The sequence below is a fragment of the Microcaecilia unicolor genome, chromosome 5, assembly GCF_901765095.1.
Source record: "Microcaecilia unicolor chromosome 5, aMicUni1.1, whole genome shotgun sequence".
Lineage (NCBI taxonomy): Eukaryota > Metazoa > Chordata > Amphibia > Gymnophiona > Siphonopidae > Microcaecilia > Microcaecilia unicolor.
The window spans coordinates 154,663,509-155,240,224 of NC_044035.1; the positions used below are offsets into that span (position 1 = coordinate 154,663,509).

Sequence of the window (576,716 nt, forward strand, 5' to 3'; positions counted from 1 at the left end):
ACAATCTCGCTCACTGATAGGCACGTCTCGTGTCTTCAGTTTTTGGGGGCGGGTCATCGTCCCAACGCCTGCACGCTGTGTCTTCAGCTGAAAAAGAGGACCCAGGCGGCGAGATCGGCTCAGTGGAACTTGTTGTTCGGAGCCCAGTCCGGTCCTTCAACGTCAATGGAGCCAGTGGTACCAAGGTCATCACCGGTATCGATGTCGGCATCGGAGGGTGCATCGACGTCCGGAGCCCAGGTGATGGCTGTCCAGAGATCCCACGCTGGTAGCAGTGAGCCATCGAGTGGGTCTCCACGTGCCTCGAGGGCTCCTGCGGTACAGACCCCCCGCCCCCCCGGGACCGCCCTTCTTTGGACCTGGCCCCGAGACGTGTGGATTCCATGTCCTCGTCTGTACCGGGAGGTACCGCTGACGTGCTTCAAGTGAAGGCGAAGAAGCACCGTCATCGGTCACCTTCCTGTAACGGTACCGAGAGCTCTGGGGCGCCGAGGGAATCGGCACCCGGAAAGCGTCGACATCGGGAGGACCACTTACCCTCCATTCAGGAGGTGTCGATGCGCTCTTCTCCGGACAGCTCGGTACCGCCTCCGCGCACCAGACAGATTCTGTCCTCGTCGCCGGTTCCGACCCCACAGCCTTGCTCGATGGGCAATCTAGACGAGCGCCTCCGAGCCATACTTCCGGGGATTCTGGAAGGACTGCTGCGACCTGCTCCGGTACCGCCGGTGCTTGCGCCGTCGGTACCGTCGAGAGATGCAGCGGTTGGCTCCCCGCCTGTGGTGAGGACTGCGACGCCGGTACCGCTTGCGGCATCGGCGTCCGCTGCCATCCAAGTTGACTCCCCGTCAACGTTGCTGGAGGGAGCTTCGTTGCCGGCGGCGAGGGAGTCTTCTTCTCGACATCGCCATAGAGGACTTAGTTCCTCGGCGTCCAGACGGGCTCGGCTTCGGACCGAAGTTCGTGAACTGGTGTCCGATACCGAAGGTGAGGCCTCGTGGGAGGCAGAGGAAGACCCCAGATATTTCTCTGATGAGGAGTCTTGTGGTCTTCCCTCTGATCCCACTCCTTCGCCAGAGAGAAAGCTTTCTCCCCCTGAGAGTCTGTCTCTCTCGTCATTTGTCCGGAAAATGTCTACGGCCATTCCCTTCCCAGTGGTTACTGAGGATGAGCCCAGGGCTGAGATGTTCGAGGTCCTGGACTATCCTTTGCCACCTAAGGAGTTGTCCACTGTTCCCCTTCATAATGTCCTGAAGCAGACATTGTTGGTGAACTGGACGAAACCCTTAAGTAATCCCACTATCCCCAAAAAGATTGAGTCCCAGTATCAGATCCACGGGGACCCAGAGTTAAATAAGACCCAGTTGCCTCATGACTCTGGAGTTGTGGATCTGGCTCTCAAGAATGTCTAGAGTACTAGGGATTACGCCTCGGTGCCCCCAGGGCGGGAGTCTAGGACTGGACTCTTTTGGGAGGAAGGCCTACCATTCTGCTTTGCTCGTGTCCAAGATCCAGTCATACCAGCTCTACACGAGCATCCACTTGCAGAACAATGTGAGGCAGCTGACGGACTTGGTCTATAAGCTCCCGTCGGAGCAGGCCAAGCCTTTTCAGAAGGTGGTCAGGCAGCTGAAGGCGTGTCAAATTCCTGTCCAAGGGTGTTTACGACACTTTTGATGTTGTGTCCAGGGCTGCTGCTCAAGGTATAGTGATGCGCAGACTCTCATGGCTGCGTGCCTCTCACCTGGAGAATAGAGTCCAGCAGCGGATTGCGGATGCTTCTTGCTGGGGGGATAACATTTTTGGTGAGCGGGTTGGACAGGTGATAGAACAGCTCCACCAGTGGGACACCGCATTCGACAAGCTCTCCCACCGGACGCCTTCAGTATCTACCTCTTCAGGTAGACGTTTTTATGGGGGGGGGGGGGGAGGAATGCTCCCTACGCTTATAATAAGCGTAGGTACAATCCACCTGCCCGCCAGTCTGCTCAGGCTAAGCCCCAGCACGCTTGTTCACGTCAACAGCATGTGCCTCAACAGGCCCCTGCAACTCCCCAGCAAAAGCAAGGGACGGGCTTTTGACTGGCTCCAGGCGAGCATAGCCGATATAAAGGTGTCCATGCCAGACGATCTGCCGGTAGGAGGGAGGTTAAAGTTTTTTCACCAAAGGTGACCTCTTGTAACCTCCGACCGGTGGGTTCTCCAAATAGTCCGGCTAGGATACTCCCTCAATTTGATCCCCAAGCCTCCAAATTGCCCACCGGGAGCTCAATCCTTCAGCTTCCAGCACAAGCAGGGTACTTGCAGAGGAACTCTCCACCCTTCTCAGCACCAATGCAGTTGAGCCCGTGCCACCGGGGCAGGAAGGGCTGGGATTCTATTCCAGGTACTTCCTTATGGAAAAGAAAGCAGGGGTGATGCGTCCCATCCTAGACCTAAGGGCCCTGAACAAATATCTGGTAAGAGAAAAGTTGAGGATGCTTTCCCTGGGCACCCTTCTTCCCATGATTCAGAAAAACGATTGGCTATGCTCTCTGGACTTAAAGGATGCTTATACTCACATTCCAATACTGCCAGCTCACAGACAGTATCTTCGATTCCATCTGGGAACACAGCATTTTCAGTATGTGTGCTACCATTTGGTCTCGCCACTGCGCCCAGGGTGTTCATGAAATGCCTGGCAGTCATGGTGGAGTCTCTATGCAGGCTGAGATTGCATTTGTTTCCTTATCTAGACGAATGGCTGGTAAAGAACACCTCGGAGGCAGGAGCTCTACAGTCCGTGCAGATGACTATTCAACTCCTGCAGCTACTAGGGTTTGTGATAAATTATCCAAAGTCCCATCTTCTTCCAGTACAAAGACTCGAATTTATAGGAGCTCTGCTAGACTCCAAGACTGCTCGTGCCTACCTTCCCGAGACGAGGACAGACAATCTTCTGTCCCTTGTTTCCTGGGTACGAGCATCTCACCAGATCACAGCTCGGCAGATGTTGAGATTGCTCGGCCACATGGCCTCCACAGTTCATGTGACTCCCATGGCCCGTCTTCACATGCGATCAGCTCAATGGACCCTAGCTTCCCAGTGGTTTCAAGCTGCGGGAAATCTAGAGGACGTGATCCAATTGTCCACGAGTTTTCTCACCTCCCTGCATTGGTGGACAATTCGCTCCAATTTGACCCTGGGACGTCCCTTTCAAATTCCTCAGCCGCAAAAAGTGCTGACGACGGATGTGTCTCTCCTGGGGTGGGGAGCTCATGTAGATGGGCTTCACACTCAAGGGAGTTGGTCCCTCCAGGAAACAGGTTTTCAGATCAACCTCCTGGAGTTGCGAGCGGTTTGGAACGGGTTAAAGGCTTTCAGAGATCGGCTGTCTCGTCAAATTATTCAAATTCAATTAGGTTGCTATGTACTACATCAACAAGCAGGGGGGCACCGGATCTCGCTCCCTGTGTCAGGAAACCGTCAGGATGTGGCTTTGGGCTTGCCAGCACAACATGTTTCTCCAAGCCACGTATCTGGCAGGCGTAAACAACAGTCTGGCCGACAGGTTGAGCAGGATCAAGCAACCTCCCGAGTGGTCTCTCAACTCGAGATTACGCCTAGGACTCTGGACTCTTTTGGGAGGAAGGCCTACCAAGATCTTTCAAGCGTGGGGCACCCCCTTGGTAGATCTTTTTGCCATTCAGGTCAACCACAAGGTCCCTTAGTTCTGTTCCAGACTTCAGTCCCATGGCACACTAGCGTCGGATGCCTTTCTCCTTCATTGGGGGAAGGGCCTCCTGTACGCACATCCTCCCATACCCTTTGTAGGGAAGACTTTGCTGAAACTCAAGCAGGATCGTGGAACCATGATTCTGATCGCTCCCTTCTGGCCGTGTCAGCTCTGGTTACCTCTTCTTCTGGAGTTGTCTTCTGAAGAACCGTGGAGATTGGAGTGTTTTCCCACCCTCAGAACGAGGGGGCGCTTCTACATCCCAACCTCCAGTCCCTGGCTCTCACAGCCTGGATGTTGAGAGCGTAAACTTTACCTCCTTGGGTCTTTCTGAGGGTGTCTCCCGAGTCTTGCTTGCTTCCAGAAAAGATTCCACGAAGAGGTGTTATTCTTTCAAGTGGAAGAGGTTTGCCATCTGGTGTGACAGCAAGGCCCTAGACCCTCGTTCTAGTCCTACACAGACCCTGCTTGAATACCTTCTGCACTTGTCCGAGTCTGGTCTCAAGCCCAACTCTGTGAGGGTTCACCTTAGTGCAATTAGTTCTTTTCATTATCGTGTAGAGGGTAAGCCTATCTCAGGACAGCCTTTAGTTGTTCGCTTCATGAGAGGTTTGCTTTTGTCAAAGCCCCCTGTCAAACCTCCTACAGTGTCATGGGATCTCAATGTCGTTCTCACCCAGCTGATAAAACCTCCTTTTGAGCCACTGAATTCCTGCCATCTGAAGTACTTGACCTGGAAGGTCATTTTCTTGGTGGCAGTCACTTCAGCTCGTAGAGTCAGTGAGCTTCAAGCCTTGGTAGCTCATGCTCTTTATACTAAACTAGTAAAAAAGGCCCGTTCATTTCTGGAACGAATGAAACGGGCGCTAGCAAGGTTTTCCTGGGAGTGTGTATGTTTGAGAGAGAGAGCCAGAGTGAATGTGCGGGTGTGTGACAGAGTGAGACTGTCTGTGTGACAGTGTGTGTGTGAGAATGAGAGTGTGTGGCAGGGCCCCCTCCCCTGTTCCTAATGCCCCTCAACCTGTTCCCTCCCCTCCTTTTCCTCCTTCCCACAGTTTGGGTTCCTTAAGGCTTTCAAAAGTCTATGTACCCCCGTGGCCCTAACACCCAGTATCCGGATACCCCACCGCGTTCCTCCTCACCCCTCCCCCAAGATGTAATACTTTCACGTCCTTCATTTTTTTTTTAAAGTGTCCTATCTACCCTGTGTACAAATGCCCGGCGTTCAGATTGTGTTCCTCTCGTAAATTTTCATTTATTCAGAACTCCCCCCCCCCCCCCCCCCCGGAACACTTTTGGTTCCTTCAGTCTTTTAAAACTCTCCTATGTACCCTGTGTCCTAATGGCCAGCATTCAGATTGTTTTCCTTTCCCAAATGTTCATGTCTTTCAGTCGTTCAGAACTCCCCCCCCTCCCCCCCATTTAACACTTTCGGTTCCTTCAGTCTTTTAAAACTCTCCTATCAACCCTGTGTCCTAATGGCCAGCACTCAGATTGTTTTGCTTTGCCAAATTGTCTGTCACTGAGGTCAGTGCGTGCCTGCCTAGCAGACCACTTCTGGCAGGCACGGTCCCAGGCACATCCTGTTGGAGGTGAGAATTATTATATAGGATTTCATCATAATAGAGTAGTAGTCCGCACTCACCCTAAGTTCTTGCCAAAGGTGGTGCCGGAGTTCCATCTGAACCAGTCAATTGTCTTGCCAACATTTTTTCCCCGGCCTCATACACGCCCTGATGAACATCAGTTGCGCACATTGGACTGCAAGCGAGCATTGGCCTTCTATCGGGAGCGGACAAACCCATTCAGACAGTTCGCTCAAATGTTTGTTTCTTTTGATCCCAACAGAAGGGGAGTGTCTGTCGGGAAACGCACCATCTCCAATTGGCTAGCAGATTACATTTCTTTCACTTATGCCTGGGCTGGGCTGACCCTAGGGGGGTCATGTCACAGCTCACAATGTCGGAGCCATGGCTGCGTCGGTAGCCCACTTGCGGTCAGCCTTCATTGAAGAAATTTACAAGGCTGCAACATGGTCATCAGTCCACACATTCACATCTCATTATTGCCTTGGGCAGGATACCTGAGGCGATAAGTCTGTTCAGGCAGACTGTTTGGGGTCTATAATCCAACTCACCCTCCCCCCCCAAGGCCTGATTTATTCTTTTCTAGGCTGCACTCTCACTCAGTTTATATATAGTTTCAAGATAATCTGAGTTATGGCCTCTTTGTTGTTTTCTGTGAGCCTGGACGCTAGGGATACCCCACTTGTGAGAATTAATGGCCTGCTTGTCCTCGGAGAAAGTGAAGATACTTACCTGTAGCAAATATTCTCTGAGGACAGCAGGCCTTATATTCTCACAAACCCTCTCCTTGGTGTTGTCTCCTATATTTACTTTTGTTTTTTTATGCTGTAGTATTTAACGGCAGTAACTGAGCTCTCGTGGCGGGCGGGAAGGCACTTGTATATGTGCGGTGGAGCAACTCTCGCATGCCACAAAGCTATGGGGTTTTTTTTGTTTGTTTGTTTGTTCCAAGCTCCAGACTGGGCAATGTGGGATTGCGCTACCCAATTGTGAGAATATAAGGCCTGCTGTCTTCGGAGAATACCTGTATCTTTGCTTTCTGTTCAGGCATAACTTCCTCCATCTCAGTCAATACTTTGAGGTCTAGCTGGAATTGAAATACTCTTTTACCAGAAGCCTAGTGTCAAATCCAGCTTTCATCACATAGGAGGTCTACTCCCAGTGCTACTGGAATGCACATGAAAAATAAAGGACATCACTTGCACGGTCATTTTATTCCTCCTGCTCCTCACTGAAATTAAAATAATAGGAAGCAGCATAAATTCTGATAAGTAAGGCAAAGAGATACTTTGAAAAGAAGATTGCATTGGAGGCAAAAACATATAGTGTGAATTTTTTTAGGTAAATTAATTAATGAATGAATGATTGATTGGGATTTATTAACCACCTTTATGAAGAGATTTACCCAAGGCGGTGTACAGCAGGTACAGTTTAACATAAAACTTACAATTTTCTTAACAGCATAACAAAAGTAAAATGACCAAGAATAAATATAAATACAATAAATTAGGTAAACTTGAAAACAGTAAATTGAAACCTAATAATATAACTACCATAAAGCAGTATCAAAAATATACACAGTTAACAGCACTGGAATTCAAACACCAGAGAGATAATACAATGTTAGCATAATACTAATGATACACCTACTAAGCATGCATTAGAACATTCAACTAACATAGATATGATGCTAAAGATTTTCTACACTACAGCTTACCATATGGCTGAGGGACCAAGAACAGATATATGATGGGAACAAGAACAGTGATACAGAGTCAGTTTGAATAATTTGATGGTTAGTGAAACTCGATGGAAGTTCTTTGTATAGTTAAGCAAGAAATAAGATTGAAAAATGAACTTGCAGAGCTTTTGTTAGTAATATGTAATTTATCTTTAAAATCAAGCATGGAGGGTGGCCAATGTAATGCCAATTTTTAAAAAGGGTTCCAGAGATGATATAGGAAATTATAGACCGGTGATCTTGATGTCAGTGCTGGGCAAGATGGTAGAGTCTATTATAAAGAACAAAATTACAGAGCATTAACGTACACATGGATTAATGAGACAGACAACATGGATTTATTCACAGGAACTCTTGCCTTACCAATCTACTGCATTTCTTTGAAGGAGTGAATAAACATGGATAAAGGTGAGCTGGTCGATATTGTGCATCTGGATTTTCAAGAGGCATTTGACAAAGTACCTTATAAAGACACCTGAGGAAATTAGAAAGTCACGTGATAGGCGGCAGTGTCTGATTGTGAATTAAAACTGGTTCAAAGAGAAGAGAGCGTAAGGTTAAATGGCCAGTATTCTCAATGGAGAAGAGTAGATAGTGGGGTTTCCCAGGGGTCTGTGCTGGTACTGCTTTGCATGCAGTGAAGTATATGCAAGTTCCCTTGACAAAGCGAGGCACCGCGAAACAGGTTCCTGTCGGGAATGGAATGCTGACAAGTGAGATCCAAGTAATGCAGGAAGGCTGAATCCACAGCATGAGCTACAGATAATAAAGCAGCAGGGGGGTTTTCAGCCAGATAAGTCAAAACATTGATCCTGCTTGACAAGTTTAAACATTGTTTCTGCACGAGTTTAAGCTCTGTATATAAGCTACAAATGATAGTGCATAAAAATTTACAACAAATTGATATAAACCAAATAATTATTTGTTATATAAGCACAGTTGAAACATGGATTAATTTATTGCAGCACACTTATTTTGAGGTGGTTGACAGCACTATCGGTGGTTGGGGGTAGTCGATGATTATAACTGAGTCACTAAAGCTGAGGCTTTAAGGAAACACAAAAAAGAAGTGCCTGTGTGACAGTATGAGACGTCCCCTTATTAAAGCATAAATAAGTGTGAGCTGCTCCACTGACAGTTTGTTGTATGGTTCAAATTATAAGTGGTGGAAGGTTGCCATTTTTTGCTATATTTTTTGATTATTCTTATGAAGGTCATTGGTTACACTAGAGTTTAAAGTATTTAGGATTGCTACAAGGGAGTGGTGGGGATAGCACATGTATACATTTTACCAATAATATCAAATATATATAAATCATAAACTTGAAAGATAAAAAAAACATTCATAAAGGATAATAAAAACAGAAGAAAAATAAATCCATATTTAGTCCACAATATTAAGGGATCAAGACAGAAATCCAATGAAGAAATATATATCTATATATATATATATATAGATATACATCCAGTGAAGCAGCATAAACTAAACAATAGCCTGCAGCCAGCTCGATTTACTCTATAGGCAGGCTATCAGAGATTATTATTGCACCACCACCTTCTCTAGCCACAATAAAAACAATCGTTTTGTCTCAAAGAAAATAAAATGTTTTGACTGATATGTAATACAACCTTTAAATAACGAAAAATATATAAATTAGAGCCTAAAAATTGATAATTAAGGTGAGGGAAATAGAATTTCAATACATAAACCCTATCATGTTCCAAAGTGAAAGTCACTAAGAGGGTCATCCTAGTTGTGATAACCACCAAAGAGCTTTCTAGAAAAGCTGTTAAGTTCAAATCATCTGGTCCATCTTCATTTTCTCAAATTGGAGTTGAGCTTCCAGGCTTCAACCCTAAGGTTAAATATAAAGTTCTTACAAGAGGGGGTATGCTCTCAGATGGTATCTGCAGAACCTCTTGGAAGTATTTATGCACCATCTCTATAGGAGAAACAATCAGAGATCTAGGGAAGTTCAAGAACCTCAAGTTGTTCTTTCTCAACTGGTTCTCCATATATTCCAACTTCCGAGCCACCAATGACCTTGCTTTTAAAAAAGAAGTTTCCAACTGTTTCATTTCTGCCAATTGTTCAGCCTGGCTCTCCAATTGCTCTCCCTGTGAGGCTAACAGCTCTCCATGACTCTCCACTTTAGAAGAGATGGCCACAATATCCTTCTTAAAACTCAATCAATGCCAGTTTAAGGTTGGTATCCACATCTTTAACAGCTTGCCACAGATTTTCATAGTGACCACAGCTGATATTACAATCTCTCCCTGCAATGATTCTTTACCTCCAGAAGCTGCCTCCTCAGCTCCCACAGCCAGTGGCACAGATTGCCCCATGGCCAGGCAAGACTCCACAGCCTCCCGCACAGTCACCTCTCCTTTGAAGCAGCATCCACCAACCTCTTGGGGACGGAGAACTGCCTCCAACACCCCTATTGGTAAGCTTTTAGGGCTCAGCCTCTGTTCCAGGCTACGAGACACCCAATCTAAGCTCAGGTCTGCCGGCTCTCTCGGCGTCCCTCCCAAAGCAGGCTTTGTAGTTAAGGGCCACGATACCGCTCCCTCCAATGTTGTTTGCACCAGATGCCTCTGGGCCATCAGAGCCAGAGGGCAGCTCCTCAAGGAACCTTTCTGCTTCCCCATTCTGCCAATACAGCTGGCAGGAGCAGTAGCTACAGGGGCTCGCACAGGTAAGAAGCAGCAGCACAATCACACGTCTGCTCCCAGTGCCACCTTGACCCCACATACCCCAATCAAGTTATTCTAAGGTATTTAACTTTTACATTTAAATTGCTGAGGATTTCTGGTACATATTTTGCACTTGGCTACTGCAGGGACATCCATGTCTGGATGCATGGAACACACACTGTTTTAATGCATTTTACTTCCACTTTGCAAGTCACCAAAGATGAGCATTTTGGTACAGAATATAGATTGTTTTTAACCACTATCTATTCATAGATAACAGGTTAATTTACCCTCAGCTGCTTATCTATTTTACTTAGAATCTGTACTGCATTTTGCAATAGCTAAATAATGTGTTCAAAACCACAGACTGTGCATTTAGGGGTACTTTTACTAAGCCATGGTAAAGTGGCCTGCGGTAGTGCGAGCTGGGCCATTTTTTTTTTTTTTACCATGTCTAGGAAAAAGGACCTTTTCTAATGGGCCGGAAAATTGACGTGCACTAAAATTCAATCCAGCGTGCATCCATTTTCGGCCTGAGGCCTTATCGCCAGCCTTTTGACCTAGCGGTGTCTCACATGCGTATGCCAACTAATGTTTACTGCTGGGTAAGTGCCCCGTGGTAGAAAATTATTTTCTATCATGGGATTCGGCATGCACCAAATTTGGAATTATCACCTGGCTCAAGCACTAGCCGGGCAGTAGTGCTGATTTGGCGTGTGCTGTATATGCATAGGTCCTTACGCAGCTTAGTAAAAGGGCTCCATTGTGTTGATAATGTGCATTGTTAAATTACTGCAAAATTTAGGACTGTTTTGTGTATAATCATTGGGGTTAAAAAAAAAAAAGGCATCATTGGTATCCCCAACATGGTAAGAGCAGGCATTAGTTTTCCCTCATATCTTTGGGAACAGCATTTGCCAGTAACCCCAGCATACTGCACCAAGGACACCAACCTCCCCCTTAGCCAAGCAAGCAGGAGATGGCATGTGTTCACTCCAGATCATGCAGCTGATCCCTCATTGAAGCTCTTACACTTTCTGGCACAAGACACCAACATATCTGGACAATCTGTATGCTGCTCTCTCCTTTTAGAAGTATAAACAGGTCTGATTGTTGTAGAACAGTGTTTCCCAAGTCCAGTCCTGGAGAACCCCTTGCCAGTCAGGTTTTCAGTATATCTGCAATGAATATGCATGAATTTGATTTGCATACATTACCTCTATTACATGCTGATCTCTTTCATGCACATTCATTGTGGATATCCTGAAAACCTGGCTGGCAAGGGGTACTCCAGAACCGGACTTGAGAAACACTGTTGTAGAAAACAAGGGCACACAATCGAAAACAATGCACTCTTTCCAGCATAGCTTTTTGATAATTCATTTTGGAGGCAAATGACATGGGAAACGAAACAAAATGAAAGTGTTTGGGGTTGCACAGCCCTTACAGAAAATAGCTTGAGATATACTATGTGGGTCTGGCACAGACATCTCTGTCCTCCCCTTGGTATTCAATTCTTGATTGGTTTTGAAGGTGAGACAGATTGCGATGAATTTTCTCCATTCTTGCTATATTCAGACATTATATAACAAAGGGTAACTATAATTTCAATATAGCTATTGTCATGCTCATACTATTTCTCAAAAACAGCTATGCTAATAGAAAAGACTTTTTATATCACAACATTTATTATGAAATTAATGCAAAATTGTTTCCCCAACACTTCACTCTATAAAATACCTATACAAATACAATTCTTCAACACACAAAATAAATCTGCATGAGCATTTTGCCTGAAAATAGACCCTCATATACTATTCAGTTCCTAATATATTGTCCTTAAAATTGTCCAAACTTTCAGAAAAGAAATTGCAAGTGATATGAGATTCAAAGTTTATATAGGATGCTATTCATATAGGACACTGTTGTAACAAAACCAATACTTATCTTGTCCAGCAGACAACTTCTGCTGAAAGATAGAACTTTAAATAGAAGTGATAGTGATCAGTGGTGCTGATGTGAAATCTTCACATCAAGAAAAGTGGACAATTCCAAGATAAGTATTGGTTTTGTTACAACAGTGTCCTATATAAACTTTGACGAATCTCATATCACTTGCAATTTTTTTACCAAAAGTTTGGACAATTTTAAGGACAATATGTTTGGAACTGAATAGCATATAGGAGTGAATTTTTTCAGGCAAAATGTTAATGCAAATGTAGAATTGTATTTGCTTGTATAGGTATTTTATGGAGTGACTAGTAAAAGAGGCCCGTTTCAGAGCAAATGAAACGGGCGCTAGCAAGGTTTTCGTCGCCAACCCCCCCCCTCCCTGGCCAACCCCTTCGTTGTTCTGCCATTGCTCCGCCCCAACGTCATGACGTTTGACGCGAGGGCGGGGTCTGGAGCGATTCCCCCCCCCCCCGCCTCCCTCCCTGCCAACCCCTTCGTTGTTCTGCCATTGCTCCGCCCTCGAGGGCGGGGCCTGGAGCGATTTTGGTGGCTTTACCACCACGAACCTTCGAACCTTTTTGAAGGAAGTCAGGGCTTGGCTTCACTGACGTCAGTGTCCTCAGAACGTTGAGGGTGAGTTTTATTATAGTAGAAGTGTTGGGGAAACGTATTAATTTCATCATAAATGTCGTGATATAAAACATCTTTTTAATTATCATAGCTATTTTTGAGAAATGGCATTTTTGCTGTATGGAACAAGGGTATCATGACACATGGGCAGCAGAAGATGATGTTCAGCCCATGAGACTTAACTGTTGGAAGGAAAACGAAGAATACATCAACTAAGAAAAAGAAAGTTCAGCAAATAATCACACAAAGGAGCCAGGAATCATTCAATGCAACGTTTATTTTGAATACTGTTTTATCATAACTCACTGCAAGAAAAAAATCGAGAAGAAAAAGTGTGTAGTGAAGTGGCAGCTAGAAATAATTTCATTGCATGTGTTAGAAATAGTATATGGTTCTCTCTCTCAGGTATATTCTCTGTGAATGTATCCCATTCTATGATTCTAAATATTGCTGCATAAATGAGAAAAGCAATAAAACGTCATCAAAGAGATTCAAAATTACTTAGAGTGGCTAGATGGCACAATGTGTATTTCTGAGCAGTGCTGGGTGAGTATTCTATGCCAGGGCCTTCATGTGAGAGCATATGCAATTCCTTCATTTAAATAGTGTGCAGAATTTTCCAATACTGCTGTATTTTCTCATTCAATCTGTTTAAATTATGTTTTCTACACTAGGAAAGTTCCTGTCCTGTACAAGCTCAAATATACATATATACAGTGATACATCTAAAGTAAAGACGTTCTCTTGCCACGTCTCATGCGGCCAGACGGTAGAAGAGAGTCCTTGTCTTTCTGAAAACGCCTGATAGGAAAACATTGCAAGGCATACTACGAGCCCTAAATTCTCTTAATTATTTTGTATAAAAGCATCAGCATAAAAAATAGCATCTCATATTAATAAATAAGTTCAGTAATGACAAAATAGCAAAGATTTTGCTCTTAGTTTAATATCTGGTGGAAGAATCTGAAAACTTTTGCAATAAAATAAAAATAGAATTCTCTTCAAGAATTCAAAGGACACTGTGCAGTAAGCGTTCTATGATGCAGCTGGGAAAATCCTGTATTATACAGTAGGTATACTGTAGGCAGGTGAGCTCTGTTACACAGCTGGCACTGAAGCAGGATCAGCCCTGCGTTAAACAGCTGGGCCCTCTATGATCCAGCCATGGCTATTATGACTGTGGGCCCCCTGTTATACAAACTTAGGAAGGGACTAAGCCCGTGCTACACATTTGGGAGAGAAGAGCAGTGCGCCTTCTTAAACACTGCTGGGGTAGCAGCTTTACTCTTCCCCTACAGATAGCTCGCAGGTGTGTACTGGCCTCTCTCTCCTTGCAGGTCCACCTCTGAAGAGCTTCAAGCTTTGATCTTCTCTTGCAGTTATGCTTCAGCTCCACTGTCTCTCTGTACATACATCTCAGGTGTTGTTTCAGCCTTATTCTATTCCACCAGGTTTACTTCAGAAAGTGCCTCAGTCTTTCTATTTATGGATACAGCTCAGACAGTATTGCCAGCATATACACCTCAGAAGTTCCTGCCCCCAACTTCCCCAAGTGATATATCTCAATGGTGCTACAGCCTTGTGTATCCATATGGACACACTGCAGATATGCTACATCCTCTCTTTTTCCCTGCAGCTACACAAAGCTATGTGGAACTTGCTCTTTCCCTGTTAATACATCCTACCATGATGATTATTACATACTTTGTTTTTCTTATAATGTTCCTGTCTTTTATTCTCATAAAATACATGGTTCCTAGTTAGTATTAACACTTGAATCATGTTTCAGATCTGTAAACCATATCAAGAGGCATCACAGTACCAGACAGCTATTGTAGTGTATGCTCAACTGGGATTCTAAATTTCACACAAGCAGTATTTGTTTTACAGAGTTTGGCTGCTTCTCCTTATATCGTCCCAGATATGTGTACAGGACTTGTCACTTCTTATTAAAATAATCAGTGTTAGGAAAATGCATATAAGAAGAATAAAAATTAATAATTATGCTTGATTGAAGATAAGGCTGTATGCCCATCCAATACAGTAACACATAACTTCACGCATTTTTTTTTTGTTTTCTATTGCATCTAGAAACCATCTGCATATCACAGCAGTGAGAGCCGTATAGCTGTTTGTACACTCTGATTTGATTCACTTGTCCAAGGCCTTCAGAAATAAAGAGGCTTCACATAATTGCCTGGGAAAGTACCAAAACTTCTCGTTCTTCTGGATGTTCCTGTCAATTAAAAAAGAGCGTGTGTTAAAGGCATTCTGAACATTTCATATAATCAACTAGATTTATCATAAGGTTATGGGAATGCAGTGATCCATAGTAGAGTTGATTAGTACCCATTCCCCCCTTTCTGTCATTTCAGTTTAGAACAGACAGAAAAAGCACTGAGCTAGGTTAGTACCAGGGATGCGATCCCTCATTCCATGTAATTCTGCATCATCCCAGACCATCAACTTGTAGTGCTATAATTTCTGGAAGCAAAGACACCGCAAGGAAATGAATACCAGAGCAAGTATGAGATAACTGATGTTTCCAGTTAAAGGACCTACCTCGGGTCCCAGTGGGGACAGATAATAGTTTAATAATAGAGACCAAACCAAAAAAAAGAGAGATAGTTATCTGAAATCTCTATCAGGGATATGAATTTATTACTGTGCATTTGATTCATCAGTGCATAAGTATATAATTATTGCCATACTGGGACAGACCAAAGGTCCATCAAGCCCAGCATCCTGTTTCCAGTGGCCAATCCAGGTTACAAGTACCTGGCAAGATCCCAAAACAGTACAATACTTTTTATGCTGCTTATCCTAGAAATAAGCAGTGGATTTTTTGCCATCTTAATAATGGCTTATGAATTTTTCTTTTAGGAAGCTAGCCAAACCTTTTTTAAACCCCGCTAAGCTAGCCGCTTGTAACGCATTCTCTGGCAACTAATTCCAGAGTTTAATTACATGTTGAGTGAAGAAATATTTTCTCCAATTTGCTTTAAGTTTACTACTTTGTAGCTTCATTGCATGCCCTCTAGTCCTAGTATTTTTGGAAAGAGTAAACAAGCGATTCACGTAAACCTATCCCACTCCACTCATTATTTTATAGACCTCTATTAGCCTTCAAAACGTACCATAAACAAAATTGATTTAACACATGTAAAGTTGGTTTGCATGCTTTAAATAGTTTTTTTTTTTAATTAACAGGAATATTTGAAATGAACCAAAATAGAAAACTGGACGAAAGGACAAAAATCCAACAACATTTTTCCCTGTGCACATTCCTATTTTTCTAATAACTGGTTATGTATTTCTGCAAGTATAATCAATCCTTAATATGTATTTCTGCAAGTATAATCAATCCTTAATTCAAACTGGTGAGGGTTTCTATGTTACACACTTCTCTCATATTTTAAGATAGGCTGTACAGAGATGAGAGGAAGTTGCTATACAAAGAATAATAGAAATTAATGGCAGCTATTGGTTTGATGGGGGAACTGATAAGGGGTGGGGAGGGGGGTAATTCAATAACTACATACTCTTTAAAGGGGAAAAAAAAAAAACAATTCATGAAGTTTACTGCGAAACAAATTTGGATGTCTTCAGAAAAGAAATGTGCAAGACTCCGGTGCTTTTGTTTGACTTTAAAGTTTTGTATTTGTACACTGTTGACCTGGTTTCAGAGTTCATTGTATTTTATTACTGTTTAATAAAGACTCATATAAATTTAAAAAAAAAAAAGAAATTAATGGCAGCTCACTGGTAGGTCAGTACCAGGCAAAGCACCAGAAAAAGGCAAAGAAAAAACCAAGGTCAATTCCTAAACGCGGCCTGAAGACATGGAAAATAAAGGAAAGTTAAAATTTGGGAAAAAATAGAAATTAAGAATGTACTGGAGGGAAAAAAGGAAACCCAAGCATGGGCACACCAAAAAAACTGAACAAAACAAACTGAAAAGCACCAAAAAAAAGCTCTTTTTCAGACCAGACATGAAGAAACGCCACAAAAGCAGCTTCCCCTCACCACGGTAGAAAAATAGCAGTAACCATGCTCTTGCAACGGGTTGGAAGGCACTCATTCATGTGCAATGGAGCAACTCTCTCGCTCCACACAGCTCTGTATTTTAGCTTGTTACAAGCTCTGGACCGGGCAACACGGGATCTCATTACCCAATTGTGAGAATGAATGGCCTGTTTGTCCTTGGAGAACTCATTCCAGAGCTCAGTGTTCATCTGCAAGCATACAAAGCCATATTAGCTACCCTGACACTTGGCTAACAAACTGAAAATGCTGGACACTTAATTTCTTCACTACTAGTAGCTTCTATAATTTGAAAGATGACACACATGCCATCTGCCTTTCTAACTACTAAGTACAAAGCAGCTCTATCCGAAAATTCACAAACTGAAAAACCCGAACTTCATTACAGGGAGGGATCTGGGCCGATCCGGAGGGAAGGAAAGCTCACACAATCATGCCCTGTCCCCATACGACACATACATAGCGTCCTCGAGGTCCCCAATGTCCATTAAGTAGCTCCAGAGAAAAATGTCTAGCACTGCCTGTGGTGACGGTACAAACTGTACAGTGTGTGCAAAACATTTAGCAATGCCCCAGGGTGCAAAATGTATTTATTTGAATCTTGCCTTTTTTTCAGTAATAGCTCAATGTGAGTTCCAGTCTCACAATCTAATCCTGTAGTTGAGACAATGGGAGGAATTAAGTGAGGTGCCCTAGATCACAAGAAGCAGCAGTGGGATTTGAACTGGGCATCTCTGGATGTCAAAGCCCAGTGCTCTAACCATTAAGCTACTTCTCCACTCCATTCTGCAATTCAAAATGTTTAGCACTGCTCTGGGATGCAAAATGTTTTGCACGCAAGAGCAAAGCTAAACACATTTTGCATGTCAGTGAAGGAGTAGCTTAGAGGTTTGAAAACTGGGCTTGCCTTCCAAGGGTTGCTGATTCAACCCCCCCTCAGAACAGTGCAAAACATTTAGCAGCCAGCTTTTTTTTTTAACCTTTAATTACTTCTCCCTGCACAGAACCGGAACAAGATACATACACCATAAGGAAACATAATATAAAGGGCATCAAATCACAAAAAGCAATTAATTAAAAAAACGCTGACCCACCCAAATCTTCTATAAACAACTCTGGCTCATGTTTCGGCACAGGTGGTCCCTCTTCACAAAAGTGGTGATAGGGAAGAAGCTGGAAACTACAGGCCGGTAAGCCTCACTTCGATTATTGGAAAAGTAATGGAAGCAATGCTGAAGGAAAGGATAGTGAATTTCCTGGAAGAAAATGAGTTGCAAGATCCGAGACAACATGGTTTTACCAAAGGGAAATCGTGCCAAACAAATCTCATTGAATTCTTTGATTGGGTGACCGGAGAATTGAACCGTGGACGTGCTATAGACGTAATCTACTTAGATTTCAGCAAGGCTTTTGACACGGTTCCCCACAGGAGGCTCTTAAATAAACTGGATGGGCTGAAGATAGGACCCAAAGTGGTGAACTGGATTAGGAACTGGTTGACGGACAGGCGCCAGAGGGTGGTGGTGAATGTAGTTCGCTTGGAGGAGGGAAAGGTGAGTAGTGGAGTGCCTCAGGGATCGGTGCTGGGCCGATTCTGTTCAATATATTTGTGAGTGACATTGCCGAAGGGTTAGAAGGTAAAGTTTGCCTATTTGCGGATGAAACTAAGATTTGTAACACAGTGGACACCCCGGAGGGAGTGGAAAACATGAAAAAGGATCTGAAAAAGCTAGAAGAATGGTCTAAGGTTTGGCAATTAAATTTCAATGCGAAGAAATGCAAAGTGATGCACCTAGGGAGTAGAAATCCAAGAGAGGCATATGTGTTAGGCGGTGAGAGTCTGCTAGGTATGGATGGGGAGAGGGATCTTGGGGTGATAGTATCTAAGGATCTAAAGGCGATGAAACAGTGTGACAAGGCGGTGGCCGTAGCTAGGAGGTTACTAGGCTGTATAGAGAGAGGTGTGACCAGCAGAAGAAAAGAGGTGTTGAAGCCCCTGTACAAGTCGTTGGTGAGGCCCCACCCGGAGTATTGTGTTCAGTTTTGGAGGCCATATCTTGCTAAGGATGTAAAAAGAATTGAAGCGGTGCAAAGAAAAGCTACGAGGATGGTATGGGATTTGCGTTACAAGATGTATGAGGAGAGACATGCGGACCTGAACATGTATACCCTGGAGGAAAGGAGGAACAGGGGTGATATGATACAGACGTTCAAATATTTGAAAGGTATTAATCCGCAAACGAACCTTTTCCGGAGATGGGAAGGCGGTAGAACGAGAGGGCATGAAATGAGATTGAAGGGGGGCAGACTCAAGAAGAACGTCAGGAAGTATTTTTTCACGGAGAGGGTGGTGGATGCTTGGAATGCCCTCCCGCGGGAGGTGGTGGAGATGAAAATGGTAACGGAATTCAAACATGCGTGGGATAAACATAAAAGAATCCTGTGCAGAAGGAAGGGATCCTCAAGGAGCTTAGCCTAGAATGGGTGGCAGAGCTGGTGGTTGGGAGGCGGGGCTAGTGCTGGGCAGACATATACGGTCTGTGCTGGGGCTGGTGGTTGGGAGGCGGGACTAGTGCTGGGCAGACTTATACGGTCTGTGCCGGGGCTGGTGGTTGGGCGGCGGGGATAGTGCTGGGCAGACATATACGGTCTGTGCCAGAGCTGGTGGTGGGAGGCGGGGTTGGTGGTTGGGAGGCGGGGATAGGGCTGGCCAGACTTATACGGTCTGTGTCCTGAAGAGGACAGTACAAATAAAAAAGTAGCACATGTGAATTTATCTTCTTGGGCAGACTGGATGGATCGTGCAGGTCTTTTTCTGCCGTCATCTACTATGTATGTTACTATGAACCATAGAAGCGGTCAGCCTTGGTACTCCGACATAATAGCCCCAACAAAATAGCCATTGATAAAAATAAGAAGAATACTAAAAATTCTGTCTCCTTCCTTCTGGGGGGTTCAGGATCTCTTTTCCCTGTTTATTCCCTACACAGTTGTTGCAGCAGCAGCAGGAGAAGAACAGGTAAAACACTCAGGGACAGGCCATTTTGTCTGCTGCTGCATCTGAGGAAAGAGTAATTTAAAACCAGTAGGTGAAGCATTGTGTCAACACCACTGAGTTCAGTTTCAAGCCCATGACGCAGCCCTTTGAGAGGGCGAAAAATGGCTGTGTTGGGCTTTTAATTATTTATGTATTTATTATCTTAGTGGTGAATAAATTGAACATTTTGGAGTTTTTTTTTTTTGGAGATGTACTGCTTCTTTTTTTCTGTGCTGGATCTTGTAGATCGATTGCCTATTTGTTTTCTTGAACCTTCATGCTGATAACCAGACAGGACCACAGAATGGACCCGCTGCACTCCAGAGGAGGAGGCAGAGGGGGGTCATGTTAAGGGGCAAGAGCTATTTGGCATGGTATTGGAAGGTGGGAGGTAGCAGGTGTGGAGATAATGAGGTTTCAGATGACAGACCTGGGCGGACAGAAACAGCAATCAGGCTCACAGACTCTCACTCAGCTCTCTGACAGTCAGCACCAATGCAAAGAGTCATAGGGACATGCTGGAGGTGGTCTTAGGTCACAACATTGGATGTATGTTGGTATACTGTCTGGAATTACTTCCCGTACTGCTTCTGTCAAATCTCTGTCGGCCCTATACGTTTTAGTGGCTTAAATGTTTTGTCCTGCCCATTTGTAATATATTGGCTTATACATTTTGGCTGCTAATACTTATAATGTGCTGGGATTGGGACGTTTAAAGCATGAATAGCGATTGTAAAATGACTGCCATAGTGTATCTTCATTTTCAGAAAGATTTTGACAAAGCCCCTAATGTGCTGGGATTGGGACGTTTAAAGCATGAATAACGATTGTAAAATGACTGCCATAGTGTATCTTCATTTTCAGAAAGATTTTGACAAAGCCCCTCATAAGGAAATTCAAAAGAAATGGGATAAGAGGCAATGTCCTGTTGTGGATTGGGAACAGGGTGAGAGAGAGAAAAAAAAGTGTAGGATTAAATGGCCAATTTTCACAGTGGAGGAAAGTGCACCAAAGGGATCTATACTGGAAACAGTGCTTTTTAACATACTTATAAATAATATGGAGATGGGAACAGTGAAGTGATCAAATCTGCAGATAACAAAAAAAACTGAGTTATTCAAAGTTATTAAATTACCTGTGGATTATGAGAAACTGCAAGAGGACCTTGTGATACAGATAGTCATATGATTAGGAAAGAATAAGCCACATTACAGTTACATGATGCTAGATTACACATGAGGAGTCACCACCCAGGAAAAGGATCGAAGTGTCAGTTATTAAATTACCTGTGGATTATGAGAAACTGCAAGAGGACCTTGTGATACAGATAGTCATATGATTAGGAAAGAATAAGCCACATTACAGTTACATGATGCTAGATTACACATGAGGAGTCACCACCCAGGAAAAGGATCGAAGTGTCGTCATGGACAACACGTTGAAATCTTCTGCTCAGGGTGTGATGGCAGACAAAAAAAGCAAACAAAATGTTAGGAATTATTAGGAAAGGCATAAAGAATTTAAAAAAAATCATAATTCCTCTGTATCACTCCATGGTATGACTGCATCTGGAGTATTGTGTGCACATCTGGTTGCTGCATCTCAAAAGAGATATAGCAGAATTAGAAAAGGTATAAAGAAGGGTAATCAAAATGATTAAGGGGATGGGACGACTCTCATATGCGAAAAGGTTAAAGAGATTACGGTTTGGAGAAGAGACACCTAAGGGGAGATGTGATAAAATCCTGAGTGGAACCATTTGTTTCACCTTTACAACCATTATTTCTTTTCTGTTTTGTATTCAAAAAGTTTTTGAATAAAAAAATAACATTAAAAAAATTCTGAGTGGAATAAGTAAATGCAAATCAATTGTTTATTATTTCAAAACATACAAAGATTAGGGGAAGTTACTAAAGTAATACATTTAAAACAAATAGCTCTGGAACTCATTGGCGGATTTGGTAATATAGCTGAGTTAAAAAAAAAAAGGATTAGACAAAATTCCTGAAATAAAAGTCCATGAACCGTTATTAAGGTGGAGATGGAGAAAATGACTGTTTATCCCTCTCTCTTGGGGCAAGAAGCATGGAACCCTGTTGCTTTATGGGATCCTGCTAGGTACTTGTGACCTGGATTGGTCAATGTTAGAAACAGGATGCTGGGCTTGATGGACATTTGTTCTGATCCACGATGGAAATTCTTATGCGCAATGGGGCAATCAGACAACCAAACTTAAATTAAGCGATCAGAAACAAAATTGTAGGAAGGGTGAAGGGGGCCACAATGGAAGTACAGGTGGAGAGTGGGAGTGGATGGGGGGGGGGGGGGGGGGGGGGGGGAGAACAGTGCAGGAGGATCGAAGCAATGAAAGAAGTGCTCACCGCACCACCTACTTTTGTTTTTTTTTAATTTACCCATAACGACCACTGAAAGAAATAAAAACTAATAGTACAAATCTGCACGCAATTTATTTTTAGAACACATTTTGGCATTGGGTAATGCAATTTTCAGATTTTAAGGCAAAATTATAACCATAAAATATACTTGCCCACAAACCAGCCATCATCGCACTTCTCTATCACATCCACCACGTCCCCTATCCGAAGCTCTAGCTCATCAGCATTCCGGGGAACATAGTTATACAACACTTGAAAACTGGACCTGAGAAAAGCATTTCAAAACTCCGTTTCAGGCACATGCATTTGGGTTTATGACACTTGTACATGTGTAAAAACTGACAATTTTACACATTTAAATGGCTGTTGTAAAGAGCTGCTATTAACATCTGGTGATTCACAACACACATACTTTCCAAGTAGTTATGCGTTTCCAGTTTTCTAGTGGCAATACACCCATACTTTACAAATTCTAGATTGTCTGGTGTAGAGAGCTGCATGGGAACGGGGTTATCCCCTTGTGGTCCATGGAAATCCCTTGGGGATGGACGCAGGTACTGCAGGGTTCCCATGGTAGGGTAGTGCCATGCCAGCCTACCCTCAGCACCGCTTCAAACTCTTCCTCTTTGGCGATCAGGTTCTGCAGAGATTTGAACCACACGGTGCAGAAGTTGGGGCAGTCTCGCGGGACTTCAAACCACGAGACTTCTCCAACTTCCTGCACCGCACGGCTCAAGTATCTGCAGAGCTTAATTGCCAAAGAGGAGGAGTTGGAGGCAGAGCTGAGGGTAGGCTGGCGTGTGAGTACTGGCTGGAGGGGGGCCATGGGAGAGATTTGGGGAAGGATGGAAGGAGACCACAGAGAGACTGGGGGAAGGATGGAAGGAGACCGCAGAGAGACTGGGGGAAGGCTGGGGAGGGGGGCATAAAAGAAACTGGGGAGGAGGCATGACAGAAACTGGGTGAAGGCTGGGAGGGACATAAGAAAGGCTGGGGATGGGAGTATAAGAGAAACAGTGAAGGCTGGGGGGGGGCATGAGAGAAGCTGAGTGAAAGCTGAGGAGGGGGGCATGAGAGGCTGGAGGGAGATGGCTGGGCTGGACCAATAGGAAGTAGACAGGAACAGGGACACAGGAGAGAGGTGATGGATGGGACAGATAGGGACAACACAGATAGCAGAGAAAGAAGAAATGCCAAATAGACAGAAGGCCTTAGAAAGGCAGGGGAAACCCCCCCCCCCAGAGAAAATCAGAAGACATAGACAAAAATCGAATGGAAAAATAAAACACTCACACTACAAAGGTAGAAAAAATATTTTATTTATCAACTGAACAATATCAGGTTTGAGAAATTATTGCTGCCTGCGCTGGGTCCACAGAACGGGTCCTGCCAGACAGGAAATGATGAAAGCACTGGCGGGACCCGGCTGATGGAAGCCTGCAAAGCAGTGGCGTAGCTACGTGGGGCCTGAGGGGGCCGGGGCCCCCGCAGATTCACCCCAGGACCCCCCTCCCGGCGAACCCGCCCCCGCCGCCACCTACCTTTACTTTTGCTGGCGGGGGATCCCACTCCCTGCCAGCCGACGTCTTCTCAGTCCTTCCTGCTCTTCAATTTGTTTGCTGACGTCCTGCACGTAATTGTACGTGCAGGACGTCAGCAAACAAATTGAAGAGCAGGAAGCGACTGAGAAGAAGACGTCGGCTGGCGGGGAGTGGGATCCCCCGCCAGCAAAAGTAAAGGTAGGCTGCAGTGGCGGCGGGTTCGCGGCGGGAGGGGGGTGCGGCAATGTCGGCGGTGGGGGGGGCGGCGCCGGGGGAGGGCTAAAATGTGCCCCCTCCCCCCGGGCTCTGGACCCCTCCCCCACGGAAGGCTGGCTACGCCCCTGCTGCAAAGCTGGCACAGGCAGCAATAATTAAATCACTGCAGGTACCGGGGACACCTGTAAGGTACACCAGGGAGGGATGGGGATCAGCAATGGGCGGGCAAATGCCAGGATGCCGCAGAGAAGGAGAGATGTTGATGTGAAGTACCGCCGTTGGGAGGGCCTGTGCCCACCCGTAGCTATGCCACTGCCCTTTCTGCAGTCCTATCTGCCCAGTTAGCTATGTGGGCACCAGTGCTGAATATGGCCAGTGCCCACATAAGTGCCGGTTCCTTCCTGATTCCATCTACAGACCGCCCTGGCACTAACTGCACAATGCAGTGGTAGTCAGAGAAGACATTCAGCAGCACTGTGCAGTTAAACACTGCTCAGTGGGCCTTCCCTGGACAATCAGTGGCACTTAAGTGGATAGGAGCTTCTCTTGCCCATTTAAATCCCATTGAATATCTTCCCCATGATGCTTATTACTGAGAATGACAAGAGTTCTTGTACTTATTATTGAAGCTGGTGCTTACTGTTTATGGAAATGATAAAGGATTCAAGTGCTTATGACTGTTTATTCTAGTGTTTATTTTCGTTCAGGTGATTGTCACCCTTACCCTTTCCTGGTAGAATTAGGTATAAAGTAGTAACTATGTGGAATAATCCTGGAGAGCTCTATCGGTTGTGAAAGTCACAGAAAATGATGGACTGTGATAAGACTTTTCATGATGACAGGAAATTGAATTTTGGATTAAAATACAATGTGAGCAAGCAAATAACTTACCTATCCGGCGGCGTTTGTCTCCCACTATGACTGGCGACTCCCTGCTGGGCTTGAGGTTGCTGAGAAATGATTAAACATTGTTTATTGTGATAAGATGATCTCTTATGTTGAGGGTCAAAAGGGACAGAGATAGCACTGCAGTAATGAACAGATTTCTCAGCAATGTTAATAATCTCATTACAGACGGTTTCCTGTCATCCAGAGAAACACAACAGGACAGTCAACAAGAACAAGACAAGAGGAGACGGGACATTCCAGAGGCACCATATAAGGTCAGCAAGTACGTGAGGCAGAGATCCAGGTACAGTCCAGGAAGTGAGGTGAAGAAGATTCCAGATGCAAGCATAGAAAAACAGGCAAGATATAAAAAATTATGTATATAGTATCAGGTCATTAAAAAGCAGATGGAAAGGATGCAATTAGTCAACAATTCTGAACACTATCCCCCCCAATATTCAGCGCTATTTAATCAGCCAAGAATAGCTCCTGCCCAGTTAAATAGCGTTTAGCCGGCTAACTGCTAATATTCAGCAGGAAATAGCCAGTTATCTCTGCTGAATATTTGAGGTTAGCACATAGCGGCTATATTGCGCGATATAGCGGCTGTATTGCGTGATATAGCCGGTTAGCGCTGATATTCGGTGCTGGGTTAAGTGGTGAAACAGGATTGCGTAAATAGCAGTTCTATCTTTAACCGCTAGGAACTAAACAGGTTAACGCTGAATATTAGCTTTACTGGTTCCGGTGGCCAAAAATGAAACTGGATATTCAATGCTAGTCGCTGGAAATGGCCCAGCATTGAATATCCAGGGTTAGCATCGATCATGGCACTTATGCGTTCTGCCTCTCACCGACTGAATATCGGCCCCTATAGCTCCAGTAAAGTAACACTTACAGAAACACTCTAGCTATGCACACCTCATTGATAGTAACATTCTGACACTGGGATGCTGGGGTAAGCTTTATAGGTGGGAGTACAGTAACTGCTTCTAGTCCACAAACAGAGGAAACATACACCCCCAGGGGACGCTACAGCATACCCAGAGATGCTAGTTCTACCACTCCTCCCCTGAAATTGATCTCTTCTCTGAAAAGTTCTTTTAAACTAAAATCTGTCTTTTGACATGATTGAATCTCTTGCATAGTGAGCACTGTTTCAAAGAAAACAACGTTATTCCCTGTTGCAAGTGTACTCCAAGGACAGCAGGATGAATATTCTTACTCTTGGGTGACATCATCTGATGAAGATCGCACTGGGATGCTCCCTAGAAACTATTCTAGAAGCTTTTGGAAGTGGATCAATGCACATGAATGTCTTCCTGTCTATCACCGTCAGGACCACATCAGTAGAGTATAGACAACCGATAGAAAACGGCTCCAAGGGGAGGTGGGTGGATGAGCAAGAATATTCATTCTGCTGTCCATGGAGAATACCTGCTACTGATGAGTAACTTTGTTTTCTCCAAGGACAAGCAGGATAGTAATATTCTTACTCTTGGGAATTCCTATAAAAACTATAATGGAAGGGATCTGAAGCAAGAAATGAATGACTCAGAATGGAGACGTGTATGTTTAGAGGTTAAAAAGGCCTCGGTGTGTGGGTTAATTAAAGCAAACGCTTATAAGGTACTGAGCAGATGGTACTATATGCCAGACAGAGTGAAAATTATGTATCTGGGGGCTTCAGATTTATGCTGGAGGTGTGGGACAGGAATGGGTATCTTCTATCATATCTGGTGGGAGTGTATATTGTTGCAAGCTTTTTGGACAGAAGTTACTAGGTTATTGACCAAGGCCTTGGAATCACTGTCCCCATGCGATCCTAAGTGGTGTTTACTGGGCTGGGGAAATCAGAGAGGGCAGAATAGGTCTCGCTGCGGCGAAAACCACTATAGCTTTGTATTGGAAACAGACTGCAGGACCGACTGTACACAATTGGATAGCGAAAATTAGAGTGGTCTCAGCATTGGAAAAACTGACAGACCGATGTAGGGGGATATATAACCCCGAAGCAGAGGAATGGAAGCACGTAGATTGTATTCTGAATAAAGAAACAAACTGAGGGGTCTTTTAGACCAATGGAGTGGGGGAGTGAGGGGAAGGGGAATGAAAGGGAGGGGGGGTTGGGGGGGATGGGAGGAACGGGAGGGGGGATTAATGAGGGTCACGGGGAAAATGTTAGTATGACAATGTTTTGCTTTTATGTACATTATGAGGTGAAAATATTTGGGGAGATTTGAGCTCCATGCTGTTGATGATATGCTATTTTCAATAAAAATTTATAAATTGAAAAAAAAAAACTATAACGGAGCCTGCAATAAGCAATGCCTAAGAACATTATAATCAATAAGGTAGGTAAAATGTATTTGTTGGGTGGGGGAGGGGGGCCTGAAACAGAAAGAAATGGGTCTAGCGGGTGCAGTTGGATTCTAGACCATGAAGAGATTCTGAAAGACTGTCTGATTAAACAGACTATTGCATCAGGAGTCCTACACCAAACAACAGTGAGATGTGAATATGTGGACTGAAGTCTACCTGGCAGATCTGCAAATTTCTTCTATGGAGGCTGATCTCAAATAGGCTACCGATGGTTCTGAAATTATGAGTACAGGAAAGTAGGGGTGGACCGGTCAATCTCATCAGACGAAGATCAATAGAAGCAACTTTATTCAGCACCAGATATGTATATTACACTGGGCCGTGTTCAGGGGTCAAACACTTGCGAACGGAAATCACAAAGTATGGGTGCAGAATGCAGAGTGATATACCTTGTAATGATAAAACCGCTGTGAAGAAGTGAAAAGTCGATGGATGCTACATGGATCTAGCTCTAGAAGAAGAGGGAACCATACCTGTCTCGGCCAATAAGGTGTGATTAGGATCATGGTTCCTCAGTCCTGCTTGAATTTGAGGAAAATTTTCACTATGAGAGGGGTAGGAGCATATCCGTATAGAAGACACTTCCCCCCCCCCCCCCCAATGGAGGAGAAAGGTCATCAAGGTTAGTCTGCAATAAGATCCTAATCTGAAACAGAAATGAGGAACTTTCTTGTTGAGGTGAGTGGCAAAAAGATGTTTTGAGGGAGTGTCCCATTCTGAAAAGATCTTCTGGGCTACACCCATATCTAGAGACCACTTATGAGGTTGCATAACTTGAATCAGAATGTCCAGACAACTGTTTTTTCCTGCCAGATACATGGCTCTGGGCATCATCCCATGTGAGATGGCCCATTTCTACATCCTGACTGCTTTCTGACACAGGAGATACAACCCCATGCTTCCCTGCTTGTTGACATAGCACATCACAACCTGATTGTCTGAATGAAAATAATCTGGTTCTCCAATTGATCTCTGAAAGCCTTTACAGCATTCCAGATCACTCTTAGCTCTAGAAGACAGATTTAATGTAACCTATCCTGAGTACACCACTGACCATGGGTATGGAGCTCATTTACATGAGCTCCCAATCCTAGGCTGGATGCATCCATCATAAGAGTTTTATGAATTTGACGGGATTCGTGAAAGAACTGACATCCTGAAGGTTCTCCCTGGCCTATGATCGTTGGAAGACAGGGCCCATTGAGCTTGCCTCAAATTAAGATGTGCCATGGGAGTTATGTGAACAGTGGAGGCCTCATGGCCTAGCTGATACCCGCTGACACTAGTGCACTTTTGTAACCACTGAAGTCAGGGACTCTACCCACCACTGAGAAAGAAATGTGGAGGCTCCTATGAATGCCAATCATTGGGATGAGTAGAGCTGGGATTTGGGATAATTTTTGATGAATCTTAGTAGCTCCAGCACCCAAATGGTCATGTGCATAGATTTATTTGACCCCTTCCTTTGATGTGCTCTTGACCAGTCAATCATGTAAGACGGGAAACATGTGCACTCGCAGTCTGCATAACAGTGCTACGATGACTGCTAGGCATTTTGTGAAAAACCTGGATGTGGATATGAGGCCATATGGCAATATGCAGTACTGGTAGTAGTGCTTTCCCACTCAAAACTGTAAATAATTTCTATTACTGAGATGTATCTGTATATGGATATAAGCATCCTTTAAGTCCAGTGAGCATAGCCAATTTCCTTTGCGAATCATAGGGACTAGGGTGCCTAGGGAAACCATCCTGAACTTTTGTCTGGCTAGATATTTCTTCAGAGCACTCAGGTCTAGGATCATTTTTGTGATCAGGAAGTACGTGCAGTAAAATTCCTTCCTCCTTTCCCTTGGTGGTATGGGCTTGATCGCATTGGCCTATAAAAGGGAAGAGAGTTCCTCTGTAACCAATCCCTGATGCCGAGAGTTTAACTTTGATCATCTTGGTGGGCAATTTGGAGGAATCCTTTACAATTAAAGATTGTAACCTTTCCAGACTATTTTCAGAGTCTACTGGTCTGAAGTTATAAGGGGCCACCTTGCTTGTAAAAATTTCAGCCTCTCTCCTACTGGAAGGCCATCTAGGATGGTTTCTGAAACAAAGGCTATGCTCTCCTGAAACCAGTCAAAAGCTCAACCCTTGCTTTGACTGGGGAGTTGTCTGAGACCTCTGGGCCCTCTGCTGCCTTGGGTGGGAGCAAGACCCCTTGGATGTCAGAAAAGTGTGGGAAAGTGGAAGGTACCTATGTCTTTGAGAGTATCAGGACCTTTGTTGCCCTCCAACATACCACCTCATAGATGTGGAAGCCAAGCTGGGGAGTTGGCTTAGAGAGTGACTTAATTGTATCTGAATGCTTAGTGGGCTACAGAAAACAAAGAAAACTATAAAATGCCAAAAAGGATGCTAAAGAGTAGATGCCCCAAATGACAGGATTTACACAGTGAAAAAACACAATGGAAGAAACAAAAGCAAATTCAAATACAACACGTAAAGAATTTTCTGACGTGAGCAGTAGAGAACAATGCAAAGATGTCCAGCTTGCTCTGCAGAAAAAAAACAAGACTGATCTGGTCCCACATGACAGCAAGTGTTTGTCGGGGAGTGTTTCTGCACAGACTCTGTTAGATGACATCACACAAGAATAAAAATATTACCCTCCTGCTCATCCTTGGGGAATCTCATTTGCATATTACCAGCCAAGCTTAAATTTAACTTCCAGCCTCAGCAGAGAAGCACTATGATCCTGAAATACTACACGATTCTTTTGCTCCGGGTTGGATATAAGATAACGTAGACTGTAAACTGATATGTTAATAATGCAGTACCATTTACAAACCAATAACCACACTAGGATGCATTAAAAGTTGTATTACATGTAAAACAAAAGTAATTCTTCCTTTCTATTCAACGTTGGTAAGGTCATCATTGGCATATAAAGGAACAAATCAGAGAAAGTAAAAGCTGTAGAATCTGTTACTGGATGACGTAGTCAAAGTGATAAACATTCAATGCAAAACAGAACAAGGGAAAAAAAACTTACACGGAAAAAATGTGATAACACACAAACCCAAAATGTATCCAGTAAATCCGAGACAAGTGATTATTCACATAATTACCAAATGAGGAAAAAAGACCTTCAATACCTGAACACCAATATTATGTAATTTTTCTATATATTTTAAAGCGATTTTGAAAACAGTTCTTGAAAAAACCACAAAGTTCTTGACCAATGACTGAACCTATTACCACAGAAAATGCCATAATATTGGTGTTCAGGTATCTGAGGTCTTATTTCCTCATTTGGTAATTGATTGTGAGTAATCACTTGTCTCAGCTTTACTTGGAGAAAAGACAGCTGAGGGGAGATATGATAGAGGTCTATAAAATAATGAGTGGAGTTGAACGGGTAGATGTGAAGCGTCTGCTCACGCTTTCCAAAAATACTAGGACTAGGGGGCATGCGATGAAGCTACAATGTAGTAAATTTAAAACGAATCGGAGAAAAGTTTTCTTCACTCAACGTGTAATTAAACTCTGGAATTCGTTGCCAGAGAATGTGGTAAAGGCAGTTAGCTTAGCAGAGTTTTAAAAAAGTTTGGACGGCTTCCTAAAGGAAAAGTCCATAGACCGTTATTAAATGACTTGGGGAAAATCCACTATTTTTGGGATAAGCAGTATAAAATGTTTTGTACTTTTTTGGGATCTTGCCAGGTATTTGTGATCTGGATTGGCCACTGTTGGAAACAGGATGCTGGGCTTGATGGAAAAAAATTATTAACCAGATAGTCTTGGGGAAGCTTTCTCTTGTTCCGCAAAATGAGCTATGAGAAATTGGATCTACTTTTTGGGATTTGCCAGGTATTTATGACTTGGACTGGCCACTGAAGGGAAAGGATGCTGGGCTCTATAGACTTTGAACTGACTCAGCATGGCTTCTTATGCTTTTATTAGTAATACGTATCACACTTCAAGAAAGATGTGGAAAAACTGGAGGAAGGCCAAAGAAAAACAGTAAAACTGATAAGAGGTCTAGATAACAACTTATAAGTATAGGCTATAGGAGCTGGCTTTGGTTGGCCTTGGAAAAAGACTGACAGGTGACTTGAAAGCAATATTCAAAAGCACGATGTCTCTGGGTGGTTTATGCAATGAATCAGTCTTTTCATCTGCACTATGGCCAAGATTCCTTTTACAGTAGTACTTCAAGAACATGCATATAGTCATCTCTGGTTTTGATCTGTTGAGCAACCTTGAAAAATGCATTTCCACTCCCCACCATCACCTTTAAAATATTTTTTTTCTTTTTCCTCCTTCATCTCTGAGCCCCTCTTTTTCTGGATGTCACCCCCAGGTATATTACTGCCAACCTGAGGGTTGGAAGAGAATCAGCATCAGTGCTACTTTTTTTAGCCAGCAGCAGCTACAGTCAACTGGCTTCTCTTTCAGGCCTATGCTTACTTCTTCTGTGGCATACCAAAGCCCACCTGGACGCAAAAGATGGGAAATCTAAATCTAGTCCTCGATGCTACAGTGCACAGTACTACAGCCTTTAATCCCTGAGAATCCTTGTCATCATCAGGGATGGAGGAATCTCTCTACCAAGCTGATCCCTTGGCATCTCTCTTTATGACTGGCAAAGGATACCACAGATGTGCCAACTTCCTCCCTCGGATAAACTGCATCTGAAAAACCCCAGCCAGATCCTGTGGCCAGGAGACTTGAACCAGAGGCTCCTACACTGCAAATCTAGAGCTGAATTGTAATGCTAGCCATGGACCAACAGAATTATTACTGACAATAACTCTCTGCGGCAAGACTAACGTGTTGACTGTAGAGATCATGAGTTAAACTCATGACTTACGTATTTGTTTTTCTCTTGGCTCCTAACTTATGGCTGTAACCACCCCCCGTATAATAATGCAGCTAGAAAATTCTGAGTCTAAAACTTTGTAGGATACCTCTTGCTGATACATCTTAGCATCTTATAAATGGCTGGCTTACCACATAGCTCTTTTCAGACTCTGTGAGATCAGGTCCTGCTCTCAGTGAGTGATGAGGCAGCTGTGATCATTAAGCAAATTATAAGAGACATAATAATATTATGAGATCTAGAGGAATAGAAGGCTATCAATGTTTTTTTTTAAATATACCTACTGTGCCTGCATGTAACTCATCTCGAGCCACTAAGAAAAGGTGTTAGACAAATCTAAACATTGTAATAATAATATTGCTAGTACTCTATGGAATAGATTTTTTTAGGATGATACAACCACCAAATTAAGGAGGTAGGCAGCTAGATTCTGCAAGGGGAGGTGGTGGAATATGATGCCTCTCAGTGATTACATTTAGTCACCTGGTGAGCATGCAGCACTACCATATCAGGGTGAAACTGCTGTAAGGCAAGAGCAGCTCTAGAAAATGCCACTGCAGTGGTGGTGTCACTTGAGCTCCAAGTCAGCTTAATCCCAGCTACCACTGCCACTTCTGCAGGTTCCAGGAAGAAGCAGTGGTAGTGATTAAAAAAGAAAAAGGCATGAAGCCTATTAGCCTGCCAGTCCTGCCCCCTTCCTATTTTGGAGGGCAGGCCTGGCAGAACCACTAGTGGTGTGCACATGCTAAAAGCCCCCTTCACTTTTTCTGTTTTATAGTCACTGCTGCTATACATCCTGGGAAGCTGCATCGGTGAAGGCAGTGCCAGCATCTGCGGAAGGGAAGAAGGAAGACGCCAGACAGTAAAAAGGGAGGGAGGATAGGGATACAGGCAAGATGCTGGATAGTGAAGGTGGGAAGAAATAGGAGATAGGGATCGGGGAGGAAGGAAACGGGATGTGCTGGCTTTTTGGAGGAGGAACCTGAACACGGGCAAGTTAAAGTAAGGTTAGAGAGGGTATATGAAGCCTCAGGGGAGAAAACAAAAAAAAAGAACCGGGCCGGGAAGGAACAAAGTGACAAGGAGATAGATACTGGATACATGGTAGAGATGCTGGACATAGAAGAGGGATAGGGACACAGAGTATGCTGGAATTGAAGAGGGGAATAAAGCCATAAAGGGGGAATGCTTGACATCAGGGAGTACATGAGGGATGCTGCTCATGAGGGGAATAGGGAGACAGGGGAGCTGCTGGACATAAGAGGTCATTAAAGACACAAGGGGTTTGCTGGACATGGGGGATAGGGAGAAAAGTGAGATGCTGGACATGGAAGCAAGAAGGATGAAATGCTGGACATAGGGGGAAAGAGACATAAAAGGAGAATCCTGGAATAGAGAGAACAGGGATACAGATAAGATGATGAATGCAGGAAGAGAGAAGATGCTGGACATGATGCTAGAAGGGATATGCTAAAGATAGGGAAGAGTACAGTGATAGAAAGGAGATGCTACACACAGGGTAAGAAGACAGAAGTGGGGATTCTGGACTTGGGAGACAAGAGGAGAGATGACTGATGAAGGCAGAGAGAAGGGAGGGGAAGAGAGGGAAGATGCTGAGTGAAGGGGAAAAGAGGAGATACTAGGAGAAAGAGAAAGGGGAGAGGAGGTGCTACATGGAGGGGGGAATAAGGGAGAGTTAGATTGTGGAATAAACAAATGAAGACTGGGAGGGCTGGGTGAGGGAGCGAGGTAAACAGCTGTATGCAGATGCAGTAAAGAAAGGGAGATAGAAGACTGGATAGTGAGGAGGAGGAGTGAAATCTGAGCAGATAGAGTGAGAGTAAAGAGAAGACAGAGGAAAGCAGAAACCAGAGACTGGGACCAACACAATTATAAACATTAGGTGGCCAGATATCAAAAGGTACAAAAAATAAGTTATTTATAAATTTAGTGTTTGGAATATATCATTTTTTGAAATTCACATTTGCTATCTTTATATTTTGCACAATAGAGGGGAAAATATATTCTATTTCTCTGGTGTTGCACTGCGTGCAGAGTGGAGATTCCTAGGGCTTCAGTTTTTGTCTATACTTTTCTATTTTTAATTTGTAGTAATTTATTCTGTACTAAGTGAAGCTCCATTTTGTTTTAGCCTGTTTGACCAAGGCCAGGTATTTTGTTAGCACCGAGAGGGAAATAAGACAGGTGCTAATATTTATATACAAGTTACAAATGTTAAATGTTCTAAATACTAGAATATACACAAGTATGTGCGCACATACACACCTGTTTGCAAAAGTTTTATCTAAGCACCATTCTGTAAATGCATGCCTACCTTGCATAGCATGTATTTGCAAGGGGGTATACACATGGTATTTTATAAAGGAAAATAGGCACCTAGTTTCTTTTGCAGAACCTGGTCCTCTCCCAGGAGCCCTCTGGGTGCCCAATTATAGGTGCTGTGTTATAGAATTGCCCTTTGAATGTCTGTGTAGGGGGAGTGGAGGAGTGGCCTAATGGTTAGTGTAGAGTAGGTTGCAGACTTGGGGAATTAAGTTTGATTCCCGCTGCTGCCTGATGGTTGGCAATGGGCTTAGATACTGGGGAACCAGGTTTAATTTCCTCTGCAGCTCCGTGTGACCCTGGACAAGTCACTTAACCCTCCACTGCCCCATGTACAACAGTAGTACAATGTACCACCTAGACTGTGAGCCAGATAGGGACAGTCCCAGTAACTGTAAAGTGAAGCTGTAAACCGCTTAGGTCTAAGCGGTATATAAATACTCGAATGAATGAATGGTAGTAATCCAGCATGTTTAGTTTTCTAATAAAGTACACTGATGTTCAAGGGCCCACTGCAATATACTATAACTAACAGATTTGCTCAGTCCTGAGTGACTTTTGTAAGGTTTTTTATTACTTCAGAATATGCCCTGGTACCGGCAGCTTCTAGCTTCTTTCCTCCTCTTGAGAAAAATTCTAGTAATAATGTAAATTAATGGGACACTGAATACACAATAACATTGCATATAAAGGCTTGATAAAGCAGTCAGCAGGGCAGAAAGTTCCATGCAGTTGTTAAAGGAAGTAATGGTACAATCAGAGAAGGAGCCATGCAACATGGACTGAAGTAATTCTCTTAGCTGAGGAAAACATCCTTTCAGGCAGGGAATTCTAATAAGGAAGGGAAAAGGAACTTATTCTGTTGACACCCTATCTACTTACTGACAAGGAAGGAAAGCTACAGATCAGAATCAGGGCTACCAACAAGTACCTCACTCAGAGAAAAAATGCCACTGTGCTTACCAGCAACAAAATACAGTAGTAGACAGAAGCACAATCATTGAAATGCAGAAGAAAAAAAGTTGTGTAATACACAGAGAAACAGAGAAATTAAGGGAACAATGTTCAAATCTGCACATTTTGATGCAAAGTTCACAAGTACTTTCCCTGTGAATCTGGCACCAGTGGTCAAAGGGAAAGTAAGGGTGTGCTCTCTCTTTAACAACTATCCAAGGAAAAAGTACCCAAAAACATTTGTGCCTGTTTTTCTGTGGATACTCTTTCCAGTAAAAACAATGTAAGTAATTTTGAAAATATAACACTGCACTGCTGCTTCCCCAACTTACCCCCACCCTGCTTTCCATGAAAATGTGGGTAAAAGCAAGCATATGGACTTTTACCCACACATAGGATGGGACAATTTCAAATAGTCCTTTACTTGTGAGCATAGGCATTTAAACAGATAACTGGCCTTCACTAAGGCTACATCTCAGGCTTGGAAGGGGAGGGGCTGAGTTTGGGTGGTTGTGTATCTTGCTTTATATAGGACAGTTCTATCCTTAAGAGATGATCTTACACTCTTGTAGTTCAATATTCATACAATTTCACCCCTTCCCTACCCCGCCACCACCTACCCTTTCCCAAAACCAACCATCATTCTAATCTGAAGGGCTTGGACTCTTATAGCTCCACAGTAAACAACTTTCCCAAAAAGCTTTCCACCAAAATCCCTCCCATCCCAGCCCATAATTCCCCCTCCCTTCTCTCCAGATGCATTAATCCCCACTTCCCTAATTCCAAATCCTCCCCCACCTCTAACTCAAGAAACCTTTAAAAGCTATAAGGACATTGATCTCAGAATTAGTTACATATACTGTCTAGGAGTCGGTGAAGAGGATTCTCCCATCTGATTCAAAATAAAACTATGCACTTTTGGATGGCGCATCTGAAGATATTAAAACCATACAGTCAGAAAAAGGGAATGATGCTTAAAGGATAAACCTAACTCTTAGCTCCATCAAGAGGAGTTTGTACAACCTATTTTGCCAATGTCGATAAGATAGCGATTCATCCTGTGTCCAGAATTGCAAAATACACCACTTCCCAAGCATACAAGCCTTAGTTACCTAACAGCTAGATCCTTTACCCTTTACTCTTATCAAGGATACTTGGCCTAGCAAGATGCCGAATGCCTTGAAATTGCACTTTTTGCTTGAGGACCCTTTCCAAAAACCTCACTAACATTGTCCAAAACATTTGGATTAGGTGGCAGCCCCAAAAGGCATGAAAGAATGTATTACCTTCTTTTTTTTTTTTTTTTTTACAGTTTGTACACCGTAGACTATCCACTCCCCTCATATTGTATAATTGTGATTGAGACATGTGGAAGGGCATTTTCGATATGACATCTAAATCCAATTTTGGACGTTTTGCAAAATATGTTCAAAAATCCAATAGCATGCTAATGTGGCCATTTTCTAACCAGAAAAACATCCAACTCTTTCTTTCGAAAATGGCCATTTGCTAGATGTTTTTGTGCTCAGTGTGTTTTATCTTTTAGGACCATTTTTGAAGAAAAAAAAAGTCCAAGAGAAAAAATGCACAAAAACAAGCCACTGGGACGTATGAGTAGACTGGCCACATAGACATCCTAGCAGAGCAGTGTGGCACCCTAGGGGGCACTGCAGTGGATGTCACATAAAATGTCCCAGCTACACATCTCACCGTTACCCTTTTATATTGTATGGTGAGCTCTCCAAAACCCACCAACTGTGTACTCAACTGTAAACACTACAATAGTCCTTATGCCTGCAGGTTTTTTGGTGGGTTTTGAAGGGCTCACACTTTCCACCACAAGTGTACCAGTTAGAGTGGGATATGGGCATGGGTGCCCTTCTCTATAGTCCACTGCACCAACCACTAGGCTATTCCAGGGACCTGCTTGCTGCACTGACTAGTCATAACATCTGAAGCTGTCAGAGAGGCTGGTATGTACTGTTCCTTTCACATCTTTGGGGGATGGGAGGGGGTCAGTGATCACTGGGGGTGTAAGGGGAGGGGTCATGCCTTAATCCCTCCAGTAGTCATCTCATCAGTTAAGAAACATTTTTATGACTTAGGCGTGATTGAAACAGGTCTAAGTAAACCGTCAAATTTTTAGCCCTACACGTTTTTGCTTAGTTCCATTATGGCAGAAAAAGGTCCAAGTTTTGGGAATGCCCAAATCCCGCCCCTGATTCGCCCTCATATGATTTGGACGTACTGCAGAGAAAAATGTCTCAAATCCGAGTTTTGAAAATTGTGATTTGGACGTTTTCCAGAGAAAAAAACTTCCAAATGCTATTTTATACCGTTTGAGACTTTTTTTTTTCATTTGAAAATGAGCCCCATAAATTCTATGTAATACCCTGTGTATTGGCACTCTCTCAAAGATGCACAATTTTTGTGGTATGTCCTTCAGCCAGCGAAATATATTCAGTTGCTCCAAAAGAATTCCCAGATCAATGCTCCTGCGCTGAACAACAAAAGAAAAGTCTTTAGTTGGGGAATCCTCTTCAATCTTTTTATGTAATTTAGAAACTGTCAGAGATTCCTCCTCATCCATAAAGAATAGCTTCCTACATTTGGACCCCACCTTTACTAAGTGCTTGCTGATTTAGTGACTGTGTGTAATACCTCAGCTGACAATATGCAAAATGTTCCACTACTGTCCCTTACTTTGCTAAAGAACAGATCTCACGTGGGCATCAGCATCTAGAATTTTCCAGTTTCTTACTCCCTCTTTCAGTCAATCTAGCATCAGAGTTTCAGAGCCTGGAAGAAAATCCATGTTACCACCAATTGGTAGCAAACCGGTGCAACCATAATCCTAACCCCAAAGTCTAGCTAAATCTTGCCATACAAGTCACATCGAATTGACCAATATGCTATTCAGAAGATATTTTGGCAAAGTAGACTGTTGGGCATGAAGCAAATAATTCAACTGCCATGGATATAGAAAGCTTTCCCCACATCCAGAAGAATGCATACAGTACTATACATCAACCAGTCTCCCAGATGTCTCAGGAGGCAGGCCATATTATATTTTCTAATGTCTGGCATGCCCAAACCAGCTCTTTTCTAATTTTCCAGTAAAAGATGGCATTTCAATTTGGCTTTCCTTCCCCTAACAAAATTTAGACATTAGCCTGTAGAGGCCTTTGTTATCCTTCTGTTTTAAACATAGTGGGAACAGTTGTATATAACCGTTCAGGAAATAGGGTCATATGGAAGAGGTTGATTTTACCCATCAAAGATAAAGACACATTGGACCACCTCTCTAGACAAGGATGAGTATCTGGAAACAATTTATCAACATTAAGCTTATAAAACCATCCAGGTCGGTAGACAATTGGATAACCAGATATTTAAAGGAGCCTTGAGCCCATTTTAAACAGGTGTTCTGACACCAGCTATGGTTTGTCAAAAGTTGGGATTAGAGTACTTCAGATTTAGAGAAATTTAATGTGAAATCTGAAAAATGTTCAAATTGTGCCAGTAGAGAACGCACAGACTTCACAATATGTACCAATAAATGTCTGCAAATGCAGAAATCTTGAAAACCGTAGGTCCAATCTGTACTCTCCTAATAACTGGGATAGTTAGTACGTCCTGAAAGAGCAGATCCAAGGTCAACACAAATAACAAGGGCGACAACAGACAGCCCTGTCTTGTCCCTCTAAATATAGTGAAGGAGTCTGAGGACTGTCAACTAACTCCAACCTCCATGGTTGGTTTATAGTATAAGGCTTGGAACACATCATAAAATGATCCTAAAATACTGTAAGACTGCAGCACTTCAAACATGTAGTTCCATTGAATTTTGAAAGAGCCTTTTCTGTTCACTAGTTTTGATGTAAAGAAGGCTCTTTCATTTTATGGATCTGCTCTAGGGAAGCTATTACATGTCTCAAATTGTTTTCAGGATGGCGAGAGTGCACAAAGCCTACATGAGGAGCTGTCACCAAACTAGGGAGGATCTGTGCCAATTTATTGGCTAGTATTTCTGCAAGTGTTTGCCTCAAACTTTTACAAGAGAAATTGGCCTGTATGACTCTGCTCAGAGGGGGTCTTTCCCTGACTTTAGTAGCACAACAAGAGACTGGGAGACTCAGCGTCCAAATGGTAGATGACATTTAATGTGAGCAAGTGCAAAGTGATGTATTTGGGAAAGAGGAACCCAAACTATAGCTAAGTGATGCAAGGTTCCACTGCTGGTATATACTCTCCTCTATATGAATAAAATCACCCTGCTCATTTTGCAACCGTACTACCCTTCTAGAGTCCTCCCATGTTTTTGCTAATTGAGCCAACATTTTCCTAGCTTTATTGGCATGTTTTTTTATAATTGAAACTTGTAGATCATTTTGCCTTGGCATGGATTAGTTTTTTTAATGCCAACTGTGTCAAGAGTTGGGTTTTATTTGCAATGGTAGGGGATAACCATAAGTCCATCTGTCCTGTCAAACTTTAGCCTCTAACCAGATAATCTCTCTTTCCTGAGTTTTTGCCTTATAAGAGGAGTAAAATATAACCTCACCCCTCAACGTTGCCTTTCCAGCTTCCCAGTAGAGTACCGGTCTATCTTTAAATTTCAAATTATGCTGTTTGTATTCTTTCCACTTCCCAATTAGAACATCATAAAATCTGGTATTGTAGTATAAATCTAAGGGAAATCTCCAATGTGATGGCCCTATTGGACAATCTTGTGGACTAGTCCAAATCATGGCATGATCTGAGACAACTGTTAGTCCTATCTCTGCCTCCTCTAACTTAGAGGAAACTGATTTGGACAATAAAAGATAATTACGTGATTGTGTTGTGTGACCTCTCAAGAGATGCGTGAAGTCTTGTCATTGGGGTGCAAAAATCGCATGTATCCACAAGTTCCAACAGATCATATAACATTGGTATCCCTCTTGAGGTTTCTATAGGGGTGACAGAAGATACATGGGATTTGTCTATCAAGGGATCAAAAGACACTATTAACCTTCCCCCCCCCCCCCCCCAAAAAAAAAAAAATCAGTATGGGGACATTTTGAATTTCTGCAGGTGTGATAATAATGATTTATAAAAAGATATAAAAAGACATCACACTGATCAGGTATATAGATTTGACAAATGGGCAAGGATTGTTGGTTTATAGAAACATATGCTAATATATATCTGCCCTGTACATCAGCAACACTTTTGTGTTTTTCTAATGGCTGAGGGGGGATATGATTGAGGTCTACAAAATCCTGAGTGGTGTAGAACGGGTTAAAGTAAATTGATTTTTCACTCTTTCAAAAAGTACAAAGACCAGCAGACATTCAATGAAATTACATGGAAATACTTTTAAAACAAATAGGAGGAAATATTTTTTTCACTCAAAGAATAGTTAAGCTTTGGAACTCATTGCCGGAGGACGTGGTAACAACAGTTAGCATATCTGAGTTTAAAAAAAAGGTTTGGACATAAAGATCATAAGGAGAAAAAGCCTGTTACTGAGATGGGCATGGGGGAAGCCGCAGCTTGTCCCGGGATTGGTAGCATGGAATATTGCTACCCATTGGGTTTCCGCCAAGTACTTGTGACCTGGATTGGCCACTGTTGAAACCAAGATACTGGGCTACATGGATCATTGATCTGACCCACTATGGCTATTGTTATGTTCTAATAAACCTTTTCAGAACAATATAATCATCCCTGCTTTTTAAAAATTATTATTATTATTATTAATTGTGGGTCCCTGTGCAATTTACAGTGTTCTCCTGAGGTGTGCTTCCTGTAATAATACCACTTGCACATTCTGTCTATTCACTATTCGGAGTATCTTGCTTCTTCTTATGGGGAAGATGTTCCCCCCACTTTCCAAATTATAATTTATAGCCTTCACTCCCCCTACAACAAAGGAGCCGTGAAAAAGGAGAAACCGTGCAATGCTCCCCCTTCCTAATTGCCCGAGATCATTAGTACTTTGATGCTACCCTCATTTTACATAAACCTTCCCCTTCCCCTAATCTCACCTCATTTGTAACTCTCACCCTCTACCCTCACCTTCCCAGACCACCTAAGAACCCAACCTTTTAAACCCTTCAACTTTTTATGGAAACAAACCATTTTTATTTGGGCTAATTTCAACGAATGTGGTAATGCTTGTGATACATGGTAAAGCTTGTGTCCTTTAGTGCCTTCCACTTTACAGTAGCTATTACTAACATTGAGATTTTTCATAAATATGAAAACTGCAAACTGGTTGTAAGAAATGCAGACAATAAAATATATACAGGTATGAGCTTACCGGAATGGGGCTGGAGGCGAGGGCATGTGGTGGGGACTCTGGGAGCAGGGCAGGACTTCTGGAAGTCGGTCCTCTATGTCCATCGGGCTGGAAAGGTAAATGGGGTGAATGGTAAAATAATCAAGCAAATACACAATATCCCAAGAAGATAGAGAGGAAAGAATACAAAACCTTTCAATGAAGGTGTCTATCAGCTCAGAGCTGAAGCAGTTGCGCAGTGGAAATGGCAACATGAATTTGGACTCGGAACCATTTCTTACATGCTGTTTGATAGAATACGTAGCTTACTTAAAAGGTGCACATGTGTATCTTAATATAAATTACTTCAATACATGGAGAGGGCAGCCCAGAAATCTCTTCAAAGTAACAACAACCTGTTTCTGTAGACCTAATTCATAATCAAGGTGATTCGGAAAGTCTGTAGGGAGCTTGTAGTCCTGAGGTATATTGCATCTAAAGGATTGCAAGCTGGGTTTTACATAGGGTTCCACTTCGAAAATTGGTGGGGGGTGGGGTCACTGGCTGTAATGTGGATACGTGAGAAACTGCATCTTCTTCCAGTGGGGACAAAGGCCATGGTTTAAACCATCTGTATGTGTATGGTCAGCCAGCTCTACCCTCTCCATCCTGGGATCTACCCTTAATTTCTTTAATCAGATCATTTAGGGCCATGCATACTAAGCCATGCTGTAGACGCGGTAATGCTAGAAACACCCATATATTCCTATAGGTGTCTCTAGCATTAGCATGTGCTAAAAAGCGCGCCTACAGTGTGGCTTAGGAAACAGGGCCCTTAGACGTAAATTTATCACATTTTTAGGCATACTATCTAATTTTCAGACTGAGGTTCATAGATGGAGAAGGTAATTTTGAAAACATTTTATCTAGGCACCTAAGCAGTTACTCAGGTAACACCAGTGCTTAAACATTATTCACTCTCACACCCATGCTGTTTTTCAGTGCAGGCAATTTTACTTGTACCTAAAATGAGCTTGATAATGGAAGAGCTGGGTGACAAAGCACAGAGTTCATTCTGAAATCCTGAATGCCATTCATGCATGATCTCTGCAGGACTAATGTGCCTGTGGTACTAGGCAGCCCCAAATTTTCTAAAGGAAATTCCATGGGGCGCTTCCCTTTGAAAATATACTTGCAAAGAAGTACCTGCAGGCCTGCAAGCAACCTAAGGGGGTTTAAAAATTGCCCCATAGTTATTTGCATACAGCTGCTCATAAAATGCTTTAAAAATATTACAGATCTCCCCATCAGAATGGACCAAAGTCCCATCACTCCCTTGCATTTTCAAAAATGTTTTAGGGCCCTCCTAGAGCCTAGTCATCTGAGCCAGCATTCCCATTTCTGTTCCCATGCTTGTATAATTGGTAGTTGAAACACTGAGCTGATTTTTTAGCTGTTAGATGATGCTCATTCAAGGCTGTTTGAGTACTTAGAAGATTTCCCTATCACAGGACTTACACTTATTATAATACCTAATAATTTCACCATGGAGAAGCCTTGGCAGCCTCCCAGTACAAAAGCGGCTCCTGTTCATGGAGGTGGTTGCAAGTCCTATAATCCATCCACTTTGTCAAAAGAAATGCACAAAAAGCCTCATCGTGATACAAGTTAATAGGAAAGTTCCACATCCTTCATTGAGAATCACAACTTTCCAGGGACAGCTTCACCCAAATCATAGCGTAATCAGACATCTTGTAAGCTCCTATCACAGCCTGGACAATAACAGATCCCTGGACAATTACAGGTAATCAATCTGAGATTGGAAGGAGTGGGCTCTCGACAGGTGCGTATAGTCCCTATCTGAGGGGTGCAGTATCCTCCACTCATCTAAGAGATAAAGCAGATTATAAAGCAGAGCGATTCCCTGCACTACCTCCCCCGCCTCCACATCTATCCAGAACTGGGTCAGCTACCATGTTAAAGTCACCATCCAGGAGGATGGGCAGGTTATCAAAGCTAGTTAAATGAGATATCAAGAGTCAGACAAAGTGCGTATCGTAGGTGTTAGGAGCATAAACACTACAAAGCATCAGCTGGTGCCTATCCAATATTATCTGAGCTATCAAAAATCTACCCAGACCATCAACCACAAGTTTGTGCAAAGTACAAGAGATACCTTTTCGAATTAAAATAGTCACTCCCACTTTTTTAGCCACTGCAGTGACCCCATAAAGAGTCCCTACCCACCAGTGCTTAAGCTTATCATGTTCTGTTGAAGTTCAATGAATTTCCTGGTAACTAAGTACATCAGCACACTTCCTATTTAAGGCTTGTATAATTTTAATTCTCTTGATTGGAGAGGAAATGCCTCCCACAGCCCAAGAAAAAATATTTACCCTGTCATATGGATACAGGAGCATTGAGACAACCAATGAATAAGACATACCACCTTGGATAAGGAGGGTCATCCCAGCCTGCTACACACACCTCATCCTTAACAATCCCCAGCCACATCTCTCTAAAAAAAAAAAACAAACACCCATTCCCACCCTCCCTCCTCCATCTCCCCACAACAAAATTACAGCCCCATCCCCCTCACACATTCCCCATTTGTCCATGGAGAAACAAAGAAATAAACAACACAAACAAAACCAAATTCCCCCCACCCCACTTCCTTCTATCCCGAACCTCCCCCATGGGGAATGACAACTTAAGAACACCCCCAACCCTCTCCTCCCCCTCCCTCCAAATGCCAGAAAAATCTCACAGTTCTCTTACAGGAACAATCCTCAAATGCTGAAACCAAAAAAGAAAGAAGGAAAAATGAAAGGGGCTCCTCCTGTGGAGACAACCAGGCACTGACATACTGTATCTGAAACAGGACAGAAAGTTCAGTACTGAAAAAGTGCCAGTGTAAAGAAAGCCTAAACAGAAGTGTAACCCAAATACCATCCATGCATATTGTCAACAGCGTCCAGTACATCAAGTAATACGTATTAACAGCATACTCTTATTCCCGCAATGAGCAAAAACAGGGTCTCCAGTGCATGAAGATAACATGAAGCGAAACAGCAAAACATCCCCAAAACATAAGGCCCTTAACAAAAGCACAAAAGCAGATTTATACAGCTAGATTGGTATTCTCTAGTGAACTTGACATACCCTGATACACTCATTAAAAAGCATGACGCACTGGGGGAGATTAAAAAAACAAAACAAAACCCAAAACAAAACCCGTCCCCTGGTAAAAGAGAATGATAGATCCCAGCATAGGAAGCCCAGAAGCGATCATGCTGTATTGTACAGTCATGAACCCGGGCTCCAGCGAAGACATCCAAAAACATGACCAAGGCAGCACCACAAAGATGAAGAAAACAAGCTGCTGCCACCATGAGAAGTATATCCAGGGCATCCACAACACTTGGTCTCAAAGTCCTAAGAAGAAGGCTAGAGTCAACAAAGCAAGCAAAATCAAAAGTCTCTGAAGAACCCCCTAAAGCTCACACTGTGTCCTGGGACACTGCGAGGTGGGCCAGGTGACACACTCCAGAAAATGCGAGGTATCCTCATGCTCAACTCACAGCTTCGCTGGGTACAACAGCAAAAGCGGATCTTTTTCTTGAATAGGATCTTGCATACTGGACTGAAGTCTTTCCTCTGCGCTGCCACCTTAGCGGAATAGTCCTGGAAACAACGTATATGATGTCCATTGTATGTGAGTGATGTACCCAACCTTAGGGTCTGCAAAATTTCCTGCTGTTTGTTATGTCACCTACTACTAGATGTATGTGCCCTAATGCAGGGTTTTCCAAGGTCTGGTCCTGGAGTACCCTTTGCCAGTCAGGTTTTTAGGATATCCACAATGAATATGCTTGAAAGAGATTTGCATATAATGGAGGCAGTGTATGCAAATCAAGTTCATGCATATTCATTGTGGATATCCTGAAACTCTGACTGGCAAGAGGTACTCCAGGACCAGACCTTGGGAAACACTGCCCTAAGGGACCCTAGTAGTATAAAGTAAAGCCCCTGACGCAGCTTCTTAGGAGGTAAAATGTGGCCATGTTTGGTCATTTGTTTTGAATAAAGTTGTGTGTTTACTGAACGTTGATTGCGATCCGTTCTGTTCTTTGACTAAAATAAAACATATACAATGATAAAAGATAACTCCCCTTATAAAGAAAATCTCTACCATAGACTAAGAAAACAAAAAGAAAAGAAAAAATTATACATATAATTAAAAAATAAAATTTAAGGGAAAGCTCTATTAAACCCCAGTCGAGGAGAGAACAAGAAAAAGAAAATTGTAGAAGAAATAAAAAGAACAATTAATCATAAACAAAATGGAGGACAAATTAAATCTTATTACAGTTACTTAAGAACAGTCTAATTGTGTCAGTCAGGCTGAAGGAACATCATCATCTTTTCAGAAAACTACAACTAATGTTGTCGGTGAAACATCAAAATCTAAAGAAGTCTGAAGAGCTCAGGGCTTGCTTTGCTCAGGCAGGTAGGAGTCTTTTAATGGCACTGTATTCTGGATATCAGATGGTGTCTAAGCCTTTTTTTTTTTTTATCAGTTGATCAGCTTTTTTGCTGCATTTCACTGTTCTTGAATAGAGATCTTGTGTTAGTTACAGAATATCCTGACACTGGAGTTAACTGCATTACCAAGTACTGACACTAGGTTTTTCTGGTTAAAGCTTGTTGTATTTCAGTAATTATTCTGAATCTACGACTAATTTTAGGATAGGCAGTGGAAGGGGTGGGTCCCTGGGGCTATGACCTGACTAATTTTTGGCTTCACATAGCTTCAGAAACTAGGCTCTCAGAATGAAGGAAGAGGTTGGTTAGCTTGGCCCCCCCACCACTGTTCCACTGTCCTTGAATTCCCAGGTTATACCTGATCCTCACATACTCTTAGGTCTCCTCTAGTGCTCCCATTAACTGAATTCCTGCACACTCTTTCCTAGCTTGCCTTGATCTTCTCATGGTCTGTCATTAACTGCATCTGATCCTTGTGCACCTTTCCCATACAGGGGACATTTCTACCAGCGCCCCCAAAGGCACGCTGAAAGAACTTATTCTATAACAGCAGCTGGGTGCCCACATTACCATAACTCAGCATCACTAAACCTTATATTCTGGCACCTCAGCTACACTAACTATAGATCTGGAGTAACTGTGGAATCATTATGGATAGAAATTCCATGTGTGAACGGAAGGAATATTCTCGTAGGGCTGTACTACCGTCCGCCAAGACAGAATGAATAGATGAAGAAATGTTTACAGAAATTAGGAAAGCTGGCAAATTGGGCAAAAGTATAATAATGCTCCCTTGCACTAATGTACCATGCCACCTACATGAATAGTGCTAAGTCGATGTGCTGCCAATTACGTGCATAAGTGTACAATTACCTGCAAAAGTGCTGGTATTCTGTACATTTACGCATGGAAGTGGTACGTATTTGGAAGCGCCCAGTTACAGACTTGCCCATACATTGTCTTAATCCGCTCTTGAACCCTACATGCCCTCTTATCATGCATCTGAATTATGCATGATTTTTCTTGGTCTAACTCAGAGCTGTCAATGGGGCTATCCTTTTTAGGAGGGAGATTTTCAATTTATGACATCAAACCCTTCCATCTGACCCCCTGGTACTGGTACTTTATATCCACCCCAGTGATAACATGGCTGAAGGAGAAAGAAAGATAACAGCTACCTCCCCTACCATTCCAGCTAACTTGTGTAGGGGGGCCCTTTGATTGCTTTCTAATCTCTTGGTGCCAATCCAGCCATCTTGTACTTTGAACCATGGAGGACTGACAGATCACATGAGATTACAGGGTCACTGTGTGGCTCAGATCTCAATATGGCTGAAAAAGTGCCTGCAGTCAGACCACACTGAGAGCTCTCACTAACTTGCATGTGTCTTCCATATCCCAAATGCAAGGAGTAGGGCCAGTTTAAGAAGTTCTGGTGCTCTGAGCCAACTTTTGTGTCCCTTTCCCCCATCTTGGGATGGGGTAGATCAGTGACACCAGAGGCAGCATAAAAACAAGGGCAGCAAATCCTCAAATAAACAATTCTTATCCATATGTTCTCAGCCTGTCTCTCATTTCTGCATGCTTTTTTACAGTCTGTACCAGAACTTTGCGTGCTTTCTCGCTGCCTATACAAGACCCCCCCCCCCCCCCCCCACTTGGCTCTTTCCTAGCCTGCATCAAATCACAGTACATATTTTCATACTGTTTCAGCAGTATTCCTATGTATGTCTCCTGTACAAATTATGCTTATTTATGCCATGTAGAAGAGGTAATTGGCCGCTAGAAAAGGACTAAATGTTTTCTCTAGTTACTTCCTGCAAGAGCTTTGTTAAGTAGCACAGCACACACATGCATCAGTACCTTTCTTTCATCTGTTGCAGTATCTTTCCGTTGATTACTGCATTTTCTCTTTTCTATTTTCTCAGTATCCGGTCCCAGAACAATACTAAGCAGGTCCTGACACAAGTCCTGTTCCTTACGGGATGCACATGACAGCATTTGCTTTGGGGTCCAGTCCCTGTTCAGTTGTACAGGCCTTTCAGATCCCTTTCCAGCACTTGCTGGTGTTTCACTAATTCTTTTATTTGAACATTCCCAATCCTTTGTGTCACTATCTCTCTGTTCTTTCTTCCTTTGCAATTGGAATTGGTTATTGATGACATCATTCAACTCTGAGAGAAAACTCTCAGAACTTGCTGCTACTGAGTAGGGAGATCTGTAGGAACTCACATCATGTGAGCCAGGAGATCCAACTTTATCTTCGCTATGTGAGGGGCTAACACTTAAAGTTTGGGCAGAGTAAGGTCTAGAAGAGCAAAGAGTGAGTGGAGAGAGAGAGGGGGTGGGGGTACAGCTGCCAGATAGAAGAGGGGATGGGCTATGCCCAGCAGAGGGTGTGATATTGTCTGTATTATACAGGAAGGCTTCAGGAAGTGGAGGCAAAGGAGGAGTTAAGCCAGGAGTGCTACTACGTGAGCCTCCCATTGTGAGAGCAATCCACTCAGATGTGATAGCCTGCACTTCTGGAGAGAGAGCCCTGCTCAGGACAGGTAGAGGTGGTGGGATTGGTGTATGTTGCCTGTCATAACCAGGAAACTTAAAGAAAAGAAGAAAAAGTGAAAAATTAATCAAGGATAAAAGCAGAAAATAAACAAGAGAAAGATAACAAAGGAAATACACAACTCAACTCTCCTTCACCGCAAGGTGGCATACTCATTTGAGAACTATCGCCCTCCTAACCACATCATTTTCCTCCATACACTTCAGTACATCTCCATCCTAATCACATCATTCAATTTCATAGAGTTCAATCTGCTACCTTTTGTACCATGCCACTCATCCCCCACAGACTTCAATCACCAAACCTCCTTAAGTGAAAAAAAAAAGAGAAAGCATAGAAACAGAGAATATCAGGAGTCATGACAGATATAAACCATAAAGCTCATCTGGTCTACTAACTTCCTCTTCAACACCACTGAGCCAAGGACCCTCTGTGTTTATAACATTCACTCTTGAACTCCAATACTGATTTTTTTGCCTCCACACTCTTTTCTGTATAAAAATATCTTATGCTGCTCCTCAGTTTTCAGCTCTCATTCTAGGATTTGCTTTCCATTGAAAAACAAAAACCCAAACAAACCTGTTTTTGGTAAACTGATTCTATATTTGAGGTGTTTTAATTGGGGCTGTGGAGTCGGTACACCAAAGATCAAAGAAGAGCGACTAAAATGATAAAGGGGATGGAACTCTCACATGAGGAAAGGCTAAAGAGGTTAGGACTCTTCAGCTTGGAAAAGAGACAGCTGAGGGGAGATATGATAGAGGTCTACACAATCCTGAATGGTGTAGAATGGGTAAAAGTGAATCGAGTTTTTACAAAGGCTAGGGGGATACTCAATGAAGTTACATAGAAATACTTTTAAAACTAATAAGAGAAAATATTTTTTCACTTAACGAATAGTTAAGCTCTGGAACTCGCTGTCAGAGGATATGGTAACAGTGGTTAGCGTATCTGGGTTTAAAAAAAAGGTTTGGACAAGTTCCTGGAGGAAAAGTCCATAGTCTGCTATTGAGACAGACATTGGGAAACCACGGGATTGGTAGTATGGAATCTTGCTACTATTTGGTTTTCTGCCAGGTATTCGTGACCTGGACTGGCCACTGTTGGAAACAGGATATTGGGCTAGATGAATCATTGGTCTGACCCAGTATGGCTATTCTTAGGTACAGTAAGCATTTCCATGTCCCCAAAGGTCCTACATTATTTAACACAAGGCTACTCTTCCATTCTTGTGTCTTTAAAAATTTAATTTTGTCCTGAACTTCAAAAACTACCCAAGAGTGTAAGACACATAAAATGAACATGTTTGGACACTTTCAAACACAAAAGTACTTCAGAGAAACGCTTTACCAAACATGGACCTGATTTACTAAGGCTTTTGTTTTCCTATTCTGTGTCTATGGGGGAAAAGCTTAGTAAATCAGGCTAATAGAAACATAGAAACTGATGGCAAATATAGAACATTAGATCTATCAGTCTGTCCATCCAGATTAATTAAGCAGCTCTACAATTCATTCCTCTCTTCTATGCTTGTCCTGTATGCTTGTCCCATATTTTCTGCAATTCAAACTCGTCTCTACCACCTCCATTGGAAGACTGATCTACACACATGCCAACCCTTCCGTAGAGAGACATTTCCTTAAATTATTCCCGAGTCCATTTCCTTTAAACTTTCTTCTTATGATCCCTCATTCCACGGCTTCCTTTCAAATCAAAGGAACTTGCCTTCTGTTCATTTTTACCATGGAGGTATTTAAATGTCCCTATCATATCTCCCTTCTCCGCCGTTCTTCCAAAGAATATGTATTTAGGCCTGTCTGTCCCCCTCTGTTCTGAGGTGGATCTCCAGAACTAGATACAAATACTACAAATGAGGTCTCTCTAGATACTTATATAGAGGCATTATGACCTCTTTTTCTTGCTGGCCATTCCTCTCCTTATGAACACCAACATCTTTCTGGCTTTTGCTTTTTCTACTTCTTCAGCCATCTTAAGATCATTAGATATGATCACCCCCAGATCCTGCTCTTCTTCTGTGCACAGAAGTACTTCACCCCTGATACTGTATTGCTCCCTTGGGTTTTTGCAACACAAATGCATGAGCTTGCATTTTTTAGCATTCAGTCTTACCTGCCATAATCTAGACCAGGGGTGGGCAACCACAGTCCTCGAGGGCCACAACCTAGTTGGGCTTTCAAGATTTCTATAATGAATATGCATGAGATTGCATACAATATAAGCAGTACATGCAAATCAAAGAGATCTCATGCATATTCATTGTGGAAAGCTTGAAAACCTAACTTTCTTTTAAATTCAGCTATGCTAACTGCTTTTACCATATCCTCTGGCAGGTAATAAATTCCAGATCTTAATTATGCATGAAGTGAAAAAAATATATTCTTATTTGTCTTAAATGTACTACTTAGTTACTTCCTGATGTGTCCCCTAGTGCTTGCACTTTTTGAAAGAATAAACTGATTTCCACTTACCCGTTGAACTCTATTCATGATTTTATAGACCCCTCAGCCAACTGTAATCCGAGCTAAGAGCCCTAACCTCTCTTTAAGCCTTTCCTCTTAGGGGAATTACTCCATTTCTTTTATCATTTTGTCCACTCTTCTTTTACTTTTTCTAATTCTGCTATATCGTTTTTGAAATGCAGCAACAATATTCAAGGCGTGGTCACACCATTGAATGGTACAGAGGCATTATTATAATCTGTAATAATTTCTAACATTCTGTTTGCCTTTTTGGCTGTCACTGCTACACAATGCTATGACATTATACAACAGTTTACCAATTTCAAAACAAATACTACACCACCATTGTAGCGCCACTTGTAATTAATTTATATAGTCAGTCGTCATCCATATTTCATTCTGCATTGCTCTGATGAAAGGAACAGAGCTGCTGAAAGCCAGTCACAAGCTTATTTAGCCCAGTAAAAATGTATTAGCTACAGCTTGTTTGTTGACATGGTCTACCGTGTTTCCCCGAAAAAAAGACATCCTCCGAAAATAAGACCTAGTAGCGATTTTGCTACATTTGTAAATATAAGGCCTCTCCCTGAAAATAAGACCTAGCAAACTTTTTTTTTGCAGCAGGGCCGCCGAGAGCCGGACAAGACCGCCCCCAGCCCCCCCCCCAACTGAGGTCGCCGGGCCCCCCCTCCACCCACCCTCCGTCACTCCGGAACTAACCTTAAACTCCTTTCACCTTCGCAACGCAAGTTCCCAGCAGCAAGCAGCAGCAGGGCAGACCTCTCCTTCCTTCCATGCCCCGCCCTCGCCTGACGTTACGGTACATCAGGCGAGGGCGGGGCATGGAAGGAAGGAGAGGTCTGCCCTGCTGCTGCTTGCTGCTGGGAACTTGCGTTGCGAAGGTGAAAGGAGTTTAAGGTTAGTTCCGGAGTGCGGGTGGAGGGGGGGGGCGGCGACTTCGGGTGGGGGGCGACTTCAGGTGGGGGGGGGGCGACCATGATCCCAGAAAAATAAGACATCCCCCCCAAAATAAGACCTAGCGCGTTTTGGGGAGGATAAATTAATATAAGACAGTGTCTTATATTCGGGGAAACACGGTATGTACCAAAAGGTCGACAATCACTGAAGAAAACAAAAATACGCAATGATAAATCCAAGAGAAAGGCACAGCGAAGGTGACAAGGTGGATGATGTCAATAAAACTACTACTGGACTCGAAATAAGTTCACAACAAGAGTTTATTGATAAAGACTGGAATCGACACGAATCGTGTTTCGGCTGCTCTGGCCTGCCTCAGGAGTCCCTGTGTATTGATGTTCAGTTGGTTCCTGAAGAGAGAATCTGAAATATTTAGTAAAGCCGAAGTTCGCTCGGTGCCGCTCGTACTTATGTGCTACAGTGAAGTTACTTCACCAGAGCGAACTTCGGCTTTACTAAATATTTCAGATTCACTCTTCAGGAACCAACTGAACATCAATACACAGGGACTCCTGAGGCAGGCCAGAGCAGCCGAAACACGATTCGTGTCGAGTCCAGTCTTTATCAATAAACTCTTGCTGTGAACTTTTTTCGAATCCAATAGTTTTATTGACATCATCCACCTTGTCACCTTCGCGGTGCCTTTCTCTATGTATCAAAAGAGCATTAGTGTTCATGGCAGCATTAACTATCATCCATGTTCCATATGCTGCAGCTGCATATACATTAGTGCTATCACTGGCTCCCAGATGTTGGTGCATCTCTTGAGACAGGACATACCAAGTAGAGAATTCAGAGAAGTATATCTTATTGCTACCCCGACTCCTTAGGGTCTGCTGTGATGGAATTCTCCTAATTCTATAATAGCAGGAGATCTATATAGAGTAGATGTAGATATCTTGTTTGAATTTGATTGAGATAGGATCTTTTCCCTCTCTCTCCTAATGCATTGTTTTAGTTGAGCTTAGAGGAAGCGAGATATTGTCCTGCTGCCCCTGTAGATTTTTTTAACGTTTTGCTAGCTTTGGAGGAGGTAGGAATGCTAACCCATTTTCCTGTGCATTTTCTTTAAATGTTAAACTTTTGGAACTTTTATAGTTCAGTGGGTGAAAAAAATGGAGTTTAATAGCTCTTTTATTCTTAAACACTAAAGGCATAATTCTAGAGGAGAGAGCCATTACATATGACTGGAAGTGCCTATTTTCCTCTGTGCTATCTTATGTGTTATGGAAAGGAAATTTTCAATCCCAAGGAGGAAGGAGAATGACAAAAATAGCAAGAAGTTTCCCTATCTGAAAAGAACAGTTACACTAGTGTTAAAGAAAGACAGGAGTTTACAGATTGCCAGGGTGGTATCTGACTAGGAGCAGGAGGAAGTTAATGCTGATATATAAGGAGCATGACCTGAGGGGAAGTTTGGAGAAATGCTCATAACATGTCCATGTGTGAAGGAAAAGGATATAAAGTCATAAGGGAGCGTCAAGAGGAGCAAGCCAACAATTCCAGGTGTAAAACAATGGAGTAGAAGATTTTCCCAAAAGAGTTGTAACTTATGACCTTTGGTGACTAAAGGGAAAAGATAAATATAGGGATCACAGAAACAGATTTTTATATAAGCAGATTTTTATATAAGCACTGCCAAGCCAAGTAGTTGTAATCAAGACTTTCACTTATACACAGGTTTGGAACTGCACCTTTCAGTGTCATGCTGGACCACCACTTGGGGACTTTGCTTGATTCTTGCCTCACAGAATCTGCTATTAGGTTAGGGATGTGCATTTGGTTTGTAAAATGTTGTATTTATAAGAAACATATATTATTACATTGACTTTACATGCATAAAACCTCCAAATTAATGCAAAGATAATTTACACATATCATTTTTCTAGGTGTGTTCATCAAATTTCACAATTAATTTCTGAGACATGCTAAAAAAATCAGCCAAATAAATTCAAAAAATTAAATAAAACATGATCCAAAAAGGAACAAAAAAAGATTTGTCCATTAACAGCGTCGGCCATCACATGAGTCCAGGAGACAGGACTTCCCCTCCCCCACCCATGAGAGAAACCTTAGCTGGGTTTTCAGAGGAATATCCATGAGGTAAAATTGCCTCAGTATTTAGTGACCCCTGTCTCACTCTAGACAGTGGAAGAAGACTATCCTGCGGCAGGAGTTACACTAACATCCATCTAAAAGGCCTAATTATAAAATCCAAGCATACAGTGTTAGTACTTGTAATGCTGAACAAAGCCTACTAGAACACTGTAAAGGTGCCTGCATCTTCTGGAATCACAGTTAACTTTCGCAGAGATGGAAATCAATCTATGAAGTTATACAATGCTTACTCAACAAATGAAGAAAAGAATGTTACATGTGTTAAAAACCCATAAAGAATAAAACATTTCAAACACTGATAATCCTTGCTTGGAATTACTAATAACACTGACATTTTCTGCATTCTGAAGCTGAATTAATGATTAATATCCTCAACTTTGTCTGAGTCAAGTAGTAAACTGTTTTATAAACTTTTCTTCTGCAATACTGTTAATAATTTTTTACATCACTGAGGCACAATCTTAAATGCTTTCTCTTTTTTTTTTTTAAAGGAGGGTTTATTCTATAGTTGATAGGTTTCTCATCTAACCACATCATTCACCTCACTGGACTTCAAACCATTCAACCTCCAGAGACACAAATGAATATCCATTGAAACCATGTCATTCCCTTTCATAGATATACAGTAAATGCACTACTCTGAAAAATATCACCCTGGAGAGCTCAGCAGGTTGAGAGGTAGGAGATCACTTTTTTTTCCTAAATAAGTACAGTTGTTATTGACTGTAGAATTCCAATGTCATTTAAAGTAGTACATAGAGGAATTCATATGGAAGGCCCAGATCCTGGTAGTTTTAATATATAGGTCCAAGGTATTTTAATGGTTATTAAACAAGCCATAGTTCACATAGGGGATAGCACACAGGTCAAAGAATGGTTTGGATTCAGACCCTAAGTTGCACAGGGGAAAGGAAGTAAGGACCAGGTCATGGGAGGATTATTACACAGAGGTAGATTTTCAAAGAGAACTAGCAATCTAACTAAAGAGTTAAATGGCCAAATCTCATGGAGGCATAAAACGTCCACCCTATCAGTGGTTAAATTTAGCTGCTATAAAAATGAAGGAACCTCTACACTGGTGCCAAGGATATAGAAGGGCTGGATTAATACAATACAAGAATCAAGGAGAAATGCACAATTTACCTGTGGTGATGTTGTCATACTCCTGCTTGGGGAATGAGAAGCTGAAAAATCAGGAAAATCTGTTGCATTTTTCACTCTTGGTCTTTTCAGGATAGTCACATATGACTGCGGGAAGATACCTTGACGATGAGTGCCAGAGATTTTCCCTTCAAACCAGTTTTCATCAACAGATCGTATTAATGTGATTCTTTCACCCTGGAAGAAAGATGGGATTAAGAAAGTCAGTGAAAATGTGCCTAGGCAGAGGAACAACGAGATCCCATGAAACACAAGAGAAATAGACCTAGCAATCCAGAGATGGATTCATTCTAACAAGCATGAAGTTCACCGAGCGGATCTTTAATTCCAACGGTCTTTTTTTAAGACCGATTTGTATTTTCAATTTTTCATAATGTGTGTCTCGTATTTTTGGAAATTGTCATATGATGGATCATTTACAGAGATTCCTGAGGCAGGCCTGTGGCAGAAACACATTACTCTGTTGAGTCTCCTGTCGATAAACGTTATCTAAATAGCCAAAGTTTCCTCTTCCATCTCTGAATTGCTAGGTCTATTTCCCACTCCTTGTCTGTTCCCAATAAGAAAGTCAGATCAGAAAACCAAAATACTTGAAGATTGGGGGGTGGGGGGTCTCCATCCCAGAGAAACTTGACTTTATACTCTTCAAATGACAGAGCTGTCGAACTCCACCGCCAAGAGATGCAGGATGGCTTCTTGGCTCTTGGGGAACTAGCACTGAGCAGGCAAGCCCTTCTCAAGGGTTCTGCATTGAACACAAAAGTTCCTCAGATCCAAATGATCCTATACTGAGTAAGAACACTCTTTATAACTCAATGGTCCTGCATTACACACAAAAACTTCATCATTCTTGACAAAGCCATGTAAGTTCAAGAGATTAATTATTCTCCATTGTGTGACTCCCGTGTATGGCTATCAGTAAAAAAAAAATGCATGGTAATTAGAACACTCTATGGCCATATGAGAATGTCATAAGACTGAGTTCCCTAGTATAGGGAAATTATATGTTCGCATTTGAGCTCTGTGCTCATTCTGAATTCTGCAATGAGGTGACAAACAGTCTTGAAGTTCTGGCGATTTTACTGGGGAATGATGAAGGTAAGATCTATTAAAGAGACAATATTGACTGGAGTTAGAGGAATGAGATGGAAAAGACCCAGGAAATGTGAGACTTGATTTATTAACCCTTATACCCAGCCTTTAATACAACACACCTTTCATACAACACAAAAGCAGCTCACTTTATAATAAGAGAGGGACTGAAAGAAAAGGTGCAACTTTGATTATAAGCTCTCTTCGGCAGGGAAATAACAACAGTAGTTGAGTGTGAAAATTATCTTAAGCTTGGATTTTGAAAGGAAAGTAATAATGATATTTTCAAAGTTCATAGATTTACAAAGTTACATATAGCTTTGAAAATGAGACTAAATCTAAAAAAAACAATTCAAGAAAGAATGGAGAAAATTGAAAGAGATGAGAGAGAGATCAACAGTGAAAGAATACTTGTAAAATGGATGATAAATAAATAAATAAAGGATGGTCAGAAACAGAGAGGGAAGGCAAGGCATACAGGGAGAAGGGAAAAGTAGATGGAAGAAGAGTCAAGAAACATAAGGAGTTAGAAAACTGAAGAAAACAATAAAAGAGAAAGGGATTGGGGTTGAAAGTCATGAGGAGACTGATGGCAAAGAGCAAGAAAAATGTTACAAGAAAGAAGAAATCCTAGAGAACAACAGCCAGCCACAACAATCCCAGAAAAATAGGTAGTCCCCCCCCCCAAAAAAAAAAAAAAAAACAACAAAAAAAACAGCAGAAAAAGAAAAATGACAACATACAAGACCTAGTGATAGAGCAACTGCAGTCCCAGAGAGGCCATGACAACTGAAAAATTTCTTTAGAATTGCTTATATTGAAATATTTATTTTAGCTTACTTAAAAAAGCAGACTTGCATATTCCCTGACATCAAATAGATACAAAACAGAATTGCTGAAAGAATAAGCAAGGAAGAGTACAAGATGAATGAAAGGAGTAAGCAAGGAAGGCTGCAGAATGACTAAAATTCAGTCAGACTGAAAATTGTGCAAGCAGGAGGAAGACATTTTTAGGTAGAAAGAAAGTTATAAAAATGTGTTGAGAAAGCAGGAACTTGAGGATAGTAATCTGTATTAATGAATACCTAGAGCTAGAATAGTAAGGATGTGCATTTGTTGGAAATTGAACCAAAAACTGCAACCAGACTGTTTCCTTTTGGGTGGTTTACTTTTCAACCCTGAGCCCCTCCCACGAGCCAGTGGAGGATAGAGAAAAGTGCAGGACTAACTACTTGCAAGCAGATTTCCAAGCCTAACACCTTAAAGGGAACTAGAAAAAAAAGCTGCAACAGACATCATTTTGCAGTCATTTGTTTGAAAGATTTCAGACCATGTTGAAGCTATTTCTGAAGTTCCCCGAGTTCAGGAATAGTCAGAAAGGTTTTAAAAAGTATTCAGCGATAGGGTGCCCATCACTGCAGTCTGCTTTGTACTGTTGCTTAGTGTGCATCTGTCACGAAACGCCTAGCCACCTGCCTGGGGTTACCCCATGGCCAATTAGAGGGCCTATCCCCAGCACAGCTCAGGTCTGCCTGCACCTGCCGCTTGTGCTGTACACAAGCACCCTCCTCCTACTGACTGTGTCCTATCACTTCTGGGCGAGTCTCCCGTTCTCAAATTATCCCCAGTGATTCCACAGTTCTTAGAAAGCACCCACAGACTCAACACACAAACCATCAGGATACTTAGTCAGTCCAGACAAGCAGAGGCAATAAACTAAAAATGTGATCAGAAAAGATGCAATCTGCAAACTGTAACAAGTAACTGAATATGGATCAATTATAGAACTAACTAAACATTTGTTTACTATCTAAACAGTACCTGGGGAGATCAGGAACACAGGGCCTCAGCAAAGAGATCATTTTCTCTTTTCTCCCTGGCTAAGACTGGGGCAAAAGCCAGTACATCCTAGATTAATTGAGATCCTGGGCCAATCAGAGCCCAGAACAACAAGTTTTAAAAGTAGCTGGCCACATCACTACAGGTTAACTCTTATCTGTGTGAGAGCTACATTACAAGTTTCTTTTGCATTTCTATATTCCTCCAGGGTGTGCCTACTGGACTCAAATTGCTACTACAGACCTGATGCAACCCTGAGTTATATATTTGGTTTTACCCGGTCGTGCTGGCTTTTTGGAAGTCCTTAATTGCTTTTTAGAATCTCCTTTGGAAACGTCCCGAGTTGTGTCCCAGAGAAAGTTTTTTGAAAATATGACCCGGAGAAGCCTGAACTTGTTGGCTACTCAGGATTCCTAGCCCGTGCAGTGTTGATGGATTGAAGTGTGATGCTTCAACACTGGCTTTCTTCGGAACCTCCCTCCTTGGCTATGTGGCAGCAGCAGATGATTCTTTTGTTACAGATGCAGAGACTTGGTATGCAAGATATTACGTCACCCCCAGGGATGTCAATTTCAGAGAATCTGGGAGCGCTTCTGGCAGACCCTGACTCCCAGGGAGCACAGTAGAGTGCTTAATCTATCTTCCCAAGTTGGTATATATGTTTAGAGCTATGATTCTGGCTGTTCTAGATGGGTGAGGGGATTTTTTATTTTTGGGGGTGGGGGGTGGGATGGTCATGTTTCTTGTATTTTGGAAATATGTGTTTGATCTAATTGATTGTTTGTGATAATGGTCTCAATAAAAATGATTTAAACATAAAGATCATTTATTTTTTAAAAAATCACATTTTCTTGTACCTTTGTGGTCTGACCATTTTGTTTTTCCACTTGGGTTGCCCTGGGCTCTTTTTACTACTTTCTCTGTTTGTTTTCTCCTAAGTCCCTTTTCCAGGATCTAATTTCTATTTTCTGTTTTTCATTGCCCATCTTCTTCCCCCTTTCTGTTATATCGTATTCTGACTCTGATCCTTGTTTCATTTTTTTCTATTTCTCTCATACCCCCTCCCCCCTTTTTTTTTTTAATTTACCTGTAGCTAGATTTTATTTCTCCTTTTTCCCCAGCCACTTTTTTCTAGCCCCTAAATCAGGGCCATTTTCCAAGCCCCCGCACCCATCTCCTGCCCAGCTCCAGCTCAGCCCCCTTCTCCCACCTGGCTCCCCATTTTTTTGTTACATTTGTACCCCACGCTTTCCCACTCATGGCAGGCTCAATGCGGCTTACATATTGTATAAAGGTACTTATTTGTACCTGGGGCAATGGAGGGTTAAGTGACTTGCCCAGAGCCACAAGGAGCTGCCTGTGCCTGAAGTGGGAATCGAACTCAGTTCCTCAGTTCCCCAGGACCAAAGTCCACCACCCTAACCACTGGGCCACTCCTCAAGCCCCCTTCTCTCACCTGGCTCCAAAGTTTGAGCCCACAGCTCCAACCCTAGTATCCTTCTCCTACCTGGCTCCTCATTTTCAGCCCCCTTCAGCCCCCAGCCCCAATACCGTTTTTCCTCTGGCTCCCCCTCTCCATTTCAGTGCTCAGCTTCACCTGTAATGCCCTACTTGCACTTGCCCCAATGCTCTTCTACCTCTTGCCCCCCTTTTTTAGCTCCCAGCTCCAGCTGCGATGCCCTTCTCCATCTTGCTCCCCCCTTTTCAGCTCCCAGCTCCAGCCATGATGCCCTTCTCTCTTACTCCTCCTTGCTTTTCAGAACCAGCTGCCATACCCTTTTCCATCTTGCTCCCCCCCACACTTTCAGCTCCCAGCTCCTGCCACAATGCTCTTTACAGCTTGCTCCCCCTTTTCAGCTCCAGCCACAATGCCTTTCTCCCACTTGCCCCAATGCCCTCCCCTGCCCGGTCTGGCATCAAATCTCACCTTCACTGACCCCCTCCCCCCTGTACCAGCTTAGTATCTCTCTCACTATTCCCTTTTCCTTTTCTGGTAGTTCTCTAAGCTTGCAACACAGGATGCCTTCCCTAGGTTGCATTCTGTCTTTGTGGCAACAGGAAGTTGCATCAGAGGACGTGGTATGCAGATGAGGGAAACGAGTCTGGTTGAATCACTGGGGCTGCTAGTGACACCCAGCAAGCTTAGAGAACCACCGGAAGAGGAAAAGGGAAGGATGAAAAGGACACCAGGCAGGGAGGTGGGGGAAATTCAGAGAGGGTGAGAATCGATGCCGGATCCACAGAAACTGGAGAGATGCTGAACCCAAGGGAGCTGGGGAAGGGGGTGAGAGAGTAGCCCAGCGCAACAAGCAGCATAACCTGCAGCAGATTTTGGCATCTCCCCCGCCTAGCTTACCGGGTTGCACTGACCCCGAGTGTTAATTTCAGGGGAGGCTGGCCTTAGTCTGTGAACCCCACCCTCCACAAAAAGCAAGAGCATCAACAGTACAACATAAGAACATAATAACCATAGTAGGTCAGCAATAAGTAGCGGCTTGCTCCATGTCTATCTTAATAGCAGATTATGGACTTTTCCTCCAGGAACTTGTCCAAACTTTTTTTTTAACTCAGATACGTTAACTGTTGTTACCACATCCTCTGGCAAAAAGTTCCAGAGTTTAACTATTCATTGAGTGAAAAAATATTTTATTCCATTTGTTTTAAAAGTATTACCATGGAACTTCATGGAGTGTCTTCTAGTCTTTGTACTTTTAGAAACAGTAAGCAATCAATTCATGGTTTACTCGTTCTACTCCACTCAGGATTTTATAGACCTCTATCATAACCCCCTTCAGATGTCTCTTTTCCAAGCTGAAGAGCCCTAACCTTTTAGACTTTCCTCATATAACAGAGGTTCCCTTCTCTTAATCATTTTGGTCACCCTTTCTTTGAACCTTTTTAAATTCCAATATATATATATATATATTTTTTTTTTGAGATATGGCAACCAGAACTGCACACAATACTCAAGGTGAGGTCACACTATAGAGAGATAAGAACATAATAGCCATACTGGGTCAGACCAATGATCCATCTTGCCCAGTATCCTGCTTCCAACAATGGCCAATCCAGGTCACAAGTACCCAGCAGAAACCCACATCTACTGGCAATGAGTTCCAGAGCTCAACTATTCTTTGAGTGAAAAAATATTTCCTCCTATTTGTTCTGATACTCAAAAAACTACCTGCTTGTAGACTAATACATTCACATACTCAAGTACAACAAAGTCTGCTCTCAAATTGCACAATTACAAATTATTTGAAGTGGAGGAAAGACTTTAGTAGAGCAGCGTTAATTTTATGGCATAGCTGCTGTATAACACACCATTAGTCAGAAAACTTCCCGCTTCCTATTTTTTATCTAATTTATCCTTTAACTTCTGAGTACATCTCACCTTTGTCGCTGTCGACATGCCTCTCCTACTCTTCTCCGTACTCTCTTGCTCCTTCTCTCCACTGGGGATAGACCCAATCCTGGTCCTCCACATCAGCTCTCATCCTATTTGTGCAGGTCACGCTGTGATGTCTCCAATCTAATTTCTGTTCCTCTCCTCCCCCCTTCCTCCCTGCCTTTCTCAAATTCTCTGTGCAATGCCCACTCTGTCTGCAACAAACATTCCTACATCCATGACCTCTTTATCTCTCGTACTCTCCATCTGCTTGCCCTAACTGAAATTGGCTTTGCCCTGAAGACTCTGCTTCAGCCATGGCTCTGAGTCATGGAGGTTATCTTTTCTCCCATTCTGCTCACCCAGTTGGCCACGGAGGTGGTATCGGGTTACTACTTTCACTCTCCTATAGATTTCAACCTCTTCTTCCACCTCAGTCTCACTGCTTTTCTTCCTTCGAAGTCCACTCCATCCATCTATTCACACCTCTGCCTTTCCGAGTAGCAGTCATTTATCGATAAGTCCCTTGCTTCCTTTCTCACTGACTTTGATGCCTGGGCCTGGCTTTCCTTCTTTCTTGAACTTTCATCTCCTTCCCTATTTTGGGGGATTTTAACATTCACGCTAATGATCCCTCTGACTCTTATGCTTCTCAGTTTCTTGTGGAGGAGTAGCCTAGAGCAGTGGCGTAGCCAGAAAGCAATTTTTGGGTGGGCCAACAGGTTGGATGGGTGGGCACTAGAGTTGCCAACTTTTTTGAAAAAGAAAAAAACAGCAAACCTGATGCACCCATGCTCTGTCCCTACCCCACTCCCCATAACTTCAATGAGGGTTGCAGTGCAGGTTTCAGTGGCTGCAGGCCAATTGAGAGCTAAGGGAAGTACAATAGACTGCACTATTCAGCCCCACTGAGCCATGGTCCTCCAACACTTATATGGTATTGAAGCCAAACACATTCTGCATCCAGAGAACCTCCTGGCTGTCCACCAACAATGGATACAGAGCACAGCAAGGACAATTCTCCATAAAACTCATCATATAAAGAAATTTTGTTTTCTAGTGTAATCTCAATTACAGACATATTATAAATTAACTTTAAAAAAATCTATAAAACAAAAGTCACTCAGAACCTAGAGCAAATCTACCATGCCAACACTAACTTCCAAAAACAAAGATCCTACCTATGAAAAAGAAGTGCCTTAAATATTATAGTAGGGCCCTAAAATACAAATACATTTATCAGGAAAGCTGAACAAGCCAAATTACTACAGAATGGTACATGGAAACTTCATGCTAACAGAATACCTCAGTCACACACACAAGACACAGAATAAGTGACCACAAACTCTAGAAATATAAATTAAATGGAAACCCCAAGAAACTAGACCTTGCATGTAGTACAACACCAGAGAAACAAGAAAGAAAGGCATTTGCTCCTGTGCAAAATATAAAGATGGCACATGCCAGGGATGGTGTTAGAGGATGCAACTAGGGCAATTGTGCTTGGTTCCTTGGCCAGAGAAAGCCTGCATGCTGGAAGCTGAAGGCGCAGCCTGGTAATGGACTTTGGGGTCCTTTCCTAGATTTCTGTCCTGGACCCCAGCCATGTTTACCATCAACTTTGGCAAGATGTACACTCCAAATCCAACATATTATATTCACAACATTGAAAATAAAATATTTTTTATACCTTTTTGTTGTCTGGTCATTTTTTCTCAAATCATATTGGTCCCAGTCTCTGGTTTCTGCTTCCCTCTGTCTTCTCTTAAGTCATTTGCCAGGGTCTCCTATTTGACATTTCTTCTTTCTTCATGTCCATCATCCATCTCCCATCTCTGTTTTCCTATATTTCCTTATTCAGTATCTCCCCTGTGTTCATATCCCCTCATCCATCATCATTCCTCTGTGCACCTATGCACCCCATGCCCAGTATATCCCTTCTGCGTTCCTATTCTCTCCCTTGTCTTGTATCTCTCCCCCCCCCCCCCCGTGTCCATATTCCCCCCTCTCCAGTGTCCAGCATTTTATCTCTATTCCATATCCCCGTTCCCCCCCCCCCCCCCTTGGTCAGGTATTACCCCTCTGTGCCCATGTGCCATCTCCATACAGCATCTCACATTTGTGTCCCTGTCCCCATGCTCCCACCTAATGCCCATCATCTCCCTTCTGTATCTGTATACTTCCCTATGTCCCCTTTCTCCCTCCTCCACACCAATGTGTCCCTCTCCTCTCTGATCCCACCCCCCAACCAGCTTCTCTTCCTCTCTTTCCTTCCCCTTATGCATCTGGCTCTTTCTCCCTGCATCTCTCTCCCTTCCCTCTGCATATCATCATCTGCATATCCAGCACCTCTCCTTCAGCCCCCCCCCCCCCCCCCACACGTCCAGCATCTGTCTTCCTTTCATCCAGCCCCCTTACATGTTCAGCACCTCTTTCCCTTTCATCCAGCCCCCATACATGTCCAGCACCTCTCCCCTTCACTTCAACCCTCTACATATCCAGCACTTCTCCCCTTTCCCTCCACCCCCCCTGCATATCCAGCACCTCTCCCCTTCCTTCCACCCCCCTATATATCCAAAACCTCTCCCCTTCCTTCCAACCTCTCCCCTCTGCAAATCCCAAAACCTCTCTCCTTCCTTCCAACCTCCCCTCTGCAAATCCAAAACCTCTTCCATTCCCTCTGCAAATTCCAAAACCTCTCCCCTTCCTTCCAACCTCCCCTCTGCAAATCCCCAAACCTCTCTCCTTCCTTCCAACCTCCCCTCTGCAAATCCCCAAACCTCTCCCCTTCCTTCCAACCTCTCCTCTGCAAATCCCCAAACCTCTCTCCTTCTTTCCAACCTCCCCTCTGCAAATCCAAAACCTCTCCCCTTCCTTCCAACCTCCCCTCTGCAAATCCCAAAACCTCTCTCCTTCCTTCCAACCTCCCCTCTGCAAATCCAAAACCTCTTCCCTTCTCTCCAACCTCCCCTCTGCAAATTCCAAAACCTCTCCCCTTCTTTCCAATCTCCCCTCTGCAAATCCCAAAACCTCTCTCCCTTCCCTCCAACCCTCTGCCCCTGGCAAGTCCAGCACCCTTCTGTTCCCTCCCCTCCCTGCCTCCCCTTACTTCTAGGCCAGCACGCAGCACCCCACTGACTTCCTCACCCTCTCCCACCCCTGCCGCAGCGCTTCATTTAATGTTGTCGGCGCTGCAGTTACAATTTCCCACCCCCGCGGCGGCGCTTTACACTTTACCGACAGCAGCGCTACAGATGCAGCGCTGACGTCCGACGTCCTGCTCCGGGGCCTTCTGCGTCCCGCCTCCGTAACAGGAAGTTACATCAGTGTGGAAGGCCCCGGAGCAGGACGTCGGACGTCAGCGCTGCATCTGTAGCGCTGCTGTCGGTAAAGTGTAAAGCGCTGCCGCGGGGGTGGGAAATTGTAACTGCAGCGCCGACAACATTAAATGAAGCGCTGCGGCAGGGGTGGGAGACGGTCACGGTAAGCATCTGCTTCTGGGCGGGCGGGCGGGCCTGAGGCTAAACTGGGTGGGCCTGGGCCCATCTAGGCCCACCCGTAGCTACGCCCCTGGCCTAGAGGTTAGTGCAGTGGACTTTGATCCTGGGGAACTGAGTTTGATTCCCACTGCAGCTCCTTGTGACTCTGGGCAAGTCACTTAACCCTCCATTGCCCCTGGTACAAAATAAGTACCTGAATATATGTAAACCACTTTGAATGTAGTTGCAAAAACCTCAGAAAGGTGGTATATCAAGTCCAATTTTCCTTTCCCTGTGCTCAACTACCCCCACTCACCAGAATGGCCACTGTCTTAATCTTATCTTCTTCTCCAACTGTTCACTCTCTAGTTTCTGTGCCTCAGCTCTTCCCCTCTCTGACCATCATCTGATAACTTTCACACAAACACCCTCCCTCCCCCAATCCCATCTAATCTACTCTCAACCAATACATTTAGGAATCTCCAGGCTATTGACCCTTCTACTCTGTCCTCCAGTGTTTCAAATCTCTTCTCAACCACTATGTTATTCAAGTCTGTCAATGAGGCTGTCTCTTCCTATAATACTACTCTCTCCTCTGCTCTGGATACTGTCGCTCCTCCCATTCCCTGTTCTGTAAGGCATACCAAACCCGAACTTTGACTGACCTCTAGAATCTGCTACCTATGTTCCTGTATACACTCTGCCGAACGTCTTTGGCTGAAATCCCAAGTCCATGCTGACTTCATACATTTCAAATTCTTGCTGACCTCCTCCCAGTCTGCTGTTTCACTTGCCAAACAGGATTATTACATCCAGTTGACAAATTCTCTTGGCTCAAACCCTCAACGTCTCTTTGCCACAGTGAACTCTCTCCTCAAAGTGCCTTCACTCCTCCTTCACTTTCTCCCCAGACTCTGGCTGAGTACTTTCACGATAAGGTTCACAAGATTAAACTTGAATTCTCAACGAAGTCACCTCCAGCCCTCCTTCCCTTAGTCCAGGGGTAGGCAACTCCGGTCCTCGAGAGCCGCAGGCAGGTCAGGTTTCCAGGATATCCACAATGAATATGCAGGAGATAGATTTGCAAGCACTGCCTCCATGGTATGAAAATGTATCTCCTGCATATTCATTGGGGATATCCTGAAAACCTGACCTGCCTGCGGCTCTCGAGGACCAGAGTTGCCTACCCCTGCCTTAGTCCATTCTCTCAATCCTCCTTCAACCCTTGACTCATTTTCTTCCTTTTCTGAAATCATTGGACGAAACTGCACATTTTCTTCCTCCTCGAAACTGACTACCTGTTCCTCTGATCCTATTCCTATCCATCTACTCAGCACTATCTCTCCTACTGTCATCCCTTTTATCTGTCATATCCTCAACCTTTCACTTTCCACTGCAACTGTTTCTGATGCCTTCAAACATGCCATAATCACACCACTCCTCAAAAAACCTTCATTAGACCCTACCTGTTCTTCCAACTATCGCCCCATCTCCCTCCTCCCTTTCCTATCCAAGATACTTGAACGTGCTGTTCCACTGCCGTTGTCTTGACTTTCTTTCATCTCAAGCTATTCTTGATCCACTTCAATCTGGCTTTCACCCTCTTCATTCAACTGAAACAGCACTTGTTAAAGTCTCCAATGACCTGTTCCTTGCCAGATCCAAAGGTTCTATCCTCATCCTTCTCGGCCTATCTGCTGCTTTTGACACTGTTGATCACTGCCTACTCCTTGATACGCGTCCTCACTCGGATTTCAGGGCTCTGTTCTTTCCTGGTTTTCTTCTTATCTCTTCTATTGTACATTTAGTGTATACTCTGGTGGATCCTCTTCCACTTCTATCCACTATCAGTTGGTGTACCTCAGTGATCTGTCCTGGGACCGCTTCCTTTCTCCATCTATACTTCTTCCCTTGGTACTCTGATCTCATCCCATGGTTTTCAGTATCACTTTTATGCTGATGACTCCCAGATCTACCTCTCCACACCAGAAATTTCAGCAGGAATCCAGGCCAAAGTAGCAGCCTGCCTGTCTGACATTGCTGCCTGGATATCTCACCACCATCTGAAACTAAACATGACCAAGACTGAGCTTCTTATCTTTCCCCCTAAACCAACCTCTCCTCGTCCCCCATTCTTTGTCTCTGTGGATAACACTCTCATCCTCTCTGTCTTAACAGTTCGTAACCTTGGGGTCATCTTCGACTCCTCTCTCTCCTTTTCTGCACATATTCAACAGACTGCTAAAACCTGTTGTTTCTTTCTCTATAATATCACCAAAATTTGTTCTTTCCTTTCTGAGAACACTACCAGAACCCTTATCCACACTCATTTAGTATGACTAACTGAAGTAAGAGGCTGAAAAAGTACAGTCTCCTGAAGAAATACCAATGAAACATGGCCTGTGTTGAGACCTAACTGTTTGTGTACAGAATATGGTATGAATGAAGATTAATTGTGACAATAGATTGCCTTAAAGCAGTGGGAAGTTCTTTCAAGCTTTACATCAGACTGGAATTTCAAAGCTGGGAATCTCTCTGTTTAATGCATACAGATTGGAGGAGTTTGCAACCTGGAACAACTTTATTCCAATTGTTCATCATGAGAGTGAATATTTTGAAAAAGAACTTCTTTGTCGTATGGACACTCTACATGCACATAACTGTTTTAGGGAGTGGGTGTAGTTTTTATTTGGGATTATAATGTGTAATAAAGTTTATGCTTTTAAGCAAGTGGTATTTAAGATGATTATTGTATTTGAATAGTGAATGCGTGTTTATAAAATCTGAAAGGTAAATGCATTAGTCATGTGAATAGTTATACTAAAATTTTTTCTAATACAAATATTTATAGCCCTGTTTATATATCAATCATACATATTCATTGCAGATATTTTGAAACCCCAACCAATTTGTGGTTCCTAAGGACAGGTTTAGGAACCACCATTCTGCAGCAGCAGATTATGTCTGACAATCCAGTGTTACCTTTCTGAATGACATTTCCATCTGGGTGTCTCCATTGAAGTTGAACTTTGCCATAGCTTCTCCATACTCCAGCACTTGCACTGGGGAGAGTTTCTTAGGCTGCGCTTTCTCTGCAAGCGGAAGGAGCTAAAACAAGGACATTAAACACCAGTTATCTTTCCAAATATTAGATATGAGAATTGTAATAACAGAATATTAATACGAGAATATTGAGCCTTGGTAAAAAGAAAACCAAAAACCTGATAGTACCTCTATGTATGATCTGGGGAAGATTCCTACTCTCCCATGGTGCTCGCCTTCATACCAGTTTTGATCGATCTGCTTATAAATGTATACCACATCTCCCTTCTGTAGTGGAAGCTCTCTGATAACATATAACAACACTAGAATCATTAAGGGAGAAGACTATGTCTCTCCTGTATTCTCTTCATGCCTATGTATAGATGTTGGGGGGGGGGGGGGGTTGCAATAATCACCTCAACATTTTTTTTAAACATTGATAACTAATAAATTGAACATAATAAATAAATAAACAAACATCAATAAATAATTCCCACAGAGGATTCTGTTTTAACTTAGTGTTCCTTCCCTGGAAAAATTATGCATAAAAATGACATCTGCTTTTTCTACGTTTAACATTTCCATCAGATAACATGTGTGTAGCTTTGATCATCCAAAACTATGCACGTAACTCCAAACTCTGCCCTCTCTCCACCCCTGGTACCACACCTCTTTATTCCATGAGTTAAAGCATGCAGGTTATTCAATAATGCACATACTTTTATATGCAACATTTAAAGGCTTAACTTTTGAGGATAAATATTATTTTACTAGTAGAAAAGGCCCGTTTCAGACACAAATGAAACGAGCGCTAGCAAGGTTTTCCTTGGAGTGTGTATGTTTGAGAGAGTGTGTGTGAGAGTGACTGTGTGAGAGAGAGTGAGTGAATTTGCGTGTGACAGAGTGAGACTGTGTGTGAGTGTGTGTCTGTGAGAGAGAGAGTGTGTGTGTGTGCCTGTGGCCCCTCCCTTCTCACCCACCCAGTTCCAGTGTCCCCCCTTCCTCCATATTCCAGGGTCGTCGTCCCCCCTCCCTCTGTGTTCCAGGGTCGTCCCCACCCTCCCTCCGTGTTCCAGGGTCGTCGTCCGCTGGGTCCGCCCCGTTTTGTGCTGATTTGCTGCTCCCTGCATCGCAGCTCCTCCCCTCTCCCTTCTATTGGCCAATCTGATGTCTCTTCTCTTTTTTCTCCTTCCCCTGCTCTTTTCCTATTGGCCACTTGTGATTTCTGTTCCTTCTCAACCCCCCCTCCGAGTTCCAGACTCCTCCCTCCCGTTCACCGAGTTCCAGACCCCACCTCCCTGGTTCCTTCCGATTTGCAGACCCCCTACCTCCAATTTCTAGACCCCCCCCCCCTTGGAGTTCCTGAACCCCCCTGCCGCGACCCTTCCCGCCGCCAACCCTCCCCTGCCTCCGTCGTCAATTCTGGTTGGTTCCGCCCCGTTTTGTGCTGATTCGCTGCTCCCTGCATCGCGGCTCCTCCTCTCTCCCTTCTACTGGCCAATCTGATGTCTCTTCTCTTTTGGCTCCTTCCCCTGCTCCTTTCCTATTGGCTACTGATGATTTATTTATTTTATTTTTTATTTTTGTTACATTTGTACCCCGCGCTTTCCCACTCATGGCAGGCTCAATGCGGCTTACATGGGGCAATGGAGGGTTAAGTGACTTGCCCAGAGTCACAAGGAGCTGCCTGTGCCTGAAGTGGGAATCGAACTCAGTTCCTCAGTTCCCCAGGACCAAAGCACAAAACCCTAACCACTAGGCCACTCCTCCTCCTCCTTCTCTCTCCCGTCGTCGATTCTGGCTGGGTCCGGGCTGTTTTGTGCTGACTCGCTGCTCCCTGCATCGCGGCTCCTCCCCTCTCTCTTCTACTGGCCAATCTGATGTCTCTTTTTGTTTCTCACCCGGGCTCCCGTCATAATGTGTCTGACATCATCTGATCTACACAGCCTAGCAGACCACCTCTCAATGCGCCATGGTCCCAGGAACAGAACGTTGGAGGTGAGAATTATTATATAGGCAGTGACGTTCCTAGGGGGGCGGACACCCAGGGCGGTGCCCCGCCCCCCCGGGTGCAGCACCCCCCCGATGCAGCTTGGACCCCCCCCCCACTGGGTGCATGCCGCTGGGGGGGGGGGGGGGGTGCCGCAGCGCACGCCTGCTCAGAGTTCTGACTTCGCGCGTTCGCTGCAGCTCCCTCTGACCCGGAACAGGAAGTAACCTGTTCCAGGGCAGAGGGAGCTGCAGCGAACTCGCGAAGTCAGGGCACTCTGAGCAGGCGCGCGCCGCAGCACCCCCCAGCGGCGTGCACCCAGGGCGGACCGCCCCCCCCCCCTTGGTAGGCCACTGTATATAGGATGATGAGAAGGCTTTGATAACCGCCCTACATAACAGTATGTAATTTACTTACTGAATTACATTGTATCTAAAATACCCTATAAAAGCTAGGAGTCATTCCATCTATTCCTAGGTAGCATCTTCCAGACCATGACTGACAAATATAGTAAAATTTGGTATAACCATTTAAATTTGTGTAGTGTACTTTGGCAAAAGGACATCACATCATCATATTCTGGACAAATCTCTCTTATCATCCCCCTTCTCCTCCACTGCTAACTCCAGGCTTCGCTCCTTTTCTCTCACGGCACCTTATGCCTGGAACAGACTTTCTGGACCTATACGTCTAGCTCCATCTCTACCTGTTTTCAAATGTATGCTGAAAACCCACATTTTCACTGCTGATTTTTAGCTCCTAGCCACTACTCAATTGCCCTCCCCTTGTCCCTTCCTTCCTTCTCACCCATTACTTCCCTCACCCGTAACTGTCTTGTCTGTCTGTATTATTTAGATTGTAAGCTCTTTTGAGCAAGGACTGTCTCTTTGTATCAGGTGTTCAGCGTTGCGTGCGTCTGGTAGCGCTATACAAATGCTAATAATAATAATAATAATATCCTATGAGAAAAGCACCAAACATCTGGTAGAGACCAAAGCAAAATGTTCACACGTTAGAAATGAAAAGCTAACCGTTGTTAACAGTTGAGAAATAGCCTGCAGGGAAGAGCAAGCAGGCTGAGATGCAGGGAAATCACTTTTCAAATCTGGCTTATGCTCCTCATGACCCTGAACAAGTCACTTCACAACTTCATTATCACAGGAACAAACTGACAGCCTTATTTACTAACATAAACAAGTTAATGCACATTAATTTGAGTTAAATACCCATGGGTCAATATTCAACTGGTGTGGCAAATGTTTAAATTTTTTTTAAATGCTGGTCAAGGTTCTGAATATACACAGAGTCTGCTGACTGCTTCATTTTTGCAGTCTTAAATCAAACTGCAAAGCTATATGGGTAGAGCTGAATATCGCCGACTATCCATAAAGTTAGGTGATATACCCACTCTCTGCCTGGATAGTGCTGGAATGCTTTGCAAGAACCTTCATCAGCGTCATTGGCTTCTGCAAATTCACAGATAGAGCACTTATCTGTACAGAGTGATCAAAATAATGCCAGTTTTTGAAAAGGGTTCCAGAGGTGATCCATGAAACTATAGACCAGTAAGCCAGATGTCTGTGTGAGGCAATACAGAACTATTATAAAGAAAAAAATTACTGAACATATAGACAGACTATAAATTTAGCTAGGAGCAGTCTTGCCTCACCAATCTGTTACATTTGTTTAAGAGATTAATAAACACGGATAAAGGTGAACTGGTTGATAGTGTATTCATAATTTCAGAAGGCATCTAGCAAAGTTCTTCATGAGAGACTCCTGAGCAAATTTTAAAAAGTCATGTGATAGGAATGGGAACTGGTTAAAAGATAGGAAACAGAGTAAGGCTAAATCGTTAGTTTTCTCAATGGAAGAAAACAAAAACCAGTGGATTCTCCAGGAATCTGTACTGAGACCGGTGTTTTTTTTAGCGCATTTATAAATGATCTAGAAGTGGGAATGTGTGAGGTGATAACATTTGCAGATGAGAAAATTATTCAAAATTGTTAAATCAGAAGTGGGTTGTGAGAAATTTTAGGATGACATTGTGAGACTGGGCATCCAAATGGCTGATGAAACTGAATGTGGTCAAGTGTAAAGTAATGCACATAGGGAAAAACATTCCAAAATTTAGCTACCCAACGCTAGGTTCCATATTAGGAATCACCATCCAGGAAAAAGGCCTAGGCACATAACAGACAATACACTGAAATCTTTTGCTGTGTGTGTGGTGGCAGCCAAAACAGCAAACAGGATATTGCGAACTATTAGGAAAGGTACAGAGAATAGAATAGAGAATATCATAATGCTTTTTTATTGCTCTATGGTGCAACTCCACCTTCAGTACTATGTGAAATTCTCACAACTAGAAAAGGTACAGAAAAGGGTAAGCAAATGATAAAAGCAGGGCAGCCCTACCAATTGGCAAACCTAGGCAGTCACCTAGGACACTAAAATATGGGGGAAGGGGATTTGCAAAATGGCCTAGTAGAACAGCATGTGGAAATCCTCATGCCCTGCCAGCTGAAAAGAAAGCAAGTTGGCTGGGCAGGGCAGCAAAAGCCTGTGCTATGGCTCTCCACCACTGTATACAGGGAATGCTTGTTATCATGAGTATGTACATGGTTCAAAAATCACAAATGGGTTCTGGGACTTTTAACTGAGATCTCAGGGGGAGGTTGCTTTATTTCTCCCTTACATTTATTTTCTGTTCAAACAGGAGAAAATGTAGAGTACTGACATGTTTCACAAATCAATATGCAAATTCTAAACTGAATCAGATTTCTTAAAAATGCAGTAGAGGTTATAGCTGCTTTTCTACTTTCCCACTCACTGTGTCTTAGGATAAAGAAAAACTTTCAATTCCTTGATGATATTATTCACAAAAAGCTGAGACGGTGTATCACTGAAATGTATGACTTCTGCAAATCCTTTCATGAATGGTCTTTTGGAAGATTTCTGCTGCAGGAAGGATGCCAAAGTTCAAATGCTTGTAGTATCTTAATACAATATGAGAGCTGAAAGTAGTTCTATAGCCCACAGGTATAACTTCAAGAAAATCTGTGCTCCACTGAAACTCACATTGTCATCATTCTCTGTGGCTGTGTGATATGTCCTGTGAAGCCATCAAATGAGAATGACCTACCAGACACAAAGCTGAGTTTTGCCTGACTGCCCAGGTTTCTGGATGAAAATGCCAGAAATGAAGAAGCCAGAAACAGTGAAGACTATTACCAGATTATCATTTAATGTAAAAATTAGAAAGGTGAATTAGGGACCAACATAGTTTTGTTTAGGTGAACACCTGAATAGGAGCAACTTAGGCACTCTAAAAACAGAACAAATATGTAACAAACATAATTAAAATAAAATAATAATTTAACAAATAGTAAAAAAAAATGTAAAAATGAATAAAAATATTAAATATACATTAGCATACAAAACATATTAAATTATAAAACACACACATTATATCATCAGCAAACAGTGCTGGTTTATGTTCCAGTTCTCCAACATCAATTAACATCAATTAATAAATGGATTTTCTGTGCCAGAGGTTCTATAAACATAGCAAACAACAAAGGGGAAAGCAGGCACCCTGCTTCGTACCCCACTCAATAGGAAAAACGGAAGATTATTCCCCATTAATCTTAAGCCTCGCGACAGGAGCCTCATACAAACACATTAACCATCCCAAAACACCATGACCAAACCCCATATTCTGCAACATGTCTCTGTTTTATTTGTTACTGTGCATGTATGTAGAACTCTAACAATCTCAATCATATAACCAATAGTTTTAGGAGAAGAACGCAGCGGACATTTCCTTGTTTTTATACTTAAGGCTCAGTCTTTCAGGGACTGTGACCATCCACTCCGATGTTTTGGGGGCAATATCCTCCAGACGCTTTGCAGCCTCCGAGGATTGATCACATATCAACACTAACACACACATACCAAATCATTTCAGGTGTTTCTTCAGGTACTCTGTTCTATTCTACTTCATAGATACTTTGGCTTGCATCTCTACACCTGGTAGGGATATCAGCTATGTGTTTGTCATATGGCCAGGGCAATAGCTTCACATGGATGACTTAAATGATATTCAGATTTTGAATGTAGTAGCGCCCAGAGTTAGAAGTCAGGTGTTGAATGAGTTGGAGTGAATGGGGATGATTGTGGAGATAGAGCGAATGGTGAGGTAGGGAGAAGTACTGGTGGGGGGGAAAGGGTGGGGAGGGAGGGAAGAGGATGGGGGATAATTCTGAGACAAATACCGCCGACAACTGATTATATGGGAACTGTTTTAGTCTTTAAGGGTGTTGATGTTGGCAATAAAGCTGTACGACTCATGTAAGAGGCGGAGAAGCTAGATGAAGGGTTATAAGAAACAAGGCCCTGTGCGGCAGGCCGTGCCTTTAATCTACTGTCTCATGATGAAGAGTTTTCTTATTATCAATACCCTGAACAGTATATCCTATGTGTGGTAGCACTGTATGAAGTTGGTGTCGTTTATAACTTGAGGGGGAAGGTGGATGGGGAGAGGGGATGGGAAGGGGGATAAAGCAAAAAACGTTAACAAGCTGACTTGAGTTATCACGTTGATATTTGGATTGATCTTCTTTCAGTGTAAAGAATGTACAAGTTTCGTTGTTCTCAATAAAAAAGATTTAAACATAAATGATATTCAGATTTAGATTACACTCCAACAGTGTTCTGGAAGGGTTCTAAAATATAAACCAACTCAAATGGATCAGTTCTCAAATGTCTTATATTTTGCTCTCTTAAATGCTGCCTTCTCTGTAGGATCCAGTCACTGGCTTCCCTGTCCAAAACTTTTGCTTGTTCTTTGCCTTTTTGCTCAAGTGGGTGCTTACATTTATGTGTGGATTACATGCGTAAATGATTAGAATAATGCCACATATGTGCATACATACCAAAATCCCACCTAAGTGCTACTGTGTAAATACATGCCTATCTTACATAGCACGTAGTTCACAGTTAGGTGTACACATAGATGGAATCTGGGTACAGCATGCGCAAGACTCACACTTACGCGCATAACTTAAAGAATACAATAAGTTACGAATGCATTTCTAGCATCTGCCACAAGCACTTACGGTAAGCCCGTAAAAACGGGCGAGTATTGCAGCCCTCCTCTCTCCCCTGGCCTTACCCCGTCCACCAATCCTCCCCCCCATATCCAGCAACCCTCCTCTTTCCCTTGGCCTCCCCCCTCCCCCCATGTCCAGCAACCCTCCTCTCTGCCCTGCTCTCACCCCATGTCCAGCAACTATGCCCTCTCCCCCCTGCCCTCCCCCCATGTCCAGCTACCCTCCTCGCTGCCGCTCCCTCCCCCCTCCGTGCCGGGCCCCCTGCACTGACCTGACAGCACCTCTCACCTCCGTGCATGGTTCTATTAAAAAAAATACCCAACTTATATCTCCTGTTCCTTTTGAGATGGTATGGTGACATAGATGGCAGAGCTCTTTGATTTTTCTGAGATTCAAAGTTATGGTCTCAGTTCATGTTGATGCACTCAGGTACACTATAATAGGCAATCCATATTTAACCAGCTCTTTAATAGTAATACAGATCATCTGATTTCTGATTAGTATGGTTAAGATGAATCATGAGACCATGTCATGATGCACATGTAGCAGCTTTCAGTACCATGTAATCAAAGGCAATAGTCTTGAGTGACTAAAGCTCGCTCTCTTGGAAACAACTCCTTGGCAATGTTTGCAATGTCTAATCCAGTCTTGAATATCTTTGTCTATGCTCACCTAGCAGAAAGCTTTTCTCAGTTCTTTATAGTAGTCTCAACTCTGAAATGTCTAGCTTTTGAGTCTCAATAGAGAATCCACAAAGCGTGGAGAACTCAAAGAAGACCCACGGATACTTTGTAAAACAAACAGAAAAGTGGGCACAAAACCAGGAGTCTCACCTCAAATACTCATAAGAATGTAAGAATAGCCATACTGGGTCAGACCAAAGGTCCATCAAGCCCAGTATCTAGTTTCCACAGTAGACAATCTTGGTCACTAGTACCTTACAGGATCCTGAAAGTAGACTGATTCCATGCTGCTTACCCCACGTCTATATTAATAACGATTTATAGACATTTTCTCCAAGAACTTGTCTAGTCCTTTTCGAAATCCAGCTACGCTGGTTACATTTTCCACATTCTCCAGCAATGAATTCCAGAACTTACTCACTCTATAAAACATTTGATGTCATCAACCGATTGACTTCTGTACCATCTTGATTTTGGGGTAATTTTATAAAGATTTTGCCACATGCAATGTCTGTTTTATGTGTGGTAAAGGCCTTTTATAAAGTTGTGTGGCATATAAATGCAGGCAGTGGCAAGATGGCTAAAGCAGAGTGCAGACACACAAAACTCAAAGTACTTGATTTCATACATGCTGATTTTAGTAAAACAGAGGAGTACTTGAGGAAAGAGCTGGTGGGATGGGTAGACATAGGAGAAATGGAAGGGCAATGGTCCAAGTTGAAAGGAGCTATTAATATGGCAACATAAGGCCCCCTCCTCAGATCTCCCATGTCTCCTGCCCCCCTCCCCAAGGTCGCCGCTGCTGCCGCCCCTCCCCCCCCCCCCCCCCCGGAGTCTCCATCGCCCCCCTCCACCCGGCTCAGGCCCTCTCATCGCTATTCAACTTACATCGCTGAAACCGCAGCAAGCAGATCAGCTTTAGCTACCATCGGCCTTCCTTCACTGCCTCTGTCCCGCCCACGTGTGGGAGATCTGAGGAGGGGGCCTTGCAGCTGGCTGGGAGGGAGGGACGGAGGGGGGCCTTGCAGCTGCAAGGGGCCTTGGAACTGGGAAGGAGTGCGGGGGGGGGCCTTGCAGCTGGGAGGGACAGAGGGTCTTGCAGCTGGCAGGGAATGAGGGGGGCTTCAAGCTGGGGAGGGGGGCCATGGAGCTGGGGAGGGGGCCTTGGAGCTGGGGGGAGGGAAGGGGGGCCCTTGGAGCTGGGAGTGAAGGGCAGGGGGCCCTTGGAGGGAATGCAGCCTTGGAACTGGGAGGGAGTGCGGGGGGGGGCCTTGCAGCTGGCAGGGAATGAGGGGAGCCTTGGAGCTGGGAGGGGTGGACAGAAGGGGGCCTTTGAGCTGGCTGGGAGGGAGGCACGGGGGGCCCTTGGAGCTGGGGGGGGGGCAGGGGGCCATGAAACTGGTAGTAACAAGAAATTCTTGATAGGATTCACAGTTTGTCTGGTTATGCTGGTTTGTGATGACAACTATTGTATAGTATATAATAAATGTTCATTTTTTTTTGTTCAACAATAAATGTGAATTCTTCTTCATGAAAAAATAAGACATCCCCTGAAAATAAGACCTAGCGCATCTTTGGGAGCAAAAATTAATATAAGACACTGTCTTATTTTCGGGGAAACAGGGTAAAAGCAAAAGGATGCCAACTCTGTGTATATGCACTACACTGTGTTGAAGAAGCAGTTATTTGAGTGTTTCTTTTAACATTAATATTATGCCTTGGGCTTTGCAGCAGAGAATGCTTTGCCCCCCCCCCCCCCCCCATCAGATAATCAACATCCAGATCTTATATGGACCTTCTGACATGAAGATATGGATCCCAGTGAGCTCCCTAGTTACCACATACACCTAGGAGGGGACTACACATGCAATCAGAATGTCTGCTTTCCTACATCATTACCCAACCTGTGTGTGCAACCTGATGAAAAAAAACCCAGTTGACTCCTTGGTGGTGCTACTCCCAAAATCTGATATGAAACATATACAAAAACTGAACTAGAAGGCAACTAGTTCGTGGTTGAAACTAGTGGAAGATGCATCTCATGGCTACTGCAGGAAAACTTAAGACAATTTGCTGAGATGTTAATACACACTCCAGACACTTAACATTTGAAAAACAGAGATACTTACTTTAGCGATTGTGCTTTAAAATCAAACTTGGCTCTGGCAGGTCTCATCTATACAAGGTAAACACACAGAGAAACAAACGTTAAGATGACAGGACATTTCTGGACATTAGAGTTGGAATGTACTGCTGCTACTAGAACAAATGTGCTATGTGAAGCACTCTAGTGAAAGCAAATACATTGAGATCTGAAACCAGGTATTTTAATTTTATCCATTCCTTTAAAGTGTTTTATTTTTTTGCCTTGGTGTTCAGTTATCTAAGGTTCAAATTAAGGGCCTCCAAAGCAGAGGCCCAGGAGAGAAGGATGGGTCCACCTCAGAAGAAATGGGAGAAGCTGCAAGTGGGCCTCTTCTTTTCTTGGAACACATTGCAATGTATGGGCTGCCTGGCAGAACTTACACCACTGCTCACAATCCTAATTTCTAGCTCAGGAGTTCAAAGGAAGATAGACATTGGGGTCTTTCCATTGCAGTGCATAGGTTGAGCTTTCTCATAGGACCCTACTCTGCACTCTATGTACAAAGACAACTAGAATTTCATAGAAGGTACACGCTGTGGGGGTAATTTTCTATATGTAAAAGCTGTTTTTATATACAGAAAAGGGCTTTTATAAAAGTGTACAACTGAATATGCATATAAAAAGTTCATGCACCAAAAGTGTGAGCCTACGCAACGTGATCTGTGCACAGGCATTTCTGGGGGCATAATATGGGCAGGGAAGAGGCAGAGTTGTAATGTATGTGTTTATTCTATAAAATATATGGGTACACACATAGGGCATTATTTATGCCTTTTTCGGACCAGATGTAAATATGTGCACGGGCATACGTGTGCTATTGGTGTGGTTCTGGGAGACTATTTTATAAAGGCACAGAGGGGAATATGGTGCTTTTATAAAATAGATGCCTTTATGGACTTCTCATATAGGCAAGATCAATACAAGTAAGCCACCCCGAAGAGATTCGTAAGGTTAAGTTCATTATAAAGATAAAACACGTTTCACCCTCAGGCTTTGTCGGGGAAATACACTGCTGAGCACAGAAGCTCCAGTGGCATCAGTTACTGTTATTTTGTGAACCCCCATTCAATTGTATACACTGATTGCTATTATTACTGGTATTGCCAGTATAGTTATCACAAATTTTCAAACAGCTTTGAAGACTTTTCAATGTTCTGAGGTGTATTACCACTGACGCAGCCTGAAGGTGGTCACATCGGGTTTTATCTTCACAGTAAACTTGACCTTAAGAATCTCTTCAATGTGGCTTATTTCTTGTATTGGTCCTGTGGACTTTTTGTATTGCCTAGCCTCTGTGTGTGCCTTCTCACATAAGCATCCTGTTATAAAATCACCTCATGTACGGTATTCGTAGGGATGTTTAAACTCTCAGAGAAGTCCTCCACTTGGGGCACTCTACTGTAGCAGATATATAAAGAATCATAGGGATCCCACATTGCAGCATGTTTCTCTTTACGCTTAGGTCATTCTGATATCTAGAAAGTAAATTTTCAGTCCCCTCAGAGCAGTCTGCAGGTGCTCATTTGTCAAAGGAGACTTCCTCATGGAGTTTCCCTTTAAAAGTCCACTGGCATGTTTTATACTTGGCCATGACCTAAAACTGTACTTTAGCCTGTCTTCATACTGCATCTTCATAATACGCTATAAATACCTTATACTATATCTATACCTTACATCATATGTTAATCATTTATTTTACACATTGTACTTCAATATATAAGTCATATACTAGATCCATAACTAAAAGCTATTCTCCAGGAGGCAAGGATGAAAGACCCTTTCCACAGCTTATGTGTTTCAACACTAACAGGCAAGCAAGGCTGTAGATGAAGGCAACAAACACAGACCTCTGAGCCCCAGCTCCTCTTTGTTGCATCATCAACATTAAGCAGGTCTCCGAATCGTTCATTAGTGATAAACTGGTGGTGTGTTGGGATGGCCCCCATGTGCCGTCTAGCTGCAATATCCGCCTCTTCCTGTTCACGTTTAAGTCGTCTCTGATCCTCTAAAAGTTTCTGCCATAAAATTAAGACAAGTCATAAATAAGCTGCAGCAGGGCAGAAGAACTACTACACAACAAAAATGTCAGAAATGGAGATTCTAATCGGGATGAAGTCTCTGACAGGATAAAAATGCTTCACACAGAACAGAAGCAAGATAACCTGGACCGGGCCAATATTCCGCTATGACCCCTGTGGTGAGTCTAAAATGCAGGACAAAACTAAAAGATGATAATATCCGCACAAGCCAAAGATGGAAAGAAAAATCATAATTATTACAAACCCCTCCCATAGTCCAGATATTTAACGTGGAGAGGGATAATCAAATCACAGTAATACATAAAATCATGAAATCAATTTTATTTATTTAGTTGTAGCATTTGTATCCCACATTTTCCCACCAATTTGCAGGCTCAATGTGGCTTACATTTGCCGTAATGGCGGTTGCCATTTCCGGGTAACAGAATTACAAATGGTGTTGCGTTAAGGTGCACACATACATGGTAACATACATGGAACAGATCATGGTAAAGATGAATACATTATGGTATTGCATGAAGGTTCCTGAGTAATAACTGGATTATAACATACATTAGGTCGTCGACTATGGAAAAATTGATTGCATTGGGTCTCATTTATACCCCTATTTTCAAACATAAAAAATGTCATCTTTTTGGTTCCAAAATCGCTTTTTTCTAAATGTTCTCCTTTTGGGACCATTTTGGAAAATAAAACGTCCAAGAGAAAAACGCCCAAATACCAGCCATTGGGATGTCGGGGGGCCATCATTCTTAGTAGACTGGCTACACAGACATCCCAGCAGAGCAGTGGAGCAGCCTAGGGGGCACTGCAGTGGACTTTACATAAGGGGTACACACATCATTATAACCATCTTATGTTGTATAGTGAGCCCTCCAGGAGCAGAAAAATACCTACTATACCTCATTGTACACCGCTACAATGGCTTTCAAGCTTGCAGGTGTCACCTATATGTAGGTATAGAAGATATTTAGTGTTTTCTGGAGGGCTCACACGTTCTACCATAAGTGTACAGTGGAACATGAGCCTGGGCCCCCTTATCTAGTCCACTGCACTCCTGGGCTAGGCTACTCTCGGGATCTGCTTGCTGCTATAACAGGAATGCCCATCATATCTGAACCTGTCATAAAGCCTGGTATGTACTGTTACTGTCACATCTTAGAGGGTGGGGGGGGGGGTCAATGGGGAAGTAAAGGGGGTTATGCCTTAATCCCACCAGTGGTCACTTAGAGCACCTGTTGATCACTTAGGGCCTCTTTTACTAAACCGCTCTAGTGATTCCCGGCGCGGCAAATGCGACGCAGCCCATTCAATTTAGCTGCCTTGCATTTGCCGCGTGGGAATTGCTAGCGTGGTTTAGTATAAAAGGCCCCCTAGTCATGAAAGAAAAAGGGCTAACCAAAAACGTTTTAATTTTGGCCCTAGACATTTCATTTTGTTCTATAATTGCAGAAAAACGTCTATCTTTTGGTGCCAATCATTCCCCCCCCCCCCCCCAAAAAAAAAAAAACACATGCACCTGACGCCCTTTTAAAATTTGTACGAACTATGGAGCAAAACGTCTAAAATCAGGGTGTTGAAAATCGCAACTTCGACGTTTTTGAGAAACATCTTTCTGTCACCTTTTGACTTTTTTTGTACATCTTTTTGTTTTGAAAATGAGCCTCACAGAGGGACATAATCGAACGGCGCCGACCATCTATTTGGCCAGTGCCGTAAAGCGGCACCTTGACTGTATTATTGAAAAAAGATAGCTGGCTATCTTTTGTTTTGATAATACGGTTGGAGCCGGCCAAATCTCAGCATTTGGGCCGGCTTTAGAGATGGCCGGAATTGGTTTCCGGCGATAATGGAAACTAATGCCGGTGATCTCAAACCCGGCCAAATCCAAGATATTTGGTTGTGGGAGGAACCAGCATTTGTAGTGCATTGGTCCCCCTCACATGCCAAGACACCAACCGGGCACCCTAGGGGGCATTGCAGTGGACTTCAAAAATAGCTCCCAGGTACACCACTACCATAGCCTTAAGGGGTGAAGAGGGGCATCTACATGTGGGTACAGTGGGTTTGGGGGGGGGGGGTTGGAGGGCTCCCATTTACCACCACAAGTGTAACAGGTAGGGGGGGATGGGCCTGGGTCCACCTGCCTGAAGTGCACTGCACCCACAAAAATCTGCTCCAGGGACCTGCATACTGATGTCATGGAGCTGGGTGTGACATTTGAGGCTGGCACAGAGGTTGACAAAAAAATATTTTTAAATTTTTTTTATGAGTGGGAGGGGGTTGGTGAGCACTGGGGGAGTAAGGGGAGGTAATCCCCGATTCCCTCCGGTGGTCATCTGGTCAATTGGGGCACTTTTTTTGAGGCTTGGTCCTAAAAATAAATGGACCAAGTGAAGCCGGCCAAATGCTCGTTAGAGCCGGCCATCTTTTTTCCATTATCAGCCGAAGCCGGTCATCTCATAACCACGGCCCTGTCCCGCATTCCAAACCCTTCCGAAACGCCCCCTTTAACTTTGGCCGGCTCTGCAACGGAAAGCAGTTGGAGCCGGACAAAATCGGCTTTCCATTATACCGATTTGGCCGGGTTCGGGAGATGGCCAGCCTTCTCTTTCGAAAATAAACTGGCCAGTGTACCAAATGATAGGCGCCTATCTTTTGGTGCTAAACAGGGATGAAAAGGCACTTAGGCACCCATGTGCACCTAGGCACTATTCCATAACTTGGCTCTTAAATGTTCTAGGGCCTAACTGCAAAGGGAGCATTCACGTGGGAGGGGCAAGGAGGTTTAATGACAGGACGTCCAGCAGCCCACATCTTAATATGTCAAAAACAAACTTATCAGTTGCTGCATCCATATTGTTGTTTTTCATTGTTATTTTATATCAGTTTTACAGTTAGAAACATGGTGGCTTGTGCAGCATATGGATGTACACAGAGGTACTGTCAGTACAGTGAGGCTTGAGCAACCGTGCTGCTGCAGCCCACCGAACCCCACACCAGTGGCAATGCTGCCCCAGCCACTGTATCTCCGCCCTTATCCAGATCAATTACACGCATGGTGTCCTGCCCTGCCTACCCCACATCTCCAGCGGGAGGTGGCAACTCGTCCTTCCCCGGCAACAGAGTGCTGGGCTGCTTGGAGGTGCAGCAGTGCTGCAGCCTTGCCCTGGCACAGAACTTGAGCTGCTGTGGCAAGCAAAAATAAAGGCACAGTTTTTCCACACTTCAAGATTCTTGGCCCGGAGAACCCAGCATTCACCCTGCCTTTCAAAATTGCTAACATGAAAAGAAGTACCACCAATAAAAACTAAAGTAAAAAAAGGCATATAGAACGGACGACGTGGGAGGTGGGGAGAAGTAGAAGCTTCCAGGCATTACACTGGTTCATACAGAAATTACTTCTGACCAGGGGCGTACCTGTAATGGGGCCAACGGGTGCCTGGCCCCCGTACATTTGGCCCTGGCCCCCGCTACCGCCGCCAACCCCCCCCCGTGCCGCCAATGGAAGCCTATGGGGGGGCGAAAAACGGCCCCCCACTTCGGGCTCTGGCCCCCCCTACCAGGGAAAGTCAGATACGCCCCTGCTTCTGACAAGTGTTATCACACCCCAAGTTCAGCAGCAGGCACATGAAATGAGCACTTTTAGATGATTTCTGCAAATGATGTGGTGATCACATTTTAATGGTTCAAGTTATGTTTGTTTACTCATGCTTCACCAAAACCTACAATACAGCATTACAAATAACAAAGCAAGCTATTGAGCAGTGAAAAAAACATTTTGAATATAACTCTCCCCACCTCTACAGACACTTCAAAAACTACTCAACAGATAGAATGCAAGACCAAGGCGGTTTAGTAAAACTTCACAAGTTTGCTATTGTTTTCAATAGCGTTTGCTATTGTTTTGGACATATCAGTATACGTGGAGGGTCATAATCGAAAGGAAACGTCTATCTCCATGGGCGTTTATCTCCAAGAACGGGTCCATGAAGGGGCGGGCCGAACCGTATTTTTGAAAAAATGGACGTTTTTGAGCTGGGCGTTTGTTTTTTTTTAGCGATAATGGAAACTAAAAACGCCCAGCTCAAAAACGTCCTAATCCGAGCCATTTGGTCGTGGGAGGGGCCACGATTCGTAGTACACTCGCCCCCCCCTGATATGCCAGGACAGCAACTGGGCACCCTAGGTCAGTGCGGTGGACTTCAGAAAAAGCTCCCACATGCATAGCTCCCTTACCACGGTTGTTGAGCTCCCAACCTCCCTCCCCCAAAACCCACTACCCACAAATGTACAACACTACCATAGCTCCTAGGGGTGAAAGGGGCACCTACATGTGGGTACAGTGGGTTTTGGGGGCCTCCCATTTACCAGCACAAGTGTTACAGGTGGGGGGGGGATGGGCCTGGGTCCACCTCGCTGAAGTGCACTGCGGTACCCACTAAAAGTGCTCCAGGGACCTGCATACACGTAGGCCTCTAGGACTTGTTACTGCTGTATAACATTGGCACACCAGTTTACACCTGAAGACTAATCTCTCCGAAAACGTCCTTTATTGGAATAAGCATGCTTACTCACAGTTAACTGCAGATCAGAGGTTGTGCCCCACCACTGGCAACGAGTCTCCCTGGTACTGAGATTAGCAGGTCAGAGCTGGCAGAATGCTGTACAATGCCCTCTTTCAGCCACATTCAAGGGAAGAACTAAGTTCTCTAACGTGGCTAACACATGGAAGGGATCTAAAACTGGCTAACAAAAATGGCCACTAACTCATGGACTACCGGAAACACAACAGGGCACACTCTGACCCAGTAGGCAGGGGGGAAAGCACCATGGGAGAAGAGCATACCAACTTCCAACATCGTGAGACTGTAACACAAGCTAATGAAATCACCGAGCCCAATACCCTACACCCACCACAATACAATGCTGATGTGACCCTGTAGTACACCCGAGAGCCACATCTGACCCAGGGAAAGGCTGTGAGAGGATCGAACATATTCTGCTGTCATGGAGGTGGGTACGGCATTTGAGGGTGCCATACAGGCTGGAAAAAAAGTTTGTAAAGTGGGATTTTTTTGGTGGGAGGGGGCTAGAGATCACTGGGGGAGTCCGGGGAGGTCATTCCCGATTCCCTCCAGTGGTCATCTGGGCAGTTGGGGCACTTTTTTGGGACTTGTTCGTGAAAAAAAAAAAGAGTCCAAAAAAAGTGACCCAAAATCGTGGTATAAACGCCTTTTTTTTTCGATCATCAGCTAAAGACGCCCATCTCTCCTCGGCTGATAACCACGCCCCAGTCCCACCTCCACCACGCCTCCAACATGCCCCCCTCAACTTTACCCGTTTCTGCGACAGAGTGCAGTTGGAAACGCCCAAAATCGGCTTTCGATTATACCGATTTGGGCGCCTTTGCGAGAAAACCGCCCATCTCCCGATTTGGGTCGAAATATAGGCGTTTTTCTCTTTCGATTACAAGCTGTATAGTAACATAGTAGATGATGGCAGAGAAAGATCTGTACGGTCCATCCAGTCTGCTCAACAAGATAAACTCATATGTGCTGCTTTATGTGTATACCTGACTTTGATTTGTATCTGCCATTTTCAGGGCACACACCATAGAAGTCTGCCCAGCACTAGCCCCGCCTCCCACCACCACCCCCCCACCCCACCCCCGGCTCCCACCCCGCCACCAGCAAGCTCCACCCACTGGCTTCAACCCAGATAATGGGCCAGATAGGTTCATGCTGTCTCCTGTGATTAAACCTCCTTGGGGAGGGGCATGAGTTTTCCGACTGTTTAAGCACATGCTTTATTGAATACTGTCAGTTAGGCATCTAACTGCTGCATTTAGGCACACCTGTTTACAACAGCTATAGGGCAAGCGTAAGTGGTAGTACCTAAATTTAAGCACCTAATTGCTGTCTTATGCTAGTATTCTGTAATGGATTAAGTGCACAAATTTGCTGTTATAGAATACTAGTTTAGCACCTTTAATTGAATTGCCTCCTATAGGGTAATTTACAATTTCAATTCAATACCTCTACTCACCACAAAAAGCTGCACGTTATGAACAGGCTTTAAGCTGATAAATTATAATTGCTGGAAAAGGGGTAGGTTTTGGGAAGAAGTGCCACCTAATAAACTCCACCCACTCAGAAATCCTAGAGTTATGGGTTTAGTATTTAGATCCAGTAAATCTAACACACATTAGAAGATCCCTGGGTTACAGACAGAGTTTAGGATTCCAATAAAACAAACCACAAATGTGGGACATCTGTCATTTATGGGTGGTATTTAGTTTCAAGTTTACTTGCTATACAACATATCAGTACACCCTCTAATACGGTGATTCCCAAACCTAGTCATGGAGGTACCCCAGCCAGTCAGGTTTGCAGGATATCTACCATGAATATTCATGAGAGAGATTTGCATGCACTACCTCCCTCTTTAAATTCTCTCCACACATTGTGTAACTTTTTCTCACACTTCAGTGACGTCCATAAGCGACACTTTTTAAAAAATACATTAACAGTCTTTATAAAGGTAAGGCATGTTCGTTTTTTTGGGTTAGTTATGAGGAGTGGGTACAGGAGGTGATATTGTTAGGGATGCAAGGATGGGCCAAGGGCACACCTTCAATCTCATATACCCCTTTCAATTAACTTTCAGGCGCCTACCTCCCTCCTCCTGAGATTCTGATAATCAAACTCAATAATCATGATCATCGCAGTACCATCCCTCCCTCAATAATCCTGTCAAAATGCATAACTGGACATTATGGGCCCAATATTCAAAAAACCTGAGCTCTTAAATGTATGCCCCTATGTTAGGCTAAAAATGAGGCACAAATTTAGGAGCCTAAATATTCAGCTGAAAATTCATCTTAATTTAGGAGCTGAAAATTTATGCTTATACATTTAGGCTTGCCAATCTTTTGCTGAGACCTATGAGCCTAATTTATGAGCCTAGTGCTGAAAATCAGTGCAACTTTTTCCCCCACCCTAAATCCACTCTTGTTGCTACCCACTTTTTATGTTTCTAAATTCTAGTGAAATTTTGAGTATAAATTTAGGCATGCATCCCTAGTAAACTTTCAACAAGGACAATTTAGGAGCATAACTCTCAAAGTTAGGAGCACAACACTGCCCCCCCCCCCCCATACTTATTAAACTTTCTGATGAGGCAATTTTCAAAAGTCATTTAACCAAGCAAATAGGCTATTTGAAAACTGCCCATTCTGCCTGCAGGTAATCAAATGTGATGATGGTTCTTTTGGGTTTGTGTGGATTTACAGAATCTATTGTTTTACTCTGATTGTTGCTTTTTACCACACCTCAGAAGCTGCTTCCCTAACAGACTGTCCAGTCTTGCCTAATGGTTAAGCCGGCCCTAGAGGGATGTGAGGAAAGGTGGACAGGAATAGGGTGCGGGAAAAGCAGGACTGGGTATGTGATGTGGGTGGAGATGGTACTGTGAGTTAAGGGAGGTCTGGAGACGAAGGAGAAGATAGCAGAAGGGATATATAAGACCTAAGTGATAAGTGGTCTGCAAAATTGAGTTGAGATAGGCTGCTACTCATGGCAAGAAAGTGTGGCTGGGCCTCATAATGAGATGCCACCAAATGGTGAGAGATCACAACCTATTTGGAGAGCTATCAGAATTTCTAGGTTTTTCACATTAATAGGCCAGAGAATTCAGAGAGACAAGAGAATGGGGAAGGATGCCTGGGTACAGATGCTTTAATTGGTTACTTTCATAAAGAGGGGAAGAGGGAAATGGTGTGGAGTGGAGGAGTGGCCTAGTGGTTAGGGTGGTGGACTTTGGTCCTGGGGAACTGAGGAACTGAGTTCGATTCCCACTTCAGGCACAGGTAGCTCCTTGTGACTCTGGGCAAGTCACTTAACCTTCCATTGCCCATGTAAGCCGCATTGAGCCTGCCATGAGTGGGAAAGCGCAGGGTACAAATGTAACAAAAAAAAATGGCAAGTTGGCCCTGACACTGATTCCAATAGGACATACTCACCTCTTTGTCATTGAGATACCTGCGAAGAAGTTCTTCAGGGGCTTCTGTGAACTCATGGGGTGTGAATCGCCCAAGTGACTCAGAATCTGTCACAAAATAGCACAGTACGTTAGTAAAGAGAAAGCAGCTCTGTGATCGGGAAAATGCTGTGCCACAAAAGAAAACTCATCACTGATAATCTTAGGTGCTTTATTTATGACAGATTCAGATCAATCAATTAACTTCCCTTCAGTCTAGAACTACAATAACAAACATGGAAGCAGAAGTTGTTAAGAGGAAAAGAAACACACAGCAAACTCAATCTTCAAATCCTTACCTGATCATGCCCTTCGCCATTGCCACAGAAAATCTAGAGAGATCCCTGCATATGGTATGAATGCTGAATGCAGGGATTTTTGTAGAATAGAGCTTATCTGCAGACACATAATGTAAGACTAAACATTTTAAATTTCCATCTCTCTTTCTCTTCGATCAGAAGCCCACAGACGTGCTCTGATCAACTACAGGTTAACAGACTTGCCTCCCTAACCACAAGACTACAACCTCGCCTGAACTAGAGACTTTTAACCTCATCTCCCCAACCACAGGACTGGAAGCCTTGCCTCTTCAATCACAAGCACAGGTACAGTTTCATCAGTGGGAAGACAACTTCAATAATGCACAACCACATAGTTTTATCAATGCCAACCTACAGAATTATTGACACACAAACCTACAGCTTTGGGAAACATTGTGTTTTGACAGTCTGTTATAGGTTAGTACTGAGCAACATGCAGGACAATAATAGCACACATTAGAGCCAATGTGCTGAAATGCTGAAAATCTTGCAAAGTTTGTTACACCCACCAAAGCAGCAAATTATTGTTACATGGGATAGTATACACCAATTGCCAATTCAGCATGCAAAGTGGACTTTGCAAAAATTTTCACCTTCACAAATAATAAAATTTCACGTGTAGTTTTACACTAGCAAACTTTTATTCACAATGAATAATGAGAAACTGCAATGAAATGAGCTGCTTTGCATTAGTTAGCTAATAGCATAGCACAGAATAAAACTACATACTAAATTTGCTTTGTAAACTTGCAAAATAAATAAACAAAAACTATATATATATATATATATAAATACACACCTCAGGGCCCTTTACCAAGCTGCAGCAAAAGGGGGCTGGCGCGTGTGTCTCGCCTTCCTACAGGAAATGGCCGTACGTCAAGTAAAGCACTTGCCACGGGGCCATTTTGGGGGGAAGCCTTTACTGCCACCCATTGAGGTGGCGTTAAGGTCTCTCGTGTTAATCCGGCGGTAACTGGGCAGTGTGCTGCACTGTCTGATTACTGCCAAGTACACTCTGGCACTATAAAAATAGCTCCTCCCACCGAAATGGCCACGCAGCAAGTGCTTTACTTTCCACATGGCCATTTCCTGCAGGAAGGCGAGACTTCCCTTTCACCAGCTGCGGTAAAAAGGGGCCTCGGCGCACTTGTAAAACACAACTTGGTAAAAGGGGCCCTAAGGGACCTATTTACTAAATGGCAATAATGCCTTAATTCCTGCTGAACATCTTTAGTGCATATTAATTCAGCGTTAATGTACGCTAAACATTTGAGTATTTTTTCATCAATGTGTTTTTAAATGACAGTTTTTACTTTAAAATTTAAAGAAGCTGGTAGATAGGATAATCAGTTAATTTACATTTTAACATGGCTCACATTAATGAAAGAATTAATATTAATATGGTCATAATAGCACAAATGTAACTGACCTTAAGCGATGCATTTAACCTTTTTTTTTTTTGTTAAAAGTGAGCATTGCAAGGCTAACACTCCAACCAAAGTTTCATCTCAAACTGTCCTTTAAGGGCCAGTACTAGCCCAAAGTAACCCCCTTGCAGAGCCCCCTCCATGAAGCATCAACCCACTTCCCCAATCATATGCCCCAAGCATGCCCCCCAGAGCAGAATAATCCTTTCTTTGCCTGAATCATCATCTTCCCAAGGAAGAACCCTCCCAGAATGTCAACCTATCAGAAATTCTTCTCCCCTACTCCAGAGCAGAACAAACATCTCCACCCATCATAAATCCCCAGTTGAAGTTCCCCATTCCTCCCGGATCCCACTCTGCTAAGTGCTCCTACCCCACAGAAGAGGTCTCTGGATTTCTGCAGTGAAGTGAACCCCGTTCACTCCTGCCCCACCGCTTCCGTGGTGTTAAATGACCTCATATTTTCCTCTGTTCCAGGAGTTGGGTGGGGGCCAATGCCCTAGAGACATTCCACTTATGCGTTACCAGCTATGGTAAAACCAGATGTAGGGTCTTGTTTACTAAGGTGCTCTAGCGTTTTTAGCACATGCTAAAAATTAGCACACATTAATGCTTGAGACATCCATAGGAATAAACAGGTGTCTCTAGCATAAGGGTGTGCTAAAAATGTTAGTGCGCCTACAATGCAGCTTAGTAAACAGGGCCCTAAATGTAATATTTAGTAAAAGCTTAATGCCCTTTGGCAGATAGATTGTTCAATGGCCTGCATTTATTAAGTGGCCTTTTATAGTGATTGAAACCCTGGAAGCTGCTGGCCTCGACATTGAACTGCTTTGTAATGCAGTGTGCAAATTCTTTAAAAGTAACGTATTGCCAGGAACATATACACAATGCCAATATGTAAGAAACTGGTCTGAAGCTTCAAATTATTTAGATTTGATTTGATTTATTGCCTTGGTATACCATCTTGCACAACAGTATTAAACTAGTTGCCATATAGGGTACATAGAGTACTGTATGTAAATTAAGGCAGGAAATAAAATCTCACATTCTGGGTCATATGTTAAGACCTTGAAAATTCCTCAGAGAGAATACTAAGTGATGATTAAGAGAGATGCAAGCAATTATTCAAATTGTTCAGCAGTTGTTAACGAAAGTGAGGTCAGTGCTCAACAGCGGCAGGGGGTTTAGACCCTTGGTCTTCGCTCCCAGCCCTCTGAGCTGCCAATGCGTTTCCACTGCCTCCATTGTGTGCAAATCTGTATCACATATAAATAAATAAATAAATCACATCTATTCATCAGGGATATCCTTCAGTTTGAGACCCCTGATCTATCCTGTCTGACCCTCTCAGTCCTCGAAGGCCATTAATGGGTAGGTTTTCAGGATATCCCTAATGAATATGCATGAGAGAGATTTGAATATGATGGCGTTAGCAGGCAGCAAATATCTCTCATGCATATTCATTATCATTATTACTCAGCAACTACATAATGTACAAAAGCTTTATTCCATTTTACAACCTTAAATTACAAAAACTGCGTCTGTTCACGCTTTCCAAAAATACTAGGACTAGGGGGCATGCGATGAAACTACAGTGTAGTAAATTTAAAACAAATCGGAGAAACGTTTTCTTCACCCAACGCATAATTAAACTCTGGAATTCATTGCTGGAGAACATGGTGAAGGTGCTTAGCTTAGCAGAATTTAAAAAGGGGTTAGACAGTTTCCTAAAGGACAAGTCCATAAACCACTACTAAATGGACTTGGGAAAAATCCACAATTCCAGGAATAACATGTATAGAATATTTGTATGTTTGCGAAGCTCGCCAGGTGCCCTTGGCCTGGATTGGCCACTGTCGTGGACAGGATGCTGGGCTCAATGGACCTTTGGTCTTTTTCCAGTGTGGCATTACTTATGTACTTATGTTCATATCACATACTCTTGCTAACCTCACATTCACACCATAAGATATCCCCATTCAAGCAAATCACTCTTAAAAACCATTGATCCCCTGCATCCAGTCCACCATAATAGCTGAAGACTCAGTACTTATCTTGGTGACAACCACCAACGATCACACAGTCACATGCGTTGGCGTACTGGTTTGGCGCCATAGCATGAGAGCCAGAGGGAGTGCCCTGCCCCCCGTTATGCCAAACATGGACCCCTGAAGATGCTGCTATAGTGAAACACAATTCATGTAGGGTCATGGCAGAATGGGATTACTAGCAGTGGAATTGGAAAACATATTTAAAGGATTATTCCTCTGCACTGGGCTGTCTTAAAAGAGTTTTGATGAATAGTGGAGGACTTACAGTACAGTACTGAAAGAATATATGAAAAAGTTCCGGTGGAGAAATTTGTTAACTGAGGACTTGGAGTGGATTCTATAAAGTGATTTAACTACAGCAACATTCATGATTCAAGGTGTTTCCACAGTGGACTGTGTGATCATTGGCGGTTGTTGCCAAGATAAGTACCGAGTCTTCAACTATTATGGTGGACTGGATACAGGGGATTGATGTTTTTTAAGAGTGATTTGCATAAGTAGGGATATCTTAGGGTGTGAATGTGAGGTTAGCAAGAGTACGTGATATGAACAATATTTTTTAAAAATAGTTTTTGTAATTTAAGGTTGTAAAATAGAATAAAGTTTTTGTACATTATGTAGTTGCTGAGTAATAATGAGTTTATGCAACTAAATTGAAAATGAGAAACCCATATATTAGTGTATAATGCATATTCATTAGGGATATCCTGAAAACCTACCCATTAATGGCCTTCGAGGACTAAGAAGACCTGCAGATCAGACAGGATAGAACAGGGGTCTCAAACTGAAGGATATCCCTGATGAATATATATGATACAGATCTGCACACAACAGAGGCAGTGGAAACGCAAATCTCTTTATACACATAAGGGAAATATTGAAAACCTGACTGGTTTGTGGCTCTTGAGGACTAGAGTTTGAAACCCCTGGAATAGTCCAGAGCCTAGCATCAGAAAGGCACTGGGGAGACAGAGAGGTAGGTGTTGATGCCACATAGATGGAATAATATGGGGAGAAGATCACATTAAAATCCACCTCCAAGGAACACTCCAAACTCATTGTCACAGTGGCTTATTGTGTCAACACTGTGAGATAAAGAATGGAAAGGAACTTGAGCACTTAATCTCCTGGAGGTCCAGGACTGCAAGATGATTCAGATGTATGTTGGGCAAGTGGGGCTTGTCACTGGAACACAACTTGGCCAGAGAGCTCTGGGGGTAACATGTTGCCCTTTGGCTTCAATATGTCTCTCTGGATCTTGGCATCCTGCTCCTGGTTTCCTGCTGGATGTGCCTGGGATTTTTCCCTTGGATGGTGCAAGGAGGATTTCTTTAACTGAAAAGGGATAGGACTCATGAGGTACATATTTCTGAAAAGAGATGTGTTTGCCTGTAAATCCATTTTAGAGTTTCGAACCTTGTTCACTTGCTGGTCTGGCTGGCTGGTGGCCGTTAATGTGGTGTAGGAAGCTTGGCAGGATTTGTTGCAGGTTCTGGGCTTGTAGAAAGGAGCAGAATTGCTGCCGCTGCTGTCATTGGACATGCTAGAAATGCAATCCATCTCATCGGTGCAGGTGGAGGGCAGATCTGTAGGTGTATTATCACTCATCTCCCATGCCACATCCTCTAAGATGCTACTAGTGGGAGAAACAAGGCACAGAGCAGCATCTTGTGTCGTTTTCTCAACAATGTTTGTTTCCATGTCTACTAGAGATTCTATAGAAAAGGCTAAGTCAAGACCTTGCTGTTGCAGTGCATGTCTTGCAGGCTGGCTCGGTTCACTGCAAACATTCAGAGATGGCAGTGATCTGGACCGCTGGATCAAATGCTCGAAGATGTTCACGTTTGATGACACTATGTGCTTTGGGACATCCTTCACAATTTCATGGATGACCTCTTCAGAGTTGTTGGCCCTCTGCTTCTTCTCAAACATGGAAGCAATGTCTCGAACACTACCAGCAGCAGTGGGGCCCTGAATTTCTTGCCAATTAACATCGTGCATGTCCTTATACAGCAGGGCAAACTCAATTCCATTTTTCCTAGGGCTGAAAGTCGCAGCTAATCTAGAGCTCACACCACACTCTTGAAGGCTCATGCTGCTACTAGACTTCAGAGCATATCCTGTCTTAGATTTCATTAACATATTTTCAATCACCACCCCTGTCTCTAGCAAAGAACCATTTCTTCTTCTGCGTAATGCAACACAATTCTGAAGATTTTCACAACTTTGTGCTTTTTGCTGAGATAACACTGTGCCCTTCTTGTCCTGCAGGGAAGAACCTGCTGGAGCTAGGTTGGGCTTGAATTTGGAGGGCAGGACTTCAGGGACACAGGCTTTTGCAACTGACAAAGGCTTCTTATGTTTAGACATGCTACCAAATGTATTACTAACATTAAACACTTTGGTATTAACGGAGGAAGGTAAAATGATGTAAGCATTCCCACCTTTCTGATCCACTGATAAGCATGCAAGACAGAAGAGAAAACAACCTGTTAGCTTTAACTGCAGTCACAGAGCAGAGCAAACATGCATTGCACAGAAATTTAGAGAGAAAAATCAGTACAAGCCCTCTTTCAGAAAAAAAAAGCGCCTTATGATACATAAATATGAATGTAAGGCTGCTGAATTTTCCCATAGGGCTAAAACTGCTCCTATATCTATCTAATCTAGTTCATATTGACTTTTCAGGTTTGTATATTGTACCATATTGACATTGTTTTAATGAGTGCACATGCGCTATTTCCAACTGAATTTCTGTACATAATAATGTTGATTATAATCCATTTTCTCAGTTTCATATGCTGATAGAATGCTCCATGGACTAATGTAATAGTTCTTGCCACCTTTTAGATGGTCATTGTATATTCTCTGTTGTTTGTTCTTCGGTAAAAATTTTAATAAAAATTTGGTGAACTAAAAAAAACATGAAATAAAATTGAACTTTCGACAGTTTGATGGCAATAAGCTTGCTTGATCAATTTTTCTAGCCTGTACTGTATAATTTAGGAGACGTGGAGGGGCATAATCGAAAGGGGCGCCCAAGATTTCCTGAGGACGTCCTCGCAGGACGTCCTGGCGAAGAGGAGAGGAAACCCGTATTATCGAAACAAGATGGGCGTCCATCTTTCGTTTCGATAATACGGTCAGGGACGCCTAAATCGCAAAATTAAGGTCGACCTTAGAGATGGTTGTCCTTAGAGATGGTCATCCCCGATTTTCGGCCATAATGGAAACCGAGGACGCTCATCTCAGAAACGACCAAATCCAAGCCATTTGGTCAAGGGAGGAGCCAACATTCGTAGTGCACTGGTCCCCCTGATATGCCAGAACACCAACTGGGCACCCTAGGGGGCACTGCAGTGGACTTCACAAATTGCTCCCAGGTGCATAGCTCCCTTACCTTGTGTGCTGAGCCCCTCAAAACCCACTACCCACAACTGTACACCACTACCATAGCCCTAAGGGGTGAAGGGGGGCACCTACATGTGGGTATAGTGGGTTTCTGGTGGGTTTTGAAGGGCTCACATTTACCAGCACAAGTGGAGCAGGTAGGGGGGGATGGGCCTGGGTCCGCCTGCCTGAAGTCCACTGCACCCACTAAAACTGCTCCAGGGACCTGCATACTGCTGTCACGGAGCTGGGTATGACATTTCAGGCTGGCATAGAGGCTGGAAAATATATTTTTAAAATTTATTTTGGGGGGGTGGGAGGGGGTTAGTGACCACTGGGGGAGTAAGGGGAGGTCATCCCCGATTCCCTCCAGTGGTCATCTGGTCAGTTCGGGCACCTTTTTGAGGCTTGGTTGCAAGAAAAAATGGATCAAGTAAAGTCATCCAAGTGCTCGTCGGAGACGCCCTTCTTTTTTCCATTATCAGTCGAGGATGCCCATGTGTTAGGCACGCCCCAGTCCCGCCTTCACTATGCTTCCCGTGAACTTTGGTCGTCCCTGCGACGGAAAGCAATTGAGGACGCCCAAAATCGGCTTTCGATTATGCCGATTTGGGCGACCCTGGGAGAAGGACGCCCATCTCCCGATTTGTGTCGAAAATGGGCGCCCTTCTCTTTCGAAAATAAGCCTGATGGTACTCCAGTTTTTTTTGAGGGGCCCTTTTACTAAGCCGCTTAAGCGTCTATGTGCACCCAACGTGCACCAAAATGGAGTTACTGCATGGCTGTTGCGGTAATTTCATTTTTGGCAGGCGTCCGATACATGCGTCCGAAAAATAATCTTTATTTTCTGCCACGTGTATCGGACGTGCGCCAAGTGGCATTTGGCATGCATAGGGCATTACCGCCCGGTTACTACGTGAGACTTTACTGCTAGGTCAATGGCTGGCGGTAAGATCTCAGACCCAAAATGGACACACTGCAATTTTGATTTTGCCGCACGTCCATTTTCGGCAAAAATTTTTAGAAGGCCTTTTTTACAGGTGCGCTGAAAAATTATTCTGCACGAGCTCAAAACCTGCACCTACACTACCGCAGGCCATTTTTCAGCGCGCTTTAGTAGAAGGACCCATAAATGAGCTAACACTTCTACCAACAAAGGACAGCTTTAGAGCAGGTAAGTTTAGTTTTACTTTATCAATACCGATGGGAGACTGTGGATTTATTTTTTTGTTTGTAATATTAGTATTGAGCATTTAGCCATCATTTTGGAGGCGGAATAGAGAGCATTTGTGTGGCTGAGTACAGTTTGAGTAACAACACTATTGTTATTTTTTTACATTCACAGACATGGTCACTTTAATGATGAGCTTGAGAATGTAGTAAGGAGCTTTAAATGATCGCCTGTTCTGGGCTTATTTATAAAATTGCACTGAGGGGTCCTTTTAGAAAAGCATGCTAGCGTTTTTAGCATGTGCTAAATGCTAGGGACGCCTATATATCCCTACGGGTGTCTCTAGCATTTAGTGCGTGCTATTCATTAGTGCACACTAAAAACGCTAGTGCACTTTTGTAAAAGGACCCCTGAGTAAGCAAGCAAGGGCATTCTGCCTTGGTTGGGTAAACTGAGAGCCACCATTACATATTTAATATTTATTTGTACTGTGGTATTTACTCTCTGGCCTCGCACAGTAGTGGGATTTTTTTAAACTTCTTGTATAATCTATTTTCTTTATTTGGACTCACTTTGAGTGAATAAGTGTGTATGTAAATTGTAGTATTTTATAATCTATGTGCATATTTGTATGCTCTCCCCATGTGCTGCTCAAGCTCCAAACCTGTTCATGCCATCATTTCAAAATGTGTACTTTTGCACTAGTCGGTATTTTATAAGAGCTCACTGACATGTGTATGTGGCCACATCTGACCTTAAGTAACTAAAATACTCCAAAGTGGGCATGTACTTTACCTCTTAAAGCAAGCACCAACTTATAAAATTATTCCTCACTTGGCCTAAGAAATTTAAAGAGAAGCACTTAAACCAAGGTCGACTGCATATGTGCTTTTGAAAATCTGACTTTGCATGGGCACAACAGGAGAGAACAGGTACCTCACAGATTGTCAGGACAAACACATACAGTAGGGATGACCAAATTAGTGTGGTGTTTTTTTCATGTGAGCACAGCTTGGCATTTTCGTTAGAGAGACACTGCTTTTTTCCCATCTTAACTGTGGTTTTTACACTAACTGTTCCACACTGCCTACTGTATTATCCCAGAATTATGGACTCCTGATGCAGGCATTATTACTGAAACATGGCCTGCTTGTCCTCGGAGAATGACTTATACAACAGCAAAAATCACTGCTAAAGTCACCTCTCATTTATCCAACCCCCATTAAATATAAAGGAATCGGGTCTATTTTGATTATATCCTTGCTCAGAAAAATCAAGGCTTTTAGGCTTAGCTGTAAAATAATCCTTCTTTTTCATTTTGCTCAACTGTAAAAGAAATGATATTTTGGGAAAACATGACTAAAGTCGCAGATCCAAACTGCTGAGAATGGGCAATTTTCATGTCGTGGGACCATAAGCAGTCAAAAAAAGTTACATTTAAAATTCTGCAACTTTTTTTTCCATACACAAAGGATTGGGGTTGGACTGTTGTATAATTGTTTGCTCTAAGAGAATTCATTAACATAACAATAATATTTATATACTGCTGTAACCAAAAAGTTCTAAGCAGTTCACAGATCAGACGAGAGACCGAGACAAACTCCCAGGAATTATAATACCGGATTCAATTAAAAAATCATAAATCCTTAAATAATTTAACTAATGACAAATTTCTGAAAAAGCCAGGTTTTTAGATTTCTCCTTAAAGGGTAAATATGGAAATGAAAAAAACAAACTGAGATTTCCCGCCAAAATTTAGGAGCGTGATATGTTTTTTTATAACCTTTAACAGAAGGAAAATTAAATGGGAACTATTAATAATTCTCCTATTCCTGGACAAAATAGTAAACTGAAAATTGTCCAGCATATATTCAGGACAAATCCCATCTAGAACTTAGTTTTTGATTCAAGATACCCAGGAATATAAGATTGTAATAGTCCAATTTTGACAATATCAGCAACTGGACCAAAAGTCTGAATTTATCTAATTAAAAAAAATCATCTTACACATCTCAAGATGCTCCTTGAAGCTGTCTCCTATCTAGAAGGTAGTTTAAAATTTTCTAGGTTGAAACTTCTGTACAATGTGCTTCAGTTAATGTTACTTTGGCACAGGGACAGAGGAGGCCTCAGACTATCCTGACCTCCCATTCTCTACCAACTGTTAAGTCGAATTATGGTTGTCATGTTAGTCCACTTGTATATGTTAAAATAAGTATACGTACAAATAATTTATAGGTGATACCTTTTTAGTAAACTAATTTAATATCAGTTACCTAATGAAGACAGAATAGCTCTCAATAGCTAGTCACAGATATATTAAGTTAGACCACTAAAAAGGCATCACCTGTAAATTGCTAAACATTATTTTCACAAACTGTGTACATTCTGCTGGTGGAAAGTTATTCCCTACCACATGCAAAAGCTGCAGCCATGACAACAGATTTAAGAAACACATTCTTTTCCTGACAAAGTGCAAAGGCAATCTGGAAAATGAGTGATTCATGAACTTACCTCTAGTGGAAGAGGAACTGGAGGGTCTCTTGTTTAGGCTGCTCAACCCTTGAAAGGGGATGTCTCCGCCTTCTAGAACATTCTTATAAATCTGTCGTTCATTCTCCAAGTCCATGTGACATGTGGGTGCTGAGTTTGGTTCTTTCTTTGTTCCATTGGAAGCAGGTGAACTGGAGCTGGGAAATATTACCAAACTGTTATTTTCAGTTCACTTTTCAGTGTGAACTGGGAGATTACAGCAGAGAAAAATAACATCAAAACTAATAATTCACCTATTCATAATCTGGAGATATTTTAATTGTATGGCATGTGTAGCAACCTCCAAAAAGTGGTGTTCTCTCTTTGAAAGGTATGGTTAAAAAATGTGAGCACACTAAGCAGTGTTGCATACTGACTGAAAGTTTAATAAAACCCAAATATTGAGACCACTTCAAAATCTGCATTTAGTGGTGATTTTAGACTTAAATGAAATGTAAATGAACATGTCCGAATGAATAGAAACTAACTGGTCAAAATTCAGCTGGCGACAGTCAACGTTTCTTTAAATGCTGACCGCTGCTGACTAATTAAGACCTGGAAACTTAGTGCAGGGCCCTATCTGTGACACCAGCACTGAATATTTGGGTCTTTGGCAGTGCCCAGAAGCTATCCAGATACAGATGATTGAACAGTGGCATTACAAATAGGGCAGTCAGTAATTCATCACCATGCCAACCACATAAAGGTAGTTTTATATGATGCAGTCACATGAGTAAACCAATAATTTACTATATCATCACCCTTATGATGCCCCACTCCCAGACCATTGAAATACACAAAACCCGCACTCACAGTATACGATATAAATTACACATCCTTGATCCTGATTCATCTTTGCCATTTTGGGGGCACAGACTGTAGAAGTCTGCCTAATACTAGTCTTAATTCTCAACTACTAGAGCTGATGTCTAAGCATCACTCCACTCCTGCCCATCATAACACATCAATGGCCTTGAAATAATTTAAGATTTGTTTTGATTCCATTCTCTTTCTATATAGGGATCTTCTGTGTTTATTCCATGCATTTTTGAATTCCATCACTCTTTTTGTCTGCATCACCTCCACCGGGAGAGAATTCCAGGCGAAGTATTTTCTGATGTTACTCCTAAGTCTACCACCCTGCAATCTCAATTCATAGTAGAGGAGTGGCCTAGTGGTTAGAGTACCAGTCTTGCAATCTAGAGGTGGCTGGTTCAAATCCCACTGCTGCTCCTTGTGATCTTGGGCAAGTCACTTAACCCTCCATTGCCTCAGGTACAAACTTAGATTGTGAGCCTTCCTGGGACAGAGAAATATCCAGTGTACTTGAATGTAACTCACCTTGAGCTACTACTGAAAAAGGTGTGAGCAAAATCTAAATAAACAAATATCATCTGGTTCCCCATCTCTGAAAACGATTTCTTTGTATATTAAGACCTTTCATAGCCTTACTCACATAGCTAACTGGACATAATTAGGATCGATTTTAATGCAATCCAACATGCCCATTTAGCTATGTGAGCAACACCATCGAGTATCACCGATGCCAGCATAACTCCCAGCTCCACCTCAATTCCACCCCCAAACTGCCTCAGCACTTACCGGACAATGCCATAGTAGTCAATACAGGTATTCAATGGCACTGTCTGGTTAAGTGCCACTGCATATGAGCTCCTGGGCTGGCCGGCACAATTTAACCAGGCAGGTGCCTCTCCTGCTTAGTTAAATTATTTTTGAATATCGACTCCTGAACCCATTCTGTCCCATCGTTTTCAGCTCTCTCTGGTAGCACCTTAATTCTGATCATGAGAAAGTCAGAAACAAACATCGCTTTTATCTCCAAGTGGAAAAGCTTCCTAAAATGTAATTTTGCATCAGTTCATAAAACTTGAGCTGATCTCTCATACTCACTGATCTTTTCAAGCCACACAAACTATCCAACCTCTTCTGTGATGGAGTTAAGCATGCCTGGGATGGATATAGGTGGCAAAATTAGCCCTTTCCTGTGATTATCTACTGGATTCTTCATATGGGACTAACCTACATTGAATGGCAGTGACAGCACTAAATAGGAATATGATTGCATCGTCAATGAAAAGACATTAAGGAAACCTACATGGCTACTTTGAAAGGATGGGTGAAGGACACGGACAGAGGGTTCTATATGGGAATTTGTGTACGCTGGGCCACACCTATCTGCACTCATTTACCGTGTCACTAAGATACAGCCAGGATAACTTCCTCTGAAAGCATATTTCACAATACTACTAACAATGTAAACCATTTGTGTCTCTGGAGATAAAACCTGCAGTCTGGTTTCAGTGGTACCCCCTTGTGTCTGACTAGGGAAATGACTCGTTTGTTAGGTAGAACAAGCACAATGACTATATTTTTATCCATTTGTCTCTATAATAAATAGAATATGTAACAAGCTCTCTTTAAGTTCATTCAAAAAACATTAGCTCACTTAACATAAATAGTTATTGTTGAAAATATTAGTAACAATTATTATAATTACTGTATGTGAAAAATAATATCAGAACAGCTGAAATGCAGGGAACCTGAGGAAAGGAAGAGGTTATATGGATTCTTCTGGAAAGAGAAGATGAAACCTGTATCAACATGGGTGTTATTTACAGACTTCCGGCACAAATGGAGGATAAGCTGGACAAGGATCTTATCCAAGATATCCATAAGCTTGGAATTAAAGGGGAGGTGCTGTTGCTGGGAGATTTCAACTTGCCTGACGTGGATTGGAATGTCCTGTCGGCAGAATTGAAAGAAGCAGGGAGATCATGGATGCCATGGTGTTCCTTGATCGGCTGGCACCCGGGGTGGATCACCGCTGTGCACCATCCCCCCCCCCAATGCAGCGTCGTCGTTCTGCCGGCGCATCACCTCAAACTCCCCCCGGGTGCATTGCCTCTTACCTCCTGGGGTGCTGGGAGCAGATGCACGGCTGTCAGCTTCACCAATTCCCTGCTCCCTCTGCCCCGGAACAGGAAGTAACATCAGAGGGAGCAGGAAACCAGCAGAGCTGACAGCTGCATGGCTGCTCCATGCACCCCGCCTGCGGCATGCACCCGGGGTGGAACGTCCCCACTTCCCCGCCCTCGGTACGCCACTGCATGGAAGCCTGTCAAAGTGCTTTGAATATAAGAACATAAGAGTAGCCATACTGGGTAAGACCAATGGTCTATCTAGCCCAGTATCCTGTTTATGAAACAGTGGCCAACCCAAGTCACAAGTACCTAGCAGAAACCCAATTAGCAGCAACATTCCACACTACCAATCCCGGGGCAAGCAGTTGTTTCCTCATGTCTGTCTCAATAGCAGACTATGGACTTTTCCTCCAGGAATTTGTCCAAATCTTTTTTAAATACAAATGGTGACCGAAACCCACGAGGGAAAGGTTGACACTGGATCTAGTGCTCACAAACAGAGGAAGTGTTTCAAACATCTGGGTGGGTGCCCACCTAGGCAATAGTGATCATCAAAAGATATGGTTTGATATAAGAGCAAAAGCAGAGTGCAGATGCACAAAACTCAAAGTACTGGATTTCAGACGTGCTGATCTTGATAAAATAGGGGAATACCTGAAGGAGCTGATGGCAAGGGTAAGCATTGGAAAAGTGTAAGCGCAGTGGTCCAAGCTGAAAGCTGCTACAGCAACAGATCTGTATACAAGGAAAGTAAACAAAAACAAGAGAAAGAGGAAGCCTATATGGTTCTCCAAACAACTGGCTGAAAAAATAAGGGCAAAAGAGGTTTCGTTTAAGAAATATAGAAGAATGCAACAAGAGGACCACGAAAAAGATTACTGGAATAAACTCAAAGAAGAGAAGAGAGAAATAAGGCTAGTGAAAGCACAGGCAGAAGAAAAAATGGCTAAAGATGTAAAGAGATGTAACAAAACCTTCTTCAGATATATTGGGAAAAGCAGAAAAGCTGGGAATGGAATTGGTAAACTGAAAGATGCCGAGAATAGCTATGTAAAGAATAATGAGGATAAAACGAACATGCTAAACAAACTTAGATTGTGAACCCTCCAGGGACAGGGAAATACCCAGTGTACCTGAATGTAACTCACCTTGAGCTACTACTGAAAAAGGTGTGAGCAAAATCCAAATAAATAAAAGATAAATACTTTGCTTTAGTGTTCACAGAAGAAAATCCTGGAGAAGGTCGTGGTCAACTGCCGAAGGTTTATCTGGGAATGGAGAGGATATTGGACCATTCACAGAAGAAAGCATTTATAAACAGCTTGAGAACCACAAAATTCTACTGCTTTGCCACCTTTTTATCTACCATCTATCTCTCCCTGTCTCTCATCCACCCAGCCCCCCTCCGTTTCACCTAACCCACCCCACCCTCTTCCTGTGTCATTGGAATGCTTTTGTGTTTCACTTATATATACTGATATTTGTCAACATTTGTTTATTTCTGATCTGAAGAAGGGTTGCTTTCAAAAGCTAATTAAAAAATGTATTAAGTTAGTCCAGCGTTTCCCAAACTGTGCGCCGCGGCGAACTCACAGGGGTACCAGGGGGCAAATGGGAGGTTAACAGGCTCAGTTTTTGCCCCCCTGCACCTCCTTTCCTCTTGTACTGCCAGCTTGGCGCCATTAAGTTTTTTTAAGCAGTGCACGTAAACGTCAGCAGGAATAGGCTGTTTCAGCCAATCCCGGGGCCTTTCTTCAGCCCTCGGGGGCTGGACATGCTGAAGGAAGGCCCCTGGGATTGGCTGAAGCTGCCTGTTTCTGTTGATGTGTATCAGTACTGATTAAAAATAATTAATCACGCCGTGGCCGAGTGTGTGCTTGCTTCACAAAAGCAGGGACAGGGAAGACTATAGGCCGGTAAGCTTCATGTCGGTGGTATGAAAAATAATGGAATCGCTGCTGAAGAAAAAGATAGGTAACTTTCTAGAATCCAGCGGGTTGCTGGATTAGAGGCAACATGGCTTTACCAAAGGAAAATGAGCCTGATCGATTTCTTTAACTGGGTGACCACAGAACTGGATGAAGGATGTGTGCTAGATGTAATATATTTGGATTCCAGCAAAGCCATTGATACGGTTCCTCACAGAAGACTGTTGAATAATCTGAGTGGGCTGAACTTAGGATCCAAAGTGGTGAACTGAATTGGAAACTGTTTGACTCACAGGAAGCAGAGGGTGGTGGTAAATGGAATCCGCTGAGAGGAAAGGAAGGCAAGGAGTGGAGTGCCTCAGGGGTTGGCACTAGGGCTGATTCTGTTTAATATATCTGAGAGAGACATTGCTGAAGGGTTAAAAGGGAAAGTTTGCCTTTTTGTGGATGACATGAAGATAGCCAATAGAGTGGATACCCAGGAGGGAGTAGAAACTATGAGAAGAGATCTTCAAAAATTAGAAGAATGATCAAAGGTCTGGCAGTTAAAATTTTAACGCCAAGAAGTGCAGAGTGATGCACTTTGGATGCAGAAACCCAAAGATGATGTACCAGATAGGAGGAGAGGATCTCAAGGTGACGAAACAATGTGGCAAGGCAGTGGCCATAGTTAGAAGGATGCTAGGTTGAATACAGAGGGGTATAACCAGCAGAAGAAACGAGGTGTTGATGCTCCTGTACAAGTCACTAGTTAGGCCCTACTTGTGAGTATTGTGTTCAGTTTTGCAGGTCAAATCTTGCTGAGGACGTAAAAAGACTTGAAGCGGTTCAGAGAAAAGTGACTAAAATGGTATGGAGTTTGCAATGCAAGACATAGGAGGAGAGACTTGAGGACCTGAACATGTATACCCTGGAGGAAAGGAAAGACAGGGATGATATGATACAGACGTTCCAATTCTTAAAAGGTATTAATATACAAACAAATATTTTCCAGAGATGGGAAAGTTATAGAACTAGACAAAGTGAATTGAGGTGGAAGGGGGGGGAGGGCAGACTCAGGAATAATATCAGGAAGTATTTTTTCATGGAGAGGGTGGTAGATACTTGGAATGCCCTCCCACGGAAGGTGGTGGAAATGAAAACGGTAACGGAATTAAAAAATGCATGGGATAAACACAAACGAATCCTGTTTAGGAGGAATGGATCCACAGAAACGTAGCGGAGATTGGGCGGCAACACCGGTAGTTGGGAAGCAAAGTCAGTGCTAGGCAGACTTCTACGGTCTGTGTCCTGATCATGGCTAGACAGATTCAGCTTCAGTAACTGAAGAACAAAACCAGTGCCGGATAGACTACTATAGTGTGTGCCCTGAAAATGGCAAGAACAAATCAAGATCAAGTATATGTATGTAGTATCACATCATATCTTATACTGAGTTTATCTTCTTGGACAAACTGGATGGACCATACAGGTCTTTATCTGCCGCCGTCTACTATGTTACTATAAATAAGACCTCTCGGTGTGTCACAATATGTCCACAGTAATTAATAGAACATGGCACAGTATATACAACAAAGAACACTGGAGAACGTAAACTTTATTGAAGAGAAGGCTGGAGAAAAACCGCTTGGTAGGAAAACACTCAAGGCCCAGATAGCATTTATTCAGCAGCTGTAAATGGAGTACGCTAAAATCCTTGGAAGACTCTAGTACTGAACTTATCAAGGACTCCTTTGTAGTTTTCAGATGAAATCCTGCCCAGGTCTTTAGTGAGGCTCTTAAAAAAACTGTTGACTTTTTCAAATAAACATTCAATAGTGCTTACAGAAACACAGCAGTCAGGCCTAAATATTAAAAGCAACTAAAATACATAAAATACAGAATTATCTTAAGAAAATAACGCCATAGGAAAGACTGATTCTTAGTCCACCATCAAGGGCAAGGGAGACAAAACTCAGAAAAATACTCCAGGAAAAAAGATTTGCCATCAACAGATGCTACATCTTTGCAAGTCTTTTATAGAGTGTAACAAGGGACTTCTGCTGCAACTGTGATGAAGACATTGGTTCACATATAACGAGAGGATGACGGTGGAGAGTGTGATTCAAGCTGTCTCGGCCCTGCAGTTTGGGGAGAAGAATTTGGTCTCCAAATTGACAGATACTCACCATGGCTCCAGGATGAGTATCTGTCAATTTGGAGACCAGACTAGGAGTTTCACTTGGGAGATAAAGAGAAGGTGGAATCCAGAAAAAGGATTTGGGGAGGAGTGCTTGAGGAGAAAGATGAGATTTGGAGGTGCAGCAGGGGCATGTCTTTTTCTGTCTTTCTTTATGTGGATTTATTTACCATCTTTTTTGAAGAAATTCACCAAGGTGGTGTATAGCAAGTATAAGTTGAACATAGACAATAGATAATTACAGCAGTAAAAGTATTTAAACAGTACATAGTATGACACAGAATGTCACTTACAATGTCAACAAAACAGGAATAAAACATTTTAATAGCATAGGGTTTAAGCAGAGATGGACCATATAGACAGATATGCTAGAGTAACAGAAGTTAGAAAGTAAAGGAACTAATTTTAAAGGAAGTTGTGTTTGACCTGCACGGAAATGGGGTTAGCGGGAGGAGGAGCCTAATGGTTAGTGCAGCAGGCTTTAATCCTGGTGACCTGGGTTCGATTCCCACTGCAGCTCTTTGTGACCTTGGGCAAGTTAGTTAACTCTCCATTGCTGCAGGGACAAAAACTTAGGGTTTTTTTTACTAAAGCTTAGTTTTCCTATGGGCCCTGCTGCAGATAATTCCAGGTAAGCTTTAGTAAAAGATCCCCTTAGACTGTGAGCCCTCTAGGACAGAGAAAGTACCTGCATATAATGTGTACAGTGCTGTGTACATCTAGTAACGCAATAGAAATGATTAGTATTAATAGTAGTAGCAGTACAAGGCTTCCCAAACTGTTTTGAGGATGCACAAACAGTCTGGTTTTTGGAATATCTGATATGAATATGTATGACATATATTTGCAAACACTGAAACCCAGTATATATCCTATATAATAAAAAGCACCTCCAACGTTCTGAAGCTGAGAAAGTGAAGCCTTGAAGCATTCGTGCTCCTGCTGTATCCATCTCCTGAATTGATGTAACGTACTTCCGTGTACGTCACACACAGCACTGACCAACCGCATGCTACCAACACGAGGCCCTGCCCCTGCTGCACTCGCCACCACACAGGCAGCAGCGAAGTAGAAGGTGGTAGGCGGGTTTCAGCGACATCACGGCTTTGTACAGAAGGAATACTGGGAATTGTGGGCTGTGTGTGCGTGGGTCACGGGCGTCCCTGTGCAGCTCTTTATGACCTCACTGGCGCTACCTGCGTGGGAGCGGGATGCTTTTAGTGACCGCAGGTAAGGAATGAAGTCCCGACGGCAGCCTGTCAGTGCTCCGGTCTTTGCAGGGAGTACATTTCAGGGTACCTACCATATGACCCACGCGTGGAAATAGGGCCTTTGCAGTGCAATGCTTGCACACTTTTATGCTGCTAGACTTCTCTTACAGTATAAAAGTCATGGGTGTAGTGGCCAGCCTTTGTAATTGCACGAGTGTTGTGCGTCTCAAAAGCTGTGGGGTGATCCTGTGTGTACGGGGATCTGAGGTTGCTCCAGTCGCACACACTCTCATTCTCACACACACACTCGCACCCAATCTCACTCTCTCTCTGTCACACACGCACATTCACTCTCTCTCTCTCACACAGTCACTCTCACACACACTCTCTCAAACATACACATTCCAAGGAAAACCTTGCTAGCACCCGTTTCATTTGTGTCAGAAACGGGCCTTTTTTACTAGTCAATTTATATCATGCATATTCTGTGTGGATATCACGAAAACCCTCATCTTACAAATACAGACAATTGAGGTGGATCAAAAAAATGTATAACTGACTCTTTGGAACTCAACCATACATTTGTATAAGAAAAGTAACACAAGCAGAGCACTAATCTGTTTTAACTTAGGCTTCAGTAATAGAGCATTCCTGTTTCTCTAGGTATCCCACTCAGAAATAAACAGATTTTTATAATTAAAAAATAACATGTCTAAATTTGAAAAACATTTTAAGCAGTCATTATCTAAGGTTATATGTCCAATAATCCAAATAAATGTAAACCATCAGAGGAGAGCCTTCAGCGACTCTTTTGATGTCAGGACAGCCAAAGTGGTCCATCCTTTTTTGAAGGAAAGAATAGGGAGCAGGCATAAGGTAGCTGGCTGTAAAACTGTGGGGTGGGGGGAGTTGTTGTCTGAAACTAAGTAAGCAAGGTGAATAAAGTGGGGTGCCTGAAACCAAAGGAGTATGCTGCCCTTGAGGCATATTTTCAAAGCACATAGGTTTCTATGTAACTTTGGAAGGCTAAGTGCTTTGAAAATGAGCCCCCTTGTGTGAAATCTGAGCAACGCAGACACATATCTCCTTTTAGTGTAGATAATGCAACAGAGGACTGGAATAAAGCTTATATGGTTGCTAGACAGATAAGAAGGGACGAAAATCAAGTGATCAGTTGCAGATCTAGTAGCGCTATAGAAATGATTAGTAGTAGTAGATCTGTAAGCTATAAGGACAGAGTGAGAGCAGCAGAAATCACATCTCTATAACCATTTTCCACCCCCTGGAGACTGGAAATGATGGCCAGTACAGGCACAGGCCCAGGCTTCCAGCAGGCATAATATTTAATGAGAACATTTGGAATAAATGATGGGAAAAAATAATTGAGATCCCTTCAAAACCAATAAAATTATAAGACTAATCAATTCCTAATAACAAGTCCCTTTTTAAAGACATTTTTAGAAGCTTATTATCCTTGCAAAAAGTAATGCCTCTACCCATCTACCTTTTTCATTTTGCATTTAACAAACTTTTTTACAGACACATTCCATGTAGCTTGGGATGTGCCTTACCACTTGGTCATTCATACTGTGCAGAACAACCTTTACGTGTATTAAGAGAACATCTCTCCTATCAACTATTTTATAGAATGAGCACACGAAAAGCTGCTCGCACAAACGTGTGTACCAACTGAAGGGCGAAGACCAGCACAATTGAAACTAAAACTTACCAGTGCAGGAGATCTGTGGAGGTTTCCGGAGGTGGACTAAGTGTGAGGCCCTGCAAGAAGCGAAACAAAGATGTCACTGGGATTTAGGCACATACAGTCACAGAAGCACAGAGGAGTCAGCAGGAACACAGCTTCCTTCTTAAGCTTTGAGGAGATGTTCAAAAGGGGCTGCAAAAAATACAATAAATATTTGAACAATATCATATAAAGAAAAGATGAGCTGCTTTGGGTGAAAGGAGAGAGAGTTCTCAGCCTAGAGCAGGAACCTTTTACAGTGAATAAAATCCAAAGTCGCAGGGTTAGTAGGTATGCAGAATTATTTCTCTTTGTGTTTTTCTCTTCAGAAGATCATTTATTTTATTTTTGTTACATTTGTACCCCGCGCTTTCCCACTCATGGCAGGCTCAATGCGGCTTACATGTGGCAATAGAGGGTTAAGTGACTTGCCCAGAGTCTCAAGGAGCTGCCTGTGGCTGAAGTGGGAATCAAACTCAGTTCCTCAGTTCCCCAGGACCAAAGTCCACCACCCTAACCACCAGGCCACTCCATGTTGTCTACAAGACCCCCCAGGTGACATACAGCATAGGAGTGGTGCAGCTCCAGAGTGACAGATAACAGTTTGCCCCAGTTAAGCGAAGTTATTCATCTGTAGCAGGTGTTCTCTTAGGACAGCAAGACATGTGGGTGATATCATCCACTGAGGCCACCACAGATGTTGCAGTTTTCTTCTCCCTTTCAGAAGCTTTTGGCAGGCCCAACCGCTTATGTCTTCCTAATTCATGTGGGACCAGCAACTGGATTAAAAGCATAGAGAATTCAATTCAACTCCTAGGGGAGGTGGGTTGGTATGTGAGAACATATTCCTGTCCTCAGAGAACATCTGCTACAGGTGAGTAACTTCTCCGAGGACACTTTCTCTGAGGACAAGCAGGACAATTAGTTCTCACATGTGGGTATCCCTAGCTACCAGGCTCACCAAAAACAACAAACAATGGTTAATAGGGACTTGCAATGGCAAGGCCAATCAGAACCAACAACAATGACAAACAATCCTGTTGTGAAGGTCAGGTATTCTGCTTGAGGCAGTAGTGAGATGTTTATGTGTGGACTGAAGATCACGTTGCAGCTCTGCCAATCTCCTCAATGAAAGTTGACCTCATGGGCTACTGCTGCCGACATGGCTCTAACATTGTGAGTCGTGACATGACCCTCTAGAGTCAGCCCAGCCTGGGCAAAGGTGAAAGATATGCAGTCTGCTAGCCAACTGGATAAAGTGTGTTTACCGATGGCTGCCCCCATCCTGTTTTGGTCAAAAGATACAAAAAGCTAGGTGGATTGTCTATGGGCATTAGTCTGCTCCAGATTAAAGGCTAAACTCACTTGCAGTCCAAGGTGTGCAGTGCGCTTTTGCCAGTATGGGCATGAGGTTTCAGAAAAAATGCTGGAAGGACAATTGACTAAGATGGAAGACTATCTTAGGAAGGAACATAGGATGTGTGCACTCTGTTATGATGAAACTTTGCGTAAGGTGAATCTGCTGCTAGGGCCTGAAGCTCACTAACCCTGCGAGCTGAAGTGACTGTCACCAAAAATAAGACCTTCCAGATCAGGTACTTCATATGGCAAGAGTCAAGTGGCTCAAAAGAAACTTTCATCAACTGTGCGAGAATGATCCTGAGGTCCCAAGACACAGGTGGAGCTTTGATGGGGGGCTTTGCCAGAAGCAAATCTCACATAAAACAAACAACTAGAGGCTGTACAGAGATGAGTTACCTTCTACCTTGTATTGGTTATTGTTAATTGCACTGAGGTGAACCCTTACATATTTGGTTTTTAAATCAGACTCAGAGAGGTGTAGAAGGTAATCAAGTATAGCACAAGAGAAAGAGTTTTAGGTCTTGCCATCACATCAGATGGCAAACCTCTTCCATTTCAAAGTATAGCACTTCTTGATGGAATCCTTCCTGGATGGCAGCAGGATCCTGGAGACACCTTCAGGCAGTTGAGAGCATATAATCTGCATCCTTTCAACATCCAAGCTGTGAAGGCCAAAGATTGGAGATTGAGATGTCGAAGGGACATGTTTTTCTGGGTGATGGGGGTCAGAAAACACTTCAATCTCCAAGAAGAGCAAACCATATCTGTCTCGGCCAGTATGGCCCGATGAGGATAATGGTGCCCCAGTCCTGCTTGAGTTTCAACAAAGTCTTTCCAACCAGAGGAATGGGAGGATATGCATATCCTGTCTGCTGTACTGTTGTCTTTGCCAGGAATGTGGCCCTGAGTACCATTCCATGGAAGGAAGCTCACTGGCACATCCCGACTGCCTCCTAACACAAGGGGAATGATTCCATGCCTCCCTGCTTTGTTGATGTAGTACATGGCAACCTTATTGCCTGTTTGGATTAGAACAATTTGGTTCAACAACCAATTTCTGAAAGACTTTAGAGTGTTTCAAATTACCCGCAACTCTAGGAGATAGATATGAAGCTGGGTCTCCTGAGCGGACCACTTTCCCTGGGTGTGGAGCCTATCTGCATGAGCATCCCATCTCAGACAGAATGAATCTGTGGTCAAAATATTCTGGGGAGCAAGCATTTGAAATTAAAGTCCCAGAGTCAAATTGCTCCAAATTGCCTACCAGAGAAGCAACTGTACTAGCTCTGGGGTGACTAAGATGACATTGTGCCATGGGTGTGACATACAACCATATGGCCCAACAACTTCAACATGTGCCGAGCTGTGACCCACTGGCTGCACTGAACCTGATGGGTAGGCTTGAGGCTAAAGCCTGAACCTTGTCTAGCAGGGTTCCAATGTACTCCAATTGCTGAGCTGAGAGCAGGTGGAACTTTGGGTAGTTAGTAACGAACCCTAGTAGTTCCAACACCTGAATAGTTATTTGCATTGATTCTTGAGCACCATCCTTTCAAGTGCTCTTTACCAGCCAATTGTCCAGATAAGGAAACACATGCACTCCCAGTCTGTGTAGCAGCGGCGTACCAAGGGCGGGGCGGTGGGGGCGGTCCGCCCCGGGTGCATGCTGCTGGAGGGGTGCAGAGAGCAGCTGCGCGCCTGTCGGCTCTGCTGGTTCTCTGCTCCCTCTGTCCCAGAAAAGGTTACTTCCTGTTCCGGAGCAGAGGGAGCAGGGAGCCAGCAGAGCCGAGAGCCGCGCGGCTGCTCCCAGCAGCTAAGAATGCACCCGGGGGGGGGGGGGGGGGGGTGTCGTGCTGCACCCGGGGTGGGGGGTGCGTATCAGAGATCCGCCTCGGGTGGCAGCTGACCTAGAATTGTCACTGCTGTGTAGTGATGCTGAAACTATAGCAAGATATTTTACAAACACTCTGGGAACAGACGTGAGGCCAAATGGCAAAATGTGATACTGGCAGTGATGTCTCCCTACTCAAAATCTGAGATACCTCTGTGACTGGGACATATCTGGATGTGGGTGGAGACATCCTTCAAATCCATAGATCATAGCCAATAGTTTGCCTGAATGATGGGAAGAAGGATGCCTAGGAAAACCATCTCGAACTTTTCTTTGACTAGAAATTTGTTCAGGGGGGGTTAGCACCCAAGAAACAGATCCGGGTGTTGTTGTAGACAATACACTGAAATCTTCTGCCCAGTGTGCAGCGGCAGCCAAAGAAGCAAACAGGATGCTCTGAATTATTAGGAAAGGTAAATAAGACCTAGAATACTGTAATGCCTTTGTATCACTCCATGGTGCAACCTCACCTTGAGTACTACACATTCAGTTCTGGTCATCGTATCTCAAAAAAGAGAATTAGAAAAGGTTCAAAAAAAAGAGCAACCAAAATGATAAACAGGAAGGAACTCCTCTCATATGAAGAAAGGCTAAGAGGTTAGGGTTCTTCAGCTTGGAAAAGAGATGGCTGAGGGGGGATATGATTGAGGTCTACAAAATCCTGAGTGGTGTGGAGCAGGTGGAAGTGAATCGATTTTTCACTCATTCAAGAAGTACAAATATCAGGGGAAACTCAATGAAACTGCATGGAAATACTTTTAAAACAAACAGGATGAAATATTTTTTTCACTCAACAAATAGTTAAGCTCTGGAAAGTGTTGCCAAAAAAGTACAAAACATTCTATACTGCTAATCCCAGAAATAGTGGATTCTCCCGAAGTCCATTTAATAATGGTCTATGGACTTTTTCTTTAGGAAGCCGCCCAAACCTTTTTTAAACTCTGCTAAGCTAACCGCCTTTACCACATTCTCCAGCAATGAATTCCAGAGTTTAATTACACGTTAAACCTTGCATGACGTAGCTATAATTCGGGTTCCTCTTTCCCACATGCATCACTTTGCACTTGCTCACATTAAACGTCATCTGTCGTTTAGATGCCCAGTGTCCCAGTCTCGTAAGGTCTTCTTGTAATTTTTCACAATCCTCCCGTGATTTAACGTCTTTGAATAACTTTGTGTCATCAGCAAATTTAATTACCTCACTAGTTACTCCCACCTCTAGGTCATGGAGCCAGTGTATGCAAATCAAGTCAATGAATATTCATTGTGGATATCCTGAAAACCTAACTGGCAAGGGGTACTCCAGGAGTGGACCTGGGAAACATTGCTATAAGGTATGCATGTATCTTCAGTATTTAGGCATCCACAGTTACATCGGCTTTATGGCAGGTGTGAGGGATTTTGTCTAAATACTGCACATGCATACTTCCTGTTTTGCTGGTATTCTATAAAGGAAAAAGTATTCCTTCACAGAATAGGCTCCTACCAAGTGCCCTGTTACAAAATTCCCCTCTAAGCCTTAGATGAAATGCCAGCCCTGTCATCACAATGGCTTCCACAGATTATGCATGCAAAGAACAGGCAAAGGGCTTTAGCGTGATTCCACAGTAACAGTTCAAAGACAAGAAAACCAGGAAAGGCGGGACTGGTACCCAGCAGGTGGGATAATATTAAGGACCCATCTAAAAGCTATCATGCTCCATCCAGTGTAAGCAGAATACAGTAGATTGGGGCAGAAGCGGCAGGATGAAGATAAAAAAAAAAAAGCTTTTCCATACCCTTTTATTCGATGCTCTATAGCGCTCTTCCATGTTTTCCAAGTCTTTCTCTAACACAGTCTGGTAGAGGTAGAGATCTCTTTCTAGCTCAGTCTAATTAGAGAGGAGGAAGAATGGGAAAAATTGTTTGGGTTACAAGAAAGGATGTTAATACCCAAACTGCTTTTTCAAGACACACAGAAGAGGTATCACACAACAATTAATGAGAAAATAAGCAGTTCTAAATAGCATAACACAAGCAACGATCATGTCAGCTATTACATTATTACATGAGATGAAGACACAGCAGGCAACTCAACTTTAGGCTCAATTATTGACCATTATATGGTCAACACCACAACATGCCCAGTGGGAAGATCTTGTATTATTTATGATTTCCACATTCATATAGCACTCTAAACCATGGCATTCTGTAACAAAGTACATGCAAATTCAATGAGTCCCTGCCCTAGAGAGCTTACAATCTAAGCATGTACCCAAAGTGATGAGAGATAACATGACTTCTGCAAGGTCTCAGTGGGCAGAAGCAGAACCTGAACTCAGGGATCCTGCTCTCTAATCTATAACAAACCACTCTTCCACCCACTTAATAAATTACTATAAAGGGTAAATTAATGAACCCCTTGGGTAACAAAGGTTCTCTATGATAAGCCTGGACTATTTTCATACAGTTAAAAACTGAAATAGCCCTTCAATAGCAACATATAAATTGCTGAAGCCATTACAACTCAGCTGCACAGAGAACATGAAAAAGCCACAAACAAATTAGATATTGAAGAAGATACTTAAAAGAGGCTAAATTATTACCTTTCTATCCTCTATAGTAAGGATAGAGCAATCTCCAGGAGTATAGTCCCATATCTTTTTTGGAGGCTAATGAAAAGTAAAGGAGGAAATGAACAGATGAACATAACGAGAGACAGCAGGAGAAATGTGAAGACTGGTGCAGAAGACAGGGGACAGAAAGAACTTGCATTAATGCTCAGCAGAAAAATCGAGGAAGGAAAACTCTGCCGGTGGGAACCCATGCAGGATCTGCTGCACTGGGGAGCATTTACCAAGAGGAACTTTCATGCTTAGCAGTCTCTAGAGGAGCTAAAGCAACCCAAAACAATAGGAAAATAAGAGAAATGTGGCTTGCAGGTATGTATGTCATAGAGGAAAATGAGAAGAGGCCTCTAAAGCAAAGGATTATTTTTGTGACTGAATACCTACCACATGGATGAATGGCTGGTACGTCCATGGTGGCAGAGGAGGGTAGTGAGAAGACATTATTTTTTTTCTTTTACTTACTTCTTGCAGATATGGAACAGGCTCAGTTCTTGGAGCAATGCTGCAATGTGCAGACACTGACAAAGTACCCTCTTATCATTCCATTACTAGTCAATGCTCAATTGGTCATTAAGAACACTTTACTGTAGGTAGTATGACAGAACACTTCCGGAGAACATCTGCTCTTCCGTAACGAATGAAAAGGCATACTGCATCTTCAACATCAGACAGAGTAACAGAACCACACTCAGCAAACCTGCTGCTCATGCAACAGGATGTTCAGTCAATAACCCTGCCTTGCAACTAGAGCCGTACTGAATTGCATATTTTACTATTCGGCAGAATACAAATAATTAAAAATATTATTTAGCCGAATATGAATAATGGGCATTGGGCTTTAACATAACAAACGTGAAATCAGAGATTAGCCCTGGATTGTTTGTATTCAAATTTAAATCACTATTCAACCGATTACAAATAATATATTCAGGCACTATTCAGGGTCGAATCAAATGTAAATATTTGGTACAGCCCTACTTGCAAACCCATAGCTTAAAATTTTAGTCAGTACCTCTGCCCTCTCCCACCCCTGAGACACTCAAACAAGCAACCCTACCTTCCTACCCACCCAGTACCGCTTGCAATTCATACCAATGCCCATCTACTCACTATCAGGCAGATGATCAAAAGCAAACGTCGGCGCTAGAGGCTGCTAGCGCCATACTAGCGCCGGTGTTTGCTACCGCCCCATGATTAGAGCCCTCGAGTGCGTGAAACAACGCGCTCGAGGGCTCTTTGCGCAAGTAGCATGGAAATGTATGCTAAACAGGGTTTAGCGCATTCATCACCAATGATCAGCGGCTAGCGTGCCAAAATTTGGGTCACTGGCTGCGGCAAACCCTATGCCAGCTCCAAGCTGGCGTTAGGGTTTGCTGATCATTGGGGAGGAATGGTGAGCCCTGTCTAGCATGCAAAGTTGGATGCTGGCAGGCCCCCGTTCCCCCCCACAGCAAACCTGACAACAGGGGGTTGGAGGTCCGGCAGAATTGCTCCCTTATATGGTCTGTAGCTCCGCCCAGCGCATCCCAGGATGCACTGGGTGGTGCTGGGCGCCGCCATTTGGTGCGTCGTGAACCCAAGGAAGAGGAGGGAGGCAGGCTACCTCCCTCCTCCAACTAAAAGGTAGGGAGGCTGGGAGGGGGTTCTTTTTTACGCTGGACCACCAGGGATTCTACAGAGAATGCTGGGGGGGGGGGGGGGGAAGGGGAGTTGGGTTGGGCTGGAGATCTGCTGGACCTCCAGCCCCCCCCCCCCCCCCGGTCGCTCGCTGGGTGGGAAGGAGGGAGTTTTGACCAGCGACCACTTGACCACCAGGGACCATTTTCTAGGAGTTTGGGGGGCTGGAGACCCACCGGATCTCCAGTCCTCCCTGAACCTGGGGGGATGGGAGCATCGGGGGGGACCAGAGGTCCGCCAGACCTCCAGCCCCCATTGCTCGGGGCAGGGGTAGACAGGGCAGGATGGTCCCATGGACCTCTAGCCCCCGTGTTTGACAGGTTTGGGCTTTTGACAGCCCAGACCTGTCAAACAAGTGTGGGAGGATTGTGCTGAGCGCATGCTCGGCACAATTCACCCGCACTTCTACCCCATGATCAGAGATAATTGCGCTGCTTAAATTTGCATGCATTATCTCTGATCATAGATCTAATAGCGCCCCGCGCTGTTTGGAACAGCGCGGGGCTTTTGATCATCTGCCTGTATATGACATACAACACACAATTTGGCAGTTACCCCCTTCCAGGACAGTCAATAACCTTGCCCTGCTTCCCACATTCCAATATTCTTACACTCTTATCACCCTTCACTGCTAACTCAATCAGAAAACATTCACAACCATTAAACCAAACCACAACTTGCTATCCACCTCAGCAGACTCTCACAGCCCAAAAAACTGCAGAGTGTTACTACAGACAACAGACAGAGAGGAATCATGGCAGCAGTATTATATTCTGCAGCAAGGTTACTGTTCTGTGTTACTACAGATATCAGACAGATTAGAGTAAACTCAGCTGGCAGCAGTATTATCCACAACCAGGTCACTGCACTGTATGACTACAAATATCAGAAAAAAAAAAGACATAACATCTACTGACAGCAATGTTATCCATAAGCAGGTTATACTGTTTTACTACAGACAAACAGAAGACAGTAACCTCAGCTGACATTATTATCTACAACCAGGATACTCTGCCGTGCTAAAGAGTAAGCTCAGCTGACAACACTATTATCTATAACCAGGATACGCTTGCTATTACAGTATCAAACAGAAGAGTAACCTTAGCTGACAACACTATTATCTACAACCAGGATACTCTGCCGTATTACAGTATCAAACTGAAGAGAGTAACCTCAGCTGACAACACTATTATCTACAACCAGGATACTCTGCTGTATTACAGTATCAAACTGAAGAGAGTTACCTCAGCTGACAGCACTATTATCTACAACCAGGATACTCTGCCATGTTATTACAGTATCAAACAGAAGAGTAACCTCAGCTGACAACACTATTGTCTACAACCAGGATACTCTGCTGTGCTAAAGAGTAAGCTCAGCTGACAACACTATTATCTATAACCAGGATACTCTTGCTATTATAGTATCAAACAGAAGAGTAACCTCAGCTGACAGCACTATTATCTACAACTAGAATACTCTGCCATGTTATTACAGTATCAAACAGAAGAGAGTAACCTCAGCTGACCTCACTTTATCTACAACCAGGTTACTCTGCCGTGTTATTACAGATATCAAATGGAAGAGAAGACAGTAACCTCAATTGACAGCAGTATTATTCATAAGCGGGTTATTAAATGGTGTTACTACACACAAATAGAAGACAGCAACCTCAGCTGATAGCAGTATTATCCACAACCAAGTTACTGCACTGAGTTATTACAGATATCAGACAGAAGGGAACTAACCTTAACTAGCAGCTCAAGCTTGTTATTGGATAATGTTACTAGAATCAGACAGAAGGGGAATATTCTGAGCCCGCAGCAGCGTTATTCCCAGCATCATTATCACACTGCATCACTACAGTCATTAGACAGGGTAGTAATCTCAGCTGGACACAGCAATGCATGGTGCAGTTTATAGAATAGCTCTCCAACTTACCGGTTTCCCAAACTCCAGCTCCGAAAAGAATTTATACCAAGGCTCATTCTTTAAATCTAGCTCTTCTGGACTTACATCTTGATGCTACAGGGTCAGTGACAGGGAAACGGAAGAAAGAGAAGTTTATGTGAAGATTTAGACAGAGAGAGGTTGTTACAGGTGCAGCTTCTTGTTTCGCTAATTTCAAATAAGATGTCATGACCTCAGCGAAGGCTACAGAGGTCTACTTTTCAGTCTCTCCACAGTGAATATTCATCATGTGTATATCTCCATAGCTGTGGTCTAATTTGCATAACATCTTGAAAATACCCGTTTGCAGCCCTCCAGGACCAAAACTGTGAACCCTTTAATGTAGGCACTGAGTTTGAGACAATGTTTGTACATTTTATCTTGTACAGTTAACAAGCTCATTGAAAGATTAGCACTGACTATTTTTGGGTTAGAGAACTCTTTTGCTTTATTGGTCCCAGAAAAATAGAGCTTTAAAATTTTATTGATCTATTTGCTCTGTACAGTGTAGATGGATTGGATGAACAGATGAAAGATGCTTTAAAAGCACATGTACCATGACATTTATGTCTAAAACGTATTTTCTTTGTTCAAGAAATTACAACCTTCAAGGTATCCTAGTGGTTGGGGTTAAATGAACATTAGGGAAAGTCATTGGAAACACAGCACTACATCTGTAACAGGAAAAGTGCTCCAGAAACAAGACACAGAGGGAAAGTTGAACATCTGACAAGATGGGGCACGTGAAGAGGCAGAACAGAGAGACTTCTATCAGACACACTGTATGACCTACCGCTGATTATCTCAATCCCAGATAATGTGGACAGGATAGGGGCCAATTTTCAATGACATCTTGCTGCCTAGCTAGATATCAGCTGAAAGGCTTTGAAAATTTATTAGGAGTGACTAAAGGTTCCTTTTACAAAACCAAGCTAGCGATTCCAGCAAAGCAAATGAGAATAAGCTCATTCCATTTCTATGAGCTTCATTGCACAGCTTTGTAAAAGGAAACCTAAAAATTCTAGGCAGTTCTGGCGGTAGGGTTAGGTTGGGAGAAGCAAGGTATCTAAAATTAATTTTTAGCATTAGCCAGCTGTTTCTCAAATCCAGATGTTGGGATAGCAGATTTAAATCTAGCCACCATCCTTGCACCCCGAGCTGGTGATCCACTCCTTCCTTCCTGATCTAGTCAAAGCTTGCCCAGTAAATCCCATCCATCCCACTTGCTTGATATTGATTAAAATAATCTATCCTGACAACTGCCTATGATTGCCTATTCCAACCCCCTGATGCCCCCTCTACATGGCAACAGTTCACTTGATTCACCCTCCCAAAATTTGCCGGGCTAAGTTGGGCACCCTAGTACTTTTTTAAAAATTGATCTCTAAGATGATAATTTTCAAACAGGATAGTTTTCATCCTTAAGATTCCCATAGTTCAAAATAGTACCACTCAGAATGGCATAAAACATGTGTAATCTTTCATGGCATGCCTACTTTGGTGCTCATTTTCAAAGTACATAGACTTACAAAGTTACATAGGTTGCTATGGAACTTTATAAGTCTAAGTGCTTTGAAAATGAGCCTCTTTATAATCCAACTAAAAGAGGCGTTATTTGTGAATGGGGGGGGGGGGGCATTTAGGCTGGAGGAATAATACAATTAGGGGTAAATACCCATGTTTTAACCAGGCAAAAGAGGCTCCTGCCTGAACCACGCTACCCGGGCCAGGAATAGATGCTCAGCAGCACTCATGTGCTCAGACCATCATTGCACTACAAAGTAACATACATAGTAGATGACGGCTGAAAAAGACCTGCACGGTCCATCCAGTCTGCCCAACAAGATAGCTCATATTTGCTGCTTTTTGTGTATACCCTACTTTGATTTGTACCTGTGCTCTTCAGGGCACAGACCGTATAAGTTTGCCCAGCACTATCCTCACCTCCCAACCACCAGCCCTGCCTCCCAACCACCGGCTCTGGCACAGACCGTACAAGTCTGTCCAGCACTATCCCGTTATTGCTGGGGCTGTCCACTGGCAGAACACAGAGTTATCCGGATGATGCAGATATTCAGCAGCGGTACCTGGATAGTTATTCAGTTAATTTAGGACAGCAAAAAAGGCTGTCCTAAGTTAAACAGGTATTTAATCTTTTGTGAATTAAATTAAATACATAATTATCAAAGAATTGTATGATTTCATCTTCTTATGCTGACCTAAAATCCCTTAGCTACCTTTGTATATGAGTGAAAACATATACAGTCCATTTTCATTTTTTCTTTACACAATTACTGGGGGTTATGTATCCAAAAGGGTTAGTTCTGTGCATATCATAACAGAGTAAAACACCAAAACAGAGAAAGTATTACCTACGAAAAAAAAAAAAAAAAAGTAGAGGAGGACCAATAAAAATTAATTAAAAAATAAACAACGAAAAGGAACCTTGCATGTTATCTTGCATATCACCTATGAACTATGTCCTTACTTATCCAAATACTGCATGCTGTATCTTCTCTTATTTATCTGTAGCAAATTTTAAATAAATTATCATTTTTTTAAATAAACTGTATTTTAAGATGATTGTTGTACACTTATTATTGCCTACTTAATCTCAATTATTAGTCACACTGAACTCGGGTGTAACTTGGGATAATGTGGGATATAAATGTCTTAAATAAACAAACCTAAGAGTCAAGAAACGACAAACACAAAGTTTCTTATAATAAAAACTAGACCATCAGGTCTGTATAAAAACAATTCCCCCAAACTGTGGAAATGCATAAGAACTCAACACAGCAGCCTACTTCTATTTTGTTTGTTACCATAACAGACTAACATGGTAAATAATGGCAGATAAAAACCAGCATGGCCCATCTGGTCTGCCCAGAAATGTGGTCAGGATTGTGCCTCCACTCTGCTCTTGGTCTTTAAGGTTGTAACAAATACTAGATGCAGTCTACCCCGCTGTATGCCTCTTATTATTTTTATTCTTTAAAGTGTGAAAGCTATTTAAGTTTTATTATGAATGGAAATGTTCTACACTTTTATTCTGTCTTCATGCCATATAGGGAACCTCTGTGTTCATCTCACAACTTTTTGAATTCCACCACTGTTTTTGACCCCACTGCTTCCCTCAGAAGAGCATTCCAAGCATCTACCACCCTCAATGTGAAAAAGTATTTCCTGAAGTTGCTTTTCCTCCTTGCAACTTAACTTCATGTCCTCTAGTTCTATAGCCTCTGTTTTGTTTTTTTTTTGGAAAAGGTTTGTTTGCTCCTTGATATTTTTCAGATATTTAAATGTCTGTATCATATCTCCCCTATCCCTCCTCTTGTCCAGAGTATACATATTCAAGTCTTCTAGTCTATTCTCTTACATCTTCTGTTACTCCTTCCCCCTAGACTGCTGGCATGTTAGCAGTCAAATTTCCCAGAGAGAAAAAAATATATCAGCTGAAAACTAGCATTTTCCAGAAATAATGCAGCTTGCAAAGTTGAATACAAGCTGCTTTGTTTGATTTGCATAAAAACTAGGTGTTTTGCATATCTTTGCATCTTATTATTATTTAGTTCTTGCATGGTAGTACAAATAATGCATTAAATTAAAATAAGGTATGTTTTGGCCTTTTAAGATGTGTTATAAAATCATGTGTTACCCCCTTAAGGGAGGGGGGTAATTATTAAGGTGTGTTATGGCAACAGTGAATGTTACTTGCCCCTTAATGTGTATTAAATTGTAATAATATGCATTATATTACTGCAACGTGTTAATATAAAGTTGCCACAGGATACACAATAATGAAATGCAAAGCATGCAACACACCTTATCATTATTTAAATCAAATAACAAAACTTGTGGTGAATACCACAAGCTTTTATTAATTTTCCTACCTGGGAGAATTGGGCTGCTAACTGCTGGACAGATGTTCCCAGGCCGCATTTTAAAGGGACCAGCACTAAATCTATTGGCCTATATAACTGAACCGCATTTGTCCTTCCCTGTTCTCTTGGACAGTCTTTGTGAATATGGAGATATCTCAGGATTCCAGCTAAATCTCACGAAGGCAGAAGCTTTGGCGGGATCTGACTCTTTACGGGGACATCATTTACTTTACAGTGGGCGAATAACTCATTTTGTTATTTTGGGGTACAGGTATCCATGGACACTCCTTCAATTTATGAACTAAATGTTGATAAACTGCTTCATGACATGAAATGTCAATTTGACCATTGGCCTACATTCCACTGTAGGGTGGTTTTCCCGTGCTGGTTATATGTACTTCAGTCTCTCCTCATCTTCCTTCTTAGACAAGATGTTAGAGCCCTGCAAAAGTTATTGGCCAAGTTCTATTGAGGAAGTGGGGGAGAGAAACCTAAAATGAGATGGAACTTTCTAATGGGTAATTGGAATCAGGGTGGATTGGTGGGTGTGGGGGGAAGAAACCTAAAATGAGAAGGAACTTTCTGATGGGTAATTGGAATCGGGGTAGGTTGGAACTATCAGACATGAAGTTATATAACCAGGCTTGTCTTTTACATCACCTAAGAGACTAGATTATGAACACGAATCTGTTTGCAGATGTACCATTTAAACAGGAATATATTCATCCCTGGCATCTTAACTTATCTTATACATGCCCACCTACCTAAGCCCTTTTGTGTGTCTTCTGTTATGCCCTCTTTCGTTTCTGTGGAGGGAGCTACTCCATTTTTGGGACCAAGATCCTCATAGTAGTATTTTCTTACCTTTGGTGGGAAATGCCAAGTTTATGCCAGGAATGGAAAATGTGGTGTTTAGTCAGTGCAAAGCTTGGAGTATTCTTAGGTTTCTATGGAACTTTGGAAGGCTAAGTGCTTTGAAAATATGCCTCTATCTAATACAGAAGGATGGTTTGGGTCTTGAAGAGTTTTTATTAGTAAGAGACTCAACACAGTACTGTTTCAGCCACAGGCCTGCTTCAGGAGTCTTACATGTGCGAGCATACGTGAGAAATCTTGGATGTAATGTATCCCTCAAATGCTTGTACAACAGGTTGGTCTTGAGAAAGACCTTTGACAAATGTAAGCGTAAGGTCTGGATCTGTGAGTCTATGAACAGGAGGAAAAGCACAGAGTGCACAGACCCCCCCCCCCCCCCCCCCCGTGGACCCTCGTTAACTGCAAAATATCAGCACATGGTAGTTGCTATGTTGTAACTTCAATATACTCTGCACATCCATCCTCTGCCTGAGCCCCACAACACAAAATGTCCTGATGCACGAATCTGCGTGCACAATTACTGCTTTTGTGCGGTAGCAGGGGTCTTTCACTAACAATTAGTGCATGCTATCTGCCACAGGGCCTATTTTATTCCTATGGACTCTGTTCTGGATAGCATATGCTAACCATTAGTAAAGACTCTAAGTGCCAAATACATTTTAATACAAATATAAATACTGTAAATATCCGATATTCAAATTGCTATCCAAATAAGTTAGGACAGCAGTTTTTCTAGCTTTTAAACTTTATCTGGGTAGTTATCTGGATACTGGTCTGAATATCGCCGCTCTCTAGGTAACTGCCAGCTTCACTTATTCACTGCCCTGGCACTATGTGGATAGTGCTAAGGTGGTCTGGAAGATATTCAGTGGCACTATCAGAACAGTGCACAAATAAGCAGAAGCACCCCCACAAACAACCAACCAAGACAGAGAAAACAAAAAACAAAAGAGGGTAGACCACTGTTATTTCCAACATGGGATATTAACAGTCAATCAAATTCATACAATAAAATGACTTGACTCATTCCTGAGTCAAGCCACAGGCACTGCCTCAGGAGTCAAATTCTGTAGGAATAACACAACATATATACATGTTAATATATTTTTTAAAAGTATATAAAAAAAAAAACAACCTAATAAATAGATTCATTTACCCCCGTTTACAAAGTCACACAAGCGGTTGCTGGTGCGCTAATGCTGACACAGCCCATCCACTTTGAATGGGCTGTGTTGGCATAGATGTGTGGCTTTGTAAACAGGAGGGTTATTTATTTATGGATTTGTCATCATTTTTTCTTAGGTTTAGGGTTTCCTCATATACTTGAAAAAAAAAAAATATATATATATATAATTATTAATATGTATATATGTTGTGTTATCCCTACAGAATATATTTGACTTCTGAGGTAGAGGCCTGTGGCACCGAAATGCAGGACTGTGTTGACTCATTTTAGTGTATGAAGTTGATGATTGTTAATAAATATCCTGCATTGGAAACGACAGTGGTCTACCCCCTTCTTCTGCCACTATATATCCAAGGCAAACACCAGATAAGCCATTTACTTGAATAACAGTTGCTGATATAAATGGCTTTGAATACTGACCTGCTAATGTTTATGTTTAGGACCTGGATTTGAATACATTCTAGGTTTTTTTTTTGCCCTCGCTCTGCCCATAACCATGCCCTTTTTAAAAAATGTTTAACTTTGGTTATTTTGCAAATAAAATGGCCAAAGTTACACGTAGAACTGTTACAAACGTCTGTAAAGCATTTATGCGGTTTGCCCCATCTCTTACTGCATATGTGCTTCTGACTGTTGCTGTCTTACAAAGATATGTGAATGTTCAGCCCAAAACTTACGTGTAATTTTCCTAATTTTAGGTGCCTAAAAATGAGACACCTAGGCTAGACCAATGGCACTGCTACGGGGGGGCTTGAGAGCCTGGGCCCCCCAAATTGGATCTGGGGCCCCCTAACGCACCTTAGTAAACATACCCATTAGATTGTGAGCCCTCCAGGGACAGAGAAATACCCGGTGAACCTGAAATGTAGCACCTTGAGTTACTATTGAAAAAGGTATGAGCAAAATCTAAATAAATAAAAAAGTTAACAAAATACCAGCATAAGTGCCAATCCTACCCCTGCTCCTCCCATTCCCACACACACACATCAACAGGTAATTTTCTAAGACTGTACTTGGGCCTATAGAACAGCATTTTATGCACTCAAGTCCCTTATAAAATCATCCTGTCAAAACCCCTAATAAAAATATTGATCAGTGTTGGGCACAGGAAAATGCCCTGTGGAAACCTATTTGTATGTCTGTAATGCTGCAAATCTGCCCGTGCTCATGGGGAGGCTGATTTTCAAAGACATTTTATTGGAATAAATAGTTATTGGCCCAAGCAAAATAGCCTGACTGAAAACTACCCTCCTCAAATGCGACTCACATTCTGCCTCGGTTCCAAGGGTACATATGTTTAGCTGTGGGAAAACACAATCCCCCGAACTTTATATATGGCCCAGTTTGTACACACAATTTATTTACTTAACAAGCCAATTATCACTGATTGAGCGCAAATTGAAAATAATTAGAATTTGCATGTGCATCTTTATAGTCACTATTCTGTAAAGATATGCACGTAAATTTTTCCACGCAGATCCAAAAAGTGGGCAAGGCCATGGGAAGGGCCTGGGCAGGTCGGGGCATTTCTAGCATTTGCACGCAGTATTACAGAATTCGGGGGGATCTGTTCCTAATTTAGGTGCAGGGATTTACACCAGGGTTCAATGGCACTCAACCTGGAGCGCTGTTTATAGAATAGTGCATAGTGTGCATTTTTTTGCTGCCCAAATTTGGACACCATTTACAGAATTGAGTCCATTCCCCCAAATTCTATAAATGGCACCTTAAGTTGTGCGCACTAATTTGGCCATGCAACCAAACTGCACGCATAACTTATCGTTTATTTATTTTCTATACCGTTTCTTATTGCATACACAAACCAGAACGATTTACATCTTAAACAATAATATCAAAATTTAAAATAACATATAAGAACTCCATTAATTTGCCAGGGAAGTACAACAAGCTAAAAACAAGCCATTCAGCACCAATAATTGATACTTAACCAATTAGCAGCACTTTAATTAGAATTTACACGCACAACCTTATAGGCATAATCTATAATGAAGTGCTTGTAAATTCTAATACACACAGCTGAAAAAGGGCCATGGCCATGGGTGTGGAATGGGTGAGTTGTGGGCGTTTCAAAAAACTATGTGCACTGTTATGGAATACACCTGATCTGTGCCTAACTTAGGCGCAGGTATTTAGGCCCGGTTTTCAGTGGCCTAAATGGGTGACCCTAAATTCAGGTGCAGGAACGGTACTTACGCATATTCTATAAAGTGCACCTAATTTTAGATGTATTTTATAGAACAGCACTAAGCACATGGTTTTTCAGCAGCGATTTTTCAAGCACCATATACAGAATTTAGCCCCTTGTGTGTACATTTGACTTTAAAAACTACAAATATTATTTTGACCCTCCCTGCCCCGGAACAGGTTACTTCCTGGTATGTAAACAGGCCCCTAAGTTCTGCAGCAGCACTATGGAATGTGTCAGAAACCAAGGTTTCCACGTATGCCGGCATTTCTCAACTGCATGTTAAGCGACTTCAATCAGTGGTGTTCCTAGGGGGGGGCGGGTGGGTGCGGTCTGGCCCGGGTGCACGCCGCTGGGGGGGTGCCGCGCGCGCCTGTCCTCCGTTCGTTCCATGCAGAGAAGAATCATGGAACGAATGGAGGACAGGTGCACGCGGCACCCCCCCAGCGGCAATCAAGATTTGAAGCAAGGAAAAAAATTGCCTTATTAAGAAGTCAGAAATGCCACAAGTTCTGCAGGGCTTCCACATCTTTCTATATATATATATATATAAACAACCGCATGCCACTCAAACACATCACCTCTCCTACCCGAAAGCCTATACTGACTGGAAACAGCTGCAAAGAAAATACAAATACAAAATCAGACAAACTAAAAGAATGTACTACAAAACCATAATAGGACCAAGCTACAAAGATGCACATAAGCTCTTCTCACTTGTGAACAAACTCCTAAACACTACACCGGTTACTTCTAACAACACAGACACCCCATCCGCTACCAACATAGCGAATTATTTTAAAGAAAAAATCATAAAACTCCGGCGCATGATACCAAACAACACCATCGACTACACAAAAATCCCAGCTGATCGTTCGTGGACCAACTTTGACGAAATCTCAGTAGATGAACTCTCACAATGGCTTAAAAAATATAGCAAGTCTCAATGCAAATTAGACATTTGCCCCGTTAGCCTAATAAGAGCCGCTCCAAAACAATTCAAGAAAGACCTTACGGACCAAATCAACCACAGACTCCAAAACGGCCTATTCCCCACGAATAAAGGAATCAGCCTACTATCGACCAGTTGCGTCTATACCGCTCATTACTAAAATAATGGAGGGTATAGTTACGAAACAACTCACTGAATACCTAAATAAACACTCAATTCTACATGAGTCACAATCAGGATTTCGATCAAATCACAGCACCGAAACTTTACTAGTGGCGGCAATGAACTCATTCAAAAAAACAATTGCAACTGGCAAGAACATACTAGTACTGCAAATTTGACATGTCAAGCGCCTTCGACATGGTTGATCATGGAATACTACTTCATATTCAAGAATACTTCGGAGTCGGAGGCCCGGTCCTGAAGTGGTTCGAAGGATTCCTCACCACCAGATCCTACCAAGTAATAACAGATGCCGAAAGATCACCTCCATGGACACCGGAATGCGGAGTTCCTCAAGGATCCCCCTTATCACCTACCATCTTCAACTTAATGATGATACCACTAGCCAAACTATTAGCCAATCACAACCTTAACCCTTTCATATATGCAGACGATGTCACAATCTACATCCCGTTCAAACACAATATAACCGAAATCACCAATGAGATCAACCAAGGCCTCAGAATTATGCACACCCTGGGCAGACTCATTCCGTCTAAAACTCAACGCTGAAAAAACTCAATGCCTAGTACTCACTTCTCAATATAACACAAACAATTACTCCACTATTACCACACCATACTGCACCCTTCCTATCTCAGAAAACCTGAAGATTCTCGGAGTTACCATAGACCGAAACCTCACTCTCGATACCCACGTGAAGAACACGACAAAAAAGATGTTCTACTCGATGTGGAAACTCAAAAGAGGCAAGCCTTACTTCCTGAGAAGCATTTTCCGTACCTTGGTACAGTATATGGTACTAAGTCACTTGGACTACTGTAACGCTCTGTACGCCGGCTGCAAAGAACAGACTATTAAGAAACTCCAGACAGCCGAAAATACCGCAGCCAGACTCATATTTGGTAAAAACCAAATACGAAAGTGCGACACCCTTAAGAGAGAACCTTCACTGGCTACCACTCAAGGAACGCATTGAATTCAAGATATGCACGATCGTACACAAGATCATTCACGCAGATGCCCCTCTTTACATGTCTAACCTACTGGACCTACCACCCAGAAACGCCAAGAGATCAGCCCGCAAATTCCTCAACTTGAACTTCCCCAGCTGTAAAGGGCTTAAATACAAGCAAGCATACGCCACCACCTTCTCGTATAGAAGCACACAGCTATGGAATGCGCTACCCACAACCTTAAAAACCATGGACAATCTAAGCAACTTTCACAAATCCTTGAAGACACACCTCTTCAACAGAGCCTACAAAAAGAACCTCTAAAGACACAAATCACTACACAACCCACCCACACAACCAATTACACCTCCTACGTCACCCTACTTAACACCCTCTTCTCTTTCTTTAAATATCTTCGTCCTACCACCGACTATATCTATTATTCCCTCATGAATATGTCATAATAACACTCTGTAAGCCACATTGAGCCTGCAAATAGGTGGGATAATGTGGGGTACAAATGTAATAAATAAATAAATAAATACTATGGTAGCAAGGTCAGGAATTTAAAATGCAATGAGTAGCAAAGAGGCCACATCAAAACATGATTTCTGAACCAAGGTAGAAGACTCAAATGTAGGACTTGAGTCAGAGTCATAGGAGGAAAACTCTTCACTAGGAAATAACATTTCCTGATTTCAGTGATACAGTCACTTACTAAAATATATGTTGTTGACAATGAGCAGGTATAATTTACACATAATCCAAAGTCATAGACAGGGTGAACCAGCACTGGTTTTTTTTTTCTCCAACTTCTCTTCCTAAGGAAAATCAAAATGGCTACAGCCCCTGGATCTAACCAGACAGGAGTTAGAAAAGCACAAAGAAAGGACTCAGTCAGTGCCTGATAACCTAGAACCATCCAGTAACGATATATAACATGCAGGGCAGCTCCATTTAGCACATCACTGGCAGACTAAAAGGAAATGACTGGCCCCCAATCTTGGACATTACCATGTTTTCATGGGTCACTGCTGAGGACTTTCCAGGTTGATACTCATAAATGCTTTTCGGCTCTGCACGATACCTTCGTGTATCAACTTTCTTGTCTTGAGGCTCCCAGTCATTCCTGATGAAGAAAAGGCAGTTACCCAGCAAGTCAATCCGCAACATGGAAAGAGATGCTAATGTTAAGTATTAGATTGCATTAATCAGGTTCTCAGTTCACCTGATGCAGGCACTGGGATCACACAGTACCTATTCAAACATTTCTTTTATAGATCAGACCTAAGAATTTCCATTAAATAACAAAACAGCTTAAATAACTTTCAAAATCCATCCCATGAATCCAGACTACTTTATACTCTGCAATACTTAGCTAACATAAAATATAATTTCAATAGTGCTGTACTTTACTACCCTGTATCATTAATACAATCTGAAAGCCACATTGAACTTGAACCCATTTTCATGATAATGTGGGATATAAATGTCATAATAATAATAATAACAACTTGCAAATAAGATATCTACACTTGTATATGTGGCAGCAGATATGATATATAAGGTAAAGAATCACTATGTAATAATAATAATAAAAACATTCAAATTACCTGTATATTTGGGTCTAGTGTTAAGCACCTCACATAATGCGTACGACTGGTAGCGCTATAGAAATGATTTATAGTAGTAGTAGAAGCATGTCCCTACACGCACTGGTAAATCTGGATTCAGAGAATTGTTTTCTCCTGCTTGAGGAGCTGGAACTTCCTCCACCCACACTGGCTAGGGAGAAATGTCCTCTTCTGCTCAAGGTAAGTGGAATCCCCACCAGCACAAGGACTCACCGTTCATGTTTCAGTTTTAGGGAGGAGGATCGAGTGGATAGAGGGTAGGTGACAGATCTTGGAAGAATCTCCTCAGTATTACTCATAGTTATTTCACTCTTGGAATGAGGGACTGGATCTGCAAGTTTTCACAAGAAATAAGATTGTAAGTGTTCTGAAAACCCAGAATAGAACTTGGCAAAGGAGAGACTTGGTGCTGCTTTAACCACCTGTGGGGCACTGTGCAAATATTGGTGGATGCCCCCCACCACCACATGGTCCAGCAGCCCAACTTCTTTAGCCCTCTGCCAGCCCAGCTACTTCCTGCCCCCCCCCCCCCAAAAAAGTGTCAAAAATCCACAGAGCTGTTGTCTAGGCCATGCCACCGATGGTTCTGCCCCTCAGAAACAGAAGTCCACGTCAGACAGGGCAGGACTGGCAGAGCCATCAGTGGCTTAGCCTGGACAGCAGCTCCATGCTTTATACCACCTTTGTTTATTTTTTTCGCTGGAAGCAGCGGGTCCAGTGAGGGGGTGGGATAAGGAAGCTTTTGGACCAGGAGAAAGCAAGGGAGGGGAGGAAGATGCTGGACCAGAGTGGTCCAGCCCAAACAGTGAGGTTTACCACCTTAATGAGTGAGACTGAAGGCCAATGAGTGAATTTTTTCTCATGGTACATTTAGGGTATAAATCTGGCACAGTAGTGAAGGGACAGAGGGCTGAGAAAGGACTGATGGCTATTCTTATTGACAAGTAATGCCTTCACAGGCACCTAAAAATTGATTTCTGTATTATGGGTGACACTTTACTTATTTTAAACTCAATTATTTCAAGCGCTTACCAACACTAAACCACATACACATCTATGGAAATAATTTAACTGTATTTAAAGATCCCTCAAGAGGCAGTGTCTCAAATTAAACTTGATAAGTCATAAGTCTGCTATAAAGACACATTAGATCCTGCAAAATGTTCTAAAAATCACTCTTACCTCATTGGCAGTATCTAGATAGTTCTGGAGCAGAATCAGGGTGAAAAAACTAGTTATACGTATAGGGGACAATTTTACAACCTGGCACCTTCATTTAGGCATGCCAAGGATGCACAGTAGGAAGAAACAGCACCTGGGCTCCCAGCCACAGACCTGGCCTAACTGTGGGTGTCTAATAAATAAATAAATGTGGCAGAGATGCAAGTAACTTGGAGCCCTGCTCATGTCTTGTCCATCCGCATGCTCTCCTTGCAATTATATGCCATAGAAGTTGGGCCCCACAGTTACAGAACAGAATTAGGAGCCCTGCTGGCACTTTTTCACGCATTAAGGGCCAGAGTCTATATAAGGCACCCAAAAATCTGAGCGATAAACATTTCCGCCTAAGCGTATTCTGTAAGTGGCGCGTAGATTTAGGCACGGCATATAGAATACACTTAGTTGATATCCCAGCGTGTCCATTTACACCAACGGAAATGTGGCGTAACTTCCTATGCATAGATTTACGCGCACCGGGCTAAATTCTATAATTACGCGCGGAAACTTTGGAATGCCCATTGCTACGCCCCTTTTGAACTGTGCACATTACAATTTAAACGTTCATTACAGAATACACTTAGAGAGTTATGCGTGTAAATTTCAATTATTGCCAATTAGTGCTCATTTTTGCTTGTTACGTGCTGTTATCAATGCTGATTACCTTGTTAAGCTAATTAAGTTACGCACATCCTATATAATAATTCTCACCTCCAACGTTCTGAGGCTGCCTGGAACCGTGGTTTCTGGCCAGAGGTCGTCTGTTAGATGGATGGAGTAGATAATAGTGACGTCAGGGAGAGGGGAGGAGCCGCGAAGCAGGGAGCAGCGAATCGGCTGCGGCGAGTGTACAATGGCAGGGAGAGGAGTCCTCCCCCTGCCTAGGAATTGCTCCAGACTGCCTGCCACCGCAAAAATAAAAAAACCCGCCGCCGCCTACAAAACAACCCACACAGTGCCCCCCTCAGAGCAACACACAAGCCCTTCCACGCCAGCGCATCACACAAGCCCCTACCCCCCCCTCGGTGCATCAACCAAACCCTCCCCCCGGCGCATCTCCCCAAGCTCCCCCCCCCCTTCGGGCACATCAACCCCCTCGCCACCCGCAGACGCAGCAGCCGGTAGAAAAACAAAAAACAGATTTAAAAAATGAAACACGGCTCCAGACAGCCATCTGGCATTGGCTGTCATCTCTGCAGCCGCTCTTCCTCTCCCCTGCACGTCACTGCCCCTGGAGGAAACCCCAGAGGAGCACAGCAACGTCAGAGGGGAGAGGAAGAGCGGCTGCAGAGATAACAGCAAATGCCAGCTGCCTGTCAGAGCTGTGTTTCACGGAGGTGAGAGGCTGACACCACCCTCCAAGCAACGCTGACCCCCCTTCAAAGCACCTGAACCCCCTGCAAACCCCTACCGCCGCTGCAACACACCTCCCATCCCGCCCCCTCCGAGTCCTCCCGAGTACTAGACAAAGAAAGCAAAAGCAACAGAGCATGTTCACAGCTCCTTCCACCAGAAAGAAGAGGTGAGCCTATTTAGTTCCCTGTAAGCAAGGAAGCCAATTTGGTTGATCTCTGTTTCCACTCTCCCGCGCAGCTGTCATTGCTATACACTCAAAATACAACAAGCAAACGTATGAGCTGCTGCATTCAGGTTGTCGTTCTTTATTATTGGTCCATCTGTAACAAGTCTATAACTGTTTCATTTGGACCCCTCCAAGCCCCTGACCCCCCTCTAAGTCAACAGCCATTCCCTCACAGTTCGCCATCCGCCCACCCCCCAAACATTCACACACACACACACACACACACACACACACACACACACACACACACACACACACACACACTCTAGCACATAAAAAACAAATAAACTGACAGCCACCAAAAACACAACCTGAAGAATCCCTCACTTTCAACCCATCACCACAGGAACGCAGACCCCCACTTCCAAAACCCCCCACCACTCCCTCACAGTTCACCATCCGCCCTGCCACCCAACCATTCACACACACACACACTCTCTAGCACAACAACAACAACAACAACAAAAAAACTGATGACTGCCAACACAAACATGGCATGAACCATTCCTCACTTTCACAACATCCACCCATCTACGCAGACCCCCCACCAAGCACCCCGCCACTCCCTCACACATCACAAACCCCGCCCCCCCCTCAAACATTCACACATACACACACAAACAATCTCTACCACACCAAAAAAAAAAAAAAAAAAGCTACACTGACAGCCAGCACAAACACAACCTGAAGGATCCCCAACATTCAACCCATCACCACAGGAACGCAGACCCCCTCCTTCCAAGCCCCCCTGCCACTCCCTCACAGTTCACCATCCCCCACCTCCCTCCCCCTAACATTCTCACTCACACACATCATATCCTCGCAACTAGCCAACCCCGCCCACCCCTCCCTTTCCCACCCCTCAAACAACATTCTGAAAAAAAAAACCACAATATCTATCACACACACAAAAACACTTCACTAATGACAACAAGCCACAACACGACCTGAAGGCGGTGGGGCACAAGCAAGCGGTGGCCGACCACAGGGCCGTGGAGAACACCTGGAAACTTATGCACAAAGTGGTGAGTTGCAGGGGAGTGGGAGAGGGGAGGGAGTACAGCCTGTAAATCGGAAGAGAGGAAAGGGGGGAGTGGGACTCGGAGGGGACAGAGGAAGACAGCGAGGGAGGGGGGGATAATCTTGCTAGCGCCCGTTTCCTTTAAAACAGAAACAGGCCTTTTTTACTAGTTGTTATAGAATATGCCTGGATTTTGGCGCAGATCTCTAGGCACTCTATATAGAATCCGGGGGCAAGTGCAAGTATTCTAGACATTTAGGCATGCAAAGGACACAAAAATGTGGCCGAGTACCACTGCTACATGTATTGCCACTGGTGGTGACTTGCCTTTTATGTACAGTCAGTGCTGCTGCCTATCTATATACCATCGCTGAATATATTTACTGTAATGGCTGCGACTGGCATTTAAAATAATGTGATCATTACTATGTCTGAATATTTATTTATTTATAAAACTTTATATACCCTCTTTTTGGTAAACAAATTGACATTTAAGATGGTGAACAATACAATTAAATAATAAAAGTAAAACTAAGTTTTCAGTGCCTTTCTAAAGGCGAAATACAATAATGGTAGCCTAGTCCATCCCCTATAAAAAGGGCCAAGCCCGATCTGGCCAGTGGTGCCTATTTCTGACTGGTTAATCTGGGTCACTTGGAATTATCTGGCAAATCCTAATGGGGTTCCTGAAAGGACAGTGTGAGAGGACTGAACTTTTCTCTAGCACTGAAAGACACACATTCTGGAACAGTTTTTTTTATGGGTGGGAGAAGTGGATTTTTGGAAAATGACAGTTAGACTTAACTCACAGGCTCCTTTATGCTATTTGTAAATGTTCTGTGAGTGACCAGCAGCTCAGCTGAACAAATTTTGAGAAGTGTGCAATTAGAAAGTTCATGACAGAGGAAGTGTTATGCATCCCTAGCACAGCATCCTGACCCCTTCCGGTTATCTAGTAAATCTGTTTAAACTATATACCAGGAATCAGGAGCGTAGCCATACCTGTTATTTTGGATGTGTCCAGAGTTAGGTTGGGTGGGCCTTCCCAAACTAGACCCCCCCCCTCCCTTTATCCTACACCTTGCTCCCTTCTGCTCCGCCTCCAGAACTGGCATTTGCCACCACAGCCACCCGCCCATCCTTCATCCCCCATGTACCTCAGCTACTTCACGGGTAGCAGCAGCGACACGCATCCACTGCCTGCACCAGCTCCCCAGACTTCCCTCTGCCGCATTCCGCTCTCACTAAGAAGGCAACTGTATAACAGGATGCCACCATCTAGGTGCACCAATGCAATGCAGAGAGAGCCTATTCTAAAACCGTATATAGGAACTCAGATTTCATTAGAGAATATTAGCATAACCTGGCATTGGCATGCCTAACATTTATGCACCTACAGTTACATAAGCCACACCCCTGGCAAAACTGTAGGTGGCTAAATGAGGCAAGGGACATGTGTAGCTTGCAGTATTCTGTAAGTTTTGGGTTAATTCAAAAAAGAGTGCCAAAATGTAGGCACTGGGATGATGCGCGCTAAGCGCTGTGGTATGCAGCCTGGGGGCCACCGCACATGCAGCCAAAAAAACAAACAAAAAAAAACCAGGGAATGTTCTCTGTTCAGGCACATTTAACTTGGTCCCTTTAAAAGGGTTTTTTTTTTTTAACTACAATTCCCAGAAGGCTATGTGCTCTGAAGCCCAGAGGGCTGCACTTAGGAGAGATGGGAAAGTTAATGACTCTTCAGGCTTCCAGGTGGGCTAATTAGCATTACATTCCTGGAATTTAAAAGTGAGGCCTTTTATTCTGTGGAGAGAAAAAGACATACTCAAGGGGAAGAGGGTTACAGAGGGGCTCCAGGATCAGGCTCTCTAAGGTTAGAGGACAGAGCAATGCTTAACCCTGTTGGCTCATAGCCATGTGTGGAGCTGGGGAAGAAAAGCTCTCCCTAATGAGTGGAAACCAGGGTTGTTTGCTGCAAGGGGACCCAGCCTGGAAATAGGCAAGTGAGGGGGCAGTGCTCCAGTGGATTACTGAAGGGACAAGGGAGCAGGATTCCCTGAGGCTAGGAACTAGCCCAGTGTTTGGGAGGGTTCAAGCACTAACAGGGAGGAGGAGTCAGGGATTGTGGGTTAAAGTCCTATTTAATCCAGAGGAGCTCTATGAATTAGGGGAAGTCCGCAGACAGGTCATTATGTTTGCTCTCCTGGATAGTGTGATTAAAGGGAGAGGGGTCTAATGTGGCATGATAAGCTGTGGGAGAAAGGGCACAGAGAATACCTGGTTCAGGTAGCACAGTGGGAGAATCAGATAAAAAGAAATATCCCATAGCTATGTGGATTGCGGAAAAGGAATATGATTTAATCTTTGTTATATGTAATATGAAGAAAAGTTATCTTTGATTGCTTATATGCAAGTAAGGTGTGCTTAAGAGTAATGCTGTATTGGACCAGTGGGAAAACCTGGCCTGGATTCTGAGTTGGAGCAAGATAGGCAGAGGCCTTAAGTAAGGGATTGCAGGAAAACAAAACAGGAATATATGCAGAAGTTTATGTTGTATGCTGTTTAATTTAGACTTATTAAAAGAACCTACATTTTACTGACTTGTCCTAGACTGTGTCACTTCAGGGGAGCAGACCTAAAAAGGAGTTGGAGGATTCCCTGGACGAAAGCCCCATCCCTAGAGTCGGTGGGAGTGGGGGGCACTGGGATTTATCACAGCACAAATTCTATAATGGCAGTTCTGCACAGAATTGCCATTACAGAATACTAGCAGAGCTACCAAGTTACCCATTCCAGGAGGGAGACTTTTTGGCCGGTCCTGTATTTCTGCCAATCTCATCCTGGTGCATTATGGGACCGGAAGCACTAATTTCAATGGATAGAATCATGGACCACAAAATACTACACTGCTTTGGGATGTAAGTTTAAAACCAGGACCAGTCCTGGAATGGGTAACCTGGCAGCTCTGTATTAGCTTTAAGTCCACAGTTTTGAGGACTTGTACCTGCATTTTTCAACCAGTATGACGTGGCTGCTTCCCAGGTGGGCCAGTCAAGAGCTGCATGGGAATCCCCTCCAAGTCCATAGGAATCCCATGGGCATTGAAGGAGTTCCTGTGGGGCTCCCGTGGGAGTGTATGAGCCTCTCAGTGACCACCCACCTACCCAGGGTCCTCCAAGACGTCCAAGTACTGCCTCCTCCTCTCTTCAATAATTCACCACAGCCATACTTACCCTCTTCCCGGGCTGATGCAGCAAGGCTCACACTGACACATGCACAGGCCAGCAGCATCAAAGGTAATCTGATCTAATGGTGCATGTGTGTAGTGACCTCCACATGCAGCTGGCCCATGCACATGTCAGTGTGAGCCTTGCTGCATCAGCCCAGGCAGAGAGCAAGTGCAGCTGTGCTGAATTATTGAAAGGAGGACTTGCTGCACAATGCCAGTTAACCTTGGTTTGCCACCAAAGCGGTGTTTGTTTGATGTTCTGAGATGAGGAGTGCAGCTCCCCTCTCTCCCACCTCTGATCCATGCATATATGTGAATCATGGATGCATATCCTGCAAAGTTGGTTCCTTTAGTTTTAGGTGGCATGTCTTGTTTTCATACTTCCCCAAGTTACCTAGATGCAGACATGCCATTAAATTATAGGTTTCCACTGCTTCTGCAAACTCTTCTCCTACTACTACTACTACTATTTAACATTTCTAAAGCGCTACTAGGGTTATGCAGCGCTGTACAATTTAACATAGAGGGACGGTCCCTGCTCAAGGAGCTTACAATCTAAGAGACAAGTGAACGGACAGTCCGATAGGGGCGGTCAAATTGGGGCAGTCTGGATTTAGTGAACGGTAAGAGTTAGGTGCCGAATGCAGCATTGAAGAGGTGGGTTTTAAGCAAAGACTTGAAGATGGGCAGGGAGGGGGCTTGGCGTAAAGGCTCAGGAAGGTTGTTCCAAGCATAGGCTGAGGCGAGGCAGAATGAGCGGAGCCTGGAGTTGGCGGTGTTGGAGAAGGGTACTGAGAGGAGGGATTTGTCCTGTGAACGGAGGTTACTCTTCTCCTTTTACAGCTTGTCGGAGGAGATCCCAGAACCCTAATGTTGGTTTTGTACTACTCCTTGGGCTGCTCCCCTACTTCCTGCTGCTTCCCCCCCCCCCCCCCCCCCCATTGTTGTGATTCCTTCTAGTTTTTAAGATTTTTTACTAGTAGTCATTTTCATACATGCAATCATATTTGTGTACATATTTGATACTAAAATCAGAGGTGATGTGTATGTGTCGGGGGAGAAAGGGACTGGAGAGGGTAAAGAGGGTGAAAAATCCTGCCTTCTGGCAATGTCAACTCTGCATTTCTCTTCCTCATTATTGGGGACTTTGTAGTTTATGTTGTGTATGTGTGTTTGTTAGTGCAAAGCTAAAAGTGAATATACTGAAAGTTATTTAGCCTGTTGTTTAGACGTGCTATTTTTTTTTTAAACATTACATAAGCAAGATCTTCCTGTACATTAATAATGTTTTTATAGCTTGTGCTTTAGGCTGTAGTGACACACCTTAAACCACTGCAGTGTGAATTTATTTATTTTTTTAATTAAAAAATTGCATTGTTTACTCCACCTTAGTTTGGAAATTCTGGAGGTAAGATTTCATGAGGTGATGGCCTTTGGCAGACAAGTGTGCGGTACGTTGTTTGTTGCAGAGTGTAATAACGCAGTGTTTCCCAAGTCCTGTCCTGGAGTACCCCTTGCCAGTCAGGTTTTCAGGATATCCACAATGAATATGCATGAACTTGATTCATATACACTGCCTCCATTATATGCAAATCTCTTTCATGCATATTCATTGTGGATATCCTGAAAACCTGAATGGCAAGGGGTACTCCAGGACGGGCCTTGGGAAAAACTGTAATAAAGTAAGAGGTCTGAAGTGTTTGTAACTTTAGTTTACCACGTTGATCCATTAAGCTTGGCTAACAGATTGTTTCAGGATTTGACCTTGCTCCTATTTCCTTTAGGTGTTCCCAGAAGGTGAAGATTTTAAAGATAACGCAATGTTTAAAATTTTAATTATTGAACTTTAAGCACAAACTCAATACTTGTTTGTTAAATGATAAAATATACATATTCTTAAAAAACTGACGGTGTGCCTTGATAATTTTTGCACCTTGTAAGTGTGTCACAAAAAAGGGTGAAAATCACTGACTTGCACCATGTCAAAGGCTTAACAGTTGGCAGTTAGGTGCATGACTCCCAACTACTTGGTATTCCCTTAACCTGCCCATGCCCTTCCCACGTCCACACTCACTAGAAGCTGTGCATGATGGAATCGGCGTGTGCAACTTCTAGAAGAGCGACTATGGGCAGATGCTTTTGCAAATGTTAATTGAAACCAACTAGTGCCAATTAACAATTTAAGCCTATAATTGGCTGTTAACTGGAGTTAAGTTGCAAGTGTAACTGCCCTTATTCTGTAACTTGTGCACACACATTTGTATGCTAGGGATAAATTTCAGAGTACCAATATGCTAGAGTTCAAAACATTGTTTCACCATTAACATCTATTTCAAAATTTATGCAGACTTCAGTGGTGTAACTCAAAAGCTTAAGGTTTTAGCTTCAAAAATCAAACACTCAAGTTGTCATCTGTCTTATTATCTTACTAATTCAAACTGCAAACTTGTATTCTCAATGAAGTTATCTAATAAAGTTTTAAATAAAAACTTAGCTTTTGTTGGCTCAGGGGCAAGCAGATCAACATGGCACATGTTTTGCATAGATTTAATGGTACAGGAGCCTCTTTTAAATTATTGGGGTTTCAAACCATATAACTATCAAAAGGGCGTAGATATAGAAGAATAGGGATGTAAAACATATGCCATGTCAGCCTGCTTGCCCCTGAGCCGACAAAAGCTAAGTATTTTAAACTTTATTTGATAACTTCATCAGTTAAAAACAAGATAATTAATAAGACCGATGACGAATTGAGTGCTTGATTTTTGAAGTTAAAACCTTAAGCTTTGAGTCGCACCACTAAGGTCTGCACAAATTTTGTATAGATGTTAATGGTGGAACAACATTTTGAACTCTAGCATATTAATTCTATGATATAACATCATTGATAGAGTTGGGAAATTTCATTGCCATAACTGTTGGTGAGGCATAAATTTCAGGATGTAAGTTTAGAGAATCTGGGGGTATGTGTGTAAATGGGAACCCTGCCCATGTCCTTCCCGCTCCACTCCCCTTGCAGTTACACACACTGTTACAGAAATCCTTAGGCACCCTGCTGACACTTTTGCAGGTAACTGTTTACACATGCAAGCGTCAAGTTATTGAACTGGAGGTACAGGGCCTGTTTACTGATGTGCACTAAGTTTTTGCAATTACTGCGCATTAGGTGAAAAACAATGCACAGTAACCGCAAAGCCTGTGCAGTAATTGCTGAGGTTGTGCCCTGAGGTTACGGTACAGGAAAGCCACTTACTGCAGTAAGCACATCGGCAGATAGCATGTTATGTGCATCTGTTGTATCTGTTGATACATTCATTGTGGCCCGCTGCAGTACCAAAAAACCCCCCCTTGAACCTCTGTTCTGGTCCTCGCCTACTACGCACTCCCTAATTAGCATTCCTACCCGTTAACCCCCTCCTGATGAACCTTCAACCCCTCCATCATTATCCATACTCCCCAAGAGCATCCAAACTCACCACTCCACCCCGTAGACCCTCTCTTTGGTATTTACCAGGGAGTTTGGTGCCATAATGGTGGGGCAGAAGCAACCCCTGAACATTCCTGCTCTTTTACTCCCCAGGTTCAAAATGGCAGCTCTGATCCCTAGTGGTAGGTTTGTAGTAGTACAGCTAGGAGTCGAGCTGTCATTTTGAAACCCAGCAGCAACGGGGCAGAAGTGTCTCAGGAGGTTCCTGCCCTGCCACTATCCCACCCGGTACACCCCTAGTAAGTGCTTGGGGGGGCTGGATGCAGAGAGTAGAGGTAGTTTGAGATAGTCATGGGATGGGTGGCAAGGCTCATTGCAAGAGGGTATGGATGGTGATGGAGGTGGGGAGCTATTGCAGGTGGCAAAGTTAAGGTATGGATGATAACTGGGGGGGGGGGGGGGGAGGGTCGAGATGTTGAGCCAGGGTTCAGGTCCCTCCCCTCATATTAGCAGGCACATTACTGAATGCTGATAGCTTGGTTTCACTTGATGCTTCCTTTTGAGGACACTTTAATTGCATCTGCATTATCAGCAGCCGAGACAGTTATGGTACATATGCTAACTCGTACAGTGCACAGCTATTCTCTGCCCACAACCCACCCAGTTCCTACCTCATACCTCTGTAAGCAGTTATCACAGAATTTTTAGCACATTGGCTGCTTTTGGCATGCAGGAGCCATTACAGCATGCTTGTGCTGATGGTTATCACATGTTAAATCCCATGCTCTAACTGCTAAATGCACTTTAGTAAACAGACCCCTAAATTTACAGCTGTACACCGCCTTGAGTGAATTCTTTGAAGGAGGTGGTAAATGAATCCTAATAAATAAATAAACATGTTCACTGAATTGTGATGACCCTTCTGCCTAAGGCCATTATTCACTTTGGTCACTCTGACCTATCTGGGGGTCCCAAAAACTGGGATTTATGAATCACAATCTGTCCAATAAGAATGTTAGAGAGATGGGGAGGGGGGAGGGGGATTTTCTATTTGTTTTGCGAGAAATGCAAATTCCACATCCATTTTTTAGTTTTCTCTATAAAATTGATTGCACCTAAATGCATTTAACCGGAAATACACAAAAGATAACAGATACAATTATTTTGAGACTTACATTCATCAGAAAAAGAGTGGCGTTTGGGGAATGAATCTGAATCATCATCTGAAACAGACAATATGGTAGAAGTATTACAGCAATGCAAACGGGAAAGGAACCAGCTTAGCTGACTGTTATACCATTGCTCTGTGAACATTGCAGTCTATTTATCCAGTATAAACAGGGTAAGTTCTTGGATCCAAAGGATACTTTTACTTGTGATAAATTACAGATTCTATTTCACCTATAAATCTACACCTGTTTCTTTGCTCAATAAGGCCTCAGAGTCAGAAATCTATATTAATGGCACAAAAAAAAGAAGAAAAAGAAAAAAAACCCTGAAAATAAAGGGGTACATTTTCAGCCGGATAAAATCCATACAATTTTATTTTAAATTTTATATCCCACCCATTTATTAACAATAGAAACAGAGCTGCAAGTTAATCATGTTACAGCATCTCCTGACTCCTCCAAACATCTCCTTGGGTTAATAAATGGAGGACATCTCTTCTGCTCTCTTCCACCCCGACTCCTGCCCTTGGCACAATCCACCATCTTTCTCCCCATCTGCAAGTCAACATCGCCACTACCCCCCCTCCCCACAGGTCTACCTTAAAGGTAGTCTTCTGTTGGTCCCTGCAGTGGTAGCATTGCACATACGTTGAAGTGGAGCAAGGGTGGAATATGGGCATTCCCCTAAGTCTACAGATAGATGGCAATATTCAGCTGCCACCCATATAGCTATATGGATAGTGACTGAATATCGTCGGCTATCTGTGTAGAACTTCTATGGATAAGGGCTCTGAATATATTTAAAATAGTTAAAAGCCGTAGCCAGTGTTTAAAAAAAAAAAAAAAAAAACTCTATGGTATCTGAAAAGTGACCCATAAGTTTTCAGAAAGGAGAATAAGAATTATTCTATTAAATTTAAGCCTGCTGTTCAATTAAAACATATTAGCTTTGTGTGTGAATAATTTGTGGAATTATTTTAAAAGTAAAGTAAATACATATTTTCCCTTGAAAATTGATATAGGTATGCAGGTAATGGCTCTCAAACCTATGCAGGCAGCTAGTACAAAATAGCATCCATAAAGTACACCAACCCAAGCAATATAATAACACTATAAAAGTTTTCAGCGCTTGATGCATTAAAAAAAACAAAACAATGTGCTTCACAAACTTTACAGCAACAAGTTATGGAGATATCACTGTAATGTCTCTTATACCAATGTTTCCCAAACTGTACACTGAGATTCCAAACGAGGTGACAACTTGGCTGGGGAAATAAATTACTGGCCTGGGCTTCTTATCCAGGATGTCCAATAATCAAACCTGCATGGGATCTATAGAAGGCAGTAGAGTACAGCAGCACTGCAGCTGATACAGGATGGCCAGCACTAAGCATTTAATTGAAGAGGCTAAGGAGTTCATTTTAACAGAGTTACATACTAGGGGATTGAAGCACATTATTAAGGAAAACTAATAATGATACATTATACCAGCAGATGGCGATATAACACCACCAAAAATTGCCAATTACACATTTGCCACAAACACACAATAACAAAATACAAAAACGAAAAAAAAATCATAAAATTTTAATTTCCATTCACCCCATTTTATCCCATTTATTCTGTAACCAGACACTACAACATCAGCTCAAACTCTGTCAGCTTGTAAGTATATAATAATGAAGTGCAAATAGTCATGTGTCAACTTAATAGTAACACGGTAAATAAGAACAAAGACCAACTGATCCATCAGGTCTGCCCAGTTATTCTGCTCTACTAAGCATACATCCTAGCTACCAGCCATGGAAGGTTGACTGCTTGTCTAATACAACTCCTTACCCATGATTGCCTTTCTATGTTAAGCAGATGAGCGTACAAGTCTCCCATACTTGTTCTAACAGCCCACATGTCTAAATCACTAAGCTTTGTCATAATCCAAACAATTGTCAAAAGAGATGAGGCTGCTGCCCAAATATCTCTCTACAGATATTTTCCCCTTTGCATCTGTCCCCAACAAATGCCCCTGATGAACACGAGACCTATTTAATGATTCTTCACTGAGCTTTTGCACCACTTACATTCCAGCAACCCCCTTTTTGCTTTAATGTTGTTTTCTTTTTATTGTTGTACTTTGATTTATAGTTACTAGGTAGTTAAATACTATAGCCACCATATAATCGCATTGGTCGAGTCCGGTTTTGTGCATTTCTTCAGTTCTCTCTGTTCAGGTAGGAGGGTGTGATGAGCTTTGGCTTTGTTTTGCAGGTACTGAAGCTCCCTAAGGAAGTCTGCAGCAGGGGTTGCATTGAGAGCATGTTCTGGAATACCCCAGCAGTGAGGGGAGCAGGGGGTAGTATGGCAAAACAACATCTCCCTTCCCGTCTTCCAGATAAAAGCACCTCTTTATGGCATTGAATATCTTTGTCGAGGACTGGGCGAATTCTATCAAATAAGGCAAAAATGCCCTTAAGACAGACCCTCGATGGCGCAGCCCAGGATGCACAGAAGCAGGAGTGAGTGGGCATCACTTCTGCCTCTTGTTAGAGGTGATTAGAGAAGGGGAACAGGGGCATCTGTGAGGGATGGCCCCCGTTTGGGGTCAGTGGATGGAGAACTGGGTATGAGGGGGGGTCCACTAGGCTATCATGGATTTCTTTGGCAGTGTCTGAGAGGGATCAGAGAATCAGTTTCATCTCGGGTGTGGGGGGGTTGCAACAGGTCATCTTTGGCGGTGGCATCTGGGGAGGAAGAGGGTCTAGGAGGGAAGGACTGCACCAAAAGGGCATTTAAAAAATCCTCAGAAACTGATGTAAAAGAATAAGTTAACCTTTCTATATCTCCTTGGACCTGGCATTCATGTTTGTGTTATGCTTGCCTTAAAATGTCTTCTGTAGCAGTTCTCTGCATTGGGGTGGAATAGCTAATTTATTTATTTATTTATTTATTTGTTGCTTATATCCCACATTTTCCCACTCGTGCAGGCTCAATGTGGCTTACAGTAAATTAAATAAAAGTACAAACTTAAAGGTAATACAAGCATCTAACAGAGTAATAACCTCATTACCAATGATTTCATAGGATGTAAGTATGAAGGTTAGTTTCTGAACAAAACTCTTTTCTGTATCATGCACCAAGAAAACTGTATGCAAACTTAGCATTAACTGTGTGTTTTCCAACCGTGCTAGCTTTCTGCATTAACCCTCTCTGTCTATGCATGAAGATTTCTTTGATACCCAACCCTACTTACCTCGGTTCAATCTATGGATCTGTTTGAACATTGTCTTGTACCAATCTTTAGACCGTTCTGTGTTCTATAACAAAAACACAAAAAGAAAGTGCTAAATTAAAAAGATAAAATAAAACACTCATTCTGATATACATTAAAGATGGGACATATAGAGGTGTATTTTCAAAGCACTTAGACTTACAAAGTTGCACAGTAACCTATGGAACTTTGTAAGTCTAAGTGCTTTGAAAATGAGCCCCAGAGTAAATTGAATTCTAAGACTGCAATCATGGACACCACCTATAATCAAGAAATAATGGCCACATATCACAATAAGATCCCTGAAACTGGGCAGGAAGACAAGGAAGCTGGATTTACTACACTGGGAAGATAACTTGTATAGATCACCAAGGCAGGGAAAGGAGCATTTAGGTCCACCCATTAAAGGCACCAAGTTTATAAATAGCTCAGTGAGCGCTGCGCCTTTTATAAAATCCATACAGAACCAAAAAAACATATATTTGACACAAACTTAAAGCCAATTGTATATATGAACATATTCCAAAAAAGTACACTATCACTAGGGGGTTTTCTAAGTAAGGCCATGTACCTCATTTCACAACTTATACATGGCGAACAGAGAGGGTAAACAGCATACATAGAAAGTGCACAAACAAAAAAAGCAACACTGGGCCTTCAAGACTGAGACAACAGGAGTATTTTATTGACAAGTGACCCTATACGGGCCATGTTTCGGCGTTAAACAACGCCTGCCTCAGGGGTCAGGGTCTGGATATAATTTGTTTAAAATTATATATGTGTCCAATGTCTCCGAAAGTAAACGGAGAAGATCTTTACAACCAAACTCGCCTGTTAGAATATACAATGGCGATGTAGAGTGAAGAACTCCTGTGTAAGCCTTTTCTTTAGCTAACACAAGAGTTCTTCACTCTACATCGCCGTTGTATAATCTGACAGGCGAGTTTGGATGTAAAGATCTTCTCCGTTTACTTTCGGAGACATTGGACACATATATAATTTTAAACAAATTATATGCAGACCCTGACCCCTGAGGCAGGCGTTGTTTAATGCCGAAACACGGCCCGTGTCGGGTCACTCGTCAATAAATACTCCTGTTGTCTCAGTCTTGAAGGCCCAGTGTTGCTTTTTTTGTTTGACAACTTATACATGTAAATGGAGCCATCATTTACATGTGAGGTGAGAACAACCCCACCCCCACAAAAAAAAGAACACTCTTCCAAATCACTGGTCCAAATGAGAAGTCGGAAGAAGCTGTGAATACTGACAGGTAAAAGGCACATCTCCTTGAAACCCCTGCATACTGCCTATGGTTAGAGTAGCAGACTTGAGAACCAGGAAGTCCGGCCCAAATCTTCATGCTGCTTTGTGTGATCTTGGCAAGTCACTTAAACCTCTACTGCCTCATATAGGGGCCTTTTTACCAAGCTGTGTAAGCATCTACGCGCGCCAAAATGGAGTTACCGCCCGGCTACCATGTGGCTCTTGCAGTAATTTCATTTTTGGCTCATATTTTCGGACACATGCCAAGTGGCATTTGACGCGTGTACATAAGTACATAAGTAATGCCACACTGGGAAAAGACCAAGGGTCCATCGAGCCCAGCATCCTGTCCACGACAGCGGCCAATCCAGGCCAAGGGCACCTGGCAAGCTTCCCAAACGTACAAACATTCTATACATGTTATTCCTGGAGGAAAGGAGAAACAGGGGTGATATGATACAGACGTTCAAATATCTGAAAGGTATTAATCTGCAAAAGAACCTTTTCCGGAGATGGGAAGGCGGTAGAACTAGAGGGCATGATATGAGATTGAAGCACTAACGCATGCTTACCATGCGGGAAAAATATACTACCATGGGGTGCACTCAGGCGTCCCATGGTAGTGTTGACATCTGTGCATGCTTCTCACACACTAAAAAATAATTTTTATTTTTTAGCGTTGGGGGGCATGTTTGGGGGCAGCCACACTGTCAGGTGCCTACCGATTACCACATGGTTAGCACATGAGCTCTTTCCACCTACTAAATAGATGTCGGTAACGCACTTATTGGGAAATTAGCACATGGTCATTAATTGAGGAAATGAAAAATCGGCCATTTTACAGCTACATTTAAAGTGGTTTCAGCCTGCGGGGAAACCCATGCGCTAGTTATAGCATAGGCCACCTTTTAGAACAGCTTAGTAAAAGGGCCCCTTAGATTGTGAGCCCTCTGGGAAACAAGGAAATAACCTAGAGTACCTGAATGTAACTCATCCTGAGCTACATCCAAATAAAGAAGTGTATATATATATATATATATATATATATATACAGTGCTTTTTTTGTGCCGGTACGCAACGGTACGGCGTACCGGCACCTTTTTTTGGCCGCCCCGCCCCCCCCCCCCCCCCCCCCCCGCAACACTCCGGGCGAGTCCTGCACTTAGTTTTTTTTTTTTTTTAAGACTCAGAACGTGCGAACGATGCAGCTGGCAGCGATTGAAAGAGGCTGTCTGGGCTGGCGTCTGCGTCGGAGCTTCCCTCACCCTCTGCGAGTCCCGCGAAACAGGAAGTTGTAACAACGAAGGCGGGACTCGCAGAGGGTGAGGGAAGCTCCGACGCAGACGCCAGCCCAGACAGCCTCTTTCAATCGCTGCCGTCTGCATTGTTCGCACGTTCTGAGTCTTTAAAAAAAAAACCTAAGTGCAGGACTCGCCCGGAGTGTCGCGGGGGGCGGGGGGGAAGGATTGGGGAGAGAAAGAGGGAAACCAACAGAGGGAAGGATTGGGGAGAGAGGGAAAGAGGGAAACCAACAGAGGGAAGGATTGGGGAGAGAGGGAAAGAGGGAAACCAACAGAGGGAAGGATTGGGGAGAGAGGGAAACCAACAGAGGGAAGGATTGGGGAGAGAGAGAGAAAGAGGGAAACCAACAGAGGGAAGGATTGGGGAGAGAGAGAAAGAGGGAAAACAACAGAGGAAAGGCTTGGGAAGAGAGGGAAAGAGGGAAACCAACAGAGGGAAGGATTGGGGAGAGAGAGAAAGAGGGAAACCAACAGAGGGAAGGATTGGGGAGAGAGGGAAAGAGGGAAACCAACAGAGGGAAGGATTGGGGAGAGAGGGAAACCAACAGAGGGAAGGATTGGGGAGAGAGAGAGAGGGGGAAACCAACAGAGGGAAGGATTGGGGAGAGAGAGAGAGAGAGAGGGAAACCAACAGAGGGAAGGATTGGGGAGAGAGAGAAAGAGGGAAACCAACAGAGGGAAGGATTGGGGAGAGAGGGAAAGAGGGAAACCAACAGAGGGAAGGATTGGGGAGAGAGGGAAACCAACAGAGGGAAGGATTGGGGAGAGAGAGAAAGAGGGAAACCAACAGAGGGAAGGATTGGGGAGAGAGAGAAAGAGGGAAACCAACAGAGGGAAGGATTGGGAAGAGAGGGAAAGAGGGAAACCAACAGAGGGAAGGATTGGGGAGAGAGAGAAAGAGGGAAACCAACAGAGGGAAGGATTGGGGAGAGAGGGGAAAAACAGATGGAAGGATTGGGGAGAGAGAGAAAGAGGGAAACCAACAGAGGGAAGGATTGGGGAGAGAGAGAAAGAGGGAATCCAACAGAGGGAAGGATTGGGGAGAGAGAGAAAGAGGGAAACCAACAGAGGGAAGGATTGGGGAGAGAGGGAAAGAGGGAAACCAACAGAGGGAAGGATTGGGGAGAGAGGGAAAGAGGGAAACCAACAGAGGGAAGGATTGGGGAGAGAGAGAAAGAGGGAAACCAACAGAGGGAAGGATTGGGGAGAGAGAGAAAGAGGGAATCCAACAGAGGGAAGGATTGGGGAGAGAGAGAAAGAGGGAATCCAACAGAGGGAAGGATTGGGGAGAGAGGGAAAGAGGGAAACCAACAGAGGGAAGGATTGGGGAGAGAGAGAAAGAGGGAAACCAACAGAGGGAAGGATTGGGGAGAGAGGGAAACCAACAGAGGGAAGGATGGGGAGAGAGAGGGAAAAACAGATGGAAGGATTGGGGAGAGAGGGGAAAAACAGATGGAAGGTTGGGGAGAGGGGAAAACAGGTGGAAGGATGGGGAGAGAGGGGAAAAACAGATGGAAGGATGGGGAGAGAGAGGGAAAACACAGATGGAAGGATTGGGGAGAGAGGGGAAAAACAGATGGAAGGATGGGAAGAGAGAGGGAAAACAGATGGAAGGATGAGGAGAGAGAGGGGGAAAAACAGATGGAAGGATGGGGAGAGAGAGGGGGAAAAACAGATGGAAGGATGGGGAGAGAGAGAGGGAAAATGGAAGGATGGGGAAAGAAAGAGGGAAGACGCTGGATGGAAGAATGCAGAAAGAAATAGGGGAGACACTGGAAGGATGGGGAGAGAAAGCAGAGCTGCTGGATGGAAAAGGGGAATAGAGAAAGACTGGAGAATAAGAGGTAGGGGCATGGGGAGAACAAGGGTGAGGAAAAGATGAAAAGCCACAGGTAGATGAAGGAAATTAAAGAATGGATAGTAAGAATGAATTAAATCTGGACAGAGAAAAAGCCTGAAAAATATTGAAGAAAGCAAAGAAAAAGGAGACAAAAATGACAAATGGCACAGAAGAGTTAAGCGAAAACAAAGGAAAGCAGAATCACAGACTGGGACCAATATGGAAAGAAAAACAGTCACTAGACAACAAAGGTAGAAAAAAATCATTTTATTTTCATTTTAGTGTTTGTAATATGTCCAATTTGAGAATTTACATTGGCTGTCTTATTTTGCACTGGGTATACTGGAGCTGTAAGAGCTTACAGAGATTATTTATCATGAAAAAAAATCACGTTATTTTTTTCTCCTATAGTACTATAATATTTTCAATGATTTCTGTTTATATGCGCCATGGCTGGTATAGGGGGTGTGGTTAATGTGGGTGTGGCTATCATAGGGGTGGAGCCATATGTGGTGACGCCGCCCATAATGAGTACCGGCACCTTTTTTTCTACAAAAAAAGCACTGTATATATATATATATATATATATATATATATATATATATATATATATATATATAAACACCTTGTCTAAATATACATATATTTGGATTTATGGGGATAATTTTATTCAGGCATTTTCATGCATGGTGGCCTTTTTCTGCGTGTACACATAAACGTATGCATGGTATCAAGAAGATGCACGTTTTTATGCAACCCATACGTAGGCATGCTCAAAGGTTGAGTCTGTGAGAACAAGGGCTGAGTCAAAATTTACACATTTTGTTTATAAAATACGCAGGTACAAGCACACTTTAAAAAAACATTTAAGCCCGTTTCCGATCAAGCTTAAATTTCCTTGGCTTCAATCTAGACACAATGTCTACTATTTTGCCTTAGTATTTTATAAAGACACATAGGTGTCTATGACCCTTATATTAAGATCATTTCTACAAGTAAATAGCAGTATATCAAAAAGTAGGAAAGTGTCAGTGGGATTTCAGAAAGAAATTATTTCAAAGGGGCTCGGTGGGGATGCTTTTTGGGCATACCATGGAGTGGGACAAAAATCTGCTTGTATATTTCCTATTTTACAAAGGGAATACATGTGTATGAGAAATTTCTCCATCAGGTTTTACAGAGGCACACAAACCAAAGAAGCAGAAACGCATAAATAAGACAGGGCTGAGTTCCCCTCAGCTCTGAAGAGGACCTGTGAGAAGATTCCAGAGACAGAGAGATTTTCATTGATAAAAAATTGCTGTGAAATTGTTTTTAAACATGGAGAGAGGTAGACTTAAAAATAAATAGGTAACCTCAGGTATTTTATTTTGTTACTCTTCTCACGTAGCAAAGGAGTTAAAGGAATAGTTTTTCTTAGCATATAAAGTCTCTGTTACATTTCTACAGGCTAGCATTTAAAGGGGATAACACAACAACAATCTAAATATCAGCACAGACTAGCATATAACTAGAAATCTTAGGGGACTTTACTTTACACATTCCCACTCCATTAGAAACTTAAGAAATCACCAACAGTAAGATGCAAGCAGCAGTCCAGCAGAGAGATGGGGGCTAAACAGTCTTTTGCTCTGAGTATCACATGTTTGATCATCACCGAGCTGGTGAAAGATCATATGTGTGTACTTAGTGTAAAGAGCTCCTAGCACTCGGAGAACGGGTCCAATCTCTGGAGGCTAGAATAGCAGACTTGGAGAAGCTAAGGCAGATTAGAGAGGTTTATAGAAGAGACCTACAGGGACACAGTAGCGAAATCCCACCTCCAGTCTGGCAACCTCTGTGATGCCATGGAGGAGAAAAGTATCCTGAAAAGAAAGCATCAATGTGGAGAGGAAGGAAGTGATCCTGTAGCCAGGACCTGCCCTCCAGAGGATGCAATAGCCTCTAGAACCAAGAATGTTTCGCAGGGCTTCTGCACAGGAGGGAAGGGTTAGGGCAGCAATTACAGTTGGAGATTCGATCATTACACATGTAGATATCTGGTTGGCTGGTGGATGTGAAAATCACTTGGTTAATTGACTGCCTGCTGTAAAAGTGGCTCACCTCACACGGCACCTAGATAAGATTTTATATAGTGCTGTGGAGGAGTCTGCTGTCTTAGTACATGTGGGTACCAATGACAAAGGAAAATGTTGGAGAGAGGTTCTGGAAACCAAATTTAGGCTCTTAGGTAGAAAGCTCAAATCCAGAACCTCCAGGGTAGCACTTTCAGAAGTGCTCCTTGTTTCACATGCATGACCCAAGCGACAGACAGAGCTCTGGAGTCTTAATGCGTTGATGAGGCGAGTAATAGCTATATAAACCTCTCCACTACCAGGCAAAATGTGAAATTATACAAAACCTGAAAAAATCCTAACTTATCATACTTGTAAGCAAACCCTACTACACAACAGTAGAATTGATTCTTATGATTCAAACAACGTGAATGTTACCTATGAACAGGTAGCACTACAACATTACAAAGGGCCCTAGATCACCAATACACCTAATACTAGTAAAACAGAACATCTCATCCTCTCACCCTTTAAGCTCTCCTGTCTCATTCCTTCCCTGGCCTCCTATTCTATCCTCTTTCACTCACTTCCTATTACTACACTTCTACCCTATGTACTCATCATCCTCTTCTATCTCTCTGAGAACTCCCATGGTCTCTCCCAGATGGTTCCACCATGTCAAACATGTCCCCTCCCTCTTCCTTCCTATACTCTTATAACCTAACATTTCCTTTCTCTTTCTCCACCCAAATGAAGAGCCCAGCATCTCCCTGTCCTGCCCACCCCTTCCTCTCTTCCACTTCTATGATCCAGCATCTCCCTGTCCCACCTCTCTCTCCTCTACCCCTATGGTCCAGCATTCCCTTTTCCCCCCTCCCTTCCACCTCTATGGTGCAGAAACTCCATGTCCCCCTTCTGCCCTTCCCACTTATGGCCCAGCAGCTTGATGCCCCCTCTCTCCACCTTCCTACCACCACCAAAAGTACAGCATCAATGTAAAGCAAGGCAGCAGATCAGAGGGGACAGTGGCCACAGCCAGGCAGAAGATGCAGCTGCACAAATCCAAATGACCTGCTCCTTCCTGGGTTGTGTAGGCGACAAACTGCGTGCCAGAAGTGAAAGACTGCAGTGCAGTTTACTGCCTACATAACCTGAGAAGAAGAATGGCATTGGGGTTTGTGTAGCTGCATCTCTCCCCCTTCAGTCCAGCATCTCTCTCTCATGCTCACTCTCTCCATCCCCATCGTCCTGACATTTTTTCCAGCTCTCATAGTCTGACATGTCAGAATGTAGGAGGTGGGGGGTGGGGGCTGGGGAGAGAGGGAGATGTTACCCTCCAACCCCTACCCCTATAGTCTGACATGTCCCTCTCCCCTCAGCCTCCACCTCCACAGTTTGACATGTACCCCTCTTCCCAGCCAGTAATATTTTCTTGAATTCTTCTGTATTTCTTGAACACCAACTCTTTTGCCCTTCTTTTTTCAGCCACTTGTTTGGAGAACTATTTGTGACCGGCTGAGCAAAAAGGTACCAAAAGTGGGGTTACAAATAACATAGATGAAAGCTATGAGAGTTTTGCGAGCAAAATTTTGATTTTTTAAGTTTTGTGTACTATAGAGTCAGTAGAATGGGACTATGCAAATTTTTTCACAACTTTTGATTTTTTTTCATATTCTACAGCCTAAAAACTGCAGGTATCTAAAGTGGGGTATGTGACAACTGGGGTTAATTACTTTTTTAACATAATTAAAATTAACGAAAAAAAATTTTAATGCAATTTTCTAAAGATGGAATCAGTCCATACCTGAGGCTGAAATTCTGCAGGATTATGCAGTTGATATCCCTCTATCTTGTGGTATAAATAAGTCACAAATCCCACTTTTGGTACCTTTTCGCTCAGAGGATCCCAAACTGGTTTCCTTTTTCTCTTGCACTGGTGTACTTTCCTTACATGAAGACCTACTCCCATATTTATAGGTGTTTCCAGCATGTACCATTGCCCTTCCATTTCTCCTATGCCTACCCATCCCATCAGCTCTTCAGGTCCTCTCCTAATTTTACTAAAGGCAGCATGTCTGAAACCAAGTACTTTAGAATTTTGGGTGTCTGTACTCTGATCTAGCTCTGGTATCAAACCACAGTGCATGCTGATCACTATTATCTAGGTGGGCACCTGCCCGTACATTTGTGAGCACCAGATCCAGCTTCACCCCCTTTCCTTGTGGATTCTTTCATCATTTGTATAAGCAGAGAACTTTGGCAGATATCCATGATCTCTCTGCATCTTTCTGATTCTGCAGATGGGATGTTTCAACCGCAAGCTGAACTATTTGGTTTACATAATAATGAGGTGTTTTGACATGCTTTGCACCTCATTATTATATTTCCCAAGATGATTTAAACTAATGTGTTATGGTAATATAATGTGTGATACTATCATTTTAATGGGTGTTATTCCCTTAACCAATGTTAATAACTACCCCCTTGCTCTCTTCTAGAAAATTCTGGAATTGCAAGTTCAATTAATTTACTGAATGAGTAAGAAAATAATTGGAAAGCAATTCAATGTTCTTTTGGTTTCTGACTTTTAGAGAGATATATCTATAAGTTGCTGTAGGCTAAATGGTTTAGAAAATCATCTTTACACAGACAAAATGAATACATAAGCATATTGTTTAAGAAATAAAAGGTTTAAAAGGAATATTTAGACATTGACCTCTAGCTTTTTAGGTTATTTCGATCACATGGGGATTTTTTTTTTTTAAAGAAACAGATTAACCACACCTTCCTTTACTAGACCATTCTTTCCCCCATCATAGTGGTAATTGCCTGTTTTGATCTAAAAGATGATCTAATTGAAAAGTACTAAGTCTCAACATTTCAAGTGATCTATCGATTTTAGCACAGTCATCCAAATTAAACCATTCTTTTATGCGAGCCATTTTCTGCCATATTGACATATCACTGTTTGCTTACTGAATCCATTAGTAATATCTAAGCTAAATTAATCCATGAAATTAAATGCAAAATACAATTAATACACAGAACTCAAAAACAGCAGGTCATATTGCCTAATAGTAAGATGAACCAGGTAGGGACCACGCTGGCTCCATTTCTGAAAATTCCAGGAGCAAAGCAGCAGGGAAGCTTACTCCCTCTTGCCTTCATCCTACTTTGGTCTCTTAATTCTCTTCTGAGGTGGCAAGTTGGGAAACCCTGCCTGGAGGGAGGGTTGGGGAAGTTGTTAGATTTACATACTCTTGTGGATGACTCTGAGGATGGTGGCAAGACAAGGGAAGTCAGATCATTAGAACTGATTCTGAAGGGTGGTGGGAGAGATGGGCTAATGGGCCTCTGTGTGTGGCTTGGGAGAAGGTATGAGGGAAGAGGGGGTTCAGTGAACTTTAAGAGTGATGAGGAAGGAAGAGGAACCAATAGGCATGCTGGCGCTTGTGGAGTAACTCAGGAGGGTGGTGGAGAATAGAGAGGAGCATCAGGTTATGCCGGCTCCTCCGTGTTTGTCACAGAGTAAACGGTCATAAGTTTGATTTTTTTTGTTGGTTGTTTTTTTTTACTTTAGACCAGACAGCATAGACTCTATTCTTTTTTAAGCTAACATTTCGTTTATATTATTGAGACCACATTACAGAGTAAAATTTATCACACAGGATTATTAAGGTTTTAACATGCATGTAAAAATGTTTACCAGTATGCATAACAAAACCTCTTAGTTCACTTTTTACTGCATAAGCCCTTTATTTTCCTCCTAGCCCTTCATTCAATCATTTGAAAACAAGGTTGTGTCAAATAGTTCAAACCTTAAGTCTGAAGTCAATTCAGAATTTCATATAATCCAGAGATTTTACCAGCTTTAAGCCCAAATCTTTAGAAGAACAAAGAAAAGAATTTCATTTGAAATGTAAATGGTTTTAAGGTTCTATTTACAGTAGGAGATCCTTCAGCTACCTTCCTTACTGGCATCATTCTGGCCACTCTCCTTACCTTTCAAGTCCCAAGTGGCAGGGGGGGAGACCAACTTCAAGGCTCTATAGGTGGATGCTTTGAGGAGAATTTTATAAAGCTTTTTTCCCATGGGTAAACCCTGTTTTACACAAGGAAAAAGGCTTTTATAAAACTGCATGAGCACATACGTTCATAAAAATACTCATTGTGACAAGGTGGCATGTACTTTTTCATGATCCAAGTGTAGCCATGCTCAGGGACATAGTTTGGGAGGAGTGTGGGCTAAGTCACGACTTACACACATAGTTTATAAAATATACACCTGTGTGTGAGTAACATATAAATGTATGAAGATGGATTTAAGCTGCTATTTCTGATGCATTTATGAGGCTAATTTATAAAACTATGTTTGTTATCTTTATAAAAGGCTCCTGTTGCATAAACCCCACTCAGTGGGTTGTTCTCAGATATCCAGCAGCACTTAAGTACACAGTGCCGGGTCAGGGCAGTCCATGGTAGAGAGCTGCACGGGGACAGAAATCTAACCCATCCCCACTAGAAAAATTCTGGTCACCTCTCTAATGCTCTCTCTGGGTTTGAGCCGCAACACTACAGGCAACGAAGGAACTTGGAGCACTCTGGTGCGCGTACATGGAAGACTGATCTCTGATTCGCTGGCACTGTGTGCTGAGAGGTCGCCACATGCATATGCCAGTAGGTCAGGTGACCTCTGATGCTTGTGCCTGTCAGAGCTAAGGCATGTTTAGTTGATTCCCCTATGTTTTATGTGAAAATATTTACCTTTGTTTTCATGTAAGGATTTTTGGTTAATTGAGTTTCAATGTACAACTGTTCTCCTTAATTGGATTTGTCCTCCACCTAGAACTTCAAGGTTAAGCAGACTATAAATACCAAAATTTAATTAAAATTAAATTCCCATGGATGGGATGCGACCATACCAGGCTTTAATCATTTTAGGAAGGATAGGGAGGGCCAAAGAGATGGAGGAGTGGCAATGTATGTGAAAAACAATATTGGAGCAGCTGAAATGCAGGGAACCTGGGGAAAGGAAGAAGCTATACGGATCGACCTGGAAAGAGAAGATGGCACCTGTATCCAAGTGTTATCTACAGACCTCCAGCACAAATGGAGAAGCTATATAAGGATCTGATAGAAGATATTCATAAGCTTGGTATGAAAGAGGAGACACTATTGTTGATTTTAACTTGCCTTATGTGGACTGGAACATCCCGTCGGCAGAAGTGCAAAGAAGCAGAGAGATTGTGGATGCCTGTCAAAATGCCTAGCTCAGACAAATTATGACGGAACCCATGAGGGAAGGGTTGATGCTGGATCTAGTGCTCACAAATGGAGAAAATGTTTCCAATGTCCTTGTGGGTGTCCACCTAGGTAATAGCGATCATCACACAATATGGTTTGATATAAGAGTAAAAGCAGAGTGCAGATGCACAAAACTCAAAGTACTGGATTTCAGACATACTGCTTTTGGTAAAATGGGAGAATATCTGAAGGAGGAGCTGATGGCATGGGTAGGCATAGGTCAAGTGGAAGCGCAGTTGTCCAAGCTGAAGGCTGCTATAAATATGACAACTGATCTTTATACAGGGAAAGTAAACAGAAGCAAGAGAAACAGGAAGCCTATATGGTTCTCCAAACAGGCTGAAAAAATAAAGGCAAAAGAGGCTTCATTCAAGAAATACAGAAGAACATAACAAGAGGATCACAGAAAAGATTACTGGATTAAACTCAAACAGGTGAAGAGGGAAATACGACTAGTGAAAGCGCAAGCAGAAGAAAAAGTGACAAAAGATGTAAAGAGAGGTGACAAGACCTTTTTCAGATATATTGGAGAAAGAAGGAAAGATAGGAATGAAATTTTAAGACTGAAGGATGCTGAGAATAGCTATGTGGAGAGTGATGAGGATAAAGTGAATGTGCTAAACAAATACTTCTCTTCAGTGTTTGGAGAAGGCCTGCAGTTGGCTGCCGAGGGAATATCTGGGAACGGAGTGGATATTGTGCCGTTCACAGAAAAAAAATCGTTTATAAACAGCTTGAGAATCTGAAAGTGGACAAAGCTATGGGGCAGGATAGAAAGCAACCCAGGATACTAAGGGAGCTCAGAAAAGTCCTGGAGGGACCTCTTAAGAATTTATTTAATAGATCTTTAGAGATGGGAGAGGCTCTGTCAGATTGGAGATGAGCTGATGTGGTCCCTCTTCACAAAAGTGGAGACAGGGAAGAAGTGGGGAAACTACAGGCCAGTAAGCTTCACATCGGTGGTAGGAAAAACAATGGAGCTGCTGCTGAAGAAAAGGATAGTTAACTTTCTAGAAGTCAATAAGTTATAGGATCCGAGGCAACATGGTTTTACCAAAGGAAAATCCTGTCAAATGAATCTGATTGACTTCTTTGACTGGATGACCAAAGAACTGGATGAAGGACATGCACTAGATGTAATCTACTTGGATTTCAGAAAAGCTTTTGATACGGTCCCTCACAAAAGACTCATGAATAAGCTAAGAGGGCTGAACTTAGGACCCAAAGTGGTGAACTGGATTGGAAACTGGTTGACTGACAGGTGACAGAGGTGGTGGTAAATTGAATCTGCTCAGAGGAAAGGAAGGTGAGTAGTGGAGTGCCTCAGAGGTCGGTGTTGGGGCCGATTATGTTTAATATATTTGTGACAGACCTTGTTGAAGGGTTAGAAGAAAACGTTTGCCTTTTTGTGGATGGCATGAAGATAACCAATACAGTCGATACCCTGGAAGGAGTAGAAACCATGAGAAGGGATCTCCAAACGTTAGAAGAATGGTCAAGGGTCTCACAGTTAAAATTTAATGCCAAGAAGTGCAGAGTGATGCACTTGGGGTTGCAGAAATCCAAAAGAGATGTACCAGATAGGAGGGGAGAGATCGGTAAGCTCGGCTCAGGAAAGGGATCTTCGGATGATGGTGTTCGAGGCTCTCAATATGATGAAATAATGCGACGAGGTGGTGGCAATGGCCAGAAGGATGCTAGGCTGCACAGAGAGGGGTATAACCAGCAGAAGAAAGGAGGTGTTGATGCCCCTGTACAAGTCATTAGCCAGGCCCCACTTGGAGTACTGTGTTCAGTTTTGGAGGCTGTATGTTGCTAAGGATGTAAAAAGACTTGAAGTGGTTAAACGAAAAGTGACAAAAATGATATGGGGTTTGTATAGCAAGACGTACGAGGAGAGACTTACTGACCTAAACATGTATACCTTGGAGGAAAGGAGAAACAGGGGGTGATATGATACAGTCAAATATTTGAAAGGTTTTAATCCGCAAACAAACATTTTCCAGAGACAGGAAGGCGGTACAACTAGACAACAAGAAATGAGATTGAAAGGGGGCACTCAGGAATAATGTCATAAAGTATTTTTTCACTGAGAGGGTAGTATGCCCTCCCGTGGGAGGTGGTAGAGATGCAAACAGTAAACAGATATCAAAAATGAATGGAACAAACACAAAGAAATCCCTTTTAAAAGGAATGGATCCAAAGAAGCTTAGCGGAGATTAGGTAGCAACACCAGTAATTGGGAAACAAAGCCAGTACCGGGTAGACTTCGACGGTCTGTGCCCTGATCATGGCTGAATAGACTTGGATGGGCTTGAGTGGAGCTTTTCAGGGGCTTCAACAACAACTTAAAACATTTTGGAACAAGGACAGTGCCGGGCAGACTTGTACGGTGTATGCCCTGAATCAAGATCAGGTATACATATGAAATATCACATACCATATGTAATGAGTTTATCTTGCTAGGCAGACTGGATGGACCGTACAGGTCTTTATCTGCTGTCATCTGGTATGTATGTATACATTACGATGTATAGCGTAAAGGGGTACCAATATGCCTAACGTTTAGGCACGATCACTTCCACCAACCACAGAACTGGTATAAGTGCAAGTTCCTACATGCAGCAGCAACCCGAAGAACTTGTATTATTCAGTAAGTTCTGTGTATAAGTAGGAGCCCTGCCTATGTCATGCTCCTGCTTTGCCCCCTGTTCACGCCCCTTGCACTTATGTGCTATGCAAGTTAAGCAGGTACTTTGCAAAACAGCACTTAGGAGGTATGCTGGCATAGAAGCATGCAAATGTTAAGCACCTAGTTTATAGAATTACCCCTTATGCACCTGCTTTTTGCACACGTGTTCCCCAGGACAGTTTTATGGGAGCCTACGAAAGCACATAAAACACCTTACTGTACATGCAAGTCCTGTACGAAACAACCTCCAACATGCATAAGATTATCCAGTCTAAGCACAGGAAATCCCAACGGTAGGGCTCCAGCAGAGTTTGGATTTAGGTATGTATTTTAAGATACAGTCTATAAAATAAATCGGGAAAGATATGGGCATCAAAGAGCAGGTATGAATGTGTGAATGTACTTTCTATGAGGTAATTTTATTTTGAGAAATCTTTAAAATTACAAAAGGAACAGCAAAACAAGTCCAACAATCAAAGAGAAACAATAAAAAGTCTTGGAACAGCAAGATAAACACGCTGATACAAAACACTAACAACTGTTTTTTTGAATTGATATTCTATGAGGTAATTTTCAAGGGAAAGTATGCTCAATCTCCCTTTGGAAAACAGGTACAGCTTATTCACATCCCTGCTGCACAAGTTAGACAGCTTGTTATAAAATTATTCTCCCTGTGTCCTCAGAGGTTGCTGAGATTCTTGAAACCCACTGACCCTTCTTGTGTTCCCCCTGCCTGTGACTGGCCTGTATGAAACATGAAGAGAAAAATGATCTGCTAAAAGTGATAAACACCAATTTTAAGCAGAAGTGTTTTTTTAAAGCTTCTCCTTCCCTAATGGATACATAGTGCTTACCATCTGTGCTCCCTCCTAGCATCCCAAAAATAATGAGGTCATGAAGAAAGTCCTGTCTTAATGCTGCTATTTTTCAGGGAGGAGTCAGGCTATGGCTGGAGGGAGTAAATTAATAATAAAACATCTGTATGTGCTCTTTTAGGTAAAGGAAGAATACTGACTGAACAGGCTAATTCAGTCCTTGTTTTGCCAGACAGGATGCACAGATTTTTAGTTCTTTTTTTTTTTAGGGAAATCTATGTTACAGCTTAAAAGTACAGCAAATCCATTTACACAATGAAAACAAACCAGAATTGAATCGCCTGAGTGGTCAACCTAGCATGAATTGGCAACCTTATAGGAAGGGCTATCAAAAGGGAACAGGGTCTGCCTATGGTGCCAGATATGGCTTGCTGGGGGAAGAGGGTACCAGAATCCTTGGCCATACTGACGCTAAAATGGCAGTAGAAACTACTAAAAGAGGTTCCAATTACAGTCCTGAAGACTGCTGTAAATGGAGTTTTAAGCCTATAAAAGCTGTCAGGTAATATTCAAAGACATTTACAGTTCACTTAATTTGATATACCGCTAATCATTAATACACTAGTAAAAAAGGCCTGTTTCCGAAACCAATGAAACGGGCGCTAGCATGTGGCTTTTTTTGTGTGTATATGTATGTGTCACAGAGTTATTTTGTGTGTGTGTGTGTGTGTGAGAGTGCAGTGTGTGTGCAGGTTGTTGATGTGTGTCTTTTTTTGTTTTTTGCTTGGGGGTTGGGGGATGTGCTGTGCTGTCCTTGGTCGCTGTTTGGTGCTGGCTGGGTCGCGGGTAATCCTTCCAGCTGGTCCGCAGCTTGTCCTGTTCACCCACGTCCCAGATGGTGACGGACACGTTGTTTTCCGGCTCCTCTGACTCCATGTCAAGCGATCCCAAATATAGTCTGTGCTATAGGCCCTCTGGCACTTTTCAGTACTGGCATTAGGCATTTAAAAATTTCTTCCCCCCCCCCCCCCCGGTCTATTTTTGCACATACCCATAGCAGGAATATTCTTCTCTCGTTCCAGCGGTGGTTCTGTGCTCTCCGTGCTGCACAGATAATGAGCCATTCTGCTTGGGAATGCTCCTCCCTTATTGTCACGTAATTTCCTCTGATTGGTCCATCTTACGTTGCCTAGTGTTGCCTGGGAACGGTGTTCTGATGGTCCTTTGTGTTTCAGAATGTTGAGGGTGTTTTTTCTGATTGGTCCGTCATGCGAGGGCGGGGCAGAGAGACATGGTCAGTGTTGTGGCTTCACCACAATGAATCCATGAACCCTTCAGGGAGTGACTGAGTGACTTCAGAACGTTGTCTTCAGAACGTTGAGGGTGAGTTTTATTATAGTAGATATCTAGGCAGTTTACAGGAGAAATCTGTTATCCAGATAAACAGATTAGCTGGAGCTGGCCACAGATATTCAGCAACACTATCCAGATAGTGCTGCTGAATATTCTTACAGGCCACCTCAGCAGTATCCAGATAGCATCAGGGTCATGGATTGGTGGGTGGAAAGAAGGTGGGGGTCGACGGGTATCCAGAAAGCAGCAATAGTCACAACATTATCCAAATAATTACCCAGATAAAGTTAGGACTGAAAAACTGCTGTCTTAATTCAGTTAGCTATATGGATAGCAGTTTGAATATTGCTCCTATCCTGATAGTAGTGACACATCACTCTATCAGACATTCAGCACTGCTTGGAGTGGAGGAGTAACCTAATGGTTAATGCAGTGGGCTGAGAACCAGGGGAACTGGGTTCAATTTCCACTGTGGCCCTGGGCATGTTACTTAACCCTCCACTACCCAAGGTCCAAAAAACTAAAGATTGTGAGTCCACTAGGGACAAAGTACCTACATATAATAAATGTAAACCTCCAATTGTATCACAGAAAGGTGGTGTATCAAATCTATGACCTTTTTATACAACTAGTAGCACTAAACATCCATGAATAATTGAAAACAAATGCCAGCTGTAGAGATTAAATACTGATCTGCATGTTTTCCAGCTGACCTCATTTCCTAGGGCAAATCCTATTATATAAGAGAGCAAACATATGTCTATAAAAGGAAATATCTGCTTGTTCTGAGATCTCAAAATTTATATCTTACCCTTAGTGGAATGCTCATGTCATCCACAGAGGCTCCAGCCTTGTACTGTGAGGCCCTAACAGGCCTCTTCCCAGCCTCCAAGCCCAGTAGCTCTGTCGTACTGTTGTCCTGACCGATGCTCTCCTGAGTAGATGTTGATTCCAGACTATGACCAAGAGATCTGTCAGCTATAGAATCTGAAATGAAACAGAACTGCTTATTTCTATTTCTCTGTCGGAGCTGAGAAGAGAAACATGGGGAAGATAGTTTTCAAAGGAATTTGCCAGGTTAACTAAGCAGTTACCCATATAAATTCCCTTGGTTGAAAGCTGTCCTCTTCCTCAGTGGCTATATCTAATGCTGACTTACACAAGGACAAAAGAGATAAAAGAGAGAGACACATTCAGCGATGCAGGAAGTTACACAGCGAGAAGCAAACCGTGTGTTGGAATTTCATTTTTGAAATCCTTGGGCACACTACACCACGTGTAATTTGGTCCTGCTGTGAAGCAGGTGCAAAGTCCCCCATGGGCCCAAAATTTCACAAGGAACCTTTGCGGGGCGTTTCCTTTTGAAAGACAATTTGCGGGTCCATTAAGTATAAATTACCTGTGTGCCTGAAAACTACCTGCAAGGTTTGAAAAATTACCCCATAGTCTCTTTAGCAATGCTACAGAATATTTAATTTGTAGACTTGCAGTGATGTGCATGCTAGCCATCAGTTTATAACACATACTTTAGCAAGTATTTGGCAAAATTAGAGCATACCTGCATTTAAATAACAAAGCTGCCTATGCAAATTAGGTTTTTAGTGGGCATGCACAATATAGCATAGCATGCTACACTCTATATATAGCATTTCATGCATAATAGCCAAGATCTAAAGTTTAAAACCTGCATTCCCTCCCTTCCACCTTATGTGCCTAGTTTGGTCATTGAAACAATGGTCCTGGGAAGGCCACTAAACACCAGAGTTCCTTTCACGACGCTGAAATCATGGACCCTAAATCCAGACACTAGGCGTCACCATTCAGAAATGACTTTGATTCCTTCCCCCTTAAGGGCTATGAACATTACTTCATTACAGCATCCCCAGCCACACCTGATCCATTGAGCAGAAGGCCAGACTGGATGGAGCAGACATAGCCCACAAAGCAAAAATGGGGATGAAGATGAAGCGAGCAACCACAACCCATTTGTCTAAACCTAATAGTGGATAAAACTATGAAAGTCTAATAAAGAAAAAAAAAAAAAATAATGCATCTTCAAATATGTAGATTACAGGATATCAGATTAAAGCACATGTTTTCACCTAGGGAAGCTCCTGTGAGGTAAAGATAAAGTGGTGGATCAGGCAGGTGTGATAGTGGTTAGAGCAGTGGGCTGAAAACCAGGACAGCAAGGGTTCATATTCCACCGACATTCCTTGTAATCTCGGGCCAGTATTGTTCAAAGTACTTAAGTAAAGTAAAAATAAATGTATATTTTAATACTTAAGTACAGCGAAGAGCATTACAAAACGTACTTAAGAGAAAGTAAAAAGGTTACTGCCTAATATAATACTTTTGGAGTAAAAAGTAAAAGTACTGCAACTACAATGAATACAACTATTGTTAACATTTTTATCTCAACAACTTTATTACCCTACAATTCAATCCATTTTGCTTTTAGTAAACTAAAGTTTTGAAAATGACTGTCACTCATGCGAGTGGGTTTATGAGCACAGCTGAAAAGGTTTTCAACCACTGCACCAGCAGAAAGTGGACTGTTCAGTCTGACAGAAAGTCCCTTGTCTTCCGATTGGGTCTGCCGGTTTTTAGTCAAGGGAATCTCTCAAACACTTGCCTTCCGTATAGCAAAGAATACTTCATCATCACTGTCATTATCATCTGCTGTCTAATTCATCACTTGGATCGTTACCTTTATCTTCATTATCGTCATGTTATCCAACTACAAAGGCGGCTTTCACAAACTTAGACTCATTGTCTGTTGTTGTTCTAACAATTTTTCACCCAATGGCAAACTCTGAATATCTTCGAGAACTGGTGCAAGAATGTCAAATGTGTGGAAACCCTTCAGTCTCAAGGCCAGACAAGCAGACTTCCTCTCTAAAGACTCTATGAATCCAAAGAACAGTCACCTCAATGTAAAATTTTCCATGAGATGACTAGCAGTCTGTTGTTGAAGAGACATGTCTGTTCACCAAGAATTGCTAAAAGCTTCAGCTTCATCTCCACTTTAAAGTAACTCAACTCATCACTGTTCTGTTTGGCTGGAGACCAGTAACCAATTCAATAAACACAGGCAACTCCACTGTTCTCATAGACTATATTCACTGAACAGCAAACTTTAAGAAGAGATGATCTATTGTTTATGTGACGAGGTTTGCAATAGCAAAATCTTGTTCCCGGTTTTGCTGTTTCGTTTATTGTGGAATCATCATTTACATCTCACTTAACAACATAAGAATAACCATACCGAGTCAGACCAATGACCATCTAGCCCAGTATCTTGCTTCCAATAGTGGCCAATCCAGGTGACAAGTACCTGGTAGAAACCCAAATAGTAGCAACATTCCCAGGATAAGCAGTGACTTCCTCCATGTTTATCTCAATTACAGACAATAGACTTTTCCTCCAGGAGCTTGTCCAGACTTTTTTTTTTTTTACTCAGATATGCTAACCGCTTTTACTTTGAACTGCAAGCATCCTATGTAACTGAGTAAAAGTAGTAAAAATTGGTAAAATTATTGCTTCAGTAAAAGTTAACATATGTTTCCTGTACTTCTTTACAAGTAAAAGTAACAAAACTTTTACTTAAGTACAGTAAATAGTTACATTTGCCTCTCCCCTTTTACAAAGCTTTACAAAGCTGCACTAGCGGCTGCTGTTGAAGTAATGCCAACAATGCCCATTTTACCCTCCATCGCCTCAACTACAAACTTAGGCCCAATGTTCAAAGGTTTGCAGTAGAGTTTCACTCTACCATCAACCTAGCACAGAAAAACTGTGGTGGCACACTCAAAGTAATAGGCATGCAAATTAAGGACGCATTAAATCTTGGCAGTAATTTGCTGCTCAGCGCTAACTTTTGAGCCTGAGCAGTAACTGGCTCAGGCACTGACAGTAAAGTTGACAAAAGCAAAAAAAAAAAAAAAACATGTCGCAGCAAGCCCCTCAAAATGCTCTGCCAGTCCAGTGCCCCCCTCCTCCCCGGCATGGCCAGGAGCCTCCATCAAATTACCTGGTGATCCAGTAGCCCCCCTCCCCTCCACATGCCCTTTAGGCCCTGACCAGTGTATATAAGGATACTCCACATAGGGTAGGGCAGCACAAATTTGAAGATGGTGGCCGAAGAAGCAGGAGCGAGTAGGCATCACTCCTGCTTCCAACAAAAGGTATGGAGGGGTGGGGGTGGGCCTTGGGTCTCCACTAGACCACCAGGGTACTAACTTGGGGGGGAGGAAGAGTTGGGCATGACCCAGCTGAAGGGGGAGGCACACTGGACCACCATGGTAATTTGTGGCTGGTGGAGGGATGGATGGAGGGGACCAAGGGACCACATACCACTTTTTAAGGTTTGGGGAAGGGGGGTCTGGTCCAAGGCTTTGGAGTGTGGTCTATTAGACCACCAGGCCATTGGGGAAGCCCATCTGAGCTAGAGTGATCAGGTTGAAGAGAGAGAAAGGGTGCCGCTAAACACCTCTTCTCTCAACCAACCCTTCTTATGCTGCCCTGGACCTGACAAAAAGTTTCTGCCACTAAATGCATCTGAGCATTTTAGGGGGGGGGGGGGCATTTCTGCGGGGTACTTAATGACCGCATTTAAATTCAGTTTGTGATAGCGGGTGCTAATGGGTTCAGCACCCTCACTAAAACCATTAGAACATTCTCCACATTAATGTGCACGCTAACGTGGTGCTAACTCCTTTTTAGTGTTGGCGTTAGTTTTCAGCATCGGCCCCTTAGACTGCAAGTCCTCTGGGAAAATACCTACTGAACGTGAATGTAAATTGCCTTAAGCCATTACTAAAAAGGTGCCACTTAAATAGACAAATAAATACATAACATCATCTGAAGTTCAATAAGGCTTTTGGCACTGTCTCACACAGAAGACTAGTAAACAAGCTGGATGATGGTATGGGCGTAGGCCAGAAAGCTGTAAACTGAATAAAGAACTGCTAGAGCAGCAGGATGTCGAGCCTGGCAGTAAACAAACGTGTATTCTTGTGAAAATTAGGTAACTAGCGGAATGCTCAGTAATGGGACCAGTTCTTTTTTATGTCTTTATTAGTGATGTTGTTGAGGAATTTGCGTGAAAAAAAACCTGCTCATCTGTAGTTGGTACAAAAATCTGTCACAGAATAGACACTTGAGAAGTAGGAAAAAAATGAAAGACTTGAAAAAAAATATAGTCAAAGGTTTGGAAAATAGAGCTTCAGTGCTAAATAGCATAAAATCATGTATTTAAGATGCTAAAATCTATTAGTCATACAACAATAAGGACAAGAATGGGGCCTCCTGGACGGTTTGATCTTCCAGTACAGTCTTTCGTTTCCCCAGGCTGACTGCAGATGATATCCAGGCAGAAATCACAAATCTTAGTTTGAATGTAATTTTGGAGTTTGAAATTAATAAAAAAAAAAACCAATTGGTCTAAATCTCAAACATTCACAATCATATTTTCCTGATTAACCAGGATGATGGTGTATCAAAGCTGTATAACTATATAAAGTAAATTAGTGGAGAGGGTGCACTCTGTGCTTCTGGTCTGGACTCAATGAGGCAGCTGCAAAATCAAGGCCTCTACTGCCAGCAGTTCACATATTGCTTCAAGTGAGGCAGGAGAATTAACATAAGATGTTATAAGTGGATGTCTCACTATAATGGCTGAATCTAAAAATTAAATTAAAGCAGATTCAGTAATGTGTAACATTACATAATTTGTGATTTCTTGCCTTCTTACCATACTCTTTGTTGCCTTATGAATAACTACTTTTGGTAGAAGCAGTTATCTCCATCTTGTGAAGGTAAATTAAGAAACTCTATACTCTATGCTCTTCTGCTGTGAAGTTTTGTATCATTAGGCTTCCGTAACTTTGGATGGTCCATTTGTAGTAAGCTGAGCTGCTCCACAGTTTGCACAAAATGGTCCATGCCTTTTGATTTGAGTGAGTAAAATCAAACGTTTTCAGTGACTGTCCATCACTGCAGATGACCTGCATTGAACTATTCCAAAGGGCTAGTCCAGGGGCAGCTATATCATTAGGCCATGTGAGGCAGCCCCTCAGGCAGCAAAACTTTGGAGTCTGGATACAAGGATAGAGGGAGTAGGGTGACAAAAGCCAAAATGATAGATGGAGGTAGAGTGAACAGAGATGCTGAACGGAAGGGGAAGAGAAAAGAAGACACTGGACAGAGGAGAAAGAAAGAGAAAGAGGAAGCAATGGATGGAGAAGAGGAGAGAAAAAGGAGATGGGAGAAGGAGGAGAGAGTGAGAAAGAGAGACAAAGACGAGAGTAAGCCCAGGACAGGGAATAATAGGATGGGGAACGGGAGAACTTGGGCAACAGAATGAGATGGAAAGCTGTAGATATATACAGTAAAAAGGAAAACGTATTCTTACTAACTTTCTTTCCTTTTGACCAACCAGATCAGTCCAGATCCTGTGGGTTATATCCATCAACCAGCAGATGAAGAAAGAGACTAAAACCATACGGCTCTGCCCTATAAGGGCAACATGCAGCCTTAGGTGTTCAGTATTTCAAATGAAAAAGCAGTGGAGATTAGGTGATTTGCTTTCCTCCAGACTGAATAAAATACTTTCAATGACATTTAACTTTGAAAACAGAAGATCTTTATTCCTTAAAACTGCCTTGAAATTAAATTATCAACACAATTCTATACAGATGTACTGGGGGAGCCTCAGGTCAGGTCTGGTAGGACTAAGCAGGGGTGCTCAATGTCGATCCTTGAGGGCTGCAATCCAGTTGGGGTTTTCAGGATTTCCCCAATAAATATGTATAAGAATCTATCTGCATGCATTGCCTCCATGTATGCAAATAGATGTCATACATATTCATTGGAAATCCCGAAAACCTGGCTGGAATGTGGCCCTCGAGGACAGATATTGAGTACTCCTAAAGAAAGAAAATTAGAAGGTAAGAATATTTTTTCTTCCTAGGTGTCCTTACTAGACCAATCCAGAACCTGTGGGATGTAGCAATGCAATCCTTAAGAAGAGCGGGGAAGCTGATAACGCCCCTTTGAGAACATCAGTCCTAAATTAAGCTTCCACTCATGAAGAAAAATCAATTCTATAATGTTTTGCAAACGTATGAAGTGAGGACCAAGTTGCTGCTTTACAATATCTAATGGAGTCACCATTCTTGGCTCTGTCCAAGAGGCTACTGCTAAACTTCTAGTAGAATATGCTCTAACACTGGAAGAGGTTCACTTCCTTGAGCCATCAGCTACAGTAGGCTTAGAGGCTCTTTCACCTTGTTTTTGGACCCCCAAATAGAATGATCAGTCAGACTTTCTAAAATCATCCGTCACCTCTAGATATAAGAAAAAGTTGTACAGCCAGATACCCAATTTGGGTAAGCCTGAGCCCAAAGTAGGTGGCACAACATTTTTTTTCTTTCACTGCTCCCCTCTGATGCCTCCCTATTCAAAATATAACAGTAGTTGGTGAGGATCCCAGGCCCCACCAACTGAAGATCTCCTCCAAAGGCTACCAGAACACTCTTTTGCCAAGCTTTGTAGTCAGCAGCTCATCCTTGAAGCCTCTGACATTGGCCCCAGCCACTACACATGCTCAGTATCAGTACATCTGTGTGTGTGTGTGAGGGGAGAAGGGGGTAATAATGTGATCAAATTAGGAAGGGGGACAAATGGAAGATGGCTTTTAACACTGGGGACATACTATGAACACTGGTCATGCCCTTCAGACTATGTAATGCCCTTGCCATTTGCAAGATTTCATCAATGATGTCTTCATAGATATTTTAGACAGATATGCTGTTGTATATGACATTCTTGTCTTCTTCTCCACTCTTCATTTTCACAGACTGAATGTCAAAAATGTTACTACAACGCTTACGAGACAACTACCTGTGCAAAGCTTGAGGATTACCAGTCTGAGGTGACTAAGCTATTTCATGTTTGCGTTCTTTCAGTAACCCTGGGGTGTATGCCATCCGATACAAGGTGAGTTATCACTTGTCCAATTTGGCTCAGTACGTCTTCCAGGTCACTGAGATTCTTTCAGTTCTTTCGCACAATTACCCTTGAAAACCATTTCCGATACAGGTAGATCTCTTACATCTTCTTCCGTAAAGACCAAAGCAAAGAAATAATTCAATCTTTCCTCTATGGCCTTGTCCTACCTGAGTTCTCCTTTGCTCCTTCATGATCTAACAGTCCCATGGATTCCCTCACAGGCTTTCTGCTTCTGATGTACCTGAAAAAAGGTGTTGCTGTGAGTTTTGTTTCCACAGCAGCTTTTCTTCATATGTTCTTGTAGTCTTCTTTATCAGTGCTTTGCATCTAACTGACACAGCTTATTTTGCTTCTTCATTTTGATCCTTTTCCATTCTTTGAAGGATGCTCTTTTGGCTCTAATAGCCTTTTTCACTTCACCTTTTAACCATGTTGGCTGTCGTTTACTCTTCTTTCCACCTTTGTTAATACATAGGACACATTTGGTCTAGACTTCCACAATAGCATTTTAAAACAATGTCCACACCTTTAAGAGTCCTAACCTTTGCGGCCGACCCTTTCAGCTTTTATTTTAAAGCTTTTTTCCTCATTTTTGTCATAGCCACTCTTTCAAAAATTGAATGCTACTACAGTAGGTTTCTTAATGACTTCACTCCAGATAGCTCAAATTTGATCATGTTATGATCACGGATTTCCAGCGGATCTAGTACTGTTACCTGTCACCCCATGCCCTGCATTCTACAAAGGACTACATTTAAAATAGCTTCCCTTCTTGTCAGTACTTGGACCAGTTGCTCTAAGAAGCAGTCATTTATTATATCTAAGAATTTTACCCCCCCCCCCCCCCTAGTGTTTCTTGATGTACCATTTATTCAGTTAATATTGGGGGTAATTGAAATCAGTACTCAAATACAAAAATCACCTCTCTTCTATTAAGGGTACAAAATGACTGCTTTAAATAAAAAGTAATGGAGAAAAAAAGACCTCAGAGTCATCGGAGCTTAAAACAAACAGCAAAAGCTGATAATAGTAAAAGCTCTCATTCGATCATTGGTCAGAAAAAAACTCCACAAAGGTCGTGGAGACAAGGACTGTGTCGGAATTTAAGAACGTGTGGGATAGTGGGATCCCTTAGGAAAAGGAAAGTTAGTGGTTATAAGGGATGGGCAGACTGGATGGGCCATTTGGCCTTTATCTGCCGTCATGTTTCTAAATATACCACATCAATAGCAATATCTATCCCTGTCTGCTCTAACATCTTATTTTTGAGGCTTCTAGCATTTACATATAGACACTTCACTGTGGGGGGGGGGGGGGGGGGGGGTTTCCAGCATCTACAAGCTGCTTTGAAGTTATGTGGGATAATTTGCATTCTTAACTCTGTTTTCCCATTAAACACGATCCTTGCTTTCTTTCACCATTATTGAAACTCCTCTGTTGGGAGTTCCCTAAATGTCCTGTTTCAGTAGTATCCTTTGAGGATATTCCACACTGAAGCATGCGCTCCTGGGTGACTGTTGGCTCCCCCCCCCCCCCCCCCCCCCCATTTTAGTTTAAAATCTATCTCTTTTTAAGTAAGTGCTAGCAGCCTGGTTTCATTCTGGTTAACGTGGAGTCCATCTTTTCAGAACAGGCTCCCCTTTCACCAGAGTGTTGTCCAGTTCTTAACAAATCTAAATCCCTCATCCTTGTACCATTGTCTCAATCACACAGTGAGACTGCAGAGCTCTGCCTGCCTCTTGGGTCCTGCATGTGGAACAGGGAGCATTTCCAAAAGTGATACCCTGGAGGCTCTGGAGTTCAGCTTTCTACCTAAGAGCCTAAATTTGGCATCCAAAACCTCCCTCCCACATTTTCCTATGTCATTGGTACCCACATGTACCAAGACAGTAGGCTCCTCCCCAGCACTATCTATAATCTTATGTAGGTAACGCGTGAGGTCTGCCACCTTTGCACCAGGCAGGCAAGTGACCAGGCAATCCTCATGCCCAGCAGCCACCCAGCTATCTACATGCCTAATAATCAAATCACCAACTACAGCTGTCCTAACCCTTCCCTCCAGGGTAGGAGCTCCTGGAGACACATCTGCTGAAAATTTAGGTATGGCCCTGCTACATATAAGTGCTGCTGAATATCAGGTGGATAGAGTTCAGTTTATTAATAATCTTTTGACACTGTTGAGTTTAACCTGGAAGTTCTAGATATTTATTATAATAACCAAGGCTTGGAAGTATAGCTGCCATCTGCTCTTCAGGTGCTAGCTAATGTCACAAGTCAAGCTCACACTTTTCTCAATGTTCAGGCATGTCTGATGGCCATGGAGAAGAGCGCACAGCAGAAAGGCAGGTATAACTTATAGTCAGGGGTGTGCTGGTAAAGTTTTAACAACAGGCTCTTTCTCCGGACGTAGCCAGCTCTGCAGTTGGAAGGGCCAGGGGTGGCCGGGTGGGGGGTGAGCAACACTTGCCTCTCTCTCCTCCCTCCCTTCGTGTGGGCACGCTAGGCATACCTTTGCTGGCAACCAATAAATGGACTGCCACCACTCCCAACGTCTTGCTCTGAGCAGCATGCTGAAACTTCTCACACATGCTGGAGAAGTCCTAGCCTGCTGCTCAGAGCTGGAAACAAGGAGCTGGGAGCAGCAGCAGTCTATTTACTTGGCTGGCAGGGCTCAGCATCCCCACCAGCAAAGTAAAAGAGAATTCAGCAGGGGGCCCAAGCCCACATTTGGGAGCCAGTTGTTAAGTAGCCATGGAGGGCCCTACGTTAACAACCGGCTCCCAAAATTCTTAAAACTTACCGGCTCTTGCAAGCCTGTGAGAGCCTGCTCCAGCACACCACTGCTTATAGTGCCTCTACACAGGTCAAACACTGCTGCTGATCTTTCTCCCTAACTCAGCACTGGCTGGGCCCAAAAACGTAACCATAGTTGCTAACCTGTCCCCTTTCCTCTCCTTGCTCTCATCATCAATGCTGTTGCTGACCCAGGCCTAAAAACACTGTTGCTCATGCAGGCTTTCTCCTTGGCCTGCTAAACTCTGTGGTCTTATTATCACAAGCCAGGGCCAAATCTTCTCCCCCTCCTTTGAATCCCTCCCCAAGGACTGGCTGTTTCTGCCAACTGGAACTGGCAGGAGGCAGTACAGTCATGGTGCCTTTGCCTCTGCCACCTGGAGCCCTAGTGTTGTGCTTAGTTCAAGATTTTAGAGGGAAATCCAACAGGAGGGGAAGATTGGCTACAGAGAGTTGGCCTAAGGAGTGAAAGTGAGGAGCTGAGAGATGGTCAAAGAAGTGGGGATGGAAGGGAGGAGAATGGGCCCTGGAGGGTAAGAGAGGAGGGAAAAAAGTCCATACCGATTCCAATACCAATAATCTACACTGGAGCTTCCCAAAATTTAGGTCAGGACCCCAAATAGGGTCATGAATTCTGTATTTTGGATCACAACCTGGATGGGTACCTCACAGGATATCATTGTCCTACACTGCCTAGGGGTTGTGTGTTTTCTGGGGTTGTGGCTGCAGAAAGATTGGTGAACAATGATCTACACAAATCGCACAATGAAGAGAACCTACAGTGTGATTGCATTTATGGGGTGAAATGAGATAGAAAGGTTTACTTGGGGGAGGAGAGTAATTTTATAACAGGGCACCTATAAAAATCTCCAAATGTGCTCCTATTTTATATGGGCAACATACGCACTTATTTGCCTTTATAAAATAGGCTCCTAGAACAACCTCCATAAGCACACAAATGTCCTCATACAAATGTATTACCTACTCTGAGGCTGTATACATATAGAAGTATTTTATATAATATATCACAACTCCACCCTTGATTCACCCAAACACAGCAGGTACTATGCATCTGTGTGCCTACTTTCTATGCATGTATACTCCTGCACAATTTTATAACAGCCATTTTCTGTGTGCTAAACATGCTTTACATGTGGAAAATGCTTTATATTACCTCCACAATGATAACACTAACATAAAGACAGAGAGGCAGGGCATCATGAAGTTTCCATACTTGGAGGCTGCAACAGTTATTCATCTTTCATATTCTGTGGCATCAAAGTTTTGCTGAGGACACCCCAATTTTTCATGAGTACATGCATGCAGCAAGAGAGAGGGAAACACAGAGCACGTGCAGACCGAAGACTGCCCATAGCCAGCAGACAGGATGGAGAAAGCAGCCCAGATTCTCAGAATAAATAACTGAAGATGAGTCTCATTCAAAAGGCAGATGAAAGGGCCAGATTTACTAGGCTATTCTCCCACAGACGCAGAAAGGGAAAAAGCCTTAGTAAATCAGGCTCACACATAAAAACATCAGTGGAAACAGTAATGTAGAACAATAGATCAAAACACACGAAGATCAATTTTGCCTTCTAGGTAGTTACATTAGGCAGAGCACAAAATTCACTGAGAAGTGAATCCTTAAATCCCTACTTTAAGATTTCTCAGAATTTTTGTAAGTTCATGGATATGGGTGGCACAGCCAGTGGTGGGAGGCGGGGCTAGTGCTGGGCAGACTTCTACAGTCTGTACCCTGAAAATGGCAGATACAAATCAAGGTCAGGTATACACAAAAAGTAGCACATATGAGTTTATCTTGTTGGGCAGACTGGATGGACCGTGCAGGTCTTTTTCTGCCGTCATCTACTATGTTACTATGTAAAGAGGAAATCAACACTGGGAAAAGAGGCAGAAGACTGCAGATTAGACAGAGAATGACAAAGACAAGTTCTGAAACATCAGGATAGGGACTGCAAAGAGAGAAGCAAGACTGCCGCTGAGAAGCCAGGAGCTGGCCTGTTTCTTGCAGAAACACTTTCTTTTTTCCCACACACTTTTTTGTGTTATATCTTATGCCTCCCCCATGCCCTCAATCTTCTCTCCCTTTTTACATCATTGTCTCTTTTCCTCCCTTCTCTCATTCCAAGGTGATCTCTTTCTCATCATATGCTCCCTATTTTTTCCCACTCCCTTCCCTATGTCTTCTCTTCTTTTTGCTTTTTTCCCCTACGTGCTTCCATTTTCCTCGTATGCTCTCTCTTAATTTTTCCTCTCCCTTCCCCTCCTAACCCCAAGCTCTCTCTTGTTTTCTCTCTGGTCTCAGTCTTTCTTTCATCTCTTGCTCCCTATGCTGTCAGGATAAAGCACAAATCAATCAATCAGTACAAAAATACAAAAGCAGTCACCAGCAGCATAGGTAAAAGCCGTAAGCATCCCTTCAGGTCATACCTGCCAGGCTATTGAGCTTTTTTTGCTGTTCTGTGGTAAAGGCAAAAAAAAATAAGTGAAAGATTGTGTGAGACAGGTGAGCAGTGGCATTTCACAGAGCATGTGGCATGTGGACAACAAGCAGCAGTGGCCAGGCAAGGAGTTTTCATTGTACCAGCCCTGGAAACCCTCTCATGTGAACACTAGAGAACATAAGAATAGTCATTCTGGGTCAGACTAATGGTCCATCTAGCCCAGTATCCTGTTTTCCAGCAGTGGCCAATCCAGGTCTCAAGTACCTGGCATAAACCCAAACATTAGCAACATTCCATGCTACCAATCCCATGGCAAGCAGTAGCTTCTCCCATGTCTATCTCAATAGCAGAGAAGTAGCAGTCAAAGCAGCAATACCACTTCTGAAGGAGCAATTTTTGGTCAGATCTTAATGCCTTCTCTAGTTAACATTTCCCATGTCCAGTCATCTCCCCGCTGTCACTGACAAACCTGAAACAACTGTATGTAGAATCTCCCACTTCGACCCATACTGAGTAGAAAAGTACCCTTCCTCCTGTGTTCCAGTGGCTACTGCAAATATGCCCTTTTTTGTCTACTCACTGTAAACATGTCCTTCTCGCCATACCCGCTACAAGATAAAAATATATGTGATATTTATTTATACCTTCCCACCCACTTTCACTGCACTTTTCACACCCACTGCAAACACATCTATATACCCATGAACTCTGCTACTGCATCTTTCTAACCACAAGCATTTCAAATAGACCTGCTCCCATACTTGCTGGAACTGTGTACTTCTACCCTATTTCTGCAAGCAAGTCTTTCGACTCATAACCACTGCAGGGAGCTTTTCTCTGAAAACTCAGGGGAACTGTGCCCTCCCTCAGAAACCATATCCAGTCATGTAGCTACTGCAGCTCACAACACCCACTGCAAATATACCCAGTGCTACTGTGCCCATCTTTGCCTACCCAATTCAAGCATGTCTCCAGCACCTTCCCACTCCCAACACTGCCATCTCTCCATACCTCGTGCAAGTGTGTCTATATGCTCAAATCAACTGCCAGTGCATCTTTCTGCTTCTACTACTGTAGGTACATCCTTCTCTTCATAAACACTGTAATCATGTTCTTCTCTATCCATACTTACTGCTAGCGCCTAACTACTACAAGCCAGGGCTGCCGAGAAACTGAACCGGGTCTGGGGCAGGGCCACTGCCATCCCCCCTTCGATCACTGCTGCTGCCCCCCACCAATCGCTACCTCAACAGGATTGAATTGAAATGCCTTGGCTGGATGGGATCCCGAGGCCCCACCAGCAGAAGACGTCTTCCTCCAGCGCTGTCTGCCCCTGTGGCTGCTTTTCTTCTCAGGGCATGCTCGTTTTCAATACCAAGCATGCGCCTGAGAGGAAAAGCATCCGCTCAGCAATGGGCAAAAAAGCAGCACTGGAGGAAGCTCCGGGTCCTCCCTAGCCTCCAAGGGGGGCCCGGTGCCGTAGTTTTCTCTCTCCTGCTCCTGTCGGGACACAATCACTCGGGTCCGTCAGGAGAGAGAGAGAGAGAGACCCCGGCGCTGGGCCTCCCCTGGAGGCCAGGCCCAGGGAATTCTGTCTCCCCCCTCTCTGCGGCCCTGCTACAAGCACGCCCTTCTTTCATACTCACTGGAAAAGCCTGTTTTTATGCTGTGCCTACCCAGCTGAACTCTTCTCCCCGTAATCAATGTACATGTGCCATCCATAATCACTTCAGCTTGCCTGCTTCTCTGCGCACTCACTGCATGCACATTCCTTCCATGCTCACAACACGGTGTTTCTGCCCTTATTCATTGCAAGAGTGCCCTTCTTCCAGTAACCAAGACAAGTCTGTGATTCTCCCCATACCTTCAGCAACCATATCTTTTTATCTAAACCTATTACATGCCTACTCTTCTGCAAACACCCACTGCAAGTGCATCCTTCTTTCCATTTGTAATCAAAGTATAACCCCCTCTCTACACTCTCAGGAGTAAGCTTTTTGTTTCATGCTCACTGTGTGTGCTCCTCTCTCTTCTACATACATGCTTGTTTTTCTGCTTCTTCCTGCGTCCTGCTATCCATATGCACTGGGAAGACAATATTCAAAGCCATCTGTTTGTGCAACCTGGCTGGCTGATAATCACCCTTCATCAATGCAGCTAACAGTGTGTGTGCTGTTCCAGAAAATAGCCTCATTTAGAGGAAGGCATTACTAAGACATACATATATTAGGGAAGGTAAACAACACACACTGCTTGCATTTCCCATGAAAAAAAAAAAAAAGAAATCACCTTCATGTAATGTAGGTACCAGTGCTAGTCGGTACCTTATGCCCGAACTAAGTTTCAAAGCAAGAGTATGCACATAATTTGACTTTGAAAATGAGTGCAAAAAAATCCCATTGCAGATAGTTTGAAAATTGTCTCCTAAAAGCACATATTTCTGGAAGGCCCTGTCCCCCTCAAACATGCCCTTTTTCCTCGACCCACAATGGGCCAGATTCTATATAAGGCGCAAAGAGGTGTTGCATTAAATTGCACGAGCGGCCAATTTACATGCGCTACTCAATTGAGTAACGAGCCAATCAGTGGCAGACAACAATCAGTAATTGGCAATAACTGGAATTTGTGCAAACTTCTTTTTAGGCGTAATCTAAAAAGAGGTACATGTAAATTCCAACGCGCTAAGCTGAAAAGGGGGCGTGGCCATGAAAGGAGTGTGGGTGTGTCAGGGCGTTACTCAAATTTACATGTGTTGTTATAGAATTTGGGGAACACACCTACATATAGACGCAGGTTTTATTTCACCAGGTTTTCAGTGGCGTAAATGGCCACACCAAAATGTCGGTGTATTTCCCAGTCTTATGTGCTATTCTATACACTGCAACTAACTTTAGGCATGTTATATAGAATAGCGTTAGGTGTGTTAATGGGACACATCTAGATTTTAGCTGGCAGTTACAGAATCTGGCTCATTATGCATGATCTTCTAACTTCTGCATATAGCAACTTCTGTCTCATCCACTACAACTGCACCCATCTCTCCATACCCAATATTATTCCATAGCCTACTGGAAACACACACTTCCCTTCCCATCCTCTTCAAATGTGACCTTCTCACAAACTCACTGTAGAAATTCCCTTCTTTCTCCACCCAGAACAAGCATTCCCCAATGGCTCTGCTACTGCACGTCTGTGGGAGAGTTCATTCAAATTAACTGTACATGACTGCACCACTGCTCAAAATAGGAACGGATTCAAGCAAATTCGTTTACATGATAAAAACCTTATGATTCAAGCAAATCGACTGACTGTTCGTCCAACAGTCCATATATAGTGCCCATCTCTATCACTTCCATAACAGATTTGTGTTTCTCCCACTGACCAATGTTAATGCTTGCATAAAAGTTACACCTCAGGATGTTCTTTCTTTAGAATTTCTCAAATATGTCCTCTGTAAAATACTGAGTGCGCCACACAGCAGGGGATCCAGGTGCTTACCTCGATTGTGCTGTAGCAGCACGATGGTGGGGTTGACAATGGTTGTAGAAGGGTAGACCGAGCTGGCTTTGCCTATTGAAGTGAAGGAGGGTGAAGAATCAGTCCTAAGGCTGGCAGAAGAGGTTTCATTTGGCACAAGGTGGGCATTCTGTAAGAAGAAATATATCATTCACCCGTATACCCAATAAAGAATGAAAGACTCCAAGGATGACAGATTATAGCCAAAAGCAATACATCGACAATCAGTGCACCACATATTCTCTCTACAGACTATTACTCTTAGCCAGATGTAATGTTCAGGGTGCAATGGAGCTTTCTGACTGACTACAAACATGGATAGCAGTTGAGATGCCCTTTATTGTAATCAAATGGGGAACAGCATGGCAACCTGGGTTTCTGCAATGTTATAGATGTCAAAAAGGATGATACCATGAGTACTACCAATTGAACAAGACATTTCATGGAGCTGGTGACTATGAGGTTCTCTTTCTGATCTACTTACCCCCCCCCCCCCCCAAAATACACACACTACCCACTGATTGAGTGGAGTGGGCTTGCTCTGCAGGGTAACAGTTTCTTTGTACCAGCATTGTACAAATTTAAGTCTACTGCCTGACAAGATAAGCTCCGGGGTATGACTGCCATGCAAGACACTCAGGATTGCATACCTGGGTAACAGAACAGGCTTTGGGGTACCAGTATAAAACGCAGGAAACTTATGGCTAAGCCTGCCTGAAAGGGCTGACACAGTTTAGGCATACTTCTAGTACCAAAAAGAACTGGTAGCTTGCTTTTTTCACACTCCTCATGTATCTCATAATAGGAAGCAGGGCTCAGCTTCTGAAGAGGGGTCAGAGTTTGTGACAGCAGGTGCAGACATGCAGAACTCATGCAGCTGAGAGAAAGCATTAACATCGCTAGTTTCCCTTGGAAGCTTAAAGTTAGTTCAGCTCTATAGTCTCAGGAATACTTGACAACACAATGTCAAAAACAGACATACAGAGTATATGAAAGAGGGGTGAACTAAATACCAGCAAAAACAGAAATGCATTTTTTTAAACACACAAGAGCTCCTCTCTCTTCCAAAACCATGCTTCAAACATTACACAGAGTGACAAGCATAAGCATATATCCAGGCAATAATTCATTAGCTGCTATGCAACCAAATGGGGCTTTAACCTGTATTAAAAAGTCCCACATTTCATCTAGTCCATAGATTGTAGTGCTAACCCTTGGCCAGGTGCCACTGACTTCAGTGCCTTCCAGAAGCTGGTATATGCATACGTACCTGGGGTTTAGCCACTGGCCAATAGGAGTCGCTATAGTGTGATGACAGACTCCCCTACTCCCAAAGGCTAAGTGCTGTTTTCACGGCACCCCTTCTGCTAGTTAACCCAAAGAGCAGAAGCTTATGATTATGTTTACTGAATTTGATAAACCGCCTTTCTAAAGAAACAATCAAGGCAGGGGCTCCAGAACCAAAACTAGGTCCTCCCAATGATAATACGCAACACTGCCACTTAGAGATCTGTTATTTTTCAGAGTAACACACACAGATACATGACTAGGCCATCAATCACAGGCATGTCTCATGCTCAAGGTAACAAATGCAGTAATTCCATAGGGAACAACTGACCACTTCTTTTATTACTTCTGTGAGAACATCTAGGATACCAGATGACTGGCAAAAATTATTACTCAGGGTAACAAACAAGGGCACGTCTCAGTGATCATCTAACCAGCTGTCACAATCGTCAGCCATCAGTTCCCTTCTAAAAATTAAAAACCATCATAAGAATATGTAGCCCCTTCATTAAGAGGTGACATGCAGAGCTGGGATTTATTATTTTAATATAACTCAGTCACAACACTGGGTCCTATTTTCACTGCCACCAGACAGACTTAAAATTTGACTCCATAAATACTTTTAATAAATCTGTTTGAGATCTCAGAGTCTGGTTCTATGTCTATTCTCTCCTCAGACTGGGAAATGTAATTCCCAAGCAGACTGTCACCACCTTGCAAGCAATAGCAAATCTGCCCACAGCATAGACAGATAGGAAAAACACTATTTCCTAAATATCCTACAGTTCTCTACCCACACCGCAGAAATAGAAGGATTCTACTTTCTATTCTCTCTTGCTCCAAATAGAGCCAAACTGCTAGTGGCTGATTCTAGCAACTTCCAAAGAGAAACCTAGAAAATTTGCTTTGAGCCTAGTCCAGATGCAGCACTTGGTTGACTTAATTGGGCAACAAAAAAAGTTGAGATGAATAATCAACTACAGAGGTATACAAACCACCACGAGGAGCTGTGGGAAAATGAATGGAGGAAAAAAAAATGAAACATGAAAAAATTGTAAGTACAAACCCATCAAAACAAAACAAGAAATGAGAAAACATTTTTCACACCAGTTACAACTGTAAGCAATTAAGTAAATAGAAAAATAAAATGTTATATCTATTAAGCTACTGCCAAGCTCTAACTCAACTAGCCTGCTCCTTTCAGGTTTATATTTTCAGGGGGACAACAGTCCCCTCGGCAGCTTCTCATTCTTTCTTTCATAAGCATCTTTCCTGCCAACACAAGTCCCATTAACCTGGAGTTACCAGGCATTGGGGGGAATTCTCCTCATTTTCATGTTCCCAACTGCATTTTGTCCATAGTCAGCCTCAGATTCCAATACTACAGATGCAGTCAGCATAACAAAAAGCAGGCCGTATTCTCTTTCCTCCCTCTCTAAGGGCTGTGACCAATCCATGCCACAGAGAGAGGGATCTCCTCTGCCCACTATTGAGATGAACAGTGACAGATTACTTTGACTGAGGATGGATGGGACAGCCCTGGACCCTTCAGCCCTACAGTTGCAGGCTAGCATCTTGGGAATGAGGAGGAAAGGCAGAGAAGACTCCAAGTCAGAGAAGAAAAGGGGGCTGATGGCTAGAAGACAGCAAGCACAGATGTACAGGAGATGAGACAGAAGCCTGGGGCCCATCATTAACACATGTTGTTCTTAGCTATCCAGGCCACGCTAACACTCACCCAGCAGGTCTTCTTGCTTGAGGAGACAGAATTCTCCATTAGGTTTTCCAGTATCTCTATAAGTTTCCAATTCAATAATGAGGCTGCAAAATGTCTGTGTGGCTCCCAAAGAAAACTAAACTTTACTTACAGTATAAACAGGTTCAAACGGTTACTTTTTATGTCCATAAACTATTCACAGTGATAAACCTTCACATCCACACCTCAGGCTTTTGACCCTCCCACGGTTTCTTCTTCTTAGTGGGCAATATATTTCATCATTTACTCACGACCCTAGAAGGCATGTGGAGGTTTCTTTCTCCATCCAGAAGCTCCAAGGTCTTTTCTTGTGAAGTTTATCTCTCACTCCTAAGCTCAGTCATATCAGGGGAAATAGTCCCACCATAGATCATCTCCACAACATCACTTGATTGGAAATGCCAGGGGTTACGCTTTAAATCTCAGGTCTCTCTACCTCTTTATGGAACATTCCTTTGGGACTTCTCTGTGTTGCCCTTCTTCTCTCTCCTAGGAGCACAGGAATGAATGTACCTCTGGCAGTCACTTCCCTTTCCCTTCACTCTACCCTCTAGGAGATAAGGAAGAAACAGCAGCACTTCACATGGCTTCATTCCATTTTATAGCCCTGTGGTGCTGCCATCTATTGATGATACAAAAACATTTCATTTCTCTACGTAATATTCCTCACATAGTCCAACTGGAATTAACAGTTGACCTACTTCAGGGAACCAATCCAATACTTTTAATATTAGACAAGATGATGAATCATATGCACCCTTCAGACAAATAAACCAGTGGTTCTCTACCATTAATATCTTCTGCATTCCAATTACATTTAACAGTTCACCACATTCAAACACCACCAAATGGAAGGGAGCCTCAATGGAAACCTTTCACTATAAACTGTGCAGATATTCTGTATTGATGAAAACATGCTCAAGACTGGATACAGAGCAGTGGAATAGCCAGAAAGCCAATTTTGGGTGGGCCCGAGCCCAAAGTGGGTGGGCATAACATTTTCTCTGACCCCGCCCTACCCCAGCATCATGAAACTCAATATAAATACTTCAGTAATTAGGATCCCCCAAGCTCCATCAGCAGAAGACCTCCTCCAAAGCTAGCAAAAACTCCTTTTTACCAAGTTTGGCAGGCAATAGCGACGTCCCTAAGCCACTGATGCTGGCACCCCATACATGCTTAGTTGTTGGTGACTCAAGGATACTGCCACCGACTGCAGAGCTTGGTAGAAGGGCGTTCTGGCCACCGTTGGAGAAGGTCCTCAGCTGACAATGCTTAGAGATCCCTACAAGTTAGAGCAAGGTTCAGGGCTGGTGTTAGACATGCTAGGGCCCCTCCTGATCCCCTCTCCTCCCTGCTTCCCCGCCAATCCCCCCATCTGCCATTACTATCACAAAGACAGATCCTCACCAAATATAGAACAATGGCAGCATGTACTGCCACACTGGAGAAATAAAAACAGAAATGCATTTCCTCTTCTACTGAACACACTACAAAGACATCTGCTATGCTCATTTCCCAAAACTAACATACTACTTGAGAAACTCTACATTGTACAACTTTACAGGTCTATCCCTCCCGGGATTCACTGATGTTTGTGAGTCTCAGTGTCTAGTATATTAGATGTTACTTGATGTCATTGCTACTACCATATTTTATGTTCTAATAACTATATTCTATTTGTATTTTTCCGTTACTTAATGGTATTCTTTAGATATGATTTTACCTGTTTTGATTTTATATTGTGAACCACTTTGTTAGTTTAAGGAAGAGTGATATATCAAGGATAATAATAAACCATAATAAACTATAAATCGTATTCCATTTAATATATTCACAATAAAATGCTTTTTTTCTACCTTTGTTGTCTGGACATTTTAATTTTCCACCATATTGATTCCAGTTTCTCTTTTGCTAATTCTTCTTCAAACAGCTGCTATTTGTCTTTGCTCCTCTCGCCTGAGCTCACTACACCTGCCTTTGACACATCAATCTTTCCTTTTTAGCTTTTTCTTCTTTTTTCCTTTACTGCCTCTCTGTTCACTTGAGTTTCACCCTCTTTCTCATCCTTCTTTTTACTTTTCAGGTATCTATCAAATTCCATCTCCTTCTCTCACCCACTAGCTCTCCTATTCTCCATCTCGCTCCTTCCCCAGCCTTCCATTCCCTTTCATATTTAATCTACTTCCCATTACCATATTTCTAGCCCCTGTAATCACTATCCTCTTCTCATTCATTTCCTTTCCACCTCTCCCCCTGCCCCCAGCCTCTCCCACATGGTTCCATCATTCTCAGCGTCTTTCTCCCTCCACTCTTCTAGCCCAGCACCAGCTCCCTTCTCCCCTCCCCACCACTGTAGCTTGACATCTCCATGTCCCTTCCACTCCTACTCACCCCATCATCTTCCTGTCCCTTCTCTCTTCCCTCCTGTCCCCTCCCCCGTGGTCCAGCATTTCTCCCTCTCTCTTCCCTCCTTCCCATTGTCCAGTATCTTTCCTTCACTCCCTTCTGCCCTGGATCCAACATCTCCCTCTTTCTCCCTTCTCCCTCCTATGCATCTCTCCCTCCCTCTACCTCCATGTCTAACATCTCTTCCCTCCTTCTCTCCCATTGTCCACCACCATCTGTCTCTCTCTCCCTTCTTTATGTCCTGGGTGTAACATCTCTCTTTCTTCTGCCCTCCTCATGCAGCATCTCTCCCTCCCACCCCCATGTCCAACATCTCTCCCTCCTCCACCCAGTGCAACATCTTTTTTCCTTCCCTCTCCTCCCCCATGTCCAACATTTCTCCCTTTATTTTCCCTCCCTCCCGTCAGATTTTCAGTTCAAATCTTCACCCCCCCACACCATCTACCTTCACAAACATCTCTTTCAAAGGGTTACCAGTAGCAGCATGATCAACTCTCACATGCTGCCTGCAGCTGACCCAAAAGTCTCCCCTCTGCTATGTTCCACCCAGGCAAAACCAGGAAGTTGCATGGGTGGGGGGGGGGGGGGGGGGGGGGGGCGCGGACGTGGCTGAGTGGAGGTTTCCGGGTCATGTGCAGGCAGCGTTGCTGCTGCTGCAGTCCTCTGAGAGAGAGGCTTGTTAATGGAAGGAGGTGAGGAAGCTTGCTCCCTCATAATGGTGTTGTCAAGGGTGTACAGTTGCTGGGTGGGCCTGAGCCCAAAGTGGGTGGGGTCCAGGCTCATCTGTGGCTACGTCCTTGATACAGAGCCACTTTCCCTATAGACCCCAGATGTCCATATGGTTTTAACTGCAAGATGGTTGGAATGCATTTTCTTTCCTTCCTCTTTCCCTATTAAGTTTCTTTGAATTTGCTACACTGCCTTTTGCAAACAAATACTGCAAAGTGGTTTACAGATGCAATCCTTGAGTAAACAGCATGTACATAATAGCTTAATAAACCATCATCACAAAACAATACATACTGGAAATCTTTAAGTAGATATCCCTACCTTCCTATTTATACATCCTTGTCTATCAGGGACCCTCCTTTTCTCATCTTCTTCCTCAGGCAACCTCTTCCCAATCCAGAAGAACCTACACTTCCCCCAGCTCCCAAAATTTGCTCCACTTTTTTTCCCCCTTCCTTCCTTCCTTTTGTGTTCCACAGCTGGTAGTTAGCACAGATCTCTGCAGCTCCTCTAGGTGCTGGTGCCAAACCGCCCCCTTTCATGTGCTTCACTGATCTTCTGTTTGTACTGCATGGTGCTTTTGCCTATGGTGTACCATGCAGTTCAAAAAGAAGAAGAGAGAGCTGTGCAGGAGGGGAGGTGGGCTACCAGCAGCTACACAAGTTGCAGAGGGGTGAGGAGTAGAGATAGCAGGGGTAACCCAGAACAAAACAGACATCAGGACTGTTGCACATGCAGGCCACACTGGACTCACAGATCACAGTTTGGGCACTGCTGAACTGGGTTATACAGCATCTGCCAGCTCTAGCCTGACTCTCTCTCACATCACATCACATCAGTCTTCTGTCTGATGGCTCACTCTTCCAGACTTTGTTTTTATCCTGTCTTCAATCATCTCACTATTCTCTATGGGTATTTTTTTTTTCTTTGAAACTTCTTCCATTCAGACAAGGACATTTCTGGTGAACTTGGTTAACCAAGCCAATTTTCTGGGAATCCATTCTCCACATAGAGCGAACAACTCCTTCAGCAATCAAGGTTTCTACTAACCTACTGCATATCATGTTTTCCACTTACAAAATGGAGGAGTGGCCTAGTGGTTAGAGTGGTGGACTTTGGTCCTGGGGAACTGGGTTCGATTCCCACTGCAGGCACAAGCAGCTCCTTGTGAATCTGGACAAGTCACTTAACCCTCCATTGCCCCAGGTACAAATAAGTACCTAAGCCGCATTGAGCCTGCCATGAGTGGGAAAGCGCGGGGTACAAATAAAAAAATAAAAAAAAGATCAACCCGTATGCACTTCATGCATCAAGGATTGAAACTCTGTTTTGTTCTTGTGGTTTAGTCCTAATTAGATTGTAAACTCTGTCGAGCAGGGACTGTCTCTTCAAGTTCATGTGTACAGCACTGCGTACGTCTAGTAGCGCTATAGAAATGATAAGTAGAAGTAGTAGTTTAAGCTATCAATCTTGCAATGCTCTCCTTTGTCTTTTAAGAATGAATCTTCAAAGCAATCACAAATTGGAACTCTGGACAGACTGTATGCAACTGTATCTCTTTCACCAGTTGGAAAGGGGCCAAGATGGAATTGTGAGAGGGTACAAAGTTAAGAGTTCCAGACTAGGGAATTATTTTCTGCATTGAGAGCATGGCCACAGATGAGACATAGTGAAAAAAAGATTTGCTCACAAAAATGTAGTCTAACTGGGAAAGGGAGTGGTGTGACCTGGTGGTATACGTGTAGTCTTTCTTCCGGATGGAGAATGCGCCAAGCATCCAATACCTCCTGGGCACCCCCAGTTCCCAACAGGCTGCTTGCCTATCAATCTATAGTAGGGTCCATCACTGAATTCGTATCACCTGCGACAATCAAGGGTGTATCCGGATATTGAGAACAGTGAAGAAGGAGATGGCAAAAAAAAGTACAAGGGCCATAGACCCCCACCAGCAAAGATTCCCGTCCCTGCAAATTTAGATGAATACCAAGATAGCGACCCATGTCATCATGAAAGAGCAGTTTACTGGTACACTGTAATGTTTTATTAAGGAGAATTGCCACCCCTTCCCGCTTTCTGGCAGAGGGGGAGCTATAAATCTCACCAACCCACTGCCTGGCCAACTTCTGATGCTCAGTGGAGGTCAACCTAGTCTCTTGTAGACAAACAATATCAGCCTTAGGGCGCCCAGGACCTTCGAACATTTCATGGGCGACATAATATGCCCCTCCCCCATCCCCACATTCCAAGAAAGGAGTCACAGTGTCCCTCAAGGAGGACTATTCACAGAACTAGAAGTATGGACACATCCAAGCTAATAGAAATACACATTCAAAAAACTCCCAGGCACTCAGCCTCATCCAAGAGCAACTAAAAGACAATAGGGGAGCAAAATCAAGACAGACAAGTTATCCAACCCACGCAGCCACAGCAAAGAACATTAGTAACACCCCACCCCAACCTCCCACCCTCACCCATTGACACCCAAAAATCCACTCCCCACCCCTCTCCCAAACCCTTGGAACAATCCTAGCAGTATCCCAACAGTCTTACTGAAGGGGGGATTCAAGAGCACTACAATGGCAGGGAGACTCCCTGCTTACAAAGAAAAAGCCCTAAAAGAAAAAAAATGCAAAGATTGTTTTCAACCAGGCACAGCACCTCACGCAAGTATAGGCCTGTACACCAAAGCAGTAGAAATACAATGGAACCCACAAAACATAGTCTAGATCAGGAGGTTCCGTCTTCAGCTGGTAAGGATATTAACTTCCTTTATTTAGGCTCACATTCCCCCTCCCTCACACTCGTCATAGCCCTTTGTCTCTTTTTCCTCTTTCCCCAGCAGCTACTGTCCCGGCCTCTTCTCCTACACTTCCTTCTCTTCTTCCCCAGCATCCATGTCTGTGTTCTTCTGACCTTCCCCTGCATATACCCATCTTTCCCTCCCCTCCCCCCAATATCTGTCCTCCTTCCACCACCAAAGCCATCCTTACATCTCAGTATCAGACCCATCTCCAAGCCCCAGCTCCTGACTTCCACCTGCTCCCTTGTCAGCCCCCAGCCCCCTTTTCCCATCCCCAGCATCAGACTGGTCTCATCATCCCCCCCCCCCCCCCCACACTTCTCCTACTTGCCCAGTGCCACTCTATCTACTGTAGAGTGAGGAGCTTCTTTCTTCACTCCAGCCACTCTGGCTGATAGAACCATGTAGGAGTTGAAAGCAGAGAACAAGTACTTACTGCATTACACACAAAACAGGAAGTAGATTCTTTGATTTTGGCAGCTATGTGGTGCTGGCATAGTGGCTGGAGCGAAAGAAAAAAAAAGGAGCTCCTCAATCTGCAGCGGATTTAGTGACACCAGGAAAGGCTCGTCGTAGAAAGGATCAGCTGTCACAAATTTTGGTGGGCAGGGGCCAGCAGGCCAGAGATAGTACCCATGTGCCCCTCCTCCTTCCCAAATCAGAGACGCCAAGGGTGGCCCATCCCAAAGTGTGAGATACACCATCACAGTGGACTGAGATTGAAGGCCAATCCGTGAGGTCTTATAGGAATGCATCTGGGGTATAAAATTTGGAAAGATCCGCATGTTGTTTTGCTTTCTAAATGCTGCTGAGGGCAATGACTATCAATTTTTTTTTTCATTCCGGACACACCTGATGGACAATGCTTGCATGAGTGACACACTGCATTAATGACCCTCACAGACTTTTGGCGAGACACAGCATCCACAAAAATTCAACCTCCCCACAACAAGTACAGATCAGAACTAGAACATTTCTCAATGGAAGTCACCATACCCCCCCCCCCCCCCCAAAAAAAAAAAAAAAAAAATCCAGATTTTCATGCCATCTGAGCAATAGCAACACAAAGCTCACCACTACCAGGCACAATGTGAAATACCTGAAAAAAAATACTAATTCAACATACAAAGTAGTAAACACGTCATTCAACACTAATACTAATCCTATGATACAAACAGCTAGAACCTTACCTATAAACAGGCAGCAGGCCCTAAAACACCATTACACCTACTACAGCTAAAACAGAACACTGAGGAATGCTACAGACCGCAACACAATAAAATACTACATCTTAGCCACATGCAAAACACAAACTCTCACAAAATACAGAGCAAGGGATTACCAATTCTAAATGGAAATATAAACACAAAAATTGAACTGCGAACCTCAAGAAGTCAAATTCAATATATATTGAAACACTGGAGAAATAAAAACATAAATCATTATACTTTGTACTGAATACAATACAAAGACATCTGCGATGAACACTTCCCAAAGTTAACATATTTCAATTAACAAATACAAAATAAAACACCTTTTTTTTTAACCTTTGTTTTCTGGACAGTTTCAAGTTCCATTACAATGGTCCCAGTGTCTCTTGTCTGCTTTCCTGTCTGATCTTCTGTTTCTAGTGGCTGCTGTCCATTTTTTATTTCTCCTCTCTCCTCCTGTCTTGTTCCCTCAATACATCTGTCTCTGAGGTATTGGTGTTTCCTTTTTAGCTCTTACCTTTTTTTTGGGGGGGGGGGGGGGTGTTTTCTACCTCTATCCACTCATTCAAATTTCACCCTACTCCTTTCTATTTTTCACCTACCTATCAACTTTCCATCTCCTTCTCTCACCCCCTAGCTCTCCCATTTCCCATCTCACCCCTTCTCCAGCCTCTTTTCCCATTTATCCTTCACCTATTCCCCATTACCATATTTCTACCCTCTATATATACTATTCTCCTCTCACTCATCTCCTTGACCAACTCTTGGTCTTTTCTCGTGTGGTTTAAACCATTCCTGGTATCTCCCTTCCCTATCACTTGTTCAACCCTTGTAGTCCAGCATTCCTCCCTCTCTCTCTCTCCTTCCCCCCAACAACCTTGAAGCCTGATGTGTCCCTGTCCACTCTCACTTCCCTCCTGCCCCCTCCCATGGTCTAGAATCTCTTTTCTCTGTCATCCGCCCCATAGTCTAGCATCTCTCCCTCTCTCTTCCCTCCCTTGAGTCCAATATCTCTCTCTTTTTTTTTCTTTCCTCCCTCCCATTGTCCAGCATCTATTATCCCCTCACCTCCACCCTCTAATTCTAAGGTGTCTTTCTCTCTCTCTCTCTCTCTTCCCTTTCTGCTTCCTGTTAGGACAGAGAGGAGGAATGGAGAAACAGTTGATGTCCATCATCCCTCCCTCCAGTTATCCAGCATTTCTTCTCCCTCCCTCACCCCCCAATTCAAACATCTCACTCTCTTGCATCCCTTAATGACTGTCATCCAGCGTCTCTCCCTCCCGCCTCTCAAAACATCCCTCCCTCTGTCTTCCCCTTCCTGCCTCCTGTTGTCCAGCATGTCTCCCTCCCCCCAACTCTACATATATCCCTCCTTCTTGCCTCCTGTTGTCCATTTCTTCTCCTCTGCTTCCCCTCAACCCCCCCCCCCCCCATTCAAACATCTTTCCTTCTCACTTTCCTTCCTCCCTCCTGTTGTACAGCATTTCTCCCTCCTTCTCCTCTAACCCCCTCCTCCAATCTGATCTCCCTCTGGTTTCCCTTCCTACCTCCTGCTGCCCATCACTTCTCCCTCCCTCCCAATCCCACTCCCATTCAGACATCTCTCCTCCGTCTCTTGCTGACCACCATCTTGTTCTCCCTCTCCTCTGCTCCTGAGGCCAAGTTGTCAACATGTCTCCCTCTATACCCTCATGGTAACTTCTCACCTTCTAATCCTCCCCCAGCATCTTTCCTTTTGCTCCCTCCACCCCAGCAGTCTGGTACCTTTTGTCTTTCTCCTCCCCCTTAAAGAAGTCCAGCATGCATCATCCTATCCATCCCCCCTCCCCCCGCAGGCGGTCAGACATCTTTTCCCCCCTCTCTCTCAAACCCCTTCCCCCCTGCTAGCAATCTGACATCTCCCCCCCCCCAAAAAAAAAAAAACCCCTTTCCCCCCCAGTTTATTTACATTCGCTCTCTGCTGCCGGTCTCTTCTCTTTACCACGTCCTGCACTGTCTCTCTCAAACCCCTCCTTCCCCGGTTTACCTCCCCTTGCTTGACACAGCCACCAGGCTGAGGCAGCTATTCACATTCGCTACCTGCCTCCAGCCTCCGAGTCTTCTCTCTAGTGTGTCCTGCCCCTGAGGAAACAGGAAGTTATATCAGACAGGGCAGGACGTGCTAAAGAGAAGACTCGGAGGCCGGAGGCAGGCAGCGAATGTGAATCTCTGCTGTAGCCTGGCAGCTCTACCAAGCAAGTAGAGATAACTGGGGGTGAGGGGAGGGGAAGAGAAGGGGTATGAAAGAGAGACAGGGTAGGATGCGTAAAGAGAGAAAGAGGCCAGTGGTAGGCAGTGAATGTAAGTAAACTGGGGAGAAGGGACTAAGGGACTGAGAGATGGGGGGAAAGATTGGACCACCTCCTGGGTGGGCTTTGTGATGCTGCTCTCTAGAGAGGCCCTATAATGAGGCCAACTGAGGCCTCAGGTGGCACTTTAGCCACCTGAGGCCTCAGTTGGCCTCATTATAGGGCCACTTCTGAAAATCAGTGTTCTCTTGACCAGCTTAATTCTGTTGATCACTTGATCTCTTCTTCAGCACTCAACCTGGTTGACCATGTTTGCTTCTCCATCACCTCCATAACCTGGGGATCTCAGGTAGAGTTTATCCCTGCTTTTGCTCATACCTTACTGACAGATTCTACCAAGTGGTATCCTTCTTCATGTGGTATTCGACAAGGTTCCATTCTTGTTCCAACTCTATTCAACATTTTCACCCTTTTCCACTCCTAATTCAGTCCCTTAGTAATAGTCCTTACTGTTATGCAGATGATTTTTAGATTTTAATTTTTAGGTTTTAATTTACCTTGCCTCTTATGTTTTTATGCTTCCCTTTCAGTTGACATTTTCCCTGGTAACCTTTGCTTTCAAGCTGTGCCTACCTGGCTTCATGACAACCGTCTATTATTCCTTAACTCTTCCAAATGAGAATCTATCCAGTTTCCAAACCTTCGCACTTTTCTGCCTTTTCCCACTATGATTCAGAACTGTCCTTTCCTATACCAGACTGCATTCTGGGGGGTCACTTTTGACTCTAAACTTACCTTCCAACCTCAAATTAACTCCATTAGCTGGTCCTCCTCCTTTGCTATCCAACATAATCATTCTGTTTGGGAGATGAGCCTTCTTTCCTCTCCACTTGGAGTACTCATTCTGGCATTAGTCATCACACATTTAGATTACTGTAATTCTCTATACAATGGGTACCTTCTTATATCGCTCAAAAGAATTCACCTTGTCCAGTCTACAACCGTCAAAAATTTTCAATAACGCCTGCCATATTGGATCATGTCTCTGCTTTTGTTATCTCTGAGCACTGGCTTTCAGTTTCTTCTAGACTCAAGTCTAAAATTCCACCCCTTGCCTTAAAGAGTATTAGATCTCAGTCCCCCAGTTACATCTCTGACCTTCTTATTCCATATGTCTCATCTTGTGCTCTTCACTCTTCTCAGTCCTTCCTTCTCACCCTTCCTCCTCCTTCCCTTCTTCATGTTGATGTATCTAAGGACTCTGCCTTTTGCTGTCTGTGTTGGACATCACATCTATCTGAGATAATTTCAAAAAACTTTTCTCATTAGGATTTATAGTATTGAGTCAAATTCATTTTATATTTGAGATACCTTAAATTTATATCAAATAAAGTGTGGCAAGGAATTTATTACAATGACGATTATTTTGTGACATTGATATTTTGGACTATGTGGGTGTAAGAAAGATTCACAAACTCACATATATTTATTTATACATACACACATATATTGAAGAGTCCTATGATGATGTGTAATTAGGGAGAAGTTGGAAGAATTTGATGTTTATATATTGAATACAGCCCCCATTCTGAGCATGGCATGGCCCACTACTCAGTATAATATCATTGAGTACAGAAATAGAATAAAATAAAACACAGAAAAGAAAAGAAGATGATACCTTTTTTTATTGTACTAACAATACATTTTTTGATTAGCTTTCGAAGGTAGCCCTTCTTCGTCAGATCAGAAATAAGCAAATTTTGATAAGTAACAGCATATATAAGTGAAACATCAAAGTATTTCAGTGACAGTCTGAAAGGATGAGGGAGGGGTGGGCTAGGTGAGAAACAGAGAGGGCTGAGAGGATGGGGGGAGGGAGATATGCATGGTGATCAGAGGGTGACAAAGCAGTGAAATTTCATGGTTTATAATGGGCTAGAAAAACCAGATCTTTGTTAAGTCCAGTCTGGTGGATGTCAAAATATTTAATCATATATAGGAAACCCACAGACAAATGCAGCTACCTCCACAACTCCAGCTTCCACCCTTCATATACAAAAAAAATCCATTATCCACAGCCAAGCCACAAGATACCATCGTATCTGCTCTGACCTAGGGGACAGAGATAGCAACCTCAAAATCCTGACTGCATCCTTTGAACAGAAAGGATACAACCCCAAAATAATCTTCAAGAATTTTGCCTCCTCCCTCAAAACACCCAGGGAAAATCTGCTTTGAGTAAAAGAAAGCCACAGACAGAACCCCCCCCCCCCCCCCCTTTTAACATACAACCCAGAGTTGGAAAAACTGAGGAAAATCATAAGAGATCTGCAGCCACTACTCCAGGAGGATGAATTACTGAAAGAGGTATTTCCATCCCCACCAGTGCTGGCCTTCCGACAGCCACCCAATTTAAAACACAAGCTAGTGAGACGCAAGCTCTCAACAGAGACCCAAAAAGAAGAGAATGGCACACATCCTTGCAATATATCCAGCTGCAAACTATGCCAAAACATTTCACAAGACCCCACAGTCATTCACAAAGGAAAAATATTCAACATAAAGGAATCTTTCACATGCTCATCTTCCAATGTAGTATATGTCATCCAGTGTAAAAAATGTGACGAAGGGTGCTATATTGGAGAAATAAGCCAGATGCTGAAGAAGAGATTTAATTTACATACAGACCATATGAAAAATGCCAGTACCAACCAAGATGTTACCTCTGTGGGACGGCACTTTACAAAACCAGAACACTGTACTAATGATTTTATAGTGAGAATACTTAAAGGAAACTTTAAAACAATAAAGGAACGCAAGACCTTTGAAGTCAAAATGATTAAATATTTTGACACCCACCAGACTGGACAAAGATCTGGGTTTTCTAGCCCTTTATAAACCATGAAATTTCACTGCTTTGTCACCCTCTGATCACCATGCATATCTCCCTGTCCCCCATCCTCTCAGCCCTCTCTGCTTCTCACCTAGCCCACCCCTCCCTCATCCTTTCAGACTGTCACTGAAATACTTTGATGTTTCACTTATATATGCTGTTACTTATCAAAATTTGCTTATTTCTGATCTGACGAAGAAGGGCTACCTTCGAAAGCTAATCAAAAATGTATTAAATTAGTCCAATAAAAAATGTATCATCTTATTTTCTTTTCTATGTTTTATTTTATTCTATATCTATTGACTGGCTTTATAAGTGGACTAACACGGCTACACATCTATCTACTCATTGAGTACTGAGATAGTGGACCATGCCATGCTCATCCTCAGAATCATCCATTTTCTACAATAATTTTCAGTCACAGGATTTTATTTTGCTTGGTTTATTTGGAGAAGGAGTCTTTGGGATTTAGTATTATATTGCCCTACTCTTTCAGTTTTTGTATTGTTGAATTTTGCTGTCTGGGGCCTCACTTATGAAAACTCCCTCTCTCTGAATATCTGAGTTGAACCCTTTTTCCAAAAATTTAAAACACTGGTCAAAACTTTGATTATTCCAGCTTACATATAAATTAATTCTCCCACTTCAGGCACAGGCAGCTCCTTGTGACTCTGGGCAAGTCACTTAACCCTCCATTGCCCCATGTAAGCCGCATTGAGCCTGCCATGAGTGGGAAAGCGCGGGGTACAAATGTAACAAAAATAAAAATAAATAAATATGCTGTATTTTCTCCAAAATTTCTTTTGCTATTGTTGGCAGCATTCCCAACCCTCCCTTTCAACCCTCCAGTTTCCTTTCCTCCTCATTTTTCTTGCTTCTAACTGCTCTCTTTTTCCTGCCTGTTCCCTCTTTCTCTCCTTGAATAAGATTGTAATTTATTTTCCTCCTCTTTTTTGGTCTAACTGTGAGCTGCTCAGCTGCACCCTTGTGACATGAGCGGTATAGCAAGCTCTTGCAATAAATAAATGCTATACTCTGCAATTTCCTAATGAAGAGAGAGCCAAAAATGGCTCACTGATTATCAGCTTTTTTATATACACCTTTTTTGGGGGGGGGGGGGGCAAATGTGGATGTTTTGAAAGTTTTTAATGGTGTTTTGACTGTTTTATGCTGATTGTAGTTGCCTTCTGTAGTCCTGGCTGAAAATGAGATCAGTAAATCTTAAATTAAATTGATGATTACGTATGCTGTCTTATTAATGTTTTTAAATCAAGTTTGTGTGAAAACTTTTTGTAATCCACTTTGAGCTACTAGTGGATAATGTGGAATAAAAATGTAATTAATAAATTAGTGAATGGTATAGAAATGTTGTGGGACATGCTCTCAATGGAGTGATTAATATGTGAAAAATGAGGGAAATTATAATTACTGGAGTGTGTGGAAACCTACAATCTTTGAATAACTGTAGGCTAAAAATTCCTTCACTCGCGGAATGCAAATGGGCAATAACACATAGCAGAGCTTCACGAGGACAAGCAGCATCTCTCTGGCATGAGTCACCATAGGAGTTGCACTCAAAACAAAGGTGTATATTCTTTTCTGTAGGAGACAAAAAAAACCTAGCTTTTTAGTAGATGAAATACTAATTGAAAATAGGTCTTATTTTTCTGCATATAGCCAATAGTAGATTTATATCAAGTCTGAATTTATGGGCTAAAGATACTTTTAATTCTTTGATCAATTAAGTTTTGATTAATTACAATTTTATTTTATCGCATTTCTACTTCCAATTGCGTATTACATTAGACTGTTAATGTTTTAATATTATATTTTGTTCTAATATTACTACTAATCTTGCAATTCTAACTTTGCAATTTGCCTTGAATTTGAAAAGGCCAGGAGGAATAAAAATGCCTGATTATATTAAAAAATACAAGTTGATATAAGTAGATTTTTAAAAAGAATGGGATGCATTTGATCCCTACAAGGAGAACTTATATTATCATCTTTCTGGAACTAATATACGTTAAATGTTAAACTCACATTATTGTAATAAATACTGATATTTTTTTTATGGTTGATTTTTACATTACTTCCTGTCTGCTATATTTTAAACACATGAAATCCTTTTTACGCTTTTTTCCCCCTGAACTCATTATAGTTCGCTGCCACTTAATTACTATAAGAAAACGTTTCACAGACTTGCTCACTTTCTCCCTCCTTTTCTGTTCTGAGGGGGAAGAACAATTATCCAAATAAAGATGAGGTTGTTAATACAATCTCATCCTTCTACTCCTCTTTTTAGAAGCAGACAGCATACAACATAACCATCAGGTGACACACAGCATCTTGCCTAAATTTGAATCCTTAGTACAGGGACAGTAATGGTATCTTTCAGGCCTAAAACCACCCCCTCGTGCAAGTCTAAAATGGAGTGGTAGTAAAGGAAAGAGAGATCCCACTGACAGGAAGTCTCTATTAGACAGCCCACAGGGAGTAGGTGAGAGTAGGGGCTCTCCTCTCTGAGAGAGATTGAGAATTCTTATTCCAGATGAGGAATGAAGAGAACCTTATTATTTTTAATGGAAATGTTCAATACTACATCATCAGAGGTTTTCTGGAGTCCCAGTTCAACAGTTTACTGGGTACCAAACAGGTGAAATGGTAAAAGTACTGCTACTGAGTGGAGGAGTAGCCTAGTGGTTAGTGCAGTGGACTTTGATCCTGGGGAACTGAGTTCAATTCCCACTGCAGCTCCTTGTGACTCTGGGCAAGTCACTTAACCCTCCATTGCCCCTGGTACAAGATAAGTACTTGAATATATGTAAACCGCTTTGAATGTAGTTGCTAAAAAACTCAGAAAGGCGGAATATCAAGTCCCATTTCCCTACATTCTTTCAACATATCCATTTGGCACAAACTAAAACGAGGGAGAGGGAGAGAGGTCTTGACTGCAGTCTGCAGAATGAGAAACTGTGAGCCATATTTTCCAGGTATTTGGGACCTACAGAAGTGGTGAAGGACAACATCCATAATGTGATTTTGTCCACACAACCTACCAATCTGGGGAACAGCAAGCATTCCAGAGGTTCTCTGAAGTTATTTCCTGGATCTTGGATGTCAGTTATTGACCCCAAAAAATCGTCAGGGGTGTTTTCTGTTATTACGTTTTCCATTTGGTAAATTTCCCATAGAGGCACAGTGGATAATAAATAGAGTATTTGAATTATTTTCCCAAAAGATATATTTTATATGAGATCATTGCTAATGATGAAGTCTATTTTCTGTTCAGTGAAACAATAATCCTGTATGAAGTACATAGCTTGTACATTGATAACAGGTTCTGACTACATTACTAGCAAAGCCCTGAAGTATAGCTCATCTCTGATGAGAAACAGCACCCCCATCACCCTCCCTCTTTGTCTACCTTAAGGAATGAGGAAGCGGCTAAACCTTTGTCCATCAAATCCTCTATGCTTCTCATATATCCTATGCTTTTCATCTCCTCTGATTTTCACCATTCAACCAAACACATAGGTGATGAGCTCACATCTCCAATCACAAACATGCAACTGAACACAGAAAATTCAAAGTCTACTAAACAATTTCCCTCTACCCAACGACAACAAGTTGCAATCCCATTGACCAAACCAATTTTTTTGGCAACATCACACTACAGGATCTGATACATTCAGCATCACCTTTCTGCCACTTCCAAATGAGGGAAGAGACAAAAGAAGGAATACAGCTATTCAAATCACCATTACAAAATATAATATGCTAATATGCTAATATGCTAATGCATGTTACCCATTCCATTTATGGGTAACATGCATTAGCATGTCCAACTTCTTTCATTATTCCACATAACATGCTTAAGCATGTCCAACTATTATTCAAGGTTAACAAACATGAGTACATCTCAAGGTTCATGGCAGCAATTTTCCCACAGACTGCTTAACCACCAGCCATATAGTCACTTTTATTTTGTGTATTTCAAGCAAGTTTTCAAAAAGAAAGCATGTATGTTGATTCTCTTTAAAAAGGACTAAATTCAAAGCGTGCGAGTTAAAATCATCTGCATTACTGGCACAGCTTAAATTTCATATCTGAAAATCAAATATAGATGAGCTGTTTTCCTTCCCTATCCCTGACACACCCAAAGGAATACCTCTTACCTACGGCTAAAAGTGTGCACACTACAGCAGGGTGCCCATACATACTTTCAGCTGCACTTGCAAAGTGCAATTTTCAGTCTAGTCATTTCACCCAGGTAAAAGCGGAGGAGTAGCCTAGTGGTTAGTGCAGTGGACTTTGATCCTGGGGAACTGAGTTCAATTCCAGCTGCAGCTCCTTGTGACTCTGGGCAAGTCACTTAACCCTCCATTGCCCCTGGTACAAAATAAGTACCTGAATATATGTAAACCGCTTTGAATGTAGTTGCAAAAACCTCAGAATGGCGGTATTTCAAGTCCCACTTCCCTTTCCCTTTGAGACCTGATCTCTACAACTGTCACTTGCATTAGATGACTGGCACTGGTATTAAATCAAGCTAAAATATATGGCATATCTCAGGAACCAGATCACTAATCCTGGTATTGGAGTAACTTCTCTCTCTCTTTTTGGCTATGTGAGGTCCTGGTAGATGGTCCCTTCTTTTTCTTTTGTTTTAAACTGAGAATAGGAGACAAATGGTTAACACCTTGCTACCCGACTCAGATGATGACAAAATTGTTTGGACAGTGGTCAAACTTAGCAGATTAAACATAGCCACATAAAATGGAGTAACAAAGGACCTGATACTGAGTGGTAGAAACAACCATGTTAATTTAAATGTTGGCATTGTCCAGTGGTTTCATATTGTGACTTTCTTGGAGATTTGAAGTGATCTACTTCTCTAGAACCAAGTTGCATAGCGTTTAGATATATTAACATACACTGCACTTCCATACTCCTGAGGCAGGCGCCCACACACCAAAACACAGCCGCTGTGTCGAGTCTTTTGGTGTGTTTTCAATAAATTTCATATATAAGAATCATCTCGTCTCCCTTGTAACTTTTGGAAGGGCCAATCCACCCAACTCTTTGGTTTGTGCTTGCTACGGTCGTAGGGATTGAGAACTCCTCCACATCTTGTGGTCGTTCTCTCCACATGCATATTCAACAGCACTATGCATATATGTACGTGACTATACGTATTCAGTAACAGTGAATATACATATACAATTCTATAACCGGGCAGGTGCAGTTACATGCAACTTATGTGCGTAAGTGATGCCTTAACTGGCACTTATGAACATAAGGGAGCACATAAATGATATAGAGCATGCCTGCAAAGTGATGTACACATGGGTGGAGCATGGGTAGGATATCAGGGTGTCTCCTACTTATATCTTACAGAATTCTATAGGTTGCATGCACTCCATGGTGCACTTAGACATACCAGCTTATGGTAGCCATAGACCTGGTGTAAGTGGGCACGCCTAAATAATGGAGCATCGACATTGATTTACACTAGTTCTATAACAGAATCTTGGTGCCTCGGTATGAGGCCCTATATATGTCCACATTTAATCAGTAAGAATGGATGCTCAGCATGTGGCATCAAGGTGCCAAGTTATAGAATTGCTCCCATTCTGTGATCATTGCTGCTGACACTATCCATTTAGTTTAAGGATGCTGTTTATCAGGCCTAAACTAAACATAGGGGCCGATATTCAGGCCGTGGCAATCAGCATTTTTAAGCCACTGACGTCATGGGCTGAAAAGCCTGGATATTCAATGTCGGGCCATGTCTGGGCACTGAATATCTGGGTCAGTGCTGAAACCTGGAAGTTACCCGGGCACCTGACATTAAGACAGGTGCCCAAGTAGTTCAGCCAATAAAGTTAGGATAGCCTTTTTGCTCTTCTAATTTTTTTCTACTTACTTACCCAAGTAGCCTGAACATTTCTGCGAACTGGGTAAATCTAGATTCTACCCCGACTCCACCCCTAGACTGCCTGGCACTGCTAATATCCCCATTTAAATCCTTTTGGATATTGGACCCATTATCTGGATAGCAGATGAATATCACCACTATCTGGATAATTATTGCAGCCTACACTTGTTTCACCCTTCCACAGTTCACTGACCATACAGATAGTATCAGGCTGGTTAGAGGGAATTTTGGTTTGATACTATCTATATAGCAGCTGAAAATACATGAATATTAAAATTATAGATCCATTGGCAGCTGGTGAACATAGATTGACCTTTGAATATCAGTCCGATAGTAAATAATTGCAGACACAGACCAACTGGCTCATCCAGTCTGACCAATTATTCTGGTCTACACTGCTATGTATATATCCAGTTTCCAACTGTAGAAGCTTGACCACTTCTAGGATATAGTTCCTTATCATTTTTGTTGTTTTCTCTTTAGTTGTTTACCATCCCGGGTAGACGTGCTTACAAGTTTCCATACTTAATTCAATACTTAGCTCCTATAACCTCAATATCTTGCCACAGAGCTTTCCAATAATCTAAACAGTTACAAAACTAGTGAAGCTGTTGGCTGATGTTAATTGGGGCTGTTGCCTCAAACATCCAGTCGCACAGGTCTTCCACTTCCTGACCTTCCTAGATTATGCTTAGTCATCACCAACTTGCTGACACTAGAACTCCTTAGATACCAGATAAGTTAACCCATTGGCTTCAACCTCACTACCCTTTGGCCTGTGCCTCAGGAATCTAATAATCAACACTGGTATTTAGGGTGACAAACACAGGAATGTCTCAGGGATTAGATAGCATTAGAGTAATAGAAATGGACATGTCTTGGGGATTAGATAATTGGCAATGATATTACTACATGCAACAAGCATGGGGTCTGTCTCAGGGATCAGATAACTGGTTTTAGCATTAGTCAAAGTAACAAACACAAGCACTGCTCAGGATCAGGTGACTAGGAGTGGTATTAGCTTAACAAATACAGACATATCTCTGAGACCAGATGATTAGCATGAATAATAGGAGTAGATTTTTAAAGGAGGCCAGGAAAAGAGGCTGTCTATGAGATTAATGGGCAGACAACAGGTAGGAGGACATGCACTAAGCCTGGACAGTCACTCTCATGCTAGTAGTTAAGTGACTCTCAGCTGAAAGGTAGCTGCCAGGAACAAGAGCAGTATAAAGCAGGGAGGTAAATCAGCAGAAGCTGGGAAAGTGTTGGCAGCTTACTGTGGGAAAGGTGTCTGCAGTCCTCTCAGACTCCCAAGCTCTCTGGAACACTTCTGGAACTGGAGGGACCGGTGGAGGAGGAAGCAGAGGTGATGACAATGATTGCAGTGGCAGAGGAACGGTGGAGAATGAGTCAGATGAGGCTGGAGGATGGTGTGCTCCCTGCTGCAGACGAGGGGGAATAAAATCATCAAGTGTAGGAAAGGTCAGGGGTGAGGTGGGGGAATCTGTGCCAGCAGGTACAAGAGGAGGTGGAGGACTGCTGGAGGTGCCTTCTTGCTCTCTCTCAGCGTTAACCTGGTGAAGTGGAACTATTATGACTTCAGGCGGTGCTGGGCTGGAAGCAGACTCCTGCGGGAGACAAGGTGGTGTTACACAAAGGGATCACAAGTCCTGGACAGCAGTACGTTGGTGTCATGTGAGCACACAGCACAACCACGTGTGCATCCCTCGGCAAAGCGCTGGACAATTTGTACTCTGCACTAAAAGCATCACACAAGACAAAAATAGCAACAAAAACAAAAACAAACTACCCATCCCTCTACTACTTTTCCTCATTTTATTCATTTGCACAGGGTTCAGATCCCTGGAATGCTTTATCAGAAAGTGCACAGTTTTCCTCTAGTATCACACCAGCTACTACGACAGCTCCTAGAAGATGTACCAGCGAGAGTCTCCTGTGCATCACAGGAGCAGATGCAAGCTCCATACCGCTCTTGCCAGGAAATCAGAAACTGCTGATGAGAGAGGCTCAGAACTGAATACATTTATTTATAGGCAAAGGAAAAGGAAGGAAGAACGCAATACTACAGTAAAGACATTCAGAGAATCATTATGAAGATGAAAATGTGTACCATGCTGTATGCCTTGGCTGGATATCTCTGCTGGGCTGGACAGGCTGAATCCTTTGCTGTCATTGGCTTAGAGTCAGCGGCAGTACATTGGGGATCTAGCACTCTGCGGCCCATGTCTCGATGGACTGGATACTGGGTCCAGAAAGTGTCTGTGCCATCATAGCTAACCGTTTCTTTCCTTGGGATACTGCTAAAGAATGGTCTGGGAGTGACAGGCAGAGGAGCAGAAGGCAGCTTCCTGCTTTCTGTTACGGAACAAATATCTGTGCCTGGTGTTTTAGTTACATCAGTTTCCAAATTAGCCACCTCTCCCTCACCGTGTGCAATGCCTGTGGAATTCTCAGCTGCAGATGAGCCAGTGCTGTTAGCCAGAGAAGCTATATATAAGCTGCTGACCTTTCTTTCTTTGCCAGTCTCATGACTGGCATTCCTTCCAGTATTACTGCAATTGGGGACGGCAGGCTCTCTAGTGCTCAGTGCTTCAGAGAGGGGAAAACAAGGAGCAGGGTGTGAGTGTTCAGCAGGTGTTAAGGCCTGGGAAATTTGGCTACTTGATACGTTAGAATACCCTGTGGAGATGCCCGGTGTTTCCGTGGTAATAAAAGGTGCTGGGTGTGTCTGTTTCCTAGCATTCTGTGGTGTGGGCTGTGTATACGGTTTAGGAGCACTAAGATACACCCCATCCAGAACTGGTACCGGCACTTGGTGAGATGCATTAGTAGGAGGGTGCCATGCAAAGCATTGATCCCTAGAAGGGGGATGACGAGTCTTTTCAGTGAGATTCAAGACATAACAAACAAGCAAAGAAAATAAATATATTGTCAACATAGGGGAACAAAATGGAAATTCAGATTTCATCACAAATAAACTCATTATCTTGTTGCAAACACAAATGTCACCTTAACATGTCATGTCATTTGATTGATATGTTCTTAAGCACAACAACTTCCTCCAGTTCTCAGCATAGAGGAGACCCAACACTGCTGTGTTGTTTTAGAGAATATCTTCCATAACTTGTGCAATATTCTGTTCTAGAAATGATTTATACAAAACACATTTTGCTGAAAATTGTTACCTGCCCCTGATAACCTTTTCGTTGTTACTCGAAGATTTTTGTGTTACTGTGAATCTCTTTCAGGCACTGGGCTATGTTTTCAACTATCATATTAAATTTGATGGCATCTTACTCAGAGCATTTTCCAAAGAAAGGAAATAGAAAACAAACAGAATAGAGAATATGCAGTAGAATGCTAAAGGGGACATGGGTTAAGGATGTAGAAGCACAAAATTATAGAGGTAAGGAAGAGACAATTCTGAAAAGTGAATTTGGGGCCTGGACCATTAACACTGGCAGAAGAGAGAGAAACTTAAACGACAAGTGGGGATAACCTAAAGTGAGAGTGAGAACAGTTAAAATGCAGGAGGGGGAGGAGGATTGGTTTGTAGGCAAGTAGAAAGATGATGAGGATACAGAACTATGAGCAAAGGGAGTAAGGATAAGGGGAATAGGAGATGAGAGCACATGGCTGGCTCATGAAATAAAATAGTGCTCAGCCAACTTGCTTTGGAGGACCTCTGCTCCATCATATCACTTCGGGCGCCCCCCTCCTCCCCCCCCCCCCCCCCCAGTGAGTTTAGCACCTTTCCCTCCCTTGGACTGGCATCTTTACCCCCCACCCCACCCATCCAGTCTCTCCTTCCTCCTCCTAACAGGTCCAGCAATACTCCCTCACCTCTCTCACTCCACTGCGGTCCTGTAAAGTTTACATCGGTTGCTGGTGGCAGCAGCAGCAGTAGCATTACAGGCTGCCTTCAGTCAGCCCCTGTGTCTTTCCCTCTGCCGCATCCCGTCCACAGGGAACTACATCAGATAAGGCAGGAAGTAGCAGAGGGAAGAACCAGGGGATGGCCAAAGGCAGCCTGTTATGTTGCTGATGCTGTCACTGGTGAGAGACGTAAACTTTACAGGACCACGGGGGAGTGAGAAAGGAGTGCTGGACCCGTGGGGAGGGGGAAAAGAGAAGGGGAGAGACCGGAATGGGGTGGGGAGGGAAAGAAAAAGCTTAACCTGCAGACCAGGTGAAGTCAGAGGCTGGGTATTTGGGTGCCCTTAATTACCAGCGCCCTGGGCCAAAGCCTCAACTGGTCCAACGGTTAAGCTGGTCCCGTGAGAGCAGAAGAGTAGAGCAAGAAATTTTGGTACCCTGTAGATATGTATCATGAGACAAAAATCACTTACAGTTCAAATTCCCAATAACTTGTGGTCTTTAAGCTCTCTTTATTTTGTTGATGTTCTGTTTTATTATGAGCTAAACTAATAACAATGTCATCAACTGAAAAAAAACAAACAAAAAAAAACAGATGGAGTGGGATGGGCAAGCCATGTATAAATTTAATAGAAATTTGAATGGAGCATAATGCTTTCCTGAGATCCAATGGAAGAGACTAGAAGAATGAGATGAGAGAATTTGGACTGTTAGTGAAGGGATGGATGATAGAACTTTCTAAAAGTTACAGCAGTGGATGGAAGAAGGCTGATGAGGACAAATATCAAAGAAGTTTTGAGAGAAAAATAATGGAGGGAAGACAGCAGGCACCACAGAACAGCAAAGAATAGATTCTGAGAAGTTGGTCTACTAGAGATAAGCAGTTGGAAGAATGCATGAGGCAACAGTGAGGTTGAGCATTACTCAACAACTCCCAGCAGAATTAGAGAGAAAGAAAATGGAAAGAGACAAAAAAAAAAAAAGGAGATCAGATACAAAAAGAGCAACTGTATAAGTGGGTACCTGCATTTGTGTGTCCTTTGCACACATAAATTTATAGAATTCTAGAACTTTCAAGGTAAGTGTACACTTACATGTCTAAGTGCTAGCAGGATGTCTAAGTGATATTCTATAAGGAAACACAGATGCTGTCGTAGAATACGCCCTCAACAGGCATCCTGGGGGTACCTAAATGGAGGAGCCCAGTTATAGAATTGTCCCAAAAGAAAACAAAGGCAGGAAAACAACTACTCAAGTGGGAGAAGGAAAGGAAAATCTGAATACTGAGGGGTGGGATTTGATATACCGCCTTTCTGTGGTTACAATCAAAGTGGTTCACATATATACTTATTTTGTACTTGGGACAACGGAGGGTTAAGTGACTTGCCCAGAGTAAAAAGGAGCTGCAGTGGGAATCAAACCCAGTTCCCCTGGTTCTCAGGCCATTGCACTAACCATTAGGCACATGGAAGAAGTTAGTTGAATTATAATTGTTCTCATGAGAGCAACAGTGTTCGTAGGATGAAAATGGGAATAAAGGACAAGGCTGGGAAGGAGAGTAAGGAAAAGTAGAGAGATCAAGAATGGGTTTACAAGGGCAAAGAATTCAGGAGGACAGAGCAAAAACATGTACAAGAAGAAAAAGACTAGATAGAAGGCATAAGAGGGTGAGAAATAAATCTGTTTGTCCAGGAACAGAGGAAAAGTTGAAATCAACACAGTAAAAGAAGCAATAATGCCATATGATGGAAGTAAACTGATCCCTGAGCCAAGTAGGATCAGAATGAAGGAGAGAAACAGATAAGATACAGGAAAAACTGCTCCTGTAAAAGATCATAAGGATGACAAAAATCAATACTGGGCCTAACCATCTTCAGTATTCTTAAAAGTTGACAATGGGGACGGGCTAGCAGGGTCAATACACATATTTGCAGATGATATGAACATTTGTAACTCAGCAGATTAGACAACGAGTCTAAATATGAGAGAAAGAACTTTAAAAATTGGGAAAAATTGTTAAAAGTTAGTTAAAAAAAGCAAAATCATGGATTTGGGATTCAGAACTCAAGATCCTATGCTGTGGGATCCTGAAAATATAATGTTTGCATTATTTTCTCTGGTAGATCTTGATAGCAAGTGCTCTAACTTCATGTAATATGCATCAGTGCTTTACAGATCATTGGACTGATCTAGAGACAAGCATCTCTGAAGAGTGTTTGCAGTCACTATAACAGCTCTAATATCTCTTGCTCATTATTTCAGAGTTGCTGCCTTCTTATTTGACAAGAACTTTTACTAAGGTGTGCTGAGAAATAGCCTGCGGTAGTGTAGGCACAGGTTTTGGGCGCACGCAGATCCATTTTTTAGCGCACCTGCAACCACCAGTCACTGACTTAGTGGTAAGGTCTCTCGCATTAACCATGTAGTAATCACCCACGTGTGTCAAGTTGGAGTTACCGCCCGAGTTTCGCCATGCTAGAAAATAAAATATATTTTCTGGCACATGTAGTAGGCGCGCGTAAAAAATGAAATTACCGCACAGGCCATGCAGTAGCTCCGAATTGGTGCATGTTGGGTGCGTGTGGGCACCTACGTGGCTTATTAAAAGGGCCCCTGAGTGATTTGTCACAGGGATATGTTTTGGTATGTACATGTTAGCTGTCCCTGGTTTGTGGGTGGACAAATTAGCTGCAGCACATGTCAGAATGCGGCCCACTGCTGGATCTGGGCTGGAGAATTTGTTACTGGACACAGTGGGCCAGATTCAGTAAACTGCGCTAAAATTTAGGTGCCAGGAAATAATCCATGCTAAGAACTATTCTATAAAGGGCACTCTGGGCTGAGTACCTTTTACAGAATATTTATAATTAGTATTTAATATATCGCTGTTAACTGACAAAGCAGAGCACAGCAGATTCCCACGCCCAACTTTGGGCACAAGGACTTACACCAGATGAGACATGATGAAAATCCTGGATCGCAGGTTGCGTGCATAAACCCAGTATTCTATAACACTGCTCCTAAATATCTGGAACGCCTCTTCCGTGGCCATGCCCCTTTTGGGTTGCACACAAGACACATGGTGCACAGTGTTACAGAATAGTGATCAAGAGCCAATTTTAACATCAATAATTGGTTGTTAGTAATGTAGCCTATGTTGAAGTTTTATTTCTTCTGATTATCTAAATGATTATATTTGTTTTCATTAGTCTGAATTTCCTGTCAAAGTTGCTAAAAGTTTTTGTTGTGTTTTTGAAATGCAAATAAAAAATAAATAAAAAAGATTGTTAGTACCCAATCGACTATTTTATGCATGCATCTGGGCTCCGTGTCCAAATTTGGGTGACTTATATAGAATCTGGGGGAGTGCATCTGGAGTCTCTCTAAAGTTATGGAGAGTGCTGAAGATGCATTTCCTTGCTAACGTCTTTGGGGGCTTGACGATATTTGTCTTCACAGAAGGTTACCTTGGGGGCACACTTCTATCAAGATTTGGGTTCCAAAATCCATGGCGATGAGTGCAAATTCTATTAACAGCATCTGGGCACCCAGATTCTGTAACAGAATAGAGTAAGTCTGCATTTGTACGCTAACATTTATCCCATATAAAAGGTAGGTACAAGCATGTAACCTATAATATTGTATAAGTTACGAGGGTTAACTCTGGGACTCATCTATGCCCCCCCTTGCAGCTGTACACTAAGAGGACCTTTTACAAAGCAGCGGTAGAGCTACCGCTGCTTTGTCGCGTACCAATCTGGCACTACCGCTGGCTCACTGCGGGAGTTGACGGTAGTGTTTTCCCCCACCGCGTACCATTTCCAGCGTGCCGGAAATTATTTTTTATTTTTCCCGCCAGAAGCGGTAAGGGTTCCCCCAGGAAATGGCCACATGGCAAGTATATATTTACTGCACAGCCATTTCCTTTTTTTCACAAAACCCCACACACCGAGGATATCACAGGGCCCCTTTTACCGCAGCATAGTAAAACATAACATAACATAGTAACATAGGGCTCCTAAGTTTGCAGAATACCTTCTAGTACTCAATCGGCACTTACATGTCTGAATGTAACTTTCACGTGCTTAAGTGCTAGTATTCTATAATCTTAGCATGCAAATACTGCTTACATTTAGGCACTAAAGTTAAAGAATGAGGGGACTACTGTTTTATGTGTTACTAGTGAAAAAGGCCCATTTCTGAAAGAAATGAAACGGGCGCTAGCAAGGTTGTCCTCTAATGGCAATTATGTTTTTAAGGGTACTGTTAGGAGAGAGTATGTGTGAGAGTGAGTGAGTATGTGTGAGAGAGTGAGTGAGTATGTGTGAGAGAGTGAGTATGTGTATGTGTGAGAGAGAAAGAGTGTATGTGAGAGAGAGAGAGAGAGAGAGAGAGTGTGATTGAGAGACGGTGGGTGATTGAGAGGGAAACAGAAGTAACTTTCACGTACTTAAGTGCTAGTATTCTATAATCTTAGCACGCAAATACTGCTTACATTTAGGCACTAAAGTTAAAGAATGAGGGGACTACTGTTTTATGTGTTATATGCTGATTGTTATACAGTTTAATGTTTTATTTTTATGGATGCTTTAAGTTGCTTCCTGCATCGATAAGGTTCCTTGCTAGGTGGTCTATAATTTTTTTTTCAATTTTTATTTATAAAATTTTGTACAAAATAGTAACAAACACACAAATTCTAATTTTTAAGCTCCCTCAACTTTAGAAGCTCTTTTATTAAAGATTAACACATGTTATTTGCCACAGGTCCTGCTGGAGATAACATGCACTAGTAAAAGACCTCCTCAGTTTGTTACTTCAAAGAATTTTATTGACTGCAATATTTGCAGATAATTCTTATATATGCAATTAAAATAGGCATAACAGGCCTGATATTCAATCAGTGGTGCTCGGCATTTTGTTTACTGTAGCTGCCATTATACCCACAAATTCAATGCCAGACCATGTCCAGGCTTTGGCATTGAGCTTCCAGGTTTGCAGATCTGGCTAAAGCTTAGCTGGTTAAGTGCTACATTCAGCACTTAACCAGCTATGGGCACTGCATAAAGATAGGACTGACTTATGTGGTCCCATTTATTTGGTTATCCAGGCAGATTAAGTGCTGAATAGCGGCACTTAACCAGCCAAGTGCAGACTCCGTCCCCAGAATGCCCCCAAAATAGCCGATTTTGAGATAGGCACTAACCAGACATTTTCAGCAGCAATAACCAGTTAAGTGCTGCTGAAAATAACTGGTTAGCCCCGAAACAGGAGGTTTAGGGACCCTTTTACTAAAGGCTTGCTGGTGGTAGTTACACCCAGGGGCGTATCTACGTAGGGCCACGGGGGCCTGGGCCCCCGTAGATTTGGCCCTGGACCCCCCCTGCCGACGACCCTCTCGACCCCCCTCCCGCCACCAACCCTCCTTCGCCATCGCCTACCTTTGCTGGCGGGGGACCCCAACCCCCGCCAGTTGAGGTCCTCTTCTTCCTTCCTTTTGTTTCTGAGTCTGACGTCCAGGACGTCAGACTCAGAATCAGAACGAAGGAAGAGGACTTCGGCTGGCGGAAGTTGGGTGTCCCCCGCCAGCAAAGGTAGGCGATGGCGAAGGAGGGTTGGTGGCGGGAGGGGGGGGGGTCGAGAGGGTCGTCGGCAGGGGGGACCAGGGCCAAATCTACAGGGGCCCAGGCCCCCGTGGTCCCACGTAGATACGCCCCTGGGTGTAACTACCACCAGCAAGAGGGTCCTTGGCAGGGGGGAGTCAAAGTTGGTGGTGGTGGCGGCGGGTGGGGGGGGGGGCGGAGGCACCAGGGAGGGGGGCTAAAATGTTCCCCCTCACCTCGTGCTCTGGAACCCCCTCCCGCCAAAGTCTGGCTACGCCTCTGGTTTCCATTTCCAGCACTAGCAGAAATATTTAAAAAATATTTCCGCATGGGGTTACCCGGCAGTAATCGGCGCTGCCTGGTTACCACTGGGTTAGCACGGGAGTCCTTACCACTATCTCAATTGGTGGCAGTAAGTGGTCCCCTCCCCCACTCCTGAAATGGCTATGCAGCAAGTGCAAATTTACTGCATGGACGTTTCTTTTTTCAGCCTATTTACCTGCAGCTTAGTAAAAGGGCCCCTTAAGCAGCCAGGAGCCGTTTCTGGCTGGTTAAGTTGTTTTGAATAACGACCTGAACATTTTCAAACTAAATAGTTAGGGCAGGATCCAAATCAACATGACAATTAGAATTATCTCTTTTTTTTTATTTTAATATTGCTAAAATTAATAAATTATGGAAAAAGGAAAACAAATCAGAACCAGAGGAACAAGATAAAAATTCTAGGACTTCTGACCTACTAAGAGCATTTAACCCTTTGATTTCTGAATTCCAAATGCGTAATTTGGCATGTTTTGAATTAAGGTTTCACTGCTGTACCTTTGACCTGAACCATAATATGATTATTTTTGGTCCAGAGCATGTTCCTTTATCAGGGTGACTTTGAAACTTCCTACAGACCTGCAAAGTCTATGGCCAATGTTTACTTACAGAATTTGATCCAATTTTCAAAATAAAAGTACACACATATTTGCCTACAGAAAAAATAGCCACACATATTTTTGTTTCTTTTTTATATGGGGACTTTTTCAGAGTAAAATAATGTCCATAGTTTCCTAGTCTGGTAGTCTGGGGGAGTTTTTCTGTTGGTAGAAACATGGTGGAATAAGTTTCTGGGCAGGATTTGTCTGGAAAGTAGCTATTTCCAGTTTCAGAAATTGGTAAAGTCTTGGCTTTGGCAATTTGCTTTTGGGGAACTGGGGATATGAGAATTTTTGCTATTGATAAGAATTTTTAACAGAATGGGTTAGAAGAAAGCTGTTTGTAGGTGAACTGGTTACAATAATTGTATTTTAAGTTTTGTTAATCACTACAGGTCTTTCTGTTAGTGTTGATTTATAGATCACAATATATATATATATATATATCAATAGTAGTACTGGTTGGTTCCATGTCGTTAAAGAATTAATATGTAAGAGCTGTGACCACCATGATAATGTTATGCTATATACATTGTCTTTTCTTACTGAAAAATGTAATAAAATGTTAAATTACAAGAAAAAGTTAATGACAGGGAGAAAAGAATATAAAACAAATAATTAGTAGAATATATTACGATGGACAAAGATCTATATCACTAAAGAAAGGCCTAGCTGGGCAGAACAGGTGAGTCAATCAAGCTTTCATGCAGAGCCAAGTAGCTGACAGCAGTAAAACCTGTGATCAATTTTTTTTTAATGTGGGTCAGCTGATCACAACCAAGCTGTTTACTCTCCTAGGACAAACAAAAGGAAGATTTCAAGGCATACAGGAAACAGTGAAAGGTCACTCCCATGGAACAGGAAGTGACCGACAATGACTCAAAGTCCCACCAAAGAAACTGTAATGGAAAGAAACCGAGCTAAAGAACTGAAAAGCAAACTCCAAGTCAGCTGTCTGGCGCAGCTTATATCTGACACCTGACAACCATCCAATGTTTTCAAATTAGCAGTGCTCAGTATTATCAGTAATGCACGGTTCACATCAATGGTAATGCAGAAAAATGTAGCATAAAGTGCAGAAAACATTAATAAGTTACATCACATGCAAATATACGCAATTCAGCTTAATATTAAAATTAATTATCATGAGTCTCATCAAACCTTGTGATCCAGGTTAATCCTTAGAGAGTTAACTGCACTATAAAATGGTTCCCACCTCTTGTTGTTGCAGTAGTAAAAAGAAATTCAGAAGTGTGCCTGCAGCCACGACTCCTCATGTATGCTCAGTCTGTGCAAGAACTGAGTATGAGCGTGGAGTCCCAGCATTGGCAGCTGGAGGCATACTGCCCACTTTCTCTTTACTGTAGCAGCACAAAGAGAAGGGGAGCAGCTCGGGCACTGAATTTCTTTGGCTGGTGGGGTTTTGGCAATCCCGGCCCGCAAAAGTAATATTTTTAATGTGTGTGTGGGGGGGGGGGGGAAGAATACGTTGCCCTCCCCCCCCCAGTTCACTCCTGTGTCCCCCCAAAAATGGAAAGCTGGCTATGCCCCTGATTTTAACTATGGCAGCTCTAGGATCCAGAAATCCCCCCATCTCAGAAACTCCTGAGACAGGGATCCCCTGCCCTAAAATCTACCCGAGGGCACCTGGTACAGAGTGGCCCCTAACTAGAGAGCCTCTAAACACTTTCCCCCTCCCATGCACCACTACTACTTACCTGCTCTCTCATAAGCGTGATTCATCCTCCTTTTGAACTGCCACCACCTTTTCCAATATGGTGGAGGTTCAGATGATGTCAATGGCGTTGGAATAAAATCACCTGATGTCATTGACATCAGCCAAACTGCCACTATTTCCCAAGATTGTGGTGGTTTGACAGGCGTACATAAATCAGAAGTAAATTGTTGTGCTGAGATTAGCAGGCCCTAAATTCATACCTGAAGCACTGGAGACTGAAAATACTTGGCAAGGTCACAAGGCATGTCAGCAAGGTTTTAACCATGGCTTTCCTGGTTCTCAGTCAGCTGTTCTAACCACTAGGCTATTCCTCCACTCCAGACTTCCCCCTTCCCTAGCCTTTGGTCTATCTGACAAGAACAATGTTCAGTCGGTTCTGCTCCACTGGCACTGAGATTCAAAAACGATGCCCGTTGACTCACGTGTGCCATGCAGGGCAAAGGCAAACCTCAGGCCAGTCTGAAAAACATTTTGGATTTTGGTAACAGAAGGGCAGGAGCAATTTGGCATCACTCCTCTGTGACAGGGAGGAGATTTTGGAAGGCCTGTAAGGCCTCTTTGTATGGAAGTTGTTAGGGAAGGTAGGGTTTGCTTTGGAGGCAGATTTACCACAATATTCTCTGTTTGGGAGGGAAGGGATTTATTCAGAAGGTGGGAAAGAAGATTATTTTGGAGGGGGAGGGCTGTGCTAGAGGTTGTAGCTAGGAGCTACCAGCCCTTTTAAGGATCATGGCCGTATTTCAGGGGTGTAGGTGGGGCATGGAGGGGGGATGGGGGTGCGAGGGGATTAGAGGGGTTAACAAAAAAGTATAGTTTGGTGAATTGTATTGAAATTGAGAGGTATGCATAACGACACATAGACTGTTAGTATAGTGATGGCAATGTAACGTGTAGCCTTGGCTTCTTTCACCAATAAAATCTTTAAACATAAGGATCATGGCCCAAGTTGGCCATTAATATATGGAAGACACTGCCACAAGTAATACCAATGCATTCCCAACTCATACTATGATATTCACTGAACTGCAGTACTCATCACAATTTAGTAAATACTATGATAACTATGATGAATTAAAACTGGGTGTTATGCTCAATTTTCACATGATTTAGTAAACAGGCCTCTGGGGTTTTTTTTTTACTAAAATGTGATAATGCATTAATACATGATCAGTAAATGGGTCCAATTTATCTCAATGAGTTCTCTTTATTAACAAAGCACACTAGTGTGTGTTATCATATGTAAATACACCTCTAGCTGAAAGAAAATGTTTTGTGTAAAAATCCTGGCTCTCTTCTAGGTCATACAGCTCAGGTTGGCATTGTTTCAGAAATCCAGTGTAAGACACATTTTCCATGTAATCCACTTGTATCAAGGACTTCTTTGGACCTCAAAATAAACTGTAGCTGAAAAAAACTAACCAAATGATTGTTCCTTGTACAAGGTGGATAGAAGATCATTTTTAGATTCCCTTTAACAGTGAAGCACTAACTCCCATTCTTGGTGAATCCAAATAAAAAATAAATTCTGCACTCAAAATCCAACAAAGGTAAACAGTATTATTACCAATTCAAAGTACTGTGGCATCGGAATGATAGTGCCTCTATAACTGGTAAAAGATCCCAGTTATAGTACTGTGAACAAGTCTGGATACCACACCTTGAAAAGATATAAACAGAGGGCAGCTACTCAAATGGTTAGTGGTCTTCATCGTAGAGGAAAGGGGGGCAGACTTAAAGATCTTAATATGGAAGAATGGGGAGAGAAGGGAAATATGGCAGAGACATTTAAATACCTCTATGGCATAAATGATTATGAGAAGAGTCTCTCAATTGAAAGGAAGCTCAGGAACAAGGGAAATAGGATGAAGGTGAAAGGGGATAAACTCAGAAGTAATCTAAGGAAATATTGTTTTGGAAAGAGTGGTGGATGTGGAGAAGACAAAAACAGTATCTGAATTCAAGAAAGCATGGGACAAGCACATAGGATCTCCAAGAAAGAGGAAGGGATAGCAGATGGTATGGACAGGCAGCCTGGATAAACCATGTGGTTTTTATCTGCCGTCTTTTTTTTTTGTTTCTGTGTCCAAGACAGAAAATTGTTGACATATTTCATATGAATCCACATGCTTCTGAGGAGAACAATACTCGCTGAATATATGTTTTAAATCAAAGTTTGTAGTTTATTTTATTGTACATGAATCTTAACCCCCCCCCCCCCCAAAAAAAAAACCCTCCAAAGTACCCAATTAGGAAATTAGAAAATAGAATCCCTCGATGGCAAGGATGGCGCTCTAGAGAACAGATGTGTGCTCAGAGCTCTGCGTTTCTTTTCAGAAAATGCCTAAGAGGAGGCCGAGGAAAGTTACCCCCATAAGCTCTGGGGCGGTGACTAGTACTCCGGTTTTCATTCAGCGAAATATTTTGGAGTTTGCTGAACACCTACCATCTACCGGGACAAGCCTGCTCAGATTGCAGCAGGGCAGCGGTCAGCCTTGCACATCCTTGGGCAGTAGTGTTTTGCTCAGCCCCGAAGAATACAGCTCTACAGTGAGTGGAAAATCTGGAGCGAGCTGGGCATTTGCTAAACGGGAGCCATTCTGGGGTTTTCCAGGGGCAAGAAGCGCCAGCAGTAATGATGTCTGAGTTGCAAGATGTGAGCTTGTTGGAGCCGGTTGGAGAAACGAGCAGTATTAGGACCATCACTGGAATCATTCAGACAGAGATACCAGGCTCCCAGGGGATGGAGGTACAGTCTGTAATGCCCCAGCCTGCTGGATTTGAGCTGGTAAGACCGCCATCTTTTATTTTAGAGGAGATACTTGGTCAGATGATAGCGCAAATTTCAGCTCAAGCTGAAGAATAACTACTATGGATCAAAAGGTTGTGGCTTTGGAAAAGAAGGTGGAGGCTCAGGATTCCAAAATGACTGTGTTACAGAATTTAGTGGAATTGCATACTATTTATATTCAGTGAAATGATACCACATATCCTATGTTGATTAAATATCAAACCAGTTTAGAACTTAAATGTGAAAATTTGGAGAACCCAAGTGCACAGGAGAAATCTTCGATTAATAAACTCTCCCAGGATACCTGGTATTTCTGCACAGGAAACGTTTAAAAAAATATCTTCTTGAATTAATTTGTGTACCTAAGGAATCAATGCCCTCTGCTTCTAGGGTATTTTATCTCCCTCCATTTAAGATAAAAATTGAAAAGGAGATGTGGATCTTTTCTCACCTATTTCTGAGGATTGTTTAACTGCCTTTCTTGAATCATCTAAAGAAAAACCTGTGATCCCAGCCATGTTGGTTGCTACCATGGCATTAGATCAGTGGTGTGCTGGTAAATTTTTAACAACAGGCTCTCTGTCCGGGTATAGCCAGCCCTGGAATTTTTTTTTTCGTTGGGGGGGGGGGGGGGGGTGGCCTGTACTCTCTACAGGAAAAAAAAAAGATTTTAAATGCTCACAGGTTCCAATCCAATTCATGTTTAATGTGGGATAAAATGCCATAAATAAGTAAATAAATACATAGACACTCTGAATGTTCAGCACCTGATTCTCATAACATGTCTGTCTGTCTTAGTGGCCTTTAACCAGGAGAAAAAAAAATCTCTACACAAATATAACACGTGCTAGGGTGTCCCTATAACCAGTCCCTCCAAATGACACACTGATTACGATTTATAACAAATTACTACTCTACCTATAAAAAGTTATACTTTCTCTAGTACATCCGTATATTGCACAAGCTGGCTGGCATGTTTGAAAATATAAATGAGATTAAATAAGAATGCTACCGACAATTAAGCACAACAACGTGGTTGCAGCAGCTCATATCCGATCCTCCGAGCCAATCCAGCTCCCTCCACCCCCCATCCCAGACTCATAATTTCTGTGGCTCCTCCAACTCCGTCCTCTCTGGAGGCGCTGCGGGTCCCGCTCTCCTGATGATCTGCTCTCTCTGACTCTGAGAGCAGATCAGGAGGGGGCCTGCCACCAGAGACGCTGGCGTCTGTCTTCACGCCGTGGATGGGGCGCGGCACAGGCCAGGACATGTGGAGAAGCCGCGGTCAGGTGTGCCAGGGGGACACAGAGACCACCACTGGCACTGCCAGCGATGAGTGGAGAGAGACTCACTCATAGTCACTCTGAGACAGAAAAGGCGTGAAAGCAAGCACACACTTGGCCGCAGTCGCAATTCCAGGAGGCTTCCTTCAGCCTGTCCCCCCCCCCCCCCCCGAGGGCTGAAGAAAAGCCCCAGGATTGGCTGAAACAGCCTATTCCTGCCAACGTGTACCAGCACTGTTAAAAAAAATTAATCATGCCTTTCCTCCATGCGGGTGTCACTAGGGTTACCATATTTTGTCCTCTGAAAAAGAGGACACATGTCATGCCCCCCCTGCCCCGCCCCTGCCCGACCACACCACGCCCCCTGCCCCACCCACACCACGTCCCTTTCGAATCCTTATTTCGCCTCGTCACATATTGCCAGTAGCGTACCTGGGGTATTTGACACCCCGGGCCGATCATTTTTAAACACCCCCTCCAAAATCCAGTATTATACATACTGAGAATACAAAACACAACAGATGTCATTCAGGACCTACATTGCAATTCTACCATATCTTAAGCAGTAACTTCTACGAGTCACACAAAAGTGTACCTAGGAAAAGGCAGCATCCTAAACATTGCAGTGAGCAGTAGAACATCAAACATCTGTTGTAAAACTAAACCAGCAAGAATAGTACAGATCGTCGCTCCTGTATAGTCAATGCCAACAGAAAACCATGTCTTTTTCACAGACACAGATACACCCTAATCCACTATAGAATAAGTAACCACAAACTGGTTTTAATCATAGTGAACGCCAAGACCTGCTAGTGAGCATTAGCAGTATAGAAAATTTTAAATAAAATATAAACAATATAAATATTTAGACAAAAATTAAACTGAACCCCAGGAAGGCAGAGTCTGCATACAATGCAACACCACAGAAACAGTGATAGTGATGTATGTCCCCTACTACTGTGCAAAATATAAAGATAGCAGATGTAAATTTGAAAAAACTAGCAAATACCAATCCCCACTTTACAAATTAACAAATAGAAACAAAACAAATAAGGAAAACAAGACAATACCATTTTATTGGACTAATACATTTAGTATTCAGAGGCCAAAACCTTCCTCAGGTCAATACAGTATATTGCTATTACAGTATCCTGTCCTGACTTGAGGAAGGGGGTTTTGGTTTCTGAACATTAGTCAAAATGTATTAAAATGAGTCCAATAAAAAATTACCTTATTTCCATTTTCTATTTATAAACATGTATTAACACTGCTACAATAGTATTTTAACTTAGAGCAGAAAAAATAAAAAATCTTTAATTTACCTTTACTGTCACTGGTTTCTGCTTTCCTCATCTTCTCTTCACTCTCCCCCTTCCATCCACCATCTGCCCCTTCCATCCAGTGTCTGCCTTCTCTCTCTCCCTCCCTGCCCCTGCAATCCAGTGTCTGACTTCTCTCTTTCTGCCCCTCCATCCAGCATCTGCCCTCTTTCCCTTCCATCCAGTGTCTGCCCCTTCCAACCACTATCTGCTGCCTCTTTTCCTTCCATCAAGTGTCTGCTCTCTCTGTCTCTGCCCATTCCATCCACCGTATGCCCCTGTCTGTCCTCTCCCCCCCTTCCAACCATTGTATGCCTTCTCTCTTGCTTCCATCCTGGATCTGCCCTCTTTGTCTCTGCCATTTCTTTATCTTCCATCCAGGGTCTGCCCTTTCTCTCTCTGCCCAATCCATCCACTATCTGCCCTGCCCCTGTCTCTCTCTCATCCATCCATGGTCTGCCAACCCACCCTCTCCCTTCCCTCCAGGATCTGTCCTCTCTCTGTTTCTGCCCCTTCCATCTGCCCTTCCTATCCCTTCCAACCAGAATGCGCCCTTTCTCTCTCTCTGCCCCTTCCATCTACCATGGGCCCTTTCTCTCCCATCCATCCATCCAGGGTCTGCTCTCCCTCTTTCTCCCTTCCATCCAGAATATGTCCTCTCTCTCCCCCCTTCTATCCACCATCCGTCCTTTCTCTCCCTTCCATCCAGTCTCTGCCCGCCTCCCTCGCGCCCCCTATCAGACTCTGCTCCATCTTCCATCCACCGTCTGCTCCAGCCCCTGCACCACGAAGACGAAGTCATTGTCCTCAGAAGCCCTGGCTGCTCCACTCGTCATCGACGTGACCTGCTGCTCTGGTGCCGGCCACCACCAGGAAGCGCCGATCGGCTCCAGACATCGCTAGGTGCCAGCGGAAACCCACTGCTGTGCATAGACTGTGCCCTGCCCGTCCACCACCCTCCCCGCTATGATCAGGGATTGATCTGCCGCCCTGCCTCGTTCGAGCTTGAGGAGATGACGTGTGTCCCATAGCAACGCTTCCGACTGCAGTGCCGGACAGCTATACACTGTTGGAGCCAGGGAGGGCGCAGGAACAGGGGAAGGAATGTATGGCATACCGACCCGTTTTTCATGGTAAGGGAAGGGCGGAGTCGGCGGACCCTCTCGGCAACGACCGCGTTACAGGATCGCGGTAGGGTTACCATTCGTCCTGACAAAACCCGGACAAATCGGGGAAATGCGGAAATCCGCCCGGACTCCCCACGGCGCCCTCAAAAAGAGGACATGTCCGGGGAAATCCGGACGAATGGTAACCCTAGGTGTCACCATTTACACTTTCCAGCAGTCAGTCGACAGCATCAGCAATTCACATAGGCCAGCTCCTGTCAAGTTCCGCCCTCTCTACTGCAACTTCCTACTTAGCATCAAACAGGAAGTTGCAGTAGAGAGGGCGGGACTTGACAGGAGATAGGCCACAGAGCTGGCCTTGGTGAATTGCTGCCGGCTGGTTGCAAGAAAGGCAGTGTGCTTATTTACCTTACTGACACTGCTGGCGGCCCAAAAATTGAAGGATAGCAGCGCAGGGAGCGAGTAGGAAAAAACTGACCAAGGAAGTTAGATTGAGAACTGGAGACAGCATGACAGTTGAAGCCTATGAGGTTAGTAGTCTCCCCTTCCCTCGCCTCCTCGCAGCCACCATCCCCGTTCACCCAAACAAAAGCAAGCAAACCTATGAGCTGCTCTGTCCAAGTTGTCATTCTTTATTGTTGGTAGCATTTTTATTTGATCTCACTTATATTTTCAAGCATGCCGGCTTGTGCAGCATATGGATAGACAAAGAGGAAGCATTTGTTTTCATCTGCTAGAGTAGTAATTAGTTCTAAATTGTAAATCATTGTGTCATTTGGAGGGGCTGGTTATAAGGACTCCCTGTATTCATGCAGAAATGTTTTCACCTAGTAAAAGGCCACCAAAACAGATATGTTATGAGTATCAAATGCTTAACAATCAAACTTACTATTTATAATTACAGTTTCTAAAAAATCATTTAATTAGGTTGAGACCTGGGAGCTTTTAACCTCTTTTTTTTCCTGTGCCTACATCAAAAAAAGATGGCATGTGGGAATTTGCTCCTTTTGTTTTGTGGAATGCAGTGAGGTATTAAATGAGGGAAGGGCTTCCTTCATGCAGAAATTCTGTCCAGAGTCAGTCTAAATGTGGCAACATTGTCCAGTTTGAGGCTTGTGCAGATGGGAGACAGAGCTCGTGGGGACGGGACGGGGACAGAGCAGGGATGGGGCCAAACTTTGTCCCCGTGTCATTTTCTAGCATGCACGCTAAGAGCATTTGCTACCGATACTACATTTTAAACAGGGGTCTATGAACTAAAATATTTGTATGCAAACTAAAAATATTTTAGTTCATAGACCCCTAAGTACTATCAAAATTAATCCGAGTAAGATATTGCTTAATTTAGTGGATAGGATAATGCAGTTAAGCTCTAGAAGGGAGTGCTGATTCAAGGACAGAAATAATATTTTTTCATCATGCAATAGAATTAACTACAGGTATAGTGTTGTTTTCCCTGTTCCAGTATCCCCACGTAAAAGGAACGCTATTAGACAATTAGAAGGTATCACTTCAAGAAGCTCAAACCTCTCTGTGCCCAGCTAAGAACACAGAAAGCAATTCTCAGCACAGTGGCAGTCTGCAAGCTAATTTTTAAAGGGAAGTCCCGGAGGAGTGTCTGTTAAAAAAAAAAAAAAAAAAGACAAAAAAAAGTTTCTAGTTGGCTGGTGCCGTAGAGTAATTCTCCAAAAAAACAAGTGTGGGCGTTTCAAAATGAAATTTTGTGCTTTTACTGGCCTGCATTACCTCTTTTCCCACTGAGAAAACTACTCATGCAAGATTGGGGAGGGGAATTTTCAGAGCGCACTTCTCCACAGATAGACACATGTTTACCTGTGCAGAATTCCTTTGAAATTTGCCTTTATAATGGTGTAACTAAGAAACAACTTGTGCTTTGGTTATCCTGGATATATAGCCTGCATCATTAATAATAGCCCATATCTCTGAGAATACCTTCCTTTGCCTTTTACTTAATCATGCTTTGAACCCACCTCCCCAGCATACAATCCCCCCCTGACTGAATAAATGACGTGTTGCTCCAGTGTGTCCCAACCACCTCTTAATGTAACAGTGGCTCAGGTTTCCCTAACACAGTCTTTCTTGCCTCCTGGCATTCCTCCCACTGTAATCATGGATTGTATATTCTAAGCATAGCCTTTCTCTGACTTACTGTAGCAATATCTCAGCAAATGTTGCCTTTCCCACCTCTTATTTTTAGAATGGCTTATTAGGGGAATACAGGCAAACATTTTTTTTTTTTTTGGGGTGGGGGGGGGGGTAATGCTTTTTTTTTTCCTTTGTCATTTTTATAATATCTTGGAGGGGGTGCATAATATTTGTTAGTAGTATACACTAAACACTGGCAGCCAGCCTTTTGTATTCTCCTTTGATTAAATGTATGTCAACTTAAAAAAAAAAAAGACCCCAGACAATAGGGAGTATTGAACCAGAACAGCAGGAGTAACAGGGGATCTCTCCAGTCTCCTTTGCACACTTGGGCCAGTGTAAGAACAAATTGGCTCAAAGAAGTGGGAGGGATGGAGGGCAAGTTTGGAAGAAAGGTTTAATTGGATGGTAGCAAGCTGGAAGACAACTTATTTACAACCAGGGCTTTTTCTGAGAGGGTACTTGGAGGTACTGAGTACCGGCACCTTTTCCATTGTCTCCTAAAATTGACTTATGGACCCAAAGTTTTAATGAAAGAGGTCAGGCTCTACACACTAATTCTACCTTGTCATAGATTCTGGGACTGGTTGCAGGGGGCCTAGCCATTGTGGGGTGGGTCCCTCAGTGATCTCCCCTCCCCTGAAAGGTGGCCTACCATTTCAGTACCGGCACCTTTTTTGCTAGAAAAAACACACTGTTTACAACACACTATTTGTGAGAATGCACACAAAAAACATTTTAACTACTGGCAAACAGCATACATTAAAAATGGGGGGGGGGGGGGGGGGGGGGGGGGAGAACCCCTTAACATTTCATTCATTTTTTAATCATTTCATTTGTCAAATGAACTAAAACACTGCAAAATGTCATTTAACATTTTCTGTCATTTCAAATTCATATTATCATCATAATGGCTCATGTTCCCCAAGTACAGCTCCTTTCCCCTTCATCCTACGATTGCTTTGCGTGCTCCTAGTAAGGCCCTCACTGTTTTCATTACACAGCAAATCACAGCACATTTCAAGAGAATTTCTTTTAAGGCCAGAGTCTTAGAAAGAATGAGAAAACAAACTTTTTATTTGTACATTTAAAAAAAGAATTTTGTGTGCTATATTAATTGAAATCATGTGGGGAATCATTTACTACTCAACTTTCACACAGCTGTTAAATTTAAATTAAAAATGTAAAAAGCGATGGACATATTTAATGACTGAAGTGAAAAGGTTTATCCGAGGGCCTACCTGTACAGTGGTGTCAGAGGCTAGATGGGGTCGCACGCTGCGGTAGCCCTTTGCTGCCAGCGATGAGGGCTGCACCTCAGATGAATGGAGGTCACCTTCCAATACAGTACAAGGAATTTCAGGACAGACAACAGCAAGCCAAGTTAGGCTGGGGTCATTAACTTTGTTGAGAATTTAGAAAAAAAATATATTTTTTAAAAGTTAAACTCAAGTACCTGTGTCTATCTTCATTTGTTCCGGGCCTAAGTGAGAGAAAAAGAAGGAAGAAAAACAAAGTGTTATGCTTTGATGAAAGGAGAAAAACTGTGTACTTTGTGTGAAATAGAATCTTTTCTGCAGGAACAGACTCCAACAGGGCTGGTAATTGCCATAGAAACTGGCAAAAAACTGGACATCCTCTCAGCTACTGACCTTTGGGAAACACAAGGCTTCATTCACAGCCATCAAGAGACAATTGTTACTGGACTTTCTCATGTACAGAGCAGAAAGTTGTCAGTGTGTAGCACTGTCTTTTTATAACCATTTGACATCCATTGCTAAATGGCTGAAAAGTCATTCCACGCTGGTTAGAGACAGTCTCATTTACAGTTCTGAACTACTGGGTGACCTATCACTTTGGAACCAGCTTCAGAACAGGATTTGGCATTTTTAACACAGTAGATGATGGTAGAAAAAGTGAATGATACATACCTGTAGCAGGTGTTCTCCGAGGACAGCAGGCTGATTGTTCTCACGACTGGGTGACGTCCGCGGCAGCCCCCACCAACCGGAAAAAAGCTTCGCGGGACGGTCGGCACGCAGGGCACGCCCACCGCGCATGCGCGGCCGTCTTCCCGCCCGTGCGCGACCGCTCCCGCCAGTTGAATGACTAGCAAAAGATGAAACACACAACTCCAAAGGGGAGGAGGGAGGGTAGGTGAGAACAATCAGCCTGCTGTCCTCGGAGAACACCTGCTACAGGTATGTATCATTCACTTTCTCCGAGGACAAGCAGGCTGCTTGTTCTCACGACTGGGGTATCCCTAGCTTTCAGGCTCGCTCAAAACAAGAACCCAGGTCAATGGAACCTCGCAACGGCGAGGGTACAACAGAAATTGACCTACGAAGAACAACTAACTGAGAGTGCAGCCTGACCAGAATAAATTCGGGTCCTGGAGGGTGGAGTTGGATTTACACCCCAAACAGATTCTGCAGCACCGACTGCCCGAACCGACTGTCGCGTCGGGTATCCTGCTGGAGGCAGTAATGTGATGTGAATGTGTGGACAGATGACCACGTCGCAGCCTTGCAAATCTCTTCAATAGTGGCTGACTTCAAGTGGGCCACTGACGCTGCCATGGCTCTAACACTATGAGCCGTGACATGACCCTCAAGAGCCAGCCCAGCCTGGGCGTAAGTGAAGGAAATGCAATCTGCTAGCCAATTGGAGATGGTGCGTTTCCCGACAGCGACCCCTATCCTGTTAGGGTCGAAAGAAACAAACAATTGGGCAGACTGTCTGTGGGGCTGTGTCCGCTCCAAGTAGAAGGCCAATGCTCTCTTGCAGTCCAATGTGTGCAACTGACGTTCAGCAGGGCGGGTATGCGGCCTGGGGAAGAATGTTGGCAAGACAATTGACTGGTTAAGATGGAACTCCGACACCACCTTCGGCAGGAACTTTGGGTGGGTGCGGAGCACTACTCTGTTGTGATGAAATTTGGTATACGGAGCATGAGCTACCAGGGCTTGATGCTCACTGACCCTACGAGCTGAAGTAACTGCCACCAAGAAAATGACCTTCCAGGTCAAGTACCTCAGATGGCAGGAATTCAGTGGCTCAAAAGGAGGTTTCATCAGCTGGGTGAGGACGACGTTGAGATCCCATGACACTGTGGGAGGCTTGATAGGGGGCTTTGACAAAAGCAAGCCTCGCATGAATCGAACGACTAAAGGCTCTCCAGAGATGGCTTTACCTTCCACACGATAATGGTAAGCACTAATCGCACTAAGGTGATTCCTTACTGAGTTGGTCTTGAGGCCAGACTCTGATAAGTGCAGAAGGTATTCAAGCAGGTTCTGTGCAGGGCAAGAACGAGGTTCTAGGGCCTTGCTCTCACACCAAACGACAAACCTCCTCCACTTGAAAAAGTAACTCTTTTAGTGGAATCCTTCCTAGAGGCAAGCAAGACCCGGGAGACACCCTCAGACAGACCCAACGCAGCGAAGTCTACGCCCTCAACATCCAGGCCGTGAGAGCCAGGGATTGAAGGTTGGGGTGCAGCAACGCTCCGTCGTTCTGCGAAATGAGAGTCGGAAAACACTCCAATCTCCACGGTTCTTCTGAGGACAACTCCAGAAGAAGAGGGAACCAGATCTGACGGGGCCAAAAGGGCGCTATCAGAATCATGGTGCCGCGGTCTTGCTTGAGCTTCAGTAAGGTCTTCCCCACCAAAGGTATGGGAGGATAAGCATACAGGAGGCCGGTCCCCCAATGAAGGAGAAAGGCATCTGACGCTAGCCTGCCGTGTGTCTGAAGTCTGGAACAGAACAGAGGCAGCTTGTGGTTGGTCTGAGAGGCGAAAAGATCCACCGAGGGGGTGCCCCACTCTCGGAAGATCTTGCGTACCACTCTGGAATGGAGCGACCACTCGTGTGGTTGCATGACTCTGCTCAGTCTGTCGGCCAGACTGTTGTTTACGCCTGCCAGGTACGTGGCTTGGAGGAGCATGCCAAACCGGCACGCCCAACGCCACATCCCGACGGCTTCCTGACACAGGGGGCGAGATCCGGTGCCCCCCGCTTGTTGACGTAATACATTGCAACCTGATTGTCTGTCCGAATTTGGATAATTTGGTAGGACAGCCGATCTCTGAAAGCCTTCAGTGCGTTCCAGATCGCTCGGAGCTCCAGGAGGTTGATCTGCAGATCCTTTTCCTGGAGGGACCACAGACCCTGGGTGTGAAGCCCATCGACATGAGCTCCCCACCCCAGGCGAGATGCATCCGTCGTCAGCACTTTCGAGGGCTGCGGAATTTGGAATGGACGTCCCAGGGTCAAATTGGTCCGGATGGTCCACCAGAGCAGTGAAGTGCGGCAACTGGTGGAGAGGCGGATGACATCTTCTAGATTCCCGGTGGCTTGGAACCACTGGGAAGCTAGGGTCCATTGAGCAGATCTCATGTGAAGACGAGCCATGGGAGTCACATGAACTGTGGAGGCCATATGACCCAGAAGTCTCAACATCTGCCGAGCTGTGACCTGCTGAGACGCTCTGGTCTGCGAAGCGAGGGACAGGAGGTTGTTGGCCCTCGCTTCGGGAAGGAAGGCCTGAACCGTCTGGGTATTCAGCAGAGCTCCTATGAATTCCAGAGACTGGGTGGGCTGGAGATGGGACTTTGGGTAATTTATCACAAACCCCAGCAGCTCCAGGAGTTGAATAGTGCACTGCATGGACCGGAGGGCTCCTGCCTCCGAGGTGTTCTTGACCAGCCAATCGTCGAGATATGGGAACACGTGCACTCCCAGCCTGCGTAGGTACGCCGCCACCACCACGAGGCACTTTGTAAACACTCGTGGGGCAGAGGCGAGCCCAAAGGGCAGCACACAGTACTGAAAGTGTCGTGCGCCCAGGCGGAATCTGAGATACTGTCTGTGAGCTGGCAGTATCGGGATGTGAGTATATGCATCCTTTAAATCCAGGGAACATAGCCAATCGTTTTTCTGAATCATTGGCAGAAGGGTGCCCAAGGAAAGCATCCTGAACTTTTCTTTGACCAGGAATTTGTTCAGGCCTCTCAGGTCTAGGATGGGACGCATCCCCCCTGTTTTCTTTTCCACAAGGAAGTACCTGGAATAGAATCCCTGCCCTTCCTGCCCGGGTGGTACGGGCTCGACCGCATTGGCGCTGAGAAGGGCGGAGAGTTCCTCTGCAAGTACCTGCTTGTGATGGGAGCTGAAGGATTGAGCTCCCGGAGGACAATTTGGAGGCAGGGAGGTCAAATTCAGGGCGTATCCGCACCGCACTATTTGGAGAACCCACTGGTCGGAGGTTATGAGAGGCCACCTTTGGTGAAAATATTTTAACCTCCCCCCCGACCGGCAGATCGTCCGGTACGGACACTTTGAGGGCGGCTATGTTCCCGTGGATCCAGTCAAAAGCCCGTCCCTGGCTTTTGCTGTGGAGGCGCAGGGGGCTGCTTAGGCGCACGCTGTTGACGGGAACGAGTGCGCTGGGGCTGTCCCTGTGCCTGACGAGGCCTTCGGGCCGGCTGGTTGTACCTACGCTTTGCAAAAGAATAGGGTGCAGCCTGCCAGGCCCGGGAAAAACGTCCACCTGCTGAGGTGGATGCTGAAGGCGCCCGGTGGGAGAGCTTGTCGAGAGCGGTTTCCCGCTGATGCAGTTGGTCCACCATCTGCTCGACCTTCTCACCAAAAATGTTGTCCCCCCGGCAAGGGACGTCGGCCAGTCTCTGCTGGGTGCGGTTGTCCAGGTCAGAGGCACGCAGCCATGAGAGCCTGCGCATCACTATACCTTGGGCCGCAGCACGAGATGCCACGTCACAGGTGTCATATATACCCCTGGACAGGAACTTTCTGCACGCCTTCAGCTGCCTGACCACCTCCTGATAAGGCCTGGACTGCTCCGGCGGGAGCTTCTCGACCAGGTCCGCCAGTTGTTGCACATAGGTCCGCATGTGAATGCTCATGTAGAGCAGGTATGACTGGATGCGGGTCACGAGCATGGAGGATTGGTAGGCCTTCCTCCCAAACGAGTCCAGAGTGCGAGACTCCCGCCCCGGGGGCGCCGAGGCGGTATCCCTCGAACTCCGTGCCCTCTTGAGAGCAGAATCCACGACCGCAGAGTCATGGGGCAATTGGGGCCGCATTAACTCTGGGTCGGAGTGGATCCTGTACTGGGACTCTGCTTTCTTGGGAATGGTGGGGTTAGTTAACGGTCGCACCCAGTTCCGAAGCAGTGTCTCCTTGAGGACATTGTGCAGCGGCACCGTGGAGGACTCTCTAGGTGGCGATGGATAGTCGAGGACCTCGAGCATCTCGGCCCTCGGCTCTTCCACAGAGACCACGGGGAAGGGAATGCTGATAGACATATCCCGCACAAAGGAGGCAAAGGAGAGGCTCTCGGGGGGTGAGAGCTTCCTCTCCGGTGAAGGCGTGGGGTCCGAGGGAAGGCCCGTAGACTCCTCTGAGGAGAAATATCTAGGGTCCTCCTCTTCCCCCCACGAGTCCTCATCCTCGGTATCGGACATAAGCTCATGTAGCTGAGTCCTGAACCGGGCCTGGCTCGACGTTGAGGCACCGAGGTCTCGGTGTCGTCGAGCGGTGGACTCCCGCGCCGGCGGGGACGGAGCTCCCTCCATCAACGTCGACGGGGACTCCACCTGCGTGGCGGTCGAGACCGGCACCGCAAGCGGCGGCGGTGTCGACGGCCCCGGCGCCGGGCTAGAGCTCGCCGGCGCCACAGTCATCGGCGCCGAGGGCGCAAGCACCCCCGGCGCCGGCACAGCCTGGCGCATCAGCCCTTCCAGGATCCCCGGAAGGATGGCTCTGAGGCACTCGGCCAGGCCCGCTGCCAGGAAAGGCGGTGGGGCCGGTAGGGGTGTCGGCGCCAGAAGCTGCTGGGGGCCAGGAGACGGCACCGAGGTGCCGGAACCCCGACGCGTCGGTACCTCCACAACCGACGGAGACCTCTCCTCTCGACGATGACGCTTCGGCGTCGCCTCCTCTCCGATATCCGGATGCACCGAGGGCGACCGGTGACGACGCTTCTTATCTTTCTTACGATGCCCGTCACCGGCGCCGGAAGGCATGGAGGAGGAGGAGGTCGATCCCCCTCGGTCTCGAGGTACCGGGTCAGACAGGGTTCGGTCCCGTGGCCCACGAGCTGAGGGAGTGACCGGGGCCGACTGCCCACGCGGCCTCTCACCCCCACTCTCACCGGAGGACCGGTGGGCCGACGGGACCTGTTCTCCTGGGGTCGCTGCCATCGGTGCCGATGTCTCGGGCATCGATACCGGTACCGAAGGGCCGGGCGTCGATACCGATGCCTTCGAGGTCGACGTCGAGGGGCCGGCGCAAGTTCCAAAAAGACGGTCCCGCAGAACTTGCCTCGCAACCTGAGTCCGTTTCCGGAGACTGAGACACAGAGAACACGACTTGATATTGTGCTCCGGCCCAAGGCACTGGAGGCACCAAGCGTGGGTGTCGGTCTGCGAGATCGGCCGGCCGCAGCGACCACACTTTTTAAATCCACTCGGGACCTTCGAGGACATCGACGGAAAAATTGCGTCGGCGAAGTCAAAGTCGTCAATGGTGGCTGAAATCACACCACGAAAAGGAAAACGACCGTGCGGCCACTAGGCCGCAACGCAGCGTCCCCGCTGGAAGCGAGGGAAAAAGGGAGCGCGTGCTCCACACGCGCAGGGTTTCTTTTTTTTTTTTCAAAAAGAAACCGGACGGTAACTAAACGTAAATAAACAAAGAAAGAGCACGATCGGCGTAAACGCGATCGAAAATCCGGCGGCTGAATCAGAGAGAGCGGCGGGGCACGACTCTCTCCAGACGCGGAAAAAAAGGAACTGGCGGGAGCGGTCGCGCACGGGCGGGAAGACGGCCGCGCATGCGCGGTGGGCGTGCCCTGCGTGCCGACCGTCCCGCGAAGCTTTTTTCCGGTTGGTGGGGGCTGCCGCGGACGTCACCCAGTCGTGAGAACAAGCAGCCTGCTTGTCCTCGGAGAAACACTATGTGGTTCATCCAGTGTGCACACAGATATATCCCAACTAGGACATACAGCATGACTATGTGTAGGAGATTACATTTTAAGAAACACATCTTTTGTTAATTTCCTCCCTTGGACTCCATAATCCTGTGTAGCTGAGCTTCCAAAATCCCTACTTCAGTTAACAACCAACATCCTTCATTTCCTATTTCCAATCACATTAATCTAAAGAGCCATCAATAGCCACCAAGAAGCGCCAACAGCCTGCCAGACAGAGACTGTGTTTAAAACAGTCTTCAACAAATTTTCATTAAATCTAGGAGTCGGCCCAAAAACTTAGGAGCCAGCAACTAAGAGCTCTCTGCTTCTCTTTCCCCACCCCTCCAACACTGTCCACAGTGAATTTTCTGGAGGGAGAAGGGTGGGAATCCCCTCCCAGATCAGCAGTAGCTCTTTTAGAAACTGATTTACTAAGGCTCTTTTCCTATGCTGGGCAGGAAAGTCTAACAAGTCAGTCCCTTAAGGTGCCTCTGCAAATCACTGGCAGAAGCCGGCACTTCCCCTTCTCAACCTATGCTGTCATGTGTGTGACAGCACCACCTTGACAGGCGAAGCAAAGAAGCAATTGACTCTTTTACATATCACCATGACTCTTCTATTATATATTAGTACGAGCTGAAGAGGATAACTTTTAACATACAGATTCAATAGTCCTCCTCTCCACTATTATCGGTTTATAACAGTTAACTTGAGATCATATCTTTCGCACCCAGCAATTCATCAGAAGGAAAGAAAAGGAACAATGGAGGAAAATAGCTCAAAAGAGCACCCTCTTATTGTGGCACAACCTACTTTATCCGGGAGCATTCATTCTCATCATCAGCTCAAATCCTCCACCTCCTTATGATTCTATATTTTCAATAATACGAGTTTTTCTCATTTTTTTCCCTATTATAAGCTGAACTTATCTGTGCGTGCTGCCCAGTGTTATCCAAACGCCACGGCCGACTATGGCCAGAGTTTTGAACTTCTTTAGGCTCCGTGGCGGGTCTCAATCACTGTTCTGGCATCTTGAGCACCATTTCAGTGTTTGGCTAACACTGGGCAGCATGCACAGATAACTTCAGCTTACAATAAGGAAAAAAAAGAGAGAAAACTTGAATAAAGTATCACATACCATGTAAAATGAGTTTTTATCTTGTTGGGCAGACTGGATGGACCATACAGGTCTTTATCTGCCATCATTTACTATGTTATGTATGTATTATTGAAAATATAGAATAATCATAAGGAGGTGGAGGATTTGAGCCGATGATGAGAGTGAATGCTCTCGGATAAAGTAGGTTGTACCACAATAAGAGGGTGCTCTTTTGAGCTATTTTCCTCCATTGTTCCTTTTCTTTCCTTCTGGTGAACTGCTAGATGCGAAAGATATGATTTACTACTACTACTTAACATTTCTAAAGCGCTACCAGGGTTACGCAGCGCTGTACAATTTTAAATGAGGAAGGACAGTCCCTGCTCAAAAGAGCTTACAATCTAAAGGACAAGTATGCAGTCAATCAAATGGGGCAGTGTAAGTTTCCTGAATAGAGGTAAGTGGTTATGTGCCGAAAGCTACAGTGAAGAGGTGGGCTTTGAGTAAGGATTTGAAGATGGGCAGGGAGGGCACATGGCGTATGGGCTCAGGAAGTTTATTCCAAGCATAGGGTGAGGCAAGGCAGAAGGGTCGGAGTCTGGAGTTGGCGGTGGTGGAGAAGGGTACTGATAGGAGGGATTTGTCCTGTGAGCGGAGGTTACGGGTAGGAACGTACGGGGAGATGAGCGTAGAGAGACAGTGAGGGAATGCAGATTGAGTGCATTTGTAGGTTAGTAGGAGAAGCTTGAACTGTATATGGTATCTGATCGGGAGCCAGTGATAAACCGATAAGTGGAGAAGAGGATTACTGAAACTGTTTACATATCACCATGGCCTGGGTCCCTATCAGTCTCTTTCTCTCACACTCCCCCAGCCCCTTCACCCAGACTCTCTCATACGTCCCCCCTCCCCCAGTCTTGATATACTTATAAATGTAGCTTACAGAATACTACAAGTTATGGGGTCCCTGCTGTATTTACACAACTGCAATTATGTAAGGGCGATGGCTGGGGTAACTGTGGGCATATTAAGTGTAAAGCACACCAATACCAGGTTACACTCGTATACTAAAACTGAATCTGGGTGCCATTATAGAATAAGCTCTCACTGCATGGCATCGGAGTGCCTAAATAAAGATGCTTACTTATACAATTGACCTCTCAAGTGTGTAAAGTGCATTAATAAGGTAATGAAATGCAAAACACCTCATTAACTATTATCGTAGCAAAATAGTATGCACACTAATAGCTTTGCAAACACATTAAAACTAAATATTTAACTACACTTTCGGGAAGTGTAATTAAGAACGATACTATCCGCAGGTAAAATACACGCATATTTCACTGTTTGTCTCATTTGCATCTCATGAATATCGCTATTGGACACATGATACACTAAGCAACAGCACATGTTAATGGCCAATATTAGTTACACTGGCCTCTTAGTTTGCACATAATCAGTACTTTTGGGCCAGAAGTTCACTGTTTAAATTTTATGGTAGTGAAATCAACTACCTTAGGGGCCAATTGTAGGAAAGAAAAGCAAGTAGATCCTCACAACAATGCATGCAAACAAACATATAAACATATACAGTTGATCCCAGAGGTCGTGGCAGATAGGCCCAGAGACAGCAGGCCGAGGAGACAAAGCAAAACTCAGAGGCCAAAAGCTGCTGAAAATAAGGTTTGGATTCTTCAGCATGAAAAATAGACAGCTGATGGGGGAAATTACATTGCGTGGCGGGGACATGCGCCTCAGAAGACAATTCAAAATAAGAAAACAAGAATTCAAAATAACTGCTTTTACTGATGATCTGCTTATACACATTACAGAACCACACACTTCGTTCCATGCCTTGATGAAGGGTTTTCAGGAATTTGGAGACTTTTTGGGGTTCAAATTGAATCTTACAAAGTCAGAGAAATTGGCCTCTGCCAACACTATATATAGAGATTGGGCAGGTCCCTTCCCATTACATGGGCCGACACCTCATTTTGATATCTGTGAATTCAATTAGCAACTGATACTAAGCAACTGTATAAATTGAATGTTGCTAAACTCCTTGAGACAACAGATAGATATTTGAGTAACCGGACAAATCTCCACCTCCAATGACCTCGAAGTCCACATTAAATTTCTCACATCTCTGTGAAGTTGGCACTTAAAGAAAAAAAATAAATATAATTTTGTACTGCAAAACGTTTAGGAATGTTTCTACAGAGGAAGTGGACACCAGAATTTTCAGGAAAATTGTCTCCAAAGATATTAGTCCATAAGCTATTTCCATCAATGTGGATGTTCAAAAGTATACAGTTTTGTTATCAGAGAGCCTGGGGGTATCAACAACAGAAGTCGAGAACACTAATGTAGAACCTTGTAACTATAAACATCAAGACTATTAAGTCAGCTGTTTATGCTTCCATTCCTGCACATTCCTCTAGGCCCTTCTTTCAACTCTGAAAGGTACACATGGCAACCCAGTACAAAAAGTTATTCAGTGCCATCTTTAAAATTGTTGACAGCAAAGATGAAGGAAACCAAGCTCCTTTAGCTTCCATCTTTGGTCATCATTGGATGAGGTAGGATATGTGGAGGATATTTTGGAGAAGAGGGCATGGAGGAAAGCCAAGGACATGGAACCCCCATTTTCTTGTGTACAGGAGACATGGGAAACTGGAGTTCAGGCGGGGAGGGGGGGCTGAAGGGAGCATCAGGCCTCATAGCTCCATGCACACTGCTCCTTCCATTTTGAGTCAACTAGCATGGATGTTTTCTATAAGAAGTTAGTGTACAAAGAATTTCTCTCTTTATTTTTTGTAGTTATCGTGGTCTGGCTAGTTTGGCAAAAATTTAAGGACTGATATCCAAAAGTATCTATTTGGCTAAATTGCAGTAATAAACTGGATAAATAATCAATTGTAAAATTCCTCTCTCACACACTTTTTAAATTCTGCTAAACAGTTTGATGTCTAGCCAAAATGTATCCAGTTAACTCTGACAGGGGAAACAGGAATGCCATGAGCAGGCCAAACGTTTTGCCAGATAGTGTTAATATTCACCACTCATCTGGCTATACATATGTGGTGGCAGTTGGCCACAGACATAGTCGGTCTAAAGTTAACTGGGCAAATATCCCTCCTGAACGAAAAAAAATAAAGCTGACGCCCACTTCCTGCTGTCAAGATCTCACCCAGCCTGCAGCCTCCTTTCTCCAATGGCTCCATCACAAAAGTTAAAACAACCTACAAACCATATTGCCTCCCTCCTGCTCTGTACATTTTAAAGAAAAATACAGAAAATAGGGATTCTCCTCCCCTCCCTCTGCACAATTGTGGGGGAGGGAGGAATCATAAACTCCCATTCTCTTTAGTTATGGAATTATCCTTTCCCTTATTTTCAGCAGCTTTTGGCCTCTGAGTTTTGGTTTGTCTCCTCGGCCTGCTGACTTTTACCCATGGAAATGGACTTTTTGAAAACTGTTATCAAAAACAGCGAAGATGACGCAAAAAAGAAAAAATGAAAAATAAAAAATAAAAAAGAAAGAAACAACAAAAAGCAAGCAGATAAAAAGTAAAACTGACCACGCTCTATTCAAATAAAAGTACTTAGTCACATACTGTTGAGACATTTGTGAGCTTGTGGTTAGGTCATTGGAGGCAACAAAGTGAGTAGTTTTGCATTTTCAAAATTGCGTACTGTTTTGCCCACAATATGCACCCCCCCCCCCCAAAAAAAAAATAAGCGAGTGTAAATCTCTGCAAGTGTTAGTGCACAGTCTTGCTTCAACATCTAATGTAAACCCACAGTTTAGTTATTGGTTCTAAGAATAGGTCATAACATGTTCCCGCATGCCCTGGAATTTTTCTGTGCATTTTCTATACCCTCTTTCACTACCTATTTTATGCTCCCTTCCCTCCCCCCCCCCCCAGTCGTCACCCTCTCACCCACTACTCCTGTTTTCCTTTAAAGTCCTGCTCCTTCCACTTTCAGTCTCCTCCCTTCTCCCTATTCCCTTCAAAGACCTCACCCCTCGCACGCTTACTTTGTGAGAGCTCTCTGTCTTGGGAGGGTAAGGGGCTGCTGCTTTGTGCCGTTTCATAAGTAGGCGATGTTGATGCCCGGAGAGTAACTGCTCCTTTTCCACTGCACACTGTCGCAGGATCCATTTCTGAAAAAAAGAAAGGAATACATGTGCAAATTAAGAAGGTAATTCTTTAAACCTTTTTGCCACGTAAAAGGCCTCTTATAAAATTAGTTCTTGCACAAGTAGGTGTGGCACATATCTGTAGAGTAGTTGTGCTCAGGGGAGGGGTTTGGGTGGAGCTGTGATTTATGTGCATATCTGTGTACCCTTCTCCACCACCACCAACTCCAGGCTCCGCTCATTCTGCCTCGCCTCACCCTATGCTTGGAATAAACTTCCTGAGCCCTTATGCCAAGCCCCCTCCCTCCCCATCTTCAAATCCTTGCTCAAAGCCCACCTCTTCAATGTTGCTTTCAGCACCTAACCTTTATACCTTTCTGGAAATCTAGACTGCCCCTATTTGACTGACTGTACATTTGTCCTTTAGATTGTAAGCTCCTTTGAGCAGGGACTGTCCTTTTATGTTAAATTGTACAGCGCTGCGTAACCCTAGTAGCGCTTTAGAAATGTCAAGTAGTAGTAGTAGTAGTACTTTCTGCACTAACATTAATGGTTGCTATGTCCATGTCTTCAGCTTTTGTGGGGTTGTTTTTTTTTTTTTTTGCTTTTAAGAATTTGTTTTTTTTAATTGTCACAAACAGCAACGCAAACATTGTACATTAGTCCAGTCACTATTTATAAAATGAATTTTGCTCAAAGGGCTGATGTAGGAGAGTTCACCACTGCTATAAACTGCAAACAAGCAGTAAGTATTTTAATAAAACAGAAGCCTCAACTACCCTGAGGATAGCCTAGAGACACCTAAAGTTTGAATATAATGTAAAAGTTGATAATAAGCAAAATATTGTTCGCCCCCTTGGAGCCAACTGCTGCTAAGTTTGCCAACACCTTGACTGAGCCATCCTCACATGTTCCACTAAAGTAAGTCTAGTCCACTCCGAATATCCATTCACTGGGGGAAAGAGGGATTACCCCGAATGAGCAATTTTGTGGTAGTATTTTATAAATCTACTCATCTATATCTCTTTATAAAACAGGCTAAAAAATGATGCTTTCCCGCCCCATTTAACCTAGGTGCCCTGTCATAAAAGTAAACTCCTAAACACAAAAACTACAATATTTCAACACTAGCTTCACAGGACATGTTTTAACACCTTTTAGTTCCGCATTTAGACCAGAGCCCCAGTCTATGACAAATGCTGAGAATTTGCTCCTTGCTTTGTAGTTATGGTACAATGACTACACTAGCCTTCCTCTTTCTCTTGTAGCAGCTACCACTTCTACTCTCCTTCTCACAGCCATCGCAAAGGTTACCCCTGCCCAATGCCACCATCACTACCTGTCTTCTTTCCTGCTCATAGTTTTGCTTTGCCTCTCCCTCCCTCCTACTTGCTGCAGCTCTGCACTGCCACTACTGCTGCAATCTCATACCTGTGACTGGTATCAGGCAGCTCCCAGTCAACACCCACACAGAAACAACATCAGGAGGGTTTATGAAACTGAGGGGAGAGGGTGGGACACTGTGAAGGAAGGCAGAAAAGAAAGACTGGAAGGGAAGAACTGAAAAAACTGGAGAGATAGAAGGAAGGAAAGGGGTGGGAGGAGATAACAGAGATGGGTTGTAGAAGAAACATCTGCGAGAGAACAGTTTCCAGTGAGACAGCAGGACAATAGATGAAACAAAGGAGAGAAGCAAGCAAGTAACCAACAGGAAAAGGAACAAAAAGAATAATGAGGTAAATATTCAGCGGGATGGATGATCTTAATAGACTTAAGATGGATACATCAATAAAGATGGGTTTTTTTCCTTAATTGATTTATAAACTCAATGTTTTGGGCAGTTTAATATTGGACTCGCTTGTTGAGACTTTTTTTTGCTTTTGTTTAACATCTATAGTAATGGATCATGTGGTTTAAGTAGTCTGTCTGGGATGAATGAATGGTATGAGTGAGTTTAGAATGATTTTATCTACATATCTTATATTCAATTAAAACATTTTCACATCGTATGTGTTAGTGGTCTGCAGTATATTTGTTTATGTGTGAAATGCAATATTTACTCCGATTTATCTATAATTATCCCCTGTATCTGAATTAATAATTAAATTATATCCCCAAGTATCTTAAAAGAATTGTCTGCCCATTGTAAAGGAAAGGGACACACCAAATCTTGTTTGACCTCATCAGCCATTGGTAAGGACAGGGATTTAGTCAAATTCAATTTAGATCCTGAGAAACTGACAAATTTCTGAAAGCTTTCCATCAAAGTTGCTAGCGAAGTTTGAGGTACTACAAAATGAACCAGCAAATGCTGAGATTTTAAACTCGTTACATAAGAACAGTCATACTCCTGCAGACTGATGGTCCATCTATGTCCCGTATCCTGCCCCTAGCAGTGGACAATCCAGGCCACAAGTACCATACTTTGTAAGCGCACTGAACCCACTCTATGTAATTATGTCATCTCTGTGATACATTGTTTCCATACCTGTATTATCTCCGTGATACTTTGTACCACACTTTGTAAGTCGCACTGAACCTGCTATCGAGCGGGAAAGAGCGGGGTATAAATGCTACAAACAAATAAATATATATCCACATTACTTGTAATTTCCCTTTCAAAGGATACAATGTCAATACAAACAGGGTGAGAGAGGGCAGCTGTGACAAGTACCTTGATGGATATTAAATCGTTGGGATTGGATGCCATTCACAAAAAGAACTGCTTGGGGCTAGAATACAGAGCTAAAATTGCTACTTGAAAGGGACCATGTATACAATAAGAATCTAGAACCCCAAATAAAAAATTCCAGGTACTCTGCTGAACGCCTTCTCTGCGTCAAAACTGACTAACCAAGAAGGTTGCTCCCTATGGTGCACGGCTTCCAGCGAGGTTAGAATAGCTCTCACATTCTTTATCACAATACGACCCCTTACAAACCCTGCCTAAAGTTCTGCAAACAGAGGGGGAGGAATCTGTGCCAATCTATTAGCCAATATTTTTGCAAACAATTTGACCTCAAAATTTGGCAAAGAGATTGGCCGATAAAATGCAGGCTTCAGGGGATATTTGCCTTGCTTCACTAACACTATTACCTGAGCTAATTGTAGTTCAAGACTGTGTGCTATGAGCTCACAACATGTGTTAAAGTCCCAGTCACCTAGATACAATGTCTTCCATATATCTACCAAATCGAGGGAGGTGTACAACAATAACAACCCTTTATTGAAGGAAATTTTCTCTCTCGGTACAAGATCAGATTTGTCAATCATTGGGTCCTGTAGCATAATAAAATCCCCAACTAAAATTATAGGCAAAGTCTGTTGTTAAAGCAACATGGTCATGAGATTCTGATAAAATATCTATCATAAACATTCAGGGAATATGTGTTATATAACAATATAGGTTTTTTTTGCTCTACGGCCATCTCAGCCAAGACAAATTTATCATTAGGGTCTTGCACACTTTGATGTATTACCACATCCAAACCCCCACAAAACAAAATAACGCTCGCCTTACATTTTATTGCAAGCACGTCTAAAATGATTCCCACCCACCATTTGTTTAGCTTATTTAGCATGCTTCTCCGAGGACAGTTTTTTGTCTGTTAATATCTTGGAGAATATTTTGTCTCTTTATGGGGGAGGAAATGCCCCCCACATTCCAAGAAACGTATTTAAGAGGCAATCCAAACAAGAAGAGATAAATAAGATCACGTATCAATTGAAGCAAGGCTGTCCTAGCCAGCAGTCCTCTCCAAGGGTGAAGAAATCCTGAGAGATGAAATTAAGATGCCCCTCCTCACATCAATATAAGACCCATGTACTAAAGAAAAAAAATTGTTCCACTGTTCTCTCACCCCTTCCCCCTATCCCTCTCCTGCTCACCCCTTCCCTAACTTCCTTCATCTTCCTTCTGCTGATACATCCACATTTGGGACAAAGGCCACTGAGGGACCACCCCCTCACCCCAAGAGCTCGTAGCTTAGAAACTGTCTTGAAATATAAACATGCAATAAAAAAGTCAAAAGTGTCCAAAACCATAACAAAGACCATAATAGCTTTTAATTATGTACACAAGAAATCATAGAAAAGAAGTACAAAGCCTGGAAAAACATGTATTTTGGGAAAAGAAAAATATTTAAACTTACAAATACTCAAAATTTGGCCTGACACTGTGCATACTAAGAAGCAAACTAAGTTCTGGTCTCTGACAATGTTGATAGATTATACGCTTTGAATTTTCCTGCTAAGTAGGATTAAGGTTGACTTCCTTGATCCTTCCAGTTTAGTGGTTTGGGAGTACTCCAACAATGAAGATGAACCTTCTCTTCCCTTGAATATTTCTGCTTGATATGCTGCCTATTCATATACCTCCAGTGTCTTCAGAGACTTAGAAAAAAATAGTTCTTGCTTTTCTCTGGAAGAAGAAAACCCTATATTTTCGCACCATGTTCTAACAAAAGACAGAGAGAGAGAAAAAAGACTTGATGTCAAGGATTTAAAACTTTATTATTTATTCCTTTTACAGATGAGTGTCATCTGGAATGTTAGATAGGGGCCCTGTTATGAAATAGTGCATCTATATGGATAAGCTCTCCATATACAGTTACATGTGTAAAATTCAGCTGAAACCACTGGTAACTAGGAACAGTGGCGTTCCTAGGGGGGCTGACACCCGGGGTAGATAGCTGATGCGCCCCACCCCCTGGGTGCAGCGCGACCCTCCCCCTGGCGAAGGAACTCCGCCCGGGTGCACGCCGCTGGGGGGGGGGTGCCGCACGCCTGTCCGCTTCGTTCGTTTCCATGCTCCCTCTGCCCCGGAACAGGAAGTAGCTGTTGATTACAATCTACAAACAGCTGACGATAGCACTGATGTCGAGATATGCGCCTACACACAGGCAACAATGGCTGATGATGAAACAGATGATGAAATGAGCAGCGAGGCACACGCTAACAAAATTCAACAACCTCCTGTCACTTTTGCAAGAGCGCTGAAGAGTCTCAACACCGTGCGGGCCTATCTGGAGGCCACTGGATGTCAGTGCTATGACAGTTTTTACCATCTGGCAGACGTAGTCTATGGAACTCACAGACACAAGAGTGTACAGAGGACTATGACTGATTACTTCAAGTAAGCCTAACGTCAGCTGAAGAGCATAGGTACAAATCAAAGTAGGGTATACACAAAAAGTAGTACACATGAGTTGTCTTGTTGGGCAGACTGGATGGACCGTGCAGGTCTTTTCTGCCGTCATCTACTATGTAACTATGTTACTATGTCAGTTAACGGAGACTGTATACTGTATGTATAATAAACAGTACTGTACATATGTTTATCAGATGTCAAGCTTCTTTGGGTCACAACGGTTAAGTGCACGCTCCGGTTAACTGCATGTATTTCTTTGGTCCCAGATCCTTGCACTTAAGCAGACTGCACTGTACATATATATATATATATATATATATATATATATATATATATATATATATATGTGTGTGTGTGTGTATATATATATATATATATATATATATATATATATATACACACACACATATACATACATAACATACATATACATATATACACATGCACACCTTTGTATAATATAAGTTATACTTACCAGTACTTTAAATCCAGAACATGAAATTTAAAGCCCAATATTGGAGTTGGAAAGCAGAAAAATAGAGAAGTCGGAGTTAAAGGTTTAGTGAAACAACTCCACAGCCTTGGTAGTAACTGTTTCCCTTCTAGGACCTGAATAGCTTTTGGCCTGGTCAAATTCCTTCTTCTTATGCAAGAACCTCAAATACACCTTTCCAGTTAAAAACCAGCTATTATCAATTATTTATTAGGATTTATTTACCGTCTAATTTGAAGGCATCCACTCAGCTATTACTGTAGTTTCCAGTTTTACCGGTATCAATCAGATCTCACCAAAAGTGTTTTGTCATTTTGGATTCCCAAAACATTAAAAAAATATCCTTCGGAATAAAAAAAAAGTAAATAAATAACTTCGGGATCCTTTTACTAAGATGTATTAGGTGCTAACACACACCTAACATAGCAAAAAAAAAAAAAAAAAAGAAAAGGCCTAACAAGAGACGTGTTAATTCATTCTGCATTAGTTAGGGATGTGCGTGTGCGCTAAACCACATGCTAATTATTTTTTTGTATTTTTTTAAGGAATGTGTTAGGGGCAGAGAGTGGGTGTTCCTGACCTAACCAATTAGCGTATCTACATTACTGCACGATAACTGATTAGCACTTGGCTAACATGGGAGCCCTTACTGCCTACAAAATACTGCCTGAGTAATTTTTTTTAATGGCCACACCCCAGGGGCAACATTAGCGTATAAACATTAAGGAAATAAATAGAAAATCAGGATTTTTATGACCATGGTAAAAATGGCCTTGGCACATGGGAATGACCCATGTAAAGGCGCACTAAGGCCATTTGTTACTGCAGCTTAGTGAAAGGACCCTTAAAAATTCTTATTTTAAACATCCTGTGCTGCAAAGTTACATTTTATCCTGACAACTCATCTGGTTAAAATTTAACCACTTAAGTTTGGGAGGAGCAAGGGGCATGCTGGAGGCATTGTCTTAAGATAAATGGATAGTGCCAGCATTCAGAACTATTCTGTTAGTTTTATGCTGTTAAGCAGAAACACACATTCAGCAGTTCGACCTCCCATGTAAGTTGGCTGAAACATTATACAGTTCATCTTTAAGCAGATATCACCATATCGGCCCCTAGGGAGATTACTTGCTGTCAGTACAGAAATACCCTTCCCTCTCTCCCTGAACTGAGGTTGGCCTCTCCTCCACAGACTATGGGGCCCTTTAACTAAGCTGTGGTAGGCTCTATGAGCGTGCACCAAAACGAGATTGCCACCAGGCCAGCATGCCCTCCTGGAGGTAATTTCAGATTTGTCACGCGCCTATAACGCTTGGATGAATTATTTATTTATTTCCTCCTAAGCGGCACTTGGCGCGTGAAAACTGGTCACCTCGTATGTAGCATGTGAGCCTTTACCGCTAGATCAGTGGGTGGCGTTATGGGCTCAGGCTGGTTTCATTTTTGCCCCAGGCCCTTTTCCAGTCCCATTAAAAAAAAAAAAACTCATTTTTGTAGATACTTCTTCTCTAAACATGTCCACTTTCCTTTGACATTATTTTGGGGCCAATGCATTAAAAACTTATGTTTACAAAAGGTTTCACAAAAACGTTTCTATGTCCTGACAAAGAATGAATTAAGGTATTAAAGTTCACAACACAAATGTGCATAATAATATTTCATAATGTATTTTTTGGGGAAGTAGGGTCTGCTCACTGAATTCCTCTCTCTCCTGGTTTCCCTGAAGACACCAACACAACTTTGGGTCATCTAATATACACAGGTTCTTTTATCTAGCTAACATTAGCAAGCATTACCACATTCATGCACTAAATTAAAACTACCTCACAGGCAAGGATCAGTGTAGGACAATACAAAACAAAAAGAAACCCTACAACTCAAGCAACAGCAGACGTTCAAATTAAGGATCCTCTAAGCAGCAAATTCCATAAGAGTCCCTGATGTACACAAGTCTGCTTTATAAGACCCAAGACCAACTTCAAGCGCAGTGGTGCAGGAGTAGAACTAATGCCACTGTTAAGTCAGTGCAACCCTTCTGAACGCCTTGCTTAGTCCTCCTGCTGCTGCTGCTACCTGCCAATCTTGTGCTAGCTAAACAGTTTGAGGGTCATTTTATAAGTGACTTGAGCATGTAAGACAGTATCTTATGTACTAAGTAGGTACTTATAAATTTGCAGCTCTCTGAAACTGGACCTGAAGGTTCAAACGACAAAACGGCGCCACGGGCAAGGGTAGCTTTTAGCACTCTTCCCCCCTTTCTCTTTCAGCACAGATGCTCACAGATTCACACTGACTCAAAAGCATGGCATGGTGCCAACTCCTGCACTCTCTCCCTGGCTTGATGCCCAGGGCAGTCGCTCTTACTGCTAATCCCCTTGTGAGTGTCTTGTACACAGGCTCTTGCAAACTGAACTCTATTTTCCTGAGCTCAGAGATCTGATAAAAGTGGGTGCCAGTGACCCCAAGTGGTAGGCCAGTATATGATACATAGCATCAGTTTTGTTTTTACTTCTCTTATCCTGACAGCCTATTTCTGTGCCCCTTCTAATACATCATATTATTACTTAAACAGTTTGATGGCTATTTACCATTTGTCTGTGGTCAGAGTCAATTGTATTCTATCAGTTTTCTTCCCAAGCAGCAGCCCGGGTACTTTGGCTGGGTGATTTTATTTTATTTATTTATTTATTTAGATTTTGCTCACACCTTTTTCAGTTGTAGCTCAAGGTGAGTTACATTCAGGTACACTGGATAGTTCTCTGTCCCAGGAGGGCTCACAATCTAAGTTTGTACCTGATTGATGGAACCACCTCTAAAAGTTAATTAAAGGGCAGGTATCATCATGATCTGTTTGAGAGGAGCTGTGAGGGGGTCTCTGGTGCTACAGTGCTGCATCTGTTTGCATGATTTCAAAACAAGAGCTCTTTTGCTCAAGGCTTTAATTTCTTGCTGCTTCTGGAAAGATTGTGGTTCCACTGAGTAAATTCCACAAGCAAAACTTGGTACAGAAAGTGCTGCAAGATTTTGAGAAGACTACTCCCACAGAGATTTTTTGATTCCACTCTTTTTCTGTGGATCATTTCCCCTCCAGAATGTAGAATGGAAGTGAGGCCAGAACACTGCTCATTGGAGGATGGGGGGGGGGGGGGGGGGGGGTGCTAGAAGGAAGTAAGAATTTGTACTTTTAACTCTGTCTGTTTCTGGCTGTTTTTACTACTGCAGGTTTGGAGCATTTTATGTTACCAGTTGTATTCGCATTAATCTCGGCATCTATCAGTGTCTTCAAATTTTGCCATTTTCACTGTTTTTTGAAATACTTGCAATTTTGGGAATCTATGATCATTGCAAGACCCCTGATACAGGCAACTTTGCTGAAACGCGGACAGTGTCGGGTCTGTCCAATAAAATATTGAGTTGACACCTCTCTTCCTGAAGGCTCCTTGTGCTTTTGTTTTGGTTTTTTTTACTCCTGTGTGAGTGTACTTTGATTTCCCTCGCCTGTGTTGCTTCTAATGATTAACATTTCTTGCACTTATCAGTGGAAAAGCAGAGAACTGTACCTGTGGGTGCAAGTCCTGGAAAAGAGGAGTGTTTATATACAAGGGTGCAAGGTCTTGAGAAAGAGATGTATAGAGAGTAGTAGACAGGAGTATGTCAGAGTGTGAGATGAGAAGAAAGGGTTGTGTTTAAGGGCATAGGGTCAAGAAAAAAGGATCTGTTTGAGAGTGATGGGTCAAAAGAGAAGTATGCTAACTCTACTTTTGTGATTTTGGTGTTCTTCCTAAAGTTGGGGGTTCTACCTTCTTGAACATATTTTGTCAGGCACAGGAGTTTGCGGGTTCAAGTATCAGGAAAGAAAGATGTATCTGAATGTCAAAATCAGGAGCAGGGTCTGTGGGAAGAATAGAGTTTGAGTTAAGAACACAAGGTGAAGTGAGAAATGAGTATGAAAAGGAAAGGTCATGTGACAAGGGTGTATCAGTGCATGAGGACAGGAATACTGTGTTAATGTGTGTTCAGGGTTAGAATTATTTTGTGATTAGAGTATTAACTTGTGAATTACGTAGGACAGCTTCTGTTAGGATGTAATTAGGCACTGCACTGGACTGAAGCTAATAACATGAAGAAACAGAGACAACTCTTTTCCTTTCCAACAATGAAGAAAGAAACTGTGCAATAATTTGTGCATAAAGAAGAAAGTCAATGCATGTGGATTAGCTGTAAAGCTCAATAGCTTGTGAAATTGAACAGTAAAGGCAGGTAATTTTAAGGATGAGCAGTAACAATGACAAATGTGAAGATGCTCTGAGCACACCTGTGTGTGGAAATGATACCTGTGGGAAGTGGTATATCAGAAAAGCTTTCATCTTTCCACAGGACAGATTCTAACAGCTGAAAGACTTCACACTGCTGGTGGATCTCACAGAAGCCGAGGAGCTGTAACCCAGAGACAGAACAGTCCCCAGCTTGCCAAAGCCTTCAGGAACTCGGCACAACAAAGGCAGGAAATGTCACACAGAGAGCAGTCCTCAGCACTGATGTAATCCAAAACCCATAAGAGAGTTCAGCTAGCTGTGACACCACAGCATGTAACTGTTCAGAGAAGTAGCATCAGAAAACACAGACAGGAGTTCCCTACAGTTAGTACATATAGATGTATCACAAAAAGGAGCAAATTTAACATATCCAGAGGACAAACTCTTACTTCTCATCCTGAAATCATTGTGCAGTTTTATCAGAGAACTACCATTTCCTCAACCATAAATGGTGTAAAAAGCTGTTTTCCCCCTCAGGCTGGAATCAGTGGGCCTTTTTTCTCCTATTCTGTACCTTTGTAAAAAGTCTACTGAATAAGGCTTAGTGTGCACTGCTATAGAAGAATTCTCTTTTTCACACTGGAACCAGTATATGTCACTACGGCAGGGCCTACCAGGTGGGCTGACAACAGGAATGATTCCCACACAGGAAAAGTTTCCAGTGCCAGTAGGCTGTGGCAAACTTATTCAAGTAACCCACAAGCTTCAGAAATGGGACTGCTGACCTCTCTAAAAAAAAATCCCTGTGTGAGTTTCCTTGAAATATAGGAGCTTCACAAGTATCTTACCCAGTGCTGAAGGGTGCAGGTTCTCAAATTACAGTTGAAAACAACCTTTCTTTTAGGCATCCCAGTTAAGGAACAATTTTTATTCCTGCTTTTCAGTTACCCTGTAGCTCTCTATCCTCTCTGAGGATCAGGGGTGAAAGCGGCAAACTTCTTCCTGTTGGTCCTACTCTTTCCCTGGTTATTCTGCTCTTATTTCTTCAAACCCAGCTGGATTGGATAGGCTCTTTCTCTTCCCAAAACCCACCTCTAGGGACCCTGTGATGTGGGGTTTAAAAAAAAGGTTTGGATGGCTTCCTAAAGGAAAAGTCCATAGACCATTATTAAAATGGACGGGAAAATCCACTGCTTATTTCTAGGATAAGCAGCATAAAATGTATTGTACTTTTCTGGGATCTTGCCAGGTACTTGTGACCTGCATTGGCCACTGTTGGAAACAGGATGCTGGACTTGATGGACCTTTGCTCTGTCCCAGTATAGCAATACTTATGTATTTATCTCTAGGATTACTAACTTTTCAGATTAAGCTCTGTTTCCTGCTCTCTCTGCTTTTGGCAACTAAAGATCCTCTATGGTTATCCATTGCCCTTTTAAACTCTATTACTATTTTTAGTCATCACCATCTGCCCCAGGAGAACATTCCACACTTATATCATCCTTTCTATGAAAATAATATTTCCTCATGTTCGCCTCAGTCTATCCCATTCCTTCCTGTCAGCATCTTGGGCCTGCTTCTGACACATCTGTCTGGAAGAGAAATTATTTACTACAGTCAACATTTTCTTTACATTGGTATTTATTAAAAGTTATCTGGTTAACAACTCTGTGCATCATACTTGTATCAGATTAGGGGAGTGGCCAAGCTGGAGAAATTCAGGATAAAATTTCTGTAATGAGTTGGGCCTATAAAGTCCTAGATCATCTGTCACTGCATCTTCTTCAATTTATGGTATTAGAAGAAAGATGTTATCTCCACTATAGATGAGGGACAGGCACAGAATTTGTATGAGCTTGAAAATCTCTTTATGTGGGTAAGATTTCTTAGTAACTCCAGAGATTCAGGAGTGAGTCTGTATGTCCTTCTTTGGATATTCTTTCTTATTTACCACCCTAAAATCTTTTTTTTTTGTTTGTTTGTTTCCTTTCTTTCCCATTTCCTCTTCTCGTCCTTACTGTGACACTACACCCCTTTTATTTATTTGAGAACGCTTGATATTGCGCTGATTCCATGTGATTGCTGCTAGGTGGTTTACAAATTAAGCAATAAGAAAATTAAGAAGAAATTACTATCCTAATAATATAGAGCACAATAAGACGGTAAAAGATCTGACAAGGAGTGAGATAAGAAGGGAGTATGGGGGAGGGCTTGAGGAAGGAAGAAGGAAAATGTTACCGCCCACCAGCAAAGGGGAAAAGGAGATCAACCATAGCACATCTGAACAGTCAAGTTTGGTATATTTTCTCTCCCTTTCAACAAGGGACTACAATTGAACCAAAACAACTTTTAAAATGGATGGCTGAGCAGTAGCAACTAGCCAAGGGACTGAACAATAATTCACCTACCAGTTCATCCAGCAGAAGCAGCAGGCAGAACTCCATTATTTAGTAATTCCTACAGGTATAACATGGATCTAGCTTTTGCCTATTTTCTCCATCCATGTGCAGTTTTTCTCCTCTTTTCCCTTTCATTCATCTCCATCCATGTGCATCACCTTCTTTTTGCTTTCCACCCCTCCATCCATGTCCAGCATTTCTCCTCTCACATCCCTTGCATCCATGTCCAGCACTTTTCCCCTCCCTTTCATCCATGTCCAACATTTCTCCTCTCTCTTCCCTCCCTGTATCCATATCCAGCAATTCTTCTCTCTCTCCTCCCTCCATTCATTCATGTCCAGCATTTCTCCTCTCTCTTTTCCATCCATGCGCATCTCCTTCTTCTGTCTTCCCTCCCCTCCATCTGTGTCCAGCATTTCTCCTCTCTCCCCTACTCTCTTCTCTATCCATGTCCAGCAATTCTCTTCTGCCCCCTGTCCTCCCCCATCCATGTTCAGCAATTCTCCTCTCTCCCCTGCCCTCCCCTCCATCCATCCATGTCCAGCAATTCTCCTCTCTCCCCTGCCCTCCCCTCTCATCCATGACCAGAGATTCTCCTCTCCCCTGTCCTCCCCTCCATGTCCAGCGATTCTCCTCTCTTCCCTGCCCTCCTATCCATGTCCAGAAATACTCCTATCTCCCCTGTCCTCCCCCTGCTATCCATGTCAAGCAATTCTCCTCTCCCCCCCTCCTTCTCCCACTGCCTGCCTGCTTGAGAATCTGGGCCCCCAGCAGTAATCAGCCAGTACAAGGCCTGGCACCAGTGCTGACGAACCTTCACACCCAATGCCATGCGATCGGGAAGGCTATGTTACTTCCAGCCTCGTCACATATGCATCAGAGGGGCGGTACCAACAGGGCCTCCACGAGCGGATAGGCTCAAAAGCTGAGTGTACTGGTGTTGGCTCTTGTACTGATTGATCATGGACCTGGACTTCTCAAGCAGGCAGTGAGGAAATGGGAGCAGTGAGAGAGAGAGTCAGGAGGTAAAAAAGGTGCCGGTACACTGTACTGGAGCGTACGACACAAAAAAAGCACTGCTACCTCTACAGATCATGGCATCCACTTTTAATCCGAAGCTGCTAGCGGTTTGTTCCTTCCCAGAGGACCACTAGACTACCAGGCTGGTAAGGCTAGGCCTAGTGTGGGGGGTGGGGGGGGGGACTGCTAGGACATGAGCTCGAACCTTGTTGGGGGGAGGTCTGTCCAGGGGAGGGAAGGGGAAATCAGCTTAAGACTGCCATCCACACTTTATGCAAGTGCATGCTGATATTCAGAGTCTGCATTCACATAGCAAGCAAGCAAGGTTAGGATTGTTTTTGTCCCATCTCCCTTGGAAGGGTATGCCACCACCTTCTTCATGAAAAAGTATTTCATGACATTACTCCTCAGTCTACTATCCTGCAACCTCAATTCATGTCCTCTAGTTCTACCACTTCTCTATCTCTGAGAAAGATTTGTTTGTATATTAATAACTTTCAAGTATTTAAATGCCTATATCGTATCTCCCTGTCACTCCTTTCCTTTAGGGTATACACCTTCAAGTCTACAAGTCTCTTCTCATATATCCTTTGGCTTAAATCCTCTATTTTTGTCACCTTCTTCTGAACCGCTTACGTCCTTAGCGAGATATAGCCTCCAAAACTGAATACAATATTCTGAGTGCGACCTCACCAATGACTTGTACAGGGGCATTTACACCTCCTTTCTTCTGCCGGTTATACCTCTCTCTTTGCAGCCTAGCATCCTTCTAGCTCAAGGTCAACATTGTTTTGCCACCTTGAGATCCTTAGACACTAACACCCCAAGGTCTTTAGGTAACTAGCGGGTATGATACTCATGTTCTTCTAACCACATTGATTGCTCTTTGTTATCTAACCATCGCATTGACATTGTAACAGGGAATCGATCTTCTAAACAGAAAAGTTCAATATTAAGAAAGAGGCAATCTTATAATATCCCTGTTAATTTATTACCTGAAATTAGTTTGGATACTTCTGTTTCTATTCAGTGTTTATATTTTAATAAACATTCAATTTGTAACAAAACTTAGAAAGTTATCAGGCAGGTCTGATTTTTGATGCTGAATCTTGGTTCTCAGATTTCAGCTCTCCTCATCTGATAAATGTAAGTCCACTAGGTTATAAAGCGATTAACTGTCTATGACTAGTAAGAGAGGAGGAGGTGTTGATTTTTAAGAGTTTTCTGTCAGTTTCTCTTAAAGATAGCTATGCTGACAAGTTTTTAGGATTAATGGTTTATAACTTATCTGATGCGGATGATGAATATTCTATGAGTATTATACTCTATAGACCACCAGGACGTTGGACTAATGACCAAAGTAAATTGTTTGAATTTTTGTCTTTTTATGCAACTCATTATGACAGATTGATTATTTTGTGCGATATTAATTTGCATTTGGTTTGTTTAGATGAAAATCAATATTCAAATAGACAGTATGGGCTGTTAATTCTACTTCTGTAATCTAATACAACAAGGACTGAAAAAACAGCCAATCAAAATCCCAAAGGGTTGTATGGGGTAGCTTTCATTTAGCTGCAAGTTCCTAGAGAAATCTAGTCAGCAAAATTAATACCCCTATTATTATGTTCAAACTGGGTGGCTCCTGATGAAGCCCTAAGTGGGTGAAACGATTTGGGCCCCATTGAATGAAAATCAGCAATTGGAATATGGGGTTACCAAGCCAGCTAAATGAAAGATAACTTCATCTATGCTAAGCTGAAGCTTGAGAATCTGTGTTGACTCAGTAATATTTTGAAACTAATGTTTGAATAAGAACAATTTCAGTAGATAGCAAGTGAGAATTTTTACCCTATGAAAGAGACTAGACCACAGACACAAAAATCTTGTATAGATAACAGTGTTCTGTAGGTCAGACCTCGGTGGAAGCCTAGGTTTCAGAGGGTAAAACCCACATTCTTGTTAATTGTTGTATGACTACTCCATACAACCCTTTGGGATTTTGATTGGCTGTTTTTTCAGTCCTTGTTATTTGTTTAGATGACCCACGTTAGCTCTTTTTTTTCAGTTTATGCAATCGATAAATTGCAATTTGGGTCAGGTAGCCTCCTACTCATGTTAGAGGTCATGCATTAGATTTTATAGGTTGGTTATCTAGTTCTAATATAGATAATTTGACGTGGTCACCAACTCCATGGTCTGATCATTTTTTTACTTGGTTTTTTCCTTAAAATATCTTTTCAAAATAAGCATTCTGAGAGAGATTACAAAAGTCTGTCGTACAAGACTAGAGCCTTGTAAGTTTTGGCATGAACTAGAATTATATTTAGCTATTTGCGAATCCGCAAAGGTTTCTGTTGAGTTATGGAATTATGGGGTAAATGAAGTACTTTCTAAATTGTCTAAGCTGAAACCTGTTAAGGTTTTATGTCAAAATAATCCCTGGTATACAAAAACCTTAGCTGTTCAGAAAAGGTCTTGTAGGAAGCTTGAAAGACAGTGGAGAAAAACAGAGATGAACTACATCACACTCTAGCGTGAGAATATAAAAAAATACAAGACAGCTGTTTCTTTAGCTAAGGATAATTTTTGTGATTCATTAGTACTACAGGCTGATAATTCTTTTAAAGAGTTATTTCAAATTTTTAAGAAATTGACTGATGTGAGTATTGTTAGTTCTTCAACTCAAGTATCACAACCATCGGCAGATAGTTTAGCTATCTTTTTTTCAGACTAAAGTTCAGAAATTTAGACAGAATTTCTATATAGGACCACAAGTATATTTAAATTTTACCCCAGGTGTATTTGATGTTAGATGAGGTCCATGTAGATAGGGTCTGGAACTCATTTGATGCAGCAGTTAGGATGGATATGGTTTGTAAACTTCTAAACGATTTTTCTAAAAAAATGATGTCACTTAGATATTTGTCCTGTTTATTTATTAAGAACAATTCTGACGACTGCTGTTATTTGGGTGACTAAGCTAATGGAATCTTGTTTGTTAGATGGGGTTTATCTTGATTCGGTTTCTAATATTGTGAATACACCCATTCCTAAGTCTACTAATGCTGATCTATCTCAGGTAGAGAATTATCGACCAGTAGTGGGAGTACTGTAGATTGCAAAGCTTTTGGAATTTCTAGTCCATTATCAATTTCATAAGTTTATTTTTTCTGATGATTGCATCACGCACAACATGGATTTTGTCCCTCGTATAGTAAGAATATATAATCTAAGAATATAAGAATATAAGAATATAAGCATTGCCATACTGGGACAGACCGAAGGTCCATCAAGCCCAGCATCCTGTTTCCAACAGTGGCCAATCCAAGTCACAAGTACCTGGCAGGATCCCAAAACTGTACAATACATTTTATGCTGCAGTCCATTTTAATAATAGCTTGTGGACTTTTCTTTTAGGAACCTATCCAAACCTTTTTTAAACCCTGCTAAGAGTTTATTTACACGTTGAGTGAAGAAATATTTTCTCCAGTTTGTTTTAAATTTACTACTTTGGAGCTTCATTGCATGCCCCCTAGTCCTAGCATTGTTGGAAAGAGTAAACAAGCGATTCATATCTACCCATTCCATTGCATTTGTTATTTTATAGACCTCTATCATATCTCCCCTCAGCCGTCTTTTCTCTAAGCTGAAGAGCCTTACGTCTTTCTCTAACTTCAAAAATCAGAAATAATTTTGAGTAGAAAGGTCAGGCAGTTCTATTGCAATTTGATATCTCTGTGGCCTTTGATGCTATAGACCATTCTTTGTTGTTGTATAGGCTTACAGAATTGGGTATCGGAGGAAAAGTACTGAAATGGTTTTCGAAGTTTTGGAGGAAAATTCTTCTCTGGTATATAAAAAAAGGTTTTTTTCCCAATTCTTGGCTGCCTGGTTGTGGAGTGTCCCAGGGGTCTCCATTGTCCTCACTATTGTTTAACATTTAACTGCTTGGTTATCTCTTGGGTTACAAATAACATTATATGTTGATGACATCTTTTTTCTATGTCCTGTTTGGATACTTTTTGAAAACACTGTATCTGTGTTAATTTATAATATTAATTTGATTGATTCGTGGTGCTGGTGCCAACGTTCTGAAGCTGAATAAGCAAAAGACAAACATTGTGTAGTTTGCTGATTATGATTCATTACCTAACAAATTTTTGAAATTGGCTACAGGAGAAGTTTTGAAGATAACTACTAAGTCTAAAATCTTAGGTGTTATACTTGATTCGAAACTATCTTTTGATGATCAAACTGCAGCCTTGGTAATTCAGATTGCGCCAGTTGCGAGCAATGTGGTCTAGCTTAAGCATAAAATGCTTTCGGGCTATAGCTCAATCAGTCCTCTTACCATATTTAGGGTCCTGTTTATTAAGGTGTGCTAGCATTTTTAGCGTGCTCTAAATACTACAAAACAACCATATATTCCTATGGGTGCCTCTAGTGTTTAGCGCACGCTAAAAACGCTAACGCGGCTTAGTAAATAGGGCCCTTAGATTATGTAATTCTTTATGTGGAGGATTAACATCAAAACATTTACACAAACTACATTTGCTTTAGAATACTGCTGCTAGACTGATTTGATAGAGTTTCTCCCCTTCTTGAAAGATTACACTGGCTTCCGGTTTATTCACATATAAAGTTTAAAATACTGTATGATCTTTAAAAGTTTAGCAGGACAAAATACAGTCTGTCTTTCTAAATCTATAACACTACTATCTACAAGGCAAGCTTCTCGTTCCATCAGCTCTAGTTTGCTGCTCTTTCCAAGTTTTAGGGAGATTATTAAAAAAAAAAAAAAGTATTTGCTTAATTCTTTTCAGTATCTTGGAGCAAAAGTTTGAAATAATATAAAGCATCAGGTTAGGGCTATTCAACTTTATTTTTCATTTAGAAATCAGTTGAAGTCTATTATATTTTCAGAGATAAATATGGTTTGATTTAAGTTATTAATTAATGCCTGGAATTCCATCTAAGGTGTCCTTTTACCAAGCTGCGTAAAAAAGAGCCCTGCGCTAGCGGCGGGGACCACTTTTCCCACACTCCAGGGCCCTTTTTACCACAGCAGGTAAAAAGCCCCCAGACAAACATGGCCATGCAGTAAGAGAACTCTTACCGCGTGGCCATGTGGCGGGGAGACCTTACCGCCACCCACTGAGGTGGCGATAAGGGCTCCTGCGGTAACCGGGCAGCACGCAGCAATGCCCGATTACCGCCGGGTTACTGCCGCACAAGCCATTTATGGGTTTTTCTTTTTCCCTGAATATGGTGCACACTTGGGGTGTAACTACTGCCGGTGGCCGCCTTGGGCCAGCTGTAGTCCTGATTTAGGGCAGGATTACCAACGCTTTGAAAAAGACCCCTTAACTGAGATGCTTCTTGTCTTGTAATCCACAGTGAATCCATTTGGAGATATGGTGGAATCAGGGCCAGTCTTAGCAAGTGCGGGGCCCTATGCAGACCAATTTGATGGGCCCCCACCCCACCTCCAGGGCCAGTCAACCCTCCCTCCAAGCTCCTGGGCCATCCCCTCTGAGCTCCAAGGCCCCTCCCCCCCAGGGCTCCCCAGCTCCAGGGCTCCCCCCTCCCTCCCAGCTCCAAGGCCTCCCTCCCTCCCTGCCAGCTCCAAGGCCTCCCTGCTTCCCACCCAGCTTCAAGGCCTCCCTGCTTCCCACCCAGCTTCAAGGCCTGCCTCCCCCACCCCCCGAATTTTAAAAGTTTACCTTGTTGACTTCGGGTTACAGCGGCCGGCAGGTAGCAGCAGCAGTGAAAAGCGGAATACCATCTCCTGGACCGGATGGTATTCATCCTAGAGTACTGATAGAACTGAAAAATGAGCTTGCGGAGCTACTGCTAGTGATATGCAACTTATCCTTAAAATCGAGCTTGGTACCGGAAGATTGGAGGGTGGCCAATGTAACGCCCATTTTTAAAAAAGGCTCCAGGGGAGATCCGGGAAATTATAGACTGGTGAGTCTGATGTCGGTGCCGGGGAAAATGGTAGAGGCTATTATTAAAAACAAAATTACAGAGCACATCTGAGGACAAGAATTACTGAGACCGAGTCAGCACGGCTTTTGTGTGGGGAAATCTTGCCTGACCAATTTACTTCAATTCTTTGAAGGAGTAAACAAACATGTGGACAAAGGGGAACCGGTTGATATTGTGTATCTGGATTTTCAAAAGGCGTTTGCCAAGGTACCTCATGAAAGGCTACAGAGGAAATTGGAGGGTCATGGGATAGGAGGAAATGTCCTATTGTGGATTAAAAACTGGTTGAAGGATAGGAAACAGAGAGTGGGGTTAAATGGGCAGTATTCACAATGGAGAAGGGTAGTTAGTGGGGTTCCTCAGGGGTCTGTGCTAGGACCGCTGCTTTTTAATATATTTATAAATGATTTAGAGATGGGAGTAACTAGCGAGGTAATTAAATTTGCTGATGACACAAAGTTATTCAAAGTCGTTAACTCGCGACAGAATTGTGAAAAATTACAAGAGGACCTTACGAGACTGGGAGACTGGGCGGCTAAATGGCAGATGACGTTTAATGTGAGCAAGTGCAAGGTGATGCATGTGGGAAAAAAGAACCCGAATTATAGCTACGTCATGCAAGGTTCCACGTTAGGAGTTACGGACCAAGAAAGGGATCTGGGTGTCGTCGTCGATAACACACTGAAACCTTCTGCTCAGTGTGCTGCTGCGGCTAGGAAAGCGAATAGAATGTTGGGTATTATTAGGAAAGGTATGGAAAACAGGTGTGAGGATGATATAATGCCGTTGTATCGCTCCATTGTGCGACCGCACCTTGAGTATTGTGTTCAATTCTGGTCGCCGCATCTCAAGAAAGATATAGTAGAATTGGGAAAGGTGCAGCAAAGGGCGACTAAAATGATAGCGGAGATGGGACGACTTCCCTATGAAGAAAGACTAAGGAGGCTAGGGCTATTCAGCTTGGAGAAGAGACGGCTGAGGGGAGACATGATAGAGGTATATAAAATAATGAGTGGAGTGGACCAGGTGGATGTGAAGCGTCTGTTCACGCTTTCCAAAAATACTAGGACTAGGGGGCATGCGATTAAACTACAGTGTAGTAAATTTAAAACAAATCGGAGAAAATGTTTCTTCACCCAACGTGTAATTAAACTCTGGAATTCATTGCCGGAAAATGTGGTGAAGGCGGTTAGCTTAGCAGAATTTAAAAAGGGGTTGGACGGTTTCCTAAAGGACAAGTCCATAAACCGCTACTAAACGGACTTGGAAAAATCCAAAATCCCAGGAATAACATGTATAGAATGTTTGTACGTTTGGGAGGCTTGCCAGGTGCCCTTGGCCTGGATTGGCCGCTGTCATGGACAAGATGCTGGGCTCGATGGACCCTTGGTCTTTTCCCAGTATGGCATTACTTATGTACTTATGAGCTGTTCGGCGCTTCGGGAGCCTTCCTTTCCCTCTCTCAGCTGAGAGAGGGAAAGGAAGGCTCCCGAAGCGCCGAGCAGCTCGCACGCTTTTCACTGCTGCTGCTACCTGCCGGCCATTGTAACCCGACGTCGACAAGGTAAACTTTTGCCTTGGCAGATGAGCAGTATGCAAGTTTTAATAAAACATAAACACATCCCTACTACCTTAGTCTCCCCAAACGCCTTGGAAACTCTTTTTTTTTCACAACCAGTCAACTAGGACTGTGAGGGCCTTGGTCAGCATTCTTGTTCTCTCTTCATATATGAGGATGTACCCTATCAGGACGTGATGCACTTTCATTTGCTATTTAAAGCACCTCTTTCTTGCAAATTGATTTGTAATTATTTAACATTTGTTAATGTCATGTCCTATTTTTAACATTTCTGCCTTTTGCTGGTCCTTGTCTTTAAAAATCCCACCTTCTCCCTTTACTGTACCTCTTTCCCTGTTTGCTTCTTTGGCTCTCCCATATTAAAAGAGAATTGAATTTTCTTCATGGTGGAATCCTTGCATAGTGCTAAGAACAGCATTCTTTTTTTCAGGCTTTAATCAGCGCATGTATCGATTTGTTTTTTGATTGTTCTTTTATGCTTTTGTTCTGGTCTAATTAATTTATAAGTTATTTTTATTACATACTGACTTTTTGGTTAGGCAATTAATTATAAATAAAGCAGTCATTCTCTCACATCATCCAACTCATTCATGTCTCAGTATCACCTTTCTTGTAAGTGGCTACTCCCTCAAACCCAAATAATCTGTTCTCGTATACCCTTCATTCTCTCATGTTTGTGCTTCAATGTAGGTATTACATAATAACATCATATATCTAATTCTTAATTGTCAGCAGTTCTTAATAGCTAGTCTGTGGGCAGAAGTTCATTGAGGCCCGTAACCAAGTAAACCTTTTCCTCATACCCACCTTTCTCTTGTCCATTGCTGTTCACTGTCAGGCCATTCATAGCTGAAAGAGAAACAGATAAGTACAGTTACCTGGGGTAAGGATGAAAGAAAAGCGGTACACAGCTCCTAGTGTTACAATAAGTGGAGGAGTAACCTATGGTTACAGCACCACTCGACATCCAGAAGGTGGCCAGTTCAAATCCCACTGCTGCTCCTTGTGATCCTGGGCAAGTCACTTAACCCTCCATTGCCCCTACCCCTGTCCATACATACAGGATTTTTTTGATAAACTTTCCCTCTGCCCCTATCATCATGCTTCTCCTCCCGCCCCCCCAGCATCCGTTCCTCTCTTCACCCCCCCCCCCCCCACACACACACACATCTGCTTCTCTCTCCCTCCCCGGTCTACCTCCAAGCCGTCGCCAGGTCAGATTCCAGTACAGCCTGCACCAGCCCTGCAGGCTTCCCTCTACCATGTCCCCACCAGTGAAAGAGCAGGAAATTATGTCATCAAGGGCAGGATGTGGTAGAGGGAAGCCTGCAAGGCTGGCACACGTTGCTTACAGGAATCACTGCCGGCGATAGCTCAAAGGTAGAAGGGGGGCGGGTGTGGAAAGTTTAGAAAGAGATGGGCAGACGCCATGAGGGCGAAAGATGCGTGAGGCACTGTCAATGAGGTGGCTTTGGGGGCCACTAGACTGGGTGGGCCTGTGCCTACCCAGGCCCACCCGTAGCTACCCACTGCTTGATATACTGCTTTTAACTGCCAGACAGATCAAGGCAGTTTACAAAAATGTGGGGGATATACCAATGCCAGAAATGGTATTCAATGCTGATAAGTCAAAGAAACAAACGAATCTCTGTAAACCCGGAAGATGTAATGGGGCAAATTGATAAATTAAAGAGTAGCAAATCGCTTGAATTAAAAGTACTGATAGAACTGAAAAATAAACTTGCAGAGCTATTGTTAGTAATATGTAATTTATCTTTAAAATCGAGCATAGTAGCGAAGACTGGAGGGTGGCCAATGTGACACCAATTTTTTAAAAGAGTTCCAGAGGTGATCCAGGAAATTATAGACTGGTGAGTTGGATGTCGGTGCCAAGCAAAATGGTAGAGACTCTTATAAAGAACAAAAATAATAAGCATATACATAGGCATGGATTAATGAGATAAAGCCAACATGGATTTAATCAAGAGAAATCTTGCCTCACCAATCACATTTCTTTGACGGGGTGAATAAACATGTGGATAAAGGTGAACCAGTCGATATTGTGTATCTGGATTTTCAAAAGGCATTTGACAAAGTAGCTCATGAATGACTCCTAAATAAATTAGAAAGTTATGGGATAGGACGTAATGCCCTATTGTGGATTAAGAAGCAGAGAGTAGAGTTAAATGGTCAGTACTCTCAATGCAAAAGGGTAGCTAGTGGAGGTTCCTCAGGGGTCTGTGCTGGGACTGCTGCTTTTTAACAGATTTATAAATGAGCTAGAGATGGGATTTACTAGTGAGGTAATTAAATTTGCCAATGACACAAAGTTATTCAAAGTTGTTAAATCACAAGAGGAATGGGGAAAATTCATTGCTTATTTCGAGGATAAGGAGCATAAAATGTATTGTACTGTTTTGGGATCTTGCCAGGTACTTGTAACCTTGATTGGCCACTGTTGGAAACATGATGGTGGGATTCATAGGAGCCAACTTTTCAAAATTATTGGGGGTGCTAAGCTCAATGGAAATGACCCCTACATGGACACATATAAGGAATTTTCTCAATATTGGGGGTGCTCAAGCACCCACAGCACCCACAGAGTCGACTCCAATGGTGGGATTGATGGACCTTCAGTCTGTCCCAGTATGGCAATACTTATGTTCTTATAGGATTCTGAAAAATTGCAAGAGGACTTTACAAGACTGGGAAAGTGGGCATCTGAATGGCAAATGACACTTAATATGAGCAAGTGCAAAGTGATGCATGTAGGAAAGAGCAACCCAAACTATAGATACATGATGCAAGATTCCAGACTAGGAGTCACTGCCCAGGAAAAAGATCTAGGTGTCATCACTGATGATACAGTGAAAGCCTCTGTTCAGTGTGCAGCGGTGGCTAAGAAAGCAAATAAAATGTTAGATTTATTAGGAAAGGAATGGAAAACAAAAATGAGGGGGATGGACAACTCAATCACACAAGGATAGAGGTAATATGGCGGCTATGTCAGCTCCAAGTCCGGTGCTGGAGAAGATTGTCAGGGGCACATTCTGGAGTCATTCAGTCAACCCATGAAGAGATCTGAAGCTGGTTCAGTGTTAAAAACAGATGTGACCTGGATAGCTTCCCTCGGGACAGACCTGCAAGCGGATATGCAGGAGCTGAGCCACAGCTTGGAAGAGATGGAAACATATGTGAAGGAGTGTTCTAGTCAACTCTCGTGCCTGGAGAAAAAGTACCAGGAGTTATCTCAGCAAAACTTAAAACTATCTAATAAGATGGAGGACCTAGAAACAGGAGAAGGAGGTATAATCTCCAATTCTGTGGGGTCCCAGAGATGCCAGACTATATGGACTGCACCGTACTCTCTAATATTGTGAAAGCAATTTTGAAGATGAACACACTGACAATTCCTCTGGAAGAGAGATTGAGCACACTCATAGAGCTATTGGACAATTGAGATCTAATATTCCAAGACACATCATTGTTTGTTTCCACCATTACATAGCTAAGGAAAAGATTGTCACAGTAGCAAGAAAACTTGGGCATACAGAATGATACACATACCCCATAGAGGAGTTTGCTGATATCTCCCCTGTGATCCTAAGATGACGCAGGGAGCTGCAGTATATTGTTGGCAAGCTAAAAGAACAGGCTGCTACTGGTGGACCTTTCCTTTCGATTTAAGTTTCAATGCCAGAGGTAAGAACTATCGGGTTGCTAACCGGGGAGGGGGGGGGAGGTTATTCAAGCGCTGCAGTAACTTGGGTGGTGGATGGCGACTGAGTCCCCAACAATGAATACTCCAAAACCCAAGTCCCCTTCATCTCATCAGCAGAGAGTGAATACCGAGAGGGGCTGCCTTGAGAGAACTCCACTGCTAGGGTGCAGTGTGGGATGAAAGGATGGATCAAGTGGGAATTCCTGTGGAAATTCTTTCTACAATGCTGCAACTCAACCTGAACTTTACCACTGCATCTTGTTCCAGCTGCGCCTACATGCTAGTGTGCGAAGTATATTCCGACTGTTTGTGTGTGTGTAATGCTCCAAGTGTGTGCCATTCTTTATCTGTATTGGATTCTCACGGTGGCTCTGTGTCTGCTTCTCTTTGTTACACATACACATTTCAGGCAATCTGTATGTGTACCATCTAAGTAATACTAGCACATGAGAATCCACATACCACAGACTGATGCACATAAACAAAAGAAATACAAAGTTGCCCATGAAGTACAAGACTCAACGGTACAGGAAGTCTGTTGGAAGGAGTAAACTTCTCAACTCAAATGAAGATCCAAGTTACCAATAACTCATTCATTCACTTTTACTTGTGGACTATGTAAATATCTTGTTACTCTTCTTTTATACTCAGTCTCTGATATCTTACCAAAAAATATTGTTTATTCTTCTTGTATTTTCAATCTTTGAAATCTTAATAAAATTAACTTTTATTCTTACACTGGGCTAACATCAAGAAGTCTAAGAACAAGAATGACTGAACACAATTCCAATAATAAAAGAGCACGTTTGAAAGAGCCAATGGTAATGCATCGTATGACAAATGGCCACAAGTTTGAATCATTGAGCTGCATGGCAATTGATATGGAACCAGTGCATCCACAAGGAGGAAATAGGATGAAGTGTTTGCAACAATTCGAGGCAAAATGGATCTTCAAGTTAGGAGCCCTTGAACCACGGGGTTTGAACAATTGGATTGATTGGAGTTTTTTTTTTGTTGTTGAGATAATAGAATGAAGATTTGTAATACTGACAGTGTGTATTACAATAATGGTTTGTTTATATGGACAGAATCAGATTGGTTCAGTTTTGATATTCTTAACGTCATGATGTTTGATGTCATTAATCCTCACTGTGCATAGTATTGTGACTGTGCTGATATGCGGCTCAAGAAAATGAAAACAGTAAGTTAATGAGCTTTTGAAACAAAAGCTTTTGAGTTCATGACATCAAACGACCTATTTCTTGTGTTTTCTAGGTGCACAAATAATTTATTGACACTATCCAGCTTATTTTCGAAAGAGATCGCCAGCCATCTTCCGACACAAAACTGCTCCAGGGACCTGCATACTGCTGTCAGGGAACTGGGTATGACATTTGATGCTGGCATAAAGGCTGGCAAAAAAGGTTTTTTTTTTGGGTGGGAGGGGGTTGGTGACCACTGGGGGAGTAAGGGGAGGTCATCTGGTCAATTGGGGCACTTTTTTGAGACTTGGTCCTAGAAAAAAATGGACCAAGTGAAGCCGGTGAAATGCTCCTCAGAGCCGGCCTTCTTATTTCCATTATCAGCTGAAGCCGGCCATGTCTTACAACGCCCCCGTCCCGCCTCCCATACCCTTCCCGAACGTTCCCTTTAACTTTGGCAGCCTCTGCGACGGAAAGCAGTTGGAGCCGGCAAAATCAGCTTTCCATTATACCGATTTGGCCGGCTCCAACTGCTTTCCGTCGCAGAGCCTGCCAAAGATAAAGGGGGCGTTCCGGAAGGGTATGGGAGGCGGGACGGGGGCGTTGTAAGACTTGGCCGGCTTCAGCTGATAATGGAAAAAAGAAGGCCGGCTCTGAGGAGCATTTCGCCGGCTTCACTTGGTCCTTTTTTTTTCTAGGACCAAGTCTCAAAAAAGTGCCCCAATTGACCAGATGACCACCGGAAGGAATCAGGGATGACCTCCCCTTACTCCCCCAGTGGTCACCAACCCCCTCCCACCCAAAAAAAAACCTTTTTTGCCAGCCTTTATGCCAGCATCAAATGTCATACCCAGTTCCCTGACAGCAGTATGCAGGTCCCTGGAGCAGTTTTTAGTGGGTGCAGTGCACTTCAGGCAAGTGGACCTAGGCCCATTCCCTCCCCCCCTACCTGTTACACTTGTGGTAGTAAATGGGAGCCATACAACCCCCCCCCCCCAAAAAAAAAAAACCCCACTGTACCCACATGTAGGTGCCCCCCTTCACCCATAAGGGCTATGGTAATGGTGTAGAGTTGTGAGGAGTGGGTTTTGGGGGGGGATTTGGGGGCTCAGCACCCAAGGTAAGGGAGCTATGCACCTGGGAGCTATTTTATTTTATTTTTTTAATTTTTAGACGTGCCTCCTAGGGTGCCCGGTTGGTGTCCTGGCATGTGAGGGGACCAGTGCACTACAAATGCTGGCTCCTTCCATGGCCAAATGCCTTGGATATGGCCGGGTTTGAGATCGCCGGCATTAGTATCCATTATGTCTGAAAACCGATGCCGGCCATCTTTGACATTTGGCCAGCCCCAACCGTATTATCGAAATTAAAGATGGCCAGCCATCTATTTCGATAATACAGTTCGGGCCAGCTTTTTGTGGCAAAACGGGCCCCGTTGGGTTCTGATGACTAAAAGATTGCATAGCCTTTAAATTGCTTGCACTAAAAAAAAAAAAAAAAAAAGTTGGAAATTGCATTTAAAAACATTTTTAGGGGTTTTTGAGGACCAATGAAAGACAAAAGGGTCAAGCTGATGAAATCTCTAATGTCTGCATTGAAAAAGGTTGCGGAGGTCCTTTTCCACTTATTGTATTAAGTTTTCAATGATTGAGAACACAAGAAGAATAATCAATAATATTTTTGGTAAGATCTTAGAGACTGCGCATATAAGAAGAATATCAAGATATTTATGGAGTAAACGTCTGCTATTTCCATTCCATAAGTATTGTTTATTGACAAGACTTTGGTTCAACAACCATACAAGTCTACACCCTTGCTGCCGATTCCCGGTGCGGCAAATGAAAGGAAGCCCATTCGATTCTTATGGGCTTCCTCTCATTTGCTGCGCGGGAATCTCTAGCTCGGCTTTGTAAAAGAAGCCTTAAATGTTTTCTTAATATATTTGAGGTGTCTTGTACCTCATGGCCAACTCCAGTTTTTTTCGTGTGCGTCATTCAATTAATACTGTACCTCTATGCTGTCACCTTATAACTGGTTTGTGTAAGCACACTTTCCCCATGCTTTGAAACATGCTATTGTATAAAGATTCACCAACAAAGTTATTGCATTCAAAGTTTTCCAGTATAGTGTGTAAAATACTCTGAATCCATGCCATAATCTCTATCTAATCTGTTCTAGCTTAATGTTCTTTGTGCCTGTCTTTATGAGGGTAATTTTATACACAACTTAAGCAAAAACACAATCAGGTTGACACTTATAAAATTCCTCAGCATATTCATGCCATAAAGTAGGTGCCTGGAAAAAACACAGCACCTACTTTTATGAGATATACATGTTTATGGTTATTTAAAAACTTGATATACTGTTATTTCTGCAGATGCAGGTCAGAGGTGTACAAATAATAATAAAATAGTAAAATAGAAAGGAACGCCAATAAAACAGTAAAGAAATATTCATACAACTAACAGAGTAGCCAAGACTAATCCATGCAACCTACCTCAGAAGATGCCAACAGAGTATCAGTGATCATTCTCCTCAAAAACTCCAAAGACACATCTGAAAATGTGGGCCTTTAATTGGGCTTTAAATCTAACAAATGATAATTCACACCTCTGAGACAGAGGGAGATCATTTCAGAGTTTGAGCGCCAAAAAGAAAAAGATCGAGTGTCTGGTAGATTCATAATGCGCCTGTTTAGGGGAAGGAAGGACTAAGCGATGGGCATCTAAGAAGCAGAGGGATCGAGTGGAAGTACAGGGAATTATAATGGAAGAAAAGTAGGGGGGAGATCCTGAGAATAAGCAAAGTGCCAGTGGGATGGACACATCTATGTGTATTTTATAAAATACGTGACAAGAGAGGTCTGAAGTACCACGACACAGATAAAAGCAACAAAAGCTCAAAGGACCTACAAGACTGGAACAAATGAGAGTCTTATTGTGAAGGCCCGACATGGCCATATTTCAGAGTGACTACGCCTACCCTCAGGGGTCAAAGTGAATAGCTACTCTCGATGCTAAATGTTGAAAGGCACTAGAAAATCCCTTTACAGAAGTGCTGCTAAAAACGATCAATTATCTTATATAGAAAACTCCGAAGAATCCCTGAAGTTAAAAGCTGCTCATAATCAGCAATTCAAACTAGCACATGTGCACTAGCAAACTTAGCAAGACAAACCACAGTAGTGAATGTTTGGCTACCATACACCACCAAAAATAGGCACATATCCCCGAATTCTATAGTGTCCAAATATTATAGAATAAGGCCAATTGCATGTGTAACCTAATAGATTAATTATAGTTTATAGATTATTGAGAACTTACTGTATCGCTCAACTGGAAAGCAGAGCAGTGTACAGGGTAAACATAGAGGAAGAAAGGAATGCCAATATTCAATAGGACAGTAAAAGCACACAAAATCAGCAAAGAAAGGAGAAAGAAGAAGCCATCAAAACTTAAAGAAAAAAGATAAGAGAATTTACACCAACCATTGAACCAGCAAAAACGTTTGCACCTAAAGGTAGGCGTGTCAGTGTAGACTTATGCTGGCATTCTATAATGGCAACTGTGCTTGCAATTTCCAATATAGAATTTGCACTTAGCATGCATCATTCCAATACCTAACTTTAGGTGATCTATAGAGAAATACCTCCATGCTCCCAAATTCTATATATTGCGCCTTAATTTTCACTCGGAAATTGAAGTGTAGTCTACAACAATGCGCATAACTTAATTGGATAACTAGCTAATCAGCACTGTCAATTAAATGAAGCAATTAGCACTAATTGGCATTAAGATTTACATGCAAAACTCACTAAGTGTCTTCTATAATGTGATGGGCATAAATTCCAAGTTACATAGTTGAAAAGGGGGCGTGGAATGGGCGGGTCTATGTGCATTATTATAGAGTACAACTGCTCTGCGCCTAATTTAGGTGTCAGGATTTACGTCAAGTAAAACATGGCCTAAAAGGACACGACCAAATTTGGTCGAATGGAGGGGTGCTCGGAGTAATTCTATATACCGTGCAGAAATGTAAGCCTATTCTATAAAATTTAGATGTACTTTACAGAATATGCCTAGGCGTATTTTTTTTTACCGTGTGGATTTTTCAGGCGTCACATATAGAATCTAGCCCATACTGGATACACCAGTGCTTCCCAATCTTTTTGTGTGACCCCATGATTACAGCCAAATAAAATTGTGTCCCCCCCTAGAGGTGCTGAATAGCGATGCACCTATGGAGAGCTCACCTAGGTTGTGACTCCAAAGGCAGGTTCTGTGACACCATTTGGAGTCCTGACCCCCAGTTTGGGAAGCTTTGGTATACACCGATTCTTACTGGCAAATATATGCTCACAGTTACTCCTGTATTTTTTTTTTCATCTTACCGGAGCTCATGGTGACAGATGAACTTCGTTTTTGTCACTTTCAGAGTCTGATTATCTGCATAAAAGGAAGAAAAGAAACAAATAGATTAGAAACAGAAATTTCACAACTGTCTCTAGACAACCAGCTCTGTCAGTAATTGTCACACGGACTGTCGCAGCAAATGAAAGAAAGGGCATGTACTACTACTACTACAAATCATTTCTATAGCGCTACTAGTCGTACGCAATATGAGGGTGAAGGGGCTAGACTCGGGAGTAACACAAGGAAGCATTTATTCACAGAAATGATGCAGTAATGGAATTCAAGAAAGCATCTGACAACACAGAGTGAGAACAGTTTCTTTTACACGTTTTTCAATTTTTTATTCTTTTCATTTCATCCATTCATTCATTTGGATTTTTTAACCACTTTTATGAAGAGATTCACCCAAAGCAGTGTACAATAGGTACAGTTTGGTCACGTTACTATTGTTGTGCTATTAATACAGTGTAAGCAATTTATATCAAACACAGTTAAAACAATGAGGTAAATGTGGAGAAAGGCTAATTAAATCCTAATAGAAACAATAATATGGTACAGTGTCAGAAATGTATTTATTCATTCATTCATTCATTCAAGACTTGACATACTGCTGAAGATGACAGACAGATCACAATGGTTTATAAACAAAACAAAAAGCATGGGAAAAGAACTACCAAATGCAATAGGAAAGAAACCATGCACACAGCAGAATTAAAATAGCATCCACATTCGGAGCTGACATTATACCTGCCGTCTCCCAGGTACCTGCTCCCGAGAGGGCTGCCTCACTCACTGGAGTATACCTTTGTTGCATATAATCAAAGCCAAACAATTCCAAAATTGTGGAGCAACAATTCCTACTTCTAAGAAAATGGCATCAAATGCGTATTTTGTAGTTCACTCAGACTCCTGTATGCCTACAGAGGTTGTTCCTGTTGCTGGCAGTATCGTAACTGACAGCATCATGTTAACTTTTGGATATAAGATGATATATTTGCAGCTCCAGTTGCTATGTGGCAGCCAAGTGTATACTAGCTGAAAGCACACAGTACTGCTGCTTAAAATCAACAAGTTGTTTTTATTATCCCTTTGCCTTTTCACTAATTCTGGGTAATGATGCAACAAATTTGGCAGGCAATGAGGATCAGTTCTCTTTACAGCCAGCATATGGGCACAGGGAGAAGGGGAGGGGTAACAAACCGCTGCAAGGATGAGAACTATACATGACCAACACTGATGACAGATATCTCTTTGGTAAATAAGAAGTTTGAAGTTTTTATTGCATATATGCTGATTTTTGCACAATACAGCTGACTATGTGTTCGTCTTTTTCAGGGGACGGCTCCTTGACACAGCCATGAGGCAAAACATGATGTCATGTCGGATAGAAAACTACCCCTGAAGTTGATACTCTAAAGCTAAGTTAAGCTAATGTGATTAATATTTATAAGCATTTAAAAAGCAAAAAGATCCAATAGGAGCATTTGGGAAACATAAAATTTCAAAGAAAACACTTTTATATAAAAATGCTTTAAAAGAAGACCAGTGACGATAGGACAGTGGCTACTTAAGATAACAAGGCTCCATGGCTCCGCTAGACTGAGGTCTTCAAGCCTTAGAAATCAAAGTTCATTATATATAAGCATTTACTTATGATATATTTTAGGACTCTCAGTCAGGCAGGTGCCACAGGCAATCATCTCAGCCATTCCAAAATAAAACGTGACTGGTGTGCTTTTCATGACAATACAGGAAGGTGTTTTGTTCTTGAATGAATTGATAATCCAAGATTTCTAAAGATGACAACATAAGAACATATAAAACAGTTTAATTAATCAAATCTGACATCCTCTATGCTAAGGGCCTTTCTATACCCAAAGAAAGACATCAAGCACAAAATGCAGAAGAAAACTATTGCTCTAAATATGGGATCAGATACAGTATCTCTGACGTCAACAGGTAAAGAAAAGTACAGTGCAATATTTTGAAATGAGTAGATTAGAGGACCTAGACCATTTATACCCCACTTTTTTCCACATAAAGCAGACTCAAAGTGGCTTACAATACACAGATGACTCAATTACAATTACATTGGACAGGGGGGAAGGAACAGGGTAAGAAGGAAAAGGGAAAGGGAAGAGAGACTAAGATGGACGGTGGAATTAGTGCTCAGCACACTGCATCTAGCAGGGCCTTGCCAGACAACAGATTTTGGGTGGGCCTAGGCAAGAATTGGGTGGGCACCAAGTGTTCTCCCACCCACCCCCAAAAGAAAAAATTATCTCAGCTGGTGGGAGAATGCTTCTTTTCACCTTGGCAGCAGGCATGCACTGAAAACTGAGCATGCGCAGGTGCCGGTGTCATGGAGAGTAGCGTTTTTGTTACCATCAGGGGAAAATCTTCAGCTGGCGGAACTTGGGATTCCCACCAGTTACCACTAAACATGTGCTACTGTTGGGTGGGCCTGAGCCATAACCTGTGGCTACGCCACTGGTATCTAGGCACCTAAATTGTGATGCCCAGTTATAGAATTGCCCCCTTTTCCTACAGACACAAAACAAGGACACCCCTTCAGTATGCTGGCCCCTTAAGGAAGTTCTTTGACGTGGCAAAAGGACTGAAACAGGGAGAAATAGCAAATGTGGCCTATCTGGACTTACTCCCATACTGACTAGCCTGTTTATCAAGAACAAATACAGAAAGCTGTAAACTAGGTAAGGAAGCAGTTATGCAATAGAACTGAGAGAGAGTAGTAGTCAATTAAATCCAAAATCCACTGAGTGGCACACCTTAGCTGTTCATTGCAACCTACTATTCTTTAGGCAAATTTTCAGGTGAACCTAACCAGTTAGGTCTACAGAGAAAAGTCAGGACTAATCAGCTAACTCATAAGCCTACTCCAGGAATGCTACTGGAGCAAACCCTTCAATGACAGACTAAATTTGCCAGGCTTGTGATTTAACAGGGCAAATGTTGCTTGGCAGCAGGCTGAAATCTTCTGGACAAATTATTTAACCAACTCCAGAAGTTAACCCATATGAAAACTGATGATCTCAGTGTGACCATCAGGTGCCTTCAAAGCTCTATGCTTGAGTGACTTCAGTATCTTTATTGGTGATATTACAGAGGGATGTGAAGGAAGAGATGCTTGTTTCTGGATGACACAAAAATCTGTTGCAGGGCCAACATGCCGGGAGGGGTGGAAAAGGTGATGAAGGAGGTCTTGATAAAAAAAAACCTGGAAGACAAGACAGCAGTTGGAAGGTCTGCGTCAATGCAAAAAATAAATTCACACATCTGAAGCAACTAGGAGGACAAGACCTGACTATTGCCAAACAGGAAAGAAACCTAAGAGCAATCATCTTGGATGGCTTTATGGTTGGCAGTCAGTCAATACTGAGCCAACCACAACACGTGAAGATTAAAACATTCAGCAGCAGGGTAACCCGATAAAATAAGAACCAGTATGCAAGAGAAGCAAGATTAAGAAAAATACATCAAGTTGGATAAGTAAGTACACATTACTGTAACACAAAAACTGACTCTGCAAGTGGGACTGAGAAAATGGATTAATTCACAGATAACAAAGGAGTGGCAGAGTCCTAAAATTAAAAAAATATATGATACCCTTCCTTACATTGGGCAGAGACTATGTATGTAATTAAACAAAAATATTTATGGCCTGATATTGCACAGCACTTATCTGCTGCATAACGCAGCTGAAAATCATTATAGAATCCCAGTGCTATTTGGACAGCACTGCAACAGTCAATAGACTTAGCAAAAAAGGTTTTCCTAATTTTATTTATTTATTAAGATTTATTTACCGCCTTTTTGAAGGAATTCACTCAAGGCGGTATACATTAAGCATAAATCAAACATAAGCAATAGACAATTATAGCACTAAAAATATTCAAATAATAATAAAGTATGGCATAGTATACTATTTACAATGTCAATACAATATGTAATAGAACATTTTGACAGTGTAGGTTATAAGCAATGAAACATATAGACAGGTAAGAGGAGTTAGAAAACTTGCCCAGAAAACTACACATACCGTTAACAACATTCTGAGATATCATTCTACTACTACTAATCATTTCTATAGCACTACTAGATGTATGCAGTGATGTACACATTATATAGTGGAGTAGTGGAGTGGCCTAGTGGTTAGGGTGGTGGACTTTGGTCCTGGGGAACTGAGTTCGATTCCCGACACAGGCAGCTCCTTGTGACTCTGGGCAAGTCACTTAACCCTCCATTGCCTGCTGCACTGAGCCTGCCATGAGTGGGAAAAAGCGCGGGGTACAAATGTAACAAAAATAAAATAAAAATATACGAGTACTTTCTCTGTCCCAAGGAGGCTCACAACGTAAGTTTTTTTTTATGGTACCTAGGGCAATGGAGTGTTAAGTGACTTGCCCAAGGTCACAAGGAGCTGCAGTGGGAATTGAACTTAGGTTGCCAGGATCAAAGCCTGCTGCACTAACCACTAGGCTACTCCTCCACTCCTCAACACAATGCCATCAGTAAGGTTTCCACAAGAATGACCAGAAATTCTGAGCAAATATTTTTAAATGTAAAAGTGGGTGGATTATTTTAACAAGTTGAATGTTGCCGCTATACAGGTAGTTCCAGCATGGAGTGTCCTATCCAGATATTCAGCACCAGCCACCACTATCTGGATACTGGTGCTGAATATCCAGTCTTATTTCAGCTGTGGCAGCCATCATTTTTAAACTACTGGCTGAATAATAACCCTATCATTTCCAAAGCATTGTTAAGACATAGGTCTGGGAGCTGCAGTGGGAGTCCAGGAGGAAAAAAAAAACCCAACTAAACAGGGTGTACGGGAAAGGAGGGGTGGGGAGATGGGGACCCACACACCTCAGGGAAGGTAGTGCAGGACTGAGCCAAAGCTTCACCCAGTGGCTACTAAAAAGCTCAACTGAGGACAGTAGAGCCAAGCTCTGAGCTCAACCAGGTCTGGTCAGGAGACCGAATAACTTGGGAGCAGCTGGTAGGCTCAACCACCCTGTGCCCCTTAGCCTGCACAGCAGGGAGCTAGGCCAGGGACCAGGAGCACCAATCAGCACAACCTACCATATAACCTAGAAGTAGAGAAACTACTGGATCTTTCCACTCAGCACCACTAGGTTATACCAGTGAGGTCACTGGAAAAGATCAGCTTTTCAACTATCAACATCTGATGTTAGGAGGGCATAATGTCCACTTGTGCAGATTGATATAGCCAGATGACAAGGAATCTATTTTATGGAAGACAACTTAGGTGCTTATATGACACTACAAAATAAGCTTCCAGAACTATTCACCACAAGGCAGGCACAAACGTGTGTGTGCACTGTATGAATGAATTAAGTACATGCACACACTGCAACTGCACCCCTGCTCCATCCAAACTGCACCCCCAGGAATGCCTATGCATTTGGGAGTAAATTTATAGTCATTTTTGCATATAAAGAAGGGTAATCCTGTAACAGGGTGCCTAGGATAAGAAGATAGAGCAGGTGCCTATTTTAAGACTATTCTATACAGAAAAGCAGCCATCCACTTTTTTTTAATAGTATACTAGCGCAAATGACAATATACTTATTTATTTATTTAGATTTTGCTCACACCTTTTTTAGTAGTAGCTCAAGGTGAGTTACATTCAGGTACACTGGATATTTCTCTGTCCCAGGAGGGCTCACAATATAAGTTTGTACCTGAGGCAAAGGAGGGTTAAGTGACTTGCCCAAGATCACAAGGAGCAGCAGTGGGACCTGAACTGGACACCCCCGGACTGCAAGACCGGTGCTCCAACCACTAGGCCACTCCCCCACTCCCACTCCCCACACTTACATTTACACCAGCTCAAAAGTAGATGTAAAGGCCCCCATCCACATGTTAAAGGCAGAACATGTGTAAATTATAGAATATAATATACTACCATTTACACACATTTCTGTGCACTGCATCCATGCACATATCACTGGTAAAGAACATGGCTTCAAAACATGATGCATGCCTTCCTCCCCCTTCTGATGCAACTTCTGTGCCAGCCTGGGAGGAACACATCACAGCAGAGAAACAGCGCCAGGACAGACGCAGGCAGTTTATAAGAATTGATGCCATGGTACCAATCCCCCTTTCCCGTCAACAAAATGCGAATTTAGGAAGACAGGGAAGGTGAGAGGAAGGGACAGAGACCTTGAATATCTGGGTGGTGAGAACAGGAGGAGGCGGCTGACTGCGAGAGCCCCCTGGATCTGTTTTAAAGTAGACTGGGGAGGCGTTTTAGAGATAGGGGGACATGCCTGCCATACTGGGAGTCGGGGTAGGATATGAAAGAATAAATGAAGGGCCCTGGAACAGAGGGGAGGAAGAGAGAGAGAGATGACAGACAAAAGGGATGGAGGGAAGAAGACAGAGAAAGATGTGGGACCCAGGAGTGGGGGGGAGGGAGAAACGCTAGATGGGAGGGCAGTTGGAAAAAAGGAGAAAGATGTTGGACCCAGGAAAGTAAGGGAGGGAGAGGCAGGTGCCGACCAAAGGGAGTTTAGGGGAGAGAGATGCTGGTTCATGTGATGTGAGATGGGGTGGGGGAACAGCAGCAGGAAAGAGTGGGGAGGTAGCAGACAGGAAGAGAGATGGGATAGGAAGGTGATGAGGGTGTGGAAGAAAAGGGACAGGGAAAGGAGATACTGAGCTACAAGAAAGGAGGGAGGGCATGGGCGTAGACTGGGGGGCGAGGGGGGCAATGCCCTCCCAAATGACGACGACGTGAGACTGGCGCTGCCAGGAGCACAGAAAAGCTGAAGAAGACTGTTGCCTGCGCCGGGAGGGAGGAAGAGAGGGGGTAAACGGAGTCACGATCTTGGACCTCGCGGGGGGGGGGGCAGCAGAAGGAAGATGGATGGAACTGGGAGGGGTGGGGAGCAGAGGAAAGATGGATGGGACTGGGAGGGGTGGGGAGCAGAGGGAAGGAGCAGGAGATGGATGGGACTGGGAGGGGTGGGGAGCAGAGGGAAGGAGCAGGAGATGGATTGGACTGGGAGGGGTGGGGAGCAGAGGGAAGGAGCAGGAGATGGATGGGACTGGGAGGGTGGGGAGCAGAGGGAAGCCTACTGGAAAGAAGACACTGCATAAAACAAGACACTGGGACCAAAGCAAATAGAAAAACTAAGTGATCAGACCACAAAGGTAGAAAAAAGTATTTTATTCAGAATGTATTAATTGAAATATGTCAGCTTTTTGAAATGTGCATCTGTGATATTTTGCCTGTAAATTTCAATTCCTTCCTCCATATTAGCATATTCATTTGCATATGTATATATACAAATGATATGCTAATATGCTCCGCCCATCCTTTGCCCCTCCCCCCCCCAAATGAAACAGTCAAACTACGCCTATGAGGGAAGGAGAGGGAAGGGAAATAGTGGAAATGGAGGAGCCATGTGGGAGAGGCAAAGAAGGGGTAGCAAGATAAACAGGGAGAGGCAGAGTGTGAATACAGAGGTAAAAAAGTAGTAATGGAGGGTAGAAATGATAAGTAGTAGTAGTAGATGAAAGACAGAAGGGAATAGCAAGCTGGGGAAGGAGTGAGATGGGAAATGGGACAGCTAGGAAATAAGAGAAGAACATGGAAAGTTAGTAGGTAGCTGATAAGTCAAAAGAAGAAGGGTGAGAAAGGTGAAATTTGAGTGGATAAAGAGGCAGACAAGAAAAAGACATACAAAGGAAGGATCAATATGTCAGAGACAGGGGTAGTGAAGGAATACAACAAGACTGGAGAGAGAAAAAAAGACAAAATCAACAAAAGCTGCTAGAAAGAGACCCACATGACGGAAAAATAAAATGTGTAAAGGTAGAAAAAAGTGTTTTATTTTGTATTTATTAATTGGAATATGTTAACTTTGGAAAATATGTATCACAGATGTCTTTGTATTGTGTTCACAGGTATAGCCAGATGGGGGGAGGGGGCAGGGCTGAACTCAAAGTGGGTGGGTATCAATTCCCCCCCCCCCTGCCTAAATGCAATTTATAAATACCTGAGCTAGCAGGGATCGGTGAAGATTTCCTCTTCCTTTGCTGCTCTGTCAGAACTCTCCAAACTCTGTAGCCAGCAGTAGTGTCCTGAAGCTACTGTTACCACTGCAAACCCATCCCTTTTAATTCATATTTTTTTAGCATGCATGAAAACTGAGCATGCTTGGGGGGGGGGGGGGGGGGGAAGCAGTGGCAGCAGCAGCTTGAGGAGGATACACCACCAGTGGCAAAGCTTGGAGAGCTCTGGCTTTCAGACCAGAGGAGGTGGTCTTCAGCTGGCACAGCTTGGTTATACCTGCCAGCTACAGCAAGGGTGATGGTCCTCCATGGCTATGCCACCTATTGTGTTAAATACAAATGAAAGTATATTTCTGTTTTTATTTCTTCAGTGTTGCAGTACTTGATAAGTTTAAGCTCTTGGGGTTCTTAGTTCAATTTTGGTGGTATTCATATTTCTCTTTCTGGTTTCTGATCCCTTGTTCTGTATTTGGTGAAGGTGTTTCATTTGTGAAGAAGTCATGCAAATTTGTTTTATGTGTGGCAGTAATGGTGGGTGGGGAGACTGGGAGAAGGGGCTCCCTTCTTAATTTCTGCCCTGGGCCCCAGTATGTCTGAAATCAGAACCTTAATATGGCTCCTATGTGCCACCAGTAGGCAAAGAATTTTCTGGAGGATAAGAATATGATATGATCAAATTGTTTTGTTTGTCACAAGGCATGCAACCACATTCTGTTAACAGCTGGAGTCTCATCATCTGGGTTTCCAGAATGCCCAGATACGAATTCTATAATAAACTTGACAACTGGTTATCACAGAGTATGTCAACATCAGCAAGTTTAATCAACTAAGAAAGTACTTAGATTAAGCAATCAGTCTAAACCTAAAAAAATCAGGATCATACCACTGCAGTGACCTAGAGGGGCATTGCCAAATGAGCATCAACAGCCAAAACAACAGTCACTTGAGAGTCCCTAAGTCAGTGATCTTCATTAATTTTTAAGCTGGGGTCACGCTGGATTCCATTGAGCAGGGCCGGTCTTAGGCAGGGGCGACAGGAGTGGTCGCACAGAGCCTCGTGCTTCCATGGGCCCCGTGGCGCTTCATGTCACTCCCTGCCATATCGTCGCTCAGCTGCTTTCTTTCCAACCTACCTGCATTAAAAAAAGTCGCAGCGGCAGCGGCAAAAAAGCAGGCTCGCTTCTAGCCTTTAAGCCTTCCCCTTCTCTCTCAATGTGCACTGATGCAATTTCCAGTTTCCGCAAAGGCAGCACAGTGTGCACGCTGAGAAAGAAGGGGAAGGCTTAAAGGCTAGAAGCGAGCCTGCTTTTTCGCTGCTGAGGGGACAGAGGAGAATCACTGGATGTGGATGAGAGGGGAGGACAGGGGAGAGAGGAGAGTTGCTGGACATGGATGGATGGATGGAGGGAAGGGCAGGAGAAATGCTGGACATGGATGGAGGTGAGGGAAGACAGAAAGGAGATGCACACAGATGGAGGGGAGGGGAGAGAGGAGAGGGCAGGAGACAGAGGAAAATCACTGGATGTGAATGAGAGGGGAGGACAGGGGGCAAAGGAGAATCACTGGACATAGATGGGAGGGGAGGGAAGAGGAGAATTGCTAGACATGGATGGGTAGGGAGGGCAGGGGAGTGAGGAGAGTTATTATGGATGGATGGAGGGGAGGGCAGGACAGGAGAAATGCTGGACATGGATGGAGGTGAGGGAAGACAGAAATGAGATGCACACAGATGGAGGGGAGGGGAGAGAGGAGAGGGCAGGAGACAGAGGAAAATCACTGGATGTGAATGAGAGGGGAGGACAGGGGGCAAAAGAGAATCACTGGACATAGATGGGAGGGGAGGGAAGAGGAGAAATGCTGGACATGGATGGAAGTGAGGGAAGACAGGAAGGAGATGCACATGGATGGAGGGGAGAGGAGAAATTCTGGATACGGATGGAGGAGAGGGGAGATGTTATGACCCGGTAGTAGTGAGCCCTTGTGCCCCGACAGAGCATGGCAGAGATGGAGTGCTACCACACTCAGTCAGGCAGCCAGTAACCCCTAGCTTCACCTGGAAAGTGACCACCGTTCATAGGGAGTTGAGCTCCCAGCTGCAGGCGGCCACCAGGACTTCTGGAACCGGCGGGGTTGCACAGCCGCTGACCAGGATGACAGGAAACAGACACAGTCCAGAACCAGTACTCCGACAGGCAAAGAATAGTCAAAATCAGTCCTGGGACAAGGCAGGCAGCAAACAAGCATAATCCAAGAAAACTAGCCAAGGTCCGGTGCACAGGTAAACAGGAACAGAAGAATAGTCAGTGAAGAGAACTCCCACAGCAACTCCTCAGAACAACTGAGGCCAAAGCAATGAAGGCCTGGAGGCAGTGCTTTAAAAAGTGAAGCAATCTGAGCAAACCAAACTTAAGTGAATCCAACATGGCTGCCCCCATAGGCGATCCTCCCAAGACCAAATATGGAGTTCCTTCCTGTTCTCGTTTATACAAGATGGCTGCCCCCTCCTGAGCTAGCCAAGATGGCTGCTGCCCTTGCTCCAAGCCGGATGACAGCTGCCAGACTTAGGAAACTGAAACAGACCCTCCTAAGACTGAGCCTTGTCCCTTTTGGACGGATCTGAGGAATGACTTAGCCGGAAGGAACGTCAAACAGGTGAGGGACGTAACAGGAGAGTTGAAATGCTGGATATGGATGGAGGGAAGGGCAGGAGAAATGCTGGACATGGATGGAAGTGAGGGAAGACAGGAAGGAGATGCACATGGATGGAGGGGAGAGGAGAAATTCTGGATACGGATGGAGGAGAGGGGAGAGTTGAAATGCTGGATGTGGATGGAGGATATGGAAGAGAGAGGACGTGAGATGAAGTGAGATGAACATGGATGGAGGGGAGGAGAGAGAGGAGAAATGCTGGACATGGATGGAGGAGAGGGAAGAGAGAGATGCATACTGATGGAGGGAAAGGGAAAAGAGGAGAAAAACTGCACATGGCTGGAGAAAAGAGGCAAAAGCTGGATCCACTCTATACCTCCTCCAGTCAAGTCCGCGGAGGACCCAGCTTTTACGTATGGATGAAGGGCAAGAAATTAAGAAGAAAGGAGGAAAGTAAAGAAATAAATGGAAAGGAAGCCCTGGAAGTGGAGTTAAGGGAGCAGATAGAGAGCAGCAGAATCAGAGACAGGGACCAACATGATCAGAAAAACAACGTCACAAGACAACAAAGGTAGAAAAAATCATTTTATTTTAATTTTAGTGTTTGGAATATGTCCAATTTGAGAATTTACATCTGCTGTCTTATTTTGCTGGTATTGTGCTGCATGCAGAATCTGTATGCTAATTTGGTTTGTGTCATTTTGGGTATACTGGAGCTGTAACAGCTTAAAGAAATTATTTATAATGAAAAAAACAAGTTATTTTTCTTCTCCTATACTGATATAATATTTTAAATGATTACTGTTTATGTGTGCCATGGCTGGTAAACGGGTGTGGCTAAATGTGCCAACATTGTCCAGTTCATAAGTACATAAGTACATAAGTAATGTCATACTGGGAAAAGACCAAGGGTCCATCAAGCCCAGCATCCTGTCTACGACAGCGGCCAATCCAGGCCAAGGGCACCTGGCAAGCTTCCCAAACGTACAAACATTCTATACATGTTATTCCCGGAATTGTGGATTTTTCCCAAGTCCATTTAGTAGCGGTTTAGGAAACCGTCCAACCCCTTTTTAAACTCTGCTAAGCTAACCGCCTTCACCACTTTCTCCGGCAACGAATTCCAGAGTTTAATTATACATTGGGTGAAGAAAACTTTTCTCCGATTTGTTTTAAATTTACTACACTGTAGTTTCATCGCATGCCCCCTAGTCCTAGTATATTTGGAAAGCGTGAACAGACACTTCACATCCACCTGTTCCACTCCACTCATTATTTTATATACTTCTATCATGTCTCCCCTCAGCCGTCTCTTCTCCAAGCTGAATAGCCCTAACCTCCTTAATCTTTCTTCATAAGGAAGTCGTCCCATCCCCGCTATCATTTTAGTCGCCCTTCGCTGCACCTTTTCCAATTGTACTATATCTTTCTTGAGATGCGGCGACCAGAATTGAACACAATACTCAAGGTGCGGTCGCACCATGGAGCGATACAACGGCATTATAACATCCTCACACCTGTTTTCCATACCTTTCCTAATAATACCCAACATTCTATTCGCTTTCCTAGCCGCAGCAGCACACTGAGCAGAAGGTTTCAGTGTATTATCGATGACGACACCCAGATCCCTTTTTCTTGGTTCGTAACTCCTAACATGGAACCTTGCATGACGTAGCTATAATTCGGGTTCTTTTTTCCCACATGCATCACCTTGCACTTGCTCACATTAAACGTCATCTGCCATTTAGCCGCCCAGTCTCCCAGTCTCGTAAGGTCCTCTTGTAATTTTTCACAATCCTGCCGCGATTTAACAACTTTGAATAACTTTGTGTCATCAGCAAATTTAATTACCTCGCTAGTTACTCCTATCTCCAAATCATTTATAAATATATTAAAAAGCAGCGGTCCTAGCACAGACCCCTGAGGAACCCCACTAACTACCCTTCTCCATTGTGAATACTGCCCATATAACCCCACTCTCTGTTTCCTATCCTTCAACCAGTTTTTAATCCACAATAGGACATTTCCTCCTATCCCATGACCCTCCAATTTCCTCTGTAGCCTTTCATGAGGTACCTTGTCAAACGTCTTTTGAAAATCCAGATACACAATATCAACCGGTTTCCCTTTGTCCACATGTTTGTTTACTCCTTCAAAGAATTGAAGTAAATTGGTCAGGCAAGATTTCCCCACACAAAAGCCGTGCTGACTTGGTCTCAGTAATTCTTGTCCTCGGATTTGCTCTGTAATTTTGTTTTTAATAATTGCCTCTACCATTTTCCCCGGCACCGACGTCAGACTCACCAGTCTATAATTTCCCGGATCTCCCCTGGAGCCTTTTTTAAAAATGGGCGTTACATTGGCCACCCTCCAATCTTCCGGTACCACGCTCGATTTTAAGGATAAGTTACATATCACTAGCAGTAGTTCCGCAAGCTCATTTTTCAGTTCTATCAGTACTCTAGGATGAATACCATCCGGTCCAGGAGATTTGCTACTCTTCAGTTTGCTGAACTGCCTCATTACGTCCTCCAGGTTTACCGTGAAGTCAGTAAGTTTCTCCGACTCGTCCGCTTGAAATACCATTTCCGACACCGGTATCCCACCCAAATCTTCCTCGGTGAAGACCGAAGCAAAGAATTCATTCAGTCTCTCCGCTACGTCTTTGTCTTCCTTGATCGCCCCTTTTACCCCTCGGTCATCCAGCGGCCCAACAGATTCTTTTGCCTGCTTCCTGCTTTTAATATACCAAAAAATTTTTTTACTGTTTTTTTTGCCTCTAATGCTATCTTTTTTTCGTAATCCCTTTTGGCCTTCTTTATCTGCGCCTTGCATATGCTTTGACACTCCTTATGCTGCTGCTTGTTATTTTCAGACGGTTCATTCTTCCATTTTCTGAAGGCGTTTCTTTTAGCCCTAATAGCTTCCTTCACCTCACTTTTCAACCAGGCCGGCTGTCTTTTGGACTTTCGTCTTTCTTTTCTAATTCGCGGAATATGTATGGCCTGGGCCTCCAGGATGGTATTTTTGAACAGCGTCCACGCCTGTTGTACAGTTTTTACTCTCTCAGTTGCCCCCCTAAGTTTTTTTTTACCGTTCTTCTCATTTTATCATAGTCTCCTTTTTTAAAGTTAAACGCTAACATATTTGACTTTCTGTGTACAGTTACTTCAAGGTCGATATCAAAACTGATCATATTATGATCACTGTTACCAAGCGGCCCCAGTACCATAACGTCCCTCACCAGATCATGCGCTCCACTAAGGACCAAGTCTAGAATTTTTCCTTCTCTCGTCGGCTCCTGCACCAGCTGCTCCATAAAGCTGTCCTTGATTTCATCAAGGAATTGTACCTCTTTAGCATGTCCCGAAGTTACATTTACCCAGTCTATATTTGGATAATTGAAGTCACCCATTATTATCACATTGCCCATTTTGTTCGCGTCTCTGATTTCTTTTATCATTTCTGCGTCTACCTGCTCATCCTGGCGAGGCGGACGGTAGTACACTCCTATCACCGTTTTTTTCCCCTTTTATACATGGAATTTCAACCCACAATGATTCAAAGGTGTGATTTGTGTCCTGCTGAATTTGTAATCTATCTGAGTCAAGGCTCTCATTAATATACAATGCTACCCCTCCACCAGTCCGGTCCACCCTATCACTACGATATACTTTGTACCCCGGTATGACAGTGTCCCACTGGTTATCCTCCTTCCACCAGGTCTCAGTAATGCCTATTATATCCAATTTTTCATTTAGTGCAATATATTCCAACTCTCCCATCTTATTTCTTAGACTCCTAGCATTTGCATATAGACATTTCAGAGTATGTTTGTTGTTCCTATTTGCATGATGCTTAGTACCTGACACTATTGATTTGCTATCTTTTGTCTGATCTTTAGTTGTATTTAAGGGCACCTGGCCTACCACACTATTAGCAGCCAAGTTCATACAAAGTTAATTATGTTCAGTGGAAAATAAATCTGTTGGCTCAGGCTGCTTGTTATCTGAATATTTAATCACTGTTTCATTACTGCTACCAAGTATTACATATTAAGGGGATTCTTTTTAATTCATTTATCTAGTCCTTACATGCACATGGTTTTGCTTTTTAAACCCAAAGGTTTCCTAGTACAGCATTTTTCATGTTTGAATTAGTTTTTGTATACAAGTTTTGCTTGATTTGTCTTTATTTGAAATAAAAGAAAATGTTTAAAACATATCTTGTCAACAAGGGGCGGGGCTGGATGGGGTGGGGCGGGGCTGGGGGGACCCCCAGCGAACTGGTCTGCACAGGGCCCCGCAGTTGCTAAGACCGGTCCTGCTAATGAGCTAAAGGAAAGCCACTAAATATCTTTCCATATGGGGGCCAGGACACTGCTGACCAGCCCACCTTCAAACTTCATCAAGGGGTATCCTCAAGGTTGTGAACATTTCCAAATGCATTCTTTTTTGTCTATTTAGAAATGCCTTGCACCTTCAAGCATAAGGCTTTTCTCCCCCTTTCTGTACTGAGCCTGGGTAGAGAGGCAGAGTAGCAGAAAAACCAAAGACAATAGGGGCCACCCCAGAGGTCTCCAGGGGCTGCTACTGGCCTTCGGGCCTTGCACTGAAGAACACTGCCCTAGGCACTACTGAAACATCCATTGCACAATTGCCAGCGGTTTTTCCATTTCCAGAACATTCACAGCAAAGCAGACTTCTCCAGCTGAGCCTTACCCTTAAGCCACTGTGCTACTGAGCTCATCTATTAATTCACATGTGCTACAGCAGAGATGCGTTCCTCATAAATATATACTACGAGTTGGATATCAGCATGAATATATAAAAATACCCCTCATAGTCCTCAATAAGACTAGCCAGGGGAGCTGTTATAATATACAGATTAAATAAAACTGATGAAATTACAGGTGCCCAGTACATCCTAATATAGGTGGGGTGAGAACCTCAAAACACCTCCTCCCAGAATATGAGTCACTGTGTCTGCAAGACAGGGACAATGCTGGGTATGGTGGAACCATGTAGAGAGTCACTGGGGGCTTGGAAAACAAAAGAGTGAAAGGGGGTATGGAGGGAAAAGACAGAAAGAAATAAGAGGCCAGGGAAATGAGAGAGTTAGGGAAGATGGGCTGGGCAGGAAGTGAGAGAGAGAAGGAAAGTTTCACAGGTAGGTGAAAGTTAAAAAGGAGACTGGGGACTGGAGGATGACATCTGAGTGGACAGAGGCAGAAAAGAACAAAATAGAGGAAAAAGAATTACAAAATGCAAGATCAATATGTCTGAGACAGTTGTCGGGAGGGAATTTAAGACAGGATGAGAGAGGAGGGTCTGGCACAGGCAGATAACTTAATGTGGCATAAGACTCAGCCCCTTTCTTGGGGAGTGGTCTAACATCTGTTTTTAAGCATTTCTGAAATATCCCTTTCCCCACTGACTAATTTACTTTTTTTAATCAAGAAAGGAAGTCACCATCTTGAACTCCCCAGAAGAGGATCTAGCACTGGAAGACAATCAAAATTAAAAATATCCTACTTCAAATTCACACTCTAAATTCTACCAGTATGCCCTACCCCCAACTACCAGAGGACTGCCCCCAAATCAATCTGATTATCCTCTAAACCAGGCCTGTCCAACTTTAGTCCAAACGGCCACAAACAGGACAGGTTTTCAGGATATCCTTAAAGAATATGCATGAGAGGTATTTGCATGCCTATATACTCCTTTTAACTTTTTTTAGTTGCAGGTGTTACCACCTATTGCGAACTCTACGCTTCTCTATCATGTGAGCTCCTACTTTTTCCTCCACCTCTTCTCAAAAAACCTAAATAGTCTTTTCATTAAATATAATCCGAGTGAAGGCATAGAGGGAATAACCTGAACATTATGCACACAGCAGGAGATAAAACTTTAGCACACTTCAAAAAAAGGCATGGGGGTATGTAACCTGCACAGAGTGACAGTATTCTAATACCAAATAACACACTTTGTGGGATCTAGGAACTTTGCTCAGAGTTGGGTGTAAGCAGTTCTTTTGTACACTTGGTTTATTATGAAGTTCTGCCAATACCCTTGTACCCTCAGGGATTCTTGTTAATGTTCTCTTTCTAGCACATTACAGGTTCTTCGGAGTCCACAGCACTTTCCCTACATGGTTATAGAAAACAGGTCAAGTGCTGGCTCCCTGGTGCAGGAATGCAGATAAGGAGTGACTGGAGCCTCACAGCATGTCCTCTCAGGCGCCTCATATGCTTCCCAGCATTCCAGGACAGTCTAAAATAGGGATGTGCAACAAAACAGGGTCTCACTTTTTCCAGAGTTGTGTCATTCTAACCATATCACTTACATTTAATTTAATTGTATTTAAAGGGACACATCATTTTCAAAGCACTTAGACTTACAAAGTTACACAGTGACCTATGGAACCCTGTAAATCTAAGTGCTTTGAAAATGAGCCCCTTAGTCTGATTAGAGGTTTATAACACTGAAGGTCTAATGGTAACAAAGCTCTTTTGTTTTAATTTTATTTCACCAGAAGAATAAACTGTAGAAGTGGAGTTTGAAGAGAACCCACTGGTACTATCCCATACACTTTTAAATGTTATTTTGATACCACTGATGCAGCCTTACAACAAAACATGGCATGCTGAGTTTTCAATATGTATTTAATTTGTTCTGATTTTAATACAGACAGTGTGTATTTTTCTAGCAAAAAAGGTACAGGTACTCAAATGCTAGGTCACCCTTCAGGAGTGGGGTGATCACTGAGGGACCCACCCCATAATAGCCAGGCCCCCTGCAACCAATCACAGAATCTATTACAAGGCAGAATTGGTGTGTAGAGGTTGAGCTCTATCATTAAAACTTAGGGTCAATGGGTCAATTTTAGCAGACAATGGAAAAGGTGCCGGTACCCACAAGTACCCCCTCAAAAAAAGCCCTGAATACAAACAAAAGCTGAAATAGATTTTTATTCATTACATGTATACTTATTTAATATTCATTAGCTACTGGTTCTTTGATTCCTGTTCTGATGTTGCATGAAAATATTTTTTCTGACACTTGCAGCTTTACATCTAGAAAGCACTTGCCTCATTTATTTATTTATTTATTTTATTTATTAGGATTTATTTACCACCTTTTTTGAAGGAATTCACTCAAGGTGGTGTATAGTAAGAATAAATCAAACATAAGCAATAGACAATTACAGCACTAAAAATATTCAACTAACAATATGAAGTATGGCATAGTATACTACTTACAATATCAACACAATACGTAATAGAACATTTTAATTGACAGTGTAGGGTATAAGCAACAATGAAACATATAGACAGGTAAAAGAAGTTAAACTTGCCCAGAAAACTACAACACCTGTAACAACATTCTGAGAGATCATTCAGCATCAATCCAATGCCATCAGTAAAGCTTCCACAAGAATGACCAGAAATTCTGAGCAAATGTTTTTAAATAAAAAAGTGGGTGGATTATGCTTCATTTTAGTGCAAAATGCTTATTTCAGTCTTTCACACTCCAGAATACACAAACTAGATGGGCCTTATGTTTCCATAAGTATATTACGTTCAGATGCCTCCTTATAAATTAATGTAAATCTAATAATGTTGACAGTTTTATAATACCATTTACTACACAGAGAAACTCAGCATGTCAGGTTGAACAGAGACCAAACGTTCATCAGTCTGTATTAGCTAGCTCTCTGGTGTATCATTAGTAGGAAAGACAAAATCTACTGTGAAAGGGGTTCTTTGGGTCTCTCAGTGAAAGAACCATATATATGACCCAAATATTGTCTAGGACTGACATCTAAAATCTAAGCATTTCATCAGTAGAGGAGTAGCCTAGTGGTTAGTGCAGCGGACTTTGATCCTGGGGAACTGGGTTCGACTCCCACTGCAGCTCCTTGTGACTGTGGGCAAGTCACTTAACCCTCCATTGTCCCAGGTACAAAATAAGTACCTGTATATATGTAAACCGCTTTGAATGTAGTTGCAAAATACCACAGAAAGGCGGTATATCAAGTCCCATTTCCCTTTCCCTTCTGATTTATGTGTCCTCCTTGGATTTGTTATAGAATTTTTGTTTGGAGTTAAAGAAAGGACTTCCAGACAAGTGGAAATTAGGGATGTGCAGTTGAAAGGACACAGAAAAGGTCAATGACATTTCCCATGTCATTTCATGTCACTGGCAAATGAAAACGAGCAGGAAAACCCAGACTTTTGTGAGATTTTTTGTGTGCCATCAATAGTACGCATTCCTTCAAAAGAGTGAGCACTGTTCACAGAGTTGTCCGATAGTGCATGAATGTAAGAACGATCGCACATGCGTGCACTTTTGAAACAGAGTGTACACCATTTCCAAAAGAGTGAGCACTCTTCTTTTCAAATTCTTTTTTTAATCAACTTTCCAATGTCATATAATCACAAACTACATGATCACAGAAAATAAGAAAAAAAAAAGGTTATACATTCAAAGTTACAACCACAAAGATAACATTACATTACATTACACTGTTGCTCGTATTCCATAAATTCCCAGAAAAGTTCAACGCAAATCACAGAAAAACACTGAACAGGCAAACCCTACGAGCACAGTCATATTAGTTAAAAAGAAATTACCAAATAAGACCACAACATAAAAATTAATCTACAAGCATTTTAAGCAAAATATTTCTTAGAAGTAGCATAGTTTTGAATTTAAGACCACAACATAAAAATAAATCTACAAGCATTTTAAGCAAAATATTTCTTAGAAGTAGCATAGTTTTGAATTTTTCTTAGATATAGTGGAATAGCATTCCAGATAGCCAGAGCTTGGTACAAGAGACTCGCAGAAAACAGTCTTATATTTCAATCTACTGGGAGTGGGAAAATGAAGCTATATATTATTACGAAGACCTTTACTTTTTGTAGTGGTCTGAACCCAAGTTGATGAGTAAACTGGCGCTAACCCATAGAGGATCTTAAAGACCATTGTACAGACCATGAACTGAACAAGTGCCTCTGTCGGTAGCCAGTGAAGAGCCATTAACATAGGGGAAACTTTACTGCTTATAAGAGCAAAAAAAAAAAAAAATTACATGAGCTGCTGTGTTTTGAAGAGTTTGAATTTTCTTTAGACGATTCTTTTGTCAGCCTGCATAAATACTGTTACTATAATCTAAAATAGACAAAAATAAACTCTGGACAACCAATCAAAATATTTGTTTACCCAGCATATTACGAATGTTCCTTATTAGTTCTTTCATCAAAAGAAAATTTTTTTTTTAATAAGAGAATTCACCTGTGATTCTAATGTAAGGGAGCCAGATATTGTAACTCCTAAAATCTTAATAGTTTCTTCAAAATGGAAGCGTTGACCGTTCGGGGTTCAATATATTATCATTCCATATATCAGCAGTTTAGCCCAAACAGAGGAACTTAGTTTTATCTTTATTGAGTTTTAAAGAATGAGTGTTAATCCAGGTTTCAAGAAGTAACATACACACTTTTATCCTAGCCGCTGTGTCTTCAGCTGTCTGAACAGTAGGATCACGGTATCTTCTACATAACTAAAAATGTTAAATCCCTCCAAGCTTAGAACTTGACCAAGTGAAGACATCAATATATTAAATATAGCTGACAATAAGCGGGAGCCCTGCAGGACCCCACAACTAGCAGACCATGATTCAGAGTGGGTCCTATTAAATTTCACTTTGTAAGTCCTTGAGGTGAGGAAACATTCGAACCAAGATAACAAACTACCCCCAAAGTTGTTCATCCACAATACAGAGGGTCAAGAAAAGAAAAGAAAAATGTAATTAAGTAACACCAAGCTGGAGAACATCCAGTAGGAGTATCTGCAGCTAACTAAACACTCTCTATCAATGAGAGGTCAGTCCAGTAAAGCAAAGTTACTCAACTGTAACAGGTGTTCTACGAGGCCAGCAGGACACATATTCTTACATTTGGGTGACGTTATCCAATGGAACTTGGTGCAGAATGCTGTCCAGCATAAGCTAAGAAGCTTTTGGCAGCATCTCACCGCACATGCGCAAGTGCCTTCCCACCCAATGCAGACTCACAGGACCATAAGAATAACACAGCTAATGGAATACAACTCCTAGGAAGGAGGGAGGAGATGTCCTTGGAGAAAACCTGCTACAGATGAGTTATTTTGCTTTCTCTGAGGACAAGCAGGACAATGTATCTTTCATCTGGAATAGAATCCCTTTCCTTCTTCCCCTGGTGGAACACGTTTGACCACATTGGCCTTGAGTGTCACGGTTGTGCCCAGGTTCCTTGCTCTCAGTCCCCTCGCCCCCCGGTGGTTAGACCTGGTAGCTGCTATGAACCGATGGCTTGCGTTTCCCATGTTCCAGAAGATATTCTGGTCCGGTCCGGATCTTCCAGCCTTCCAGATTGTTTTGGGAGTTTTTTTGGAACCAAGCAGTACCCATACCTGGTGAACTCCCTTGTAGGCTGCCTTTATTAATCACCTGGGAAGTCTTCTAGTTTGCCTTGCAACTGAGGTCCTCAGAGGAGTTTCCTTTGGTGAGCGTTAGTTGCAGTGCTGCTGAGTTTTTCTCGGTTGCGGCTTTGACCCTGTTTGTCTCCTGGTTTATTCGACTGTCTGCTGCCTGCCCTGACCTGGCCTGTCTCCTGGTTTATTCTACCGTCTGCTGCCTGCCTACACCCGGCCTGTCTCCTGGTTTATTCTACTGTCTGCTGCCTGCCTAGATCCGGCTTGTTTTCTGGTTTCTTCTTCCTGCTGTTTCCTGCGTGCAGCCTTCCGGCCCTGTCCAGTAAGTCCTGCCGGCCACCTGCCCAGGGGTTCAACCCCTGAGGAACGGTGGTCAAGTGCAGGTGAAGTTGGGCTGATTTCCTGTCCTGCTTGTTCCAGCTTGAGTTGCCCCGGCTGCAGTCGCTATCTGGGAGTTCCAGTCCTGGGTTTGCTGGTACGTCTGTTCTGCCTTGTCTTGTGTTTGGGTGATTCTCCTGCCGCTGCCGCTCCTCGGCAGCAGTCCAAGGGCTCACTACCCAGAGGTTCCATGAGAAACCTGACATTGAGAAGGGAGGAGACTTCCTCTGCAAATACTTCCCATGCTGACAGCTAAGATGTTTTCAGTGAGCAATATGGAGGTTTTTCTTGCCAATGAAGTGCGTAACCAATCCAGACTATTTAGAGAACTCACTGGTCTAAAGTTACAAGGGGCCATCCTTTCCTGTTATTGCGGCAATGTTCTCATGGAGCCAGTCAAAAGCTCATCCCTTGTTTTGAATAGACTGAGCCTTCTGGGAGCCATGCTGTCAGGGTTGGGAACGATGGGTCTGGGACTGTTGCAGTGGGCAGGAAGGAGGAGGAAACCTATACCTTTAAGAGCAGTAGGATCCTTTTCTAGGCCCAAAAAACCTCTGAGACATGGAGGATGTATGCGGAGGTAGCTGAAATCGGGATTTAAAGGTGTCAGTATGCTTCTTAATGAGATCAGCAACCTTCTCCACACAGAAAGGTTATCTCCTCAGCATGAAACATCCACTAGCTTCTCCTGAACTGTAGGTTCCAGGTTAGAAACTTGCATCCATGAGAATCTGCACATTCCGACACCTAAGGTGGAGAGTCTAGACGCTACATCAAAAGTGCTCCTAGCCAAATCTTTCCTGCACTATTTCTGCTTCCTGACAAGCTGATGAAGCTTGCAGCCTGCTCTGGAGGGAGAGTGTCTGCAAAGTCTAGCACACTTTGTAGCAGGGACCGCAAGTAGATGATCGTGTGGAGCTGATAGGTCTGGATGCGGGAGAGGAGCATTGAGGCCTGGTAAACCTTTTTCCCCCAAAGAATCCCGTATACGAGCTTCTCTCCCTGGGGGAACCGAGGCATATGTCTTTGAATTCCTGGCTCTTTCAAGAGCAGATTAGACCACCATAGAGTGGTGAGGCAATTGGGCCTTCTTGAACCTGAGAACCTTCTATATTCTATAAATAGAATCTGCCTTCAAAAAGGATGACCTGCACAGAGAGAGGGGTCTCCCAATTCTTCATCTGTGTATCCCTGACAACATCGTGAAAGGGCACTGTCACAGTGTCTCTAGGTGGGGAGTCAATCTAAAATGATCAACAAGGCCACCCTGGGCTCATCCTCCATCTCCAACTTAAATGGAATGGCTTCTGCTATTTTCTGCACAAAATCAGTGAAGGAGAGTTCTCCAGGTGGAGACTTTCTCCTCTCTTGTAGTGGGAGGGATCTAAAGGCGTACCACAGGACCTCTCCTCTGAGAAGTACTCAAGGTTTCTCTTCTGACTCCCATAAATGATCTGTTTCAGAATCAGCAAAATACTTGAGAGGTTTGCGTCTATGCCTGCCTCAATCTTTTGGACTGATGTCTAGGCCTTGATTTGGGGTGCCCAGGTACTGGTCTGCTCTAAAACTCTGGAGCAGCTTCCTCCCCCATCATTGAGAGCATCACCGCACACCAGTTGGTGCCGGCCCCATGCCTGATTAAGCATCGACTATCTCTACAGGCAGGTTGTGGGTTTCCAATTCAAGCTGGAGTGGTGCTATAACCTGGCACAAGCACCCTCAATGCCCAAGTACTCTGCAACTGCAGCAAGCTTGCAAGCTTCTTCTTGAGCATGGCCAAGAATCATTCAAGGGCAAGCACTGGTAAAGGCTGGACCAGGGCAGGGACGGAGACAGACTGTGAATCTGTCAGTGCCAAATTGAAATTGGAGTTTCGGCTGCATGGAGTCTGCTGCGTCAGAACCACAGAAGATGGGGAGCAGTCCTCTCGGCACCACTTCCCAGGTACCAGTGATGCAGATGCCCCAGCTTCCCAGCACCATGCTTCAAGGAGGCCCAATGCCGATGCTTCTTAGCCTTCGCTCGATGCTTGGCATTGGGATCCCTCAATGCTGACAAAGAGAACATTGAATCCACATGCCTCCTTGGTGTTAGGTCCAATGTTGACCAGTTCCGAGGTCCTGCCACAGCACCCTATGTTAAGACTGGTGGACACCTCTTCAATGCTAGTGAGCTCTAGCAGCCATGGGTACCAATGCTTCTGATACCAACGTTGATAGACCGGACTTAGTGTCAAAAAGTTTCTTGTGCTGAGCCTCTCTACTTTTCTAGGTTCTTTTCTGCATACGCGAACAGAGAACACAGAGACATTGTGTCTGGTCCCAGGCACGAAAAGCACCAACTATGGGGATTGGTCCCAAAGATAATCCTGTTGCACTGGGAACAGCATTCAAAACTACTGTGAACTTTCTGGGACATGAAGAGAAAAACTGCTGATGCTAAATAAAATGGCTCAATGGTGAGTCAAAAAGAGGAACCTCACCTGAGAAAAACAATCAATGTAACCCAGCCGGAGCTCAGGCCTAAGAGGGCCGATAAAATCAAAGAAACAAAGACCAAAACTTCTATGGATGTACAAAAAGGGTAAGGGAAGGAAAAACATAATCCCACAGGGGAAGGCACTAAAATGAAAAGATTTTGATGCGCTGAGACAGTAACAAATGCGGCCTCTCTGCTCCGTGGAGAACAACAGACTGATGGTCCTGCGAGTCAATGTTGGCCAGGAAGGCACTTGCATATGTGCAGTGCAATGCTGCCAAAAGTCTCTTAAAGAAATATTACACTGGGCAGCGTTCTGCACCGAACTCTGACAGATGATGTCACCCAGATGTATGATACACTGTCCTGCATGTACTCGGAGAATCTTAACCTCTTCTGTTGCCCTCAAATATTCAGGAAGTCGTTTAGGATCAAACAACAACAAAAAGAAGTTATGTCCAATAAAAAAGGTATCATCTTATTTTCTTTTCCATGTTTTATTTTTTTATTTTTTTATTTCTATTGATTACCTTTAAAAGTGGACTAACACGGCTACCACACTCTCTACTCAACAATTACAAGGAAATTTCAACAAAAAGCTCACAGCTAGAGCCAAGACTCTCGGTTTATATATACCAGGAAATCCTGCCTCCTCTTCTGTACCACTTGAGAGCAGGGGTTCTCAAACCAGTCATTGGCTTTTAGGGATCTCCACAATGAATAACCATGAGATAAATCTGCATGGAATGGAGACAGCGCATGCAGATCTATCTCATGAGGAAATGAGCAACCTGCAGCCTGCCAATAAATTTTATGCAGCCCGCCGTGAGACCATAGAAAGTATACATAAAAAAACATCATTAACGAGAGTTCTTCTGACCTTAAATACTGTATTTCAGAAATATTTTCAAAATAGCCACTCTAGCCGTTTGTTTCCATCATTTTTAGTTACATTTTCACTTATTTATCAGGTGGTCTATGGAGCTCTGTGCATTTCCGGATAAAACAATATGTAATGTTGCAGCCTGTCAGGGATAGTACTGATATTCATGTGGCCCTCTGTGTATAAAAATTGCCCACCACTACCCTAGACAGATCAGGAAAAATATGGATAATTGATCCCAGAAACTATTTGTTCATATGTGACCACTTCTGGAGAAAAAGTGACTAAAGCGGTAGATTTAAAATGTTGAGAATGGATGATTTTCGTGTCATGTGTCCATGAGCAGTTTGCAAAAGTTACGTTTGAACTTCTGTAACTTTTTTATTTTTTCATATAGAAGGATGGGGTTTGGACTGTTGTATTACTAATTGTTTGCTCTAACAGAATTCATTAAAACCTCATTTTTTGTTTCTGGAGACATTAGTCACCTTTTCCCAGAAATGGTCACATATGTCTGAAGAATAAACGTAATAAATTATGGCCTATCACAACAGCGAGTGTAACCACTAGCATTAATCTCTCTGTGTAGCTACCTCCAATAAGGATTCCAAAAAAATCAGTCATATTTTTAACTAAGCCTGATCTTCTCCCATCCAATTTCTTCTAGATCTTCCAGGTAAGTATAGGGATTAAGGTCTAACAATGGATGGCAATGTATTTTTCAGTCATTCCCAGAATAGCTTTCTTTCTTTTTTATCACACAGTTTCTAGACCACAACTCTTATATTCTAGGTGGTTTACAATATAAAAACATTTATAAAATATTTCCAAGCTATATCCAATAGAGCAATCGGAGGGGATTTCAGAAAATTCTGAAACCCAAGATTATTTCTCCGCAACTGATTTTCTACATATTCTAGCTTATGATGTGAGTTCTATTATGATGAAGGATAAAGATATGGTTGGAACAGGTTGGAACCAGTTTAAACTGGTCGGAACCGCTTTGATTGTACCACAGGAAGGTGATATATAAAGAATCTAACAATCAAAGGAAGGTGGTATATAAAGAATCAAACAAAAATAAATCTTTCTACACAGCCAGAAAAGGACCTTAGGAACATAGGTTATTTGATGGCTCCTGTGTTTCCAAAGTGCTCCTGTTTCTGACTAGAGGGTATAGCAGGCGCTAAATTAATATCATAAAAATAAAACTGTGTCCCTATGACTAAAGACAGAGAGAGGAATAGGGACACAGACAGGTGATGCTGGACACAAGGGGAGGGATAGGGACACAGGGAAGATGCTAGACAGGGCAAGATAGGAACAGAAGAAAGATGCTGAATATGGGGGGAGGATAGGGACATTGAGAGGGCAGATGCAGGGCATAGGGGGGAGAGAAGGACATTGATTCATTCAGCGCCTGACTAAGCGCTGAATGAATACCAGGGATGCTGCAAGGACCTCACCACAAGGACCTCACTATGGTACTTGATTTATGGGTACTGGGCAAGATGGTATGGGCTAATGTGGGCCATCTTCATTTTCATGGGCACTCTTGGGTTTACTTCTGTATTTATATATTTCACACTGCAACATTTTGCAACATTGCCTAGTGTACCTGAATGTAACGCACCTTGAGCTACTACTGAAAAAGGTAAGAGCAAAATCCAAAGTAATAAAATTGCCAATCCTATGTTGTATGTTTCTGACAGGCTTGTTGACGTTTTAGTCTGGAGGTAGAGATATGTCAATTTTACAATATGTTTATATGTTCAGCCCTGCATTTCTAAAATATTACAGGCTCTAGACGTTTGGCAAAAACGCCTATATTCAGACTGCCATGACTTTTCTTTAAAAAATGGCACCGTATATGTAACAGTGGGGATAAGGCCATGCCCTCAGCGCTTTCCCCAGAACCTAGGGCACCCATCATATGAAGTACCCTCTCACACACACACCTGATCCCCTTAGACACAAGTGGTAAAGGGTCCCTAACACCCAAACTATCCTTCACCCCAATCACAGACTCCAGGATTAAAGGTCTTGAAGTGACACAAAGCTTCCCATTACATACACACTCAGATATTAGCATGAAGAGCCTTTAATAGACTGAATTATCCCAGCATTCCTTTTCTTTGCATGGATACAAGAGCAAGCACATCCCTGGACACAAGATTAAGACGCATTTGTGGAGCCGGACTCACTCCAAAACCCTCTGCCCCCCGACAACGGCTTCTAAAAGACTTGGGCCGAAAAGAGTATGACTCTCTCCACCCTGCTACTGTTGACTTTACAATAGCATCAATTTATTCGCCCTGTACTTATATGACAGATCAGCTGGTACCATTTTGAAAGTCTTCAGTAACAGGAATTGAGTCATTCTATTTCCCCGATATCCTTGAGGCTTTCGTCATAAGGGGCAGATGGGAGAGGGGAAGAGGTAAGAAGTCTTGCTGCAGGCAAGTGAGGGCTATGGTGGTAGATTTAATAGGCATAATGTTCTTTGTTATGTTATCTCATAAACTAAATCCTTTAGAATTCATTATCCAAAAAGAGTATATTCATTCACATTGTTGGTTTTCCTTTTTTTAACTTTTTCAATAAAACATTTTGGGGATAATTATATGCTCATGGGTGTACAAGTATGCACATAAGTGCCAATATTCAACTACTAGTCTATAAAAAGGCACCTCAATGTGATGGCACGCTGTCTGAAGATAGATTTACATATGGACACAGCCTAGGCAGGACATACAGTTATATATGTAAATTATAACATACTTTAAATTTATGTTACATTTTTAGCTGTTTCAGCATAAGCATTTATGCATGCTCTGTGGCTGGCATAAGTGCTTGTGCCTAAATTATAGGCACATATTTTACCTATTACACAAGTATTGTACAAAGGAAATAGGAACCTACTTTCCTTTATAGAATAGGCATCTAAATATAGGAACACTGTTATAAAATTGTCCTCCATGTGAGCAGTAAGATGATCACATCTTACTATAACAAGTACAAATGAATATATATTGACAAGCTTTCTCGAGTCAATTTCTGTCACCTTACCCACCCAGAATATTACCTTAATGTTTTCTAAAGTAGTGCACTTGAAAACCATGAACAACTAAAGACAAAAATAGAAAGAACTAATAACTGCACATCTCCCCATATGTGTCTGAAACTGTTTTCCCTCCAAGCACCAAATGCACTTGGCTTGCTGTCCCTATTTGTTGTTCTTTTAAATGAGTCATATAAGTATACGGATACAACAGACAAGCAGCTGTCAGCTGATATTAAGATGTAAACAAGGTGATCCATTTGAGTTATAAAACAGAGACCATATATTTAAATGAGATATATCAATTAGGAAAAGATGCAAGCCTATTACTGATGATAAACTGCAAACAAGCATGCAAAGTCAGGCTGCTACAGGGAGCATAAGCACGAACTTTATACAGTAGGGAGAAATTATAGAACTAGGCGTCTCTATTTAGCTACCTCAAGGCTGTGCGGTCGGAGCCTGTTCTATAATAGAATCAAGGCGCCTAGATTCCATTACTGAATACAAGCATAACTCAGTATCAGCACACCTAACATTTAGGCACTCACACTTACGCTAGTCATAAAGCTGGTCAAAATGCAAGTGCAGAAATGTGGCAATAACACACATAATTTATAGTATTCTGTAAGTTATCCTCCAGATTCTATATATGGCGCCCAGATTTGCAGATACAAATCCTATATAATAAAATGCACCTCCAACATTCTGAAGCTGACTGCATGGCTGAGGCATTCCTGCTCTCTGTATCCATCTCCTGAATTGACATTATTATTATTATTATTAACATTTGTATAGCGCTACCAGACGCGGGTTCGTCACAAGCAGAAGTGACCAACCACACGAGGTTTCTCGGCTTCAGAATGTTGGAGGTGCATTCTATTAAATAGGATTGGTCAGTTCCTTGAAGCACAGCCAGAGCTCAGCGTCCTGCACAGTAACGCTCAGACACCAGAGAGGGGGGGGGGGGGGGCCTGACACCAGAGAGGGGGGGGGGAGAGGTATCTCTCTCACACACACTCTCTCTCTCACAGTCAATGTCTTGCTCTGACTCTCACACACTGTCTCTCACACTGTATCACATTCACTCTCTATGTGTCACACAGTCACTCACACACTCTCTTGGTCTCATATACTCAGTCTCACAGAGAGTCTGTGTCTCACACACACTCTCTCTCTCTCGCACACACTGTATCTGTGTGAAACACACTCTCTCTCACACTGTCTCACATATGCACTTGCACACACTCTCATTCTCACACACACACTCTCTCTCTCTCATAGACACACTCGCACCCAGACTCACTCTCTATCACACACACTCGCACATTCACTCTCTCACACACAATCACTCTCACATACACTCTCTCAAACATACACACTCCAAGGAAAACCTTGCTAGTGCCCGTTTCATTTGTGTCAGAAATGGACCTTTTTTTACTAGTTAATTAATAAGCCTGTGAGACCCCAAGAAGGGTTGGGTGTGACCAGAGGAAATAATACAGCTGGACAAAAGGCAGAATGCAAAAATAAGTATTTATTTTCAAGAACTGAAATTCCTAGGCCTGTTTCTTCATACAGCCCGAGGCACAGAATGGGAAAACCCCTGGTGGGTTCAGCAAACAGCAGTAAGCCACCTTTGGCAGTAGTCTCAAACACATTTCTCAGCTGCGGGGGTGCCACGCACTAAACATAGCCTTTCAGTTATATTTTACTTGTCAGGTCTGGCTCCAGCCAGACCTCCAGCAAACTTGCAAAGTTCAAACAGTTAGCAGTAAGAGCTTACACCTCAGCCCGGGTCACAGCTCTGTGATATCGTCAGAAAAGGCATACACTGGGGCCTCTCCTCTGGGCTCTAACCTCTGCCTGGCCCTTCCCTCTTAAACTCTCTGAGCTCAACTCCACCCCGCCCACTTCCTCCCATGTTGGGACCTGTGGTTTTAAGGTGGCCCTGGTTAGTTATAGAAGGATGTTTCTTAAGGTGGCCCTGGGTATCAGAGGGACTTTCTCTAAGAGAGAGGGGCAGTGATCTGTAGACCCCAATCACATTTCCTCCCCCTCAGCTCAACCACATCCGATTGAACGTCCACATTTGAATATTTTCTCGGCCCACCAGTGTTGAACCCAGTATTTGAAGGGTTGAGGCTGAGGAACAAGTGCATTACACATGCATTGGAATCTTTATGGCAGGCCTTCCACTGCAGGGGTTGATGATCAGTGAGCAACAGGAATTCACAGTCCAGTAGATAATACTGAACACCTCCAGGGCCCACTTGACTGTGAGAGCCTCCTTATCGTGTAGTACTTCTCCCTTGGGAACAACTTTTGGCTAATATACACCACTGGGTGATCTTCTCCATCTACTTCCTGGGCCAACATGGCCCAGAGTCCAACTTCTGATACATATATCTGAAAAATAAAGGGTCAGTTGAAATCTGGGCTAACCAGCATCAGCTCTGAGCAAAATAGCCTTCTTCAGAGTTTGGAAGGTCACATCTAACTCTTCGGTCCATCTCAGCACCCTTCTTCTGCAGGAGGCGGGATAAACTGGCTAATACCCCACAATCCTGAGGAAGGCTCGAACTTGCTTCTTTGCAGAACTGGCGCCTGCGTGATCGTCTCTACCTTCCAGATCTGGGGTCTCACTTGTCCTCTCCAGACTGATTACCCCAGATACTGAACTTCACATCGTCCCAGGAAACACTTTTTGGGGTTTGCAGTTAACCCAGTGTTCTGCAGGCTATCAAGTACAGCTTCTACTTGGATAAGGTGGGACCTCCAATTCTTACTGTAGATAACAATGTCGTCCAAGTAAGCAGCCACATAGTCACCATGGGTTCTGAGTAGGCGGTCCATGAGATGCTGAAGGAAGCTGTGGCTCCATGAAGGCCAAATGGGAGTACCGTAAACTGGAACAGACCCTAGGGTTTGAAAAGGCCGTCTTTTCTTTGGCAGCTGAGGAGAGAGGTACCAGACAATATCATTTGGTCAGGTCTAGGGCTGAAATAAATCAGGCCCTTCCCAGTCGTTCAATGAGTTCGTCCACCCTTGGCACTGAATAGGCCTCCAGTTTGGACACAGTATTCACTTTGTAGAAATCAATGTAAAACCAGATGCTCCCATCCAGTTTAGGTACTAATACAATGGACAATGCCCAATTACTTCTGGACTCCTTAATAGCTCCCATTTTTAACATTTCAGCTACTTCCTTCGCCACCACTTGCTGCTGAGCGTCTAGGACTCAATAGGGACGCTGCTGAACTACTACTCCTGGTACAGTAATAATGTTGTGAGCGGCAAGGTGGGTCCAGCTTGGCACATTGGAAAATACAACTTCATTTTGGTGTACTAACTGCTCCAGGTTGGCCATTTGTGAGTCGGAAAGCTGGTCACCCAACGGAATTTGCACGGGTGCGGAGCCTCTTGTGACATAGGGGCAAAGTCATCACTCTGTACTAGGGCTGTTGTCATAGGGATCCACTTCTTCAATAGGGTGACGTGGAAGATTTTTGCCTTATCCCTCTTGTCAAGTTGAGCCACTTAACAGGTCCTGTCTTTTTCACGACCTCATAAGGTCCTTGTCACATACACAGCAGCTTGCTTTCAGAAGAGGAAAGAAGGACCATCTCCCAGCAACAAGGTTTGCTGAATGGCCTTTTGGTTCTAGGCTTGGGCTTGACCCACCTGAGCTTTTTCCAGGCAAAGCTTGACAGCATCACCTGCTTTCTTCAGCCTCTTCTGCACGGTGAGTACATATTCACAACAAAAAAGAATTAGATCAATTTCACCACATAAAAAAACAGAGAAAAATCGAAAAAGAATAATGGTGACTGGAGTGGCGAGTCATACCGCCAGTTTGAGTTCTCCTGAGGATGCCTGATAAGGTGAAACATGGACACCATGAAGTGAAGAGGAGTGAAACGAAGAGGAGTTACAAGTTGAATAAGGAGATATATTGGGATTTTTGGATCCTTCTCTCTTTAACACTGAGTGACGACAGCTGATAGTTCCTGCTCTGCAGATAAGTTGAGAATTTATATGACTATTTCATCACTGATAATTTGAAATCTGTGACTGATTTACAACTGACTTTAGTGATACGGCAGGCAGGGTGGGACTCAGTGCGATGATAATTGGAGAAGTGTATTATAGAGGAGATGGATCCTACAGACATAATGCACTTGGTCTGAGCACTTTAATTTATATACTAGTAAAACATGCCCATTTCTGACACAAATGAAACGGGCGCTAGCAAGGTTATCCTCCAAGTTCCAGCTTGGCCCCCTCCCCTCCGAGTTCCAGACCCCCGCGCCTCCCTCCCTCTCTCTCCTCCCCTCTGAGTTCCAGGTCCCCCTCCCTCCCTCTCCTCCCCTCCAAGTTCCATGCCCCCCTCTCTTCTCCGAGTTCCAGACTCCCGTGCCTCCCTCCCTCTCTCTCCGAGTGGCAGCCCGACCTGCATTGCCCGTTTTCTTCTCCTAGTCCTCCGCCTGCCCCTCGCATTCCTGTGTGCTGGCCTGAATTTAAAAGTTCTTACCTTGGGGTCCAGCGGCAGCAGTGAAAAGTCGAGTAGGCACGGCGCTTCAGCCTGTCTTCCCTTCTGTCTCAGCTCTGCCTCTTCCTTCCGGAAGGGCGGGACCAGAGGCAGAGCTGAGACAGAAGGGAAGGCAGGCTGAAGCGCAGTGTCTGCTCGACTTTCACTGCTGCCGCCAAACCCCGAGGTAAGAACTTTTAAATTCAGGCCGGCACACAGGAATGCGAGGGGTAGGCGGAGGACTGGGAGAAGAGGGTGGGCAACGCAGGTCGGGCTGCCACTCGGAGGGGAGAGAGAGAGGGAGGGAGGCGCGGGGGTCTGGAACTCGGAGGGGAGGGAGGGATGGGACCTGGAAATTGGAGGGGAGGGAGGGAGTGGGTGATTCTCCCGCGATTGTATCCTCACCTCCAACATTCGTGGCTGGCTGGTGCTGGTTTCCCTTCCCTCTCATTGATCCGCCCTCTGATGTCATCACGTTCAGACGCGAGGGCGGAACAATGGGAATTGTGTTACGAACGTTGGAGTTGCTAATTATTATATAGGATATAAAAATTTAAAGTACGTTTTGTATTTAGAGATAGAATATTAGTGGTTTCTTGATTTAGTTATATTTTATTATAATTTAGAAGCCAGATTTCACTTTGTACCTCAGAGATTTAGTAGTGCTTTATTAAATTTTAACTGCCAGATCCTTGACCATTCTTCTAATGTTTGGAGATCCCTTCTCATGGTTTATACTCTTTCCAGGGTATCCACTCTATTGACTATCTTTGTGTCATCTGCAAAAAGGCAAACCTTTCCTTCTAACCCTTCAGCAATATATCTCACAAATATATTAAACAGAATCACCCCAGCACTGACCCCTGAGGCACTCCACTACTCACCTTTCTTTCCTCTGAGAGCATTCCATTTACTACCACACTCTGTTGCCTGTCAGTCAATCAGTTTTCTATCCAGGTCACCACTTTGGGTCCTAAATTCAGCCCTCTCAGCTTATTCACAAGCCTTCTGTAAGGGACTGTATCAAAGGCTTTGCTGAAATCCAAGTAGATTACATCTAGCGCACATCCGTCATCCAGTTCTTTGGTCACCCAGTTAAAAAAGTCAATAAGATTCGTTTGGCACAATTTTCCTTTGGTAAAGCCATGTTGTTTCAAATCCTGTAACCCGTTGACTTCTAGAAAGTTAACTATCCTTTCTTTCAGTAGCAACTCCATTATAGACTTACCAATAAGAAACAAAGTCAGATCGTCAGCAACAACTGAAAATGGCTGGGACTTTGGCATTGCATCTGGAGGCCATCAGGTCCAAAGCAAAGACCCCTAAACGAGACATGATGAACAAAACACAGAGCTGGATAGCTCCCACTCCCCTGGATTTATAGAACACCTGCTGAGGAAGTCTGACTGGACATTCAGCGATCCCACAATGTGAGCTGCGATCAAGCAGATCAAGTTGCCCTCCACCTAACAGAATAGCATGTGAGATTCCTCCGCCAAGGGATGACCACGTCCCTCACCTCACCCCATCTGTTTACATAAGCTACAGCTGTGGAATTTTCAGAAAAACCCTGACAAAATGGCTACAAAGATGGGGTGAAAATGCCAGCAAGGCAGTTCCAATCAACTGATAGACTAGGACGTCTTCTCTGTGGATCACATTCCCTAAGCCACGGAAGATTAGAAATGGGCTCAAAAACCCACCAAAACTGGTGTTCATTGTGACCACCTTCCAGTCCAACAGAACCCCCTTGCTTAATGAAGACAGCCACCAGGCCATGCTGCGCTTTGCTGATGCTGTCCAAGGCAACTGGCACTCATAACTTTGAGACATCAGACTGCAATCACTGAGCAAGGGATCTTGCAGTTAACGCACGTGTGCCTGTGCCCATGGAACCACCTTCCAGGGATGCCATCATAGTGCCCAGAACATGCAAACAGTCCCAAGCAGAATCCTGATCTGACTCTGAGGAAGACCGTCCCTTGATGTATATCAAAGAGTACCAAGAGGCACTCCAAGGTCTGAGATGGAGAGAGCTGGCTCTTGCCCTTGATCACCCTCCCAAGGACCACAGAAGGTGTACTATGGTGGAGGTCATTTACTCACTCTCCTAGATGGAAGAGGCTCTGATCCCCTGCCAACAGAGGTCGGCCGCTACCACCACCATTACCTTAGAAAACATTTGGGGTGTAGTCGCCAGACCAAAAATGTCACAGCCCAATATTGAAAATGCTTCCCTAGGATGGCAAACCTGAGATACTGCTGATGAAGGGGCCAGATTGGGATGTGAAAGGAGGCCTTCTCGAGGTCCAATGATGTCAAGTACTCTCCCTTGTGAATCAAAGCGATCACCTGGATGAAAGATACCATCCTTCTTGGGAACAGTAAAGCAGATTTGAGTATTTTCCTTGACTCATCTCGGATGGCGGCAACGAACTATGGCACCTAGCACTAAGAGGGAGGAGAAAGTGGATTACACTGCGACCAGGCAACAAAATTGTAACTTGTAGCCATACCTGTTAACAACTAAGACCCATTGGTCTGGTGTGATCCAGGCCCATTCCTCGGAGAACTCCATATGGCAACTCCCCACCGAGCTCCCCAAAAGTGATGGATCAGACCCAATCATTGAGAAACTCTGGATGCACCGGCCATGCAGGCAGGTTGATCACCTGCCTTTCTGTCGGAATGAAAGAACGACTGCTGAGACTGAAAGAGAGAAGCGTTCAGGCCGGTAGTGCCTACTCTCCTGAAATCGCAATCTAGAAGAGCGGAAGACTTAGGCTTGTCCTCAGAAAGCCTCTGTGACTTGGCTTCCCTGAGATCAGCTGGCCCCGAAAGGTGAGGTGCACTAGATGCGATTCAGAGACAGGATCTGCCAACCAATTTCTCAACCATAGCTAGCACCTAGCTGTAAATGCAAGAGTCATGCAGCAAACTAGGGTGTGCAGCAAATCATAATATGCATCTGCCATATAGGTCAAGCCCAACTCCAAGTGTGAGGTGGCATCCCAACTCAGGTGGTCCAAGTCTGGACCCAGGGAAGCGGACCTCTGATGCCATGAGGCATGACCTGGCCATGAAGGTGCTACAGACCATTGTCTGGAGACTCAGAGAGGCTGCTTCAAAGGATTGTTTGAAGGTCTTTTTTATCTTACAATCCTGAAGACCCTTGAGAGCTATACCACCATCTTAGTCACTGCCATTACAAGAGCATCCACCTGGGGAGCTGTAGCTTCTGTTTCTCAACAGGCACCAGCGGATATAACCATGCCATAGCACGGCCCACCTTAAGGCCTGCATCAGGAAATTGCCAGTCTGCTGATATCAGATCCTGAATGTCCGGATGCATACGAAAAGCTTTTGAAGGGCTCTACCCCTGATTATCACTCTTGGTCAACTAGAAAAATCACTCTATTATTATACTATATATCTGCCAGGACAAGTAGTAACTCCTGCACCATAACAGCATATTAAGCCATTAGTCATTGAGTAAACACTGAGGCCAATACACAGGCAACCTCATTTAAGACAAAACACAGAAATCAGAATTGCTATATACAGCTCAGGACATTTACAATTCCAGTTGTATTTTAGAAAAGGATCTGCCAACAGAGCTTGTTCTAAAATGGACACAGGAATGCACATGTATTTGCCAATTCATGCACCAGAAGCTGCCAGTTTTCAATGATACACAATGAAATACTGAAAAAAGGAACCACAGCAACTTACACAACTAAGTTGGTATTTCAACAACAGAACAGCGAGGATGAAAAAAGAGCAAAGGAATAAATTTGCCAAGGGGCACTTTCAATAAAATAACTAGTTTAATCATCCAACACATAAACATAAGTTGTACGTCCAAAAATAAGGAAAGGCAATTGTAGATCAAAGACTCAACATGGCTGTGTTTCAGCAAAGATGCCTGCATCAGAGTCATACATTCCAAATGCTAATATCCTTATCGTGTGGATCCTGTACCTCAACAACAGAAGGTAGAGGCATGAACTCAGCCTTGTAGCACCCAGAAGCTAAATCAGACATACTAGCCAAGTGGTAATAGGTATGTCACAAGATACACATGTAACAGTGTCAGCACTTACATGTGGATGTCTGCCATTTTACAAGCCTACATGTTGACAAGCCGCAACTCAACAGAGGCAGCAATCTGAATATAACAACAATTCAAAAGAAGCCATATTTTATTTATTTACTAGGAAAGAAGGCCTGTTTCTCAGAGCAATGAAACGGGCGCTAGCTTTTTTTTTTGGGGGGGGGGGGGTGACTCACATATGGAGAACAGTGGCGATTTTCCTGGACCGCCCCGTGGCTCGTTGCGGTTGTAACTGGTTCGTGCGCCGCCGCTATTGCTAGCGTTGTACCTCTGTGTGGGTGGCGATTTTCCTGGGCCGCCCTCGACGTCATCGCGTTTTGACGCGAGGGCGGAGCACAGGTACAAGCAATAAAACTCACCCTCAACGTTTGCTCCGCCCTCGATGTCATGACGTTTGACGCGAGGGCAGGGCCCGATGGCTTCACCACCACGAACCTTCGAACCTGAAGGAACTGAAGTCAGTGGCTTGGCTTCACTGACATCAGTGTCCTCAGAACGTTGAGAGTGAGTTTTATTATAGTAGATTGGGATTTATTAACCACCTTTATGAAGAGATTCACCCAAGGCGGCGTACAGCAAATACAGTTTAACATAAAAAACTCACAATTTTGTTAACAGCATAATAGTAGTAAAATAACCAATAAACATAAATATAATAAATGAGGTAAACTTGAAAACAGTAAACTGAAATCTAATAATAGAACTACTGTGAACCAGTATCAAAAATTTATACACATTTAACAGCACTGGAATTCAAATACTAGAGATATAATACAATGTTAGCATAATTCTAATACTACACCTAACAAGCATAACCTTGTTTGAATGCAAAGCTATACACTTAGGAGGGAGTGGTTATTAATACGGTCTTGGGACACACAAGCTGGTTTTATATGTCTCAAAACATATGCCTCCTTGGACTTCAGACTTAGGTGAAAGGGTGAGAAACCTGTAGCTCACTATTGAATTGTATGTGGCCCCCCTAGACCACAGGAAGTATATACAAAAAAAATATCATTAACCAGAGATCTGGCTATTTTAAATACTGTCATTTCACAAGTATTTTCATTGTTAGTTAAATATTTATTTTTTTTACGTATCACAGAAGGTCTATGGAGAGCTGTGAATTTCCGGTTCCAACACTAGTCTGTTTTTATTGTTGTTAACCACATAAACGCCATTGAAGGTTCCCTTGCAGTATTATCAAGTTCTGTGAAATAAATTATGTAATATTGTGGCCCGCTAAGGGTAGTACTGATATTCATACAGTTCTCTTTGCATATTGCCCTTCCCTGCATTAATATTTTGCCAATGAGGGCAGTCACTGTCATCTTACTGAATGAATAACTTGAAAGAAAAAAAATAGCGGTAGCCACAGTAATAGAATCACTGCCAGTAAAGACATATTTGCCCACTATCTGCCCAATAATCTCTACATATTACACCATCATCTACCTCCCTTATCCTAAAATTGCCCTTTATATTTGACCCAGAGATCTCTGAATTCTGACACAGTTTTGGTTGATAGCACCTTTGCTATTAAGCGACTAAAGCCACCAGCTCTCAGCTTCTAGGAGAAAGTGCTGATCCATGGACCTTTTAAACCCATTTCCATAGTCTGAAGGAGGGAGGGTCACAAAGGATTTCTCCACCCACCCCCCACACATACACACACTATGCTGCAAAATTGGTTGTGAGTAGAGGTGCCAAAAAATCTGTTGTAATTAGCATTTTATCTGTGCATTCGGCAGCTACCGAAGCTAGCTGGGTTCCACCATTATTCAGCCCCAGTACTCGGATAGCAATCTGATCATGTTAGGACAACTATTTCTTTGACCCGTCTTGTTCGGATAGCTATTCAGGTACTGGCACTGAATTCTGGTGGCATCCAGATAATTTATAGCTCCACCTTAGGTCTGTCCCCAGACCACCCCAGCACTGTCTGGATACCTGGATAGTGCCGAGGTGGTCAGACATATTAAGCGGTATTATCCAATTAATGAAGTGGAATATTACTGCCTGGGCCCAGTGAGCACTAATTATCTGGGCATCAGATGCTTCTACTTAGATAACTAGCTTTAAATATCGACCCCATTTGGCGAGTCATTAAGCTATCAGACAGTTATAATCCATGAACCTCTATGCTTCCTTCAATACAGCCTAATAACTAGGGAACTGCAAAGACACTGAACAATAAGTCAACTCCCAGGACATGAGTTCAAATCCTAGATTTGCCACTACTCTCCATGAAGTTAGACAAATCTGTTTATGTCCCACAGTCCCAATTCTAATCCAATTTTTGCTTCTGACCAACTCGGTGTCTACCAGTTCCCCAGCTTAGCTTTAGCTGGGTAATAGTATTGCTTCTCTCACTATCTAGCATGCTGAGCATTAAAAGTATGCTGTTAAGTCATTCATCTGTATGTGTGTATGTGTGATGTATGTTTTATGAAATGCAATTCATAACTTTCACTCCTGTTTGTCCTGCCTGTAGGCCCATGATGGCAGCCTATTCTCTGTACAGTATATATGAACAAATCTGGTATTTATAGTTCCTCAGCTAGTCTCCCAGATCTGTGTATTTAGATTGTAAACATCTCTTTGACATTCTGTCTGCAAGTGATTAAAAACAAGCAGACTTCAAAGGTCAGGGACGCATATAAATATCCAGAGCACTGCAGAACCACAGGGATTATACCCTAGGAGACTGAACATCTATAGCACTGCAGACCCATGAGGATTGTACTCTACCCAGAGGCAGCTAAGAATATTGTGCTTTTGACTCGTAACCACTTGTAACCACTCGCCTCCACCTACCCTCCTCTCTTCCTTCCCGTTCACATTAATTGATTTGATTACTTTATTTATTTTTTGTCTATTAGATTGTAAGCTCTTTGAGCAGGGACTGTCTTTCTTCTATGTTTGTGCAGCGCTGCCTATGCCTTGTAGCGCTATAGAAATGCTAAATAGTAGTAGTAGTAGTAGTCTCCTCTATGTACCTCTCTGTCTCCCTCAGCTCCACCAAGTCTGCTACTCTAGCCTCAAGAGAACGGACATGTTCTCTGAGAGCTAGGATCTCTTTGCATCGGGCACACATTCAATAAGAGAACAAGAAAATGTGGTAGAAAGATACAAAAATATTTCCCAATGTATCGGAAGAACTTTCAGGCACACCATGATAGGTTGCCTATTCAGGTTACATCTTCTGATCACCAAAAGGTAACTCTCTTTGGCAAAATGCTAAGTTCTGCAGCAAGAATTAGCAGTAAATTTGAGCGACAGATCATACTCCACATACTCAGATTTTGGAGTGAAGTTCATTGCTGTTATGGTGTATGCAAAACCAACCCATCTGCAGACTTTATCCCATTGGAACCACTTAAATGGGAATTCAGACCCCAACTGAGTCTATTCCCATGGAAGAGGGAAATCAGCCACAAAGGACAACTGCTCGCAGCATTCTCCAGACCGAGAATCTGAGCCTATAGCCTTCCTGAGGGCAGCCTACTCGTAGTTCCTGTACCAAGTCACGTCTGCACCATTTGCTTTTCACCATCTGCTGGAGCCAGAAAAACACTGAGGAGCTGAATGAGCACTATGCCCCTATAAGGGGAGTGAAGTAAGCCCTGAGCTTTTTCTCTCTGGCTCCATCTGCTGACAGGGTCACATATCCCACTTGTCTGGACTGATCTAGCAAGGATGAGGATGTGCCAGATTCAATTCATCAGCTTGGAGAGCAAGTGTTGGGCTGCCAGAATGGTAAAAACATGCAGCGCATGGTACTGCAAATCCTGTCCACCTTAACCAGTATAGCGAATACTCCAGCGGGTATGTTGTTGGAACCAGGCTGGAGACAGCAGGCACCCTGGTTTGAAAGAATGGTAGAATGGATAGTGAATGAGCAAATTAAGTGTTCGGCTACCAGCAAGGCAAAAACAATAATATGAGAAGTCCTAGCAGCAATCCAGGCAAACACACAGTTTTGTCTGTCTGGCAGAGTGGAATAATAGTATTAGTGAAGTCCTAACAGCAATACAGAGAATCAGGTAGCTGTACTTGTCTGGCAGGCTGTAACTATAGTAATACCAGAAGTCATAACAACAATGCTGACCAACATATAGGTCTGTTAGGCTGTACATTCTTCATGTTGGCAGGATCAGCCTGGCAGGTCAGCGGCAACTGGGTTAGTATACCAAAGGAAGAAGAATAGTAGTAGTAGTAATACCACACTATAACATTTTAGGATTGTTTATGGTTGAGCCTGAGGGGATATTGAACTTTCAAATCAATAAGGTTGCTGCTGTTGATTCTCAGTTATACCCACCTCAGGTCAAATGAATAGAAAAGCAGGTGAAGGGGTGAGGAAGAAGTTGGAAGGAGAGGGAGAAAAGGTAAGGAGAAGGCTGATCAGGTTGGCCTGTGGTGCCCTGTTAAGTACATTCTCTGTGTCCTGTATGCCTGCACTGCCAATTCAAGATTACAAATACCTTGGCTAGTAAAAGCTGTTTCTAAGTTTGTCTAGTAACTGAGAACATTTGTCACTTTCCCTAAACATCTGATAAACAGAAGCCTGTGCTGTCTTTCTACTCTATTACCCACATCCGAGTGACACAGAGAAGTCAATTTCACAGTAACAGCCACTACTGATGAGAATGACTCACCACTGGGGTATCTCCATGTGTCTATGCTATGAGTTAGACAAGACGCCAGTACGCAAGCTGGAACACATGGCACATGACAGCAAGTTGGTGTCAATCATACTTACTTTGCTAAATCTGAAAAAATAAATAATAAAAAAAAAACCACACCCCTCCAGAGCCCGACAGATCAAACTCACTTGAAGAAAATTGCATTAATTGAGAAGAGGGAATATATCTATACAAAACTCATGCCAGGTGCTCCCCTTTTAATAATCTTCTTAAATGGGCCAGAACCAAAACAGAAGGAACCTGGTGCTGCTGGAGGTTTTTGGAAAAAAAGTCTACTTGCAGAATGAGCTTATGGCAGATTGTCAATTGACCAGGCATCTTGAAAACAAGTCAGGAGGACTGCTGGAATTTATGGCAATTTCATAGTCATGTGGGAGTTCAGAAAATATTCCTATAATCAACTCTTGGCTGCAGCGGGCATCATCTTTGCCTCCTGGCTCTGATAGGAGACCCTGCATCATGCTCAGCTCTTTATCATGTCTGGACAAATGAAAAATTGCCATCACCCTCCCAAAATCAACTGACTCCCCACTGCAAAGTCAATTGTGTGGATTTTTATGGCCAAAGAATACCATACAATCTTTAAGAAATATTTTCTAACATTTCACTTATTTTTCTGCCTTTTCTACATGAAAAGCAACTTCTTCCTTGCATTCTTTTTTAAAATCTAGCATTCACCCCTTAAACAAGTTGGTTTTATATATTCAAGATTACTTGTACAATTCTCTGTCTGCATTTCAGTTAGAAATACAGAGGGTAATTTTCAAAGCATATAGACTCAGCAGCGCACCAAGGGTGGGGCGGTGGGGGCGGTCAGCCCCGGGTGCACGCGCCGCTGGAGGGGTGCAGAGAGCAGCCGCGCGCCTGTCGGCTCCACTGTTTCCCTGCTCCCTCTGCCCCGGAACAGGCTACTTCCTGTTCCAGGGCAGAGGGAGCAGGGAGCCAGCGGAGCCGAGAGCCGCGCGGCTGCTCCCAGAAGCCAAGAATGCACACGAGGGGGGGGGGGGGTTGATGCGCTGGGGGGGGGGTCGTACTGCACCCGGGGCCGGGGGGTGCGCATTGGCGATTCGCCCCGTGTGGCAGCCAACCTAGGATCGTCACTGTATAGACTTACAAAGTTACATAGAGGGGCATTTTCGATATGACACCTAAGTCAGACTTTGGGTGTTTTGCATTAAATGTTCCAAATCCAAATAGGAAATATAGCCATTTTCTAAACAGAAAAACATTTTCCCCCAAAAATGGCCATGTGATAGATGTATTTGTGTATCTCTTTGGCCCATTAAAAAAAAAAAACATCCAAGTACAAAACGCACAAAATCAAGCCATTAGTATGTAGAAGGAGCCAGCATTCTTAGTAGACTGGCCACAAAGATATCCCAGGAAAGCAATGGGGCACCACAAGGTACACTGCTGTGGACTTCATATAATAGCTCTCAGGTACATATCTCTCCATTACCCCCTTATCTTGTGTGCTGAGCCCTCCAAAACCCACCACTCCCAACTGTACACCACTACAATAGCCCTTATAGATGATGGGGTCACCTATATAAGGGTACAATAGATTTTTTTTGTGAGTGTTGGAGGGCTCTCAGTTTCCACCACAAGTGTAACAGGTAGAGAGAGAGCTATGGGCTTGGATCCTCGTCTCTTCAATGCACAGTACCGACCACTACACTACTCCAGGGAACTGCTTGATGCTCTAACAGAACTCGCCATAACATCTAAAGCTGTCACAAAGGCTGATAAATACTATTTTTATTCATATCTTGGGGGGAGGGGGGAGGTCACTGACCACTGGGGGAGTTAGGGAGGCCATCCCTGATTCCCTCCAGTGGTCATCTGGTCATTTAGGGCACCTTCTTGTGCCTTATTCGTTCTAAAATCAAGTCTAGATCAAAATGTTGAAGCTTTAGTCCTAGACGTTTTTGGGTTTTTTTTAATAAATTTTATTGAAGTTTTCCATAACAAAATGCAATAAAACATAGATAAAAATACAACAACTGCATTTTGTTCCATTATGGCTCTAAAACATCCAAGTGTTATGAACACCCTAAGCTCACCCTAATCCCGCCCCAATACACCCCCTTGTGATTTCAATGTACTGAAGATGAATTGCATAGATACACTAGAGTAGTAGTGTAATTTACAACAATAGATAAACGTCTGCAAAATAGGTTTCGAAAATACCGATTTGGACGTTTTGAGAAGGAATTCGTCCAAATGCTGCTTTATGACACTTTTTGGACGTTTGCTCTTTCGAAAATGAGCACCATAGTAACCTAAGTCTATGTGCTTTGAAAATAAGCCTCATAGAGGGTAATTTTCAAAGACAGTTCCACATATAAAGAGGGTTGGATAAACTGCCATGTTTTGAAGAATTTCAAACAGGATACAAATCACTTGAACACTCACATAGGGTAGAATGCTTAAAGTACTGGAAAAAAAAATCCCTGATACCTTGTCCAGTTTCTTCCCTTTATGGGTATGTAATAACACCACAGTCCAGACTGCGGACGGAAGCTCTGAGGAAGAGTCATGACTCGAGAGCAACACTGCAGTTAATAATGGCAGACGATAAGCCTGCGCAGTACAGGACCTGGCCCCTTTAATACTGAAAGGCTAAATCATATCTCTAATAAAAATTAGGCTGAAGCCGCTACAGTGAGGACTTCTATTTTCAGCCTTAAGCAACAACTAGTAGATTTATGTATAGCTCTTTCCCATGTTCTTGGCGAGCAAGGGGGTGCACTCTGCAGTGGTGTTCCAATACAACATAAACTTTACAGGGCAAACGTGTTCAATTAAAACAATGCAATACATTTGGTGTGGTATCTATAATGCACATTGAAACATTCAGTAAGCAAATCTGTGCCTCCCTTTGGATACACTCTGGTCCTTTCTGAAATTGAGGATTCTTCCCAAAGGTAGATGTTAGGGTTTCTCCTTTCTACATTGAATTTCCATTTGCACCTTAAATCCACTGCTTGGTCTCTGCTATTTTCACACCTCTACTCCTCAATTTACCACATGGATACTCTGTGGTAAATTGGCAGCTCTGTCCTCTCTCCTCCTGAGTGACACCAAATGGGAACTCACTCTTCCAATATTTCTGCTATGCTTTCACTAAGTCCCTCACGTTGAATGATAGAGAAAATGAACTGACTAAAAAATGAAAACCCTCCAAACATTAAGTTAAAGGGTTCCCTTCCACAAAGGACATGAACCTTAAAAGAATGTGACTTTCCTCCAGTTCTTCAGAAAAGGAAGAACAAAGCTTCATTCCAAAGCAAAAAAAATGAAAACAAATCAGCCAATATTCAGCCGGCGGCAGTCGGCATTTTTGTAAATGCTGACCGCTGGTAATTAAATTGGGTCACAATATTCAGTGCTGGCACTTACACAGGTACGAGCACTGAATATCCATGCTCTGTGAAGGCTTTAGTTGCGCCCAAAATGGAGGCAGCCAGGTGAGATGTACAGGTCATTGCCAGGTTAGTTAACCAGGCTCTTAAGCCCCCACCACCCACCCCTGGACCACTGCCACCCTCCTGAACTCACCACTCACACGATCCAATCCTCCTGACCACCCCCTATAAGAGGGTATCCTCCCAATCTGATTCCCTCTCTCCCACCCCCTATGCCCGAATTTGCGGCAGTCAATTTGCTGGAGGCCCCTCAATAAGCAGGAGCGAGTGGGCATCGCTCCTGCCCCAATGACCCCTAAACCACCAGAGAGATGGAAAAGTAGGCAATTGTAAAGCGCTGCATACGACTGGTAGCGCTATAGAAGTGATTTATAGTAGTAGTAGTAGTAAGTAGGCAAGGAAAGCCTACTGGGAGTGAAAGGGTCCAGGATAGGGTTGCTTGGGGGGGGAGGGGCTAGGAGGGAAAAGGATCAGACCTTATTCTGGTTGCAGAGGGGAGGAGAAAGGAAAGAGGGGGTTCAGCTTCAGACCTCAACTGGGTAGAGCCTGCACCTGCAGAGATAACCAGGTAAGGTTAGGACAAGTTAGATATGCAAATCACCCAAGATACTGGGTGACACCCAAGATACTGAATGAAATTGCAGATCTACTATTTGGTAAATTTGTAACCTGTCATTAATAATGTCCAGTTTTTAAAAGGGGTTCTAGAGGTTAGCTATGCAGGAACCAGCACTTAATATTGTCAGCACCTACATAACTCTCGGCTCTTCCCCTGTAACGTCCCTCTCCTACCTGGTTTTAGATGGCTGGTTATTGCCAATATTAAGCAGCACTGAAAAATTAATGCAGGGGAGAGAGGATTTAAAAAGCACTTTTCTGAACTCTCATAGCTCAATTCTCTACTACTGGAAAACACTAGGAGTCTCTGCTAAAACAAGAAAACAAAACAGAATGGCACATCGTACCAGACTCTACTGGTGGTGCTTAGAAAGATGGTACGTTCCTCTAGCTTATTCTGCTTAGCCTGTCTCTTTTACATGGGCACACTGCTTCATAAGGATTCCTTGTGATTTTACACAGGGGGCAAACAAAGGGAACTCTGAGGAGCATGATCCAGAGGTGATCCAAGCTGAATTACCAACATCACTGGTACTACCACCTCAACTAAGGTCAAGAAGAGGCATATTATTAATGCATTTATCACTGGCACAACCACCCCAACCAAGGATAAGAAGAGGCATATTACTGATACGTTTGCCAGCATCACTGGCACTACCACCCCGACCGAGGATAAGAGGCGGCATGCACGTGGGATCTCTTAGGAAAAGGAGGAGTTAGTGATTACTGAGGATGGGCAGACTGGATGGGCCATTTGGCCCTTATCTGCCGTCAGGTTTCTATGAAATTAATTGGGGAGGTTAAATACAAACTGTAAATGGACTTGGAGAAATGTACAGAGGCTTCCTCCTTAAACTGTGCTGGACCTATGAAACAATTTATTAAAGATGACAAGATTGGACAAAAGGATGGTCGACATCATGGGCCAGAAATCATAGGATTGAGTCATTATTTTGCATATTAAAAAAGGAGGACGGAAGACCAAACGACAGCCAGCATGGTTAAAAAGTGAGGTGAAGGAAGCTATTAGAGCTAAAAGAAAATCCTTCAGAAAATGGAAGAAGGAACCGACTGAAAATAATAAGAAACAGCATAAGGAATGTCAAGTCAAATGCAAAGCGCTGATAAGGAAGGATAAGAGGGACTTCGAAAAAAAGACTGCGTTGGAGGCAAAAACACATAGTAAAATTTTTTTTAGGTATATTAAAAGCAGGAAGCCGGCAAAAGAATCAGTCAGACTGCTAGATGACCGAGGAGTAAAAGGGGCAATCAGGGAAGACAAAGCCGTAGCGAACAGATTAAATGAATTCTTTGCTTCGGTCTTCACTGAGGAATGTTTGGGTGGGATACTGGTGCCAGAAATGGTATTCGAAGCTGACGAGTCGGAGAAACTTAATGAATTCTCTGTAAACCTGGAGGATGTAATGGGGCGGTTCTACAAGCTGAAGAGTAGCAAATCTCCTGGACTGGATGGTATTCATCCCAGAGTACTGATAGAACTGAAAAATGAACTTGCAGAGCGCTATTGTTAGTAATATGTAATTTATCCTTAAAATCGAGCGTGATACCGAAAGATTGGAGGGTGGCCATTGTAAGGCCGATTTTTAAAAAAGGTTCCAGAGGAGATCCGGGAAATTATAGACCGGTGAGTCCGACGTCGGTACCGGGCAAAATGGTAGAGACTATTATTAAGAACAAAATTACAGAGTATATTTAAACGCATAGATTAATGAGACAAAGTCAACATGGATTTAGTGAAGGAAAATCTTGCCTCACCAAACTACTACATTTCTTTGAAGGAGTGAACAAATATGTGGATAAAGGTGAGCCGGTTGATATTGTGTATCTAGATTTTCAGAAGGCGTTTGGCAAAGTACCTCATGAAAGTCTACAGAGGAAATTGGAGAGTCATGGGACAGGAGGTTGTGTTCTATTGTGGATTAAAACTGGTTAAAAGATAGAAAACAGAGAGTAGGGTTAAATGGTCAGTATTCTCAATGGAGAAGGGTAGTTAGTGGGGTTCCCCAGGGGTCTGTGCTGGGACCGCTGCTTTTTAACATATTTATAAATGACCTAGAGATGGAAGTAACTAGTGAGGTAATTAAATTTGCTGATGACACAAAGTTATTCAAAGTCGTTAAATCGCGGGAGGATTGTGAAAAATTACAAGAGGACCTGACCTTACGAGACTGGAAGACAGGGCTTCTAAATGGCAGATGAGGTTTAATGTGAACAAGTGCAAAGTGATGCATGTGGGAAAGAGGAACCCAAAATATAGCTACGTCATGCAAGGTTCCACGTTAGAAGTCACAGACCAAGAAAGGGATCTAGGTGTCATCGTTGATGATATGTTGAAACCTTCTGTTCAGTGTGCTGCTGCAGCTAAGAAAGCAAATAGAATGTTAGGTATTATTAGGAAAGGAATGGAAAACAAAAATGAGGATGTTATAATGCCTTTGTATCGCTCCATGGTGCAACTGCACCTCAAATATTGTGTTCAGTTCTGGTCGCCGCATTTCAAAAAAGATATAGTGCAGAAAAGGTGCAGAGAAGGGTGACAAAAATGATAAAGGGGATGGAATGACTTCCCTATGAGGAAAGGCTAAAGCAGCTAGAGAAAAGGCGGCTGAGGGGAGATATGATAGAGGTCTATAAAATAATGAGTGGAGTTGAACGGGTAGATGTGAAACGTCTGTTTACACTTTCCAAAAATACTAGGACTAGGGGGCATGCGATGAAGCTACAATGTAGTAAATTTAAAACAAATCGGAGAAAATCTTTCTTCACTCAACGTGTAATTAAACTCTTGAATTCGTTGCCAGAGAATGTGGTAAAGGCAGCTAGCTTAGCGGAGTTTAAAAAAGGTTTGGATGGCTTCCTAAAGGAAAAGTCCATAGACCGTTATTAAATGGACTTGGGGAAAATCCACTATTTCTGGGATAAGCAGTATAAAATATTTTGTACATTTTTGGGATCTTGCCGGGTATTTGTGACCTGAAATGGCTACTGTTGGAAACAGGATGCTGGGCTTGATGGACCTTTGGTCTTTCCCAGTATGGCAATACTGATGTTCTTATGTAAGACACCATGTTTTTTTCTAATTTTGGGAGTAAAATGTGTCAGTGGAGCAATCTTAGTTTAGCTGTAAATGTTCATTTGAATTTTGATCAACGTACCATTAAACACACAGCCCTGTAAACTGCAAGAACAAATTCTGCTCCAACCACCCCACTGGAATAAATGCTCTGTCTCCCACTGCACTAACACCAGTCCTCCCTCCTCCTCAGTGCATTATCCCTAACTTTCCTTGTTAATAACCTTGCCCACTGATTTAATTTCATCAGGACAAACTGAGCAGGTCCTTGTTTTATATCATTGCATGCATGGACTTGTAATTCTACTTTGTTAAGAATACACCAGGGAAATCAAAACTACAAGTCCATAGATGCAATGATGTAAAACCAGGACTGTTGGGAACCCTATCAACAAACCTTATTTCTCCTATTTCCCATTCCTGCCACATTCCCTCCCATGGCGCGTGCTCAATGTGAGGGGAAAAGCGGCCACAGGGCAGGCAATGCGGCAAACAACGTAGGAGGAAGGCTTCTTGCTGACGGGGCTTGGGGATACCCGCCAGCCAAGGTATGTGGACTTGCGGCGGAGGGCAGGGAGGTGGGGCAAAATGTGCCCCCACTTTGGGCTCCAGCTCCCTCCCCCAATTTTTATAATCTATCTATGTGGCGGTCCGGTGGGGTGGAAGGGAGCCAGCAGCGGCGGCAGCCCTGCTCTGGCTCAGTCTCTCAGAATTCACTCAGTCTAAAATCTACTATAATAAAACTCACCCTCAACGTTCTGAAGACAACGTTCTGAAGTCACTCAGTCACTCCCTGAAGGGTTCATGGATTCATGGTGGTGAAGCCACAACACTGACCATGTCTCTCTGCCCCGCCCTCGCATGACGGACCAATCAGAAAAAACACCCTCAACATTCTGAAACACAAAGGACCATCACAACACCGTTCCCAGGCAACACTAGGCAACGTAAGACGGACCAATCAGAGGAAACTACGTGACAATAAGGGAGGAGCATTCCCCAGCAGCAGTGTTGCCAGGTGGGCGGTTTTACCGCCCAATTGGGCGGTTTTCCGCAACCCGCCGCAGGAAATTTTTGCCCGCAGCGGGTTGCGGTTTTTTGGGCTGCTTTTTGGGCTTCAGGGCGGTTTTTTGGGCGGCTTTTTCGGCCGCGGGGGCGGGGTTAGTGACGTTTTTGGGCGGGGTTAGTGACGTTTTGGGCGGGGTTAGTGACGTTTTGGGCGGGGCCGATGACGGGGGAGGCGGGGACGGTGACGGGGGAGGCGGGGCCGGTGACGGCGGGGGCGGGGTTGATGACGGCGGGGGTGATGACGCGGGGGTGGGGGTGTCAGGGGCGGGGTTTGCGTTTGGGCGGGTTTGGGGCGGTTTTTATGCTGGATTGGGTGGGAAAAAAATTTTCCACCTGGCAACACTGCCCAGCAGAATGGCTCATTATCTGTGCAGCACGGAGAGCACAGAACCACCGCTGGAACGAGAGAAGAATATTCCTGCTGTGGGTATGTGCAAAAATAGACCGGGGGGGGGGGAGAAATTTTTAAATGCCTAATGCCAGTCCTGAAGAGTGCCAGAGGGCCTATAGCACAGACTATATTTGGGATCGCTTGACATGGAGTCAGAGGAGCCGGAAAACAACGTGCCTGTCACCATCTGGGACGTGGGCGAACAGGACAAGCTGCGGCCCAGCTGGAAGGATTACCCGCGACCCAGCCAGCAGCAAACAGCGACCAAGGACAGCACAGCACATCCCCCAACCCCCAAGCAAAAAACAAAACAAAAAAAGACACATCAACAACCTGCACACACACCGCACCCTCACACACTCACACACACACACACAAAATAACTCTGTGACACATACACACACACACAAGAAAAGCCACATGCTAGCGCCCGTTTCATTGGTTTCAGAAACGGGCCTTTTTTACTAGTGTTTCAATAAATTGTCTCAGATTTGAAGACTCTTCTCTGCACTCCATCTGAACTGTTCCCACACCCCTTTGCAGTGCAGACACTACTGGTTAAGAATCCTTGGTTTAGCACCACCTCCTGCCCTCCCTCCCTCCCTCCCCTGGAACCAAGAAACTCTTCCTATATGCCCTGGGATTAATACTGCCTCTCCTACTTTCACCTGACACTAACTCTAAAACCCCATACCACTTTCATCCTTTAACACTAACCCCACCCTTCATCACTCTGCATTAATTCTGATCTCTTTCCACCCTGACATGTACTGGTCAACAAGTAAAGAGCTGAGAGGCACAGATTCAATACTAGAGGAACATTCTACAGTAATGATTTAAAAATAACTTGGTGATTCTGTAATCCTTTGTTTTGTGGGGATTATTCCATTTAGAGGTGTAGAGTTCACCTTCAGAGGCTACAGAAAAAAATAACCACAGCAACTGCAGTGTCTGGAACAAGTTCTTGGGATGAGACCAGCAATAAGTGGGTGGCCACAGGCCTACAGGATTACTCACTACTTGCATTCCACCTAAAAATAGTCCACACTAGTAGTTTGTTCCAAAACCAGAAGTTTGCTGATAAAAAGGGGGAAAAGTCAATCAACACAGTATAAGAAAAGTTTTGAACAAAACAGGAAAAAAAAGGCTATAACTTCCACAGTTTCAAGTCTTCAGCAAATATTCCCTTCTGAAGTGGGAAAAATATTATGGTCAAATGTTTATACTCTTTATGGAGCCTTAAGTATTTAACATTCTTTTTTAGACCTTCCCAAGCTGCTACCAGTAGTACATGCATTCATTACTAGTAGACTGGATTACTGTAACTTCCTTTATTTAGGACTGCCAAAATCTCAGTTATGGATATTACAGTTAATCCAAAACGCAGCCTCTGAATTGTTTGAGTGGTTGGCACACTTTCTAAATGTTTCTCTTGTCTTTGGTTGGTTTCCAAATGAGATGGGGAATATAGTTTTAACTCCTATACCTAAAAAAAGTGGATAGGAGATTTGTCTCAGGTGTCAAATTTTAGACCTATTGCCAATATACACTTTCTTACTAAATCGAGTTTGTGGTCAGCTTTCATCTGATTGCATTGATTACATGATTCCCAACATGAGTTTCATCTGTTCCACAGTACAGAGACACTGTTTCTATCTATGTCCTCTGAAGTCAGACATGTGCTATATCGAGGTGGAAAAATGGTATTATTACAGTTTGACATCTCTACTACTACTACTACTACTATTTAGCATTTTTATAGCGCTACAAGGCGTATGCAGTGCTGCACAAACATAGAAGAAAGACAGTCCCTGCTCAAACAGCTTACAATCTAATAGACAAAAAATAAAGTAAGCAAATCAAATCAATTAATGCGTACAGGAAGGAGGAGAGGAGGGTAGGTGGAGGCGAGTGGTTACAAGTCAACAGCAATGTTAAAGAGGTGGGCTTTCAGTCTAGATTTAAAGGTGGCCAAGGATGGGGCAAGACGTAGGGGCTCAGGAAGTTTATTCCAGGCGTAGGGTGCAGCGAGACAGAAGGTGCGAAGTCTGGAGTTGACAGTAGTGGAGAAGGGAACAGATAAGAAGGATTTATCCATGGAGCGGAGTGCACGGGAAGGGGTGTAGGGAAGGATGAGTGTGGAGAGATACTGGGGAGCAGCAGAGTGAGTACATTTATAGGTTAGTAGAAGAAGTTTGAACAGGATGCGAAAACGGATAGGGAGCCAGTGAAGCGACTTGAGGAGAGGGGTAGTATGAGTAAAGCGACCCTGGCTGCTTTACTCTGCCGCCTTTGTTACAGTTGATCATAAGATACTGTTAGATCTTTTATCTGGATGTGAAATGGTCGACTCCGTATTTCTCTAGTTTTGATCTTTTTCACAAAATAGACAGTACCTAGTTTTTCAGACCCCTGGACACCATTGTGTGGGGTTCCCCAGGGGTCTCCCATTTCTCCTTTATTGTATAATATCTACTTGAGTACTTTGGGAAAAATTGTTTTGGGATCAGAATTGTTAATGTCTTACGCTGAGGATATCTTTAGTTCCCATTAGGCAGGGTATAGACTCTATTTAGTTCAGGATAATATAAGAAAAATTGTTCTTTGGTCTATTAATATGCGACTTAAATTGAATACAGATAAACCAAAGCTTTTTTGGTTTGGTTTATCAGATTTTAATATCCCCAAATTTATTGTTTTGGAAGGACAATACATTTTACCAGATGAAAGAGAATCTAGAGTGTTGGGTATTTTGTTGGATTCTTCTTTGTCCATGAAGCCGCAAGTAAACAGTTTAATTTGGAAGGCAACTTAGATTAGTTTGCAGTTATTTTTTTACAAGATCATTTCAGGATAATAGTTCAATTATCTATTCTCTCTATGATGGACTACTGCAACTCATTTAGGAGTAACCACAAAGTGCACGTCTAAAATGCAACTGATCCAGAATTCAGCAGCCAGGTTGATTTTTTATAAACCAAAGTTCGATCATGTTTCCCCCTCTGTTGTCAGAGCTGCACTGGTTGCCAGTTCAAGCAAGGATTGTTTTTAAGGCATTATGCCTGGTTTTTAAGTCTTTATATGGTACCTGTGCAGAAGATCTTTCACAATCTTTTAGAACCTTACAATCGAGTACAAGGTTTCGGACTTGTAACTCACTAATTTTAGCTTTTTCTTCTGTGAAACAAATTAGTTTTAAAATATTTTTCTTGTTCATTTCATAGCAGTTCGACTTTGGAATCACTTTCATTTTAATCTTCATCTTTTGCGGAACTTTTAAAATTTTCATAAGGCTTTGAAGGCTTATCTATTTATATCTATGTAATAAGCATTTAAATACTTTTGATAATTATCTGTAATTCCTGATGATCAGTATCATGTATCAGTTCTTTTTTTTTAATAAGTCCCTTTGTAATATAATGTAATGTAACCAATATTAACGTTTTTAATATTACCACTGCCTGGGAACAACCACTTCCTATTCCCCGGCAGATAGATTTAAGGTTCTCAACCTGATTTATAAGACATTACATGGAGTGACTCCTATCTATCTATATAATATATACCAACCTGCTTTTTCAGTTCATAGCATCAAGCTGTGCTGAAGTGTCTGCAAATATTAAATTGAATAACCCTTAACATGCAGTTTCTGATTACACACTGTATTCAGTTTTACAGCACCAGTCAGGGATTGACCCCTGAGGCAGGTGGCATACCCACCGAAACACAGACCATGTCAGGTCCTTTTGTACTTATTACTGGTGCTTTGGAAATAAATTTGGGTTTTTACTTTGGAATATTTCATGATTTTATGTGGAAGGCTTCGTTCATCCCAACTTTCTGACAGTTTCATTCCCGATTACATACGGATTATTTTCTGTGGATTTTTTTTTTTTAAGATAGCTTCCATCCATGTGGAGCCATCTCCCTTATGAACTGAAGGCATGCAAGGTGATACTATAATTGGACACATGCAGTTGTTACACATGACCTGCACAAATAAATGTGGCAATTAGCACCACTTATGCACCCACTTGCACTATTCTATTAGTTAGAGCATATGTACAAATGGTGCGTAAGTACAAGGTGTACATGGGCAGGGCATCAACTTCCTTGATCTCATGTGTTCTAGAAGTGAAGTCTTCTAAAAAAAACAGGTTAGGGGTTTCTTCCAAGGCGTCATCAGCCCCAGTTATCAACTGGATCCCACATCTGACTCCAGAGTCATATGTGTCTCCCCAACCAGGTTTGGTGTTAGCCCTGAGGCATTCTCCCCCCATCCTGCTTGAAGCTTGGAACCCTGTGCAGCTAGACAGAGGTGATTGGAGGAAGAAGGTGTCTTGGTGGTTTCACCCTCTAAAGTCACCCATCCCGACTGAGTACATGAGAGTGGGAGGAGGACGACGGTGAAGAATACCTCCTTGAAGCAAGAAGACAAAAAACTACTCCAATCCTAGACCCTTTTATTGCAAGAATTTGGACTTCTCAGTTCTGTCTGGGACTACTGGTTAACGTCTCCTACCTCACAAAGGGCCTAACCTTCCACCCTCTTTCAGGATATATTTCCCTTTCTTGAGACGTACACTCTTGCATGTCCAGATAACTCTGCTTTATCTTTTGTTTTCTCTTCCCTTCCCCCTTAGCGGGCATGTTATCAAATAGGTTATGAAAGGTGGTTGCAGTTGAAGGAACAAACATTGGATAGTGCGGGTATAAGTGATAAAGATTCTGATGTTTCCTTAATCCCTGCAGCCAAAAAGAAAGAGCAGTTGCCAATGGAAGCTTGTGGGTTACTTGGTCCAAGAGATAAACTTGTTCTTCCAACAAACAAAATATAACAGTACAACATAACTAGCCTTCATCAAGGCCTGAAGTGCTCTACCTGATTCCATATATACTTTCACCTAGCTCTCTAACACAAAATTAACAGTGCTCCAAGAAAGGCACTTTTAACGTCACAATTGCCAGCTTTTAAGCTTTGTAACCTCTCTTCAATGGTGAAAGGGCAAGGAATTGGTGGCCGAGGAAAAGGGGTTAATGATGCTTTTAAGATATATCTGGCTGTGACCTAGGTATTAGGTACAGTCTCTATAAACAGTTCACATGAGTACAAGAGTTAAAGAAGGGCATGTGTACTTACTTCAGTTAGTTAATGTTAGTGATCACCTGTGGCTGAAACTGTAGTAAGGGTCTTGCATGAGTCACTGCTTTGTTTTTGTTTTCAGCATTATTGTTCCATAACAGTAGGTGTCTGTAAGAGAAACAGCTTGTTAGAAAAGAAATATAACATTCCACATAAAGCACCAGCTAACAGAACTATGTAAATTCCTTTAAACAGACTGTAGGAGATTGACTTTGGAATTATAGTGGACAATGACCTGGAAATAAGTTAGACAACAGCCACAGAAGTCAGAAAATGCTGTGTTCTATACCATGTACTAAATGTGAGGTACAACTCAAGGGTAAAAAAAAAAGTCACTGAAATACTTTACATACCAGGAAGGACCACAAAGGATTGCAAGTATTTAGAGAAGAACAACTAAATGAAAGGGATAGAGGGGCTAGCCTAAGATGAGATTTTTAGTACACTAGGTTTCTAATTTTTTTTTTTAGAATATTATCCCATGGTTATGGGTCATAATAACACAGTAATATTTTATCTGTTAGATCAGCGTTCCTCAACTTCAAGCCAGGTACCCCTCCCTCAAGTCAGATAAAGTTCAATCAAGTGATCCTGAGCTCCGATCAGCTTTGGCAGATGTACATTCCAAAACTGACATTATTCTAATCATGAAAGAGAATAAAATTACTTTTTCTACTTTTGTTGTCAGGTCATTTTATTTTTTCTAAATCACATCAGTCCCCAAATCTCTGTCTTCTCTTACCATTCTTGCCATAATCTCCTGCTATTTGACATTTCTTCTCTTTGTATGTCCATCATCCACCTCCTTTCTCTGTCCCTCTATCTGTCTTCATGTTCAGCATCTCCTGTCTCCCTCTCCCGCCTCCTCCCCCTCCCGGTCATGCAGTCACCCCCCCCCCAACCCCTCCCAACAATGCAGTCCTGGTTTTACCCCACTGCATCCTTGGATTTGTAGCCATGTCTTTATTAAAAAGAAGGGCAACCTTCGATAGCTAATCAAGAAATGTATTAAGTTATGTCCAATAAAAAAGGTATCATCTTATTTTCTTTTCCATGTTTTATTTTGTTTGATTTCTATTGATAACCTTAAAAAAGTTGAAATTACAAGGTCACAAGGATTGGCTGAGCTAGCCTCTGATGACCTGGAGCTACTTTGTAATTAGAAAAGAAGGCTGAGAGGGAATGATTTTTCCAGGTGCAATGACAATAGTGAATAAGTCCTTCACCTGTCCTCCTTCAAGTTTTTTCTTCCAACCTTCTCAAACAGGCTTTGTAACGATGACTGTTCTCATAGGGGGCAATTTTATAACTTGGCACCAGTGGCGTACCTACTGCGGGGTTGTCTGCCCCGGGTGCATGCCGCAAGAGGGGTGCAGGATGCAGCCGCGTGGCTGTTGGCTCCACCGGTTCCCTGCTCCCTCTGGGGTTACTTCCTGTTCCGGGGCAGAGGGAGCAGGGAACCGGCGGAGCCGACAGCCGTGCGGCTGCTCCCAGCAGGTAAGAAGAATGCACCCGGGGGGGGGGGGGGGGGGGGCTTCGAGGTGATGTGCCAGGGGGACACTGCACCCGAGGGAGGGGGTGCACAGCAGTGAACTGCTCTGGGTGGCAGCCGACTAAGGAACGCCACTGCTTGGCACTTACTTTACACTTTATAGTAGCTTAAGTTGACACAAATTAGCCTACATTTAAACACTAACATTTACACCAGGTCTATGGCTGGTGTAAATGTTAGTTCCTAGATGAGACATTTAAGTGCCTAATTTATAGAATTCTATAAGTAAACTTGTATTGGAGGCGGAGAAGTGGCCTAGTGGTTAGGGTGGTGGACTTTGGTCCTGGGGAACTGAGGAACTGAGTTCGATTCCCACTTCAGGCACAAGCAGCTCCCCTTGTGACTCTGGGCAAGTCACTTAACCCTCCATTGCCTGCCGCATTGAGCCTGCCATGAGTGGGAAAGCGCGGGGTACAAATGTAATAAAAATAAATAAATAAAATAAAATGTCAGCCTCACCTCTGCCCCCTTTACAATTAAATGCTAATTCATTTTAGTGTGTAATTACAGAATAGCGGTTGAGTGTACTACTGCCACTTATGAGATTTAATTTAGGTGACCTGTTATACAATGAGTGGGATAGTGTTAACCAGAAAGAGTCAGCATTACACAAATACTACAGGTACTGCAATCAATATGCAGGTTCGTTATGTGTTTGGCTCGTACATCAGAAGGACGAGAAAACTACAGAAGGACAAAAGTAGTCCACATCTGTAAAGCTGGGGGAAGGGAAAAGTAGAAAAAAAGTAAACAACAGTGGGTTGAGGGCAGGAAGAATAAGGAGAGGTTAGGCTGGGAAAGGGAAAGACATGCTAAGTGAAAAACAGACAACTAGACATATCATTAGGCATGTGTTTTATGCAATCGGAGGCAATCTCAATCTCAGGTATCTGATGCAGTAACCATAATCACTGCTCTAACAAGGGAAAAGCCTAAGCAGAGAAAAGACAGGTAACCCCACCAACAGGAAACCATTAAAGCATACTGCAGTTTCTTTCCTGCCCCCTGTGGTTGACAGGTTCTTAGAAACCAAGTGTATCAATCAGACTTGAGGGTTGGACATTAAGCAGTCACATTCTCAGAAGCTCTTTTCTTTCTTTTCAAATCTTGTACTGGTTTTTGCAGACAAATAACATCCACACAAAATATATCTTAGAAAAGTATATCAAAATACTTTTCTGTATCTGTAGGGTAAAGCTTGTAGGAAAGTAAATTATATTTAGGGATATAAATGGTGACATCATCAGCATACATGTATGTTGAAAGACCATGTTTTTCTAAAAGATGACCAAGAGGAATCATCATAATGTTAAACAAGATGGGGGAAAGAGAGGAACCCTTCAGGAACCCACAGCCAGGAGACCAAGTGGAAGAAATTACACCTGATTGTTTGACTTGATACAACCTAGATCTTAAGAAACCAGAAAACTATTTCAGGACAACTCCACAGATTCCATAATAGTCAAGAATATGTAAAGATTATAATCAACAGTATCAAAGGCTTTGGACAGATCAAATTGAAGTATTAATATTTTGTTGCCAAAACTTCTCTCCTAAAGTTAGCAAAGAGGGTGGTAAGCACAGTTTATATACTGTAAGAGGGCCTAAAACCAGACTGTGAGCTATGTAAAATGGCATGCAGCTGGAGATACTCCATAAGTTGGTGCATAACAAGCTTCCTTCCATTACTTTAAGAAGAAGAGGAATTGAGACTGGTCTACAGTTGGAAACTAAACAGGCTAGTTTGGGTATTTTTAGGTACAGGAGTCAAAATAAGATTGCCATTGTCAGAGGGAAAGAAATCTTAAGACAACATCAAAGTAAAATTTGAGTGTAAGTGATGTAAGAATAAATCAGGAGCTGACGAGAAAAGTAGGGCACGTATCAAGCACACAATGTGAATCTGCGTATTTGCATAACGCATGATTAACCTGATCAGTGTTGATTGGATGAAAAACGGATCAGATTCTATCTGCTTGAAAATGAGGCAGTAAAGGCTCATGTAAATAGAGGAAATAGTCTATAGATGAAGAGGTATTGTTAAGTTGTAGTCTGATTTTAGCTATTTTCTGTTTAAAATAAGTAGCCAAGTGGTCGGCAGTAGGTGTGAGAGGTATGCTCTCACCTATCCACCCTTACGTGTTTGTTCTTGAGACAGTCTAAATTGAATTGGTTATTAGTTGAGTGTCCAATAAACTATTAACTACTGAATAAAGTTTCCTCAGGTCAACTACTGTATCACCAATGAATGTGGAATAGTAGGAGGTTTTCGCTTTGGAGATCATACCCTTGTAGATTTTCAAAAGTTTTTTCCAAGCGATCCATTGTTCAGTGAATTTGTCCTTAGCTCAAATTCTCTCCTGTCTCCTGCAATTACGTTTCATTTGTAAAAGATCATCATTGAACCAAGGAGATAATCTCTTCGGACGAGATTTGACAGTCACAGATGCAATACCATCGAGGACTGCTTTACAAGTATCGTGCCATTGTTATCAGTTAAATAATTGGAAGTGTGTCATCAAAACAGGTCTAGGATCCTCCAATTTACATCAAAGAATAGGATCTGAATCAAACTGACTGAAGAGACGGTCCCAAGTTAAATTCACTCTTTGTTGTGAAAATAAATATTTATCTACTCACAATATCATCCTCAAATCCAAAATTGCTAGAAATCTGGGCAAATAAGATAAAAACTTCACAATCAAAAAAATAAAGGCTTCCAATTGTTGCTACATTCTTTCAAGCTGTAACCACTTTGAGCCCTCCATTGCAGACCATGCTTGAACTTAGAGATGGTATGGACAGTTAGGGCATTAGATTCAGCTATCTCCGTGTACAACTGACAAGAGATTTTCTAAACCTGAAAAACATGACATTTTCCCGAGCAAACTATCACATCTAGTACTGCAGAATTCTATATAATAATCTGGCTATGCCAAAAAGCTGAAAAAAAACAACATTGGGATGATGGCGTTTGACTCTTAAGCAGCCATCTCCTTTATGCACTCAACAGCACCCCATAAGTTCTTTTCAAAGACACAGTGCCACAGAAGAGATTCCTTCTCCAAATGTATATTAACAGACTTGTTTCTCAGCCTCCCCTCTCCTTCCTACTATGTGTGTCTCCCTCCATTTCTGTGTATAGTATAGGTCATACATTTGATATACTGCCTTTCTGTAGTACAACCAAAGCAATTTATGTATGTCCCTACTTCCCTTAAATAACTTGTTACAGGATAAGTTGGAATGGACTTTGATAGCAACTCCAGTAGTTGGTACGTCAGGACAGTACAGAATTCTACAGTCTTGTGTCCCAAAAATGACAATTGTCCTTTCATGGGACAGGGAATAAAACACACTCAGAACTACAGGAACCCTGAAAATAGCAGACAATATCACATAAAACATAAGGAATCTAATCAAAAATCTAAATAGTAGAAGCTTACTGGTAAATCACAGTTGAAAAAAAACACACACAGTTCTAAGATTTGGACATGTTTAAAAGCTTAAAAAAACAAAAACAAAATTCAGAAACTTTTATGGTTATATTAACTCCTTTCTATTCTTTTATATCAGTGGTTCTCAACCATGTCGCAGGACACACTGGTGTGTCACCAGTAATTTGACATAGACCACAAGCCCATGCTCTCCTTAATAATCATGTGTGTATGAAAACTGGAGAGAGCAAAAAAAAAAACAAAAAAACAGGAGCCAGGTACCTGAAATCCCCATAACCACTCCCTATTTCTGTTGCCCCCTACACCCAACCCAACCTGAAAATATAGCAGGTCTGTTTGTCCTTCTTTCCCACAGGCAATCACCACTGAATCCTTGAACCTACTTGTGCTTAGAGAATGACACAGGGACAAAGTTTGTCCCTGTCCCCATCCTGTCCCACGGGCTCTGTCCTCATCTGCATAAGCCTCAAACACCTGATTTTACATTTCAATCTTTTTATTAAAGTATAAAAAGGAACAATATTCTGTATAACTGTTTATAAATCACAAATAGAAAACAAAAATAAAAATGAGCAACTATAACAACTCCCCACCACCCTCTACCCTTCCTTCCAACCACCACAACAGCTGACTTCTACTACCCAAGGAAACCTAAGCCACCCAGGGGTACAAAATACAACCTACTCTGTATACCCTAGCAGGAGAGAAATATACCCTATGAAGCACTGTTATGATTTTTTAATCTATGGATGAATAATAGTAATCAACAATCTCAGGATTCAGTTTCACTCTCCTGTCTTCCACAGTCCTTCCCACAACAGAAAATGTCCTCTCAGATGTGTTGGTAACAAAAATACACAGGAGGCCCCGTGCAAGTTTTGCCAGTTTTGGACAGCACTTTTGCTTGTTTTTCCAAAACATCAAAACATTGCTGTCTGCATTCGAGAATGACATGGGGACGGGGCAAAGTTTGTCGTCCCCCCAGTCCCTGTATCGTTCTGTACTTGTGCTTTCACCACAATTACTGCTGCTATCAGCCAAGGCTGGAAATGCTGTAGCCTGCTCACTCCACTGTAGTTACAATCACTGCATCCAGCCTTGCTCAAAAATATAGGGTCTTGCTCCATCCTCTGTAGCTGCAGAGGAGGAGATGACATGAAAATACCCTTCGTCCCCACCCACTCTTATGGTAAGTTTTAAGAGAGGAACTGGTGTTATTCAAAGGGGAAAGAGACATGATAGGCATAGTGGTTGGGAGTGTGAAGGTAGAAACCTGGCGCAATGGTCTTGTAACACAAGAACCCTGGGGTTATCAAGGGCCCCTCTTCATACAAAGTGGCTTTCGGGATTGAGATTAGGTGGGGACAAGGGAGTATAGGGCCTCAGGGGTTAGGTGAGGACTCGGGGAATTGCATGAGTATATGTGGACTTTGTGACTGAATAGGGAACTTGAGGATGGTGGAATGAAGTGAAGGACACGGAGTATGGATTCAGGAATTGTGCGGCGGTGAGGGCAAGGCAGTTGAGTGGGGGTGTGGTATAAGGTTGTAACATAGTAGATGACAGCAGAAAAAGACCTGCACGGTCCATCCAGTCTGCCCCACAATATAACTCATATGTGCTACTTTTTGTGTATACCTTACCTTGATTTGTATCTGTCTTTTTCAGGGCACAGACCTAGAAGTCTGCCCTGCACTAGCCCCGCCTCCCAACCACCAGCCATGCCTCCCACCACCGGCTCTGCCATCCAATCTCGGCTAAGCTTCTGAGGATCCCTTCCTTCCGAACAGGATTCCTTTATGTTTATCCCACGCGTGCTTGAATTCTGTTACCGTTTTCATCTCCACCACCTCCCGCGGGAGGGCATTCCAAACATCCTCCGTGAAAAAATAGTTCCTGACATTTTTCTTGAGTCTGCCCCCCTTCAATCTCATTTCATGTACTCTAGTTCTACCGCCTTCCCATCTACTACTACTACTATTTATCTCCGGAAAAGGTTAGTTTGCGGATTAATACCTTTCAAATATTTGAACGTCTGTATCATATCACCCCTGTTTCTCCTTTCCTCCAGTTAGATCCACTGAGGTATTTTTGACAAGACAGAGAAAAGTGAAGTGAGGTGAGGTGAGGTGGTGAGGGTGTGAAACTAAGAAGAATGTGAAGGGTGCTGGGAAAGGGGTAAAAGAAGAGGTCGCTGGAGGGATGGTAAAAGATGAAAACAAAGAAGCTGGAGAGCAGGTGAAGGGGGCTATGGGAAGCTAAGCAGTGGACAAAAGAAGAAAGGGAAGGGCTAGAAAGATCAGGACTACCTCAAGTAGAAAAATAACTTGCTCAAACATAGCAGTAAAATATATAACAGAATATTTCAGCTTTTAGTAATCAGCTTATATTTCCCTTGCATCACATAACTACAATGAAATATTTGGGGTTCCTCTTTGTTCAGCTGCAGATTGCTTCATTCAGTGTGTCTTACACATGAACACAGTCTGTTAAGTGTCTCACAACAAAAAAAGAGAGATTGAGAACCATATCATTTATACAAAACATTCCCTTTACTTGAAAAGCACAAAATATAAAAATAAAAAGGAAAACAAATTCTTAACATCACATATTCAGCACACACCCACATTTATTTATGATATAAAATCATTGTCCAAAAATATTCCAATTGTGTTGATTCACATGCAGTGTTTTTGTTAGCCAAATACCCAGCCTCCTTCTGGACCGCTGCAGCCAGCAGGTACACACCCTTCTGTTCCTCAGATAAAACATCATTTTTCTTGATCATTAAGTATAATATATATAGAGATATCTTGAAAATTTGGCTATAGGTTAAATTGGTCAGGCGAGAACGTATACACAGACTGATGGAAAAATGAATATGTAAGCAGGTTTTGGCTTGTTTTTTTTATAATTATTATTAGGAAAAAAGTACTAAGGAGTTGATATTCAGTGGGAGTTAAGCAGGCAGGAGAGGCTTCTAAATTGCCTGGATAGTGACCCGGGAACCTGCACTGAATATCAGCAGTACCAGGATAACTTCTGGGAGCAGCTGAAGACCCGGATATGGGTTGGCACCGAATATCCAGGTCCAAAAAGAGCACACTTTTTTTTTTACATGAAAAAAGTGCCCTGTAAAAAGGAAAGTGTGAGTACATTTATCTTAGCAACATTGATGTTCTCCGGAGAAATCCGCGACTTGTAGTTCCTTTCATTTTAAATTTGTTTTTATCCTTTGGTTTGAGCCTTGAAAGGCAACATATCAAGCCCACATAAACTAACATACATTCAAAGTTCACATGTGTATTTTTGCTTTGAAAATCAATACAAAGTTTGCACAAACCTGTAGACTTTGCAGCTATATGGGCAATAGGAAAATTGCCTTCTTTATATAATATCCCTGTTAGTAAGAATTTTTCTGGTCAATTTCATATATACTTTTTCATAAGACAAGATTGGCAAGATTTGATGTTTGAGCAAATTAGCATCTGTATAGAGCAGTGGTTCTCAACTAGTGTTTGAGTCATACTGGTGTCTCAACAAAAATTTGACTAGACAACTCCATGCGTTCCTTAATGAAGCGACCATGTATGCCTACAGGTTAGGGAGAGCAGAGAGACAGGGAGTCAAATACCTAGAATCCCCATAACCAGTCCCTATTTTTTGCTTCTTCTCTACTCCCAGTGGCCACTACGGTTGTTAGTACCACCTGGAAATGTTTCAGGTTTGCTTCTCTCCCCTCCAGCAGTCACTACTGCTGTATCCTGTACCCATCTACAGTGCCACCAGCCTGGGCTAAAAATTCAGCATTCTGACTCTCCTTCGCAGCTGCAAATCACCACTTTCAGTCTGGTGGGATCCTGCTTGCTCCTCTACAGCTATGATCCTTGAAGTTTATGTTTGCTATACGGTTTATGAATAGCTTCAGGTTTTGTGTTACTTCATAAAGTATATGGCAGTAGAGGGATTTTATGTTGCTGTTCCTGAGCTGACATCGGATTTGAAAATAAATATTTCTAGGCATGACACACTGAGAACAAGGGAAGTCTAGTTCAAATCCCATTATGGCTCCTTGTGTCCTTGGGCAAATCACTGAACCCTCCATTGCTTCAGGTACAAATTTAGATTATGAGCTCACTAGAGCCAGGGAAAATACATACTTGAATGTAATTTGCCATGGAAAAAGGCTAAAAGCATAATTCAATTTTAAAAAATATTTTCCTTAAAATCATTTTTAACTGTGAAATACTTAAGCTTTTTTTTGGTCAGCCACAAATTGTAGTGTTCAGTGTGTCACACGCATGAACACTGTCAGATGTGTCACAACAGAAGAATGATTGAGAACCACTGGTATAGAGCCTTTTCCTCACTATAAAATACTTTTTCTGCCTTTCTTAATTTGTGAACGACTTGGATTTTGTTAGATATAATTCTGGTCGAAAGAATTCCGTCTAACTTTTTAGAAGCTATCAACTTCTTCATTGCATTATTATTAGTTTCTCATTGCATACTCTTAGTATTTCAGAATTTGCTATTCTACATAAGTCTATATCTCCTTGCCAAGAAACGCCAACTCTGATATTTGATGCCTTCAGAATCCTTCTGTGGCACTTTTAACATTCGCTCCAGCCTGGATTATTTTCTTTTCACTACACGTACAATTTATTGGGCTAGCAATGTTAACATTAGAGCTGCCACTAGTCAAGAGCAGAGTCTGGTAATGTTTACTTTAAACCAGATAATAAAGAAAACAAGATCATGTTCTTGGAAATCCCCCTAATTTTGCATAATGTTTTAAACACACACACACACACACTGTCATTTCTAACAGTATTATCCAGATGTACTAATTCTTTGTTTTTTTGGGAGGTGGCTAATACTGTCATAGGAGGAGACATTACTGCTTTTTGTACTACCGAGAAAATAGAAATTGAGTCAGACTGAATCAATATCAAAGGTTTAGGGGGCAATTCTATAACTGGGTGCCTCAATTTGGGCGCCCCGATGCCATGTGGTGAAAGCCTGTTCTAACACGGCATCTGGGCATTCCATTACAGAATACTGGCATAACCCAGTATCTGAAAACTAATTTGCAGTCTTAGGATGTATATAAGGTAAACCACCTCAGAAACAATAATAAAACAAAGGTTCCTTCTAGTTATAACAAATATTTTGTGGACCATCAGAACAGTGGGTGAACCCAATTCATCAAGTGTGAAGCAAAATGCTTGTACACCATACTCAAAATCCTCATAAGTCCTTATTCTTGCATATATAAAAAGGCCAATTTGAAAATTCTTTCATTCAATGTCAATTTTCAAATTCTCTTATATGTAGTAGAACTCATCTCTTAAATGAGTGCATAAGTTCTTCTTGCCTCTCACAGTCAGAGCTTAAGGTAAACTGCATTTCTATCCGACATAGCGCTATGTTTCGCTATCATAGCTGCTTCAGGGAAATGCTTACTATTAAAGATTTGGCACACTTTCAAGCATTGAATGTCCTGCCAAATCTTTAATAAAGCAGCCATAATGGAATCAGCTGTTATCTTCAGGAGTGCTCGGTATGATCTGCTGCGGAAAGAGTCCATCAAACGACGATTTGGGACTCTTGTTTCCTTCAAAGGATATTGGTTTTGACCCGAGGCAGGCGCACATTATGCCGAAACACAGCCCGTGTCGGGTTCTTTTCTTTTAAAGACTGTAGCAAGAAGGCCACAAAAGTGGACAAAAGAACAAAATGTCCCACGAATATATCAGAAGAAAAAAGGAGTGGTAACTGAACCAGGCTCTTCAAAAACAGACCAGAAACCGAACATTTTTGGAAAACTGACTAACCCTTAGCTACTAGTAGAAAATAATCCTATATAATAAAACGCACCTCCAACATTCTGAAGCTGACTGCATGGCTGAGGCATTCCTGCTCTCTGTATCCATCTCCTGAATTGACATCACGTACTTCCGGGTTCGTCACAAGCAGAAGTGACCAACCACAAGAGGTTTCTCGGCTTCAGAATGTTGGAGATGCATTCTATTAAATAGGATTGGTCAGTTCCTTGAAGCACAGCCAGATCTCAGCGTCCTGCACAGTAACGCTCAGACACCAGAGAGAGAGAGAGGGGGGGGGGGCCTGACACCAGAGAGAGGGAGGGAGGGGGGCCTGACACCAGAAAGGGGGGGAGGTATCTCTGTCACACACACTCTCTCACACACACACTCTCTCTCTCTCTCACAGTCAATGACTTTCTCTCTCTCACTCTCACACACTGTCTCACACTGTATCACATTCACTATGTGTCACACAGTCACTCACACACTCTCTTGGTCTCATACACTCAGTCTCACAGAGAGTCTGTGTCTCACACACACACTCTCTCGCACACACTGTATCTGTGTGAAACACACTCTCTCTCTCTCTCACACTGTGTCTCACATACGCACCTGCACATTCACTCTCTCTCTCACACACAGTCACTCTCACATACACTCTCTCAAACATACACACTCCAAGGAAAACCTTGCTAGCGCCCGTTTCATTTGTGTCAGAAACGGGCCTTTTTTACTAGTTACTATATAAATCTCTCAAGAAAGGGAGTGCAGAATGCATAAGAGGCAACAAAGTAGTTTTTAATAATGTGCTACAGAATCACTCTTTCTTTAATTCTAGTACAGTTGGGTCCTCTAGGAACAATGTCAGAAAATATTTGCTTAAATACCTTGAGAATGACCCTCTTTGAGCTGAAACACATCATCTTGCATGGTTGGAATGAAAGAGCAGCCCTGTTCTTTAATGTTAACTTTGTGACAATGATTGATTGGATTCGCTACCAGCTCTTAAGGAAAACCAGACAGATTTTTCAGAACACGTGCAACTTTTATTTGTAGCTACTGAATAAAGAAAAAAATTTGATTTACAAAGCTTTCAGTTAACCAAGATGCTAGGAACACATGTTTCTGCTTACAGTAGAATACATATTTGATATGGAGTTCATTTTAAATTATACCATACAAATGGATTCCTGCGATGAATGAAATAAGGTGTGTATTTGGCCTGAACTGTCATGTTTTGAGATAAGTAAGTAAAGATGTACCATAATTGCAGTATTTTAGTGTGTGGCTTAGTAATATTTTATAGTTAACATTTGAAAGGATCTTTGTATAATTGATTTGTTGGAGTACAATACTACTATATGTGAATAACATTTTTATGCAAGGGAACATTAGCAACAGAGAGACCTAATATATGAAGTTGGAATTTTGCATTTATTGACTGTTTTGTCACTTTCTGTACAAAGTACACTGGATCTTTAATTTTAAAAGGTATTAAAGATTCAATTCACATCTGTATAAAAGTGTAGATGGGCATTTTTGACATGCTGATATGACCTGCAGATGCCCAGTGCAATTTCCCCTATATCTACTGAGGAACAACATCACACAATGTTGTCCAAAAAGTGATAGGAAGGATCACAAACAGGATATGTTCATAACATTTCAATGGAGGCATTTGCATATTTTTGAAAATATGCTGAAAATGTGAGTGCTAAAACACACTTTGGGAGGGAGGGCAATTCCATAAAACAGGCAAATAAATGTTTAGAACACAAGAATTTATTTATTTATTTGGATTTTGATCACACCTTTTTCAGTAGTAGCTCAAGGTGAGTTACATTCAGGTACACTGGATATTTCTCTGTCCCAGGAGGGCTCACAATCTAAGTTTGTATCTGAGGCAATGGAGGGTTGTGACTTGCCCAAGATCACAAGGAGCAGCAGTGGGAATTGAACCGGGCACCTCTGGATGTCAAGACCAGTGCTCTAACCACTCCTCCACTCTATCATATATGCACATATATGCCAAATTGTGCCTAAGCACTATTCTGTAAACACAAGCCTATCTTGCATAGCACTTATTTACAAGTAAGGCATACACAAAGCTGAAACCGAGCCAGGGCACACACTTATTTGCATACTTACAGAATACTATAAACTAACCGCCGGATTCTATACATCATGTCCGGTGTTCTGCATCAAAATCCAAGCGCATTCTATAACATGCATAACTTAATTGGCTTAACAGCACTTAAGCAACAATGAGCACTAATTGGCAATAATAAGAATTTACGTGCATAACTCGCTAAGCATATTCTTAATGCACAGTGCCTAAATTCTAATGCATGTACCCAAAAAGGGGCGTGGTTATGGGTGGGGAAATGGGCATTTTGTGGGTGTTCCAAAATTTACATGCACCGTTATAGAATATGCCCCTCTGTGCACAAATCTACGCGCTGGTATTTGTACATTTCCCTTGGTGTAAATGGATGCACGTAATTCTAGGGGCTGGGAAATCAAGAATATGCTTAGGCACAAATTTATTCCATACAGATTTTTCAGGGCATCATATATAGAATCTAGCCCTAAGTGTGTATCTTAAGCATTTAGGCATCCACAGTTACACCAGGTCTTTTGTTGGTATAAGTGCCTGGGTTTATTTTGCTGAAAATGACTAGACAGAAGTAAACTTCTATACATGCTAGGTGCATTCTCAGCATTCTGGTATCCCAGCAAAACATTCCCTTCATGTATCGGATATTTTCTTGCCTTAATTGATTCTGAAGTGTATTTCTCTACTTTGGCCACCAGGTACCACCAGGCATGTTTATGCTTAAAACTGTTACAGAGGACTGACCCCTCTTTCTCAGTTAGCACACAGATAATAGGAAGTGCCTTGCAGTGATGTAACCAGTTTTTATCTGAAACTTGACTGTTCTGGGCTCTGATTGGCCTGGAGTTTTGAAATTACTGAACGTAATATACTGCTTAATCTTGGATTAGTTCTGAATTTGAAAGAATGATGCTTAAGAAGCTACATTTGTTGTTTAGTGTTATTATTATTTTGCAGTTTTATATTGTTATCCAAAGGGTTTAGATAGCCTTGGCTCTCCAATTATAACTTTTTTATTATAACTTACTGGATAATGGCCGTCTTTTTTTTTTTGCTGTTATCCGTGTAGAACCAGAAGGCTAACAGCGGAATATAAAATATGTTGTAATATAATGTAATGTAACATATTTAATTATTATTGTAAACTACTCTGTTGGCTAGGCAGACGGGTGGAAAATAAAGATTCTCACATTAAACACACTGTCTCAATCTGAATGCATTGCATATATTTTGTATGTCCCAGAGCAAACTTACAGGAAGTTGATTCCTGTCCAGTTTAGCAATAGCAGGGTTTGCATGTGATTTTCATTATCACATGGTAGCTACATTCCTAGACCAGGATTTCACAGGGAACTGGGACTCTGGAGATTTCAGTACACTGTTTGTTTTTTTTTATTGGAGAGGAGAAAGAGGCCTCTGTGTACATTTCAAGCATAGATCCTCTGCCTGGATTTCTTAGATAACAGTGTCCATGTAACAGAAGCAACAGAATGTTCCAAAACCAGAATCTGTCCTTATAAAACAAGAAATGGAATTAAAAACAAAATATAATTACCCATATTGCAGAGCTTGTACTGAGAAAACAAACATATTCATATAAATTCTGGTGTTCCCCATGGGGCGGGGGCAGGGAAGGGTACTTGTTTTTGTAAATGATGAGATTTATGAGCTGTATTGGCTCTGCACATATCATGTTCTTTAGTGTTTTATACTTGCTGCTCAGATCTGCTGTGTGTTTAATAAAATGATTTTAAAAACAAATTCTGTTTTCCTTAATTTTTGATTCCCTGTAGCTTGAAGAAAAAACCCCTATTGTTTGTGTTGGATCTGCATGCATTATTTTTGCCTTGTGAATGTGTCTGTGTAAAGCCAATAAACCAAAAGGTTAAAGAGTGGGACTCTCTCAAGCTTTCAGTTATATACATTTAAAGTTAAAAAGGGCAGTACTGTGAGACTACTTTAAAGTGTTATCTAAAACTGTCCACATCCTCTATACTAAAAGTTGTGTGTTTGAGCTGGGTGGAAGGGGAAAAGGAAAGGGAAGGGAAATGGGACTTGTTTTTTGCAACTACATTCAAAGCAGTTTACATAATTCAGGTACTTATTTGTACCAGGGGCAACAGACAGTAAGTGACTTGCCCAGAGTCACAAGGAGCTGCAGTGGGAATCGAACTCAGTTCCCCAGGATCAAAGCCCACTGCACTAACCACTAGGCTACTCCTCCACTCCACTGTGTACATAGGGGGGTCCTTCTGTGGGTGTATGAGTGTGATGGGGACTGTAGGGTCTGGGGATGCTAGGGGAGGGGGTGGGGCTGGGAGGATAGGATCAGGGATAGGAGAGTGCTTTAGGAGTACTTATGTAGCTGCTAAGCAGAAAAAAACTGGCTAAGGATTTATTGTGTTCGGCGCGCCAGGGTGACCAATGTAAATGAAATGGATTTCAAATCTTTCCCCAATGACTTGAGACAATTTGCAAGCTGCTAGGGTGGCCCTTAATGTCCATGTATATGAGCAGGTAGTAAAATCCAGGCTGTGTTACAAGCATAAACATTTCTGTTATGGTAACTATACTGGGAAGTTGTTGGCCCATTTAGTCCATCCTTGGGAGGGCTCATGGTTTTATAACAGTAAGTATGTTACCCGATTTTACCAGAAGTCACAGGTGGACACAGAGGAAGTTCAGTACTGTGTGTCCTCCTTGGTTCTGCCTTGAGTTAGTCCCCAGGATGCTGAGCTTTTGTATGAGCCCAGGAGATTTTACAGGCAAATTAAATAGGCCCCGTTAGCTAAATCTCCAGAAGAAGACTGAATGAATAATTTTATAACTTTTAACAAGAACATATTTCACTACCATTAAAGGACTATTATGGGTGGGTCTGTGAGACAACAGCCTTCCCAGTTCATGCCAATCAAACTGTAATAGTGGTTTTACCTAAGCCTGGTAGTGATTCCACACTGCTGGACTCATACAGATCTATTTCTTTACTTAATTTAAAGTAAAACATGACTAAGATTCTTGCCAATAGACTGGCTGGTCTGCTTCCAGCCCTTGTTCAACAGGGCCAGGTGGGCTTTGTGCAGTTCCAACAGGCAGTTTGGAATGTCCGTAAGGTTATGACAGCCTTGAGATATTGCGCCACTGGAAAGATCTCTACGTTAGTAGTCAGCCTGGACGCCAATAAGGCTTTTGATTGTGTACATGGGGACTACCTGTTCTCTTTACTGGACAAATATGGCCTGGGGGGACCTTTTTTAGATATGGTTAAAATCTTATATACAAATCCTCTGTCAGCGATGTTGGTCAACGGTAGGATCTCTGATTACTCTTTGGCGAGGGGGAAACCGTCAGGGGTGCCCTTGTCACTGAGAACCCATCAGGGGTGCCCTTTATCACCACTGCTATTTGTTGTTGCATCGGAGCCCCTTTTGATAGCACTGAGGACAGACCCTATGGTACGTGGTCTACCTATCGGTGGGGAAGAGGTGAAATGTATGGCTTTTGCCGATGATATGATGTGTGTCCTCACCCAACCGTGGCAATCTCTGATTTGGCTTTTACATTTGGCAAGTCTGCATGGCAGAGTTTTTCTGGTTTGTTACTTAACCTGGCTCAATCTGGAGGGCTCATGGCTTCATCTGCTATGACTAAAGGAAAGAAAATTACCAAGGTAAGAACCTAATTTTCCCATATAGCGCGACTTAAGTTGCGTACACAAATCCGGTTGTATTCTGGATTTGTGCGCACAACTTAATTAGCTAACAAGGCATTTAGTGCCAATAATTGGCAATTAACAAGCAATTTTTTGACACTAAATTAGCATTAATTACAGAATGCACTTAGATAATTCTGCACGTAAATTCTAAAGTGATGTACATAAATTCTAAGGCACATAGCTGAAAAGGAGGTGTGGAATGGGCAGGTCATGGGCATTTCTAAAATCTATGCACGTTGTTATAGAATACACCCAGTCCATGCCACTTGCACCCGCAGGGAATTATAGGCCAAGGCTATTTGTACACCATCCTGCAAAAAGTCCAGAATCGGCGAGACAGGAGCCCGCATGGGTGTGATCGCTTTTGAAGCACACCATGACTCAAACTGGCGCCAAATCCTGGCATAAGCCACAGAAGTGGAACGCTTGCGGGCCTGCAGGAGAGTGGAAATGACTGTGTTTGAATAGCCTTTGTCCCTCAATTGCGCCCTCTCAATCGCCATGCCATGAGACCAAAGCGGCATGGCTACCGGGCCCTGTGACAACAGGTACGGTACCAGAGGTAAAAGAAGGGGAGCCTCCACTAGCATCTGTCGGAGGTCTGCATACCAAGGCCTCCTGGGCCAATCCGGGGCGTCTCCTGGGTGCAGCCGAATCCGCAGGAGCACGCGCCCTATCAAGGGCCACGGAGGGAACACATATAGTAGGCCCGGAGGCCAGGGCTGCGTCAAGGCATCCAACCCTGCCGAGCGAGGATCTCTCCGTCTGCTGAAGAAGCACGGGACTTTGGCATTTGAACTTGTCGCCATAAGATCCACCACGGGCTTGCCCCATTTAGCACATATCTGCAGGAATACTTCGTCTGCTAGTTCCCATTCTGCTGGATCGAACTGATGCCTGCTTAGATAATCGGCTTGCACATTGCTCTGACATGCAATGTGAGCTGCCGACAGAAACTGAAGATGCAGCTCAGTCCAGTGGCAAATCTGTTCGGCCTGTGCGGCCAGTGCTCTGCACTGAGTGCCGCCTTGTCGATTTATGTAGGCCACTGCTGTTGTGTTGTCCGACATCACTCTGACAGCCAATCCTTCCAGGGTCACTTGAAAGGCCAGAAGCTCCTGAAACACCGCTTTCAACTCCAGGCGGTTGATGGACCACTCCGACTCCTCGGGTGTCCATAGACCCTGGGCATGCTTCCCCTTGCAATGTGCGCCCCAGCCCTTCAGGCTGGCATCTGTCACTACTAGACACCAATCGGGGAGCGCCAGCGGCATTCCTCGCCGCAGCATGCTGTCTGAGAGCCACCACTCCATGCTGAGTTGGGCCGCAGGGAGCCAAGAAAGTCTGCATTGATAATCCTGAGAAACTGGAGACCATCTTTGAAGTAGGGAATACTGTAGAGGTCTCAGGTGCGCTCTCGCCCAGGGCACCACTTCCAATGTGGCTGTCATCGATCCCAGCAGCTGGACAATGTCCCAAGCTCACGGGCGGGGCATCCTCAGGAGCAGACGGACCTGATTCTGAAGCTTGCACCGCCTTAGCTCGGGTAGTTATACACAGCCCGAGTCTGTGTCGAACCTGGTCCCCAAATATTCTAGAGATTGCGAGGGGGTCAGGTGACTTTTGGCCAATATTGACAACCTAGCCTAGAGATTGAAGTACTGAGGACCACTCTGGCTGTAGCTTGATAGCTCTCTGTTACAGAGTCTGCTCTGATGAGCCAGTCGTCTAGGTATGGGTGAACCCTGATACCTTCTCGCCTGAGCAAAGCAGCTACTACCACCATTACCTTCGAAAAGGTTCTGAGAGCTGTGGCAAGGCCAAAAGGCAAAGCCCGGAACTGGAAATGTTTTCCCAATACCGCAAACCTCAGAAACTTCTGGTGCGGGTGCCAAATTGGTATGTGCAAGTAAGCTTCTTTCAGGTCTAGAGACGTGAGAAACTCTCCTGGCTGTACCGCAGCAATGACGGAGCGCAGGGTTTCCATGTGGAAATGCCGCACATCTCAGGGACTTGTTTAATTCTTTTAAGCCCAGAATAGGGCGAAAAGACCCACCTTTTCGCGGCACCACAAAGTAGTGTTCGGCGGGAGGTACCGGGGACACGGCCCCTAACTGAATCAGACCTTGCAAAGTCTTCTCTACCGCCGCCCGTTTGGCGGCAGAACCGCATCGGGACTCCACAAACACGTCTCTTACTGGGGCGTTGAATTCTATTCTGTAGCCATCTCTGATCAGGTCCAGAACCCACTGATCTGAGGAAATATTGGCCCACTCCTCGGCAAGAGGGAAAGACATCCTCCAATGACGGGAAGCGAGGAGGGGGCCGGCGAACCATCATTGAGAGGGTCGCCCCTGAACTCCAGGCCTAGAGCCGGTGGCTGCGGAACGCTTGTCCGAGCGAAAGGAGTTCCTCTGCTGAAAAACGGGCAGGAAAAGTGAACCCCAGCAGAACGCCCCGGGCGGTACCTTCTAGCTTCACGGAAGTGAGGTCTATAAGCGGAGTGGACCGCCTGGCCCTTGAGGAAGGCCTCGGCCTATCTTCGGGTAAGTGCTGGGGTTTAGGATCTCCCAGGCCCTTTAACAATTTTTTTCCCCAACTCCTCACCAAATAGGAGAAGGCCTTGAAAGGGCAACTTCACCAACCTTTGCTTAGAGGCCATGTCTGCTGCCCAATGTCGTAGACAAATAAGACAGCGAGCCGCCACTGCTACTGCCATTTGTTTAGCCGAAGCTCTGACAATATCATAAAGGGCATCAGCCAAAAAGGAAAAGGCCGACTCCAGCCGCGGAGGCCCACTCTGAGAAGGGCTCCGCTCCTCTCCGGCTGTTCCACTGCCTGTTGCAACCACACCAGGCAGGCTCTAGCAGCATAACAACTGCATGCAGACGCTCCGAACAGTAAGACCTGCAATTTCAAAGGACCGTTTAAGTGCTGCTTCCTGCCTACGGTCTGTATATCCTTCAGGGCAACTCTCCTCCCACAGGGAGGTAGTTCTCTTTGTCACCGCAGTGACTAGGGCATCTACATTAGGCATTGCAAAGCGAGCCAAATGCTCCTCACGCAGAGGGTATAATTGCCCCATAGCCGTGGAAACTTTCAAAGGTCCCTCGGGGTCAGCCCACTGAGCGGAAATAAGCTCTTGGATGGAGTCATGCAAAGGAAAGGCTCGAGCAGGCTTTTTGGTACTAGCCATCCTAGGATTCACAGAGGAGGCCATGCCACTGTCAGGCTCTTCAATAGAAAGGACCTTTAGGGCATCTGAAATAAGCGCTGGCAGCTCATCACGGTGGAAAATCCTCACCGCGGAGGGATCATCCAGATCCTGTGGTAATTCTGCACCTGACTCTGGCTCCTCAGACCACGAAGGCCTGCCAGAACTCTCCGAATCCTCACAGCCCGACCACGGGGGGGAAAAAAGGAGGTGCACCACAATCTGAAGGGGAATTAGCCCTTCTACGCTTTTCTTTATGCCAATTATCAGGGAAAATAGCCTCAGCCGGCAGTCCCAGGCCAGAATCCACCGGGGGGGGGTGGGGGGGGGGGACAATAGAAGGGACCTCATACGACCCTTGAGGGAGAGCTCTTTTCAGCATGTATGCTTTATGCAATAACAACACAAATCAGGGGAGAAAAACTCGCCCTGGGCACCCAGATCCCGTCCGTGGCTAGCCGCTCCCTGAATAGCCTCAATTCGAGGTCCCCCCCTGGGCTCAGGGCTCTCCGTCTCTACGGAGGCCGCGCCATGCGGAGAATTCAAAATGGCGTCCGCTGCCAGCTCTGAGCGGGAAGAATCATTGCTCGCCATGCTCGGGCCGGCTCTTACACCTGTACAGCATGATTTACAGAGCCCCGCTGCTGATTTGCGCTTGCCACACTGGGAACAGCGCTTTACATTCTCTGCAGCTATCGCCGAAAACGGCGGGAAATTCAAAATGGCGGTTTCGCGCCAAAACACCCTGATCACGGGCCCACCCCGAAAGAGTTAGAAAACACTCTTACCTCACAGTATCACAGTTTCCGGTCCCATAGAAATCAAAGGAAAACCTCTGTTCCATTTTTTTTTTTTTTACGCTGCGAGGAAAGCAGAGATAATAAGAACTCCGGAGGGCTCAGATGAGTGGGAAAGGCAGGGAAAGGTGAACCAATGTGCCTGCATCCACTGAGTGGGAAAGGACAGGGAAAAGCAAGCTAATATGTCCACATCCACGGGGGCATGGGTAAGGCAGGGAAAGGGCTAACCTATGTGCCTTCAAAGTGAAGCTGCTATAGCCTCTAACACCCCGGCTAACAACTGGCAAGCAGGAGCCACCCCCAGGCAGATTTTTGATGGAGCTCGAAGAAGCTGCAGCCACCCTGCTTGGGGAGATAGAGAATACTGAAGAGGCAGTGGAGCTGGCTGGCCATGAGGCACTGTGAAAAGTTGAGTGCTCTCTATCTCCCCCTGCTGGTTGATGGACACAACCCATACATAATGGCTTCATCTGCTTGATGACAAGGAAAGAATCTATGGGTTAGTGGATTGGCTTAAAGGGACTGCTTATGTTACTCCCACTATTCTGGAACAATTGATTGCACCAGCCCACCTGTTGTATTATCTTCATATAAGGCATACAAGAGTTGTGACTGTTGCAGCACATCCGATCCTAAAAACAATGCGCCAGGGTTGACGTGGCTTCGCAAGCAATTAAAGATTCCTTCTCATCCACTATGTTACTTCCCCTCTAGGGCAATAAAGATTTGGATCATGACGCAACAAAACTTTAGTTGAAGAGCTGGTCCCAGCATGGTTTGATTTATGTCTGTGATTTAGTAATTGAGACCAGGTCTATGAAATCTTTTGAGCTGGTCCAGGAAGAAGAGAGTTTGTGCAGCTGACTGGTTTGCATATCGATAAGTTCAACATTATATTGGTACGCTAGAAGCATTCACTCTTAATGAGGACACTGTGGACCTGCTTACTGAAACTTTACTTTTGACCCAAACAACTAAGGTGGACTTATCCTTCTATCAACTCAGTCTACTTTGCTTGGTGCCTGCTTGGGATTATGAAGTTTTGCTTGTGCTTGGAATATGGAATTGCGAGCTGAGGAGCATGTTACAGGTGATGGACATAGGATGTTAAAGAAACATCTGAAATGCTTTACCCGATCAGCAAGCTTTTAAGAAAAGTACAAAATTTGCTTCAACTTTATCTCTCTCCTCATAGGGCATATATGGCTTGGATAGCGAATACTGCAGTGTCCACACTTTAAGGTCGAACCAGCCACATTGGTGCATATGTTTTGGATTCCTATCTTGATAAAACCTTTTTGGGTGTGGATACTGAACTACTTGGCTGTGCTCTTGGGCAAAAGGTAGTCCCTTGGATGCTCAATTGTTTTCAAACTCTCTCCTTGGGCCTTAGATCTGGTCCTAACCTGCTTTTAACACAAAGTCTTCTTCTTGGCCAGAAAATGCATTTTAATGTGCTGGAGACAGGATGCAGCGCACTCAGCAACAGCCTGGAAGAATGATCTTCTTCATCTTATGAAAACAGAGGACTGGATGCTGCACGGAGACCTCCTAAGGCATGGAGAACTTTCAACAAATTTGGTCCCCAGTGTGGGGACAGTTTGCCACATCATGCTCACAGTTACCTGCGGAATTTGTAACCTAGAGTGCTCGACTAATTGGGGAGGGAGGGGGGTTGAAATACTGGTATTAGGTTGAGTCTGGTATTGGGTCCACATTGCTATAAATAAACCACACAGACGATTTGGACTGTTTTGGTCTTTCTGATCGGTGGGGATGGTTGAAAATTAAAATAATCACAATGTTTTGACTTGTATTATAGTCTTGAGCACTGGCTTGCTGTTTTTTGCCTTGTATTGTAGTCTTGAGAACTGGCTTGTTGTTTTGCCTTTGGTTTGTTCATGCTGAATAAGATTTTTTTTTTTTTAATGCAGCAGTAATCCATGGTTCATTGCAAAATATCACCCTCCCGTCAGTGCATGAGCCAATTGGCTCATGCACTAACAGGAAGGGTGGCATAAAAAAAAAGCCAGCACCCCAACCCCAGCTTTCTGCCCTGGCCCCTATCCCGCCAGCACCCCAACCCAGCTGTCTGCCCTGGCACCTATCCCTGATAGTATAGCAGCCTCCCTCTCTTTCTAACCCAACAAAACCAGATCCTAATTTCTCCATCCCCCAACACTAAAACATAAAAATCCCTAGTGGTCTAGTAGGTTCTCCTTCCTTCCCTCACCCCGACTCATCTGTACTGACTGTAAAAAATAAAATAAAATAAAAATATCTCCCTGAAGTCTAGCGGCACCCTCCAACCCCGTTTCTGATGAAGCAGGAACAATATCCACTCACTACTGCCTCCAGTGCAATCATCTACAAAACAGTGGCGCCCTGCCCTGCATCCTGTGATGCACTGGTTGGGGCCAGTGTACCATACAAGGAAGAAATTCCCTCATATAGCAGGCTGGCCTCACCCAGTGAATCCCAGGATGCACCGAGCAAGACACCACAATTTTGTACCAAGGTCCAAGGGATACAATGTCCAGACCCAGAATAGCGATCTTCAAACTGCTTAATTTTGCACATAAAGTGATGATTCTATGAGGCCTTGCAAGCAGGTCAGACCTTGGAATATGAGCGGAAAGTGTTATGCTTCCAGGATTATTTGGCCAAGGTATCAGCACGTTTGCCTCGATATGTACTTGTCCATTTGCAAACAAGATACTTCCTTTGGCATCCTGAAAAACTCCATGTTCACCACCTTGAAAAAAACTGTACATTTTACAATAGTGAAAACAGCTAATTATTTTCTCGCTACACTTAATCAAGAAGCCATGCCATCTCCAGTGAAGGATTAATGGCTTTCGTGGGTGACTGGAATACTATGGAGTTCTGCTTTAAGTTACCAGTAGTCTCCTTTGATGGGATGCTGACTGCCTAGAGCTACCTTTGCCTGGATATCATATTACCCACTAGTTAACAGTGATCATGCAGTGCAGAGTTATCATGGCCCCTAGAGCTAATGAAGGATTCTGCATCTGTTATAATGTTCAGAGATTCTTTTCTTAATCTGCACCTGAATGAAAAGCCTGAAGTTGATTTTAATATTTGGACAGAAACAGCTCTAAATGGAGCCCTCTTAAGTGCCTTCAGGGCCAAATTGAGATCCCACTATGGACAGACAGGCCAAAGGGGCAGCTGAAGATGATTAACCCTTTGTAGAACTCTGATCACATTAGGGTGGGCTGCCAAAGAAGAATTGTTTACATGACCCCTGAAGAAGGTCAAGACCGCCAGCTGAACTTTCAAGGAATTCAAGGCCAAGCCCTTCTTGAATCCATACTGAAGGAAAGAATAAGTGGAAAAGAAACCTGAAAAGAAGAAAATACCCAGCTACAACACTAGAATTCAAACGTTATCCATACTCTAGCCCAGACCATAGAAGTTGGCCATTTCTTAGACTGTAAGAGCATAGTGATAACATTCTCTGGATTACCCTTCCTCCTCAACATTGACCTTTCAATATCAAGGCCCTAAGACCAAAGCAAGAGATCAGCATCTGAATGGGGTCCTTGAAGGAGAAGACCCGCCTCTGAGGGGAGAGGAAGGGGGATCGTCTACGAAGAGACAGATTAGATGCGAATACCACAGCCTCCTGGGCCAATGTGGGGCCACAAATACCACCCTACCCAGGTACAGGGCCACCTGTCTCAGCACTCTGCCTACTACTGGCCAGGGAGGAAACACGTAAAGGAGGGAGCTCGTTGGCCATGGCTAAAGGAATGAGTCCACTTCCTGGGAGCCTCATTCCCTTCAACTGAAGAATTTTGGGAGCTTGGTGTTGCATCTTCTGGCCATCAGTTCTACAGCACGAAGACCCCAATTCCTGGATATGAGAGAGAATGGGAAAGTACCAAGTCCAGTAAGTTCTTGCTGAGGTAATCTGCTTACATGTTCAGATTCCCTGCACTGTGTGCCACCAATATCACCTTCAGATTTTCTTCCTACCAAAGGAAAAGGAGATGCACTTCTGAGGCTAAGGCAGCACTCAACTGCCCACTTGCCTAAGCGCACTAAACTTTTTAAAATGTCTCAAACCACTTTCCTTTTGGTTGCCACAATGCAAGGGGATTCATAGAAGAAAATCTGCAAGAGGGTAGAAGAAATTTTGGCTTATACCCATCCCTTCAGATCTCTAGAATCCATTGGTCCAAAATGATGTGGGTCCACTTCTCGAAAAAGCCAAAAAGGCAGCCTCTAATGGAAACATCAGAAGAGGGACCCTAGACAACTTCACTGTGTTGGAGAGGCAGCACTGAACATTCAAGAGGACTGGTCACCTGCTCTTTTTTCTGCATGAAAGGAAGGCAGTGTATGTTGATAACAAGATCTGGAAAAACTAGCAGACCATCCTAGCCTGCACTTCAAGAGTCTTGAAACTGCAAACGAGAATGCGAGGAGCAACAGGAAGATTTTGGCTCGTCTTCCAGGAAACAATGGGACTTAGATTCCCCTAAATCCTTGACATCAAATTCTCCCTAAAAAAAGAAGCTTACTGAAATGTGAACTTTCAAGCCACATCTGCCACCCAATTCCCGAGCCATAAGGAACATTTGGCAGATACCGCTAGGGCCTTCTGCTTTGCTGCCACTCTAAACAAGCCAGATACCATCTACCAAAAAAAGACAACCCTGCCTCCCTGCCTCTATGAAGGGAAAATCCAGGGGACTAGAATTGGAGTGCCCAGAAGAGTCTGCTGCATGAAGGACCAAGGCAACCACCTCAATGGACATCTTCAGGGTGACTTCAATCTTGCAATTTTGTATATCTTTAAGAGCCATGTCCCCCCTGCACAGTCTTCTTAGTAACTTCTGTGACCAGGGAATCCACTGTTGGAGCCCGAGAGTCTCTAGATCCTCAGGCTTGTGCGGAGGAAGTTGAGACATGGTCCAACGGACATTGAGTCCCAAGTCAGAAATGTTCATCGAGCCAAGATAAGCTCATGCATAGCCTCATGTATGTGGAAGGTCTTAGGAGGCTTTTGAAGCATGACATGATAGGATTTGAAAAAGTAGAGATCAGGGAAGCCGGAGCAGATATATTGAGAATCTCAAGGGCAATGGAAATCACGGTAGGAAGCTCTTCTTTGCGGAACATCCACACCACAGAAGGGTCAATGCAGTCCTCAGGAGGAATCTCCCCTTCCTCTAAAGCATCCTAAGCAGCAGAATGGTCCAAGATAAAAGGAGGGGAAAACAAACGAGGGGGCATCTGAGGGCAAAGATCCAGTCTTCCATTCGGCTTAAGTCTGCAAAAGCAATTTCCTAGAAGATTGTGCAGCAGGTTCCTGAGGGAGATGTGTATCCCCTGAAGAAAGGATTAGAGAAATTTGAGAGCGCTTTAGCATAAAAGCTTTGAGCATCAGCAGCACAAATTCAGGAGAGAAAGGTGGAGAATCCTCATGCTGCTGCTCAAGAGAATCCATCAAACTCAGAAGAAGGATTGGGAGCAGAAACATTGTGCCTCAGCCTGTGCATGCACGGCAGACTACAAGAGGAAGGGGGCAACAGAAGCTGGTATGTGGGAAACCAACATGGCTGCTGTTCCCGCACCAGCTGAGGAAGGCTGAGAAGCAGAAACATGCTGCCAATGAAGTTGAACCTGCCAGAGAGCTGCGATCTGAAAGCAGACCTGATGTACTTGTTCATTCCCTTGCAGGCTCTTATGCTGAAGCTGAAAAAGCTGAACAAGAAGTACAAACACCAGTCGCCAACTTCTTTGCTCTACACAGAGAGCAAAACTTTGCCATTTCCAAGGAAATCAGCATATGGAAAGAAGGAAGAATTGTTACTCAATGCTGATGGAACCCCCCCCCCCCCTCGACACGAATCAAGAACCTGAAGGCTTCTCTGCCATGTGCAGGGCCGGGTCACAGCACTCTCCTCTCTATCAATCCTCCTCTTTCTCCCCCCCCTCCCCATAAAGGAAGAAGATCTGAGGCAGAAGGCGGCAGCCAGAGAGAGCAGGGAGGAAAGGGACCTAGCAACAATAGGTATTTCCCTATGAGCAGTTCAACCCAGTCAGAATACCACCCCAACCTAACTGGACCCAGAACCTTGGACCAGGAACCAGTGGCTAAGAGACCCTCAGGAGTTGTCATTCGATACTTCTTTCATCTGCTGAGTTACAGGAAAACTCAAGTGGGACACTGATCACCTGGTTTTAGAACATAAACGTTGCCATACTGCCTGTTGGAAACAGGAAGCCCAGCAACCTGTTTACAACAGTGGCCAAACCAAGTCACCAGTACCTGGCAAGACCCCAAAGAACAGATTTTATGCTGCTTATCCTACAAATAAGCAGAGGATTTTCCCAAGTCCATCTTAATAATGACTCATGGACTTTTAGGAAATAATCCAAATCTTTTTTAAACCCTGCTAAGCTAACTGCTTTTACCACATACTCTGACAAAGAATTCCAGGGTTTAATTACAAGCTAAGTTAAGAAATATTTTCTGATTTGTTTTAAATTTGCTACTTAGTAGCTTCAATGTGTGCCTCCTAGTCTATGTATATGCTCTGTAATTATATTCCTTATAATAGTCTCTGCCATTTTGCCTGGCATCAAAGTCAGGCTCATCGGTCTATAATTTCCCAGATCACCTCTGGAACCCTTTTTAAAAATCTGCCAGGGTTGATTTTAAAGATAAATGTTCATTTTTCAGTTCTATCCGTGCTCTGGGATGCATACCTGGCGATTTGCTACTCTTAATTTATCAAACTGCCCCATTACATCGTCCAGGTTTACAGAAATTTGTTTCAGGTTCTCAGACTCATCAGCACTGAATAGCATTGCTGGCACTGGGATCTCCCCCACATCTTCCTCAGTGATGTCCAAAGCAAATCATTCATTTAGTCTCTCCGCTATGGCCTTGTCTTCCCTGAGTGCCCCTTTTACCCCTCAGTTACCTAGTGATCCAACTGATTCTTTTACTGGCTTCTTGCTTCTAATATAGCTAAAAAGTTTTTATTATATGTTTTTGCTTCCAATGCAATCTTCTTTTCAAAGTTTCTCTTTGCCTTCTTCATCAGTGCTTTGCATTTGACTTGAAAATCTTAAAGTGGACAAAGCTATGGGGCCGGATGACATACATCCCAGGATATTGAGGGAGCTCAGAGAAATCCTGGTGGAAGCTCTTAAGGATTTATTTAATAGATCTTTAGAGATTGAAGAAGTTCCACGGGACTGGAGATGAGCAAACGTGGTCTCTTCACAAAAGCAGAGACAGGGAAGAATTGGGAAACTACAGACTGGTAAGCCTCAAGTCGGTGGTAGGAAAAATAATGGAGTCGCTGCTGAAGAAAAAGTTAGTTAACTTTCTAAAATCCAATGGGATGCAAGATCCGAGGCAACATGGCTTTACCAAAAGAAAACCCTGCCAAATGAATGATTCATTTCTTTGACTAGATGACAAAAGAACTGGATAAAGAACAAGAGCTAGATGTAGTCTACTTGGATTTCAGCAAACCCTTTCATACGGTTCCTCACAGACTTGTGCATAAGCTGAGAGGGATGAACTTAGGACCCAAAGTGGTGAACTATTTGTTGACAACAGGCAATAGAGGGTAGTGGTAAATAAAATTCTCTCAGAGAAAAGGAAGGTGAGTAGTGGAGTGATTCAGGGGTTGGTGCTGGGGCAGATTCTGTTTAATATATTTGTGAGAGACATTGTTAAAGGGTTAGAAGGAAAAGTTTGCCTTTTTGTGGACGACAGGAAGACAGCCAATAGAGTGGATATCCCAGAGGGAGTAGAAACCATTAGAGCTCCAAAAATTAGAAGAATGGTCAAAGGTCTGGCAGTTAAAATTTAATATAACACAAATATAGCTTCCAATCACATATATCAATATACACTAAACCTATGAACTACAAAAACTGGTGATATCAAACCACAAAAACACTTTTATTATACAATTAAATCAACATTGCAGTGCAATCTTAATACCCATCCACCCCTAATACAAAAAAAAAAGAAACTCATAAAAATGAGTGCTATATAGTTTTCTTTCCTTATATAACTAAGACCAAAAGGATGCTTCTCCCTCACCACAATACACAATCTACATTTTGTATAATATATGACCTCCTAAGGAGCTCAAAATTGCCACAGTTCACACTGCTGTTGTCCTCGCAACTAAAAGCCTTTCAAAGGGAGGCTCACATAGCATCCAGATCACCAATGTGTACAAATACAATCCAAAGAGCCAGCTTCTGCATTCTGAATGGGTAAGATCTCATTTCAAACCTCAGGGGCACAAAGTGTACCACTATGTTGCATGTTCACCAGTCCTCTATACAGACTGTATTTCACTGATGCTTTATAAGGAGGGCTGAGCCTTTATTTAAAAACACCCCATATGACCCCCCCCCCAAAGGTTAAACCTTTTAACATACAATAACATACTTCATACAAACTAAATCATTTCACAAATAAGTCTAGGCAGCTTACTTCACCCAAATCAAACATTGTCAAACGACAGAACTTTCTCCATATTCAAAATCAATGGCACTATTCAGCTGCCTGGACGCCTTGCATGCTATCTACTATGTGTTCCAGGCCCCGCTATACTCTCCAGTGACACAATCTCGATCTTTTAAAGTCCCACCTTCTAAAGAAGGGGCCCAAATGAGTAGCGGTCTAATCTTAAAGAATAAAACCAACCAATCTACTTCACTGTTTAAACCCTCCGGCTCCACGGTATTCCACAAATATACTAGCTACTGTTCTTTTTGCAACATAATTGCTGATACATCCTCCCCTCTTTTCACTGACACCTGTATGAGTACTACAAATTGTTGATCACTCACAGAATGGCCCTTGTCTAACCAATGTGCAACTAAAGGAGTATCACATTTAAATAATCTAATATTACTTAGTTGTTTAATAGACCTACAGGCGTGTCTAATATAGTAAAGATTACATGGGCACATTATGCAATAAACTACTTGTGAACTCTCACAACTGATTAAAGACTTTTTTTTTAATAGAATGTGGAATAGCTACCATATTAGTCTTCAAAGAAAGTGCACAGTACTTGACATGACACCAAGGTCCGTGACCCACTGGCGTGTCAGATGGTGAAGCATATTTCAATATTTCTCCCAAATTTTGAAGTGGGATCTTACCCATTCTGAATAATAAAAGTATTTTCATGGTTTGATATTACCAGTTTTAAGTTAAAATTTAATGCCAAGAAGTGGAGTGATGCACTTGGGATGCAGAAATCCAAAGGAGAAGTACCAGATGGGAGGAGAGAGATTGTTGAGTACAGCTCAGGAGAAAGATCTTGAGTGATGGTGTCTGAAGATCTCAAGGTGACAAGGCAGTGGCTTCAGCCAGAAAAATGCTAGGCTGCATAGAGAGGGGTATAACCAGCAGAAGAAAGGAGGTATTGATGCTCCTGTACAAGTCATCGGTGAGGTCCCACTTGGAGTACTGTGTTCAGTTTTGGAGGCCGTATTTTGCTAAGGATGTAAAAAGACAAAGAGCTTCACAGAAAAGTGACAAAAATGGTACGGGGTTTGCCACAAGAACATACGAGGAGAGACTTTGGGATTGGGACCTGAAGATGTATAACCTTGGAGGAAAGGAGAGGCAGGGGTGATATGATACAGACATTCAAATATCTGAAAGGTATTAGTATACAAACAAACCTTTTCCAGAGACTGGAAGGTGGTTGAACTAGAGAACATGGATTGAGGTTGCGTGAAGGGCAGGGGTGTAGATGCTTGAACTGTCCTACGGGAGGGAGGTGGAGGAGATGAAAATGGTAATGGAATTTAAAAAAGGCATGGGATAGACACAAAGAAATCCTGTATGGAAGGCATGGAACCAAATAAGCTTAGAGGTGATTAGATGGCAACGGGCAGACATCTATGGTCTGGGTCCTGATTGTGGCTGGACAGATTTGGATGGGCTGCAGTGGGGCTTTGATGACAACTTCAGTGGTTGCAGAACAAGGCCTGAGCCGGGCAGACTTCTACAGTCTGTGCCCTGAAAGTGGCAGGGAGATCAGGATAGAGGTATGAGTTTATTTTGTTGGGCAGACTGGATGGACTGTGCAGGTCTTTATCTACCATCATCTACTATGTTAGTATGTATGACTTGCTGTTCCTTATGCTGTTTCCTGTTACTTTCAGTTGTATCCTTCTTCCATTTTCTGAAGGATATTCTTTTAGCTCTAATCATTTCTTTCACAAGCAGAGACAAAGGACACAGTGCTATTCTGTGCCCTAGATTGGCATAACCTACAAGGAGAAATTAGACCTTACCTGCTAATTTGCTTTCCTTTAGCCCCTCCGCCCTGCGCTGGCACACAGAACATAGCTTTAACTTCTCTGCCATAGCGCCATTCGCTCCACGCCCCTGTAAAACTTTTTTTCCCACAATCGCAACCACTGCTGAACGTGAGGCACAGAGACAGCGCAAAAGAAACAATAAATCACGGCGGAGCTGCTTGCTCGTTCATGCCACGGGGGAGCTTTTTTTTTTTCTCTAAAACAGGAGCTCAGAGACAGAAGGAACTGAAGCAGGCTCAAAAATCACTGTAGCACGACAGAGCTGCTTGTTTGTTTGTGCCTGGGGAGAGGAAAGGTAATAAATTGTTCTTTTTGTTTTTTTCAATAGAAAAAGAAAGTGGCTGCCTCTCCCAAAGGCTAAACACCTTTCCTCCAAAAGGGTTAGCCCTTCCCTGCACCAAAGGGAGATGAGGAGGAAGTGGGGGAAGGACCCAGGACCCCCAAGTTTAGCACCCCAGAGGCTGGAAAGGAAAAAATTGCTATCTACCTAGCCTCTATAACTGGATTCCTCAGGCACAGAAGTTTTTTTGTTTGTTTGTTTTTAAACTAGAGAAAGAGAGAGACTAATGGGCTCACCTCCTACCGCCTGCTGGAGACTCAGGCTAGGGTCACATGGCCACAGGGCTCTTATTGGCTCTCTAGAGTCAGAAGTTTTTCAGTCTCCACCTGCTGGAAGGCATGCACAACCCATCAGTCCAACCCTGGGCTAGTCCGGAGGGACGCTAAGGAAGTCTTGGATTGATCTGTTGCTAACTCTAAGGAAATGCAAATAAGGAAATCAGGAGGTGGAGAAAAACTTTTTTCCTTTCTTTTTACCTCCTGCTGTATAATTTTTCTTTTTTGCAACAAACTAAACCCCAAAACTCAAAACTGCTCATACCTCCCCTGCTCCCCCTCCCCATTACTAATAAACATGTGCCTTCAACCTGTCGCTCTCCAATCCCCTCCTGGAAGATTTCTGCCACATGTCCTCTCTCATGCCACTTTTCCAATAGGGTATGTGGTAGGTTACCCTTGATAGTAATCAACACCTTAATGGAAGAGAATACACCCTAGAAAAATGGTTTCCAAATCCTTGTATATTGTGCCACGTTTAAATTCAGCTGCAGTGTTATTCTTTCCATATTATATATATTCCACATTCTTACTTACCATTTTGACAGTGGGGGAGGGCCAAGCTGCCTCCATGAAAATGCTATATTCAGCTTAGCTACAAACAATGCCTAAAGTTTCTTTATGCCATTTTTAGATTTGGAATCGCTACATTTAGCAAAAAATATTCCCAGATCCCATGGAATCTCTACCCCTATGATTTATTTTTTTCTATCCCAAATGTTTTAATAAGCAGACATTGCCACCAAATATACACCATGGTCCCCATATTACCACACCTTCTCCAACACTGATCAGTGGCCGCAGGTAACACAAAGTTAAGCTTCTAGATATTAAACTACTCATAAAGAAACTACGGACTGCTCAAAACACAGCAGCCAGGCTTATATTGGTAAATCCCGATTTGACAGCGCCAAACCCCTACGAGAAAAACTGCATTGGCTCCCAATCAAAGAACGTATTACTTTCAAAATCTGCACCCTGGTCCACAAGATTATCTATGGCGATGCCCCGAGTTATATGGCTGATCTCATAGACCTACCAACCAGAAACACAATTAGAACATAACAAACATACCTAAATCTTCACTATCCTAGCTGCAAGGGACTCAAGTACAAATCAATTTACGGATCCAGCTTCTCCTATATAAGCACACAACTATGGAACGCATTACCGAAAGCCATAAAGACAACGCAGGATCACCTCAATTTCCGGAAATTACTAAAGACTGATCTGTTCGAAAAGGCATACACTACTGATCCAACTTAAGTAACTGAACTCAGCAACACAATGAAGCCATAATCTACAATGAACAATATATCACTCTTCTTCTCTTGATTCTCAAATGTTCTGTAACAACATCACTCTGTATTTGTTTCATCACCGGAGGTGGCTAACACCTCGCAGTACTATGCAAGCCACACTGAGCCTGCAAAGAAGTGGGAAAATGTGGGGTACAAATGCAACAAATAAATACATAAATAAACACCAATACACATCAGCTTGTAGTTGTACTCCTGCACACATGAAGCTATTACTATCTTAACCAGTTCATTTTCCATCTGCTTCCACTGTTTAGTTGTATAGTGACTGCCCAGCTCTCCCTCCCACTGGCTTTGATGCGACACTTGGTGCAGATGCCAATCTCTCAATATAGGGCAATAGAAGTCCTCCATTCAGAGCGCTCCCTGGCCACTTACAGCTTCATCTCCTTCCTCCCCACTCAGTGAGCAGATTTGTTGCATTTATTAATTGTACTGACTCAGCAAAAGTTCAAACTCATGTCTAATGAGTTGAAAGGAGTTAAGTTTCCATTTCTTATTTAATCAACCCATCTGCCCTAAGCCACTTCAATTCCCATTACTGCCCATTTTTGGCTATTGGAGAGAAGGGGATAGATACATTCATGTAGGCACAAAGGAGTTATCCCAGTCATGAAAAGTGTGACCAAGTGGCCTCACCTCACCTTTATACACTCTTTCTCTTTTAGCTATCCAAAGGAGGCCTGCCAACTTGGATTTCCCCACCACTGCTTGTTCTAATTGTATCCTTATCTTTTCCAGCAACCAGACCTACCTACTCCACAGCAAGAATAAAATGAGCTGCCATATAATACCACTTCAGGTTAGGAACAAAGCCCTCCTTCTGTCTACTGGTGTATAAAACATGTTTTACAATCCAAGATCTTCTCTGCCCCCACATAAATGCCTAACACTCAGCTCTGCAATCTAGCTAATACATAGGCCTGAAATGAATTTAATAGTCTCAGTTGCATATTCATCTTAACTGCCACAATTCTCCCAAACCTAGAAACTGCTGACTTCAGATTCCTCCATATTTGCCTAATCATCCCTGGATAAACACCTCATATAGAGTTGTCTAGCAATCTGGTGACCTTCAGATTATCTACACAGTTTCACCCGCTTAAAAGGAAACTCTCTCAAAAAGGTGGCCACACAGCTCTTCTGCTAAATTTCTATTAAGGACCTCCACTTTAGGTATGTTCACATTAAATCCTAATATTGCCCCATTATCTTTAAAAGATTGGGGAAGCTCGTCAGCGGAGACAATGCCGACAAGACCAACTTTGTGCTCGCCATTTTGAGCGTGCACCTTTAACATTTGGATCCATCTGAACAATTTGGGCTCAAGGGCCCCATTACCAGTGCTATGTTCCCCTTCCCAGAAGAAACAATCGTGTTCCCTTCCCAGCAGAAACAATCGCGAGTTGCTCCCATTCACTCTTACACATGCTCTGGGGTTTTATATAGTTTATTTACATACTATTGAAATTTTGGACCCTCATCCACTTTTGCCAGGACCAAATGCAGGAAATCTCTACCTACCAACCAATTCCTCCACTCCACATACTATATACCCTTTTGTGTCTGTGCCAGGGGCGTAGCCAGACAACAGATTTTGGGTGGGCCTAGGCAAGAATTGGGTGGGCACCAAGTGTTCTCTTCCCCCCCCCCCCAAAAAAAAAAATCTCAGCTGCTGGGAAAACGCTTCTTTTCACCTTGGCAGCAGGAATGCACCCTAGTACAGTCATTGGTAATAAGCCACTTAGACTACTGTAACGCTCTGTACGCAGGCTGCAAAGAACAGACCATCAAAAAACTCCAAACAGCCCAGAACACCGCAGCCAGACTCATTTTGGAACACCTAAATACGAAAGTGCGAAACCCCTCAGAGAGAAACTGCACTGGCTCCCGCTCAAGGAACGAATTGAGTTCAAGATCTGCACGACTGTACACAAAATCATCCATGCAGATGCCCCACTCTATATGCTTAAACCTAGTGGACTTACCGCCCAGGAATGCCAAAAGATCGGCCCGCAAATTCCTCAACCTGAACTTCCCCAGCTGTAAAGGAATGAAATACAAACAGGCTTATGCTACTACCTTTGCGTACAAAAGCACACAGTCTTGGAACGCACTACCCATGTCCCTGAAAACCATGACCAATCTAACCAGCTTTCGCAAAGCCTTGAAAACACATCTCTTCAACAGAGCCTACAAAAGTCACCCTCAATGAAACAAATCATTCCTCAAACTACCCAAGTACACCTAAAACACCTCTCACACGACCTACCTAACAATTCCTCTTTCACCTCAGATTATGATTGACTGTTTTTTTTTCTTTTCTAAATCATGTAACGACGTTCTCATTTCCATACTCTGTAAGCCACATTGAGCCTGCAAAAAGGTGAGAAAATGTGGGGTACAAATACAATAAATAAATAAATAAATAAATAAAAACTGAGCATGCGCAGGTGCCGGTGTTGTGAAGAGTAGCGTTTTCGTTACCATCAGGGGAAATCTTCAGCTGGCAGAGTTTGGGACTCCTACCAGTTACCACTAAACATGTGCTACTGTTGGGTGGGCCTGAGCCATAAATGGGTGGGCCCTGGCCCACCCAAGCCCACCTGTGGCTACGCCACTGGTCTGTGCTAAGTATGCTTGAAGTTTATCACTGTTTAAGGTCTTGCCACCTTTGTAGAAGATTGTTCCAGTTATCTATTACCCTTTCAGTGAAAGCATTTTTTATTCACATTCCTTTGGAACCTCCTCCCTTCAGTTTCATATGACCACCCCTTGTCCTTGAGTTTCTCGTTCTATAAAATTCTGCCTTCTATCTTGGTTATTTACTGAAACTTGCTAGATATTTGATTTTCTATCAGAGTACTTTATATTTATTTTTTTTAAGCACAAAATGCCTTTCCATGTATGGCTTACAGTGAGTAACACGTATCATTTGTTGGCCTTCCTTTGAACTGCTTCCATAGACGTACTTCAAGATCAAAGCTAAAGATCACTCCATTCTACGAAGATTCTTCCTGGCGTTGATTCAAAATCAGCACTCTCTAAAGTAGAAACATAATGCAACTGAGGCTTTTATCTCCATACACTTTAGATCATAGCCATGTGCATTGTTTCAACTGTTATTTACAGCATGCTTCACCAAAGTCTATTCTTATAGACAAAAAAAAAAAAAACCAAACAGAAAAAGAGCCCAAAAGAAAGAGGTCCCCAGATGGAGCAGTAATCCCCGACAGAAAGCAAACTAAACATGTGCTGACATTATCACTGCATTTCATGATCCCCCCTAGGATTTATTTTAATACTGAAAGATCTTTAAAAATATATATTTACCACAGCTAATACTAGGAACTGGGATGAAACTGAAAACCTAAATTTTTTTTCAAAACTTATAGTAGAAAGGCTACTTGAAGGCCATTACCCAACAAAGGTACTAGATTTTAGAAAGGAGTTGGAAGGAAATTCAAATAGTATTATTCAAGAGGCTTAGGCAAATATTGCGCCTTGGCTCCCTAAAGCCACAGCAACGATTTCAATGTAACTCACCTTGAGCTACTACTGAAAAAGATAAGAACAAAATCCAGATAAATAAATAAGCTAGCTAGCTATAAGGAATAGAAACATGCAATATCCACCTCCATCATGTGCTCATTGCGGCATCAAGACATGTAGAGGGCATGAGCAGCACCTGCTCCCCCTCCCCAGTCACCCCATTCACAAGGCATCTGGATCCATCCCAACCTTCCCAAAGCATCTGATCCCCCATCCATTCATAACTCCTCACAGCACGAACATTTCCCCATCCACACACCCCTCAAGTAACAAATCCTCCTCAAGGCCCCTCCCGATCCCCATCGGCATTACCGGGGTCCCTAGTGTCTAGTGGAAACAATAGCAATGTTCATTCATTCCTATTTATTTGGTCCCGAGTTAAAAAATGACCACTTTGACAGCATGACTTTGAGTAGTAATATTGTGAGATTACAGTTAGGCGTAATGGCAGACATTTAGGAATCTGGGACCATATAAGAAGGAAAGTGAGCATCACTCCTGGTCCCATGAAGAAACCAGAGACCCTGGTAAGACTTAGTGGGAAAGTAGCGAGTGTCTGCTATGGGGGCTGAGGATGAGGGGGGTGTCCTTCATACTGGGGGGTTATGGAGAGAAGGGGAATCAGAGGTTGGTAGACATGATTGGTCCTTCACAGGAGAGGCGGGGAGAGCCAGCAGCTGTTCTTAGCTACCAGCTCCCATAGGCCGTGCAGCATCAGCCTTTCAGCACACCCAGCCACATGGCCATCACACAGAGGTTTGCTAGACCACCCAGGCTTAAATCATGGCCTGGGGCTTCGGTGATCTCACCTCACTCCATACGGCTCACTAGGGTGTGCCTTTTTTTTTTTTTTTTTTGGAATGCTGATTAAAGCAGCAGCACCAACTTTTTCTTCTTTTAAAAAAATTGTTTTAATTAACTTTATTCCTTGAGCAAAGAAATAAGGGTAATGGATTTGAAGTACTGCCTTTCCGTTGTAGAACCAAAGTTGTTTACATTTACTATGTGCAGGTACTTTCTCTGTCCCTAGTGCTTTCACAATCTAAGTTTTTGTACCTGGGGCAATGGAGGGTTAAGTGATTTGAAAAGGAACACAAGGAGCCACACTGGACATCAAGCACAGTTCCCCAGGTTCTCAGCCCACTGCTGTAACCATTACGCTACTCCTCCAGGCAGCCAGGATTTTTTTCTTTATCAGGCTGCCTGGAGCCACAGGTTAGACCAAGGTGAAGCACCCCAAAGGAGTACAGGAGGGCAAAGGAAGGGGGAGGAATGGAGACCTGCATCTCCTGCAGCAAGAACCCCACTGTGTGATGCAGAACACTCACTCATGCTCATGCATGTCTGATCCATGGATCCAGGACCCTGGAAGCAAGGCCATTAGGATCAACCAAGGACAAATGAACACCAGCCTGAACAACCTACCATCTGCTAGAGGTAGAAAATATTTGAGTTTTCCACTGAACACCAGCCCCTTTACACCAGTGATATCACTGGAAAAGATCAGTTTCTCTACCTCCATCTGCTGGTAGGCAGGGATAACAATCCAATAGCTCAGGATGGTTCAGCCTGGATGCTAAATGTCACGGTGTTACTTTTTAGAGCAGGCATGCACCATCAGCGCATGTAAATTCCTGCATTAACTGCTTAATGCACTTTAGTACAAGGGGCCTTTAATGATACAGTTGGTTATATGTAAAGGTAGCCATCAGTAATAGCTGATATTGATTATTATGTATTAGTAGCTTAGCTCAAGGTGGCCACGAAATGGAAATGTGTCTATGTTTGGTATAATTATTGGGATTTGGCTTTTTGTTTTTTCATTGGCATTGTATACTGAAAAATTAAAAAACAAAAACAAAAAACACCAGATCACAGAGTCCAACTATGTTCTGATCGCCCAGTTCTCTCTGACTCTTTCTACATGGTTGCTACAACTTCTACATATCAGTGGCCCTTAAAAGAAATCAAGCCTTATTCCAGACACTGAATCCTTCCACCAAGCAGTTGCATAGGCAGTTTTTTTTTAACCAAAATAAATTAAAGAAACAAATCACAAGTCCCCATCTTACAGCTACAAGTGTGCCATTGCCCTGTGCTACCCTTTATGTATTTACTTCCCAAATCTGGGCATGAATGCCATGTAGTCACTGATGGACAGTGAGCCCCAGACAGCCTGTAAGCAGAGGCAATATTCTCTACATAAAATTCTTCACACACGACATATGATTTTATCTTCTTCTCTCTTCCCATGTTACTTATACAGAGTCGACAGATAGCTCCTGCTCCTGGCAGCTTCTAAAGAAAAATAACATACACTGAATCTTAGCAGAGATTGGGTGGCGACGCCTGAAATTGGGAAACAAAATGGGAGATGGCCAGACTTCTATGGTCTATGCCCTGATCGTGACTGAATAGATAGGGATGGGCTGGAGTGTAAATTTTAAGGGGCTTCGACATTAGCTTCAGAACTCAGTACAAGAACAGTACTGGGCAGACTTCCAAGGTCTGTGCCCTGAGAAAGGCAAGGACAAATCAAACTTGGGTATACATATAAAGTATCACATACCATGTAAAATTAGTTTAACTTGTTGGGCAGACTGGATGGACCGTACAGGTCTTTATCTGCCGTCATTTACTATGTTACTATATGTTTATGTAACTGCTCTGACTCTCAGTTCAGACTGTTGATCTTTTTGATTCTCTAAAATGGTAATACACCACAAAATAAAAGTGGTAATGCTAAGGCAACAACAACAAAAAAAACTACTTCATTGTCTTATGCTAAGTTCTGGTATAAACGGAGAAAAAGACCTCAGGAAAACCAGACAGCCAATTATTTTCCTATGAAACAAATGTGAAACAAAAATACTGTCATGGTCTCAGGCTCTCGGACACTGGAACGTCTTGAGCCCTTGGGCTACTGTCGAGGAGCGGCAGTAGTAGGCAAAATTCCCCAACCAGGACTGGACAAACAGACTTCACCTGCGCTTGACCACCGTTCCCCAGGGGTTGAGCCCCCAGGTGCAGATGGCCAGCAGGACTTACTGAACTAAGCTTGCAGACAGACTGGACCAACAGGATTCTATCAAGCTTGACTAAAACAGGGTTCACACAGGATACTAGGTACAAAAACAAGCTTGACAAACAGTATTAGGGTTCAGGATGCTCACACAGGATACAAGGTACAGAAACAAGCAAGGCAGAACTGCCACCAGGCACCCAAACAAGATATAAGGCAAGGCAGAAGTGCTCCTAACAGCACAGCAAGACAGAAGTGCTCCAATCAGCACCAAAAGGGTAAAGCAGGGAATCCAAAAGGGTAAAGCAGGGAAACTCAAACAAAGCAAGGCAGAAGTGCTCCTAAGAGCATACCAACTAACCTTGACCTTTGGCGTTGCAAAGGCCAAGTAGAAAGTTTCCAGGTGGTTAATAAAGCCCATCAGCAGCTGAGGCTCGGGCTGCAGCAATCTCAAGACAGCTAAGGGTGAGGCTAGCTGCCAAACTTCAAACCAAGTCTGGAGGGCTAGAATATTTGGACCGGACTGGAATGAAAGTCTGGAATGTGTAGGGAGACAGCAAGACAGTCTATGGCAGCCACCGGTTCTGGCCACCAGAGAGCAAGGTGAGCACAACCAAGGAAAACAGTCACAATCGTGACAAATACCATCATTGGTCTGAAAAATCTACTACTACTACTACTTAACATTTCTAGAGCGCTACTAGGGTTACGCAGCGCTGTACAAATTAACAAATAAGGACAGTCCCTGCTCAGAAGAGCTTACAATCTAAAGGACGAAATGTCAAGTTGGGGTAGTTGAGATTTCCTGAGAAGAGGTGTAGTGATTACGTGCCGAAGGCGACATTGAAGAGGTGGGCTTTGAGCAATGATTTGAAGATGGATAGGGAGGGGGCCCAGCGTATGGGCTCAGGGAGTTTGTTCCAAGCATGGGGTGAGGCGAGGCAGAAAGGGCGAAGCCTAGAGTTGGCGGTGGTGGAGAAGGGTACTGAAAGGAGAGATTTGTCTTGAGAGCGGAGGTTACAGGTAAGGACGTAAGGGGAGATGAGGGTAGAGAGGTAAGGAGGGGCTGCAGATCGAGTGCATTTGTAGGTGAGTAGGAGAAGCTTGAACTGTATGCGGTATCTGATCGGAAGCCAGTGAAGTGACTTGAGGAGAGGGGTGATATGAGTATATCGGTCAAGGCGAAAGATAAGACGTGCGGCACAGTTCTGGATGGACTGAAGGGGGGATAGATGGCTAAGTGGGAGGCCGGTGTGGAGTAGGTTGCAGTAGTCAAGGCGAGAGGTAATGAGAGAGTGGATGAGAGTTCGGGTGGTGTGCTCGGAGAGGAAGGGGCGAATTTTGCTAATGTTATAGAGGAAGAAGTGACAGGTCTTGGCTATCTGCTGGATATGCGTAGAGAAGGAGAGGGAGGAGTCGAAGATGACACCGAGGTTGCGGGCAGATGAGACGGGGACGATGAGGGTGTTATCAACTGAGATAGAGAGTGAAGGGAGTGGAGAAGTGGGTTTGGGTGGGAAAACAATAAGTTCAGTCTTGGCCATGTTCAGTTTCTGGTGGCGGTTGGACATCCAGGCAGTAATGTCGGATAAGCAGGCCGATACTTTGGCCTGGGTTTCCGCAGTGATTTCTGGTGTACAAAATTGTGTGCAAAAAATGACTGGTCAAAGTTTCACCCATTAAGGCTGCTTCAGAGCTCGAGCATTTTATTATTAAGAATTTTGTAACTGTAGAGTTAATAGGCAAATTCATCTTTCAACAGTCTGTAAAAAGTATAAATATATATACATATAAATATTTATATGTATGTATATATATTAGGGCTGCAAGTTAATTGCAGTTAATGCTGCAATTAATGCATTAATCACAATTTTAAAACTTAAATCATATTGCAGGATCTCCTGACTCCTTCGAACATCCCTTCTGCTCTGTTCCAACGCCCAACCCCTACCCAGCATCTTTCCCCCCACCCGCAATTCAGTATCACCCCCCCCCATGTTGGTCTACCTTAAAGGTGGTCTTCTGTTGGTCCCCAGCCGTGGAAGCATTGCACATACACTGCCTGTGGCTTGCTCCCTGCTACGAAGCTTTCCCTATGACCCGTCCCACCCATGCAGAAAAGAGGAAGTGATGTCCGAGGAGGCAGAAAGGGCCAGAGGGAAAGCTTCGTAGCTTATATGCAATGCTGTCACTGCTGGGCAACCAACAGAAGATCACCTTTAAAGTACATCAGCAGGGGGGATTGAGGGGGGGCACATGCGGAACTGGAGGGGTCACCAGTGGAAGCTATGGCTGAGGCGGTGAGCTCCAGCAGCCACGAGAAGAGCTTGGCGCTGCTTACCTCTAAGTTTGTGTCACTGCTCATGGGGATGAAGGCATTGGGGGGGGGGGGGGGAAAGAGGAGAAAGAGGGAAGGAAAAGGAAGGGAGAGATATTATTAGTCGTTTAGGGAAGGGAAGAGGGATGGGGTTTGATACGCGGCCTTCTATGGATACTATCAAAGTGGTTACATATTATATACAAGTACTTATTTTGTACCTGGGGCAATGGAGATTTAAGTGATTTGCCCAGAGTCACAAGGAGCTGCAGTGGTTGTAATCTATATATCCATATATATTGCTGGACCACCCTGGTTACCTTTTCATTGCATCATGGCAGCATCATGCCTACAACTAATTATTTTAAAATGGCACTCAGTACAACCCAATCTTTAAAAAAACTGCCAACCATGTCAAATGACTGGAGTAGCTCAATTGAAACTTACAAAAAATATTGCCACTGAACTGCAGTATTCAATCCAGCCAAAATTACTGAACAGAGCTTAAAAATCCGTTTCTGTTCAAGGCAGCTCAATAACATATTACAATAACATCAACATTCATCTTTCAACAGTCTGTAAAAAGTATAACTATAAATATATATACATATAAATATTTATATGTATTCACCTTTAATATGGTCAACAGCAAAACATCACAAATCGCTGAACATGATTTTGTTCTATGCAACACAAAAATTCACATTTGTGTCAGTAGTTTTATACTTCTCTAATGTTCAGTAATTCTCAATTAAAACACATGACTGATCTTCCTCACATAAATCTTGTTAGAGAGGCAGCACATAATATACCCAACATATAAGAATGAACATTATCATCCATAAACTTTGTGAATTCCTTCAATTCCACTGTAATCTTGCAAGTTAAAATAATGACCACATTTGAAGTGACCAATAAAGATGTTCCCATCCAGTAAATAGGAAAATCTCTTGAGTTAAATTTTATGGCTATAACTCTTCTTTTAAATTATCAAACGTATACGCTATTCTTAAGGTTTTATTCTCAAAACAAAGAAATAAATTTAAAAACAGACCAATGTTTCCTTAAAATATGACTGATGTTGGAGGACAAATGAGAACACCTTGTAACAAAGGTCAGTACATATGCTCCGCTGATGTTATGTTTGGTGCAGAGCAATAAATCTTTATTCATAAATTTAGCTCTTTTTGTAAGTAGTTCCAACAACTCTGTTCATGTAAGGCACTCTGTGCCTTTTTTAACAGGAGTTTTGAACACACTGCTTGTCTTATATTTGTCCACCACAGAACAAATCCTTTTTAAACCTTAAACATAGCAAGGACTAATTTGTATCCCCATTTTGTAATGCTTGTGATTTGCATTTGACTTGAAATTGGGTGGGGTTTGATACTGTTTAAATTTAAACCCCTTATTCTTGACTATACATGCCTTAAAACATTCCTTTCTACGACTTTAACAGGAGCAATATGGTATATTTTTTGACTCTATCTCCTTAATATGTACCTTAAAACTTATGTTTAGTCAAACATTCATGATATAATAACTAGTGCAGAATGGAAAACAGAATCTACTTAATGATTTGGAGAATGACCTCAAGGGGCGGACAACTATCAGAAGATTATATCCAGGTGGCTAAGCAAATCACCTGGATAAAACTGGGGACTGAATACCACCCCCACCCCCACCACCACCATCCTCACAGGATATTTGTTGTTGTTGTACATTATGTTAATGCTGTGATACAACGGGTTATAAATAATTTCAAATAAATAAAAGCACTCAGTGATAATGTGCTTCTTGAATCTGCCTTGCCCATTGTTTCTCCTTTGTTCCTATCTCTGCCTATTCCTGCTCCCAGCATACCTGCCCTGTTTCACATCCTCATATGGACCACTTTGCATCCTGACATTGCCTTCATTTTCTGACCTCAACTTGATTTAGGTAGTAGAGTTCTCTGCCTGCTTAAGATACTGTCCCTGTCATATGCAACTGTGCTTTGATACTACCTGGCTGCCCTAGGCTTAGCCTGAATCTTGCAGAATTCTCTATCCTCTATTCCAGATGTGCAAGTGACTCACAAATTGGAAATGTAATAATGACGCGCTATATATTATTTTTAAAAAATGGCAAACTGCATGATTCCAAGCAGTGGCTGGCAAAAACAGCAAGTAAGTGAGTTTTTGTTACTTTCCCACGATATACAAGACCTCAGAGTCATGGGTTATTAAACATAGGGGGTAATTTTTTTTATTTGAAGGATGTGAAAAGCTCGTTGATGAAAACTTTATTAAATCCTGAATTTGGGTACTTTGAAACCTTGGAAAGGAAGAAAATTATTAGGAAAAAATAAAAAGATGCACCATCAGCCCCACTATTATACCAGGAGCTATTTTCCCGCTACACCTCAGGCTGAAGAACAGCATCTTCACATTGAGGTCAGGCTTGACCAATTCTGTTGGATAAGTATCCAAGCACAAAATCCTCATGCTGTAGTACTGTAGACTGAGGGGCTGATGCTTAAAAGCTGTCATCAACAGCTGCCTGCTTTTACAGCCACTGCTGAAGTTACCGAACTTGGAACAGTGGTCGATGTTCAAAATTAATTTCAAGCAAATGGGATGCATGGAAAGCCTGTGTGCAGTTCAGTAGTGAAAGAACAGTTTCACATTAAGCATCAATGTTCTATGCATGCCCAGGGAAAAAAAAAGCAAGAATTGCATCATAGGTTTAGTATCTTCATACTCCTGTAGAAAGTGCAGGGAGAAAACTCCATCCATATCTCCAGTTGCAGAAGAATTAATGCACACGGTACTTATCCGAGAGCAAAATACACGTAAGAGACGGCCTCTTTTGCAGCAAAGTTTAAACCTCACGAGAGATCCAGCTGTAAAGCAAACTGTTTTTCCCATACATCACAGACAGACGTCATATGTCTTCATGGAGGATTGATGACCTTTTTTTTGTTTGTTTGTTTTTAATTATTCCATTACACTTTTCTTTTTTACTGTTCCAGGTGGAACACACACATATGATACACACACATGAAAAGTGCAGATATTATTAAAATCTGCAAGCAGACCACTTCACCAAGAAGCTGCCCTTTTTACCTGCTGGAAAAATTTGAATGTTACAGGTAAGCGCTCCCTTTTGTCATTGCATGGAAACATCTGTGCATCACACGGAATGCTCATTTTAATACTGAGCTCATTTTAACGCATTTGCATAGCGTTTTTGGTTGCTGCTTCCGTGAACAGTAAAAGCAGTGCCGAAACCCTTTGTGCACTAGTTGCACAATATCATATGCACAAAACCAGTCTAAACGAAACATTACAAGCCCAGTAAGTTTTGAGCATCGGGCCCTGAGCTATCATGCAGATCCATGATTAAATATCAGGTATCTGTATTTTACTCAAGCTTTTGATGTGACATCCCACAAAAAATTCTTTCTGAAATTATACATACATTATCCCTCTATCCTGTTTACAAGTGGTTAAGAACTGAATGAGGACCATCAAACCCCAGGTGGAAAATAACAAAACAGCTACAAGCTGGATGAGATGTGACTTTGAAGAGTTGAAAGAAGCAAGCAAGTCTTCAAGGGAATGCCAGCTCCCTGCATGAGTGTTTCAACCAAAGCCAAAGCCAGTTGCAGGTAACTGAAAGGGCTTAAAACACAACACAAAAAAGCCAAGCTACAAGGGGACAGTCACTTGATGCAGCCACAGGGGAGGCAATGTGAGTGATCTGCTCCTACTGTTTACTTCTAACCCAAGAGTCTTGAAGAAGGCAATTTTCAAAAGTCATTTACCCATGAAAAACGGTTATTTACAAAACTGACCACCTTGTGTATGAAGTATTCCTGGGGGTGGAGACAGTGTAGAAATCCCCATGTGCATAAGTTTGTATTTTAAAAACTACATGCTTTTGCTTTAAGTCAGAAAAATCACCCACAGGAAAGCTGGTGCAAATCTTTACAGGTTCTTTTTCCTTAGGCAATTTTTTTCAAAGCGAAAGCATCTGTGTATTTTCACTTCTAAAACTGGTGCAAACCCCAAAAAATACTTATGGACTTTGCAGCAACACAGGCAATCCAGTAATTGTGCTCAAATGCCCCGATGCTCAGAAGCAAGTGCGGGTACTAGAGGCCATTAGTGCCGTTCTAGTGCCTGCGTTTGCCGGCATAGGATGCTCAAAAGCCCTCACTGCCAATCATAGCGAGCTCGCCAATCAGTAGCACAGTGGGTACTCAAGTTAGATTGACATGCGATCATTACGTATTCTCCCCCACTCAGAGAAGAAGTGCTGTAAAATTGGGCGCCCTTACCACAGGAAACCCCATGCCAGCTTGGAGTTGGCGTTACTGTTTCCTGAAGAAGCGAAGCCTCAGCCGCAGGAAGGAGGGTGATCATAAATCACCACCATGCCCAGATTGGAATTGGGGCTCTGATGGGTATTTTTCTCTTTCTGATTGGAATGAAGTTCTTGTTTTGCATCAGTCCAAGAGCAGACACAAAACCATCTATCAAAAAGATACTTGTTTCACAATTGTGCAAAGCAAGCAAATTTTGAACTCTGCTCCCTGGCACATAATAGTTAGTCATCTGTCCTACTGCAGCCTCGCCTACAAGGCAGTACAAGACCACAATTAACTACTCCAACTGGTCAGCGGTAAAAGCTGGTGTCATCGGGCTTGCAGGCTCCGCCATTTTTGCTTCTCCGCTACAATTCTTATCAGCCTCCTTTTTCTGGTTTCTAGCGGTCATTCCACCACGGGGAGACCATAAAATTTGTCCATACACTCTGGATGAAGTCGTTATTTTTCAGGTTTAATGGGGATCAGATAAATAGACTTTAAAAGCGATACGGAGAGAGGGGCCTCCAGAGCACAGCAGCAACACGTCTGTCCTGTTTAGAGCATCACGTGACCACCCTTAGATAATTACACACATATCACTACAAAATTGGAAATACATGTATAACTGCCGACCATCTAATCCATGCTCACATCCTACCCCCTTCCAAACCTTGTGTACTGCAGTTCTAAACATGTTAAATGACGGCTTTTCTAAAATCACTATTTACACATTCAGGGTAGTTACATAAGTAAAAATGTCAACCAAAATGACCTCTAAAATTTCCTAAATGAAGTTACAAGTCAATCATACAATTACAAAGCTGCTCTTTTCTTCAAGAACAAGTTATCAGAGCAAAGTAACATTCCATAAATTTTCCCCAAATTAAACACTGTTTTTCTTTTAACATTCATATTATTTAGAACAATCCGCGCTGGTTTCTGGTATAATAATGGCTTCTGGTATAATAATCAAAGTTGATTTAAGATACTGTGCCTTACCTTCAAAGCTTTTAACAGCACCAGCACAATTATTCACTTCCTCAATTAATTATATTTATGGCTTCTGTTTTTAAAATAAAAATACCCACCGATGCAGAAACAGACCCAACTCAATGCACTCCAATATCATCTGGCTGCTTCCTTTGTTGTCAGAAGACATCACTGGAGAGAGGCAGGCAGGGAACCCAAGCCATAACAGCCCAAAGAGAAACCAAGGTAATTGCAGAGCATCAAAACAGTTCTGGCTGTGGCAGCCATTTCCGATACCAGCATGGGACTCTTTCTTCCTTCCTCAAGCCCTTGCAATTAAAACATCCAGAACAGTATGAACCACGGGGCTCTGGATCTATAGAGCCCTGTACAGTTCAAACATCAAACTATATGTGGCCTGCTTGTACAAACAGCTTAACAACTGAGGTACTCTGTAGACACTAAACCCATTCCAACCATGTAGCCAGAGGAGGGAGCAGGAGAAGAACCAAAAGTTCGAAACAGCAACTGAACCAGGTTAGAAGCACCAGGCCATGGCATGGGAGACAGACAGACTTGGGTACTTGAGGGACAGCAGGGTACAAAAGGGACAAGAAGAGAGGAAGGAGAGCAAGTGATGTCACTGCTTGAGTATGGACGCCTGAAGCTTTAACACCGTTCAAGCAGCGAGTAAAGTGCTGAATTATATCCCTCTCTGATCCTCCTCAGTGTGGAAAAATATGTAGCCATTTTTGTGTCTTTCCTATCCTCTCTGATTTATAGCTTGATACCTTAAGAGAACAAGAGACATTTTTCTCAAGACTCAGTTCAGTATTTAGATAAAACAAGGAAGTAACCCTGCCCTTATCGACAGATTTACTGTTGTCCCTTAGTAGATCACTGACAAACTAACAAAATATACCAAATAAATTTAAAGAACTTTACATTAGATTAAGCATTCCTACTTCTCTCTTGGCAACCTATACTGTCTTCAAAGAGTACAAAATATGGCCCTTCAGACCTTTGCAAGAGCTATGCACTTTAATCATATAAACCACTGTTTATTCTTTACCACTGGCTGGCTATCTATCACTTACTACATACAATTCAAGATTCTTACCCTTACCTTTAAGGCTTTTCACCATGGTACCCCTTCCAAACTGCTGCCCTTTCTATACCTATACCGTATGCCCCCCCCACCCCCCACCCAGCTTCTTCACCTACATATCCCTTCCCTGAATCAACCAGAAAAAGTTGACTTTACTGTATTGCTCCCTCCTTTTGGAATGCCTTCCCTTCCCAAGTTCATTTAGACCTAAATTTCGCACTGCCCTCAAGACATACTTATTTCAGAAGACTTTTGGAGACATATCAGCTAATGGCAGCATGTCACTTCAGATCCCTTGACCAACTAAATCTTTATGTAAACCAACCTGTGACAGGAAGGGTAGTATATTAATTTTTAAATATGCCATATTAGTATGCAGACAGCAGACCAAAGTGCAATGGGGACATCGAGTGAAATGTGCATATCAACCAGTTGATGAGAGCTTATGTGTGTGCATGTGGGAATCCAGACCTGGAGGAGCTGAGAAATAGAAAAGCATATAGAGTTGATCTTGGAAGAAAGAGTACATCTAGAAACAGCGCTTCATCTTGGTGTAGCACGATGTAATCTTGTAGCTAGGACCTGCCCTCTAGGTGATGCAATGTCCTCTTACATCAACTTGTCTCCAGGCAAGGAGGAATAATAACAGGAGACGACATGATGTCAGAAGGCTGAAGCCAGTCTCCACCCACTTCACCCAAGGTGATTTTAATTCTCTCCAATGCGGCTGCCACCATCTTGGTACACTCAAAAATGAAATTGATAGGGCGACAAGCTCCACCTACTTGTTTCAGCCCACATAATGGGTCAAATAGGCTCATACCATCTCCTGTGATCAAACTTCCTTGGCTCCAAGGAAGACAGGAGGGAAGGGTTAGGATGGTAATCATAGTTGGCAATGTTATCATTGGGCATATAGGGGGCCTTTTACTAACATGAAGCAATTTTTGCACTTAGCATGCACTAGTTGCAAAAACTTTCTATTAGAACAGAAGAAACCCAACACCTCAAACACTTTCAATGTAAAACATTTCAATGCAGTGTTTTAAAATGATGTTATATCCTTTAAATTGCTTAGTCTATTTTTCTTCTTTTCTTAGAAAAGGATTATGGGAAAATTAGGTTCTTACCTTGGTAATTTTCTTTCCTTTAGTCACAGCAGATGAATCCATTATGAATGGGTTGTGTCCACCTACCAGCAGGGGGAGATAGGGAACACTGAAAACCATAGTGCCTCTAGGACGGCTAGCTCCATCTGCCTCTCAGTATTTTGAAGCTTCCAAAGCAGTGTTAAACCGCAAAGTAGCATAACATGAACTTTCCTCACAGTGAACGAACGCCCCAGAACAGGAGCAAGAACACAAAGGAGGGACGAACTCAACCTCCTGTAGTAGAACAGAAATCCTGAAGACTGTTTTCCAACTTCTCCCAATGAGGGAATATGTCTGCAGGAAAAACTGAACACAAAACAGAGTCAATCAGGGAGGGATCATGGATTCATCTGCTGTGACTAAAGGAAAGAAAATTACCAAGGTAAGAACCTAATTTGCCCTTCCTTGTCATCAGCAGCAGATGAATCCATTACGAATGGGATGTATCAAAGCAATCCCTAGATAGGGCAGGAACAAGCCACACCACGCGCAACCACTTGTGCTCCAAAAAGCACATCCCTCCTGGCAGCCACATCCAGCCTGTAATAACGGGCAAAAGAGAGCTTAGAAGCCCAAGTAGCTGCACTACATATCTCTTGAAGAGACAGTGCTCCCGTCTCAGCCCAAGAGGAGGAAATCGCTCTTGTGGAATGTGCCTTAAAGGTGTCAGGCGGAGGCCGGCCAGATAGCAGATATGCAGAAAAAATGGCTTCCTTAAGCCAACGGGCTATAGTGGCTTTAGATGCTGGAGACCCTCTGCGAGGACCTGATAACAATACAAAAAGGTGATCAGAGGTCCTGAAAGCATTTGACATCTGCAAATACTGCAACCGAGCCCTGCGTACATCCAGAAGGTGCAACTGCCCAAAAGATTCCGGAAACTCCTCCCTAGTAAAGGAGGGCAGAAAAATAGGCTGGTTTAGGTGAAACGCTGAAACCACCTTAGGCAGGAAGGAAGGCACAGTACGTACCGTAACTCCAGACTCTGAGAATTCCAGAAATGGGTCTCGACAGGACAGCGCCTGGAGCTCAGACACCCGTCTCGCCAATGTAATGGCCACCAAAAAGACTGTCTTTAGAGTCACATCCTTCTCCGAAGCTCGCCTCAGCGGCTCGAAGGGCAAACACTGAAGAGCCTTTAATACTAGCCCCAGGTTCCAAGCCGGACAAGGGGCCCACACGGGAGGCTGGAGCCAAAGCACCCCTCTCAGAAACCGTGCAATGTCCGGATGTGAAGCCAGGGAGAGGCCAGCGACCTTCCCCCAAAAGCATGACAATGCTGCCACTTCAACACGCAGGGAATTATAGGCCAAGCCTTTTTGTACACCATCCTGCAAAAAGTCAAGTATCGGCGAGACAGAAGCCCGCATGGGTGTGATCGCTTTAGAAGCACACCAAGCCTCAAACTGGCGCCAGATCCGAGCACAGGCCACGGAAGTGGAACGCTTGCGGGCCTGCAAGAGAGTGGAGTTGACCTTGTTAGAATAGCCCTTGTCTCTCAAGTGCACCCTCTCAATAGCCATGCCGTAAGACCAAAGCGGCATGGATCCTCCATGGTCACCGGGCCCTGCGTCAACAGGTTCGGTACCAGAGGTAAGGGAAGGGGAGCCTCCACCAGCATCCGCCGGAGGTCCACATACCATAGCCGCCTGGGCCAATCCGGGGCAATGAGGATCACCACTCCTTGATGCAGCTGAATTCGCAGGAGGAGACGCTCTATTAAGGGGCAAGGAGGGAACACATACAGGAGGCCCGGAGGCCAGGATTGAGCCAAGGCATCCAACCCCACCGAGCGAAGATTTCTCCATCTGCTGAAAAAGGACAGGACTTTGGCATTTGTGCTTGAGGCCATAAGATCCGCTACGGGCGTTCCCCATTTGGCACAGATCTGAAGGAACACTTCGTCTGCCAGTTCCCACTCCACAGGGTTGATTTGATATCTGCTTAAAAAATCGGCTTGCACGTTGCTCTGACCTGCTATGTGAGCTGCTAACAGAAGCTACAGATGTAGCTCGGCCCAGTGGCATATCTGAGCGGCCTCTGCGGCCAGTGCTTGGCACTGAGTGCCGCCTTGACAATTTATGTAGGCCACTGCTGTTGTGTTGTCCGACAGAACTACTACTACTACTACTACTACTTAACATTTCTAGAGCGCTACTAGGGTTACGCAGCGCTGTACAATTTAACAAAGAGAGACAGTCCCTGCTCAAAGAGCTTACAATCTAATAGACAAGTGAACGGTCGGTCCGATCGGGGCAGTCAAATTGGGGCAGTCTGGATTCACTGAACGGTAAGGGTTAGGTGCCGAACGCAGCATTGAAGAGGTGGGCTTTAAGCAAAGACTTGAAGATGGGCAGGGAGGGGGCTTGGCGTAAGGGTTCAGGAAGGTTGTTCCAAGCATAGGGTGAGGCGAGGCAGAATGAGCGGAGCCTGGAGTTGGCGGTGGTGGAGAAGGGTACTGAGAGGAGGGATTTATCCTGTGAACGGAGGTTACGGGCGGGAACGTAAGGGGAGATGAGGGTAGAGAGGTAGTGAGGGGCAGCAGACTGAGTGCATTTGTAGGTAAGAAGGAGAAGCTTGAATTGAATGCGGTATCTGATCGGAAGCCAGTGAAGTGACCTGAGGAGAGGGGTGATATGAGTATATCGGTTCTGGCGGAATATGAGACGTGCAGCAGAGTTCTGAACAGACCGAAGGGGGGATAGATGGCTAAGTGGGAGGCCGGTGAGGAGTAAGTTGCAGTAGTCCAGGCGAGAGGTAATGAGAGCGTGGACGAGAGTTCGGGTGGTGTGTTCAGAGAGGAAAGGGCGAATTTTGCTGATGTTAAAGAGGAAGAAGCGACAGGTCTTGGCTATCTGCTGGATATGCGCAGAGAAGGAAAGAGAGGAGTCAAAGATGACTCCGAGGTTGCGGGCAGATGAGACGGGGAGGATGAGGGTGTTATCAACTGAGATAGAAAGTGGAGGAAGAGGAGAAGTGGGTTTTGGTGGAAAGACGATAAGCTCGGTCTTGGACATGTTCAGTTTCAGGTGGCGGTTGGACATCCAGGCAGCAATGTCGGATAAGCAGGCCGATACCTTTGCCTGGGTCTCCGCAGTGATGTCTGGTGTGGAGAGATACAGTTGGGTGTCATCAGCATAGAGATGATACTGGAAACCATGAGATGAGATCAGGGAGCCCAGGGAAGAGGTGTAGATTGAGAAGAGAAGGGGTCCAAGGACCGATCCCTGGGGAACACCAACAGATAAGGGGATGGGGGTGGAGGAAGATCCATGAGAGTGAACTTTGAAGGTGCGGTGGGAGAGATAGGAGGAGAACCAGGAGAGGACAGAGCCCTGGAACCCAAATGAGGACAGTGTGGCAAGAAGTAAGTCATGATTGACAGTGTCAAAAGCAGCGGATAGATCCAGGAGGATGAGGATGGAGTAGTGGCCTCTGGATTTGGCAAGGAACAGGTCATTACAGACTTTAGAAAGTGCTGTTTCTGTCGAGTGAAGAGGGCGAAAACCGGATTGAAGCGGATCAAGGATGGCATGAGAGGAGAGAAAATCAAGGCAGCGGCTGTGGACTGCGCGCTCAAGTGTCTTGGAGAGGAAGGGTAGGAGGGAGATGGGGCGGTAGTTGGAGGGACAGGTAGGGTCTAGTGATGGTTTTTTGAGGAGTGGCGTGACTACAGCATGCTTGAAGGTGTCGGGGACAGAACTCTGACAGCCAGTCCCTCCAGAGTCTTGTGAAAGGCCAGAAGAGCCTGGAATATCGCTCTCAGTTCCAAGCGATTGATGGACCACCCCGTTTCCCTGGGTGTCCACAGACCCTGGGCATAGCTTCCCTGGCAATGTGCTCCCCAGCCCTTCAGGCTGGCATCCATTACCACCAGGCACCAATCGGGAAGCGCTAGCGGCATTCCTCACTGCAGCATGGTGTCTGAGAGCCACCACTCCATACTGAGTCAGGCCACAGGGAGCCACGTGAGTCTGCGTTGATAATCCTGGGACATAGGAGACCATCGTTGAAGCAGGGCAATCTGCAGAGGTCTCATGTGCGCTCTCACCCATGGCATCACTTCCAACAGCTGGACAAAGTCCCAAGCTCGCGGGCGAGGCATCTGCAGGAGCAGACGGACCTGATTCTGAAGCTTGCATCACCTTTGGTCGGGTAGAAAGACAAACCCCGAGGCTGTGTCAAACCAGACCCCCAGATATTCTAGAGATTGAGAGGGGGTCAGGTGACTTTTGGGTATATTGACGACCCAGCCCAGAGATTGCAGTACTGAGACCACTCTGGCTGTTAAGTGACGACTCTCTTCTGCAGAGTCCGCTCTGATGAGCCAGTCGTCGAGGTACAGGTGAACCCGGATACCCTCTCACCTGAGAAAGGCAGCTACTACCACCATTACCTTGGAAAAGGTTCGGGGAGCTGTGGTGAGGCCAAAAGGCAAGGCCCGAAACTGGAAATGTTTTCCCAACACTGCAAACCGGAGGAACAGTTGGTGTGGGTGTTACAAGAAATGATTTATCTTGGGGGAAAGAATACCATTATACGGGGGCCATATAGGAATGTGCAAGTAAGCTTCTTTCAGGTCCAGAGACGTGAGGAACTCTCCTGGCTGTACCGCCACAATGACGGAGCGCAGGGTTTCCATGTAAAAATGCCGCGCTCTTAGTGACTCATTGACTTTCTTTAAGTCGAGAATGGGCCGATAAGACCCGCCTTTTCGCGGCACCACAAAATAAATGGAGTAACGACGGCAGCCGTGTTCGGCGGGAGGCACAGGGATCACCGCTCCAAGGTGCAACAAGACTTGTAAGGTCTCCTCTACCGCCGCCCGTTTGATGGCAGTGCCACATCGGGACCACAAACATGTCTCTCACTCTGATCAGGTCCAGGACCCACTGATCTGAGGTAATCTTGGTCCACTCCTCGAGAAAGAGGGAAATGCGTCCTCCTACAGCTGTAAAGGAGGAGTGGACCGGCGTTCCATCATTGTGGATGATGGCCCTGAACACCTGGCCTTGAGCCTCCTGCTGCGGTGCGTTTGTCCGAGCGAAAGGAGTTCCTCTGCTGAAAACGGGCATGTTGAGTAAACCCAGCAGAGCACCCCGGGTGATATCTTCGAGCTTCACGGAAGCGAGGTCTGGAGGAGGAGGAGGGAACCACATGAACCTTGGAAGAAGGCCGCGGCCTATCCTCAGGTAACCTCTGGGGTTTAGCATCCCCCAGATCTTTAACAGTCTTCTCCAACTCCTCTCCAAATAACAGAAGGCCCCGAAAGGCCAACTTCACCAGCCTTTGCTTAGAGGCCATGTCAGCCGCCCAATGCCGTAGCCATAGAAGGCGGCGGGTGGACACCGCCACAGACATCTGTTTAGCCGAAGCTCTGACCAGATCATAGAGGGCGTCAGCTAAAAATGCCAAGGCCAACTCCATTCGCGGTACAACCTCGGCGAGGAACTCCGCACCATCCACGGGCTGTTCCTCTGCCTGTTGTAACCAAGAGAGGCAGGCTCGAGCAGCATAAGAACTGCAAACAGACGCCCTTAAGGCTAGGCCCGAAATCTCAAAGGACCTTTTTAGCGCTGATTCCAGCCGCCGGTCCTGAATGTCCTTCAGGGCGACCCCTCCCTCTACTGGGAGGGTGGTCTTTTTTGTCACCACCGTGACTAAGGCATCCACTTTAGGCATCCCAAAACGGGCCAAGTGCTCCTCACTCAGAGGCAAAAGATGCCCCATCGCCCTGGCCACTTTCAAGGGCCCCTCAGGGTCAGCCCATTGAGCAGAAATAAGCTCTTGGATGGAGTCATGCAAAGGAAAGGCTCGAGCAGGCTTCTTAGTACTCACCATCCTCAGATTACCAAAGGAGGCCTCGCCTTTAACAGGATCATCAATAGAGAGGGCCTGTAAGGCATCAGAAATAAGTTCTGGCAGCTCATTGCGGTGGAAAATCCGAACCGCAGTGGGAACATCCAGATCCAGTGGCAAACCGGCACCTTCCTCTGGCTCCTCAGACCACGAAGGCCTGCCAGATCCCTGAGTCCCCACAGCCCGACCACAAGGGGGAAAAGGGGGGTGTGCCACTCTCCAACGGGGAATTTACCCATCTATGCTTAGCGTGCATCCAACGCTCAGGGGAACCCACGTCTGACGTCAGCCCTGGGCCATCATCAGTCGGAGGGGGACCAGGTAGCAACGCTGTGTCAGACACCTGCGGCAGAGCTCTTTTCAGCATGAAGGCTTTATGTAAAATAAGCACAAACTCGGGGGAGAAAAATTCACCCTGACCTCCTGTCTCCGAATTAGGAGCCACGGGGAACGGAGCTCCTCTGGTAGCCTCGGCCCGAGGCGCCCCTCTGCTCTCAGACTCCTCCGCAACCGCGGGGGTCGAGCCATGCGGCGCTTCCAAGATGACACCCGCTGCCAGCTCCATTGAGCAGGAAGAATCATCGCTCGCCATGCTCGTACTGGCTCTACCGTCTAAACAGCACGTTTTACAGAGTCCCGCTGCTGATCTGCGCTTGCCACAATGGGAACAGCGCTTAGCTCCCTCAGCAGCCATCGCTGAAAAACGGCGGAATAAAATTCAAAATGGCGGCTTCGTGCCAAAATCACCCCGATCGGAACGCCGTCCGCGGGCCCTCCCTGGAGGAGCTACCGCTCTTACCTCAAAGGACTGAGTCCATGAGCTCCAGTCATGCTGCACAGTCAGTAAAAGCCTCAGAAATAGCAGCACTGTCAAAGCGCAATTTTTTTTTTAACGCTGTGAGGAAAGTTGGAGGCAAACAGCTACAGAGGTACTCCTGGGGCAGAAAAGGGTGGGAAAGGCAGGGAAAGGGCGAACCTATATGCCTGCATCCACACAGGGGGAAGGGTAAGGCAGGAAAAGGGTGAACCTATGTGCCTTTAAAGTGGGCTCCACTTAGCCACAACACCCTTGCTACAAACAACTGGCAAAAGCACAGGAGCCACCCCAGGCAGAATCTTCAAGGAGCTGAACAAGCTGCGTCCAACCCTGCTGGGAGATAGAGAAATACTGACAGGCAGATGGAGCTAGCCGTCCTAGAGGCACTATGGTTTTCAGTGTTCTCTATCTCCCCCTGCTGGTAGGTGGACACAACCCATTCGTAATGGATTCATCTGCTGCTGATGACAAGGAAAAGGGCTTTTTTATATAAAGATTTTCTACACATATGAAAAGGCCCTCAGCAGCACAAGACATGTGGCAGTGGTTCATTTATCAAGAGGTAAACACACTCAACTCTCTTGCCATTGCTTCTTTATAAGTCCAGATTGTTTATAAAATTTACACTCTCACAAATTCTTTATTTATATATCAGGATTAGAAATGGTATAGAGCAAGGTGACCAAAATGATAAAGGGAATGAAACAGCTGATCGCACCAGGAACTTCAATGAACGAAGGTGCTACTCCAGCGCTGAAGAAGACTCTCTTCGGCTGGCGGGGTTCGGGGACCCCCGCCAGCAAACAAGGTATCTGATGCGGGGGAAGGGGGTTCAAGGGGATCGTTGGCAGGGGGGCCAGAGCCAAATCTACGGGGGCCCAAGCCCCCTCAGGCCCCACACGTAGCTACGCCACTGCTCTTAACTCTCCTGCCATTGCCTCTTCATAGGTCCAGATTATTTATCAAATTTACACTCTCACAAATTCTTCATATATTTATATATATATTCCTTCTAAATGTATCATAAAGCTAAAAGCTTATTTCTTAAAATTAGAAAACGTAGCTTTTTAGAACTAGTTGTGAACAATAGGATCACTGGCCGACATGCGGCATGTTTCGCTATAGCTGCGTCAGGGTTGGGTCCACTAGAAACAAAGATAAACACAAAAAATTACTCAAACCCCAAATCATATCTTAAAAAATTTCTCCTGCACTTATTATCTACCTCTTCTCTAGTAAAGAAAAAACTTACTGCCTTTACTCAAAAATCTGGCTCATGCTTTGTCCCAAACAACTGTATATTCTCCTAAAGGATATACTACATTATAATTAACAACAGCAAATAATCTCACACTTTGTAATAATCACTTTTATGTAGTTATCTTCATTCTTTGGGGATCATCAGATAATGATGCTGCTGTCACCGTATGAACATAATATTCAATGTTCATCCAAAGAAATGGTTGAGGCGCAAATCTTCATAGATCAACCCACTTACTTTCTTCAATTTTGGGGGATTTTTAGCACTTTCTTAAGATTTAAAGAAATCCTAACAGTATTTTTTACTGCTTAATGTAGAACTGAAATATCATAGCAGCATTTATCTTTCACATCGGCAGCATTTTAACAACAGAAGAACCTCCGCCATTTACTCAAAAATGGCATCAACGCGGATCATTTGTTAAACAGTACTGCCCACAATTATCCACCAATCAGAACCTAGCAATATTAACCAATCAAGTAGTAGGAAGCAATTTCGTCAAATAAGGGATTCCTAATCTAATTGGCTATTAAGACCCTGAGGAGACAGAGTGTCTAAAGAAAATATCCAGCACTGCTGTTTAAAATTAAGTAATTTAGCAATGTTGCCACCCTCCCTAACCACACAGACTGTGTCAATGATTCGCCAATGAATATCTGATAATTTATGAGACTTCTCTGGTGATCGAGAAGAATTATTTTCTTTTTGGTAACTCTTATATACAACAAATAAAGGGGGTGGCCATGGGTGCATCGTTAGCTCCTTCAGTGGCCACCCTCTTTGTTGCAAGGTTTGAAGAAAAGATTTTATATCCGTCAAGATGGTTCACTAAGATTACAATGTGGCGGCGTTTTTTAGACGACATCTTTTTTATCTGGGAGGACTCTGTTGAACTGCTTCAATTTTACCCCACCAAGACAAGTAAAGCTTAGTCCATGAATTTAAGAGATCATTAGTAATTTGTACAATATTAGATTCATTAATTTTTAGAACTTCCTCTGGAGAGGTGCTATAATTTATACCTAAATATTTTAGATTATTAGATTCCCAAGTAAATGGATACTGGACAACATTGGACTTCAGTACAAATTTAGAAAGTGGCATAACAGCAGATTTTGACCAGTTGACTTTGTACCCTGAAATATTTGAAAATGCATTAATACTATTAAGGTTGTGGGAAATAGAATTAGTAGTTACATACATTAATATGTCATCCGCATAAATGGACAACTTAAATGATTCATCACGTAACTTAACACCTTATATATTTTGATTGGCACGTATAGAGATTGCAAGAGGCTCTAAAGCTAGATTAAACAATAATGGAGAGAGAGAGGCCAACCTTGCTTAGTTCCTCTTTTAAGGAAAAATTTCGAAGAGGAAATACCATTGGCATAAATGAATGCTTGGGGAGAAGTATAAAGAAGCTTAATCATACTCAAAAAAGGGTCATTAAAGCCAAACCAGTAGAGAACTTTAAAGAGATATGACCATTCAATGCGATCAAATGCTTTCTCAGCATCAAGAGATAATACAATCAATGGGGAATCTTTATCAATAGAATGTGCAAGTATGTTCCAGAATAACCTAGAATTATCTGAAGGTAATCTTCCAATTATAAAACCATTTTGATCTTGGTGTATGAGAGAAGGTAAAACCTTTGTAAATGATTAGCTAATATGTAACCTTCTCCTCGCTGGCCTCCCGCTTAGCCACCTATCCCCCCTTCAATCTGTCCAAAATTCCGCCGCACGTCTTATCTACCGCGTGAACCGATACTCTCATATCACCCCTCTCCTCAAGTCGCTTCACTGGCTCCCGATCCGCTACCGTATACAGTTCAATCTTCTCTTATTGACCTTCAAGTGCACTCAATCTGCAGCCCCCCATTACCTCTCTACCCTCCTCTCCCCGTATGTTCCCACCCGTAACCTCCGCTCTCAGAACAAATCACTCCTATCTGTACCCTTCTCCACCACCGCTAACTCCAGACTCCGCCCCTTCTGCCTCGCATCACCTTATGCCTGGAACAGACTTCCCGAGCCCATACGCCATGCGCCCTCCCTGCTCATTTTCAAGTCCTTACTCAAAGCCCATCTCTTCTCCCTTGCTTTTGGCGCCTAACCACCTTCCCCATTCATGATACCTATACTGACTACATAGCTTGTTACCTTTAGATTGTAAGCTCTCTTGAGCAGGGACTGTCCTTCCCCATGTTTTAACTTGTACAGCGCTGCGTAACCCTGGCAGTGCTATAGAAATGCTAAGTAGTAGTAGTAGTATGTTGGCATAAATCTTATTATCCACATTTATAAGAGAAATAGGACAATAATTGGAAACATTGGCCGGATCTCTCCCCGGTTTAGGTATGACTATAATTTTTGATTCCAAAAATGAGCCCATCTCTCCATTATGTTGAATCATGTGTTCATATAAAGCTAGAAGTTTGGGACTAAGAACAAAGCGCTATAAAATTCAACTGTTAAACCATCATTACCAGGAGATTTATTTCTAGGTAATTCCTTAATGGCAGCTAATATTTCTGACAGTGTAATATTGGCATCCAGAGATGCTCTTTGTTCAGGGGAAAGCGAAGGATTAGCAAGGTTACTTTAAAAGGATTGACGCTTCAGAGGGAGTTATTTCAAAGTTATAAAGTTGCTGATAGGGGTCACGTGATGCTTTAGGGTAAGGCGGACGTGGTGCCGAGTTCTCCCGGGCCCCGACTCGAAATTAAACTTCAAAAACCTGCAAACCGTGAGGAAAACTTGCTGACCGACAGGAACAGCGATAGCGCAACGCATGGAAAAATTTTTGAGCGCTCCAACAGCAACAATGGCGCCAAAAAGCACTAAAAAAGAAAAAGAGAAGCCGAAGGTGACTGGCGGAGTGGAAGAGAGCCCGCCACAATCTGAAGTCACGGTATTCTTGGAAGAGCAGCTGCGCCAAATAGCAAGCACTGTAGGAACAGTGATCGAACCGATCCAGAAAAAAATTGATAAGGTCTTTGCCCAGCTGACGACGCTGGAAGAACTCTTAACGGACACAGTGAGGAGGACTGGAGAGGTAGAACAGCAGATGGTGGCAATGGAGGAGGCACTTCCCCCTGCTATACAGCAGGTGAGGGCGCTAGAGACCAGAACCGGGTCACTGGCTGAAAAACTTGATGAACTGGAGAACAGATCTCGCCGGGCAAATCTAAGAATAATAGGCTTACCGGAATCTGTGGGAGCCTCAGTGTTGCCGTCGGTGTTGGAAAAATGGCTGTCACAGGAGTTTGCATTGTCCGACCATGCGGGGCCTTTATGTTTGGAGAGGGCCCACCGCATAGGCCGACAACAAGATGGTCGACGCAGCCCGCGAACTGTGATTCTTAAGGTTCACAATTACATCCATAAGGAAGAGATCTTAAGAGGATACAGACAAAAACGGAATGAGACTAAGTTCGATGGTCATCAAATCCTCATCTTCCAAGACTACTCTGCAGCCTTACAGGAGAAGAGGAAACTATATTCCCCGCACTGCAAGCGCTTGCATGAATTGAATATCCAATTCATGCTGACATACCCAGCGATTTTAAAAATCAAAGAGCAAAGACAATGGAAAGTTCTAGGTTCACCTGAAGAAGCAAAGAAATACGTACAACAGCAGGAACAGAGAGAAAGGGCAGCTGTGGGTAATGACTGAATGAATGCTGTATATATGAACATGCTTAGCTAAAACATTGTTGGTTGATAAGCAAGGTTGTTATGTTGTTAAAATTAGAACATAAGAGTCGGGGGCCGGGAGGCTAGGAAACCCCTAAGACCCACAGTAAATGGGCAGTTGTCAGGAGGGATGGAGGGGTGAAGAAAAGGGGAACCAAATGAGAGGGGGGAGGGGAAAGGGAGGGGGGATAGGGGCAAGGGAAAAGCGCAAGATGATAATGAACCTAAGTACTTTTATTGTTGGTCCAACTGGCAACAATCTATGACATTAACGCTATGGTGTGTGGTGGGGGATATACTCCCTTGGGGCAAGGCTGGGTGCCCTGGGGAGAAAGAATACAGGAATCATTTAGATTTCAGACGGTCAGGGAGTTGGCACGTCCCCTAGGAAAGTGCGAATAATCTCCTGGAATGTTGGAGGCATTACTTCCCCCATTAAGAGAACTAAAATACTGGCGGCCTTAAAACGTCACGGAGTGGGAATAGCATGCCTCCAGGAGACTAGGCTCTCCCAGGAGGAGCATGAGAAATTAAAGAGACACTGGGTGGGTGAGGTGTTCTGCTCTCCAGCAACAGGGCGGAGAGGGGGGGTGGCCATCCTAATCCATAAAGCAGTGCTATGTCAAGCACAAATGATGTTTAAAGATGGAGAAGGAAGAGTGGTAGGAATTAAATTGAACCTACAGGGGAAAGAATTATATCTAGCCTCCATATATGGCCCAAACACCTCCGCACATACTTTTTACCCTAAGCTGTTAGCGCGCTACCAGAGTCAAGCAAAACTTCCCTTAATCCTAGCAGGCGATATGAACCAAGTGATAGATGAGGAGCTAGACATGTCAGGCACTAGTCAGAGGCGGAAGGAGCCCGTCACCACAATGTTGGAAGCTTTCTGCCAGGAGCTGGACCTAGTAGACACGTGGAGACTGTTGCACGGGGAGGAGAGAGATTACACGCATATTTCTAGAGCACATCGCACACAGTCCAGAATAGATTATATATTTACATCTTCAGATCTCTTCCCCAGAGTAATCAGCGCCCAAATCGGCCCGGAAGAAATATCAGACCACTCGCTTACCTGGGTGGATTTAGAATCCATGCCATTCTTTCAGCAGAGGCCGGGATGGCGGTTTCCAGCTTATCTGTACACTTCCAAAGATTTTGCAAATTTCCTGCAGAAGAAGTGGGAGGAGTACATAATACACAACCAGGCTCATAGTGAGGACTCTATATTGTTTTGGTCGGCCGCCAAGGCAGTATTAAGAGGCGAGATAATTGCTTATGTTAGTAAACGTAACCGGCAGATTACACAGGGTATAATAGGCCTAGAGAGGAAACTAAGAGAGGTAAAAAGAAATTATACTAAGAATCCCACGCAGACACGGCATGAGCTACTGGTGTCCACCAGGGCAGCATTAAACAGCTTAATACACGAAAGGACAGAGAGATCCCTACTGTATAGGAAATATAAACTCCATAAATTCGGAGATAGGGCGGGAGGAATGATGGCTAGACTGGTGAAGGGGGCCCGGAAACCATACTTCATCCCAGCTATACAAAAGACCACAGGTGGGGTAACAACTGACTTAGAAGAGATTGCACTCACATTCAGGAAACATTTTGCCACCTTATACGAAAAGGGCTCAGAGGAGGTAGGTCTTCGGGAAGAGATACAGAGATATTTGCAAGCAAAAAGATTGGGGAAGATCCCTTTAGACCGGCTGGTTCTCTTTAACAACCCAGTAGAGACAAAAGAGCTACAGAGGGCCATAGGTGCCTTAAAGCTACACTCGGCTCCGGGGCCAGACGGTCTGTCTGGAGAGTTTTACAAAATGATGAGCCCGCAGATAATAGGGCCATTAACTGAACATCTTAATGCCATAGTAGAGGCAGGTCAATTCCCAAGACATGCTAATTCGGCGACAATCAGCTTGATTCCAAAAAAAGGCAAAGACCCCTTGCAGCCTAATTCCTACAGGCCAATTTCTCTAATAAATGTAGAGGCCAAATTATTATCCCGGATTTTGGCAGACCGTCTGGCACCCTTGATGCCTATACTTATCCAGGAAGACCAAACAGGGTTTGTTCGGGGTCGGCATTCAGTCTTAAATGTAAGGAAATTAATCATGGCCATGCTATCCGGGGCTGCACCTGAGGTCCCCCGAATGATTGTGAGTCTAGATGCAGAGCGGGCATTTGACCAGGTAAATTGGTCCTTCATGTTCGAAATATTTAAGAACATAGGTTTGGAGGGATGGACTCTGCAAGCGGTAACAACTTTATACACGCAACCAAGAGCTGCAGTCAGAGTGAATGGGGTTCAAACGATGGAGTTTGACATAGGCAGAGGCACAAGACAGGGCTGCCCACTTTCTCCACTACTATTTTTATTGACACTAGAACCCCTGTTAGCAGAGATCCGAACGCAGCGGGATGTCAGAGGCATACAGGTATTTGGGAAAGAACACAAGGTACTTGCATACGCTGACGATGTCCTACTGCTGCTAGGTGACCCCCAAACTTCCTTAGAGAGCCTCTTAGGAGTTATCAATGCATATGGCAAGTTGTCTGGGTATACAATTAACAAGACAAAGTCACTGGCGATACCCTTAGACGCTGCAGTTAGAACTACATGGAGGGGCCCCATCGCACTACAATGGGAAGAGCACCAATTTAGCTATCTGGGAATCACCATTCCAACTGACCTGGGGACCCTATACGATAGGAATGTACAACCCCTCATAGATACCACGAGATGCTTACTGCAGCTTTGGAGTTCATGCCCACTTTCGCTTATGGGTCGGATAGGCCTTATAAACATGATAATAGTCCCGAAATGGCTTTACAAATTTCAGATGTTACCGCTATATTTGAGGCGAAAGGAGGAGAAGATTCTAAACAGACTAGTACAGAAATTCCTCTGGAATAACAAAAAGCCTAGACTTCCCTTACATGTGATTCAGAAGCCGAGACCTCAGGGGGGGATGGGCTTGCTTAATATAAGACAATTAACAGTGGCCTGTGCTATGAGGCACATAAGGGATTGGCTATTGGAGAGCCAGGATTTTTCGGCTACTCCAACGGAGCTGGCTATGTCCCCCACCGCACACCTAGGCTGGGTACTTCATGCGCCCGGAAAGAGATTAAGTAGAGAACTGGTCAGGAACCCCCTGGTTGCCTCAGCGAGAGCAGCGTGGCGATGGCTCTGCAGGTGGCACCATTTCGATTGGAGGGCGACACCTTTTTTGCCATTGCTTCATAATCCGGATTTCCCGGAGGGCACATCGTCTGTGGCTTTTGGCCGCTGGCGGGCACTTGGAATAAAATATATATATCAATTGGTATCCGAGGAGGGTAAAATCCGCACATTTACAGATTTGTGTCAGGAATTCAAATTACGGGAGATAGATCGCTTTCCTTACTTACAGGTGCAGCATTACATAGTAGCATTGGGCTGGTCTAACTTAAGTGAAGATGTACAAGATATGTTGAGCACGGACATGACATTGGGGGCACAAGAACCGGTGCCCCTCAAATATCATCATAGAGCTCTGCAAGATTCCACAGAAGACATAGATTTTAGAAGCAGAGCACAGCGTTTGGCAGAAGAATTGCTGACTGAAGTTACTGGAGAGATATTGAGCAATTTTGTATCCTCTATGTGGAAAACCTCTATCTTTACTAAATACACAGAGATGCAATATAAGTTTGCTCTACGACTATATATATCGCCAGCACGAGCTTGCAGGGCTGGGTACAGTGACTCGGATGCGTGCCCTTGGTGCAAACAGGCCCAGGCCACGCTTGGCCATATGTTTTGGTTCTGCCCACACACGCTGCAACTGTGGACCCAAATTTTGGGCGAAGTTAAGAGATACTGGGGACGCACAATACAGAGACACCCAATGCTATTGTTTGGTGAATATAAATGTATTAAGCCAACACTGCCAGGATTCCTGTCCTTTCTGCGGAGAGCAGTATTGATGGGAAAGAGAGTTATCTTGCTGCACTGGCGGGACGTCAGAGCTCCTGTTGTACGAACCTGGAGAATACAAATGATAGAACTACTAAAGATGGAGAGGTGCGGACTATTGGACTTGTCCTCAGGTGAAGGGCTGAGATTTCAGAGGACATGGGCGAATTTCTGGGACACACTGCAACCATTAGCGAGGAGTCGAATCTTAAACTGATTTATCAGAGTTCTTATCATAGTTATAATTGTTAATAGGATCATGTATGTTGTGGGAGGGGAGGGAATGGGAGGGGGTGACTGGAGATAGGGACGGGAGAGGGGGGGGAGACTAGTGAGAGGGGATAAATAAAATCTAGAACATAATCCAATTTATGAATGTGATGAAGGCAATTGACATTCAGATTGTTATTTTGCAGTGTTATTTGTAAGTTACCTTTTCTGTCAATAAACAGAATTAAATATAAAGTTGCTGATAATATTCCACAAATTGCTGAGCAATTTTTGAATCTGTGCAATGTTTTATACCATCAACATCTGTAATGTGAGAGATCCTAGAGCGGTTTGTTTTAGTCTTAAGGTATTGTGCAAGCATATGTCCTGCTTTATTTTGTTCTGTATAATAAAAGGATTTTTGCAGAAAAATAGACGACACTGCTTCCTTACTTAGAATTGTGTTAAAATTATACTTAGCTTTAAGTAACTCCTGATAGATTTTACAATCTTGTGAATACAAGTAAGCATTTTCCAGAGATTTAATGTTCTGTTCAAGAGCATCCAGCTCTTTCCTTTTCTTTTTAGTGATTCCTGCAACATAATTGATTATAACTCCATGCCTTATAAGCATCCCACCAGATATTTATAGGACAACCGGTAAGGTTATTATTATTAAAATAATCCGTAGAGGATAGTTTTAGTAAAGAGAGAAAGGATTCATCATTAAGCAGAGCAGCATCAAATCTCCAGGAAAAGCCCTTATTTGGTGAGGTGATTCCTGAAACATTAACAGAAATAGCAAAATGATCCGAGATATGAGTGCCATGAATAGATGTTTCAGTAATAAAAGGAATAAGAGATTTTGAGATTAAAAAATAATCTATTCTGGTATGGCTATGATGGGGGATAGAAAAGAAGGTAAAATCCTTTTCTGTTGGGTGAAATAGTCTCCAAATATCTACCAATCCAAGAGTATTTTTTTTAAAGAGACAAGAGCTTGGTCAGACTTCGTTTGGTGATACATACAATTTGACTGTCTAGGTGTTGATTTAAAATTTGATTGAAATCCCCACCCAAAATTACATTTGTATTATGAGAATTGTTAATTTTTAATGCCAGGAGATGAAAGAAATCTGGAGAGTCTTTATTTGACGCATACACATTTAGAAAGGTATAAGTAATATCATCAATTTCTACATCTAATTTAATCCACCTGCCCTCTGTTGATTGTTTAAAAATATGCAAAGGAAGGAACTTGTGATCGAGAATAGCTACCCCAATTTTTTTATTTAAAGCTGGAGAATGACCTGCAAGCATATATTTTTTTTATCAGAAAGATGTTTTATATCTGCTGCTAGCAGATGGGTCTCCTGAATAAAGGCTATATCAGCTTTCAAATGAGAAAGATATAACAACAACTTTTTCCTTTTAATTGAGCTGTTTAAACCCTTAACAATTCTCATAAAAAAAGTGAAAACAAGCAAGCGTATAGACAACTTTACAGCATTTCCTATGCAGTATTTAGTGTACACAGACTGTGCGTGAGACTAAGTAATCAAGATACCCACTGTCTAAAAACAAAGGAACAGTAAAAAATCCAAAAGTTGGAAAAATACCAAATGCTAACAGCATCGTGAACGGGTCTAACAAGGCTAAATATAACAATAGCACCATTAAACATATAAGAAACTGAGCAGGTTGAAGTGCATAATAACCTAAAGCAGAGGACATAAAGGCACTGTAATTCACAATATAGCTAGTAGAAGTAGATCAATTATTATACTGGACGTGCCTGTACTAAATCACTTAACAAAGAAGACTATAATGGTCAAAGTGACATTAATAACATAGCTACCATTTGAGAGCTATATTATATGTAAGAAGAATCATACTGATCAGAGCATGTCCAAAAATTGCTTAAGGGCATCTGGATCTTCGAAGGTACGTGTATTGTTATGTACAGTTACTCTTATTCTAGCTGGATATAACAGACCAAATTGTGCACCCAAAGATTTCAAACGATCTCTCTGCTCAAGAAACTGCTTTCTCCTCTGCACTGTGGTCTTATTAAGATCTGGGAAGATTAAAAGTTTTGAGCCATCATGAAAAAGTGGATACTTTAACTTCGCCTTTTGCAGAATCAGGAGAGCCTGAGGATATCGAAGAATCTTAACAACCATCGGTCGAGGCAAAGCTTGCTTCGCGGGTTTACCAGAAGGTACTCTGTGAGCTCTCCCAATTTCAAATGGCGCCTCAAAACGGATGTCGAGTAAAGCAGGGAGCAGATTCTGCATATAAGCAATAGGATCTAATCCTTCAGCACCTTCACGGATCCCAAGAACCCGGATATTACTACGTCTGGCTCTGTTATTTAAATCCTCCAGCTCCTTCTTCAAAATAAAGATTTCTCTTGCCCTTTTCCTCAGTGAAGCTATCTCCTGTGTATTTGCCTCACAGCATGAAGATAACGAATCTAATGAGGACTGTGTTTGTGAGAGCTGTGCTTTGATCTCCCCTACCTCCTCTCTTAACTGATTGAGAGAGTAATTTGAGTCCTGTAAAAGTCCCCGATGTGATAATAGTTCTCTCATTTGAAGAGATCCTCTGGATCTACCTCTGCCGCCATCACCATAGCCACTGTGCTGACTGAATCTTGTCTAAGCTTTTTTGAAGCAGGTGATTGTAAGTGTTTGACATCTGACTTTGGAGGTTTTACCTGCATCTTTTCTTGGTACAGATAATCCTGTTTAGATTTAAAATTTCCTCTGAATAAGCCAACAAGCTGCAGGATTCTGAGTTCCCAAATGGGAGACACGTAGTTAGGCAGCCATCTTATTCGCACTCGTTAGCGCCCCCTCCAGTTGGTGGAATTTTTGACATGGTTAAATTCTTCCACTTCATTACAATTTACTATGAGTTATGATAAACAAAGAAGTAAATTCTTGGATGTTATTCTATATCGTGAAGGTTGTTCAATTCAAACCACCTTATATCGCACCCAGTGGCATGGAACACTTTATTACATTTTCCCAGCTCACATCCTTATAGTTTCAAGAAGGGGTTACCAATAAGTCAGTTCTTGCGTATTAGACAAAATTGCTCTACTAACCATCAATTTGAATTTCATGCTTCACAACTGAGAGATCGATTATTGGAGAGAGGATATCCGCAATCCATTATTAAAAGAGCATATCAGAGAGCCAAATTTGCCAATTGAGAATCATTGCTACAATATAAGCCAAAGGAATCGGATGAGAGATTAGTGGCAGTATTACCCTATAATAAAGTAGCTACATTTGTTACTTTTTTATTACACAAATACTGGGAACTACTGTCCGTACACTCTTGTTTTCAAAAACATTCTATTGTAGCTTATCGTAGAGGCAAGACTATTGGAGAAATTCTTTCTTATAAACGTTTGAATTATGAAATTCTATTCCAAGTGACTGGCCACATGGCATGCATGGTCAATGGTATGCATTGACAATCACTGGGAAAAGTTGTATAATTACTGGTAAAAACAAAACTGTCACTGCTCGAGTGAATACTACGTGTGAAACTGGCAATGTTGTATATGCCATTATTTGTCCTTGTGACTTGATTTATGTGGGGCAATCATCGCGCCAGATAAAACACAGATTAGCAGAACATAATTCTCGTATTCACACTCGTACACTGACAGCTCCGATTGTACAACATTGACTAGAGAAGTCCCATAAATTATCAGATATTCAATGGAGAATCATTGACACAGTCTGTGCGGGTAGGGAGGGTGGCAACATTGCTAAAATACTTAATTTTTTTTTCTTAAACAGTTTTTATTGGTGACTCAAAAACCACAATACATCATTCAACATTTCAACATACATGTTATAAATCTTGTGTTAAACGTCACACATAAGCATCAACAATTTTCGTTTTATTCCCACTCCCCCCCTATCCTCCCCCCTCTCTCTAATCCCCTCCCTCCCTCCACCCTCCCCTACTGGTTCTGTTAACAATTCAAGATCCTGCTTCTTGTAACTGGCGTGAGAGTGTCCCAAAACGGTGACCATGTTTTACAGAATTGGTCTCCCTTTTTTGAAGCCAGGTCTCCCACTCTCTTCTTTTCCAACATGCAACATTGCATCATAGCTCCTCTCCATTGTGGTACTCCAGGCGGTTCTGGTTGTAGCCACAACTGCGTAATTGTTCTTTTACCCATCAAGGTCGCTCTTTTCAGAAATGCTCTCAGTCCCTCTGGTGGTTTGCCACGGATGTTATACACATCAAAGAGTTGGCCCGGTGTTGGATGCCATTGTACCTTCCACATTTGGGATACTTGGTGCCCCAGTTTTATCCAGAAGGGAAGTACCACTGTGCAGAACCAAAACATATGGCCTAAAGAGGCACCCGTTTGTCCACATCTTGGGCAATCATCTGTGGTTCTCAGAGTCACTTTAAAAGCCCTGTGTGGCGAAATGTAGAGCCGCAAAATAAATTTATATTGCATTTCCTGCCATGCCACGTTCTCTGTCACCTGGTGCACACCCTTCAGGCACAGTTTTATCTGTTCGGGGTTAGGTTTCCACCTCAGCTCTTGGTGCCACTGTTGCGACACATGTGTGTAATCTAAGGTCCCCTGTAGATCTCTGAGGTGGTGGTGAAAATAGCGAAGTGGCACCTTTAATTGGGCCTCCAGAGCCAAGAGATTGTTCATGGAGTCCCAGATTTGCTGCGTAAGGTCTGTTGCAGGTAATGTTCTAACATAATGTCCAAGTTGCATGTATTGGAAATAGTCTTTCTGTCCCAACCCAAACTCTTCACACAAATCCCGAAAGGGCTTGATGATCCCTGTCTCAGACACCACTTGAAACAAATATTTAATACCATGGTTTTCCCATTTCTTAAACAAAGCAGACCTTCCCCCCTCTGGGAACGCCAAATTACCTTTAATGGGTAGCAGAGGGGTCACTGCTTTATTCCATTTGTATCTCTTACCCAACCATTTCCATGCTGTGCGCAAAGGGTTTAAAATGAACCCATATGGTCCCAATACTGGTAGTTCCCCTGACGGGGCATGAAGCCAATAGGCAAATTCCATTGGGGCAATCAGAGAGGTTTCTACTCCAGTGCAAGAGAAGAACTCTTTTGATCGGAACCAATCGGATAAGTGCCACAAACAGCATGCTATCGCTATAAGTTTTAGATCCAGTAACCCCAGTCCCCCCCCCCCCCCCACCCCCCGGGTAGGGCCTCATCAGGTTCTTCAACTCTATGCATGCTCGTTTACCCTGCCATAGGAAAACTGTAAGGGTTTTGTGTAGCCACCTCTCCTCTCTGTATCTCATTATGGCGGGGATCATCTGAAAGACGTACATCCATCTGGGGAAAATGAACATATTATACATAGCAATTCTCCCTTTTAGAGATAGGGGCAAACCTTGCCAACCTTGCAAAACTTCCTTTGTTCGGGTCTTCAAGGGGTCTATATTCTCCTTATATAGGTTCGCTAAGTCTCTTGGGATAGAAACCCCTAGATACTTAAGTGTCCCTGTGGCCCACTGAAAGGGGAATGGGCCCTCCCACCCCGCCTGCACCTCCTCTTGTATCGGGAGGGCCAGTGATTTATGTAGGTTTAATTGCAAACCCGAGAAGAATCCGAATTCATCTATAACTTCTAGCAAACGTGGGACTGAAATCTTCGGTTGGGTAAGGGTAAGGAACATATCATCCGCGAAAGCTAACACTTTTATCAGATGTCCACGTATTGTAACTCCCTGTATGTCTGTGTCTAGCAGGGTCGTACGTAAGAGAGGCTCCAAGTAAAGTAGAAACAGAATAGGGGATAGTGGGCATCCCTGCCTAGTGTCCCGCTCTACCCGGAAAGACATAGATCTAGTACCATTAATCAGTATTTGCGCAGTGTTGTTGTGATAGAGCGTCTGAATTGCTTTTAAGAACCAGCCACTCAGCCCAATATACTCAAGCACTTGAAACAGGTAGTCCCCATTGACTTTATCAAACGCTTTGGCTGCGTCTAGACTGACCAATAGTAAAGGGTCTCCCGTTACTTGTCTATGGGCCACCGCCAGAAGGGCTTTCCGTACCTGCCTTACCGCCTGTCGTCCCTTAACAAACCCCACTTGGTGTTCTCCTATTAAATCTGAGATATGGGTCATCAGTCTATTTGCCAGCACTGGGGACAAGATCTTAATATCTACATTAATAAGGGAGATGGGTCTATAGGAGTCTACCTGGTCTTTGGGTTTGCCCAGTTTAGGGATTAAAGTTATCAATGCCTCGTTCTCCCTTGGTGAGAAGAACCCCCTAGTCACTACTGCCTCAAAGTAATCTACCAAGGCCCCTCACAACTGAGGAGTTATCATCTTATAGTACTCATTGGAGAAACCTTCTAGCCCTGGAGCTGAGCCCAGCTGTAGGGCTTTTATTACTTTGAGTACCTCTTGCGCTTGAAGTGGCGCTAGCAATGCTTGGCGGGCTTTCTGTTAGTTGGGGCATTTTTGCATCTTCCAAATAGTCTCGAGTCCTGGGGCCCTGAACCCTGTCTTTGGAGCTGTACATTTCCATAAAGTGCTCCCGGAATGTTTTTACAATATCTTGTAGCTTGGTGAACTTATCCCCCTTGGGGCTCGCTATCACTGGGATAAATCTCTGGGAAGTTTGTGATTTAGCCAACCTTGTTAGCAGTTTGCCCGATTTGTTCCCAAAGCGTTGAAAGTTCAAGCGCCGGGCCACCAACTGGTTCATAGCACGCTCATGGATCAGGGAGTTTAATGCTACCAGAGCTGCTGACATTGAGGCATATTTTCAAAGCACTTAGCCTTCCAAAGTTCCATAGAAACCTATGGAACTTTGGAAGGCTAAGTGCTTTGAAAATATGCCTCATTGAGTCCCTGTTAACTGGTGTGAGATATTTTAGATATTTTCTCTTTGCTTTCATGTAATCTGTCTCTAGTCGCAAAATACCTACCACTAGTCGTTTTTTCCTAGCACTTCGATACGCTATCACTTCCCCTCTCATGAGACCGCCTTGGAGGCCTCCCAGAATAATACTGGTGAATCACACGAGGCCTGATTCGTGTCTTCATACAATTTCCATTTTTCCTGTAGGTGTTCTAATAATTGTTTGTCTCTATATAGATAAGCGGGGAATCTCCATTGGTTGTTTACCCTCCCTCCCTCCCTTAAGTCAAGCTCTACCCAAATCATGTTATGGTCTGAGATTTCCATGGGGCCAATATCGGCCTTCTGGACTTTGAAAAACCAAGATTGTGATATTAAGATATAGTCATTTCTGGACCAAGTTTGGTGAGCCTTTGACTGATGGGTATAATCTTTTGTGGTAGGGTGGAGAGAGCACCATGGATCAATTAGGTGTAGGTGTTTACAGAGTGCAGAAATCCCCTTCCCCTTGCCCACCCCTGGGATAGCTGTGGGCGACGATCTGTCTAGGGCTGGGTCTTGTACTTGATTGAAATCTCCCGCCCACACCCAGGGAGCATCAGTGTGTTGCAGCCCCAATGCTATTAGTGACTGAAAAAAACTGGGGCTGTAGGAATTTGGGGCATATATTGTGCACAGATAAAAACTCTGGCCTTGGTAATTAACCCGTATTAACACTATGCGTCCCTCTGTATCTTTATAAATTAGGTTGGTTGTGCAAGGTAGCCCTTTACGCACTAGTATTACAACCCCGCTCTTCCTGTTGCCCGAAGAGGAGAAGTGGCTTTCACCCACCCACTGCTGACAAAGTTTCCCATGTTCGGTGTCGGATAATTTTGTTTCTTGCAAACATGCAAAATCTATGTTGTGTCGTTGTATCTGGGACAGTATCTTATATCGCTTCACTGGCAATGTAATGCCCGAGACAGCCTCCCCCCAGGAGTGTACATAGTGTGGTTGGGAGACCGGGGTTCGCTCTTGACTCTATTCGTGTAATTACAGGTACCAGTAGTGTCCCCCCCTTGCCCCTCTAACTATCTTCTCAACTACCCCCCTCAACCTACCCTCCCCCCCTCCCCCTATCCCCAAATTTACCAATTCCTGTCCCTCCCCTTCTCCCAAAAAATACCTTGAAGGGGCATTCCCCATTCAGGCAGAGTCTCAACATGCTGAGCCCCCCGCTCCCCCCTGAGCCCGGCATTATTACAGTTAACCTCTTGCAATTACAACCTTTAGATTTGTAGCTCCTAAAGTGTTATCAGACCTGGCAAAGTAATCATATCAGCTGCAGTCTCTGCTCACCACAGTTCTTTTTGTGTGGCATCATGTTGACAGTGCTTGTTCATGCAGTTCCTGGTTGATGAATTGGGACGCTGAATGTTCTGAAGTGAAGGATTTCCATTTTCCGTCTTTCATGATTTTCAGCGTCGCTGGGTATAGGAGCATAAACCGGGTATTTTTCTCAATTAATGTTGAGCAAATCGGATGGAATTTTCGTCTCCTCTCCTGTACGCTGGCTGAATAATCTTGGAATATTCTGATTTGGTTATCCGCATATTTTAAAGTGTCTCTTTTCTGTCGGAACCCCTGTAGAATCTCTTCTTTATGGAGATAATTGAGAACTTTTATTATGATCACTCTGGGTCTTGATCCGGTCTGACTCGGTCTCCCTAGTCTGTGGGCTCGTTCAATACAGAGATGGCCTCTGCTATCTGATATGGCGAATTCTTTGGAGAGCCACGCTTCCAGCACTGTACCCAAGTTTTTATCTGGTATGGTTTCAGGCAGACCCACTAGTCTGAGGTTGCAGCGCCTGGCCCTGTTCTCTAACTCATCTAACTTCTCTGCCTGAGCTGTTAGTTGTTGTTTTAAGCTGTTTACATCAGGTTCGCAGTGTTGCCAAGCATCTTCTAGGTCTGACACTCGTTTTTCAACCTCTGTCGTTCTGCTGGTTATATCTGCCAATTTGCCATCTATTTTTCCCAGTTGGCCCTCTAGCGCGATGAAGCGGGGTTCCAATGCGGTTCCCACCGCTGCTACTAGTTGCGTGAGCTGTCGGGCGGTAAATTCTGTCTCGCTTCACGGAGACGCGGTCGCCATCTTGGATTCACCACTAACCACGAGCAGCTTTTCTTTATCGCTTTTGGAGCTCTTTCTTGTGTTTCCGAGCGGCATAGGAACGAGGTATTGTTCCATGCACCTTACTCAGTTCTCCAGTAGTGCCAGGTCAGTATTTAGAAGGTTTTATTGCGTCGATAAGGGCCAGGAACGAGTGGGGTTCTCGGAGCAGCACAAAAACGCTGCTACTGCTCCCACCGCATCACGTGACTCCAAAAAATACTTAATTTTAAAGAGCAGCACTGGATATTTTCTTTAGACACTCTGTCTCTTCGGGGTCTTAATAGCCAATTAGATTGGGGATCCCTTCTTTGAAGAAATTGCCTCCTACTACTTGATTGGTTAATATTGCTAGGTTCTGATTGGTGGATTATCGTGGCCAGTACTATTTAACAAATGTTGACGCCATTTTTGAGTAAAAGTTTGATGATGGTGTTCAAGGCGGTAATTTTTTTCTTTACTAGAGAAGAGGTAGATAAGTGCAGGAGAAATGTTTTATGATATGATTTGGGGTTTTGAGTAATTTTTTGTGTTTATCTTTGTTTCTAGTAGACCCAACCCTGACGCAGTTATAGCGAAATATGCCGCATGTTGGCCAGTGATCCTATTATTCACAACTAGTTCTAAAATGCTAAATTTTCTAATTTTAAGAAATAAGCTTTTAGCTTTATGATACATTTAGAAGGAATATATATATATAAATAATTTGTGAGTGTAAATTTGATAAATAATCTGGACCTATGAAGAGGTAATGGCAAGAGAGTTAAGGGTGTGTTTACCTCTTGATAAATGAACTGCCGCCGCATGTCTAGTGCCGCTGAGGTTATATATAGAAAATCTTTATATAAAAAAGCCCTTATAATCCTTTTCTAAGAAAAGAAGAAAAAAAGACTAAGCAATTTAATGGATATAAGGTCCATTTTAAAACACTGCATTGAAATATGTTATATTGAAAGTGTTTGAGGGGCTGGGTTTCTTCTCTTCTAATAGATGGTTTATTATTCCCCCCCTCCCCCCCCAGATAAAGAATAAGTTAATCCTTAAATTTGGCCATTTACTTTGATTTATCGTATCTAGTTGCAAAACCCAGCACATGCAGAGCCTGTGCAATAAATACAGGGTGTATGCACATCTGCCCTACATTTAATGCACAGGGCAGACACCGCACAGCACCATGTTACATTCAGCGTGATGCCCTGGGCCAACTTTTGCATCAGTACTCCCCCCTCTGCCTGTAATCCAGTAGCTATCTCAAGTTCCCCCCTCCACCACCACCAGCTGATGATAAAGGGCACCAAAATCTCAATCCAGCATACCTTCCTCCCCTTGCTGCCTCCAGGAGGTCTGGAAAGAGAGGAAGAGATGCCAGACTGGAATTTGTGTGCCCTTTATTACTGGCACCCTGAGCCAGTATTTCACCTGGTCCACAGGATGAGCCAGCCCCGAGAGCCAGGTAGCACAGGAGCATCCAAACTAATCAGGCAATCAATTTAATGCAGTGCAGGCATAATAAAAACAAGTTTAAGAGCTGCCACAGCAGCTCCATGCATCTCCCATCCCAAGTCATAACTCCTCCCCCTCCCCTAGACTCCTTCCCCATGATCCACTCCCCTAGTCAAAGTTGCAATCTCCGCCCTCTAAACAAAATCACCTCCCTCCTAAAACCCTACCTCCACCATCAGTTATTCTAGTGGGCTCAAGCAGGAGTGATTACTCCCACCCAAGACTATGGCAGGATCAAAAATGGCACCAATGACTCCTAGTGGAGTCTCACAATACTACTGCTAAGGGACATCCTTCCATATAAAGAGAAAACATTATATAGTGCCTCTATCAATCCATGGTGGAAATGAATATGGAGTATTCTGTGCAGTTATCACTCCATCTAGATATCTATATCTATATATATAGAGATATACTGTAGATATAGATATCAGGATTAGAAATGGTACAGAGCAAGGTGACCAAAATGATAAAGGGAATGCGACAGCTCATCTATGAAGAACGGCTATACAGATTAGGGATTTTCAGCCTGGAGAAGAGCCAGTTGAGAAGAGAAATGAGAAAAGTCTATAAAATTAAGTGTGGGGTGGAACACGTAAATAAGGAACGATTATTTACCTTTTCAAACGATAGCAGTATTAGAGAACCTTCATAAAGTCAATAGGTAGTAGTGAATGCAAACAAAAATGCTGAGAAAGATTTTTTTTTCACTGAGCACAGCTCCATAACCATTATTAGCCATGTAGACTTGAAAAAGCCACTGTTTATTCCTCGGTATGAGCAAGGAGGACTGGCTCTATTTTTCGGGATCCTGGATTGGCCATATCAAGGATAGGGTGCTAGACAAGATGGACCTTTGAGCTGACTAGGTTTGGCACTGCTTAAGTTCATATGTACCTCTTGTATCTTTACTCAGTCATTCCAACAGGAAGGGAGCCTGTGTATTTTTCCATTTGGCTGTGATGCAACATTTCATAGTTATCAAGAGGTGACTAACAATTTCTGCTTTTTTTTTCTGCCTAGCTGAGATAGTGTAGCTCCCAGAGAAAAATAAGTTGGTGACCACAGAACTTCCAAATGCAATGTTACTTTGGTGATCTCCTTTGTCTCCTATAAAGCTTCTCTCTTAGTAAATGCCCACCACATATGACCCATAGTACTCTACATCACACTGTCCAAGACAGTTTGGCTATATCTTATTCAATCTTTTGGAAGTGAGATACCAGTAATACATCACTTTGCACCAATTTTCTAATACCTTAATGGAGATGCAGAGTTTGCTAGTGTTCAACAGTATTTCCTTCCACAGGTTCTCTAAAATTAACATACATAAATCTTGTTGCAAAGCTTCTATGAATTAATGCTTAATCTTATCACTGTTCCTCTGGCTTTTAGATGCAGTGGACAAACCCTTTTCAAATCTTTTACCTTCAAGCACATTATTTCAAATAGAGAGCTCAATCTGAATAAAACTCAATTCCTTCAACATTAAGGTTATCAATAGAAATCAAACAAAATAAAACATGGAAAAGAAAATAAGATGATACCTTTTTTATTGGACATAACTTAATACATTTCTTGATTAGCTTTCGAAGGTCTCCCTTCTTCCTCAGATCGGAAATAAGCAAATGTGCTAGCTGACAGTGTATATAAGTGAAAACATTCAAGCATTACTATGATAGTCTGACAGGGTGGGAGGATGGGGGTGGGTAGGAGGTATGCATGGGGACATCAAAGCATATCATTGATATTCTAACAGGATGGGTGTGGATAGGTGAGGGGAGGGTGATCAACAGAGACATACAGCTTTATGGTTTATAATGGGCTAAGAACCCCAGATCCTTGTTAAGTCCTTTCACTTGCTCATCTTCCAATGTGGTATATATCATTCAGTGTAAAAAATGTAACGAAGGATGCTATATTGGAGAAACAGGCCAGATGCTTAAGACAAGATTCAATTTACATAGACATCACATGAACAATACTGGTGCCAGTAGGGTTCCCACACCTGTTGGTCAACATTTTACAGGACCAGGACACTGTACCAGTGACTTCACAGTGAGAATCCTGAAAGGTAACTTTAAAACCATACAAGAACGTAAGACCTTTGAAGTCAGAATGATTGAATATTTTAACACCCAACAGAAAGGACTTAACAAGGATCTGGGGTTCTTAGCCCATTATAAACCATAAAGCTATATGTCTATGTTGATCACCCTCCTCTCACCTATCCACACCCATCCTGTTAGAATATCAATGATATGCTTTGATGTCCCCATGCATACCTCCTACCCACCCCCATCCTCCCACCCTGTCAGACTGTCATAGTAATGCTTGAATGTTTTCACTTATATACACTGTCAGCTAGCACATTTGCTTATTTCCGATCTGAGGAAGAAGGGAGACCTTCGAAAGCTAATCAAGAAATGTATTAAGTTATGTCCAATAAAAAAGGTATCATCTTATTTTCTTTTCCATGTTTTATTTTGTTTGATTTCTATTGATAACCTTAAGAGTGGACTAACACGGCTACCACACTCCTCTACTTCAACATTAAGAAACTCGGCTTTTTTTGTTTGTTTTAATAATTGTAATGGAAACATTTGATGTGATTTTCATTTGTCATTAGTGATTACCATTTATCTGTAATCCACCTGTCACACAGCTCAGTGAACAATAACCCTTATCCTATTAAATGTAAGCACTGTTTGGACAGTAAGATTATATACTGTGTCTGGAAAAAAATAAGCCTCCTAAACATTTAGCAACAACAACAACCGCAAACCTGCACCAAATTAAAATTTTATGTTCATGTGACATCTATTTCAAAGTTGTGTGGTTTCACAGAAATTGACATTAACATTACTGGGATGTCAAATTTTAAATAACAAAAAGTTAGAGCTTTTTTTAATTTTTATTTATTTCAAAATTCAAAACAACAACATATCAAGTTTTAACAGTTAACATGCCAGTCAAAGCAAAAGTCATACCATCACTCTAGTACGATACTACATGAAAATTAGACATTGCAATATATGCTCAATCCCCACTTCCCCCTCCCTCCAACCCATACAGGATGGCTCCCAATAGGCAAAGCAAAACAAGATCAGCAAGAGGGCAGAAAAAAATTTACATATCGCAGCTCCTCGACTACAGCGCCAGAGAGCAAACGGCTCCCAAACTTTGATGAAAATGTTTTACTTGACTTCAGTACAAGGTAGTCAATTTAGACATACAGCACACATATTCCACTTTGAGCAAGAGTTGCTGTCATGAGAATATAATAGACTGCTTCCATTTTGCCACCAAGGCTATATGGCCCACTGCGAGTATAATGTAAACCAGTTTGCAGAACTTGCCCAGCTTAATATTGAACAGTTCACACCCCATCACAGGTGACAATGATAAGCCAATAATCCTTGAAGTCAATCCAAATACCATAGTCCAATATCTCTGTGCCCCCGGGCAGGACCATCATATATGAATAAAAGTACCCTGTGACTCACATCCCCACCAACATAGATCTGAAGAGGAAGAGAAGATAGCATGTACACGGTCCTATATATAACATTTTATATCCATTTTCCACCACTATCCACAGACACATTAAGCATGTAGACGGGTCTGGGGTATAATACCCCATATATAACATTTTATATCCATTTTCCACCATACCACTATCCACAGACACTTCAAGCAAGATTTCTCACCCAGTCCTTTAAAGTATACCCTTCCCCCAATACTGTTTTCCATTGATGGATATATTTGATTGGGATGCCTTCTGCTGAATGAGTGATTGGTAGAATCAGGAAATAAAACCTCTACCACTACCTTCATTCAAAGCACACTTCAGGAGCATCTCCGTCTCCTGGAGTTCTGCAAGAGCTCGCCGACACAGAAAATTAGTAATTTAGCGATAAGATTAATTCTTCTGGGTCATACCAAATTCCTCCTCCAATTCTGTGAATGGAGGCAGCACCCCCCCTCTAGTAAGTGGCCTAATTGTGACAAACACAGAGCTGCTCAGTCCCAATATTTAAGGTCACAATGACCCGCCACAAATCCCTCAGCCATTGTCATAGGGGTAGCCCGAAAATATACCCGCCTAGGGAAAAATCGTTTCCGGGTGCGAACCTACATTCCCAAAGTTAAAGCTGTGAGTGAATTCACAAGCCACCAAATATTTTAGTTGAGCGTTATATAATATTGTTGGAAGTTGGGAACTGCCATCCTTCCCCTACCCCTAAGCTGAAAAAGGGTCCATCTTCCCACCCAAAGAGGTTTGCACTTCCATAAATATTGAAATACTCGCCGATGGAGAGTTCGGAAAAATTTATCTGGCAAGCCAGTTGGGAGAGCTGAGAAAAACAAATATAGTAATTTAGGCAATATCACCATTTTAATTGCATGGATCCTACCCAGCCAAGACAGATATATAAGTTTTCCCATTTCTCCAGACCAACCCAAAGGGAATGAAGGAGTGCGGATAAATTTGCCTCATAGAGAGCCCTCCACATTTTAGTAAGAAAAAAATACCCAAGTGCTTTATAGCAGTGTTTCCCAAGTCCAGTCCTTGCCAGTCAGGTTTTCAGGATATCTACAATGAATATGCATGAATTAGATTTGAACACACTATCTCCATTATATGCAATTCTCTTCCCTGCATATTGATTGTGCATATCCTGAAAACCTGACTGGCAAGGGGTACTCCTGGACCGGACTTGGGAAACACTGCTTTAGAAACCCAATGAAAAGGGTAACGGGACCTTATCCATAAAATATCCATGGGTCGCAAGGACACATTTAAGATTTCACTTAGCAAAATTGATTTTAAAAACCAAGACCTGACCATACTCCTCCAAAGCTTCCACTACTCCCAGGAGCCAGTGCCAGGGGTTCCCCAAGGTTAAAAGTACATCTGCAAATAAGAGGATATTATTCATAAGACCTCCACAGGAAATACTCTGGATATCAACTAGAGTCTGAACCATGGTGGCAAAAGGCTCCACCACCAAGGCAAATAATAAAGGGGACAAAGCATATCCCTGTCTCATGCCTCTAGCCAATTCAAAGACTGCCCCATAAGCTCCATTAATTTGAAGGCTAGAAAGCTAGGGTTTTGTACAGATAGTCTTGACCCATGACAAAAATTGTCCCAAGATACCCACATGCACAAGGGTATGAATCAGGAAGTGCCAGGACACCTATCAAAGGCTTTTTATGCATCGATACCCAATATTAAAGCTGGCTCCGCCCACTCCACAGCCCAGTCAATAATATGAAGCACTCACCTGATATTATCAAATGTTTGGTGTCCCATTATGAAGCCAGTCTGATCATCTTGTATCAGTTTAGGCATATAAATCTGCAGGCGAGTAGCTAAACTTTTTTGTGAACACCTTATAGTCAGTGCCCAACAGAGAGATTAGCCAGTAAGAACCACACTGAGCGGGATCTTTGCCCGGTTTCAAAATCAAAGTCACCCCAGGTAATCTCCAAATATGGGGGAATATGTCTCCCCTCCTGGAAACTATTAAATAGTTTCGTCCAAGGTTTAGCCAGAAGTCTGTAAAAACATTTATAGAAGCGATTAGTAAACCCATCAAGACCTGGAGCTTTTCCAAGTGGCAGGGATTTGATAGCCCTTAAAGTCTCAGCCTCTGTAACGGGTGCCAATAGTGTTGCTGCCTCTCCCAGGGTTAAACTTGGCAAATCTACCTGCATTGTCCTCAATTAAAGCCTTGGGGGTATATAATGTTTGATAAAAGAGGGTGAACACATCACTAATTTGGCGAGAATTGCTATGCTGTACACCCTGACTATCCCTAATTAATGTAATAAGGTTCCTAGTATTCCTCTGCTGCAATTTACCAAAAGTTAGTTACAGTTAGTCAGTATGAACAGTTTGAATGTTTAAATCGGATCTTTTAGTGCTGTATACTTTTTCAACTCCGAGTATTTTAATTAAAACACAATCTTCTTTTGACAACATTTTGTTTATCAATGCGTAAAGACATCACGGATGACGTCAGCAAGTAAGTAATTAAGTCATGCAGGAAACTGAGATTTGTGACAAAAATCTCTTAAACGGGATGAGGGATTCCAATGTAATTTGGTGTCAGTGACGCAAACAAATGTCACTTTGTGCACGTAAAAAAATTTTAATTCATTCAGTGCAGGTTTGAGGTTATTGCAAAACGTTTAGGGGGCTGACATTTTCCCTGGACACAGTGTAGAATACTAAACACTTACCACGTGAATGTTACATTCACATGTATGTCAGTTGGGTGCTAAGCAGTATTCTGCAACCTTAGCATGCAACCTACAGCACAAAACTGCAAAGGGAGCATGGACGGGTCCCATACTTTGGCTGATCACACAATTTGAGGAAAGAACAGGCAATAAGATGCTCAACCCTGGGGTGAGGAGTATAGGAAAGGGAAGGGGAGATACTGGCCACAGGAACAGGAGAGGCAATTCTGGACCCTGGGAGGGATAGGTAGTGGAAGGAGAGAGGCTAGCCATATGACCAGAACCAGAAGCTCCTTCCCCATGTGATCTATACTTTCCCAGAACTTAAGAGGAAAGTTAGGGATATGATATACATGAGGAGGACCTTATGCAACTACCTAGGATATTTTTTTTGTGATGGTTCCAATTTTCTTCTTTTCCTCAGCTTAGACTTTGTGTCGTCTTCTTTTGAGTCTAATAGGAAATTATGGGATTTTATTGTCTTTTTCCTTTATTATGGTTGCTCACAGCTTTCTGTACACAAGATGATTTTAATCTTTAGAAGGCAAATTTTAAAAATGTTAATTGCTTTCTCCACCTCAGTGGGTTATTTTCAGGAATCTAGGCTTGCCACTCAAGCCTGCACTATTTTCACCTTAAGTTTAATTCTTACTCAAGTTTTCTTTTATTTTTTCCAACCTCACAGCTATCTGCATTAGCTTCCTCTGATTGCCATTTAAAACACACCTCATAGTAACAGAAAAGCTGCTACTCCATTACTGTTTATATTCATTAAAAAAAAAAAAAAGGCAAAACTCCCAGATGGCTCATGTAACTTCATTTTGAGCTTCTTTATCCCTCATAAAGGTCCATTATGCATCCATATTCCTGCCTGCCTTCTCCGATTCTAGATAGATCGTGGAATGATCAAACTATGTTATATTATTTATAGTAACTTAGCTGATGTCGTTGTCTGCCTCTCTATTTACAAGGAAGTAATCAATTCTGATATAGGCCAAGTGAACAGAAAAAAATGTGCAATGCCTCAATCTTGGATTTCTGCTTCTGTAGAGTTCAAATAATCCCAGGCTCTTCATGCATGATTTTCCTTTGTTTAAAAAGACCTCCATTCCTGCCACCCTTCCCCCCCTCCCCCCTCGAATTATCCAGTTTGGGATCTTGAGTGAGGTTTGAGGAATCTATTCACAGAGAAAAAAGTAGATATGCAGCATTGTATGACCTGTTTTACCTCTGATTACATTATTTTGTAATGTACATGTTCCGAAACATATGTTAAGAAAACAATAAGTTAAATAATTTGACTATATGACTACAGGATCTGCCAGATACTTGTGACCTGAATCAGCCGCTATCAAAGGCAAGATGCTGTTCTCAGTGGACCTTGGTTGTATCTTATGTTCTTATATTCATAAAACTTCTGTTGAACAATCCCAAAGACACCAGTCACAAAGCATTTTTATAGAGCAACAACATTCATTTGAACGATTAAGATACACGGCCATTGATTGTGTGGTCCAATTCAATTTAGGGGAGGAGAAAGAAAGAAAGAAAACAAAATGGCTGCTGTCAATAAAATCCTAAAAAATTAAAAAAAAAAAAAAAAAGACAATCATGAAGGGCATAACATCCCTGACTTGCACATAACAAAAGAACCATGTTTAGAAAAATGTATCAAATGCCAAAAACAATATGGCTGCCAGTATAAAAACACTCAAATCTCTTTTTTTAACTAATTTTAAAAATAAATACCTAAAATGAGCTGATCATACAATGAATATTGATCAGTAAAAAAAATAAAAAGTTTACTCGTATGAAGACAGAAAGGTCCCGTCCGTGATTAAGACTCTTTGGACTCTCTGTATTAAATTTAAAGATCATCCTTTGATCCAACCTTAGGGCCCTGTTTACTAAGCCACGCTGTAGGCACGCAAACATTTTAGCGCGCTTTATTGCTAGAGACACTCATAGGAATATAATGGGTGTCTCTATCGTTAGCGCGGGCTAAAATGTTAGCAAGCCTACATCGTGGCTTAGTAAACAGGGCTATCAGTAACAAGGAATCAAGATCACCACCTCTCCAAGTCAATTCAGGTTTTGCCAACACCAAAAATTGGTAGGTGTCCTTTTTCAATGGAATGTGATACCAAAGGTTTATCACTAATCCTCCTACTGATCATACTCCTATGCTCAATAAGTCTCTCATTAAATTCTCTTTTTTTTTTTTACTAATATATACCAAATCGCAGGAGCAAATACCTGCATAAACCACATCTTTACTTTTACAGTTAGTAAATTGTTTTAATACATACCTTATTCCAGAGTTACTGTCTCAAACTCCTTAAACTGTAAGTTTACTGAACATACAGAGCACAATTCACATTTTATGTCCTCGTGGCAATCCAGAATCCTTTTTTCTGATGATAGGTAAAGCTGATGGCACCAAATAGTCCCGCAGATTACGACTTCTTTTATGAGCCATCATGAGGCGTCTGTTACTAAAGTGATCCAAATGCTGAAGAATAGTCTAGTGTTTTCTCAGGATCTTAACAATGGACAGATGAGTAAATGGTAATGTGCAGACTATATTCCTCTCCTTATCCCATGTTCTTCGTATGAGGTGCTCCAGTCTGTCAATGCTTTGAGCTTTCTTATAGCACCTATTGACGGAATCTACTGGGTATCCTTTAATCAAGGAAACGATCACTCATCTCCAATGATCTCCTTTCAAAGGTTGCGGAATCTGAACATAGTCTCTTAATCCTGAGAAGCTGGCTATATGTTAAGTTCTTTAATGACCTGCTGAGGCAACTCCTGTAGTCAAGAAACTTGCTAACATTTGTAGGTTTTCTAAAAACATCTGCTGAGATCTTACCATTGTCACAAATTATACATTTATCCAAAAAAGTTATACCTCTTATCAAACTGTATCTTAAAGTGTAAATTGCTATCTAAAGTACAGTGATACCTCGGTTTTCGTTGATAATCCGTCCAAAAACAATCGGCGAAATCCGAAACTGACAAAAACCGAGGCACATGTGTAGGGTCATCAGGGGAAGGGCTCAAACCCTTCAAAATCTCTCTCATGCACACATCCTGGGCACACTGAGCAGGAGAACGCGTGGGTCGCCCTTTGTTTTCACAAAATTAGCAGCGAGGTCACGTGGGCACGCCAACGAAATCCGAGGCAACCGATGAAATCCGAGACAAATCTTTCACAAAAAAAATAGTTGAAAACCGAAACCGGCAATAACCGAAATCAACGAAAACCGAGGTGTTACTGCATTGAGCCATGTTTAAAAACTATATGTCTTCTTCAGTACCTTGCCAAATCATTAAAATGTTATCAATATTGTGACAAGGCAAGCCCCAGAGACTCCCCAGTGAAGCAGTTGAGCCCAGAACTACAGGTCCCAGAAGCCCTACAAGAATGAGTGAGAAGAGTAGTCCTAAAAAGATGGAATGGATTCCCAGTCCCAGCAGGGAGAGCAATGGCTCGAGGCAGGGTGAGCCTGTTACTCCCTTCCCCACTAGAGGGCGAGGGCAGGATGAAGTTCAGTTTCCCTGGCTTCACCATCAGTACATAATTCCCCCCAGCTGTGAGAAGGGGAGAGCAGATTTCCTGGAGGCTCTCAGTCACCAGGAGAGAGGGGAGACGAATGGAGAGAGAGATTCCATGGAGTATGTGGAGGAAGGAAGTAGCCTGCCACTAGAGCTACCTAAGGGAGAGGAGCCAGCTACCATGGAGTGGGAGGATTCAAAGGTTGCCCTGCCCAGCACTTGAAGGCAGTGGAGGAGGCCACACCGGGTGTGGTGCTGAGAGGCTGAAGAAACTGCCAACTCTGCTCCTTACAAGGTTCCCTCTGTGCTGTGAAAAGGCAGGTGATTTGCGGTATTGGTTTGATTTGCAAAGACTGTCCATGAAGATTTGTTCTGAACTGTTGTGCTATTACGGAAGTGTGCTGAACTCTTACTAAACACTTCTGAAGGAGGGGGAACAGAAAGCTAATGCCCTAATAGAAGACCTGAGGTCTTGAGGAGCTGAGCGTTTGCTGAGGGATTTTGGGACTGGGACTGTACCTTTTTTTCTTTTGAAGATTATCTTATGAGGACTATACCTTTTTCTTTGGAAGACTATATTAAGAGAACTTTGGCCCCGAGTCCCAGTATCAGCAGTATTCTGTCCAGGAACCCTGGGAGCCCCGCAGGCTTGCCAGCTCCACCCAAGAGGCGGAAGCGGACCCCCCTTTACAATATATCATTTCCATAGAACAACCTGTTCCCTAAAAGCATGTTCTGTGGGAAATTGTTTCTCAAATTTTGCCACATACAAATTAGCAATAGTCATAGCTGACCCTTTTATCTACTGATAATATGTATCCTGAAATTTGAAAAACATTTTGGTCAGTGCAATAGTGGCCATCTCTACCACAAAGACTGTTGGAATTCTCAGAAAAATAGATCTCTTTGTGACAGAATATCTGCAACAATTTATAATGCTTCTTCCTGAGGAACATTAGTACATAGGGACTCCACATCAAATGCAACTAATATAATATTACAGTCACACTCAATAGTATTTTATATATCAATAGCTTCTGTGGAGTACCTAATAAAAGATAGGATCTCTGAAACAAATGGTCTTAAGAATTGATCAGTAACTAGCGGCTCAAATAATGAATAGCCAATATGATCGGTCTACCAGGGGGAGATTCTACTGATTTGTGAATTTTTGGAAGAATGTATATGGTGGATGTGACCAGATTCTGTACAGTAAGGAACTCTTTTTCTTTGTCAAGAAACCATCAGTGTCCTATTTCAATAAGGGACTTAATCTCTTCGCTTATCCTCAGGTGTGGGGTCACATTTTAACTTTTCTGTAACTTCTGGTCATTTATTTCTGCCAAATAAATATTTATCCCTATCCATGACAATAGCCCTTCCTTTATCTGCTAGTTTAATTACAATGCTATTGTTATTCTTTCAAATGTTAACCGCTTTGTTTTCTTCTCTTGTAACGTTATAACACTTTCCTATTCTGCTACTCTAATCTCTTAATGTCCTTCAAAACCAGTTTCTCAAATGTCCATATGTGGGAGTTAGTGTTGCCAGGGGGTTGCCATTTGCTATTCTTCTTAACAATGGATAAGACAACATTGCTAGCTGTATTAGTTAAAAAAAAAAATCTAAGAACTTAAGAATAACCATACTGGGTCAGACCAATAGTCCATCTAGCCCAGTATCATGCTTGCAACAGTGGCCAATCCAGGTAACAAGTACCTGACAAAAACCCAATCTGTACAAACACTCCATGGCTTCCCCCATGTCCATCTCAATAACAGACTATGGACTGTTCCACCAGGAACTTGTCCAAACCTTTAATAAACCCAGATACACTAACCACTGTTACCACATCCTCCAGCAGTGAGTGCCAGAGCTTAACTATTCTTTGAGTGAAAAAAAGTATTCCCATGTTATTTCATTGAGTGCCCCCTGGTCTTTGTACTTTTTGAAAGAATGAAAAATCGAGTCAATGCTATCCGGTCTACACCATTCTGGATTTTATTTATTTATTTTATTTACTTAGATTTTGCTCACACCTTTTTCAGTAGTAGCTCAAGGTGAGTTACATTCAGGTACACTGGATATTTCTCTGTCCCAGGAGGGCTCACAGTCTAAGTTTGTACCTGAGGCAATGGAGGGTTAAGTGACTTGCCCAAGATCACAAGCAGCAGCAGTGGGATTTGAACTGGCCACCTCTGAATTGCAAGACCGATGCTCTAACCACTAGGCCACTCCTCCACTTTTATAGAGCTCAATCATAACCCCCCTCAGCCATCTCTTTTCCAAGCTGAAGAACCCTAACCTGTTTAGCCTTTTCTTATGGGAGGAGTTCCATCCCCTTTTAATATTTTGGTCATTGTTCTTTGAACCTTTTCTAATTCCACATCTTTTTTGAGATATGGCAACCAGAATAGAATGTAATACTCAAGGTGAGGTCGCACCATGGAGAGATACAGAAGCATAATATTCTTGGTCTTATTTTAATTCCCTTTCCTAATAATTCTTAGCATCCTGTTTGCTTTTTTGACCGCCATCAAAACACACTGGACAAGCGTATTGTCTACTACTACTATTTAACATTTCTAAAGCACTACTAGGGTTACGCAGCGCTGTACAATTAACAAAGAAGGACAGTCCCTGCTCAAAGGAGCTTACAATCTAATGGACAACATGTGAAGTCAGCTTACAATCTAATGGACAGTATGTGCGAACAGTCAAATTGGGGCAGTCTAGATTCCTGGGTAGAGGTGAAATGGTTAGGTGCCGAAGGTGACATTGAAGAGATGGGCTTTGAGCAAGGATTTGAAGATGGGCAGGGAGGGGGCTTGGCGTATGGGCTGAGGAAGTTTATTCCAAGCATAGGGAATGACACCTAGATCTTCTTCTTGAGTGCTGACTCCTAAGGTGGACCCTAGCATCAGATAACTATGATTTGGATTATTCTTCCCAATGTGCTTCATTTTGCACTTGTCCACATTAACTTTCATCTGTCATTTTTTCCCCATTTCCTAAGGTCTTTCTGCAATTTTTCACAATCTGCATGCGTTTTGACAACTTTGAATTGTGTTGTGTCATCTACAAATTTAATCATCTCATTCATCATTCCATTTTCCAGACCATTTATAAAATGTTAATTAGCACCAGTCCCATACAGATCCCTGCGGCACTCCACTATTCACCCTCCTCCATTGAGAAAAATAGCCATTTGACCCCATCCTCTGTTTTCTGTCCAATAACCAATTCCTAATCCACAGGAGGATATTCCTGATGAGAGACTCCTGAGAAAATTAAAAAGTAATGGGATAGGAGGCAACTTTGTCAAAAGCTTTCTGAAAATCCAGAAATACATCAACCCAGGGGCGTAGCTACGGGTGGGCCTGGGTGGGCCCAGGCCCACCCAATTTCAGCCCAGGCCCGCCCAGCGCCAGCCCCAGCACCCATTGCCAGCCACTGCTGCTTTTCCTGTTGAGCAGCAGGGCCGGCGCTACAAAAAGAAGAAGCACTAACGGCGCTAAGGACCGTAGGACGAGAAATGTTAAAAAAAAAAAAAAGCGCGGCACCGACAGGCACTGTCTCGGCAGCCTTGAGGCATTGGCTGCTGGCTCACAGGCTCCTCCCGTCTGCAGGAGGAGCCTGCGAGCCAGCAGCCAATGCCTCAGCAGCCAATGCCTCAAGGCTGCCGAGACAGTGCCTGCCGGTGCCGCGCTTTTTTTTTTTTTTTAAACATTTCTCGTCCTTACTCCTTAGCGCCGTTAGCGCTTCTTCTTTTTGTAGCGCCGGCCCTGCTGCTCAACAGGAAAAGCAGCAGTGGCTGGCAATGGGGGCTGGTGCTGGCATGCAGGGCAGGCCTCGTCGAAGGAAAACATGGAAGGATGGGGAGAAAAAGAGGGAAACAGATGGAAGGATGGGGAGAAAGAGGGAAAACATGGAAGGATGGGGAGAAAAGAGGGAAAACAGATGGAAGGATGGGGAGAAAGAGGGAAAACAGATGGAAGGATGGCAGAGAATGAGGGAAAACATGGAAGGATGGGAGAAAGAGGGAAACATGGAAGGATGGGGAGAATGAGGGAAAACATGGAAGGATGGGGAGAAAGAGGGAAAACAGATGGAAGGATGGCAGAGAATGAGGGAAAACATGGAAGGATGGGGAGAAAGAGGGAAACATGGAAGGATGGGGAGAATGAGGGAAAACAGATGGAAGGATGGCAGAGAATGAGGGAAAACATGGAAGGATGGGGAGAAAGAGGGAAACATGGAAGGATGGGGAGAATGAGGGGAAAACAGATGGAAGAATGGCAGAGAATGAGGGAAAACATGGAAGGATGGGGAGAGAGAGGGAAAACATGGAAGGATGGGGAGAAAGAGGGAAAACATGGAAGGATGGGGAAAAAAAGAGGGAAAACAGATGGAAGGATGGCAGAGAATGAGGGAAACATGGAAGGATGGGGAGGAAAGAGGGAAAACATGGAAGGATGGGGAGAAAAGATAGAAAACAGATGGAAGGATGGGGAGAGAAAGAGGGAAAACGGATGGATGGGGAGAGAGACTCTGGATGGAAGGATGGGGAGAGAAAGGGGAGAGACTGGAAGGATGCAGAGAAAGTTGAGAGACTGGAAGGATGTGGAGAGAGAAGGGACACTGAACAGAAAAGGGTAGAGTGATACAGAGACACTGGTTAGAAAGAGGGAGAGAGACATTAGATGGAAGGATCAGGAGAGAGGATAGATGGATGGAAGGATGGGGAGAGAAAGAGGGAAGACTCTGGATGGAAGGGTAGGGAGAAAGAGGTGACACTGGACAGAAGGATGCAGACAGAAAGAGGGGAGACTACTGGAAGGATGGGGAGAGAGAGGGGAGACTGGAAGGATGGGGAGAGAAAGAAGAGAGCTGCTGGATGGAAAAGGAGAGTAGTGAAAGACTGGAGAATAAGAGGAAGGGGCATGGGGAGAACAAGGGTGAGAAAAAGATGAAAAGCCATAAGTAGATGAAGGAAATTAAAGAATGGATAGTAAGAATGAATTAAATCAGGACAGAGAGAGAGAGGCAGAAAAATATTGAAGAAAGCAAAGAAAAAGGAGAGAAAAATGAGAAATGGCCAGGAAACCGTGGCAGAAGAGTTAAGCGAAAACGAAGGAAAGCAGAATCTAGAGACTGGGAGCGACACAATGAGAAAAAGTAAATGGCCATACAAGAAAGGTAAAGAAAATAATTTTATTTTTCATTTAGGATAAAGTAATATGGTACCTGTGTTAATGAAGTTTCAGAGACCAATACTTCCTTCCTTAGGTCAGGCGAGGATACCGTAACAGCATTATACTGACCTGAGGCAGGAGGTTTTGGCCTCTGAAAGCTCATTGAAAAGGGTGTTAGGCTATTAAATAAATTTTCTGAAATCTGATGCACTGAAAAGCAGCACTTTACCCTGTGTGACAAATGCATCTGATTAGCGTGACTAAATTTTGCTGGGGGAGGGGGGTAGAGAGAAAATTTTGTGCCCACCCACTTTGGGTTCAGGCCCATCCAAAATTGGCAGTCTGGCTACGCCACTGCATCAACCGACTCATCTTTATCCATATGTTTGTTTATGCTTTCAAAGAAATGAAAAAATTAGTAGGCAAGACTTCCCTTGGCTGAATGCATGTCAACTCTGTCCCATTAAACCATGTTTGTCTTTTATTCTTTATAATAGTTTCCACTATTTTACCTGGCACTGAAGTCAGGCTTACCGATCTGTAATTTCCTGGTATTATGGATGATTAGCAATTTCATATTTGAGTTGTTTCAGTACCCTGGGTTGCATGCCATGAAGTCCAGGTGATTTATCATTCTTTAGCTTGTCAAACTGGCTCGGTACGTCTTCCAGGTTCACTGAGATTTCTTTTAGTTCCTCCTCATCATCACCCTTGAAAACCATTTCTGGTACAGGTAGATTTCTTACATCTTCTTCCGTAAAGACTGAAGCAAAGAATTCATTCAATCTCTCCACTATGACCTTGTCCTCCCTGAGTGCTCCTTTTTCTCCTTCATGATCTAATGGTCCCACGGATTCCCTCACAGGTTTTCTGCTTTTTACGTACATGAAAAAGGTGTTACTGAGTTTTTGTCTCCACTGCATTTTTCTTCATATTCTCTTTTAGCCTTCTTTATTGATGCTTTGCATCTAACTTGACAGTGCTCATATGTTGCTTCTTTTTTTCTACATTCAGATCTTTTTTCTATTGTTTGAATGATGCTCTTTTGGCTCTAACAGCCTCTTTCACTTCACCTTTTAACCATGCTGGCTGTCATTTGCTCTTCTTTCCACCTTTGTTAATACGTGGAATACATCTGGTCTGGACTTCCCCAATGGTATTTCTAAGCAACGTCCACACCTAACTTAAAGTCCTAACCTCTGTGGCCAACCCCTTCAGCTTCTTTTTATCCATTTCCTAATTTTGTCATAGTCATCCTTTCAAAAATTTGATTATATTATCGTCACTGTTTCCAGCGGATCCAACACTGTTACCTCTATTACCATGCCATGCATTGCACTAAGGACTAGATCTATAATAGCTCCCCTTCTTGTAAGTTCTTGGACCAGTTGCTCCAAGAAGCAGTCATTTATTACATTTAAGAATTTTACCACTCTAGCACTCCCTGATGTAACATTTATCCAGTCAATGTTGGGGTAATTGAAATCACCATTATAATGTTGCTCAATTTGCTAGCTTTCCTAATTTCCGTAAACATTTCTTCTTCTCTCTGTTCATTCTATCCCAGCAGCTGGTAGTACAGCCCTACCAGTATACTCTTTCCCTTCACACATGGAATTTCTATCCATAAGGATTCCACACTGCTATCTGTTTCATGTCAAATGCTTATTTTGTTTGACTCAATTCCCTCTAACATATAGCACAACCCCCTGCAATCTGATCCACTCTTATCATTGCGATATAATTTGTACCCTGATAACCACGTCCCATTGATTGTCCTCCTTCCACCAGGTCTCGTTTCTGAAATGTATATTATATCTACCTCTGTATTTAGTGACTAGTAAAAAAGGCCTGTTTCTGTTTTAAAGGAAACGCGCGCTAACAAGGTTTTCCTCGGAGTGTGTATGTTTGAGAGAGTGTGTGTGTGAGAGTGACTGTGTGAGAGAGAGTGAATGTGCGAGTGTGTGTGTGTGTGTGTGTGTGTGTGTGACACAGAGAGAGTGAGACTGTGTGCAAGTGTGTGTGTGAGAATGAGAGTATGTGCCAGGGTCCCCCCTCCCTCCCAGTTGCAGGGTCGTCGTCGCCCCCGGGTCTGTCTCGCAGTTGCAGGGGGTTCCTCCCTTCCCCTTGCCCCCCTCCCCAGTTGCAGGGTCCCCCCTCCCTTCCTCCCAGTTGCAGGATCCCCCCTCCCTCCGAGTTGCAGGGTATGTTTGTCTCCCCCCCTCCTTTTGTCCTCGAAGTTTTAAGGCACTGTCTATCCAGTTGAAAGAGCTTTAGACTTGTTTCAGATGGAACAACATTTTTAAAACGACAATGCAAACAGCTGCAAGTTTTTGCTTGTTTTTCAGTGTATAGCAATGACGGCTGCGTAGGGGAGTGGAAACAGAGATTAACCAATGGGTGTCATTGCTTACCGTAGACTTGCTTTGCTGACTTCCACTGCTGTCTATTGAACTTGCTGCAGCATCTCATAGGTTTGCAACCTTTGTTTTGAGTGAACAGGGATGACGGCTGCGCTGTAGTAGGAGCCGCTCCTCTTTGCCTTCTCCGTCTTGTGAGTCGCAAGAGGACCCCGACCCCCGTCCTGAGCTCTCACCCGCCTCCTGCAGATTTGACACTCGCCGCAGGCGCTCACTCGCCGTGTCACCACCCTCCCTCTTCGTCCTCTCCAATTGAGGGCGGTTAGTGTGCGCGGGTGGTTCGCAGTATGCAGCGATTCCTAGGCAGGGGGAGGAGTAGGGAAACACGCGCGTGTTTCCCTACTCCTTCCCCTGCCTAGGAATCGCTGTTTGCTACTGGCTGGGTCACGGTTTCCCTGGGTCGCTGTTTGCTGCTGGCTGGGTGGCGGTTTGTTGCTGGGCGTCGGGCTGGACTTGGAGGCGCAGCCAATCAGTAGCACTTCTTTCATGACGTCACTTTTATCTACTCCACTCCATTAAGTAGACCACCTCTGGCCGGAAGCCACGGTTCCAGGCAGCCTCAGAACGTTGGAGGTGAGAATTATTATATAGGATATAGGCCAACTCTCTCATCTTATTTCTTAGGCTTCTAGCATTTGTAGACATAAGTTTTCTGGTAAACATTTGGAGGACAACCCATATACTGAAAGCTTTATATTGTGGTGTAGGTACCAAATAAAGACCCTTATCCAAGACCTTTGTTCCTACTGTACTCAAAGATCTCTTGGAAATATTTATGACACTGTTTATTGGTTTTGGTAATTTAGAGGGGATTGGTAGTTCATATGGGGTTGGTACATCCTCCTTCTTTCTCGCCACTAAAATGGATCTCTGTCTCTCTGTGGAAGTGGGGTAACTGCTGTGGAGTTCTTCCTTCACAGCTTCTCTAACTCAAAAACCTGTTGTGAGATGACTACTTTTGGTGAGGGTTGTATAAAGGGAGGCAGAGGGATCAAAAGCATCATCCGAATTACTTCTTACTTGCTTATTAGCACTATTAAATTTCAGACTAGTATTACTCCTTTTCTGGGGTTTCTCATCATTTTAATTCATCCTACCTGCCTTGTTCCATTGGTTTTGTTGTCTATCCTATCTCTGAGTGAGGCTAATTGTATTATACTATGGGTAAATTGTGTCCTGCTTGTAATCCCTCTCCTTATGCTTAAATTTTTCAAACTTAGTCATCTTGCATTCCTTTCTAAAACAGTCTACATTTCTTTTATATTCCTCATGTAACACATTAAATCAAGTATCATTTTCATTCAGAAATTGTAGTTCTTTATCTAGGTCAGCTTTCACTTTTTCACCCTTTGTTGTTGTTTGTATAATGAGGATCAAATTTAATAAACATTTGTTCAAAATTGTCTCCCATTGTATCATAAAAGTCAGATCACCCATATACCTCAGTGGTTCCCAAACCTGGTCCTGGAGGCACCCTAGCCAGTCAGGTTTTCAGGATATCCACAATGAATATTCATGAGAGAAATTTGCATGAAATGGAGGCACTGCATGCAAATTTCTCTCATGAATATTCATTGTGGATATCCTAAAAACCTGACTGGCTGGGCTGCCTCCAGGGCCTGGAATTGTAGGTGGTTTAATTGTTATAATTTTACCTTGAGTAAAGTGACAGTACCACACCATAAGCGTATGTAAGACACCTTGGCTGGTTCCAAAACACTTATGTTTTGTGTACAGTATATGTGTTTATATTTGCAATTACTCTAACCATGTTATACTACTGTATAGTATTTAGTGTGTTCTTGCATTGGTTTACATTTTTATGCTCCTAACATTTAACATTATTAGTATAACTTAAAACTAAATAACTTAACAGTTTTTACAGTGGCTTATGCTTATAATTTTGTGTTTCTAATATTTTTGATTTATGCTTTTTATTCTCATTTATGTTTTTACATGTTCTATTAGACTCATATTATATCATATATAATATCTTATATCTTTGACAGAACATGTATATAACACTGACTCTTAAATCACCTCAGACAATCCTAATAATTTCATCCAGCTATGAATTCAACCAAATGTCTACAGATTCTACCACCTAGTTAATCTACTTAATACCAAAGACCTCCAGTTCTCTAGTGACCCGGTTCCATCAGCTTATGGATTTCACAAATTATTTTAAACAAAAGATAGCAAAAATTAGAACAAATCTAGACAAGTCTACAACATCTAATAATTTTGAAAGACTCCTTGTTATTATTTATGATCCCAATGAAGGCATAGAAATGAACAGAATTTGGTATTGTTTCACACTTCCCTCTATCTCCAAGGTCAAATATTTTCTTTATAAATATGCACAATCTTATTGTACTTTTGATATATGTCCTAGTCATATGTTTCTCAGTTCCTCACTCTTACCTCCTCCTTCAACCTCAAACTGAGCTCCTCCACCTCTACTCACAAATCTGGCCACTGTCTTGATCTCGTCCTCTCTTCTACTTGCTCACCCTCCAATTTCCGCGCATCAGCTCTTCCTCTCTCTGACCATCACCTAATCACATTCACACTTCAGCACCCTCCCCCTCATTCTCGCCCAACACTAAATACTACTTCCAGAAATCTCCAGGCTGTTGACCCCCTCACCTTATCCTCTAGTATCTCTGATCTCCTCCCTTCCATCACGTCCTCCAAATCTGTTGACAAAGCTGTCTCCACTTACAATGCCACTCTCTCCTCTGCCCTAGACACCCTTGCACCATCCATCTCCCATCCCACAAGGCGTACCAATCCCAGCCCTGGCTGACCCCTTGCACCCGATACCTTCGCTCCTGCGCCCGTTCGGCTGAACGCCTCTGGAGGAAATCTCGCACCCATACTGATTTCATTCACTTCAAATTCATGCTATCCTCCTTCCAATCCTCCTGTTCCTCGCCAAACAGGACTATTACACCCAATTGACTAACTCCCTCAGCTCTAATCCTCGTCGTCTCTTCGCCACCCTCAACTCCCTCCTCAAAGTGCCCTCTGCTCCTACCCCCACCCCTCACTCTCTCCTCAATCTCTGGCCGACTACTTCCAAGACAAGGTCCAGAAGATCAACCTCGAATTCACCACCAAACCTTCTCCTCCTCCTCTTCATCCTATAACCCACTCTCTCAACCAACCAACCCAGGCCTCCTTCTCCTCTTTTCCTGATATCACCGAAGAGGAAACCGCCCATCTCCTCTCCTCCTCGAAATCCACCACCTGTTCCTCAGACCCCATCCCCACCAACCTACTTAGCACCATTGCGCCTACTATCACCCCCACCATCTGTCATATCCTCAACCTCTCTCTCTCCACTGCAACCGTCCTGGACACCTTCAAGCATGCTGTGGTCACATCACTCCTCAAAAAAACCATCTCTTGATCCTACCTGTCCCTCCAACTACCGCCCCATTTCCCTCCTACCCTTCCTCTCCAAGATACTTGAACGCGCCGTTCACAGCTGCTGCATTGATTTTCTCTCCTCTCATGCCATCCTCGATCCGCTTCAATCCGGCTTTCGCCCCTACACTCAACAGAAACGGCACTATCTAAAGTCTGCAATGACCTGTTCCTCGCCAAATCCAAAGGTCACTACTCCATCCTCATCCTCCTCGACCTATCCGCCGCTTTTGACACTGTCAATCACAACCTACTTCTTGACACACTGTCCTCCTTTGGGTTCCAGGGCTCTGTCCTCTCCTGGTTCTCCTCTTATCTCTCCCATCGTACCTTCAGAGTACACTCTCATGGTTCGTCCTCCTCCCCTATCCTGCTCTCTGTTGGAGTTCCTCAGAGATCTGTCCTTGGGCCTCTCCTTTTTTCAATCTACACCTCTTCCTTAGGCTCCCTGATCTCATCTCGTGGTTTCCACTATCATCTTTATGCTGATGACACCCAGCTGTATCTCTCCACACCAGACATCACCGCGGAAACCCAGGCCAAAGTATCGGCCTGCTTATCCGACATTGCTGCCTGGATGTCCAACCGCCACCTGAAACTGAACATGGCCAAGACTGAACTTATTGTTTTCCCACCCAAACCCACTTCTCCTCTCCCTTCACTCTCTATCTCAGTTGATAACACCCTCATCATCCCTGTCTCATCTGCCCGCAACCTCGGTGTCATCTTCGACTCCTCCCTTTCCTTCTCTGCGCATATCCAGCAGATAGCCAAGACCTGTCGCTTCTTCCTCTACAACATTAGCAAAATTCGCCCCTTCCTCTCTGAGCACACCACCCGAACTCTCATCCACTCTCTCATTACCTCTCGCCTTGACTACTGCAACCTACTCCTCACTGGCCTCCCACTTAGCCACCTATCCCCCCTTCAGTCCATCCAGAACTCTGCTGCACGTCTTATCTTCTGCCTTGACGGATATACTCATATCACCCCTCTCCTCAAGTCACTTCACTGGCTTCCGATCAGATACCGCAAACAGTTCAAGCTTCTCCTACTAACCTACAAATGCACTCGATCTGCAGCCCCTCCTTACCTCTCTAACCTCATCTCCCCTTACGTCCCTGCCCGTAACCTCCGCTCTCAAGACAAATCCCTCCTTTCAGTACCCTTCTCCACCACCGCCAACTCTAGGCTCCGCCCTTTCTGCCTCGCCTCACCCCATGCTTGGAACAAACTCCCTGAGCCCATACGCCAGGCCCCCTCCCTACCCATCTTCAAATCATTGCTCAAAGCCCACCTCTTCAATGTCGCTTTCGGCACCTAATCACAACACTTCTACTCAGGAAATCTAGACTACCCCAACTTGACATTTCGTCCTTAGATTGTAAGCTCTTCTGAGCAGGGACCGTCCTTAATTACTAATTTGTACAGCGCTGCGTAACCCTAGTAGCGCTCTAGAAATTTTAAGTAGTAGTAGTAGTAGTAGTAGTTATATCCTATCCACAGCACTGGACTTTTTCATTGATACCTTTCATAAATACTTATCTTTCATGCTAAGTAATAGTTATTTTCCAACAGAACAGGGAAATATAGTACTAATTCCCATTCCCAAAAATTCAATAGGGAAAAGGAGTGATGTAACCAATTACAGACCGGTGGCTTCAATACCCTTGTTTGTGAAGGTAATGGAGGGTCTAGTAGCTAAACAGTTGATGAAGTACTTAACCAAATTCACCTTGTTACATTACTCAGTCAGGATTCAGGCCAAGTTACAGTACTGAAACAGTACCTCACTACATTACTATCTAAATTCAGGAAACTGGTGAGCACTGGAAAGAAGATTATCATCTTACAGTTTGATATGTCCAGTGCTTTCAATGTGGTTGATCATAATATACTAGCTTCACTATTCGTTAATATAGACATATGCAGAAATGTCCACAAATGGTTCATGGGCTTCCTCAAATCTAGAGCTTACAGGAATTAAAATGATCTCTTTCATCAGCTTGGCTCCCAGATTGTGGAGTACCCTAGAGTTCACCTATTTCTCCCATCCTTTTTAATATTATGATGAAGCCATTAGGTAGACTCCTAAAAGTCAAAAGTTTGAGATCTTTTATATACTGATGATGTTACCATCAATTTGATTTTGATAATCAAATCCAGGATATCCTAAATACCATCTAGGAAATTCTGGATCTGGAGGATTAGTCTTCCTCTTTCCACCTTAAATTAAACAGGGATAAAACCAAATTTCTAATCATCTCTAATCAAAAAAAAAAAAAAGTACACAAGAACATACCCGTTTCACAAATTAATCTGACAACTTACTCACTAGAATCTAAACTGAAAACCTTAGGGGTCGTTATTGACCAATTCATGACTTGTGAGGATCAAATAAACACGTTGATTGCCAAAAACTTTCAAATCTCTATCGCTATCAATTGCCACCATGCTGTTCGCTATCTTAGGGACAAACTACGCTTTGAGCTGTCTAAGCTGAGTTAGGTACTCAATATGAGAAGTGTGATTGGAAGGCAACGAAAGTGGCAGTGCTGCGATTGTCTAGAGCTGTTAACTTTCAAGAGAATGTGGTTAAATTAATGCATCATTGATATCTTACTCCTGGCCAGACTCCCATCACATTTATCCTGCTGTTTTTGCTTAATAGACCGGTTCCAGGAACATATTTGAGACAGCAATGCCTTATCCAATATTGCCTTAATGGAGCACAGCACACTCTGGCTATTGCCTGGAAAATCAGAAACTCTTCCATCTGCCTATAAATGAATTACAGAACTTCGGTTTATAGCCGATATGGAAAAGATCATGGCACAGCATAACACCCTGGCTAAATGGGAGCACATATAGGAACCCTTTCTTACTTGCTGATCATAGAATTTGTTTATGAACATTCATTGCTCATTTGTTTTATTGCATAGTCTGATGGGGGCAGGGGTTTTGAGGAACAAGTGAGGGGTTCATATATATATTTAAAAAAACACTTAAAGGTTCCTGCTTGGGTCTTCACATTTCAGAAGCAATTTGTTTTACACAGTGTATATTTTGCTTCTTATGTTTGATGTATATTGCCTTTTCTTTGTGAAGTTCACTTGAGCTTCTTAAAAAAATAAAAGTAAAAAGGTTTCAGTGGCAGAAAGCTCTCATAGTTGAAATTTTATATCTATCCATAATTCCTCTCAAATCAACTTTCTTCAGAGGAAAGTCTAGTAGTGAAAAACAGAGTTGCCTAAAACTTGATTATGGGGCACGCATTGTTAAATTCCACCAGACAATGCGTTTCTCCTCATGGAGAGTGAAGAGAGACTGCTGGTCCCGTGCTCTCACAGCTGGCAGGAAGGTACTCACACGTGTGAGGATGGAACACTGTGCGTGCTCTTAAAGCGGTATTTGCTTTATTTAAGCTCTGCACTGGGCGACATGGATGGCTTGTCCTTGGAGAAAAGTGTTTTTCATACAGAAATGAAGATGAAAAAGAGTGAGCAGGACTACTCCATTGGTTAACAAAGAGGGGCATTTTTGAAAGAAACGTCTAAGCTGGAATTTGGACGTCTTTGTAAAACGTCCAAATTCGGAGGCGGGGAAAAGGTCATTTTCGAAAAAAGATGGATGTCCATCTTTTGTTTTGAAAATACCAAGGATGTCCTTAGATTTGGACGTCTTTGATTTTCTGCAATTTTCGAAAACAAAGACGTCCAAATCTAAAACGTCCAAATGCAAGCCCTTTGGACGTGGGAGGAGCCAGCATTTCTGGTACACTGGTCCCCGACATGCCAGGACAGCAATCGGGCACCCTAGGGGGCACTGAAGTAGACTTCATAAAATGCTCCCAGGTACATAGCTCCCTTACCTTGTGTGCTGAGTCCCCCAAAACCCACTACCCTCAACTGTACACCACTACCATAGCCCTTACAGGTGAAGGGGGGCACCTATATGTAGGTACAGAGGGTTTCTGGTGGGTTATTTATTTATTGCATCCCACATTTTCCCACCTCTTTGCAGGCTCAATGTGGCTTACAATGTGTTGTTATTAGTAGATAGTAGATTAGGAGATAACAGTTAGTGTTACATGGAAAGTAGCATGATCGAGATTCAGACAAGTTAATATAAGTATAAAAATATTACTGATAATAGGTAAGGTGGAGATGTCATAGAAAATAGCGTAATCAAAATTCAGACAAGTAGGTATAAGCAAGAACATTGTTGATAATAGGTAAGGTTGCTACGCGGGCTCAGTTGCCCCATGATTCAGCGGTGGTGGATTCCGCTCTCAGAAGAGCTAAGAGTTCTATGAACTCCTCGGCGCCCCCGGGGCGAGAGTATAGAACCTCTGGACTCTTTGGGAGGAAGGCATATCAGGCTGGTCTGCTCGCGGCCAAAATCCAATCATACCAGCTCTTTACGAGCATTCATTTACGGAACTCTGTGAGGCAGCGTGCACCGAAGCAGGCCCCTGCAGCTACCCAGCAAAAACCAGGGACAGGTTTTTGACTGGCTCCAGCAGAGCATAGCCGACATCAAAGTGTCTGTGCCGGACGACCTGCCGGTCGGGGGGAGGTTAAGATTTTTTCACCAAAGGTGGCCTCTCTTAACCTCCGATCGGTGAATTCTTCAAATAGTCCGGTCCGGGTACACCCTCAATCTGGACTCCGAACCTCCAAATTGCCCGCCAGGAGCTCAGTCCTTCAGCTCCTACCACAAGCAGGTACTTGCAGAGGAACTCTCCGCCCTTCTCAGCGCCAATGCAGTCGAGCCCGTTCCACCAGGGCAAGAAGGGCTGGGATTCTATTCCAGGTACTTCCTTGTGGAAAAGAAAACAGGGGGGATGCGTCCCATCCTAGACCTAAGAGGCCTGAACAAATATCTGGTCCGAGAAAAGTTCAGGATGCATTCCCTGGGCACCCTTCTACTCATGATTCAGGAAAACGATTGGCTATGCTCTCTGGACTTGAAGGATGCTTACACCCACATATCGATACTTCCGGCTCACAGGAAGTATCTTCGATTTTGGCTGGGATCACAGCATTTTCAATACTGTGTTTTGCCTTTTGGCTTGGCGTCTGCTCCCAGGGTATTTACAAAGTGCCTGGCAGTCGTTGCAGCGTCACTACGCAGACTGGGAGTGCATGTGTTTCTTTATCTGGACGATTGGCTGGTGAAGAACACTTCCCCGCAGGAGACTTTGCAGTCCATGCGGATGACTATTCAGGTGCTAGAGATGCTGGGGTTTGTCATCAATTATCCCAAGTCCCATCTCGTTCCAGCCCAGAAACTGGAATTCATAGGAGCTCTGTTGTGTACAAAGACAGCTTGTGCTTATCTTCCAGGACCCAGAGCGGACAACCTTCTGTCTCTGGCTTCCAGGGTGCAAGCGTCTCAGCAGATCACAGCTCGGCAGATGTTGAGACTTCTGGGGCATATGGCCTCCACAGTTCATGTGACGCCTATGGCACGTTTACACATGAGATCTGCTCAATGGACCCTAGCTTCCCAGTGGTTTCAGGCTACAGGGAATCTAGAGGATGTCATCCAGCTGTCCATCAATTTTCGCAACTCCCTCAAGTGGTGGACCATTCGCTCCAATCTGGTCTTGCGACGCCCATTCCAAATTCCTCAGCCACAAAAAGTGCTGACGACGGATGCATCCCTCCTGGTGTGGGGAGCGCATGTAGATGGGCTTCACACTCAAGGAGCTTGGTCTCTTCAGGAGAAGCATCTCCAGATCAATCTCCTGGAATTGCGAGCGATCTGGAACGCTCTAAAGGCTTTCAGAGATCGGCTATCCAACAAAATTGTTCTAATTCAGACAGACAATCAGGTTGCAATGTATTACACCAACAAGCAAGGGGGTACTGGATCTCGCCCTCTGTGTCAGGAGGCTGTGCAGATGTGGCTATGGGCCCGCCAACACGGGATGTTTCACCAAGCCACTTATCTAGCTGGTGTAAACAACAGTCTGGCCGACAGGTTAAGCAGGATTATGCAGCCTCACGAGTGGTCCTTGAACATGACTATTGCCAAAAAAAAATTTCGAGTATGGGGCACTCCCTCGATAGATCTTTTTGCTTCCCAGGACACTCACAAGGTCCCTCAATTCTGTTCCAGACTTCAGGCCCACGGCAGGCTAGCGTCGGATGCCTTCCTCCTTTATGCGTATCCTCCCATTCCCTTGGTGGGGAAAACTTTGCTGAAACTCAAGCAAGACCAAGGAACCGTGATTCTGATAGCGCCTTTTTGGCCCCGTCAGATCTGGTTCCCTCTTCTTCTGGAACTATCTTCGGAAGAACCATGGAGACTGGACTGTTTTCCGACCCTTATTACTCAGAACGAGGGGGCACTTCTGCATCCCAACCTCCGGTCTCTGGCTCTCACGGCCTGGATGTTGCGGGCTTAGAGGTTGCCTCTTTTGGTCTCCCTGAGGGTGTCTCCCGAGTCCTGTTTGCTTCCAGGAAAGATTCCACACATAGGTGTTATTCTTTTAAATGGAAGAGGTTTGCCGTCTGGTGTGACAGCAGGGCCCTAGATCCTTTTTCTTGTCCTGCACAGACCTTGCTTGAGTACCTTCTACACTTATCTGAGTCCGGTATTAAAACTCGGTCAAGGTTCATCTTAGCGCAATCAGTGCTTATCATTCACGTGTAGACGGTCTGCCTATCTCTGGACAGCCTTTGGTGGTTCGTTTCATGAGAAGTTTGTTTTTGACAAAGCCCCCTGTCAAACCTCCTCCAGTGCCATGGGATCTCAACGTCGTTCTCACCCAGCTGATGACAACTCCTTTCGAGCCACTGGATTCCTGCCATCTGAAGTACTTGACCTTGAAGGTCATTTTCTTGGTGGCGGTTACTTCAGCTCGTAGGGTCAGTGAGCTTCAGGCCCTGGTAGTTCATGCACCTTTCCTTGTTTTTCATCATGACAAGGTAGTTCTCCGCACGCACCCAAGGTTTTTACCGAAGGTAGTGTCGGAGTTCCATCTGAACCAGTCAATCGTCTTGCCAACATTTTTTCCCCCTCCTCACATGAGTCCGGGCGAAAGCAAGTTGCACACTTTGGACTGTAAAAGAGCACTGGCCTGTTATGTGGAGCGGACACGCCCCTTCAGACAGTCCGCCCAGTTGTTTATTTCTTTTAATCCCAATAAGAGGGGAGTTGCTGTCGGAAAGCGCACCATTTCTAATTGGCTAGCAGATTGCATTTCCTTCTCTTATGCCCAAGCCCGGCTGACTTTGGACGGTCATGTCACGGCTCATAATGTTAGAGCCATGGCTGCGTCACTGGTTCATCTAAAGTCAGCCACCATTGAAGAGATTTGCAAGGCTGCGACGTGGTCTTCAATCCACACATTTACATCTCATTACTGCCTTCAGAAGCATAGCCGACGCGACAGTTGGTTTGGGCAGTCGGTGCTGCAGAGTCTGTTTGGGGTTTAGAATCCAACTCCACCCCCCTAGGCCCATTTTTATTCTGTTTCAGGTCAATTTCAGTTAAGTCCTCGCCGTTACGAGGCCCAATTGACCACTCTTTGTTATGTTGAGTGAGCCTGGGGGCTAGGGATACCCATATGTGAGAATATTAGCCTGCTTGTCTTCGGAGAAAGAGTAGTTACTTACCTGTAACAGGTGTTCTTCAAAGACAGCAGGCAATATATTCTCACAACCCTCCCACCTCCCCTTAGGAGTTGTATTCCTCTATTCTTTTGGATATAACTGAGGAATGTGTCCTCGCGGCGGGCAGGAAAAGAGACACACGCATGCGCAGTGCATCTGCCCGCACGACAACTGACACTTTCAAATTTTAAGAAGACTTTGCTAGAAAGTCCTCCGGGCCGACGTGACGTCACCCATATGTGAGAATATATTGCCTGCTGTCTTCGGAGAACACCTGTTACAGGTAAGTAACTACTCTTTATTTGAAACAGGAACTGCAGTCTTTCATCTCTGGCTCACTACCTTCCAGTGTCTTCCCAGCAAGGAAGAAGTGCTCTGCTTTGACTCGTTCCTTTACAGGTAAGTGCACTCCTCCTCTAAATCCCATCCTGGGAGTGGGCTGGAGAAAAACTGCTGTCTCTCACTTCAATTGGAGGAATTAGGAGGCCTGTCTGTATGGGCCAGGTGATTTCCCTTTCCTGCTTTTCTCCCCAAGGATTGACTTTGTGGTTCACCATGCAAGCCCAGTACACTAGTTTCTATGGGGGTTGGAGTGGGTTACTAGGTTCTAGTCCCCATACCCCTGGGTTTCTCTACATGAGACGTAAACCCCCATCATAATACTCAACAAACACTTTCTTGGAATGGTCATTCTTTCTATGATTCTTTAACATATACTACTACTAATAATAATAATAATTTCTATAGCACTACTAGATGTACGTTTTCTGTCCCTAGAGGGCTCAAAATCTAAGTCTTTGTACCTGGGGCAATGGAGGGTTAATTGACGTGCCCAAGGTCACACGGAACTGCAGTGGGAATCAAACCCAGGTTACCAGGATCAAAGCCCGCTGCACTAACCATTAAGTTACTACCAGGACACAGAAAAATCCACTAACCAGAAAGGTCTTTTGTCTCGACAAATGTGAATGAAAAGGAACTCCGTTGTATAAAAAAAGAAATTCAGTGGCAAAATAAAATACTATGCCTAATGGGAATTATTTTATAGAACATGGCTAAGAAACCTAATAGCACAGAAACTGTGCATGGGTGACTGGAGGAGAAAGATGAGAAACAGGATAAGCAAGGAGGAGCTTCCAAGCAAAAGATTAAATCTTGGTAACTAAAAGATACTACTTATACTGTGAGCAAAGCATGAAACTAACTAGGAAGCAGAAGACAAAATGATCTTGTACTGTTTGGGCCACAGCTAAACTGAACTTTAGACTATATCTCAATAAACTATGAAATAAGAGGGGGGAAATGATGACTCATGGAACTCTTTCCATATGAAAGGGGAAGGGGAAAACCAATTTGAATAGAGTGTCACCCGAACATTCTATTTGTTTAAAAAAAAAAATAAAAAAAAAAACAAATGTGATAATATATCTAACGATTAGATGTCAACAGATTTCAAAAAGATAACAGTTTTACAGTTTAACCACAGAATGCCAAGGCAACACGTATAACTGTGTTTCTCTACCACTACTATGAAGAACCAAAGAGTAGGGCAGGGCTGGCGCCTCCAAGAACCAAGGGAGATGTGATAGCTCTTGTAAGTGTTTATTGAAAAATACACCAAAACAACTCAACAGTGGCCGTGTTACAATACTTTAAGAAAATGTATTCATAATATGTTTCTTGGGAAATCAATAAGATCATGGAATATCAAATATATCAACATAATAGTGCAATGAAATGTAGACATAAACAATGTTTTAGCACAGTCTAAAAATGGCATAGTTGATAGTACAAAGATTAATGTATTTTAAAAGAAACAGTAGTAATATAGTAAGAGTAAAAACCAACCAGCTATATTTAAATATATCCTGCAGTGCAAAGATATTTAAATCATTTGCTATTCTATTAGAAAACTTGCTAAACATAATGAAAGAACTCCTGTAATGAATTCCTAAAGATGCATCCGTGTTTCTAAATCTTCTGAAAAAGTGGCAGGGTAGACTGTTTGGGTCCTTAATCAAATGCTATATAAAAGAGTGTAAATGAGGGAGAATAAACTAACCTTCTCTTATGATTACTAAATTAATGGTCTATCATCCATATCTATGTTTAAACCTTGTGGTGTCAGTGTTTGTAGTTGAAAAATAAGTCTTTTTTCTTCGCGGAGAAGCATTTGGTCTGAGATTTTTCTTCGCCAATTGCTTTTGAGAATCTTAAAGAAAAAGAATTTCAAATCTTCCACAGAGTAACCAGCAGAATTCCAGTGAACCACCAAAGGTGCCAATTCTACGTTTTTCTTTAAACAGCTATGGTGTTCTATTATCAGAGTTTTAATTAGCCTCTTTGTTTTCCCAATGTACAGCAGGCGGCATGGGCACTGTACGATGCAAATCACATTAGAAGAGTTACAATCAGAAGTGTGATGTAACTGGTATTCAAGTCCTGTGGTTGGATTTTCAAAAGAAGATATTTCTACTGTGTTTGTACACATACTGCAGTTGCCACACTTGCGGTATCCTAATAAGCGTTCATGTTGTTCAGACAGGAGATCAGAAAGACAGCATGAAACAAGTATTTTCTTAAGGTTTCTTTCTCGAGAGTAGGCAACAACCAAGCGTTTATCTTGGAAACATTGATGTGCCAGTGCCATCTGATGGAACTCTGACTTGCTAGATAAGAAAATCTAAGTGTTCAAATGATGTCCAGACTAGGCCTCTCGTTTATGGTGGTGAGTAGAGCTTCTCGATCCTCTCTCTTAGCCTGTGCCTAGCCTGTTGTGATGTGCTATTGTAATAAGGAAGAGGCTATCCTACCCTGGTTGGGCCCCTAGAGGGCGCTGCCCCCCTAAAAATGTCCAGGGAGAAGGGCTAGGTGAGTCACAAAAGGGAGCCAGAAAGGGGAGGTATAGCTGGAGGTCGCTAGGACCAGGGAGAGTCCTGGAGATGGAAACAGGTGCAGCAGGTTATGGGCTGGGTCCTGTTTGGCCATTAACCATTTAATACCCCACCTGAGTTGTGAGAGGGGGGAAGAGCCAGCGGCTGCAGAGGAAGGCTGGTAGCTGAAGCAGGAGGATCCCCATGAGAAGGACTGGCTGTGCCCAATGGCCCGGTGGTGAAAAGACTGTGTGTCAGATGAAAAGACTTTGTAGCTAGAACACTAAAGAGGTACTGTGTGTCCCCAGCTGAAAAGACTGTGGGTCTAAAACAGTGAAGAGGTACTGTGTGTCTGGGGACTGAGTTAGTCCGGGGACTGAGTTAGTACTGAGCCCAAAGGCCTGTGTGAGACAGCTCAGTGAGAAGAGTCCAAGGACTGAGTTAATTAAGACTGAGCCCAAATGGCTGGGTGAGAGGGCTCAGGGGGAAGAAATCTATGGATAATGAACTGTGCAAGAAGAAATGTTTAAAATGGAAGATTGCACTGAGTAGGAAGAAATGGTTAAGCTGGAAGAACTGTTTAAGCTTGTGAAAGTGTTTTAAAGCTGAAAGAAGTGTGCCCCAGAGGCTGGAATAAAGATGTGTATGAAAAGAGCCTGATTGGTGAAACCTGACTGTGTTTGCTTTTTGGAGAAGCAGGTCACCCTGAGTAGAAAAGGGTGGTAGATTAATTTGCATAAAATCTGCATATGGAGAACCAGCTCACCCTGAGTGAAAGAGGGATCTGGGAGCCTGAGGTGGGAGCTTCATTATCACACAAGCCTCATCATTTTCACACTATTTAGGGTAACTCCTGCTGCAACCCAGACCGGTTGTATTCCAGCTATCAAAAAAAGGTGATAGGAAGGCCAAACAGCTGGCATGATTAAAAGTGAGGTGAAAGAGGCTATTAGACCACATTTCAAAAAAAAATGGAAAAAGGATCTGAATGAAGAAAACTGGATGAAACAGAAATACTGGCAAGTTAGATGCATGACATTGATAAAGAAGAGTGAAAAAGAATCTGAAAAGAAGCTTGCTGTAGAGAGACAAAAAGTTATAGCAAAAAAACATTTTTCAGGTAAATTAAAAGCCGAAAGCCTATGTGGGAAGTCAGCTGGACCCTTAGATCATCAAAGAATTAAATGAGCACTCAAGGAAGACAAGGCCACAGTGGAGAGACTACATGAATTCTTTGCTTCGGTCTTTAGTAAGGATGTCTGAAATAGTATTTAAGGGTGATGATACAGAAGAACCAAAATAAATCTCAGTTAACCTGGAAGATGTAATCTGCTGCTCTTTAACTTATCAATTTGGCTTATCACCTGGACCAGATGGTATAAACCCCACGGTACTGAACGAACTCAAAAAATAAACTGCAGATCTAACACTGGAAATCTGTAACCTGTCATTAAAATCATCCATGGTAACTGAAAATTGGAAGGTGGCCAATGTAATGCCCATTATTAAAAAGGGTTGTAGCATGATCTGGAAAACTACAGACTGGTAAGCCTGACGTCAGTGCCAGGCAAAATAGTAAAAATGCTTATAAAGAACAAAATTATGGAACACGTAGACAAACATGGTTTAATAGGAGAGAGTCAATATGGATTCAGCCAAGGGAAGCCATGTCTCAACAATCTGCTACATTTTGATGGTGTGAATTAACTTGAGCCGGTTAATGTAAAGTATCTAGTTTTTCAGAAAGCCTTTGCCAAAGTCTCTTATGAGAGATTCCTGAGAAAACTGAAAAGTCACATGATAGGAGGCAATGTTGTAGACTGGGAACTGATTAAAAGACAGAAAACAGAGAGTAGGGTCACACGGACAATTCTCTCAAAGAAGGAAGGTGAATAGTGGAGTGCTACAATGATTTGTACTGGGACTGGTGTTTTGTTTTTTTAACATGTTTATAAACCAAATTATATCACAGGTTGGTGCTGAGAAAAAGAATTCAGATATTTAAATCCAGAGAGGGACACAGCGAAACATACACACAAGCATACATTCAGAACCATACACCTCATCATACCCGCAGACCTTCTTTCTCAGAAAGCCATTTTACACTTTTTCCTCTCCTCATCCCCAACAGAGACAGACATACACAGAATCAGAGTGACAGACAGACCCTGAGACACACAGAAGCAGTACTGTAATATTTTCCTGCCCTGCTGTAAGCCTATTTCTATATAAAATGCCTTTTTCCAAGTCACACCTGTGTGTTGTATTATTATGCTACAAAAACCCACTGACCCTGAGAACTAGACCCGGGACCAGAGAAAGGAACCCTGGGACCAGAAGAAAGCCAAAGCCGACATCTGATCTCTGGGGACCATAAGAACAGCGAAAGTTCTTGAAAAAAAAAAATCCACCTACAACCTGCCCTCTTGATCTCTGTCCAGCAAAGAGTACAACTAGCGAGCATAGGCCTCATAGAAGGAGCCACAAAAATTATCACCTCTCTTATGGAAGGGCAGCTGAAAACAACACTAAAAAGAGCTGTGGTGTGTCCCTTACTGAAAAAGAGCTCACCCAACCAAGACCAGCTCAAAAATTACCAACCAATCTCTAACATTCCTTTCCTAGCAAAACTTACAGAAAAGATAATCTGCATTCAACTCAGCGAATGGCTAGTTGAAAGTAACTGACTAGACCCATGTCAATCTGGCTTCAGACCTAGGTATGAAACAAACCATTCTTGTGTCCTTTCTTGATGATCTGACCAGAAATCACGACGGGGATCTGCCTCGACACTAGTGTTGCTGGATTTCTCAGCTGCCTTTGACACTGTGGATCATAATATCATGCTTACCAAGACTGGCAGAAACAGGTATCAGTGGCACAGTACTTACATGATTCAAATCCTATTTGTCAGACAGACAACAATCAGTTCTGTACAGCAACAACACATCATTGCCTTGGACACTAAACCGTGGAGTGCCACAAGGATCCATACTGTCTCTCATTTTATTTAATACCTACCTCAAGCCTCTGGCCAAGCTGCTTCAGTCAATGGACACAAAATTCTACATCTATGCTGATGATGTGCAACTACTCATGTCCATTGCTCCCCACAGCTCTGAGTAAACTGTGTGCCTGCCTAACCACAACTCAGGAAAGGGCAAACAACTCTGGCAGAACCTAAGCAAAACAGAGATTCTTGAGTACCTAACACAAGTGGACAAATATCGGACTTCAAACTGCTAGACTCATCGCTTACTCTGATTCCGCAAATTCAAACTACCTTTAAAAATTGTCACTAACACCTATGGCAGCTATGCAATCTCTCTCTCCATATATTAAAAAGATGAGTCTGACCACAGTGGTCCATACCATCATAACATCACAACTGGACTACTGTAATGCCCTGTACACAGGTCAAACCAAAAAGAATTTATATCAGCTCAAACTAATTCAGAATTCTGCAGCATGACTGATAGAAGGCTGCAAATGGCATGACCACATCACAGCCTTCCTGAAAAAACTGCACTGGCTACCAGTACCTTACAGGGATAAATTTTAAACTCTATGGGGCCCTTTAACAGAGCGGCGGTATGCCCAACGTGGGCTTCCGGGACTACGGACAGCCCAAAATGTCCGCCGACAGTAGTTCCACCCCGAGCGTGTGCCATTTCCAGGGGGGAAAAAAGAAAACCCCTAGAAATGGCTTGTGTGACAATAACCCGGTGGTAATTGGGCATCGCCGCACGCTAGGGAAAGCCGATACTTATCCCCAAAGTTAAGCAGCATGGAATCTTGCTACTGTTTCTGACTCTAGCCCACACTTCTGATCTAGACTGGCCCCTGTTAGAAACAGCATGGGCTAAGAGGGACTCTTGGTCTGACCCAGTAGGGAAGCTCGTATGTTCTTATGTGTGTCAGGATTTGCATTCTAATGGAGCTGGTTCTGGGACCCTATTTCATAAAGGCACACAGGCACCCTGTTTTGAAATCAAGCTCTTAAATACATGCCTTTAAGAGAACAAAAACTGTAATGAACAAGAATTTAATTTAAAATGTACCGATTATATCTATAGCTTTCCTTCCCTTTCCTCTCACATCCTTCTTTCACTTAATCATTATTTAGGCCATGACAAGATAAGTGACCCTCAATGTCACAGTTCAGTGATCACCCTAAAATCAGTACTGGATGCTCAGCGTTTTCCCGATTAAATGCAGATCACTTCAGTAACAGATGTCAATGAAACTGGACACCAATGTGCAAGAGCTTTCGGAGCTGCTAATATTTTCCACAATTAATCTGCTTTAAAAAGTAATTCAGTACAGATTACAAAATTACTTTAGCTCAGCTATGGTGAAGGAAAAATCACTATGACTGAGGAAATATAGTGTCAGAGTTTAACACAAAGCCTGCGCTTACAACATCACATGCTGCAGTAGTTCTTAACCTTTCATCACTATTCTACTCCTTCACGAGTCTGAGATGTCTCATTTACCAAGAGGCTCACAAGTTTTAAAAAATGTTCAGGTTCTACCTGAAAATTCAGCACCAGCCACTATACCTGGATATTCAGCACTGCTATCCAGATAAGAGGCAGGGCTGCAATTATCCAGAAAAAGAGTTATCTGGATGGTTATGTAGACTATTGCACAGAATATAGCTGGTTTCCAGGCAACCCCCGGCCCTGCCCAAGCACTATCTGGATAGCATCAGGGCAGTCTGCAGCAACCGTCAGCTGCATTACCCAGATATTGCCCCTGAAAATCCAGGTATGGTGCTTTGTCATTGGCATCTGCTATCCAGATAAGTGTCACTGAATACTGGGCCATACATTTACAGAAAACTAGAAAAAAACAAACAAACCGAAAAGCTCATCAGAACTGAAAGGATAGAATTCCAGCACTCCCACTCTCCTCCCCCTAGGCTCACCTCAAACTAACTCCCTCTCCTCCTTTATGAAACTCCCCCAGACAACTTTCCAGCAGTTTGAGTTCCCCATGTCCCAGTACTCTATAGCTGCGCCCAGCCACCCCTTACCCTTCAGCAGGGTTGTCAAATCTCACTCCTTGAGGGCCACAATCCAGTTGGGTTTTCAGGATATCTCCAATGAATTATAACATAGTAGATGACGGCAGAGAAAGACCTGCACGGTCCATCCAGTCTTCCCAACAAGATAAACTCATATGTGCTACCCTTTTGTGTATACCTGACCTTGATTAGTATCTGCCATCCTCATGGCACAGACCGAAAAAGTCTGCCCAGCACTAGCCCCACCTCCCAACCACCAGCCCCGCCCCCCACCACCAGCTCTGCCACCCAATCTCCGATAAGCTTCTGAAGATCCCTTCCTTCTGAACAGGATTCCTATATGTTTATCCCACGCATTTTTGAATTCTGTTACTGTTTTCATCTCCACCACCTCCCGCAGGATAGAATTCCAAGCATCCACCACTCTCTCCGTGAAAATGAACTTTCTGACATTTTAGTCTGCCCCCCTTCAATCCCATTTCATGTCCTCTAATTCTACCACATTCCCATCTCCAGAAAAGATTCGTTTGCGGATTAATACCTTTCAAATATTTGAACATCTGTATCATATCACCTCTGTTTCTCCTTTCCTCCAGGGTATACATGTTCAGGTCAGTGTGAGATCTATTTGCATGACTGCCCCCATTGCAAATAGATCTCATGCATATTTAATTGGGGGAAATCCTGACCTGCCAAGAGCTGAGGTTAGACACCCCTGCCCTAGAGCAATGCGAGGTCTTCAGAGAGGGAAGCAGAGCCATCTTAGCCACAGCTCTGCTGTATCCCAGCAGCAGCTATGCACATGACTTGGAAGAAACATCCTCTATGGACTGCAAGTGGCACACACTAATTGCAAATGGTATTCATTATCCCCCAGATTCTATATATCGTGCTGAGATTTCCACACAGAAATCGAAGTGTATTCCATAATAGTGCGCATAACCTAACTGGTTAACAAGCCAATCAGCGCTAATTACCAACAAGCAATTGAAACTCATTGGCATTGACTAGAATTTACGTGCAGAACTGTCTAGGCATATTCTATAATGTGCTGCACGTAAATTCTAAGTCATAGTTGAAAAGGGGTGTGGCCATGGAATGAGCGGGTTATGGGTGTTTCTAAAATCTACTGTATGTGCGTTGTTATTTAGGCGCCTAATTTAGGTGTCGGCATTTACACCAGGTTTTACTTGGCGTAACTGCTCGCGACTAAATACAGTCATGTGGATAGGAGCTCGGTGTATTCTATAAACCACACAGAAATTTAGGATAGTACACCTAAATTAAGGCGTACTTTACAGAATGTGCTCAGGCAAAATTTCATTTCGGCAACAAATACTTGGGCATGATATATAGACTCCAGTCCTTTATACAGTCAGCACATGCTACTCTTTACGAACACACATGCAGATCGCCCACCACCAGGCACAAACGCCCCTAGCAAAAACAGAAGCACAAGTCATGGGAGACTGATTTTTACATATACGGGACACTATGGACATAGTGAATTGCACATAATTTTAGAATACTTCATTTTAAAAATCATATTTCCATGTGTGAAATGACATATACATGTATTTGGAAATTTTAGAAAAGGTGCTACTTATACAGGCAACATGCAGAGTTCTATGCAGAGAAAAGGGATGCATGTTCTGGGCAAACTTTCAATGCATTTGTTTATCCATGTTTTATAATGACGACACACCTATACCTCGGTATTTTTACCCATCAGCATTTACACTTGCTCAAAATCAACTAACGTGGATTTTGGACCAGGGGCTCAGAAGAATGCCCAGTTGAGATCTGCTCACCTGTCACGAATCCACCTCACCTGGGACAAAATGTTGACTTTCCATTGAAGGCTTGCTTCTTCATAGCTATTATGCATATCTATTTATAAAATCTGCTTCACACCGCTGATTTTAAAACAGCACTACATACACATACATGTTCCCCATGTCAAGCAGCTCTTTTTTAATGCATGTACATTTATACAATGGCCCTCTCTTGTATGCTGCACTATACATACATCTTCACTGAGCCTTTTATAAAATATTGGCCTAGCTTTAAATGGACAGGCATCTTTTTCCCCACCTATATAGTCTATATAATAGTCTATACAGTCTATATACTTGCATTTGGTTTTTCCTCCACCTTTGTTGTTTTAAGTTTTCCTCTCCATCTGTTCTCTACTTTCATCTTATCTTATCTGGCTTCTGACTTTGTTGCCTGGTTCATAAGTACATAAGTAATGCCATACTGGGAAAAGATCAAAGGTCCATCGAGCCCAGCATCCTGTCCCCAACAGCGGCCAATCTAGCCCAAGGGCACCTGGCAAGCTATCCAAACATACAAACATTTTATACAAGTTATTCCCGAAATTGTGGATTTTTCCCAAGTCCATTTAGTAGCGGTCTATGGACTTGTCCGTTAGGAAACTGTCCAACCCCTTTTTAAGCTAACCGCCTTCACCATGTTCTCCAGCAACGAATTCCAGAGTTTAATTACGCGTTGGGTGAAGAAAATTTTTCTCCTATTTGTTTTAAATTTACTACACTGTAGTTTCATCACATGCCCCCTAGTCCTAGTATTTTTGGAAAGAGTGAACAGACGCGTCACATCCACCTGTTCCACTCCACTCATTATTTTATATACCTCTATCATGTCTCCCCTCAGCCGTCTCTTCTCCAAGCTGAAAAGCCCTAGCCTACTTAGTCTTTCTTCATAGGGAAGTCGTCCCATCCCCACTATCATTTTTGTCGCCCTTCGCCATTCCTTTTTCTCCCCCCTATATCTCTCTCCTTTCGTCTGTCTTTCACATCTTTCTTTAAGATGATTTCTCCCTAGTTTGCTTTTTTCCCTCTTTGCCCAATTTCCATTAATTCCCTGTCCCCTCAACCAGCCTCCCCTATCCTCTTCTCTTGTAAGTCTGAGAAGTGCAAAAAAAAAAAAGAAAAACCCACATCTTCCCAATCTTGCTCTTTCTAATGGCAAACAGACAACAGCAGCAAAGCAACTATCACAAGCATGTGAGTAAAAGGACTCAGGAGAGATACCAGAACTAAAGCAGAGTAGCCAGCATTATACGATCTGATCAGAGTATTGCTCTTCCTGTCCCCAAGGCTGCCTCGCTTTCTCCTCCTCTACCCCTCCCATGTGCTGACTATTTCTAGTCAGGAAACCCATATGATAGAGCGATAGTAAAAACTGTATCCTTCCTTCCCCATAGCTGTCTTCTCTGGAGTCGAGGAGTAGCCTAATAGAGCCTGCTGCTCTAAGAACCAGGGAAGCCAAAGTTCAAATCCCACTACGGCTCCTTGTAATCTTGTGCGTCACTTAATGCTCCATTGCTCACGTGCAAACTTAGATTGTGAGCCCACTAGGAGCAGGAAAATACCTCCTGTGCCTCAACGTAACTCATCTTGAGCTACTACTGAAAAGGGTCAAATCCAAAATCCCTTCCCATCTTCCACAATGGATTAAAAACTGGTTACAAGATAGAAAACAGAGAGTAGGGTTAAATGGTCAGTATTCTCAATGTAGAAGGGTAAATAGTGGGGTTCCCCAAGGGTCTGTGCTGGGACCATTGCTTTTTAACATATTTATAAATGATCTAGAGATGGGTGTAACAAGTGAGGTAATTACATTTGCAGACGACACAAAGTTATTCAAAGTTATTAAATCACAAGAAGATTGTGAAAAATTACAAGAGAACCTTACGAGACTGGGAAACTGGGTATCCAAGTGGCAGATAAGCAAGTGCAAATTCATGCATGTGGGAAAGATGAGCCTGAACTATATCTATGTATTGCAAGGTTCCACATTAAGTCACCGACCAGGAAAAGGATCTAAGTGTCATCGTTGATGATACGTTAAAAACCTCTGCTCAGCGTGCAGAAGTGGCTAAGAAAGCAAATAGAATGTTAGGTATTATTAGGAAAGGAATGGAAAAAAATGAGGACGTTGATGCCCCTGTACAAGTCGTTGGTGAGGCCCCACCTGGAGTATTGTGTTCAGTTTTGGAGGCCGTATCTTGCTAAGGATGTAAAAAGAATTGAAGCGGTGCAAAGAAAAGCTACGAGAATGGTATGGGATTTGTGTTACAAGACGTATGAGAAGAGACTTGCGGACTTGAACATGTATACCCTGGAGGAAAGGAGGCACAGGGGTGATATGATACAGACGTTCAAATATTTGAAAGGTATTAATCCGCAAACAAACCTTTTCCGGAGATGGGAAGGCGGTAGAACGAGAGGGCATGAAATGAGATTGAAGGGGGGCAGACTCAAGAAGAATGTCAGGAAGTATTTTTTCACGGAGAGGGTGGTGGATGCTTGGAATGCCCTCCCGCGGGAGGTGGTGGAGATGAAAACGGTAACGGAATTCAAACATGCGTGGGATAAACATAAAAGAATCCTGTGCAGAAGGAAAGGATCCTCAAGGAGCTTAGCCTAGAATGGGTGGCAGAGCTGGTGGTTGGGAGGCGGGGCTAGTGCTGGGCAGATATATACGGTCTGTGCTGGGGCTGGTGGTTGGGAGGCGGGACTAGTGCTAGGCAGACTTATACGGTCTGTGCCGGGGCTGGTGGTTGGGCGGCGGGGATAGTGCTGGGCAGACTTATACGGTCTGTGCCAGAGCCGGTGGTGGGAGGCAGGGATAGTGCTGGGCAGACTTATACGGTCTGTGCCAGAGCTGGTGGTTGGGAGGCGGGGTTGGTGGTTGGGAGGCGGGGATAGGGCTGGCCAGACTTATACGGTCTGTGCACTGAAGAGGACAGTACAAATAAAAAAGTAGCACATATGAATTTATCTTCTTGGGCAGACTGGATGGACCGTGCAGGTCTTTTTCTGCCGTCATCTACTATGTTACTATGTTATAATGTCTTTGTATCGCTCTATGATGCAACCGCACCTCAAATACTGTGTGCAGTTCTGGTCACCGCATCTCAAAAAAGATATGGTGGAATTAGAAAAGGTACAGAGAAGGGCAATGAAAATGATAAAGGGGATGGGACGACTTCCCTATGAGGAAAGGTTAAAGCAGCTGGGGCTCTTCAGCTTGGTGAGAAGACTGCTGAGGGGAGATATGATCGAAGTCTATAAAATAATGAGTGAAGTGGAAAGGGTAGACGTGAATCGATTGTTTACTCTTTCCAAAAATACTAGGACTAGGGGGAACGCAATGAAGCTACAAAGTAGTAAATTTAAAACAAATCGGAGAAAATTATTTTTTCACTCAACGTGTCATTAAACTCTGGAATTCGTTGCCAGAGAATGTAATAAAAGCAGTTAGCTTAGCGGGGTTTAAAAAAAAGTTTAGATAGCTTCCTAAAAGAAAAGTCCATAAGCCATTATTAAAATGGACTTGGGGAAAATCCACTGCTTATTTCTAAGGAAGCAGCATACAATGTATTGTACTGTTTTGGGATCTTGGCAGGTACTTGTAACCTGGATTGGCCACTGTTGGAAAGAGGATGCTGGGCCTGGTGGATCTTCGGTCTGTCCCAGTATGGCAATACTTATGATGTAGTTTTGCAGCTAGCTACTTTACCTGTTTCTCTCTTGCTACTGGTGGCTGTTTCAGGTTCCCATCCTCCCCTGAAGCAGCAACGACAGTGTGCATTTATATTCTATTTCTGCAGGTTAAAACTTAACGGACTACAAGGAGCCCGGCCACATCCTCCACTTAAGGTCGCCACTTTGTTCAGTAGGGAGCAGATGTTTATTTTTCATGTTTCAAGTTCTATTCTCCTCTGCCATGTTAGCAGTCTGGTTGCATACCCTTGACAGGTTTCTATACAGTGTCCCCCTCTTTCCCACCCCAAAGAGAAATATATACCCTTGGTCTATTCCTTCCATCATGCCAGTAGTTCTTAACCATTTCCTTTCACCCTTTCCCTTTAGAAACTATCTACTGCTATACAGCTAAATATTAATCCCCTCCTACAGAGGGACATTTAAGTGTCCTCCTTAAAAAAAAATGGAGAAAAGCCCAAGGGGAAAACTGAAAAGTGTTTGAAAGGGAGAGTTCAGAATGTAATTACACTGTGACTGGGAAGACATCAGAGCATTCTCAAACAGAAGCCTAATACGGTCCTTGCAGCAGGATGGCTTTTTATGGAAAAGCTGTCCTCTTTCTCTGCACAGAACAATTGAGCAAGGAATGACTAGAGAATCTGCTAAGTCAGAGCACGGTATCTATTCAAGAAATCTACTGGTGCTTTAGTGTCCCTATACGGGGACCAAGAGACTAAGCCTCTGAACATTCCAATATTATAAATATTATATGTCAAGCTGAGAAAGGGAGATTATTTGCTACAAACAAAGGAGATTCTACAGAAAGCTGCAAGCACAAAAGGGGGCGAGCATATCCTACATGCATGTTATGCAACTGGAAGCATCATTACATAATTAGTGTATGCATTGTTGAGATCACTCCCTCTTTCTTGATCCTAAGGTAACTGACCTCTCCTAATCCCCCACATTCCATTCCATTCCATTCCCTGGGTGTTATTTGCATTTTGAGGTGTGACTGCATTCTCTGGGTATATTTGGGTTGTAGCATGACCCTCAGCACCATGTGTGTGCAAATTCTGAGCTGTGACCCCCACCCAGTTTTCCAGGTGTGCAGAATCTGAAATGACGCCTCAGGTACGTGTGGAATGTATGGTTTCTTAGATATAACCCCCACCGCCAAGGTACATATAGACTGAGGTGTGATCGTCTCTCCCCCCCCCAGATGTGTGCAGTTAATAAAGCAAGGGTTCTCAACCCAGTTCTTGAGACACACCCAAACAATCAGGTTTTCAGGATACCCCATAGGTGGCAGAATGGGGTGGGCCACAGGGGCCTTGGTTGCATTAATATGTTGCCCAACACACCATCAGTAAATAGGTGGGGCTAGAAGTTGGTTTTTTGGGGGGCCATATTACCAAAACAATGTTTCAGTGCCCAAGATACCCACAATGAATATGCAGGAGATAAATTTGCATATACTACCTTCACTGTATATAAATCAATCTCCTGCATATTCATTGTGGGTTTACTGAAAACCTGACAGGCAGCTGTTTCCAGAGCACTGGGCTGAGAACCCTTGTTCTTAAACTAAAGCAATCCCTTATGTGCAGTATCAGACCGGTGACCCTGTCCTCTGGATATAACGTAGCTTCCCTTTCGCCTCCCTGCTATATGGATGAATAGATTCTGAAGTGTTACCCCACCACTCTCTCCCTGATAATATTAACTTTTACTGACATCATGATTACGATCATCTACACGTTTTAAACATACTCAATCTGTACTTGGGCTCTCTAGAGATCATGAAATGTTGCAGCTGAGCCTAGTCTGCACAGCAGGCACATGAGCTACTTGCAAAGTCTGGAAAGAAAGTCAAAAAGAAAAAAAAAAAGCTTCAAATCAGCACGGCCGGATGTATTCCTACAGAAACTCCACACCATTACCTTACTAGATTATACTTTCATCCCGCAAAAGCGTTGGGAGCCTGAAAATAGAGGCCGGACAGATGTTTTGTTTTTTTTAAACAGCTGAGCAGGAACTGGGTGCGTGGCTGCCCGGCGCTCTAACACTGCCTTCCACCCAGCGAAGCGTGTTTACTTTGAACGGCAGAAGTCCTCCCAAACCTCTTCACTCTAAACTCACGAGACTACTCAGCGCCAGCCAAGGAGGGAAAGTTTCTGTTCACCGTGCAGACAGACACAGCACTCTCTGCCTCTGCAACGCGTTTCGCCAAAATCATTCAAAACAGAAACAAGAAAGGGATGCAAAGTGTTTTGCATGTTTTGCCGTACTTACAGGGCTAGAGTCCTCCCAGAGAAAAGGAAGAAATGCTGCTGACGGCGCCCGCTTTCCTCTTCAGAGAGCCTACAGCACACGGCGTTTGTTCATTCAACAGTAGAGAAGAGGGGTGCTGCCTGCCGTGCAGCTTAGGGTGGGCAGCCATTGGTCAGCCTCCTCCTCATTAGCATACAGCCTGAACGCACGTCGCTGCTGCTAAGCACAGGACCAGGGAGGCCCGGCAATTCCGCTTACCACTGACGGCCCTAAAATTCTTCTATTACACTATTCGACAACGGAACGTTTTACAGATCAGTTAAAAAAAAAAAAAGCGTTTAATCCAAAGCTCACAAACAGCGTCCTAGGAAGGCAGGTCGCATAGAAATCTTTTGCTTGCGTAAAGACGCTTGATCAGGGGAATTATAACATGAGCTATCCAGAGCCACTCTTACATGAAGCATCCCAGGGCATGCAGGGAAAGGAAAATTGCTTACCTGTGATAGCTAGCTTCAGAACAATGCCACGAGCCACACGCAGGTCATTTAATTGCCGCCCATGCAGGTCGGAGGATTATATTCCAGATTTTTTTAGGAAAGCTGTGTAGACATACAGGGTGGTTTCCCTGGGCTGCACATAATAGGACCCAAGGTTTCTCAGTTTAACGATTAGAACAGAGGGGGCAAAGGTTGAGAATAACGTCCAAAAAGTAGATGAATGGATTTTGTAATAGTAAGAGTTGTGTGATGGAAGCTACAAATAAGCAAAATTGCTTCTCAGACAAGGAGGTCAAATAAGCCAGTCTTACCAAATCCCATCTGTGTGACTGGAAAAGTGTAGAAGAGCTGGTAATATGGACAGGCCAGTGGGTTATGAAATTGTGTTTAATGTAAACCACAACCAAGGAAATTGGCAAGTTTATAATTTAATATTAACACGTTTATAATTTAATATCAGCCTACCTGTTAATATTAAAAGACAGTTATGCATTTGAATTGATACAGATACTGGGCTATTTAAATCACTTAGGTGCCCTTTTACTAAGTGCATTGAGTGCCAATGCACACCTAATGCAGCTTAAAATGGTGCACTGTGGGATGCGCTCAGGTATCCTGCAGTAAGAGCCAAATGTGCATGCACTAAAAAGGTTTCTTTCTTTAGGGGGCAATGTACAAGTTTTTCTGACATTTCCAATTGGACTCAACTTAAAATAAAAAAATTCTTGAACTTACACAGGCACCAATTTCTACTGGAGCAACTTACCAGCTGAGATTTCCTTGTAAGTGTTCTTTGTTAAGTCCTGTCTGGGTTTTCTACTCCATTATAAACCATAAAATTCTAGTCTTATCACCATGCATATCTCCCTGTCCCTCATCCACCTGGCTCTCCTTGTCTCTCACTTAATCCACCCCACCCTCATCCTGTGAGTCTGTCACTGAAATGCTTTGATGTTTCACTTATGTTAATTACCAACATTTGCTTATTTCTGATCTGATGAAAGGCTACCTTTGAAAGCTAATCAAAAATGTATTGTTAGTCCAATAAAATAGGTATCATCATTTTTACATCCCAGGATACTGAAGGAGCTCAGAGAGATCCTGGCGGGACCTCTTAAAGATGTATTTAATAGATCTTTAGAGACGGGAGAGGTTCCGCGAGATTGGAGACGAGCGAATGTGGTCCCTGTTCACAAAAGTGGAGACAGGAAAGAAGTGGGAAACTACAGACCGGTAAGTAGGTGGTAGAAAAAATAATGGAGTTGCTGCTGAAAGAAAGGATAGTTAAGGTTCTAGAAGCCGACGGGTTACAGGACCCGAGGCAACATGGCTTTACCAAAGGAAAATCCTGCCAAACAAATCTTATTGACTTTTTTGACTGGGTGACCAAAGAACTGGTTGAGGGATGTGCGCTAGATGTAATCTACTTGGACTTCAGCAAAGACTTTGATACGGTCCCCCACAGAAGACTCATGAATAAGCTGAAAGGGTTGAACTTAGGACTGAAAGTGGTGAACTGAATAAGAAACTGGTTGACCAACAGGTGGTAGAGGGTGGTGGTAAATTGAATCCGCTCGGAGGAAAGGAAGGTGAGCAGTGGGGTTCCTCAAGGGTTGGTGCTGGGGCCTATTCTGTTTAATATATTTGTGGGAGATATTGCTGAAGGGTTGGAAAGAAAGGTGTGCCTTTTTGCGGGTGACACGAAAGTAGCCAATAAAGTGGATACCCTGGAGGGAGTAGAAACAATGAGAAGGGATCTCCGAACGTTAAAAGAATGGTCGAGAGTCTGGCAGTTAAAATTTAATTGCTATAGCAACTCTGGGGTAACACAAATGTCCTGGTTTCAGCGTTATACTTTTATATAAATACAATGGAAACCGTTATTGAATACTAATATAGTCTTTTTTTCTTTTTTTTGTATGCTGTGATTAACAAGTGAAACAAGATGACAGCATCTATCTAATGATATGTGAGTGCTCAGTAAAACATATGTTGCTGTTGAGGCTGGACTACTGAAAAGCAACATGGGTTCATCGCAAGTTAGCCCTACCTACCACCTAATTGATCAGGTAACCCACCCAAAGACTGGTAGACCTTTTTATTTCACTAGTCACTAATTGTGAGTCAGTTCAAGTGGTATACGGAATCACATGTCCCTGCAAAAAATGGTACATTGCATTCACCACACTGAAGATCAAACAGCGTATAGCGGAGCATGTCAGCAATCTGCATCTCTTAAAGAAAGAAGCTCCACTAGTAGAGCATTGGACTGCTCAACAACATACGATCTCAGATTTAAAATACCTGGTGTTAAAACAATCACTCCGCATGGAGGAGATGTAGCCAGAGCATTGAAACACAGGGAACAAAGATTCATATTTCATTGGGACACGGTTGCCCCCAGTGGCCTGAACCATGAAATTGAATGGTTACATGCATGATGAAATACATACGTCACTTCCGATAATAGATTTAACTTGCGCGGAGGCGCTGGCGTTTTTTCAGTCAGCCGTGGAAGAGCAGGACAGCACACTCACTAGGTAAGCCTCCAAATTTTGACAAGAAATGTTGGAGATTAGATGATTTAAAAGCTAATGAGTATATATTTTCAAGCACGGTCATATAGGTGTAAGATTACAGCACACTGAAGATATAACATCTATCTTTACATCTAGATAATCACAATGCAAACAAGCATTGTCAGTAGTCCTAGACTAAGTTCTCCTGATGACGCGATGGCAAAACACATGATGTGTTGAGAACGAGAGCGAGAGAATATGAACGAGAAAATGAGAAAAAATGAATTCAATATGAAAAAATAAGAATATATAAAAGTTGAATGAAGAAAGCAGGTTTTTAGACACCAGCACGGATCACTGTAGATTGAGCGGAGGCACTACAGAGGAGCACCCAACGGATTCCACCCACAAACCACATAGCCCCAAGCTAAGTAACAATTTTGCTATTATAAGCAAGCAATTATTGAAGAGATTATAAAGTACCAATTAGGTGGTAGGTAGGGCTAACGTGCAATGATGTTGGGTTTATATGTTGCTTTTCAGTAGTCCAGCCTCAACAGCAACATATGTTTAACTGAGCACTCGCATATCATTAGATAGATGCTGTCACCTTGTTTCATTTGTTAATCACAGCATACAAAAAAAGAAAAAAAAAAACTATATTAGTATTCAATAACGGTTTCCATTGTATTTATATAAATAGTTAAAATTTAATGCCAAGAAGTGTAGAGTGATGCACTTGGGGTGCGGAAACCCAAAAGAGAGATACCGGATAGGAGGAGAGAGATTAGTAAGCTCAACTCAGGAGAGTGACCTTGGGGTGTTGGTGTCGGATGATCTGAAGGTGAAGAAACAGTGCGACAAGGCGACGGCCGTGGCCAGAAGGATGCTAGGCTGTGTAGAGAGGGGCATAACCAGCAGAAGAAAGGAGGTGTTGATGCCCCTCTACAAGTCGTTGGTGAGGCCCCACTTGGAGTATTGTGTTTAGTTTTGGAGGCGTATCTTGCTAAAAATGTAAAAAGACTGGAAGCGGTGCAAAGAAAAGCTACAAAAATGGTATGGAATTTGCATTGCAAACCGTACAAGGAGAGACTTGCTGACCTGACATGTAGACCTTGGAGGAAAGGAGAAACAGGGGTGATATGATACAGATGTTCAAATATTGAAAGGTATTAATCCGCAAATTAACCTTTTCCGGAGACGGGAAGACGGTAGAACTAGAGGACATGAATTGAGGTTGAAGGGGGGCAGACTCAGGAGTAATGTCAGGAAGTATTTTTTCACAGAGAGGGTGGTGGATATGTGGAATGCCCTCCCGCGGGAGGAGGTGGAAATGAAAACAATAATGGAATTCAAACAAGCGTGGGATAAACACAAAGGAATCCTGTTTAGAAGGAATGGTTCCGTGGAATCTTAGCGGAGATTGGGTGGCGACGCCGGTAATTGGGAAACAAAACAGGAGCTGGGCAGACTTCTACGGTCTACACCCTGATCATGACTGAATAGATAGGGATGGGCTGGAGTGTAAATTTAAAGGGGCTTCGATGTTAGCGTCAGAACTTAGTACAAGAACAGTACTGAGCAGACTTCTACGGTCTGTGCCCTGAGAAAGGCAAGGACAAATCAAACTCGGGTATACATATAAAGTATCACATACCATGTAAAATGAGTTTATCTTGTTGGGCAGACTGGATGGACCGTACAGGTCTTTATCTGCCATCATTTACTATGTTACTATCTTATTTTCTTTTCTATGTTTTGTTTTATTTTATTTTATTTCTGTTGATTACCTTTAAAAGTGGACTAACACATCTCTCTACATGGGATGTTTTAAGAATGAGAATGCAATGCTCCTTTTTCCTGACTCTTTTTTTTCTTTCCTTAGGTAAAGGGAAATGGGACTTGATATACCGCCTTTCTGTGGTATTTTGCAACTACATTCAAAGTGGTTTACATATATACAGATACTTATTTTGTACCTGGGGCAATGGAGGGTTAAGTGACTTGCCCACAGTCACAAGGAGCTACAGTGGGAATTGAACCCAGTTCCCCAGGATCAAAGTCCGCTGCACTAACCACTAGGCTACTCCTGCATCTTCCTATGATGTTTTTAATTAAAAACAAAAAGGTGAAAGGAGCTATTCTGCATAGAGCCTGTAGTTGGGTCCTTAACATGAGGCCATAAAGTTTGTTCTGTAATATACCAAGCCATGCTGAATGTACTCGGTAGTTTTATTCCTGGTTTTGGTGTAAGGAAGCCACACTAGTGATTCCCGTGCGGCAAATGAGAGGAAGCCCATAGGAATTGAATGGACTTCCTCTCATTTACCGCACAGGAATCGCTAGCGTGGCTTTGTAAAAGAAGCCCTCAATTAACAAACTTACCCAAATGGTAAGAGTAAAAGGGCAGGGGGATAAAAGTTGTGGGGTTTTTTTAATTACAAAGTTGTAACTTTATTCCAGATCTCAATACTTTCACTATTGTATAGACATTGTTTGGTTACTTACGAGACTGGGAGACTGGGCATCCAAATGGTAGACGTTTAATGTGAGCAACTGCAAAGTGATGCATGTGGGAAAGAGGAACCCAAATTATAGCTACATAATGCAAGGTTCCGCATTAGGAGTCACCGACCAGGAAAGGGATCTAGGCGTCATCATTGGTGATACGTTGAAACCCTCTGCTCATTGTGTGGCTGCGGCTAAGAAAGCAAATAGAATGTTAGATATCATTAGGATGGAATGGAAAAGAAAAATGAGGATGTTATAATGCCTTTGTATTGCTCCATGGTGTGACCTCACCTCAAATATTGTGTGCAATTCTGGTCATCACATCTCAAAAATCAGAAAAGGTACTGAGAAGGGCGATGAAAATGATAAAGGGGATGTGATGACTTCCCTATGAGCAAAGGCTAAAGCGGCTAGGGCTCTTCAGCTTGGAGAAAAGGCAGCTGAGGGGAGATATGATAGAGGTCTATAAAATAATGAGTGGAATGGAACGGGTAGATGTGAATCGCTTGTTTACTGTTTCCAAAAATACTAGCACTAGGGGGCGCACAATGAAGCTACAAAGTATTAATTTTAAAACAAATTGGAGAAAATATTTCTTCACTCAATGTGTAATTAACCTCTGGAATTAATTGCCAGAGAATGTAGTAAAAGCAGTTAGCTTAGCGGGGTTTAAGAAAGGTTTGGCTAGCTTCCTAAAAGAAAAATCCATAAGCCATTATTAAAATGGACTTGAGGAAAATCCACTTCTTATTTCTAAGATAAGCAGCATAAAATGTTGGGATCTTGCCAGGTACTTGTAACCTGGATTGGTCACTATTGGAAACAGGATGCTGGGCTTGATGGACCTTCGGCCTGTCCCAGTCTGGCAATACTTATGTACTTATTTACTTTTAAAAATAAAGTGTGGAAGGAAGACCAAACAACAGCCAGTTTAGTTAAAATGTGAGATGCTCATTTGGCTAGAATAGCCTCCTTCATCTTTATTTTTTTTCCAAGATTTTTTTTATTGATTTTAGTACAATGTAAATAGTACATAACATTAACCAAAAGAAATAAAGATGCATTATGGAGATATATAATGGATTATAGTGTGCCAAGGAATTATATAATTATACTTATAATAGTAATCTAAGATAAGTAGTTATCATTTATGTAGTTTCATTTGTAATGGAATCAAGATAGGAAGCAATTGGAGACCATACAGTATTTGTTTTAATTATTGATCCTGTGAATGTGGCGGAAGCCAATTCTAGCTTGTGGTACATTAGAACAGATTGCCACCAGAAATGTTCATTTAACACTGAAGAGGTTTTCCAATTATTTAGAATCATACGTTGTGCTATAGTAACTAATATGTCAAACAATTTGTAATTATTGGGAGAGAACGTGAATTCAGGAGAACAGGATTTCAAAATTATTAATGAAGAAGTTAGTGGAATATCTGAATCAAATATTTTACTAATGATGGTCCATATTGCTTTCCAAAATTTTTGAATATGAGGGCAATCAAATAACATGTACAGTAATGTTCCACATGTTCCATTACAATGCCAGTATAGGTTTGTGGGGGTTAGACGTGCAGAATGTAGTTTCCTCGGTGTCCACACAGATCTATGGTAGAGGAAATACATTGATTGTAATATGTTAGTAGATGGTAATGGTTTGATGAGAGAGAGCCATAGTTTATCTTTAGTGTGTTCAGGAACTAATATATGTATGTCATTCTCCCAAGTTTGTATTAGCGTGTTGTGTTTTTTATAGATGGAAGACAAGAATAGTTTGTATAATACGGATGCTACATGTCCTGTGTGAAGTAGAGTCTCACAAAGTTGGAATATTGTGGGAGTTGAAAGAGAAGGAATTTTCTTTTTTTTACTAAATGATTTTATACATTGTGATATTTGTAGCCATCTGTAATATTGTGAAGAAGGAATATTATATTTAGTTTGGAGATCTGAGAATGAGTTAATGGATTTTTCTTTGCTGTTATATATATCTTTGAGATACCAAATGTTACAATCAGACCATATTTTCCAATAAAAAGGTTTGTTATCTATAAGAAAATCTGGATTATACCATAGTGAGGAATGTAGAGATTTATTAAGTGGATGCTCAAGGATACCGTCTAGGTGTAAAAGGCATATTTTGGTGTTAGTGATGATTATATTTTCTTTTTGTGATGCACTTAATGTAGATGTAAGAAGATGGGGAAGGTGAAAAGGTTGAACTATATTTTGTTCTATTGATAGCCAAGTAGGAGTATAATCAATGTTAGTAGAAAACCATTGGCATCCCTGCTGAGCTATGAAAGCTTTATGATAAAGCATAAAGTCTGGAAAAAGGATACCAAATTTTTCTTTTGGGGCTTTGAGTTTTTTTAATTAAATTCTGGATTGTTTAGATTTCCATAGGAAAGATGTTAGGAGTGTGCCTATTTGTTTGTAAAATGATGAATGAAATAATACAGGTATCATGCTGAGTATGTAATTGATTTTAGGCATTACCATCATTTTGATTGTTTCAATTCTTCCCCACCAAGAAATATTTAAGGGGTGTCATGATAAAAGAAGATTTTTGAGAAAGGTCAATATGTTATTACAGTTAAATTTGATAGTGTCATGTATTGAGAAGTAGAAATTGATACCAAGATATCTAATTGATTTATTAGACCAGGATAGTTTGAAGGGATCAGTCAAGTCTTTTGACATGAGAATGTTGAGTGGAAGGACTTCAGATTTGGATTGATTGATTTTGGAACCTGAGACAGCTGAGAAGTTATTAATGAGTGAGAGTAATGCCGGTATGGAAGAGGATGGATTGGTGATATAAATTAGAATATCATCAGCATATGCTGATAATTTGTACTGTTTACTTTTGTATGATATACCGGTAATGTCAGTTTTTTCTTTTATTGCAATTAAGAGAGGTTCCAATACTAAGTTAAACAGGAACGGAGAAAGTGGACAACCCTGTCGGGTTCCTCGACCCAGTGTGAAGGATCCCGACAGGGTATTTGCTATAATTTTTGCAGATGGGTTAGTATATAGTACTCTGACTTTATCGATGTAGTTGTCAGGGGCTCCAAACCATTTAAGCACTGCAAATAAGAATTGCCATTCGACCCTGTCGAATGCCTTCTCTGCGTCTAGAGACATGGCCATGGCAGGGACAGGACAAGTTTTTGCTATTTGGGAAATGTGAAAGAATAGTATTGAGTTATCTGTGATGAGCCTGTTTGGCATAAATCCAACTTGCGAGGGAGATATTATTTTTCCAATTATTGTTTTTAATCTATTAGAGAGAATTTTGGCAAATATTTTATAATCCGAATTAAGAAGAGATATTGGTCTATAATTTTGGACTAGTTGGGATCCTTATTTGGTTTGGGTATTACTGTTATTACAGCCTCAGAGAAATGATTGAAACTAGTTTCATTGGGAGATAAATTATTGAATAAACTCAGCAGATTCGATGATAGAGAGGTTTTGAGAATCTTATACATTTCAACTGGGTATCTGTCTGGTCCTGGGGCTTTTCCAGATGGGAGATCAGATAATGCGATCAGTAGTTCCTTCAATTCAATCGAATTAGCGAATAAATTACTATCAGCTTGTGACCATTTAGGATGAGATAAAGGGGAGAGGAAAGCTTCTATTTCTTTTGAATCTCCAGTAAATTCAGATTGATATAGTTTTTGATAGAATTCAGAGAATGTCTGTAGGATATCTGGGGTAATAGTTGTTACTTTATTTTTATTATTTTTAATTGATGGTATTTGAATTTTGATATGTTTACGCTTAAGGTAATTGGCAAGAAGTTTACTGCTTTTATTACTTTCAAGATAGAATCTGGATTTGGTTTGAAAGATTTCTTCTCTAGCAAGACTAGTGCACAATTTATTATAAGCATCATCTTTAGAAAAAAATTAAAAAGTATTTAAATGAAGAAAACAAAAAGTAGCATAAGCACTAACAAGTTAGATGCAAAGCACTAATAAGGAAGGCAAAAAGAGAATTTGAAAAGAAGCTTACCATAGAGAAAAACTCATAATAAAATCTTTTCCAGATATATTAGAAACAGAAAGCATGTGAGTGACTCGTGGGACCATTAGATCATCAGGCAGACAAGGCCATAGCAGAGAGACTAAGGGGCCCATTTACTAAAGCATAGTGAGCACTAACAGATATTAGCATATGCGAAGTACCATGTGGCCCTTAGGTATAAAATAGGACATGCAGTATTTAGCATTTGCTAAGCTTTAGTAATATTTTTATTTATACAAATATTTTCAAATTCACTACAAAAAAAAAAAACAAGTGAACCCTCCCCCCCCCCCCCACCATGTACTATGCCACGCAGAAATGGCAACACAGCCCATTCAAAGTGAATGAGCTCTGTTGGTATTAGTGCACGGCAGCCTCTAGAGTGGCTTAGTAAACAGCAGGGCCGCTGAGAGGGGGGCAGGGGGGACAAAATTCCCAGGCCGCCAAGGGGGGCCCAGCGCCGCAGTCCCCGATCTCACCTGCCCTCGGCTCCATTGACCGTCCGCCACCGGGCTGGGCCCCCCACATTGAAATCATCACAGCACCTCACCTGTCAGCTCCGTGACTGAAAGCACAGCAGCGGCAGATCAGATTCGCCTCCCTTCAGGCCTTCCCTCCCTGTGTCCCACCCTCGTCTGATGTAACTTCTGCAAGGGCGGGACACAGGGAGGGAAGGCCCGAAGGGAGGCGAACCCGATCTGCTGCTGCTGCGCTTTCAGTCACGAATTGAGGTGACAGGTGAAGCACTGTGATGATTTCAATGCAGGGGGCCCGGCCCGGTGGCAGACGGAGGGGGTGGGTGGGGACTACAGCGCGGCAGCCTGGGGGCTGGGCCCAGCCCAGTCTCTCGGCGGCCCTGGTAAACAAGGGAGGTAAGCTTTAAATAAAGGGCCCCTAAATTAATTCTTTGCTTTGGTCTTCACTTAGGAAGATGTAAGGGAGCCATTCATGCCAGAAATGGTATTTAAACATGTTGATCCAGAGGAACTGAAACAAATCTTGGTGAACCTGACCATTGTCCGGCCGATCGTTCCTGGGCTACCTTCACCACCCTCACAGCAGAATCTGTAGCTAAAGCAGTCACCAAGTTTTCTAATAAACATTGTGGTCTTGACATATGCCTTAGTTACCTGTTAAAATCTGCTCCTGGCTGCTTCATTGCTGAACTCACAACATATTTAAATTTCATGTTCCAGAAAGGTCTCTTCCCGTCTATGCATGGAAACATTCTCCTCACACCTATTCCCAAGGACCCGAAAATCAGAGCTGAAGTCATCTCAAATTATCGCCCAGTTGCATCTATTCCATTGCTCATCAAAACAATGGAAAGTTTGGTTAATACTCAACTAACTATTTGAATAAATTCTGTATTCTACATAGCTCTCAATCGGGTTATCGTCATCAGTACAGTACCGAAACAGTATTAGTGACCCTCCTGTCCAACTTTAAAAGATTATTATCTACTGGGAACAAAGTGTTCCTACTTCAGTTTGATATGTCTAGTGCGTTTGACATGGTAGACCACACTCTTCTAGTCTATCTACTGGATACATTTGGAATAGGCGGTAACGTGCTTAGCTGGATTAAGGGCTTTCTGTCCTCGAGAACGTACCAAGTCAAAGCCAAATCTCAAAACCCTGGAAAGCTTATTGTGGAGTACCTCAAGGATCACCCCTTTCGCCTACCCTTTTTAGCATCATGTTGATTCCTCTAGCGACAGCCTTATCCAAACTTGGCCTCAACCCTTTTATCTATGCGGATGATGTGACCATCTATATCCCTTTCAAATCGACATTAGCTGAAGTCTCCGACTCTATAGTTGATAGTTTTTCCATTATAGATTTCTGGGCAAATGCGTTTCAATTCAAACTCAATAAAGAAAAAATGCAGAGTCTAATCCTTTCGTCTCAGCATACTAAGGTCCTCCCGGCATCTCTCATCATTAAGGATTATACCCTTCCAATCTCTAAAAGTCTGAAAATCCTTGGAGGATAATCACTTGATACTGGATAATCAAGCTAAGCTCATCACAAGAAGAATGTTCCATTCAATGTGGAGGTTGAGGCGTATCAGGCAATTCCTCACTAAAGAGCTCTTTCATACCCTCATTCATTGGTTGGTCCTATCGCATATAGACTATTGCAGTGGAATTTATGCAGGATGCCGTGATTACATCCTAAAAAAACTCCAGATCACTCAAGACACTGCTGCAAGGCTAATCTTGGGCAAATTGCGCTTTGTCCATGCTCGCCCTCTACGTTTTATTCTACACTGGCTTCCCATAAAAGACTGTATTACCTTTAACGTCTGTTCATTAACTCGTAAGATAATATATGGGGAAGCCCCTGCCTATATGTTAGATTTGATAGATCTGCCATCAAGAAATGCTTCAGTGTCTGCTCGATCCTACCTTAATTTACACTATCCAAGTTGCAGGAATGTTAAATATAAATTACTCTTCACATCAACCTTCTCCTACAGTTTGTGACTGGTCCATATATGTCACCTGGACCGAGATGCCAATGTTGGACGAGAGAAAGAAAGAAGATCAGAAGAGAAGAAGATTTGATGGTGAATGGATCTCTCTCAGAGAAAACAGAGAGACTGATTTGCCCCAAATACCTGTAACCTGAACTCTGTGCTGAACATTGCATGAAGTACAGTTTAAAAGCAGCTCTGTGGCTTTCTAGGAACAGAGTAACCAGCTGCACCAAGCAGGGACCTTGGACAATTCCTGATCTATCTGAACTTGTATGTAATCTGCTAGAGCCTAGAAGAGAAACAGATTCATTACCCCCTTGGACTCTGAACCTACGGGACCTCAAGGATGAGCTTGCAGGAATTTTTCTTCTTATACCTCAGGATTAGTTAGCTTTTGTCTTTGCCTGCAAATGATTGATTACAACAAGACCTGTGGTTATTAGCCTAATACTGCTGCTGTTGGTAATTTTTTCTCGGGATATTATAGTTGTGTAATTAGTCATGTATATGTATATATATATATATATATATATATATATATATATATATATATATATACTAGTAAAAGAGGCCCGTTTCTGAGCAAATGAAACGGACGCTAGCAAGGTTATCGTCGGCAACACCCCCCCCCCAACCGGTTCGTTGTTGTGGCATTGCTCCGCCCTCAACGTCATGACGTTTGATGCGAGGGCGGGGCCCTTAGCAATTTCCCACCTCCCTGCCTCCCTCCCTGCCTCCCTCCCTCCCTGCCAACCCCTTGGTTGTTCTGCCATAGCTCCGCCCTCGAGGGCGGGGCCCGGAGCGATTTTGGTGGCTTCACTACCACGAACCTTCGAACCTTTTTGAAGGAATTCAGGGCTTGGCTTCGGCTTCACTGACGTCACTGTCTTCAGAACGTTGAGGGTGAGTTTTATATGTATATGTATATATACAGTGGGGGAAATAAGTATTTGATCCCTTGCTGATTTTGTAAGTGTGCCCACTGACAAAGACATGAGCAGCCCATAATTGAAGGGTAGGTTATTGGTAACAGTGAGAGATAGCACATCACAAATTAAATCCGGAAAATCACATTGTGGAAAGTATATGAATTTATTTGCATTCTGCAGAGGGAAATAAGTATTTGATCCCTCTGGCAAACAAGACCTAATACTTGGTGGCAAAACCCTTGTTGGCAAGCACAGCGGTCAGACGTCTTCTGTAGTTGATGATGAGGTTTGCACACATGTCAGGAGGAATTTTGGTCCACTCCTCTTTGCAGATCATCTCTAAATCATTAAGAGTTCTGGGCTGTCGCTTGGCAACTCGCAGCTTCAGCTCCCTCCATAAGTTTTCAATGGGATTAAGGTCTGATGACTGGCTAGGCCACTCCATGACCCTAATGTGCTTCTTCCTGAGCCACTCCTTTGTTGCCTTGGCTGTATGTTTTGGGTCATTGTCGTGCTGGAAGACCCAGCCACGACCCATTTTTAAGGCCCTGGCGGAGGGAAGGAGGTTGTCACTCAGAATTGTACGGTACATGGCCCCATCCATTCTCCCATTGATGCGGTGAAGTAGTCCTGTGCCCTTAGCAGAGAAACACCCCCAAAACATAACATTTCCACCTCCATGCTTGACAGTGGGGACGGTGTTCTTTGGGTCATAGGCAGCATTTCTCTTCCTCCAAACACGGCGAGTTGAGTTCATGCCAAAGAGCTCAATTTTTGTCTCATCTGACCACAGCACCTTCTCCCAATCACTCTCGGCATCATCCAGGTGTTCACTGGCAAACTTCAGACGGGCCGTCACATGTGCCTTCCGGAGCAGGGGGACCTTGCGGGCACTGCAGGATTGCAATCCGTTATGTCGTAATGTGTTACCAATGGTTTTCGTGGTGACAGTGGTCCCAGCTGCCTTGAGATCATTGACAAGTTCCCCCCTTGTAGTTGTAGGCTGATTTCTAACCTTCCTCATGATCAAGGATACCCCACGAGGTGAGATTTTGCGTGGAGCCCCAGATCTTTGTCGATTGACAGTCATTTTGTACTTCTTCCATTTTCTTACTATGGCACCAACAGTTGTCTCCTTCTCGCCCAGCGTCTTACTGATGGTTTTGTAGCCCATTCCAGCCTTGTGCAGGTGTATGATCTTGTCCCTGACATCCTTAGACAGCTCCTTGCTCTTGGCCATTTTGTAGAGGTTAGAGTCTGACTGATTCACTGAGTCTGTGGACAGGTGTCTTTCATACAGGTGACCATTGCCGACAGCTGTCTGTCATGCAGGTAACGAGTTGATTTGGAGCATCTACCTGGTCTGTAGGGGCCAGATCTCTTACTGGTTGGTGGGGGATCAAATACTTATTTCCCTCTGCAGAATGCAAATAAATTCATATACTTTCCACAATGTGATTTTCCGGATTTAATTTGTGATGTGCTATCTCTCACTGTTACCAATAACCTACCCTTCAATTATGGGCTGCTCATGTCTTTGTCAGTGGGCACACTTACAAAATCAGCAAGGGATCAAATACTTATTTCCCCCACTGTATATATATATATATATATATATATATATATATATATATATATTCATATATCTATTGGTATATTAATTAGTATATTTTGGTAGTGTACATAAGTTTTGTACATTTGCATTTTGCCATATTGTTATTTTTATATCTATAATAAATATTTCCACTTTGGCATTGTTCCTTTCAGTGTTAGACAGCCTTACACGAACCTAAGGGCCAATTAGGTACTAATCATCCTCTTTTGCCAAACAAGGCCAGAGTAATTACTGCATAAGTGATTTTTTGCCCACCTATGTACCTTTATAGATCCGACCAATTGAATTTTCTTTAACTTGAAGAAATTATTTTGTATGCCTGATGAAATAAGTAGCAGGTCTAAATTCAGATGTCCATCTTTTTTGACTTGCACATCCTCTCCTCTTCTGCACAGTGGCGTAGCAAGGGGGGCTGCCACCTGGGGCGGTTCGCCATTGCACCCCCACCCCCGGGTGCAGGACGATGACATTCCCCCCCCCCCCCCCGACCCAGTGCCTACCCTGAACTCCGTCTAAGCTCCCGCACCCTACCTTTAAAAAAGCTCAGAAACCCTCACGCCTGCAAGTAAAAGAAGTATGGATGGATCGTCTCATCGTCGATCGGGCCTTCCCTCGCTCTGTCTGTCCCGCCCTTGCGGAAATAGGAAGTTGCGTCAGCGGAGGGCGGGACAGACAGAGTGAGGGAAGGCCCAATCGACGAGACGATCCATCCATATTTCTTTTACTTGCAGGCGTGAGGCGCTGCGCCTCGCCTCGGTTTCTGAGCTTTTGTAAAGGTAGGGTGCGGGAGCTTAGACAGAGTTCAGGGTAGGCACTGGGTCTGGGGGGGGGGTGTCATCGTGGTGCACCCGGGGGGGAGCTGGCAAGAAGCACCCTCCTTGAGCTCACTCCCGGGGCGGACCGCCCCTCCTGCCCCCCCTTGCTACGCTAGTGCTTCTGCAGTCAGAGTTGGATGTGTTTTAGCTGCTACCTAGTCCTGCCCAAAACACACCCAGACCACATCCCCTTGCCTTATGAACATACAACAGCTTTAGATGTCCATATCATGGCTTGATAACATTGGGACTTGGGCCTCCATGCTATATGGATGTCTAAATGCCAGTTTTCAAACATCCCAAACATAAATAGAGCTTCTAAAATAAGGGCCATAGTATTATTAGCAACAGGAGTAAAGGAGATAACAAATCAGTGGCCTCCTGAAAATAAATATCTGCCTTTGTATAGTCTTTTGCTCCTTGGAGTCCACCACAGACCCGTTGCTTTTGAGGGGTTCACCAAAGCCTGTTTTATTCACAGAAGGGTTCATCCACTCCATTGCCTCTATAGCCTGGGATGACAAATAATACCACCTTAGACTAGGAACACCTATAACTCCCCCTCCCACCACTCTTGTTGGCATACATCGTTCTCCTCCTCTGGGCTTTTTATTATTCCATACAAATGCCAGAAGGCAGTTTGTTAAGGGTTGCCCTTGGAATAGGCACTGGCAACACCTGGAATATAGAAAGCAACCGAGAAAGTATATTCTTCTTCATAGAAACTATCTTGACCATCCATATTGTAAGTCTAAAACACACCTCTAAATCAATATCTATCTGCTTGAATAATACTGGATAGTTAACAGCATAGGGCATATCAGATTTGTTAGTTACGTTAACCCCCAAGTATTGAATATGATCCCATTTCCTAGCCCATTTAAATGGAACCCCCCCCCCCCCCCCCCCCAAATACAGTCAAAATGTGGCTGTGGTAAATGTACTGTATGTTTGGGGCCTCTGTTATGTTTATATTAGGGATGCATTTCAATTAGAATTTTACTCGTGATTAATCATGCAATTAAAGTTGCAGTAGGAAAAATAAATAACATACCATTAATCACATTTATACATTTTAATCAAAATATAGCCCCCAAAAAATTAAAGAATAAAAAGAAATGAAAAGATAAGAAATACAAAATACAAATTGAAAAATTACAAATTAAAAAAAAAAACATCTAAAACAGCATACAGAATAGCTATAAACAGCCTTACAGTTTTCACAGTCTGCTTCAGAAAAGCAAGCCTAATTCTTGAAACCAGAGACTTTTGTATATCTCCCCAATAACTTCATCACATTAGGGAGGGAAATTAGAGGAGAGAAGAGGGTCAACAGGATGCTGTAGGATGCGGTTTGCAAATAAGGCAATTCTGTAGCATTCAAGTGGTGAAGTGATACCCCTGATATCAGGATCAGCTCTGCTCACTTGGGCTGGAGCTTCATTACCAAAGCAAAGAAGGTAGAAGGAAAGAAACAACCTTGCTTTGTCCTTTAGCTAGTGGAAACATTGGGAGCTACCAGGTTTTCCAGTTTCAAGAGGGAGCTTTTGTCCAGGATTTCTATCCTGATGGATTATCATAAGTGCAGCAGTGATTTTAATGGGTAGAATCAGGAATATAAATTCAAAAGCAGGATTGGTCAAAAACTCATCTTTCTGGAACTGAGTAACTCGGCAGCTCTGTGGAATGTTCCCTGAGCTGCCGATTCTGCCACCAGCTATACATATTTGCTTTCAATTTACTAGATGTTTCAGATTTATAGTTCATTTTTAAAACCTGAAGCACTGGATCTCTTAGTGAACAAGGGGCAAGGAGGGATTGCCAGCACCGATGCTAGTCAAGAACTGGGATGAGGGGCACCAAATTTTGAAGTCACCAGGGCAGCCAGAACCCTTGCACTGGCCCTGTCTTTGAAGGGGGAAACGGCACATCCATGTACAGCAGAGTGATTTACAGATGTGTGACGCATTTGGAAGAGCTGGAAAGAAATATGCAGAACACAGCATGTTAGTGGTGGGAGATTTTAATCCATTTGCAGAATCAAAAGTAGGCAGAGATCCTGATGAGGAAGTGATATCACTGGCCAAAACTGAAGCCCAAGAAACAGGATTCCCACAGGAAATTATAGCGTCCAAGACCATCAGTTGAAATAGGCTCATATTCAAACTGTATGTCATCACACACACACACACACTCACACATGCTCTGACTTAAAGGACTATCTTAAAGCTTCCAGCTGAACTGCAGTTCAGCACTCCCCAGCATGTATCATCTTTAATAAGCACAGCCAAAGGGACTGCAGTAAATGGGGATGGAGACAAAACTTTTGAATTTTCTCCAATGGTGTATAAATAGAAACAAAATAAACCTTTAAACTAGATAACAAGGCAACCGCACTAGTTTCTCCAATGGTGTAATAAGTCAAGACGACATGAAAATGTGTGAGTCAATATTCAGCTGTGGCAGTCAGTGAGGTTTAAACAGTGAATGTGGCATTTAAAAAAAAAACTTGTATATTTGACACTACTATCTGGCTATTCAGCAGTGCTAAATATATGTAATGAAGGCTGGTCACTGGCTGCTATATGGGTAACAGTGATCAGGGGCGGCACAAGGCAATCTGCCGCCTGAGGCGAGAGCTGAGAAGCCACCTGAGGCGAGGGCTGAGATTGGCCCCCCAGGCCGTGGTCTGGCATCTCCCCCTTCCTTCTTCAACCTCCTTTCCCAAGCCTACCTCTGTTTTCCAAAAGACGGCCTCTTTTTTTCTTTTTCTTACATTTGTACCCTGCACTTTCCTAATCATAGCAGGTTCAATGCGGCTTACATATTATATACAAGTACTTATTTGTACCTGGGGCAATGGAGGGTTAAGTGACTTGCCCAGAGTCACAAGGAGCTGCCTGTGCCTGCAGTGGGAATTGAACCCAATTCTCCAGGACCAAAGTCCACCACTCTAACCACTAGGCCACTCCTCCACTCTACTGTGGCCCATTTCTGAGGAAACAGGAAATGAAGTCAAAGGCGGGCCATGGTAGAGAGAAGAGGTCGGTGCCAGCAGCAGGGCAGCCAATGGGAATTGCTGCCACCTTTTTTTTAAATCATTTATAATTTTTCATTTTATGAGGGTCATTTGCAAACAGTAATACAGAGATGACTGTACATTAATACAATATTAGAGGAAAACAATCTGAACTAGATAAATGGATTATATACAATCTTTCTCTTTCTTAGACCACAAAATAAATAGGGAGAGTGAAACAAGACAAGGAGATCAATTAAACAACAGTAAACAAAGAAAACGTGGTATTAACCTGATTATCCCCAGTTATTATTTATCTGAATCATTATTCCACATTGATCGTCTGGTTGGCTTCTTCAAACCCAAGACGGTGTATAGTCAATTAATTTAGTTGGAAACATACTTATTGTCCAATATTAGTGGAAATAATACACCTGATTTCATTTTTTTCTCTTTTAAAACCAGAAATTATTTAACAATACAAACACTTGAATCTCTAATCCAATTCCCACTGATTAAGGTAATCCCAGTTTCACAGGCTTCACTCCTTTTGAATTAATATACTAAGAGGAATCATTTCAGAGGAAAAAACTTTAGGAGTCATACCCAGAACTCTGGGAAAACAACAATCTTGATATTAATCATCTGTAATAATATTCATTTTGTTCAAATTTTTCTGGTCTATTATCATTTTCAAAATCTTAACCATTTCCTACTCCTGTAGAACTTCATTTGCTGTGTCAATCTTTCATTCTCAAAGGATTCGATTTCATTATCCATGTGGCTCACTAATAAGATTATATCTGAAGAAAAATTATTTACTACCACCGTTAGGTCCTGGAGCGCCTTCAAGATGATATTCAATGTAACCTCCACAGGAGCCAAAAACTCCAAGCTGAGAACTCTTACAGGTTTAGGAGTGGCACCGCCGACACGGGTTCAGCTGTAAATGACTTCTGTTTCAGCATACACTCCTAACTCACTCCTCCACTCCTTTGGACATGGTGGTTAAGTGGCTCGGGAGCGATGAAGTTGTTTCCAGGTCCAAGAGCATCGACACTCCTTCGCTGGCGCTAATCAAAGGACTCATCAATCGAGTCATCTGTGAGCAGCTCGTCGCGCAGCGGTCCCACACTTGCTGCACAGGGGACAAAACGCTGGTCATCAGCGGCTGACCCCCCATTGTCCCCTTCCTTTCAGTTAAAGTAACTGCAAATGCAGAGAGGAAATTTAAAGTAAACAAAAACAGAACTTCAGAGGACAGCTGGGCCATTGAGCGTACAAGCTTCAGGTAACCATCTTTCCACTCTCCCTAGTTTGGGACATTCTTTGTCTGGTTTCTCCTCAGAGGCCTGTCTGATATGGGTAACCCTTTGCTGCCACCTTTTAATAAACAAAGATTGGCTCAGGGAAGGGAAATGAAGGAAGAGGGGAGATGCTGCTCTGTGAGGATGGGGATTGAAGAAGGCATTGGGGAAATGCCGCTCCCTGAGGAGTGCCGCCTGAGACCCCCACCTGAGGTGGCCTAATGGTAGGGCTGCCACTGGCAATGATACTCAGACACTCAGGTGAGCAGTTTAATTTAGGGCAGCTTTTTTTCTGTCCGAAATAAACCACTTAACTATATGGACAGCAGCTGTCACCCCATCCGGATAGTGCTGCTCAAAATTAATGGTTAGGGGACTTAAATGCGTGAAGGGCAATTCTCTAACTGGGCACCCACATTTATGATCCCCTAGTGCAAGTGTCACGTTTACAAAGCTGGAAACTAGGTTTGTGAGCCCTTGGGCCACTGCCGAGGAGCGGCAGTGGCAGGCAAAATCCACCCCACGCTAGAGACAGGGCAGATCTCTGACAAACAGTTAGGCTTCACCTGCACCTGGCCACTTTTCACCAAGAGTTGAGCTCCAGGCTTCAGGTGGCCGGCAGGACTTACTGGACAGGGCAGGACTGGATAACAGCTAGGCAGCACAGGGACAGCAAGGCAGGGAAAGGATAGGCTAAAGGACAGGACTTAAAGCTGCAAGCAGCCACTGAAACAGGGAACATACACAGCTAGACAGGAGACTGAACTGAATGCTGCAAGCAGCCACTGAAGCAGGGAACAAACACAGATAAACCCAGAACTAGACAAAGACATACAAACAAGACTGGGAAACAAGCAATACAGTAAACAAGCAATACCCTAAACTAAGACTAACTAGAACAGGCAAGACTTCAGGCAAGAACTAGAGCAAGGAAGCAAACTCAGACTGAAGTGCAAAAGCACCAACATACCAGGGCCTTAGGCACAATGCAAAGGCAAAGCAGAAAGGTTTCAAAATGGCTAATAAGCCCAAAAGCAGCTGAGACTCAGCTGCAACAATCACCAGGCAACTAAGGGTGCTGTGCAGGTTCAAACAAAACAAGCAGGTCTGGCAGTCTGGAAGATCCAGACTGGGCTGAAATCTGGAACGGGTGACAGCACACAGACAATCCAATGCAGCCAGCACACAGAGACAGAGACAGAACTAACTCACAAAGAACAGACAGAAGCCAGCTCAGAAGCTGACCACAGGAAATAAGGTGAGTCTGAGAGGGGGGCACGGCCACAGACATGACAGCAAGTAAATGTACAGAATAGCAGCATTTATGCACATAAGTGTACATTTGTCCACAAAAGTGCCAGCAGGGTGCCTAAAAACTATTCTGTAATCATGCACCTACATGGCATGGTGCACAAATGCAACAGGCAGAATATGGGCAGGGTTCCCACTTACGTGCGTAACTTAGAACAGTGTTTCCCAAGTCAATCCTGGAGTACCCATTGCCAGTCAGGTTTTCAGGATATCCACAATGAATATGCATGAAGAGATTTGCATATAATGGAGGCAGTGTATGCAAATGAAGTTCGTGCATATTCATTGTGGATATCCTGACTGGCAAGGGGGTACTTCAGGACTGACTTGGGAAACACTGACTTAGAGAATACTATATTTTATTGTTGCGTCCCGCACTCCTACCTGCTCTCCCGCCGTGGGGGGCGGGAGCCAGCGGCCTCCGCAGTGCGAGAGGACGGCCGGGGGGGTTCCTGCGTGGGGGCCGGCGCTGCCGCGGGACTGGCGGGTCAGGCCAGGACCGGCGAGGGCGAATGCCGGTCTCTTGGTTGCAGGAGGTCAGGACGAAGTTTGCGCCGCCCAAGATGGCGGTGCTGGTACGCGGGGGCCGACGTCTTCTTCGCTCCAGAGCCGGGGGCTCTGGAGTTCCGCCTACCTAGCACCGGATTGGAGGACCAAGGCGGTGACTCCGCCTGGGAGATCGGGCAGAGCCAATCCGAGGGGCTCTGCCGACTCCCAGGGCCGGATTGGTGGGTTTCTCCCACGAGGGCGGGGTGGCGCGATATTTAAAGATGGAATCTAGCTGACACCCTTGCTTCAGGTTCTGTTCCCGAAGCCTGCGCAGTGGTTCCATGTTGCGTCTTCTTGGACCTGCCCAGAGACTGCTTGAACCCGTCTACGGAGTAGAGACTGTGCTTGTACTTAACTACGGCTTGCTAGCCGCCTATCCAGAGACTGTGCTTGTACTTGACTACGAATTGCTAGCCGCCTATCCAGAGACTGTGCTTGTACTTGACTACGGATTGCTAGCCGCCTATCCCGAGACTGTGCTTATACTTGACTACGGATTGCTAGCCGCCTATCCAGAGACTGTGCTTATACTTGACTACGGATTGCTAGCCGCTTATCCAGAGACTATGCTTGTACTTGACTTCGGATTGCTAGCCGCCTGCCCAGAGACTGTGCGTTGTATTTGACTACTGATTGCTAGCCGCCTGCCCAGAGAGTTGCCCTGCGCCTGACTGCTGTTTGCTGATTGCCCGTTACTCCCGACTCTAGCCAGGTCAGTCCGTCAACCCCGCGGTTCCAGCAGTCCTGCTGACCGCCTGCAGCTGGGGGCTCAACCCCTGGTGAACGGCGGTCGCCGCGGGTGAAGATTTGGGGTTGCACGGCTGTCCTCTGAGGTCCTTCGGGGCCTTGCGGGACCTAAGGGCTCACTGACGTTGAAGACAAGACAGTTATGTGCAACCTTGCCATATTTAGTTGGCCGCAGTTACACCAGTTAGCTGTGGGCGCCTAAATGTAAGGCAAGCCAATACCAGGTTACCCTAGTATTCTATAACAGAATCTGAGTACCTAGATGCCATTATAGAATAGGTTCTCACTGCACGGCATCGGGGTGCCTAAATGGAGGTGCACACTTAGAGAAATTAATGTAGTGGCCAGGGCTGCCGAGAGGGGGGGCAGGGGGGACAAAATTCCCCGGGCCCGGGCCTCCAAGGGGGGCCTGGCGCCGCAGTCCCCTAACCCGCTCCCCTCCGTCCACCACCGGGCCGGGCCCCCATGAATTCAAATCATAGTGCCTCACCTCGACCTCGCTCCATGTGAAAGAAACGCAGCAGCGGCAGTCTGCAGATCTCCTCCCTTTGGGCCTTCCCTCCCTGTGTCCCGCCCTCGCGCAAGTTACATCAGATGAAGGCGGGACACAGGGAGGGAAGGCCCAAAGGGAGGCGATCTGCAGACTTCAGCTGCTGCGTTTCTTTCACACGGAGCGAGGTCGAGGTGAGGCGCTATGATTTGAATTCAGGGGGGCCCGGCGCGGTGGTGGATGGAGGGGGGTGGCGACGGAGGCAGGGCCCGGCCCAGTCTCTTGGCGGCCCTAGTAGTGGCAGCCACTAAGGGGGTAAAAGTCCCTTTGAATGTTGGCCTGGTGGTTGCAAGAATTAAAATCTAAGAGTTCAATATTCAGCCCAAGGCAGAAAGGAGTCCTTTTACTAAGGTGCGCTAACAGATTTAGTGCATGCTAAATGAAAAAGAATGCCCATACGAATATAATGGGCTTGTTATCATTAGCGCAAGCTAATCATTAGTGCACGATAAATCCATTAGCGCACCTTAGTAAAAGGACCCCTAAGTGACTTATAAGCCACTGCGGCCACAGGCTGAGTTAACCCCAGATATTTAATGCTGGGGCATGTCCAACCTCAGGCACTGAATATCTGGGTTAGTGTGGTAACCCAGGGATTAAACAGGCACCAACTAATATTGAGACCAGTGCCCAGTTAACTCAGAGGATAAAGTTAGGTCAGGCTTTGTGCTGTCATAACTCTATGTGCTTATTTATGCCAGTTAGTGGACTAAGAGAGAGATGCATAAAACTTACTGGGCCAGTAACGTAAGCTTTTGACCAGATCAAGCTGGTTTAGGGAGCAGGGAATCCAGCGATAAATGCACAAAGGGGCTCTGCGGGCTTTTTACCATTTGCAGCAGCAGACACTGGGAATTGTAAGCTAATGTATTTAAATGAGCTGATCAGTATTCAAATGTGCATTCCAAGGGATGTATAGCAAGGACCACCATCTGGAGCAGCCGATAGCATTGACAGTAGCTTCTCGGCAGAGCTGTCTGCTGCACAGCATCAAGGAGGCTGGGTGGACAAAGCGAGTGGTAGCAGGGACTAGACAGGAGAGCAAAGCTCAAGTGATCCAAAATGTCGGGGGACAAAAAAGCTGGGGGAGGGGGGTTAAAACTTTGGAGAGCAGAGGACTTGGGAACCCAGAGTGTGGCAAGAAGATTGCATGGTAATGTGAGCCCGGAGAAGCTGCAGGAGAAAAACAAGTCCTTTGAAGTGCTCCAGGGCTCTCTTCTACTTCCCTCTCCTCTGCCGCTCCCACTTCCTTGCCAGCAATGAGAATGCACCCCAGGGTAGGGCAGCAGCAGCACAAGTACTCCTGCTTATAAGCCACAAAGCTGCCAGAGCTTAAACCTTCCCTTTATAGCAAATAAAACTTTTTTTCTCCAGAAATTCTTGTGCTGCTCTTCTCTCTACACATGGCTTTCACACTTTAGTGCTAATTGGCTAAGTAGTAGCTCTGCCCAAATCCTACCCAAGCCAACCTGTTAGGGGATGGCTAATTAGAGACAATATTCACCAGCACTACCTGGTTAAATGCTGATGAATATTGCTGGCCAGCTTAACAGGAGTTAGCTAGGCTGATTACTGCACAATTAAACCCCTTTGAATATTGACTCCTAAACCGATAATGATTAAGAGTTCTGGAAATCCATCACATTACTCCTCTTTTTCTCCACAACCACTGGCTTCAGTGAATTATTGTATTCAGCATAAGGTCCTGACTCTTACCCACAGAATTCTTTCTTCAGGAATCCCAGCTTATTTGTCTACCACAGTCTCACAGTATGCATCCCCTAGACTCCTCCGATCTTTGAATAATCGGCGTTTATAGCTTCCCTCACCAGTGGCAGCAAGGCTTGATTCTACAAGACAATCAATCTTCTATTGTGTAGCCCCATCTTTATGGAATTTACTGCCACATCCCCTCCGTCTTGAGTTATCATTCCTGAAGTTTAAATTAGCCCTGAGAACACACATTTTTAGGGCTGCATTTGAGGATGTCCTTTGAATAGGTTCTGGCACTGAACATCGTTGGACTGAGTTCTCTTATTGCATGATGATAGTGTGTTATCTCTCTAACTCTCCGATACAAATGGAACTATCTTTATTTTTCTGTCCTATTCAACATTGGAGTTCTGTTCCCTTCTATAACATGTTTTTTTTATTGTGAATTACTATGCTGTTTTTATGAATAGTGGTATATCAAATAAATTTAAACCAAAAACCACAGACTATACTATACTAATATACAGGCTTATGGAAAAATTAGTTCATACCCTACAGTTTTCTTTCCTTTAGTCCCAAAGGATCAGTCCGGACTAATGGGTTATGCCCATCTGCCAGCAGGTGGAGATAGAGAACACTAATGAACTGTGCTTTATAGGGTACTGTGCAGCCTAGCTCAGCCAGTAATCAAAAGCTAAGCAGTGGAAAAAGTGTCGTATAAGCAAAACACTCCTGCCTCCTTAACAACGTTCACTGAAACAAAATATTTCCATCAAGGTAAATGTAGAAACAGTCATCAATATCTGTATAAAGAGTTTTAGGCAGCTATTTTATGTGTGCACATACACTTTAATGGACTCTCATAGACCCCACGGCCTAAACTTTGTTCCATTCTTTAATCATCAAACACTTTTAATATAAAATTCTTTCACCAAACAGTGCTCAAAAATTCCAACTGAAATTTCAACAATTACTTAAGTTTCCAGGTTTCTTGCGTCCCAACATGGACCATGTTTCGCATCAGAAGTGTCTCAAGGAACCCAATTGAAGTTTACTCTGGCTGTGCAGAATCCTTAAAAAGGTGCAAAAACATCATACATTTCAAAAAATTGCAATCTCAAAGTTTTTAAATGTCACTTGTAGCTATTAATAATCATAGATATTCTTAAAAGCAAAAATCTGAGCAGGACAATACCTCACAGCTGTCTCATCAAACGCTCACACTGATGCCAGGCACCCCGGAAGTGGAGACATCCCTCTGTTTAAAAACTCTCAGAGGGCGTGTCTAATTCCAAATGCGCTACACTATTGGAGGTCCAAAATTTGACATCTGAAATGCTGTCATTACAGAAAAGCCCACCATTCCATCTCATGGTTAAGCCCTTCTGGTTCTTTGGTGGAACAATCAAAAATCCACTTCTATTCTCTTTTCCACAACAGTTTATTTCAATCTCCACCCCTTAGAAGTTTAGTCCTGTGGATGTCCATATACAATTTTTTTGAAAATTTGGTGGTTACAACAGCAACATACTTTAGAGGAGTTTTGGTTTATTGTGCTGGAAGCCCCTAAATGTGGAGATCAGAAGAAACTGTGTATTGGAGAACAAAACAGAAGTGGATCTTTGATTTGTCCATCAAAGAGCCAGAAGGGCTTAACCTTGAGATGGAATTGTGGGCTTTTTTTTTTTTTTTGTTACATTTGTACCCCGCACTTTCCCACTCATGGCAGGCTCAATGTGGCTTACATGGGGCAAAGGAGGGTTAAGTGATTTGCCCAGAGTCACAAGGAGCTGCCTGTGTCAGGAATCAAACTCAGTTCCTCAGTTCCCCAGGACCAAAGTCCACCACCCTAACCACTAGGCCACTCCTCTTCTGTAATGACAGCATTTCAGATGTCAAATTTTGGACCTCCAATAGTGTAGCGCATTTGGAATTAGACATGCCCTCTGAGAGTTTTTAAACAGAGGGATGTCTCCACTTCCGGTCTGCCTGATGTCAGTTTGAGTTTTTGAAGACAGAGCTGTGAGGTATTGTCTTGCTCAGATTTTGGCTTATAAGAGGTTCTTAAATGTCACTTGTAGCTATTAATAGTTATATTAATAGCTACAAATGACATTTAAAAATTTGAGATTGCAATTTTATGAAATTTATTATGTTTTTGCACTTAACATTAGCAACATGAACTAGATATAGCCTAAAACCTGCAAAACATTTGTGCCTAAGAACCAAAGAAATCCCTAAACTATGTTCATTAAGAAAGAACTGAGAACCTATGAAGGATGAGTTCTGGACTGATCCTTTGGGACTAAAGAAAAGAAAATTATCAATAAATATTTTTTTCTTCCATTATATCTCCAAAGGATCTGTTCACACTAATAGGATGTGAAACAGCAGCTTTTAATTTGGGAGGGATTGTGACAACTCTGTAAAATAACCTGAGCCCCAAAGGAAACATCTGATCTGGCTGCCACATCTAAACAGTAATGCATAATAAAGGAATGAGAAGAAGCCCCTGTAGCAGACCTACCAATTTCCTCCAAAGAAATAACTTGTGCTTCAGCAAAACGAGTAGATAGGGATCTTGTAGAAGGAGCTTTAACATATGGGGGAGCAGACTTCCCTGATAATGAATAAGCTGAAGAGATAACCTCCTTCAATTATCTATCCACCATTGTCTTGGAGACAGGCATACCCTTCCTGGGACCCAAAAGACAAAAAGATGATCACAGCACCTAAAATAATTGGTAGATTTGAAATAATGCATATGTACTCTTCAACGTCTAAGCAAAGAAATGAAGAGTAGCCTGAGACATAATCTTCCCTTCAAAATGAAGACAAGAGTATAGTCTGATTAATATGAAAAGAGAGAGGCTGTATCTATGAAACTCTTCTTGCAGAGGATAAGACAACTAGAAAACTGATTTCAAAGTAAGATCTTTGATAGTGGCCTTAGGAAGAGGTTCACATGGAGCCTTCTGAAGAGCCCTGAGAACCAAGCTAAGATTTCACTCTGGACAGACCTTCCTAAGAGGAGGACACAAACAAGTAACTTCTTTAAGAAAAAGGACCATATCAGGATGCACTCCAATCAAAACTCATTGAATACAGCCTCAAGAACATGCTAAAGCTGTGACTTGAACTTTGAGCGAATTAATAGCCAATCCTTTTTTAAAACCTTCTTGAAGGTAGGCCAAAATCTGAAGTCAAGAAGTATTAACTGGAGAAGTATTTCTCTCTCTAGACCTACTTGCAAAAGTTCTTCAAACTCTTGCATAAGCAGTAGAGGTGGATCTTTTCTGAGTCTGGAGTAAAGTTGTAATAACATCCTGTGAATACCCTTTCTTCCTTACGTGAGACCTTTCAATAGCCAGAACGTAAGATCAAAGGGGGAGGGATCCTCCATGAGAATCTGACCTTAATACAAGAGACCCTTTTGAAAGAGAAGGTGTAATGGAGGAGCAACTTGAAGATGAAAGTAGTTCGCATACCAGAGCCTCCTTGGTCAGTCTGGAGCTATGAGAATTATCTACCCTGGATGATGAGATACGAGTCAAAGTGTCCTCTCTATCATTGGCCAAGGAGGTAAAACATAAAGAAGACCCTTTGTTGGCTAATTTTGAATTAGAGCATCGATTCCCAGAGAGTCTGTATCCTTCTGGCTACTGAAGAAGCTGATCAACTGTGCATTGACTCTGGAAAGGGAACATAAGGAGGAGAAACCAAAAACCTCACGAGCTTGTAGGACAACACAAAGAAAGTGAGGCAAAGAAAATGAGGATTCCAAAAAGTCAAAATAAGACGTTTAATATGATAAATGGTTTCAACACATAATGACCCAACATGGCTGTGTTTTGGTGTGTGAGCCTGCCTCAGGGGTCAGAGTACCTGTGAAGTGCTTTGGAGATATTATGGTCTCATAAATATCTAAGAAGATACTTATAATCAGTCGTGCTGTGCCCCATAAAACATGCTGTGTGCTCTGGCTGCAGAAAAAAACAACAGCATCCCTATTCTGAGAGGTGAGTAAAGGCTCTGCAACCACCCACATTAGCAGTGAAACAGAATTCAAAATGGCCACAGCAGCATTGCACTCCACGACTGAGCCCACCACAGCTCCACCTGTAGTCTCACCCTCCTGCACCATAGTAGAGCCTGAGAGGGACCCAAAAGCAGTTTAAACTGACTGTCTGAAGGCTTAAGACATGTGGAGGGGCATAATCGAACATGAACGCCTATCTCCATGGGCGTCTATGTCCGAAAATGGGTATGTGAAGAGGCGGGACAGACTGTATTTTCTGAAAAAATGGACGTTTTTCAGCTGGGCGTTTGTTTTTTTTAGCGATAATGGAAACTAAAAACGCCCAGCTCAAAAACGTCCTAATCCGAGCAATTTGGTCGTGGGAGGGGCCAGGATTCGTAGTACACTCGCCCCCCTGACATGCCAGGACACCAACTGGGCACCCTAGAGGTCAGTGTGGTGGACTTCAGACAACACTCCCACATGCATAGCTCCCTTACCACGGGTGCTGAGCACCCAACCCCCCTCCCCCAAAACCCACTACCCACAAATGTACAACACTACCATAGCTCTTAGGGGTGAAGGGGGCACCTACATGTGGGTACAGTGGGTTTTGGAGACCTCCCATTTACCAGCACAAGTGTTACAGGTAGGGGGGATGGGCCTGGGTCCACCTAGCTGAAGTGCACTGCAGTACCCACTAAAAGTGCTCCAGGGACCTGTATACACGCAGGCCTCTAGGACTTGTTGCTGCTATATAACATTGGCACACCAGTTGACATCTGAAGACTAATCTCTCAAAAAACGTCCTTTATTGGAATAAGGACGCTTACTCACAGTTAACTGCAGATCAGAAGTTGTGCCCTAGTGGCAACGAGTCTCCCTGGTACTGAGATTAGCAGTAGGTCAGAGCTGGCAGAATGGTGTACAATGCCCTCTTTCAGCCACATTCAAGGTAAGAACTAAGTTCTGTAACGTGGCTAACACGTGAAAGGGATCTAAAACTGGCTTACAAAAATAGCCACTACCTCATGGACTACCGGAAACAAAACAGGGCATACTCTGACCCAGTAAGCAGGGGGAAAAGCACCATGGGAGTAGAGCCTACCAACTATCAACATCGTGAGCATTTGCCACAAGCTAGTGGAATCATGGAGCCCAATACCCTACACCCACCACAATGCATTGCTGATGTGACTCTGCAGTGCGCATAACAGAAAAGTTGTCACACTTACCCGAGAGCAACATCAGAACCAGGGAAAGGCTGTCACAGGATAGAACACATTCTGCTGTCATAGAGGTACATAGGTACGGCATTTGAGGCTGGCATAGAGGCTGGAAAAAAAGTTATTAAAGTGGGGGGTTTTTGGTGGGAGGGGGTTAGTGGCCACTGGGGGAGTCCGGGGAGGTCATCCCCGATTCCCTCCGGTGGTCATCTGGGCAGTTGGGGCACTTTTTTGGGACTTGTTCGTGAAAAAAAAGGGTCCAAAAAAAGTGACCCAAAATCGCGGTAAAAACGCCTTTTTTTTTTTTTCGATTATCAGCTAAAGACACCCATCTCTCCTTGGCCGATAACCACGCCCCAGTTCCGCCTTCACCACGCCTCTGACATGCCCCCGTCAACTTTACCCGTTTCTGCGACGGATTGCAGTTGGAAACGCACAAAATCGGCTTTCGATTATACCGATTTGGGTGCCCATGGGAGAAAGACGCCCATCTCCCGATTTGGGTTGCAATATAAGCGTTTTTCTCTTTCGATTATAAGCAGGATAGTGCACTGCCCTGATGCTGAAACCTGACTCCCACATTGGGAACAGCATTTCAAGAATTCAGCCATAATTAAAGCTGAAGTACTCACAATTTAAATGCAGGAACTGTGTAGTCCCAAGGCACTTCAGAGACATAAGTGTTTCCCAAAACAAGAGAGAAAATCTTTTCAGAAACTCTGTGTTTGTGTGTTTTTCTTAATAGGCAAGAGAAAAAATTATTGGGGAAGAAAACAGAGGCAGAGGAGCGGCAGTAGCAGGGGAGAAGGGAGGGACCTGGCACCACCAAGTTTACACCATAAGCTTAAAGCACCTCAACCCCAGACTCAACTGAACCTTTAGAAAAGAATAGGAGACCACAAAGGAACAGTCACAGAGCTGCATAGGAGCTGTTAGTCCCTACTGGAGATAGAGAATACTGGCTGAGCTAGGCTGTACAGTACTCTATAAAGCACAGCTCATTAGTGCTCTCTATCTCCACCTACTGGTAGATGGGCATGACCCATTAGTCTGGATTATGGATTCTCAACCCAGTCCTCGGGACACACCAAGCCAGTCAGGTTTTTCAGGATACCCACAATGAATGTGCATGAGATAAATTTGCATCCACTGCCTCTATTGTATGTCCTGAGGACTGTGTTGAGATCCCCTGGTCTGGACTGATCCTTTGGTGACATAATGCAAATTCCACTTATTTTGAAGAACATTCTAAGCAGATGCTTGTCACGTCTGTGGTCGTGACCACCCTCAGACTTACCTTGTTCCTGGGGGTCAGCTTCCTAGCTGGCTCCTGTTTCTTCTGTCTGTCCTTTCTGAGCTAGCTCTGGCTCTCTGTGCTGGCTGCATCCAGCAGCATGACACTAATTGCCTCACTATACTGCACCTGTGGGTGTTGCCTGGGTTAGCTCTCTCTCTCTCTCTCTCTCTCTCTCTCTCTGTGTGCTGGCTGCTTCCAGCATGACGCTAATTGCTTCACTACACTACACCTGGGTGTGGGAAGCCTCTCTGTGTTTCACTGTGCTTTCTGCCTGCTCTGTGGTTTGTGCCTGAACAGCCTCCGTAATTACCTAGAGATTGCTGCAGCTGTGTCTCTGGTGTTGAAGGGCTTTATTAATCACTTAGAGATTGCAGCCTTTGCCTTTGCATCGTATAAGGTCCCTGGTATGCTAGAGTGCTCTGTGCACTGCTACATTGTCCAGTTCTGTGTAATTGCCTAGTGTTTGACTAGTTAGCTTGGGCACAGCCTTGCTTGGTAGCCTGTGTACAGCTTTACTAGTTCTTCTATGTTTGCTCTGTGTGAGTTCCTAGTGTTTGCCTAGTGAGCTTGGGCACTGCTCTGCTTGTTAGCTTGTGTACAGCTTCTAGGTCTCCTGAGTTTAGCCTCTGGTTTTCCCCGGTGGGGTTTCCTTGGTTTCTGGAGCTTCAGCTCTAGTCTTGTCCTTTGCCAGTTCTCCTTGTTACTGGAGCTCCAGCCCTAGTCTTGCTATTGGTTCTGACCCTTGCCTGTACCTATCGACTGCTCTGCTAGCCGCCTGCCCAGACTCCTGCTTTGAACCTGACCATGCCTGTCTCTGCCTATTGCCTACACTCAGTTATTCTCTGCCAGCCACCTGTCTCTGCCTTTTGCCTGTACTCAGATCTTCTCTGCCAGCCACCTGTCTCGGACTTTTGCCAGAACCCGGACATTCCCTGCCTGCCTGTCTCACGTTAGCCTAGGTACCTGGGAGCACTGCTGGATCCTGACTACGGTTGTTCCTGTTGCTGGTTCCAGTTCTGGTTTTCCTGTAAGCCCTACCGGCTGCTCGAACCTGAGGGCTCAACCCTCGGGGAAAGGCAGCTAAGCGTAGGTGAAGCCTACTCCAGTGTGTTCCGGTCCAGTGCGTTCCAGTCCCGAGTGTTCCAGTGCAGGACTCCAGTCCGGGGTTCCAGTCCAGCCTTGTCTCTTCTCTGCTCCGAAGGTGATCTTGCCTGCCACTGCCGCTCCTCGGCCGTGGTCCAAGGACTCACGTACCCAGGGTTCCCGGGGAAGAAGCCTGACAGAATGCCAAGGTCCTCGAGAACACGACAATGCTGTCTCTCAACAATCAAGGGAAAATAAAATTTAACAATATTCTTCTATACAGGTTAGATAACATGACAAATTTACAACGGTGAAAACAAATACGTTTTTAGACATAATGGCATACTTACATTCCTTTGTTGATAAAAAAAAAGTAATCCCTTCCAGCACAAGTCAAAATGGAGTGGTGTCGACGGGAGGCAACAGCGTGGACACCATCAACAATATATCAACTTTTGCTAAAAGAAGAGGTTTGAACAATTTGCACCAGTGGCGTAGCCACAGGTGGGCCTTGGTGGGCCGGGGCCCATCCACTTAGGGCTCAGGCCCACCCAACAGCAGCACATATTTAGTGCCAGCTAGTGGGGATCCCAGGCTTCGCCAGCTGAAGACCTCCCCCTGATGGTGCTGCAAACACTGTTTTCCACTTCAGCAGTCTAAGCTTCATAAGCTGCTGATACTGGCCTCATCACATTGGGGAGGGGGGGGGGAGGAGAACACTTGGTGCCCACCCACTTCTTGACTAGGCCCACCCAAAATCTGCTGTCTGGCTACGCCCCTGATTTGCACTTTTAAATCAGGAAAAGATAAAACTGCTGAGCATATCCCTTCTGCCTATGCTTTTCTGTAAACAAAACTTCCTCACACATCTGCAATGAAATGGATTCTCGGAGGGCTTTAAAAGAAATTGGATTAGTAGCAGTTGAGTCACTCATGGAGCAAACACCTAAGCCGCAAAGGGATTCTTTTCACCAGTAGAGAGACAAATGAACAGCAAATGCCTGCAAATAAAGCTCTCTTATCTCAGCTTAAGGTGCAATCGTGTAAAAATAACATTGAAATCCTGGTATTTGGATCACAGAGCTAGCAGCAATGCAGAATTGCTCATTTGTGCTGACCTTAAAGTTGGCTGTGATTGACTATGTTCACTGAAATTTGGATGAGTGTTTATACTGGCTTTTCAAAAATATTCATGGCTATTTCCAGCATAATCTGAATATAAATCTTAAGCCCCTCTAGGACTTGTCAAAGACTTTCATTGCACTGAAAGGAATGCTCTTTTCCATCCAAACAGATATGGTCCAGTTTATGTGGAGGGTAATTTTATAAGGAGGTGAGTGCTGTTAAAGCATGTGCTTACTTTGGCAGTATTTTAGTCATTTATGCAGGGATGTGGCCACATATGTGCATAAATTACCTCTTATAAAATACCAAATAATGCAAAAGCACATGCTTTCAAACGATGGTGCATACTCTGCCAGTGGACATGCACAGGGGTGAAGTATGGGCAGAGTGCACAAGCAGACATGCAGATAGTAAAATACTATCATTCAGGGATGGTCTTAGGCAGGAGCAACAGGGGCGGTTGTACAGGGCCTCGCACTCCCAGGGGCCCCGCGCCGGCCTCAGAATGTCCCTCTCTCTCCTTCTCCCCACCTGAAATCCAGCCTATCAACCTCCCTTCCTGTGGGATCTGGTACTCTTCTTTCCCTTCTCGCTTCATGTATCGCTGCCCTCTTTAATCTTCTGTACCACTGCCCGCTGGCAGCGTCAGTGAAATAAGCAGACTGCCTTTGGTGGCCCCTAAAGCTTTCCCTCTGCTACAATGCATCCCACCTATGTGGGGCAGGAAGTTGTAGCAGAGGGAAAGCTTCAGAGGCCACCAAAGACAGTCTGCTTACTTCACTGATGCTGCCAGTGGGCAGTGGCAAGGAAGATCAATCGAGGGCAGCGATGCAGGAAGTGGCAAGGGAGAGAATAGTACCAGATCCCGCAAGGGGAGGGGTGGAGGAAGAAAAGAACACTGCACCTGCCGATTGGGGGGGGGGGGGGGGGAATAGAACCACTACAGCACCAGGAGTGGGATGGAGGGAAGGATAGAGATGTCAGACCCTGGGGGGGGGGGGGGGGGGGGAGGAGAGAGATAGACCATGAGGGAGGGGAGGAGGTAAGGATGGAATCAGAAAGATGCCAGACTTGGTGGGGGGAGGGAAGGAGAAGGGAAGGACATTGATGCTAGAATATGGGGTGGGGTGCAGTATGGAAGAGAAGGAGATAGATGTTAGAAGGACACTGATGCCAGACTGGGGGGGGGAGGAAGGGGAAGGGAAGGGCATTGATGCCAGAATGCGGGGTGAGGTGGATAGGAGAAAGGAAGGAGATAGGTGCCAGACCAAGGAAAGGGGTGAAGGGAAGGAGATAGATGCCAGACTGTGAGGGGGGAGGGGAAGGGAATGAGAGAGATGCCAGATCATGGGGGGGAGGGGATGGGAGAAGAGAAGAGAAGGAGATTTATGCCAGGCTAGGGAGAGGGAAGGGGAGAGATGCCAGGGGAGAAGAACAGAATAGAAGATGGGGCTAGGAGGTGTGGGAGGAAGGAGCAGGAAATGGATGGGGTTAACGGGTATGGGGAGGAGAAAGAAGCAGGAGATGGGTGGGGGTGGGGGAAGGAGCAGGAGATGGATAGGGCTAAGAGGTATAGGTAGAGAGGAGGGGTAAAGACTGGAGGATGGGGCTAGGCAGTGTGGGTGGAGGGGAGAGGAAGAAGAGCAGGGCAGGAAATTACAGATTGTTGTTGTTGTTACATTTGTACCCCACGCTTTCCCACTCATGGCAGGCTCAATGCGGCTTACATGGGGCAATGGAGGGTTAAGTGACTTGCCCAGAGTCACATGGATTGGAGAGTGGGAGTGCGAATTTGAGGGGATAGTGAAGTCACATGGATTGGAGAGTGGGAGTGCGAATTTGAGGGGATAGTGAATACTTGGTAGTGTTAGATATGAGGAGGTATATTGATGGGTTGGGAGAATGAGTGAGGGTATGAAATGAGGGATATGAGAAGAGGGGCAAGAAAAGGGGATGATGTAGGGAAAGGCTGAGACATAACGTGAATGACCTGGAAGACTGGAGAGAGGATCAGAGGAATTGAAAAGGGATGGGGTACTGGGGTATGGGAAGAAGGGGATGGGTCTCTGAAGGGGTTGAGTGAGAGTGGAAATGGGGTTAAAAAGATGGTGAAAGAGAAGCTATTGGGTATAGTGTAACAGACAGAAGAATGGCCTTGGAGGCAAAGGAAGGAAGGAGAGACAGGAACTGATAGGGTGATGAGATGCAGTGGAAGGTAGATGAAGGCTAAGAAGGTGAGTACAGAGGATGAGAATGGGGGACTAAAGAAGTGGGTTAAAGATGGGGGAAGGGTTTAGGCAGTGCTTTTTTTGTGCCGGTATGCACCGGTACAGTGTATCGGCACCTTTTTTCTGATCTGCTCCCTGAGTTGAAATCTTTTGTTTACCCAAAGTCGCGGTGAACCGGCAGTGAAAGCAGCAGGCAGGCAGGCTCGCCTCCTTGTCACTTTCACTTCCCTTCCCTTCCCTCTCAGCATCCTGCCTTCCTCTGATGTAATTTCCTTTCCGCGAGGGCGGGTCGCCCTGAGAGGGAAGGGAAGTGACGAGGAGACGACAAAAATGATAGCAGGGATGGGACGACTTCCCTATGAAGAAAGACTAAGGAGGCTAGGGCTTTTCAGCTTGGAGAAGAGACGGCTGAGGGGAGACATGATAGAGGTATATAAAATAATGAGTGGAGTGGAACAGGTGGATGTGAAGCGTCTGTTCACACTTTCCAAAAATACTAGGACTAGGGGGCATGCGATGAAACTACAGTGTAGTAAATTTAAAACAAATAGGAGAAACTTTTTCTTCACCCAACGCATAATTAAACTCTGGAATTCGTTGCCGGAGAATGTAGTGAAGGCGGTTAGCTTGGCAGAGTTTAAAAAGGGGTTGGATGGTTTCCTAAACGACAAGTCCATAGACCGCTACTAAATGGACTTGGGAAAAATCCACAATTTCGGGAATAACTTGTATAAAATGTTTGTTCGTTTGGGTAGCTTGCCAGGTGCCCTTGACCTGGATTGGCCGCTGTCGGGGACAGGATGCTGGGCTCGATGGACCTTTGGTCTTTTTCTAGTATGGCATTTCTTATGTAATGTACATACATGTGTCAATTTTTATAGGTGGGGCGGGGCTAGCTGGGACAGGGGGCCCCACCAAACTGGTCTGCACAGGGCCCTGCAGTTGCTAAGACCAGCCCTGCTATCATTGATGTGCATATCTGACAAATGTCCGTGCTTGCCACTTGGGCTAATATTTCATAAAAATAAGTAGGCACCTTCTTGAATGTATAATAAATGGCTTCACATAGGCACCTTAAATGGCACTTTCATCAGGTTGCCTCGTATACCTTCTTTAAGTGTTATGCCCAAGGAAAACACTGTACATGCACACAGGAGTTTATGGCTAAATATGTTAAGATGTGGGAGGAATGGTAGGCCTGTCTGAACATTTCCAGTTCAGGTTATAGGATGTAGATGGTTCATAACGATGTTTTAATATCAATATGCTGAATGTAGTGTGAATGCCAATGGTTCTATTTGATTTTCTAATACATATTATTTTATGGTTCTATTACATACAAATCAATTGAGAGATCCATTTAAAAAAGACATTCCTAGAATGTATTGGATGCAACGTTTCCTGACAGCCATGTAGAAGTCCACTGCTTTTGTTCAGCTGCTAGATGTGTTGCAGTCATCTTTCAGTTCATGGGCAATAGCTTCACACAGTTTAAAGGAGACAGCAGATGACTATCTAGTGGTTATATCATAAGCACAACATGACTCCCACACAGCTTCCAGGGAACACTGATCAAAGGTATGAGAGTATTAGAAACTGAGCTACAATGGGTCTTCCTGCCCCCTAGATGGCACAGAAGGTGTGTACATTATGTACATGCATGTTAAAAAGAGATTGTTTCATTGTCCTGTGCCACCCAGAATAAACTGGAGCAAATGAGAAATAGTTGATAGAAATGTTTGAAGACATTCTTATTTGATCATTTTTGGGGAGTGTGATCCATATAGTAGCATTCACATCCAAGGTATTCCTTGATTATTTATTGATTTATTATTTATGTACAACATCAACACAGCACGTAATAGAACATTTTAATTAACAGTGTAGGGTATAAGCAAAGAAAGAGCATATAGATAGGTAAGAGAGTAAGAGGAGTTAAAAAATAAGGTGACCAATTTAAAGAAAGTTGCCCAAGAGGTAAGAGAGATGATAAAATGTTATCTCACCTAGGGTAGAAGTGGATAAACATGTCCTGCTGCAGTATGTGCAGACCATGTCGGTCATTGTGTGTGTGAGTGAGACTAACAAGTTAGTTACTTCTTCCGTTAAAGGCCTGGTTGAAGAGCCAAGCTTTCACCTACTACCTGAAGTAGAGTTAGTCTTGTGTTAAGCGGAGAGTTCAGGAAGTGCATTCCAGAGTGTAGGGGTTACTCCGGAGAAGGCCCACTTGCTGGTTTCACATCGTGTAATGTCTTTTGGAGAGGGTGTGGTTAGAGATACCCCTTGGGAGGACCTTAGTGTCCTTGGAGGTGTGTAGAGGGTCATCCTGTTCTTGAAAGTAAAGCACTTGCTGCGCGGCCATTTCGGGGAGGGGGGGAGCCCTTACCACCACCCATTGAGGTGGTGGTAAGGGCTCCCGCGTTAACCTGACGGTAACTGGGCAGCACGCAGCACTGCCCGATTACTGCCAGGTACATTCCTGATATGACGGTGCAGATATGACGGTGCACTAGGGGTGGGAAGTACCGCCGGGCTGCTGCGGTAGCCCGCAATACTTCCTGTTTAGCGAGTAGTAAGCCCGCATTGGGCTTATCGCCGCTTAGTAAAAGGGGCCCTAGATTAGGCCCACCATTTTAACAGGCCTAAATTAAACTTATAGGAGCCAATATTAAGCCCATAGTGATCAGCATTTTATAAACTGTTGGCTGCTGCGGGTAAAAAAAAGCACTGGATATTAGCTAGTGCTGAATATCAAGAAAACAACTCTGACTGGCAGTGCTATCTGATTAGCAAGCAATATTCAGACCTGTAACCAAACAGCTAACTGGATACAGTTAGGGCAGCCTTTTTGCTGTTCTTACTTTATACGGTTAACAGTGTGAATATTGCCATTAACCAGATAATCTCCAGCTCCACCCATGGACTGCCCCAGGACTGCCTAGACAGTGCTGAGGTAGAGAGAATATCCAACAGAATTTTCCACTGGCCAGTGCTTATCTGCTTAGCATTTGTTTTATCAAACCTTTTCATCTTAATAGTGTTATTATTCATGGATGGTTTTAAGATCGAGAGCAGTACTCTTTTGTTATTTATTTTTGTTAACTATGGGGCTTGTTTTCGAAACAGAAAAACGTCCAAAATGTGTCATAAAGCACCACTTAGATGTATTTTTTCTCTAAACGTCAAAATCGGTATTTTCGAAACCTATTTTGTAGACATTTATCTATGCATTTCATGTGAAGTGCATCCAAATCACAAGGGGAAATGTCAGGTGTGTTTCAAAGGCGGGATTAGGGTTGGCGTAGGGCGTGACTAATACTTGTACGTTTTACAGCCATAATGGAACAAAACAAAAACATCTAGGGTGGAAACGTCAACATTTTGGTCTAGACCTGTTTTTAGAATGAATAAGGCACAACGTGCCCTAAATGACCCGAAGACCACTGGAGGGTATCAGGGATAACCCCCTTACACCCCCCAGTGGTCACTGACCCCCTCTCACCCCCTAAAAATGTGAATACAAATAGTACTCACCAGCCTCTATGACATGCTCAAATGTTATAGCCAGGTCCATTAGAACAGCATGCAGGTCCCCAGAGTAGTGTAGTGGTGGGTGCAGTGCACTGTAGACAGGTGGACCCAGGCCCATACCTCTCCCTACCTGTTACAATTGTGGTGGAAACTGTGAACCCTCCCAAACTCACCAGAAACCCACTGTACCCATATATAGGTGCCCCCTTCACCCATAAGGGCTATTGTAGTGGTGTACAGTTGGGGGTAGTGGGTTTTGGAGGACTCAGTAGACAACATAAGGGAGCAACAGTGAGATGTGTACCTGGGAGCATTGATATGAAGTCCACAGCAGTGCCCCCTAGGGTGCCCCATTGCTCTTCTGGGATGTCTGGGGGACCAGTCTGCTAAAAATGTTGGCCCCTCCTACATCCCAATGGCTTGATTTTCTATGTGTTTCACAAGATGGCCTGAAAAAATAAATGCACAGAGCACAAAACCTTGTTACAAACAGTATTTAAAAAAAAAAAAAGAAGATAGATGTTTTGCTTTTTTGAAAATGGTTACATTTGCTATTTGGATTTGGAACATTTACCGCAAACATCCAAAGTCCAACTTAGAAGTCATATCAAGAATGCCCTCCACGTGTAATATTTTTCCCAATTTTTTGTATTATACTTGTGAGGATGTATTGTTGTAACCCACTTAGATTTAAGATAATGCAGGATATAAATTTGATAAATAAAGAAATAAGTGCCCTGAAATATCACCTGGATAAATTATCTGGATAGTGGCTGAAAATCGGGCTGGTTAGAGGGATTGTCATCCCAACACTATCCATACAGGGCTAGATTCTATACATGAAGGCTAAAAAATCGGCGCTGATAAAAAAATAACCTAGATGTATTCTATAAAGTACACCTACATTTAGATGTGCTTTATAGAGTACGCTTAAATTTAGACACAGTTTATAGAATACACCTAGTGCCCATCCATGTGACTAAATTTAGTCACGGGCAGTTATGCAAAGTAAAACTTGGTGTAAATGCCGATACCTAAATTAGGCGCAGACCAGGTGTATTCTATAATGCAGATAGATTTTAGAAACCCCCATGACCTGCCCATTCCTTGCCCCTTTTTCAACTATGCACCTTAGAATACACTTAAACAGTTGTGCGTGTAAATTCTAATTAATGCCAATTAGTGTCAATTGCTTGTTAATTGACAATTATCAGCACTGATTGGCTTGTTAGCTAATTAAGTTGCGTACGCAAATCCAGAATATGACCTTAAGTCACACTATATAGAATTTGGGGGATAGCAATTGAAAATACATGGATAGGGAAATTATATGTTTGTTGGCCAACTGTAACTCATACTGACCAAGTCTGGGCCAGATATTCAGCAGCCCTTAACTGAAGAGTGACACTGAATATCTGCACAGACTGCAACAACACTGTCCAGGTAATGCCGGGGCAGTCCGGGAGCAGAGCAAAGGCAGAGATACTACTACTACTTATCATTTCTAAAGCACTACTAGACGTACGCAGCGCTGTACACTTGAACATGAAGAGACAGTCCCTGCTCAACAGAGCTTACAATCTAATTAGGACAGACAAGCAGGACAAACAAGACATAAGGGAATATTAAAGTGAGGATGATAAAATAAGGGTTCTGAATAAGTGAATAAGGGTTAGGAGTTAAAAGCAGCATCAAAAAGGTGGGCTTTTAGCTTAGATTTGAAGACGACCAGAGATGGAGCTTGACGTACCAGCTCAGGAAGTCTATTCCAGGCATATGGTGCAGCAAGATAAAAGGAACGGAGTCTGGAGTTAGCAGTGGAGGAGAAGGGTGCAGATAAGAGAGATTTACCCAGTGAACGGAGTTCCCGGGGAGGAATGTAGGGAGAGAAGAGAGTGGAGAGGTACTGAGGAGCTGCAGAGTGAATGCACTTATAGGTCAATAAGAAGAGTTTGAACTGTATGCGGAAACGGATAGGAAGCCAGTGAAGTGACTTGAGGAGAGGGCTAATATGAGAATAACGACACTGGCGGAATATTAGTTGTGCAGCAGAATTCTGAACAGATTGAAGAGGAGATAAAAATGACAAAAAGATATATGCTGCACTGACTGATAATAGGCACACAGAAGGCATGCAATACAATGCAGGAAGGAAAAAGGCCTCAAAAAGTTCCAAGATATTAAATAATCTGATGGAGCTGAAACAGATCTTTATGATCTTCTCTTCATCATTGGCCAAAAAACCTTCTGAAATATAGTAAACCTCCACCTCATGTAGTGATTAATTATGGATGAAGGTTATGTAGTGGAGGAGTGGCCTAGTGGTTAGGGTGGTGGACTTTGGGCCTGAGGAACTGAGTTCGATTCCCACTTCAGGCACAGGCAGCTCCTTGTGACTCTGGGCAAGTCACTTAACCCTCTATTGCCCCATGTAAGCCGCATTGAGCCTGCCATGAGTGGGAAAGCGTGGGGTACAAATGTAACAAAAAAAAAATATATGCTTTTTGTTTATTAGTCTTAATGTAGGTAGACCATTACTCGAAAGCACTTGATACAAACACCAGCACTTATCTTTAAAGGTGGCTCACACAATGGACCTCGTTGCCCGATCAAGTGTTCTGCTGTGTAGTCTTTCACATCCAGCCCCGAGCCGACGGTGGCCAGCGTTTCGCGCTGCTTCTTCAGGGTCTCGGTGCCAGGGCCATAATTGGGACACACACAGCTCAATAAGGCAAAGTTCCACTCGTGTGCACCACCTGTAAAGATAAGTGCTGGTGTTTGTGTCAAGTGCTTTCGAGTAATGGTCTACCTACATTAAGACTAATAAACAAAAAGCATATTGGTTGCTACATAACCTTCATCCATAATTAATCACTACATGAGGTGGAGGTTTACTATATTTCAGAAGGTTTTTTGGCCGATGATGAAGAGAAGATCATAAAGATCTGTTTCAGCTCCGTCAGATTATTTAATATCTTGGAGCTCTTTGAGGCCTTTTTCCTTCCTGCATTGTATTGTATGCCTTCTGTGTGCCTATTATCAGTCAGTGCAGCACATATCTTTTTGTCATTTTTGAGTACGCGGATTTTTGGGGTTATTTGCTGGGTTGCTAGTATTTCCACACCACATTAGATTTTTTCATTTTTAGAGATACAAATTAGCAAGGTACCGCCGGCATTCAGTGCTGGTGCTTAGATAACTATCTGGGCAAGTTGGACCACATAAATACAGCTCTAACCTGCCCAGATAGTTGTCTGGCCTGCTGGCACTGAATATTGGAGTTGACCAGAAAAATTCTGGTGCCCATGGTTAGCCGGATATGGCCTGGTATTAAATATCTGTGTCTAAATCAGCCCGCGGCAGCCAGCGTCTCGAAAATCTGCTGACTACTATGAACTGAATATTGTCCAGATAACTTAGGGGCCCTTTGACAAAGGCGCGTAAGGGCCTACATGCATCCAGCGTGCGCCAAATTGGCATTACTGCCCGGCTACTGCGTGCCCTGGGCAGTAATTCCAAATCTGGCATGTGCCAAAAACACGTGGTAGATTATACTTTCTATTTCTAAAGCAGGGCGCCTATCGGGAAGTAAACAGAAGTTGGCGAATGCTGCATGCATACTGCCCGGGTAGCGTGTGAGACCTTACCCGTAAATCAATGGGTGGCAGTAAGATCTCAGTCTGAAAATGGATGTGTGCAGGTTTTCATTTTGCCGCACGTCCATTTTCCGGCCCTTTGAAATAGTCTCTTTTTTTCCAGACATGAAATAAGGGTCCGGCGCGTGCCAAAAACACACTCCCACATTGCCACAGGCCAGTTTATAAAAGGGCCCCAAAGAAAACTATAATTAGATCTCTCTCTTATCTACTAACTTATACAAACCCAGATCACTTTTTCAAAATCAATATATATACTGATCATAGGAAAGAAAGTACATACTTTAAAAATTATAAATATCAATTTAAATTTTTTTATATGTTCTCAGATAGCTTAAGAACATAAGAATAGCCATACTGGTTCAGACCAATGGTCTATCTAGCCCGGTATCTTGTTTCCAACAGTGGCCAATCCAAGTCACAAGTAACTGGCAGAAACCTAAACAGTAACAACATTCCATGCTACCAATCCCAGAACAAGCAGTGGTATCCCCATGTCCATCTCAATAGAGACTATGGACTTTTCCTCCAGGAACTTGTACAAACCTTTTTTTAAAACCCAGATACGCTAACCGCTGTTACCACATCGTCCGGTAGCGAGTTCCAGAGCTTAACTATTCTTTGAGTGAAAAAAAATATTTCCTCCTATTTGTTTTAAAAGTGTTTTCATGTAACTTCATTGAGTATCCCCTAGTCTTTGTACTTTTTGAAAGTGTAAAAAATTGATTAACTTCTACTTGTTCTACATGTGTGCTTGTACTTAATACTGTATAATTGCTGCGTTTCCTATGAATAATGGCTGTATCCACTTATGTGACTTGTTATTAAATTATCCTCTCTACTTCCAGTAAACAGTGTAAGCAAAAGAAAAAGTTTTTTTTTTTAATGAGCAGGTAAGATAACTTAGGAGAAACAATGAGAGAAATGCAGTCAGAAAAGAAATTCAGTCGTTCACTGTCTTGTGTCTGGATTCAGCACAAGTATAAACAGACTAGTAGATTTTGTTGGTGTGTATATTCAAATTTGCTGATAATGTAACAGAAGGGTGTTGAATATTCAACTCCTTATTCTGGATTGCAGCATCTTGTACCTGGATAAAAGCTGCTGAGAAAGATATTCAATGGCACTATCCATTTTTTATACATATTTTTATAATTTTTTAAAATATTTAGCAAGTTCATTAATCTTCATGTTTTGCAATTTAGAATTTACTAGCATTCATGGCTTCATAATCTTATATATATATATATATACACACACACACACACACGCATGTGTATTACAGTGATGGATGTACACATATGCAATACTTTTTCCCATTATTCAGTTCCATGCAGCGTTCACTGTGTATCATAATTTTATTGTTAATACTAGTAAAAAAGGCCTGTTTCTGACACAAATGAAACGGGCGCTAGCAAGGTTTTCCTCGGAGTGTGTATGTTTGAGAGAGTGTATGTGAGAGTGACTATGTGTTTGAGAGAGAGTGAATGTGCGTGTGTGTGTGTGTGAGAGAGAGAGAGTCTGAGTGTGAGTGTGTCTGTGAGAGAGAGTGTGTGTGTGAGAATGAGAGTGTGTGCAAGTGCGTATGTGAGACACAGTGTGAGAGAGAGAGAGAGAGAGTATGTTTCACACAGATACAGTTTGTGTGAGAAAGAGAGTGTGTGTGAGACACAGACTCTCTGTGAGACTGAGTGTATGAGACCAAGAGAGTGTGTGAGTGACTTACACACTGCAGGCTGGCTCTTGTGTTTTCACTTTTGAAGCAGAATTATATTTTTGAGATTTTATCTATAAGAGGATACATTTTCATATTAGTGCATGCAGTCATCTTTGCTGTTTACACTTAGATTTGATCTGCATAAAGACACATTTTAACATTACTGTATGCAGTTATTTTTCTTTTATATGATCTTTTCATATCATGTAATCTTTCATATTATATTCAATAGATATATTGAGATATTATTGCTCATTATAAGATGTTCCCCTGTGTTTTTACTTTAAAGAAGGACACACTTTTTACTTTGAAGAAGAATATTTTTAGATTTCATCTGCAAAAAGATTAGCCATGTGAATGTATATTGTAAAGAGTATGTGGGACAGGCCCCAAAGGAACCCTGGGATAGGCCAGAATACCCCCGTTATAGGCAGGCATTCCCCAGGAAAAAACTAGAAATAAAGAACTACAACTCCCAGCATCCCCCAAGGGAGCCTGGGGATGAGAGAAACTATGTGCATTCCCAGGAGTCTCCAGAGGAGGGCCGCAGGGGAAGGAGTAAGGCTGATTCTCCAACCTGGTGGAAGAGGTGGTGGAACAGGTGGGTGGAGAAAGAAGAGACACCAAAGAGCTTTAATGAAAGAAAGGGTGAGCAGCTGGGAGAAGGGCGGGGCGAGGAGAATATGGATTGGGCTCCTGAGGAGAGAGAGGCAGAGAGTGAGCCTTGCCCTATGGAGTTGACTGAACCGGAGAACACCCTGGAAGAGCCGATGGACTTTTCAGCTCTGGCTCAGCGAAAGCCAAGGAAGTAGCGGGGCCAAACCGGGTCAAGCGGGAGGAGGTCAGGTAGGAGTATGACTGACCAAGAGGGTGGGACCCTAGGCTTTGAGCCCGCGCAACGCCATTACTGTGTATTTTGAAAGCTTGGCTAGAACTGAACTGTGTTTTGAAAGCTTGGCTAGAATTGAACTGTGTTTTTGGAAGCCTGGCTAAACTGAGCTGTGTTTTGAAAGCTTGGCTAGAATTGAACGGTGTTTTTGGAAAGCCTGGCTAAACTGAGCAGTGGTGTAAAGCTTGGCTAAAAGTGAACTGTGTTTTGGAAAACCCCGCTACACTGAACAGGGTACTTTTTTTTCTTTTTTTTATTATTATTTGCTGCTACTCTCCCCCAGGAGGGAGGGAGAGGAAGCAGCTGTGGAAGCCTGGACTGGGCAATTAACCGGCTTGAAAAAGGTGAACGATAACTGTGCTTTGTTTTGTGTTTTGGTGCCACAACTGAGGGAAGGAGGGAAGCCCCTCCTAGGCAATAAAAAGCTTCATTGTTCTGAGGAAAAAAGGAGCCGTACTGGAAGGTGTTCGTCAGGTTGTGGAGAGCTGCAACCGCTGAGAAAAGAGGATACACTTTACAATTGGTGTCAGGAGTGGGATCGCTTCGCGGACCTGTCGCTCGAGGAGGCCAAGACCAGCAGGACCGAAAAGCCCGACGGAGGGGCCAACGCTGAGAAAGGCGCAGACGCGTCTGGGGTTCCGGTAAGCGGGGCCTAGATTGGGGGAAATAAAGGGATCCTAGAAAAAGGGGAAACATAAGTAGTGAAACTGCACTTGGAGGTGTCCTCTGTTTGTTTTTCCCCACCAGGAGTCGCTGTTTCGGAGCAAGGATGGACCCCAAGGAGATCTTCGCTTGGATGACGATGCAGTTCCAGAAACAGCAAGAACTGACGGGGAAGATGGTGGAAGACTCCTTGACCGCGGCACGAGAGCAGCAACAACCGGTGCTGAATATGCTCCAGGACTTTTTTCAGCGAGGGATCGAGGCTCCCAGGGGCGGTGGAGCCGGAGCAACTGGACAGGGGCCAGGAGGAAGCGGTGCGGTAGGACCTTTATCCTTGAACTCACTTACTTGGGGAAAGTTGTCTGAGCAGGATAATGTAGATGATTTCCTGACCGCCTTCGAGAGGGTGGCAGTGGCCGCAGGATGGCCACAAGAGCAGTGGGCCATGCGGTTAGTGCCTTCATTATCTGGGGAGGCTCTAGGAGCCTTTAGAGACTTGGCTCCTGGGGACGCTGCCAACTATGGGAGGTTGAGAGAGGCCATTAAAGACCGGTATGGACTGAGTACCCAGGCTTATAGGCGTAAGTTTCGGTCCACTAAATGGGAAAAGGGGGAAACCCCTAAAGCGCTGGCCACTAGACTGATGGACTTGGTAAAAAAATGGTTGGAACCTGATCGCCACACCACGGGAGAGATTCTTCAAGAATTAGTAGTGGAGCAGTTCCTGCAGGGCCTTCCTAGGGAGATTAGGGCAGGATTGGTCCAAAGGGGCTGTAAGATGGTGGAGGCCGTGACAGTCGGGTTGGAGTGTTATTTGGAAGCCCAACATTGGGGAGAACCCGACCTGGAGGGGGGTAAGCCCCGACCTGTGGGAGGCTGGGGTTCCAAAAGTTCCTTCTTTAAGACAGATCCCCATGGGGGGAAACCCGATTACGGCTGGGGTGGTAAAAAGCCCGTAGTGCCCTCAGGTCCTGGAAAAAAGGCCCCCGCGTATGAAGGAAAAATCTGTTATAAGTGTGGGAAGACTGGGCACTTCCGGAGGGATTGCCCAGGTCGAGAGGGATGGACCTCGCAGGTGGCCAAAGGGTTTAGGCCTCGGTATACTGCTAAGGTGGAGGTTGAGGGTTTACTGATTGTAGCCATGTTAGACTCCGGGGCAGACCAGTCCATGATCTCTAGGAGGTTATGGGAACAAATAAGAAAAAGGAGGACAGGAGGTAAGGATACCTATGAGGGAGCAGTGGCTATTCAATGTATACATGGGGCCAGTACTCGTTATACCCTCCATAGGGTTCATGTGAAGGGGCCCACAGGGGAGATAGAGATAGCCATTGCCGTTCTGCCCAGACTGCCACAGGAGATGATTTTGGGAAGGGACTGGCCCCCCTTTACCGAGTGTATTAGTGAAAAAAGAGTGTTGGTCACTACCCGCTCTCAGGCTCGGCGAGACCCTGAGGCTGAGGAAGAGGGAATAGGAGGTATTTTTCCTTTTCAAGGGGAGGTCTTAGGGGAGCCGGGAAAAGAGAGAAAGGGGAAAGCTTTGAAAAAAAAGGAGCAGAGGGGCAGACGGGAGGCCTTGGAGCAGGCAAGAAAAGAAAGTTATCTGCCAGTGGACCCGAAAGAATTGAGCGAGCAGTTTCCCCAGTTTCATAGGGAGCAGGCCACGGACCCTACTTTAGAATATGCCTGGGAACGGGCCCGACAGGGGGAGGGCCAGGAAGCCCCGGGGTTCATGATAGAGGGGGACATTCTATATCGCAGGGTACCCAATTGGGAGAACTCTGAAGCGGGGAGACAGTTAGTAGTCCCCCAAGCTTTCCGTCCCCTAGTAGTAAGGCTCGCGCATGATCACCCTTTGGGGGGGCATAAGGGCTCCCAAGCTACCCTGACTCAGATATTGGGCCGGTTTTATTGGCCAGGAGTTTATGAGGAGGTGGAGAGGTATTGCAAGTCCTGCCCCAACTGTCAGAAGGTGGCAGACCGGCTACCGCCTAAGGCACCTTTAAAACCCCTTTCTAGAGTGGAACAACCGGGGAGGAGAATCGCAATGGATATTATTGGCCCGGTAACAAAATCTCGAAGAGGCTTCCTCTATGTTTTAGTGGTTATGGATATGGCCACTAGGTACCCCTGGGCCATACCTTTGAGAAGCATATCAGCGAAGGGCATTGCCAGAGAACTGATAAAAATCTTTTGTGAGGTGGGATTCCCCCAAGAAGTTTTGACCGACAGGGGGTCCAACTTTATGTCAAGTACCTTGAGGCAAGTGTGGGAGGCTTTTGGGATACAACATATCCGTACAGCGGCCTACCATCCTCAAACTAATGAGATGGTGGAACGTTTTAATAGAACTTTAAAGGGTATGTTAAAAAAAGCGTTAGGCGAGGATAGGACAGGTTGGGACCAACTGTTACCCTTCGTGCTATATGCCTACAGGGAGAAGGTGCAAGACTCATTAGGCGTTGCGCCTTATGAATTGATGTTTGGACGGAGGCCCAGGGGCATTTTAGATATTTTACAGGAACACTGGGTACCCCCGGACACCTCCGATCAGTCAGTGGTCGAATACCTACAGGATCTGAGGACCAGATTAGATAAGTTACAGGAATATTCCCAGGATAGGCTTGAACAGAGCCAAAATCGTCAAAAGGAATATTATGATAAGGGTACTCGTGAGAGGGAGTTTGAAATAGGAGATAGGGTCCTTATCCTAATCTCGGAGGATCCTCATAAGTTTGCCTCTAGGTGGAAGGGTCCCTGGGTGGTGAGGAGGAGACTTGGGCCTCTTACATATGAGGTGGCGAACGAAAAGGGGCGGGTCCAAACCTTCCATGTTAACCTGATGAAACCCTGGGTAGCAAGGGTAGGCTTTCAGACCCGGGGAGAGGAAAAGGAGGGAGAGGAGTTGGGACCGCAAATAAGAGATATTTTCAAGCCCGGTGAACCAGGGGTTAATCCCCGGTTGACACAAGTACAAAAAAAAGAGATAGGAAGGCTCCTGAAAGGGTTTGATGATGTGTTGACGGCCTGCCCGGGAAATACTCACCTAGTGGAGCATGACATCATAACGGAAAGGGGTAAAGTAGTTCGGCAAAAGCCATATAGGCTGTCCCCCATGAAAAGGAGGGAGGTGATAAAACAGGTCCAGGAAATGTTAGACTTCGGGGTGATCGAAGAGTCAAATAGCCCCTGGTCAAGCCCAGTGGTGTTAGTACCAAAACCCGAAGGGGAGTGGAGATTCTGCATAGATTTCCGCCAGCTTAATAATATCTCGCAAGCAGATGCATATCCTATGCCCTATATTGAGGAGCTGGTGGACAGGCTAGGATCTGCACAATATCTCACCACCCTGGACTTGACAAAAGGGTACTGGCAGATTCCCCTTACGTCAGGGGCACAAGCTAAGACCGCCTTTAGAACGCCCATAGGCCTGTACCAGTTCAAAAGATTGCCCTTTGGCCTTAATTCAGCAGCTGCAAGCTGCCAGAGGTTGCTGGACAGGGTTCTCCGACCACATCAGGCATATGCCGCCGCCTATATGGATGATGTGGTAATACATAGTGGAGACTGGAACACCCATTTAAACCAGGTAGAGGCAGTGCTGCAGGCTTTTAGGGATGCAGGTCTCACCCTAAACCCCAAAAAATGCTATTTTGCGCAGTACCGGGTGAAGTATTTAGGGTATAATGTGGGAAGGGGAGAGGTCCGGCCCTTATTGAATAAGGTTAAAAGCATCCAAGAGTTTCCCAGACCAAACACCAAGAAACAATTGTGTAGATTCCTGGGGATGGTAGGGTATTACCGCAGGTTCATCCCTCATTTTTCCGCAATGGCCACTCCCTTAACTGACATGCTGAGAGGGAAGAATCCGGACCACTTGAGGTGGGGAGGGGAGGAGTTGAGGGCATTTGAACAGATGCAGAGGGCCCTGTGCCAGGAACCTGTGCTGAAGGCAGTTGATTTTGAAAAGCCCTTTGTCCTTCAAACAGATGCTTCAGGGAGGGGGTTAGGCGCAGTGCTGTCCCAAGAGCATGAAGGGGAGGAACACCCGGTGCTTTATTTAAGCCGGAAGCTCCTGCCTCATGAGGAACATTACTCCACCATAGAAAAGGAGTGTTTAGCCATACAATGGGCAGTGCAGGAGTGTAGTGTCTATTTAGAAGGGAGAAAATTTAAGTTGGTAACGGACCATGCTCCCCTGAAATGGTTGAATGTAATGAAGAATAATAATGGGAGACTAATGCGATGGTACTTAGCATTGCAGCCTTTCCAATATGCTGTGGAGCATCGTCCCGGGCGATGTTTAGGAAATGTTGATGCCTGTCCCGGGTGGAGGAGGAGGAGGAAAAAGAATGCGGGGGTGGAAATTTAAGGGGGGGGGGTATGTAAAGAGTATGTGGGACAGGCCCCAAAGGAACCAGGGATAGGCCAGAATACCCCCGTTATAGGCAGGCATTCCCCAGGAAAAAACTAGAAATAAAGAACTACAACTCCCAGCATCCCCCAAGGGAGCCTGGGGATGAGAGAAACTATGTGCATTCCCAGGAGTCTCCAGAGGAGGGCCGCAGGGGAAGGAGTAAGGCTGATTCTCCAACCTGGTGGAAGAGGTGGTGGAACAGGTGGGTGGAGAAAGAAGAGACACCAAAGAGCTTTAATGAAAGAAAGGGTGAGCAGCTGGGAGAAGGGCGGGGCGAGGAGAATATGGATTGGGCTCCTGAGGAGAGAGAGGCAGAGAGTGAGCCTTGCCCTATGGAGTTGACTGAACCGGAGAACACCCTGGAAGAGCCGATGGACTTTTCAGCTCTGGCTCAGCGAAAGCCAAGGAAGTAGCGGGGCCAAACCGGGTCAAGCGGGAGGAGGTCAGGTAGGAGTATGACTGACCAAGAGGGTGGGACCCTAGGCTTTGAGCCCGCGCAACGCCATTACTGTGTATTTTGAAAGCTTGGCTAGAACTGAACTGTGTTTTGAAAGCTTGGCTAGAATTGAACTGTGTTTTTGGAAGCCTGGCTAAACTGAGCTGTGTTTTGAAAGCTTGGCTAGAACTGAACTGTGTTTTGAAAGCTTGGCTAGAATTGAACGGTGTTTTTGGAAAGCCTGGCTAAACTGAGCAGTGGTGTAAAGCTTGGCTAAAAGTGAACTGTGTTTTGGAAAACCCCGCTACACTGAACAGGGTACTTTTTTTTCTTTTTTTTATTATTATTTGCTGCTACTCTCCCCCAGGAGGGAGGGAGAGGAAGCAGCTGTGGAAGCCTGGACTGGGCAATTAACCGGCTTGAAAAAGGTGAACGATAACTGTGCTTTGTTTTGTGTTTTGGTGCCACAACTGAGGGAAGGAGGGAAGCCCCTCCTAGGCAATAAAAAGCTTCATTGTTCTGAGGAAAAAAGGAGCCGTACTGGAAGGTGTTCGTCAGGTTGTGGAGAGCTGCAACCGCTGAGAAAAGAGGATACACTTTACAATATATACATATTGATTTATCTTAGCATACTTATGCAGTTCATTCACCTATTTGGTTAATTTTGTTTTTTTTAAAACAAGAAGCACATGTTTTTTTCTCATACATCCTTTTCTGTGGAGCACATGACATTGCTTATGGTTTCATCTCTATGTTTTGTTTTGTTTTTTTAATTGTGCACAAAGATGTTTATGTGCTTATGTATTGTTTACAGACCACTGAGGCAGGCTTTTCTCAAGCCGAAACACAGTCCTGTGTCGGGTCCTTTTTGCCTTTTAATAAACTAAATACTTGAGAACTCATCAACTGTATGTGTGGTGATTGTTACCATTTGGACAGTACCACTAAATAACTTTACATACCACAACAGCATCATATAATGCCAGATAACTTAGGAGAGGGAAAAAGCAGTCCTAAATGTACCCATATAAGTCATCCATATAACAGCCGAATATAGCAGCTACATAGATAGGGGGCAATTCTATAAGTGGGCATCTCCATTAAGGCACCCCAATGCCATGCAGTGACAGTCTGTACTAGCAAAACTTGGCATCAGTGCGCTTAATGTTTTTTATGCCCACAATTACACCAGCCATAGACCTGGCATAATTGTAGTTGCATCACTGCTGCAAGAGTGAATGTAACTTTAAGCATTCTATAAGCTGAAGGCCTAGTCCTTCCAGACCTAGGTAAATATAACTATACGTGTCTACTAGTGGTGTATTTATACTAGGTGCATGTGTTGCATATACACCCCGTCAGACCCGGCCCCCAGCCCACCCCCCTCGCCCTTAAAATCTGCTCTGCTGCAGTCTTCATCCGGGCAGTGGCACTCTTAGGCTGCCTGTGGCCTGCATCGGGATTTCCTCCCTGAACCATCCTGCCCTTCTGATGAAACTTCCTGTTTTGTGAAGGGCAAGTTGGTTCAGGTAGGAAGTCCCAGTGCAAGCTGCAGGCAGCCTATGAGTGCCGCTGCCACTGCCATGGCGAAGCCTGCAGTAGAGAGGATTTTAAGGTACCAGAGTGAGGGAGGGTAGGATATGTGGGAGCAGAGCAGGGGGAAGATGCACCCCTGTAAAAAAAAATTCCTGGCTATGCCACTGGTGTCTACTGAGACATTTGGGTGACTGGATGTTTAGCAGTGAGGATTTTACCCCTATCCGATAGAAGAAGGAATATTTCCATCCCTGGCATTTCAATTATTTTTTGCATGCCCTTTCTGACAGACTGTTGTCATGATTGTGACACAGTGTTTTGCCTAAGCCACTGCAAGACGCCTGGAGAACGTTGGCAAGATTGTGTACACAAAATCCAACATGCGTAATTTGTTGTCTTTGCAAGGCAACGGAGACTTCACACCAGGAATGGACAATATAGTTTTCTCTGGATGGGTTTATAACAATAATGGAGCTCAGATCTCCTTTGAGGAAGAACAACAGACAGCAGTAGTCAGAAGGATTATTTTCACTATTTACAACTTAGTCATTATCTAAAATCTCTGGATAAGAGGAGTTACCAATTATGGTAAAACTCTTCACATCTTTTTTGAGGCAGAGGCTCCAAGAGGCAAGTCAGTGTCTGCCCTTAATTGGGTTTGGTGGGTACATGGTCCAGCTAGGATTTATAGGACTCTTACTGAAAAATGGAATCAGGACTTGGGGGAGGGGGATGGAGAGAATCATTAACTTTTGCTACAAATCCAAGCTATTCCCACTTTATTACATAGTGCAAATTTGCAAGAATGTCAATTTAGGGTATTGTGGAAGGCATATTTTTCTCAATATCAGGCCTATAGAGCTTGTTGTACAACTTCTCCCTTATGTCCCAAATGTGGTATTGCAGAGAATACATGGATGCATGCTTTTTGGAACTGTTAAAAAATTTGTGGGAGTCTTTTTTAGCTTGAGATATATTATTAATTTTTTGCCAGTGGGTTTTTTATTGGGAGATCTTGCCTCTTGGGTTATAAGGGATAAATGGACAAAGATACTTTTTATTCAAGTTTCTATGGTGGGGAAAAATGTATTTTGCCAACTTAGATGCAGGATACAGCTCCCACCCACTGCTGCTGGTGTAATAATTTTCATGCTTTACCACTTCTAGAAGATCAAGATGATGGCCTGACTCTTAAACATCAAAGTGTTCTTGTTGATTTGGGATCCATATCTCCAGGCACTGCCCTCAAGAGCAAGAAGCTTGATTCTGAACACAATGGAAGGGGGCAACCAGGGAGAAAGATTAAAGGGAGGGGTCTAGAATGAGAGGGAGAGTTTATTTGGTGCTTCCTTTCTCTGTGTTTGGGCTTAGAGGGCAATAAGTACCCAAGCCTTCCTTATCCTCAGTATGCAGCTGGATGGAGAGGGAATTATATGGGGGAGGGGTATAATTATGATATAACATGGAAAAAATGGTGATTTGTTGCTATTATATGTTTGTTTTATAACCTAAGCCATTGAGGATTATAATTCTTTTGGTTTATTATCATACATATGGCTTATGCAAGTTTGTCAGTATATCCTGTTAATCAGTAATACATTTTTTTGGATAAATCTGTACATTTCATGCTTAAGTGGGAGATATGTCCATTGTCCACCCCATGACCTGTCCATGTGTACGTCCCTTTGCATTTACACACTATCCTCCAGATTCTATACACAGTGATTAAAGTTGTTCACGCAAATCTACATACATAACCAATTTGCACTTCGATCATGTTTCCCCTCAGTTCCAAAATCTCCATTGGCTTCCAGTAGAAAAACGTATCATTTTCAAAGGACTTAACATTTATTTTCAAAGCTCATAGGCTTGGTCTTCCAAATTATCTTTCAACACTTACTATTCCATATTCCCCTCCATGACTCTTTTGTTCTATTAATGATCATCATTTAGCTTTTCCAAACCCAAAAGCAGCCCAGTTGGAATCCACCCATCATCGTGCTTTCTTTTTCACAGAATCTTTTCATTGGAATTCTCTCCCACATACTATCCGCTCAGAACTATCTTTTACAAATTGTAAGAAAGCTCTAAAGACGTGGAGGGGCATAATCGAACGTCACCGGCCAAACAGATCGCCAGCAATCTATGTTGGCGGTGGCGCTACAGCTGGCTGGAACCGTATTATCGAAAAAGATGGCTAGCCATCTTTTTTTCGATAATACAGTTTAGCCCGGCCAAATGCCTTGGAGTTCGCCGGGTTTGAGATGGCTGGGTTTGTTTTTCAGCGATAATGGAAAAAAAGCCGGCCATCTCCAACCCGGCGAAATCCAAGGCATTTGGTCGTGGGAGGAGCCAGCATTTGTAGCGCACTGGTCCCCCTGACATGCCAGGACACCAGCTGGACACCCTAGGGGTCAGTGCGGTGGACTTTAGAAAAACCTCCCACATGCATAGCTCCCTTACTTTGGGTGCTGAGCCCCCCAACCCCCCCCCCCCCAACCCACTACCCACAAATGTACAACACTACCAAAGCTCTTAGGGGTGAAGGGGGCAACTACATATGGGTACAGTGGGTTTGGAGGACTTCCATTACCAGCACAATTGTTACAGGTGGGGGGGATGGGCCTGGGTCCGCCTGCCTTAAGTGCACTGCGGTACCCACTAAAAGTGCTCCAGGGACTTGCATATACGCAGGCCTCTAGGACTTGTTGCTGCTGTATAACCTTGGCACACCAGTTGACACCTGAAACTAATCTCTTTGAAAAAGTCCTTTATTTGAATAAGCACGTTTACTCACAATTAACTGCAGATCAGAGGTTGTGCCCCACTGGCAAACAGTCTCCCTGGTACTGAGATTAGCAGTAGGTCAGAGCTGGCAGAATGGTGTACAATGCCCTCTTTCAGCCACATTCAAGGTAATAACGTTCTCTAACGTGGGTAACACATGAAAGGGATCTAAAACTGGCTTACAAAAATAGCCACTACCTCATGGACTACCGGAAACAAAACAGGGCACACTCTGACCCAGTTAGCAGGGGGGGAAAGCACCATGGGAGCCTAGTACCCTACACCCACCACAATGCATTGCTAATGTGACTCTGCAGGGCACCTAACAGAAAAGGTGTCACACTCACCCGAGAGCCACATTGCAACCAGGGAAAGGCTGTCGGAGGATACAACACATTCTGCTGTCATGGAGGTGGGTACGGCATTTGAGGCTGACATACAGGCTGGCAAAAAAAGTTTTTAGTTTTATTTTTTTTAGTATGGGAGGGGGTTGGTGACCACTGGAGTATGGGGAGGTCATCCCCCATTCCCTCCAGTGGTCATCTGGTCATTTGGTGCACCTTTTTGAGGCTTGGTCGTGAAAATAAAAGGACCAAGTAAACCCGGGGATATACTGCTTATCGCCGTTTTTTTTTTCCATTATCGCCAAAAGCCGGCCATCTGGTAGCCACGCCCATACCCGCCCATGTCCCGCCTTCACTTTGCTGCCGACACGCCCCTTTGAACTTTGGCCGCCGACGGGAAAACGGCGATGTTGCCAAAAAAGCGGCTTTCGATTATACCGATTTGGCCGCTTTTCCGAGATCGCCGGCCATCTCCTGATTTATGTCGGAAAATGGCCGGCGATCACTTTCGAAAATGAGCTGGATAGTTATTTAAGCAGGCATTCAATTTGGAAGATTAAAGAGGGTTGAGAGTTTCACTGTCTGTTTCTTTTTCCCCTGTCAATAGAAATCAAACAAAATAAAACATGGAAAAGAAAATAAGATGATACCTTTTTATTGGACATAACTTAATACATTTCTTGATTAGCTTTCGAAGGTTGCCCTTCTTCCTCAGATCGGAAATAAGCAAATGTGCTAGCTGACAGTGTATAGAAGTGAAAACATTCAAGCATTACTATGACAGTCTGACCGGTTGGGAGGAGGGGGGTGGGTAGGAAGTATGCATATACTAATCCAATACCCCTTTTCCCTCTCCTCCCTGATTACCCCTCTCCCTCTGACCTTGTCTTTATTTGCTTTTCTGCTATGGGTTGCTTGTTCTACTGCTGAGTGATAAATCCTGTCCTATCAAATATTGTAGTTCCTTTCCCTCTCTTATATTTTTGTTATTTTAGACTGTAAACTGCCCAGATCTGCAAATTAGCATAGGCAGTATAGTAAGTTTTAATAAACTATAAACTTAATTGTTTAACAAGCTATAACAAGCAATTATCAGCATTAATTGGCACTAATTAGAATTTACACGTGCAACTTTCTAAGCATATTCTGTGAAGTGGTGCATGTAAATTCTAACGTGTGGATCACAAAAGGGGGCGTGGCCATGGGAGGGGCATGCACATGCCATAGGCATTCCTGAAAATTACGCACACTGTTACAAAATATGCCCAAAATGCTTAAGTTCTGCTGCTACTCTAAGTCTTGTGTTCTGGTATTGTCCAGTGATCTTATCCTTTTGGTCGCAGGTGCTTCAACAGGTCACTCACCAATGGTTCTTGCAGGGTGATGCTGTAATCAAAATTACTCTTCGATGTTTTTGTGATTGCAGCTCCGGTGCCTCCTGGTCTATGCAGATTTCTCTGCAGGACAATGCTAATGGGGAAAAAGTCCATTTTACTCTGCCGGTTGGATTCTACTGTGCCTACATTAACGCTTTGGCAGATACAGATGGAAAGACTGAACATTTTAGATATCTCTTCACCTCGAGGCGTGCAATTTCAGCGAATATGGGAGCAATTTTGGGAAACTCTGCAGCCAGCTCTCATAGCAGAATCCTTAATCAATGAGCCCAGGTTTATAATGCCTCCTTGTTGCTATTTGCTATGTAATTGGGGGGGGGGGGGGGGGGTTGGGGGGGAGTTTTTATTGGGGGTTTCTTTTGGGGGTGGGATTGTGTAATTTTATGATTAATCTTTTCTGCTGATTAGTCGACTTTATATGGATGTTATTAACATTAGGCAAGGTTTATAGAATACTGCTAAGCGTATTTTTTTGGCGCTGACTTTATGGATGCCATATATAGAATCTGGCCCTATGCCACTTAGCTTACAGAACAGTGCATAGGTGTCCTATATCACATGTGCATAAGTGTAGACTTACATGTGAGTGCTAGTATTCTGTAATTTTATGGGGGTATACAGCATGTATAGCTGGACACAGGCAGCTTACATTGTAATAAAACTATTGTATAATGAAATTATCACGTCAGAGTAATACATGCTTAGAACAATGAAGCAAACTTGGAAACAGGCAGATTAAATTATAGTTAATAGCTATAATATAATACAGTATCAGTACAGTACACATTCAGACAGCACAGTAGGATGTTACATAACAGAAATATGATGCACACAATGTCAGCGCAATACAATGAAACATTTAATAGGTAACAGATGGGGCTTGTGCAGGTGAGACTTATAGACAGCCAGGATGGATTAAAATAAAAGCATTGGGATAACTAAAAATGGGTAGCTAGACTGAAGGCTAATTGTATAAACGGTTGAATAAAGTATGTGCAATTGGTGTCAGTTAGAGGGCATATGGCAGGCTAATGCCGCTGCAATGTGATTGGTCAGTCAGACAGCCATCATATTGATTAGTTTGGGAGGAGAGCCAGGCTTTCACTTGCTTCCTGAAGCAGAGGTAGTCTTGAGCCAGGCATAGCTCCTCCAGGAGTGAGTTCCAGAGTGTGGAAGCTGCTCCTAAGATGGCTCGCTGCTGAGATTTGCTTTTGTGATGATACAATTTGGAGTTCTTCCTGGAAGACCTTAGAAGCACTCTGGTCCATTTCATTTACAGATCAGAGACTGTGTAGTGTACTATTAGCCAGTGAAGTTTTTGCAGGAAGAGAGTGATATGGTCACACCATTTGCAACCTCTATCTGCTGTGTGGCAGAACTCTGAATTAATTGGAGCTGGTGTACTGCAAATTCTTTGTGGTCAGACCAATGTATAGGGCAAGTCCAGCAGTATCCTAAGGTACCTGATCTGTGATTTCAGGGTGAGTTCATGGTTCACAGAAAGGTTTCTGATGTGAAGTACCTGGCTGTTCATGTTAGGAACCCATGTTTTCCTTGGGTTCAGGCAGAGATTGTTGTTTTAGCCTGTTCTTGAGCTGCTGTCAGACAGGCAGCTAATTTATTCAAATCTGTAGGTATATCAGGTTCAATAGGGTGTTCATTTTCAAAGCAAATAGACTTACACAGTTACATACAGGCTCATTTTTAAAGCACGTAGATTTACAGAGTTACATAGATTCCTATGTAACTTTGTAAGTCTATGTGCTTTGAAAATGAATATCTAAGTATGAGTAGCTGTACACCATTGGTGCCAATATAGAATTTTATGTCCAATGGCCATCAATTGAAACAAGCTTGGAGCAGATCCTATATAATAATATGCACCTCCGTCTGGATGCCTGGGTTCGTAACACACTTCCCATTGGTCCGCCCTGGCGATGATGTCAGAGGGCGGATCAGTGAGAGGGAAGGGAAGCCAGCACCAGCCAGCCACAGAACGTTGGAGGTGAGTAGAGAATCGCCCCCTCCCTCCCCCCCCCCGTCCTCCCTCCGAGTTCCAGCACCCTCCCCTTTGAGTTGCAGGACCCCCCTCCCCATTGCATTGCAGGATGCCCCCTCCCCTTCCAGTTGCAGAACGCCTCCCTCCCCTTCCAATTGCAGCCCCCCTTCCTCCCTCCAAGTTCCATGCCCCCGCACCCCTCTCCCTCTTTTTCTCTCCCCTCCGAGTGCAAGCATGACCTGTCTTCCGGCAGCCCCTTGCCTTCCTGTGTGCCAGCTGTAATTTAAAAATTCTTACCTCGGAGTCCGACGTCTGCAGTGAAGGCGAGCGGCACTTCACACTGCCTTCCCATCTGTCTCATCTCTGCCTCTGGTCCCGCCATTCCGGAAACAGGAAATGAGGGCGGGACCAGAGCTGAGACAGATGTGAAGGCAGTCTGAAGCGCCGCTCGCCTTCACTGCTGACGCTGGACCCCGAGGTAAGAATTTTTAAATTACTGCCGGCACTTAGGAAGGTGAGGGGCTGCCGGAGGACTGGTCGTGCTTGCACTCGGAGGGGGGAGAGAGAGAGGGAGGGAGGCGCGGGGGTCTGGAACTCGGAGGGGAGGGGAGGGTCCTGGAACTCGGAGGGGAGGGGTGCCTGGAACTCGGAGGGGAGGGAGGGAGGTAGGGGGGGCATGGAACTCAGAGAAGAGAGACAGAGGGAGGGAGGTAGGGAGGTAGGGAGGGGGGTGTAACCTTGCTACCACCCGTTTCATTTCTGTCAGAAACGTGCCTCTTTTACTAGTATTAAATAAAGGAGGTGACAGTACAGATCTTGTTGCTGAACAGAATGGATTGTTGTCTGTCTGAAAGACAGGATTTGAACCACACAAACACTGATACCTGTTTCTTCCAGCCCATGAAACTTGCCTTCTTCATGTTAATAGACAATCCATTGTTTATTAGTTCAGGCTATGCCCTTGGAATTCCTAAATCACCAGCTACTAGTGCATGTAATCAGTCTGATGTGTTGGTGCATTCCATGGATGTCACTAATAGGACAAAAAGAGCCTGGGAGCCTAACACAATTGTAATAGCAGAGCTAAAAACAGAGGAGTGTGACATATGAGGGTTTGACATTTAGCAGCTCTGAAAAACGTTTATAGACAACCCAAGTTTAGAATATTCAGGGGCAGTAGATGGGGGGGGGGGGGGGGGGGCAGGCAAGTGGGGGAACAAAGAGCACAAGTTACAGCATGTGACAGAAAGAAAATGGTCAATATTACACTAACACTACTTTACCCTAGTAACAGTTGTTGCTTTCTCCAGTATGTAGAATGAAAAAGAAGGAGGTTCCCTACTGAAAGAAAAGATCCTACGTTTGAGGATCCATGCATATAAGTGGATCTGGGCAGAAAAAAACAGCCCTGCAGAGTCCTCATTCCCACCTCCCTGACACGTCCTGAATATTTGGCATGATTATGACACCAAATACACATACGCATGCATATAGTGATTTCATAAGCAATCTGTTTCCAATGTTGGTCAAAGTACTAGATCAAATAACTTAAGTGAAAGTAAATGCATGCTTTAATGCTTGAACAAAAGTACAGGTACCACCTACACATGAAAAAATGTTACTTAAGTAAAAAAGTAATTCCCTATTATAATACCTTTTGAGTAAATGTAAAAGTACTGAGTCTACAATGAATGCAACTGCTGTTACATTGCTCTAAAAGTCAATTCACTTGTTTGCTTTTAGTAAAACTTAATTCTGAAAATGACTGTTCCTTATGTGAGAACACTTTGGAGTCATTATTAAACCAGACAACTATAAAGGCATTCAGAAATGCATTGGCAGGAAATGGAGTGTTCAATCTGATAAAAGGTTCTTTCAAATCAGGCCAGGCTGCAATACTTCTGATGTCTTCTGACTGGGTCTGAAGGTATTGATCAAGAGAAGCTCTGAAGGAAACTCTAGTCTTCCTTATAGCAAATGATGCTTTATCATTCACCCTGTGTGAAATGTGTGATGCACCATTGCTGCTGCAATTGCTACAGAGTATCAAATAGATCAGAAAAGCATTGATCAATTTCATTTACAAAGGCAAAAAGAAAAGGTTTACAAGTTATTGATGCTTTCTTGTCAATGAGAGTCTCAAAAAAGCCTCAGTCTTCTGTCTTGTCTCCCTCCCAAACTCCTCCTTTCCATCCTGAGGCAGTAAGGCTGGAGTTATAGCGCTACTGGAGAGAATAGCAAACAGTTTTGTTTATATAATTCTCTTAAGTCCTATGTACAGTATAATTCTCAATTTTTTTTTTACCATTCTTGCATTTTTATTCCTCCTGCTGTTCTCCATATTGAGTGTAGGTTGTGTTGTATTTTCACACACAAGACTGAAAATATACAGAGTTGAATAAATAACTAGGGACAGCCTAAGGAAGTACAAAATTCTGTACATTACTTCATGGAAACTGACAGTTGTTTTTCCTGTAATGTTTTAGAGGACCAGGTATAAACAACAGAGGTTTACAGAGGAATTTGTCAAGATCATTAGCCAATTTCAGTATCCACAGCACAGGTAGAGTGCAGATAAAGATTTCCTAGTGGTTCTTAACCTCTTTTCAGTTGGGACACACTTGGTGGATGATGCTCGCATACGTGACACCCTCAAAGACCTTTAGTCTGATACATTGTGGCAGTTCTTCTGAATCAAATGTAAATATTTCTGTACCTGCAAACACCTTATCTCCCCCACAAAACGAAGGCAGATCAGAACTCACACATTTTCTCCATGAAAGTTACCATACCAAAAAAAAAAAAATTCTGATTCTCGTGTCATTTGCTTAATAGCCACCAATAATAGCAACATCAATCTCCTCCCTATCAGGCACATTGTGAACTAATACAAAACCTGAAAAACTCCTAACTCAACATACTGTAGATGTATCAAAATGACAATTAAAGAAATCTACTGCCAAAGCAGTTCCCTTCCTCCTTGTGCTGCTTGAGGAGCAAGAAAGTCAGCGGGATGCCTCCAGCCGCTGATGCCAGTACTCCCCAAGCATGCTCAATTCTTGCATGAACTGAACATGCTTGGGGAGTGCAGCCTAAAGAAATCCCCATCACATGGGTGTTCCTATCACAAAAAGCAGGACAATTTTTCTTCTTTTTTGCAAGAAAGAAACCCCCCCCCCAACACTTCCCCACCAGGTTATCCAGGGGTCCAAGGACTTGTGGGTCCTCCCTGGATACATCTCCCACCAGGAGTCCTGCAGGATCACTGCTGGCCAACACCCTACCTCTTCTGTGTCCAGAGAAAACTTCCCTTAAAATGGTGCCCAACACTGACCTGTACTGGGTTCAGAAGATGGACGCTGGACTTTACAGTAAGCTACCCCCGGGAGGAAGAGGGAAATTCTGGTACCCTCCACAAAAGAGTTGTGCCTGTCCATGCTTCACCACTGTATCAGCTGGAGCAGGGGCGTAGCTACGGGTGGGCCCACCCAATTTCAGCCCAGGCCCGCCCAGCGCCAGCGCCCATTGCCGGCCACTGCTGCTTTTCCTGTTGAGCAGCAGGGCCGGCGCTACAAAAAGAAGAAGCGCTAACGGCGCTAAGGACGAGAAATGTTTAAAAAAAAAAAAAGCGCGGCACCGGCAGGCACTGTCTCGGCAGCCTTGAGGCATTGGCTGCTGAGGCATTGGCTGCTGGCTCGCAGGCTCCTCCCGTCTGCGGGAGGAGCCTGCGAGCCAGCAGCCAATGCCTCAGCAGCCAATGCCTCAGCAGCCAATGCCTCAAGGCTGCCGCTGCCGAGACAGTGCCTGCTGGTGCCGCGCTTTTTTTTTTTTTTTTTAACATTTCTCGTCCTTAGCGCCGTTAGCGCTTCTTTTTTGTAGCACCGGCCCTGCTGCTCAACAGGAAAAGCAGCAGTGGCTGGCAATGGGGGCTGGCGCTGGCATGCAGGGCGGGCCTCGTCGAAGAAAAGAGGGAAAACATGGAAGGATGGGGAGAAAAAGAGGGAAAACAGATGGAAGGATGGGGAGAAAGAGGGAAAATTTGGAAGGATGGGGAGAAAAGAGGGAAAACAGATGGAAGGATGGCAGAGAATGAGGGAAAACGTGGAAGGATGGGGAGAAAGAGGGAAAACTTGGAAGGATGGGGAGAAAAGAGGGAAAACAGATGGAAGGATGGCAGAGAATGAGGGAAAACGTGGAAGGATGGGGAGAAAGAGGGAAAACTTGGAAGGATGGGGAGAAAAGAGGGAAAACAGATGGAAGGATGGCAGGGAATGAAGGAAAACATGGAAGGATGGGGAGAAAGAGGGAAAACTTGGAAGGATGGGGAGAAAGAGGGAAAACAGATGGAAGGATGGCAGAGAATGAGGGAAAACATGGAAGGATGGGGAGAAAAGAGGGAAAACAGATGGAAGGATGGCAGAGAATGAGGGAAAACATGGAAGGATGGGGAGAGAAAGAGGGAAAACGGATGGATGGGGAGAGAGACTGGATGGAAGGATGGGGAGAGAAAGGGGAGAGACTGGAAGGATGCAGAGAAATGTGAGAGACTGGAAGGATGTGGAGAGAGAAGGGACACTGAACAGAAAAGGGTAGAGTGATACAGAGACACTGGTTAGAAAGAGGGAGAGAGACATTAGATGGAAGGATCAGGAGAGAGGATAGATGGAAGGAAGGATGGGGAGAGAAAGAGGGAAGACGCTGGATGGAAGGGTAGGGAGAAAGAGGTGACACTGGACGGAAGGATGCAGAAAGAAAGAGGGGAGACTACTGGAAGGATGGGGAGAGAGAGGGGAGACTGGAAGGATGGGGAGAGAAAGAAGAGAGCTGCTGGATGGAAAAGGAGAGTAGTGAAAGACTGGAGAATAAGAGGAAGGGGCATGGGGAGAACAAGGGTGAGAAAAAGATGAAAAGCCATAAGTAGATGAAGGAAATTAAAGAATGGATAGTAAGAATGAATTAAATCAGGACAGAGAGAGGCAGAAAAATATTGAAGAAAGCAAAGAAAAAGGAGAGAAAAATGAGAAATGGCCAGGAAACCGTGGCAGAAGAGTTAAGCGAAAACGAAGGAAAGCAGAATCTAGAGACTGGGAGCGACACAATGAGAAAAAGTAAATGGCCATACAAGAAAGGTAAAGAAAATAATTTTATTTTTCATTTAGGATAAAGTAATATGGTACCTGTGTTAATGAAGTTTCAGAGACCAATACTTCCTGCCTTAGGTCAGGCGAGGATACCGTAACAGCATTATACTGACCTGAGGCAGGAGGTTTTGGCCTCTGAAAGCTCATTGAAAAGGGTGTTAGGCTATTAAATAAATTTTCTGAAATCTGATGCACTGAAAAGCAGCACTTTACCCTGTGTGACAAATGCATCTGATTAGCGTGACTAAATTTTGCTGGGGGAGGGGGGTAGAGAGAAAATTTTGTGCCCACCCACTTTGGGTTCAGGCCCATCCAAAATTGGCAGTCTGGCTACGCCACTGAGCTGGAGTAGAGACCCCTGGGCAGAATCCTGAGGTTGCACCTACTTCCTTAAGGGCTAAGGGATGTATCCAAGAACACAGCCACAAGAAGGGAGACTTTGTTTTTACTTTAAAGGGGAGATAAGTGGCCTGCCAAGAGCACAAGGAGCCATCATGGAAGCTCATCTGCATCCAGGTGCCTGCTCTTGCAAACTCAATATGGCTGTGGATCTCACCAGCAAGAAATTCCAATGGCCACAGGATCTGCAGACGCATACATGGTTGGTCCGGCATCTCTCCCTCCCTTCCTGGACCACCAGTGGCTCTCTATCCCCTCCTCTTCCCTTCCCTCCCCACCTTGTTTACCTTTTCACCTTCAGTAAGTCTTTGCCCTGCAGCACCAGTGGCAGCAGTATTGAAAAGCAACCTGTGGCCTGCACCAGGCCTTTCCCTCTGACCCATCCTACTCACTTCTGAAACAAGAAGTTGTATCAGAAGGGGGAGGGATGGGTCAGAGGGAAAGGCCCAGTGTAATACAAATTAATTTTAAAGATTGTTTTTCAACTCTGCCTTGACCGACATGTGCACTCGGGGTCTGTATTTTTGATTAGAATTAATTCTGTTTAAAAATGATTGCTTAACTTTGATTGTGTGAAAATAAGTTGGAATGAAGAAGATAAGACACAGCTCTAATTAATTTGGTATGTGAATGGAAAGGTGGAGCCTGTTTCGAGTTCAGACTGGCCACCTGGACTGAGAAACATGTGACCACATTCCCACAGTATGGCTTGTTTACGAAAACAGAAAAATTCTCAAGCATTCTGTAATTTTCCTTAGCTGTGAACATGAGTTCTAAGCCTAATAAAAAATGGGGGCCTTTTACAGTGAAGCTGGAAGCTCATCTATGGGTGGATGCATTGCATACAACCAGACTCCTGGTCAAACTCTGGCTTCGCTGAAAAAGGGGCTTCTCTCAGCTGATGTAAAAAGCCTGGATGTAGAGATTAAGGACCAGTGATGGATGGATGTATATTATAGTGTATTATTTCTTCTTTTCCTGGTCTAGAAACTCCTAGCATTGCTTGGATGTAGGGACCAGTGATGTAATGATTGTTTATAGGTATTGTTTCTTTTCAGTTATATAGCTTAATCATTGTGTGTGTGTGTATATATATATATATATATATATATATATATATATATATTGTAAACAAGGCTCCTACTGGCTAAGTCCGTGAAGCCTCCTCACCACCAGCAGCGAGCTCTCTGTTTTCCTCTTTATGTGTTTCTTCTTCTTTCTTGGGCCTGTTTTTGGGATTTGCAACCCAGCCCCCTTTTCTTCAACAGCTCCTCGGCTGTTTTAAACCCAGTCCAATTACAGCCAGGCTTCTCTCAGCACAGCTCAATAAAGTCAGGCTGTTTCTAACACAGTCCAAGTACAGCCAGGCTTCTCTCAGCACAGCTCAATAAAGTCAGGCTGATTCTAACACAGTCCAATTACAGCCAGGCTTCTCTCAGCACAGTTCAATGGAGCTAGGCTGTTTCAAACACAGTCCAAGTACAGCCAGCCTTCTCTCAGCACAGCTCAATAAAGTCAGGCTGTTTCTAACACAGTCCAATTACAGCCAGACTTCTCTCAGCACAGCTCAATAAAGTCAGGCTGTTTCTAACACAGTCCAATTACAGCCAGACTTCTCTCAGCACAGCTCAATAAAGTCAGGCTGATTCTAACACAGTCCAATTACAGCCAGGCTTCTCTCAGCACAGTTCAATGGAGCTAGGCTGTTTCAAACACAGTCCAAGGACAGCCAGGCTTCTCTCAGCACAGTTCAATAGAGCTAGGCTTTGCGCGGGCTCAAAGCCTTGGGTCCCACCCTCTGGGTCAGTCTCTATTCTCCTGACCTCCTCCCGCTTTGACCCAGGCCTCTCCCCTATACCTCCAGTGCTGGCTGAGCCATAGCCAAGAGCTCCATGGGTTCGTCTAAGACCAGCTCAGCCTCCTCTTGCTCCATCGCCCTTTGGTTCATTCTCCCCTTCTCCTTCAGTAGCCCAGTCCATTTTCTCCTCCCCCCACCCCTTTTCCAGCTGATTACACTTTTCTTCATTAACTCTGCTAGGCTGCTTTTCCTTCTCCTGCCTCCGGTTCCACCACCTCCTCCACCAGGTGGGAGAATCAGCTTTTCCTTTTCCCTGGCGGCCCTCTTCTGGAGCTCCTTGGTTCTGCACCCTACTTCTCCTCCCCCGTAGCTCTCCTGTGGCCTTCTGGGAGTTGTAGTTTCCCATCTTTATGTCCCTTTTGGGCAAAACCTGAGCATCCCGAGGGTCTTCCCTCCTACCCTCCGGCTCTCTTTTCTCCGGTGGGTAGCTGGGGTCCCTCTTCCTTTCGGCATATTCCTTACATACCCCCTCCCTTAAGCTTTTACTCCCCAATTCTTCCCCCTTTTCTTCCTTATCCTCGCCTACCCGGGATAGGGCATCCACATTTCCCAAACATCTCCCCGGACGATGCTCCACTGTGTATTGGAAGGGTTGTAGTGCTAAATACCACCTCATTAGCCTCCCATTGTTATTTTTCATTAAATTTAGCCACTTCAGTGGGGCATGGTCCGTTACTAGCTTAAATTGCCTCCCTTCGAGATAGACCGTACACTCTTGTACTGCCCACCTAATAGCTAAACACTCCTTCTCTATGGTGGAGTAATGGTTCTCATGAGGTAGGAGTTTACGGCTTAGATATAGCACGGGATGTTCTGCCCCTTCATGTTCCTGAGACAGCACTGCCCCTAGCCCCCTCCCCGACGCATCCGTTTGTAGGATAAAGGGTTTTTCGAAATCTACGGCCTTCAACACCGGTTCATGGCACAGGGCCTGCTGCATCTGCCCTAACGCTCGCAACTCCGCCTCCCCCCACCTCAGCTGGTCCGGGCTCTTACCCCTCAACATGTCCGTTAAGGGAGTAGCCATTACAGAAAAGTGCGGGATGAATCTCCTGTAATACCCCACCATACCCAGGAACCTACACAATTGTTTTTTTCGATTGGGTCGGGGAAAGTCTTGGATGCTTTTAACTTTATTCAGTAAGGGTCGCACCTCCCCCCGGCCTACATTATACCCCAAATACTTCACCCTATACTGGGCAAAGTAACATTTCTTCGGGTTAAGGGTAAGTCCAGCCTCCCTAAACGATTGCAACACTGCCCCTACCTGTTTCAAATGATTGTTCCAGTCCTCACTGTGTACTACCACATCATCCATATAGGCCGCGGCATATGTCTGATGTGGTCTGAGGACTTGGTCCAGCAATCGTTGGCAGCTCGCCGCCGCCGAATTTAGGCCAAAGGGCAGCCTTTTGAATTGGTACAAGCCTATAGGGGTACTAAAAGCGGTCTTTGCTTGGGCTCCGGGGGAAAGGGGAATCTGCCAGTACCCTTTTGTTAAATCTAAAGTGGTAAGATACTGGGCTGACCCCAACCTGTCTACCAACTCTTCAATATAAGGCATAGGATAGGCATCAGCTTGAGAGATAGTATTAAGCTGACGGAAATCAATACAAAATCTCCACTCCCCTTCAGGTTTTGGCACTAACACCACCGGGCTGGACCAGGGACTATGGGATTCCTCAATTACCCCAAAGTCCAACATTTCCTGCACTTGTTTAATGACTTCCCTCCTTTTCATTGGTGAGAGTCTATAGGGCCTTTGCCTTACTATCTTACCCCATTCAGTTACAATGTCATGCTCTACTAGGTGGGTACTCCCCGGGCATGCTGTCAAAACATCTTTAAAGCGCTCTAAGAGCCTTCCTATCTCTTTTTGCTGCCCCTGGGGTAACCGGGGGTTAACTCCGGGCTCGCAGGGTTTGAAAATCTCTCTTATTTGAGGCCCTAACTCCTCTCCTTCCTTTTCGTCCCCCCGCGTTTGAAACCCTACCCTCGCTACCCAAGGTTTCATAAGATTAACGTGAAACGTCTGGACCCGACCCCTCTCATTCGCCACCTCATATGTGAGGGGACCGAGTCTCCTCTTCACCACCCAGGGTCCTTTCCATCTAGAGGCGAACCTATGGGGATCTTCCGAGATTAAGATGAGGACCCTATCCCTGGCGGCAAACTCCCTGTTCCGAGTCCCTCTATCGTAATATCCCTTTTGTTGTTCTTGGCTCTGTTCTAGCCGGTCCTGGGCATACTCCTGCATCCTACCCAATCGGCCCCTTAGATCCTGCAAATATTCGCCCACGGACTGCTCGCTGGTTTCCGGAGGTACCCAGTGTTCCTGTACGATATCTAATATACCCCTGGGTCTTCTGGCAAACATTAACTCATACGGTGAAACTCCTAAGGAGTCTTGCACCTTCTCCCGGTATGCATAGAGCACAAAGGGTAAAAGTTGGTCCCACCCGGTCCTATCCTCCCCCAAGGCTTTTTTTTTAGCATCCCCTTTAAGGTCCTGTTAAAGCGTTCCACCATCCCATTGGTTTGGGGATGGTAAGCCGCCGTACGTACATGTTTTATCCCAAAGGCCTCCCATACTTGTCTTAAGGTATGGGACATAAAGTTGGAACCCCGATCTGTCAAAACTTCTTGGGGAAAACCTACCTCACAAAAAATTTTTATGAGTTCCCAGGCAATACCCTTGGCCGAAATGTTCCTTAAGGGCAGGGCCCATGGATACCTGGTGGCCATGTCCATAACTACTAACACATAGAGATACCCTCTCTGTGACCTTGTTACTGGCCCCACAATATCCATGGCTATTCTCCTCACCGGTTGCTCTACCCGTGGCAGCGGCTTTAATGGTGCTTTAGGAGGGAATCTGTCTGATACCTTCTGACATCTGGGGCAGGACTTGCAGTATTTTTCCACCTCCCCATATATGCCCGGCCAATAAAACCTCGCCAATATTTGGGTCAGGGTGGCCTGGGAGCCCTTATGTCCGCTCAGCTCCTCGGCTGTTTTAAACCCAGTCCAATTACAGCCAGGCTTCTCTCAGCACAGCTCAATAAAGTCAGGCTGTTTCTAACACAGTCCAAGTACAGCCAGGCTTCTCTCAGCACAGCTCAATAAAGTCAGGCTGTTTCTTTTTTTTTTTTTTTTTTTTATATATTTTTATTCACGCAATAACGAGTTGTAAATGCCAAGTACAAACAGCACTGTCCAATGTACATTCCAAAGTCACCAGTCCATATTTATATTTAACAGTTATATCTATCTGAAAATCTTTGGTACAACCCGCATTGCATTTTGTTACTTAATCCCCCCATTCATATTACCTTACACTCCATCAAATATTCCATTCCACTTCTCGACTTTCATACCATCCCTCCCCCCCCCCCATTCATCCCTCCATACTCCTTCTCCCAATATCCCCTCATTTTCAGGTGAGTAATTGTAAGCATGTCTCCCACAGCATGACATACCTGCGGACCTCTGGTTTGCTAGCCTTAGAATAAATTTGCTTCTCATGTGTGCCTACCTCCCTCATTTTCGTTTTCCATGCCGCTCCCAATGCACCCTCTGCAGTACCCCAGAACTGTAGTATTGTTTTTTTAACCAACAAGAGGGAAACATATACCAGCCTCCTATGCGGTTGAGTCAGGCCCTGCCCAATTAAGAGTGATTGTTCTCCAAGCAGTAGGGTTGCATAATCCCAGGTCAGAGTTTTCTGCACCACATTGTTAAGCAACTGTATAGCCTCATTCCACAACACCAGGGCCGGGCACTCCAAAAAAGAGTGCAGCAGCGTCCCCTCCGCCCCTTGGCATTTAATACAACAGTTATCAGTCCATAGTCCCATCTTTGCCCCTTTTGCCCTAGATATGTGCGCCCTGTGCAAGATCTTGTATTGCATCTCCTGCAATTCAGCAGCCTTAACCATGTCATACAATGTTATAAATAGTTTCTGGAATGTCTGCTCAGTATATTTGGTGCCTAATTCTTCGTTCCATTTAACTATCAATATCCTTATTTCCTCTTCCCGCCGGTGTTCATTTAGCACTCTATACCAGGTCGACAAACTATTTAGTTGATATGGGATCTTAAGGAGGATTCTGTCTAACGGACCCCATGTCCATGCTTCCCCATACTTTGATTTTATGGTAGCCCAGTAATGTCTGATTTGAAAGTATTGTAACAAGTTTTTGTTCGTCAGGTCCCATTTCTCCTTTACCCTATCAAATGTGTCAAAAGTATCTGTGTCATTTTCCAGTAATTGACCCCAAAATCCTATATCCATTATCTCTCCAATTTGTGAAAGCTGTTCTACCCATCCCAGGTGGGAATGCTTCATTGCCCACTAGGCTCATAAAGGGTGAGACATCAGGCGTTCTCTGCTGACGCTTCCTCCACCACCCCCAAGCTCTTCGCATGGGTCCCAAAAGCTCTCTCCTATCAGTGATATTGATGTCACCACTGGGGCCCCCATGAATTAGGTTAGTAAATGACCAGGGTCTACTCCAAATCTCCATCCCCCGCTCTGGTAGGTACCTCTGCTGACCTATGATGCCCTCATAGATAAAGCGCATTAGCGCTGCGACATTATACATACGGAGGTCTGGGAGGTTTAGTCCGCCCCTCTCCTTCCTTAGTGATAGTTTGGTCTGACTTATCCTTGCCCCTTTCCCTCTCCAAATAAAGCTCCTAATAATTGACCGAAACAGTCGTTCTTCTTTTCTTAGCACCCATATAGGCGCTGCCTGTAAAGGGTAAAGAATTTTTGGGAGAAGAATCATTTTTACCAAAGCTATTCTGCCCATCAGAGAGAGTGGTAGGTCTTTCCATTTATCGCACAATTGCCTGATGTTTTCTATCTGATTAATCACGTTTTTCTTGTAGAAAAGTTTTGTATTGGTGCTAAGAAAAACCCCCAAATATCTCATCGCCCCCTTGACTGGTGTTATAGGTAGTCCCTCCATCCCGGGATCACCCTCTATTCCTGATAGTGGGAGTAATTCGGACTTGGCACAGTTCACTCTCAATCCTGATAAATCTCCAAACTCCCTAATTAACTCAAGGGCCCTAGGCAGGTCTCTGGGGCCATTTGCCAAGTATAATAGGATATCATCGGCAAATAAATTCAGCCGATACTCCTTGTTTCTCACTTGGATTCCCTGTATCTGTGTTGCACTACGGATTTTTATGGCCAGTGGCTCAATTGCCAATAGAAAGAGAAGTGGGGAGAGGGGACATCCCTGTCTGGTACCCCTGCCCAGAGGGAACCGCTCAGTAAGCTTCCCGTTTACCATCAGTCGGGCCACAGGCTTCTATAGAGGGCTTCAATCCAAGATACTACTGGACCCGACATTCCGAATTGACCCAGGGTCTCGAATAGGTATTGCCAAGATATGCTATCAAAGGCCTTCTCCATGTCAAGCCCAGCTATAACTTCCAGCCCCCCCTCTCCCCGGAATTTGTGAATGGCCATCATAGCACGCACTATATTCATAGAGCCATGACGACCTGGCACAAAGCCCACTTGATCCTCATGAATTAACTCGGGTATTACCCGATTCAACCGCCCAGCCAAGATGGCCGCTAAAATCTTTATGTCTTGGTTTAACAAAGATATTGGTCGGTATGAACCCACCTGCTCCACATCCTTGCCGGGTTTCGGTAATAACACCACATGCGCCTCATTATGCTGTATAGTCAAGCCCTCTCCCACAATTCCATTAAACCATGCCTTCAGTGGTGGTGCCACCAGGTCACTCAGTATTCGATAATATTCAGGGCCAAACCCATCGGGCCCTGGTGCTTTAGTAAGTTTTAACATTTTTATACCTGACCGTATTTCTTTCTCCGTCACAGGCCCATTTAAAGAATCCAATTGCGGCCCTGTCAGTTTTGGTATCTGTAACCCCTGAAAGAAGGCTGCGGATTGAGCATCATCATATTCCCGTTCCTGGTACAGGGAGCTGTAAAATTGAACGAACTGTTGCCTAATTTGGAGTTCATTAGTAAGTACCTCTCCCCGTGCGTTCTTTATAGAAAAGATTAATTGCCTTTTACGTGGGGGTCTCACCAGGTTTGCCAGTAGCCTACCCGCTTTACTGCCCCATTTAAACAATTTAAAACGCTGGTAGTATATATCCCTCTCTGCTCTTGCCTGTAATATGACATCAATCTGTTTTTTAAGGTGGGTCAGCTGCGCCTTGTGCATGTCATTTATATTCTGCATATGTGCCCTCCTTATATGATGGTATTCTTGTGAGAGCCGCAACAAATCCGCCTCTCTTTGTTTCTTCTTGCCTGCCACATATGCAATGATATACCCCCTCATGACAGCTTTGGAGGCCTCCCAATAGGTGCTAGCATTGACCTCTGGTGTATTGTTATGAGCTTGATAGTCTAGCCATTTAAGGCGCAGAAATTCTCTAAATTCCTTATCCTAGTAAAGGTAGGGTGGGAGCCGCCACACCTTCTCGCCCGGTTCCGCTGCAAAAGATACCGCCAGCATAACTGCCGAGTGATCACTAAGCGCGCTTTCTACTATTTCTGCTTTCACAATTTTTGGTACCAGGGAGGGTGCCACCAATAGGTAATCCAGTCTCGAATATACCTTATGTGGGTGTGAATAAAACGTATATTCCCCATCTTGGGGGTGCAAGAGCCGCCAGATGTCTATCAACCCCAGCTGAGATGTCACAAAGGGTATCCCCCTATCTTCCCAGCTCCGCACCCTCATTTTCATAGGTTTACAGTCATTGGTGGGGTCTGCTACTATATTAAAATCCCCTCCCATTACAATCTGGTAATTAGAGTAAGGTATTATTCTTGCCACAAGGTCAGAAAAGAATCTATGGGAGTATACATTGGGTCCATATATGTTACAAAAGAGAATTTGCTGTCCCCATAATTCACCCATGGCTAACACATATCTTCCTTCTTTATCTTGGATCACTTTATGACAGTGAAATGGGATTTGTTTATGTATTAAAATTGCCACCCCCCTCTGCCTGGAGTTGTATGCTGAGTAACTAATTTCTCCAACCCATCCCCTCTTTAGCTTTTGATGTTCTGGGGCTGTAAGGTGGGTTTCTTGGAGATATGCAATGTCAGCTTTTTCTCTTTTTAACCAGGAAAGGATCTTAGTTCATTTGATAGGGGAGTGCAGGCCATCCACGTTAAGTGTTATAATTTTCAGACTACCCATATCCCAGACATAGATGCCTATTGACCTGAGTATCAGTATGACATACCCTGCCAGCCTCCCAGCCGGGCCCGCAAGGTCAAAATCTTTGTGTGCCAGCCTCCCAGATGGATTTCCCATATCTTTGCTGCTTCCACAATTTAGTCACCCTGTGTCCCACATGCCTCACATTTTCGATGTTCAAAGTCCTTCTCCAACCCTCTATCCTCCTATCCCCCCTTACATCCAATACATTCATACCCTTATTGCCATACATTTTCCCATCCCACCCCTTTCTCCCTTGTCCCTCCCCCCCCCGTCCTCTTCCCCTTCCCCCTTATTATTTGTCCTCATCCTTCACCTACCCAGTTCAGCTCAAGGAGGACTCAAACCCCCCCCCCCCCCCCGTCTTTCCTTATTATCCAAATATTCATGCAAAACTGGATGTTATAAACATTAATACCTAGGAACTTTATCTATACAACTGTTTGTTTCTCCATCTGCTATCAACAGTTAATATTTAAGCAACATATACATATTATTAAACAGCACATGTCTTTTTTTTTTGTTCCATGTTGTCTGCCCACTGACTCTCTCTGCTCCGAACTCCCAAACATAAGGCAGTGAAGTAACACTTTACCCTTCAACTCCAATCCACAATGTGCTGACTGAGCAGAGCAGTAGGGCCCACTAGTTCCTTTCCTGTGTTCCTGTAATATAAGAACTCCCTGTGGGCATCCATTTCTACCACTCCGTCTGCTTCCATTAGTTATTAATTAAGCAGTGGGACTTCGATTTTTACTGCTCACTTTTAGATCTAAGTACTGTTCCGCCATTCAGCTCCAAGTCCACGATACTCCGACAGGGCCTCACATTTAGATTTAATGGTCTCCTCTCCCGTTCTCCCCTATCCCTTCCGCTCTCTGGTCCGGTTCATGTTGAACCCGATTCTTGGCTTGATTACATGTCTCCAGGAAAGCCTTCGCCTCTGCCACTTCCGATAGTACCAGAACCTTGCCCTCATGCTAGATTCGTAGCTTAGCCGGGTATTGCAAGGCGAATTTTACTCCTCGTTTATAAAGCGCGGAGCACGTGGGCGCCATAGCCTTCCGCATGAGTGCCACTCTGGCAGAGTAGTCATTGAACAGCAGCAGTCGATGCCCTTCATATTCAAGTGCCTCCCTTGTTCTGGACGCCTTCAAAATACGCTCTTTTGCCTGCCAGCTCGTATAGTGAGCGATTGCTGTGCGGGGCCTAGCAGTGTTCTCTCCCCTTGGTCCAACTCGATGCGCTCTATCGCAACAATAGAGGCCTCCTTGAGTATCCAGCCCCAATCGCTCTGGGAGCCATGTAGCAAAAAAGTCATAGAGGCTCTGATCTTTTACCGTTTCTGGGAGCCCTATGACCCGCAGATTGTTTCTGCGAGAGCGGTTTTCCTGCTCTTCCACCCGCTCCCGCATAACATCCATTTCCTTCTGGAGAGCAGCCATCTGCACAGCGGTATTCCGCGCTTCGTCTTCCCGCGCAGAGATTCGCTGCTCCACCTCGCTGATACGGGCCGCATGTGAGTCGAACTTTTCATTTATTTCGTCGACCGCCGACTGCAGCTTATTCAATTTATCCGCCAAGGCAGCAGATACTGAGCGAGAGATCTCCTGAGTCCATTCCGGCAGGAGCGCTAAGGTTGTTGATGTTTGATGTTGCGGGTCCGCCATTTTAGGCACACTGCTCTTCGGGGTGTTCGGCGGTTTTTTTTTTGTGCTTTTGAGGGCATGCCTTAGATAACCACCGTGTTGCAGATTCCTAGTGGCTCTAGCCTTAGTCCCCAACACTTTCTTCCTGTTCAGAGCTATCCAGTTTTGCTTAAATTGCTGATATTAGCAGGTAGGGTGCGGAGCCTCCTTTTCTTGCTGCCTCTCAGGTAGCAGGCATCACGTGACCCCCAGTCAGGCTGTTTCTAACACAGTCCAAGTACAGCCAGGCTTCTCTCAGCACAGCTCAATAAAGTCAGGCTGTTTCTAATACAGTCCAATTACAGCCAGGCTTCTCTCAGCACAGTTCAATGGAGCTAGGCTGTTTCAAACACAGTCCAAGTACAGCCAGGCTTCTCTCAGCACAGCTCAATAAAGTCAGGCTGATTCTAACACAGTCCAATTACAGCCAGGCTTCTCTCAGCACAGTTCAATGGAGCTAGGCTGTTTCAAACACAGTCCAAGTACAGCCAGGCTTCTCTCAGCACAGTTCAATGGAGCTAGGCTGTTTCAAACACAGTCCAAGTACAGCCAGGCTTCTCTCAGCACAGCTCAATAAAGTCAGGCTGTTTTTAACACAGTCCAATTACAGCCAGGCTTCTCTCAGCACAGCTCAATAAAGTCAGGCTGTTTTTAACACAGTCCAATTACAGCCAGGCTTCTCTCAGCACAGCTCAATAAAGTCAGGCTGTTTTTAACACAGTCCAATTACAGCCAGGCTTCTCTCAGCACAGCTCAATAAAGTCAGGCTGTTTTTAACACAGTCCAATTACAGCCAGGCTTCTCTCAGCACAGCTCAATAAAGTCAGGCTGTTTTTAACACAGTCCAATTACAGCCAGGCTTCTCTCAGCACAGTTCAATGGAGCTAGGCTGTTTCAAACACAGTCCAAGGACAGCCAGGCTTCTCTCAGCACAGTTCAATAGAGCTAGGCTTTGCGCGGGCTCAAAGCCTTGGGTCCCACCCTCTGGGTCAGTCTCTATTCTCCTGACCTCCTCCCGCTTTGACCCAGGCCACTCCCCTATACCTCCAGTGCTGGCTGAGCCATAGCCAAGAGCTCCATGGGTTCGTCTAAGACCAGCTCAGCCTCCTCTTGCTCCATCGCCCTTTGGTTCATTCTCCCCTTCTCCTTCAGTAGCCCAGTCCATTTTCTCCTCCCCCCACCCCTTTTCCAGCTGATTACACTTTTCTTCATTAACTCTGCTAGGCTGCTTTTCCTTCTCCTGCCACCGGTTCCACCACCTCCTCCACCAGGTGGGAGAATCAGCTTTTCCTTTTCCCTGGCGGCCCTCTTCTGGAGCTCCTTGGTTCTGCACCCTACTTCTCCTCCCCCGTAGCTCTCCTGTGGCCTTCTGGGAGTTGTAGTTTCCCATCTTTATGTCCCTTTTGGGCAAAACCTGAGCATCCCGAGGGTCTTCCCTCCTACCCTCCGGCTCTCTTTTCTCCGGTGGGTAGCTGAGGTCCCTCTTCCTTTCGGCATATTCCTTACAATATATATATATATATATATATATATATATATATATATATATATATATATATATATATCATTGTGTATCTTAGATCCTAGAACCTCTGATAAAAGTCTCATTTACCTAATACAAATCCAAAAGAATCCACAGTAATTACTGAGTGTGCCAGTAAGGCAGGCTGTAAAACCAGGGCAGAACACCCAGTGCAGGCCACAGGCAGCCTTTCAGTTCATCTACCACTAGCGCAGTAGGGCAGACTTACTGAAAGTGAAAAGGTAAACTGGGTAGGGAGAGAAGGGGAGGGGAGAGAGAGCTGCCAGCGGTCCGGGAGAGGAGAAAGAGATGCCAGACCAACCATGCGTGTGGGTATCTTTAGAGATGGGAGAGGTTCTGTGGGATTGGCGATGAGCGGATGTGATTCCTCTTCACAGGACAGGGAAGAAGTGGGAAACTACAGGCCGGTAAGCCTTACACCAGTGTTAAGAAAAATAATGGAGTTGCTGCTGAAGCAAAAGATAAGTAATGTTCTAGAATCCAACAGGCTACAGGACCCGAGACAACATGGCTTTCCCAAAGGAAAATCCTGCCAAATGAATCTGATTGATTTCTTTGATTGGGTGACCAAAGAACTGGATAAAGGACATGCACTAATAAGCTGAGAGGGCTGAACTTAGGACCCAAAGTGGTGAACTGGATTGGAAACCGGTTGATGGAAAGGCAGCAGAAGAGAAGGCTGTGATGAGAGGAGAGATTATTTTGTAAACACATATCCTATATAATAATTCTCACCTCCAACGTTCTATCTTGCTGCCTGTGACCGTGGCTTTCTTCGGAGTTGGTCTGCTAGGCTCTGAAGTCCAGGCTAATGTCACACGCAGCACTGACCAACCTCACGACAGCAGCATGAGGCCCAGCCCCTGCCACCCTCACCGCCACGCCCCTCCCCCAAAGTCGTCGCCGCCGCCGCTGATCACCCCTTCACCCCCCAAGGTCACCATCGCTCCCCCCTCCACCCCCCCAAGGTCGCAAATGCTCCCCCCTCCTGAGGTTGCCACAGCCACTGCTCCCCCCCCTCCACACCCCCCCCCCAAGGTCGCCTCTCTCCCCTGCCCCCCTCCAGCCACCCAGGTTGTCCAGCGAATTCTTCGTGGCAGGCAGGAAAGATCCCCAGTCTTGCCTGCCTGCCCGCTGCCAGCGCTGACCCTCCCCCGCTGCCAGATCGCTCTTCAAAATGGCCACCAAGACTTCAGCAGAAGTCTTGCAAGGCTGCCACTGGAAGTCTCGGCGGCCATTTTGAAGAGCGATACAGCAACAGGGGAGGGTCAGCGCCGGCAGCGGACAGGCAGGCAAGACTGGGGATCTTTCCTGCCTGCCCCGAAGCATTCGCTGGACAACATGGGTGGCAGGAGGGGAGGCAGGAGAGAGGAGAGTCGCTGGACATGGGTGGCTGGAGGGGGGTAGGGAGAGAGGAGGGTCGCTGGACATGGGTGGCTGGAGGGGGGACAGGGGAGAGAGGAGAGTCGCTGGACATGGGTGGCTGGAGGGGGGCAGGGGAGAGAGGCGGGTCGCTGGACATGGGTGGTTGGAGGGGGGCAGGGAGAGAGGAGAGTTGCTGGACATGGGTGGCTGGAGGGGGGACAGGGGAGAGAGGAGAGTCGCTGGACATCGGTGGCTGGAGGGGGGCAGAGGGAGAGGAGTGTCACTGGACATGGGTGGCTGGAGGCGGGGCAGGGGAGAGAGGAGGGTCGCTGGAGATGGGTAGCTGCTCACAGAGAGTCTGTGTATCGCACACATACTCTCTCACACTCTGTCTCACACACACTCTCTCTCACACACAATGTATCTGTGTGAAACACACTTTCTTTCTCTCTCTCACACTCACTCACTGTGTCTCAGATATGCAGTCGCACATACTCTCATTCTCACACACACACTCTCTCACAGACACACTCGTAACCAGTCTCACTCTCTCTGTCACACACACACACTCACACATTCACTCTCTCTCTCTCTCACACAGTCACTCGCACACACACTCTCTGAAACATACACACTCCGAGGAAAACCTTGCTAGCGCCCATTTTATTTGTGTCAGAAACGGGCCTTTTTTACTAGTGAAAAATAAGAAACAGACACAGGAGGTATTAGCTCACTAAGACCTTGCACCAGGTGCACACCCAATTAGCTGGATGATTTACCCCTTCTAATAGAGAACACTTTCTAGCTACTCACAAATTATTGAATGAGTTATTGCATAGAAGAGCCCAGAGGACTTTACTATATAGTAAACACATATATTATTGATATGGCAATAAAGCGGGAAAATGTATGGTGTGTCTGATGTGGACAATACAAGGCCCCAGATTTATTCCATAGCAATATTATTCTTTGCTATGGCATTATCTACCTCCCTTATCAGTGGAATAAAAGAGAGGTAGATAATACCATAGCAAAGAATAATATTGCTATTAATTAGTAATTTAGAACTTATTACTCTGATTTTAATCAGAAACATTTGAGTGATTAAAATCTTTTACAGATATTTTTGAGTGAGGTTGACTTACCACAGCTTAGTGAGGGGGAACTTACTAAACTTAACGTTCTATTTAGTGGAGAGGAAATAACTAAGGTGACTAAAATGCCAGGCCTGAATGGGCTGCCAATAGAATTTTATAAATCTCTTGGACACCATGTAGTCCTGACATTGGCAGTGGTCTTTGAAGATGCCTTGAGTAAAGGACAGTTCTCTCCTCACTTCAATGCAGCATTAATTACAGCCATCCTGAAGCAAGGTAAAAGTCTAGAACAAATAGCACCGTACCATCCCATCTCATTGATTAATACTGGCATTAAAATATATGCAAATATTATAACGAACAGACTGCATCACACAATACCAACTTTAGTGGACCCTCCACAAATGGGCTTTTTACATGAGAGAAAATAATTGTTCTAATATTAGAAGTGCAATTGTTGCAATGCAGTGCAATAAAACTGATGCAGCTTTAGTAAGCCTAGATATTGAGAAGGCTTTTGATAGTGTAGCATGGCCCTATCTTTGGGCAGTATTTTAAGTTTTTGGTATCACAGGTAACATTTTAAAGTGGATACAGTTATTATACTTGGCCCTATGAGCTCAAAAGCTTGTCAATAGAGTACGCCACCTCCCCCCCGCAAAAGGACACACCTCCCCCCCCCCCTGGCGAAAGGACACCCCTGGGTGCATTTTTACCTGCTGGGGGGGGGGGGGGGTGCCGCGCACCTGTCTTCTACGCTCGTTCCATGCTCCCTCTGCCCCGGAACAGGAAGTAACCTGTTCCGGCGCAGAGGGAGCACGGAACGAGCGGAGCACACAGGCGTGTGAAACCCCCCCCAGCGGTGTGCACCCGGGGCGGACTGCACCCACTGACCCCCCCCCCTAGGAACGCCACTGAGGGTGCTTCAGTTTCTCATCCTGCTGCCCCTATGGCTCCTAAGAGATTTCATTTAGATCTCCAAAAGTGGTTAGACGGAGAATGGGCAGACTGGATGGGCCATTTGGCCTTTATCTGCCATCATATTTCTCTGTTTCTGTGTTTCTCTCTCCTTATCTGATGTGGCCTCAGTCTATTCAGAGGAGACATCTGTGAAGAAGCTGTTAGAGGAGGGAGAGCTTCCTCCTGAGGAAGGGGGTGATCCGAAAATACTGAGGTTTTTTCATAAAGAGGATCACAGTACTCTTATTTCTGAGGCACTGGCAGTACTTTCCATTGTGGAGCCTTCTGCTTCGGCATCAGGAATTCCATTTTTGTTGATCATGAGAGGGCTTAGAGGTTCTTCTAAGGCCTTTCTGATACATCCCGACACTGAAGTGGAGGAGTGGCCTAGTGGTTAGGGTGGTGAACTTTGGTCCTGGGGAACTAAGGAACTGAGTTTGATTCCCACTTCAGGCACAGGCAGCTCCTTGTGACTTTGGGCAAGTCACTTAACCCTCCATTGCCCCATGTAAGCCACATTGAGCCTGCCATGAGTGGGAAAGCGCGGGGTATAAATGTAACAAAAAAAATCGCATGCAAATTAGCTGCTCGCTGTTAGCTCATTTGCACATGATTTCCTTCCTAAGGTGGGGAAGCCAGTGTAGAGCAGCCAAGCATTATGCATGGCTGCTCTGTGCATGCCAAAGACAGCTTCATACATGCAGACAAGCTGCGTGTATAATAGCCGTCTGCAACCTTAAATAAATTGCCATCTACAACCTTAGAAAAATACAAGTCCAGGTGAAAATGTCCATGTGCTCGTCAGGGATGTCTTTTTTTTTTTTTTTTTTTTTAGAGTATGGGTGAAGGACATCCTTTGCTATGTCTCTGTCCCTGCGATAGCAGTTGAGGACGTCCAAAATGTGGATATTTCTGTGAGAAGGACATCCATGCCTGCTATGCCTCCGACACCCCCTTTATTTATTTGGATTGTGGATCACAAGTACCAGCAGTGGGATTTGAACTCTCCACTTCTGGCTTGCAAAACCCGTGTTCTTACCACTAGGCCACTCCTCCACTCCACTCCACTCCCTTGAAATTTGGCTGTCCCTGTGGGGGGTGGGGCAGTTCAGGACGTCTAAAATGTTTTAAAGAAGGATGTCCACGCCTTCGCTATGCCTCCGCTGACACACACATACCTCCCTTCCCCAGAGACCTGCATACTACTGCGATGGACCTGAGTATGACATTTCAGGCTGGCAAAAAAAGTTTTTAAAGTTGTTTTTTTCAGGGTGGGAGGGGATTAGTCACCACTGGGGGAGTCAGGGAGGTCATCCCCGATTCCCTCCGGTCATCTGGTCAGTTCACGCACTTTTTTGAGGCTTGTTCGTAAGAAAAAATGGACCAAGTAAAGTCGTAATTTCCTATAAAACCGATACATATCTACCCTCGTTTGAAATGAATCATACCTAGCTGTAGGTACAAAAGAAAAGCCTTTCTTAAGGACTTGAATCTGATTTACTGTAAGGTTGACATCAGAGAGATTCACAATAGGGGTATCTTCATTAATATCTGTTTTATCTAGTATTGTTGATTGTAATGATTCTGATAGGTGAAGCTCTTGCCTCTGGGCCGGCCTCTTCCTCTTCCCCGATGATAATAATGGCCTCTCATGTAATGGCCCCTGTACGGGAACTGTGCATGGGCCCCTATTGGCTGTCTTTCTTCTAAATTCCTCATTGGTAATATTTTGTCTAAAAAAGATGAAGAATTCGATGGGCCTGCTACCGGGGCATGAGTGGGGCTGGATAAAGGTGAAGTGAAACATTCTTCTGAATCGCTCCTAATCCTCTTATTATTTCTATGATTTGGTGAACCATTGGATTCTGCTGATCTTTTATTCTTTTGGTGTATATAGCCTGTGGTTTGTCTAAAGGCCGAATGGTTTTGAAATCGTGACCTAGATCTTGACTGATTAGGTCTAAGGTCTTTCTTTGGTCTAGACCATGGGTATATTGAACCCCTCTTATAGTCTTCCGTATCCCTATGTAATTTATTAATCTTACTCCTCTTAATTTCACTCCTGAAATTTTCCATCCTCCTATTTACATCAATAATGACCTCGTCAAATTTGGGATCAGTAGTTTTCAAAACTTCTAATTTCTCAGTCACATTAGGACGTAAGGTATCGTTCCTTTTTTTAGATGTTTCTATAATAAGGATCATTAAATCAAGAGAACATTTGTTCAAGATAGAACACCACTGATTGAGGAAGTCCTCATCATCAGTAAAGAGCCTGGGTTCTTTCATAACTCTCAGTCCCCTCGGGATCTTTTTATTTCTACAATATTGTAACAGAGTAGCATAATGCAATTCATTCTGTATAATGGATTTATTAACCTTAACCATATTCATGTCGGGTCGTTGTTTTAATTGTTTTGAAAATAAAGAACTTGTTCCAGAAGACACCACGTGAGAGAGGACTTTTTTGTATCCACTGTTTTCCTTGCTACGTTGTTCTTTCGTGGAGAGAACACCTTCTGTGTGTGTTGGCGTGTTTGATATCGAAGGTACAACATGGCTTTTGAGCCATGGGACGATGTCCTCAGCTTCAGTGGAGAGAGATTACAAAGGTTAATGCAAGACTTTACACCTCTAGAAGGTGAAGAAGATCCCACTGAATCACTTACAGATATGTGGATGAATATGGTTAAGGTTAATAAATCCATTATACAGAATGAATTGCATTATGCTACTCTGTTACAATATTGTAGAAATAAAAAGATCCCGAGGGGACTGAGAGTTATGAAAGAACCCAGGCTCTTTACTGATGATGAGGACTTCCTCAATCAGTGGTGTTCTATCTTGAACAAATGTTCTCTTGATTTAATGATCCTTATTATAGAAACATCTAAAAAAAGGAACGATACCTTACGTCCTAATGTGACTGAGAAATTAGAAGTTTTGAAAACTACTGATCCCAAATTTGACGAGGTCATTATTGATGTAAATAGGAGGATGGAAAATTTCAGGAGTGAAATTAAGAGGAGTAAGATTAATAAATTACATAGGGATACGGAAGACTATAAGAGGGGTTCAATATACCCATGGTCTAGACCAAAGAAAGACCTTAGACCTAATCAGTCAAGATCTAGGTCACGATTTCAAAACCATTCGGCCTTTAGACAAACCACAGGCTATATACACCAAAAGAATAAAAGATCAGCAGAATCCAATGGTTCACCAAATCATAGAAATAATAAGAGGATTAGGAGCGATTCAGAAGAATGTTTCACTTCACCTTTATCCAGCCCCACTCATGCCCCGGTAGCAGGCCCATCGAATTCTTCATCTTTTTTAGACAAAATATTACCAATGAGGAATTTAGAAGAAAGACAGCCAATAGGGGCCCATGCACAGTTCCCGTACAGGGGCCATTACATGAGAGGCCATTATTATCATCGGGGAAGAGGAAGAGGCCGGCCCAGAGGCAAGAGCTTCACCTATCAGAATCATTACAATCAACAATACTAGATAAAACAGATATTAATGAAGATACCCCTATTGTGAATCTCTCTGATGTCAACCTTACAGTAAATCAGATTCAAGTCCTTAAGAAAGGCTTTTCTTTTGTACCTACAGCTAGGTATGATTCATTTCAAACGAGGGTAGATATGTATCGGTTTTATAGGAAATTACTAATAAAGAAGTTCTTTTCTGGAAATGCAGCAATAGGTAACGATATTTCAGTAGTGAAGGACAAATCAAAATGGATGCCACCTGGCCCTCCTGATCCGGTTGTGTCTACATTTTATAAATGTGTCCTAGCAGACATTGATCGATTAGAGAAAAACAAATATAAGGCACATTATAATCTCACAAAAGATGAGCACACAGCCATGCTAACATTATCACGAAACCATGAGATTGTTTTGAAACCAGCTGACAAGGGAGGAGCAATAGTCATACAAAATAGAGATGATTATGTGAAGGAGGTTAGAAGACAGATTCTAGACAGACAATATTATGTTGAATTAGAAGAGGATCCAACTCCTGTTCTCCAGGAAGAGATACTAGGATTGGTAAAGTTTGCCTATGATGCAGGGTATATAACATCGAAAGAGAAAAAATTCCTTACTATTAAATATCCTACAGTTCCAACTATTTACATGCTACCTAAGATCCATAAAAGATTAGATAACCCTCCAGGCCGCCCAATCGTATCTGGCAATGGATCTGTTTTAGAACCTCTCTCTAAATTTGTTGACCACTTTTTAAGACCATTTGTTCCACTAATAGAATCCTATGTTAGAGATTCTTCACATATGATCACTACCTTGGAGAATTTCGATGGTGTACTTGATGACTTGATTTTGGTCACTTTAGATATAGAGGCTCTCTATACCAACATACCACAGTTAGAGGCCCTACTGGTCATCGAAAACACTCTTGGGAGAAGAACTAAAGATAGACGCGTCCCCAATCACTTTATAATTACTTTGGCCACTCTTGCACTAACAAAGAATTATTTTGGGTTTGAGGGGAGTTTTTTCCAACAAATAAAAGGGACAGCCATGGGGTCAGCCATGGCTCCCGATATTGCCAACCTGTATGTTGCGGAGTTTGAACAAAAATTTCTGAAAGAACATCAATATAAAAAGGAAATAAGATTGTACAAACGGTACATAGATGATATTTTCATCTTATGGAAGGGTGATATAGAAAGTTTATTTACCTTTTTTGATTGGCTGAATACTAGGGATCCAAACTTACACTTCCAGATGCATTATCATCACCATGAGATCTCTTTTTTAGACATTATGTTTAAAAAAACTCCTTATTCCCTAACAACAACGGTTTACAGGAAGCCAACAGATAAGAATAATTACTTACATTTTACTAGCTTTCATAACCGGTCATTAAAAGAAAATTTACCATATTCACAATTTTTGAGGCTACGGAGACTTTGTACAGATTTTGCCGACTTTCAGGACAAATCTAAAAGTATGGCTCATAGGTTTAACAATAGAGGTTATCCTCAAGAATGTGTAAGGAAGAGTTTAAGAAAGGCCATTGGGAAGGATAGACAAGACCTTTTATATGAGAAGACAGACAAATGCAGCCCTGATTTAGTTTGTACATTGAAATTTTCACAATTCTCTGGAGGTATTAAGAAAATTATCAAAAAACACTGGCACATTTTAGAAACAGAAGAGTGCTTTACTGATTTAGTACCAGTGATAGCATATTCACGCAACCGTAACTTGAAAGAATTTTTGGTACCATCCACCCTCCCAGGTTCTAGTTCGACTATAGATGTGGTTAATGGTCATATCCCTTGTGGTAGGTGTTCAGTGTGCAAACATTCTTTGACTTTAACATCATTTTACTGTCAGAATAATCAAAAAAACTATTCTCTTAAACAATTTTCAGATTGTAATACTGTAGGTGTAATTTATATCATCAAATGTCCTTGTGGTCTATTATATGTGGGGAAAACTAAAAGGGCAGTGAAAACAAGAATAATAGAACATAGGAGTTGTTTGACAAGACAGGTGCAAAGTGCCCCATTGGTCCCACACTGGGCTGAGAAGAATCATACCATAGAAGATCTTAGGTTTTTTGTATATAAAAAGATATATATGTCATGGCGGGGAGGCAATATTGACGTTAAGTTGTTAAGGGAAGAACAAAGAACAATATATACTCTAAACACAGTTATACCAAATGGTCTCAACACTGATACGGATTTGAGTTCTTTTTTGTAAGATAGGTTTTAAGATGACAAAACAGATCCATATATGCGCATCTGTTTTTTAGACATTTCTTTTTGGTATTCTGTTTTATGTTGATATAACAACTTTTTTAACAGTTTGACTAGTACTCGATCATACTTTCTTGATTTAACTATTATATAGCCATTCCTTTACTATTAATTAATTTATTTTTTAATATATTTTTTTGCTTGACTTTTTTAGAGTCTAATATGGTGTTATTGGTGCCCCCCCCCCTTTTTTTAGTACCAGCCTAATTAATGCCGTCCTTGTTTAGAAAGTATATCAACAAGTGCACAAGAGGGTACTTGATATCTTTTTTCAAAATGATTTTTACGTTTTTACATCTTTGATATTGTGATTAGGCAAATTAACACACATTTTTTTCTTCTTTCAAAAATCACTTACGCAATGAGTGAAGTATGAGGCAAATCAACAGTACTTTTTTTCAAAAAACCACTTATTTAATGAGTGAAGTATATATTCTATATATTGATTGTTTAAGATTATGTTTATATGCACAATATTCACTACTTTAGATCGTCACCTAGTCCATCTGCATATATATGTTTTTGGTATCTTCACAATTACAGATGTTTGACTGAGTTTGCAGCATGGATACCGTGTGAAGGTTCATCCTTCACACTTATGCAGATAAGCATTCCCACGTAGCGTCTTGTGCGTTTTAAAACAGCGCTCTCATGTCTATTCAATTTTTTGTACATGAGTTTTACCTATGTATTTGGGTAAATAGTTTTGTATACCCCCTTTTTATATCAAGGTTTTCATTATTTTTTATTTTTTAATTTTTAACACATATATCTCTGGATATGGTATTTCAAAATATTCATTCGTGATGGAACCGGCTTGACGTCATTTCCTGTTAAGACTTTTTCTCGCTGTTCTCTTCTTTTTTTGTTTATTTTTTCGTTGGACCTTTTTCATTTGCCCACTGCTCAGGTTTTAGCTCATAATACGTTTTTCTTTTTTAGCAGCGCACAATCAGCATTCATTTAGATATGATCTTTTTTAGATCCTCACGGGATTGGCGTGACGCAACTTCCGCTGTCTTATTTTAAATCTTCTTTGAGTCCCGCATTTCTGCTTTCGTTTTCCATTTGTGAATTACTAGCTCGATAGGGAAGTCTATGCAGCAGCACCCTGGATTCGGTATGTGGTAATATTTAGTTTGCGATTGAGCCTTTGGAAAAGCACATAGCGTCTTCCCCATAGGCGAGACCTAAGTTTTAAGTGGCTTTTTTATCAGACCTTGTTTTTCGGTTAGATCGGATGGGTGCGACCTTTTTAACAGTGCCCCCACGAGCACCCTCAGAGATATTATTTCGCGGTTAGAGGGGCGAAGGTTCATACTTGAGTATACATATAACGACGTCTATATGAACCATGCAAGCGTTTATTCGTCTGTATGAACCATGGAAGCGTTTATTTGTTTTAACATTACAGTGACGCTTTGGCACGTTTTAAAATCAGCATATTTATTTTAATTTTCAGCTGTAGGACTTTCCGTCACAGTCCACTAATGCGCCATTTTTATTGTATTCTTATAGTCTTGAGGTTCTTATGGTATCATCATGCGCTATGTTTTTTCCTTCTATATTTGTGCGGCTTGCATTATTGGAAATGTCTTTGAAGTCACATGCCCGGTTTCCCCTTGTGTGTCTTTCTCTATATATATATAATCTTTAATATATATTTTTTTATATATAATTTTCACATATCTCATGTGTTTTCGTTCACATATTTTTAATCCATATATTCTCATTTATCATGTATACAGATACCAAAATATTTTCACTTATTTTACTGTTTTTCTGGTTTCGCATATAGATCTGTGGTTTGTCTTCTTCAAAACATTTTCATACGGCTGGTCTTCCTTATACCCATTATATTATGATTTATTCATTCATTTATTGGCAATTCGTATCTATATGTTATGTTTTTTAGGTTTCTGTATTATTGTTATATTTTTTTTAAATTGTTTTGTATGTTGCTAAAAATTGTAGAGATGCATATACATTAGCATGTGCTTGTATTATCAACATTTATTACTTATCCCTCCTCTGTTTTAAATGTTAGAATAATATAAATGGGATATATCATTTTGTGTTTTATTTTTATATTTATCTGACAAACGTCATATGTAATATACTTTTTTGTATTCTCTTTATTATAGAGTATTTCAATTTGCAGAAAGTTGATCAGTTATTATTTTTATCTACATATTCTCTTTCTTGATTGGAAGCGAATAGGTATGTTCCTTTATGCATGCATTTTTATACCTTATTTTTATGGCTGTTTATACATATATATGTTTTTATTTCAGTGTGTTACACATGAAATTTAAATGTTTGTTTAATGATTTGTATTTATGTTCATTTATTCATAGACCCCTGACGCAGGCCTATACGGCCGAAACACGATTCGTGTCGGGTCGTTGTTTTAATTGTTTTGAAAATAAAGAACTTGTTCCAGAAGACACCACGTGAGAGAGGACTTTTTTGTATCCACTGTTTTCCTTGCTACGTTGTTCTTTCGTGGAGAGAACACCTTCTGTGTGTGTTGCCAAGTAAAGTCGGCCAAGTGCTCGTCAGGGACACCCTTCTTTTTTCCATTATCGCTTGAGGACGCTCATCTGTTAGGCACACCCCAGTACCGCCTTCGCCACGCCTCCGACACGCCCCTGGGAACTTTGGTCGTCCCTGCAATGGGAAGCAGTTGGGGATGCCCAAAATCGGCTTTCGATTATGCCGATTTGGGCGACCCTGAGAGAAGGACGCCCATCTCCCGATTTGTGTTGAAAGATGGGCGCCCTTCTCTTTTGAAAAGAAGCCTGATAGTAGAATTAGAAAAGGTACAGAGAAAGGTGATGAAAATGATAAAGTGGATGGGACGACTTCCCTATAAGGAAAGACTAAAGCGACTAGGGCTCTTCAGCTTGGAGAAAAAACGGCTGAGGGGAGATATGATAGAGGTCTATTAAATAATGAATGGAGTGGAACGGGTAGATATGAATTGCTTGTTTACTCTTTTCAAGAATACCAGGACTAGGGGACATGCAATGAAGCTACAAAGTAGTAAATTTTAAATGAATCAGAGAAAAATTTTCTTCACTCAACGTGTAATTAAACTCTGGAATTCGTTGCTGGAGAATGCAGTAAAGTAGTTAGCTTAGTGGGGTTTAAAAAAGGTTTGGATGGCTTTCTAAAGGAGAAGTCCATAGATCATTATTAAGATGGACTTGTGGAAAATCCACTGCTTATTTCTAGGATAAGCAGCATAAAATTTATTGTACTATTTTGGGACCTTGCCAGGTACTTGTGACCTGGATTGGCCACTGTTGGAAACAGGATGCTGGGCTTGATAGAGCTTCGGTCTGTCCCAGCATGGCAAAACTTATGTACTTATAGAACATGTGATATTTGTTTCTTCTGAGATGGCAGCCCTAATGCAGACAGTTGGTTGTAGGGGTGGGGAAAGGGTGCAACAATAGGGACCTGCAATGGGGAGTGGGGGCAGGGCAAGGGACAGGTATGGGTGGGGCATGGAGCAGGGCAGGTGTTTGTTTTTTTTCTGTCAAAAAGTTGGTAACAGTACTTATCAGTGCACAGCATTACTCTATACCAGTGGCGTAGAAGCAGGTGGGCACAGGTCTACCCAACAGTGGTGGGTAGGTAGTAGGTCCACTTGTGGCCAGAAAGATGCTAGGCTGCAAAGAGAGGGGCAGAACAGCAGAAGAAGATGTTGATGCCCCACTTGGAGTATTGTGTTCAGTTTTTGAAGCTGTTCAGAGGAAAGTGATGAAAATGGTATGGGTTTTGTGCCACAAGACATATGAGAAGAAACTTGAGACAGGGGCGATATGATACAGACATTTAAATATTTGAAAGGTATTAGTATACAAACAAACCTTTTCCAGAGATGGGAAGATGGTAGAACTAGAGGACATTAATTTAGATTGCAGGGGGGGCCGACTCAGAAATAATGTCAGGAAGTACATTTTCATAGGGAGGATGGTAGATGCTTAGAATGCCCTCCCATGGAAAAAAAAACAACTCTGTGATGATCCAAGATGGTTGCTTGATCATTTGCTGCACCAGACGCGCTTGATTGAGCACAGCATAGCAGTTCGGAAGGAACTGATTTCCCAGTTATGGGGAAGCAGAGAGGGAAAACTCGAGTGCCTCCCTCTACACTGAGTGGAACCCACCTTCAGAATCAGCTGATGCTGGAGCGATATGGGGTGCTTCTGGGGCCGAGTAGCACTTCATCCCCTGCTGTCAGGACTGGCGTGAGTGGGCCGGCCAGCAGTGATGACGGGGTGTCGTTTAGCCCCGTTGAACGCATGGGGCCCCCGCAACCAAGAGCATTGGAAGGAGAAACGAGGTCTGCGCTGCTCTCTCCAGAAAGTGTGGGACCAACGCAGCGAGGGAACCCGTTTTCCCCGTTGGAAGGCTCAGGAACAGCCATGGTGGAAGAAGAGACCGTGAGTAACCTGAGAAAAATTGTTAACGCCCCCCTTTTGGCTTTAGAAGCAGGAGTAATTCAAAAACCTCCCGTGGTGACTTTAGAAGCACTCTGGGACCTAACTGCAACCATGCATGCCTCTTTACAACAACAGACTTTGAGAAATTCATCAGATATAAAGACATTATCCAGTGTGTCCCTCCAATTATAAATACAGTTTCCAACTTGGAGAAAATTGGAGGAAAAGTGCAAACAATGGAAGCCCTTAATCAGGGAATGATTAAGGACAGAGACTATATGGCAAGACGTTTGGAATACCTGGAAAATAAATCTAGAAGATTAAATTTGAGATTTACGAATTTTCCTAAGTCTGCTCTGATTTCCCCCATAGATATGGTAAAAAAATATTTGATGGAGACTTTGGGTATGTCGAGTGAAAACTTACCCCCTATTGTGCGAGCACAATATTTGCCTAATAGAACTAGTGCGGAGAATATTACCTCTCAACTCAATAGTGGGAATGAGACATCCTTCTTAGAATCCTCATTGGAGGTTGTAACTCAAAGACTAACATTACTAGTTGTTTTTGCTTTAGAAATGGACCGGGACGCTGTTTTGAGGCTTTCCTTTAGGCACTTACAATCAACTTTTTTTGGCTCAAAAGTAAGGTTATATCCAGATTTGGCGAGAGAAACTCAGAAACAGCGAAGTGCTTTCTTAGCACTACGCCCGAGAACTCTCACCATAGGAGCTAACTTTATCTTAAAATTTCCTTGCATATGTAGAATTGTGTATCAAACAAAAATGTTTCAGTTTTTTGACCCAAAACAATTGATAGATTTTTTGGTCTCTAAAGAGGATGTTAATGTAACAGTTGGGTCACCAGACGACACTGCTAGATAGGCCAAGGGGAGAGATGCTTCTTGGTAGCAGCAACTATTACTTTATCTTTTTGTATTTTCTTTAAAATCTTGGGTCATTGCCTTAAATTTTATGGTCGATAGTTAAAGGAAAATAATTTCTATTTAAATTTTCTGTTGAAGGATTTTTGAAATTGCTTGTATGTCTATGACTCTTAAGAGTTTGTTTAAAATAAAAGCTGATAAATAAATAAATAAATAAAAAGAATGCCCTCCCATGGAGTTGGTGGAGATGAAAACAGCAACAGAATTTTAAAAATACGAAGAATAAACACAAAGGAATCCTGTAAGGAAGGCACAGAACCAAACAAGCCTAGTGGTGATTAGATGGCAATACCAATACTTGAGAAGCAAACCCAATGGTGGGCAGACTTCTACGGTCTGTGCCCCAATCATGGCTGGAGAGATTTGGATGGGCTGGAGTGGGCTTCGATGACAGCTTCAGAAGTTGGAGAATAAGGCTAGTGCAGGGCAGACTTCTACAGTCTGTGCCTTGAAAATGGCAAGGACAAATCAAGATCAAGTATATGTTGATATTATTAGTATATGTAATTTCTTAGTTAACTGATGCTTTTCAACACAAGATGTTTCTTGTATAAATATGTTTAAATGAATTAAAAAAAAAGATCAAGTATATGTATATGCATATGCATATGTAGTATTACATCATACCTTATGCTTTGAGTTTATCTTGTTAGGCAGAATGGATGGACCATGCAGGTCTCCATCTGCCGTCATCTACTATATTACTATGAATCTTTGCTTTGTCTGGCGGAGATCCCCCAAGCCACACTAGCAGAAGACTCTCAGCATCTCTCCCTCCACTCCTCAACTGGAGATCCATCAGTCTCTCACACCCCACCAAAAAAAAAAATGTAAAACTTCTCTTCATTTTTGGAGGTCAACAGCAGTGAGCAGAAACTCACACATGCTGTTCACACCAACCCCTGATACATCCCTTTGGCAGCCGCCTCCCCCTACTTGGACCACAGCTTCCCAACCCCCTACCTTCCTGCTCTTCCCTTGGTCTGTCACTCTCCTGCTCCTGTGTGCCGGGACCGGGCTATCACATTAACGCATTCATTCACAAGGGTCCCAACACACAAAGACAGACCCCGGCACTGGGCCCCCCTTGGAGGTCGAGCACGGGAAATCTTGCCCCCCCCCCCTCAGCGGCCCTTCTGATAATTAAAGTTGACAACTATGATCATGCCAACACCAGCCATTCTAGACTGAACCTGGAAAATAATAACCGTACATCATATTTTAAATATTAAATCTTGTTTTGTGTACATACACCCTTAATGAAGGCAATTTCCAAACACCATTTATCCAGGTGAATGGGGTATATGAATATTGCCCAGCCTCTCTGAGTAAAAGTACATACTGATAATTTTTTGAGTTTCTGTTCCTGTCAGAACCTATTATTTTACAATGATTGCAGTGGCTGTCTGCCCCCCCCCCCCCCCCCCCAAGAATCTGCTACCCTAAGCAACCACCTAGTTTGCCTAATGATTATACCAGCCCTGCACAGAAAGATTTGGACAAAATGTGAGTACAAATAAAATAAATATACATGAGATAGCGATTAAGGAGATCACAGACTACCTATCCCTTTAGAAGATTGTCTGAATGAATCATGAGCACAGGAAGTTCAGCCAGCTGTTACTGAGTCTGGAGGTTAAACAGCAACATATGTAACTCAAAGATAGCAATCATTCAGAGGTCACATACAAGGTTAACTTCTTTAGCGTGACTCACATTTTTCAGGTAGAGAACTACCCTTTGCATTCATATTTGCTCTGAGGACAGAAGCAGGTTCTTTGTGAATTGTTATTGCCCTAAAATTCAACTATAAAGAGAAATGTAGATGAGGTTGAGCACCCCCTCATGCCACCCCCTTTGAATGTTCACTGCTCAATGATGGGCTGGGCTGGGCTGGGCTTGGTTGGACTCTTTGAGCTCTTGCTCCCTGTGGACACAGCTAAGTGAAAAGATCATTTTTGTGTGTGGCAGCAGCCAGAAAAGCAATCAGGATTCTGGAAATAAAGGGAAAAGGATGGAAAATAAGACCAAGAACACTATAAAGCCTCTGTATCTCTCCATGGTGTGATTTCACTTTGAGTGTTGTGTTGCATTCAGTTCTGGTCACCGTATCGCAAAAAAGATATAGCAGAGTTAGCAAAAGTTCAAAGAAGAGCGACCAAAATGATAAAGGGGATGGAACTCCTCTCATATGAGGAACGGCTAAAGAGGTTAGGGCTCTTGAACTTGGAAAAGAAACAGATGAGGGGAGATATGATTAAGGTCTACAAAATCCTGAGTGAGATAGAATGGATAAAAGTGAATTGATTTTTCACCAATTTCAAAAAGTACAAAGACAAGGGGGACACTCAATGAAATTACATGGAAATACTTTAAAAACAAATAGGAAGAAATATTTTTTTCAGTCAATGAATAGTTAAGCTCTGGAACTCATTGCTGGAGAATGTGGTAACAGCAGTTAGCATAACTGGATTTAAAAAAGGTTTGGACAAGCTCCTGGAGGAAAAGTTCATAGTCTGTTATTGAGACAGACATGGGGAAGCTACTGCTTGCCCTGGGATTGTTAGCATGGAATGTTGCTACTAATTGGGTTTCTGTCAGGTACTTGTGACATGGATTCGCCACTGTTAGAAAGAGAATATTGGGCTGGATGGACCACTGGTTTGACCCAGTATGGCTATTCTTATCTTCTTATGAAAGAGATGTTTTTTTCATGCACAGTAGAAGCAGTGCTTCCTAATTTTTTTTGTGCCTATGACCCCATGATGGCGGCCAAATAAAATTGTGTTACTCCCTCCTCTCCCCCGGAGGTACAGAATAATGATGTGCCTATGGACAGCCCTGCTGGGTCAGGACCCCAAAAGCAGATTTTGTGACCCCATTTGGATCACGACCCACAGTTTGGGAAGCTCCGAGTAGAGGTTTGAATTTGCTGTCTTAATGCAAACAAATCCCTAAGTTGCAATTTCCCATACTCCAAATATAATGAGGTAAGAACATAATTGGCTCGATATTCAAAAGCACTTATCCATATAGTGGTGGCAGGTATATGGATAATTGCCCTGTTTGTGAAATTTCAGCAGCTCTATAGAGGCAATTCTATAACTGGGCGTCACCATTTATGTACCCTGAGGAAGCATGGTAAGAGCCTATTCTATTAATAGCAACTGGGTGCCCAGGTGCCCTTATAGAATACTAGCATAACCCAATATTGATGCACCTAACATTTATGTGCCTGCAGTTATATCAGCCACAGACCTGGCGTAAGTGCGGGCGCCTAAATGTGGTGAGGGCATAAAGGGAAAGGTGATGGGATTTGATATACTGCCTTTCTGTGGTTACAATCAAAGTGGTTTAACATATTATACATAGGTATGTATTTTGTACCTGAGGCAATGGAGGTTAAGTGACTTGCCCAGAGTCACAAGGAGCTGCAGTGGGAATTGAACCCAGTTACTCAGGTTCTTAAGCTGCTGCACTAACCATTAGACTACTCCTCCTGTAAGTTACTCTTATAACTGGGAACACTCCCATTTTCTGCTCATGCACTATATAAGTTATGTGTGCCATTTCAGGTGCGCTGCTGATGATTTCATGGGAAAGTGTACATTTATGCATGCAAGGGGCACATAAATGCGGGCATCTAGATTATAGAATCACTCTTTAGATGGGTAGTGTCATTAACAATTCTTACAGAACATGCCAATATTCTACATCTATGGACAGCCAGCAATATTCAGCAGTTATCCATTTAGTTATACATATAGACTTAGTTTGCAGAGACATGGTGCACAAGAAGCATGACTGGGGTAAGTTATACCATGCTATAATCTATTCAGAAAGACCTATGTAGGAAGAAAGGGAGGAAGGGCAGCAATACACGTAAAAAATAATATTAAATCCACAGAACTGCAGAGTTTACAAGGAGGCACTGTGGATTAATCTGTAAAGAGAGCGTGAGAGAGTTTATAGAATGCTATTACTTCTCCTTGAAGGATACTCCCTCAAAGTGTCAGAGTCACCTTAAAACCCATAGTCCTGCCCAAGGGGGAAGTGACAAGGGAGGGGTGGAGCCAGTGTAATCCAGTCCTGCTATCCCGGGTTAGAAGGGGCTCGAGAGGCGCTGCGGGTTTTTATCACTTACTCACTCTGGTCCCGTCAGCTCATCCACACAGGAACCACACAACACTCAGAGAATTAAAAGAACTGGAACATTTATTAACTCTTATCTGATGATTTCCACTGTATTGGTCTTCTTACAGTCAACTGTAATTCATATTGCTCTCCAGATGATCATAAGCAATAATACATATCTTGGCTAATACTCATGCTTAACCCTCTTGCCCGTCCTGCAGCTCAGTCAGAACCCAGAGCGGATTTCACACTCCCGATGTACTTCAATATCATCTGTGCCAGGCTTCCAGTAACTGCATACTCCCTTCGGGCTGCCACTCCGAAGGTCTTGATATCAGCCAGGGGTAGACTGCAATTCCACCCAAGCCCAGATTACGGCTGGACTCCTATAATGGCTGATGCAATATAACAGCTTACTGTCCAGATAATCAATCCACTGGCTACAGTGCTACAGGACTTCCCCTTCTCTTGCAATGGGTCAGCTGGCAGAGGAACAAACAGTAACACCTAACTCCCACACCCAGAGCAGGTTACTTTGTCAAGAGGCAGAACCAGAAATAGGATCCTTTCCCCAGGGTTTCCCTGAGCTCCTCCCAGGTCCTCCAGACACTCCCCCAGTGACCTGCCACCCAGGACTCACTCTATCATGTTCTTAAACAAACCATGGGTTACATTCTTCCCCCCACTTGGAAACCGCTTGCCCTCAAGGATCCCAATAATATCCAACATACAGGAATAATTAATATTCATTATTCTTCAGTATGGTATCAACATTTCAACATTTGCTTTCTTGCAATTAACTTTATTTAACATAATAACTTTTATCTTTATTGCTTTTAACATAAATCTATAACATTGTATTATTAGGGTCTATTACCTAACCTTTTATTCAACACATCATTCTTATATCAATCAAAATATATATACGTTTCTGAATCAAGTAATTGTTCTTACATCATTCTCATTAAATGAAACTGTTCAGACTGCATTAGTTGGACCAGAGTTCTTCTCCACAGTCACATTAGCCATACCACTCAGGATCTGGCTTTTGCAAGATCAAATACCCATTCAGTGGCGTAGCCAGAAGGCAATTTTTGGGTGGGCCAACAGGTTGGATGGGTGGGCACTAGAGTTGCCAACTTTTTTGAAAGAGAAAAAACAGCAACCTGATGCACTCATACTCTGTCCCTACCCCACTCCCCATAACTTCAATGAGAGTTGCAGTGCAGGCTTCAGTGGCTGCAGGCCAATTGAGACCTAAGGGAAGTACAATAGACTGCACCATTCAGACCCATTGAGCCACACATTCTGCATCCAGAGAACCTCCTGGCTCTCCATCAACAATGGATACAGAGCACAGCAAGGACAATTCTCCATAAAACTCATCATACAAAGAAATTTTGTTTTCTAGTGTAATCTCAATTACAGACATATTATAAATTAACTTTAAAAAAAATCTATAAAACAAAAGCCACTCAGAACCTAGAACAAATCTACCATGCCAACACTAACTTCCAAAAACAAAGATCCTACCTATGAAAAAGAAGTGCCTTAAATATTATAGTAGGGCCCTAAAATACAAATACATTTATCAGGAAAGCTGAACAAGCCAAATTACTACAGAATGCTACATGGAAACTTCATACTAACAGAATACCTCAGTCACACAAACAAGACACAAATGCCAAATACAGAATAAGTGACCACAAACTCTAGAAATATAAATTAAACGGAAACCCCAAGAAACTAGACCTTGCATATAGTACAACACCAGAGCAACAAGAAAGAAAGGCATTTGCTTCTGTGCAAAATATAAAGATGGCACATGCCAGGGATGGTGTTAGGGGATGGAACTAGGGCAATTGTGCTTGGTTCCTTGGCCAGGGAAAGCCTGCATGCTGGAAGCTGAAGGCGCAGCCTGGTAATGGACTTTGGGGTCCTTTCCTAGATTTTTGTTCTGGACCCCAGCCATGTTTAACATCAACTTTGGCAAGATGTACATTTCAAATCCAACATGTTATATTCACAACATTGAAAATAAAATATTTTTTAATACCTTTTTGTTGTCTGGTCATTTTTTCTCAAATCATATTGGTCCCAGTCTCTGGTTTCTGCTTCCCTCTGTCTTCTCTTAACTCACTTGCCAGTGTCTCCTATTTGACATTTCTTCTTTCTTCATGTCCATCATCCATCTCCCATCTCTGTTTTCCTATATTTCCTTGTCCAGTATCTCCCCTGTGTTCATATCCCCTCATCCATCATCATTCCTCTGTGCACCTATGCACCCCATGCCCAGCATATCCCTTCTATATTCCTATTCTCCCCCTTGTCTGGTATCTCTCCCCCCCCTCTGTGTCCATATACCCCCCTCCAGTGTCCAGCATTTTATCTCTATTCCATATCCCCGTCCCCCCACCTTGTCAGGCCCCTCTGTGCCCATGTGCCATCCCCATACAGCATCTCACATTTGTGTCCCTGTCCCCATGCTCCCACCTAATGCCCATCATCTCCCTTCTGTATCTGTATACTTCCCTATGTCCCCTTTCTCCCTCCTCCACACACACCAATGTGTCCCTCTCCTCTCTGATCCCACCCCCCAACCAGTTTCTCTTCCTCTCTTTCCTTCCCCTTATGCATCTGGCTCTTTCTCCCTGCACCTCTCTCCCTTCCCTCTAACACCTCCCATAGGTCCAGCACCTTTCTCCCTTTGCTCCAGCCCTCCTTGCAGGTCCACATCTGTCTCCTTTCCTTTCAGCCATCATCTGCATATCCAGCACCTCTCCTTCAGCCCCCCCCCCACATGTCCAGCATCTCTCTCCCTTTCATCCAGCCCCCCCTACATGTACAGCACCTCTTTCCCTTTCATCCAGCCCCCCTACATGTCCAGCACATCTCCCCTTTCCCTCCACCCCCCTGCATATCCAGCACCTATCCCCTTCCCTCCAACCTCCCGTCTGCAAATCCAAAACCTCTCCCCTACCCTCCAACCTCCCCTCTGCAAATCCCAAACCTCTCCCCTTCCTTCCAACCTCCCCTCTGCAAATCCCAAACCTCTCCCCTTCCCTCCAACCTCCCCTCTGCAAATTCCAAACCACTCCCCTTCCTTCCAACCTCCCCTCTGCAAATCCCAAACCTCTCCCTTCCTTCCAACCTCCCCTCTGCAAATTCCAAACCTCTCTCCTTCCCTCCAACCTCCCCTCTGCAAATCCCAAACCTCTCCCCTTCCTTCCAACCTCCCCTCTGCAAATCCCAAACCTCTCCCCTTCCTTCCATCTTCCCCTCTGCCCTTGGCAAGTCCAGCACCCTTCAGCCTTCTGTTCCCTCCCCTCCCCTTCCTGGGCCAGCACCCCACTGACTTCCTCACCCTCTCCCACCCCTGCAGCGCTTCTTTTAATGCTGTCGGCTGCTGTGCACAGTCTCCCACCCCTGCGGCGGCGCTTACACTTCGCTACGGCTCTGCCTGCCTGCCTGCCAGCAACTCTACAGATGCGGCACTGACGTCCAAAGTCCTGCTCAGGGGCCTTCCGCGTCCCACCTCCGTAAACAGGAAGTTACATCAGCGCAGCAGAGGGAAGGCCCCGGAGTAGGACGTCGGACGTCGGTGCCGCATCTGTAGAGTTGCAGGCAGGCAGGCAGCACCATAGCGAAGTTTAAGCGCCGCCTCGGGGGTGGGAGACTGTGCACAGCAGCGCCGACAGCATTAAAAGAAGCACTGCAGCAGGGGTGGGAGAGGGTAAGGATCTTCTGGGCGGGCCTGAGGCTAAACTGGGTGGGCCTGGGCCCATCTAGGCCCACCCGTAGCTACGCCCCTGACCCATATAGCAAAAATGTACCTGTCCATCTTCTCGGGGTCCTTCCCTGAGAAGGTATCCAAGTAGAGGAGACTCACCGACCACTGCCGGACTCATTCCCGCATGTCTCTCCAGTCTCTGGTGGGTGATCTTTCTTTCTCCACTGCTCCTGGGACGGAACTCTCACGGGCAGCATGGGCCTCTCCTTCCTTTGTAGCAAGCTTTGAACTGGTGTCGTCAGATGTTGCACTGCCTCTGTCCTATTTACAGAGTCCCATTTCACAATCTGGGCAGTGCAACCTCAACTGCGTGAACTCGCTCTGGCCTGGGCATCCAGGACAGGCGACTCATCCTGCTACTGTGCTCTCCTCAACGGTCAGCTCCACCACGTCCTGTAGTTGATGCGCCATATCCCTCAGTTGGTTGTTTATTCGCCAACTCCGCACCCTACTAAGCCATTCCTGCTCTCTCTCATAGAGCAAGTATCCACATTCACTCCACACACCGGTCCACTGCTTGGCAAAACGTCGAGTGACGTCACTCAGTTCAACATCCAATGGCAGTTGCCGCTGCTTCTGGATAGCACCTCCCTCTCCTTCCCTGGCCAGTGCGGGGATTGCTACCACAATTACTCAACGAATTTCTCCCGCCGTTCTCCCAGCTACTCACTGTTAGCGCACTTTTCTCTGTTTGTTAGCACGGCTCTGCGCAGGTGGGAAAAATGTTAAATTCTACCAGCAGATTCTTTCCATCTCTCCGGGAATAAATTTGTAAATCCCAGGCTTGAAAAATGGCCTCTAGTGATCGTAATCCACAGGCAAAGGTTTCTTCTGATGATTCCTCGATCACAGTTCCTCCTTCAGCCTCTTGTATGTCCCACGTTGGGCGCCAAAATTAAGATGTAACCTTGTCCTACTATCCCGGGTTAGAAGGGGCTCGAGTGGCACTGTAAGTTTTGTTACTTACTCACGTTGGTCCCATCAGCTCATCCACTCAGGAACCACATGACACTCAGAGGATTAAAAGAACTGGAACATTTATTAACTGATGGTTTCCACTGTATTGGTCTTCTTACAGTCAACTGTAATTCATATTGCTCTCCAGATGATCATAAGCAATAATACATATCTGGGCTAATACTCATGCTTAACCCTCATGCCTGTCCTGCAGCTCAGTCAGAACCCAGAGCAGATTTCACACTCCCAATCAGTGGCATAGCTATGGGTGGGTCTGGGTGGGCACAGGCCCACCCAGTGGCAGCACCCCACATCAACATCTCTCCTAATCTGTGGTGTCCCAGCATCTGCCCGCACGTCGCTGAACCCCGTCCCTCCCTGGTGTACCTTACAGGCATCCCTGGCGCCTGCAATGATTCATTATTGCTGCCTGTGCCAGCCCTGCAGGCTTCCATCAGCCGGGTCCCTCCCTCGCTTTCAGCATTTTCTATCTGGCAGAACCCGGCTGATGGAAGCCTGTGGAGCTGGCACAGGCAGCAATAATTGAATCATTGCAGGTGCCGGGGACGCCTGTAAGGTATATCAGGGAGGGATGGGGTTCAGCAACGGGCAGTCAGATGCCAGGACACCGCAGAGGAGGAGAAATGTTGATGTGGGGTAGGTGAAAAAAAATCTATAATTTTTTTAATATCTCGAAGAGGGGGGAGGCTATGGAGTGCCATGCCATGGAAGGGCCCATCCAGAATACTGGGTCGGGCCATGCCACTGCTCCCAATGTATTTCAATACGATCTGGGCCAGGCTTCCAGTAACTGCATACTCCCTTCGGGCTGCCACCCCACAGGTCTATCAAAAACGATAGACTGCAATCCTACCTAGGCCCCGGTTACAGCCGGACTCCTCAATCCACCATTTGGTCTCCTCAATTGGTTGATGCAATATAACACCTTACTGTCCAGGTAATCTATCCACTGATTACAATACTATAGGACTTCCCCTTCTTTTGCATTGGGTTGTCTGGCAGGGGAACCAACAGTAACACCAAACTCCCACACCCAGAGCTGGTTATTTTATCTAGAGGCAAAACCAGAGACTGGATCCTTTCCCTAGGGCTTCCCTTATATATTCTCTGAGCTCTTCCCGGGTCCTCCAGCCACTCCTCCCCCCCCCCCCCCCCCCCCCCGTGACCTGCCACCCGGGGTGCACTCTATCATGTTCTTAAACAAACCATGGGTTACACCAGGAGGGCATGGTCTGGAAAGTATAAAAGCCCAGGGCACAGCTAGGTTGAGGAAGCCCAAAACGAAGCAGTGGCACCCAACTGCATTTGCCTCCACCAGCTACATGTGAACTGCTACAGCTACAGTCAGGTAGGCCAAATTCAGCTTGGAATCTTGAACTTTGATCTAAGTAACTGCTAATTACATTGGTAACTCTGAAGAACCAGGCCAGAGACAAGTAAAGTGTACTGCCATGCTGGAAGACAGTAACGTACACTGTGGCCCTGCAGGAGTAGGCCACTGGAGAACCTTGTTACAGCTAAGGAAATTCTTGTGTTTATTTTTTTCTCCCCCACCTGTGACAGGTACAGGACCCCTACTCGATACTTAAAATAAATAGTATTTTCCTTTACTTGCACCCATTGTGTGGCTCCAGTTTGTCCTGGCTCCAGGCCCGCCCATGCTCATGTTACTACAGAGGGAATGGAATAGGGGAAGTGCTATTGCTAGGTGATTTCAATTTACTGGATATTGATTGGGGGGGATACCCCAGCTGTGGTGCAGGGAGATTCTGCATTGTCTACAAGGAAAACGTCTGGTAACAAATCCCACCCAGGAAGGGGCAATTCTGGACCTGATGCTTTGTTTCACTTTCCTACTGAGCTGCTGGCATCATCAGCCATGGAATTTGGGAAAAGAGAGGCAGAAATAAGCATGTTTGGCTGCTTGACAAAAAGTTTTAATGTGTCTGGTTAAGGGCTTTATGTTTCTGCCTTTTCCCCTTTCAAAGTGGCCCTTCTGTATCTAGCCTCCCCCTCCTCAGTGTTGAAGTGGAAAACAGTCATGAATTAGGATTCAGTTTATTTCATCCCTTGGTCAGTCAGTTCATTTAAAGGAACATGAACCGAAAATACTTCCATTTGTCATGTTTTACCATTTGCTTGCAAAAGAATGCATATCTCTATAAACCAGGCATTTAAAGGATAAGCCACAAGCATGTATACTTCACCTATCCCAAATGATGAATTGTCTCTGGGGGAAAAGAACAGTTGGTACCTGGTGTTATTTGATCCAGAATGGTACAAACAAAAAAGAAAATTTGATAGTGAGAACATGGCTATTCAATCTTTAGGGAAGCATTTTAACCAGAACATCTGTGGAAGCTACAAGAAAGTCTGGCAATATAATTAATGTGAACCTCATGACCACCTCAGATTTATACTATCTCATGAAGGGATCAGGTATCTCAGTAAGCAGAAGAGGCTAGAAAAAGCACCTTAAGAAGGAACCTATTTCACCATTTTAAAAAAATGTTTTTTGCTCATGTAAAGCATAGCTAAAGATTATGTTGTCTCAAAACATTTACAAAGGGGAGAATGGTATCAGAAAAATGGGTTTTCACAGATGTAACTGAGTATAACTTAGACATTAATGGAACTGTATATAGACATATCCAAAACCTCACAGGAAATACTGCTGTGTACAAATTTTAAAATGTAAACACAAGCTAGTGTGTCTGAATTATAAGCATGTTACTTCTGTTTCCTGAAAAGCAGGAGGTGGATTAAGACAAGATTTCCAAGCACCTCCCTATGGGTATGAAAAAAGGTGTGTTTTTTGCTTCTCATGAACATTTTTTTTTAATTTATAGAATTTAAACATAATCATCACAAGTAATCTTGCTTACAGAAACATAGAAATTACAGGCGAAAGTAGTAATCAAAAAGAAATAAATAATATTACAAGAGAAAATCAAAATCTCTGATATTTCAGTTTAGCCTACAATACAATCTGGGGCACAGTTAGTATAACTGGAGTACTTAAGTAAAAGAGGGGGGAAAAAGGGAAAAGGCATTAACAGCTGACTACTTCCCTACATCTTAACAAAAAAACTCTCACTAAACTTCGACAACAGGCAGAGCAGTTGCTATGGACAAGTTCTTTAAATCAAGAAATGAACATAATTGGTCTGGTAAAAAAAAATATGTACTGAGCGTTCAAATATTTCACCAAACAGTTGCAAGGATAACGTAAAAAGAATGAAGCGCCCAAATAAATTGTTTCTTGCCGCATGTCTAGAAACAATTTCCATCTCTCTTGTGTGGCTCTAGCTACATCAGCAGGGTACATCCATATTCTTTGTCCCAGATATTGCAAATTTGGATTATGAAATTATAGTCTCAGAACAGCATGGACGAAGCTCACCAAAAAGGTAGCTCTTTCCTCTACGTCCTCAGTAGAAGATCCCAATATTGAGAAATATCAAGAACCTGATTATTAGATTCAAGCCTAATTTATTTATTTGTTTGTTGAATTTGTATCCCACATTTCTCAATGTGGCCAACAGTAGACCTTATTAACTGAAGGAAAAGATGTATCTCCCATCCCAAAAGCTTGTACCAAAAGGTTCTTTCATGTAATCATTGGAGTTTGTCCATAAACCTTAGGAAAATTCAAAATTGACCAATTCCACCTCTCCACTCTCTAAATCAGCAAATTCAGAAATGGGTCCAAAGACAGGTTTGGCCTTGACATGGATGTTTTTAAAGCAGGTCTAAATCAAGACTTTTTCTTTCCAGCCCCAGGAAGTTGTTTGGCTATCCATTATTGCATAAAAATGTCCATCACACAACACTGCCCATGTCACGCCCACGGCATGCCCCTGAAATGCCCCTTCTGAAAACGTTTTGTTTTTGGCCAACATTGGACTTAAACTTTTTTTATATGTTTGATTATATGCCACTTAGAACATTTTGGGGACTTTTTTCTTTTGATTATGAGCCCCAATAGCTTTAAGGAGAGGGTGATTAAGATTAGGGTTACCATATTTTGTCCTCTGAAAAAGAGGACACATGTCACACCCCCTGCCCCACCCTGCTCTGCCCACACCACACCCCTGTCCCACCCACATCATGTCCCTTTTGGATCCTCGGCCCGCCCTTTCTCGCTCTCACCCCGCCCCCTGTCACATATTCCCTTCTCCCCAGGTCACATATTCCGCTCCCCTCCCCCTTGTCACATATTCCCCTCCCCTGCCCTCCCCTTACTTACTGTCTACTGCCCTGGTGGTCTAGTGACCTCTTCGGGGCAGGAAAGAGCCCCCTCTTTCCTGCCCGGAGCGCTGCTTTGCCCTGCATCCTTCTCGGTCTTGGCTCGTGATTCAAAATGGCCGCTGAGAGTTGAAGTCTCGTGAGGCCGCTTCAACTCTCGGCGGCCATTTTGAATCCCGAGCCGAGACTGAGAAGGATGCAGTCACTAGACCACCAGGGCAGATAGTAAGTAAGGGGAGGGGAGGGGAGACCCACGGCGCCGCTCACCTGCCTGCCCGCCCGTTTGTCCAGAAATCCGGACAAACAGGTGGGCGGCCAAAACCCGCCGGACGCCCTGGACATGTCCTCATAAAGAGGACATGTCCGGGGAAATCCGGACATATGGTAACCCTAATTAAGATGGAAGGGAGGGGTGAGTTTCTGGACTGGGAGAAAAGTAGATAAGAAGGTGAGAATAAGGACAGAAAAGGAGGAAAGAAAAGGAAAAAATAGAGGCTAAATAATAAAAAAATAAATCCAGAAAACTGAGATTTGGAAAGAGAGAGGATTGGAGACAAATGTTATGACTTGCCCACTTCTACTTTGAACATAACTTAGGTTGCAGAGAGTTTGACCTTTACATATTTCTGTGCAGTGCCCAAATAGAGCAAGGCAGCAAAACAGTAACTAATATAAAACAGCAGCTTGTGCAGCTGCTTAGAGTGGCTTACCTCTAGGTAGCTTTAAATCCCCGTTCCTGCTTCTGTCTTTTATCTGAGAGATCCTGCCAACTGCCAACTCTAAGCAACAGTTCATTTATGGTACTTGTTATTGTGAATGCAAGTAAACTTAGTAATTAACTAGTCAATGGATATTTTAATCATCAGATTTCTAGTAAGAACTGGAATATTATTGTTTCCTTAAAAGCTGTGACCTATTGCTGCAATTACCACAATCAGCAGTAGCTTTTAACCAGAAAAAAGGAAAAAAAAGGAAATGAAGGCTCAGGAAGGTTAACAAAGAGGGAACACTTTCAGATCAAGTCAGCCCAAATGTATGATATCCTTTAAGCTGAGTGAGGATTCAACTACCGTTGATATCCAGAACTTGATGGCGCACTTGTCTTGAAATTTCAGGCTCGGCTGCGCCCTCATTCTATGTGGAAGACTCACTACTTCTAGTGGGAAGAAGGCTATTCAAATCTGTGATAAGATTGTAATTATAGTATCACATTTCCTGAGCTGGGATGCTAACCACAACCACAAATCCCAAATTTCTTGTCCTGTACTGTTGGATCATTATCTGCTTTTCTCTATGCAATTGGTAATGAACAGTGAATTCTTCTAAATTAATAAATATACTGTTTGGTATTAACGGTCATACTTTCCAGAAAAAAATGTAAAGGGAAGAGCATGTTGGCACCTCAGACTACACCATGTTAAAGTAAGAAACGTGGTACAGATAAACACAGACCTAGAGCAGTACAACTCAGCAGTTTGGACTCTACTGCATGGTTAAACAGCATTCAGAAAACAATTCCATACATGGAATCAAATTGCTATAAATGTATCCCTTAGCCAAGCTTTTTTTTTTTTCTGCAAATACATTCCCCAAATATAAACACTCAGGCAAAGGTACAGCAGCCCAGTCCAGTTCTCATGCAATTATTTCAACAAAAGAGAGTGTGGACTTGGATAAGCCCTTCCTAAAAATGTATTCATAAAAGGAGATGTGTTCGTGGAGACACATCCCATAGGTTTATCTGTCCTGACATCGAGCACATTCCATTTAAATTCTACTGAACAATGCCAAACCAAGGAAAGTGAACACAATATTTGTATCCTGCTTGCTCCTTTTGAATTCCGCAGAATCCTTTTTTTTTTCTTTTTGCTTGTTCGAGCAACTCACTTCTTTCAGTCTCATTTCCTAGTAATTCCATCACCAGGGTTCACATTCCTGTCAGATGGCTGCCCACCCCTACCCTAAGTCCCTCAGAACACATATTTCTGATAGAGAGTTCCTATTGTCTGAGACATGCATTAGAAAGTCAAGACATTAACCTTTAGAGCCATCATCCAAACTACAGAGGTCAGTTTCACAGAACCTACACTGACCGCTTCTTAATATTGGGGCTGTCAGCATACAGAGATCTTTTGTACAATCATAAGATCTAATCTGAAAACAAGGGTAGGGATTGGCTAGGAGAGCTATTATAATGAGAAATTAAAAAGTACTTATGTAAAGGTTCTACTGCAGCATGGCATCATCAATTTGCTCTGCCAAGCAATGTTCCCTCTAAGGGATTCTAAATCAGTGATGCCAGCATCCCCAAGGGGTACAGGAAGAGGTTAAAAGAGGTATCTCAGGCAATTTTTATTGAAATTTTCTAGACAGACTGAAGTCAGTTATTAGGACAGTTTTCAAAGGAATTTGCCCAGAACAGAAACAGACAGATGCATGCGATGATATACATGTTGCACTGTCAACCACTAAATCACAGGTTCCAGCGTTGGTTGAGGGTAAACAGCAGCAATACTCTCACTAATGGTGAAGAAACTTAAGGGATTTTTTAAACTTCATTTGCATACTTCTCCAGGTTGTACAATCATGTCTTCATGACTGAAATTGCTGAATTGTTGTGGCAATGCTTATGATCAAAATGTTTCCTAATACATATCATTGTAAACAGTCATTTTACAATGATATCTATGTAGCATTGTAACTCTGTGTGACTTATTTGGTAGTTTAACTATGTGTAATACAGTGATTTTCATGACATGTTAGCCATTAGTACTGTTAGTGGTTACAGTGACATACGTAACTGTTTGTAATCACTAGTGGACATGTGGTTTAGGAAGGGGGTGCGAGAGTTATAATAGGCATCTCTGAGACCTGGTGGAAGGAGGATAACCAGTGGGACACCCAGGGCGGATTGCCGATGCGCACCTCCCCCCCCCCCCCCGGGTGCAGAATGACACCCCCCAGCGCATCAACCCCCCCAGGGGTGCATTCTTAGCTGCTGTGAGTAGCCACGCGGCTCTCGGCTCCGCTGGCTCCCTGCTCCCTCTGCCCCTTCCCATCATCTTCTCTTTCTTAGTTCCCATTTCTTACCTCCAGCATAGAGCCCTATCTCTTTTCCCTTTCCACCCACTCGCTCATGAGAACCTCCGCCCTGCCGCAGCAAGAAAAACAAAGTGGGAGCTACTCCCCACCACCTACCTATGCAACCTGCTGCCTCCCTGATTGGGTGGCTCAAACAGAAACCATACGTGGGTTCATAGAGCTCTGCGTGCCACTGATAGCTCTGGTGCTCTTGTCCCCTATGATATAAGTTCCTGTTTGGGTGGACCTACAGAGCTTTCAGCAGTGTGCAGAGCTCTATGTGAATGGTTTCTGTTTATTGAGTCACTGAATTGGGAAGGCAGTGGGCCGGGCAGGCAGGTGGTTGAGTGGTGAAGCTCTTAATTTGTTTTTCTTGCTGTCCACACAGATTGGGAAGCAGCGACCCAGCAGGCAGAAGGAGGGAAAGGTCGCGGTTGAGCTGGGGAGGCTTAACCTCCCCATGCCTCTTATATGGGGTGCCTATGCCCCCAACTTTAAGGGCAGGCTCCTACAGTCCTGCAGAGAAGCTGGGCAATAAAACACCACAAAGCAAACTCCCCGTCACAAAAGCACAAAGGCACCTTGGACTACATGGAAGCCTATACGTACAGTATGGGGAAAACTGGATGAAAAGGAAGACCACCACTGCATGGTAAGGCTTTGAATCCCTGTAGGATCCCTTCTAAGTAATTCTGTCTTCAATACTTTTTTTACCTTATCACCTCTGGTGAGCTGCTGAGTTGGCAGTGCTTGTAATTAGAGATATGGGATGCTGCGGGCTGGGCAACTGGGCCAGAAAACAAATACCTGTAATGGGGCAGCCAGGCTGGGCTGAATCAGAATGAGACCACACTGTAGCATTCATAGGGTTAAACTGGCAGTGCAGCTGCAGGAGGCAGGGTTAGTGAGCACCAGGAGGGGATAGGAAAGGGCCTGAGACAAATAGTACTTTTTTTTTTTCTGTGCAGCAGGTGCTTGAAACAAAAAATAAACAAATAAATAAATAAATAAAAAGGAAAGGCAGCTGCTATATAGCCTCTACACACCCTGTAATAGTCCCACCAGGGCATGCTCGAACCCCTGACTTGAATTATTTTCTTTGACTTCACAGCTGTCAACTTTGCAAGGTTGAGTCAGGCTGGAAAATAGTGCAAGTTATTATGTAACCTGCTCTTTTTATAAGCTATTTACTTATCCTTTGCTTTCATTCTCAGCATTGCTAAGTCCTTATTTATCAGTCCCTCATTCAATTGTCCTTTAACCAACCCTGCCAACTTTCTCCATCTTCAATACTCTTCTGTACTCACCAGTCTAATTTGCCTACATTATTCTGAATATAGCTATTACAATTCTCTATTCCCCTCTCTGTTCAATCTTCTTCTTTTCTAATTATTCATTTTTTGTCCTCCTGACCCATTCTTGCTTCACCTTACTCTTTTTCAGTGCATTTTTTTCTAAAAGGTCCCGGTGCTCAAATGCCAGGCCACCCTTCAGGGGTGGGGTGATCACTGAAGGACCCACCCCACAATAGCCAGGCCCCCTGCAACCAGTCACAGAATCTATGACAAGGCAGAATTTGTGAATAGAGCCTGACCTCTTTCATTAAAACTTGGGGACCATGGGTCAATTTTAGCAAACAATGGAAAAGGTGCCGGTACTCAGTACCCCCAAGCACCCCCTCAAAAAAAAAAAAAAGCCCTGCTCTTTTTTGGAAACTAAGCAAAAAACCTGGCTATCACCTGGAAGAGACCAGTTGTAGTGGGTGTGGAAGGCCACGGCAATTCTGCAGTATCCTGCCAAGAAACGGTCAAAGGCAACTGGGTGGAGCTATGATCACCTAACATCCAGAAATGGATTGCAAGAAGATAGGAACAATAACAGATGTCTTTCCACAGCTGTGACTCATAAGTTATTCTACCATCCCTTTCTCATCTTGTACCTCCAGCCACCCATCTATTTTGATCTGCAACTGATCAGCCAGCTGATTCTCCTTATGAGAAAGCTCTACAAAGAAGGCTTGAGCCAAGTTTAAATGAGAGACTGGAAACATTTGTACATTTATTTAGGTATTTACTTGCTATTTATTTACCACCTTTGAAGAAATTCACCCAAGGCAGTGTACAGCAAGAATAAACTGGGCAGCAGTAAAATAATAATAATAATAATAATAAACATTCAAATAACAGTAGTACACATGGAAGTGTATTTTCAAAGCACTTAGACTTACAAAGAGGGGCATTTTCGATATGATGTCTAAGTCTGACTTTGGACATTTTGCTCAAAACATTGAAACAAGAAAATGTCTGTCTTTTTTTTTTTTTTTTTCAAAAATGGTTATTTCCTAGATGTTTTTGCTTTCTATGCATTTATCTTTTTGGTCCATTTTCTAAAAAAAACAAAAAATAAATGTCCAAGAACATACAAATTTAAGCCCTTGGGATATAGGAGGAGCCGGTGTTCTTAGTAGACTGACCACACAGACATCCCAGCAGAGCAGTGGGGCACCCTAGGGGGCACTGCAGTGGACTTCACGTAAAAGCTCCCAGATATACATCTCACTCTTACCCTCTTATATTTTATGGTGAGCCCTTCAAAACCCACCAAAAACTTACTGTACCCAACGCAGTGGCGTAGCCACAGGTGGGCCGGGGCCCACCCACTTAGGGCTCAGGCCCACCCAACAGTAGCACACGTTTAGTTGTAGCTGTGGGATCCCAAGCTCGGCCAGCTGAAGACTTACTTCAGATGGTAATGAAAACGCTACTCTCCCATGATACCAACATCTGTGTATGTTCAGTTTTCAGCACATGCCTGCTGCAGACTGCCAAGGTGGAAAGAAGCGTTTTCCCACCAGCTGAGATATTTTTTGGGTGGTGGTTGGGGGGGGGAGGAGAACAATTGGTGCCCACCCACTTCTTCCCTAGGCCCACCCAAAATCTGTTGTCTGGCTACGCCTCTGACCCAACTATACACCACTACAATAGCCCTTATGTCTGCAAGTATCACCTATATGTGGGTACAGTAGATTTTGGTGGGGTTTGCGGAGCTGACATATTCTACATCAAGTGTAACAGTTATAGTGGATTATGGGCCTGGGCCCCCTTCGTCACAGTGCATTGCACGGACCACTAGGCACCTCCAGGGACCTTCTTTCTGCTTTAACAGGACTGGCTATAACATCTGAGGCTGTCATAGAGGCCAGTATGTACTGTTTCTTTCACATTTTTGGGGGGTGGGAGGGGATCAGTGACCACTTGTGGAGTAAAGGGGGGGGGGGGGTTATTCCTTTATTCCTCCAGTGGTCATCTGGTTATTTAGGGCACTTTTTGTGGCTTAGTTGTTATTAAAACAGGTCTAGCTCAAAATGTCTTCGTTTTAGTCCTGGAAGAGGACCAAGGGCTCCAGAGATGAGAAGGGCAATCTTATGCTTGTGCATTTCTGTGGGACCATTGAGTTCTCCACATCTGCGGATTACAGTTAGTTTTAGTCTTGGACATTTTTGTTTTGTTCCATTAGGGCAGAAAAATGTCCAAGTGCTAGGAACACTCTAATCCCACCCCCAACATACCCTCTTGTGATTTGGATGCATTGCAGATGAACTGTATAGATAAATGTCTACAAAATAGGTTTCAAGAATAGCGATTTGAATATTTTGGCAAGCAAAACATCCAAATGCTGCTTTATGCCACTTTATAGATGTGTTTCTCTTTTGAAAATGAGCCCCATAGTAACTTATGGAACTTTTAAGTCTAAGTGCTTTGAAAATGAGACCCATTATAATGTGGAGGGGCATTTTCGAAAGGGATGTCCAAGTTGCAATTTGGATATCCTCACAAAATGGTGAAATCCAGGGGCAGGGAAATCCGTATTTTCAAAACAAGATGGATGTCCATCTTTCATTTCGAAAATACTGTCAGAGACATTCAAATCCTTAAATTTGGACGTCCCTAGACATGGGCGTTGCTGAGTTTCGACGATTTTTGAAATCAAAGACGTCCATGTCAAAAACAGCCAAATGCAAGCCATTTGGTCATGGGAGGAGCCAGCATTTGTAGTGCACTGGTCCCCCTGACATGCCAGAACAGCAACCAGGCATTCTAGGAGGCACTGCAGTGGACTTCATAAATTGCTACCAGGAACATAGCTCCCTTACCTTGTGTGCTGAGCCCCCCAAAACCCACTACCCACAACTGTACACCACTACCATAGCCCTTACGGGTGAAGGGGGGGCACCTATATATGGGTACAGTGGGTTTTGGAGAGCTTGCTGTTCCCTCCACAAATGTAACAGGTAGGGGGGTATGGGCCTGGGTCCACCTGTCTGAAGTGCACTACAGTACCCACTAAAACTGCTCCAGGGACCTGCATGTGCTGTCATCGATCTGAGTATGACATCTGAGGCTGGTATAGAGGCTGAAACAACATATTTTGAGAGCTGTTTTTTGACAGTGGGAGAGGGTTAGTGACCACTGGGGGAGTAACGGGAGGTCATCCCCGATTCTCTCCGGTGGTCATCTGGTCATTTTGGGCACCTTTTTGTGCCTTAGTTGTAAGAAAAACACGTCCGGGTGAAAACGTCCAAGTGTTCGTCAGGGATGTCCTTGTTTTTTTCGATAATGGGTCAAGGACGTCCAAGTGTTAGGCACGCCCAAGTCCCGCCTTCACTACACCTCCGACACGCCCCCTTGAACTTTGGCCGTCCTTGCGACGGAGTGCAGTTGGAGACATCCTAAATCGGGTTTCGATTATATCGATTTAGACGTCCCTGGGAGAAGGACGTCCATCTTCCGATTTATGTTGAAAGATGGACGTCCTTCTCTTTCGAAAATGAGCCCCCTAGTGTGCTAAGTACAATGTCAACACAACACACATTAAAACTTCTTAATAGACAGCAAAGGGGAAAAGTAGAGACAAAACCAGTGCTTTATTTGTAGGGAAAAAGGTACCGGTACTCATTATGGATAACCTTAGGGGTGGGGTCACTATCTGACTCTGCCCCTTCAGTAGCCACATCTACAGTAGCTACATGCCTGTTTATATGCACCATGGCTAGTAAAAGAGATCATTGAAAATATTACACCAGTATAGGAGAAGAAAAATAACTTGTAATTTTTTTCCCATTATTAATCATTTCTCTAAACTGGTACAGCTCCAGTATACCCAAAATGATGCAAACCAAATTAGCACACAGACCAGGAATTAGGAGAACAGTCTTGCCAAATGTGAAACACAATATGTTATCAAAATCTCAGAACCTAACAAACAGATCCCTATTCAGACACTTGGCCCTGCAGTCACACAGAACAGAGATAGCCCCTCTTCAAATACAGGCAAAAATTAACCTGAAATCCTAAGAAGCTAGACTCTGCATGCAGCACACTACCAAGAAAACAGAAAGAAACATGTTAACTCCTATACAGTGCAAAATAAGACAGATGTAAATTCTCATATTGGACATATTTCAAATACTAAAATGAAAATAAAATTATTTTTCTACCTTTGTTATCTGGTGAATGTTTTCCTAATCATGTTGGTCCCAGTATCTGATTCTGCTGCTCTCTATCTGTTGTCTTAACTCAATTTCCAGGGCTTCCTGTCCATTTATTTCTTTACTTTCCTCATTTCTTCTTCATTTCTTGCCCTACATCCATAAGGAAAAACTGGGTCCTCCGCAGACTTGACTGGAAGAGTTAGAGTGGATCCAGCTTTTGCCTATTTTCTCCATCCATGTGCAGTTTTTCTCCTCTCAACCCTTTTCCCTCATCTCCATCCATGTGCATCTTCTTCTTTTCTCTTCCTTCCCATCCATCTATGTCCAGAATTTCTCCTCTCTCCCATCCCTTGCTTTCATGACCAGCACTTTTCCCCTCCCCTCCATCCATGTCCAGCTATTCTCCTCTCCTCTCTTCCCTGCCCTCCCCTCCATCCATGTCATAAGTACATAAGTATTGCCATACTGGGAAAGACCAAAGGTCCATCAAGCCCAGCATCCTGTTTCCAACAGTGACCAATCCAGGTCACAAATACCTGGCAAGATCCCAAAAAAGTGCAAAACATTTTATACTGCTTATCCCAGAAACAGTGGATTTTCCCCAAGTCCATTTAATAATGGTCTATGGACTTTTCCTTTAGGAAGCCGTCCAAAACTTTTTAAAACTCTGCTAAGCTAACCACCTTTACCACATTCTCTGGCAACGAATTCCAGAGTTTAATTACACGTTGAGTGAAGAAATATTTTCTCCAATTCGTTTTAAATTTACTACATTGTAGCTTCATCGCATGCCCCCTAGTCCTAGTATTTTTGGAAAGCGTAAACAGACGCTTCACATCTACCTGTTCAACTCCACTCATTATTTTATAGACCTCTATCATATCTCCAATCAGCCGTCCAGCGATTCTTCTCTCTCCCCTGCTCTCCTTTCCATCCATGCTCAGCAATTCTCTTCTGCCTCCTGCCCTCTCCTTTCCTCCATCTATCCATGTCCTGCAATTCTCCTCTCCAGGGGCGTATCTGCGTGGGGCCTAGGCCCCCGCAGATTTCGCCCTGGACCCCCCTACCGCCGTTAACCCTCCCCCGCCTACCGCCAACCCTTTCCCCGCCTACCGCCGTCACCAACCCCGAGGTCCGCTCCTGCCGGCTTTTTAAACTATTACTTCAGCTGGCGAGGGACCCCAACCCCTGCCAGCCCAGCCGAGGTCTTCTTTAACTTCTTCATCCTCATGCTGTTAAAGCTGCATGATGCACCCTTCCAGTTGGAACGTGCTGCGACGTCAAACTCCGTCCAACTGGAAGGATGCATCATGCAGCTTTAACGCACGAGGATGAAGAAGATAAAGAAGACCTCGGCTGGGCTGGCGGGGGTTGGGGTCCCCCGCCAGCTGAAGTAATAGTTTAAAAAACCGGCAGGAGCGGACCTCGGGGTTGGTGACGGCGGTAGGCGGGGAAAGGGTTGGCGGTAGGCGGGGGAGGGTTAACGGCGGTAGGGGGGGAGGGTTGACGACGACGATGGCGGCGGGGGGGGGGCGGCGGCGGTAGGGGGGGTTATAATGTGCCCCCTCACTCTAGCCCCTGCCCCCCCTACCGCCGAATCTCAGATACGCCCCTGCTCCTCTCTCTCCTGCTCTCCTTCATCCATCCATGTCCAGCAATTCTCCTCTCTCCCCTGCCACCCCTCTGTTCATGTCCAGCAATTCAACTCTCTCCCTTCCTTTCATCCATGTCCAGCAATTCTCCTCTCTCCCCTGCTCTCCTCTCCATTCATGTCCAGCAATTTTCCTCTCTCCCCTGCCCTCCCTCCATCCATGTCCAGCAATTTTCCTCTCTCCCCTGCCCTCCCCTCCATCCATGTCCAGCAACTCTCCTCTCTCCCCTGCCCTCCCCTCTATTCATCCTTTGATGTCCAGCAATTCTCCTCTCTCTCTCCTGCTTTCCTCTCCATCCATGTTCGGGGGAAGAAATGATTCTATGTACCCCAATGAATGGACAGTTTAATTTTACTTCCAATATTTATAACACCAGGCTTCCCAAGGCAGATTACAATAGTTAAGATGAACCCATCAAGAAACAGGATATCCTCACTGAAATGTTGCCACCCGTATTGTATAGGACAGTGTAGAAAAATGAGCACAAAATACAGAGTTTATAACTGCTGTTTCTTTATATCTACATATGGAAAGCTTTCAAATAAATTAAAAAGTTGTCCAATAAGTTAAAAAAAAAAAAATCTTTTCTCCTTCACCTTTGAAGGCACTGCCTATCCAACTGGAACAGCTTTAAACTTTTTACAGATGGATCAGGTATAGGCAGTCCCTTATTTCTAATTATCATTTTGCTATTGTTTTCAATTGTGTTTGCTATTGTTTTGGGTGAATCAGTGTGATAGGCTCACCCTGTCTCCTGCTTTTTCTAACCTTCACTCCAGCATGTCTCTCTCCTGTGCCCCCCACCCCTGTGCCTGGGTCAGGTGAACATTTCCTCCCTCCCCATGTCTCTTTCCTGTGCCCCCTCCCCCCTTGCCAGCATCAGGTAAACATTTCCCCATGCATCCCCCCCAATGTACATTTCACAGAGATTTTCCCTTTCTGAGCACTAACAGTGGCAGCGTTACACATACCCTGTGTCGACTCAGGAATCCTTCTTTCTCTCTGCTGTGCCCCGCCCCCTTTGCTGTAACTTCCTGTTTCCGCAGGGGCATAGCAGAGAGAATGGGCTGATTCAGGACAGGCAGCTGAATGTGAAACACTGCCTCTGTTAGTGTTTGGAAGGGGAAAACCATGCTGGAACACAGGGGCGTAGCCATAGGAGTCAACTTTTCAAAATTATTAGGGGTGCTAAGCACAATGGAAATAACCCCTCCCTGAACACATAGAAGGAATTTTCTCAATATTGGAGGTGCTCAAGCACCCAGAGCACCGAGTCAGCTCCAATGGGCGTAGCCACGGGCGGGCCTGGATGGGCCCAGGCCCAGCCACTTTTGCTCCAGGCCCGCCCTCCCTAACTAGCCCCAACCCAACATCCCTCGATGCTTTTTCTCCCCCGTCGCCGGCAGCGCTGCGATTCACACAGGCAGCTCCGCTCCCCCCGCCGCGTCCACCCAATACCCAATATCCAATGGGGAAATAACAGGGCCAATCCTATTCTCTAACTTATATAATCTGTATATAACCTTGCTTTGGAGACTGATACAAAATTTGTGTGTAAGGTATTATTATATCCAATAATCTGCAGATTTGTTTTCCCATTACTGCAGATAAGCTGAAATGAATGTCACTTAAAAGAATGTCACTCACGGAGGTGTCATGCTGGCTTCATGGAAATAACTTGAAATACAATACTAAGACATCTGAAGCCTTTTTAGGAAGGAAGAAAAGAGTTGCTTCTGACATTTCAAGTACAGGTAGATGGTACAACAATCTCAGTGTGTGTTGGAATCTACAATTTGTGGGTTATGCTAGATCAGTGGTTCTCAACCTTTCTTCTGTTGTGACACACCCGACAGATAGTGTTCATGTGTGTGACACACTGAACGCTAAAATTCACAGCTGAACAACAACAATAAAAACATACCTCCTAAATATTTAATTGTTAAAAATGATCCAGCACAGAGAGGGTCCAAAGTACAGAACAAAGTCCAAATAGCCAAAAGAAGCACAAGGAGCCCTTCAAAATTGGGGCACAGATCTTTTAATCGTATAACTTGTATCATCAATCTCTCCTTAGTGACCCAACATGGGCCATGCTTTGGTGCACAGCACCTGAGTCAGGAGTCAATTGGGTTATAACAGCTAAGAAGCTTGGAGGAGCATAATCGAACGCAAACGCCCATCTCCATGGGTGACTATTTCCAAAAACGGGTACATGAAGGGGAGGACCAGATCGTATTTTCGAAAAAAATGGGCGTCCATCTTTCGGTTCGAAAATACGGTTTGTACGGACCAAATATGCCATGGATTTAGTCGTTTGTGAGCTGGGTGTTTGTTTTTTTTAGCGATAATGGAAACTAAAAACACCCAGCTCACAAACGTCCTAATCCAAGCCATTTGGTCATGGGAGGGGCCAGGATTCGTAGTACACTGGCCCCCCTGACATGCCAGGACACCAACTGGGCACCCTAGAGGTCAGTGTGGTGGAGTTCAGAAACTGCCCCCACATGCATAGCTCCCTTACCATGGGTGCAGAGACCCAACCCCCCCTCCCTCAAAACCCACTACCCACAAATGTACAACACTACCATAGCTCTTAGGGGTGAAGGGGGCACCTAATGTGGGTACAGTGGGTTTTGGAGACCTCCCATTTACCAGCACAAGTGTTACAGGTAGGGGGGATGGGCCTGGGTCCACCTAGCTGAAGTGCACTGCGGTACCCACTAAAAGTGCTCCGGGGACCTGCATACATGCAGGCCTCTAGGACTTGTTGCTGCTGTATAACCTTGGCACACCAGTTGACACCTGAAGACTAATCGCTCCAAAAGCGTCCTTTATTGGAATAAGCATGTTTACTCACAGTTAACTGTAGATCAGAGGTTGTGCCCCACTGGCAACGAGTCTCCCTGGTACTGAGATTAGCAGTAGGTCAGAGCTGGCAGAATGCTGTACAATGCCCTCTTTCAGCAACATTCAAGGTAAGAACTAGGTTCTGTAATGTGGCTAACACATGAAAGGGATCTAAAACTGGTTTACAAAAATGGCCACTACCTCATGGACTACCGGAAACAAAACAGGGCACACTCTGACCCAGTAGGCAGGGGGAAAAGCACCATGGGAGTAGAGCCTACCACCTACCAACATCGTGAGCATTTAACACAAGCTAGTGGAATCACGGAGCTCAATACCTACACTCACCACAATGCATTGCTGATGTGACTCTGCAGTGCACCTAACAGAAAAGGTGAAACACTCACTCGAGACGCACGTCAGAACCAGGGAAAGGCTGTCATAGGATAGAACACATTCTGCTGTCATGGAGGTGGGTACGGCATTTGAGGCTGGCATAGAGACTGGCAAAAAAGGTTTTTCAAGTGGGGTTTTTTTGGTTGGAGGGGATTAGTGACCACTGGGGGAGTCCGGGGAGGTCATCCCCGATTCCCTCCGGTGGTCATCTGACCAGTTGGGCCACTTTTTGGGGACTTGTTCATGAAAAAACAGAGTCCAAAATAAGTGACCCAAATTTGCGCTAAAAACGCCTTTCTTTTTTCGATTATCGGTCGAGGACGCCCATCTCTCCTCGGCCAATAACCACGCCCCAGTCCCGCCTTCACCACGCCTCTGACATACCCCCATCAACTTTGGTTGTTTCCGCGACAGATTGCAGTTGAAGCCGCCCAAAATCGGCTTTCGATTATACCGATTTGGGCACCCACGGGAGTAAGACGCCTATCTCCCGATTTGGTTCGAAATATGGGCGTCTTTCGAAAATAAGCTGGTTAGTGTACAACAACGGAACTCTGTTCTATGAACACCCTGATGCAGACGCTGTGTGCCGAAGCACGGCCCGTGTTGGGTCACTAAGGAGAAATTGATGTTATTGTTAAAAATGATGAAAGGGAAACAAACATAAAGTATTCATAAATAGAATTGACTTTAATTTTAACAGTTTATAAAACGAAGAGCTATTACATTTTTTTCAAAGAAGTTTTGATCTTCACTTTATCAATGAGAAATCTGGGACTGATGAGTTACATGCAGTTTTTCTATATGATGTTTAGTAGGGAAATTCATAATACCCTTATTGTCAAGTCAAGATACTTCCATCCATTTTTGAGTTTATACATTTTCCATCCACTTTTGAGTGGAGGAGTAGCCTAGTGGTTAGTGCAGCAGACTCTGATCCTGGAGAACTGGGTTTAATTCTCACTGCAGCTCCTTGTGATTGTGGGCAAGTCACTTAACCCTCCATTGCCCCAGGTACAAAATAAGTACCTGTATATAATATGTAAACCGCTTTGAATGTAGTTACAAAAAACACAGAAAGGCAGTATATCAAGTCCCATTTCCCTTATCATACAAAACAAATATATTTTAAAATTCTGTCACCTCAGTAACAGCAACACAAAATCCTTCTACTGCCAGATACTATGAAGTAACACAAAATCTTGCAAATACTCAGAAACTATATAGCAAACAGAACATATGGACAGCAGATCTGAAGCATTTCTATTTGGGACTGATGACAGCATGGTAGTCAAGAAGCAGAAATAGGGACCAGTTATGGATATTTCAAGGGACACACTGATTGAGAACCACTGATATATCAAATCTTGTCAGTAGTAAGGAGCTGTGGATCCTACAGCAATTACACTCATTACTGTTTGAGAGAAATCTGAGAACAATAATGCATTATTTAATGGAAGCTCAGCTAGATTAATGTAACATAGTCTATCTGGGCTTGCCCGTCAGAAACTCTGGAAAAAGTAATTTGTTTTGCCATAGCTTGGGGCTATGTGGGCTTGGGGGGGGGGGGGAGATGAGGGAGGGAAAGGTAGGAGGGGAATAAGTGCAGGTTTGCATGTTTAGGGCTGGAGAGATCTGATGCTGAATTGCACATTGTATCATGGCAGGTAAACTTCCTGAGCAAGCTGAATTGTATTGTACAATAATGCCACCTAGTGTTTCCACTGGCCTTCAGTGCAAGTTTCTATTGACCACATGTTTTGCTTCTAGATAAATGTGTAGCAGGGGTGGAATGGCCATTGAGGTAATAGGGCAGTGCCCGGGGGCCCACAACAGTAGGGGCCCCATTTTTCCCTAGCTTCTATCTATTTTAATCATTTTTGACAGATGGTTAGGCCGGGGGCCCATGACCCTTAGTACCCAGGGGCCCAGATCACTGTCACTCCGCCCCTGATGTTTAGATAAAGGTTCTTTTTTTTTTCTTTATTGCATTTAAAGTTTAATTCAAGTACAAATATTGAAACAGAAAAGATGACTATAAGTCATTGTTATATATTCATAAGGAAATTAGTTATTACAATATTGGTTAAATCAAGATCTTTGGCTCATCTTTAGTCCACAATAGGGAGGCATTACACAATATAATAGGAAAAGATAGATTAATATCTAAATTATAGAAAAGGTGGCAGAGAAGAAATTTGAGTGATAATTAAACATTACTACGGCGTTGAAGTTGTTACATTCCTTGGTTGCGACATAGATGAATTAGCTATCTTGGTTTCTAAAAAAGAGTTCAGGGATCGGTGCTAGGACCGATTCTGTTCAATATATTTGTGAGTGGCATTGCTGAAGGGTTAGAAGGTAAAGTTTGCCTTTTTGCGGATGATACTAAGATTTGTAACAGAGTGGACACCCGGGAGGGAGTGGAAAACATGAAAAAGGATCTGCGGAAGCTAGAAGAATGGTCTAAGGTTTGGCAATTAAAATTCAATGCGAAGAAATGCAAAGTGATGCACTTAGGGAGTAGAAATCCACGGGAGACGTATGTGTTAGGCGGGGAGAGTCTGATAGGTACCGACGGGGAGAGGGATCTTGGGGTGATAGTATCTAAGGATCTAAAGGCGATGAAACAGTGTGACAAGGTGGTGGCCGTAAGTAGAAGGTTGCTAGGCTGTATAGAGAGGGGAGTGACCAGCAGAAGAAAAGAGGTTTTAATGCCCCTGTATAAGTCGTTGGTGAGGCCCCACCTGGAGTATTGTGTTCAGTTCTGGAGGCCGTATCTTGCTAAGGATGTAAAAAGAATTGAAGCGGTGCAAAGAAAAGCTATGAGAATGGTACGGGATTTGCGTTACAAGACGTATGAGGAGAGACTTGCTGACCTGAACATGTATACCCTGGAGGAAAGGAGAAACAGGGGTGATATGATACAGACATTCAAATATCTGAAGGGTATTAATCCGCAAACGAACCTTTTCCGGAGATGGGAAGGCGGTAGAACTAGAGGGCAAGATACGAGATTGAAAGGGGGTAGACTCAAGAAAAATGTCAGGAAGTATTTTTTCATGGAGAGAGTGGTGGGTGCTTGGAATACTCTCCCATGGGAGGTGGTGGAGAGGAATACGGTAACGGAATTCAAACTTGTGTGGGATAAACATAAAGGAATCCTGTTCCGAGGGAATGGATCCTCAGAAGCTTAGCGGAGATTAGGTGGCAGAGCCGGTGGTGGGAGGCGGGGCTGGTGGTTGGGAGACAGGGATAGTGCTGGGCAGACTTATACGGTCTGTGCCCTGAAAATGACAGATACAAATCAAGGTAGGGTATACACAAAAAGTAGCACATATGAGTTTATCTTGTTGGGCAGACTGGATGGAAATGTACATGGAAAGCAATGACCACAAATGCTCGCAGCCTAAGCAATAAAATTCATGACCTTCAAGCCCTGATTTTGGAGTCTGACTTGGACATAGTTGCAGTCACAGAGACATGGCTCAATGGTTCCCATGAATGGGATGTAAACATACCAGGCTATAATCTTTTTAGGAAGGATAGAGAGGGACGTATAGGTGGAGGAGTAACTCTGTCTGTGAGAAATGATATCCCAGCGACTGAAATGACAGGGAACTGGGGAAAGGAAGAAGCGATATGGATCACCTTAAAAAGAGAGGATAGAACCTTGGTCCACGTGGGTGTTGTCTATAGACCCCTGACACAATTGGAAGAACTAGATAAAGATCTGATCGCTGATATTCAAAAGTTGGGGAAGAAAAGAGAGGTGCTGTTGTTGGGAGATTTTAATCTGCCGGATGTAGATTGGAAGGTTCCGTCTGCAAAATCGGAAAGAAGTAGAGAGATTGTGGATGCTTTCCAAAGTGCTCTGCTCAGACAAATGGTGAACAAACCCACGAGGGAGGGAGCCACATTGGATCTGGTGCTCACGAATGGGGATAGTGTGTCAAATGTCCGAGTGGCTGCGCACCTGGGAAACAGTGACCATCAAATGGTTTGTTTTGATGTAACGGCTCATGTGGACGGCGGCCACTCTAAACTCAAAGTCCTGGATTTCAAGCGAGCTGACTTTAACAAAATGGGAGAATACCTGAGGAAGGAGCTGATGGGCTGGGAGGACATATGAGAAGTGGAAGGACAGTGGTCCAGGCTAAAAGAAGTAATAAACAGGGCCACAGACCTTTATGTAAGGAGAGTAAATAAAAGCAAGAGAAAAAGGAAACCGATATGGTTCTCAAAGCAAGTGGCTGAGAAAATAAAGATTAAAGAGTTAGCGTTCCAGAAATATAGAAAATCTCAAGAGGAGGAACACGGGGAGGAATACCGGATGAAACTGAAAGAAGCCAAGAGAGAGGTACGTCTGGCGAAGGCGCAAGCGGAAGAACAAATGGCTAGAAATGTAAGGAGGGGAGACAAAAACTTCTTCAGGTATATTAGTGAAAGGAGAAAGACTATAAAGGGAATTGTGAGACTAAAAGATACAACAAAACACTATGTAGAAAATGATGAAGAAAAAGCCAATTTGCTAAATAGATACTTTTGTTCTGTTTTCACTGAAGAAAACCCTGGGGAAGGACCGAGAGGGACTGGCAAAAGTACACCTGAAAATTAGGTGGATAGAGCGCCGTTCACGGAAGAGAGTGTGTATCAACAACTTGGAAAGCTAAAGGTGGACAAAGCCATGGGGCCGGACGGGATCCACCCCAGAATACTGAGGGAGCTCAGAGAGGTTCTGGCGGGTCCTCTTAAAGACTTGTTTAATAAATCCTTGGAGACGGGAGAGGTTCCGAGGGATTGGAGAACGGCGGAGGTGGTCCCTCTTCACAAAAGTGGGGATAGGGAAGAAGCTGGAAACTACAGGCCAGTAAGCCTCACTTCGGTTATTGGAAAAGTAATGGAAGCCATGCTGAAGGAAAGGATAGTGAATTTCCTGGAAGCCAATAAGTTGCAAGATCCGAGACAACATGGTTTCACCAAAGGGGAATCGTGCCAAACGAATCTCATTGAATTCTTTGACTGGGTGACGGGAGAATTAAATCAAGGACGTGCTATGGACGTCATCTACTTAGATTTCAGCAAGGCTTTCGACACGGTTCCCCACAGGAGGCTTTTAAATAAACTAGACAGCCTGAAGATAGGACCCGAAGTGGTGAACTGGATTAGGAACTGGTTGACGGACAGACGCCAGAGGGTGGTGGTGAATGGAGTTCGCTCGGAGGAAGGAAAGGTGAGTAGTGGAGTGCCTCAGGGATCGGTGCTGGGGCCGATTCTGTTCAATATATTTGTGAGTGACATTGCCGAAGGGTTACAAGGTAAAGTTTGCCTTTTTGCGGATGACACCAAGATTTCCAACAGAGTGGACACCCCGGAGGGTGTGGAAAACATGAAAAAAGATCTGAAGAAGCTAGAAGAATGGTCTAACGTCTGGCAATTAAAATTCAATGCGAAGAAATGCAAAGTGATGCACTTAGGGAGTAGAAATCCAAGGGAGACGTATGTGTTAGGCGGGGAGAGTCTGATAGGCACGGAGGGGGACAGGGATCTTGGAGTGATAGTATCTGAGGACCTGAAGGCGACGAAACAGTGCGACAAGGCGATGGCAGTAGCTAGTAGATTGCTAGGCTGTATAGAGAGAGGAGTGACCAGTAGAAGAAAGGAGGTTTTAATGCCCCTGTATAAGACGTTGGTGAGGCCCCACCTGGAGTATTGTGTTCAGTTTTGGAGGCCGTATCTTGCAAAGAATGTTAAAAAAATGGAAGCGGTGCAAAGAAAAGCTACGAGGATGGTATGGGATTTACGTTCCAAGACGTATGAAGAGAGGCTTGCTGACCTGAACATGTACACCCTGGAGGAAAGGAGGAACAGGGGTGATATGATACAGACGTTCAAATATTTGAAAGGTATTAATCCGCAAACGAATCTTTTCCGGAGATGGGAAGGCGGTAGAACGAGAGGACATGAAATGAGATTGAAGGGGGGCAGACTCAGGAAAGATGTCAGGAAGTATTTCTTCACGGAGAGGGTGGTGGACGCTTGGAATGCCCTCCCGCGGGAGGTGGTGGAGATGAAAACGGTAACGGAGTTCAAACATGCGTGGGATATGCATAGAGGAATCCTGTGCAGAAGGAATGGATCCTCAGAAGCTTAGCTGAAATTGGGTGGCGGAGCAGTTGGGGGGAAGAGGGGGTGGTGGTTGGGAGGCGAGGATAGAGGAGGGCAGACTTATACGGTCTGTACCAGAGCCGGTGATGGGAGGCGGGACTGGTGGTTGGGAGGCGGGAAATACTGCTGGGCAGACTTATATGGTCTGTGCCCTGAAAAGGACAGGTACAAATTCAAGGTAAGGTATACACATATGAGTTTGTCTTGGGCAGACTGGATGGACCATGCAGGTCTTTTTCTGCCATCATCTACTATGTTACTATGTTATTTATTTTCCTTATTTTCTTCTCTATTACCTCTGTCTTCATCCTGAGCTATAGAGTCTTGTCTCATTTACTATCCTTCCTTTGTGAAAGTTGTATACAAAGAAGCTGTCACTTTCTTTTCCTTATCAAGCAGTTTCAGTATGGTGCTTTTTACCTACGAGACTTAGGACAATTTCTTCATATGTATTATTTCGTAAGCATTTAAAAGTGTATTTGAAAAAAAATGTTTTATTAGGTTGTAAATTTATGTTGTTTTCTTTCTTTATTTCTTCTATTCTGTTATTCTTTAAGGGGGTCTTTTACAAAGCCACGTTAGCATTTTTAGCTCATGGTACAAATCAGCTGGCAGTAACACTGAGATGCCCATTATATTCCTATGGGCGTCTCAGCGTTTACCGCCAGCTGATTTTTACCACGAGCTACAAACGCTCGCACAGCTTTGTAAAAGACTCCCTAAGATTGTATGTGGAGCTTATGTTATCCGCTTTGAACTTGTATATGGGAGTTGGCAGAATATAAGTACCCTTGCCATTAATAATTCCCCCTCCCCCCCCCCCCCCCCCCGATATGACATTAGATACTCAGCAAGGCTCAGTCTGTGTTAAAGGTCACAGCTTCACTTTGGACCTTCACCTTCACCACTTGCGGATTTACCAGACAGTAATTATTGCTTCATTAAGCCATAATTTGTCAATGCTTCCCATCTCCCCTCCTCCCTATGCGCTCCCAAACAAGCTATCATTAGAAGTGAGGTAAAGTGATCTCAAAGCAAAGTCTAAAATATTTAACAGTCCTCTGAATAATTAATAAGATGAAGAATTGCCTGCCTGTGTTTACAGGCCACAGATACTTTATGTCAGAAAACTAGAACATTTTCTAGTGCCTGCTGTGTGACTTCTAGACACTTAGCTCCCAGTACATGATCTACTTTGTAACTCCAGGATGTGATGGTACTCCAGTACAGCATTTTCCTATTGGGCTGTAATTGTTTCTGATATTTGTGCATTGCTTGCTGCGTTGCCCAGTGTCTACATTTGGGACAGGCCAGACTGTGCAAGGGTTCTTACTGTCCTAGCCAAATAGCAGTTTGCTGTCCGCTGTTTCTAGGGAGGGGGTACACAGAATGGTGACTGAAAGGCCTGGAGAGAGCAGGGGGTTGTAGGGCAAAGACAGAGCAGGTGATCAGCTTCTCCAAAGCTTAACTACACTACAGCACTGTGGGAGTCTGTTTAAAAGCTGTTGGTTTCTGGCTTCTCCTTTGGCAGCCAGAGACCCAAGCTCCTGGGTCAGTAAGCATGCAGTGTTCTGCTGGAAAATGTAGAGTGAAGTGGTGATTGGAGCCCTGATCTCCCTAGCTGCAGCACTGACCCCCCCCCCCCCCCTCCCCATGTTGTTCTAGATGCACCAAACCTCTATACCTGTGCCTCTCAACCCAGTCCTTGGGGCACACCCAGCTAGTCAGGTTTTCATGATATCCACAATTACTATGTGTAAGATAGATTTGCATACCAAGGAGGCAATGCATTAAAATCTATCTCATGCATATGGTCATATTCAGGAAGGATGCCTGTGCCCTAACCCACGAATCTGACCCCAAAATCCCTTTGCCTCCAAGCAGGGCCGGTGCTAGGGTTTCTGGCGCCCTCCTGCAGCCTATTAGTCAGTGCCCCCTACCCATCCAGGGGTGGGGTCACTATGGCTCTGCCCCTACAGTAGCCACACCCCTGTTACCGGCCATGGCACATATAAACAGGCATCATTGAAAATATTAAACCAGTATAGGAGAAGAAAAATAACTTGCTGTTTTTTTCATTATAAATAATTTCTGGGGCATATGGGGATCCAAGATGGCACCTGACGCGGTAATGCGTTTAGAGGCTCTTGAATTTTCGTCCGGAGGAGTTTGTCGCTAAGAGTTTTCCCCCTGTCTGAGGACGGGGAAAAGAAAGGGGAAAGCTAAGACACTTACCTCTTCAAGTCTGGCTGGGGTACCACCTTCACACCAAACAATGGAGAATTTTGGGCTGAAAACGCTGGGACAGCAGACGCTTGCCTCAATGTGTTCCGCGTCTTTTGATGTGGACCGCAGTGTAGAGGGAGTGTCTTTGAGCCCTCCCTCAATCACAGCTCCTCCGGACCTGGAAGCAGTACTGGGGCGGCTGGTTCACAACAAATGGGGACACCCGGAATGAATCAGCTCTCGTTTGTAGAGAGAGGAGGTCCCGCTTGCCCTTCATTCCCAGGGAGAATATCAGCAGAGGAAATGCAGAAGGTTCAGCTTTCCTCTACTCCTGTTCAGGGCTCTGCAACCACGACCGAAGGTTTGATGAGACCAGCTGTGGTAACGATGGAATCGATCTGGGATGCAATCCAAGGTTTGAACTTAACTCTTTCTACAATATCTTGCTTCCTTAAGGGAGAGAATACAGACCTTAAGCAATTGAATCAGAATCTGTCTGATATGATCAAAGAAAAAAAACTGAGGAATTAGAAAGAGAAGTAGTACAACTGAAAAGTGTTACCTCTACGATTATAAAAGAGAGAGATAGGCTCGTAAAATGGAATATCTGGAAAATCAAGGACGGAGAAATAATCTGTTGTGGGAAGCTGAGGACAGCAGGTGAGGACCTCTCCCGGCAGCGGTAAGCATGGCTTGTGGCGCCCTCCAGAGGTTGGCGCCCTCCTGCCATGCTTACCACGCTTACTGGGTTGCACTGGCTCTGCCTCTGGGGGGGGGGGGGGGGGGGGCGCCAGCAAGCCCCTTCCTGCATGCCTGTTCCTACAGTCTATTCTCTCCTGCTCCTGTGTGTGCTGGGAATCAGGACCCGAGTTATTGCATTAACATAATATCACGCTAAAGGGCAGTAAGTAGGAGAAGGGGAGGACAGATCTGGAAGCAGGCAGCAAGAAGAAGCTTGCCGGCGCTGGGTCTGCATCTGGGCCCCCCCCTTTGGGGCAGGGCCTGGGGAATTTTGCCCCTCCCTGCCCCCCCCCCCCCTCAGTGGCCCTGAGACAAGGAATTTTCAGGCTGGAGGGGAGGAAAGGTGAGGTTATAGATGCCCAGGACACTTTGCAGGGGTAGGGTTAGTGAAGGAAGAAACCCTGAGGAAGCCCTGAGCCTCCCTGGATCCGCAGACAGTATGTAATAGCTCCCAATAGGTCAAAGGGGGTGGAGTTCCTAATGGGACCTGAAAGGCTGGAGGAACTTACTCCTAAGGAAGTAGAGGGGCCTGCAATCAAATGTCAGAAGCAGAGTTTATGGACTGCTCCAATGCAGCCAATTGAGTAGATCCCCAAGTGAGAAAAGGGGATTCCCAGATACCTGCTACAACTTACAACTTTCTGGTTGACAGCTATGGGATGGAGGATAGTCTCTATTATGTAAGAAAACTATCATAAAAACATAAGAGTAGCCATACTAGCTCACACCAATGGTCCATCTAGCCTAGTATCCTGTTTCCAACAGTGGCTAAACCAGGTCACAAGTACCTGGCAGAAACCCAAATTGTGGCAACGTTCCATGCTACCAATCCCTGGACAAGCAGTTGCTTCCTTATGTCTGTCTCAATAGCAGACTATGGGCTTTTCCTCCAGGAACTTGTCCAAACTTTTTTTATACCCAGATACACTAACCGTTGTTATCACCTCCTCCGAAAAAGAGTTCCAGAGCTTAACTATTCGTTAAGTGAAAAAATATTTCCTCCTATTTGTTTTAAAAGTGTTTCCATGTAACTTCCTTGAGTGTCCCCTAGTCTTTGTACTTTTGGAACGAGTAAAAAATCAATTTACTTCTACTCCTTCTATACCATTCAGGATTTTGTAGACCTCAATCATATCTCTCCTCATCTGTCTCTTTTCCAAGCTGAAGAGCCCTAACCTCTTTAGCCTTTCCTCATATGAGAGGAGTTCCATCCCCTTTATTATTTTGGTCGCTCTTCTTTGAACCTTTTCTAATTCCGCTATATCATTTTTGAGAAACGGTGACCAGAACTGAACACAAGGTGCGAACGCACCATGGAGCGGTACAAAGGCATTATAGTATTTTTGATCTTATTCACCATCCCTCTCTTAATTATTCCTAGCATCCTGTTTGCTTTTTTGGCCTCCGCCACACACTGAGCAGAAGAGTTCAGCATATTATCTACACCTAGATCTTTTTCTTGAGTACTGACCCCCAAGATGGACCCTAGCATCAGGTAACTATGATTCGGATTATTCTTTCCAATGTGCATCACCTTGCATTTGTCCACATTAACTTCATTTTCCATTTGGATGCCCAGTCTTCCAATTTCTTAAGGTCTTCCTGCAATATTTCACAGTCTGCACATGTTTCAACAACCTTGAATAGTTTTGTATCACCTGCAAATATAATCATCTCACTTGTCGTTCCGATTTCCATATTGTTTGTAAATATGTTAAACAGCACTGGTCCCAGTACAGATCCCTGCAGCACTCCAGTGTTCACACTCCTCCATTGAAAGAATTGACCATTTAACCCTGCCCTCTGTTTTCTGTCCAATAATCAATTCCTAATCCACATCAGAACCTAGAAGAGGATTTACAATTTTCGGGATTGTTTCAAAAATTAGTATCATGTTTCACTCCTTTTGTATTGCCAATACGCTCTCAGATTTATGTTTTCAGTCCATTCAATTTTTTTGTATAAATGCTCTGTATATGGATAATCCTTGATGTTTATTTTTATATGTAGCACATGATACTACCTCAATAAAAATATTAAAAACAAAATTTTCATAGGCAAACATTCATCCGGCAGTGGTTAGTGATTTTTTTGCTAATGTCGGCTTTATGGCCTGATATTCAATGCTGGGCCACGTCCAGACACTGGCATTGAATATCCAATTATGTGCAGCCAGCTATCAAGTATTCCAGTAATTTTCAACCTTTTTTGTCTCGCAGCACACTGACAAGGCACAAAAATTGTTAAGGCACACCATCAGTTTTTAAAGGATATATATTTTATCATTTAACAAACAAGTATTAAGATTGTATTTAAAGTTCAATAATTAAATTTTAATCATTGTGTTACCTTTACAGTTAAATATTTTTATTGAAGACATAAGTTGGCAAAAGGCGTATCCGTTCACTGCATCCAATCTGTAGGCCTGTAAGCCTAAATTCCTTTATAATAGATTCCCACCAGGCACACATTTATAGAACTACCCCCGTAAAGACAAAGTAATGAGATCAAACCAAATGGACACAATCTAAATGTCACACAATTTTCACTATAATAATCTGGTTAAAATTTGTGATGAGAACTAGCAAACTCTCACAGGAACACACATCAAACCCAATAACTCACTATAATTAAGTCAGTTAACAATGTATTCAGTGGTGTAGCAGCCGCTCCCTCAAACGGACTTCCGACTGCACCTGTTTTTTACGCAGTCTGTCACATGCATCAGTGCCGTCGGGCTCCCCGGCACCTTCAACCTGGCTATGCTTCTGAATGTATGGCCAAGTTAAAACAGACTTAGCATGAAGGTTCTATTAACTTCCTCATGGTATCTGGATACAAAAACTGGTGAATGTCTGTTTTTCCCTCACCTTTTTTCCTGTAGCAGTCAGTGGTAGCGAGTGGCGGCAGTGGGCAGCAATTCATACAGCCTGCTCGCACCAACCTGAACCCTTTCTCTGATGTTTCCCACCTATGCAGAAACGGGAAGTTATGTCAGAGAGAAGGATCAGGGGTTGGCATGAGCAGGCTGTCTGAATTGCTGCCGGCTGCTGTTGACCACTACAGAAGAAATCTTATAATGCCGAGTCACTGGCTGGGGACAGGACAGAAGTGACAGAAAACTCTCTTGGCACACTGGTTCAAAAACACTGATGTATTCATACTCAGCACATAACCACATAAGTTAAACCAGACTGTGTTTTATGCAGTCCCATTTATCTGGTTAACTTACGCAGTTAAGTGCGTAAGTCCCTACTCCTACCCTGGACCACTCACAAAATAGCCGCTGAATATCAGCAGATAGCTCTGAACAAGAGATTAAACCAGGCAGGAGTTTCTGCTGCCCAGTTAAATTGAATATGGACCTCTAATTTTTTTTCTTGTTTCGTGGATAGTGCACACTAGTTCTTAATAGTGCTCGCTATTTCTCAATAGCATGCTCTATCCTTCTAGTGAAAAAATTGTGTATACTAATACCACACCCACAATTAAAACTTTTTCAATAAAACAAATGACAAAACCCAGAAATGACACATGAAATTAAATTTTGCCTGTATACGCCTAATAACTCTAGCATTATAAATGATAAAATGTAGTCCAGGAAAACGGGGGGGGGGGGGGGGGGGGGGGGGGCTTTTGATTCTGTTGCTGGATTTTCACTATTTGGATTTCTTTTTATTTCAATGCAACGGAAAAAAAAAAAAAGATGTGGTCCAGAAGAACTAAGAAATTGAGAAGCCATAAGTGAGAGCAGGTCCCAAAAAAATCTAGGAAAGAGGAGTCTAGTAACATGAGCAACATTGCAATGAATCTCAGGAATGGATGGACTGGGGACATTTTCCATTGCTTTCAGCAGGTTTGGGGCAGATAGTATATTAGGGAAGACATGGGACAAAAGGTGTCATGGTTGTATCTGTGATAGCTAGCAGCAGGGTCTAACTGTGAAGCAGTGAACCTCAGTTCTGGCTCTTGTACATAGTCAAGGGAGAATTGCTACAGTGAACCAGGACTCAATTTAAATCTGGAAGAACAGGAGATCTTTGAGTGCCATCTACTATAGGCAGTGCTGTGGTACAATACTCCAGCAAAAAAACAGAGGCAGATAGTGCAGCAGGTAACCTGAAACTGAGTAAGCTGGTCACAAACAGCTAGTTTATTAGTGATGAAAAAGTACAGAGAGATGTCAGGATGAGATCTGCATTTGCCACCCTTTCAACTGTACACCCAATGGTAGCTACCTACATTGGTCAATGCTACTACTCATTCAAATGACCTCTGTAAGAAGGGTGGACATGATGAACCACGTTTTTTTTTTCCAACCAAAATCAACTGTGTAATTCTACATCTCCTACAGAGGAGAAATATTGAGGTATCTGCTATGTGAGGGAGATGTGCAGTTGCCAAATCCATTTTGCATGTGCTCTTAGTGTGTTACTCCCAGAATATTATTTAACTGTATTTGAAATTATTTACATATTAGACATATATTGATCCTGTGGACTGTCTAGTATATACCAGGATACTATAATAGCATATTCCTTATAATTTGCAAATATTGGCAATTCTGTAATACGCTAAATTATAAAATGAATAGCTTGCCTTCCATGTAATATTTACGATATTCACCTCAGTGGCGTAGCCAGACCTGACATTTTGGGTAGGCCCAGGGTTAATATGGGTGGGCACTGTGTATATAGGTATGACTACAAAATAATGCCTTAGAATACACTTGATGATTAATTTCTAAGTAATCTGCCCAACAGCTGCCCTGCATCAATATAAACCATGCACATTATTAATGGAAAAATACATATTTTTAACTATAGCTACATTAAGTCTACTATAATGGCAAACATCTCAACGCACATGACAGGATTCTGCAATATAATTACAGCAATGATATATATACTTCAAACTTTGCAAACGTTAACACCAATTCCAATAACAATACCTTTACAAAGGCAGCAGTGAATATACACAACAGCACTACGCATCCCATTGGAAAAGTCAGACTCATAGATCCCCACACAAACCACATACCAGCATACTCAGTCAGAATACAGACCAACCCTCATCAATTACAGAATAAAGGACCAAAAATTAGAAATTGTCCTGTAACCTGACATCAGCCCTTCCCTTCCCTAACCCCCCCCCCCCCCATCCATCCCTATAGCCTGTCATCAGCTTTTCCCTTCCCTACCCCCCACAACTGTCCTTGTAGCCTGGCATCAGCTTTTCTCTTCCCTACCCCCCCCCCATCCATCCCTGTAGCCTGTCATCAGCTTTTCCCTTCCCTACCCCCACAACTGTCCTTGTAGCCCGGCATCAGCTTTTCTCTTCCCTACCCCCCCAACCGTCCTTGTAGCCTGGCATCAGCTTTTCTCTTCCCTACCCCCCCCCCCCATCCATCCCTGTAGCCTGGCATCAGCATTTCCCTTCCCTACCCCCCCCCCAATCCATCCCTGTAGTCTGCCATCAGCCCTTCCTTTCCTTCCCAACACCCCCATCCATCCTCATAGCCCAGTATCAGCCCTTCCCTTCTCCACCATCCATTCCATAGCTAGGCATCAGCTGTACCTCACCCTTCCTTGTAGCCTAGCGTCAGCCCTGTCCTACCCCTACCCATCCCCCCATGGTCTGGCATCTCCTCTCCCTGTCCCCCCACCCTTAAGGACACCAGCATTAAATGTAAGACCTTTTTTTGTTTGTTTGTTTGTTTTAATGTTCTGGGCACTGCAAACCCACCTCCACCCAGAAACCCACCTACATTAAATTGAAAACTTTTTTTTTTTATTTTAACCTTTGTGCTGCAGAAACCATCCCTACCCAAAAACCCACCAAGGCACCATGACAAATATAGTACAACCTTTTTTAAATTGTAACCTGGGTATAATAAAATTTATTGGTGGTGGATTTCTGGGTGGAGGTCGGCTCTTCACTACTTTGGGAAAAAAAAGTATACTGAATGATTAAATATACCTTTTTTTGCCCTAGGCAGTGAAGAGTCCACCCCCACCCAGAAGCCCACCAGCACCACCAGCCAGCATTACACTGACTTCAATACACGTTAAAAAAAATGTTTAAACCTCTTTTTTTTTACCTGTGCAGCTGGTTGCAGGTGGTGAAGAGCTCAGCACTCACTGTGCTGTGTGCTCCACTCCATGTCGTGTGGGGCCGCAGGGGAGTTCTGACTAGGCCTGGGGGGGGGGGGGGGGGAAGGCTGCCTCTGCACTGCAGGGCACAGCACAGAAATGGCAACAGTGACCCTGACGGCAGCCGGCACAGCACATTTCCCATTCAGCTGAACTGCGGCGCTGTGATGCGCACTGGGGGCAGGGAAAAAAGAGCAAGGCAAAGCAGCACAGAACCAGATGGGGAGTGAGCGAGCAAGGCACTGAACAATGGACTGGAGTAGTGGTGCTGACGTGCAGCTGCAGCGCAACCGCTACAATGACCTGCATACACTTCCGGATCAGGACTCGGGAGGAGGAGGACTGGAGAGCTGCCGGCTGTCTGGGTGGGCCTGAGCTGAGATTGGGTGGGCCTGGGCCCACCCAGGCCCACCCGTAGCTACGCCCCTGATTCACCTGACCACAATGAAAAAAAACCTGCCAGGAGTGGTTGGGTGTGGATTGCAAAACAAAAAAAGCTACTGACTCCCTCTGGTCATAACCTTGTTGATTTTAAACACATTTTCATGAATAAACACATTTTCTGAGGTCTATTATTTGTTTTATCTGTGTGCCTTGATTAGACTGCAAGATGCGCAGAGCAGGGATACTCTATTAAGTGTATATATACACCGCCCAATATTTAAAATCATTTAACAGGCCAGGAATGACTCCTGGCTGGTTAAATGGCACTTAACCAGCTATCTGGCAATATTCAGTCAGCGGGAGATAGCTGGCTATCTCCCACTGAATATTGCTGGTTAGCGCTTAGCAGACAGTTGGTTACATTGCGCAATATAACTGGCTATCTGCCAATATTAGGACATCGCTAGCTAAGTTTGGCAGTCAAATTAGTCCGCCAAAATAGCTGGAATACCTTTGGCCGGTTTAAACTGGCTAGTGCTAAATATTGGCTTGAACGTTTAAATTTAAACTGGCCTAAAAACACCTGAATATACAATGCCGGTTGCTGGAAACGGCCCAGCATTGAATATCCGGGCTCAGTGGCAACTGCAGAAAGCAGCCTGGCTACCTCCTGTTTTCTGAATATCGGGACCACAGTTCTGTGTAGGACTGGCAGCACTATAGAAATGAGAGGTAGTGATAGTAGTAGTAGCAGTTCAGAGGGAGTGGTGAACACCCCCCAATGGTCCAGCATTCCTCCTTCTCCCCTCCCCCCCATGTTGGCAATCCAGCATCTCCTCTTGCCGCCGGCAATCTGGTATCTCCTCTTACTTCTTGACCCTCCCACCCAGAGTACCTTTTAAAAGTTGTTTTTTCTTCCAGGGGTCTCTCTCAGCAAGCAGCATGGCTCGCCGTGAGCTCACATCCTTCTGTCTGATGCTTCCCACCTATGCAGAAACAGGAAGTTGAGTCAGACAGAAGGCTTTTGGGTCGGCGCAAGCAGCATGCTGCTTGCTGACAGACCTCTGGAAGAAAAGACTACTTTTAAAAGGTACACTAGGAGGGCAAGAGAAGAAGCTGGATCGCTGGCTAGGGGGTACAGGGAAGGGGACAGGAAGGAGAAAAGCTGGCCCAGGGAGAGGAAATCAAGAAGGTAGGGGAGAATACTGGGGTAGTGATCTCACTTCCGGGGCCACAAGAACAAAGGCATCTCAGTGGGATATTCTGGGAATAACACAGAATTTCCACAGTGGTATATAGAATGTTTTGTAAGCAATTGATTGAAGCAGAGTCCACTGTAAAGGATATTGCTATAGCGTTAAGTCAGCTTAAGACTACAGTATGCGTAATTGATTTCATGGCATCTTTATTAAAGTATGAATTAAGAGAACTTATGCTGCAAAACATGATTTAACCATGAAGAACACTTGAGAGTGAAATGTAAGAAAGAAATTAAAATGAGTTTCAAATGAATAGGGTTTGTATTAGGGCTATACCAAATATTCATATTCAATTCGATTCGGCCCCGAATAGCACTCCAAATACATTATTCATATTTGGCTAAATAGTGATTTAAATTCAAATACGAATAATACGGGGCTCTACTGTGCTAAATCCTACTGAAATAAACACGTGATCTCTGATTTCACGTTGCTTCTTTTATTATTTGTTATATTAAAGTTCAATGCCCATTATTCATATTTGGTATTTGTATTTGACCGAATAGTCAAATATGCTGTTCGGTACAACTCTAATTTGTATGTTTCATTGTAATGATGTCACAGACAGGACTATTCACTAATCTGCATTAACATTAACACAAGTTAATGCACATATTACTTACGGTAGGTCCCATTCTTTTCAATGGAGCCTATATGTGAAAGAACACATGCTAGCCTGTGTTAACTTTAATGTGAGTTACTGTGTGTCAGTTAATAGCTCACATAGTGTGAGCTATAGTTTATGGGTTAAGATGTCTTATTGTGGTGCACAGACAAAAATATTCCTGGTATTACAGTACACAAAACAAGGCAAACTTTCCTTTCAGTGCTTTCAGTGATGCAATGTTGGGTTTGCATAGCAACAGTTGCTATGTAATTTCTGTCAGCATCCTCTCTTCCCAGTAGAAGTGGGGGTGGGGGCTAGCCCATGCAAATTTAGCTAATTGTAATACCCAGCTAAGTTTAGGATAATTTGCAGCCACAACATAGCCTAGTTGGGTATAACGTAACCAGCAAAATGTATATGAAATACACCTTGCTCCCATCCCATTGAACCCCTATCAGCCTTCCACTGCCTTTCCTCCCAGACCCAGATCAGCCTTCAGTGCTCCTCTTCTAACCCCCAGATCTAAACCTTAATCTGCTTTTTCACCTCCATCTGGATCAAAAACTTCAATCTGCCTTCAACTACCTCCTACATGGCAGTGATTTCCCACCTAGCCCCACTCCCCTTGGCTTATTTATGTCCATAACCTGAAGGCAGTGCCCAGGGTCAGCATCTTGCAGTGCTGTTCAGTGAACCTACCCACAATTTAGCTAACCCAAGTTGGCCTGATGAAGGCTTCTGGGAAGTATTACAGCTCTGACCCCAGGTTTCACCCTTAAGGTGATGCCAAGATTTGATGGATCCAGATTTTTTACTTATTGTTTACTTATTGTTTGTTGAAGACCTGTGTCTTCAAAAGGAAATCCCACCTACTTGCAAAAAAGGTGTCTGCAGAGCAAAAGACTCTATACAGACCAAATGCTTGGAATCAGGTATATACTGAAAAGACTTGCAATTCCTTCATATATAAAAACACATACACAAAGGGCTTGGAGACACAAATGTGTACACATACATACTCAGACACCCAAGGGACACCTTCCACTGGATTCATTTTGGCCTGAACCTTACACACTAAAGCAGTTGCTCTGTAATAATCTTGGCCAAGTGCTGTACATTTGTAATGATCTTCTAGATACATTACTACTACTACTACTACTATTTAGCATTTCTACAGCGCTACAAGGCGTATGCAGTGCTGCACAAACATAGAAGAAAGACAGTCCCTGCTCAAAGAGCTTACAATCTAATAGACAAAAAAATAAAGTAAGCAAATCAAATCAATTAATGTGTACAGGAAGGAGGAGAGGAGAGTAGGTGGAGGCGAGTGGTTACAAGTGGTTACGAGTCAAAAGCAATGTTAAAGAGGTGGGCTTTCAGTCTAGATTTAAAGGTGGCCAAGGATGGGGCAAGACGTAGGGGCTCAGGGAGCGGAGTGCACGGGAAGGGGTGTAGGGAAGGACGAGTGTGGAGAGATACTGTGGAGCAGCAGAGTGAGTACATTTATAGGTTAGTAGAAGAAGTTTGAACAGGATGTGAAAACGGATAGGGAGCCAGTGAAGCGACTTGAGGAGAGGGGTAGTATGAGTAAAGCGACCCTGGCGGAAGACAAGACGGGCAGCAGAGTTTTGAACCGATTGGAGAGGGGAGAGGTGACTAAGTGGGAGGCCAGCAAGAAGCTGATTGCAGTAGTCTAAACGAGAGGTGACAAGGGTGTGGATGAGGGTTTTGGTAGAGTGCTCGGAAAGAAAGGGGTGGATTTTACGGATGTTGTAAAGAAAGAAACGACAGGTCTTTGCGATCTGCTGGATATGAGCAGAGAAGGAGAGAGAAGAGTCAAAGATGACCCCAAG

The 576,716-nt window shown here is 43.6% G+C and overlaps 1 protein-coding gene across 9 annotated transcripts; it reads right to left on the bottom strand.

The window, feature by feature from the left end:
• Positions 1-12,581: 12,581 nt before the first annotated feature.
• Positions 12,582-439,394, bottom strand: SORBS1 (sorbin and SH3 domain containing 1). Of its 9 annotated transcripts, XM_030203456.1 has the most exons (33): positions 439,288-439,394; positions 319,251-319,361; positions 264,139-264,193; positions 255,633-255,674; positions 233,834-233,959; positions 222,154-222,180; positions 221,939-222,033; positions 201,991-202,758; positions 201,137-201,487; positions 178,525-178,672; positions 175,013-175,042; positions 162,567-162,742; positions 145,116-145,179; positions 141,875-141,922; positions 130,436-130,553; positions 129,603-129,717; positions 118,337-118,420; positions 114,695-114,760; positions 113,888-113,980; positions 108,842-108,891; positions 98,835-99,010; positions 87,942-88,027; positions 79,727-79,894; positions 77,863-77,909; positions 68,136-68,250; positions 67,887-68,012; positions 55,089-55,283; positions 47,670-48,404; positions 41,304-41,390; positions 31,831-31,890; positions 24,448-24,506; positions 21,952-22,064; positions 12,582-14,558 (listed from the first exon to the last, which is right to left on the bottom strand). In XM_030203456.1, the coding sequence occupies exons 3-33, from the start codon at positions 264,146-264,148 to the stop codon at positions 14,491-14,493; spliced, it is 4,446 nt and encodes a 1,481-aa protein (XP_030059316.1). In that variant the 5' UTR covers positions 264,149-264,193; positions 319,251-319,361; positions 439,288-439,394; the 3' UTR covers positions 12,582-14,490. The 9 variants fall into 9 exon arrangements, with proteins under 9 accessions (XP_030059316.1, XP_030059323.1, XP_030059317.1 ...); XM_030203463.1 differs by lacking the exon at positions 201,991-202,758; XM_030203457.1 differs by lacking the exon at positions 175,013-175,042.
• Between the last annotated feature and the right edge of the window lie 137,322 nt (positions 439,395-576,716).

What these genes read in the sequence shown, in the direction of transcription:
- SORBS1 (XM_030203456.1), bottom strand. An exon ending in GCTGCTACAGCACAATCGAG is followed by an intron (nt 175,043 to 178,524) that starts GTAAGCACCTGG and finishes CCTTTACCACAG; the next exon opens with AACAGCAAAAAAAGCTCAAT. An exon ending in TTACTATAGAGGATAGAAAG is followed by an intron (nt 113,981 to 114,694) that starts GTAATAATTTAG and finishes CTCTCTAATTAG; the next exon opens with ACTGAGCTAGAAAGAGATCT.